At 41.5% G+C, this 576,716-nt stretch overlaps 1 protein-coding gene and 1 pseudogene across 8 annotated transcripts; one reads left to right on the top strand and one right to left on the bottom strand.

The window, feature by feature from the left end:
- The first annotated feature begins 36,850 nt into the window (after positions 1–36,850).
- LOC309643530 (ubiquitin thioesterase OTUB1 pseudogene) lies at positions 36,851–67,261 on the top strand (annotated as a pseudogene). The gene has a single exon. The product of its transcript is annotated as a ubiquitin thioesterase OTUB1 pseudogene (transcript).
- Positions 67,262–92,832: 25,571 nt separating this feature from the next.
- LOC309643533 (uncharacterized protein) lies at positions 92,833–548,146 on the bottom strand. Of its 7 annotated transcripts, XR_014253791.1 has the most exons (7): positions 547,687–547,767; positions 486,942–487,036; positions 306,819–306,999; positions 227,946–228,080; positions 134,517–134,644; positions 126,922–127,007; positions 92,833–125,523 (listed from the first exon to the last, which is right to left on the bottom strand). XR_014253791.1 is itself a non-coding variant. In XM_082426308.1 (6 exons), exons 2-6 carry the CDS (start codon positions 486,996–486,998, stop codon positions 126,987–126,989), a joined length of 522 nt encoding a protein of 173 aa, XP_082282434.1. In that variant the 5' UTR covers positions 486,999–487,036; positions 547,687–547,767; the 3' UTR covers positions 92,833–126,986. The 7 variants fall into 7 exon arrangements, 6 of the variants coding, with proteins under 6 accessions (XP_082282434.1, XP_082282435.1, XP_082282432.1 ...); XM_082426308.1 differs by having other exon boundaries at positions 92,833–127,007; XM_082426309.1 differs by lacking the exon at positions 134,517–134,644 and having other exon boundaries at positions 92,833–127,007.
- Positions 548,147–576,716: the final 28,570 nt, after the last annotated feature.

The following is a 576,716-nucleotide window of genomic DNA, read 5'->3' as shown; positions in this document are numbered from 1 at the left end:
CTGCCCCACAATGGTTCAGGCCTCAGCTAGGGTATCTTGAACAGCTGGAAAAGACTGGGACAATGAGATTGGGGCCTTATGCTTGTGGCCTTAGATCTTCTCTACATCACATCAGCAGGGGATTAAATGTTCAAGATGGCTTTTTTACCCCTGTTTGTCACCTGGCCCAAGATGACTGGTTCTGTGCAATCTTTCATGTGACTCACATGGGCTTCCTCACAGCATTCAGTATCAAATTTCTTAGATGGAAGTTGGCTTCCCTGAGAGTGAGAATTCTCTGAGGAAAGACATGGAAACTGCCAATCTTTCAAGGCCTAGGCCCATATATTGGCAAGGTGTCACTTTCACCATATTCCATTAATCAAACAGTCACAGGGACCATTAAGATTCAAGGGAAAGAGTCATAGACCCTACCTATTATTAGGTAGAGTGTCAAAGATTTCTCCAGATCAAACAAACTGGAAATAATAGAATAGCAGTTGCTAAGTGTTGAGAGGAAAAAGTTGTCAAATTATAATTCTATACCCAATTAAACTATCATATTTCAGGCAAATACTGAGAGCATACTGACAGAACTACTAAAGAATATCAGGAAGACGGAATTGAACACAGAAGTAAGGTTTAAGATGAAAAACAATTAAGAGAAAGAAAATGTGAGAAATAAATAAGCATTGGCTGCATCGGTCAATATTTATAAAAATGATTAATTGGAATGCTATAAAAATAAAGCAGAACTAAAATATGACATAATATACAAGATAAATGGACACAGAAAGATCTTTAGAAGGCTAAGATACTTGTACTTTTTTGAAGTGTAAAAACATTGATTCATTTTAAAGTTTGTTAAGTAAAAGATGCCTGTTAAATTTAAAAAGTAACCACCAGAAGAATGAAAATATAATGTATAACTCTTAAACTAATATAATGGGGGAGAGGCGGCAACTTGATCAAGTAATATAAGACAGAACAGTTTTTAAAAAAATTTTAAAAAACATGATAAATAAGATGATAGAAAGAAATCAAAATAAATTAGTAACCACAGTAAATGTAACAGATAAAACTCACTATTTAAAGATAAAGTCTTAAAATAAAAATTTAAACTCCAGCTATATGCTGTTCACTAAAGACACTTCTAAAAACATAAAAGAAAGAAAGATTGGGTTTCTCTGGTGGCGCAGTGGTTGAGAATCTGCCTGCTAATGCAGGGGACACGGGTTCGAGCCCTGGTCTGGGAAGATCCCACATGCCGCGGAGCAACTAGGCCCGTGAGCCACAACTACTGAGCCTGCGCGTCTGGAGCCTGTGCTGCGCAACAAGAGAGGCTGCGATAGTGAGAGGCCCGCGCACCGCGATGAAGAGTGGCCCCCACTTGCCACAACTAGAGAAAGCCCTCGCACAGAAACGAAGACCCAACACAGCCAAAAATAAATTAATTAATTAATTAAAAAAAAAAAAAAAAAAAAAGAAAGAAAGATTGAAAATAAGGGGATTAAAAAAGACATACCAGGAAAATATTATGCAAATGTTATATGGTGTAAGTATTTTAATATCAGACAAAATGAGTTTTGTAAGAAACATAATTAGTAATAAAGGAGACTCACTACATATTAATTTCCAAAAAAAGTCCTTGAGAAGTAGTAGGCATTTTGAACTTATATAGACCAAGTATTATGGACTTAAATTAGAAAAAGTGAAAATGGGCAGACTTACTAGTAGAAATTAACAAGCATAATCGTAATATAATGTCTTGCTACATCTTCCTTAATAATTGCTAAATCAAATACAAAAATATAGCATCATTGTTTTCTTGCTTTGTAATAGACTGTCATAAATTTTGGCACTTAAAATAACAGCCATTTATTATCTCACCATTTCTGTAGGTGAGAATTCTGTATTCTCTGCTCAGGGTCTCACAAGACTGAAATCAAGATGTCAGCTGGGCTGCATTCTCATCTGGAGCTTAGGGACCTATTCCAAGCTCACTCAGTTAGTTGGCAGAATCTAGTCCCCTATGGCTAGAGGACTGAGGTCCCTGTTTTCTTGTAGTTTATTAGGAAGGGATTGCTCTCAGCTCCTAGAGATCAAGTTCAAGTACTAGCCACTTCCCTTTTGATTAATGAATCAACTCATTAGTAACCTAATCAAGAGAGTGAAATCTTGTCACAAGTTCTACTCACACTCAAGGGGAAGTTGTATAAAATAAGAGGCTTGGAGTCTTTGGGCCATCCTAAGATTCTACTTGCCACATGAATTAATTATACATAAGATTTGAGCAAACAGTAAATTTGAATTGATGAACATTAATAGAACACTGTGTCCAAGAGCTATAAATTTGCCAAAATTTACCATGTATAAAAGCACAAAGCAAAACTCAATAAATACTAAAGAATCTAATCGCTACAAAAGAATAGTGTATAGCCATATTTAAAGCTATATTTAATTAAGCAAGATATCAATATCAAAAGTACTTTAAAATAATATTTTAAATAACATAAATATTTGGAGCTAATTCATGGTTCAAGGAGGAAATCATGCTTGAAGTTAAAAAATACTTGAAATAATGAAAATTGAAATTTTGCATAATAAAAGTGGTGGGATACAGCGAAAACTGGACTAAATGAAAATTTATAGCATTACGTGTCTATAATAGGAAAGAAGAAACCAAGATTTCGACTTAAGAAAGAAAAACAACAGAACAATACCAAAGAAAGAATAAAATAATAATGAAAACAGAAAGTAATAAAAGACAAAGAAACTATAGAGATCAACAAAATTAAACAGAAATTAAAAGGTGAGCAGAGTCGGTTTATGTTCACATTATAGATTATGTTCTTAATCATAATACTAGAAAATATAAACATATTGAGACTGTCAATATATTTGAAAAATTAGACAAAATGAATATTTTTAAGTATAACTTAAACTGGCTCAGGAGATTAAAACCTTAATAGACTCATAATTTTTTTAAAAATTGAGTAAGTAATATAAAACATCTATCTCCAAAAAAAAGAACCAAAAACACTAGACCTAGATTTTTTATAGATCCACTATGTCTATTCTTTGAAAATAGATACTGCCAAATGTACACATGTTCTTCCAGAAAACAGATAAAGACCCCCTGCTCCGCAACTCACCTGGTAACCTTAAAACTAAGGTGATATGAGTAAAGAAAACAGTACAATGTCAAATATGAAAATAAAAATCTATAAATTGACACGAACACGATAAATAAAATATTAGCAAACTGAAGTCAGGAAAGTAAAAACTAAAAAAAATACATCACTGTAAACTTTGGATAAGCAAGAATGGTTAACATCAGAAAATCTATATACCAGAAATACAGTTCTGATGTACCTGAAATAACTGGGAAATACAAATTTCAAAGATGCTACTAAATCTAACAAAAGTATGTAAGACTCTCATAAAGAATATTACCTAATTGTACTGAAAATCATAGAAGATTTAATTAAATGAAAATATATACTATGTTCAGGGATGGGTAGACTCAGTAACATAAAATGCCAATTCTTCACAAATTAATCCAAAAAGGTAAAACAATTCCAATTCCAATCCTACTAGGTTATTTTTTGAAACATGGAAGTCGATCCTAAAATTTATATGCAAGAGCAAAAGATAATAACTAACTTTGACAATTTTTGAGAAAAAAGATCAAGTATCAAAAGATCAAGACTTATTTTCACGTATAGTAGTAGTAGTAACACAACTGCACAGTTTTAAGTGCTTTTCTGTGTCCTATAATGTCCTGAGGGTTTTATAATAATTTGCTAACTTAACTGCCATAACAACCATTTGTTAATTACCATTACTAATTTCATTTTACAGATAGGAAACTGAAGCACAGAGAGACTAAATAGTGTGCGCAAGGTCATACACTAGGATATGGTAGAGATGAGATTCAAACACAGGTATTTAACCTTTGAACATACCATGCTATCCTCAGTATGATAATTGACAGCATGTTTTGCAGCACAGATAAACAAAAACACAAAGAGAACCAAATAGAGAATCAGAAATGGAACAAAACTATTATGAAAAATCAGTATATAACAGAGGTGTCATTGCAATCAGTGGGGAGAGAATGAGTTATTCAATAGATGGTAGGGAAAAACTATATATCTGTATGGAAACAAAGTTGGATCCCAGCTTAATATCATACATGAATATATAGCCATGTATATGAAAAGTTTTAATGTATAAATTAAAATACTAAAACTTTTAGAAGCACATGTAAGATAAAATCTTATGACCTCAGGGTAAGGAAGAATTTCTTAAACAAGACATAATAAACATAAATTATAAAATAAAATAACTGATACATTTGAATACTTAATTAAAATTAAATATCTCTGTATAGTACAATATCACATAAAAAAGTAAAAAGAGGGACTTCCCTGGCAGTCCAGTGGTTAAGACTCCATGCTTCCACTGCAGGGGGTGCAGGTTCTGGGAACTAAGATCCCGCATGCCGCAGGGCGCGGCCAGAAAAAAAAAAGAAAAGTAAAAAGATAAACCACAGACTGGATAATGGCACTTGTATCAAGTAACCAAAAATTTTTGGTAGATAGAATTCAAAGAACCTTTATGAATCAACTTTTTAAAAACAAAGACAAATCACCTAAAGAAAAATGGGCAAAAGATATGAACAGGCAATGACAGAAGGCAAATCTAAAAGTCCAGTAAAACTAAAAAATGATGTTCTACTGTACTATCGATTAGAAACATGCATGGCAAAACAACAATGGAACAATTTTTACCCATCAGAAGGGCAAAGATGAAAAGAAAATCCAGTAATACTAAGTATTAGTGAGAATGTGAACTGACAGCTTTCATATATTTACTACAGTGGGAGTATAAACTGGCACACATACCCAGTATGGCATCATACGGTAAATGGGACACTGCACAGCGTAGCTTATGATAAGCTTTAGCTTATCAAAACGTATCAAAATGGAAAAATACCAAATTACCACGCTGAGTAAAAATCACAAGTTGCCGAGAAATACATGTAGTATAATATTTATATAATAATATGTACAACTATATCGTGCTTATGAAATCACATATATGTGTAAACTTATAAAAACAAAACAAACAAAAAAAAAACAAGTATGGAGAGATTAAATACCAAATCAAGATCATTATGACCTCTGGGAAGGGGAGAATGAAATGAGAAAAAAGAATTATTCAAGGGGTTTCAACTGTATTTGAAATGCTTATTTATCTAAAATATAGATATGAAGCAAATATGGAAAAATGTTAAGAATTGACAAAGCTGGTTGGTGATCACACAGATGCATATTATATTATTCTGTATACGTCTCCATTTGCTTCAATTATTTCATAGTATAGAGAAACAACTGTTTCAAATGATACACATAAAATTGGGTTACTTAAAGGGAAACAATCATTTGCAAGGTACATTTAAGTGGAAAAAAGATGCAAGCACATTAGTTTTTAGGAAAATGGGGAATTTTGCCTAAATACAGCTTTTTCTACAATGGGCTCATAAAATGAAAATATATTTATCTGTCTGGAAACTAACTAGATAATTTTAAAATGTCACTAATAAGAAGTGTTCTATTTGGGATTATTCCAAATTAGTGAATTACTGCAATTAAAATAAGTTACTTATTCTTTTTTTAAAAAGTGAACTACAGGGCTTCCCTGGTGGCGCAGTGGTTGAGAATCTGCCTGCTAATGCAGGGGACACGGGTTCGAGCCCTGGTCTGGGAAGATCCCACATGCCACCGGGCAACTAGGCCCGTGAGCCACAACTACTGAGCCTGAGCGTCTGGAGCCTGTGCTCCGCAACAAGAGAGGCCGCGATAGTGAGAGGCCCCCGCACCGCGATGAAGAGTGGCCCCTGCTTGCCGCAACTAGAGAAAGCCCTAGCACAGAAACGAAGACCCAACACAGCCAAATAAATAAATAAATAATAATTAAAGGTGCTAATAATTAAAAAAAAAAAAAAAAGTGAACTAGAATCTTAAATTAGGTTGAGAAAATATTTTGAGGGTAGAATGGTTGGGAAGAGTTTTCTCTTTCTTGCCTGTGGTTGCATATAGCTAACTCTTGGCAGTCTTCTTTCATTCAACAAACGTGTTTTGAGAAGTTACTTTATGCAAGGGCCAAAACAAACAAGTTCCTTACTTTCCTGGGGACTTCCTAGTAAGAAAGATATCAGTTATCAGGTATATATATAGATATCTCAATTAGTTATAAGTGCTGTGAGAACAAATTAAGTGGCGTCAGGTATGTGGTGATGGGGATGATATAGGTGGGTGGTCAGGAGAGGCCTCCCTCAGTAGCTGAGATCAGACGATAAGGAGCAAAACATGCAAAATTCTGGCCAGAAAAGCCTCCAGACCCTTCCCCCAGAACTGAGATAAGTACTTATATTCATAGATTCCCATATGTCTTTATGTCATTGAATTACACCTTCTCTTTTAAGACTACGTTTTGTAAAGAAATAAGGATTTTTATCTTGATTAGAATTTCTGCCTGCTTGAAGAGGATTCCAGAACAACACAGCAGCCTTGAGATGCTGAGTTAGGAGCATTAAAGGCTAGGATCTAAGCATTCATCTCAAAGTTCATGAGATTCAATTTTTGAGCCTTTAGAGTAGCTTACAAATAGATTGACCGCCATCCCTTCCTCTAACCCCTAAAGACACATTCTCTGACCCCCTTTTCTGCTTTATTCTTGTGCTCCTGAGCATTTATGACTCCCATACTATTGTTTATTTTCTGTCATCTCCACTAGAATATAAGCTCCCAAAGGGCAAGGGAACTTATATTTTGCCTCTCTTGTTCACTACTAGTATAGTACCTACGCATAGTAAGTGTTCAATAAATATTTATTGTTTGAATGATTAATGTTAAAACATTGAACACCAAGGGTCTACTTCTATGCCCTGAATTGTGCCCCAATTGTAAGTTACCTAATTATCTTTCTTACTAATCATATTATAAGCAATTCTAGAACTGAAACTATGCTTTGTGGCACATTTGTATTCCCCCATTACGCCTAAACCAGTACTGGGTATACTCAGGTTCTCAAAAAATAGTAATTGTTCAAATGACTGCTTTCCAGGGCTATGCTGCCTAAGGAAAGGGGAATGGTGAAAATGACATATTAACCTGAGGGCTTATAGTCCTTACAAATCTATAATAGATATTAAAGACATGCTCATGAGTTAGAGAAGAAAAGAAACCATTTCATTTAAAACTTGCGGTCAATGCACAGAAATGAAATTTTCAAACAGGAAACTTATTTAGGCCTTTGATAAAAAAAAAGTTATTCCATTAGTAATCCAAATAACACTGTTATAACTACAAATCAGTGTTCACACAGAGTCTGTATTGTGTCCAAAGGGGTTTTGAGGGTTTCATTGTTGAAAAATAGAAGCTAATGGATGAAATGAAAGAAAATATGAACCACAGAAAGTAAGAGGAATATTAACTACTTCTGACCAATGAAGATTTGCCTTATGTGTCAACTCACTGCTTTGTTTTGTTTGCTTAGTATCTAGGACAGCTCACAAATGTATATAGCGCTTATTAAACAGTCCGTGTTCAACGGGGTTGGCCCAAGTACAAATTTCATGATCATACTTTAGGGACATCTAAAGACCCACTTGTCTAGACTTCTCCTATGTTGACATACCACTGATTTGAAATTTTCAGGAAAACTACTTTTCTCAGTTAAGGCTTTGCCTCCCGGAAGTCATAATGGAATGAAAGCATACTGCCTAGAAACTACTACATGTTAACCTTCTAACTCCTAATGGATTTTTCAGTTCCTAACCAAGATCAAAGCCCTACATGGTTGGAAGGGAGTGCAGATAAGTTTGGTAGGGCAGGTGGAGAGAAGAGAAATAGCCTCAGGCAATATTTTCCAAATGAGGTTGCATAAACCACCTACATCAGAATTGCCAAGGGATGTTTGTTTGAAATACAGATTCCCACACTCCATCCCAGACCCACTGACTCAGGATCTTTAGGGGTGCATATTAAGGCACACTGAAGTCTGATAATTGATGTTCTAGGGAAAGGAGAAGGCAGGGTCTGGCATCATCCCCAGATTAACACTACTGGGAGCACAGCAGTCAGGGCACTAACAAACCTCAGGAAACTGGGGTAAAAAATGGGTGAAGAAATGAGACATCACCCTAAAGTGGGTATGTAATATAGATGAGCTGGGTCAAACCACACCACAACTAAGACACCATATCTAAGTGCTGCCACCAAAGAAATTGATAATGCAATCACTGAAGTGACATGGCAGCAACAGCAGCAACAAGGCACCTGGTGGTCAGGGCAAGGTATGTGGCAAAATGTTGCCGTAGTAATTCAGGGTCAGCAGACCTTTTTCCATTAAGGGCCGACAGTATACATTTTAGGCTTTGTGGGCCATATGGTCTCTTTTGCAACTGCTCACCTCCACCTACTGTTGTAGCATGAAAGCTGCCATAGATGATACACAAACAAAGGGGCATGCCTGTGTTCAATAAAACTTTACTTATGATAACAGGCAGGATGGCCTGCAGGCTGTAGTTTGCCAACCTCTGCTGTAGTTTATCTTAGGAAAAGAAAAATGTAACCACTCTTTTGCTTCTATTCCAACCTGAAATTGTGTGCTTCTGTGGATGTGTGAGAGTGTGTGTTTGTGCTTTAGGTAGTCTCTATATTTATATATACACTGGAAGAAAGCATATCAAAATCACATCAATAATGATTGATTATGAATCTTTTTGTGTTTTTCCCTGTATTTTCTAAACTTTCCAATACTTTCTACATGTAATTATTTTTAATTTTCCTTTTGCAATTCTTTTCTAATCAGAAATATAAATATAAATATATATATATATTTTAAAAATAAAGAAGAAAACCAGCTAGCTCACATGTTCCCTGAGCCCCAGCAGAAAAGCTCTGCCGGGAGTTTATGACACCTTTTGGGTTGAAAACAATCCAGCCCGGCGCTTGCAGACAACTACAAACTCACTCAAATCCTGCTCATTGGTGCACGTAAAAGAGGAGCAGAAAGGACGGGGGCAATTCAGCAGTTAACTGCACAAGCTTTACCCAATGATCCTAATTTCCATGATTTTAATAATAATGCGTGAAACCCAAAGTGTTAAGTTGCACTTTCTACCTCAGCAAAACGGAGTGATAATTGTGCAGAGAATAATTTTATGGGTGAAGTGTGCCCTGTATTGTAAAAGATTAGAATGAAGTGCTCTAATACACAATGTCTTAGCAGGTGCAGGCACTTACCTGAGCAATTAAAATCTTCTTAATATACAAATCACAGCCAATGAGACTGCTGGCAGGACAGAATAGATCTTTCAGGACACAATGTGTTTGTCTCAAACAAGGTTTTTTTTTCCCACCCTGGCTTTATTTATTTATTTTTGCTAGCAATCATTTGTAGATCTTTTATTTGAAAAAGAAAATTGACCAAACATAGATAATTTGCTCCAAATATACCCAAGCACATTCATTCTCTTACAAATCCATTCAGACCACAAAAAAGCTATTAAATACTTACTATGTATGAGGCACTGTGCTGGGTGCCGAATAGGCTATTTTGGGACCAATTATAATCATCTTCCCCACAACAGAGGGGAGCACTTCTACATGCTGGCTACAAGTTGTCAGGCTGGTGAAAACTGGTCATTTTGAGTCCTTTGCAGGTTGTTGGCATTCTATCCAACTGGTTAAATTCGTGGTCTTAGGACCATGTGCCCAAGATGCTGGACTAGCATGACAGAGAGGCAACCGTCTGGAGTTAAGGGTGCAAGTGAGATGTTAAATAGGAAGCAAGTGAATGCAGGCACCAGTTCCTCTCCTCTCTCATCTCTTCAGCACATTCCAAGCTGGCTTTTACCTCTCTCATCCATAGAGACTACTCTTGAAAGGTCACCTACGACTTCCGTGTTACTAAATCCAGTGGTCAATTATCGGCAGAATTTGACAGGAAGTCATTTGTTCTGCCTCAGTATCCATTATTCCTTGACATTCAAAATACCACACATCTCGCTGTTTGTTTCTTCCAAGTCAATGTGGCTGGCTGGTCTTCCTGACCTCTACTAAGTACCCCAGGGTTTAGTCCTGGTTCCTCTTTTCATTCTACAACTCACTCTCTCAGTGAGTTGTAGTCCTACAGCTTTCAATTTGAATTCTATGCTGATGATTCCTCAATTTATATCTTCAGTCCAGACTTGTCTCCCAAAGTCCAGACTCATAAATCCAAGAGTTTACTGACATCTCCATCTGGATGTCAAAGAGCTGTCTCAAACATAAAACGTCTCAAACCAATCTTACTCACAAAACTTGCATCATCCATGGCCTCTTCCATCTCAGTTTACTGCAGTTTCATCATTTCAGTGGCTCAGGGAGAAAACTTGGGAGTCATCCTTGACCTTCCTTTTCTCTTCTGCCTCACACTCAATCCATCAGGAAATCCTGTTGGCTCTACTTCCAAAATGTATATGGATCAAATTCCTTCTGACCACCCCCACTGCCTCCTCAATGTCTAAACCCCAATCATCTCTCAACTGGACAGCTGCCACAGCCTCTGGCAATAATCCTGGAAATCAAGGGAGTATGATGAGTATCTCATCTCTGGTTCATTTTGATGGTGCAGAACTCAGTTCAGGCTACCCCCAAAAGGTTTTAGAGAACATGTTAACCACAGTGGAGTTCTGATAGGCAGAGAAAATAAAACTGAACAGTTTGGCCTCTTAAAACACTAGAAGATTTACAGGAAGTATTTAAAACTCGCTTAAGCGACGCTTCGTCAATGCCACAATAAGTCATTCTTTGACATGCTGTTGGGGCTCATTTGTTAATTTTTTAAGAGAGAGAGAAGAAAAAAGTAAAGGGTTATCCAGATTGCATGAATCAGCCTGTCTGTATGTCTGGGGGTAAATCTGTTTTGTTTAAAAATATTATTGGCAAGGAAAGGATGACCACAAATATGTTCTCTCTCCTGGAGCAATTCTGGCTTCTTCACATCGACACGATGACCACCACTATGGGTGGGCACAAAAACATTTTGCTGTGAAAATCAGGGTCGTCTGCTTGTGTGAAGACACTGCCTGAGCCTGGGGAGCAGATCGTGGGTGGCTTGTATGCTCCCCAGACCATCTCTAGGGGTGGTGAGGATATCATGATCATCATGACATCCAAGGGTCAACACACGTGTTCACCAAAATGTCTTTCACCTTTGCAAATGGGTATCCAGGCGATTGGAACAGACACCTGTCCTCTGAGGTAAGGCCTAGGACTTGGCCATTTAAAAAATAAACCCAGCAATTTTGATGCAGGTTGTCTATAAACTGCATATTGAAAAACTGATGTAGGTGAACAGCAAAGGATTGGGTTTTAGCAGTCCAGAGTTCAAGTTCAACCATGGTCACCAATTCACTAAGTCACCCTGGCAAAGCCTTTTTTACCATTCTGAGCATTTGTTTTTATATCTGTAAGAAGGAATAATGAGATCTCAGCACACATTACTTTCTTGTTAGGCAGTTCTGGTGAAATAACATGAAAATGCTTTGAAACCCCAAAGAACTATACAAATCTAAGTGACTATTATTATTTCTTTTAAACACACTGCCTTGTTTTCATTGTTTCCAGTCTGATTTCTGGTGAAATTTTTATTTATGGGCCAGTTTTATATCCATGACCTTATTGAAGCTTTTGTAGAGTGAAAAATGCATCCTGATAATTATAGGAACCACTCCAGAGTTAGAGATGAGTTTTATTTTATATATTTCACAAGAAAGAAGTGAGGAAATTGACATTTTCCCCACTTTATCAAAAGTACATGATGGGCCTTGTTATCACATACAAAGTAATTAAAACCAAGAAAGAATAAATGTGACCCCCCAAAAATCCATCACATAGCAAGTTAGACGATTTTGATGAAGTGTAAAACCGTACATCCACTTCTGTAGGTAAAGTCTCATCAATTATAAATCAACCCCACAGTGCAGAGATTAAAATGTGGTTGCTTCTCCTTAGGTCATGAGAGGGAGAAGCTGGTGCGGAGATTTCTCCTGCTTTAGCAGGTGGCAGTGTAGCTGGAGACAGGGTGGGGGCATTGATGCCACTCCCCATACATGTGGCCCACCTCTATGTTCCCCTGCAGCCGTGGTGGATATTCTCAAGGACCTAAATCTCACTGCTTCTCTGACTGAGGGCTCTCTCTGGTCTGGGGGAACTTGGTCAGACCTTAGGCAGAGCAGCCCCAAACCCGATCAATGAGAAATGGGAGTTAGAGAAGGAATACCCTTAGGTTCTTCATAACTAGATGAAATAATTCTAAGGCGCACCAACCCTCAAAGGATCCCCAGAAAGATGGAGCCCCAATTCCCCACAGTGGCAATCTGCTTATTACTAAACCCTGTACTGACTCCCCTAACCTTTTCTGACTCGCCCTAAAATCTCATGTGTGCTTCCTGGGATCAGCTCCCAAATAAACTACCTGCACCCAAGTCCTTTGTCTCAGGGTTTGCTTTTGAGGAAATCCAAACTAATGCAACGGGATTTGGAATCAGATAAATTCTAATCCTTGTTTAATCACTCGGTAGTCGTCTGGCCTTAAGCAAGTTACTTAATCATGCTAAGCTTCAGTTTCCTTCTCTGCAAAATACAGGTGATAGTAACCATGCCAACTTCATACAAGGGTTGTAAAGATTAAATAAGATCTAAAACAAATAGTATAGAACCTGGTATTTGATAAGGGCTCTATAAATAATAGCCTGTTAGGAAGGCACTCCAAACAACCATGAGACACCATTCATTCCTGTCAGACTAGAAGAAAATTACAAATCCAGACAATACTAAGTGTTGGTAAGGTTATGGGAAAATGGGAATGTTCATATTCTGTTGCTGGGAGGAGAAGCTGTTATAGTTATTTGGACAAGCAATTTGAAAATACATAGTTAGGTTGAAAATATGCTATGACCCAGTTAATTCCTATTCTGAGAATATGGCTTAGAGATTTCCCATACTGTGCTCCAGAAAACACCTGTAAGAATATTCATGGCAGTACTGTTCATTACTCTAAAAAAAAATAGAAATAATCCAAATTCTTTCAGTAGGGGAAAGGATAAATGAATGGTGGTATAATTATACAATGGAGTACTATGCAGCAGATAAAATGAACAGATTATTTCTATATTTATCAAAACATGTTAACACTATAATGCAGAGTGAAATAAAGCAGGTTATGGAACATCACAACAATATGAAGTGTTTTATGTATGTGAACTTTTCAAACTACACAATTTAATTGTACATATTATTTATAGATCCCTAACTTATAAGTAAAAATCAAAAACACAGGTTGAGAGAATGCACTTATTTCATTAAAATGCTGATCACTGGGGACAGATGATAGGGGATTGGTGGCTTAAACAACAGAAATTTATTTTCTCACAATTCTGGAGGCTAGAAGTCTGAGGTCAAGTTGTCAGCAGGGTTTCTTCTGAGGCCTTTCTCCTTAACTTGTAGATGGCCATCTTCTCCCTATGTCTTCCCATGGGCTTCAGTCTATACCTGTCTATGTCTTAATTCTCTCTTCCTGTACTACTTTATCTTAATTACCTCTTTAAAGACCCTGTCTTTAAATACAGTCATATTCTGAGGTACTAGGGGTTAGAACTTCAACATATGAATATGGGTGACAGTACAACTCAACCCATAGCATTTACCAAAAAGAGAGAATAAAATCTACCATGTAAGTAGTTGGTAAAGACCAATAGGGGAAAAAGGTACAATGAATACAGAATTTTGTAATTACCAAAGTAACGGAGGCTACTCAGAACAAAATACTATGTAGTTCAGGACAGTTCAATATTCAGTTAGGCAGGAACTACTGCTCTGACCCTCTGTAGTAAACAAAGATAGAAGAGCACCACCACATTCTGTGATGGAACCACAGAAAAATAATGGTCAGTCCTTTCTGCTAAGGTGCTTCTGGCCAAGTAGTCACCTGTACATCCAGATTACAATTATGCATCTAATTGTGGGTTGGTTGGTTGGTTCGTTTATATTTGGGTACAGTCTCCTTCACAAAGAATCTGAGTCAGTTCTGAAAACACATGGTGGCAATTTGAAGCTATGTCCTGCCACCCAAGTTGTATGAGGCCATCACATTTTTCATTCCTGCCTTCCTTGTCCCTGACCATGTTGATGTTGTTCTGATATTCTGCCAGCTAAAGCCAAGCACCCCACAAAGCAGATTAATTCCCTGGTGAAGGCTGTTGAAATTCAAATGTATGTATTTATCAGTTGATTTTTACATTTCTCCCTCCAAAATGGCTCACAGTTCTCAAGCTCCCAAAGGTGCAAGGGGCTATTGTAAATCTGGCCTATTTGTGCTAAAAAAACCACATCAGAATGGGCACCAAGAAGCTCTCAACTCTGGCTTCCCTGTGTGTCTATTCTTAGCCTGACTATGACCCTCCTCAAAGGAGGTACCCAGCAGCATCAGGGAAACGCCTGTACCTCCCACTCTGGCTGCACTAAAGCTCCCTCTCCTTGATGCCAGAGACCTGTCACCTTGTATTTCTTCTCATCCAAACAGAGTACATGGTCCCCTCAAGGATCAGAACGCAGCCCATCAGGGCACTTAGAAACTGGAAAAAAACCCAGCCTTGAGAAGCTAGACATTCATGTCAGTGTACCCTCCCCAGATCTATGCACGGTTCTGAACATGGTCATGCGACTTGTCTTCTTGATTCACCTGCAGGGAGCTTTCTTCTCCCAGTTGCATCCCTGTCTGAACTCCACAGTGATGTCTTTACTTTCCTTGGGGATTTCCACTTGATTTCCAAATAAAGGAAAGAGAATGGCAGGGCCAGGGGGACTTACCCATCTTAGCTGCACCGGCTCCCACCACCCTCTCTGCTCTATGACCCAGCCAGCGCTTATGATGCATTGTCCCATCACCTTCACCATTTATAGCACAAAAGCTATTTAGCCAGTGCCTGCAACCCTTCAGCCTGCAGTGCCTTGACAGCAGAGGTTATAGGAAAAAAAAAAAGAGAGAGAGAGGGAGATGAGGAGAGAGGGGGAGAGAGAGAGAGAGGGAGAGAGAGAGAGAGAGAGAGAACAATGTGCAATCGGCACTGCATTAGAGATGGAAAAAGTACTTAAAGCCTGCAACATTCATCAAGACTGAATACATAAATGCCACATTTTGAATAAGCGAAGCAAAAGACAATGACAAAGGAAAGGCGCATTGCTTCAGGAATCTCTATCATTTTCATTTGCTGCTGTCAGGAACCTGTTTTTTGCCTCTCACTCTATCAACCATTATAGCATTAATGAAGTAACCTCACATAGTTATTGACTGGCTTGTCAGAGGCCCTGCCTGATCCCTTAATAGAAACCATTGGTCTTCAGTTAAAAATGGGGTGAGCTGGGAGGTGCTGTGGGCATGTGCTGAATTTCAAGTGCACTCCTGAGGTTATCAAAAGCCATGAAATGCAAATTATTATATTTTTTAAACACACAGATTTCATGCAACTGAGCATATAAAATTGACTAATATTGTACTTTATGCATGCCTTATAATGTTTTCAAATATGCTCTGCATATGTTCTTCTCCCAGAAAGTTGTGGGTGGTATTTGAATAAGCAGAGGTAGGCCTAGTTTTATTTTGTTCTTGAGTTCTCTCCTGCTTGCTGTAAGCTGGTACTTCTACCTAACATAGAGACATGCTGATACACTGTCTACTCAAACACCACCATCAGTCTTTTGTCTGAATTTCAGTCTCAGATCAAAATCATTTTTCTTTTGTGATTTTCTTTCCCCATCTAAAGTATCCAAATCTTTAAACCAGTATATCATTTACTAGCAACTGCTGATTGGCAGGAAGTCTAAGGAATAAATTCTTGTCCCAGAAGGCAGTAAATTAGAAAAATAATCCTAGATGTAGAGTGTTTAATTCCAGTACCACAATACCACAGAGCAGATATGTTAAAACATAAGCACAGGAAGACAGAAAATGGTAAAAAATAAAATAAAATATAAAGTCAAGGACAAAAAACTTGGAAAGTTAGTTATATTTCTGAATCAGGAGGAGCAAAGACAATGACTACAGGGTCAAGCTTGAAGGTGTCTTCAAAGAGACACTGATAAGAATGCAGAGCTAGCTTTGTTTTTTGGGCACATAGCATGCTGGCTTCATATTGGTATTTAATTGGATCATTCTCCCAGTATAATGCTTTGACCTTTTCTCAGCTTCTCTGGGGAGGAAATGTGGTATCTATGTCTGTTGCATTATGGTTGCCCCAAACTGGCTCTCTCTGACAGTAGATTATGTGCATTTCTTACCTTTGGGATCATTCAAAAACTAAGAACAAGAAGCTTAAAAATTTCTTCTCTGCATATTTTACACTCAAATACCTTGCTGCTTCTCTTTGCCATCAGAACTACCTCAGGTCAACTGCTTCCTCACATGGATAATCTGTAGACTCATTGAAATACACTACATTTTCTCATTTAGAAGTGAAATTAAAGACCTAAGACTTAGCCACCATATAAATATTGATGGTTCAACTTCCAAAGGTTCAAAGTAGTTGAGACATACTGACCGGCTCCCATCTTTAGTCCACTACATTCAAGCAACTATTTCATTAACCTGGATAAAGAATGAAAATGCATTTCCTTCTGAGCCATTTGTTCTCTTTTAGATTGGACCCAAATTATTCAAGAAAAACATATTTCTTGCAGTTTCTTTCATATGTCCACAAAGCCAACAAATCCCCACATTGTCAGGGTGCAAACTACTCTTGATCTCAGGCATTAATGGTGACCATTCATTGACTACATTAGAAAGATATTTATCATGAGGTAGAGAGTACTGATCCAGATGTGAACAAAGATTACAAACTTTTTAAAGGTATAAGCTCAAATCAAAAATAGAAACGTATCACTCACTCATAGCTACTTTCAAATTTCTATTACATTTCTTGCATGTTAACAAACATATAAAAATAAACTCTTATAACTTTAAAACTGGAAGCCACCTTCATGTCATTTTAATTCAGTGTTCTCATGCTACTCATGAAGAAAATAGTGTCCCAAATAAGATAAGTGACTTGTTCAAGGTCACATAATAAGTCACTGACATTTATGCATTCATTTATTCAACATACATTTATTTGAGCACATCCTACATATGAGGCACTGGAGTAAAACCAGGAGACATAAAAATTATACATACTTGGTCCCTAATCTCAGGGAATTTATGGAATTGTGGGGAACCACAGACTGTTTAATGATTTGTGATAAGTGCTCTAATAGAAGCAGAGAGATATTAGCAACCTGAGAGGGGAACAATCATAGGAGGCTGCCAGACAAAGGAATATTTAAGCTGAGACTTGAAAGATAAAATGGATTTAAGCATATGAAGATAACAGAGGTGGAAAGAAGAGCTCACTCTTAGGTATTAGGCCAAGGACATGACATGTGTGAGAACTCGCAGGTGAGAGGTAAGATGGTGCACCAAAGACACAAAATAGGATCATGCAGACCGGAGGGTGGGCTCTGAAGTGAGAGGAGACTGGAAAGTCGGAGGAGGCCATGTCAAGAAAGGCCTGTAGATGGAGATAACAACTTTGAACTTCCTCCTTAGGGCATTCTGAAGTCATTTACAGTATTAAACAGGGGAGTGAGCAAATCAAATTTAAAATTTATAAGATCAATGTGGCTAGCACTTGAAGGAGAAAAGTGCAAGGCTGGAGAAAGGGAGACCACTTAAAACTAAAACGAGGTGAGAGATGAAGATGTGGACGATAGCAGTGGGGATACTGAAGAGATATACAGCAGTAAGTCTGACAGACCCTGGTGATGGAGTGAGAGGAGGTAAGGAAGAAAGAGGAGGGAAGCACGCTTTCCACATTTCTGGTTGGGGCAAATGAACACTTGATAGTTTCATTCGCTGTCATAGCAATAGGTGGAGATCACTTTTCCATAAAAGAAAATGATGAGTTCTACTTAGGTTAAATAATTAATGGTCATTCAGGTCATCAAGTGAATAAATATGGCAAAAATCTAAAGCAAGAATGGAATGTGGGCCTGCAGACCTGCCACCCAGTGCTTTTTCTCTGTAACCGTATGAATGATCCCTTCTTGTCTAAAGGGATGAGTGCTCAAAGCAACTTTCTACAAAGTAAATATTAAACAATTTTGAGACACAGTAGAGAGCTTCCTTGGAATATGCACTTAGACTTTTCAGTTCTCACTAGGTTTTATACTCTCAAAAGTTATGGTACAATTTTCACCTAGTACATTATTAGTTATAAAAGAAAAAACAGAGATAATCATCCTATATTTCATGCATTTACCACATTATAGCTCACAAAGAACTTTCACAAATGTGAGTTACCACATTTAATCTCCCAAAGGAAATGTCCTTTGCATTGTTTCCAGTCATTGCCATGACATAGATTGTCACAACTTCTAGTGAAATGTCCACGTCAACCTTATGCCATTGCTTGAATACTCAGATCCACAGCCAGCTGCCCTCTGGAATTCGCTCTACACATGCTCATCTGTTAATAAGGGAACTGAATTAGAATATCCTCAAGGTCCCATTCAGCTTTAAGTTTCCATGATTCCAAGCCTGAGGTCTAGGGTTCTAGGATATTGAATTTTTACTACATTATTTGTAAATCAGAGACACACATAAGGAAGAAAAAGAAATGCAGACCGTGTTAGAAAACTCCAAGAGGAAAGTGTTAGCAGGAGGAAAGAGCTTCAGTGGAGAATCACTGAGATGGTGAGACCTCTTAGCTGGCAAAAGAGTAAGAAAGTCATGGGAAATAAGGGGAGTTGGGCACATTATTTAAGCATCGTGTTGACTCAGATCCATGCAACAAACACTCCTGTTTCCCCAACTTAATGTGCAGGAGTAGATTCCTAGACTGAATCAAAAATCACAAAGGGAATAATTGTATTTTCATCTTATCACCATTAAGAAGCGGTAAGCTCTTCTTTTTCTTGTTTTTCATGGTGACAAACTGCAGTAACTAAGAGCAAGGAGTCAAAGACTGTAGGAGAGGCAGAGGGAGGACGTTATTTTATCAAATCATGGGTCATGTATATGATTTTTTTAAACAGACACACACACACACAACCTGCACACCCATCACACATACGTATGTATCTGTACGTCCACATGCTCGCCATGCAAATGCGTGTGCATACACCCCTCACACACATGCACACGCCCACAATGACACAGTGCATACAACTGGCCACACACATACTGGCAGCACATTTCCTCTTTGCTTGGGCTGCACAGCCACACTGCCCCTCCTGCTTCCTTCCAATGGACTGGCCACTAGAAAGACACTGTGGTTTGATCTGGGAAACAGAGAGCAGTTGGAGTTTCCAGAGGTGTGGTCTCCCAAGCTATACTTCTCTTGTTGATTTTTCTTAACGTGCTATCAGCATGATATTGCCAAGTGCTCTTTCCCTCTGATGACAATATTGCCCACAGCTCCCTTCTTCAAAGGAGTAGAGAAATGAGTGGGCCATATAGTGTTCTGCTCCAGCCCATAGTTTCTGCTTTTTAAAATGTGTTTAATGAGAGGACTTGTCATTTGTAGAAAGGAACAAAAAAGTCAAGGGCACATTTAGATTTTCCATACTAATTAGATGCTTATTCCCAGGGAAGCATTTGGGTTTTCAATCAAATCTCCAAAGTTTGTTGGTCTCCTGGATTAAACAAGTCCCCTTCTCCCCAACCTGGCTCTGCTTTTGTTTCATTATGTAGATCTGACCTTTACCTCACAAAGGTGTTGGCACTGAGAAGACACAATGAAAACTTTCTCCCCTACTAAACTGCTGAATTCAAGATGGCTCCCATGGAGAGCCACTGCTATCACAAGGCCCCTCTGAGCCTTGCACATACTTTTCTGGCTGCCCTGGGGTACTGATGCTCATGAACACCTTCTCTGGTGAGCCTCAGAGATTTTTCTAGCCAAAACCGCCTCGGCCAAACCAGAATATCTCCAAGCAAAATAGAAAAGTAAATCAAATCCCCAACGGCATCCTGAGACCTGAGAGTGTCATAATGTCTCAAGCTTCCGCTTCATACGATCTTCGGCATATTTTAAGCATGCAAATGGGCCATCTTTTCTTCTTGGTCTTTCTTTTATTTTATTTTTAAGGATTCAGGAGCGGCAAAATAATTAGCATTCACTGAACTCAGTAGGGCATCAATTTATACTCTTACAAGGGGGTCAAAGTGCAGGTTGCTGCCCTGCCGGAAACTTTTTTTACACAGAGGGGATACAGTCTGGAATCTCCAAATGTATCAAGAATTGAATCCCCATGCTGGGTTATTTGAAACTCCAATAGACACATCACTATGGGGAAATTACTTAATCTGCTTCAAGATTTATCGCTATTGTGCTCCATGCATCGGGTTAACATAGAATACCTCAGAGAGGCCTCAGCGGGTCAGGAGTCTAACTCGTACTGCAAGTATTTCACAGCATATTACAAAGTTTCGGACAGAGCTTTTAATCCTCAAAATCATTAACGCCTACCTTTGCATTGATATGCATATAAAAACATTCTGCCAAATGAATCTGCTCTACATTGCCCTCAAAATACTGCTGCAACACAGAAAAGAGTAGGAATCTGAAACATTCTCTGGTTCACAGGGGTAAAGTTTATCAAAAGGTGAAAGAGAGTTTGTGTAAAGCAAAAAAAGGAACTGTTGTGTTGGATTGATTTAAGATTAAATGTACGCTGTCTAAAAAAAAATAGATTTTTCACCTGTCAGGCAGTCATTTTTACAAATGTATGATATGGGTACTGATTAGTGAAAATGCTCTTTCTTATGTGAACTGTAATATAACCCTTTGCTTCCTTGTCGTTCATCATAGAGTTCCCCCTTCTGTGGGACTCACTTATACGCTGTTTCAGTTTCTAGGAAAAAGGTTAAGAGACACATGCACTGCAAAGTAGGATTGATCTTTCAAAATCATCAAGTGGGCTTACAGTGAAAGAGGAAAGCAATGCCCAGCAAAAACAAAGAAACTTCTGCACCGTGTGGAGGCTGTCAGTACATAAGGCACCAAATTCCATTTTCATATAAGAAACACATGAGAACTGGCTCTCCTGACACTCGCGCTGACATTTCTCTGAAATTCTTATGACTTTGTCATCAACCCACATATTTTCAAAACAAATTGTCTCGTGTTTGTTTGCTTTAAAAACAAGATGCCATTGTCCTAGATGAAAATGCGACTTTATAGTAAAAACGTCAGCATGAAAACACAAGGAAGGAAAAAAAAACTGAGAGGAAAATAAAAAATAGAGTCTAAGTAGCCTTTTCTACAGGCATGAATATTGGTGATTAAAAGTGATTTCAAAAACTATGGCAAATATATTCTTATCTCTCATAAGAATACTGGATGAATAACGATAGGACGTTTAAAAGCAATTTGTTTTTATGACACTTTTTTGTGAACTTGCAGAAATTAGTGACAACAACAACAAAATCAAGGGCTATTGACATCTCATAGCTGAAAAGCATAAGCTGGCATCATTTTGCAACCTTGTTTTCCTTGGTTACATGCAGAGTAAAAATAAAATATATCTGGCAGTTGAGAAATGGCAGGGTGACTTCTGGAAATTGTATTATAGATTATTCACCAAATGAATTGTTTCTCTTTACTAAGATGTAAAACTGTAGACTTCAGGAAAAGCAATGCAGATGTAACCGAAAACCATAAGGCAACCCCACCTCCATCCCACCACTTTTTCAAGTAGACTGTGCTAAGCTGCAATTTTCCTATGTCTGTTTGGACAGAATCAATGACTCATGTCAAAAAGCTGCCTTTCTACCCTTTTCAGAGAGTCAGACTTGGAAAGTGATCAAATTAAGATAAGACCACACAATCTATTTTATATTTCTTAAGAAAATACATATGAAAAAAATTTAAGTGCAAAATCAGGTCATAGAATCTCACTCATTTGCTTAATGATAAATAGAAAATATAAGCAGCAAGTATGTGACAACTTTTATTGGATATTTTTCAGCCCCAAACAATGAGCCCTAGAATTCAGCTCCTAAAGAGAAACTTTCTGAGATAGACTCTGAAGGAATGGAAAGAAGGATGACTGAGGGCAGGAAAACTCATTCTAGAACCAGATCTCCTTCAAGGCACCAATGAGCCTAGTACTAGTTACTGCAGCCAAGTTTCCTCAGTTCTTACTGAAAGATTAGCCATGTCTATGGCCTCATCCAGCTGGAACAGTCTAATTTGTATAAGTCATAGCAATTGTAACAGACTTAATTAAACTTGCCTGTCAAATTTTATTTCAGTTGTCTTCATAACTAATTTCTGAACAGTCAGTAATCAAATTATATTCAGTGTTGGTCAGAGATTTGCAGTGGCCAAGAACACAGCTGTGACTATTGACAATCTTGATCTAGATGTCACTGTCCCTTCTTATTTCTGTATAGATGTATATTGCTATTAGAACCTCTGTGCCTTCTTAGGAGTGGAGATACAATCACCTGTATTCCATCTTTCTGAAGCAATAAATGCCCTGATGCTGGTTGCTTTGCCATTAACACTTGGGAAGTTAAGAAGGTTAGCAGTTAGGGAAAGAGGCCACAAAAATAGGCAGTGCTAAAAAATAAAATAAGCCCAGAAGCTTAAGGAAATAAGAGGAGAAAACAAAATATGATACAAGAACTCTGAAGAATTAGGGAGTAGTCTATATAGATAAAAGGAATGGATTTAAAACAAAAAGTGTTGCTAATGAAACATATGTGTATGGCTAACAGTAGGAAGACAGTAATTTTCAAAAATAACAAACACACCTGGCTAAGGGGAACAAATTAAAAGTGATGATTACCATATATGATAACATGTATTCACCAAATGTCTGTCCTCTCAGGTACCCATTTCCTACAGATGGTTCCATCCCTGCTGCCTACAGAATGAAGAAAGAAGTGGCTCCATTCAAATAGAGGATTATTTAGCAGTTGTTTGAATCCAGGGGCCTATAAAGTCATTTTAAGTCATATTTTTGCTTTTTTTTAATTAAAAAGGCTTAAACTCTCCCCTCATCACTTGTGGGCTGAATTGGTTTGATTCAGAGAGGCAGTTATATATAAGAGCAACCACTCTCTATTGAATTAGGGGATCTCTCATGCAACACATCTCACCAATTACAAGGTAGGGATGCAATTCTATGATTTATCATACATTATACTGTTAAGTAATATAACATTATAGATACAATTTGTACCTATCTCTCTGCAGATTAGAGAGGTGGCACATGAAGAGAGGATCATTAAACACAGAGCAAGGGCAAGGGCCAAGCTCTTCTCTTTAACAAGCTGCTCCAAGTACCACCTCTCTAATCCATGGAGAGGAAATAACAAATTGTTCCAGTAGCTTATTCCAAATGGTGCTCTTTGGGGCTGTGGGTTTTATTAAAACAAAGAGATGCAGGAAAAAAAACATCATTTCTATGTGCGAAAACAACTTTGGATTTATTGGGATGATTTCTCTCATTCCAAAGGTGATGGGATTCTTCACACTTGCATGAATATGGATGTGTGTGTAGATGCACATCATACTCGTGGATGCAATCCATATCCCACACGAGCAGAATGAATATTGACATTCTAATTTAAATAAAGACAAATTATAGAAATTTGATGCTCAGATGATATCATTTAGGCATTGCATTAGACCGCTGCTATCCACTAAAAATATAATGCAAGCCATGTATATAATTTTACATAGTAACTGCACTTTTAAAAGTATAAAGAAACAGGTGAAATTAATTTAATATTTTATTTAACCAGATACATCCAAAATACTATCATTTCAACATGTAAGCAAAATAAAAACTATCAGTGAGATATTTTGCATGATTTTCTTTATGCTATGTCCTTGAAAGTTGCTATGTATTTTACAATTAAAGCACATCTCATTTCAAACTACGCATTTCAAGAGATCAGTAGGCACATGTGGCTTGTGGCTACCATATCAGATAGCACAGCATTAGAACTATGTATATCTTCTGTGACTCCACGGTCTCCATTATGGCTTTTCTGCTTTGTTTGGAGAAGGGTGTATTTTTCAGCCACTTTACCCAAATAAGCAGAAGTTCTCATAAGTACAAAATGGATGGAATGGTATTTCACTACACTGAGTATAACTTTTCAATTCCACTGAGATCTAGGCTTCTGCTGCTGAAAAGGTGAGTTCTTTAACCTCTATCTGCTTTGTCTATATTTCCTTTCTAAGGTCAATAAATGTGGACATAAATATCAACCTTAACAGATAGCCCAGACTACTCTTATTGGAATATCCTATTTGTAATATTCTTTTCTCTATAAGGCTTCTGTACCACCACTTCCAGCCTTATTAAACTCAATTAGACTTTCTTTTGCCCTGACTACACCCCCTTTATAACAGGAAAATTGTATAATCCGATTGAATGGCAGTACAATGAGGTAGGCAAAGATATAAGGACATTGTTAGGCTGCCTCATAAACCCTAGCTTGTCATGGGACAAGTCATTGATTTCTATTGGCAATCTCATTGTAATTTCAGACTGTAATTTGAATTCATTCTTTGCTCCTCTCTGAGGTAAACAATGGGCCAAAGAGTAGAAATGGGCTAAAGTGAAAACACAGTAATTACTCTCAGAAATAATTGGATAACCTGACTTGTTTGATATCTGAGAAAGCATAGGTTAGCTGGGCCCCGCATAACACCTGAACTAATTGCCCCCAAAATTAGTATCTGTCTCTGGACCTTGGAAAAAGCAATTCAACTGTGACTAGAGTTAGAGAACTAGTCAAGGGAAAGGTGAAAGGCAAGTCATTTGGGGGAAGAGAGGAGAAACAGAAGCCCATTACTTCTATATTAACCTCACTCATTGTACTCATTAAGATATGTAACTGTCATACATATATGATTGTATGTTTGTTGGAAAGACCATGAGTTTGGTTGGGTCAGACAGATTTGTTCTAAACTGTGGCCCTACCAGTTATCTGTCATGTGGTACTGGCAAGTTTCTGTGAACCTTAGTTTTCTCATCTGCAGTAATGGCTCATCATGACGTCTGCCCAGCTGCAGTGGCCTGAAACATGTAGTGCTCCCAAGATCATCGTACACTCAGTCATCTATAAGCTTAGGAAGAACATGGCTCAAAGTTTGCTTAGGAATCAGGCATATGGTAACAATGAGAGAAAGGTAGTCTGTTTTTTTTTCTTTTGAAAGGTTCTACACAGCTCCATGTTACTTAGTTTCTAGCATTACTGCCTTGCCGACAAGATCCCATTCCAGGAAGTTAGCCTACATATTTTAGACAGTCCATCAAAAGTCCTTTGTGAGGCTATGTCTAGTATTTGGACTAAGTTCCTCCAGTGTGGAGTCAGTGCAGAGGGAGGGATGGTTCCTCCAGTGTGGAGTCAGTGCAGATGGTGGGATGGTGGCAGTATTCATGTAAATTCTATCACGAAGGGGCCATAATAATTTCTTCGTCTGTACTCCCAAAGTCTTTTGTGTTCACTAGACGATGACTGGAAGCCAGGATTATTGTCACTTCCGTTGTCTGTCCCAGTGCTGATGTATGACTGTCCTTCAGAGCTCTCATATACTGGTTTATATAATTAGATGAGGGGGGGGGAGAGAGAGAGAGAGAGAGAGGGGGAGAGAGAGAGAGAGAGAGAGAGGGAGGGAGGGGGAGGGAGAGAGAGAGAGAGAGAGGGAGGGAGAGAGAGAGAGAGGGAGGGAGAGAGAGAGAGAGAGAGGGAGGAAGAGAGAGAGAGGCAGGGAGGGAGGGAGGGAGAGGGAGGGGGAGAGAGAGAGAGAGGGAGGGAGGGAGGGAGGGAGAGAGAGAGAGAGAGGGAGGGAGAGAGAGAGAGAGAGGGAGGGAGAGAGAGAGAGAGAGAGAGGGAGGAAGAGAGAGAGAGGCAGGGAGGGAGGGAGGGAGGGAGAGGGAGGGGGAGAGAGAGAGAGAGAGAGAGAGAGGGAGGGAGGGAGGGAGGGAGAGAGAGAGAGAAAGAAAATAAATTTATAGATGTAAAACATATATACAGCATTTTCCATGCCGCTTTTTTTGATCCTCATAGCAGCCCTGTGAAGTGAGTTCCAAACTGTTGTCCCCATTCTAGGCGTCTGATGGGTTAAGGTTGTCCAGTTTGCATCGCAACCCAACCCCTGTCCGTTAGAGTAACAGCTCCCATTTACTCATTTAGGGGCCTCTGTTGGTCTGTGACAAAATTTTAAGTGATCCAAAGACAAGGCCCGTGCCTTTCTGCTGATATTCTTTTCTTGAGAAAAACTCTCCTTAAGTCTAATATTATGTTATTTCTATGTTTTAATCGTATTCGAAAGTCTTTTATAGTCATGAAGTGATGTCAATAGATAAAAGGAATCTTTTTAAAGGTCTTGGAAAACCAAAATGTTGACAAACTTGTATCCCTTATTAAAAGGAAGAAAATGGAAGGAAGGAAGGAAGGAAGGGAGGAAGGGAGGGAGGGAGGGAGGGAAAGAGAGAGGGAGGAAAGGGAGAAAGGAAGAGAGAAATGTTTTTACTAATCAGTGAAAGCAAAAATCTGGGAACCACAAGGTTAGGTAAAATGTGTTATATGGTCCTTTTGCTTAGGTATTCTATTTTCTTTGAGGAAAACAAGGCCAAGACAGGAAACGATCAAAGAATCAGGGACTTCCCTGGTGGCGCAGTGGTTGAGAATCCGCCTGCCAATGCAGGGGACGTGGGTTCGAGCCCTGGTCCGGGAAGATCCCATATGCTGCGGAGCAACTAAGCCCGTGAGCCACAACTACTGAGCCTGCGCTCTAGAGCCTGCGAGCCACAACTACTGAAGCCCATGTGCCTAGAGCCCGTGCTCTGCAACAAGAGAAGCCACCGCAATGAGAAGCCCGCGCACCACAACAAAGAGCAGCCCCCGCTCACCACAACTAGAGAAAAGCCTGTGCGCAACAACGAAGACCCAACGCAGCCAAAAATAAATAAATAAATTTATAAAAAAAAAAAACAATCAAAGAACCATTGGACAAAAAAAGTAATAAAGTATTCCAGCTGAAGGGAATCACAGGGCTAGACCAATAAAGACTGTGACATCAGAGAAACAAGTGATATGCAAGGTTCGAGACCTGAAAGAATATATTATAAAAACCCAATGGGGGAAAAAATTAAAACACTTCAGAAAAACTCTTATATAGCACTCATCATCAACAACATGAAAGGCTTGACCTAAGAAATGATAAGGAATAAATAAGTCCTTGCTATGGACTAAATGTTTATGTATCCCCAATATTCATATGTTGAAACCTAATCCCCAACATGATGGTATTTGTAGGTGGGGACTTTGGGAGATGATGAGGTCATGGGGGAGAAACCCTCAGGGTGGGATTAGTGCCCTTATAAAAGAGACCCCAGAGAGCTCCCTCACTTCTTCTGCTATGTGAGAACACAACAAGAAGTCAGCTGTTTATGAACCAGGAGAGGGCTATCAAAGACACCAAATCTGCCAGCAACTTAATCTTGAACTTCCAGTCTCCAGAACTGTGAGAAATAAATGTTTGTTGTTTCATTTTTGGTATAGCAGCCCGAATGGACACAAACAGTCCACTTGTCTGGGCATCAAGAGAATGTGGACCACACCAAGCTCTGAGACCATTTTGCATATTGTTTAATAAGTTCTTAGAGTCTCAAAAACTTAGTTTCTTTTTCTGTGACATGGGGAGGGATGAATGAACGTATAGATATTAAAGACATCTTCCAGCTCTAAAGATCTCTTACTGTAATGATAATAATAATAAGATTATTATCCCATTTTATTTATGAGATCACTGAGACCAGGAGAGTCAGGAAAGAGTGACCTGCCCAAGGCCTTGAAGTCAGCTAAGTGGCAGAGCTGGAATTTGAACCCAAGTTTGCCCTCTCTTGATTCCATCAAGTTGCCTCACTAGTAGTCTACTGTGTCATGAAACCTTCATCTGAAACCAATTTTATAAAGAAAGGAATGGCTAAACTATTTAAAAATTTTTCATATTTCATAGACTACCGTAAGTATGAAAGAAACACTCTGGAACTACCAGCAAAACCCCTTGTGACCCAGAAAACACCTCACCATCATATGCCCAATATGCAATGAGGTCATCTTACCAACATTGCACCTGATGGAATTTTTTCTTTTGAGATGGATTTTTATTCAAAGCTTGGTCATCATAACATGATATTCAGACTTGAGTCAGACTTGAAATTCCTAAACTAATGAAATCACTAATATTTGCTATAATATGCCCATTTGTAATTAAACAAAGCAGAAATCCTGCCCAGGCCTGTCTCCTCATTCTCTTCCACAGGCTTAAAAAGAGAGAGAAAAAAACCATCATGACTAATATTGCTGGATTTGATCACTGTCTTCTCTTTTCTTCATCATGTGAATGCCCAGTCCCAATCAGACACCACAATGGCAGGGGAACTTCAGGCCACCACAAATGGTGTGACAACTGTAGGGATGATCCACTGCCAAGGCAGTGGTGACAGAAAAACGCAGGGCATTTGCGTCCACGGGCCCACGTCAGCGAAGTCCTCAGAGGTAGGGAGAGGAGGGTGAAGCAGACTGAGAGGGCTTGAGAATTTTCCAAACCTGATCCCTTATTTTCCCCACCTCCAGCTCTAAACTGTGAAGTACTTCCCTGATGTCACCGTTTCTGATGCCTGGTTTTTGCCAGTGGCTAACGTGGTGGCCTGCGTGACCTCACCCGTTTTGCATCCCTGCATCCTATCTCAGTTCCCTTCATTGGGCTATAGACTGGAAGTGGGTGGGCAGCTTGGGCAGGAGCACAAAGCAGTCCCCCAGGGCTCCCTGGGACTTTCCTCTCACAAAACCAGAGCAAAAGCAACATGGCTACTGGCAGTGCCAAGAAGCCTCAGGCAGAACAGGAAACAAAGAGGGTCGTTTTTGAGGCCAAGAAGATTTTGATTAAAGCACTTCTCAGGTTTCTCTCAGCCTGTGGCCTGAGGTCAGCACACAGATCTTAGTCTCTTAGTCCTGGCAAAAAGCAGGTGGTCAGGAAGAGTTCTTGCCCTGAGAAGACCCTGGGCTAACTCCTGACTTCACAGTGGTCCTTATTTTCCTAGCTCCTTTCCAATTGTCAGAGATCATATTAGTGCAGTTGTGAAGGTTTCACATAAGGATGAACAGAAGGGTTGTTACTGGCTAGTGAGAGGAGAGACGTTTCCCATCCAAAGGAGAAAAAAATCCTCTCCTAATGAATAATGCTGGGGTTGAGGAGGAGGGGAGTGATGGTCTCTCTCTCTCTCTCTCTCTCTTTCTCTCTCTCGCTCGCTCGCTCGCTCTCTCAAGTTAAAATCACAGAGCAAAAGGCAGAAGAAAATAGCAATATGTTCCCATGTTGAAGTTTGTCCTAATGTGAATCTGTAAAGAGCTTACAGTCATGTACGGGGACAGATTGTCCCTATTTCCCAAACCAAGGACACACACAGAAGGTCAGTATTGAGACACATTACAGGATTTTGCGGCACAGGGTGATTCCATTATGATTAAGCCTTTTCTCAGCATCCCCTGTCCTCATACCCCCTCAAGCCACCATTAAGACCTCAGCACTGTATCACCTCCTAATGGAAGTGAGACCCACAGTTGACTGGGGAGTGGAGTGAGGGTAAAGATATGAGAATACACCTGGTAATGATCAAAAAGAGAGAATGCTAAGGAGCTCATAGATCCTGAGAGAGGCGGGGTCCAATTTGTGCCAGTGTGGTCAAGTCACCAAGAGGCCAAATAAAAGGTCCTCACTTGGAAATGAAATGCTAAGCTTTCCCAGAAAATAAATTAAACAAACACAGTGACCCCTTAGGTTTGATATCATCGCATTAATAGTAATAACAATAATAAAGCTGACATAGACTCACAACCTGTAATTTGTAATATTTAGCTCCATGCTTCATATCTGTATAAAAGTTAAAGCATATTTTTCATTAATACCAATACAAATTGGATTTGTTTTTCTGCCTCTAATTGATCCCACCCTCCACTCCTGATTAACTCTTCCTCTCCCTCATTTTTGCAGGTACTTCCCTATTCAGTGTTGAGTCAAAAATCTAGGCTGTCCTTCCTGGAGGGCCCTTGAATCCCACTTAACCTGACTGGTGTGATGTGCTCTGCAGGAGGCAAGCAATGAAGCAGAACAGGAATGATCACAAATTGAGAACTGTTCTTCCAAATAATGGGAAGGGGGAAATTAGACAAAGTGCCTTTTCCATCATCTCCCCCATTCCTGTCCAATTTTGCATAAGGAATCCCTGGGACTTGTGAAAGGTATATTCTCTCCGCATTTGCAGAATGACCTCTAACGAGGTCACTGTCACTCCCAAGGCCTGTGTGCCCCTGGCAGGACTGGCCATTCCAGACCAGCCACAGGCAGACTGCGCCGTGGAGGGTAAGGAAGGTCGCCGGGTTGGCCAGGAGAGTCTCTCATCCAGTAGCAGTGTGTTCTGGAACCAACCTGGAGACATTAACACAAAGGCCTGCCAATAAGCTACATGGTGTTTGCATATCTTATACACATTGAAGGGAGAGACAAATGCCTGGTGGGAAAAAAAGAAAGAAAGAAATATGAACTCAGCTATTAAGCAGCTATAAAATGTTTTGCTCTCTTCCCTATTTCAAAAGCTTCCACAGCATAAATAGTGGTCAAAAGTTCAGTGAACTGTCTTGTAGTGTGGGGTTCCATTCAAACGGGGCTATTTTCTGCGAGTCTCCTGACACCATATCTAATTTCCAAAATGAATATGCTTTAATTTTCCTTCTTCATGCATTGTGCTTTTTCCTCATTTAAAACAGCAACAGCCTCTGGCAGTAAAGGACATCACATTTCTGTGCGAGATGAAGCTTTTTTCCCCGTATGCAGGGGAATGGCATGGGTCAGGGGAGAAAAAATATATGCAAAAAACAGCACACCCCACTGACCCCGGTATATTTTACATTACAATTTTGCCATTTCCAATATCGGTTCATTTTGCAATGGACCATATCAACCATATTTCAGGGTTTAAAAAAAAAGGGGGGGGGGAGTGGTAGGCAAGGCATTGTCTGCATACAGTATGTCCTAGTACAATGACCCAGTTGTCTGATCAGGGTGTAGTGTCACCTACAGAGACCATACACGGACACATACACAGCTCCAGCTGCTCAGTGCAGGGTACATTTGCAAAATAGATACCAAGTGTGGATCCTGCCAATTAAAAGAAGCATTAAGGGACTTCTTTGTGAATGTAGCCAAGAACAGCTAACTATTTTTAATGACATGAATGTCATATTCAACATCTCTAAGTTCACTTGAAAGCACCAATGTTCCACTGCCTTATTGAGAAAGACCACAAATAGAAACTGGGCTTCTTAGAGATCTTAATACCTCTACTTACACATATATATTTACATATATTTGTGTGTGTGTGTGTGTGTGTGTGTGTGTGTATCTCAAAGGGTCTAGAATATATAGAGATATATATTATCCATATAGAATCCTGTGGCTATAAAGAAAGTTGATCCGTATACTGTCTGAGATTGTAAAGGATGTTTGACAGTACTCTGAGGCTTGTAGGAGTGTAAGATATACGCCCAGGGCAACTGTAATAAAAAGATTCTAGAATCAGAAACTTATTTAAAGAATTTAGAATCAGAAACTTATTTAAGTCATCTTTTTCTAACTCAGGTATCTCCTAGAACTCAGCAGTTAAGTAAGATGTTTTACATGATAATCTTAAATTTTGACGTGTACGAATTATTTAACATAGGTATCTATAAAGATGGTATATGGGTCTTTTCCTTGCTGGGTCACTTCCTATCATGAATAATTACTCTCGCATTAACATATTTTCTATTAGTCAAGCCCTACTCAATCAATCAATCGATCAATCAGCAAGTATTTTTTGAACAAGATATAGAAGTTGTGAAAGGGATATGAAGCATGGCCACTGCCTCCAAAACACCTACAGTTCAGCGGATGAAATCAAATGAATAGGCTTGAAATCACTTGACAGTAAGCACTGGAATTTGAAACACCAGACATGTATTTGGTACTTGATCTAAACTGGCTTGTATTGGCAATAAGATGTATAAAGTTGATAAATTAGTGCTGTCTAGAGTAGTCAAAGAAGGCTTGATGAAACAGGTGGCACTTCATCTGGACACTGAAAGATGGACAAGACAATGAGAAAAGGAAATGATGGGAAAAGGAGGGTAGTTTGGACAGGGAGAATCACAAACACAAAGACACAGAGGCCAAGAACTTGTTGTGATTCCCTTCTTAACTGCCATGAGCATATCTGTGCTTCACACAGGTACACAGTGCTCATAATAATGGCCTTCTCTTGGGAAAAAAAAATCAATGATCAGCAATACAGACTCAGTGTCCTGGAAACTTAGGCCCCCAGGCACTCATAAAACAAGAGGAAGTGAATGGGGACTCACTTCATTAAGTCCATACGCCCAGTATGGCAACCATCTCACGGTGTACTCATTACTCCCCTGCGAGCTTTGAGTTATTGCTCCATTTCACAGATGAGGAAAGTTCAGCTAAGAGAGGTGAATGTGCCAAGGGTCACTAGTGAGTGTTGGTGCTGAGCCCAGGCAGTCTACCTGCAGAATCCAAGCACGTCCAGCTAAATAGCACTTCCCTTCCAAGAAGTGGTGACTGTGAAAGATGAATAAACAAGAAAAGGTATATTATAAAAGGCCAGAGACTCTTCACACAAAGATAAATAATGGTTATATTGGAAAGCATATGATAAAATTGGTGGACTTTGCTTTAGGAAAACCCTATTAAAATCTAAACCTATTAATCAAGTATATTAAGGAGTAATTACTCACAGGAAGGCAGTTCTCACCATGGGGTTACTTTAACCAGCAAGATCTCCAGGCACACTTAAAATAGGCCCCCATTTACAATGAATTTCAGGCATGCTATAAAGAACAAAGTGAGCTGGCTAATACCAAAGTCTTCTAAGCCGATCAGTTACAATATTACCTTACGTCAACCTTGCTCAGCACTGTCCAATAGAAATAAAATGTGAGCCACATAGATAATTTAAAATTTTATAATAGCCACATTTTAAAGAAAATGAAATATGTGCAATTGATTTTAATATTATATTTTATTTAATACAATATGTCCAAAATATTATTCTGATAATCAATATAAAATTATTGAGATAATTTTTTTTTACTTTTACTTTTTTGTATTACTTTCAACATCTGGTATATATTTTATACTTACAGTTCTTCTCAACTAAGATTAGCTACACTTCAGTTGCTCAATAGCCCCATTCAGCCAGTGGCTATTGTAATGGATGGCACAGATCTAACTCTTTATATCTGTATTTTAAGGTTACACTTGGCTCTTACTGGAACAGACTATTGAGAACCCATACTAGTACCTTAATTCCAGAAACAATCTGTATACCTATATTTAATATCTTCCTCTCTAAGAGCTATCCTAATTGTACTGACCTACATGGAGGTAAGCACTGACAGATATATTCTTATGGATACAACTTTCCGGCAGGAATATAGCCATACCTTTTTCTTCTGGCATGGTTGGCTGACATAAAGTCCAGTTGAATCTTACCACCTGAAATCTTGAATATGAAGGCATTTATTTCTTCCTTTATTATATTTTTTTAACATCCTTATTGGAGTATGATTGCTTTACAATGGTGTGTTAGTTTCTGCTTTATAACAAAGTGAATCAGCTATACATATACATATATCCCCATGTCTCCTCCCTCTTGCGTCTCCCTCCCACCCTCCCTATCCCACCCCTCTAGGTGGTCACAAAGCACCGAGCTGATCTCCCTGTGCTATGCGGCTGCTTCCCACTAGCTATCTATTTTACATTTGGTAGTATACAGAGTGAAGTAAGTCAGAAAGAGAAAAACAAATACCTTTATTATTTTTAATGTAACAACTTCCAAAAAAGTATTGGAAGTATTGGAAACAATCATGGTAAGCAGAGTGGGAAGGAGGTAGGTGAGTTAACTACACCAAGAACCCAAGCATTAAAAACTGAATACAATACATTACAAGAAAATGAAATATGGCCAGACAGACTTTCTCTGTAAAGGAAAACTAATATTGCAGATATTCAGTGGGAAAAGAAGTTTTCAGCATATAGATCAGGCAAAGAAGAATGGTTTCCAAGTAAAACAACTTTACCCCTTGTGGAGGAGAGATGTTTCAATTCTGTAGCTGCATGTACAATTTTGACTAAGAGAGATCTCTTTAATTATCAGTACTCAGAAATCTGTCACTAACCCTTTGTGATTGGCCCTCCTCCCCTCCATTCACAGGCCTCCAGCCTTGAAAATAGTTAGTTGTTGGATAAGTCACAGCTGTTCATCTATAACTAGTGACTTGACGCTGGGGGCAAAGGTCTACTTCCCCAAAATGAATTGGATACCATGACAGTCTCAAAGTACAGCTTCATCCCTTAGGGCTCTTCCAAAGGCCTCTGATATGGGGGAATCCTTCGAATTCTAGCAGGCCAGCTAGTCTACAAACATTCAGCTCTGTAGTCAGCCAACTTGATAGCCCCAAAGTTCTTCAAAATAAATGAAACAAGTTTAATATTCTCAGGCAGGGATCATTCTTGTAGACAAGTTGTCGACACATTCACCACACACTGTCCAAGAAACCATAGGGGAGGAAAAGAGTGCAAGGTGATCTGGAGAAGTAGGCAGCACTCCAGCACATGCAAGGATATTGTTCCCCGTCTCATTTGCCTATTTTGTTAACTGAGAAACAATAACAGTCTTCCAAAATCTCCCAGCTAACTAAAATAACCTGAAGACTCTGGGGAACTGTATATTGGCAACAGTTCAACAATCAACAAAAAGAACAATAAATGAAAGCTTTAATTAGATCATTTAAGTTGGGAGTGTAAAAAAAACTATATTAGGGAGCAGATATTGGGATGTATCAAATGTGGAGTCCAGATACAGACATTGCAAAATGAAATCAGGCAGAAGGCCTAAACTATTGCATAGCTGGATCTTTTCCCTTAGTACTTAAAGTCTGCATTCCTTTTTCCCATGATGCCCCATTGATTTGCAATTTAAATTGTGGTATCTGTAATACATTTATCGCACCTATTGCTTATCCATATATAAATCTATTTTAGAGCTGAGCACTAAGTTAGAAAGATTTGTTATAAATGTCTTATTTTAATATTTTATGTACATACTATAATTTGAGTCAAAGTGCTGTTTGTCTAAAATACATAACGATGTGTGCTGTGATCAGGCTTCTGTTCTTCAGGAAATATATTTAAGGCAAAACAATTAACTCATCTGTGCGTAACACAGAGTCTGCTCATGTTTTAAATCACTTTAATGTACATTCATCTTCTATCCCCTCTTCTATGGAATCTTGCTATAAACTGGAGTATGGGCATCTCATCTTCCCTAGGTCAAGATGGGAATCCCTCTTGAATTTTCTCCTCTATCCCCCTTTCCATGGTAGAGGAAACCCTCCTTGAAATCAGCAGGCTGTCTCCAAGTAGACCTATGATAATGGGGCCCAAGAATCTGAATGTAGGGAAGGAAACTATTTTTTGAGCCCATACCAATGCAAGGTACTATCCTAGAGCCTTCAGATATTCTGTCTTAATCGTCACCAAAAAACTGAGGAGGTTATTATAATGCCCATCTTGCAGATGGTGTCACTGAGACTCAGGGAAGATGCATAAATTACGCAGGGCTCCCTATGGACGAGTGGTGGAGCCTCTTGACTCCAAATTCTTACTCTTTCCACATACCATGCTGCCTCCAGTGCATTCCATCTTAATATACCCCAATTCAAAAGAGGACCATTCAACATAAAAGCTAAGTTTTGTGATACATCACTCAGCTCTGTTTTCCAGTTCATTGGAAACATCCTCCCATGTCTGGTGAGTGATTGAAGAAACTGCATTTTCAACGCAATTCCCACAGTCTCCCAAAGATGATGAGTAAACATGGTTACATTAAAAATAGTTCTAACGGTGTGTGTATGTATGAATAAATAAATAAATAAAATGAAAGTAAAGAGATGAAAAGATAGACCCAGTTTATTTAAATCATGTGCGTGCATTCACAGATTGATGCGAAAATTGACCTTGGGAAACACAAAGTGGAAGGCAAACCCACTCTCCCACCCCAAAAAGCATGGTATGAGCAAAATCAGGTAAATTAAAGAAAGCCTTCCCTGACAGATTAAATGCCCCTATTATAATCTCTCACAGCACTAAGTAGCTTAGCCCTTGTCACAGTTGCAATTTTACATTTGTCAAACTATTTGATTAACGTCTATTTCCCCTGTAGATTACATCTTTCTTTTTTCTCCATCTGTGGCATCGCTATTCCCTAGCACATAGTAGATACTCAACAATCATTTCTTGAATGAATAACAAATGAATGACTGAATGAATTGTGTATTCCCACTGTTCATTTCATAGGAATTTGTATCATAGAAGGATTTAGTTCCATAAAACTCAGGCCAGCTAGTAAAACCACATCCCTCTTCCATATCAGTTGTCTCTTCTGGTCCTAGCCCTGTAACCTGCTCCCTGCCATAGCCTGGAACCATCCCCAAGTTCCACTACCAAAATGTGTGGTCTGAAGCAATTGCACTGATATATTCCATGTGGGAAAGTACTTACGTGTGTGTGTGTGTGTGTGTGTGTGCGTGTGTGTGTGTGTGTGTGCGTGTGTGTGTGTGTGTGTGCGCGCGCGCGCGCGTGTGTGCGCGCGCGCGCAAAGGTGAACTCTCAAGGCAGGGAGAATATCACTGCTGGTGCTCCTTTACTGGTTAAATGTTAAGTCCTTCCTCTCCGATTATTTAGAATCGTGGTTACCTAAGAGCAAGGATCGTGACTGTCCATCTTTGTATCCCCAGCTCTATGTAGAGGACTTACACATCGTAAGGTCTCAACAAAGGGATCATCTGAACCAGGTCCCTGAAGGGAGGGCTCAGAGGAGAAGCACCCTGAAATCATTCGGTAGGGGCAGGCAGTGTAGCCTTCTCACAAACTTCAGGCCAAAATGAAAATAGCCTCAGCACCTTCATAGGGAGTTCTCATCCTAGGACCTCTCAGTTTATCTCTCATAGCTCCTGCCAGGCAGACCAAGAGCTTATGACTATGGCAGGAGAGATTCAAGTGCCAACCATTTGCCAAAGTCTGCATTCAGCCCACATTCCTTTTCCTCCATCCCTGCCATGCCTTGCTGGCAAGGGACTGTAGGATACCAGATTCATTGGTCTGAAAATCCTTATGTTCACCAGTAAGGAAATGTATCTGCTTAGCCAAAATCCATGTGAATACTGACTTTTTAACTTAATTGTTAGTTAATTTTCTTCAAACATGTATTCACTAATACCTTTGGCAAGTGCCTGTGTTTTTGTTAATTCAGTTGAATTCAATGAGCAATACACTGAGTTCCTACTATGCGCATATCATGATGCTAAGTATCACAGGTGACAAAAAAAAAAAAGAAACAGATCAGTGTCTACCTCCAAGGAGGTCTAATAGGGAAGACAGACATGTATGCAAATAACTGCCACTCAGTTACTTATCCTTTTGGGTTCCAAACTTTGATAATGTAGAATTTGTGTCTTGTGTCTTTTCTCCCAAGGAAATTGCTTAATACTGGGCTTATTGGCAGTCCTAAAATGTCTATATACGAGAGACTTAGGGATTAAAATTTGTTTGGAAAGGACAGAGAGCTTGAATTTGCAATTACTTCAAACTGTGTATGTAAAACTGAAAAATAAATGTTAATTGTGCATACTTCAAAGATTAAGAAAGCATGTTAGAGGTTTGGTATGAGGAGAGGAAAGGCCTTAGCACCAACTGGATAAACTTTTAAGAAACCCTAGTTCTACTCTTTCTTTCTTTCCTGGAAATCGTCACAATCTATAATTACATTGTTTATTTATATTTACTTGATGATCTGGCTTCCTCACTAGAATCTCATGTGAGCAAAGACCTTGTCTGTCTTGTTTACTGCTGCATCTCCAGTGGTTTCTGGCACAAAGTAGGCTCTGGATCAGTATTTGTTGAATAAATGTATGACAAACATCAGAGAATACTGACCTCATGAGAAGAAAAATGCGTACTGGTGTCATACTTTGCCCAAGCCTAAGTCTACGGAGAGAAGTAGATGCAAATCTTCTCACTGGGATAAAATGAGACTGTGAGGAAGAAGTATCACCACTTTGCCTGAAATAATTATTCATGACATGTCATTTCTGATGGACAATGGGGGAGGCGGTGATTGCATTTTCTTATCATCATACCTAAGTACCTTTGAATAAAAAGTGCACAGTAAAGAAGCACTAAGAATATCATAACCAAAGACCCATGTGGATGCCAAGGTCAACACCCTGGAGAAACACTGCAAGCAGTCAATACTCATCCTCTGGAGAACCAGCGCATGGTGCTCCTGGCCTCACTTCTCCATCCAAAGGCTTTACTTGTCAGTGTGCCTGTATCTGTCTAACCTTCTTTTCTTTAAAATAAAAATCCTGAAGAAGAGAAAGTTCTTGCTGAGACCACTTGTCTGGCATCCTGGGAAGCACTCAGAGGACTGTTCATCCATTTAGTGAGAGAATTTTCCACGCTCGGTAAACTCTGTTGCTTCGTAACTGCAAACTTGTGCTTGGTGTATTCCCTTTCCAATGCTCTAGATCCCTCTTTGCTTTTACAACTATGGGTCTGGTACCCTGTAGGTGGTTTATTCTGGGTATTCAATGATCTTAAAGCCACAGAGCAGCAGTCTCTCTACTTCATATCATGAGTACTCAAGGGGATGTCTAACTCTGGAAATTAACTACGTAAGTTTTAGCAGGAAGTGATAATGAAAACAAAGAAACACTTCTCTCCAACCTGAATCTCCATCCAAATAGTTGGAAAACTTAAAATTGAAAAGCAAATCATTTCTAAAAAGAAAAAAAGCAACTGAGTAATGATAGCTAATTCTTCTTTTATACTAATTATTTATATATGGGTTGCTCATTAAAGTCTGTATTCAGGCCAGAACTTGAGGCTAGAAGAAACAAGCAGCATATTAAAGCGCCCTTTGGTCCAGAACAGATACAGACAGAAGCCTGAATCCCAGGTAGTCACTGCACACGAATGTCAATGATTACAAGGTGAGAGTAGGTGGCTTTGTCCATTAAATCAGAAAGTTGTGAAAAAGATACTGCACATTGCCTAGTAGAAGGTAGGCTCATTAAATGATTGTTCCATTATCCACCATCCAAATCCGTTCCAAATAGAGAAGAAAAACTCAGTAGTACATTGATGGGTTTTGGTATCATCTTTGATATAAAAGAAAAGCTTTATGTCTTGTTAGGAGTGGAGTATACATTGATCCAGTATATATCTGTATCTATACCTATGCCTGTCTTGGGCCACACTTTTCCATCAGAGACCCATCCCTGGTCCTTCACCATTGGCCAAAGCAGAGGAAGAGAATGAATCAAGGTCATATGGGAATTTTTTACTCAGAGATCACTGGCAGTTACCCAACAAAATAACTTAATGCTAAAGAATACACTTCACTAAGCCTCCAATGGATCTCCTAATTTACTCCTTATTTCCTTCATAAAACTCCTCTCAGTCTATGATTACCATGTTACCATCTTAATTTATATTTTCTTGTTGATTATCTGTCTACTCCGTTAAGAAGTAATCACCGTGTGTGCAGAGATCTTGTCAGTCCATTAGAACCTAGAGATAATTGTCCATCCCCTTATTTCTAGCACCCCTTCACTCCTAAGACTTCGAATATGGAAAATAAAAATTACCCTCACTGACCACTTTCAGTTTTATTTTAATTCTACTACATGCAGTATTTTTTTACTTGTTAGCAGAAAACTTTACTTCCTACTCACACAAGAAACCTTAGACCCCCTGTGCCCTAACTGGTTGCAATGAACAGAAACCCTCTCACACTAGTGGGAAGTTGAGAGGAAGGGAATTTTGTTGTAGGGAAATAAAGAGGTCTCATGGAATCTGGAAAAACTGCAGAGCCAGCTGTGAGAGCTCAGGAAACAGAGAAAAACATGCAGCCTCAGAGATTCTCTCTCATGGTGTGGTTGCTTTTCTCTTTGCTCCACTGTTTTCTCATAGCTTTAATTTGTACATAACTGCCAAGGCCACATCTAACCCTACTCTCCCTTCCATCTCATAGTTTTTGAATTTGGGCACCTGCTGATAATCAACAATGGTACCTCGGTGCACCATCACAGAACTGCAGAGAAAGGAATTGGATTGGCTCAATCTAGCTTTTTTTTAGAGGTGTACCATGTTACTGACATGCCTCTCTGGAGCCACACCCCTCCGTCAGAGGTCCATCCTTGGTCTATCATCATTGGCCAAGACAAGCAGGGAAGAGAATAGATCAGGGTCATATGGGAAGCAGGAGCTGCAGAAGGGCAGAGCTTCAGAGAAAGGGGCAGTGGGCAGGCAGTGCACAAAACAGGGCATGGCACTGTCAAGTTCCTATTAGCCGTGGTGCTATTTATAAGTATCTTAGAACATATTACATGTAGCTCAGATAACGTGGTTCACTCCTGTCTTCCACCAATATATAAAAACATAATGATTGGGCTTCCCTGGTGGCGCAGTGGTTGAGAATCTGCCTGCTAATGCAGGGGACACGGGTTCGAGCCCTGGTCTGGGAAGATCCCACATGCCGCGGAGCAACTGGGCCCGTGAGCCACAACTACTGAGCCTGAGTGTCTGGAGCCTGTGCTCCGCAACAAGAGAGGCCACGATAGTGAGAGGCCCGCGCACCGCGATGAAGAGTGGCCCCCGCTTGCCACAACTAGAGGAAGCCCTCGCACAGAAACGAAGACCCAACACAACCAAAAAATAATAATAATAAATAAATAATTTTTAAAAAAACATAATGATTAAGAAAAATGAATATACCTTTCACAATAGGTTATGTAGTATATGTGCTAGTATATTCCACTTTCCATCCTTTTAGCATGAGTACTTGATAACAGTGAATATGTTGTTTGTATTGATGATGGTGATAATAATAACAAATCATATGATGCTTATTATATGTCAAGCAGTTTTATAAGCTCTTTATATCTACTAGGTAACTTAACTCTCACAAAATCCCTATAAGGTAGGCATGATTATTAATCCAATTTTGAGATGAAGAAACTTAATCACAGAGAGATGGGCTACCATGGAGCTAGTAAATGGTGTGGCCAGATCTGAATATGGCTCATTTTAAATACTAAATTAGAAAAATAGTAACTGATAACATAAAGTGCTATTTGATTCTAAATTCCCTTTTGATATGAGAAGCGTCACTAATGCCATGTTTTGATGACAACTATTAATAAGTGCCAACTTTGTGCCTTGCCAAAGAATAGGTTATACGCAGCTTTATTTTTTGCCTTGCATTTGCCAGTTGTTATGTAGAATCCAAGGGGGTCCCACTACTAAAATACAGACATTCCAGAAGAATTCTCTTCTCCCAGCTCCAAGAGAGTCATGACTGAGAGGGAAAAGATGCCAGCCCTCAACCACTGGCTCTCAATGCCTAAGGGAGAAGGACACTGGCCAGTCTCACCCCAGGAGATTTCCCTAGTTTGCCCTCCTCACTTCCATTTTTAGAGATTTTTAATTTCACCCTCTTGATAAACAATAACAGATTTCTGGGGGAAAAATAGCATAACAACTTTATTTTTTTCCCCAGAAAGCCACTTTCACGGCAGATGGAACTCAGCTTGCTATCGCCCAAATCTTAAGCAAACCTGAAACGCAAAGATTCCCTTACACTGAGGGCCAAGCACCATCCCATTTTGTGTCTCTTTAACGGACACTTGGAACCAGTGTACACTTCCTTAATCTGGCCCCATTATCAGCCTAATAATACCTCCCGATATTCATAAATGCCTAGCAAGACTTTCAGCTATTTTGTACGAAGGAGAAATATCCAGCTAAATTGAGAAGATTACCACATCACCACATACATCAGTGACAGGCTCTGTGCTATTACAGTTGATTTTTGTTGACAGTTGGCTGTAGGCAGTTGTGTTTCAAATGCCTTTTTTCACTGGGAAATTAAACAAAATCCCATGCAAAATGCAGCCCTCCAGTTCAAAAACTGTAAATCCCAAATTAGCATTTCATACTTTAAAAGGTAGCACTGCACAATTTTCCATTGAAAGGTCTCTACAGTTGACACAAATGGGTGCTTCAGACATGACACTAATGCTACTGGTGTCTTTTAAGAAAGCCACCTTTTCAGATATTATTTTTCCTCTCTCAATAATCTGCATATACTACAGTTCTCGCCTATGGAAGAATAAAAAAGAGGAGAGAGGAAAAAAATCTGACTTACTGCTTTAAGTAAATTATGTTCCCAGAAATTTCCAAACAATAGGGTAAATGAAAAAAGAGATGGGTTAATTAAACCTCCTTGAAAAGAATAAAGGAAACCCTGGCATCCAAAGGTTAAATATCACTTCTTCCACTAAATATTAGCAAGAAAAAGGTACTTCTATAAGCTGGAAAGATACCTGTATCTAGGACAGTCCTGATATAGGAACTTCTCAACTTTGCTTTGAAACAGATTAGGACCCAATTTAACGAAATTTTAATGTGGGGGAGGAGAGTCATAAGACTGACATTGAATAGGGCCATTTTATTCTTAAGACTGGAAATCTATTTTCCTTCCTACCAGGAGACTCTTAGCGTGAAAGTATTTTAAACAGTGTCATTCCTTCATCCAGAACAATTGCTATTTAACTGGGGGAGGGGGGGGGAGACAATAGCTGTCAGTTGGCTATCCAGGACACAAATATATTTAGAGAAAGAAATGTAATGTTTGTTTCTGGACTGTGGCACAAGCATAAAATACTAGTGAGGCAGTTTCATGCCAATCCTTTTGCAAACATTTCACCAACAGCACTTGACTCTTGGCCATAAAAAGTTAAACGTCCAGTGGTCAGAACTATCATGCAAAGGTCAAATGGAGATGAGAAATCTTGGCCCTGTACCTTGACCACCTTCAAAATTTAAATACAACAAAGTTCTGCACTCCTAAAAATAAGTGTTTATATCCTGTAAGTTTACACAAAGGACAACCACCACCTCATTTCTGAATGGTGAACATGTAAAAAATAAATATTATAGCCCATTTAGCTTAGTGATGGCTAAAAGCATGGGACCAAGTTCATATGAGGAATGGAAAACTTACTTCATCAAAGTGGCTGGAAACCTTGAACTTCCTCCTAGATGTTTCTGAATTAAATGGCCCAAATGTAAATTTCATTCCAATTTTGTTGTTCTTGGTTAACCATGTTCTAAAGGTAACTACCAGCCTATGACTTCAGATAAACCTTGCTTCCACAAAATTTAGTGCTTATCAGATCTGAAGCGATTTACTTGAATAGATGCCTCAGCTCTGCCTTCTCCTTCCTCCCAACCATATAGTTTATCTCCTCATGAAAGAACTCAACCTCAAGAAGGTGGGCTCAAGAAAAAAGTCATGCAAACTAATCTACGGTGATGGAAGGCAGATCCATGGTTGCCTAGGGCTGGAATGGAATGAGAAATGACTGCAAAGATGCAGGAGGGATATTTTGGAGGTGGTCGAAATGCCCTGCACCTTGATTGTGGTGGTGACTACAAGGATATTACATGGGTACAGTTTACTGTACACACAGTATACTTCAATCAAGTTGACTCAAAAAGAAAAGAAGCAATTAAGACATAGGTGTCACACTCCCGTGAGACAGAATTTCATACAGAAGCATAGTGGGACACTTAAGAAGGAACCCAGCTCCACATTAATTTCATAACAAGGAAAATCTAAACACTAGTTTGTATTCTTAATCGGAGAGTAAGCAAAGCCTAAATTACATTCTTGCCCAGGTGAGGACAAGAAGTGTCCTGACAAAGTAAGGGTAAGTAACATCATAATTACATGAGAAACTAACTCTGGATTAATTACTCATCTGGGGTCAGTTAAAAAGAAAAAGAAAGAAAGAAAGTCTCCAATTCTCTGGGGAATTATTGAGCGATGTACCTTTTGTCTTAGTTTAAGATTTCCCAAAGTTCCTGGAACCATCACCTTAATGCTTATTTACATATTTCTCAAAGACACAAATATCTGTTCACAATTCTGAAAATTATTGTTTGCAGGACACAGGCTGTGTTCGTGAACATAAGTTCAGCTTTCCAAAGACAATAAAGGCAGTTCAGTGGTGGATATTTCTTCTCCACTGCCAGTCAATTATGGCTTATTAAACATAAGAGGAGACACAGTCAGAGGAATACAGGAGGGTGCTGCTTTAAGAGGTTGATATCACAAGAAAATTCTAAATTACAAAACAAATACAAATTACAAATCTAAATTAAAAATAATTGTTCCCCTTCAAGAGGATTTCGCACTCTATAAAACTGGTATAGGCCAAAAATATGCTTTAAATACACATCTCCTTCAGTCCATTTAAAATGTTATTTAATTTTAAATCGTTTAGAGAAAACTTCAGGAATATCTTGAGTATAAAGCAATTTGATTATGAACAGGTGTTAATGTATCCCCCAAGAATACACAGCATACCTTCATTTTTAAAAAATCAGCAGATATCACGTAATTGCTCTAATTTTGGCCTTTGTGACATTCCTAATATCAGGCAATGGGAAATGCAGATTGCCCTATTTTGGATGGGAAGTTGAATGCTGAGAGCTTAAGTGATTTTCCTGGAGTTACTCACCAAATTAGTAGAGATGGCCCAAAAACTGATTTCCAAATACAGTACTGTTTCGCTAGACAAATGCTCCTTCCTTCTGTAGTTATATTTGAAAAATACCATTTCCACATTGTCTTTTATTCTTTTCAAAGAGCTTCTCATACATTATACATTCATTCATTTATTCACTCATTAAAGAAACATTCATTAAAAAATCTACTAAATGCCAGTCCCCAAATGAGCAACACATTACCCTATCTTCAAGAGTCTTAGATTGTAGTTGGGGTAAAAGATATATAAACACTTATAACCAAATAGTAGAGTCCAATGATATAGGTAGGTATAGGTGTTAAGATAACACTGAGGAGACTTAGTTAAGCCAGCCTCTTGTTGCCAAGAGAAATTAAAGAATTCTTGAAAGAGATGACATCTGAGCTGAGTTATGAAGACCTTGTTAAAGTTAGCCAGGAGAAAGAAGAAGTGGTAGAGAGGTACGTGCGCAAAGGAGGGATGGGGGTAATGGCAATAGGATAAAGGAGGATAAAACCAAGTCCCAACATTTTAAAGGAACTTAGGAAATAGAGCATTTGCATTTGAATAATAAAAAAGTAAAGACTCAGGGGTCTGAAGCAACATACACAAGCTCTGTTAGTTGACAGCAGTTAGTTGATTCTGGCTTCTACTTAGCTCTTTTTCCAATATTCCTCACTGCCAATTCAGGTGAAAACAGTAATTAAATGTTTGCTTTTTTGTAAAAACATTGTTTGTTATTGGTCTAGTTTCACCTTTAAAAAAATGTAAAATACTATATCAGAATAATAATTTTTGAAAACATTAGTTTCTAGCTGAGACCATCACCATCCATATCATTTGCATATCATTTTTTTCCAAATGGTCCCTACACATTATTTTAAAATAAACCAGGGAGTAGATCCTGTCTCTTTAGTGCAAATTGGGGGTGTTAGGGTTGGGAGAAAAAAGGCTAAGAGAAGAAAAGTAACTTTACAAAATCACATGGTAAGTGGCAGAGTGCACACTTGAATCCAAGTTTTCTGAATTCCCAGTTCAATATCTTTCCACCATACTCCAAATTAGCTCTGCGAAGCATGCAAAGGAGGATTTTTAGTATTTTTTGCCTTAATATGTCACTGTTCATTTTTTATTATTAATGTAATACACACCCATTATTCCCTACCTTAAAAATCAGAAGTATTATTACTGTGGGTGGGGGAGGGAGTTACATGGTGGTAAAGAGGTCAAATACTTAGAACCTTCAAACAGAAGCCACCAATGTTCATGTTACCGTAAAGCTACATACCTATAATGTCACAGTTAAAACATGCAAAATGATTAAATCTACTTCTGATGTTAGAAAATAACAGCTTTTATCCACTTGTTCCAAACACCCCCTTCTAAGACACAGGGCGAAAAATCTTTGCCTTATTTTGGTACTATAAGTTCAGAGGAAGAAATAATTTGCCATGTGATTTTTCAATCACCCAGCTAAATTCAAGTTCCCTTTGACACTGATGCTATTCCCAACTCAACATTGCTAAATTTTAACTACCCTCCCTTTCAATTAGCTGGGTTTCCGTTTGCTTACTTTGTCCGTGGTTATAGCCTTCCCTCATGGACCTAAGATCACTGTTTTCCTTCCTCTTTATGCTCTGTGAGCATCAAGTATCATGGGGCATGCGTGTAATTGTCAGTGTGAAAAAGCCAGCTGGAGGTATCATAATCATGTCAATATACCAGTCAGCAAGAAAACCTCCAAGGCGATTGTTCCTATTTAGATATAATATTACACGGATTGAAAACTGCTGCTCCTACAAACTTCTGAGTGATATTACCATGTTTTCATACTTTTATACAATCAACTAATAAAAATATGTGTATATATATATGCATAAATATTATATATTTACATATATAAATATATATAATTGTACAAAAGAAAATAAAATTCATCATTCAGAACATATGCAGAATCAGAAATTACTTAATTACCTGTACTACAAAAGATGGAATCTTAGGGCTCTGAGAGACTGTGAGAGGTTAAGTAAAGCAGATCAACTCACTTGCTAAGAACTGAGGTGAAATTCATCCAACAAAGACTGCTGTTTTCTCTCAGCAGAAAATTCTCCAACCTTAGAGAGCCTCTCTTTAGGTCTACCTTGATATCATGTGTGGTGTCCCATGTTCTTCCTGGGTACCAATGTCTTGCTCAGTAATCACTTAAGCTCCCTTCTATTGCTCAAAAACAGTGAAAAACAGAAAAGAGTTTCACTACCACCATGTAATATTCTTACGTATTCAGAGCTAGTGGCCATAGATAAGTGGAACAGAAAATGTAACAAGATGGAGAAAATTTTATTTTCTATATCTCCTCTAGGGGAGAGAAATATATGTGGTAAAAAAAAAATACTTTGCTAACCCCTGGGATGACGGTGAAAGAAGTGAGGCAGGCATTCTACAGTAACAATAGATAGTTGACAAGCTACCCTCCAAGAAGATTCAAATCTGGTCAACTGTAGACCTACCTGTGCTGAGAGAGGATGCACATTTGGAGCAAAAACTGGATTGTTCAGGATGTTAGAAAAGGATTGAGAATTGCCACAATAATCTCCTTCTCCTGCCTTCCCCTACATAGCACAGTGCTTTTACCCTAGTTAACTGTGGAACAAAGCCACCAAGTTACTATCTTGCCAAGCAAGCCTACATGTCTTAGTCCAGCCACCTGGCTGAGTAGCCGGGAAACTTGATGACTTTGAATAAGGAACCTGAACCTTCTTTGCCTAGCTCTGAACTAAGCACTTGATATGAATCAATGATTTCTAAAATTTTTTAAGCTAAAAATTCTTGATTCAAATGAAAACTTACCATTAAAAAAATAATAATAATAGTGACAAACTCTGAATGACAGGTGAAAATGGAGGAGAGTGATAGTAAAGAGCCTCAAACATTCTGAGTGTCCCTGGGGGAATGCCATGGAACCCCTGGTGCTCTGGGGAGAAGGGTTACAAACTACCAGACTACATGATCACAAAAGCTTCCTCCAGTTCTGAAATTGTAGGAGTCTCTTAAACCTTTCCAAAAGAATGAAGTGGTTAATTTTAGAGTGGGAGTGACATTGGCAAAATGGCAGAGTAGACAGCTCCAAGCTCTCATTTCCCCACAAAAAAACATTGAAAAACAAGAAGAAATTGTTAGAGTCAACTTTATCAGAGCTCTGGAAAACAGTCAAAGGTTTATAGCAACTAAGTGGATGTCGAACAAAAAAAAAGGCAACTTTGAGACAGTAGGAAAGCTTTGTGGCATTTTTACTCACTCACGCCCCATCCCCTCCTCAGAATGGTGGTGGTATCAAAGCAGCAGCAGTTCAGATTCCCACCATAGGACCCTGGTCCCTGGTTCAGCAGGGAGCAGAGTAGAAATTATCCACCAAGTGTGACCTGAAGGACTAGTACAAGGTGCTCACCTCTGTTTCACCTAACTAGAAAATCAGGCCATAAAAACAGTTGGTATTGCTCAAAAACACGGCAAGCCAAACTAACAAACCTCAGTTGCCTGGGGCAAAGGATTATAGTCAAAACATACAAAAGACCACCTAAGGCCTGAGAACAAAAGCTGGGGAGAGTTTCTTTAGTAAATTAGAACATGTAAAAGCAGGCATATATGCAGCGAAATACAGAAAATCATGTGCATGTCCAGAGTATGATGAATGCTCAGAGATGACTTGAGAATACACTAAGCTTTTACATCAGACCAATCCCTACACTCAGTGCAAGCCTGACTGAGTGCTGAAGGAGTGCCCTGGCATAGAGTCAACCTGAAAATACTTGGAGAGGTGTTGTTTGTTCAGCACTAGCATTCAAGGAAATCCATGTCAAACTTCTAGCTGAACATAAGCTAAGGTATAAAGACCACAGTGGCCACACACAACAAGGAATACAGCCTTTGCAAAAACAGTCTGGGGAAGTCATCAAACAAATGAACTACTACAGCATTCAGGAAACAAAAAAATCATCAAACCTTAGGGAAAGGGGGTGAATCTGATTTCCAGATTGCAGGAGATGAGAGAGAGAAAGGGGCAGAAAAAAATATTTGAAGAAATACTGGCTGAAAAGTTCCCAAATTTGATGAAAAACATGAATCTATGAAGCCATGAAGCTCAACAAATCCCACATAGGATAAACTCAAAGAGACATACCCTGAGACACATTAGTCGGCCACAAAACAATCCTCAATAAATTTTAAAACATTTAAATCATACAAAATATATTGTCTGATCACACCGAAGTTATAGTTTTGTAGGAAAACTGGAAAATTCTTCAATATAAGGAAAGCACACTCTTAAGTAACCATTGGGTCAAATAAAAAATCACAAAGGCAATTAGAAAATAATTAGAGATGAATTAATTAAAAAAAAAAAAAAAAACTTATGGAGCAGAAGAAGAAACATCTGGGCAGCAAGTCCAAAGGTGTTAACTGTCTTGTCTGTGCTGAAGCCATCATGGCTCAGCAGGACTGAATTCAGCAAGAGAATGCTGTGCAGAACCCTCTGGTCTCTGAGCATCTGGAGCTCTCAGTTCTGTGCAAAGAGTATGCTGAGGATGACAGTGTCTAGCAGCATGAGATCAAGGACCTCCACGAAAAGTAGTCGTATATTGGCAAGATCAGGCCTGATGGGAACTGCTTCTATTGAGCTTTCAGATTCTCCCACTTGGAGGCACTGCTGGATGACAGGAAGGAATTGCAGTGGTTCAAGGATATGCCTGTTACGAGCAAAGAGGACCTGGTGTCCCAGGGCTAGGTCCACTGTTGAGGCTTTCCACAACATATCCATGAACTTGACTGAGCAGGTAGAGAAGCGGACCTCAGTAGCAGACCTGTTGGCCTCCTTCAAAAACCAGAGTACCTCTGATTACCTGGTGGTCTATCTGGGGCTGCTCACCTCAGCTACCTGCAGCTTAAGAGCAAGTTCTTCAAGCACTTCATGGAAAGTGGGAAAACTGTCAAGGAGTTCTGCCATCAGGAAGTGGAAGCCATGTGCAAGGAGAGTGACCACATTCACATCATCTCACTGACTCAGGCCCTCAGCGTCTTCATCCAGGTGGAGTACATGTCCCACAGTGATTATGGCACTACTGACACACACATCTTCCTCAAGGGCTTAGAACCTAAGGTCTAACTTCTCTACTGACCCGGACACTATGATATCATCTATAAAAAGGGTTGGCTCCGGCCTGCTACTGCACTGACTGCCCTCCCCTCTGCCAGGTGCTAGACATGTACAGAAGGTTTTCTGTGGTTTTAGAATGGTCATATTTTACTCTTCCCATTGTCCCTGTCATAAAATCTTCCACATTTTATTAAAGGGGATGCTGGTGGTAAAAAATCAAAACCAAAAACAAACAAAACTCATAGGATGCAGTGAAGGCAGTATTCAAAGGGAAATATATAACTATAAACATTTACATTTAAAAAATAGATCTCAAATCAATAAACTAACTCTGTACCTTAAGAAAGTAGAAAAATAAGAGCAAAGTAAAACCAAAGCTAGCAGAAGTAAGGGAGTAATAAAAATCAGAGTGGTATAAATAACAGAGAATAGGAAAACAATAGATAGAATCAATGAAATTGAAAGTTGGTTCTTTGAAAAGGTTAACAAAATTGACAGATCTTTAGCTAGACTAACAATAGAAAAAAGAAAGAGCACACAAATAACTAAAATCAGAAATGAAAGGGGATATTATAAATGATTTTATAGAAATATAAAGGATTGTAAGAGAATACTATGAACAATTTACTCCAACAAATTATATAGCTTAGATAAAATGGACAAATTCCTGGAAACACAAATTATCTAAACTCAGGAATAGAAAATCTCAACAGACCTATAACAAGTAAAGAGATCAAGACAGTAAACAAAACCCTCCCAATGAAGAAAAGTCCAGGACCAGTTGGCTTCACTGCTGAGTTCTACCAAACATTTAAAGAATTAACAACAATTCTTCTCAAACTCATGAAAAAAATAGAAAGGGATGGAACACTTCCTAACTCACTCTATAAGGCCAGCATAACCTCAATACTAAAGCTAGATAAAAGACATCAAAAGCAAAGAAAACTACAAATCAATATTGTTTATGAATATATATGTGAAAACCCTCAATGATATTATCAAACAAATCCAACAGCATTTCAAAATAACTATGTATCATGACCAAGTGGGATTTATTTCAGAAATGCAGGGTGGTTACACATGAGAAAAATCAATCAATGAAATACACCACATTGATGAATGGGGAGAAAAAAAACACATGATCATCTCAATCAACCCAAAAAGGCATATGACAAAATATAATACTCTTTCATGATAAATCGCTCAGAAAACTAAAAATAGAAGGAAACTTCCTCATCATGATAAAGGGCATTTATGAATACCCACAGCTAACATCACACTCAGCAGTGAAAGACTGAAGGTTTTCTCCCTAAGATCGGGAAGAAGACAAGGATGCCCACTTTCACTATTGCTATTCAACACTGTACTGGGCAATTGGACAAGAAAAAGAAATAAAAGTCAACCAAATTAGAAAGAAAGAAGTAACACCTCTATTCACAAATGGCATGATTCTATATGTAGAAAATTCCAAAGAACGTACAAGACAGTTACTAGATCTAATAAATGAATTTAGCAAAGTTGCAGAGTACAAGATCAACACACAAAAATTAGCTGTGCTTCTGTACACCTGCAATGAATAATCCCAAAAGGAAAGTAAGAAGCAATCCCATTTACAGTAACTTCTGAAGAATAAAATATTTAGGAAAACATTTAACCAAAGAGATGAAAGACTTGTAAACTGAAAACTACTAAACATTGCTGAAAGAAAAGGAAAGACATCCTATGTTCATGAGTAGAAAGGCAATACTGTTAAGATGGCAATACTACTCAAAGCAACCTACAGATTCAATGTGATCCCTCTCAAAATTACAACAGCCTTTTTTGCAGAAATGGAAAAGCTGATCCCTCAAATTCATATGGAAGTGCAAAGGGCTCCAAATAGCCAAAATAATCTTGAAAAGAACAAAGTCAAAGGACTCAAATTTTCAATTTCAAAACTTACTATAAAGCTACAGTGACCAAAGCAGTTTGATAGTGGCTTAGGGGTAGACATAAACACCAATGGAATAGAACTAAAAGTCCAGAAATAAACGCATACATCTAAGGCTGCTTTAACTTTTGACAAGGATGCCAAATCTACTCAAAAGGGAAAAGAACAGTCTTCAACAATAGTGTTGGTACAACTGAATTTCCACATTCAAAAGAATGAAATTGGGCCCCTATTTCACATCATATACAAAAATTAACTCAAAATGGATCAGTAATCTAAATACTAGAGCTAAAAGCATAAAAGTCATAGTGGAAAACATAGGGGTAAATCTTCATGACTTCTGATTTGGCAATGAATTCTTAACAATCACACTAAAACTATGAGAAACAAAAGGAAAAATAAACAAATCAGACTTCATCAAAATTAAAAACTGTGCAGCAAAGGACATTATCAAGAAAGTAAAAAGTCACCTTACAGAATGGGAGAAAATATTTGTAAATCTTACATTTGATAAGGGTATAAGATCTAAAATAGACAAATACCCACTACAGTTCAACAACAAAAAGACAAACAGCCAATTCAAAAATTGGCAAAGAACTTGAATAGACACTTCTCTGAAGATGATATACAAATGGCCAATCATGTGAAAAGATGCTCCGCATCATTAATCACTAGAGAAATGCAAATGTAAATCACAGTGAGATACCACTTCATACCTACTAAAATGGCTCTAATTTAAAAAACAGAAAATCACAAGTGCTGGCAAAAATGTAGAGAAATTGGAACCTTCATACACCGCTGAGGGAAACGTAAAATGGTGCAGCTGCTTGTGAAAAACAATTTGGTGGTTCCTCAAAAATCTCAACATGAAATAACCATATGACCTGGCAATTCCACTCCTAAGTATGTACCCAAAAGAATTCAAAACAGGGACTGAGACAAATACTTATGTGCCAGTGTTTATGGAAGCATTATTTATAATAACCCAAAGTATCCATCCATGGGTTAATGGATTAACAAAATGTAAGATATAGCCATCCCTCGGTATCCTTGGGGGGATAGGTTCCAGGACCCTCTATGGATACCAAAATCCACTGATGCTCAAGTCCCTTATTAAAAATGGTGTACTATTTGCACATAACCTATGCACGACCTCCTGTATTCCTTAAATCATCTCTAGATTACTTATAATACCTAATACAATGTGAATGCTATGTAAATAGTTGCTGGCATGCAACAAATTTAATTTTTGCTTTTTGGAACTTTCTGGAATTTGTTTTTTTAGTATTTTCGATCCGTGGTTGGTTAAATCTGAGGATATGGAACCCACAGATATGGACTGACAACTGTATACTCACAACGGAATACATTTAATCATAAAAAAGAATAAGTTCGAATACATGCTGCAACATGTATGAACCTTGAAAACATGCTAAGTGAAATAAGCTGGAGACAAAAAGACAAATACTGTATGATTTCAGTTGTATTAAATATCTAAAATAGGTAAATTCATAGAGATAGAACATAGATTAGATGTTACCAGGGATTGGGCGGTGGGAGGAATGCTGAGTGGTTGCTTAATGGTTACAGAGGTTCTGCTTGGATTGAGGAAAAAAACTGGAAATAGATAGTAGTAAATGATTGCACAACATTGTGAATGTAATTAATGTCAGTATATTGTACACCTCAAAAATGGTTAAAATGGCAAATTTTGGAATATACATTCTACCACAATAAAAAAATGTAATAGGGTGAGATTTAAGGAGGCTGCTTAATATTCCTTAGTGCTTCACCTTTATTTCTGTTTTGAGTCACTGGGTTAGTGGTGCCTCTTTAGTATATCCAATAATCTAGCAAAGTCTCCTTAAGCTAGCACAAGAAAATCTATGGAAGAAGAAGCAAAGTGTGTGTATGTATATGTGTGTGTGTGTGTGTGTGTGTGTGTGTGTGTATTATGGCCTAGTCTTTTGCATTCAGAAATACAATTAGTTATCCATAAAGCAACATAGAAATGAATAAAAATTAATGTACAAATATAAACACTACATATAAACACATAGGGTAAAGGGTATACAATGTTTTTGATGCAATAAAGCTTCTGTTATTATAATTTTGCATGGGTTTTCCTGCTTTTCAACACATATTGTGTCTAATCTTTTCATGATTTTTTCCTTCTTGTTTATTTTTTTCTATACTGTTCAAATGTTAAATATGACATCAACACTATTTTGTTGCTTAGAAGCAATGTTTCAATGAACTCCATCAAGATTCTCTTCCTTGTCTTATTTGAAGTCTACCACTGCTGAAATGTCTCCTGCATTCTCTTGTCTTCTGAGGGCATCCTTTTCTTCTGGGTTTCCCCCACGAGTTTGAACTCCAATCTTTGCCCACCCCAAGCTACTCCTGATTAACTTTGCTCTTTCTGAGTAAATAGGTCAGCACAGAACAACCTGACTTTAAAAAGCATCATTTTTCTGTAAAACCTAACATAAGCTAAATAAAATTTTATTATTCAACACAACAAAACCCTCATTAGGAATGCAGAACTGATTTTTTTCATGGTCTACATATGCATAGTGAGGTAAGAGAGTGGAGAAGAGAATCATCTGCATATCATTGGTCAGGCTCCAAATAGCCATGATATTCAGTGGACAGCTTTAGGGGGAGGCAGAGATATCTGAAACAGGGGTTGATGGCGGGAATAGAAAGAGAAGGAATGTAAGTGACACTGGTGAGGGATAACTACAGTATCTATCAACTGATTAGATGTATGAAATATGGAAGAAGGCAACTCAAAGCTCACAGAGACTGGAAGAAGGTGAAAGAAACCAGTTGTTTTCAGTATGAGAACAGAATGGAGGAAAAGGGAGTTTGAGGTTCTAATGAGATAGAACCTTAAATAGGAAGAGTTTAAGTAGAACATTGACATTCAGAAACTGAAAATCTCTGGAGAGAAGACAGAGCAAAGGACTCAAAGAGGCAGCAAGTGACACAGAAAAGGACCAATTTTAGAGGTAGTAGGACCTAAAGGATAGCATGGAAGGCAAGCACAGAGCGAGGGGCAAAAAATATTCCATAGAATGTAAGGTGGGAGGAGTGACTTGGATTTGGGAGATAAGGGGTTATGAATAATATTTACGAAAGTTATTTCTTTGTGGTTATGGAACTGGGAGTCACACAGCAATGGAATGAAGGTGGTGAAGTAGGCAGGGGTGTCAAAATACAGGCAATTCCTTCCCAAAGGCTAATAATGAAAAGAAAAACAACAAGAGGAAAATGGCCTGCAGAGGTAACAAGACAGAATGAGGGTTTCTATTTTATTAATATTTTTAAATATAAAGGTGGAGGTAAAACTCACAGAGAAGTAAATCAATTCATGGGAAGAGAAGGGCTAAATTGAAGGGGGCAAGAAAATGGAGTAGAAGACAATAACTGAAATCCAGGACAAAGCTGAAAACCTAGCCTTGGGAAGAGGAAAACAACTTCTAAAACAGAGACAGGAGAAATGAAAGCCTAAATAAAAGAAGACACAGACGAATCACCCAGAATGACTTCAACAGCCTCAATTCAGCAGGCCCCACGTCCTCTGATGAAAATGAAGAGAGAAGAGGGGGCTTTGGGGTTCAAAGGCAGAAAAGTGATTTGAAAGAGAAAGTCAGCAAGATAAGGAGGAAACAAGAGATGAATAAAGGAACTACTAAAACAATAAGCAGATGCCCTCTTGGAAGTAATGGAAGTTCAAGGGAAGCCTCGATTTCATTAAAGCAGGCGTTGAGAGATTCACATGTAGAATAAATGAAGGATGGTGTAGCATTTGCTCATGAGAAAAACAAGGCTCCTAAGAGATAGGCAGAGGGGCAGAACAGGAGAGGAACCCAGGACACTGGGTAGAATTGTGGGGATGGAATGAGATAGAGAAGTTTTGTACCTGCTAGGAAAAGCCGTGGCTATCTTATTTACCAGCATGACTCTCCAAAACTGGGTGGAATTTCATTAAAGATGTGGGATTCAGTAAAGGAAAGGCTATCTGGTTCATGATTGGCAAATGATACTTGCCACCTCTTCCCCTAGGCTCAGGAGAGGAATGTGTGGTGCTGAAAGGGACAGATTTTGTTTTCACTCCTGTTGGCTGCCGGCATGGGGCCCAGCAAAAGCAGAGTCACGCAAGTGCAAACTTGCTGCTTTTTAAGCAACGAGCTGGCAGGGAAGAGATCCTCTCTTTATCATGTATTTATTTATTTATAATTTGTATAGCATCCATATCCAAATGGATTTGAGGCAGTTCGCAATAAAAACACATGTACACATGTCACAAGATACTTAAACTAAAGGTCAGAGAGAGCCTAGAAAAAGGAGGATAGCTCTTGCAGCGTGTTGTTCTGCAGGAAAATAACTAGGAAGAAGAGACGGCAGCCTGAGGACAAATGTTTCTCAGGGGCGCTCTCCCATTGCTGGTTTTGTCCATGACAACCACCAGAGAAAACCTTTCATCTTGGAGTATGCCCAAACCAAAGGTCCCAAGCCCAGAGAGAGAAGAGTAGGGTCTGGTGCTCAGGGAGAAGACGCTGTCAAGTATATGTGCATTGTTCCCACTGCCTTCAGCCCAGGAGGGAACACTGCTGGGGTGTGAATGGATTTCCTGATGTCAGCAGAGGGGACCAATCCACCTCTGTCTCCAGGAGACCTGTCAGATGAGACTCTCGAATGCCAAAGTCAGTGTAAGCTAAAGGCAAAATGTCTAGACCCCAGGGCCTTGGAATCAGCTCCATTTCACTGCTTCCTTTACACACAGCCTCTTCTTCACATGCATCAAAGCCTCACCAAGGCTGGTTTCTAGGTCTGCACAAAAGACCACTGAATGCCATGCAAGAAGTCCTCACTCTCTAAGAATCCTACTGGAGCAGCACCACCGTGACCACACACAGGGCAGCCACAATGACCGCGTGGGAAGCAGAGGCCTGCCAGCCAGTCCCAACGGGTGTCTGTAACCTCGCTTCGTACGCCCACACAAGGCAGCTTTCTTTTGATACAGGGCAGGATGCTGCTCTAAGAAATTTCAGAGAGAGCCCTTCTCTCCTCACTCTCTACCCCCTGCCAGTGTCCACCTGAAGCTGACCACAGCTGGAGCATTTTCTCACAGGCCATAAAGAGTTGGCAGTGGCAGGTAAGGACTAACAATCTGATACCTTCTGTGACACAGACACACTCTCCATAGTTGGCTGTTGCTGCTACTGGGGTTTTTTATAAAATGGGCAATGCAGATGGGTTAAGGGATTTCACTTACAGTATCTTGAATCTTTTGCTAGTAATATCCAGAGGCAGATATGTTTATTAGTGAAAGAAGGAAGTAAATAAATAAACAGAAAAAGGCATAGAGTACTTACAGCAGAAGAGAAGAAGTGTAAAGACATCCGTCAGAACTTTTTTACTAATTTAGTTCTGTTCCTGTTTGAGTGAAGAAAATGGCTCTCCATTGTGCTTGACACAGCTGAGGACATCTGATGGATTAGAAGTGTTCTAGGACAATGATATCTCTGGTAAATGCAAAGATCTAGGTGCCACTGGCATAGAGAAGAGCCAAGTTTTGGCCCACTCATGCTTTTCCTCACTGTGGCCTTTCCTAGGACTGAAGAAATGAGTCTCATGGGAATTGGCAGAGTGATTAGTTTGGACCAGCCTCATCAACAGTGTAGGTCACAACTTGGTCAGTTCAGGCCACTCTGTTTGTCAACTCTCAAGGTCAAAGAGTTGATAAGATGGGATATCACAGAGCCTCCATCAAGGGGTCTAGTTTTCAAGCTGTATGTGTCCACGATTTACCATATTTCTCTGGCAGCTTGAGCATTACACTACTTCCTTGTTCTCACAAGGAGACGAAAATGGAGGGAAGACATTACAATCTCAAGTGTCTGTGGAAATCATCCACTGTAGCTATTTTATTCAGGAGGGATGTGCTTCCTGCCCCCATTATTCTAGGCAATTGGGTATTAACTTTCACTATATTTGCTACACTAATGGTTTCTCCTAATAGCCCCACCCACCCTAACCACTAGTTGAGTTCAAATGCCTTGACATCTGTCTCCATAACTTTAGTCTTTCTCTCCACCCAGCCTGAGTGAGAGGCTTGCCTTCCTTCCATTCCGTGTCATGATCTACAGTAATAGGTTCAAGAGGGCGGAAACTTGGTTCCAGCCTCCCTGATGCTTTGACTCACCCTCGTAAAAAGTTATTGGTGTCAGCACTGGTCTAGCAATTGCCTCTCCCCCCACGCCCCCTGGCTTGAATAATTTTACTTCCCCCTGCTGCACCATACAATAAACTCTAATGAGCTCTCACATTCCTTCGTCAAGCACCCGCTACCACCATGTCAAACAAGGAGAGAAAAATAACTTCCTGCTGAAAATCCACATGGCCATGAAGATCTAAGCAACTTAAGTAACATGCAGAAGCAGGTCACACTTTACAGAGAAGGGCATCCATCAAGTATAGGGAAAAGAGAGAATATGATCTATGTGCAGGAGAAGCATCAGCCCCAGTCCCCAAAAAAGGGCGAGGGGAAAAAAAACAAACAAAGGGAACTTGAGAACCTGAGCTGAAAATAACTTTTCAATATTTCGTCCTAGGATTTGTGTCATATACTTCAATATGTAACAGGAATCCCAATATATATATGACCTGTTCACACTTTTATAGTTAATTTCACCAGGAAATGAACCAACATTCCTTAGCCCCCCACTGTGTGCTAGGCCTGATTATTTTACATTATCTAAGAGTGGAAATATGGGTTTAGAACCATTTCTCTCCCCTCTCCCAATACACATTTTCTGAATACTTCCATCAAATATATATATATATATATGTGTATATATATATATATATATACACATATATATATGTGTGTATATATATATATATACACACATATATATATGTATATATATGCAATCACACCCCATAAAGACATATAGACACAATTGCACATTCAGTTTCCTTTTTTATCTCTTTGTCCCTTTTCCCAGCTCACACCAGGTTGATTTCGGCTTAGAATACTCCAAGGGCTATGGGATGGAGAGGTGATCAGCTCTGCTTCTCAAACTACCATACAATCACTGTAATGATTGTCCTGCATGGGACCCCATACTTCTTGCACGAAGAAGGATATGACTCGGCAGCTGCCTAACCTGGAGCTCCCTGTGGAGGTCATGCTTTTCCTCCTTGGGCCTCCTGGGCCATAATGACCCCATGAGCACTCACTACCCCTCTTGCTTTCTAAACTTTCACATACTTGTTAATTTCTTCCTTGTGTATCTCCCTGTGGTAATAGCTGAAAAGCTCTTAGAATATTCTTCAAGGTTTTCGTACTTTCAAAGGGATAGCTGGAGATAGAGCACATCCAGGTAAGAATACCCCATAGGCCCTGGACAAGGAAGAAATACATTCTGAGTAGAATTAGCAATGTCCATGCAGAAGAGGAGGAGAGGTAAACCAAGATTCTTATCTCACGGACCACTTAGTATGTGAGGGGGTGGGCTCAGAAAGCAAAGAAACTTACCTGTGGGCACTCAGCAACTAACTGGGAGAGCCAGAGGGTGAACATAACGCTTTCTGATTGCAATTGCAACACTGGCTGCATTAAACTCCACCCTTCTAAGTTGGCCTCCTGGCCTGTAATATATGCTCTAATTAATCCTTGCTTCACCTGGCTTCTAGGTTCATCATAGAAAATCACTTTCCTCTAGATATCACCCATTTGAAATTTCAATGGCTCCAAAGCCAGTTACTTATAGCTGAGATTCTCAGGTGTTTCCCCCGCCTCTGTACGCCTGATGGGTGATGTTCATGCGTATGGCACTGGATTTCTTGTGTTGACACAATAAGCCTTGTAGCTCTAAAGCCACCTTTTTTCTTACCATTCAGTGATTGCACTTGTATGCAAAAGAATGTGAGTGACACTGCTTACCCAAGTAATCAGTTACCTGCTTCGGTAGGAAGTCAAGTCCTATATATATATATATATGCTCTCCATCTGCTGAAGCCCCTGCCTCAAGTACTTCTGGAAACTTCCAGAGTATCTCACAGCATCTGAGCTGTTCTTTGTGCTTCAGTCTTTCCAGCTACTCTATTAAGGACAGTAATTCTCTTTCAGTTGTCCTTTACTGGTGAGGAGGTATGTGGCATTCTCTCCATTCTGCGTGGCATTCTATTAGAGGACCCCAAAGGCAATGTTCTTTGAGCCCCAATACAGGATGTGTATTTATAGCCTCTGTCATCTCAGGGCCCAGATATGCATCATGGGGCTGGATCAGAAGCAGATTCCAGGAGCGGCCGCCATGTGAACACAGGCTCCCGTCTGATCATGAAGGCTTTGGCACAGTCTCACTCGCTGTATGCTGGATTTATTCACCCTTAGATTGATGGCCTTCAACCCCACCCAATGGATGTAATGGATATGGTACTGCATGTTACTCATTCTGTCCCACTAATTGGCCATGCTGGCCCAGTCATGCCTAAATTCCAGCAACGGACAGTAGAAGACTTCATGGTATGCTAAGATTCCTACCACACATGATTATAAAAGTAGCAACTTTAATTTACATAAAGCAAATGTAGGTCAAAGAAAATCTCTACTAGTTAGTCTTCCTAGAATCAAATTACTGGTACACCTCACAATGGATTATGACAGGTCAGCATGTTGCAATACTAAAGTAAAAGTGGCTGGCCCACAGGAGGAAAGCAAAACCATCACCCAGCAATTTCCAAAGTGGACATGCCCAGCATCATTTTCCATTACTTTTTGCTTAGGGGCTGCACTTTAGTCCATGTTTGGAGCACTGCCCTGGCAAAGGTAGTGCTCTCATCATTTCTGCACCATTCATAATGGTGTTCCCAAAGCCTAAAAACACTCCCCACGCTGTTCCCACTTAGGGAATGCCTGTCGAATGTTAACCACCATTCAAGGCCCGAATGCTGCCTCCGCCAGGAAGCATTCCCTGATGACATCCATCTACACTCTTCACCATCAAGTAAACCTGAAAGTCGAAAGTGCTCCTTGAGCACAGAGACTATATTAAATGGCAAGCAGTATGTGTCATTTGGTTGTTTGAAATGCTAAAATGAAATAAATTAGATGGTTATACTGGGCCTTTAGAGTCCAGAGTTGAATTCCATAATGTTGCATTTTCTTTGTTAAATTTCCTTTCTATAGTGAACAGTACAAAATAAAATTTCTCATAACCATATCTGTGAAAAAAATATTATACTACATTGTAGGAATCTGAACAGTTTATGCATTCATGTCTCTATATGTAGGTGCTTTCACAGGCTCAATAAATATTTTTTTCAAAAAAATAAATGTAGGTTATATAGGAAATATCATTTATACTTACAACATAAAAGTTGATATAATAATTCCAGAATATATAAAACTCATACATCTCTATCTATTGATCTATTTATCTAAAGAGAAGTCTAGTAGATTCATGGCTAAAAATACTACCCACCCATGCTCTGCAGTGAACAGAAGTGGAATGTTCTATAAGGTAACCAGGTTGTCTGAAAGCAAAGTAGATTCTCTGTAATTCCCATTTTTATAGAAATTTATAATGCCACATGAATCCTAGTGGTGTAATAGCCACCACCTCCTCCTTATACTTCACACTGGAGTTGCTTTTGTGCCTTTCTTTTGGGAGAGGTAAATTTGAGGGTAGTAGCCACTATTTACAGTAAAAGGCTGTTATAGCGTTTTTCAAGGAACCAAAACAAAAAAACGTTCTAAGCGGGGATGTGGTAAAAGGAAGAAACAGTGTACCTTGGGGAGCTTCTCAAGGGCTTTCAGAATTGAATAGCTTCCTTGGGGGATAAAAAACTAGAGTTGGGATGAAAGGAATGAGATTTTTCTTGTAACTTTTTGACTAAAAGAATAAAGGCAGTCAAATGGACTGTAATTTGTTCCGGGGAATACATCATCAACCACACATATTTACTGAGCTCTGATGATGTCATCCTGGATCCCAGCCATGCTGCTCTGAATCCCACACGTCCTGGACTGAGCTCCAGGAAGACCAGACCACCTTTTGCAGAGCCGCTGCCCATCCCCAGGATTCCCCTGCCTCTGAATTAACTGTGTTCTTAAACACACATGCTCTTAGGGATGGAGTCTTTCAGAGTCATCTAGTCCATTGCTTTGCATTCTTCAATTATCCATCAATATTTATTGAGGGCTTACTATGAGCACAGCAGAGTGGGGACCTAAAGGTGTTTGCAACATATTGAGAGTTTATAACCAAGCTGGAGTGATCCTCTGCTATGAAAGTTCCAGTTCGCCTTAAAGGAAAAAGAGAGAGGGGAGAAAAGGGGAGGAGAAGGCAGGAAAAGGGAGGGGAGGAGAGGCAAGAGGAGATCTGACTATTAATCATGAGGAGTTGCTAAACCTGAGGTGCACCTTCACAGGGTGATGGGAGGATTCCTGGAGGAGGCAGACGGGTTAGACTTGTAAGAAGAACACTGAAGAGCCTTTGACCTTGACTGGCAGCCTGACAGTTCAGCTCAAACAGCATTTCCCAGACTGGTCTGCAGTACATTTCGTGGGAATTATGAAGGTGTGACCAAAAGAGGGAAGGGGAAGGAGGGCTGCAAATCAAGTAAGATTGGAAGAACCTGGATTCACCAGATTTTTTCTTTTAAGGCAGAAGCACATGGTCTTTTAATATGCTGAAAGTCACTGTGAATCTGCAGGAAAGGGGTGTAGGAAATAATATTTCCCAAATTTATTTAATGGAAAGAAAGTTTTTCACTGAAGTCAGTCACAAGACTAGTGTTAAATAAGCCACAGTATGGGAAATGTTGCTAGTGCATATAAGTGACTTACACCACGACTGACAAGGTAGAAAAGTCATTCTCCTTGGGCTTCTCCTATGGTGCAAAGGAATAACTCTTGGATCAGCTCTGAGTCCAAGACTTCTCTGACATAATCCCTTCTTTGCCTCTTGATATGAATTTTGCCTTCTAACGTAAAGCAGCAAAAGCACTGTTTCTGCTGACCAATGACAGCTTCAGTTGCAGCGGGAAAGAGAAGAATCTGACACATAACATTTGGGGGCCTTCAAAGAGCACTGCTTACTAGTTAACCTCTTGAGGGCAGGCAGGAGTTACTGCCTCTAGGCATTAATATAGCTGGAGAAATATCCATTCCTAACACCATCAGTACATTAAGAAAATACATTGCAGATAAGTTCTTTTAATTCAAGGTACCATCAGACTGAAATGCTGCACAATTCCTGTGCTGCCTCCAAATTAAGTGGCTGGAGGCAATTTCCATTCTATTTTAAATTTTGTCTTTTCTACCAATAGCACAGGACATCCCTCCCTGCTCCATTACCATGGATGGTGCCGGTTTTTGACTCTGATTTCCAAGTCAGCTTTTTAAGACATCGTGTTCATGCAAGTGGACTCAAGGCCTTCAGAAGTAGGTCAGGCATTTGCTGGAGGTCATTACAAGGCTACAAAATAGAGCATGCTTAATTCTGTTATTTCTGAAGATTTTTTTCTCCTCTCTCATGTGCATAGAAGACAATCAGTACTTAATTAAATTTTGGAACTGTTCCTGAAAATTTCAGACTGTCAAAGATGCCTGTGACCTCCTTTCACCCCAGTCACCCAAGAGAGGTTTAAACAAAAGCATGTAAAAGGAACAAAGTGGGTTTGTCCACCAAAGACATGAGAAACTACATCAATTGTTGCATTTTTATTTCAAACCCTGATGCTTGAAACATTCCAGCAAGAAGATCCTCAGTACACAGAATTCATAGATGGAGTGATCTAGTCATGAGTTCGATCTTTGCAATTTACATAGAGGTGGAGTGACTTAACTGAGATAACTGATAATGCAATGCTATTCCAATAAACATTCAGGTTAGCACTCAGGAGGAGTTTAGCAGGAGCATTAACTAGATAGGGAGTAGACTCTGTTGCGGCCAGGTCCTGCCCTCCAAGATGAAGCACTCATTTCCCCAGCAGCTGGGTACGTGGTTAGTGACATCCAGAAATCCCTTCTGAGAGTCCTTGGCTGAAGAGAGCCACCTCATCAAGGTCAGGTCCTGTTCCTGAAACAACCACATCCAACACGAGCTCTAAAGAACCTTCCCCTTGAACCAATTGGAGACACTATCCAGGACCATCCCAGCTGCCGAGTGCTCCAAGGGATGAGATGAGGCCTTTGTTGTCATTGCTTTGTAATCCTGTTGCTCCTTTGGACCAGCCCTGCTCCCCTCGCTCCTCACAGGTCTTGTTCCTAGAACATTCCCCAATCAACCTCTTTCATGCTAATCTCCACCTCAAAGCCTGCTTCCCAGAGAATATCATCTGAAACAGAATTCAAAGCCTGAGGTAGCTTTGAGGTCCCTATTCCAGTGTTGCAGGTGTCCTATAGCGCATGACTGGATGGGCTTGTGTGTGTGTGTGTGTGTGTGTGTTTGTGTGTGTGTGTTTGCGTGTGTGTGTGTGTGTTAAAGTTTCCTGATGGTAAAATTTGTGAAAATGGACAGAGTAGAGTGCAGACAATTTAGATGTCAAGAAGAAATTCCCTGGCCAGAGCTGTCAGTTCTCCCTCTTCTGCCTCGCTGGATGGCAACACAGAAATATAAACTTGATAGAAGAAATAGAAGACAATGTTTCATTATGGCAAATTTCCTTTCAATGAGTAAGAAGGCATTTATCAAAATGAGCCTCGTCAACCTTCAGCTCCGGACTGCAGCCACTTATTAATGAAGGGGAGGAGACCATTTTTCATCTGCTGGGGACCTCTTATCAACTGATTTCATATGACTTACTGTGGGTTTTATTCAACAAGAATTATGAGCTGTTTCCATGTCTGCAGAGACCCAATATTTTTATTGTGTGGCATTGTCCCCAACTCTGCCCTAGTCCATCTTGACATTAAAACATGTTCACAGGGGCTTCCCTGGTGGCGCAGTGGTTGAGAATCTGCCTGCTAATGCAGGGGACATGGGTTTGAGCCCTGGTCTGGGAGGATCCCACATGCCGTGGAGCAACTGGGCCCGTGAGCCACAACTACTGAGCCTGAGTGTCTGGAGCCTGTGCTCCGCAACAAGAGAGGCCACGATAGTGAGAGGCCCGCGCACCGCAATGAAGAGTGGCCCCCGCTTGCCACAACTAGAGAAAGCCCTCGCACAGAAACGAAGACCCAACATAGCAATCAATCAATCAATCTTTAAAAAAAAAAAAAAACATGTTCACAGACACTGCCAATATAGCTTTACCTTATATTGACATTGTTACCCTCTCTCCATAAAAATCACACTGGCTCTGTCATTAGGTTATGAAAAGATATGAACTTGTCACATTTAAGTAGTGGAGAAATCGGCATTACATTTAAAACATTATAAAAAAGCTTCTGGGTGTGTTCTGCAAACCTAGGTATGTGAAGGTGGCAAACAAAAAAGTCCAATAATGAGAATTCCAGGGACTGTGGCTTTGGTTTGCATGGATTCATTATTTAAACCAACCAGTGGCTAGTTTAATCATTTTAGAATAAACTTGATATAAGAATCAAGCAACTGAACAGAGCATCTCCTTCTGGTAGAAAGAATCACTAAACATACTCAAGCATACATCTAAGGATACTGCTGGACAGAATCCTAGTAATGGCAGCTACATGTTCAGAAGGAATGATTTGCACCTGATAACTGATGGATAGCCTTCTTCTACAGAGGAAATACATATTTCTGCCTGATGTAGCAGGATCAGTGAAGGGCTTTACAAGTGAAGCCCCTTTTCCTTTAGTGTTTTCTTAAAATTATTTTATGCAATTAATATTTGAATGCAATTTGGTGATTTTAAAGAGCACATATAGTTATAGCTATGATTATTAAGCAAAAATTACGTATATAGAGTAGTATCCCTGCTTCTGCACTCCAATCTCATTTCCCTTACCAAAGGTAACCAGGATTATCATTTTGGCATGTATCATTTAAGGCTTTCTCTATATATTTATATACATAGGCTTAATTTTTGTCTTTTTTAAAAAAAATCTTTATTGGAGTATAATTGCTTTACAATGGTATGTTAGTTTCTGCTTTATAACAAAGTGACTCAGCTATACATATACATATATCCCCATATCTCCTCCCTCTTGCGTCTCCCTCCCACCCTCCCTATCCCAAACCTCTAGGTGGTCACAAAGCACCGAGCTGATCTCCCTGTGCTATGTGGCTGCTTCCCACTAGCTATCTATTTTACATTTGGTAGTGTATATATGTCCATGCCACTCTCTCACTTCATCCCAGCTTACCCTTCCCCCTCGTGTCCTAAAGTCCATTCTCTACATCTGCGTCTTTATTCCTGTCCTGCCCCTAGGTTCCTCAGAACCATTTTTTTTTTTTTAAGATTCCATATATATGTGTTAGCATACAGTATTTGTTTTTCTCTTTCTAACTTACTTCACTATGTATGACAGACTCTAGGTCCATCCACCTCACTACAAATAACTCAATTTCGTTTCTTTTTATGGCTGAGTGTAATATTCCATTGTATATATGTGCCACATCTTCTTTATCCATTCATCTGTCGATGGACACTTAGGTTGCTTCCATGTCCCGGCTATTGTAAATAGAGCTGCAATGAACATTTTGGTACATGACTCTTTTTGAATTATGGATTTCTCAGGGTACATGCCCAGTAGTGGGATTGCTGGCTCATATGGTAGTTCTATTTTTAGTTTTTTAAGGAACCTCCATACTATTTTCCATAGTGGCTGTATCAGTGTACATTCCCACCAACAGGGCAAGAGGGTTCCCTTTTCTCCATATCCTCTCCTGCATTTATTGTTTGTAGATTTTTTGATGATGGCCATCTGACTGGTGTGAGGTGATACCTCATTGTAGTTTTGATTTGCATTTCTCTAATGATTAGTGATGTTGAGCATCCTTTCATGTGTTTGTTGGCAATCTGTATATCTTCTTTGGAGAAATGTCTATTTAGGTCTTCTGCCCATTTTTGGATTGGGTTGTTTGTTTTTTTTATATTGAGCTGCATGTAAATTTTGGAGATTAATCCTTTGTCACTTGCTTCATTTGCAAATATTTTCTCCCATTCTGAGGGTTGTCTTTTGGTCTTATGTTTTCCTTTGCTGTGCAAAAGCTTTTAAGTTTAATTGTGTCCTATTTGTTTATTTTTGTTTTTATTTCCATTTCTCTAGGAGGTGGGTTTTGTCTTGTTTCAACATAAATAAGAATCATACTATATGGACTGTTCTGCATTTGATTTTTTTTTTTTTTTTTTTTTTTTTTAACAAAACGAAATGCTTTGGTGATCTTTCCATGTCTTCTGGTATCTCCCACTGGTAGTCATTTGTATGGTTTTACTTCTTACTTATTACTAGCAGTACTGAAATGCACATTCTTGTCCATGTTTCTCTGTACACATTAGCAAGGATTTTTTCCCCTAAGATATAAATTTAAAATAGTAATTGCTGGGATAGAATGTACACACATAAATATTTTGATAGATACTACCAAATTTAACAGGGACTGATTTTATCAAATCCTCCCCACCTCTCCCCAGAGACTACTTAGATTACTATATTATTTTACCCTTTTAATCTATTAATAGAGTAAATGTCATTAATAATTTCCAAACATCGTATATCCTCGCATTCTCAGAATAAACCCTAGCAGGTAAGGATGTATGATTCTTTTGAAGTACTACTGAATTTAATTTTTATTTTTTGCGTTATCATTTTATTTAGGGTATTTACATCTATAGTAGAAGCAATATTGGTCTATAGTTTTATTCATGTGTGCCATGATTATAAACTTGGCAAAATCACTTGGGTAGATTTCCATGTGATTTTTAATGCTCTAGAAAAGTTTGTAAAACACAGGAAATTATCTTTTTCTTATATTTTTGGTAGAACACATTCTAAAACTTTCTGAGTTTAATGTTTCTGTAGAACCAAGTTTTTGACACATTGTTCAGTTATTTTTATCATTATAGGTCTATTAAAATTTTCTAATTTTTATTTGGTCAATTTTATTGGGTCAATTCTAGAAAACCATCCATTTCATCTAAATTTATAGAAATATTATTCATACATTCTTTCACAATTCCCAAAATCCACCTCATGTCTGTCAATTTTTCCTACAATAAATGAGAACATTTACTTGTTCCAATTTTTAATTTCTAAGTGAAGAGAACTTTTGTCTATACTTCTTTTGGTTAATTTTTAATTTTATTTTTTGTGCTCAGTGAATTTGGACTAGTTATTTCTATGATTTAGAATTTATTGAGATTTTTCTCTAGACTAATACATTATTCAATTTTTTTAATGTTTTACTGAATCTGAAAAGAACATACATTTTCTGTTTATTGGGTGTTATCATTTATATCCAGTACACTTATACCCAATATGAGAACAATTATACACCTACACAGATATATATAACCAAGTCTTTTTATTATATTATTTAAATACCTAGAGCTTCACCTAAATTTTGCCCACTGGTTTGTTTTTTAGAGAGGTGTGTTAAACTTTTCATCTCTGTTTACAGATTTTTGTCACTTTCTCCTTGTTTGCAAAAGGTTTTGCTTTATATATATTTCAGAGGTATATTTTCAGATACACAAAATTCATGATTATTGGATATCCTCACCAAATTGTATCTTTAATTAATATATGATAGTCCTCTTTGTTGGATCTAATGTATTTTTAGTTTAATTTTGTCATATTAATATTGAAATGTTTTATTTTTCAATCCTTTTATATGCAATCCTTCTGTGTTATATGGTTTTGGTATATTTATTTTAAATAACATCTGGCTGGTTATTATTATCATTATTATTAGACTACTAGAAAGCAAATATTTTAAAAGTAAATTTAATCCACTCAAATGTAATGCAGTTACTGATACTTTGAGATATAGCCCTTTCATTGCATTTATACTTTAATGAGCCATATATTCTTATTTTCTTTGTTTTTTTTTTCCATTTTGCCTTTTGTTAAAATACCATTTTCTTGCTCCAATTTTTTATTTATGCTAATCGTTTCAAAATTATAAACCCTATTCCTAATGGTTACCATCAAACGTTTAAGCCACATTTTTAAACTTAAAGTTTTCTATCAATATGTAGAATTTATCACAATATCCTTCCATACACCAAGACAAAAAACTCTTAGCAAGATTTTATTTTCCTCATCTTACGTTCAGAAACGACCACCTCCTTACTCACTACTTCACCACCAACATACTATGATCTTATCTCATGTTGGTATATGTGTCAATAACTGCTGATTTCTAAGTATCATTGCTCCTATGCCTCATTGTCCTTTCCTCTCTATATTGTTTTGCTTTGTTGTTTGTATGTATGAGTCGGTTTCCAAAGTAGGTCTGAAAGTTATCTGAAGAGTCTGTATTTTGCTGTCCTGCTTGAATGTTGGTTTGACTCTATACCTTTAAAACCCTGAAGACATTGTTCCATTGTCCTCTATTATCAGTGTGGTAAGTAACAAGTCTGATGACAATCTACTTCTCATCCCTTTAATTATGGGTTTCTTCTCGTCTCCTCCCTGTCACCCCAGAAGATTCTAGAATTTTTATATCTATATTCTTGCAATTTAAAAAATGTATTGGGGCTGGAGGAAGATGGCGGAAGAGTAAGACGTGGAGATCACCTTCCTTCCCACAGATACATTAGAAATACATCTACACGTGGAACTGCTCCTACAGAACACCCACTGAACGCTGGCAGAAAACGTCAGACCTCCCAAAAGGCAAGAAACTCCCCACGTACTTGGGTAGGGCAAAAGAAAAAAAGAAAAAACAGAGACAAAAGAATAGGGACGGGACCTGCACCAGTGGGAGGGAGCCGTGAAGGAGGAAAGGTTTCCACACACTAGGAAGCCCCTTCGCGGGCAGAGACTGCGGGTGGCGGAGGGGGGAAGCTTCGGAGCCACGGAGGAGAGGGCAGCCACAGGGGTGCGGAGGGCAAAGCGGAGAGATTCCCACACAGAGGCTCGGTGCCGACCAGCACTCACTAGCCCGAGAGGCTTGTCTGCTCACCCGCAGGGGCAGGTGGGGGCTGGGGGCTGGGAGCTGAGGCTCGGGCTTTGGTCGGATCCCAGGGAGAGGACTGGGGGTGGCAGCGTGAACACAGACTGAAGGGGTTAGCACACCACAGCTAGCCGGGAGGGAGTTGGGAAAAAGTCTGCAGCTGCCGAAGAGGCAAGAGACTTTCTCTTGCCTCTTTGTTTCGCGGCACGCAAGGAGAGGGGATTCAGAGCACCGCCTAAACGAGCTCCAGAGACGGGCGTGAGCCGCGGCTATCAGTGCGGACCCCAGAGACGGGCATGAGACGCTAAGGCTGCTGCTGCCGCCACCAAAAAGCCAGTATGTGAGCACAGGTCACTCTCCACACCGCCCCTCCCGGGAGCCGGTGCAGCTCGCCACGGCCAGGCTCCCGTGATCTGGGGACAACTTCCCCGGGAGAATGCACTGCGCGCCTCGGGCTGGTGCAACGTCACGTCGGCCTCTCCCGCCGCAGGTTCGCCCCGCATCTGTACCCCTCCCTCCAGCCGGCCTGAGTGAGCCAGAGCCCCCGAAGCAGCTGCTCCTTTAACCCCGTTCTGTCTGGGCGGGGAACAGACGCCCTCAGGCGACCTACACGCAGAGGCGGGTCCAAATCCAAAGCTGAACCCCGGGAGCTGTGCGAACAAAGAAGAGAAAGGAAAATCTCTCCCAGCAGCCTCAGAAGCAGCGGATTAAAACTCCACAAACAACTTGATGTGCCTGCATCTGTTGAATACCTGAATAGACAACGAATCATCCCAAATTCAGGAGGTGGACTTTGGGAGCAGGATATATTAATTTTTCCCCTTTTCCTTTTTTTGTGAGTGTATATGTATATGCTTCTGGGTGAGATTTTGTCTGTATAGCTTTGCTTTAGAATAGCTTTATTTTACTTCACTATATTTTATCCTCTTTCTTTCTTTCTTTCTATTTTTTCTCCCTTTTACTCTGAGCCGTGTGGATGAAAGGCTCTTGGTGCTCCAGCCAGGCATCAGGGCTGTGCCTCTGAGGTGGGAGAGCCAACTTCAGGACACTGGTCCACAAGAGACCTCCCAGCTCCACGTAACACCAAACGGCGAAAACCTCTCAGAGATCTCCATCTCAACATCAAGACCCAGCTTCACTCAACGACCAGCAAGCTACAGTGCTGGACACCCTATGCCAAACAACTAGCAAGACAGGAACACAGCCCCATCCATTAGCAGAGAGGCTGACCTAAATCATAATAAGGCCACAGACACCCCAAAATACACCACCAGACGTGGACATGTCCACCAGAAACACAAGATCCAGCCTCATCCACCAGAACACAGGCACTAGTTCCCTCCACCAGGAAGCCTACACAACCCACTGAACCAACCTTAGCCACTGGGGACAGATACCAAAAACAACAGGAACTACGAACCTGCAGCCTGTGAAAAGGAGACCCCAAACACAGTAAGATAAGCAAAATGAGAAGACAGAAAAACACACAGCAGATGAAGGAGCAGGGTCAAAACACACCAGACCTAACAAATGAAGAGGAAATAGGTAGTCTACCTGAAAAAGAATTCAGAATAATGATAGTAAGGATGATCCAAAATCTTGGAAACAGAATAGACAAAATGCAAGAAACATTTAACAAGGACCTAGAAGAACTAAAGAGGACCCAAGCAACGAGGAAAAACACAATAAATGAAATTAAAAATACTCTAGATGGGATCAATAGCAGAATAACTGAGGCAGAAGAAAGGATAAGTGACCTGGAAGATAAAATGGTGGAAATAACTACTGCAGAGCAGGATAAAGAAAAAAAGAATGAAAAGAACTGAGGACAGTCTCAGAGACCTCTGGGACAACATTAAACACACCAACATTTGAATTATAGGGGTCCCAGAAGAAGAAGAGAAAAAGAAAGGGACTGAGAAAATATTTGAAGAGATTATAGTTGAAAACTTCCCTAATATGGGAAAGGAAATAGTTAATTAAGTCCTGGAAGCACAGAGAGTCCCATACAGGATAAATCCAAGGAGAAACACGCCAAGACACATATTAATCAAACTATCAAAAATTAAATATAAAGAAAACATATTAAAAGCAGCAAGGGAAAAACAACAAATAACACACAAGGGAATCCCCATAAGGTTAACAGCTGATCTTTCAGCAGAAACTCTGCAAGCCAGAAGGGAGTGGCAGGATATACTTAAAGTGATGAAGGAGAAAAACCTACAACCAAGATTACTCTACCCAGCAAGGATCTCATTCAGATTTGATGGAGAAATTAAAACCTTTACGGACAAGCAAAAGCTGAGAGAGTTCAGCACCACTAAACCAGCTTTACAACAAATGCTAAAGGAACTTCTCTAGGCAAGAAACACAAGAGAAGGAAAACACCTACAATAACAAACCCAAAACATTTAAGAAAATGGGAATAGGAACATACATATCGATAATTACCTTAAATGTAAATGGATTAAATGCTCCCACCAAAAGACACAGACTGGCTGAATGGATACAAAAACAAGACCCATATATATGCTGTCTACAAGAGACCCACTTCAGACCTAGAGACACATACAGACTGAAAGTGAGGGGATGGAAAAAGATATTCCATGCAAATGGAAATCAAAAGAAAGCTGGAGTAGCAATTCTCATATCAGACAAAATAGACTTTAAAATAAAGACTATTACAAGAGACAAAGAAGGACACTATATAATGATCAAGGGATCGATCCAAGAGGAAGGTATAACAATTGTAAATATTTATGCACCCAACATAGGAGCACCTCAATACATAAGGCAAGTACTAACAGCCATAAAAGGGGAAATCGACAGTAAAACAATCATAGGAGGGGACTTTAACACCCCACTTTCACCAATGGACAGATCATCCAAAATGAAAATAAATAAGGAAACACAAGCTTTAAATGATACATTAAACAAGATGGACTTAATTGATATTTATAGGACATTCCACCCAAAAACAACAGAATACACATTTTTCTCAAGTGCTCATGGAACATTCTCCAGGATAGATCATATCTTGGGTCACAAATCAAGCCTTGGTATATTTAAGAAAATTGAAATTGTATCAGGTATCTTTTCTGACCACAACGCTATGAGACTAGATATCAATTACAGGAAAAGATCTGTAAAAAATACAAACACATGGAGGCTACACAATACACTACTTAATAACGAAGTGATCACTGAAGAAATCAAAGGGGAAATCAAAAAATACCTAGAAACAAATGACAATGGAGACACGATGACCCAAAACCTATGGGAGGCAGCAAAAGCAGTGCTAAGACGGAAGTTTATAGCAATACAAGCCTACCTCAAGAAACAGGAAACATCTCGAATAAACAACCTAACCTTGCACCTGAAGCAATTAGAGAAATAAGAACAAAAACACCCCAAAGCTAGCAGAAGGAAAGAAATCATAAAGATCAGATCAGAAATAAATGAAAAAGAAACGAAGGAAACAATAGCAAAAATCAATGAAACTGAAAGCTGGTTCTTTGAGAAGATAAACAAAATTGATAAACCATTAGCCAGACTCATCAAGAGAAAAAGGGAGAAGACTCAAATCAATAGAATTAGAAATGAAAAAGGAGAAGTAACCACTGACACTGCATAAATACAAAGGATCATGAGAGATTACTACAAGCAACTACATGCCAGTAAAATGGACAACCTGGAAGAAATGGACAAATTCTTAGAAATGCACAACCTGCCGAGACTGAACCAGGAAAAAATAGAAAATATGAAGAGACCAATCACAAGCACTGAAATTGAAACTGTGATTAAAAATCTTCTGACAAACAAAAGCCCAGGACCAGATGGCTTCAGAGGTGAATTCTATCAAACATATAGAGAAGAGCTAACACCTATCCTTCTCAAACTCTTCCAAAATATAGCAGAGGGAGGAACACTCCCAAACTCATTCTACGAGGCCACCATCACCCTGATACCAAAACCAGACAAAGATGTCACAAAGAAAGAAAACTACAGGCCAATATCACTGATGAACATAGATGCAAAAATCCTCAACAAAATACTAGCAAACAGACTCCAACAGCACATTAAAAGGATCATACACCATGATCAAGTGGGGTTTATCCTAGGAATGCAAGGATTCTTCAATATATGCAAATCAATCAACGTGATACACCATACTAACAAATTGAAGGAGAAAAACCATATGATCATCTCAATAGATGCAGAGAAAGCTTTCAACAAAATTCAACACCCATTTATGATAAAAGCCCTGCAGAAAGTAGGCATAGAGGGAACTTTCCTCAACATAATAAAGGCCGTATATGACAAACTGACAGCCAACATTGTCCTCAATGGTGAAAAACTGAAACCATTTCCACTAAGATCAGGAACAAGACAAGGTTGCCCACTCTCACCACTATTATTCAACATAGTTTTGGAAGTGTTAGCCACAGCAACCAGAGAAGAAAAAGAAATAAAAGGAATCCAAATCGGAAAAGAAGAAGTAAAGCTGTCACTGTTTGCAGATGACATGATACTATACATAGAGAATCCTAAAGATGCTACCAGAAGACTACTAGAGCTAATCAATGAATTTGGTAAAGTAGCAGGATACAAAATTAATGCACAGAAATCACTTGCATTTCTATACACTAATGATGAAATATCTGAAAGTGAAATTAAGAAAACACTCCCATTTACCATTGCAACAAAAAGAATAAAATACCTAGGAATAGACCTACCTAAGGAGACAAAAGACCTGTATGCAGAAAATTATAAGACACTGATGAAAGAAATTAAAGATGATACAAATAGATGGAGAGATATACCATGTTCTTGGATTGGAAGAATCAACATTGTGTAAATGACTCTACTACCTAAAGCAATCTACAGATTCAATGCAATCCCTATCAAACTACCACTGGCATTTTTCACAGAACTAGAACAAAAAATTTCACAATTTGTATGGAAACACAAAAGACCCCGAATAGCCAAAGCAATCTTGAGAACGAAAAATGGAGCTGGAGGAATCAGGCTCCCTGACTTCAGACTTTATTACAAAGCTACAGTAATCAAGACAGTTTGGTACTGGCACAAAAACAGAAATATAGATCAATGGAACAGGATAGAAAGCCCAGAGATAAACCCATGCACATATGGTCACCTTATCTTTGATAAAGGAGGCAAGCATATACAGTGGAGAAAAGACAGCCTCTTCAATAAGTGGTGCTGGGAAAATTGGACAGATACATGTAAAAGTATGAAATTAGAACACTCCCTGACACCATACACAAAAATAAACTCAAAATGGATTAAAGACCTAAGTGTAAGGCCAGACACTATCAAACTCTTAGAGGAAAACATAGGCAGAACACTCTATGACATAAATCACAGCAAGATTCTTTTTGACCCAGCTCCTAGAGAAATGGAAATAAAAACACAAATAAACAAATGGGACCTAATGAAACTTAAAAGCTTTTGCACAGCAAAGGAAACCATAAACAAGAACAAAAGACAACCCTCAGAATGGGAGAAAATATTTGCAAATGAAGCAAGTGACAAAGGATTAATCTCCAAGATTTACAAGCAGCTCATGCAGCTCAATAACAAAAAAACGAACAACCCAATCCAAAAATGGGCAGAAGACCTAAATAGACATTTCTCCAAAGAAGATATACAGATTGCCAACAAGCACATGAAAGAATGCTCAACATCATTAATCATTAGAGAAATGCAAATCAAAACTACAATGAGATATCATCTCACACCGGTCAGAATGGCCATCATCAAAAAATCTAGAAACAATAAATGCTGGAGAGGGTGTGAAGGAAAGGGAACACTCTTGCACTGTTGGTGGGAATGTAAATTGATACAGCCACTATGGAGAACAGTATGGAGGTTCCTTAAAAAACTACAAATAGAGCTACCATACGACCCAGCAATCCCACTACTGGGCATATACCCTGAGAAAACCATAGTTCAAAAAGAGTCATGTACCAAAATGTTCATTGCAGCACTATTTACAATAGCCAGGACATGGAAGCAACCTAAGTGTCCATCATCGGATGAATGGATAAAGAAGATGTGGCACATATATACAATGGAATATTACTCAGCCATAAAAAGAAATGAAATGGAGGTATTTGTAATGAGGTGGATGGAGTTAGAGTCTGTCATACAGAGTGAAGTAAGTCAGAAAGAGAAAAACAAATACAGTATGCTAACACATATATATGGAATCTAAGGAAAAAAAAAAAAGGCCATGAAGAACCTAGTGGCAAGACGGGAATAAAGACACAGACCTACTATAGAATGGACTTGAGGATATGGGGAGGGGGAGGGGTGAGATGTGACAGGGTGAGAGAGTGTCATGGACATATATACACTACCAAATGTAAAATAGCTAGTGGGAAGCAGCCACATAGCACAGGGAGATCAGCTTGGTGCTTTGTGACCACCTAGAGGGGTGGGATGGGGAGGGTGGGAGGGAGGGAAATGTAAGAGGGAAGACATATGGGAACATATGTATATGTATAACTGATTCACTTTGTTATAAAGCAGAAACTAACACACCATTGTAAAGCAATTATACTTCAATAAAGATGTTTAAAAAAAAAATAAAGGTATAAAACAGACATATAACAACAAAAAAAAATTAAAAAATAAAATAAAAAATGTATTTCACCAGGTTTTAACTCATTAATTCTGCTTAGTACTTTCTAAATGAAATATTCTCATTTTGAAAACGAATGCTTTCAAAATGAAAAGATTTTCTTCAGCTCAGAAATTTAAAAAAAAATTTTCCCTGTTTCTCCTTCTATACCCACTATTAATTATGTATTGAGCTTCTTGGATTTATTCTCTATTATTCTTACTTTTCTCTCATGTTTTCCATCTCTTTATCTTTTTTTATTTTTTTGCTTCTTGTCCTAGGAGGTATATGCAGATTTCTCATCCAGATCATTAATTCAGGTGTTCCTAGTCAATTATTTAGCTTTTCCTTTATAATTTCAAAAATTATACTTTTAATTTCTAAGAACCCTTTCTTATTCTCTGACTGCTTATTTTTCTTTTCTTTTTTTTTTTAAATGAAAGTTTATTTATTTATTTTTTTGGCTGTGTTGGGTCTTCGTTTCTGTGCGAGGGCTTTCTCTAGTTGCGGCGAGCGGGGGCCACTCTTCATCGCAGTGTGCGGGCCTCTCACTGTTGCGGCCTCTCTTGTTGCGGAGCACAAGCTCCAGACGCGCAGGCTCAGTAGCTGTGGCTCACACGCCCAGTTGCTCTGTGGCATTTGGGATCTTCCCAGACCAGGGCTCGAACCCATGTCCCCTGCATTGGCAGGCAGATTCTCAACCACTGCGCCACCAGGGAAGCCCTGACTGCTTATTTTTCATAGCAGCCTGATTTCATATATTATGGATGCAATACCTTCTTAAATTAGTCTAAACATATTAATTTGTATATTTAACATTCTCTTCTGTCCTTGCACTATTAATATTCCCTCTGAGATCAGTTGTTCTGTTTTTTCCTTTGTAGTTATTCACTTAATTTTGTAAAAATACATCTTATAGATCCTTGATTTTCCATATGCAATTATGAGTGAGGGACCACACTGATTCACATAAGTAGGTAACATTGGTTTCCTTTGTGCTGTATAGGTTTTTAACCTCAATAATCCTCTCCTTTATACAGTAGAGCTCGCTGTGGGCTGAATACATGAGCATAGCCATGGAGGAAGCTGAACTCTCATTCTGGTACAAGGACATCCAGACATGCCTACCAGCATGGTATTTTTCAAAGGGAGGTCTGCAGAGCATCCAATGAAAATCAGCTTTAGTGGTGAAAAGAATGCATATTTCTGAGCTCTACTCCAGAGTTCCGCCTTCAGATCACTGGGCTTATTTAAGTCCTTGGGATCTACATTGTTTACCAATACAGCAGCTTTACCTGTTGCACATAAAGTCTAAGAAGCACAATATTAGCAGCTAAGAAACAGGTGATCACGGGTGCTTATATGATTTTACATAAATGCAAATCCAGATCCTGAATCCAAGAGCAGTCATCCAGATGACCCAGATGAATGTGAATGTATGTATATGCAAAGGCATACAAATTCTTTTAGACTATAGAAAGAAAATCTTAAAATTAAAAAAAATCATTGTAGAGAACTTATGCGTAGATAAGTAATTTAATCCTTACAACTCCCATGAAGCATTTTTAACCTTCCTTTTATAAATGAGAAAGCTGAGCCTGAGAATTATACTTATTTAGGGTTATAGAACCAGTAAGTGATGGATATGGGGATCACATCTAGGACTTCTGACTCTATGACACTCTGATGGGTTGAATAATATCCCCCAAAGATACCCAGGTCCTAATCCCTGGAACCTTTGAATGTTACCTTATATGACAAAATGAACTTTCAGATGTAGTTAAGGATCTCGAAATTGGGAGAGTATTCTGGATTATCTAGGGGGGGGGCCCAATGTAATCACAAATATCCTTACAAGAGGGAGGCAGAGAGAATGAACTACAGAGAAGGCAGTAGCGTGAGGACTGAAATCAGAGGCTACTGCTGGTTTTGAAAATGGAGGAAGAAACCACAGCCAAGATATGCAAGAAATGCAGCTTTATACAGTGGAAAAGCAAGGAAACAGGTTCTCCCCTATAGCCTATGGAGGGAGCATGGCCCTATCTACACCTTGATTTTGGCCAAGTGAAACTGATTTTAGATTTCTGACCTCCAGAAGTGTAAGAGAACAAACTCGTGTTGTTTTAAGCCACCACGTTTGTGGTAATCTGTTACAGCAGCCATAGGAAAATAAGGTAGCCACAGGTTAGGATGGTTCACAAATATTCCAGTTCTCTTCCCAAATCCATGATAAGATTGTATTTCTGTCTCACACTGAAGTTAGGAGTGACTGACCATGTGACTTGCTCTGACCCATAAAGTGTGAGCAGCAAAGACATGTTAGTTCTGAGTGGTCAATGCACAATTCATCACCTTCCCTTTTCACCTCCATGGTCAAGAGGGAGTTTCCATCAGCCTTGGTCCCTCAGTGACTATGATGAGCAGAGCCTCCTGGCAACTTATATTAAACATAGAGCAGAAGGAGAAGTCAACCTTGGTTGTATCAAGCCTCTGAGATTTGGTGATTGTTTTTCACTGAAGCATAACCTAGCCTATCCTGACAAATACAGATTATAAAATTTGTGTTCATTCCACAGAACCAAGATGCCTACATGTTCATCTGACTACTCTCCCCAGTCTCCCATCATATTCCTAATATGTTACGGTCATTTTTACCTGAATCCTCCATAATTCTGAACAGACTGTGGTGTACCCTATGGAATCATTGACTGAATGGTTGAGGCAGGTATCCTAACAAAAAACTGAAACTGAACCCCAACTTCCTTCTTATACCTCCAGGTCCCACTGTTCTCTTTTCACTAGAGGGTGGTCTTTGTTTGCTACCATCATAGAAATCCCTCTCTTTCCTAGTGCAATTGGCATGAGTGATGCCAGTGTCTTCATGCTGACATTAGAGGAGAGGGAGGCCCAAAGCATCCAGACTTCAGTATCAGAGTCACATTCTCTATCCGATTATAGACTGCTACATGTGGGCTACCCATGGGCCTTCACCACACAGCATCTGTTATCACTGTTACCTGCTTGCTTCCCTTACCCAGTGTGGCTTTGTTTTTCTCTTGGAACATCCCAAAGAGGTTTCCTGGCAACCCCACTTCCTCCCTAATCCTCACCTCTAGCTCTGAGCATGGTAGTTTAGGATTTAGAGTGATTTGGTTTTCTTTAGATGGATTAAAAAGATAATATTCTGAAGCTGAGACTGCTCAGCTAACCTGTACAGAGAGTACAACTCAGACCTCCAGTGACAGGCACCATCTCCAAAATGCACATCTCCAAAAGGTACACAGGGCTGTATCACACTTAAATGCAGGGCTGTACTGTGCACGTGATGTGAAGATCTGTCTCTCCTGAAGCTATGATCTGAGATGGACTTTGGAAGGCAAGGACGATGTCAAAAACAAGAAGCAATGTGTTTAGCAAATCCCTGCCTCAAATTAAAGCCCTGCCTTTATTGGTGCAGAGATCTGCTAAAAGCTGTTATTTGAAATATCTGCAGATAGTTTGGATCTGTGAATAATTGCTATCTGCACATCTCAAATTCTGTACAGTTTTCTGTTAGACATATCTGCACAAGGCTATAAATAGTGAAGCAATGTCGTTCACTGTATAATACAGTCTCTCTGCTTTTACAACTCATCATGAACTTCTATGTAATTTATTTTTTATTGAAGAATTCCAATTAATGGCTTCCTGGTGATTTTAAAGCCTCAAATTATCAGTCTCTGAAAACAAAGCAGAGAACATAATTATCATAAACCGAGAATTTTTCATTTTGAAGCTTATCTGTTTGTGCTAAGTATCTTGTCTGTAAGTAATTAGTGCCTTTATTTTTTTTCAGTAAAAATAATGACCATTCTATGCTACACATCCAAATTTTGTTAACTGCTAGATGTACTGTATGTATTATATTTGAAAATGGACCACCTTGGACTAGTTTTAAAGTATTTCATCAAATGATAATAGCAACAACAAAATACATCTGTTTGTCAGAATAAATTATGTGCCATGTATTTAAAAAACCTATTATATCCTTTTGCTTTCTTTCTAAGAATAAAAGCCTCAGAAAAATATGTACTTGCCATTTATTACCAAGGCAGTATAACAAGAAAAGACTCGTTTTATCTTCCATTTATAATTCCTAACTGCTAATCAAATTGATCAGCCAATAGCTTGGCTGTAGAGGGTCTTTCATACGACCATTTCAAAATGTTTTATGAGAGATAAAACAAAATTCAATGAAATTAAACCAATTTGAATGACAATGTGAGCCAAACATTCCTTTAAGTATTCTGAGAACTTAAGTTTCCCCAATTAAAAAAAAAAAAAGGTTCTATCGATGAAGCAGGAATTGCCAGATCTTAAGAGAGACTTGGTTGCTCAGGGAAAATACTGTCCAAGAGTAGTTTCCCCTTTAGGCTAGGAAATTGACTTGACCTAATGTTAGGATCAGCTTTCTTCCTCTTAAAACAACATTTTCTCAAGTTAAAAAACTTGAAAATTACAGACATATATGATGTAGAGTGTCCATTTAGCCACCTTTACATACAAAAAGTATTCATTTTCCTGCTTTTAATATTTTAGCATGCCTATTCGGTGAAAAGAGAAACAGAGATTTTTTTTTAAAGGATGAAATATATACAGTTGTGTCTTATTTTATGTATTATTATGAGTATTTCCCCATACCATAAAATATTTTTTCAAAATATGAGTTTATAAATAGCCGCATATTTCATAACAGTGCTGTATATATCATAATTTAACTATTTCCTTATGTTAGACATTTATGTCATTTCTAAACTTTTTTCTCTGATAAATAATGGTGCAACAAATATGTCTGTATGTGTTTTTTTGAATATCTCTTATTATTTCCTTATAATAAAATCTTAAAAGACAACTATCAAGTCATAGGTTTGAAAATTTCAAAGCTCTTTTATTCATGTTAAAAATCTGCTGTGCGGAAAGACTGTAACAGTTTATATCCCCATATCACTAAGTGAGCAAGCCCTTTTGCCCACATTCATGACCATGGTGAGTAACGTAACAACTTGCTTAAGATTATGCTGACTTAATACAAAATGTGGGGTTTTGTTATTTTTGTTTGCATATTCTTAATGGGCTGTAAGGTTACATATATTTAATATACTTATTCTCTCTCTCTCTCTCTCTATATATATATATATATATATACACACACACATATGCTTACTTATATTTACTTTTATCATATTTTAAAAGAAGATTAAGATTTCTTCATATCCATTTGCAGTAACTTTTTATACAGTAAGTATGCCTTTTGTCTTGCATAATTATTGCAAAACTTTTACCTCAATATGTCATTTGTCTTCCAATTTTGTTTTATGTTTTTGACATGTATATATTTTTAAATTCTGTGATTGTTTTCATACTTACAAAGTCCTTTTCCATTAAAGATATGATAAATATCTACTTACATATTCTTTAATGACGTTATATTTTTAAATTAATATCTTTAAACTATTAATAATTTATTTTAGTATAAGAGAAGAGGTAATATTCTAATTTTATACTTCCAAATTGTAAAGTGATTTTCCTAACACCGTTTATTGATAAACTATTTCCTTTTCTGGAGATTTGTGATATTCTATGTATCACATCCTACATTCTCATGGATTTGAGTCTGTTTCATGGCTATCTACTTTACTCCATGTATCTATCAGCTACACTATTTTGATTATTTATATTTAGTAGTAGGTTTCACTGTCAAACAGAGAATTCTTATATCTGTACTCTTTCCTTATAAAATAATTGTGCATTTTTGACAATTTTTTTCAAATGAATTTTACAACCATGTTGTTAATTAAATAAAATAATCTTCTTGAAACTGCACTAAATTAATAAAAATAACTTGGGAAGATAGACATTTTTACAGTAATCAACCTTCCCATCCATGACAAGTTACATCTTTAAAGTGCTTAATGCCCCTCAGTAAAGTTTTATGCTTTAATTCATATAGTTTACCCTTTATGCTACCCTCTACTGAATTCCCAGTGTCTAGCAAATCCCTGGCCCACAGAAATCACACAATCATTATCTGTCTACTAAAGTAACTAATTTGTAGGTTCAAGCCCATATTCTACCATTTACTAGCTCTGCAACCTGAAATGAGTGCCTCAACATCTCAAATTCTGTTTCCTCAACTGTAAAATGGTGAAATAACTGTATCAACCTAATAAAATTATCATGAGAATTAATGGGATTAACTCATCAACTTAAAACAGCAACTTACATACCTTAAGCTCCAATAAATATTCATGAATGCTATGGTTATCTGGGAAGGGTGTTAAAGAAGGAATCAATAAATTGCAGCCAGAGATGGAAGCATAGGGAAAATGAGGAACTGATCATGAGACTAAAGTTTTAAGGTTGACAGAAATAGAAAATTTGAAAAGAACAACTACTGATTGTGACAGAGAAGTATTTGCTTTTGGAAACTGTAAGAACGAGAACTTGGCTTAGAAGCAAGCCCTACACACCTAGGGGAGGGTTGCAATGTTGGGAAAGAGCTTGATGTGACCAGACCCCGGGATGATCCCCAGGCCACAGAAATCTTTTCCTATCGGCATTAGCAGTAACAACCCCAAATCAAATGGAAGAAACACAACAGAGAAGTATTTCTGGAAGAGTAGAATACATTAAACTCATCCTCAGTTCAAATATAGCCCATATTTACCCCATAAATAAAGTGGGAAATTAAGGAAGTAATCCAAATAACTCATATTTTCTTCCAAGAACAGCACACCACTTGGCCTGCAATGATTTGAAGATATGTACTTAGATATTTGAGCCCAAGTGCCCTAGTTGGATAATAGTTTCCATTCTCCACTTCAATGTTCACATAGACCCAGCCATAGTGCCTTTAAAAAGCCAAGGACTAACTTTAGCCACTGGTCCTGCTTTCAATAAAGTCTTATTTTAATAGAAACACTGTGTCTCTCTTCCAAGTCCCCACCTTTTTTAGGCTGCTTGCCAGCTGAAGGCAGAAAGAGAATTCTAGCACATTGTCCCCAAATTCCAGGCAGAGCACAAAAATAAACTGTCCCAGAATGTATTCCTTTTAAGAAAAATTGCTTATTCAAGGCTTGCTTTTCTTGTTTGCCTTCCTTCTTCCCTTTCCAAACACTTTTTCTTCTAACATCATGCTGTAAAGTTGCCATCTGTCTCAAACACACACATACACAAAAGGGAAATCCACTTACAATGAATACTGGAAAGAAGAAAAATAAGTTGGTTACAAGTGGGTGTTCTGCAGCATATGACTTTTCCAACCCAGTGGCCAAACTCTGAATTATCTCCCAGTCAACTGTCTCCCAGCTTGGCTATTGAGACAAAAGTAAAGCAAAATGAATAACCTATTGTTTTTTAATGTACCTTTGCACAGTATCACCAAGGGAACACTTAATTTTTATAATCCTGTGATACAGAGATGGTCAGAAATTAAATTGTATAAATAAGAAAACTGAAGCCCAGAAAGGTAAAGCACTGATAAGGATCACAGGTGAGTTGAGAATTTCAAAGTGTGTGTTTGAGCAGCCCCTGAATCAGCAACACCTGGGACGCCTGTTCAAGGGCATCTCTTTACAGCATACATTGGATCGTATCGTTCCCCTCCTAACAGCCACTCAACGACTGCCCGTTCGTTTAGAAAGAAGTCCGCACTCAGAGTTCACACTCCACACCACAGACCCCAGGACGTGTCCCTGTCCTCCCTCAGACCTCATGGCTGCTCCTCTTCCCTCGTCCATGCTCTCTTCTTGGCCATCATTCACCTGAAACGTGTCCCCGTCTCAGGTTTTTGCACAACTGTTCCCTCTACTTGGAAGCTTCCCTCAACTCCCCAAATGGCAGGTTCTTTCTCCCTGTTGGAGCCCTTGAAAAGCCTTCTCTTTCCATACTAGCAAGTGCAGCCCCACACACCTGTGTACCCATTTATTATATCTTCTTTTTATCTCATTTATCAATCTCTGAATTTAACATTCGTTCACGGTGTGTTCATGAGTTACTTCTCCTGCCTCCTCTCTCACACGCACACACGTGCACACACACACGCACACACACACATTTGACGCAAAGCTTCATGAGGTAGTAATTTGTGTGTCTTACTCAGACAACAGAGAACAATGCAAAGCATTTATTGTTCAATAAAAATGCAGCTTACTTGACACCCTGTCAGACCTACAGAGTCCCCACCTAGGAGCAGGGACCTGGAGATCTGCATTTTAAATAGTTTCCTAGATGATTTCAAAGCACATTAATGTTTCAAAGTCCAGACAACAAATCCTTTAGCCAGAGCTGGACAGACACCCTTGGCTCCTAGTGGTATGCTCTCCACCACACCGAACTGCAGTTTTTAAATGGCTGGTCTATTTCAAACAGCGGCTTTAGCAGAATAGTTGTTTGGGAAGTCATACTGGGCTTTCACTTGAAGATTAAGTGATACCTTAAACTGCTTTTCCAAAATTCAATATATCTGTCTCTGGTTTAGGCTTGGGCTTTGATGGGAAGCCTCAGAATTATTTGTGCAGATCGAGGGAGAGAATATTCTACAAGCATCTATATTCCATGAGTCACTAACTGCTTGTGGGAACTTTGGCAATTTTATTAATTTCTCTGGGTCTCATTTTCCCCATCTGTAAAGTGAGCGTGTTGCATTAGATTATCTCTGCAATCCCTCTGGGCTCAGATATTTTGTGATACCAAGTCATTCCAATTAATGTGAAAGAGCCCTTGCAGTTGTATTTAGTATTGTTAAAGGGCTCTCTGAACAGCCCGGCATTCATATCATGTGGTCCGGCCTGGCATTCATATCATGTGGTCCAGGCACCCCTGCCTAATGCTTAGCATCTTATCTTGCGTCAGAAAGACAAGAAAATATCACATTCACGTTGAAAAAAAATGCATTTGTGCTAATTCTAGCTGATTCCACTTAGAAGGCTGGTAAGGGATGTTTTGGTTGGGCACCTGGTAGGATGCACAATTTTTCTGTTTGTTAGAAAATCTTAACATCTGTCAATGACCCAAATAGAATGTTCCTCTGACCTACATCTTACACACTTACACACACACACACACACATATTTTGGGAAAACCTACTAAAAGGAATCACCAATTGTTCTTTTGAGAGACTCTAAAACCAGAGAGTCACGCTTCATGTTTTAACTTAAAAGTAGGGTGGAATAATAAAATCATCCTGATGTTTCTAAAGGTAAGAGGAGGAGGGCTGTCTTTATTTGCCAGAACTGGCACTAGGCAGTCTCTGATATCCGCTGCCCGCAGTTCTTTAAAATCGGAGCCAGCTGGTATACAAGGGATGGAGGGGTCTTTGGGGCAAGGAGAGGAGGTGACAGGGTGGGAATGGCAGGTGGGAGGGGAAACTGCTGAATGAGTAAAGGTATGACTGGGCTATCACATCCAGAAAGCAGGCAGGATAGATCATTTTGATTATATATGCCAAGGGGAAGAGTTTGGGGAAAATAGAGGAGTAAAATTAACACTGAGACAGAATTTTTCTTAACTAAAAACTTTTAGAAATTTGGTTCTCAATCTTGGTTGAGATTGCTTTTTGGTGTTCAAAACCGACAACACATTCTACCCTACCTAAGATCCATCCACTTTAGAAGGAAAATGTATCACCTGACGAATTACAAATCTACTCCCCTTTCAGTGTCACTTTATATTTAAATGAGTTTAGATGATTTATATGTATGAATGCAAACATAAGATGCATGAGGTGTGAGTATAAGCACACTACCTGATTTCTTAAGCCTCACACACAAATCAGTCTCTTTAAGTCTCACTTCTTATGTGAATGATAACCATTGGAACCATGTTTCTATGTTAAAAAAAAAAAATGAACTATCAAGTGCCTTATATAGGTGCTTCTGTTATCTTTTGATGCCTGAGGGTCCCTGCTGGGAGAAAGAGAGGAGGACTTGCCTTAAATTTGATGAGGCCACACCAAATAATGAGGACCAGCAGGCCTTATTTGTTCAATAAACAAACAATGGGGTGGGAAGCAGATCTGCATCTCACCTTCCCCAACCTGCAAATGTGTTCTCCTTCATAAAACATTACGCAGTTACTGACAGTTAGCCACAACATAGATAGAGGGTTTCATTAAGACTTTGTGTACTTTTCAATTGCAACTCACATTGTAGATGTGAACAAGAGTCTGTAAATGCTATTTAAAAGGCTGATAGCATTATACAACAGTGCAAAATGTTATCCAAGGAGAAATGACTACTAAAGATTAGAAAGGGAATTATTGCATCCAGTGGCTAGCAGACTTTTTGTAACCTGTATCAGCTAAGACAAGGAAATCCATTGCTCATTACCAGAAAGTAGGAGATTTTTCCTTATCAGTCCCATAAGGAAAACTACTAATATTTAAAATGTAAAAGTTAAAAACTGCACAGACATCTCATAATTTCTTTTCAGACTATTCTTAGCCAAAGCCTTTAAAGGAATTGCCCCACGAAGTTGCCCTCACTAATTCATGGGATCCTTTTAAAAACTACATCTTCAGGTTGAAAGGGGACCATCCAAAGAGCCAGAGGGCTCTAATTTCTGATAGTTGTTCTTTGTGATTTAGTAATGCCAACGGGGGAGGGTGGTGGTGAGAGAAGATGGGCAGTAAACAGATCCAGAATTTTCTAGGAAGACAGTCTAAACAAGGCTCTAGGAAAAGTCATTGAAAATGTCAGCCCAGTTAACAGAGAAAGGCTCAGGGAGCAGCAAAGGCATGGCATATACTTTTTCATCTATTCAATCTGACCCCGGGCCCAGTGCCATAATCTTTTTTAAGGTCAGTGTGGTGGGAAGGTTGCCTCCTGAATGTTTGCAGAGGTCTCCTAACATCCTCTGCTGAGGAACTTTAAACCTCAGGTACTATTTCAGAGGAAATGGACAGCACAAAACACAGACAGAAAATTAGCCACGGCAGACCGTGGACCTAAATAAGGTCCACTAGCCTTTCTGAAACCATTTAAAGACTGAGGTGTTGTTGGGGGCACTAGAGGGGCTGAATTGCGTGTGTGTGTGTGTCTGTGTGTGTCTGTGTGTCTGTGTGTCTGTGTGTTTATTTTTCCCCAAATTGGACCTTTGCCCAAATATTTTAATAGGTACAGTACAGAGAGAAGGAAAAAAAAATTTTTTTAAACTATTTAGCTAAGCAATTTAAAAATTCTTCGCAAAAAAATAATAATAAAAAGAAAGACTAACAAAATTGCAGCTATAGCAGGTCTGTGAGGGTAACTTAGTAAAATACTCAGCGGATGGCGGCAAACCTCTAATGGAAAGTTTTGTAAGTGGCTGAGGCCAAAGTAGGCATTAATTACAATGAAAAATCAGTTTAGAGTAGGCCACAACTAAATTGGAAGCTGGTCCTCTAGGTAAAACAAAGAAAGTGAACAGCAGCCTCAGATTTGATTACATGGCAATACAAGAAAAATGTGCTGTATGTTGTCTATTATTAAAGCTGCTTCGGGGCCCTGTGTTGGGTGCCTCAGGGATTTTAATAAAAAATTAGTAATAGGTCAGCTGCCCTGGCTCACTGTGGCTTTTTGGAGTATTTGCAGGTTCAGTGCTGGTCCTGCAGTGCAAATTAAGTCATTTCAAACAAGCAGCCTCAGAAAGTGTTATGTGATAGCAAAGTTCAAATACTGCACTTTGGCTCTAAAAGGACACAGCACCCGACTGGAGTCTGATTCAGAGTTTCAAAGAAATAATAAAATTACATCATAAGGAGAAGGTGGGGAAATGAAAAGCTAAAAGAAAAAAAGAAGAAAAGAAAGGAAAAAAGAGAAAAAGAAAAAAAGAAGCAACTGGTTGTTTTTGTATGTCTTTGATTACTCTTGCCAAATACTAGTCCTGGTACATAAACTATATGAGTGCATAAAATATTGCCAACGAGTGAGTTAATGGCAGTGAAGGCAACTATTAACCTGGGATTTTTCTTTTTTTTTCATCTTACAAATGTTAACTCTATAACTCTTTTTATATTGATGTAGTGATATTAATAATATTGTCTTCATTACTAATATCACCACTGGGTCCATGGCACAACCATATATATCCTAGCCATGAAACATTAACAAAAGTTCACCCTGATTAAGAAATCAAGCCTATAAATCTACATTCTTTCAAAGATGAAAATGTCTGGGGCAAATTATTTTCTACAAGACAGTTACGTGAAGAGTATATTTCCCAGCTTTTTCTAGGTACACCATAGACCTGATGGCTGGCATTTGCTATCAGAGACAAACAGTCCCTGGTCTGAGAATCCTGATTCAATAAACTGTGGGTACTTGGGTAGGGGGTGCATTCCCAACCTGGACCCTTGCCCAAATATCTGAATAGGCTCAACAGCGAGACAGAAGGCAATGTTGCTGTAAGATGTATGTAAGAAGTATGTGCCTGTGTGTGCCTGAGTGAGCCTGAATGTGGGTTTGGCAGTGGAGGTAGGGCCTGTGAGTCAGAAAGAAAATGAGCTTTTATCCAAGTAATTTAAAAATTCTTTGCCATTGTCATTTTAAAAAAATGTTAATAAATAAGGAAAATCCCAATCCATGACTCTGTGGAATTTCCCTTGTCCAGCATCAAACAATATCTACCCAGTTTTAGGACTTGCCTAATCTGTTGGTAGAGGGTGCAGTGGCATAACTCAACTGATTTCAAGAGGTTGTAGGAAATCCCAGTTGGCCGCAATCACCTTCTTCCCCTAACTGCTGACCAATACCTGAAATTACCTGAGTTAGATAGCTACTCCTTTAGTTTAGTTCAAAATTTCCTGCAAAATCTTCTTAAGATTTAAGAAGTAAAAGAAGTATATGAACAGAAAGCACAGGGAAAGAAGGAGGGCCTAGCTAGATAGGAAATTGGTCTAAGAAGACTGAAAATAAAGTTCATTGCAGCCGTAACTTCTCTAAGGGTCATCTCTCAGAGCCTCAGATGGTTTCTATGGAATCATGGGATGGCCATTCTTCTTTTGAGAATAGAAGCAGGAGAATGGAGAAGGTGCCCTTCAAATGGGAAAGCACCATGAATTCAGTCCACGGGGATTACACAGACTTAAAAGCAATCATGCCCCTCCATTCAGTCCTACAACAAATACCTGTAGAGCAACTATAAGGCATCAGACTTTGTTCAAGCTGTTGTGAAATCAGAAGGGAAAAAGTACCCTTAGCCATCATCCCCAGGTCTCAATGGCCAAAGTCTCATAAAACTTTGCTCTTCCCAAGCTGTTGAAAAAGTGGAAACAAAAAGCAAAAAGAAGACAAAAGAGAGTAAAAGTATGGGCAACACAGAAAAGATGATAAAAGGGTCACAGCTTAGTTAAAGTGTACAGAGACCCAATAATACTGACATTCATTCAAAGTTATCAACTGGAAGATAACAGGTGGCTTCAGTTCTTCCAGCACTCTGGTTGGGAGTGATCATATTTCTTTTCTGATTATATTTTTTAAAAAACCTAGTAGCAATGATTAATGTTTTGTACTCCAGCAACAACACCTGTTTCAACACAAACTGTGCAGTATCATCTTGTACTGATAATGCATTACATCGTCTTAAATATTTTCAAAGTAAGGTACTCGGTTTTTCAGAAGTTACATAATGATCTTGATAAGGATATTGCAAATGTATCTCTTGTTCAATAACTAGCAGGCTACTAAGTTACGATATATATATATTCATGTATATATACAGGAATCTCAGAATAAAAACCTCAGAGTGGAAAAATCACATATTGAGATTTGAAGCAATGATAGACTACTTCTGTTTATACATATATATTTTTAAAGACTATTTTTAAAGCTCATCCTTTCAGAGTAGAGATTTTTTTTTCCATAATTTGTTATAAACAGAAGACCTTAAAAAAGTAAAACGTTCCAATCTGGATATGTTTTCCCAGTGCTTATGACTCCTTTCTAGACCTGTGCTATCTGCACAAAACCTTAATGCAGGGGCTTGACTAAGTTCACAGGTATCCAGTATTTAAATAATGAGTATACATATTCCCATATTATGCAGTAATTTTTATGTGGAAGTCAAAAATACTTATTGAAATTTAAATTGAATTCACTAAATCAATCCCTGGCTTCAGATGAGTTTGGAGAGAAATATATTTCCTACCCAAGTGAAAAATTATAGAAATTTCTAGTGTAACTCTCTCCTCCAAAGAGTTCTAATTGTGAAGCTGTAAAATTCAAGTGTTTAATATGTCATATGGGGAAGGATACATATACAGAATTCAAATCCTTGAACCTTCAACCAGTCCCAAAAGGTAGAGACTGTGTCTATCTTAGGTCTTATTCAGAACCAAATTCCCATTACTCATGACAGTACCTAGCACTGTCAATAAATAAATATTTGCTGACTGGCTGGCTAATAGCAATGTCAGAAATGTTTTGGTAACACCCACTAAACATGAAAGGATGCCCATTCTTAGCATTTAGGAACCTCAGGGTGTATATAAGGGCAATCTTTAAAAAAAAATTTTTTTTTTAGTTTTTGGCTGCACCATGCAACCCATGGGATCGAACCCACCCTCCCCTGCATTGGAAGCCTGGAGTCCTAACCACTGGACCACCACAGAAGTCCCAAGGGCAATCCTTTTAAGTCAAGTTTCTCTCTGAGACAACAGTCCTTGGAGTCAACAAGGGAGTGTGTGTGTGTGTGTTTCTCACTCAGTTTGCATTTAAGAATAAAGCCCAGTCCCTCTCTTGAAGACATCCATTATCCATCAACTGAGACAGACAGAACACCATAACAATAGAATGTGACAATGCTGTAGTATGAGTAGAAATAAAGTCTAGTGGAAGCACCGTAATGGTGATGTTCCCCTCGTGCTTCCTAAGGATGTAGTATTGGAGCTGGGCTAAGAACTGAGGTCCAGCCCCAACTGAAATTGCCAATCAGGAGACACTGGGAACTTTTGCAAGCAGTTTCAGTAATGAGTTAAGGAGATTCCACAGAGCAGGAGACTGACAGCGAGAAGAGTACATTTGTGAGCTATGAATAAACTTATTTTCAAAAAGTATCCTTGAAAAGGAAAAATTGAGAGAGATTGGATGTTCACATGAGGAAGATGTGTGGCCACCCAGATTGAAGATGCAAGAAAGAACGAGAATAGCTGGACAAATGGTCCATGATGCAGGCTGCAGTCTCCAGGAATTAGTCTTGAAAGGAGTTGCTGTATCTTCTTCCAAACAAATGGGGAAGGAGTAAGAAAAGACAAAGATATAAATAAACTTGAAACTAAATGGAAAAGAAAGTTGGAAGCACTGTTACCTAATAAAAACAATAAGACCTACAACTGAGGATCTACTGTTTTCTGAGCTCTTTGAACACAGCATATCATTGAATTTTATTGACAAATCATATGAAATAAGTAAGGTTTTCAAAATAAGGAAATGAAAATTTAGGACTAAGTCAACTGGCCAAGGTCACACAGATGGTAAATGGTGGAGCCAGAATTCTTAGTAAGTCCAGAGTCCATCATTTTTCCACCATACCAGACTGTCATCCATGACCTTGCAGGCTGCCCACTAAAAGAAAGGGGGCTAAGGACAGAATTGGTTGTTTAAAGAAGTGATAAAATAGTCATCCTTCAGTATCCTCCAGGGCTTGGTTCCAGGACCCCTTGAGGACACCAAAATCCTTGGATGATCGAGTCCCTTACGTAAAATGGTATAGTATCTACTCATAATCTACGCCCATCCTCCCATAGACTTTAAATCGTCTCCTGATTACTTATAATACCTAATACAATGTAAGTGCTGTGTAAACAGTTGCCAGCATGCAGCAGACTCAGGTTTTGATCTTTGGAACTTTCTGGAATGTTTTTCCACATATTTTCTGTCCAGAGTCGGCTGTATCCTCAGGTGTGGTACTGCAGACACAGAGGAGCAACCATACCAGAAAGGAATGGAAAGAAGTTAACTTGCCATTAAAAAGTTATTTTCAGCAACTTTAAAAGTTCATCTGAGGTTGGAAATCATAAATTTTTATCAACCAATGAAATCATGAGATTTCCCTCAGCATTGGCAAGAAAAGGGAGGAGGGTATTTGAGTTGATCTGGACTTGGGTGGGGGGGCGGCCAAAGTCGATAACAAACTGAAGGTGTGAGATAGAATGTAGTTGAAATGATTGACTGCTGTGCCCAGGTCCGATGGGAGAAAGTGATTATAAAAGGGAGGTTAAGGATGGGTATAAAGATGAAAAGATCTTGATAGAGTTGAATTAACATGAAGGCATGGGAGGGATGGACTACACGCAGTACTCAGAAAGGAAAAACTCAGAGTAACGGGTTAAAAGGGTTGAACAGTAACATCATAATCCAAGCCATTCAGATGAGTTGCTAAAGGACTGAAGGTGAGAGAAGACAGTGGGAAAAAAGAACACCAGGGAAACATATATCAGCAGCATTTTAGTACATTATCAAAATGGAGTTTGGGAAGACCCAGGATAGTGCAAGAGACTGGTTAGACAAGAAGACCTATTGGAACAAAATCTTAAACAAAACTGAAGAAAATCCTTGAATTCTGTAAGTACCAATGGGAGAGATGGAGAGATGGATGGGTGGATGGTTGGTGGATGGTTGGTGGATGGATGGTGGATAGAGAATGGGCATGTACTTCAGAGAAGGAAATCTGCTGAACAACAAAAAATGTGCATTGTCTTAAAACACCAAAATAAATAAACCAATTTTGCCACAATTTGTTTCACACAGAGACATACCACCTTCATCTTAGAGGATAATAGGTTGAGGACAATCAAAATAAAAAAGTAGCCTGCTTAAATGCATTTAATTATAGAAAAAGTTTCTCTCTTCTGGGGGGAGAGTATAAATAAATAATTTCACTCATTTGGGGGAAAAAAAAAAAAGTAGCCTGCTTAGAAAAAAATAAAAACAGAGTAATAGTGGTTTTCTTTACATAGTGGTATTATGTAATTTTTGTGTGATTTTTCTTTCTTTCTTTGTACTTTCCTATACCTCCCAAATGTTCCACAGTAAACATATATTACTTGCATATGAAATGTGAATGTTCTAAGGAAAAATGTATAATATCACCCTATAGGCATAAAAGACAATACATATTATAAGCATTCTGCAGGCCTTGTTGGAAGTCTTGGGAATTCTGTCATATTTTATATTTTAAATATATAGATTGGCACAACATTGTAACTCAACTATACTTCAATTGAAAAAGATGATAAAAAATTTTAAAATTAAAAAAATAAAAATTACATATATAAATGCATATATGTACATATAACATACATGTATGTATACATATATATTATTCTGTATAAACACATATATGTATACATATCTTTTTCTGTATATGCACATGCGTGTATGTGTATATATGCGGTGTGTGTGTGTGTATTTAGGTTTAAACATGGGTAAAGAGGACACAAACATACATATTACCCTCTAAGAAAAGAGTAAATATTAAGTAATTTTATCCACTACTGTAACAAAAACAAAAAGCTTTACCCTAAAATATTGAGCTAAATATTAGTCTTTCTCAAATTCTGTGGGTGGTCAGCTTTCATTAAAGAATAAATACATCCATATTGCTTGATGGTGTTAATAAGTAGCCCGATCTATATAGTATAGCTAAATGTAACTATTACATTTGCCTCTTTTTTGATCCACACACTACGCATTGGAACTCTATTTTCTTCTGTCTTTCATGGGAGTTTTTTGGGCTGTGCCACTGACTTTCTGCACATTGCTCTCTGGAAAGGCAAGCACAGGGATATGAGGGCATAAAGGATTCAGACACAAAATGAGGCCTCTCCTTATGGAAACAATTATGTGACAGATTCCACTTGGCTATAAGAAAGCTACAGAAGGGGAACAGAAGTCCCCCTTTGTTTGTGGGAGGGTCCCTGAAAACACAGCCTAGGAAGATTGTTCAGCCCAGCTCAAGATGCTCAGGGCCACACTGGGGGGCCCCGATCAGTTCTACATTCAAATCTTCAAAGAAAGATGATAGTAGTATTTCTTCAACAAAGATTCTTCTGCATGTGCTAGTATCAATAAACACTTTAACCAAAGCATGTTTCTTAAGTAAATAACTGACATCACATACATGATTTTAAACCTAAGTAAATGACTTGGATAGTTACATATTCAGGAGCTGAAAACATGAACAGGGAACCAAACACAAAGTCACACTTCAGCAAAGTTAGGGTCAGCATTAAGCACGTGTCACAACATGCCACCAATCCCCATTCCCTAATATGTTAACCCACAGAGAGTAAAGATTTTTAGGTCTTCCCTCGAACTGTTCTCACAAGGTTTTCTAGGACTGTGTCTTCCAAAGCCACACAAAAGGGGGAAACAATGAAAGAACAACTTCACAGGAGAGTCACCCTGAGTCGCATTTTCTAGTCTTGCTTGAACACCCAACCACACAGCCCATGTGTTCAGAGATAACTCAGAAAAAACAAACCAACATTTTGCAAAATCATTCATTTGAAACCCTAATTATTTTTTCCCATATCATCATTCAGTTAAACCAAAGCATCTGTTTTTATTACTCCCCCAACTACTGCTGATGAACAAAAAAGGAGCTTGAATTTCATGAGCCTGTGAAATTTTCACCTTTCTTAAACGTATACTAAAGGCCTCCTTAGTCAATATTTTCACAAACAGACATTTGTAATTAATCCAGGTTTTACTTGCGCTAACAAATGGTTCTCCTTCACAGTAGCAGTGTAAGCTGATTCACGAACTTGCTAATGTCCTCCAGGTTGCTGACGGAGCCCACAGTTACACAGCAACTGGGGTATAATACGAAACGTATTTGGTCTTTGTCCCCCCATTCCTGGCACAAAGCTCCTAAACCCCTTTCCTGAGTGATAGTGTCACTGGCAAAGCCCATTAACAATTCCCAGGAGATAAAAATAGAATCTGGATAATAAAATAAAGTCTAACCTTTTTTTCCTTTGTGCTCTGTCTAGTTTCACTTGCTCACAGGGGGGCTGCATGCAGAGGCCTCGTACCCGGCACTTGAGACCAGAGCTCCTGGTGCAAAAACGGCTGTGCTGCGACCTCAGCTCCGCGGGCCGCGCGCAGAAGTGCTTGATACCTCAGTTCAAGATGGCGGCAGCGGGCCGTGCGCAGAGCTGCTGCGCCCGGCACCGTGAGAGTCAGCGCACCTGTGCCAGCCCGGGAGGCAATCCCCCCGCCCCCACTCCCGAGATCCCTGTAAAGCAGTACCACCTGCCCAAGGCTTCTGGGAGGAAGATAGCGTGCTCCCACCTCTCTATTCATTCTCTGATGGAAGAATAAAGCTCTCCTTTGCTTCTGAACTGAGCTCGGTCTTGTTCTATTGGCTCCGACGACGTAGGGCCGGAGGACCCTTGCTGGGGATGACTTGGGAGGGTCGGGAACAATAGGAGAGTCTCTGGTTACTCCTAAGGTGCTCTTTTGAGCACACCTGAGTTTACGTTGATGAGGTGACTTAGGGTGAGGCAGCTGGATGGCCTCAGGATGGGGCTGGTCCGCAGAGACCCAATGATTAGAGGGTTAGAACTTTCAGCCCCACCTCCCGACCTCTGGGAAGGAGAAAGGGAGCTGGAGATGAAAACTCTGTAAAAACTAGGTGGTAATCTAGTGACCTGCATTCTCATTCTAGATCTGTTTTATCATGGCAAGGTCTGCTCTTCCTTCTGAACATTTCTGGTGGTTTTTTTTGTTTGTTTTCCTTTAATCATTACTCTAGGTCGCCATTAAACTTTACAATTCATTTATTCAATATTCATGACACAAATATTTTTTGAGCATTTACTATTCCAGACAGTATTGTAGGTACTCAGGGATACATCAGTGCAAAAAAACAAAACAAACCACAGGTCTTTACCCTCTTAAAGCTCATGAGACAAAAATTAACAGCAAAAAGAATAACTAAATAAATAAAACATAAATTACATGATATGTTCAAGTTTGATTGAAAAAAAATGCATCAGGGGCATGAGGGATCCAGGCGGGTAGTGGGCAGTTGCAGGCTTAAACAGGGCGCTTAGGGTAGACTTTACTGAGAAAGTAAGTTCTGAAAACTGACTTGGAGGTCAGGGAGTTGAGTGAGCTCAGATGGGTACACTCTTGCTATGTGATCATGGAGAAATCAGAGGGCACTGTGGTTGGAGCAGAATGATCAAGGGAAGGAAAAGTAGGAGATAAAGTCAGAGCCTTATGGGCATTTTTCACAAACTTTCGACATGTTTAGGAGAACCACTCTGGCTGCCAAGTTAGGAGTGTAGGAAAGGGCGCAGGAGACCTGTTAGGGTGCTACTGAAATAGTAGAGGCAAGAGGTGATAGTGGCTCAGACCAAGGTATCAGTGGAGGAGACCAAGTTGTTAATGCATTTGTACGTAGAGCCAACAGTGTTTTCTGACAGACTGGATGTAGTAAGAGAAAGAAAGGAGACAAGAATAATTACCAGGTTTCCGACTTAAGCCTTGGAAGGTTGTACTTGCCATCTACTGATATTAGGAAAACTGTGAGTAGAGCGATTTTTGGGGGGGGGTCGGGGAGGAATGTGAGATCAAGAGTTCCATTCTGGATATTCTGAATAAGAGATGTCTACTAGATATGCAAGAGGTCTTGTCAACAGTTGGATATAAGAGTTTAAGGTTCCAGAGAGAGTCCAGGTTAGAAATAAAGTAAGGAATAGTGTGGTTACAACTTTTTTTTTTTTTTTTTTTTTGCTTTACCACTCTTAACAGTTCGGAAAATTTAGGTCTGTAATTAGTATGTCACTACCCCATTCCCTTTACGCCAAGATTATCTGGAGAGAAAGAGAGAGAGGGGAGCAGGGGGAAAGAAGCAGAAGGGTGGAAAGAAGGAAAAGAGGGAGGGAGGGAGGGGGGAGGCAAGAAGAGAGAGAAATTGATTGATTGATTATTGGGAGATTTACAATCTATTGATACAAATGTGTTACTTCCCTAAAAATCTGCTTCAGATAGAGGGCACACTTTTGAACAGTTAAATCAAATCCTAAAAACCCTTAATCCTATTTCCCCACAGATACACATCTTTCATTGTTTCTAAGTCATTCCTAGTAGAGCCTCCATTAGAAATGGCTCATAACATTTTACCTTGAAGTTCATCAACCTCCAACCTTTCAAATAATTAAATATTTAAATACTCAGGAAAGCCCACATTTGTGAAGCAAGAATCGTTTTGCAATGCAAATTGTCACCTTTAATTTCTCTGCTGGTAAAATAAAACTTAACAGGGATCCAGTTTGCTTCTAGCATGTGTAAAATAGAATACCTGCCCCCATGGGCTGGGTTCTGGGGTGCCCCCCTCTGTTTCGGAAGAGCCCTCGCTCACAGAAAAGTCACAAGAGGGGAAGGGAAGAGGAAGGAAAGGGAATCTTAATGGTCTCAGGTACATTTTCCAAGCTGATTCCTGGCCCTCTTCCTTAATATCAACTGCTCTGTGTGAAACCAGAACAAGCCTGGAGCCTTCAGAGATGATTTGCAGCTCCAGTGATTGCCAGTGTCCGGCAAGCCTGGCTCACAGGTGACTTTCCATTGCTGATGAGCCTCTCACCACCTGCCAGCAAGAAGCGAGAAAGGCAGGTCCCTGCTCCCCGCGGTGACCCCAGCCTGTAGGAAATCAGTGTGTTTACATCTGCCAGAAGAAGGGTTAATCCACGGGGCTGAATTTGCCTCCACCCTTTCTCCCCACTAAGACTCTCTTCGTGTACTAACAGAAAAAGTGAACTTTTCCCCCTGAATTGAGTTTTGAGGGCTTAAATACATGAGCAAGTGTGGACAAAGAAGAAGAAAAGAGAGCAAGAGGGAAACTTCAGTACCATGATTCAACAGAGCCTTGTCTCTGCCGTCTTCCTCAGCATTAAATTGGTCATGACCTTCCAGGTGTCTTTAAGGGTGAAGCGTTTGCTGGACCACTTTGAGCAGGTCCACGTGACCCTCCTGACATCGAGAGGCAGGCTTTTAAAAGAACAGAGGCACCTTGTCAGGGCTCAGGGGTCACTAATAGCCTGCCTTGGGCCCTCCAATAGGTCATGTTCTGCTTCCTTGTCCAACACAAAGGGAAAGGCAAGGGAGGCTGGGGAGGGGAGGGGGATAATTATCATTCTGGTGTTTTGTTCCTCAGGCCCCGAGTTATGCCCCATGTCACTGTGTTAATGTGCCTGCAACCAGGGAGACACATAATGCTCCTCTCAGCCCTGTTGATTAGCAAGATCCATTTGCAAAAGGCCCTTCTTTTGTGCCACAATATGAATGTGCTTTGATGGCAAATAATTACGGCAGTCCTTTTGACATGAAGATCCACAGGCTGCCCTAGTTAAGCCAGTAATTAGCCTGTCCTCCTTTTTTTTTATATTATTATTGAGAAACTACAAATTATCCTCATATGTGCACCGGCCATTGCTTTTTCTCCTTTCTATTCTCCCACTCTCTCCTAGTCACTCTCTCCTGCTCTCTCGCTCGCTCTTTTCTCTCTCCCTCTCCCTGTCTCCCTCAGCACTTTGGATAAGCGGAATGCAGCTGCACAAAAGCAAGATAAAGCTCGACCATCAGGATGATGAACAATCTGGATGAAGAGCCTTCGAGATGAACACAAAAGCTGGAGATGTGCAGTTGATGTAGGCCTGGACAGCTGAAGAATGCTGTGGTCTAAGGATGAATAGCCCTCATTTGTGAATATACAGATTTTCCACGATGAATAAAAACTGAGTGGAGGTCACAATAAATAAACTTTTTCCCCCCTTCTCCTTCAATAATAATTCAGGTTCCCGGCACCAAACAGCTGTAAATTGAAGGTTGTGCTTAGTTTTCTCAACTCTCAAAGGGGATAATTAAGCTAAGACCACATTGTTTGATATATTAGTGTAATGATGAGGTACTATATTCTGCTTGTTTCAAGTTATTTTAGTTTTTCTTTCCCATTATCTTTTTTTAAATTACATTTCAAATACATTTTAAATGTAGGAACAGCAGTTCTGAAACACAGTTTGCCCTGTGTTTGGATCTATTTGAAATGTATTCATATAACATTCAATTAAAGCGCCAACATCCCCCTTTAGAAAATGTGTGCAGGTAGAAATATCTATATTATCTGACTAGTTCTGACACAATCTTGCCAAAAGGCTGACTCTTTTTCCTTATTGGTGCAAGATAATTAGACCATCATTAACCTCCTGAAGCATCACTGTCAGTATTTCTTGTGTTATAAAATCAGGATTTGGGAAGATTTTCATAATTTTGCTTAAGATCACTGAGGAGGCAAAGATCAGTTCTGAAACATGCTCAGCTTAAAAGATTTCTGAAAACCAGAATCTGCAAGGCTACACTTTATACAGGAACTCAGCCCAAGGGAGATGCTACAGACGGTGTCCCCGTGCTCTTTAAAACACCCTCTCCTATTTGTGAAGTCTTGACAATAAAAAGGCCCAAATACTGTTTTGTGTTTTATTAATGGAGGTTAGATTGTCATGTTCTTCCAATAATTTTTGAGCTGAAAATGTACTGGAAAATCTGAATATCTATATCAAATAAAAAAGAGAAACATTACATTTCTAGAAACCATTGTTTCCCTATTTTTTGGTAATTATAAAATATTCTCCATTTCAAAAGCAATTTTGTGGATTTTTTTGTTCATTTGATGGGTTGGTTATAGCTGATAATTTTTCCTAGGAATTTTTCTATTCTCCCCAATTAGTCCCAATCCAGAGTGGGTTCTGCCATATCCACATTCAGGAAGGTCTCTAGATTTGAACCAGGTATGGAAAACAATTTATGGGCAGGAACACCGAGAAACACGGAGAAGTATGGAGAAGCTACCCTTGACTCCACTATGATCTAAATCCCCAAAAAGAAGAGGCACTTCTTAAAGGTCCTAACACTGGAGACCTGTAACTCAAGGACAGCCCACCCACTGCATGATGGAAAACCGTCCTTCCTCATGGCTTCTCCAGTCTACTCAGAGGAGCCCTAGGGAAAAGCAAGCAGTTAAATGTGTGTGCAACAGGAGAAAGCAAGGGCAAGAAAATATAAGCCTGGAGCAGTCCCAGAAAGAAGAGTCTGAACCCATTCACAAAGTGTACCCGAGAGGGAATCCTCAGATTCTTGGAGCCTGCTTTTACTTTTTGGTATCAATAAACCAGCCAGAGGCAAAAGAAATCAGGCAGTGAGCCTCAAACAAAGGCAGCCACTGCCACCTCTGTTTGCTGCCATCTTGGAGCTGCTTTGTAAAGGACGGTTGCACCTATTTGGAAATGTTACTACACAGGTTTAGGCCAAGGAAGCTCGGTTTAGGAGCTCACCTGGGTCAAATGTGAAATAGCTTAATAAACTTTTAAGTACTGGGAGCAGACCAGATCTGGAAGGACATGCAGGCTTGTCTAAAAGCTCAAGCTAATTAGCATTTTTCTCACCTTTCTCCTTAAGATTTATTCATTCCACCCACAATTTATTGAATGTCTGCTATATACTTGGTAGCTTTCCAGGCTGTCGAATCTAGCAGAGAAACAAAACAGGTCATGTTTCTACTTTCATGGAACTTACATTTCAGTGGGAGGAGATAGTAAACAAATAAGTGAATAAAATAGAGCATACGAGGTAGTGATAAATGCTGCAAAGTAATATAAAGTGGATGATGTGGAGGAAGTAGATGTATTTTACTTAGGCTGGTCAGGGAAGGCCTACCCAATAAGGTGACATTTGTTTAGAGACCTGAAGGAAGTGAAGGAGAGAGCCCTGCAAAAGCCATGCAACTTTATGGGGAAAGAGTTCACCAGGTAAAATGAGCCCTAGGTCAATGAGCCCTGAGGCAAGAGTATGTTTGGCATATGCCCTCATCTGCAAGAAGGGGGCAAGGATGAGGAGGAGTAAGCATGGAGCTGAAGAGGGAGATGAGCTGAGACAACAGATGAAGCGCTAGGTCATGTAGGGCATCTCACCAGGAAGCTAAAAGAAAATCTTAGTGGTAATTTACTCACTCTGGACATGTAGGTAATTTGCTTTGAATAAAGTTTACATATATGAAGTACTGAAAGGAATATTCCAAGGGGATGGGAGGTTGACTGATTCACTGTGGTTTTATGTTATGAAATGGTGTGTTTTGACCAACAAAAATATGGTACAATTAAAAATGCCTATTGCAGATACAAACAACACTCTCCTTCCAAGAAAACAAAAAAGGCAAAACATTTGAAAAGACACTCCACCAAAGAAGATATATGGATAGAAATGAAACACATGAAAAGTTGCTCAACATTATTAGCCATTAGGGAAATGCAAATTAAAACTATGAGATACTGCTACACACCTACTATAATTGCTCAATTTTTTAACAAAATTGACATTTCAAAATGCTAACAAAGATGTGGAGCCACTGGAACTTTCATATATTTCTGGTAGGAATGCAAAATGGTAAGACCAGTCTGGAATATAATTGATAGTTTCTTAGAAATTAAACATACACTTACATTATGACCCAACGATCCCTCACCCAAGAGAATTCCACACCCATGTCTTCATAGATGAATGCACATAAACCTATGCACACATATTTAGAGCACTTTCATTTATATTTATTAAAAGCTGGAAACTACCCAAATGTCCATTAAATGGTGAATGGATAAATAAATCACTATGCACATGATGAAATTCCCAACAACAAAAATGAATGATTACTACTACAGGAAATAATATAGAGGAAATTCAAAAGTATTTTGCCAAGTGAAAGGGGTCAGACTCAAAATGACACATACTGTGTGATTCATTCTCAAAAGGGCAAAATTATAGGGCCAATAATAATATCAGAGACTTCCAGAGACACGGATGGGAAGAGAGAAACTGGCTACAAAGAGAAAATTTGGAACAGTATGGAAATATTCTCTATCTTAATTGTAGTGAAGGTTATACATTGCATAAGTTTGTCAAAATTCATAGAATTATATACCTAAAAAAAGTGAATTTTATTATATGTAAATTATATCACAGAAGATGTTTACTGCAATATTGATACATTCTCAGATGAGAATGGGAATCTAAAGACGATAGATTTTAAAAATTAATTTTAGTGCTATCTTCCCCACTGAAGGAATAATTAATTTGTTAAGTAAGCTATCTTCACTGATAGTCTAATCTCAGTGTTGTGTGGGAAAGCAGTATTTTCATGGGGCTGTGGACAGAGAAAAGACCAGAGATACAGGCCCTCGTCAGTAGGACCATACATTTCAAAACTGTCTCTACTCAGTACATCTCTCCCATTTTGCAAATGTAGACACCTGGCTATTTCATCACACCTCGGCAAGACTAGCTCTCCACTCCCTCATCTGTACCCAGTGCAGTCTCTCGGACAATATAGTGATCTTGCAAAATACACATAGTCTCTGCTTGGGTTTCCCTCTACATTTACCCAACATATCAAAGACCCAGAATCAATCCAGATACTTATTAAGTACCTATTATTTGCGATACACTTGAACAAATACACAAATGGGATGCATACTCTTAAAAGCCCAGAATTTAATTAGGTAGGAGAAACAGGTAAATGAAAAGATAAACTAAAAATGTAGGACAGTACACAGAAAGTGTCACTTAATTGGTGCAGGCAATTGCTGTCATTTAAAACAGAAGCCTTACACCTAAAAAAGTAATACTTATTCGAATATCATTCATTAAAAGCCAAGCCCTTTACATGTACCATCCCATTTGATCTTCATAAGGACTCTGAGACTTCAGTTTGTTATCCGTTTACAAATGAGGAACTAGAAACTCAGAGGAGATGAGTAAATTGTTCATGGCCCCCCCAGCCATGGATAAGCCAGGATGTGAACTCAGGTGTATCCATAGGATCACAAAGCCTGTGAGTTTTCCACTATCCTCAGCTGAGTTGGTTGGGAAATAGTCATGAAAGTGGTAAAATTTCAGCTAGACTTTACAGAGTATAGAATTCTACAGAGGTAACAATGAGATCAGATGTGATGGAAAACCCAAGAATTGTAAAGAGGAAAATGAAAGCAACAGAAATACAATGTCCTCTTTGCAAATATCGTTAGATTGCATCCAGTACGTGTGAGCTCTCAAAAATTTTATCGTAAGTTTAGTGAGTACACAGCTCCCTCCTTTTTATTTATATCTAGCCTGTAAATCAGGTCAAAACATTTCAAAAATAGAGACCTCTCCTGCTGGAATGCATTTCCATGTTAGGAATTTTCTTTGGGGAGGTGGTGGTGGAGAATTCATTCAAGTTGGCTTAGGTGAGTTATTCTCTACTATGAACCTCTTGGCTAGCTCTAAGAAGACAGAAATGTAATAAGACCTACCACAAACCACAAATAAAAATACTCACACTCTTTTATCCCTGAGTTATAGCTTTAAGATTAGACATTGAAAATCAGAATTATCTAATGCAACCTAAGGCCCTTCCTTGAAGGGTCACACTTCTTGCTTTGCACAAACAGAAGGGCCTCCTTTTTCACACCCTCCCCCCACCCCCATCTCAGTCTTCTGATGTTCAGATAGCCCTGGGGTAGGCAGTGAAAATTTTTGAAACAGGCACATATGTTGAATCCCAGTGAAAAATAATTAGAAAAATGGACACTTTAGAGCAATCTTTTTTTTTAAATAAATGGTCAGATGATAAATATTTTCAGCTTCGTGGGCCATAAGGCCTCTGTTGCAACCACCCAACTCCGTGTAATAACACAAAAGCAGCCACAGACTATACTTAAATGAATGGTGTGGCTATGTTCCAGAAAAACTTTATTTACAAAAGCAGGTGGCCCCTGTTCTAGGATGAGTAGGAATTCTTGGAGCTGAATTGCTATGTAGGTCAACAGACAGGACCTCAGGGATTCTAAAATTTGCAGCCTATTGAAGATTGTTGTCCACTCCTTCAGCTCACAGACCAAACACACTGCCTACCCATCCTTATCCACAACGTCCTCCATTCCCAGTTTGGTTTTTTATTTGTCCAGCACTTAAACTGCCCATGGATTTCCATTAGCAATTGTGGCAAAGGCAGTGGATTTAACTCTTTCTCTTCACTCAATATCCTCATTTATAAGATGGTGTTTTCTGGAGAACCCTGGGCAAGATCAATACTAGAACGGGGAGATGCACGATGTTAGTTACTCTGTTCTCTTTAATCCCGCACATCATGTATGATCATCTCTCTCTTTCTCTCTCCCCCTTCCTCTCTCTCTCCTTCTCCACACTTGGATTTTCACTTTGCTCTGATACAAAACAAAATTTATTTTGCTGACATCACCTTCAATACATGGTTCAGTTGATTACGGTCAGGTTAAGGCAGAATTACTTTCTGTTCATTATGAACAGGCAGGAAAGCAAGACTTAAATCTACAAAGAAGGCTCTCTTCTCCATTCAAACCCCAAGGCTCACCAAAGACATCGTCAATCAGCAACCGATTTTAAAATTCTCTTAAAAATGTTTTACTAGTTCACTTTACTTGGCATTTTTATCGCTATTTATATCTGTAAAGTAGTGATATAATTAGTAAAGCTATTAATGTTTCTTATGTTTAGTATTACAAATGCTATAAATCTAGCTTATAGCAAAATAAATAACGATGGTAACACTGTCAAGCATCAATATAGTTGCTGGACGGCTTTGTGTAAACCAAACAAGTATTAGCCCTGTTAAACAGCTTAATGTAGATCACTTAGCCACCCTCCTTTTGAGCTATTCATGGAGCCCAGAAGGAACCATTGAGTAAAAACCCCATAACTGCCCTATGTTTCACAGCACAGGACAGCACAGGAGGCCCAAGCCTTCTGACTGGTCCTCGATACATTGCTTTAACAGAAAAAGAGGAGCCTTTTCAGAGGACAGAATAAACATGATAAAATCCTACATCTGCTCTATTGCGTAACTAAAGGGATCAAAGTCCCTGAACTCTCAGTTATATATATTACCTGAACCCTTGTTGGGCTGTTAAAATGTTCCACTCTGCAAGAGAAAGGATTCCTTCTGACCAACAGAGAACCCTACTTTTTAGTAGGGTTCCCCTAAACAAAAGCCCACATATCTGAGGTCAAAACCCTTTTCTCAGGATGATGAGAACTCCATTTGTTTCACTATCTGGTTTATACCCCACCACCTACCTACATACAAAAGCAGGGAATGAAATCTTATCTATAAGCCCTTCCTAGCTTTCCTGCTTTCACTAACCAGAAAGGATTAAAATGAACAGCCCTGCGCACTGGTCCTGAGTAATGGGCCTTCAAAAACCAAAGTATTAGACAAATATATCAGCTATGAGATATAATACCAAGGGCTAGTTCCACAGTATCAGCATTTTTAACTTTCATTCTAAAGTGACTGGATGATAAGAGGGTACAATTCGTATTTGGAATTCAGGGCTAGAGGATCTTTTTAATAAAACTGTTTTTACTATGTAGCTATATATCATTTCTTACCAAAATGCAAAACAAAGCCCAGGTCTTCTTTTCCTCTCTCCCTCTCAAACATCCATAATCATAGATTTCCATTGCACTTTTTCATTCCTTGAATATATTTTTCAAGCCAAACTTTTGTTGCTGCTGTTGCTGTTGATGGCGCCAAAAGGTTTCAGGGAATCTTTCTTTGCTCAGAACGCAGCTTGCAGACCCAGACAGGGAAGGAAAGGAAGTTGTTTGGGTGAATAATGAGGGCTAAGCAGGAGCCTCCCATGGTGGCATGCATGAGGCCAGATGAATAGGACAGCACTTTGTGTGTTCAAAAGGCAGTCTCTCTTTTCTGTTATCCTTGGCCTGTTGCGCCGGCTGCTAACGAGTGGACAGGCATTACCATTCATTAGCATTTTTATGGCACTTCATATTTGCAGTGCACATTACAAACTGTATTTGTTAACCTCACAACATGCCTTGTGAGAACATCACCACTGATTCACTCTTACAGAGCAGTCCATGCTCAAGGGGCTAGGAGTGAATGAGCAAAATTAAGAACAAGAAAATTGCAGAGTTTTGGATGCAATTCTAACAAGGACATCAAAGATGCTTAGGAAATGCCCAGGCTCCTTGCTGGCAACTCTATTCTTCATAGCTTCACTTACTTGTCTTTTATATCTGTCACCTGCGAGTTAATTCAAACCCTTCTTGAATCTCATCACTGTCGGACTTATTACTTGATAACAAGACTCATCTTTGTTTTGTTTACTTTGTGAAATCATTTTTTCCTCTTACTTTCTGAGAACTGGTCCTTTTACAGTTTGACATGCAGGCAGTCTTCCTGACAAGGGTGGTGAAGAACACATGTTTACTTTCCAAGATCTTATGCATGTTATAGATCATATTCTCTCTGGTTTGGTTTTCGGTAACCAAGTCTCTATCTAAAACTCTATATCCTCATGTTTCTTCTACTGCACATACTGTATTGATAATGTGGATGTCAGATTTGGACACAACACTTTTTGATTGTTTTCTGTATTTTTTTTAAATTTTAATTTTATTTTGGAGTAGAGTGGATTTACAATGTTGTGTTAGTTTCAGGTGTAGAGCAAAGTGATTCAGTTATACACATACCTATATCTATTCTTTTCAGATTCTTTTCCCATTTAGGTTATTACAGAATACTGAGTAGAGTTCCCTGTGCTATACAATAGGTCTTTGTTGATTATCTGTTTTATATATAGTAGTTGTGTATATGTTCATCTCAAACTCCTAACTTATCCCTCCCCACAACCTTTCCCCTTTGGTAACTGTAAGTTTGTTTTCTAAGTCTGTGAGTCTGTTTCTGTTTTGTAAATAAGTTCATTTATATCAATTTTTTAGATTCCACACATAAGTGATATCATATGATATTTGTCTTTCTCTGTCTGACTTACTCCACTTAGTATGATAATCTCTAGGTCCATCCATGTTGCTGCAAATGGCATTATTTCATTCTTTTTTATGTCTGAGTAATATTCCATTGTATATATGTACCACATCTTCTTTATCCATTCATCTGTCAATGGCCACTTAGGTTGCTTCCATGTCTTGGCTATTGTAAATAGTTCTGCAATGAATATTGAGGTGCATGTATCTTTTTGAATTATGGTTTTCTCTGGATATATGCCCAGGAGTGAGATTGCTGGATCATATGGTAGTTCTATTTTTAGTTTTTATAAGTCCATCATTATTCCTCCTGTTCCCAGTGATCGAGAGGCAAGGTCCAGCAAGTGAAAGAATGATGGTAGATTCCAGAACAAAATTAATGGCTGAGCCACAGAGAGAGCTCTGGGTGGATTTCTGTCAACTGGGCAATCTCACTGACCTAAAAGGAGAAGCCTCATTTCTAAAAACTGTCAGAGAGTAATTTCCTACTTGTCTCAGACTTCTTCCTCAAAGGAGCTATGGAGATGAAGGACATACCCTAGGGAGAGGACCATACAGAGACCAGCCCAGGAACATCCTTGCAAATGCATGACATCCTTACAGAGCTACCAGACCTTTCAGCAGAGGAACTCATAAACACAGCATTCAAAACTGCCAACCTCAACTAAATGGCTGGCCCAGATTCAGGAAGATTCCCTTGGTCACAACATGGTTTACTGAATGCCTACTACTTGCATTTTTTTTTCATTTTGAAATAATTTCAGACTTCAAAATGTTATAAAATTGGCACAAAGAGTTCATACACCCCTCACCCAGATTCCTCAACTATTAACATTTTACATAACTATCATACAATTACCTAAATCATGAAATACCTTGATATTTTTGGAGAGTACAGGTCAGTGCAAGAGGGAAGAGATATGGGGACATATGTATATGTATAACTGATTCATTTTGTTGTAAAGCAGAAACTGACACACCACTGTAAAGCAATTATACTCTAATAAAGATGTTAAAAAAAAAAATGTCCCCCAGTTTGGGTTTGTCTGATGCTTCCTCAAGATTAAACTCAGGCAAGAGTATCACAAATGCTGTTTTGCCCTTCTCAGTACATCATATCATGAGGCACATGGTTTAGATTTGTCCCACTATTATTAGATAATAAACACCATTATTTATTATGTTGAAAACTTTGAGCACGTGATAAAGGTGGTATTTGTCAGGCTTCTCCAGTGTAAAATTACTATTTTTCCCTTTGTAACTTGTATGTATCTTGGCGAGACACTTAGAGATGGTAAATATTCTGGTTTTCATCATACAGTCACATAATTTTAGCATCCTTTACAGATTTTTTTTTTACATGCCAGCATTTTGCTAAGCATTTTTCATGTATTATTTAATTCTTATTGAGGAATCTGAAGTTCAGAGTGATTAAGCAACTAAACCCAGGACATACAGCCACTAAGCGATAGAGTCAGGGTTTGGATCACAGTCTGACTCCACCACTCTTACAAATGAGAGGAGAAGCATACCAGCATCTAAAGTCTCCACTACTTATGGCCCCTGGGCTAACCTATTCTGCTACCATGAGTGTATCATTACTTAAAAGCGTAAAAGGACACACACCCAATGGTACAATTTTGACATTCTAGGCCAAGACAGAAAGTGGGGAGAATGTTGTAGGGGGAACACAGGATATTATATTCAATTCAGCTGGAATTGACACAATATTTATTATTATTTTCTTCCTTTCTTTAAGAATTTTTTCTTCTAATTGGAGAGCAACACTTTAGTCAGGATTGTGCAAAGCAAGTTAATAGAAATGGCCCAACCTTTAGGAGTGTAACACTTAAATTAATCAAGGCCAATGGCTTATGACACCAAGCATGGCTATACTAGCAGACAAACCCTAAGAAGGAGTTAGGGATCACCAATATTTAAGACAAGTATGTCCTGAGGCCCAGTGGATAAACAAAGTCTTGAGAGAGATCTTGGACACTGAGTGCTTAATAAATGTAAGGCCACAGAAAAACTTTTCTCATTAAATAATGCCAGTTTATGCTATTTTGTTGAGTTCATAAGTTCTGTGAGGGCAGAGACCATGTCTTTCTTATCCATCAGTGTTATCCCCCAGACCTTGCACAGGGCCTAACTCACAGAGTCCAATCATATTTACTGAATTGAATGTTCTGGTCAAAGTATCATGTTTCAAAGTGTGTTCTAGGCAGAATATATGGTAACAATGAGGGTTCTGGGGAAGCTGGAGAAGGCCTGAGGAGGGACTCAACCTGACAAATATATTTCTAAAGATGGAAGCATTGGGCTCAGTGCTAATAAACTTTTCATCTTGCTTTGATTATATACATTCTCACTGAGCTGGTCTTCAAGAGAAAAGAGTTAGCCAGGGTGACAGATTCTGTCGTTATTGTTTTGTTCTGGGTGAAGTTATACTGTTTATGAGCCACCAGCACTACCACAGAAACCAACACCCTGCTTCCTTGAAACATTTCTATCATCACACCCCAGCCACCCCATATTAGTCAGATTCTTCCAGTTACAGCTTATAGAACCTGACTCAAGCTAGCAGAGATAAAAGAAATGACCATCCCACATAACTGGCTTCAGACACAGCTAGATATGGAAGTTCAAATGATGTCACCAAAGGGTGTCTGTTTCTCTTGCCATTTCTTACCTCTGCTTATCTCTGTTCAGCTTAAACTGGCTCTCTTCACATGGTGCCAGGAGAGCTGCTAGCGGGCCCCCACTCACACATTTCCAGCCTGGCAAGCCCAGAGGAAAAGAGCAAGCCTTCCCTATAGCTCTGTCAAGAAAGTCTCAGGAGGATTATGATTGGCCAGATTGAGTCAGGTGTCCATCCTTGAACCAATCAATACAGCCATGGTGGTGAGACTGGCGAGACTTCAGTCACATGCCCAGTCCTTGGGTGGGGCAGCCAAGTTGAACCAATCATGTGGAATGTATTTTTCGCACAGTAAAAAGAATGTTGCTGCCAGAAGTAAATGGGGAGAAGTAATCATCAACAGTCAAAAATACCAGATGCCCATTACAGTCTACACTTAATAGTAGCTGAGAATTGAGGTGTCCCTGCTCTCATCAGCCTTTCTTGACCTGTCCTGCCACCACAAATATTTTCTTCTCTGACCTCCACTGGTGTTAATTCTCTAGTCCTAGTCGTGCACTGGCCTACACAGCTCCATAACTGGTTGTGACATCGATAATAAGACGATAAGCTCCCAGAGGACAGAAGTCTTGTGTTATTTGTCCTATGCACTGCTCCTTCCATCCTGGCACAGCACACAGAACAGACACTCTGCAATGACTGTTAAGGTTTCAAGCCCAAAACTTCTGCTATCGTGTCAGCTTATCTCAGGCCCCCTTGTTGATGATCTGAAACTTAGTTCAATTTGGGCTTCTTTACGTAGTGGGCACCTGAAACTAAATCATTATGGCAGGCAAGAGTCTCTTTCTGTTTTGAATCATGACAAAAAAAGAGACCCGTGCAGGTACTTCAGACCAAGATTATGCCAGGCCCCCAAAAGTCCTTTCAAAAGTTTGCAAAGACTTTCCAAACTAGAAAGCTTAGAAGAAATTCTAAATGAGATTTTTTAGGTCCTGCCACCAATACAAGAGGAGCTGCCATGTGAGAAGTGAAAAAAAAGAGACAAAAATCCCTCAGTAATGCCAGCCCCACTTCTGTCTCTCCGTCCCGCAGTTGGCTTCTGCGGGCCTGCTGACCTTGTGTTGGAAAACTGGTCACATGGAGCTCACGTTATCAGACAGAACCTGCCTGGGTGCATGCTTCTGACTTTTGTCTGTGTTTCTATTACACAAATGCCACAAATTCTGTCTTTGCAAGATTGAATTTAAGATTGAGCTGCCTGAAAAGCCAAAGAGGGGAGCTTCTCCTTCCCCTCTGCTCCAGCTGGAGACCCAGGGTCCATCTCTAGCACATCCCTAACTGTGTCTGGGCCCCTGGAGCAGATCCAGAGGAGATTTATGTTTATCCAAGTTCTCATGCCCGCTGGACTTCTGAATCAAAGGTGGAGTTATAAAGCAAAGAAATATACTGCAAGACTCTAGCATGCACTTGTGAAGCTGAAGCATTTTGCTCCTTTTTAATAAGGTTAAAAATAGTTACAAGTGGAGCACTGGAATAAGGGCTTGAAAGAGCTCTGTGGTGCATCTGTGACTTAGGCCTGGCTGACATTTTACAGCCCCGCCTATTAAAAATCCCAGGCCGCGGTTGCTCCTGTTCACCGCCCTCACCAGGCATGCTAACAACTCAGCCTGTGGGCCACTGGACGTTTTCAGCCCTGGCGTCTGGATCCCAGAACAATTGATGGGGGCCAGTCAGCCGCTCCTGACAATTACGAGAGGTCATTTTAACTACCTGTTGACTTGTTTCACGTTAAGGATGGCCAGCTGGTGCAGAAAAGCTTTAGTAAAAAAAGGAGAGCAAAACCTTACCTACAGTTCAATGTTGAGATGGCTGAAAAGAAACCCACTGAAGGGGCAAGTGCATTTTGGGCTGAATGGAGGAAGGAAAGCAAATTAAACTCATAAAGCCTAAGATCAAGGAGAAACTGAGTTACGGAGAAGACTCCATTCCTCAAACCCTGCCCAGGTCAGTCACACTCCGTCTGCCTACTGAGCAAACCTGTGCCCCAGTAAGTAGAAAGAAGCAGCAAAGCCCCGTGCCTCCTGCCTCAGTCTAAACGGTAATGTGATTATAAAACCTCAGATCAAAGGATCGAAAGGATCCTGGCCCAATGCCAGGGAGAGTCATGGCTCCTGACAGAACTAAATCAGGTCCAATCTGGATCTGAGAATAATAAAGCAATTAGCCATGAAGTGACAGAAGCTGAATTTCACAGTAAAAGCAGTGCTAACCAACCATTTAGCATCATGAGAACAAGACCCTCTTTCTTCAGCCACCTGCGGTCACCACCCCACCCCCTATGCTGTAACTCCCACCCCGCCTTCCAACTCGCTGAATACGAAAGATTAAGCCCAGGCCTGCACTAACAGGCAGACAGGGGTGGGGCAGTGGATAGACCCCTCATTCAGAGGCCTCCAGAGGACACGTTGACTTGGCTCAGGAAAAAAAAGAGCTTACTAACTACTCAGAACTTTTCAAAACAAGGCTCTGGCTACTTAGTTAATTGGCAGAGATGAAAGGCAAGGATATGATGAGAAACGGTGGTTTTATCATAAACGAAGGAGGAAAAATCAAAACGGCAATCTTGGTCTCCATCACTAAAGAATCTCAGAAGATATAAAAATCTGCCTGCGTTTTTGAAAATCTTACTTAAGCACACAGGTCTGTTGAGATAACCTTGAAAGTCTGACCATCCTTGCTTGTTTCACCCCCAAATACATGGACATGTGCATGTGTGCGTGCGCACACGCACACACACACACATGCACACACACAGACTACTGCTAAAATTCCTAATTTTAGAAGTGGACTCTGCCTTTCCTACCTGCTGTGGCCAGGTAGTCGGGCACATGGTCTGTAAGGCTACCCACTGATAAGAGCCACCTTCGCCACCAGCCACAATAAGCAAATGGAATTTTAAAACTACATAACTTGGTTTTTAGTCCTTTGGTCAATTAGTTTACACACAGAGCTTTGTTTTTATCTGTCCTTTTCCAGGAGACTCCTAGAAGAGGAGACAAGAAAATTTATAAGAAAGGAAGGAAGGAAGGGACGAACGAGCAATTCCTTAGAGTTCTAGAGAGCTATCTAACACCCTTGCATGGGTGTACATATATAAAAATGAGATTACTTAGCTCTAGCTAGCTGCTTTAATGTTATCAATACCTTTAAACATTCAACATGTTCCTATCACCCTCACAAGTTCCTGTGAATTCACTGGTATCTTGAAGAAAAAAGAAAAAAGAAATCATTTCTACTCTCCTCCTTAGAGAGAACTACTTATATAAATCCTTTTGAAAAGGTCAGAGAAACAAAATAAATTGGGTAACCCATCTGATAACTTTTGGGAAGACAAGAGAAGCATGCAGAAAGGGAGGTAAGCTTTATTAATTCAGTAGGTTCCCTCAACAGGGAACATTCCCGACACTGTAATCCCATCTTTGGTCAACCCACATGCAACCCAATTCTCTCCACAGCATGGAAGAGCCAGAAATTTCTGTCAAATTGGGATAATGACTCCTCTTTGGGAAGATATTTAATTTTATCAAGGATAGCGTTTTTTAGGGACTGTGGGCAGGCTATTCTCCAAAATAGGTCCATCAGTCAGGTTAAGTGAAAAAGGACCCCAAACGAAGAAACGACCTTTCCTTTCCAATGAACATCTTTGAACATGGATGGAGTCAAGATGGCACACCTCAAATTTTCCCCCCGGTGAAGAGAAAAAGAACATGTACATGTGGGCACACATGCACGCACACACAGGTGGCCTGTTATTTTTGCGGCTGTTTACATCACCGAGAGCAGGGGTTTATAAGGAAACACTGACAGGCCCGTAAAGGGAGCAGAACTAGCGGGCCCCACCACAGCAACCATTTAAGCTCCTTTTTTCTTAGGAATGACTGGCCCAACCAATGAGAACAGAGTAAACACGGCTGGCGTCTTAATGACCTTTGAGCATTAGCAGATGGCCTTTTTATGATCACAGATTAGCAGTACATGGTCGTTTGTTAATGACCGATAACAGGTGCCAGTGGTCCCTGACACTTCTTTCTGTGCTCTTTCTTTACCTTCCCTGAGGAAGCAAGGGTTAGCCTCTCAGCAAACCTGCTTTCTCCGTGCCATCCTTTGTTTCTCTTTTGGCTGAAAGACAGCCCACTCCCAGCAACCTAAAGGGGATGCAAGGATGCAACCGCTTCAGTGTCTCAATCTCCCTCTCCCGTTTGCCTCCCTCTGAAAACATCCCCCTCTGGATATGAGTACCTAAGCCTTGCAGTTTTGAACTATATAAGCCTGGCAGCGAAGGGAAGACTACTCTAAACCAGACTTACTTACAGGAGGATGCCTGGTACTATGGATATAAATGGCAAAAAAAACCACAGCCAAGGCTTTGTCCAAACTTAATTAAATGAATCAGCCAGAGTGGGTGAAGCCACCTCAAGCCTTCCTTTCTGCCATTTACAGCGTCCAGTTAACTTGACCTGGAAGAACGCAGCTTTCCCCTGCACTGTGACCCACCCACTCCCCTCACCTTCGAGACCACTTGCTCTCTCTGCCAGCCCTCTCACCTCCCAGATCTTGCATCCCCAAGAAGAAAATCAGCTGTGTGGAGCCAGTGCCCAGTTATATAAATGATTTTTCCACCCAGATTTGGGTAAATATACCTCTGGCTTAGTTTTTTCCTGGAGTAATTCAGGAGGGCACCAGGAGGCAGAGTAACTACCAAATTGGTTTCTCTGTGTTCATCTCTGTGGGTGAGGAAAGAAAACTCCTACAATTAACCTGAGATGCTGACTGGCTCCAGGACCTTGGGGTTGCAATCCCCAGGGAGCTGAAGAAGAAGCCCACCTTAAAGTTGGAGAAGCAGAGCTCAGGGCACTCACAGAACATGTGAATCGAGCGCCCCTTACCTGGAGGCGGAAGCCCTCTTCTCCCAAACATGGAAGGAGGGCCAGTGGAGGCTGAGCTCTGCACACGTCCACCTGCACTGTGTGCACGGAGAGGGATGCTTTTTAGAATAAAAAGTATTGTTTTTCAAAATATAAGTTGAATGTACATCATTGGAAAACAACTTGTTTTCCAAAGGAGACACATTTTTTTGTCTTTACCAAAATGCTGAAAAATATGTGTCAGTTACTGCTGCCTTACAAAATACAGCTTAGGAAACTGTAGGCATCTTATTTTTTAAATAAATTAGAGATCCCCCCAAATGGACAGATTTGTTACAGCATGAATGGAAACATGGACTTTTTAAGGATTTTTTTTTTTTTTTGATGGGTTGAGGGACTTACTCTGTGTTTTGACAGGATTGCTCATAAAAAAAAAAAATCCTATTTTCAGCTTGAAAAGCTGTATGTTCTCTAGTGACTATTACATCTGTGGGGATATTTCTTGCTGTTTTGGGGCTGATCACTTGAAGTGGGGGAAGAGGATTAAATAATTCTGGAGAGATTAAGTCACAAAGTCAAATTTAAAAGTAGCCATTTCTCTGGCTTATACAGGAAAAGTATGAATCAACCATGGTCCCGTAGCCTCTCGCCCATCCTTCCCCTTCTAAAATGAGGGCACTTGTACAGTCTCACTGAATTCCCTGGGGTGACGGCTCTCTCTCAATTCTTGGTCAAGTTTCAAGATCAAGTCTTTACTCCAGGCTTCATCTTTGCCCCAGCCCCTCATGCTGTGGCTCAGAGGTGTAAAACCAATTAAGAAAATGAATCCCAAGGTGCTGGATTTCTAGATCTGTTGGGCAAGGTTCCCCCACCCCCATTTCCAATGTGAGAGAGTAAGAAAGAAAGAGAAGAAAAGGAACTCACACTTAGCCCACAGGGAACACTGTTACAAAGAAGAACAAATAAAATGTTAGTGGAGACAGTAAACTCAGCACCCTCCACCCTTGGATACAGCCAACACAACAGTGGTTTTATCCTTTCTGTTGACCACGTATAAAATAAGGAAGGAAATGCATGATGTTGAAGTGAGACTCAAAGGGCACCCCCAATTCTGGGACCTCTTATTTGGAGAAAATATACAGCTATATCTCCCCCCACACCCACCAATTCTTTAGCAATCAAACAGCAACAGATCCTTTTCCATCTAGATGCTGCTGTCGGAAAGCCCTAATTTAAACTACTATTATATAAATATCCTTTCCTGGCCCTAGTCAAATCCAGATCTCATCTTTGTATTGCATAGTCAAAAAGATAAAATGAAAAATCCATTACTAATTAGACTGTTAAATTAAACTGCTTTAACTTTATTTTATGAGAGGCATAAAGTACATAAAGAGAAGACGCAAAGTGTTACCCATGACCTTTAGCGGCGACTTGTGGCCCACCTCGACGTTTTTTGAACCGCTTGCCTGAAAACTCCTGGATTTGCTAACACCTTCTATTCCCTCTCTACCACTTCTAAACCTGAAGGATTTATTTTTAACAGTCCCTCACCCACATAATGACTTTAAAATTCCTTAGGTTCATACCTTAAAATATAGCTGGGAATTAAGAAATAATGTCAATTAATAGTTGAAGCTCAGAGGCACTAATGGAGTTACCTAACCACTTCCTTCTGGAAAGCTCACCTAAGTACATAGAAGAGTCTAAGCGCCCTAAGATTTCTGTGCTTCCGTGCAGGGGTCAGCAAACTAGGGGCTGCAGGCCAAATACAGCCCACTACCCGTTTGTGTGCAGCCGCAAGCTAAGAAGAGTTTTTACATTTTTAAGTGGGTTCAAAAATCAAAAGAATTCAATTTTTTGACACATGAAAATATTATTAAATTCCAATTTCAGTGCCCATAAGAAAAGTTTTATGAAATACACACACACACGCTCATTCTTTATGTTTTATCTGTGGTCGCTTTCACACTACAAACGGCAGCATTGAATTGTTGCAACAGAGACTATATGGTCCCAGAAGCCTGAAATATTTACTATCTGGCCTTTTACAGAAAAAATTTGCCAAGCATGGCTTCATAGGTGGCTTTGCTATATGCACAGACAAGAGGAAATTGGGTGCCACTCGTTCCAGTGAGAAATTGAATGTCAGTGAAAGAAAGTGTAGAACATTTAGTTCTGTTAAGTGAACAACCATGTTAATAGAACAGTGTAGCAGAGATCTTAGCAGCCCCCAAAGCAGGACATGGGAGTAAATCAGCTCCCACATCTGACATTATCTTTTTTGTATTATTACATAACTTATTAACTGTGATACCTTTAAATATTTGTACAGTAGAGCCAAGTGACTGTTAGGTTTCCCAGCTCATTTACTATTATCAGATGTTCTGCTCTGTGTGCCATATCAATGAAGTCTCAATTGTAGCACCTCCGAGAAAGGTTGGCTACCCATTGGTTTCATGGATTTTATCTTCCAGGATATTTCTCTTCCTAAGATTTTTTTAAGGTCTGCGATATGCTCTAGAACAAGTCACATTCATGAAGAGCATTCCCTCTCTTCAGACAGTGAAAGAAAATGTGTGCCTCTGTGACCGCATTTAGTCTGTGCTTGCCAGACACCCTTCTCGACACCAATGTAGGTCCAACTTTCTGTCTCCTAAATTGATTACCTGTATTACATGTTTATTTATTTTAAAATTTCTATTCCTTTTTTCTCATCTCCCTTTTTTTCTCCCTCTTTCCTTCCTTTCTTTCTCTCTCCCTCTAAGCACAGACTTTGGAATCTGATAGACCACAGTTCCAATCCCAATGTTGTCACCAGAAGCTGTGCGTCCATGGGCAAGTCACAGAATCTCTCTGAGCCTATTTCCTCACCTATAAATTAGAGGTAAGAGTAAGCATCTTGAATATATTTGAACTTTTGGGAGGTATGTTAGGCATGCAGCATGTTCTCAATAAATGATAGCTGAATAAATAAATAAATAAAAGGACTTCCCTGGTGGCGCAGTGGTTAAGAATCTGCCTGACAATGCCAGGGACACAGGTTCGAGCCCTGTTCCAGGAAGATCCCACATGCCACGGAGCAACTAAGCCTGTGCGTCACAACTATGGAGCCTGTGCTCTAGAGCCTGCGAGGCACAACTACTGAGCCGGCGTGTTACAACTACTGAAGCCCGCACACCTACAGCCCATGCTCTGCAACACGAGAAGCCACTCACTGCAGTGAGAAGCCCGCGCACAGCAATGAAGAGTAGCCCCCGCTCGCCACAACTAGAGAAAGCCCACGCACAGCAACGAAGACCCAACGCAGCCAAAAAATAAATAAATAAATAAATATTTTAAAAAAAAAAGATAGCTGAATGAATGGATGAATACAGGTATAGTTATAGGTAAAGCTACAGATTATATTTATTCCTGTGTTACTTGTACTTTACACTCTTTAGGATAGTGATAAACACACAGAAAGTGCTCAATAAACACTTGATTGAACTTACATTTACCTATTCATCCCTATCGTGAGCATTTTTCAAGCACCAATACACAATCAGCTCTATGTTACCAATATAGAACCTTAAAAAGAGGTTGAATACACATGCATGAGGATTTTTACTTCATCAAGGAGCAGCATACATCTACATGGCCAAGATCTAGGTCACAGTGTAACATATTAGAAAGCGCTTATTGTCACATCTGGCACACAGTTAGTATTCAATATATTCTGGCTGAATTGCTCCAAAATCTAAACCAGAAAGAACTATAAACAATATAAAACATATCATGGGGGAGATGCAAAATGGAGGATAAAATGAGTCAGGAAGAATGCTTTAGAGGGGAAGACATAGCTTCCTAGAGGAAGTCTGGAGGTGAATTGATGGAAATAAAGCAGAGCAGCATTACAGACGGGGCTGGCATGGTGGATTGGAGCAGCCACCTTGAGGTGTCAAAGGTGTGACACGGTTGAAGGAACATGGCTTGGGCATTAGACAGACATGGGCCAGATTTTGATTCCTCCTCTTACCAGCTGCATAAACTTGAGTAAGTTACTTAGCCTCCCTAATTGTCATCAATAAAAGTCTAATAGAGGGACTTCCCTGGTGGCCCAGCGGTAAAGAATCTGCCTTCCAATGCAGGGGACGTGGGTTCGATCCCTGGTTGGGGAACTAAGATCCCACATGCCACGAGGCAGCTAAGTCCGCACACCACAACTACTGAGCTCGGGTACCTCAACGAGAGAGCCCGTGTGCCACAAACTACAGAGCCCACAGACCCTGGAACCCACGCACCACAACTAGAGAGAGAAAAAAATGCGAACACCACAACTAGAGAGAAGCCCGAGCGCCACAACGAAAGATGCCGCATGCCTCAAGGAAGACCCCGCAACTAAGACCCGACGCAGCCAAAAAAAAAAAAGACTAATAGAGCCTACTTTACACCATTATTGACACATACAAATGTCAAGAATTTTAGCAGCTGCTATAGTACCATTTAATGCTAGAGAGTATTGTTGGAGAGCCTTGAATTAAAGATGGAAGCTTTTGGTTTTGGGCCCTTGTAAATTCAACATCCTTCGTGAGGAACACCTGGCATGAAAATGCTAGTGATCTTCAGGGTTTTGTCCTGGACCTTCCTCTCATCTCACGATTGACCAACTTTCCTTGGATGATTTCAGCTGGTCCAATCTATACTGAAGCTGTAGGAAAAGTTAGCCACCCAGACAACCACCTGGGAGTCATTAATGCCTCCTGTTCACTCCTTCCCAAACAGTCAATCAATTCTTCTGTCAATTCTACATCCTTAATAGCTTTGTATTTCCTCCCTTTTCTACATCTCACTGTCACCTAAGTCCTCATCACCTCTTCCATCATGTACGTAACTTCTCTCCCTGCCTCTGTCCTTCCCGGTTGCAGGTCATTCTCCCCACTGCAGGAAGAGCAGTCTTCCTCAAAAACAAACCTGATCATGCTACTCTCCCACCTAAAATCCTTTAATGGTTTTCTACTACCTTCTGAGGAAAGTCTAAATTTTAGTGTGATGGACAAGAAATTCCATGCTCTTGTTCCTTTTGGAGTTCCACTGGCTTTTCACACATGTGCATGGGTACACACACACACACACACACACACACACACACTGGCTTACTGACCTGCTTGCAGTTCCCCAAATACACCATGTTCTCTCTCTCTCTCTCTCTCTTCCTTTCCTTTTCTCTTGCTATTTCTCTGACTAAGACACTCTTCGTTATCCTCCTTAACCTGGTTAAATACTCATGAATCTTTCAGAACTCAGCGTGGATGTCACCTGCTTTGGGAAACTGTCCTTCACACCCTCCCACTTTCCACATCAAGCTAGGAGCCCCCACCAGGAACACCCATCCACTCTGTATAAATTGTACTGAATCAGGTGTTTGTTTGTCTATCTTTTCCCTCATCTCCACTAATCAATTTATGTCCTGAGAACAGAGGCCATGTCTTCATCTTTGTATCTCCAGTAAAAGCACATAAATGGAGTATGCGGTGGGGCCCCATAATTGATGGGTGGATAGATGGATGGATGGTGGTTTGGATGTCTCAATGATGACAGTTCAGAGACAGGTATCTATTCGCGATCCCTCAGCTGAGTTGCTTTTGAGGTCTCTATAGTCCATTTAGAGGAAAACTATAGTAAAAAAGAAAGGGGGCTTCCCTGGTGGCACAGTGGTTAAGAATCCACTTGCCGATGCAGGGGACACAGGTTTGAGCCCTGGTCCGGGAAGATCCCACATGCCGCAGAGCAACTAAGCCTGTGCACCACAACTACTGAGCCTGCGCTCTAGAGCCTGTGAGGCACAACTACTGAAGCCCGCACGCCTAGAGCCCGTGCTCTGCAACAAGAGAAGCCACCGCAGTGAGAAGCCCGCTCTCTGCAACTAGAGAAAGCCCGCTCACAGCAACAAAGACCCAACACAGCCAAAAATAAAATAAAATAAAAATTAAAAAAAAAAAAAAAAAAGAAGACTGAGGTCAGGGTTTTGAGGGATGACATAAAAGAGCGGGAATTATTGACAAACGATATAAATAGAAGTTAGGGAGGTGCTGGAACAGTCCTTACATGTGACTAGCCATAAGGGAAACAGGTGCAAGTCTCTGCATTGCAGAAGACGTTTTAAGAGATGTGCATACTCTCTGACCTGTTCACCTATTGAAGGAGTGAAAACAGAATCAACTTAAATATCTACACACAGGAATGGTTACGTAAATCATGATGTATCCACATCATGGAATATCATTCACCCATTTACATATTATAATTACAACGGATATGTGTCAACATTTTTTTAAAAATGCTTACAATACCAAGTTCAAAAGAGAGAGCTAGGAAAACCAAGACAGTGCCATATTATGGAAATCAAGAGGAGAGAGACTGCCAGGGAGAGGGGGCCTCAGTGCAGTAATGAGACAGGGAGGTCAAGGAGGATGGAGACAGGTGAAGAGACCATAGAGGACTTCGGGTATCCCTACTCAAGACTGACCGCAGTCTGTTTCACAATAGTAACCTGTGTATCCACGTCTGCCCTTCTCCGAAATCACCTGTCATATTTATGGCCAGTACAGTGCCTGCCACGAGTGCTCAGTACTCTTCTCAAGGCGCCATAATGTCCTTCATAACATCGAGCAGTTCATGGCCACCTTCGCTAATGCGCTCTCACTCCCTATCTTAGAGCTCTGAGATGGGGTTATCATTGCCCTCATTTCACAACATCACAGAAGGGCTAAGTGATTTATTTCCTTTAGTCACAGAGCATACCCTGATCCGGAGTCCTGGCCTGTGTTTTGTCAACTAAGCTATTCTTTTTACCTATTTAGTAAGTACAGTTAATTATTTGTTGTTTATACAATTACTGTTCTGTGTATTTTCCCTATATGTGTTAACTGTTCTGTTACTAGTTGTCTGAGCCCCTAGAGGGCAGAAGCTATGGCTTTTGAAAAACTTTTTCAGTAGTGCCAAACTGACTGTCACACCCTTACCAATTGTTTGAGGCTGGTGATGCCTCTGATAACAGAGAAGTCTCCCTTTATTCATTGCTCTTTTTCACATTTCCTGCTGGGATGCACTAGCCCTTTGAAAGCCAGTTCTAAGAGACACTGGGAAGACTGGTGAGTCATGGAATGGAGAAGGGAACCCCACTGTCCTCCCTCCCAGAGACAAAGAGGACAGGAGGCATGCAGTGCTGACACACAGGACTCTCAGAAAGAGGACCCAGAAGTTTAGCTGAATTAAAAGGTGTTCTAATAAGACAGGGCATGGAATAGAAGGTGAAAAAAAATGTCGTCCAGGAAGGAAATTTTCTTCGATAGATAGTGTGGTACAATAACAAAGATTTGGTTTTTGTCTTAGGCAGTTCCTTGCACACAACTCCTAAAACCCTTGAAATCTCTGGAGTGATAAGTGTCTTTGATATGCTAATGAGATGGCTCTGGATAGCTTCAGATGGGGGCTGTCACCAGAAAGGTCAGTTCTTTCAGCCTCACCTCAGGACCTCTGAGGAAGGGAGAGAGACTAGAGACTGAGTTCATCCCAAAAGGCCAGTGATTTAATCAATCATGCCTATGTAAGGGAACCTACATAAAAACCCCTACACGATAGGATTTAGAGAGCTTCTGCGTTGGTGAACACATTGAGGTGCTTGGAGAGTTGCACACCCAGAAAGGGAAAGGAAGCTCCAGGCACCACCTCCCTCCAAATTGGCTGTTCCTGTATCCTTTATACTAAAGCAGTAAGAGCAAGTAAAGCACTTTCCTGAGTTCTGTGAGTCATTCTAGGGAATTATCCAACATAAAGGGGCGGGGGTGGGGTGGGGTGGTTCACAGGAACTTCAGAATGTAATGCCAGTTCGTCAGAAGTACTGGGACTTGGGATTGGTGTTGGAAGGTTAGAAGCAAGGACAAGCTATGGGACTGAGCCCTGAACCCGTGGGTCTGTGCTAACCACGGATGGGATCAGAACTGAATGGAATTGAACTGTTGGGCAGGCGGTGGTGCAGGAGAATTGGAGAACTGATTGCTGGTGTGGAAACCCACACACATTTGGTGTCAGAAATGTTGTGAATAAAACCAGCTCAGATAGCATATGGGGGTCTGAACAGTAGAACAGCCAGGAGCTTAGAAAGCCACAGTTCCTATCTTCCCATTTTCTGACAGAGAAGCCCATGCACAGTCACAGCCCTGCAGAGCCCAGCTGGCATCTGGATGTCACTATTTCTCATGAACAATTTTTGCCTCCACCCCTGCTATAGAGCGGGACTGATGAACCCAGAGAGCAAATGTGCCCTATGGCCCAGGAAGTAGCCTGCCCTTTTCCAAGGACTGAGGAAGAAGACTCAGTTTCCCCACTGAGGCCACTCAGGGATATGGTACTCACGAAGTCAGTTTAATCCTAGGCACTCCTCTCAACCAACATCATCTAACATCGGTCCCAGAAACTAATTAATAATTGACAAATTAAATAATGAAAACTTGCAAAGAACAAAAAAGACTTGGGAATGTAGAAGTTCCCAAGTGGAGGGAGATTTGTGTTTCCAAAAAGTTAGAAGGGTGAAACACGCTTACATGGAATTTGCCAAAGGGCACAGCCAAATTTGTGCTACTCTCCGAATATGGTTCTCCAGGATCTCACTTAGATTCATTTTCTGTCTGTGGAGCTGGGTCTCTGGTGCCTCCCTCTGTGTGGTTTCTCAGTTTGTATCTCTCATAAACAACCTACTGTCATACTACTGACTTCATTCTATTCAAAGAGCCCTGGAACCCAACATGCAGATGTTGCTTGTCATCTGAAGTAGTGCTATATCTAAACAAGGTAATACTTTACTACATCCAGGGCTTTCCAAATTCCCCTTTCAGACAAAATTTAAATTTCTCAGGATCAGCAGGGTAAAGAGTTGCCAAGGGACCAACTGGTATACCTCTCTGCAGACATTGATTATGTTGACAACATAATCTCCATGTACTGAACCCAGTCTTCAAATAAATTAAGGGGCCACTTTAGGTCTGACTTTTGTGGATTATGATGTTCCCCATTAGCAGTACATGACTGTTCGAAAATCCAGTGAGAACTGACTTAGGTTTTCCCAAGCATAGCACATGAAATCTAAAATCAATTAACCACATAGATGCTTGGCACTGGACAGATGCAACTTGTTTTTCTATATTGTATGCTTTTCTATTCATATGTACTTGAGTATATATATATATATTCATATATATCATATATATGTGTGTGTGTGTGTGTGTATATATATATACACACACACACATATATAAAAGTAGGTGTGTGTGTATCTGAGTGAGAGAGAGAGAACAAGGGACAGAGACACACAGAGAGAGAGATTACTGAGATACTACGAGCCTTCTAATTGTTTTCTATCCTGCAATCCAAGAGTTTTCCCCTGACTCTTTGGCATACCATTCTGGGGCTGGTGTGTTCTTGGGTCTCAAAATGATTTTTGGTTTAGGTGGCAGATGTCAACTGTTTGTGAGCAGTAACAACTGCCCTGTGGCCAGCCTGTACTGTATTGTTAAGCTACACTTGGCAATCTCTTGCTCATGGCGTTACTTCCATTTGATGCTTTGCAGTCACTTGGTTGTGTGTCTCTCTCACATTTTGTGGTTTTGTTTATTGCATTTTGTGTGTTGGCATGGCTGAAATTCATCCCAGAGAGACTGTCCACTGAACTGTTAGATGCTGAATGGTTGATACTGGGCACAAGGACTTTTGTGTAAGGGCTGTGTCATTATTGGTTCATTTTCCAATAAATGCCATCCAAATCTACCCGGTACACTGCTGAGCAATGCGCCAACCTGTCCTAGAGCCCCAGTAGATGCCCACTGACTCTCCTTGGTAGCTACTGGCTTGTCCAGCCATTCTTTTGTGAGGCTCTGGGGCATTGACTAAAAACAGTGGCTTTTGCACTTGTCATAATTAGGAAAATATGGCATTTTTTTCCGTACAAAAAGAGCTGACATTAGGTTGTCTGTTCTTCAGTCATCTCAAATATTGGTATGAATTCCATTCACACAAGCTGTGTCCTTTTATAACCAGGAAGGCAACCCAGCAAGCATCAAATAATCCCCCAAAGTAATTTTTAATGGATATGATGTGTTAAGGCACACACATGAAATTAAAATATCATAAGCCAGGCCTGTAGCTCTTTATACTTTATAGAATAACTCAATAGTGGTTTCAATTGTGCGATGTGATTTGTGATACATTTAAATGACAGCACAGAAAGGAATGTTCTTTCCACTTGGTTTTAAGACTGAGTGGCTGAGCGTGTGTACTCACCAGTTGACCTCAGTTTAGTTGCTGGGCTTCTGTGAACCTCAGTTTCCTTTTTTGATATTCTGATTGTTCCAGCGCCTACATGCCATAGGATTCTATGGGAATCAAATGGGATAACACTGGAGAATGCATTTAATAAAACACTATAAAAATTAATGTATGTTTATCATCATAATCATCACCATCACCATCATCATCTAATTTCCAAGAAGGTATTCCTAATTCAAATATTAAAAATATTTTTTTCTTAAACATCACTGCCATAATATAAACTGATACCCCTTTTGCTGTTAAGGCTTAAGAATCAAAGTTGACAAGTGATCCTTAAGTTTGAAAACTAGAATTTATTTCTCTGAAGGGCATGTTGGGCCTAGGGTTATTTTTGATAGAATAACATAAAAAAATCAAATGGCATCACACTATCATCTCCCGTTACATACATATTGTTTACATATTTAAACAGTACTACTTTCCCAGGATCTACATTTTTCTCCCCTTCCCTGCTAATGGTAAGAATTGGGAGTCTACACAAGTGCCTCCTAGTCACTGAACTGTCGGAATATTTCTTGCTAACACACATGCCACTGGATTATCTCTTCATATACATAAGCCAGTTCCTGAATTCAGTGGAGGGAGGGGAGTGAATTCCTTTAAGCCACCAGTGTTTTTTCTTTCCTCTGTCTCCTTTTATTTTCTATCCTTTCTTTTTTTTCCCTTTGTTTTCCTTTCCTGTTTTCTTTTGATATTCATAATTCTATATACTTAATTTTAATGAATTATATGAGTTTTAAGCCATTATTTAGCATTACTTAGAAAGTAGCTTTGGATCGTTAAGAGTTCTACTGCCTGAGTCCCAGGAGTGGTAAACGCTTTGCACTGTTTGACATACACCCCCTCACTAAGTCTGACTGTTCCCTTTTCCTGTGTGATTAAATGAAACCTATTTCTGGTAGCTGCAATATGGTGATGATTGTCTACCTTCCAAAATGTTGGGGGCAAGAGAACAATTTTATTAGGGTGTCTACTCCAAGAATAGACAACATGCTTTAAATTTTACTCATCTAGTAAGGCATTTTGACATTTGCCAAGTGTGTATTGAGCTCTTGTTATGTGCCAAGCACTCTGATAGCAGCAGGGCCAAGGGTACCATGAGACAAATGGTCAAAAATGAAAGAGGCACTCCCTTGCTCAATGCTGAGAGTGTATGTCTCCTTAGACCCAGGCTGGTGGGCACTGACAAGACATAAAGGCATAGTGTGACCCTCATGGAACCATCCAGAAAGGGGACAGACACTAAATGAATAAAATCTGTACAAAGTAAGAAAAGAAGTAATAGGAGTAGGCACAAAGTACTGTGCTTGGTGAAATGATAGTACGGACTAATTTAAACGTGAACAAGACAGGGTGTAATGGAAGCCAGTTATGGGGTTGTGTGATCTTTTTAAGCATCTGAAATAAAATGGAGAACATTAGGAGAATGAAGGTAGCATTACTTTTCCAATCATCCAGAGCTGACTGAATGAGGTGGAGTGTACGTCAGGGGTGGCTGCATTTGACGTTAGTCCTCGGTGCTGGCAAACTAGAGTCACACAGAGTAAATATAAAGGAGAGATGGTTGGTAACACTTTCAGATCAGTCCTCACCACACCTACAGAGGCCTGCGGCCCAGTCATTACTGCTGATTTCCAAGCCCCTCATTACATTATGAAGCATTTTGTCAACAAAGGTGAACAACTATGCCGTGGTATCTTCCATTCTTCCATCCCCTGGAAGTGTATCCCCTGCCCCTGAATATTATCTCTCTGCATTTTGCAAGGAGAAAGTAGGAATATAAAAAAACAGTGTTAGATTTTCTTTATTAAAAATATAAGAGAGAAAAAAAGGAACATTGTGTTTATTATTGTGGATATTTCCAAAGAGGTAACTAAAATTTTACGGCCGCCTTGTTAGTAACTCTATAAATCAGTTGACAGCATCTGTGTTTTAAAATCTTTTCTGCATATAAGCAGTGAAATGAAGCACACATTGGAAATTCTGATGACTTCAAACTTCAGACTTTCTTTTAAAGTAATAACTTTAATTCAGTTCTTTCTGGCATAAACTTTTTCATCCCATTATGTCAAAAATTGTATCATCCATCCATTTGTCTGTCAGAACATCTCCCTGTGGGGCGATAGGCTCCTGGCTTCTCTACTCTAAACCTCCCCATTACATCCTGCTATCAAGAGTCACAATTTTCCATGAAAGTCTCTGGTGACTTTTGACAATGTTTTACAGAGAGCTAGACCAGGAAGCTCAGAGTTAAAGGAAATCTTCCATTCTAGCAATGAATATGTAATAGGCATTACACTGTGCAGTATTCCAAAAAATGTAAGGTTCATTAAGTCTTTCTAAAGCAGGGACTTCCGTGTAGCTTTGAAGGAACCTGTCTTCACAATGGCATTAGCAAATGGCACTTTGGGGCAGAGAATATTAATACTTCACATTAAAAAACAAATTTGTTTAAATGCTGTATAGCTATATGTAGATGCTGATGATCCAGAAATAAATAAAAAGTGAATAGTTGTCCAACTTTGTATGCAAATTGCCTTTTGCTTATATACATAAGAATGCTTTTTGCTCCTAAATTCCTTCATATTAACAAGCAGGAGTGTAACTAATATATAAACTAAAGTCATTCTCTTTAATGAGAATGCTAAATATTTTAAAGAAATGCACGGCCGTGAAATATTGTCAAGGGCATTTTTATACTTAAGTTTAAGAACGCTTATGACTTAACTCTTGAATTATTTAACATATTCAGCCTGGAAGCACTATTTATGTATGTTTTTAATGTTCTTACTTATGTTGGCTTTTCTTTGCTAAGGATTTAGGACCTTTGATTTCTGTTTATAAAATTTACATTTTTAATCTCCGATTTCTAGGTATTTCCCATTTGACAGTGGCAACAACATCCAGAAGGAAGGGAAAAAAGGAATAATTTCATGGAGCCTGAAACAGGGCTATACATGAAAGAAACTCAAGTCACACTGCTCAGGGAATGAAGTCAACTTTGGGAGCCAAAAATAAAAGTCCTGTTCAACAAACCACCTGTATAACTAAAATAATAGATACAGAAATATGCACCTGGTTTCCAAGCTTTTCCCAAGGAAGCATGCGATAGAAAAGGGGCTGAATAATCCAGTGCAATAATGTAATTCCATATAACCAGCATTTGCTACTTCGAGTTGTCACCTCCTATTTCTCACCTATGTATTGTTTTACAATTACTGCCTTGTCACAGATTTATCAGAGCAGCATAAAAACACATTTTCTCTCATTTTTTTTCAATTAAACTTGATTCATATTTCTTAAACGTAGAAGGAATCCTCAAAGATTTCGGAAGGATTTAAAGTAGAACCCCCATCAATGCCATTCAGGAAATGGAAACTGACAATCAAAGGCAGTGTGAGGGCAAGTTTTATTTGAGCTATTCCCATTAAATTCTACTCGTGTGGTTAATAATATAAAAATCGTCGAGGTGACTTGGGATAGAAAGATACCTAGAATTTGCTTGAAGTGTGATTCCGTAAGAACTATAATGGCGGTAATTTTTAAGACTGGTGTGTTTTTGTCTAGTGATGTTTTGCTTTATAAACTATATTTATGTGTATGTATATATACACACACAAACACACATACACATATATGCATATACATATGTATGTATGTGTATATACATGTGTGTTTTATATATATATGTGTGTACATATATATCCCAATATTACTAGGTCAAAATTTCTCTTCTGAACTAAGTCAAAAAGACACAATAATGAGGCCTCTGAGGGATGGGGCCTCAGTCATGCAGTCAGGGGAGGAACTGAAGGTTTCCATGGCTTGTTTAAACTATTAGAGGTCTTTCCGACATTGATTTCCACTTTCATTTAGCCTGGTATTCCCTAACATGTGTTCCATGGGGGTTACTAAGTTTACTTTAAAAAAGGGTACCCCAATTAAATGAGCTTTGGAAATGCTGGATTAAACAAAATTCTCAGAGCCTTAAATATATAACTGTTCTTTCTGAATCCTCAGGAGAGAAAGATAATAGCTACTATTTTCCAAACATTTTGACCAGGAATCTCTTTTTCATTATTTTTCCCCCAGAGCACTTCCAGCTAGTGTTCCACAGAGCACACTTTGGGAAACAGTGACTTTTGTCAGAAAACACTTACTTTACCTAGCCTATGGGACAGGTTCTGTGCTGGGAGAATTGTTTCATTGTTTCAGAGAATAAGGTTCATTATCAACCACAATGTGAGAAGAGACTGCCAAATTCATGTTTATGTCCATAATTGTCGTGGTGTCTCCTCAACAGCATCTGGTGCCCAATAAGTAGGTGTTGAATGAATAAATGAAACAAGCTAATGATTCATACCTAAGTGTACTTGTGCAGATTATTACATCATTTTTGTATTTATTTCATATTCTAAGGAGATATTAATATAATGTTCCCCTAACTTTCACTATCACCTAGTCTCCCTAAAATTCTGCTCAGGGAAAAACCTAAAGGAAGAGAACTAATTTCATTTCATGAAAGATTAAAGAGACCAAAATTCATCTGCTTGTGTATAATGACCATGCTACTGACTCACCATTACCATCTGTGGGGACGATTTGTACTATTAATAACTTTTTTCATTTTCATGTCTACTCTCCACTCACCTCCCCAAAACACATGCATATCACACACACACACACACATAGTCAACTCCATCACAGAAAGGAATAAAAGGCTAAACTAAGGCTGGAAATTTTATAATTTACTGGATTACAGAGATTTACCCTGTGCAAAGCTAACTGGCCTTTTTTTTTATTATTGAGGTACAACTGCCATATAACATTATATTAGTTTTAGTTGTACAACATAATGATTTGCTATTTGTATATATTGTGAAATGATAACCACACTAAGTCTAGTTAGCGTCTGTCACCCCACGTAGTTACAAATTTTTTTCTTGTGATGAGACCTTTTAAATTAGCAACTCCCAAATATGCAATACAGCATTATTAACAATAGTCACCAGGCTGTACATAAGCATCAGAAGGTATTTATGTTAAGCTAACTGGTCTTATAATAACTTTATGCATTGGATGCCTCATTTAGATACGTACCAGCTATTGTCACTACACTCTAAAATTGGCATCCTCAATCATTTTTGAAGTCTCAATAAATACTCTTCTCTTACATAGCTATATGGCATGAGCTTATGAAATATATCATTTAAATTAACTGTGTTTGGGGGCACATTAAGAATTCTGAGACAGCTCAGGGTATCCAGATGTGGCATTGGCAAGAATTATAAATCAGGGTACTAGTAAATAAATGAGAAACTAAAGTCTTTATAACTCTTTATAACTAGCTACAAACTAAGGGCATGAGGATATTTAAGTGAATAGGGATGCTTCTTTCTACATATTGCACTTGTCTTTCAAAGGTAGGAGGAGACCCTCTGGATAGAGGTGTCTGAGTTGCCCTATTGGCTGACCTTACTTCCAAAATTCCATTTCTTAAAAAAATTATCAAGAATCAAAATCCACTGACACCCACTGAGGTATGTAGGAAAAAACAGTGCTCTGATTTCATGTGAACACAAACAGTACTTTGGACATGCAAATCCAGTGGGTGATACATGTAGATGGCCCATAGAAAGTTCAGGTTCTCCAGAGCAGAGCATTTCCCCCACCATCCCAACCCTAATGAGCTAACTAGTAGTTTACCTGGAACAGACCTACAGTCACCAGTAAAGGAAGCATTAAAGTTTCAGAAGTATTGCCAGGACTAGAATGATCAAACAGGTATTTTTCCAGAGTCAGGTGTAAGGTTGAGTCTATTGGCTAAGGCATGAAAGGCCCCTGAGCACGTGGGGCCCATAAATAACCATTATAACAAGAAATAGTTGCCAAAAGAGTTCTGATATTAGAAGAGGAACTTTCCCCTCCCATACACCAAGCTGAAAGCAACGTGAAAACAGAAATGGTCCGTCAGTTAAGTCTCACCACTAAGTAAAGCAGTGTCTGGCCATGGTGGTAACTCATTAAATGTGAGAGAATCAGATTAAATTTTTATTGTTGTTGTTTAATTTCTCACCCTGATGCTGGTTAAGGCAGAGGTAGAGAAGCTGGAATTATCTTTTACCCTTTCAGTTTCTTCCCCTAAAGAAAAATTTCAGAATTCAAAAAGTAAATAGAGAGAAAATCATGGTGACACTGCTGAAAATAGGCCCAGTGTTCAAGGTCTAAGCATGACAAAAACAAAGCTGAAGATGTTCAACTCTAGACTTGAGGACTCAACAGTTCTTTTGTCTGCTGTGGTAAAATGGAGGGAAGGAGAGTCACAGGGATCCGACCTACCTCCTGGTATGTGCACTCACTTCGCCTATCACCAGTGGATAATTCCAATTAGGGGAAATGGTGTCACAGTACAGACATACAGAAGGGCGTGCCTACGTGGGAGGGCCAACAAGCTGTCTCCCATGAGGCCTCACAGGGCCACGTTCATTTTGTTGGTGCATTTACCCTGATGGACACAGGCAACTGCATCCATGGTTAATTAGGATTTGGTGTGCATTTCTGACACCCCTTGGGAACTGATTTGTCAGCACACCAAGAACAGCCCACATCTTACTAGTAGACTCATGCAAGTCAAGCTCAAGAGAATTATAAAACCTGAGTGTTTATTTATTCACTTATAATGAGAAATACTACTCTCATTTAGACCAAAATCCTTGGGTCTGGCTGCCCAGGTAGTTTTCCTCACAAGGCTAGAGCCTCATGGTAAGGTGAACTCTCCTCAGAAGTTTGTATAAATCAGAACAAGAAGAATCAGTTGTATGGTTGGCATGCAGATGGTGTTGCCTGACATACCTATCTTGCCCACAGCATCACATCAGCAAACTGAGGCTCCTTCTCCCCTGGATGGTACTTGGATGAGCCAGAGTTTACAGCTGGGATCCTCCTCTTTTTCTACTTTTATACCTGATTAGTCCCTCCTCTGGTAAGCATATTATTTGTGTAATTTTGCCACTTTAGTGACTTGGCTTGCAGCCAGGTATTTCTGAACTTGGAAGTCATTCCATCACTGTAAGGAGGTTTCTCTTATCTTTGCTTAGCTTAATCCTCAGGAAGAATTCTTTTTGTCCTTATTTATATGTTTCTGGATAGGCATCTGTAACTCCTAAGTAATGGCAATGGTATGTATCTCATAAAATTATGTTCCATAAATTAATTATTCCAAAAATTAAGTACTGAATTCTAAAGCATTGGAAATAAGTAACCATGTATACAGTACCTGTCATAACCCTCCAACAACCAAAATATTGTTTACCTGAATCATTCAGGTATCTGACCCTGTTGGCAAAAGTCTGTACCCTACTGTGGGAAAAATGAGACCCTTTACACTAGGTGGAGATTAATCTGCCTGGCCAGCAACAGAGCAGAGCTTCCTTCTTCACTGCAAATGCAAATCAGAATGAAGAGCCTCCTACATCCTTGGTGAACATTCATAGAACACAATTGAGGACCTTGGGCCTGCTGGGATCAGTACTCAAAAACATTGCTTCCGAAACCTACGAAAGTTAGGGACGCGTCTCTTCTCTGGCCTCGGTAGTTCTCTGATTCTTTAGATCACAATGAGTTGGATATTACAGGACTCAAGAGAATGAGTCCAGTCAAGGGGTTTCAGGCTCCCCTAATCCCCTATGCTAAGCAGTCAAGTTATGACCCACTCTCGGTGAGGGAGTCTGCAATGGACACAGCAACCTTGTACCCAGAGCTGCAGGGGTGGGGCTCAGCTGGAAGTGGGGTAGCAACAGAAGGAAGACCAACCTCAGAACTTTCCAGCAAAGGGATGTAAAGAGAGAAATAATCTGATTCCTTTTAATATCTTCTCTGGGGCAGAGGCTAGGCCCTATGATAACATCCAATCACAGCTTCTCTACTCCTCATCTGGAATATGAATTTCTCCCCAATTGATTTATCAAGATATATACAGCAAAAGCACTATCAGTCGGGATTTTATACAAAGAGACTTAAATAAGGCATTTGTAGCAGTCACTCATTCTTCTCTTTAATGCCTATATTTTGGAGAGGGGCACACAAGCCTTCAAAACACCTTGGTTAAAAATGATAGGCAATCACCAATTTGCTAATCCCCTTGATTTTCTTGAGAAGTGTGAGGGGTCTCAGGTCCCATTTAAAGGATGGACCTGAGGTCTGGCATAGAAAATATTGTCATATGGACCTTTGCCTGCCATTGTCCACAAAGGGAAGGGCCAGACCACATGCTGAAAGCTGGCACTTACACATATGCAAGACACTTAATTGCTTGGACAATTTGTTCTCCTTGGCTCTGGCGATCGAGTTGGGAATTAAGCAACCACAGCATCTGAGAGTCAGAGTACAGGGATCGTAATTATTAACAGAATGACCAGTTGAAAAATCTTGTAGCCAAAAGAGACATTAAGGAACCTTCCTTCCATTAAGGAAGTGGATTTGTAAGCCCTTTTTAATATTAACTTATTTTTCATCTCTAAACAAAATTTTACATAGAAACATTACATAAAATTACATAATAATGGAACTGACTGGATGGAAGCAGATACCTAGGCCCTGAAGAAAAGCAGCTTGAAAACTGCTGGTTAGTAACCTCCACCCCATTTCACACAAGTACGAACCGGGATACCTTCTCCAGAGTCTCGTGCGGGGTGAGGGGCAAAGAGGAAACTAGAAAATGGTCTTCGAAACCTTAATCGAGCACTCTCTCCTTCTCCGAAGCAAAGCTGTTCTTCCAGAAAAGACCATGTGGCATTGAGGAGAACCCGTGCCTACTCTCCCTAGTCGCAGTAGCACTCTAGTAGTAATAAGTGGGTGCACGGTATTAATTGTAGCAGTAGTAGCAGCAGCTGAGGTAACTCATATTCACAGATGATGTATAAGGTTTCACATTATATCATTTGCTAGTCAGAGCAATTATGCAAGGTAGATAGGGAAGAAAATCATTATCTTCAGTTTACAGATGAGGAAACAGGTCCAGAAAGGTTAAGTGACGTACCTCCTCGAGGTTATTTGTACTAAGTAGCAGAGCTGGGTCATCAAGTTCCAAATCTTGTGCTCTGGCTCCTACTCTGTAACACTGTCCTTCTATTTCTAATACCAAACTTTTCCAGTTTCCTTCATTTCCTGAAAAACAGGAATAAAAATACACCTCATTGAAGCAAGTAACCATTATGCTTGAATCGATTCAGAGCCTCTACAATGAGGACCTAGAGTGGGATAATGAATGGAAAAAGTCTGTTAAAAAATGAACTGCAAAAAATCATCTACAGAGACTTTAAACATTTATTTTATCTTAAAACTTATAAAAGTAGTTTATTGTCTTTGAATCAGCTGTTTGGAGTTCAAGTCATCTTTCTTGCATAAACCACATCCATAGCATCCATCAGCTACAATTTCAAACTTCAGTTTCTTTAAAGTGGGGTGAAAACTAAAACACTTGCAAAGCAATGTGAATGTAAAGCGCTCTTAATTTTTATGATCTTCCCCCAATCCTTTGCAGATGTCTTACACACGCCTAATTCAACAGCACACTTTTTTTCAGTGTCTTGCTTTCATCAAGTGGTCCCAAAGCATGCATTTCAATAACAGAGGAGCAACCCCCTTCTTCTTGCAGTCATATTTCATCAATTACTAAATATTTAACTAAATCACACAATAACAATAACAAGAAAAATATGTATAAACCCATTGGAAAACAAATGAACCAGACTATGTATTAGCATACAGTTCCACTGACGGTGACAGAAAGGCAATTGCATATGAAAGAGTATCCTTCTTAGCCACACACATACAGCAGGCTGTGGGCATCGTCCAGACCATTTTCAGTTGACAGAGGGCACTGCTTAATCGCACAGGCTGTTAGGCAGAGGTCTGTCCAGAGAGCTAGTCCTGAATTCTGAAGTAATTGACCTTGGTTATGTTACTTTGCAGATGTGCTGGGAAGTTCTTTCATTGATCCAGCTTCTATTTCTCCAAGCTCTCAAAAAAATGAAAACATTCCTTCATTAAAAAAAAAAAAAAAAATTAGGGAACTCCCTGGCAGCCCAGTAGTTGAGACTCCATGCTTTCACTGCTGAGGGAGCAGGTTCAATCCGTGGTCAGGGAACTAACAACCCGCAAGCCGCACAGCGCAGCCAAACAACAACAACAAAAAATTAAAAACTCTACCTCTTTTCACCCATTGCATCCATAATTAATACTTAATATGAGACCCTTCCCTTAATAGATCCTTCAACAAATGACACTGCCTAGAACACCGGGATGAGGAGAACAGACACTGTTTCAGAAATGTAATGTGTGGTGGCTTTCCTAAGCATCCTGAGTCTGGTCAATTATGTGGTTCTTAAATTCTGGAATGCCTTATGGAGTATGTGAGTTGTAAATGTGAATGCACTTGGAAAAGAACTGTAAAATGTGCTATGTTTTAAGTTGGGTACTCTTATTATCACTTCATCGTTTTCAGCAATGACCTTTCTCTCTCTGCACTGCACACCTCCCTCCTGAGAATCACTTCCAGCCCTGGGCCATCACTGTTCACAAGCTTAGATTTTCTAGGACTTCAGGGGCAGCGAGATCCACACTGATGCTGTGGTTAAGGTTCACAAGCCTTGTTGACCTTAGAATGTTCTGAAAGGGACCCCAAAATTGGAAGCTTTGGTAGGTCCCCAGCATCAGGAACTGTAGAGGAAGGAGAAAATGTGTTCCGGTAGCTGCATTCTACACAAATCCTCTATTACCCTCGAAATGGTCCACTTGAAAAATGGCAATATTTTTGTATGCTGGCCTCAAAGTCCCTGCTCAAAGAATGCTTGTAGCAAAGCTGTATTTCCACTTTGAGGGCTTTCTGAAGAATGCATTTAGGTAGGGAGCTAGCCTTTTCTTCCAGAAACAGCGAGGGCTATCCGTCAATCTACCGGCAAGCCACTCATCAAGTTCACTCGACAAAGGGTTAGGGCAGCAAGTCCCCACAATAATGTGGAAACAGAAGTACTGCAAAGTAAAGGCTTATAAAATAATAAAACTTCTACTTACTCCAGATACCTCCCGGTGCCTTTGGCAAAATACCTTAAGCATCCCACATACGGCGGGCATTGTCTTTATAAGATGGCACCTCATAAAGTGGTATTAAATATCACCAACGGGGCTTCATATTTCATCCAGCAGGGTTTAGGCCAGGCATGTTCTATATCACACATTATTAGAATGACACCTGCTTTGCAAGTTGTGTACCCAGGAGCCTACCCGGATCCCTCATTTCAGCATTCATTCTCGAGGCTTCTGTGCCTTCATAATGCCTAATATGTTTAACTCATTTTGAACAGAAGTCTAAAGCCTGCCACGGCCCTCTGGCCAAAACTGTAGCTGTCAGACAACGGAGCCAGCTATCAAACATTCCTCATTTATCATTAGTGGTGATGCAGTTGTACAGAAAAATGTGCGCACTGTACTGAGAGGCTGTCAATTGTTCCCCCCTATAAAACTCCTCTTCTCAGATAGGGACATTTCTCTGTGGAGGCCTTGCCATTACATTTCGCTCCTTTCCCCACAACACTGAATTTATAATGCAAAGAAAATGGGGAACATATATTCATCCAAATGGCCTCTCTGCTACGAGATGAATAAGGAGATCATCAATGGCAGCGTCAGTGCAGGGCTGTACGTGCCATTGAGGGAAATTAATAGAATCAGTCCAGAAAGAGTAAAAAGAAAAAAAAAAGAAAGAGGGAAAAATCACCCACAGGTTTTGTGCTGAGGTTGAATCTTGAATAACAAAGGCATGCAGCTGAAAGTTGGAATTCTCTTTGGAATTACCGTTTTGCCACCAAAGTAGGATGTGTGGGCTACAAACCTGCCTTATGAGGCAAATTTCTCCAACTTTCTGCTCCTCATTTGACTCCTGACCATGGCTCCTTTTCCTCACCTGTAAACGGTACCTCTGAAATCAGCTTCCAGCCCCAGAGGCCACCCAAATTTTTCACTGATGTTTACAGAATGTTCGTGAAGGGTCTTTATATTTTAAAAAACAGTCAGGTGGTGCTCCTGGTTAACATAATTATTATTGGGCTTCTGACTATAATAGGATTGTGAAAATCTTCCCTTACCATTTTATTCATCCTCCACCCACATGGCTGTCTCTTCCCACTCAAATGTGTTAGTCCTCCTCCTTATAATCCTGCTGGGTGAAAAATGGACTCAATTAAATGTATCTGAGATGCCTCCAGGTTTATGCCTGTGTCTTCAAAGAGAGAGTGTTAGGGTGGTTATGGTAATGATAACGCATCCTTGTTGACTTCAAAGGGAGAGGCATGGCAAATAGATTTATTCCCATGATATCTCTGTCAGAGCAGTTATTACCCCATCTTAGAGATGGGAAAACAGAGGGTCTTGCCCAAGGACATGGAGAGATATCAGTCCCGGAAAGAGAATGAAAGCATTGCTATAGGTTTCTGAGTCTTTCCCAAGTTCAGACCATTTTCCCTCCAGCAGCAACAACAAATCTCATCCTCAGAAATGAGCAAACTTCAGGGCAGGTAGACACAGCCAAAAAGAAGTAGTCTATTTGACACACCCTGTAGGGACACCAAGCTCCTGAATGCCTATGAAATGAGATAGGGAATGGAGGGGTAAAGATTTGCTCTCCACTTGCCTTTTCTTTTCCAGAGCCCAATCTTGTCTTTATCCAAGGGATAATCTGCCCCACTGGGATGGATGGGCTGCAGCCTTAACATGGGTTAGGGCAGCTGATAATCAGCCCTTGGCTGAAATAAACTCCCAACAGTCTCATTTCCTTCACATCCCACTCCTCGAGGTCTTCCACCTGTCGGTGGTTTTCCACCCCTCCTTCCTGAATGGGGAAAGGAGTCAAGACCCCCAATGGCCCATGCATTCTCTGTGGGTAACTGTGCACAACGCTACTAGATAGTCTTCAAGATACACCTTGGCTGGCTCTGTACAATCTTTTACCCGAAGTATGCCCTATATTTTCTAGTCTCTAGGCCAGGAGTTTCCAATCCATTTTTTCTCATTTCCACAACGGTGTTTTTCCAGTTCCAGAACTGTTCTTCTCTCCCAGTTATTTCCAGGAGCTCATACATCAACAGCTGAACAACCTGTTCTCTGCCCCAGTGTTTTTCCTCTAAAACCATCCTTTACTACCAAACACTTGCCCTGGAAACACATGATGATTGACTGTCCTCTTGGTTATGGTCTCAAAATATAGTCTTCAGTTTCCCTAATCTTTAATTTTCTCTTCCTTTCCTCTAAATCACCCTTCACCTTTTTTCACCCACTGGCTCACAGTGATCCAGGGTTACGTAGTCAAAGCATGTTCTCCATCTGACCTTCACGGGGAATTTATGGTTTCTAGTGGAGCTGTTCTATTGAAGACTTGATCAACTTTAATATTTTTTCTTTTGGCACTGTTCATTCCAACTCAAGGCTGGCAACTTAGCATTGCAGCTGAACTGGCGATAAATGGGTCAATTCAATTAAATTCAGAAAGTGCTACAGTGCTGTGTAATTCATTAAGCACTGGAGATATATAAGATACCATCCCTCTCCTTAAAGGGTTTATAGTTTAGTTAGAGAGATAACAAAGAATGCCTGTGAACTTGATACATAATACTGCAGAGTAATAAAATGATAAGAGTCTAAGGAGATGATAAGAGCAATAAAAGGTCAGAAGAATGGACTATGTAGACAAAAATGTAAAGGAAGTGCTTTATGGAGAACATGAGTCTTGTTCTACACCTGGAAGGCACTGGGGGATTTAAATGATTAGAAAAGATGAAGGAGGACATTTCAACTAGGAGTGACAGCAGGATGAAAGCCCATGAATTAGGTCATTGCCTTTAAGTCATTTGAAGAAATAGAAGCAAAGAACCCTGGGGTCACACAAGCTTTTTTGTTCATTACCTTAGTCATGGCTTGGAAGAACTTTTTATCTTTTTTTTTTTCATGCAGTCATCATCTTTCTCATTGGTTCAACCACAGAAAACTGCAGACCCAAGTAGCAAATGGATTTTCACTGGGCTGGTGGCTCTGGGGAAACAAGAACATACTTTTATGAAGGTAATCAGTTGGTCACAGCAATTGTGACTCTGTAGTTAACTCTACAGATATTCAGGGAGCAGTGGAGAATGAAAGGGAGTGATCTTGGACCCTCCTGACTGCAGAAACAAACTGGCATCTTCTTCATATAGATCCATCAGTCTCTAGCCTGTCAGGTTTTCTGAGTGAAGTTGTGCCCCTACAATACTGCCATAGTAGCTAAAGAAGATGCTCAATCCCAATACTGTGTGAAGGTCCAACCTCAACAAAACTGTGAACCATTTCATTTTTACTACCATTACCTCCCCCACTGCAACATCCCCACTTCCTAGAAGTCTGTACTGGGAAGAAAAAGAAAGAAATACATATGGAAGAATGTGTGCATTTTACTAGGAGATTATTTCTAAATTCAAAATTCAGAACAGTAGTGCATCTCTAATAGTGATATTTCAGACATTGTAACAAGTTGACAGAACAGTTTTTTTTGGCGGGGGGGGGGGGCAGACTTTGAGGTGTCCTTAAATTATTCTATGTGAGCAGCATTTTCTCTGCCTATTTCTAAGTCCAACTTCTACCTCAGAATCCATCTTGACATAGACAGGTAAAGACCTAGAAAAGTATAAGTTTCATGAGGACAAGGATTTTATCAGATCATTACACGCTGAAATCCTAACACTATCAGACAGTCTACATTTAGCAACTCAATGACCGACCTCCCTAAGCATTTCAGGCTGGCTCTTTGGAGACTGCTTCAAACTAGCCCTAAGAAATACAAAGTACAGATTTCCCTGGCCTCAGAAATCCCTCCATCTGTCGCAGAAGCTTTCCCCATGCCTTCCTGGCAGTCATTTCAATTTCTATGACAGAAAAAAAAAAAAAAGAAGTTGTGGTCTGTGCCACAGCTTGAAGGTTCATTTAATGTAGATTTTGATGTGTGAACTGTACAATAACCCCAAGTTGGAGGTGCATTTTTTATATTGAAGGTGAGAGACCAATTAGTAGCTCTAACTCCTTAAGCAGATGGTTATCATATGATAACGGAGGTGCTTGTCATGTCTTTTGCCATTACAGAGTCATCTTTTTCCTAATATCTTTCTCTACAAAGGAAAGATATTATGCAGACAGATTGCATGGCCTAGACACCTCTATGAAGTTGAGTTTTTAGCAGGACATGTGGAGCCTGGGAATCTTGTTCTTGAATTATGGGTCATATTCAACTCCTAAAAACTGTCTCCAAGATAAAACACAAGGGAAGAATTTGAGGGCAGGCAGAGAAATAAAGCTGATAAGATTCTTAGGTTCTGGGCTCCATCTCAAGCTGGAAATTGTAGACATGCTATAGTTGGCCCTCAAATACCTGCAAAGGATCTTTCCCTTCCATGGCTTGGAAACTCACACTATAAAGGAGGAAACATGGATTTGGAGTCAAAGGATCTGGTTTGAATATCAGCTCTGTCCTTTACAAGCTGGGTGACTTGAATCCACTTGCTTGAGCTCCCCAGCCTCAGTTTCCTGTTCTGCAAAACAGGACTTATAATAACATCTTTAGAGAGGGATGAAGATTAAGTGAAGTTTCAAGTGACACTGGCACTTGAATATCATGACATCTGGCACTTTCACCTTCCCTCAAAATACCAGGCAGGGAGGACAGGACCACAGGGGTCAAAGTATAAGGTCATCTGGATACTCTCCTCTTGCAGTCAATGCAGCTGTTAGAGCACAAACTCAGGAACCTGATAAATATGGGGTTGATTCTTGGTCTCACCACTGGTTGGGTTGTGAGCTTGGGCAAGATATATAAGTATTCTGAACCTCAGTGCCTTGATGTGCAAAGGTGAGCAATAACTATCTTGTACATAGGACTGATACGATGATTAAAGGAGAAAATTCACTTCAGGAGCTTAGCAGAGTGTCTGGCCCATTATACACATATCTATTCCTCCTTTCCTTCTTCTTTCCCTTCCTTCCCTTTCCTCTTGTTCTTTTCCCTCTTCATCCTCACTTACTTTTTGATGTACTCCAAGCTGCTGTCATTTTCAATGTCCAGAATGGACTGTACCAAGGCTTCTGTCCCTGGAGAGCCTCAAGCCTTCCTCTGTGCTCAGAGAGTGCAGTGCTCCATTCTTGAGAAAAAGAAGTAAAGGCAGAAGGAATCCTGAGGACCTGGATAGGGGCTGCTGTTTTCCAGGCTGCCTGTCCTGAATTCAAGTCCTTTCCCTCTTGCTGGCCCTAGTTTCCTCATTTATAACATAGGAGGACAAGCAAGAATCCTCTGGAGCTCCCAGTTGAGATCTCACCTGTCTACTCATGTAGCCCTCTTCTGAAGTTTCCCTTCCTCTCTTGCCATCAAACTCCTATCCAGGGGTCAAACTCTAGCTGAAACACCTGTACTACGTCCCAAAAATTTACTAAATGAATGCACAAATGCACATTGAGATTGGACCACTCAAAGAGGATTTACTAGGAGTGTGCTCTGGTCTCCATGACTTCGAAAAATCTGTGCTGATCCCTCAGTCTTCTGAATTTTGATGGTCTCACAGTGCATGCAACACAATTTAATATTTACTCTCTCCAACAGCTTCTTCAAGGCAAAAACTGTTTTATTTATTATTAAACCTTACTGCCTAGCCCAGTACCTGGCAATTTATGTGTTTCACAAATGGCTCCCCAAAACTTGCATGATTAAATGACTTAAGTATTTATCTTACAGGAAAATCTTGGCTAATGACTAGGTAGTAAATCAGTTGAGGCCAAAGATTCTGAACTTTTCTTGTATTCTGTACAGCACCTAGCGCTGGGTACAAAAAGGTAGTAGGTACTCAAAAACACATGGTGGTCCTTATATTATAAACTTTGTCTCTATATTTATGAGGAAATTCTCCTGGACAACTCAAGGACCAAGGAATGGTCTTCAACAAAAGCCCAGAGCTAGAACTGCTCTTAAGGCTCACGCAACTAGGACCATCAGTTTGAATGGCTCCTAGAGGGTCTGTGGAAAGAAAGAAAGTGGCTCTCCATAAGGTTATAAAAAATGACCTAAGACCTATGTGCATACAAACAAGCAATCCAGAAACCCCTTTCCCCACCACCACCAAGAAAGTCTCCTCCATCCTTAACACACATGCATATTCCAGCCTTTGATGGTCTGTCTCCTACAAGGACTTCTCTGATATTCAGCATCCTTTTCCTTGTATAAAATGGTAGAGATTTGGGGGCTGGGGGAGAGAGGGTGGCAATGTACTTTTTGCCTTGAGCCCTGTACCTGCTCAAAGGATAGTTCAGTATCTCTAGGGATGACTCTGATTAAAGTGGTCATCATATAGTTGTCTCCTTCCCCTTCCCCTCCCCCATTTTCTCCTCTACTTCCTCCTCTTCCTCTACCTCTGCATCCTCTTTCTCCTTCTTTACCTCTTCCACTGGTGCTCTTCCTCTACAAATAACTTGCACCAAAACAGATGCTACAAACAGGTTTCCTGCTCCTGGGTTTGAGCAATTAGCCCACTCAAAATATCCTGGCCCTTGCTGAAGTGGGAGGAGGGGTGGGTGGGGGCGTTGGGAGAGTAACATCTACCCTGCTTATTCTTGACCTGCAAGCACAGCCTGCTTTCTTCTCTTTGAAGGAGACCACAAAGACTCAGTAACTCTCTGGTGAAGACTGAGATGCTGTGACACTGAAACTCCTGCTGACTGATTAAATATTGAGGAAGAGAGTCCATGGATTGACTTGCCCTCCATAAAATAAGGTTTGAAATAAAACCCCTGGAGGGTCACACCCCCTAGTCTGCCGAGGGCCATGTTCTTTAGGGCAGGACAATTATAATTAATTGAGTGATCCCACAGAAAGCATACATGCAAGGAAAATCCCTGCAAGTATCATCCCTTTGCACATCTACTGAAAATCAGCTGGGCCTTCAAAGGGTTAAGCCAGGATCAGTAGACCAAGGAGGCCAATTCTGCCTGTGGCTACCACCAGTCAAGTCTGTTGCTGAGGGCTGTAGACACAGCCTGTACTTTCAACTCAGCACAGTTATTTTTAAGAAATAATTACTCCAAGTTTACAGTGGCATCAAACTGATAATTCAGAAGTGTGATTGCTTCCCCAGTTAACTAATCAATCCCTTATCTTTAAGGGTAGAGACAGAGAGAGAATACAGGAGCAGATCAATAATCAAGTGAGTTCCATTTCTGTTTTTTCTTTCTTATAGATTATAGCTGTTTTCTTGAATAAATTTTCAAATCATACAAAATAATAAATGATGCCTATGAGCTTTTTACTCTCCTTCCCAGGATTACTGTAAGAATTGATGGAAGCTATATTCCTTTGATATGTATGTACACAGGTACCTTTTCTGAATACCTACCAAGTGCCAGGTACTGAACTGAGAGCTTACAACACATTCTTCTATTTTATCGGGGATTATTTCATCTTCATAGCAGGCTGCAGTAAAAGAGTCGACCTTGTAAGGCTGCTCCTAAGTTTCTCTTTTTTCTGCTATGAATAGGCCATTTCTCATAATCTCCACCCCAGGCTGACAAATTTTCAAACAACTGATTTGCCACATTTCTTCTTCTTCTTCTTCTTCTTAAGCCCAAAGTTGTGCCAAGAAAATTACATTAACTATAGCACTTGTCATTTTTGGCCCTGCTTCATCCTGGCATCAAGCTAGGCACTCATGGTGAGTCAGAGAGGTGCCAGCAGTGCTACCTGGTAGAACGTTGAGCTCATAACACAGCAAGGAAGCTGACGCTCCAGGTGAAAATCCCTCAGTGGCACCCATGCCTTTTTCATTCTATCCATCCAACCATGCAACCATCCATTCGACAAACAGCAACTGAATGCCTACTACATGCCATCCCTGCCTTCAATGAGCTTCCTGTCTAGGGCAGGAGAAAGACATAATCAAAACAAATACGTTACAAGTCACGATGAGGGTAGGTTCTAAAGGGAGCGCAGACAAGAGCACTGTTGATTCTTACTGAAAAGACTGGGAAAGGCTTCCTAGAGACTGAACAGTCTTAACACGTCAAAACAGCGCTTAGAGATTATGCTCCCCATGACAAAAGCATCACACGTTCAATATTCAGTTGACAATATTTGAATATATAGAAAGGAGACAATATTTGAAAATATAGAAAAGCACAAAATAGAAAAATCACCCTGAATCTGACCTTCATTCCTTCTTCGTCTACTGAAGTGTATAAAACAAAAAAGTTTAAGTCTCTTCCTCCCTGCCCTCAGTCCCAGCTTACAAAGTGTTATCAGTGCAGTGCATAGGCTTTAACACTTGTAATTTGCTCTCCTGTAAATGCGCCACTCCACCTTCTCTCCCAACACAAGCACAGAGGTTAAGAAAACTAGCTCTGAAATCTAACTGGCTGGCTTCAAGTCATAGCTCAACCACCAACTAGCTTTGTGACCTCAGGCTAGTTACTTAACTTCTCCCTGTGTTATTTTTCTAATATGTAAAGTGGTGTTTATAAAAGTATGTATTCTAAGTCTGTTTTAAGAAATAAATGAGAAAATGAATATAAACAGTTCCTGGCATACAGTAAATACTCAATAAATATAGCACTAGTACCTCTACATATACACACATAATACTTTGTTTTAAAAAGTAAAATCAAGTTATATATCTTACACTATGTATGTTTTCCAATTAACAATGCATATACTTCTTTTCACATACTAGTCAATTTGATTCCATTTCAATGACTATATTACAGGATTATTCCAGAATTTATTTAACCAATCCAGATCATTACTGAGAAAGCCCTGTACCTATACTTTTATGCATCCCTCCTAATATTTATGTAGGACAGATTCTTAGAAGTGTGATTTCTAGGTCACAGGGTGTGTGCATTTAAAATTTTGATTAGATAGTACCAAAATAGCTTTCAAAAAGCTTGCACAATTTTAGTCCACTGATTATATATGAGAGTGCCCATTTCTCCTACATCACCAATAGTAGCATTTGTTACTATTTTTATTTGTGTTTATTTAAATGATTAGCCTATGGAAAGGGTTTTAAACGATATCTAGCACATCAGAACACCAAAATTTAAATAAAATGTTCTTACTGATAGAGCAGAGTTTCATGTTTACTGATCATAACTTGTTATTCCTTGAATTTCTTATTTTTATCTTTTGCCTACATTCCCATTGTATTTATTTCTTTTGATTACTAATTTATGGAAGTCCTTGTATGTTTGATGTATTAGTCCTATGAGAAATAAGCAAATATCTTCTCCCTATCCTGTCTTACAATCTAGTTTAATGTTAAGTAGAATTTAGATGGATGAAGGTTTGGTGGAATTTCAAGAAGAGGGAAAAGCATCTGCAAAACCATGGCTTTTAAATGGAGCTCAGATTCTGAGACCATGGAGCTTTTGTTGGTGGAACATACATGGATATGTAGTAGAAAACAATTCACATATAATTGGCCTTAAATGCCATCCTGGAAAATGTGAACTTTATTCTAAAGGCAACAGTAAGTCATCTAGGACTAAAGCACAAAAGAGTGGTAGAACCACACTTAGACTCCTCGCCGTGGATGAGAGTTCTTAAACCGTTTGAGATCAAGGCAACACCACCATGTTGCCCACCTTCACTTCTATATGGTTCAGCCAGCATTCAATTCTATAGCAACAGTGGTCCCCTGTAATTACACAATGCAGGTGTTGGTCAGGGATCCTTAGGCGATTCCGAAGAAACTTTCCAGTGGAGTTCACACACACTCAAAACTTTGTATTTAATTTTATAGTTTTCGGAGATACAATGGCATCTACTCACTGACTTGATTACATAAGAGAAACCCCTATTCTAGGGCTTTCATGTGACGTTGGAATTTACTGCTTATAGAACTTGAAACTACGGTATTGTTTGGGTTAAGCCAAACTACGGAAAATTTAAAACTTTAGGCCAAATTCACTTTTAGTCCATGGAAATGTGCTCTGGAAGGCAAGGCTGTTCCTAGACAGCATTCTAAAGCAGCATCATACGGTAGAAAAATAAGGCAGATTCCAAATGTGAGCCAAATAGCCACATGTGGCCAGCAGCCGCCACACTGGACAGCACAGTTCTAAAATATCTCTTCATATTTCCTTTTCTTTAAACCTGTTTTCCTGCCAGAACATCCATTTAAACAATCAAACTCTCTTCTTAGACTTTCTAACTATAGTCTAAGCATAAAGTTTTCTCTCCATGGGTCATCATATTTAAGCTTGGCATACCACTGCAGAACAGGAAATGTTAACTCAGTAGGGAAAAAAATCAAGCATCAGAGAAGAAGAGAGAAACGTCTCTTTCAAAGCAGGTAGTGCTTCATAAATCACAGCATTTTGGGGGACATATGGGCCTAGAGCTGGATCTTCATGTGGTTGTTCTTTGTCGCACTACCAGGGAATTCCACAGTTGGGTATTGCATAGATAGGCATTTTCTCCACTTCCGTGAGAAGTTTGAGACAACAGTGAAAGTTCCCAACATCCAGGACATCCTAAAATAACAGTATACCAGGCTAGCTGTGTCTATCTATGTCATCTTATAGCTGGGAAAAAAAGAGCCTCAGAAATTTTGTCTACGGACAAATATTATACTCCCAGAATAATGTTTATTTGGGAGATATGAGCAACATAACATTACTTATCCATGTACCTAAAATAACAATTTAAATATAAATATGACTCTACAAGTTTTATTGAATTGAGGGATAGATGTTAACAGTTAAATATGAAGAAAAAGGAAAAATAAAACATCTCTTCAACTTTGTAGAAATAACAGCGTTACTTGCTACACCTAAAAACATTATTAAGCAGTGCAGAGAATCGTCCTATGGTCACATGCCACTGAATGACATTGGATTTGCAGGGACTCAGAGACCAAGAGACTCAGGGAACCTGGCACAAGTTCAAAACCCTAGGAACTCTCCATTCTTCCCTTCCAAATGAGAGAAAGACATGCTTGGTAGTGTCACGATTTCAGCTATAAGCAGCAGCCTTCTAATTAAAAATAAACTGAGTCCATTATTTGTATTTACAGTTTTTCCACAACTTATCAGCAATGTGAAGATAGGGAGAGATGCTGGAAGCATATGCTTAAACATCCCAGCTGCTTCTGAGAGCACCATTAGAGTAAACATCCTGTGAATGTGTTTCTTTACCTTCGATGCCCATCTCCAAAGGGCTTCCTAAGCTGTGCAAGGGCAGCATGGGCAGCATAAACATATTTATCTTCTGAAGGAATGGTCCAGAAAAAACATGGCTACAATCAAATTAGTAACTAGAAACAACCACGCTTTTGACGCCAGACATTCCCTCCTGCAGTATACTTTCATTTTTCCCCCTACGGTTATTGGAAAACTGTGCAGAAAGGGAAGGGCAGGCAGCACAGGCAAAGGGGAGGTGGGGTAAGGAAAAAGAAAATGTCAGAGAGCTTCCTGGGTGGATGCCATGGTTGAATTTCAACATGAAAATGTTCAATAAATATTTGCTGAATGAATCTTCCAAAGTCCAAAGGCCATCTTCCAGACAAATGCGTGTGATGTTGTGGGATGTATACGGTAGTTTCTCAGCCTCAGCACTATTGACATTTTGGGCCAAATAACTCTGCTATGGTGACTGTTCCGTGCATTGTAGGAGTTAGCGGCATCCTCTACCCATTAGATGCCAGTAGCGTCCCCGCATTCCCTCCCCACCACTGTAACAACCAAAAATGTCTCCAGACATTGCCATATGTCCCCTGGGTGCAAATCACCCCTGGTTGAGATTCACTAGTGAATGACAAGCCTTCATCCATTCATGTACTCAACAAGTCTGACTCATGTATTTAGCCAATCTTCTATTTGGAACACTGATCGATGTACTTGTCCCTACCCTCAAGTAGTTCCCAGTTTAGTGTCAGAGAGAAAGTTTAAAGTGAGAAGACATGAGAGATTGTGGGTTGACTCCTTAAAAATGGGTGTGCACTCCTTTTTAAGGACATTTAGAAAACGTACCTTTAATTGCAACACAGGTTATACACTTAGAAAAGTTCTCAGGGAAAAGCCCATCAAACTTAGTGAGGGTTTCTGCTCTGCTAGTAGGTTACATATTAAAGATGAATTTGAAGGCTCTCAGAGAAGCAGCAAGCCTGGCCCCTATACATCTTTGCTGACTTCATAAAAAACAAGGGTGCCGCTTTATGACCTGTGCAGGTCTACAAGAAGATTGTGTAACATGCAGTATGCCTTCGATCCAAATAAACTCCCAGATTATTAAAAGGATGTTTTTTTCCCTCTCGAGGCCAAGGTAAGTCACCAGAGCTTTTTCCCTGTTATTAACCAAGCACTAGATGTACAAGGCTTAGATATTAAAAGGCATTAGCCAAGGCATCATGGTCATCTAGTTTAGAGCAAATGCAAAACTTGAGGGAGAAGCTGCATTACTTACAAAACAAGTAAATGGCCTGAAATATTAGGAGCTGCGTATACAAACCCAGTCAAATTTCTGTGGCCAAGTGACAAGGAGGTAGAGCCAGTTTCCTAAGCACCTGAGGGCAGTCTCTCCCCAGTGTAATTCTAAACAGAAAAAAAAATGTTACTACTGACTTACCTTGACCCAGAACTGCCAACAAATCTCTCCATTCTTTCAATAATCTGGGTGTTTATTTCCACCAAGAAGCATGGTGGTGTAGCGCAATGAAACAGGCCCTCTCCTGAGCTCTACAGCTGCCCCCGCCCCTCAGAAGCAAGGTAGCTCACCCTGCTCACTCATAAAAAGGTTATCAGCCTTGGTGGAAACCAATCAGAATGTTAACAGCAAATCCACATTCAAGAAGTACGTAAACCTAATGAACCCGTGGAAAACGCCCCAAAGCTGGAATCGGACTGTCTCCATAGGTTTTGAATGACAATTCTAACACAGATCACACTGGCAAAGAGAGTATGAGGAAGGACAGAGATGACTGTTTTAGGGTGAAAGGAGCCCCAGTCTGACACCCTTGTTGATGGCCTTTTACTTCTGCCACCTGTAGAAGTTTCTCAGACCAAAGCCCACTTACTGCACTTCTCACATTGGATTTTTACACTTTTCCTACTAAGACAGCCCCTAAACACCCAGAAGAGGAGGAAGATGGTACTGGACAAACGATGCTGGAAAACTGGAAAACACTGCTGCCTCTAGACGTTAAGAGACCCTGGGAAGTGCTTTAGAGGATTCTCTGACTGGAGCTACACCAAGACAAAAGTGCCGGCAGGGGTTTCCCTTGGAGCCTTCTATTGTTTTATCAGGAAGCATCCACCTGACAGGACTGGGAGAAATGTCATCTCTTGAATGGTTCCATCAGCTTACTGAGACTCTTTTTGACTTACTTTCCACCTGGGGCCTAGACAATGAGAATGACCCTAGACAGATTCTGAAGTCAGCCTCTTACTATTTATTTTCTTTGATGATGCAGCCAAGGGTCAGCATTCTTCAACTGCCTTCCTTAATGTGAACTACTTAAATGTGTTATTGCTGCCTCACATTTTCGAATTTTGAGTGGGGAGCTGTAAGAAGAATAAACTAAAAGGACAACTGCTGGTGAAATTTGATCTGCGGCAGTGGGTAGGGAAGATCTGACGAGCTGAAGCATATTATACTTGAAGCTGCCATTGCTTGACCACCTACCTATGTGTGCAAGATGGCTAACTGTCTACCAAAAATCCCTGGTCCGCTTCCACAGAGCACAATTTTCACTAGGAAGTTGGTGCCCCATCAGGTAGCATATTTCCCAGCCCATCTTGCATCAGGAGGGGTCTGAAAAGGTTTTTACCAATGCAATGTGAGCAGTTCAGTTTTGGATCTCTGGAACACTTTCTTCCCCTGTCTGCTGGCTGTTCATGGAGGACTCCAAAGCCATGAGGAATGGCAAATCCATAAGATGGAAGAAATCTAATCCCATATGGAGGAAAGCTTTCTGACAACCAGGAATACTCACATAGGACTGTTACTTAGTGAGAAATCAACTTCTAGTGTGTTCAACCACTGAAATTTGGCGAGTTATTTGTTACAGTACCTTACTCTTGTGTTAGCTTAATTCACACATTGGGCCAATAGGAATGAAAGGAAGTGGGAAAAGAAACCAAAATTTATGAGTATCTACTAATATTTACTGAGAATCTGGGTCTATAGTACTTAGTTACTCTGTCCCTGCACTTTCATGCAAGCACTCTAATATCATATCAAATTCAATTCCATTTATCAAATTTCCTGAGCATGTCCAGCAGACGAGACCTGAAATCAACCCTTGAAGACACTCCTGTTTCCTCTGAGTTCTGAACAATCTGATTCAATCATTATCTATTGAGCACCGATTATATGCCAGACACTATGCTAGACCCAGCAGTACAAACATAGTCTCCTTCCTCAAGGAGCCCATTTGGCTTCCATTTCCAGTCTCATTCTACCACTCTTTCTACAAGAAAAGCCATGTTTTGACTCACACAGAGAGTAGAAGAGCATATGCAAAATCTTCTGATGGTTGGGCAAATTTAGCGTCATGGATACTTACAGATATACAGTTTGTGTCATATTTGTATTTATGTATGCATCTCAGTTCTATTTCTTAGTGGTTGCTACTCTCCTAGTCATTTCTGTCCTTTTCTAGCCAAGTAATTTATTGCAAATCTCACTTTTTAAATGTAGAATAAAGCTTTCATGCAGTACTAATCCATAGTCTGTCTAGTCAGGAGCCCCAGTGTTAGTTTATATTTACTTCTGTAGGTTCCTCCCACTGCACTGTTGCCCTGTAAAGAAAGATGGCGCCATCTAATTCTATCTTCCACCCAGATGGCCCTGCTCTTTGGTAGGCCAGTTCCCAGTTATGTATTAGACAGCTTAGCCACGTGGTCCTTCTTCATAGTTAAACCTTAGAGAGTTTCACTGATGTAGCTACATGGCCCAGAAGAGTTCCAGGCAATTAATAGGCACTCACTGTATTTATGCGGAGTGAAGGAATGAATGAATGAGAGATGGGTATCTCATGTTGTTATCTTGACGGCTCAGAGGCTTGGTTTCCCCTTTAGGAGATTCATTGGCCAATTGCTATTCCCAGGGAGAACAGTTTGCTAGGGATACTGACACTGAATGACCTGGTAAGCCCAAGGATGACAAACAGGTCTATTCTGGCATGCCAAATTCGATCAATCAATAGGAGTTTCCTGAAAGGATTCTGAGGCTTGGTGGAAAATGACTAGTCTGTTGGTAACAGATACCATGGATATGGTAGGGAGGTGTGACGATGTAAGTGCCAGGTAATATTATTCCTGCCTCAGGTCCTTAGCGACAACCTGGTCCACAGGCCTGGATTGTTGGACCTGGATGTTCTCAGCTATGAGATCATAAGGTAAGCAAATGTGTTAATAAATGTAAGAGGTTTTTAAAAAGATGAAATAAAAGCTTTGTAAGTTCAGAGTTGCTGGAATATAAGTATTTTCTTGCCTGAAGGAAGGACAATGGCCATAGTTGTTTCTCAATCTCACAAGCATCTGGCAGGCATGGCCACCCAGCAGTCACCTATAACCAGTCCATTCCCCAGAGCTCATGGTACCCATCCCAGGCTGGGAGTGTGAGTTGCAGTTAATAAGTTGGGATTTTGGATCCTACAATGCATTCTGACATCTAAACAATGATTTTTTGATGACTTGGGTCCCCAGACTCGCAGACTAGACAATGAAAGCTGATTCACAACAATGTTTCAATTAACCTAAATTCTGGGTCCTGGAAAAGGGCTAAGGAACATCTACTATAAGATAAAGGAGAAAGAGGAAGAGAAAGTGTGCCTTCTCCCCATTTTCTGGTCAAAGGGCTACCTCATACGACATTTTGAAATGGGCTAAGTTATTTTAGCTCCAATTCCACCTTCTCGCCTAGAAAAATCTTCTGCCAGCTATTGCTCTTCTCCCCTAAAATCAATTCCTGCAGGGTGTTCTAAGCCCCACATTGTCCATATCCACCTAGACTTAGTCTCTACCCTTTCCCCACTTCAGTTTGCATGATGCAAAATATTCCATGTCCTATGACAAATCAAAAGTTTCGCTAGATTTTAGAAGGAAAGTAAATCTGATGCAGCTATTTCATACTAATGTGTAAATGATTTATAGTCTATCCTTCCCAGAGAAATTTGCGTTTCTAATGGGATATTATGGAGTCAAACTGAATCTCCAATTAGTAGGCTTTCCAGCAGCGTCAGAGAACAAAATGAACCTTTTCGCAGGAGCTGGGAAAGGGTATCTGGAGGCAGCAGGACCACCTCAAACTCAAGTAACTACACCACAGTATCTGTTCTTCTTCTGTTTCTCCTCTCTCCCAGGCAGGTTTCTGAAGCTGCCACTTTCTTTTCTTTATAATTTCTTCCCTGCTTCTCTTTCTGACTTCATATATTCTGTATAAAATTCCAAAAATTTTAATAGCCTCCTATCTTAGCAGAAGCAGAGGATGATTCTGCTGTCTTTCTAGGGCAGGCATACAGGAGTCAAGAAATGCATGTATTCATACACTACCTCCACAAAGCCCCCATAAATTAAAAAACAAAACAAAACAAGATTCTAAAGATCAACGGTGTAAGCCCATGCAGCAGAAGATGCATGTCAGAAAGCTGTCAAAACATTAAGGACAAGGGCCTTCATCTTTTCAACACATTAAAGTCTAAAGTTAATAGTCTAAAGTTAGTCTCTCTCTCTCTCTCTCATTTAGACTTTTTCAGCACCTTCTTCAGGATAAGAAGATAGGCCACTTTCTTACCTTGAAAACACACCAATATATGTTTTTTATCAAAAACATTTTTGATAATTCATTTGCCAATGTCCGAATTGGAGTTCTAGCATATAATAAAAGATAAAAGATTAAAAGTGCTCTTCCTAAATCAGACTAAAAAGATCCCACCAGAAGGAAACAGTTCTAGCAAGAAAATAGGTGGGTGGGGTGTTCTTAGTCCACTTTTCAGATGGAAGAGGCCACACAATAAAGGCATGACCTTCTGACCACTGGCTTTAAGAACTTTTCACTTATACCTTCTTTTTCCAGGTGCAATAGGAGGGGCACTTTTGTCACATTCCCTCTGACCCTTCCATTCTTTTCCTCTTGTCTCCTTTTCCCTTCTTCCAGAAGCCAGTTGGAGCTTTCACCCACCCTCCATTGTCTCCCATCATGCTGTGCAAAACAGCACCTGGGGCAGCCGGCAGAGCTCGAGAGTGGTCCAAAAAAAAAAGAGGAGGGAAGGTGGCGATTGGCTGGAGAGGAGGTAATGATTTGTAATTGCAATACTTTCATTACTGTCTTTTAGCTCTTTGCAGAGTAATGTCAAGAGCTTCGTCTTTGTAGTGTTATTGGCATTTTTCATCATATTCATGAAGTGTGGGTCAATTTTCTTCAAAAGGCGCACTTCGCCAACTTGCTACAGAGACAGACAGTAATAAATTCTACTAGTGCACTGTGAAGGCTTCGTAGCTGCAAGCAACAATAAAAAGCAATGAGCTGGGTGTCACTAAGTAACTCCAGTTTACACTGCATTTTCTTCTTTTATTGAAAACTCAGAATATGAATTTATTAATGAATACACTGGCATCCTTTGGGGGGGGGGTGGCAGTACGGGAGGAGGAGGGGTATGTGGGGGGGGAGGGGGAGGTGTGACACCATGTCAATTTATTTGGTATTCACACTGTGTGTGCCTATATTGTATTGTTCCATCATTTCATGGCCAGGCTTACCTTGTTAGGCTGTGGCCCTCCAGAAAAAACCCGAGCTCATATAGCAACACCTTGACGTGGATCTACAGCTGCTCTCGCTGTGCCTGTCTCACCTTTAGCCCCGGCTGTCTACTGCCGCCTTTCATTTTCCACATTCATACATCAATAAGCTTTGCATGCTGACACCTAATTTTGCAGGCTACTTTGGTTACGGAGGCCGTGTTTTGCATATCACTACCCACCCCCTTCTGACACCTACTGCCTTTAAAGGGAAATGAGGAGAAGAGAGGAAGAGGCAGAGGAAAGAGAGAGGAAGAGAGCGCAAGAAAGAGAAAGCTGCTTTTCTTCTCTGCCTAATCAGAGAGTTCTTTATATTTGTCAAAAGCAGATATGCCAAATCAACTTTAATTGATTCCTCGGCGGCGCTCACGGATGATTTTTGAAGGACTGGGCTTGTGTTCCCAGACACACTGTTGTGTTTCCAACAAAAAGGAGGTTTCTCCCACAAATCAAATTTTGATGCCAATTAGTTAGCATTTTCCATTCCAATTAAATTGGAGACTTGGAGACCTTTCTCATTTGGGAAGACTTTATATATATTTTATATTAAAAATGCCCTTCAGGGGCTAATAAGCAAAAAGGGGATGTCCATGGGTGGCGACAGACTCTCGGGTGTGGTGGAGAGATGTGTGTTGTGGGCATTTTTCAGCTCCTTTCCCTTGCTTATTTCACAAAGGTTTGTCAAGCCCATGGCAACCTGTTATATGACATCACAAAGGGTTTTACCTTGCAGTTAGGTGGCTAATGTCATTAGAGCCTTGACAATCCATAAAATGTTATAATCTAATAGTTTTTTTTCCTGCCATACCCCATCCTCCATACCCCCTGAGACCTCACTGTACAAAGAAGAGAACTGGGGATTGGGGAGGGAGGGGAAACAAGATTGATGTTAAACAGAAGAGGCTGTGGTTGCATTTTGAGATTAAACAAATAAACAAAAGCACAAAATCTAAAAAACGCCAAATGCAACAGAGATGCTCTTATCTGTACCTGTGAGCACTCAGTTGTAAGGACATGCCTGCTAATGACGTTTCATCAAGAATTTCTAAATCTACTAAACGAAGTATTTATCATGTGCGCCAGAACACATTAAGGGGTAGAAAGTGTCAGTTCACATCCAGTTGTAATTTTAATTTAATAGTAACTAAAATCAGTTTGAAATACCACTAGCAATTACAATGTTTCCTTCCTCCTTTCTTCTCCCTCACATTTCCAACCCTCCTTTATGTGTCTCCTTATTTTCCTCTTTTGTATGGCATCAGTCTTTTTTTAAAAAGTGTTGTTTGCTTCGTAAGGTCATTGCTGGGGAGGTAACCTTGGGGCAAATCTGGAGAACCTAAGTAGAGAGTTTAGAGTCCAATCACCAACCTTTATCTCTGCTACTTCTCTTACTGTCAGTACAGGCAGGAGCTCAAATTCAAAGCCCTGTGCACACTTGGGTTCGCACACATAATCTCAGTGCCCACATTGCGCACTCTGAAGACTTTTAAGGATATGAGATGCAATACACAACGCCTAGATTAAAATATGAATGACATGGATACAACACTTAAAACTTTCAGACACGTTCTTCTGTTTTCACTCATTTATCCTCAAATCAACCGTGTGATGCTCTTGGATGTAAGGGGCTCAGCTGGGGCCATCCTGGCAATGAGGAGTGGGGGCCTCTGTGTCATGGTCCACCCTCATAGGGTTGATGTGAATGAGGGTCAAATGAGATAACATGCCTGCTATTTATTTTAAACTAGGATTTCAGTACCGTCTGGCTGACCCCAGTCCTCCTCTCACTTTCCAGATTCCTGCCAAGACAACTTAATGTTTCTTTTCTTTTTTTTCTTTTTTTTTGGTGCACCAAGCAGCACATGGGATCTTAGTTCCTTGACCAACGCCCCGTGCAGTGGAAGCTCGGAGTCTTAACCACTGGGCCACCAGGGAAGTCCCTTAATGTTTCTTGTAAGAGTGTTCAACATATGCTAGGCACGTTGTAAAGTACTCTGCCTGGATTATCTCACTGAATCATTACAACAACTCAAATTGTGTCCCATTTTACAGATGAGAAAAGTGATATTCGAAGTGAGTGAGTACATTCCTGAAGGTCGCACATCTAGCCATTAGGGCAGAGCCGGGATTTAGACCCAAGTGGTCAGCCTGCAGTAACCAGCCCTGAGCCTTATCTCTCTTTGGGCTCCCCAGAGACAGCATACAGTTCTTTAGGAGGGATTAGCATCCTGGTGAGTATAAACAGGATTCATTTAGGCTTTTTAAAAAAATTTGTCCTTGTGGATACCCTTCCAGCTCCTGGTAAGTGATTTTTGTACGGAAACTTAGTCCATTTCCACCATTGCTAGGGAACCAAATAACTTAAGGTCATAGACTCCTCTCTTGAGTATAATAATATTCCTTAACTACCCCAGGTGGGGATAACTAAATGGGGGAAGTAAAATAAAATAAAAACCATCGCACAAACCAAGGAATAAGGCATCATGCGTTTGGAGACTTAAAACTCAAGTTGCAGGTACAATGAGCCAGATACTGGTCCAAACAGTATAAGTACACACATGGGGAATATAGGACAATATTCAGCTGGGAGAAAGCTTCCTGCGTAAGAGGGCTGGGTACGACATCCTCTGGACAGGCTCACTGCCGGCCATAAAAAGAGGAATTATGAGGACGAGTGAACACTGCTCACATTCACACAGTGCCGCACTGCATTGTCAATTAGCATGCATGTTTCCATAATTGTTATACAAGGGGGAAATTTACAGTGTTAAATGGCCCTCAAATTCACACTTCCGTGTGAGTTTTTGTTTGGTGGTGTGTCTAGTATTAGCACGGATGACTGCCTCTGACATCTCTTTGCCTCTGAAGACAGAAACGACTAACATAACAATGGGACAGGCACGTCAGAGGAGAATGCTACCTATTCGTTCTTCAGGCTAAGATAGATGCACAGATAGACAGATGATAGATAGATAGATGATAGACAGATAGATTAGATAGATAGATAGATAGATAGATAGATAGATAGATAGATAGATAGGTAGATAGGTACAGAGACTGACTTATTTTTATTTTTTGCAAGGGGAAGTTTTTGCTGTTCTTATGTTTACCAGATGTTTATCATCCCTTCATGTTGGCCTCTGCTTAAAGAGGTATATTTTGGGTGCAAACTCACATTTTCAAGTTTGGTATTTCACATTGTGTGTGTCTACCTATCTCCAAGGAGAACAAGGCTGCCTGTGACTAGAGGACTACAAGAGAGATTTATTTTAATCTTGAGAAGAATTTCTTAAAAACAAAAATGGAAACAAAAAACTCCAAGAGTTGTTGTGAACTTCAAAATAGTTTAGTCCTCTATCAGTTCAGGTAATTTTGGATATGCTTTGGTTTGAAGACAGGAACTGGATGAGATGGTATCTCAAAGTCATAGTCTTTGATTGTGCAAGCGTATAATCCTCAGCTGTCATACACACATATATACTTATGTGCACCACACACAGACCCATACTTATGTTCATCTACCAAAGAGAGAAATACACAAATAACAATACGGGATCAATAAAAACCTTTAAGCTATCAGATAACCAAACGGTCCTCTATACTATAGACTATAAGAGAAAACCCTTGATGATTGGAAAATACTACCCTTTTATTTTACAAATCAGTAAAAATGGTTCAGGGAGGTTAAGTAACCTGTCCAAGGTCACACAGAAAGTTAAACTGATAATTAAGTGTCACTATTTCATTATTTCCAGATTTATATTCACCTTCAAAGAAACAATATTTACTATTTCTAATGTTATTCAAAAGAATAGGTCATAAGTATAAAGAGGTACTTATTTATTCATTATTTATATCCCCACCTTGTTCCATAAATCACTTAAGATACTGAGGCATTTGCAAAATAACTGCAAAATGATGATGATGGTAAAATTTTGAGCAATATCATATGATTTAGACCAAATCCTTGTGTATTAGTTTAAAGTCAGTTACAAGATTTTATCATCACACCTTAATTTAAAAAAATAAATAAAATAAAATATAAAATAAATAAAGGATAAATATATCAAGATAGGCAATGTCCCTGGACAAAATTGGAGTAAATACAATGGTTCTAGTCCTGGCCTCTAGACAAGAGGAAGCTGCTCTTTTTGCCTCAGTATTTTGTGTTTTAAGGAAATACCGCAAAGTCGCCCCCAAGCATCCGAGAGTCTCAGACATCAATACAGAACATAGTCTCATACCAAGGAGGCTTGAGAGTGAGAGTGACTTCAAGGGCCAGAAATGGGGTTAGGTGATAGAACGATGGACAAGGAGTAAATAATGCAGTACATTTCCCTTTCATCAGAGGGAAGAAAAATACAAATCTGACGATATATGTTTTGCCAATGATGTGAAACAAAGGGGACTCTCATATCTACTGGTGAGAATAAATTGAATCTATGATGCTGCGTGTAAGGGGAGAGGCTGGGGATTAAGATGTAAATTCAGAAGTTCAGTGTCAAGATGGTATTTAAAGTCAAAAGATCATCTTAAAAGAATGAGGAGGCAGACAGAAACAAGAAATTCAAAGGACTAACACATGGGGGCTTCCAATACGTAGAGAGGTTAAAGATTTGAGGAAGATCCATTAAAAGAGACTGAGAAAAGAAGAAAGCAGAGAGAGTGATGTCTCAGGAGTCAAGTAGAGAAAGTGTTTCATGACACTTTATCAACTGTGTAAAAGCTACGGGCAATTCAAGGAAGGTGAGGATTGAAACTGACCTGGCTTGTGAGCTGACGTTGGCTTACAAGATGACCCTTCTCAGGAGTTACTGCCTATTAATAAGGGATCTTGGGAACTAGACGTTAATTATAGTAATAATAGTTACTGTGTTATTCTCATCTATAACATAAGGCTGCGACAGCCTCTACGTGCCAAGTGTCTTATATACACCTAATTTTGTCCATGCAAGAACTGTGCAGGTAGATATAATTACCCAAAATCACAGATGAGAAAAGTTAGGTGCTGAAAGGTTAAGTGACTTATCTGAAGTCACCCAGCTAGCGAGTCTGAAACCGGGATTCTATATCTAAAATATAATGCAGCGTTGCCAGCAGACCCCGAAGGCTGAATGTCTAACATTTGGGGTGTCGTGAAGGAGACTGGGAGCAGCGGGCTTTGCCCTATTGCCTCAGCTTATACTTGGTCCCATTCACCCAGTTTAGATAACCAACCATCCCTGGTTAGCCAGGGACAGAGGAGTTTCTGGGATGTAGGACCTTTGGTGCTAAAACTGGGAAGATCTTGGTCACCCTCCATCCAGTGAAACCTTCCCAATGCCTCTCAAGGAGAAAGCAGCCATAGTTACTTGCTGCAGGTTTTGCATTCTGTGTGAGCTTCCCTGGGGTGGTCCCCAAGCCTCTGTAGAGCTGTGAGCCGGCTCTCCCATCTCTCTTCACCACTCTCGTTGAGTGGGGCTCTGGAGTTAGGAACTAGGAGCAAGGTCACTTTCCCAGGCCTCTTTCATTATAACCTGTTCACTAGGCTCCCCTCGGCTTCCTGCTGCAGCCCTTTGGGAAACCCAGATGTGCAGCCCCAGTGGTGCCAAGCACCCAGCTCCCCTGGAAACCAACCGAGGCTTCCTGGGCATACTGGGGCCTGTTTGTCAAATTCCCTCTGATCTACCCAGCTAATGAGGTCAAAATAGCTATGTCCATAAGGGATACATTTTCTCAATGGGAACATATGCCTCAGAAAACACATTGAAAATATTTATCTTTTCTCGGAGTACAGGCAGAGCAATATAGAATACTAGCTTGTAAAAATGCTCTTTGAAAAGCAGAAGAAAAAAATCATAAAACATAGGAAATGAAAAGGGAATCCTCCCAAACCATGCTGCCAGTTGCCATCCGGGAGATTTTCTCATTCCATTTGGAAAGCTTTGTTACAAGCTCAGTTGACAATATACTGAAGGAAACACACATGCCTCAGAGATCCTGGGCCTCTCCTGGGCTTGAGAGAGACCTCACTGCCCCTGCCTTGGGATGCTGGAAGGGAAGCCTTGCTTGGTCCTCACTGTGGCTCTCCTGAATCCCTCTGTCCAATCATACGTTCCCCAGGTCTTCGCCCCTTTCATCCTCTCCGAAGCCCAGAATACAGATCACAGGAGGGTTCATCAAAATGTGGCCTGAGATCCCGGAGACAGCTTCCATGGGGACTGTACTGAGTTGCTAACTTCTGGAAATCTGAGCCTTGCAGGAGAACTGAAGTGCCCTGATTACACAGCGTTCTTCACAGAACTTAGGCCATTCAGACTCATGAACACCTCCAATTCCCTCTACACCAGTGGTTCTCAACCAGGGATGGTTTTGCTCTGCCTCCCTGAACAGTTGGCAATGTCTGGAGACATGAGGACATGATGACCTTATGGGCTGTCATGACCGGCAGAGGCTGGAGGGGCACATCCAGCGGGTGGAGGCCAAGGCTGCTACTAAACATCCCGCAGTGCACAGGACCGCTGCCCACGCAACAGAGAAGTACTGGGCCCAAAATATCAACGGTACCAAGGTTGAGAAATCCTTGTCTAGATACTTCCTCTTGTACCATTACCTCAAATCCACCACAAATAGAATACATTTCATCATCATTTTTCCCAGACCTGTCTCATCACTTGATATCTTAATTTATGTCAATGGCACTACCATACTTAGTCACTCGACTAGAAATCACAGGCATCACACACACACGCACACACACACGCACACACACGCACACGCACACACACACACACAGAGTCCCCATCTAAATAGGCACTAAGTCATGTGAATCTGCCCAAGGGAATACTTTTCACTTATTCTCACTTCAGTCTCTACCAAATCATACCTCTATCATTTCATATGTGAATCCTTGCACCAGCCTCCAAATTCTCTGCTGGTCTCTCTCTATCCCAACCTGTATTAGTCGGTGTAAGTTAAATGCTGTAGCAAACAATCCCAAACTCTCAGTAACTTAACACAGTAGAGGTTTATTTCTTACCCACATAAAGTCCAATAGGCACCAAAGAGAGAGAGGCTCTGATCCACATATTCAGTGACCCAGGCTCCTTGCAACTTGTGGCAGCACCATTCCCCAGAATTTTGAAGTTTTCTGTCAGATCTTCAGCTTCTGGCTAGAAGATAAGAAAGTGAATGGGTAGGACCACACATTATGGGCCAGGCCTGACAGTGGTGCATATCTCTTCCGTTAATTCTTAATTGGCAGGACTCTGTCACCCAGCCTCTCTTTGCCACAAGGCGGACTGGGAAATGTAGTCTAATTTTATGCTCAGAAGGAAAAGCAAAATGGCCTTGGTGAATTCATGACAGTCTCTGCCATATATCTTTTCTGTACACTCCTGTCTAACCTTTCTCAAATACCATTTAATAACAGTTTACCACATTTCCATTCTGTTCAGAAACTTTCTGAATAAATTCTCAATTATTTACTTAACAAAGACCATCATTTAGGCAATAAAGACCTCAACTGCATCACCAATTAAAAAACCTCCATCTGTTATTCCCATCACACCTGGCCCTGCTGCCCAATGAACCCACCACTGCAGGAACCTCTATCCCCAGCATACCATCTCCCACACCACCTATGTGCCTTTGCCTCTGGCTTTTCCCTATTCTGGAATCCTGTCCTTCACCTCGGTGAATATCCAGACCTACAAATCCCATTCTGAACTCTCCAGCCTGCACTGACCTCTCGTTCTCTGCACCTCAATAATGAACAGCAATCTTGGACTCAGTGCTGACAACATCTCAGGAATGGTGCTAAGCATGGATACGCCATCATCTTTTCATCTGTTATGATCCCGTTCACTCTTTCCAACAACCTATAGAGTAACTATTATTCGTCTTACTTTTTCTTTTAAAGAAATGGAAATTGAGGCTCAGAGAAGTAAAGCAACTTGCCATCACACCTCTGGCAAGTGGTGGAAGCCCATCCTCCCAACACACCCACACCGCCCCCGAAACGAACGCCCCCACTGTCTTCTCCTGAACTTCCTCTTACTGACATCTCCTTATGAGTCCCGAAAGAGGAAGAAAAATCTAACACAAATTAGGCAGTATCAGAAAGATGTCCTCTTACGCTAAGGTCTTATGAAGGGAAGAAACCACCACGCTCCCTCTGGCTGAGCCTGACCAGAAGCAGCAGGCAGGGTGAGCCAGGTTCCAAATCTGGTTCTGCACGGCATCCCAAACTGGGAGTCAGCAGGTCCAAGCAGGGACCCTGGCAGGCAGCGAAGCGTGTGTTCTTGCTAGATTATTCGGGCCGGGGACCTGGCAGGCCAAGCCACCAGGGATGCAGCCATGGGTAGGAAGGTCAGAGAGAGGAAAGAGGAGCTGTGTGCTCTTGAAAGGCACATTCACATGTGAGAATGGGCTGCTGTGTGGGTGGGAATGTGTGCCCAGCCTGGCACCAGAGACAGAGGAGGGACCTGGCTTCCCTGGGAGAAGAGCTGGCTTCGCTCGGGACCTGTGCATAAAGCCCTTTCCATGCCAACCGCCGGTCCAACCATATGAAAGGAGGCTTTTTTCCTTAGTGGAGTAAACTTGAACAAGTTACCTACCTCCCTGTGCCTCTGTTCCTTACGTTGTAAAGGGGAATTAACTCATGACTTACTTCATAAAGTGGCGATGAGAATTACATGAGTTAATACAGGCAAGGTGCTTAGAACCAAAGCTATTATTATTGTTTCTATATCTTGCAAAAGGGTGAAGATATTTCATACCCAGCTGGTGAAGATATTTCATACCCAACTGGAACACACATTTAGTTTTAGCTTTGCCATCACAGACCACAGACCTGGAGAGTTAGATGAGCTCCTTATTTACTACGAAGCATCATGCCCTTTGGTGACTTGGGCATCCTATCGCCCACTCCTGCCTTACCTGCAGGGCAGTGGGAGTGAGATTGTCCATGAAGGGCAGTGAGGAGCACCTAGCTCACAGTACCTTCTACACCCACCCACCATGGCGCCCGAAATCTAACCACTAGGGCAAGGTTCTTTTGGCTTCAGAAATAGTTCTTAATCTTGTGGACATCACAGATTTCCTGAGAATTTGCTCCAAGTTATGGACCCACCCACACCCACTCACACAAACTCATATAGGCACATAGAAAAATTCTCTTATATGTGGCATATAATTTCAGGACATTCAGAGACTTTCTAAAGTCTAGCCCAGTTTAGCAAACGCTGGCTTAAGGGCATTGACTGCATAGCAATGGAACTAAACTTGGGAGTTTTCTTCAATAGCACTTTTATGTTGAGGGAAGAAATGGGTGTTAAAGGTTGCAGATTATCTCATAAGGATGAGAACCTCGAGCAGAGACTTGCTCTCAGCTGAGCCCCATCCCTCACCCAGAAGGGACCACAGGTAAATCCCACACCTCTCCCCTCTGTGCTCACAAAACTTTGCCACCACACCTTCAGCAGGACCTTACTGGTTTATTACCCTCCCCTGCCAGCATCCCCAAGAGTCACCTGGGAATCACTTGTGACTCAGCTGACGTGTCCACCTGTGCCAAGAAGGCTCCTCCTCCTCTCCCACCCAGTAAAGGGACACAGAGAGTGCTGCTAGGACACTGCTATGCCCCTGCCCCAACCCAGCCCCTCAATCCCAGGACACTCCAGCCCTCAAGACCATCACCATGCCCTAACACTTTTTTGCAGCCTTTTAAATTCTTCATTCCTGGGGTGGCCAGGAGACTGGGGACAAAATCCTTGAATGAATTCTAGAATAAAAACCACTCAACTCTGTCCACTGTGCTTCCTCCTCGCCTGCAGAACCCACAGGAGAAATCAAGCAGGCTCTCATGGCAACTGGTGTTTCCTGCCCTAAGTAAACTGTAAAATGGGTTTGGAAACAGAATGAGCACCTTGGACCCTGAAGCTTGCCCTAGTCCTTCCCTTTGAAAAGGGACACAATGTAGATAGTCCACAGAAGTAGAAAACCTTGTGCTGGAGTCTAAAAGTCAATCTCCTCTGCAGCTCTGAGCCCACAGAAGGAAGGTTCTCTACGCTGGGACCTCAGCCATGTGCACAGAGGGTGAAGTGAAAAAGCTGCTGCTTCTTGGGCATTACTCAGGGCAGCCTGCCGGCAAGCGGGGGAGAAGGAAAAGACCAGGGCGAAAATGGAAAGGAGTTTTTACCTTTTTATACAGAACCGTGCTACTGCTGGTGTCACCATTCAGGTTTCTTAGCAGCAAGAATAGGTGACAAAGGAAACCAGGTAAAGAGTACGGGTATCTGAGGCCTCTCTAAGCATAGTTGTGATTGTAAAGATTTCGCTGAAATACCCAATATGGGAATCGTGTCAGATGGATTCTGAGCGTTTTCGGTGCATATGCTCATGTCTACCCGGATGTGTTTGGGAACACACATCTGGTATTGTACAAGCCTTTGTATATGTGTGTGTGCATCTGTGTTTGCACTCATGGGTTTGGAATTGATGTCAGGGTCTACTTATGTAGGTACATGTTCAATTAATAGAGTGAGAGAAGAAAATAATTTTGTACAAAGCAGTAGTAGCGTTTTACAAAGCAACAGTGCTATTCTTTAACAATCCTACCTTCTCTTTTCCACGCCTTTAAATTCACCTGGAAAAAATACTGGCGTCCCCATTCAATGATGGAGAGGGTACTGCTTTTGAATGGAAATCAGGGCATTACCTCAACCTGATAGTATAAACCAAGAGTCAGAAAACTATGGCTCCTGTGTCAAATCCAGCCCACCGGTTTCCCCTACAACAGCAGAGCCACGTGGATCATTCTATCTGGCCCGTTACTGTAAAGTTTGTACCCTCCGACTATCAGTCTTGCTTTTTAGGATACTCCACCCCCAGGGTCACTAGTCATTTTACTAAGGCTGAAACTGAAAATAGAGCAGACTCCTGTGTGCTCAACTTTAACCTAGAATTCAAGTTCAATAGCACAAGTTCTCTGGGAAGCCACTGGGATGTTCTTTCTTCTGCGGCTCATATTTTGGGTGGAGGAACTCTGAGTTCCTCCCTCAACCAGTGGAAATGCTGAAGGCAGGGCACTGAGTCCCAGAGCAGGTAAAGAAACCAGCTAACCATGAAACTCCGGACCGGTTCCTTAACATCTCTGGGCCTTTTTATGTCAGCAACAATCACCCAGCTTGTAGTCACTGTATTTAGATCTTGGATAAGGGTAGTACTGTCTTTAAGGGTGTGCTTCCTCTGAATCAGTTAAACAATCCTCCTTCCTCCATCCTTATCCTCCTTCCTCCATCCTTACTGGGGACACAACTGAGGCCCCCTTAGAATCCTGGAGACTCATGAAGTAACCCTGAAAGAAATGCCAAGTTCTATGAAGAAATGTAGTTTAAATACATAGATCACTATGACTATGATATGTTAGACCATTTTTGTCTATGATGTTGACAGACCTCTCCAATCATCAAATTCTTCTGAGGTAAGCAAATCCAGAGGGATGGATACAGGCATATTTGGCCCTTAGTGCTACTAAGTAGAGTCAGAAGATAGAATCTTTGGGAATGGTGAGCAAATATATACTGATATAGAGTACAGCCTCCACTCATGGGAAACCCAGCCTTTTCTTCTGAGTGGACCAAGATTCAGAAATCAGATTTTGCTAGTCACTTAGCTGAGAACCTGAACTATGTCACAGAATCCCTGTGTTTGGCTTCCTCAAAGCTAAAACATGGCATGTGATCAGCTTTCCTGCTGGCCATCAGGGGACTGCAGTCCATAACCTGTGTAAGCCTTGACCTTCTCACCCTAGAGATGCTGAAAAACAGATCAAGGCCTGGCAATATCTTCCCCATCCGGCCCTGTTCCAAAGTTGCAATCAATATGCAACTCAATCTCCCTTAACTCTGACATTAAGAAATAATGAACCCAGTGTCATGCTGTGTGCCGTGTTTGCTAGAGGATGGAGGGAAGAGATTTGAGGGCTTGAGCTGGAGGTGACCTCATCCTCTGGCCATGCTCTGCTTTTACAATGGCGATTCCTCACACTCCTTTGCAGAGCTGCAGCCTGTGCATCTGACTCTGCACACGCTGTCTTTCCTAAAGAGCCATTTATTATGACACACAATGTGCATAAAGGTTGGAACCATCCAATGTACTCTGATTTGCTATAACTGTCACTTGTAATGCTTGCTTCTCATTTATACCCAAAATGAAATTCTCCAGCATGGCACCAATACCACCAAGTACCCTTCCGGAAGGGAAGGATTTGTTTTCAGCTGCTTCCCTGCTCAGCTCTGATAGGACGCTGCCTGGAAGCAGGGGCTCCAGACCCTGTCCTGGGGCTGTGCTGGAAAGCAGACAATGAGCGTGGTGGTCATCCTCAAGGGGCACTGTGTGCTCTTAATGAAGGGCGGAGCTCTTGCTAGGAGCCTGGTGATGACTGGGGAGGAGCAGACACCCGCCATCACTGATGTCCTCAAAACAACTGACAGGCTGAGATAACTCAGTTTGTGTACCTCCCCCCCCCCCAACCTTTCCACCACCCCTGTGGGAAGGAGGGAGACCCTGTTGTCTCTGAGAAGGTGAGCAAAAGAAGAGGCGAGGGGAGATGGATGTTTCCCAGGCACACTGATCCTTCAGTGTAAAATTAAGAAAACAGAGGCCGGAGGGAAATGCGATGAGGCAAGCACTTTGTCAGAAAAAAGGTTTCCTGCAGCATGAAACTGTATTTAGGGGAATATACCTTAAAAAGAGGCACACTCTCTAATCCAACTGCATTAGCCCCTCCACAGGCTGATTTCCCAGAAGGTACCACATCTGCTAAGGCTCAGTTTACTGAGCCAAAATTTGATTTCTGCATCTATCTAGGTACCCTGATACTAGGAAGAGGGGCATTCTTGGTCACAGAATGATGGGGCCTAGGAGCCATCAAAAGAGGGAACATGTGAGGGTCTCTGGCCAGAGCAGGGTTAGTTGTCTGGAACTGGCAAAGAGCAAAGGCTGCTCCGTCTAGGCCGGAAGTTGGTCAGTGGCACAGTAACACATGCAGGCTAAGCTGTGTTTGGTCGGGCCTGGTTTTGAGACAAGAGTCCTGGATCTGAGCCCTTATTCTGCCATTCTATGTGAGTCTGAGAAATCACCGGCTGTCCCTGCTCTTCTATTTCTCACTCTGTCCAATGATGGACAGAAATTCTATCCTTCAAATTCCTTCTCTGGGGACGTTGATGAGAATATTCTTCAGACCACCCTGTGAAAATGGTCTCATGCTTACAAAGACTGTTTCTTCCTGAGTTACAACAAAACTTTCCCAGTTAGTATTTCCTCTCAAGCTTAAGAATAGGCCACGTACTTTCACAAATGTGGCCCCAAAGAAAGCACTACCCAAGGCCATTTGTGGGCAATTTCTCTCTCGCACATTTGGAGGATAATAGCTTTGGGTTCTAATCCAAAACATGTATACGTCCCTGTGTGCAAGAGGGGATGAAGGAGGAGGATATAGTGGAGTGGAGGGGAAAGGCACAAAAAAAGTAAGATGAAGGGGCTGTGGAAAATGGAAATAGAGAAAAGAGCCAGCTGGAGATTAAGCAACTACAACACAAGTGGGACTATACTCACGAAACCGGTGGAAGGACTCACTTGGAAAAGCACTGTGATTTCTCCTGGAGAAGCCACCAGTGAGTCTGGTGTGATAATTTTTAAGAACCTGGAGACAAATGCTGCCACGAAAGGTGATAACTGTTAAAACACAATCATATTTATAGCCTTCTGGTCATCTGCTAAATGTTCTCCTGATTATATTTCAATCCTGGTTTCTTTGCTATGCCCTGTCTCCTGTAAGCCAGGTTGAGCCTTCCATGATTATGTCATCTCATTTGGACTTGTACTATTTGGATACTCTTCCTCTCGCTCATGCTTTCCATGGAATGGCCATTGGAGGAGCTGTCAGGAATAAAGGCTGATGCTATCCAGGCTCACTGCCTGCTGATGACCTCCACATGATGTCTGTAACACGTGTCCTTAACATGCTGGCTTGAGGGCCTCTCTATAGTTCCCATGCATGTTTCTATTTAATGAAGAGAGCCAAGTGATTCTGGAGATGAAAGGAATTCAGGAGATGAAAAATACACACTTAGCACTTTAAAAAAAAAAAAAATTCCATTCCAAAGAGGGAGATGTCAAAGGAAGGACATAGGGCAATATGATGGGTGGGGTTCACTGTAGCAGGCTTCAGTCCAGAAGTGAGAGTGGCAGTGGATGCCTCTAGCAAAGGCAAAGACCAGATTTGAGGGTCAGACTATCTTATCAAACTGGGGCTGCAACACATATATGGGAAGTGAGGAAATGTATTCAGTAGAATTAAAATCTGTAACACCTAGAACTCCATGCAGGAAAGCTTCTGGGTTCACAGTGGTCCACAAGCTGGAACAGAGGGAATTAAAGTGGAGGTGAGAGCACCCCAGGGCCTGATGTCCTGAGATGTCTCTTCCATTAAGCCCTGGGTCACTGATTAAGCCCAGAGTGCCCAGTAGGCTGCTTTTCAGGTATCTTTAAACAGAAACACGCATAACAAGATTATGTGTTTATTAGTTGACAAAAATGTTAGGACCAAAGGCTCACAGGAACCTAACCCTGAATTTCCCCTAGGAGCAAGGGTTCAGTGTTCACTAATTCAGTATTCTGGTGACTTTAGAGAACATGGCTACTGCAAATAATGAGAGTCATGGGATGCTGATGGTAGAAGCGAGGGGGGTGGGTACTAGCATGGGGGACTTCTGTGTTTGAATAGGTAAAGAATAGAAGACAGAGTTGGAAAGCAGGGGACCCGGCCACGGAGAGCTGGGAAGCCAGCAGGAAACGTGGGACTAAATATGCCAGCTTGTTCAGGATGGTCCCTATCCCTGCATGCCAGAGGGGGAAACGGCTTCTCCCAGAACCCCATGCAAGTTGCTGCTACCTAAGAACAGTGCGGTGATCATTAATTAATAAGCACATGGAAAACCTAAGCAGACAGACCCACAGTTAAGGGGCCGCAGAGACCCAGAGAGGGTATCTCCAGGGGCTGCCTCTTTGCAGTCCAGTTTATAACTCTTCAGGGAAGGCTAAGCTACAGACTTATTATTTTCCTTCTGGGACTAAAAAGAGAACCGTAGTTTCCTGTCCTATTAAGCCTATGCCTTTCATGATCATTAAAATACCTTTAAATACTTCATTTCTCCCCCTTAAAGTGTTCCAGGCATAAGGGAAGCTATTAGTGAATTAATAGGAAGTAACCTTGTTCCAAAATAACAAACACATGATGCCATTTGAATTTGGCTTCTCTCTTCTTCCCTTTTGGGTGTTCAGAAATAGCCACTTACAAACACATGAAGGCATTTGCCTCAGTGGTAAATATGTCTTTCGTGTCGATTTCAGCAGGCAACTCTCTGCAGACGTGCACATGTGTGCTCATTTCCTGCCCTCCAAAATTATTTTTTTTGGTTGTGGACATATGGTGAGCAATAGTTGGAATAGTTATTCAGGGCGCAGACTCTCCTCTGGGATCCGTGGGACAAATCTTGCTCCTTCTGTCAAGTCAGAATCAGCGAGAATGTATTGAGCACTGCAGTGGGCAAGGGGTTTTAATCGTGTGTGCATGCTTACCACCAATCTCGTAATAAAATCATTATCAGTCCTCTATGGCATGTCAATGGTCAAACGGATAATAACTAATGAAGCAGCTCACAATTTGTAAGAGCTTAACTATCATCCAGGTACTGTTCTATGTAACTTGCAGGTATTAAGTAAGTTAATTCTTAAACAACCCTAGGAAGTAATTATTAATATTATTGCCATTTTATAGATAAGGAAACTAGGGCAGGGAGAGTTAGTCTAGGCAGGTAACTTGTCTAAATCTAGAATTCAAAAGATGGATAGGACTGTGATCCAGACAACTTATTGACATTTAATTTGAGTTTGAGTTTCATTCTCTGTGTATCCTCTCTCTTGCAAACTCCCACCTCTCTTGAGAAGGGAGCCAAGCTCTGGGTGCCCCCTTGGCTCTGGAAGATTTGTGTAGCAGGTTGGAAGCTGAAGATTCTGAAGTGCCCCCTCTTCTTGTCTTCCATGAAAGCCTAAATTCATAAATAAGGGGTTATTGCAAACTCCTGGGGCACAGAGAGAAGTGAGTAGTTCTGAGGGAGCTAGAGAGAGGAGGGATGGCTCCAAGACTGGGACCAGGAGGAAGCTAGCAAATCCCGGGAAGGCAGAGACCCATGCCCCACTGCCAGGAGTGCAGGACCTCGGAGAAGAACAGCTGTGTGGTCTCCCCAGGAAGGCTGGACCCTGGGCAGTGGGACCCCCCGCCCCCGCCAGTCTAGGTCCTGCAGGCTCTGCAAAACCTGAGAGTGACAGAGTCACCCACGTTCCAGCAGGACATGGGCTTGGAGAGAGAACAGATCTGAAATAAGCATGGTGGATTGAAAACCAGAGGCTCCTCCTCCTTTTTCCAGCTACAGGGAGACTTAGAACCCCCAGGAAGGAGGAGGAATAATCACTGAGATTGAATTTACCATTATTCTGGGCAGACAGCAGCTTAGAGTCAGATTTTATTTGATTTAAAGAAAATTACAAAATGGGCAGTTTTTGTAGACCAAGTTGGTGGTGTGAGTCTTCTACCTATTACGAAGTGTTTAGAGAAGATTTCACAGAGGAGGAGGGAGGACTTGGACTCTTAAAGGAAGAGTCAAGGCTAGGGAGGCAGAAGGAAGGACAGAACCATCTGGCCAGATGCAAGAGAGGGGCCACTAGTGAGGACAGAACAAAAGCACAAGGTCAGAGCAGAGGCCAAGAGCGGCCCGGGCTGGAATGGGGGAATGAGGTCTGTGGGGAGATAAGGTGTGAGGGGCTGTGTCTCCAGATGGGGGTGGTGGGGGGTGGGCTTGCCTTTAGGCTCGCTCCACGAAGGCCTGCTTTGCCAGCACACTGTGTCAATACACTGGCGAGAGTCACTTTGAGACAAGGCTATTGGGCATCATTCTCTCCTACGCAGCAGTCTTATGTCTTCCTGACTCTTGACTCTGTCCATGCTGTTTCATCCCTGCAATACCTGTCCCTTTGTACCCACCCCAACCCTTCCTCAGCATCCCCAAACCCCGGAGAGAAGTCAACAAGATCCTCACTGTCATTTAAGGCTTAATCCAACCACCACCTCGAATACAAAGCCCGCTCTGACCCCCTCAGGGGACCAGCCCTGTGGTTACGCCACTCTCTGCGGGACTGCGATTTAGTATCTTTTCATGTCGCCCTGTTCTCCTGTGCACTTCATAACGGCAGGAACCCTATCATTTTCACACCGGGGTCCTCACAGTGCCTGGCACATCCAAGAAGGGCTGATACTCCTTGGCTGAGCGTTGCAGAGCTGCGGTTAGCTGCACACAGGGAAACGTCTGGGTGTTTTATGAACAATCCTCACCTCTGCACCCTCTGTCCATGGTGCACTCAGCCCCCAGGATGGTGGTCACTCTTCTGGGTCATTGCGGGAGGTGCTGCTCAAGGGCAAGTACGTGATCTGGGCAGGTGACAACACATCATCCATCATCTCTAGTGTCACAACAGAGCACAACCCAAGGGAATGAGATGGAGAAGGGAGAAGTCTTGACATAGAAGGTGCAAAAACCAACCAAACTGTAGGACATAGAACTCAGAGTAACGAGGGCAGCGGTGGGTCACAGGCACACCGGAAGGCCCCTGAGCATGTGCGGTAGCACAGAGCTCAGAGTTTCAGGACAGAGTGGGGCAATACTGTCAGAAAAGGAGGGGCAGGGCTTCCCTGGTGGCACAGTGGTTGAGAATCTGCCTGCCAATGCAGGGGACACGGGTTCGAGCCCTGGTCTGGGAAGATCCCACATGCCGCGGAGCAGCTAGGCCCGTGAGCCACAACTACTGAGCCTGCGCGTCTGGAGCCTGTGCTCCGCAACAAGAGAGGCCGCGATAGTGAGAGGCCCGCGCACCGCGATGAAGAGTGGCCCCCACTTGCCGCAACTAGAGAAAGCCCTCGCACAGAAACGAAGACCCAACACAGCCATAAATAAATAAATAAATAAATAAAAATTAAAAAAAAAAAAAAAAAAAGAGGGCAGATGTGGAAAATCTACCCCTCCCTGGAGCAGAGGACTGGAGAAGCAGTTGGGCATGGCCTGGGGTAATGCTAGGAGAATCAGGCCTTTGGGTGACTCCAAACAAGAAATCAGTCCTTCCCACTGCAGCAGGGACATGCAAGAGAAGCAGTCCACTTTGATACAGAAACGGCACAGGATTTCAATTCAGGGGAATTGGGCTTGCATTTGGACTCAGCCACTAATTAGCTGTGTGACCCTGGTACAGTCATTTGACTCTACCTCTCTGAGCCTCCATTTCCTCATTTATAAAATGAGTGGGTTGAACTCCAGGGAGATGATTACTATAGCCCTTTTTAGCTGTAACAGGCTAGGACGTTATTTAAACCCATCACAGCTGTAATGTGACAGCCTTCTGAGGCTTTCCTTCTTCCATCCCGTCCTACATCTACATGAAGAGGGAAAACACATGCATTGTAACCCAGATGTATTTGGGGAAATGGTATAAGCAAAGCATCTAAGACATTTATCAAGAAAATCTGAATATCAACCATCAAGCCCCAGGCCTGAGGGGAGCTGGGAATATTTCAGGGCACGTTAACCACTGTTGTGGTAACTAATTGTGCACACTGACTTTGAGTCTGTTTCAACAGTCACATCTCAGAGTGTAATTCCTACACCGTTTCCAGGGAGGGAGGGACCTGAGCAAGCGCTAGTGAGTCTTCCTAGAGTCTGAACTGCGGACTGGTAATAGCTTGCATTTCAAAAATGCAGCCTTTTGTTTCTTGAAAAACTGCTTAAAAGCATTCAACTCCCCCATCTCCGATCCTCCTCTGAAAAAGAAAACCGTAAATATGATTTCAATCCGTTGTGTTAATATCAGGATGCACACACAGAAGTCTCTGGGATCCAGTGTCCAGCAAAAACCCATCTGTGATGCCAACGACTTACAAGAGAAAGAAGGGCATTAACGCTTTCAGGTCTCTCGAGAACTGAGAGTTCAGTGGTCACTTGCTCTAAATACAGAAGGTAAAAAAAAAGAACTCATGCATCAGTGTGATGTTATTTGAAAATAAAAACTGATAAAAATGTATTGGAATAGTTTGACGGATTTGAATGTGTATCTTCCCCTAAAATAATTTATCTCTGCAGAGACATCCGTCATTGAAACCGCTGGCTTAACTGATCTAAATTCCCACTGTTTGCCATTTGCTCAAAGCCTTATCCATGTCCCAATTAAAATCTCTGCTGGCAAACACTATGAGAGATGTCAGAGCAATTTTCATAAAAGAGTAAAAGAAGGAAACCACACAGAATTTTTAACAATGTATTAGTTGCCATGAAGGCAAAGAGTGATACGCGTGGGTCATGTTGGGGAGTGGGCCCTTGAAGGATTTTATCATCATCAAAACTTGGCCGTCTTAGGTTGGAGAGTATATCCAATCAATCAATCAGTCAATCAATCAATCATTATTTACCTAAAATATAATAGGGAAAATAGTTAATATCACAATTTTTTGGAGGTAGAGGCTAGGCATACGATATAAGGCCTTGCCACTCAGGGTGGCCTTGTACCAGAGCATCTCAGTATCACCTCGAAGCCTCAGGTCCCATCCAGGCCTACTGAATCAGGATCTGCATTTTAACAAAATCCCCAGATCAAAGGGATTCATATCTTTATTAAGGTCTGACAAGTGTAAGTAGTAGGCATGAATTCAAGAAACTAAAAGTAGGTGTGTGTGTGGGGGGCGGTGCATGTGTGTGAGGGGGCGTGTGTTGGAAAAAAATGTGTGAGTACAGACCGTAAATGTGGAGTTGGGATTTTGAACCCATCCAGTGTATTCCAGAGCCCATGTCCTTAGCCACCAAGCTGTTCTGCCTAAGAGACCATTTGTATGTGAATCCCATATCCACAGTCTCCACTTGAATATCTCCAGTGACAGGCATCTCACTCATTCTCAGGTGGCAACCTATTCCATTTTCAGGAGTTACATAGCTCATTTTTCAAAGACCTGGAATGATTTGGATATTGTGATAAACTGACACCTTGCAGGGGTCCTGGATCTCTCTGAAAAACATACAAATATTTTATCCCTTTTCTCCATTCAGTCCTTGAAGTATCTGGTGATGGCTCTTGTGACTGCTCTTAGACTGGACTGTCCTTTGCAAGGATATGGTTGTCAACTTCAGGTCATGACTGCCAAAGAGAAATCCTTTGGCAGGCTAGCCCTGTGACCCTGGGCACATTACTAAACCTTAGTGTATGTGTCAGTTTTCTCATCTCTAAAATAGGGTGAGAATAGTACCTGCCTCGAATGTGTTTTGTGAAGAGGGATAAAATAATCCATACGATGCCCCCAGTCAATGATCAACAAGACACAGTAAGTGCTCAGTGAAGGCCAGCTATTATTATTCCCAGCTTAAACACTCTTTGTTCAAGAAAGGCATTAGAGAAAAGGCAGAGTTTAATTGTATCTTTAAAAGATGTAATGTTAACAACAGAACGTAAGTCAGCCAAAAGGGCATTCTGGAGGAGCAGGGACCTGAGAGCACCAAGTATCAGAGTTGGAAATTGTGGATTAAAAAACAAACAAACAAAAAATTGGTTTAGTCTGATTAGAGTAAAAGGTTTGTAGACCAGTGAGAGAGAGAGCTAGAAAGGTAAGTGAAGGACAGATGATGCTTTTCTAAAGTGTGACTCTGAGAAGGGCAGGTTGGGAGCTAAGCAACATGAGACCACCAGCGGCACTTTTTAACTGAATCTGGAGCCTAAGCAGTGGCTCAGAGGAAGGTATGGGGTCTGACGTCACAAGGCACATACCTGCCCTTCGTATTTGGTTGACCCATATGGTATCGCTGATACTACCTTGCCTTTGACCTAGAAAACCAGCAATTTCATTTGGTTCAAGCAAATACAAGTCCCTTCCTTGCCTTTAATGCATAAGGGAGGTGTGGCTTTTCAGAAAGACAAATCTACCCTTGCGCCCCTGCCCCACCCATGACTTCCTCAGAGGCTGAGGGAACCTATGGAAAAGGGATTTGGAAGCAAAGGCGTGACATGCTGAATCATCAAAAGGCATGTTACTTTCTGGGTGTCCCAGGGCCCTGGCACCACGGTGACCAGAACATCTTTGTCTCATGGATCCACTTTCCAGAAGCATCCACAGTTTACTGCTGATGTAGGCACCCCAAGAGCCTTCTTGCCTTCTACCCAACTCCAAGACTCTTGCCCAGGCTTTAAAATGTTAGCTTTGCATAGAGCATTCGCAATCATTTGGTTAAAAACTAAATTCAGAACAAAACAAAACCCTGGGCTCCTTCTGACAGCCTGAAAGGACAGTTTAGGAAAAAAGTAAGAGGGAAGCAATTTATTGAGAAGGAAAAAAAAATGCTAACAAGATATTTCAAAATAATGGCAGCTGCATGCACTTCCAGCGTGAGGGCCTCGCCTGGGCCCATTTTGGTAACAACGGGAACTGCTGCTTTTTCTTTCCCAGGCATATGTTTAAAGCGCCCTGCAAATGATTTCATGTTGGATCGAGCTCCATTACTCACAATTCATATTTGGTCTAAATTACAGTAAATGTTATTTCAAGGTTTACAAGTTAATTATTACAGTATAGTATTTACTCCATTATATAGAAATTACTGCAGTATCTAACGCCTAAAGGCTTTTCCCCCTCGCATATGAAGGACAGAGAATATTTTAGAGTTTTTTCAAGCAGAACAGGGCTCACTGGGGTGTGTGTGTGAGTGTGTGTATGGGATGGGGGCTGGGAAGACGGTACACGGAGATTTGCCGGCAAAGGCCCACGTTCTTTAGGATGTAGGTTATGGGGAGCATTGGTAGCCAAGCTTGCTTTAGCCAAAGTCCCAGGAAATAGCACATCCTATCTGTAGGGCCTAAGGAGATGGTGCTGACGCCCGTAGATATGCAAGAGGTCCACGTCACCTCCCACGTGCCCTCGATGTACAGTGCAGAACAAAAAACCCTTTTGACCTACAGATGAACAAAGATTGGGTTTACTCATCTCTGGGAGGCAGATGCCTGAGAGACCTCAACTGCAATTTGGCTCACCCTCTTTGGGCTTGTTGTGGAGGTTTAAGTGGTCTCCTTACATACACCCTCCCACCAAACACCCCACCCTTGCTACAGAAGGGTCAGCAATGAGACACCTGGTAGCCCCCCGTTCTGGGCTACATTTACACCTCTTTGCTCCATTCCAACTGAGTTCTTTGTTCTGGCTGCCAAACCTAAAATGGATTCCATAAGCATCCTGCTTCCCAAATGTTGGTCCAAATGGCAGCCTGTAGGTCTGGGAACCCTAGGGGCCTGACAGGCAGTTGAGCTGAATGACAGGCTTGGGATCCAACTCCACATTTTGCTCCTCTGGCTGCAGCCCAGCATCTTGGGCTAGTCGGCCGCAGCTTCCTCTTGCAATGTCCTTTCCTCCACAGAAGCCCAATCGCCATCACCTTGATCGAAGCTGAGCAGATGGAAAAGGAGGATTTGGCAATCACAGAAACACCGTGTCCCCAGACCCGGGCCTCTCTTCAGGAGGCGAGAAAACGGTGATCAGTGGGACCAGGTGAGTCGATGTGCAGTGAGTGAACACCCTCTGTGTGTCTAGGCCTGAGGTTGGCACAGTTGGAAGGAAAAGCGGTCGGTACTTTTCGTGCATGCTTTCTCCAAATGCAAAGGATTCCACGGCTCAGCCTTCTCACTGTCACGGAGGCAGAGGCAGAGGGGGTGAAGGGAGAGAAACTGCTAGTGTGTTTTCTCCTAAAGTGCTCTTGACACACTTCCTTTTGGCAGGTGGAGGAGGAACCTAACACTGGAGGGTAGAAGTGAAAATGCTCTTGGAGCTGGCTCCTAGAGCTCACAGGTGGGCTTCCAGTTTTAGGAAGGTTCCTGTTACGCTAGAGCACATGACCTGCCTTCCTTGGACCCTAGCAATTGTTCAAGAGACCGCTGTTTGGCTGATGGACACTCAGGATAATTTACCCCCGAGCTTGCTCATTCCCCTGCCCCTCACCTTAATCACAATCATAATCGCTGGCTCTTTACCATCCAGGTACACCCCTCTCCCCTCTGCCTCTCACCCTTCCAGTCTAGTAATCTTTGCAAAATGTACATCTCATCACATCTAACTGTCCTGCTTTAAATCCACCAGTGGTTTCCCATGACTCTCAGCATAAATCCCACTTCCTTGAATGCCTCACGTGGCTGAGCTCTGCCAGCCCCTCCTGCCTTCCCTCTACCATTTTCTTTCCTGCAGTTCTTTTTTTTTTAATTTTATTTATTTATTTATTTATTTATTTATTTATTTATTTATTTATTTATTTATTTTTGGCTGTGTTGGGTCTTTGTTTCTGTGCTAGGGCTTTCTCTAGTTGCCGCAAGCGGGGGCCACTCTTCATCGCGGTGCGCGGGCCTCTCACTGTCGCGGCCTCTCTTGTTGCGGAGCACAGGCTCCAGACGCGCAGGTTCAGTAATCGTGGCACACGGGCTTAGCTGCTCCGCGGCATGTGGCATCTTCCCAGACCAGGGCCCGAACCCGTGTCCCCTTAGCAGGCAGATTCTCAACCACTGCGCCACCAGGGAAGCCCCTCCTGCAGTTCTTAAGGTCCAGCCACTCTGGCCTCCTTTAACCCCTAGACCCTACGCCTGCCCCTTCCTACCTCTGGGAGTTTACTTATGCTGCTTTTGCCAGCTTCCCCATGCCACTCCTCCCTGACCTCCTTCCGGTGGCTCTCTGTAACCTGTTCTTCAGATCCCAACTCAGGGATCTCCCCTGACATCTGGACTCAGGCAGTTGCTGCCCTGGCCTTTCCCACGACTCATATAAAGCCTCACGCTGAGCACTCCTCTTACGCTATTGTTTTCAGTTGTTAAATATCTTTCTGTTCTGCTGGACCATAAGCTCTGTGAGGGCAGCTGTCTCATTCGTCTTGATCATCCCCGGCAACTAGTAAAGTGATTGGCAATGGTAATACATATTTATTGAAAAAAAGATGTTCTTGAGTGAATTCCAAGAATACTTAGCGAAAAAAGTAGGCAGTTTAGTGTATCGACTGGGTGGAGAAACATGGCAGGAGTACTCAAGAGAGCTAATATGTACTGGGCACTTACTATGTGCCAAGCACTGTACAGCTGTTTAAGTTTCCCAACAATCCAATATGAGATAGGTGCTCTTATTGTACCTCTTCTGCAGAAGGAAAAACTGCGATGCAGGGACAGTAAGTAATATGACCCTGGGTACTTGGCTCATAGGAGGCAGAGCCAGGAAGTAATCCCAAGCAGTTGGGTGCAGGGTTAACGCACTTGTAACCATTCCGCTAGGCTGACTCCCACCGAGCTCGATGTGGGTGAGAATAACGGGCATCAACACACTTCAGTCCTTTCTCTCCTTCTGCTTCCAGCTCCCACTGTCTCTCTGCAAACAAGCCCTTGTTCAATAAACATGTATTTAATGTGAGGAGAGAATAAAACTTATCAGCTCCGCGATTGCTTCATACACACTCTTTTACTACCTGTCACATCTTTACAATGTAGTCAAAGCATTCTCAGCGGCAGAGATAATTAAAACAAAACAAAAAAGGTAACAAGTTTGGGCAGAATAAATGGTTATCGGAGAGAAGGACTCTCCTTATTAGTCCCGACCAGCCCTACAAGTGCTGAACTCAAGCCTTCTGGAAAAAAGGTGCCTCCTGACCCTTCCCTGCTCCTCCCACTTCCCTCCCCCAAAATGCACCTTCATATCACACACACACACACACACACACACACACACACATTTGGACTAGAAAGCAAGGTGAGGGCTGTGGCAGCTCATAAGACTCACTAGAAATTGTATCAGAAAGCAAAATCCCCAGCAGAGTTTTAACATCAGTTGTGCCCAGCCATCAGATTTCAGAGAGGCGATGGGGAGTTGAGAGAAAAATAGACGAGAAGCCTCCATTCCTTGCTGGTCTCTAAAGTTACCACCTTGGATTCCCCCCAGCACAGACCTCACCCAGTCTGGTCCCCATTTATGTGCCCCACTCCTCTTTCTGTGCATGTGACCATTCTAGCGAACTCTGGAAGATTTCTCTCAATAAGACTATTCCATGGGACTTCCCTGGTACTGCAGTGGTTAAGAATCTGCCTGCCAATGCAGGGGACACAGGTTCGAGCCCTGGTCCGGGAAGATCCCACATGCCTTGGAATAACTAAGCCCGTGCACCACAACTACTGAGCCTGCACTGTAGAGCCCGCGATCCACAACTACTGAGACTGCATGCCACAACTACTGAAGCCCGCGCACCTAGAGCCCGTGCTCCACAACAGGAGAAGGCACCGCAATGAGAAGCCTGCGCACCGCAATGAAGAGTAGCCCCCGCTCCCCGCACCTAGAGAAAGCCCGTGCAAATAGAGAAAGCCTGCATGCAGCAACGAAGACCCAAAGCAGCCAAAAAATTAATTAATTAATTAATTTTTAAAAAGACTTTATCCCATAAAGAGTTTTCACTCATAAAATGTTAAATGCAAATAAATATTTTATGTTCCAAAGCACTTTACTGACCTGCCAATTAATCAAGTATCTTTCCATATCTCATTTTCTCTTATCTGTGTGGCAACTAATAATCATTTCTACTGTTGAAGGCAATTATGTGCTTCATGGAGTTAGCCAAGCCATTGCCTATCTTAAAAGGGAGCACAGTGTGTCCCTCTTTCCACAGTGCCTGTTGCTGTCTTCTTGACTCCAGACGGAGCTACTTCCAGTCTACAATACCCTTGAGTGATCCTGACCTTGAAAGACCAAGGGAAAGAGATTACACTTCAGAGTTACTGTTCCCCCAGGTGTGAATCCTGGCCTCACCATTCGCAGCTGCGTGACCCTGGGCGTGTCCCACAGTCTCTCTGGGGTTCAATTCACTGGAGTAGGGATTTCTGGAATAGGAATTTCAATCTATACTTTACAGAACTGGTGTAAGATAGAATACAGAACGTGTTTTCCATCATTTCTGGTATAGAATAAGCACTCAAGCGACAGTCACTATCATTATTTACAATGACTCTTACTTATGGTACCATGAAGCAAGCTCATATGACTATTCTGCTGTCCAAAGCCTACTAGTTACCTGGTTTTACCATCCTTTAGCATACAGAGGGTGAGCTGATACATAAATGTTTTTCCTTATCATCACTGGAGCCAAAGACCATTAAAGGATGGTTTGGAAGAGAAAATCAGCATATGTGTTGCCCCCAATCCCAGCAACAAAACCCATGAAGTCTGACTCTCTTCTCCAGGCTTCATTAGGCTACATCAAAGGAGTTCTTCCCAGCCACTCCACTGCGGGGATAAGTTCCATCAGTGACCCTGCTAGAGCAGATGTCCTTGGGAACGCTGCCTCCTGACATAACCCTCGTCCTATATCCGACATGTGCCCCCGTGAGACACTGCATGCTCCTGAAGCTGCAGCATCTCCCTAGAGGATGAGAGAGATCTGACTTATGGCCACCAGCATGCAATTGAACTAGGCTTTTATTTTTATGTTATTCCATAAGCTGTTTAGTCTTAAACAGCTGAAGTGAAATGAAAAAAATAAGAAATAATACTAATGCTTGTGGTATTTTAATTTTTTAAAACTATGAATCCTCTGGAAACAAGAAAAGGAGGAAATTGGCACGAGTTATTTTTATCTTCCAGTTCAACTTCTTTTGTTCAAGTGCAGAGACAGGACATGAACACTTTTCTGTCTTGTGGGTGGTAGATTTTTTTTTTCCCTCTTTACCAGTTTCCAAATTATCTCTAAGTCCTTAGATCCATTAGCCTAATTAATATTAAGAACATATGCATATGCAAATAAGGTCCTCTTGCCATATATTTCACTTTATAAGACAGGTTGAAGGGTGGTTGGGTGAGTCAATCAAATGTCATAAATTGGCTATGCATAAGATCTCATTAATATTAATTGGGGTGTGGGCATTGTGCAGTAGTCCATGCCTCCATTAGAGACGGGCCCCTTGCTTTAATTGTTGCAAAGATTTTGAAAACCAAAGGCTCTGATCTGATTTAAATATGTAATCTCCAACCACCGCCCCCCACACACCCCGCCCCCAGGTAGTCTACTGAGCAGCATCAGAAAGGTATTAAAAAATACAGAGCAGACCTTTTCTAAGACAGATGGCACACAATGAGGTTAGAAAAAGTATCTTGAGATCCAACCTGCAAGAACAAAAAAAAATTGCTTGCATTGTTGTTTTCATTATCTTGCTTCTGTCATTTCATGAGCTTTGTATCTTGCAAGGAAAGAAAGAAGGGAGAAAAACTGTGAAATTAATCTTTTGTGCATGGCCTGATAAAGAAGAGACATGCTCAGACAAAAGATAGACTGAGAGAAGGTACCGTGATTGATGACTAAAGTAAAGGTGTCAGAAGAGTATTATGTAAATTACTGGAGGCACACACCATTTCAGAGAGAAGGAGGGAGAGCGGGCAGGGGAGCGAGGGAGAGGGAGAAGGCGAGAGAGGGAATGAGGCGCTGAGAGTGAAAAGAGGATTGCAGAGTCGATGTCACCAAAGAACTGGTCCCCAAACACCCATTTCTTGCCATCTTTCATCCCCTCCGACAAGCTCACCTCGCATTCTCTCTGGGTTGCACGATGTAACCCGGGATGGGGGGTGGGAACAAACTGTCAACATCAGCATGATTCCATGCGAGGAAAGGTTTAGGGAAAGCCGCGTCTCAAGTGAAATCATCAAGGAGGGAAGTTTCAGTTAAAGGGGAAAAGGAGCTGGCTGGCAACTGCTTGTGTCCCTGTGTGAAGTGTGTCACCAGAGGTGGGGACAGGCGGCAGGCTACTCTCATTCTTCATGCAAGATATGGGCTCTGAAGGGGCCCGCGTCCTTCCTCCAAGCCTCTGGCTGTTTCCACACATCTGTGTCGGGTGCCTGACCTGACCACCCTACGGAGGCCGGTGGAGAGAGACTCAAAAGGCCTGGGGCCAGGAGCCACACTGCAAAAATCTCTGCTCTGTTTTTCTTCCTCTTATGCTACATGTATTTCCTAAGTAATGAAATGACGGCAAGTGTTGAAAACTGCCTCCATTTTCTTGACTGAGAGAGACGCAAAGTAACGGTAGGATTATTTTCAATTATGGGAATGGGCTTTGCCACAGTGACCTTTGCATGAGGCTGGTGTGCACCTCCCGGTATATGTGGTACACTTGCAAGGTTCAAATATTTCAGGCATAGAAGTCCAGCACTGGGATCTATGGGTTTCTAAAAGAAAGGAAACTCCTTCCAAATTCTTGGAAACCAAATCAGAGACAGCAAGATTGGCATTCAGCAAGAACTCACTGGACGGCTTGTTTATCACCAGCCCCTTTCTGACGGGAGCAACATTTGTCCCCATTTGTTGGGGCTTGCGCGGCATGGGTGGCTAAATATTTTAAATATCACCTCCTTGAAAAGTCCAGGGAGAATGAAGGCTAATGTCTAGGTCAAGATTTTCTCCACACCTGCCCTCCCTCCTGAGCAGGATGCGAAGGTAAGGGAATAAGAGGAATCTCTAGCTCACAAACGCTTAGACGGTCCTCCAGCACTATAAACATTTGAATAAAACCCAACCTACCATGAAATCCAAAATGCAATTAATGAATTAACTTTAAAATGAAAAATAAAATACAATCTAAGGTAAGTTTATTTATGTGCAAGTCCTGGTTTTCCCATTTTGATTATTTTGGAGATTTTTGAATTAACCAATGACTGGGAGAGTCAAGGAGGTCTAGGAATGGGGATAAAAATGGGCCTGATTTACACTCCAAAAGTTGTTCCCCAAGACACCGCCATCAGGGAGTGTTAACACCCAAGGATGTAGTCACCAGTCCCCAACCCCAGCCCCCCGGGCTGCCTCTTCCTTCTCTGACTTCCTATGTCCTCACCACCTGGCCATGCAGCCAGTCACAGGCTGCTTCCTTTATGTGTTCCACAATTAATATTCCTTCAGCCCTTCTGGGTGCCAGGTCCTCTGCTAGGTGATGGGGATACAAAATTGAACAAGACACACTATCCAGGAGCTAATCAGCTCCTTGTGGCCACATCTTACAGCGCGTAGACTCACCTCAAGGGCCAGGGCAGCAAGTGCTACTCTGGGATCAGGCCCTGTGATTTAAATTGAATTACCCAAATGGGGATTAGTCAGAGATCCGCCTGAGCCAAGCCAGGACACTGCCCTCGGGAAGGCAGTGCTTTCATCCCTGTGTGATTTAACTTTGTCCTTCTTCAGGAATCCTTCTGTCACATGGAACAAACCCTCATTCAAAGAAACTCAAGGGAGAAGTTTTATTATAGCAGGAGTTCCGAGGACCCAAGAGAGAGAAGTATATTTAGGCCTCAAGAGATAACAGAACTGTGGCCTGAAGAGGCATCAAACTCCAAACTCTTATTCTCTCCATATGTATATTTCTGTCTTACTCAGGTAATACACAAGATTTTGACCAGGCTTCTCTCTTTATATCTGTGTATTACCATCTCTCTCCCTGCAGTTTCATTTCCTTTGCTGGCTTTCCTCACAGACCATCTCAAAGGCACCATAATGATGGTGGTACTATTACTGCTATTACTAATATTAATAATAGCAAGCATGCGAATAGCTACCAGCACTGTTCTATGCACATATATAGTACATATTAACCCATTTAACACAACAATCTTATTATTTTTTATCATTTAATTTACTTTTCATTCATTTGCTTATATTATTCATTCTTTATTTATTATTATATATAAACTTCTCTACTTTTCAATGGTGGAAAAGGAGGCAGTGAGGTGACATGCCCAAGGGTGCACAGCTAGGAAGTGATGGAGCCCACATGTGAGCCCTGGCCGACAAGCCCCCGGGAGCTGTGCTCTCGGCAACTAAGTTAGACTGCCCAGAACCTGCTAGTTCCCACGACCTTCCAGATCCAGCTAAGCAGAACCGCTGTGTCCCAGTTGCAAATTTCTGAAGGGGAATAAATGGCGCAGCTTGAGATCTGGCTACATCCCTGACACCCTCAGCCATGGTCAGGGGCAGCAGGTTGGGTGGCATGTATTGCTGCAGGGGTGGTGACCAGAAGACAGCAGTGTGAGTGACAGCAGCCCAAAGAGGTAAACATTGTTTACGTAAATATTTTCATAGAAAAAAATCTTTCAAAGCATGAGTCTACCAATGTAACAGAAAGGGCCCAATGAGGACAGTTTGGGTAGCGTGGGACTAGAGGCAACCCATAACTGGGCAATAATTGTACATGTGCTTCTTTTAGGAGAATCACATGTCAGCCTCTTGAACTCCAAAAGGCCGTCTGAAATTTGCTCTTCAGGTCAATGAAACAAAGAGTAAAAGCTGGGAGTGAGTGAGGTGAGTGGGCCAAAACAGTGAAAGAACAGAAAAGATGTTTGAATGGATGGGATTCCTCTTGCTCCGTCCCCTGCAGTCACTCCCACTGGCAGTCGTGGGGGACCTGCCTGTGGCGCGGTGGTGAGGTGGACCAGCTCTGGCCCAGAAGCCAGGAGCTTGTGGTTCTACCGCTGACCCCACTGCTACTTAGCCCCCAATTCCGAGCAAGTCACCACACATTCTAGCCTCAGCGCCCACCGCTGTGAAGTTGGGGGGTTAGAAAATACCTCTTCTCCCTCTCAGCTCGAAACATCTGTGCCTTTCTCTAGAGCCCACGCTTGGGTCCTGCAGCTACTTCCCTCAGGGACCAATGGTTTCCAGCAGACTCACTGGCTTTCTGACTTCCTAAGGCCCTGTCTTCCTTCTCCCTGACCGTGGCTTCTCTGGAGGGAACGAAGCAATGACTATAGACGTGGTGGAAATAGCTTTCTGGGGAGGCTATAAACAGTTGGAAGAGGCAGCTCTCTTTCTTCTCACTGAGTGTTTTCAGACATGCTGGAAATGGCAAGAAGTTCCCCAGGCAGGTCTCACTTGGAGACTCACCACTGTCGTTGCCACTTTGTTTTCTAACAGCCCCTTGCAGCCTTAGCCCCAAAGTCTTCTTGAGAAAGCTTTTCCCTTTCATATGTCTGACCTTATGATTCATCTGGCTCCTGTTTTAAAACCAATTATTACGTATTGTCTTTTGAATTTCACCCCTGACACCACTTTGCCCTGACTTAATTCTATGACTGGCTTTTATTCAAAACTTTCGAGAAAGGTGTAAGAGCTGCAAATGGGCTTCTTCTAGAAGCCCTGAGTAAAACAGCAGCTCTGGTGATCAAAAATAGATCACTGGCATTTGATGCATGCTGTTAAACAAAATGTGTGCTTGTTTCAAGTGATGTGGATAAAAGGAAAACTGAAACAAAGGCCTAAATGATGAGAGAGAGGGGTTCTGGATCGTGACTTCTGCGTATTAGGCTGAATCTTGCCCCTGAGCTTTGACCCAGTATTACCATTTGTCCGTCAGCCCTTTCTATATGGTAGCCCCGCCTACACCATTGTCTCTTTTAGAACCTGCTGCTCCTTTTATATTCCCTCTGGATGTTCACTGACTGCACCCTGGTTTTCAACCTCGATACACAATTATCCAACAAATCTATTCAAGGCTGGCTCATAAATGTCTCCCAAATCCACTCTCCTCTCTACACTCTCATCCAAACTGGTCTAGTGCAGATTTTCCTCCTTCCTCACCTAGTCTTATTGGAAGCCACGGCTTCCAACTTGGTTTCCTCCACTCCAGTTTTCCCTATCTCCAATTCATTCTTCACGATGCATCCATGTTTTCCGAAAACAAAGGGTTCCAAACCTCCACTGGTTCCTCAGCATGTGAAGAATGAATTCAAACTTTTAGGAGACACATCCTCGTTCCTCCACAAAATGACCCCAATCCCCTGTTTCAGCCCCTTCTCTTTTTGTACTAACACAGCAGATGGTGGAGTCACCCCAGGCTTTGACTCTCCCAGAGCATACTGGGCACATTCCTGCCTCTGTCCTTGCCCTCGGTGTCCCCTCTCCTGAGAATGTCATTTCCTCCACATCCGGCCTCCATCTAACCCTGCCTAAATCCCACCCATCCTTCAGGCTCCAGCCTTCCCTCCTCTGGAACAGCCTCGGCTTGCTCCCCACATGCAGCTCACTGCTCTCCCCTCTGAGTGTCCCTAGAAGGTGCTTCTCAAAGCTGGGGCACTTTTTAAAATGCTGACTTCCTGTCCTAATTAACTCAAAAACCCTGGGAATGAAGTGCTGGGGCGTCAGCATTTTTTAAGAGCCCCCCCAGGTTATTTTCATATTGCCCGACTTTGAGAAGCCCTGCTCAAGTACTTGGTTTGTATCCCTTCTACTTTTCATATTTAGTTAATATTTATTTACCGAGCAAATACACAATTGTGCTCCATGTGGGAATATTACAATGAGTCAAGCCCAATATAAAAGGTAATATTAACATAGAATTTGTATTATATATTTTATTGTTTTATAATATATTATAAAAACACATAATAAAATATGGTATCTTATACTCTAGCCATTTGTGCACATATCTTTCTACTGCTGTTCCTTGAAAATGACTATTTCTCATTTATCTTTGTATCTTTTAGCACCTAACACATGGCTCAGATTCAATAAATAGATGGTGATTTAAGTAATATATTTATTAATGTGCTAACTTTTGGATTAATTGATGGAATGACCTTTTTACTTCAAACTCATCTGGCCTGAAAGACACAGGAAGTTGTCCTTGCATTGCTCACTCTGAAGCAGTGTCTCCTGCCATCATCTGAGGGACGAAGACTGGTGGGCTCCATCACTGGCCTGTGCCATGGCCTGGACAGAGGAGAGCCTGCTGGCCTCTGAATGAAGCCTGCACAGGCCCTCGATGAGTTCGCTGACTTTTGACAAAGACAGGGACGTAAGCTAATCTCTCCTTATTCTTTAAGGAAGCACAAACAGTTCAGCAAGTTAAGTGGTTTCCATTTTCCAAACACTAGCCTCAGGCCCACCAGCTCCAAGGGAGAGGTAGGATGAGGTCTCTTTCACATGCAGACAAGGAGAAGGAGGCCCAGATGGAGGGGTTCTGTGGGAGGTCAGGGTATCTGCTGGCCCAGTGCCTTGGCTCTGTGTGCCTGGGAGAGAAAATGATGAATATGTGGCGCCCTCTGGGAAGTTTCACCTCATGCCTTGACAGAGACATTGGATAAATTGAATGCTTCACTCACCACAACTAAAAGGGTTTCAACTTTCAAGAGGAATCAACAACCCTCTGATGAAGTTCAGAAAAGTGAATTGTTTTTTTCATGTTCAAGTTTCCATTTAAAGCTATTCCCCCTTTAAGAAATCCAAGGACCCACAAACATTTTCCAAATGGCACAGTCATATATGGCAACATGACAGTCATGTTTCTTATAAAGGTAAGTATTTGAAACAGTCACCTAAGTCTCGCTGAGGTGAGAAATTAATACAAATTACAATTGTAAAGTGCCTAAATTTTACATCATTTATCTCCCCTTCCCCTTTGTTGTAAATAAACCTTTGAAAGGGAAACATTATTTTCATTTTGTTAGATTTGTCCCCTTCCTTTTTCTTTCACATCATTGAAACTCCCAACCCAAAGATGAAATAAGGAAAATCAACCTTCAAGCTGAACCTATCGATTCTATCTTCCTTTCAATTTTCCCCTTAAAATGCTTCAGATGAATAATATTTCACTTCTCAGAAAAGAGAAAATTGATGTCCTGCGCAAGCCGTAATGCAAATGAACACTGAAAGTATCAGAGAATCCACCTTTCTGTAATGATTAGTTTAAGTGGGGGAGGGGGTCAATGCTCAGTAAAATCCTGACACACACAAAGTCAGTGTTATGCTCCTGCCTACTTCCTACTCTGGGGCCACCTGCAATATTCTCAGCCACAGCCTCAGCAACCAGGAGACCCCATGCTATATGCCCAGGCCCATACTTAGCATCCCCAGGGGACAGGGCTTGTGTCAGAGACCTGTCTCTCCCCTCCTCACCAACATAATGTTTGTGAGTCTTCGGTTCCCCAGGGCCACGCTCTTCACTGATACGTTAGTCTCATTAATCTCATCAATATGAGAAATCAGCACTTAAACAGAGGTCTTCTGGAAATACTTTTATCCGAAATTGAACTGCAATCGTGCTGAGATGTCAAGCCATAGAGGAGATGTTTGGGGGTAACGCGCTCTCCAGGTGTCTCCCAGAGCACCCTACAGAGCTGGCTGCCTCCCTCGTATCCCCACAGTGCTGGCCCTATTTGAAAGACTGAATGTCTCTTCACACAGACTCTCTCAAAGGAAGTTGTCACTTCAGGCTGCACAAACCAAAACTCATCCAAAATCAGGTGCTTGGGGGGAAAAAAAATTGAAGTACTGTTAATAATTTAAATGGCTTTTCTCTGCACATGCCCAGAACCCAAATCCCTTTTCTAACTGAAGTGCTTATATAAAAATTTGACAGCTCTTATAATTTTAAATTGCTCTACACTGAGTATGCCTAGAACCTTGATCACTTCCAAATTCAAGGGCTTATAAAAATTTGAAGCACTCCAATAATTTTAAATTGCAATGCACAGCGTAGAGTGATTTAAAATTATTAGACTGCTTCAATTTTTTTAAAAGGTCTTCAATTTGGAAGTGAGTCAAGCAGCATTCTAATACAGTGGTTTAAGACATAGAGTGCTAATCTAAAACTTAACAACTAAAAATAATGAAAATTAAATCACATGAGTTTTTTTTTTTCTTTTCTTTTTTTCTTTCTTTCTTTTTTTAAAAAATAGGGAAAGGACACTTAGAGTGTGCCTAAAAAATTGAGAAGTGTCTAGAAAATAAAGTTAAGGCTCAGGCCGTAGAGGAGAAAAGATGGGAGAGAAAAGTAAATGCAGGAGGACTGGGCAGAAATGGCAATCACATCACAGAGGTCTTGCCCAGTCCTCGAGGTTTTAGATGTGGAACAGAAAAAATAATAGCAAGTGGGAAGAGCCAGAACTGAGCAAAGGAAAACTTGAATATGACTTGGAACATTGCATTCTGTAAACTTTTCAATATCTAGGGATGCAAGTTGGACAGCAGCTGCCTCTAAAAAGTTCCCCTTTGGTTGCTGTTGTGTCGCTGTTGTTTGTTTGATGAAGCTCTTAAACAGAATTGATGGCTGTGCTGATTTGGGGTTTCCTCCCATGATTTTGGCTGACTTGGCTTTCAGGGGGCTAGCTAACAATCCAAATATCCCCAGTCATAGTCACTTACAAGCAAAGAGCACATTTTTGTATGAATTTCCCATGGAGGTCTGCACCTCTTTTTAGCTCAGAATAGTTGCCTACATGGGTTTTCTTTATTTCCAAAATATCAGCGTTCTTTTCTCTTAATCTTCTTTTCTTCTTGCCTAATTTCTAATTTCCTTTCTGCCTTTCTTTCCCCTCCGTCACTATCTCTTTCTTTAACTACCAAAAACTTCACAAAGTTAAAGATCATAGTGATTTTTACTCAATGGTCCTTTCTATCTAACCCAAAGGGCAAAGCCACAGGTCATGGAAAACAATCGCAGTAACAAGGTAAAGACTCTGAATAACGTCCCCTTGATAAACAGCATCTGTCTCAAAGGCTCCCTCACCATTTACCACAAAACAACCTGTGCTTTTAAACAGCATCTAAATGTGCCTTATTCCATTTATTTGTTGTGAGCTGTTTTGCTCTATTGACTAGATAATGTGTGTCTTAAAATATTGTGTAAGTACATATTTAAATGAAAGCTTGCAGTATTTCCCAGGGACCCATTGCAATCAAGGCTGAGAGTGAAAAGAAGTTGACAGAAGCTGAATTTTGGCACCTTTCTTGCCATACGGGACTAAGCAAGTGATGCTGTCTCCTGAATGGGGAAAAAAATGAGCACAACATAGTTAAGAAAAGGTGGGGGAAGCACATTGAAACAAAAATGTTATTCACCTGGAAAAGTGAGGTTCTCAGGAAGAGGCTAAGAGGGAATGCAGACCTCGGCAAAATTCAATGTAGGAAACATTTTAATGAATTAAAATTTGGAAGGAAGTTAATGAAGGAGAGTAGGGAATTAAGAGCACGTTAGGATGGAAATAGCTCTGTATACTTTTTACTAAGCTAAGTGATGTTCTCCTGTGCCCTGGACACAGAGTGGATACATGAACAGCACACTAACCTGGGCCAGGGCCTGGCAGGACAGCTTGAAATATGCCATGGGCATTGATTCTACTGGCTTCTTCACGAGTCTACATAAGACTTATTGTAGATAAACCTGGACCCTGAAGTTAAACTGTAATTTCTTATACTTTCCAATTATTTCCAATTTGGATGATAACTTTTATTATCTCTTGTAATAGTGAATGAATAAATTAATAAAAGCCTATTGGCAGCAAAGGATATTAAGCAGTAAAATTTCGAAACAGCCCTGATTAAAACTAACTGTTGACGTCGTGGGTAATAGGGAGCCTTTAAAATAGGCTGGAGGGTGGCACTGAGTGGGAAGAAGGAAATAATTATGGAGGGAGAAAATGCTTCAAAGCAGAGTTTTCTGAATAGAAATGTGAATAAATAATAAACATCCTGAGCCAGTGTCTAGACCTTGACTAGTATTCTAACTAGATTATTTGGGGAAGGGCAGGTTTGAGGTGGGCAGCCAAATGCAGAGTAGTTCAAACAAACAGAAGTGTCAAGGTTTTAGAGATGAGGAGTTCACCAATGGGGTGTGGGAATAAATCTAGTCCTGATGGTGAAACATACCAGGAAATGATTAAGAATACTTTGCTAAGGAGCAAACAGATTTTTAGGTCACGTGTCTGTAGAGATGTCACCATTTAATAAAATGACAAAATCTATCTATCACAAAGGCATGAACACAGAACAATATAAAGAGGCTAAAAGAAATTGATGGCATCCAAGGTTTAATTTTACACTGAATCGGAGTCTTTGGTGATTGAAATAGACAAAGATGTATAGGGTTATCTTGTTGAAGAGGCTGTGCTAATTACTGGCACTTGTCATTTCTCCATAGCTTTATCTAAGTCAAGAAGGCTAACTAGCTTCTTTTTCCCCAGTGTGCATTGTTTGTTCAGGAGCTTTTGCTGAGGAAGCCTTTTTTTCATAACTGCACCTCATTATTAACAGGTTCATAAATAAATGAGTCCTAATATTTTTCTCCGTTAGCATTTATGATAGGGACATTTGGTCTACAAAAGATTACACTTGTCTTTAATAAAAATAGGCACTTACACATGAAACCTATTAGGCCCTTGTTACTCTGGAGGAGAAGGAAAGGGGAGGAACTGGAGTTTAAATATAAAACAATAATAATAACCTGGTGTGCTGGCAGCACTGCAAATAGAGAATATTTAATGGAGCTTCACGACTTCCCCTCGCAACAAACTCTTCAACCTTCTTTTCTAACTTCCAGCTCTCTGAGATGTGAAGACAAAGTCAAGAGGTATTAAGCAAGTACTTTCCAATGACTAGCACTCTGCTAAGTATTGCAAAGGACATAAAATTATAAAGCATAATGACCATCCTCAAGGAAATGCCAGCCTAGAGCAACACCTGTAAAAAGAATTCAAGGAAATCTTGATCCATGTAGAGCCACTGGTATAAGGCTCTCAGTGCTCTGTAATTCAGATTTGGCAAAACTCGTCTTGGGCTCGGATAATTTAAAGTAGTATTTTTAAAGAGCTGAGGTCGGCGGAGATCTCAAAGGTTGTTTTGGGGGTTTGCATAAATATGAGAAGGGGAAAAAGATTGCAGGTTGGGAAATCCACATGGAAAAAGGCAGAGGCAGGTAGGAGAAAAGCATATGGCAGCAAATGAAAAGTCTGGAGTGAAAATACCTTTTAAGGAATTTCCCACTATTGCTGTGGGAAGTAATGTTGAATATGTGCCTTGAAGACCATGATGGGTAGCTGGAACTTGATCTGATAATATGGAATCTCTTTAGCTCGTAATGAGATGAATGCCATTTTAGGCAGAGCATTTAATGAAACAATAGTCAAGCAAAGAGGTATCTCAGACAGTAAACACCACCATCCAGTCATAAGGGGATCAGATGGTGATCACTGTAGTAAAGAGAAAGGCTTAGAACCTGAGAGGGGTTTCAAAAGGAGTCTCAACAAGACTTGATGGCCCTTGGAATGAGTAGAAAAGAAAGTCGTAAATGAGGATGAAGAGGGTGGGAGAGAAGAGAAGCTTGGGACAGCAAGTCAAATGCTAGGATGAGGAAACTAAGAAGGGAAAACAAGATCTGGTTGTAGGCATGTTAAATTAGAGATAATGACAACACAATAAATCCGGACAAAACATAGGTTGGTGGTATAGATCAGACTACAGGTGAGAGTGGAAGTTGCCTGAGTGTGCCTGAGCTCAGAAAAACTAAGAATGCTCAGAGGAAGAAGTGGAGAGCCAGGGACAAAGTCTTGACTGATACCCATAGCTGTTCAGCAGAAGTTCATGTATGAACCATCTCTTGGCCACAGGTCAGGATGTCCTAGAAGCCGATTCCACAGAGCTTCACAGGCACTGCCAAAACAAAGATAGGAAGTGGAGCCACAGCTGAGCAGGAAAGCCAGAGTCCAAAAGAGCCAAGATGAGGTCTTGCAAGTTGCCAGCAGCAGACGAGATCAGAGGAAGATACGGACTCTGTTATGGAACCAGAGCTTAGAGGGACACGAGGCAGATAGATACAAGTCAGTGACTGGCAAAAGGGGGCCGGGCCTGGACCATGGTCTAGTACGCCTTAGGTGGGTGCACATAACATCCTCTGTTGAGCCCCTATGGATACGATGAGATTTGAGTGAGAAGCACAGTGTCCTTCAAAGGACAAGGGCCGACAGAAGAGACAAAGAAACCTAAGAATGAGCTGGAGCACATGGGGCACCTCAACACTCTGCATCCATTCCTTGTACAAGGGCCACCATTATTTTTTTCTGTGCCATTCTCATTAGTTACAAAAATCTACGGTTCCAAATGTTCCCACGGGTTTGAGTGTGTAACTTTAACACTGAACAGAGCAATGCACCTCAAAACCCGTGTATGGCACTCATTATAAAATGCCAAACACTCTAAGGGTATAAAAACTCCTCACATGTCATTAAAGTATTAACGTTTATTAACTGATTCCATAATACCTTAGATAAGTCCTTTATTAGGGTGAAAAACCCCCGGATGTCCCTCTAGCCTATTTCCCAAATAGGCTATTTTGTCCCATAGCCTATTTGGGAAAAAATAGCCCTTCCTCAAAAAGTAACAAATGAACTATGAACTGTATTCTATCAGGAATTTCCCTGAATGGGGAGAAAATACAAAATATATTCATGAACACACCTATTTTCCTGGCACTCTTCAAATTTCCAGCAGGTTTCTGAAAAGATATATATGTTTTTAAAGGCCCCCTCCTTCTTGAGGACATCCATTTTGCACTTGTATCCACCACATTTGCACATGAAAAAAATCCATCACTGTGTATACAAATGCCAAATTGCAATGCAAATAGGCATTTGTGTGCCCAATTACCCATTTTGTGTGTTTGCAAAACGGATGTGCCGGCAAATTCTGCAGGTGTGAGTTGGTAGCCTGCTGGAAACCTGGCTCCCACTGAGTCAGCACCAAATAAGGTGCTGTCTCCTCACAGGGTGGCTGCAGGGAGAAAGTCCATCTCAGGGACAGCCCTTAAACTTGATACCAGATGTAGACAGCAAACAGACAGACAGCTCGTGCAGAGAGGAGGATAAAAACAAGTGACTCTAAAAAGTAAAAGAACTTCAGACATACAACTGATGATTGGGGGTATCCTGGAAGTACTAAGGGTTTTCCCTTGCATGACCCTAAACGCCTTCAGTGCACACTTTTTATTTGGAAACTGTATTTTTTTTCCCGTGTATTTTATTGCTTTAAGAACACTTTACATGAGATCTACCCTCTTAACAAACCTTAAGTGTACGATATTGAATTGTAAACTACAGGTAAAATGTTGTACAGCAGATCTCTAAAGATTATCTTGCTTAACTGAACCTTTGTTCCTTGACTGGCAACTCCGCATTTACCCCTCTCCCCAGCCCCTGGCACCACGATTCCTCTCTTTGATTCTATGAATTTGACAATTTTAGATGCCTCATATAAGCGGAATCATGCAGTATTTTTCCTTCCGTGACTGGTTTATTTCACTTAGTATAATGTCCTCAAGATTCATCCATGTTGTCAAATATTGCAGAATTTCCTTCTTTTTCAAGGCTGAACAATATTTCACTGTGTGTATGTACCCCATTTTCTTTATCTATTCATCCGTCAATGGACATTTAGGTTGTTTCCACATCTTGGCTATTGTGATTAGTGTTTCAATGAACATGGGGTGCTGATAGCTCTTTGACATCCTGATTTCAATTCTTTTGGATAAATACCCAGAAGTGGGATTGCTGGACATATGATACTTCTATTTTTAATTTTTTGAGGAACCTCCATACTGTTTTCCATAGCAGTTATACCGTTTTGCATTCCCACCAACAGTGTACTGGGAAAACCTATTCTTCAAAGCATATTTTATATCTTTTTGAAGTGTGACTCTAATATGTCACACTTCATATCTAAGTGTGACATAGCTATCCCAACCATCACTCAGAATATACTGATAAATCCCAAAGCTTTCCCTGGTAGATCTGCAAGCATGTTGCCACCAGCATGCCAATCACTAGGACCTCCTTCCTTTCTCTTTCAGAATTCTCAGGAAGTTGGAAGAGCCAACAACTCTCTTGACTTACTCAAGAATTCCCCTTCAGCCAACTGCCACCCAAGTAAGCCACCACTATTTCCTCCCAACATCCATGATGATCACAACAAAAATTCTGGCCCAAAAAGTAATGGGTAAGTTACAAGGATGGCGTAAATTGTAAAGATGGATGATCTTTCATTGGCTTGTGTGTTTGTTTGTTGCTTCTGATATAAGTCAAGCTCAAAAATGGCACACCCAAGAATTCACTGTTTTATTGGCAAATCTATAGTCTGGTCCACAAATTCTTCACTTCACTTGATGTTTTTAACATGGTGATTGGTGAAAATTAAAATTAGATAAGGTTCTACTTTCTTTGGGTGCCTAACTATATGAAGTCATTTAAAAACCATTGTTGTCATCATATAAATTTCATTTTTAATCCTCTTTTTTGTATCTAACTCTAGTTTTTTAAAAATTCAGAGCAAACTATAGGCAATCAGCTTAATCATAAATGTACCACTTCCTTTAGGATGTCAGCAATTCTCAAAATTGCCGTAGATATTTGCTGGATACCAGAAATGGGTAATGTAGTATTTTAAGTGGCAGAAATGCATTAGTACTATGTAAGTACATGATCCTTAATGTACTAATCTCAGCAATATGTGTAATGAGGACTTTCAGTAACACTTATTTTAAGTGTCCTCTGAGAAATGCTAATTTACAATGAAACACCTATGGAAGTACATGTGACATCTACATGAATACCAAATGAATTCATTTTGATCAATGCTATTACAATGAATATAAAATGAATTCACAATGATAGGATATTTAAAGTATTACCAAATTTTCTTTTAATATTACATGTGCTATGGAGATTAGAATATATTAAGAATCAGATTGAATATATATACACATAAACACTTTTACACACAAACACACATACATATACCAAAAAATATATCCCTACTAATTACTTAATTAGCAAGTACCCTTTTAAAAAGAAACATTTTATTCACACACACACGTACACACACACACACACACACATAGTCTTAAATGCACAAAATGCTTATGTCAGGTTTACAAAATTGTATACTGGATGTTAATAAACACAAGATTTGCATTACGAGAGCAAGCAAACAAACAGGCTTTGTGGATTTTAGATTTGACAAAAGATGTTTCCAGATCTACATCTTGAATTTTCCTGACTCTTTCAGGATGGCAATGGTTGGTAAATTGATTCACACCACCTGTTAAAACTCACAGGTAGTTTTTGTGTCTAGTCAAAGATAATCAACGATGGATGGAAAGATGTATGTATGGATAAATGAATAGGTGGATGGTGAATAGTATGATATTTAAATACAATCTCTGAGAGATTAAAGCTTCTCTCAGAGTTTTTAAGAAACCAGAATTTGTAGGGAAAGTGTGAATTGTCCATTTTTGTCAATAGGTTGTTTCTTTTTGTTGATAAACTAAGATCCACGGACTGTGGGCACTCAACCTTGACTTAGGCTGACCCACTGTAAGACGTACAACCACGTAATCAATCAACAAGAACTGACCTTGGAGGACTGAGTCTCTGGTCCTATTTAGAGTTTTACTGAGCTAATATGAGCAGGCCAACAATGGTGTCCCAGACAAAGCAAGCAAGAGTCCGTACGGTCTAGAGCCCACCTCAGATCACAGGAGATCTCAAACACATACATCAAACTTCTCACCTGCACACCTAAACCAGACTTCACTCAAATAATAATCAACTGGTTATCAGTTCCTACCTCCTCAGCATCACTCACATGCCTTTCCTCCTCTTCTTCTTCACTGCCACAACCCTCAGTCAGAACTTCATCATCTCTTGCCTGGGTACATCCAATATCTCACAACTCATCTATCTCCCTGACTCCTTGTCTCCAGTTATTCCCACACATTGCCAACCAGATTAACCTTCTAACAAGCATACTGGATCTGGTCAAAATTTCTCCATGGCTCCTACCACTCCTACAGGACTGAAATAGAATGCCTTTTGGGGCATACAGGGCTCAGCCAACCTGTTCAGCTTTATCTCCCTCCACATCTGTGCTTTATGTTCCTGCACTGCTGAACTACTACAGTGTCTTTCTACATGGTTCCTTCTGCCTGGCATGTCTTCCCCTCACCTGCCGGCTTGAAAAACAACTGCTGCTCCTTTGAATTTTAAAAGCTTCTTCTATGAGGCCTTTCTTGTCCCCTTGCTGCCATCTGAATCCCATAGACTCTGATATGGCAGTTTTCACACAGAATTATAACCTTCTGTTAACATGTCCACAGAGCAACTAGACTATAAAATCTTGAGCCAAGAACAGTATTTGTCTTTGTCTCCCAAGCCATTGCCCAGTGTCTAACGTATGGTGCTCATTCAATGGATGTTGAGTAAATAGACTTGTCTCCTAAAGATTCTATTGTCCTTTCTGCTGCCCACTCTTCAAGTAGACATTCAGAAATGTGTGCTCACAAATTTCTCAGTAAGATGGGGAGGGGGTGGGGTGAGATGTGACAGGGTAAGAGAGTGTCATGGACATATATACACTACCAAATGTAAAATAGATAACTAGTGGGAAGCAGCCGCATAGCACAGGGAGATCAGCTCGGTGCTTTGTGACCATCTAGAGGGATGGGATGGGGAGGGTGGGAGGGAGGGAGATGCAAGAGGGAAGAGAAATGGGAACATATTGTATATGTATAACTGATTCACTTTGTTATAAAGCAGAAGCTAACACACCATTGTAAGGCAATTATACTTCAATAAAGATGTTAAAAAAAAAAAAAAAAATTGCTCAGTAAGCACCATTCTGATTTTAATTGACTCAGTGAGCACATTCGAAATGTGCATGGACAACAGTGTGAACTTTAAAGTCCAAGTCATCCTCTAATACCCTCAAACCTCCTAGGAAATGAAATTACTGTAACATTAAACTGAAAATAAGAATAGTTAAGATTTATTAGTCACCTGCTATGTGTCAGGCATGGTACTAACTGCTTTATGTATATTACTTCATGAAAATTTCACATCACTATTACTAGCCCCATTTTACAGATGAAGAAACCAGGGTTTAGGGAAGTTAGGTAACTTGATCAAGGCCACAGGCTAAGGAATGGAGAAGAGGGATTCAAGCACAAGTTTCATCGGCTCAATTCCTAGGCTCACAACCTGACATTACCTTTCCTAGTTGTGCCAAAAGCATCTAGAGTTTCTAGAGTAGAGAACCTAACATCCTTCCAGAGTCTTATTAAATAAGCCTAAAAGTCAAAGTAAGCCAGGTCACTCAACTGTTATTCACTCCACATTCAATAAAGGGAAGTTCCTTTTGCCTTAGAAATTTTGGATTAAAATCCTCTCACACAAGAATTGACATCTTAATAACTGGAAGATGAAGTGTGATGTTTTCATCCATTCTGTTGGATTTTATTTTCATTTTTTGGCAAAGGCTTGCTACCCAATTTTTTTTAAACTCATTTTCAAATGACTTCAAACATTCTTCTACTATTTCCGTTTTTCTAGAGAGCAAACTGATACCAATTCTACTTTCTGCTCTGATAAAAAGAGAATTATAAATCTGAATTTGGCTTCTGGTCTTCACTTGATTTTTGTCATTGGGTTTTTTGTCTTTGTTTGGCCTGGGAAGTATCCTACATTGGTTCTTGAATGAACTGCCCACTTTGAGTTTGAACACATTTTTAGAAGAAAAAAGTAAAACCATAACGTTTGTTTGTTTCTGGAATGAACTTAGCTTCCAGCCAAAGTCAAAGTGGGGCAATGGGGAGGGGCTCACGGCCAAAACCTCAGCGACACCTTTCTCTTACAGCAAATACTGCTTGAACCCTAAGGTTGCTTCTGTCTGTGAGCTTGTAAGAGTCCCTCCTCGTGTGGTGTCAACTGACTCTATTTGCAATTATCGGACAAACAGAGACATGTTCTTATATTTTTCAAGACAAAATCAGTGGCATCTTGCAAGCATCCCGGGAGTTCTGAGACAGTTTGGCCAATCAAGATGTCCTGTCACTCCCCGCCATCAGAAGCTCGATGCTTCATCAATGCAGTAGTTTCCAAAATCCAAGAGTAAAATCAGATTCCACAAAGCCACCCGTGTCTGGAGATGTTTCTAAGCAGAATATTGAGAAATAACTCAGTAATAACTGGCCGAAAAAAAATGTATATCCTCCAAAGAAGGAATCGCAACGTTGGATTGGGTATTTTGTGGGGACTGAAGTAATAAGATACTTGAGCAACAGGATTCAAGTCCTGATTCTTTTTCTCCATTTTCAAACTGCTAGGAAACCCCCAACTCAAATATTACCTTCGCTGAGATGTCATCCTCTAGTCCCACTTCTTAAATACATAATGTTTGTCCCCTGGTTCCCACAATAGTTCATTCAGAAGCCCGTCATCCTACCCTCTACAACATGGTACGACTGGATACTCACACAACTCTGAAGCCACTGAAGGTAGGGACTGTGTCGTATTTGTGACCGTGTCCCCAGTGCCTGGCGCATAGAATAGGGGTCAGCATACTTTCTTCTGTAGAGGGGCAGACAGTAAACATTCTAGGCTTTGTGGACAACATGGTCTCTGTGTACCTGTGCAGCAGCCATTACAGTGCAAAAGCACCTAGAGGCAGCATGAAGATGAATGAGCCTTCTTGTGCTCCAAGACTTTATTTACAAACACTGTTGGTGGGGGGCTTCCCTGGTGGCTCAGTGGTTAAGAATCCGCCTGCCAATGCAGGGGACACAGGTTTGAGCCCTGAGGGTCCAGGAAGACCCCACATGCCGTGGAGCAACTAAGCCCGTGCGTCACAACTACTAAGCCCTTGTGCCACAACTACTGAAGCCCGTGCGTCTAGAGCCCATACTCCGCAACGAGAGAAGCCACCGCAACGAGAAGTCCGGGCACTGCAACGAAGAGTAGCCCCTGCTCTCCACAACTGAAGAAAGCCCGCGCGCAGCAACGAAGACCCAACCCAGCGAAAAATAAATAACTTTTTTAAAAATTCAAAAAAAAAAAAAAGAAAATTCAATTGAGTAAAAAAAAAAAAAAAAACACAACAAACAGTTGGTGGGCCAGATTTGCCCAGCACACCGTAGTTTGCCACCTCCTGACATAGAGTATCTGATGAAGAATGTAAAGGAGGGAGAACAGAAGAGAAGGAGGGAGGGAACAAGAAAGGAAGGGAGAGAGGGGGAGAAGGAGAGTTTGAAGAGGTGGAGAGGGAGAATAAGCCCAGAAATAAAGTAAGAATGAGACAAAATTTGATATGCTCCCCAGATGGTAAAGAGCTATTCCTAGTGAGTTTCCCTTCAGCAAGGCATTTAGACCATGAGAAACAATTCTAATTAGAATCCTCCTATTATTCTTCACACCGCATTCTCTACATGTAAATCTTCCCAACAGTTTCTCTCTTTTGGCAAATCATTATTTCCCATTTATTAAGATAAAGTACTGTTGAAGGGCTCCGTTGCTGGCTTATAACTACAGTCTGCCTACAGGTGTCATATTTTACGCGCTGAAAAGACAGTATTGTTTTGCCACTTTCTATGCAGGAACTACAAACGCCTGGAAATAAATGACTTTTGACTGCTGATCAGAAGCACACTTTAATCAGTTACTGGTCTATGATCAATAATTAATCACGCTATTCTGTCTGGGTAATAAATAATAGGGAAAATATCAATGAATATATAGTTGGCCAGATTCTCCCTGGGGCAAAACAGAAAAGGATCAGCAAGAAAGTCTGCCTGGAGCACCCTGTGAATTCTCAATATAGGGCTTTGGGGGCCATTCCAGGAGGGTTGGGGTTATTCGTAGGAGAAGGAGACCTGTCACCGTCAGCACCTCCCCCCAGGTCCCTCAGAACTAATAATCCCTACTTGGATCAAATGTGTCTATGCTATTTGACAAAGGGGTCTGCAACAGCAGGGGTGCCATGGGACGGGCCAGTGTTTCACAGGTACCATGATGGGGCTCCCCCCTTGGAGCTGGAAGCAGTGGGTGGCAGCAGGAGTAGAGACGCACCTCACTTTACATTGCAAAACTTATATGTCAGAAACTGTGTGTCAACTGCAGTTTTATACATTGGATCCTATAAGAGTACTCAGTAACTTTGCTATCTAAAAGCATTATAATGGAATATTTTATGAAGAGAATAATGGTATGGATTTTCTATTGGTGTGTAACAAATTACCCCAAATTTAATGACCTAAAACATTCATTATCTCACGGTTTCTGTTAGGTCAAGGGTCTGGGCACAGCTTAGCTGGGCTCTCTCCTCACGGGCTCACAAGGCTGCACTCCCAGTGCTGGTCAGGGCTGTGTTCCTTTCTGGAGCTCAGGGTCCTCTTCCAGGCTCACATGGCAGTTGGCAGAAGTCAGTTCCTTTCAGTTGTATCACAGAGTCTGGGCCTCTTACTGGCTGCCACCGTAAGAACCGTGCCCCAGTTGACCTTTTTTGCAAACTTCCAAGCAGAGGCATAGGGAATGAGAGCACACACATGGGAGGGAGATCTAGAGCGAACTGCTATCACAGTTCATGTAGCTTGTGTTCTTCAGTGCTATCAGACATTTAAGAAGATCCTGCCTTTTTTTAGCTGCTTGGGAGTTCTTCCTGGGCAAAAAGTCTAGGCAAAAGTGTCCATTATGGAGTGCCACGCTACCATCATGCTAGATTTATAGATCCATGGCCTTTCTTATGCTCATGTAGATGGAACCATCCTGCATTTAGGTGACAACAATATTTTTGATACAAAAGTTATGATACTTTTTATGACACAATCTCAGTTGTCTTTATTCTAACTGGGTTAGCATAAGAAAAGCATCATTTGGACTCTCATATTAGCAAATTGCCTAATCTAGTTAAGTAACCTGCTTTGGGTCAGGTGCTCTCTTTTTATTAACTTATCTCCCCCAAGACTTCAGCTTTCCTACATTACAAGGACATGGGGCCAAACTCATAAGCAGCCTTCCTAATAAAGCATGACACCTGCCAATACCGTGGTCTGTCTCTCTTGGCCTCAAAGGAGCCTTGCCGGAATGGCCCATATCAGCCTGCGGGAGCATCTGGGCCTGCGAAGCACCGGTGTCACTGCCACTCTTCACAGCTCCGAAGGATGGGAAGGGCCCCAGATTCACTGAGCAAAGACGATGAAGAAAAACTCCTTAGCCTATCTGAGTAACTCCCTAGCCATCCTGGGAGCAAATCCATAAAGGAAACCAGTACTTTAAGTATCTGATAATCATCTATCTATCTGCTTCTTTACTCTTCCATCTATGTGTTTCCCAGCTTCTTTGTTGTCAGTTACAGAGCTCACTCTCAAGATTTGAGAATAGACACCTGAACCCTCTTTAAAACTGCAGCATTGGGTGTCAGTCACCTTAGAACTGCACACCTAAAAACTGTACCTTTCAAAGAACAGCTTTAATCAGCTGTTCTCTTTCAATGTTGTCCTTGAATAAAGGAGGTTGGTCTAAGTGTAGGTTCCCTCCAAGCTTGCCTTAAGTGCCTCATGATGGCGCTACCCTACTCTGCCATATTCGATGCGTGGCTTTCAAAAACCAGGGAAGCAGGAAGAGACCTCAGAGCAGTGTGAACTATGTTTAAACAGACAAGTGGATTCAACTGCTAAAATGCTCGGCACTCCAACCTCTCCCAAGGGCCAGGGAGCTTCTGCATGGTCGTGATGCCTTTCCAAAACCTCTTGGAAACAGAGGCAGCATTCACCTCTCGTAAAAGAAAAATGACTCTGGATAAGACAGTATCAGGTCACTTTTAACCTAAGAAAAGTGAAAGGTTAACGGGAAGCCATGTGTCATCCAGAAACTCAGATGACTAAGTACCTACCAGGTACCACCTTCATTTGATGGGGAACTGGAGTGGAGGAAGGCAGCCATGCATACACGTGTGGCACCCAAGCTCCATCCTACACAGAAGCACCAACATGGGAGAAGCCTACTTGGCTTACTGGCCGCCCTGACTGGCTGCCGTAGCTGAATTGGAGAGGACTTGCAGCCACTTCAGAGGAGGGTACACAGCCAACGCAAACCAAACACAATCTGCTTCTTTGTGAATTGCAAGCAATTCCCAACTGCCTGAGCTAATGGTACGGAGCAGTAGAGCAGATAACCCAATACGGTGGATAATCTCAAAATCATTTTCCATTTGGCTTGTGGAATGAATTAAATGATTTGTTTCAGCTTCAGCAGATTTACCTTCCTAATTATGTTTTTTGTTAGGCTAGAAACATTCAACATCGCAGGATGTTGCCAGGAATTCAAAACGTGGGGCAGATGATAGACATGTGAGAGATCAGCCCAGAGGTCACCTGGGGTCATCAACATCTACTGAGTGCCCACTGTGTGCATGTTGCTGAATGGGACAGAAAGTGATGAAAGACATGTCTCCTGCAGTCAGGATTGTAACATAGTAAAAGACCAGCTCTAAGCTTTAAATATATACCTTAGAGATAGTTGGTTATAAAAACGCATATGAAGCATGGATGCTTCTATACTTGGGATCTCCCTAGGTGTTCTACAAATATTTGTCGAATAAATGGACGAACAAGGCATATTTGGAAAGAAGTCAAATAAATAATTTCAACAATAAGCCTTCCTGGGCTGCCAGGACAAAGCAGCTCACTGTTTACTAGGGTGGTCAGGGAAGGTGCTCCCCTAAGACAGAAGGTCCTAGAGGGCAGGCTGCACGCTCCTGAAGCCTTTGCACAGGTGGAGAACACGCGAGATTCTCTCCCCACCTTGCCTGACCCTCATCATCTTTTAGATCTTAACCCAATCCCTCTTCCTCAAGGAAATCTTTCCAAACTCAGACTACATCAGTCCCCAGGGATATGTGTTCTTAATATCCTGTACTTCACCTTGTAAGCACTTCATCCAACCCAAAGTAAACATCTGTCTTTGCAATATTTGTTGAAAGGCTGCTTCCTCTGATAGAACGTAAGCTCCATGGTGGCAGGGACCATAATCTCTCCCACTTTCACCACTGTATTTGCAGCACTTAACACAGTGACTTGCATGCAGTGAGGCTAAATAAATATTTGTGGAGCAATGTATTGAACTGAAGTGCTGAAGTCAGGAAAAAGACTGCTAACTGAGCCCTAAGGAATGGGAAGGAAAAACTTAACTGAAGAAGATGGAAGTTTCCTAGAATCCCAGGAAAGGGAATTTGCCTACACAGCTACATAGAGATAAAAATGAACAGGACGATTTCATGGGGTCATTAGAGGACTGCTTCATAAAGTTGTAATAAGAATTAGAAATTATTTTAAAAAACAACAAAAATAATAGCTACCATTTATTGTTTCCTATCAGCTAGTTTAGTGGATTATCTCATCGACTCTCATGGCTATTATCCTTATTTTACAAGGAGGGAACTGAAGCTTACAGAATTTAAGGTCATCTAGTAAATATATGGCAGAGCCACTATTTGAAGCCAGGCCTATTCATCTAGATGACTCCAAAGCCTGTGATTTTCACCACTAAAAGCAAACAAGGTATTGTATTCAAAAATATTTTGTTACTTGTAAAGCACTTGGCAGCTGACATTTGTGTGGGTACAGGTAAACATAGTCAAACAGCCAAGTAACAGAATGATTAATTAGCTACCTAGCTAACTAACTTACTAGCTAACTTAGGAATCCAGAATTTCTCAATAACTAAATACACCTCTGTTTTACTGGGTTATGTAAGCTTTGCATTGCATGACTGGTAAAGAACAGAAAATCTGCGTCTCCTTGTTGCCCCAATATACAGGTGACAATGGAAATATATCCATGCACTTTGTCTCCTACTAACTACTAACTAAGGCTTTTTTTTTTTCCTTTTCTGCTAAGGCTTAAGGTGACAGAATAAATATTAAAACCAACGTGGCCTTTCTCAAAAAGTTCAAGGCTAATTGGACTGACTAAAAGTGACTATTAGAATAGATTTGATGCAAGTGTGCAAACCCTCGTATGGCCAGGATCATCAAGTTGTTTTGGTGTAAAGACATCTAAACCTCTAGACCCTTAGCTCCAAGAAGACAGGATCCAAGTCTGTTTTTCACCTTTACATCTCTGGTGTCAGCTCAATACAAAGCATTCAATATTTTCACAAACTTTGGAATCAAAAGTGAATAGTTAAGATTCAGTTAATTTTAATTATAAAAGGTTAAAGAAACATTGAAAGCCCTGGACCAATATATTTATTGCAACTGTAATTGTCTCTTGTAGAACTAAGAAATACAGGACACTTTAGGAGACAAGATCAAATAGGTTTGCCTATATTTGTATTATTAAAAAAATGTAAGTAGCATCGACATATATACACTACCAAATGTAAAATAGCTAGCTAGTGGGAAGCAGCAGCATAGCACAGGGAGATCAGCTCGGTGCTTTGTGACCACCTAGAGGGGTGGGATAGGGAGGGTGGGAGGGAGGCTCAAGAGGGAGGGGATATGGGGATGTATGTATGCATATGGCTGATTCACTTTGCTGTACAACAGAAACTAACACAGTATTGTGAAGCAATCATACTCCAATAAAGATCTATTTAAAAAAAAAAAAAAAAAAAGATGAGGCCAGAGAGCTAGCTCACACTCTTTCCACCACTTAAGGACACAACAAGAAGACGGCCGTCCGCACCCCAGAAGAGGGTCCTCACCAGAACCTGATTATGCTGACACCCTATCTTGGACTTCCAGCCTCTAAAGCTGTGAGAAATAAATTTCTGTTGTTATAAGAAAAAAAATGTAATCATTGAGAAAGCATTTATTTTGCAACACAATGGCAAACAAATATAACAAATAAATGAACTGACTAAAAATTTTTTTTCCTTTGAAACTAGTTATCTTAGCATCCCATTGACGTATCCTGATTGGCAGCTTTTAGACTACCATCGACTTTCAATTAGCGTTTACTGGTATTATTATTAATAACAATCAGCATGTTTAAATTTCCTCTCAGGAGATGTCAATGGATTTCCATTTTTCAATAATGAGGATTTGAGAAATGATCTATTTGAATACATCTGAAAAACGTGCTGCTGAAAATAAGAAGACGTCTATCTGTCCTGAGGACAGCCATTACCTCTCCCACAGGTATGTGAGCACAGAACACAGGGCATTATTTGTGTTCAGCATATCCTGGAGGTATTCTGGGAGCTGGGTGCAAACCACAGAAAAATAAGTCACCAGCTCAGGATGCATTCCTCAGATATTCTGGTTTCTGAGACAAGTGGAATTATTCCCCACTAATTTATACACCAATGAAACTGGCCTGTTGGCAAGTCTACAATTAATGTGAATGCCAAGTGGGAAGGCAGCTTTGTTTCATCTCAGAGAACACTTCGCTGAACAGCAGTCTCCCCAGCTGAAAATGCATGCAATGTCTCTCTCTTTTAACTTGCAGCAGACGCTGGCATTTCTTCATCTCTATTCACTCTATCATTATGATGCATTATACAATGTAATGATGTAATACACCGGAAAGCCAAAATGTGCGCGCCTTGCCAAAAATAATAAGAAGAAAAGTATACAATTATTTTCTGCTATGAAAGCCACTATCACTATCATTTCATCCTTCCCCAGCCAAAATGAAAGCTTCCCTAATGGCTCTGAGTCTCTTTATGTTTGTGAATTGAACATGAATGTGAAAAGTAGGACGTCACCTCGTCCGTACTGAGTTAGAACTTTTAAATGATGTAAACAAATTTATCACTTGAGCATGGCGGGCTGGCTCCAGAGTCTGCTCCGGCCATATTTTCCATGGTGTGATTTCTGGTGTGATTCTAAATGTTACCAAGTCTTTATTTGTTAATAACAAATTTTCCTAAAAAGGGTCTGCCTTTTCATGTTTCATTAACATTAACCTACAATCACAAGCCACTGTTCTGGGCAGGAAGCACATTTCAGGGAAAAGTCACCGTCTGCTGGTAGCTGCGTTCGTGGCTGATTAAATCAAAAAGAATCAAAGTAATAAAACCTCAGAAATAAAGCCAACTAATTGCTACATTTCCCCTCCCCCTTGCTGAACGCTATTTTGAGTTACAGAAGCAGAAAATTGTTTTAAGAATCAGATATTTTTAATGCCTCACAAGGAAATATTCCCAAAAGATTGCAATATTGAGCAGACTCTTTCATACAATTGCTTCTGGTTCTTCCCCTCCTCTTCTTTTCTTCCCTCCACTACCACCCCCTCCCCTGCTCCCATGGATTTTCTGGGTAGACTTTTTTACAGCATATTTAATGTTTTTCTTCATTATTACCAGGGATCCACCTCTTATAAACAGGAGCAAACCAAAAGAAGGAAGCTACATTGTTGACCATGCAGCTTGCTGGCCAAAGCTCTGTCAATTTGGATTTCAGTGACATTTCAAAATGATATTTTCAGCTCTGTTATTACAATTGTAGTTGAGAAATGGTTGATTAGATGGAGGCCAGAGAGGAATTTTAAGGGAACACAGGGACCAGAACAAGGGCATGCTGCCGTCCACTGCATTCTGGCTCCAGCGCCGAGAAAACTGCCTTCACAGAGCTCACTCGCAAACTGCAGCCACAGATCATAAAGCTCCTAAGTGGGCTGGCCACCCGCTTTATGCTGAAAATTTGTGGGATGCCATTTTTTGCCTGGCAAAATTAGTAGGAATGCTTAACGTAATTAATTTTTATACTAAACACGTGTTATTTTTTTTTTTTAATGTACAATTACCAAACCATCAAAACCACAGTAGAGCACAATCAGATGTGCCTGAAAACACATAATTGACATAAAGGACGTGTAGGAAAATAACGTGAAAACATAAAATAAATGGTTATTGCTATTTAGAATTTGCATTTAAAGAGTGGAATTAATCATAATTATGCATTATTAGCTAATAATTGGGTGGAAGCATACAGGGCATATCTTGTTTATTGTTGCTGGTGCTGCTATTGTTACTGTTATTATTATTTTCTGTGGAAAATTTTACCAACCTGAGATTGTTTTGAAGAATTCCCAGTGATTACTCAGTGCATACAGCCTGTAGACAGTTTTGCATTATTCACTCACCACTGAAACACAGTCACCTCTGAGGAAGGCCCCAGAAAATCCCAAACAGCTCATAAAAATACACCAGCAGGTGTAGGGCGTGTTTCCTCAACCAGAAGAAAGCCAAGGAGGGGTAGAAAGTAAAAAGGTATGGATTCTTCATGCAGGCTAAAAGCAGCCCAGAGCAGAAAGTGGAACTACGCTCTGTTATACTGATTCAAGCATTAGTCAACATATCATTTCTTCATTCATTTCCTCCCCCCTCACCCCTGTTCTCTCTCTCCCCACATATATATATATATATATATATATATATCCGTATATATATCATGTTTACGTAGTACATATATAACATATTACATATTATAGATGTGTGTGTATATATATATATGTATATATATATACACACACACCCATATATATATATATATATATATCCATCCTCAGAAATAAAAGGAAAAAACATGGTGGCTAGGTTTTTAATGACTGTTGATGGTCAATAGTTATGTATAATATAAATTGTATCTGTATCACTGAGGGTCAAAAGAAGGAAAGCTTCGTACAATTCGCACTTTCAAACTTGAGGCTTCAGCACTCCAGCATGGCAACCTCAAGCTACCCACTCCAGTTCTTTACCTGGGGAATGTGTCAAGCACTCTATGATCAAATCCATGTGCTGGGAAACCATGAAGAATAAACGACAGTGCATACAGCAGAAGACGTGTCCTCAAAGTGTCAAAACAACCAGTTGGAAGGTGAAAAATTTGCTGACATAGCCAGTTTCCTTGGTCTACATGAGGCAAAATAACTTTTATGATGGATCTTTTGTTTCTTTTCTCCACATTTTGGTGTCACATAAATTGTCAAAGGAACAAGACATAGAAAAGGAAGTGACCAAAATGGTAAAGACAGGAAGGAACAGCAAAAAAGATAAGTAAACTTGGATAATTAATCAAATTTAAATTTGTTACATATCAGAAAATAACCAGACAACTTAAAAGTCCAATCTATTCCATTTATTTATTCAACAACTATTTCTGGATTTGATGCCTGCTATGTATCAGACACTAGTCTAGGTCCTGGGGATTCAGTGAATAAAACAGACAAAATCCTTGCTCTCATGGAGTTTACATTAGGTGTGAAGGGGGTGGCTGGTGGCGGAAGGAGACAGGTGACAAACCAATAATAAAAATACATAGTAGGCCGGATGGCAGTATGTACCTTGAAGACAAATAAAGCACAGGAATGCGGGCTGAAAGTGTGTGTGGGGTGGGGAGTTGTTATGCAATTTTACAGAGGATGGTCAGTAAAGATGTCTCTGAGGGGTGAAATCTGACCCACTGGCCATCTAGACCACTGACCTATTTGGATAGAAACTTAATCAGATCATCGATTTGAATAAGCTTTTCCTCTTCCGGGGCAAAGATGATCAAACTGATCCAGCAACCTCTTGAAAGCATAACGTTAGGAAAAATTTAAAGGATTCCAGGGAAGATTTGCATGGACTACAGCTCCTGTGCAATAGTATGAGTTCAAGTTAACAGATGCCTTAAAAAGAGGAATTAAACACTTTTCTCAGAATAATGCAAACTGTATTTCTCTCATTTGTTTTAAACACAGATCAGTTTGTCTGAATTCAGCAAAATAAAATAACATCAAGCAAAATGAAAGAAAGGAATAAAACTCTTGTGGGCTCTCTGTATGGGGTACTAGGGAGAAGGGAGTAGGACCTGGTCTTTCTAAGCAGCCGGATAACCAGTGTGGCCAGATTTACCTTTTTAAGCCATTTGTTTTCCAGGCATTTAGACTTAGACCCAAGAAGGAAGGGCAGTATGCATATTTCTAGTGACCATATTCCTGTGTCATAATTTAGAGCTCAGGACCTGATAAAGAATTATTTTTCTAATTTGTGAATTCGTTTTATAAAAAGCCTTTCCAAGTTATTAAATTTAAGCCACTCTTAGTTCTTGTTATTTTTTAAAAACGACTTTCTGGAAAAGAATATAGTTACATAACTAAAAGCATACACTTCACCAAAACACACACATACACACACACACACACACACACACACACACACACATCTATATAATTAAGTACAATATTTGGAACTTTAAAATTGAAATAGACTCCAGAAACCCAGAACCTATGGTTCCTATAAGTATACCTCAAAATCAAAGTAATCTACATTACCCTTGCAGAAAATGTACTTCTTTTCTGGAGTACACACAGCTCCTGGACTCTTAATATTGTAATTATTTATTTAAATAAGTAGTCTTAGCATAACCTGGCACCAGGCACATCCCTCCTGCCTTTCCCCCTTCCCCTCATACACCCAGCCAATAGAGCAGGAAGTGGTAAGGATCACTTCCTCTCAGAGGCTCCACCCCAAACCAATGCACAAGCCAGCCCTGACTGATGGTATATTGGGAGGAGGCAAATCCACATACTGTGCTTACAGGGGGAGCCAGCAGGAATGCAGGAGCCGTAGACTCTAACCCTAGGCTCCTGGCATCCCATGCTGCCAGGGCATGTTCCTCCCTGGGTACCTAGGCCAGTGGAGGAACTGAAGGCGAGTTTCCTTCTCCAGTTACACTGGATGTGGTGTGGGGGGTGGGTGGTGTTTCTCCATTACCGCGTCTGTTTTTGTTGTCATTGACACTCACTGAGACCGTCTCAGAGCCAGAGCCAAACCCACACCCACGTCAAAACTGTGATGTTTAGGAAGAGGATTCCACGTCATACAACCTCCTCTATTCCACTTCTCTCTCCTCCCTTCTACTGGTCTGGTTGGGCATCCAGGGCTCCCTCTTTCTCTCCACCCTTTGTTTACTCCCTTCACCAAGGCTTTGCTATCAACTGCTTATTCCTTGGTGTGAATGCAAGTTTACCAGTAACCTCCAGGGAAATTTGCACCCGCAAGTCTCTTCTGTCACTGAAAGAAAGAAAACCACCGTCTCCCAAGGCAGGAGTTCCCAGGTTCTACGTGGATGCTGTCCTGGAGGCTAAGATACCTTTGAGATAGATTTCAACTGTTCCACTCGGGCACCCACCTCCAGGCAAGCTTGGGTTCTCATTAGCCTTTGGCAATTGGATGGAAATTTTCTCAAGATACACAAAAAGTGAAGATGGAAATAATTTGTACAAAACCACCTGTCCTTTAACCAGGAATAGTGTCCTTTTTAAATGGTTGGAAACACAAGCAGAACCAATCTGGCCATGCACAGAAAGGATCTGCTTTCACCAGACTAAAAAAATTAAGTGCTGATTCTTCTCAGACACAGGCTTGCTTCTCCCTCTCTGCACCCCAGGTCCTTTGCTGCCTCATGAACTTAGATCCACAGAACTGCATGTGGTGTGCTGCTGAGGACTTCCTCACCCATCTCCCTCTGCCTCGTGGGGGTGTGAGCGCCCTCTTCCTCCAGGCAGAAGGGTGAGTGAGCGAGGAAGAGTACAGAGCCATCCTGAGCCTTCGTGGAGAATCTATTCACTGCCGACCCTGAAATGTGGCTTTATTCAGTCAGTCACCTCATGACTTTGAAGCTTGATTTGATCAAAGATGTTAATTATGCTTCTCTTTAACATGATTTATAGAACATTAGTGACAGCGGGGGAATGTTTACTCCGTGCAGGTAAGATACCGGTCTCAGGGCTGCCTCTGATTTCCATGTAATTAGGAAAATTTGACCCACCCAGGAGCCTACTAAGATCGCCACTCTCTTTCCCTCGCCAAAATGCAGAACAAGTCACTCACTGGCGTGTTGCATCTCCAGTTGCCTATACCTTTTTTTTTTTTACTATAAAATTTAAGGTAACCCCTAAAATCGCATTTGTATGGATGTGTCATCTATGAGTGGCTTTGCACCAACAAATGGAGTTGGTAGCTAGCAACTGTAGGTCTCTTCTAAATGAAAATCGAGTTAGTATTTCCTTTCTGGAGAGAGAGGTGTGTGCTTTGGGTGTAAGTTTTTTTTTTGTGTGTGTAAGCTTTCCCCTATACACAGCTCTCCCTTGTTATGTGTATGAGTGTGTATTCATGTGGTTGTGTGTGTGTGTGTGTGTCTGTGCTTTATAAGTACACCTTTGGGAGTAAGAGCATTGCTATATTGCCTTGCAAAACTGGTCTGTGGAAGGCTCCCTCTTTCCTTGCTGAAACAACTGAAAATCTGGAATAGAAAGAAGATTTAGGGCCTAAAGATGCATAATGAACACAAAAATAGTAAGAGTTTATATCTTTTCATGCTGCCCCTGTGATAATCCCAGGTACAGCCATGAAATGGTTACACACTTTCCCTACCTCTCATACACAAGCCCACAGGTAACCGCTTTTAGATACATCTCTTTCTCCATCTGTGCAAGCCTCTTTCAGAAACACAACCCCCAATTAAGAGCTCCCGCCAACCTATACTTTTTGCGCCTGTAACATATGCTATGGCTTCTAGGAAACTTATAATGTTGTGTTTTTATGCTGTTACAGCATGAAGCATCTACACAGTATAAACAAGAATATAACAAGACCCCTTTAAAGGGGTAAAGTCTGCAGCAAAATTCTGAACCCATTTTAAGGATGTATAGCAAAAGGGTTTGAGAGCTATTCTGGAGAAAAAGGACAGGGATTACAAAAGAGAAATGGAAATCTTCCTTCTCTTTTTTTTCAATTGGAGCAGCTTTGTGTGAGGGTACACTGAGCTTTGATGGGAGCAATGTTTGGGTTTGTGTTGCCAGCAAGAAAAATTCAGTTTGTGCCACAATATATATGTGTACGGGAAGAGTATTTTTTAAAATACGATAAAATGTTATCTCTGATTAGAAAAGAAAGATGAATTCTCCTGCTAAACCAGGTAACCCTAAAAGCATGTTAACATGAAATACTAAATAAAATGCTACTCATCTATAATAAATCTTATTACACATTTTGGCAGTTTTACTACTAACATAGTGAAGGTTTCAAGCAATGTTTGAAAATAGAAATCTTAAATTGAATCATTGTTGCATGAATATATGCAAAATATTCATTTCTAGCACTGTGAGGGTTGAGTGCTTTTAAATTGGAGAAATCACTCATGACTTCACCTTTTCATGCAAGATAAAGTTGTATGTGGTAACATCATTACAATGTCATGAAAGAAGTGGAAATCATACAACAGTTCTGCCTAAAGCTAATATACAAAAAAAGGGCTTCAATATTTTTCAATATTGTTCAATATTTAAAGGTGCAGTGCAAGGCCTTAAATATATTTTAAAAAAATCATTAGGCTTTAGATGTCAGGGAGGCCTTTACTGAGCTCGGAGACTAATAAAATCATTGATGAGATCTCTTTAATATTTAACGGAATTCATGTCTTAGGTAGTAGCCTATTTTCAACTCCTGTCTCTGCAAATGGGGCTAAATATAGATTTTTTAAAAAAGATTTATGAGGAGGTGATTATAGATTTTTCTTAACTATAGCACTAAAATAAAACTATTTACCCAATGACTGTCATAACAAGAGAAAAAGCATTATGACATTTAAATAGGATTTTCTATCAATTCTTTAACAGAAGATAGCTTCAAAAGTAGCTAACACATTTATACATACTAACAATCAGGGAATTCAATCAGTGAAAACAAATGAGCAGATTTCAAGTGAGTTGCCGAACCATGAATCATCAATAGAGAGTTAGGAGGATTGCGAGAAACCAAAAGATTTTTTTTTATATTGAGGACAACAATAATTGTTGTTGCTCATGAATCTCTTTGCTTTTTTTTCTATCCAGTGATAAAGAAAATTAGGAGCCAAAGTTCAGACCCCAAATCCTATGTCGCGTGTGTATGTGTGTGTGTGAGTGTATGTATGTGCATGCACTGACATAAGAACAGCTCTCATTTAATTATATTATTTTTTATAGTTACTCTGCGGGGGAATATCATTCATTCTAAGGTAAAGTAAGGCATTCACAGGCTCAACTTTAAACCCTGTTTATGTGTGAAATTGATAGCTCCATTTCTGTTATCAAGTCACTAGTCCAGCACTTTAAAGTCATGGTCTGCAAAATAAAATTGTCTCCCTTTTGAATGTCAACCCCTAAAACCAAATATTCCCATTTATTAAAATAAAAATGTAAATTTATAAATTATCATCCTATTTTTATGTAAAAGCATTCTGGAAAGTACCACATACCATTGTCACATGGCAAGCAGCCCTCCCCATCATTGGCTGTTGCTAGGCTACTAGGAAATGGAATGGACCATTGCCAATGATGAATTAACTGATGAGCCAGGATGACAGTAATCTTTGTCACTGGATGCAGTAGCTGTCTGAGCCCTGTCATTTTCTGCATTTCATGTTAAACAGATATACCTAGATTGTAAAACAATACAAAGAAGAACCTGAAAAGAAAGAAGCAAACTTTGACAATCAGAGGGTGGTAGCTTTTTATATATACATACGAGGCTTATTACCTTCACTGAAGAATGAGATCCAACATGCATTAGCTTTTCTTTTTTAAATTAAAACCTGTGAGCAAATGAAACTTTGCTCTACATCAATAAAGCAGATTCAAAAGGATACCTACTGGGAAGCACTTTGTAATCTGTGTCTACACAGAGCCAAAACATCTAACTGAACTGTGAAAATTCACAAAATAATCAGGATTTTTGGTCCATGACATTAACCATAGGGGTATGTGTGTATGTAAGAGTATCCTTACTTGGGGAATAGTATAGATAAAGATGACCGAATCTGGGTGTTTGGGCTTTGTAGACTTAACAGCCATAAATAACTAGTGATTGAAATACCCAGTGAATAACACCATGTCTACACAGGACACAAGATTTTTCCATCTGAACAAACTAACTCAGTGGAATTGATTTTTTTCCTCATGAATTTATCTAGAAACATACTGCAGGGGTCTGTGGTTTTGTTCTACTTGCAGAATCAACCTCAGACAAGTCGCAAAATCTCACAAGGCAGAGGACAGGGACTCGGAAGTTCTGAGCAGTGGACTTCACGGGGAGACAGAAGTAAAGGGAATGTGTGCTCAGAGGTGTGTGCCTGTATCGTAGCAGAAATCCGCTGGGATACAAGGAAGAAAAAATGAATTTGTGGACCCAATGCAGGCATGGGGGTGTTCGAGAAGTTACCACAGTGAGCCACCACCAGCCAGGAAATTATACTGCAACAAACACGGCTTGACTCCAAAGCAATAAGACCAATTTCCATAAGTCAAACAAGGAAGGCTGCCTTATCCTATTTTCAAGCCACGAGAGGGAAAAAAAAAAGGGGGGAGACGCAGCAGCAGCACCTTTAGATGCTGGGAGTATTTAATGACAAAGGTCAAAAGGAAGAAGCGGTATGGAGAGAGAAAGACAACATCAGGTGGAAGCAATTAAAAGTTAAAAATGATGTCTTGCCCAGCCATTTCTGTATCTAGCTTTCCCCCAAATCATCCTGGAGACAGAGCTCAACAATCTGGATTGACACTTGTGCTGATACCATATCCCCTTTAAAACTTTTCAGGAATGGTAAAATAGTTAGGGATCCTTCTCCTACTTGACTATGCAACAACTTACTCATTATGAAATAGATTAATTCTCTTAGATATACAAAGTGGATATGAGCGAGGGAGTGCGGGTATGCATACATGTGTGTAAGTGTGTGTGTGTGGTTTCTGTGTTTTTAGGACAAAGGATCTGCCAATGAGACAGAAACTCTGGGGTCTTGTTAGTCCCGGCATTAGTGAGAAGATGAATGGCAGGGGGTTCTTTGGACCTAATACTTCATAGCACTCAAGGCCTGTTCTGTTCTTTTTACCATGTGGGTTTTTGAAATAATAGATCATAACTATAGACTCAGTGCGTGTGGATGCGGACGGTATGCACTTAATATTTCAGGAGAAGTGTATGCAACCCAATCCAATCACTCTGAAAAATGTGGAAAATGGAAATGCATAAAGAAAGCTGCTGGCATAAAAGAGAATAAAGAAGAAATATTGATGAAGCTCTGTATGGATTAGCGAAATATATTTATGTAACATTTGAATATATATGTATATGCATGTATATATTCTAATCTATGTATATTTTTATATATTTAATATATATGTATACATATATATACTAGATAATCAATGTATTAAAGCAAAACAAATCAGATCAGGAAATTTCTTTTCTTTGAAGTTAAAACAGCTGCGGGTTTTTGTCATCTCCTTTGTAAAGATCTAGACAATTACAGATTTTAAATAAGACTGTAACCAATACTATAAGAGTATCAGTAAATATTGGAGAGGTAGCCTGGTTAGTAGATAAGAGTGTTGAATCTGGAGCCAGACCTGGGTACACAGGCACAAGTTTCAGCTCTGCTACTATTACCTCTTAGTCTCAAGCAAGTTTTATAACCTCCTCTTGCTTCTGTTTCTCTATCTATAAAATAGGGGGGAGGAAAGGGGATAAGAATAGTACTTACTATTGGATGACTTAATATTTATTTTTGAAACACTTAGGATAGTGCCTGGAACAAAATAAGCACTATAGTAATGTTTGTCAAATAAATAAGTACACACATACACAGTATTTATCCAGGAAAGTCTATCAAAGGAGATTTTGAAATCTTCTTTCCCACAAAAAGGAAAACATTTTATTTTGATGATTTGATATACTGGCAAACTACTGACTCACAACCCAGTATGAATGTTGGCTAATGTTTCATTCTCTGTCTGGATAACTTAGTCCTATGGACCTAGAACAGAATGGTTGTAACCCCTTGGGTCTGCTTTGCTGCCACCGGGATGCTCTCCACCTGTCTCCTGGGATAAAGTGCTAGTTACCTTGTCTACCCTAGGTTGTCATCCTCATCTTTCTCACACCACCTCATGGCTTAGCATAAAGATTTTGTGGGGGGCAGGTGGGGAAGAGAGGGAAACTTGCTCCAAATGACAGTGAGTAACATTGGATGAAATATAGTACGGAGGACAGAGAAACAGAGAGAGAAGAAAGCCCCAAATGGAAAACCTATTCAGCCAGCCACCTGGCCATAAAACAGCTGAAACTTGAGACAATGAGAGAGAGGGAGACAGAATGACTACTGTGAACAGGAAAGCAAAGGCACAGCCTCTGGCCAGACTTTCCTAATGGATGTCCAACAACAGCATTCATTCCTTCAACGGTATTTACTGAGCACCTAAGAAGACCCCTAAAATGTGATCAAAATATTCAAAACCCCCTGCCTCTACGGAGCGTACACTCCACAGAGGAAGAAACTGAATAATAAATAACCTAAATAAGTAAAATATACAATGTGTTCAATGATAACAAGGACTAAGCGGTGAAAGCAGGCAAGAGGGTTAGGAAGTGGATGGGTACAGGCAGGGGTTCATATTGGGAATCCACCAGCTGCTATTCGGTTCATACTACACAGGCCGCAGGGGAAGGGGCTTATGCTTAGATCACTTATCTGATCACTTTCTGATAATGCTATTCGGTTTTACTTAAATGCCCCCACTGAAATTCCCCACGACAGAGTCCTGCCCTGACTTCTCCCATCCAGGGTTCAAATCCTAACCCATGCTCTGTGATTCTGGTCAAGTTACTTAACCTCTCTGAATCTCAGACCATTCATCTGTAAAATTGGGATAATGGAAACACCTACCTCGAAAAGTGGTTTTTATAATTAGTAGATGATCCAGGTGAAACATTTAGAACAGTGTCTCGTAAATAACTTACTTTAAAATGTTATTTTTGTTGCCGTGTACATGGCCCTGAAAGGGGCAGAGACTCAGGGCTACTGGTTTCTTTTGCCCATGTACAACAAGCCTTCAAAGCACAAGAAAATGGAAGTCAGTGGCTCTTTCAAGTGATTCTGTTGTTGTTTGGTTACATTAAAGCTTGGGTTCATTACATTTTTATATTTCACCTAGTGGAGCAATTTGATAGTTGCATGCACATGGCAACCTTTCAGCATCACCCCAAGGTTAGGTCCCTTAGAGAGGCCAAGGACTGAAGCAGTAGGGACAAAATTTAATGGTCTTAAACAGTATTCAGAAGACAGGGAAAGCACAAAGGAGCTTTGTGCTAGAACTCTCCTTTCAGTAGAACTAGAACACAGTACTTCAAGCTTCTGTAGGCATGTCTGTCTCAACTGGAGAGTGAAGCACTTTTGGAGAGAAATCAGTCCCTTATAAACCTTTAGCCACATACTTCAAGGCCAGAAACCTGTGTGAAAAGCATTCTTTGGAAAAGGAAATATGCAAATAGGATATTAGAAGTGGGATCAGACTTCTTACCTAATAGGCCATATTGGTCATCCTTTGATGGCATATTCTTTGACGGCATCGGAACCTTTGATGGTTCCAATTCTGGTTGGAACCTTAGAATTAAGGGAAGAAACCTGATGTCTCAGCCTGTTCAAATATAGATGCTTTCATCTCATGAGAGGGAACTGGCTGTCTGGGTACAACTCAAGGATGGAGAAACAGCAATTGAATTGAGTGAAGTTATAAACACCCAGACCATGATGGTATTGCCAGGAAGAGAAGGAGGGAGCCCCCAGGCATGAGGAAAGTTGTCCTCCAATCAAACTTTCCCCAAGAATTGATTATAATTTAACCTTTTCTCAGCAAATCATAGACATCTACTCAGGGTTGTTAGAAATCCCAATTATGACCTACAAAACAGCCTGATAGAACTATCTGAAGAGCTAACTGAACTTTTCAAGGGTCTTCAAGACTTTCGGAGCCGTGCTCACAAAGCCAGCAAAGCCTGGTGGTAGCTGTGTCTGCAGATGAAATGCACATGGATGGGAGAGGAGAAAGGTGGCTTTCCAGTGTATTCTAGGGGTGGGGGTAGGGTAGGGGAAGAATATTGGCTGAATTCAATTTCCTCTTTTCCCTGAATTCCAACAAATAGGTTTATATGTAGAAATACATATAATCTTCCAAAAATACTGTGTGATTTTAGTCTAGAAAAATATGGAAATTCTTGATTTCAGATCTAAGATCAGGTATTTCTGTTTCCCTGGTGCTCTGCAGAAGCACCTCTAACTAAAAATGTACAGGATATGGTTTTCTGTATGAGAATTTTGTTTCTCTCTCTTAAGTGTAGTGACTTAAAAATCCATCACTGTACACACTTAAGTCCACCTTTTTTTTTCCCATAGACAATCCTCACTCCAGTTGATTCTAGAGAGACAGACCTCTCTCCTCCTAATCCATTTCAGAGGAGCCCAGTGTCCTGAAAGAAGCAGCCCAGCAAGCATGAACGACCTCTCCTCTCCAGCCACCCTCCCCCATCACAACTGTTTGGACCAGGAGTAGACACATGACCTGGGCTTCAGCAGATTCCTTCTCCTAGGAATCTGAAATAGGGAAACTGGGATCTGCTTTACTTTGATGTGGGGGATATGAGCTGAACAGTCACGTAGATTTGCAGGCTAAGGCCACCGTTTGAAGGCAGCCACAATGCGCCATGTGTAAGCAGATATGTAAACAGAGAAAACTGGTCATCAGAGATGAAAATAAAGCATAGGAGCAAAGAGGAGCAGAGAGGAGAGATAGTGGGATGAGAGAGAGGAGTGAGGAGATGCCCACTTCTGCCCCCATTTCTGTGATGCAAAGCTCTGTTAGTACCTATGGGTTTCATGAGATGCCCATGAAGTCTTTCGAAAACACCTATTTTAAGCTTATTTAAGTAGATTCTATTTGTACTACATAGTTCCTAAAACATGTGGTAAGTCGTATGTAGACACACCATGGCATAAATTTCAATATACTTTGTGATTCAAAAGGCTGCTCACCATCACATAAGAATTTCACTGCATTACTACTGAGCAAGTGTGAACAACATAGCAGTTCAGATGATGAAGGAGTTGCAATAGTGAGAAAATTAAATGGTCATCTGTGAGCTAGGCATTGAACAGCTCAGAGGAAGGAGCTATTCTCCTCCCAGCATTGTTTCTTGAGAAGTTAGCAAAGCAGGTCAATGCACTTAGGTACCCCAGTGATAAGCACTGTGTCAACCCAGAGAGGGAGATAAAAATCACCATGGATGATGAATGCTAATTGCTATCTTCATTTGTAGCACAATTGGCTTTAGAGAACAAAGTTAAGTGTCCCCTGGTCCCTGGAGACAACCCCTCTGGATTGGGGCTTAAAGAACATTACAAAGGCCTTTACTTAGGAAAAAAAGATAGGGGAGACATGTTCTTGCCTATCACAAAGGATCTCCTTCTAATTTACTAACCAACCCATCAAAAAACAGATGGGTATTCTGACATGTGTGGGTATAATTAATGAATAAGCATGCATGAATATCCATAAGTGACTATGGTATGGATTTAATTGTCAACATTCACTGAACAAACATTGAGGGTGTGGGAGATTTGATTTTGAACTCTGACATTTTATTAGCCATGTCACCTTGTGTGAGTCTTCGATCTCATATCAGTTAAAAAGAGATAATAATACCAACATTGTTGGTATGAGATTTAAATGACATAATATTTGTTAAGCGTAGTACACAGTAGGTATTAAAAAATGTGCCATGAGCTCTTACTCCATACCACTTTCACAGATTAACCATTAATAAAATCCTAAATGTAATCCTTCTAACACCCAGTATTAGATAGAACTATTTTAAAAGAATTCCTTCCATTGCTATCTAATGCTTCACTCTGATATATTCATTGATATCTACATAAACCTAGAATATCTTAAACAAGTAGTCACAGAACATGAAGAAAGAGCCCAGGCCTAGCAGCTTCCATGTTCTTGCCATTATGCAGTTGGCTGGAAATAGTCACGTGGCCCACTGCAACTTCGAATATCACAAGTGTTAATTAAATTAACTTTTCTATGCTAATAAATAATAACCAAACTGGCACTTAATAAATTCTGCTAATCACCTTTCTCCTTTACGTCACTCCAAAGTAGTGTTCTCCCCCCTCCTCAGGCCCCTTTGTTTTCATCGCAAACCACCTTTGCTCACCCTCCTAGAGACCACGACTTTCCCTATTTCACATCTTTCCCACCCTCAACCACTAGCTGTTTTCTGCATTTCTTCTCAAAAAAACTACACCAAGTCATGAATAATACAGTTGCCCCTTCTTGAAAAACCACCCCACTATTTTAAAACACTAGGAAGGGAGCCTCATCCTATCCTGAATTGAGCACTGCTTCAGTCGACTTTTTCCCGTTAACTGTCCCTTGCTGCTTAAAGCACACGAGCCCTCCTCCCTTCCCTCCCACCCCAGCCCCCACCAAAACCTCCCCAACAAGTGTGCATGAGCTCATTCCCCAAGGATCGGCCTTCATAAAGAAGGCAACATGAAGCTGCCAGTAGGAAGCTTCTCTCCGACAGCAAACCGGAACGTTAGCGAGAGAGCCCAACAAGGCGTACGCGCACATCTAGCAGTGGTTTAAAGGATAACAGCTTTGCGTTGGGCACAGGTCAGGGGAACTTTGATTTGGAGAACAGGTGGGCTACCTGACAACCAGCAGGCAGCCTTGCTTTTGACTACTGCCATTTTAAATCAGGATGTTTGGCAAATCATTAGTGTCTGCTAGTTATTAAACAGAGGAAAGTTCAAAAGCACACGCATGTTTTTCTCCCAGCCTCCCAGGTGGTAGCTGTTTCAAGCAGCAACCTTTTCACTTTGTGCAGCAAGACTTGTAAACTTCCCATGGCTAAAATCATGTTTTCTAACCGAGTGCCCACAACTGAGCTGCAGCCTTGCAAGAGCGGCAAAACCCGTATGTGAACGTGTCTGAGGGCTTGCCATTCCCTCTCTTTGCGAGCTTATTGTTGAAATTACTGAAATGTACACAAATGACTGCATTTGAAGGTGAAATTTGGTGGAAAAATAAAGATATAATAGGATTCTTTCTTAAATAATTTCCTGGTGCGATGTCTGTCTGAAAAAATGAAGTGAAATTATATGATGTCAAAAAATCATGTTTCAAGATGATTGACAACATGTGAATGTTTTGCATTGTGAAATGAGGTGGAAAATTTTAATTGCACGATGGGAGGACATAATATTTATTAGAACCTTGTAGCTACAGAGGATTGCAATGAAGAGGACACAATTTTAAATTTGGCGTTAATACGTCAAGTCTAAATCTTAAATGAACATGCAGGAGTAAAATTCTCTATCAAAGCCTTTCCTTAGAGTGTATGATTAAGTTTTCAGATTGTAATAACTAAACAGGATCGACGTGTGGGGCACGTCCATATCCTGACAGAGAGGCTTGCTAGTCTGCATTCGTATTCGATTTTGAACGTGTTACCATGCAACACATGCCTGGGTCAGACACAGATAAAGCTGATCCTCGAGCAGGGCTCACGTGAGATGTGGTTGTTTTGCTGGAGACCTAGGATTTGTAAAGAATGCAGAGAATGGGGGAAAGGACTGGAATTAAACACAGGAGTGAGAAAAAACCACAAAGGAATATATATATAAAACTGGCAAAACAAAGATCTAAAGCTAAATTACCTTTAACTCAACTTTGAATGGAAATGACTCAGCTAAGGATGGCCAATGGAATCCACATTTGTTGGTCTACTTGTCAATTTATAAGAAGACCAGAGTGGGCATATATTAAACAAATGATAAGAGTGGCCCAGCTTCTCCTAATAGATGGTCTCATAACCCTCAATACCTTAATAATAAAGGAAAAAGGGTTCTGTTTCCCCACAGGAGAGAGACGGTATTAAGGCCAAGGTGGAAGCAAGCTTCCCCAGACCCTACTCTCCCGTCTGACTCTCTCAGAAGTCAATAGCTTTATTGATCAGATTAGAGACTGCAGGATCACCGTTTCCATCGTGCCCCAAACTCCACCACTCAAGGAAATGCTGCCTCTCAGTCTTTAATAGCTGCAGCAATTAAAACTCAAAAGAGTCCTTTTCTTTTTTCTGAGTGGGTGGGGAGGTGGGGCATTGCTGGGGACATCTAAAATTGCCAGCATCAAGATCATTATTAAGATTCTAAGAAGAGAGAAACATACAGAAAAGTTGTTAAAACACCAAGCAGGAGAGTGCTAGGGAAACACCTCTCTCTCCCTCTCTTTCTCTCCTTCTCCCTCTCTCTCTCCCTCTCCCCACCCCCCCCCCACCATCTCTCTCTCTCTGAGGTTGATGCTGGTGCTTCACATGAATATGGCAAGGACATAAATCACCGAGTTGGGAATCCTAGAGGGTCACTGAATGGGTCTGTAACTAGTGGAGCAGAAGAGGTCAGAAATTAAAATGGTTAGCAATGAGCAATAAGAAACCTGAGCAAGGCTTAAAGAGGAGTTGGAAATAGATACTTTACGGCCTCTTTCTTGCAGAATTGAAGCGCTGAGCTGGGAGTAAAAGAACAAAGATTTGGCTAAGAAAATAGGAAGTCATCATCTTGTGATGCATTTTTCTCTCACAGACCTGTGTTTTGTGCTTTCTGTTTATCCCAATATACTTGAAAGCCAAACATCTAATAACGCACATACAAATGTACCCCTTCTTTTAAAGTATCTTTGCTTTCCTGGATATGATTAGTGGATGAAAACTTTCTACCAGATAAATACAACATTTTTTCATATAGCCCCTACATTCATTGTTAACCAAAATCATTTTCTTTTCTGGCAGTAAGAATAATTATTCCAGTAAAATTAACCCCTCATCTCATGTATATAATGCAAGATCTAAGGTTTTTTAAATGTATCTTTTCCCTCCCAGAGAACAGAGTTTAAATAGTGTGAATTCAAAACTTCAGTGGTTTCTAAATTGCAAGCCACCTAAGACTTACCTTCCACCTGCTCATATTGTTTGCTGCATTCTCATCAGAGAGGGAATTTGCGTCTCTGAACCAACAGATATAAAGTGCACAAGAACATCACAAAGTAATTACGAGTTTATGACATCATCTTAATATTACAAGGGAGAGAATGAAAGACCGGAGAGAAACGTGCGATTTCCCTTTTGGGAAAACATTAATGGATGCTTACAATCTGTTTTCTTTTGTTTGGATGTTACAACCAATAATACACTTTTATGTCTATAAATAAAGACTAAAGTTGAATAAATCCAACAAACCCCTGAGCCTACAGCTTGGAATCTTGATTCACATTCAAGGCCAAGAGTTATGAGTCATATTCGCAGAGAATGAGTTGAAGCTGCAAGATTTGGGGGGAAATTATTCCACGTGGTGATTATTTGGGGGAGCGATTACGCATGCATACCTGATCACAGCGTCACCTGTTCCAGCTAGCCCAACATGATAAAACATGGCAATTTTCTCTGTTCCCCTTTGCTCGCACAGCAGAGACTGATGCCCACAGCCTCACACCCTTCATTGTTCACGGTGCTTTCTAGGCAGAGGCATCCCTCGCTTCCCACTTTAGCTCTGACTTCTGGAGGTGTTGTGCGATGATTCACGTAAATGTCTTCACGACTGTACAGGTAAAGGAGGAGCAGCAGCTCTAATGACCGACAGCTGGAAACAACAGCTTCTGGAAGGATACTTCCCGTACTCGTGGATGGCTTTTCTCTTGGACCACCTCCACCCCGACTCTCCACACACTCGCTTTACACGTGTTAAATCACCATTGAGGCCATTGGGAAAGTCCTCCTGGGTTGTTCTAGACCACTTCTCCTGTACAGGAATGTCTTCAGAAAAGGGTGGGCTTTCCCTCCCTTCAGAGGAGCTCCCCGAGTGCTTTAACTCCCCTTAACACTGGCAACCCTTACAGTGATGGGGCCTCAGCCACCTCCCCAGGCAGTTCACTTCAGTGCCTAATTGCCCTTACTGGGAAGAAATGTTTCCTAATGTCTCCTAACCGACATTTTCCCCTTTCCTTAGTTTCAAGCCGTTACTTCTTATTAGACCATTCTCAACCACTGCAAGCAATCCCCTTCTTTCCTGAAAATTATTATTGCTCAAATATTTGTAGACAGTTAGCATAGGCTTCCATCTCTCCAGCTCCTTTTCCTGAAAGCTTTAAATGCTATGTTCCTTTAACCTTTCTTTATAGGTCATCTCTTCTAATCCTTTTATCTTTTTTGTCACCCTTCTCTGAGTTCTCTCTAATTTACAGTATGGATGTTCTCTTTATAATGAGGTGCCCCAAACAGTATGCCGTGCTCCATAAGTGGTTGCCAGGAGAGGCATGATTACAGAAACTCCATTTTCCTATAAGCAACACCCCCCTTCTCTGCTGTGTGCCCCAGTAGAGCATTTGTCTTTTTCACAGCTGCACTACATTATCTAAATACACTATCAGTCCCAATTCCTTCTCCCATTTGTCTCTTGAAGACATATGCACCTAATCCAGTGTTTTACTTTGCTTTCTACCCACCCCAGTCCCCTGAGCCCCAAGCCAGGATTGTTCACAACTTGAATCCAAGACTCCTTGAGCAATTAAAAGAAAGCTTTAACTCCTTCAGTTATCAAGGCCCTAGTCTATAATAAACTAGACACAGGTAATCGTTAGCTGTGACCCTTTTATTTATAATGCCATCAGATTGGGTTTATTTTTACAGCGTTGTTAGAGATTAAGAGCAAAGCTTCTGTCTTCATCACATTGGTTTTACTGTGGGTTAGGACCTATGGTGCCCCACTTCATTTCCTGAGACCCAAGCAATGAGCACAGAATCATTTCTAGTAAGTTCTGACTCTGATTAAAAAACAATCTTTATGAAATAGAAGCTAATAAAATTGCTTTCCTAATTACCCTGAGCTAGTTCATTTCCCAGCAAATATACTAAAATAGAGTTACTTGGCTCCGATTCACAAAATCTGAACCCAAGCTCATTATTAAGGCATTTAGCAGGGAAAAAAGCATGTGTGCATAAGATGCTGTCCCATCAAGCAGAATGCAAGAAACCTTTTGAAGTTCAAACCTTTGAAGTTTGAAGTTATTGCTGCATTTTTTTTTAAATGCAGGTATTTCTGCTAGGAAAAAATGTACATCGGAGTCATTTATATTAATGGAGCAGAGTACCTATACTAGTGTAATCTTTAGAGGAGGTTTTTTGTTGAGAACAGCAAATCTATTTAAGAAAAATATTTAGATCCTTTGCATTGTGCTTGCTAGTCTGCAGGCCATTATACGAGGCAGAGAGACTTTTCCGTAATAGAATAGAGTAACTCATGTCCCACGGCTATTTCCGCCATGACTTATGCCACTCACAAATCTCTTTCATCTATTTAAAGCGTGAGATTCTGATGACTGTAAATGTATGAAAATGTTTGGGGATTGTTTTATTTTCCTCTAAACGTCCTATCATTCATTAACATGGACATGATTTGCTAATATTTCTAATACATGCATGAATACTTCACTAACGGAGGTTTAAAATGCTCCATTCTCAGGGGGAAAAAACACAATTATCAAAATTAAGAGATACTTTAAGAAGAGCATATTTATTAACTAAAGGGGAGATATTTACATGGCAGAATCAGGTAGGTCAGAGAAGGAAACCTCTCCTCTGTTTGGCAATATGACACACCCGTTTTGTGTGACATTGCCAATAGAGTTACAGCTCAGGGTAACTGTAATATTAAAGTAAATACAGCCAGGACTGACTCAGAAACAAGAGCCAAGCCCCTATGGCCAGTACTGGGAATGCTAAAGCTTTCTTCCTCCTCTGTGGGTATTTGCCTGAAACCAATCTCTTAGAGCTCGGTCTCACAAATCTGAAATGGGGGAAAGAAATTGCCTCTGTCTTCTACCAGGGAGTGCAGCTCTTCTTGGGAAAATTTGTGAAATTCCACCCCCTGGGCAAAAACCATGGCTTTTTGTCAATATGCCCCGGGTGGAAATCTGACATTTCCATAATGATATGACAGATTTCCATCTGGGAAAACTGCCTTCTGTTTTCACAATGAATTTGAAGCAAGAATGAAAAATCTTTCACTTTTGTCTATAAAACTATTTAAAAGAAAAAAAAATCTGCACTTTTCCTGCCTTGAAATAATGGATTGGGTATTAAATGAGAAAAATCTGTAACTCTTTTGAGTTCAATCAAATCATCAGCGATACTTAGAAAGAAAGAGAAGAAGGGAACTATGTGGAGAATAAATCCTTCCAGACAAATTTGTTACTGTTTTTTGATAGTTACTAGCAGATGAAAGGAATAATGTGTACCTAGCAATAAGTGAATGTGCATCAATGATATGCAGCTGGAATTCAAGACAAGATTGACAGAGGGCATCAGTAAGTCTATTTTGTGAAACTGGTTCTAATTGATTTCGATGGGAGTATTGTCACATGGATTGAAAATTTGCTGAAAGATGATAAACAAAGAATAGCAATGAATGAAAAGCAAAGGGGATGACATTGGGGTTAATACGAGTTTTGATCTCATTCCTCATTTTAGAAATGCAACAGGAGAGGACCAACCTGCACAAAACTGGAATATGCAAATGTACTAAATGAACGGTGCTTCACTTGCCGATGAGAACTGAAAAACGGAATCTCCTTAGTGAAGTGGGAGGTAGAGGTTTGAGGAGAGAGGGAAATAGAAACCTAAGTAGGGCCCGGAAAAACTGGAGCCAGGACGTTTTAAGGGGAAACTATCTAATACACACAATGAATACGCAGCTCACTGGCTTTTGAAGACTGATCCAGGCTCAGTGTTTGAATTGCCTGTAGTCTTGTTTTGTTTGCCGGGGTGGGGGTTGGGTGGCACTCTCCCCGGCCCTCCTCTTCCTGACGTTGTCAAGTCCCTGAGTGACAATCAGGGGCTCTGGGGTGGGGTGGGTTTTCTTTTTTTCTGTGCAAAGTTAATTATCCCAGACTCTGAGAAAAACAGACTATTTTCCATAAGGCCTTAATGCAAACGAACCTTGCACATTCTTCTCACCACCTGAGAAGGCCATGAGCTGCTGCCATTGCTTCTGGTGGCTCGCGTGGTGTGTTGATGCTTTTAGTACGATCTGTAGAGTAGGACCATCCTGCTGGTCTGAAGGCCACCGACCAACTGAAAGTAAACACAAAAGAGGAGGGTATTACAGAAGAAATCAGAGGTAAAAGAAGTGGAGGAGGTGATTTGCTGGAGAAAGGCAAGTGTGTCTTGATGATTAACACCAGGTCGGCATGCTGAGAGAAGAACGACACAGACACAGTGAACGTGCGGCATCCGGGTTGCCGGCACATTCTAATGAGCACGATGGTCAAATGCCCTGGGTTTGCCATATGTTGTGGCCATATGCATATCTGGTGAACCAGATGCCCTGCTTTTTTTTCCCAGTATTGCACCATTTTTCTCACAGCATAAAGACATGGCTTAAGTGAGAAGCAGGAGGGGGCAGGGGGGTAGGCAATGATAGCTTGTTATTCCAAAAGGGTGTCGGACAGAAAACGTCCGTAAATTCACCCATCTTCTAATTCTGTTTCCAAATATTTAATGAGCACCTACTAGGTTCAAGAAAAGCTAAAATAAAATCGTGGGTGATAAGATTTTCTTGAGTTTACTAAGGAAAGGTTAGAGATACTCCTGACTTGCCGCAATTTCTCTCAATAAGCCCTCTCGTCATTCGGTAAAAAATCCTATGCAGTTTGCCATTTCTAACGTTTATAAAGTCTCTAAGAATTGATAGGGGGCCACTTATGCACGGCCAGTTTTCAAACTGTTCGCTCCATCTGGAAGACTCCTTCTCTACCCCAGTTCCCACCTCTTCTTCAATGCCACTCATTCATCCAGTTACTGGATATTTTTGACTGCCTTTGAAACTGGCACCATTAAAGACTCTGGGGTCACCAAAGTGAGCAAAAAAGACACAGTCTCTACCCTCACAGAGTTTACAATCTAGTGGCCTAGACATTATTCAAATAATAAAATAATGTGTAATTGTAACTGGGAGACATGCCAGCAAAGCGAAGTACCGGGAGCTATGAGAGTGTGAGACAGAGGGCAGGCCAATCCTGGAAGAAGGATGAGTCATCTTGAAGGCATCTCCTGCAGGGAGACCTTTCTGATCCTCCAAGTCAAGTATGCATGGGCACTCCTTCTCTCTCTTCCGGAATCCTGCAGCACATTGCTAAGCCCTTAACGAGGTCCATCCGTGTTATCTAGAAATCTGTGTGCCCTTCCCAACCTGGACGGCACACATTACATGTTACCCACCTTTGCATTCTTAACAGTGCTTTTTTACACAGTCAATAAATATTAACTGAAGTTACTATTTTACACATCTCAATTAATCATCAACAGAGAAAAGAAATATGAATGATATAAAACATCAGGTAATCAAAAAATCCACGGCTAAGTTTTGCCATGTGTCAAGCTATCCCAAATTGCACAACAAACTCCTGACAGAAATGGAGCTATGCTTCTGACTCCCAGGCCACTACAACTGATTGGCTTATAGGTTTTAAATGAAAATGAATTAAAAATAATTTATTTCAAGTATGTTTTGGCTCCCCTTGAAGTAGGTCCAGCCACCCTAGAGCACCAACACAGTGAGGCTTGGAGTTAGTACCTAAGTGAATTTCTGCTGTGGACCATAGTCAACATGCTTATGAATCAGCCCTATAAACAGTCCCTTACAAAAATAAAAACAAAAACACAGTCCCTTACACATGGCAAATACTCCAAGACCAAACGAAAAAGCCTTTGGCCAGATACCTCCTGAGAAAGAAAAGGGTGGGGGAACTGGCTAAAGAAAATGTCTAGAGGTTTGATTCAGGTACAGTTCAGATTTTTTTTTTAAATAAATTTATTTATTTATTTATTTATTTTTGGCTGCATTGTGTCTTCGTTGCTGAGTGCGGGCTTTCTCTAATTGCAGCGAGCGGGGGCTACTTTTCGTTGTGGTGCGCGGGCTTCTCATTGCGGTGGTTTCTCTTGTTGTGGAGCACGGGCTCTAGAGCGCAGGCTCAGTAGTTGTGGCACACGGGCTTAGTGGCTCCACGGCATGTGGGATCTTCCCAGACTAGGGATCGAACCTGCGTCCCCTGCATTGGCGGGCGGATTCTTAACCGCTGCGCCATCAGGGAAGTCTCCAGTTCAGATACTTCTACGTTTATCTCTGTTCATCTCCATCATAGACTCAGCAGAAAGGAGGGTATGCATACAGGCAGTGCAGTGAGGGCCCTGACAGATCTCCTTTGAAGCCCTGGGATTATGGACAGTGGTCTCTGAGTAGGATTTCCTACATAGGACTGCAAGAGAAATCATAGTAAAGCCTCAAAACAAACAGAATGAGTCTATCTGCAGAAAAGTACAGGTTGTGTAATACAAGATTTTTCTTTAAAATGATCTGAAGGAAACTAAAATTAGAATAACTAATCGGGTTATCATTCCATCTTAAATCTTGGATAGTTCCATTCCTTCAGGTCCTTGAGTGCTGGGTGGCATCTCACCACTCTCCCATTAAGCCCAAGTGAAGACAGGAGTTAGGCCCTGGTACCTTCGATTCCAACTTTCCCTCCTACAAGGAAAGGTTTCCTCAGTGAACGGGACTCTACAGATCAAGCATTGGCCCTTTTCGCAGCAGATTCTAAAATGAGTCCTCAGCATATTTTCTCCAGGTATTTGTAGAACGTGAGAGAGACTGCTTTTGATTTTCTGTAAATGGGTCATTTCTCAATTCCTAACTTAGAAAATTCATTCTTAGTATTTTCCTGCTCTGGGTATCCGGCAGGGGTTTGAGTGAGGGAAGTGTCAGAAGAAATGTTATGCCATAAGTTTAAAAACATTTAAATTATTCTCTTCTATTTTTCAAGGCCTTACATTATGTATCAGTGTAACTGAGTTGGTTCCTGAACTCTTTCTCTGGTTTCTTAATTGGACATTTTATAGATCTGGGGGTACATGTTCAATATGTCTAGGGAGAAAAATCTAACTAGCCAATAATATCAAAATAGGGCTGGAACCAGGAAAGAATCTCTTACACCTATAATCCTCCTGTTCTACTTTTCTGTACTTTTTTGGGGGATGAGGGAAGGAGTACAGACCCAGGGTCTGTACCAGCGAAATAAATTAGAGAACTGAGGCAGCTAGTGTAATAATCCAGTTCAAAAAAAAGATTTCGTGACCTGAATTTTACAGACTGGATGTCTAATAAGCACTTTTACCTGCTAATGGTTCTATTCTCCATGCCCTTGTCAGCGTGGGGTTTTCTAAGTCACAGTTCTTCGGTCAAAGATTTTAGGTCTGGGATCAGGTTGTTAACAGTACAGTCTTTGCAAGCATGGCAGAAGAAGCAGAAAGACATGCCTTTCCCTCCATTGACAGAATCAAGAATCTCACAGTCAATGTGCTGCCCAGAAATAGATATTTCTAATGTGAATCTAGACAAATGGCCAGTTACAATTTCGTTACCTATTGACAAGCAGTCCTGTACCTAGCATTGTACCACATGCAACATGTAAGTGTCACCACTTGGAGGAAGTAAGTACATTAGTCAGGGTCCCAGCAGGAAACACAGTTGTCTCCAGATGGTTCAAGCAAGGAGACTTGAAAGAAGGGGCTACTGACAGAGGAGTAAGCAGAGTTAAGGAAACAAACAAGGAATGAGGAATGAGCAGAGAGGCATGTAGGGACTCAGCTTAGAAGGCTGCCCTAAGGAATGAGGGTGGGAAGTAGTTTCCTGAGACCAGTGAGAGCTGGGCCAAGGGAGGGAGGCCCCGAAGCAGGAGCTGTAGTAAGGCAGGGGTGCAGCTTCCACTAGAGATGTGCACTCAAGGAAGCAAGGGGGTGGGCAAACCCACCTTCCCACCCCCCTCCGTCTAGTCCATGCCAGTGCCTTCCATTGGCCAAATCCAACCAGGGGCCAGGTTCAGCAGGACTTAAAAAACCTAACAGTGTGTTCAGGAGTGGGAAGCAAATGAAGAATAACTAGCGCAGTCTGTAATATTCTTTAGGTCATGGTAAGCTGAACTAGGACTAGTGCTTTAACCTACCTGAGGCACAGGGCCATCAACCCCACATCTTCTGTCATACGTCCCTATACCTCCCTCAACCAGCACTATGCGCTCTCCCCTGTCCAGCCTCTCTCCCACCACCCTTCCCACTCCATCCCTCTCCTTCAAAAACTAGTATTTGCCAAGACTCTCCTAACCTGACTGTCCTCCCCTAAGTATCAATTCTCTCTACTCCCACAGCCCTTAGCGAAGGTAACACCTCCTGTTAGAAGGTGATAATTATTAAGTCTGCAGTTTTTTCATCCAATAAGTGAGTAGTTATTGAGCCTTACTAGATACCTGGAACTATACTTCATGCCGAGGATACAATGGTGCATTAAAAGGGCAGAGTCCCTACACTCGGAGCTTTCAGTCTAGTAAGGTAAAGAACGGTGAGAACAGTCACAAAAATACATATACAATTACAAACTGTGTTAATGAATGAAAAGTACAAAGCACCTTGAGAATATATGGCAGACAGACCTAGTCTGTAGGTTATGGGTGACTTTCCTAAGAAATGAGGCCTGAGTTGAGATATGATGAATTGAAATCAACTAGGCAAAAGAAAGTTTGAGGGGTAGATAGAGAGTGAGACTTCCAGTGGAAATAGCATGTGCAAAGGGCCTGCAGGCAGAGCTGTACCGTTCTTTGATGAACTGATGGAAGATCCATGAAAAGGGTCGTGGAGAGCCAGGCAGAGGTAGCTCAGGAAAGCTGGAGCCTCATTCTAACACATCTATGAGCCATATTTGACCGAGTTTCTAGAAACTTAAAGTAGTTCCACTGAGAATAAACATGAGGCTGCAGCCTTTTTAAGTGCATGTTTCACCACTGAAGTCTTATAAAGATCACATTAGTTCCCCCAAATCTCCTTTCCAACAGTCACTGCTTTGCTGAATTTTGTTAAATAGCCCATTTCCCTGAGGCAGAGAAAATATTAAAGTGACAGGTCTCTGAGCTATAATATTCTGTGCGTTCCTCATATTAACTGATTATTCCAAGAATTGAGAAGGCAAAGGATTGAAGTTGTTTTAAAGAATAATTAAGAACTGAATGTTATTGCTTTTTTTCCTTGTCTAGATTTTGTGTTTGCTTGTGGGCTCTTTTGGTTAGTTTGGTTTGGGGTTTGTTTTTGCTCTTACCATGAAACAAGTTTTATATGTGAGCGGGGGAAGAGAGCGGTGGGCTTTTAAAAGACACCAGGTACATGCAAGGGGAGAGAGGACAGTAGTAAATGATCCCATCTTGCTCACAACCTTGTTTTCCTGGAACTCCAAAGAGCGCAGCCAAGTTCTCAAACCAAAGCTGTTTATTACCTTGTGTTCCCCCTGCTGGTCCCAGGCTCACAGAACCAAGGTGTTCACAGAGGTGAGTCTCCAAATTCTACCCCCTCTCTCTGCTACTTCTGGTTCCAGCACTTCCAGGAGGCCTCCCTACCCCTGCCTGCAACTCCAATACCCATTTCTCCAGTCCTGGAACTCCTCTTTCTCTTAACGCGCAAAGCACGGATTGTCTTTGCCGCTTGAGGCAACACGTAATTGCAGATCCTCTTTGTGCTCTGTCTCTCTTCTTATCAATATATTACCTTTGACCAGTCCATAAATTTCTCCAGGTCAGTGACCATGGCTCTGATTTCTTTTGAACCCCAGAGCACTCAGCTCAAAACCAGGCAAATTTTGGTGGATTAACCATCAGACATAAATGCTTGGTGAGCCTGGAAACAATTAGCAATTGAGAATAAAAATACAACCATGTCCAACCTCTTTTAAAAGACAGTATCACAGATAACATATTGCACAATATTCTTTGTCACCAGATGTTCAATTAATATTCGTTAGCTAATATTTTTTCCTTCTCCTTCTCTGCTACTTCTTTCCTATTGCTGACAGGGAGACCCAAAAGTTTTTGATCCAGGGCCTATATATAAACGCAGCATACACACACACACACACACACACACACACACACACACACACATCTCTAATCTCTTTCCTCTTTAAAGGAAAAGCTCCTTTTAAACACAATGACCATTCCATGTCCAGGAGACACAGGGCTATGTAGCCCACAAGGCCAGCCAGGTGTAATAGTCTCCCATTTCTCTGGGGTTGAACCCCTTCAGACTTCCTGTCCTAACCCCAACACCTCAGGTTATGGTTTCTTTTTTGCTGATATAAGCTCTGGAGGTGTCCCCATGGAGACATAAAAAGGCTTCTGGTTTCTACTTAATAAGGGAACTTGAAAATATGTAAGACCCTAAATGCATGGCCTCTGAGAGAATTTCCCCATGGGCCACATCAGGTGTAAGAAGTAATTAGGAAGGGCACAACCATACCTGAATTAAACTTAATATTATGCTTACATGCGAGCAAAACACTGTGCCAATCCTCAACTTAATTTTTAAAATTTTGTCTTTCCTTTGTTTTTCTTCTTTTTCTCCTATATAATGATAATACAATCGTTTTGTGCTCCAGACTTTCCTAGGCTTGACTATGTTATTTTTCATGTTTGATCTTCAAAATAATCTTGGACAGTAGGCATAGGAGAGAGGATAGTGGCTTGCCCAAGGTCACATAGCTAGTTAGCGGCACCACCAAGGCTAGAATATAAATAGCCCTCTTCACCCAAATGCCTATCTTAATGTAGCTCTCTAATGCCAGAAATATGAATTACAAAGTACGGGATAGCTGAGTCAGGGAGAGAATGTATCCAAGTCTTTTGAGGGCCAACAATACCTTGCTACCCCCCAAATCATCACGAAGCCCCTATATTGGGAATGCATTTCCAACTGGAGTGCTTCTATCCATGGGGCTTGGATAATGGCACTTTCTATTTATCTGACTGTCCACAAGAACTGCATAAGTAAAGGGATGCTTATAAAGTACTTGGAGATCCCAAAGTCCTAAGTGCTATGCTGATGATGCCAGCAACCACTGCAAGGTAGACTGTTTTACATCCAACAATTGTAAATACCAGCGGCATCTGTAATGTCTAACTAGAGCAACTTACAGGTTCTATTCTTAACTTCGATTTTGACTTGTTTCTGGGCCAGTAACTTAGATCCCTACCCTTACCTTAATGCACTGTTTATAGTTTAATTTCCTTTTTGTGGTGCTGTTTGGGGTCGGAATTTTTTAAAAACAATATGACTCAATTGAAATCAGATTTCCCCTAAAAAAGTCAAACAGATCACAGAGAGGCCCAGTCTAAACACTCTGCCCCATAGCCTGTGGTCATTCCATAGAGAATCCTATCTTTCCTTTGCTACCTTTTAGTTTCTACCTGAATGATTTGTTTTTCTCAGCCTTACGATGGTGCGGTATTGGGGTTGATAAACAAAGCCTCCTGAAAGTACATAGAATGTATTAGTATCACCCACAAAAACTTTGTGGGTAATATACTTTTTCCAGTCCCTATTTAGTCCTTCCTGATTATATTAACTCTACTCCTTTCCATGGTTAGGGCTGCCAAGATACGAACATAGAGATATGAATCTCTAAGGAAACCTATTCATTTGCACACAGAGCCAGCCAGCAATACTTAGGAAGTGGATTTAGTGCCTCCTTCTACACAGCTTCTCTGCTGGGGTCACGGCGTGAGACATTCTCAGTCAGAGCATCCTTTTAAGGACCTCAAGGAAACAAGAGTCCTGAGCTGAGAATAAGGCACGTGCTTATACAGGAGTGGAGAGGATGTATGTAGCCCACCCCCTGGCCACTCAGTTTCCTCAGAAGAGAATAAGACTTTAAAGAAATGGTGGTGGGAAGAGGACTGGGGATGGAAAGAATCCCAGGAGAAGGTGATCAGAAGGAGGAAGACGAAAACAGTCTAAAAGAAGGGAGACCACAATAGGTCCTGCCTCTTCCTATTCACTTGACTTAGAAAAATTGCTTAATCTCCACCGGTCTCATATTTGTTCAATCTATAAAGTGAGAAATACACTAGAATCCACCTGATAGCATGCGTGTGTGTGTCAAATATATAACATATAGGACTCACTTAGTAGAGAATGTGGGGTTTGGTGGGGTGTCCATACCAGATTCAGCAGTGATAACAACGCTATTGCAGGGACAGCCCCAGGACCCCAATCATCCTGGGGAGAACAGTGGAGAAGAGCAAAATAGAGAGGCTGGAGCATGCCAGGGACAAGCTCTGATCCCATGACACTGCCCAGAGTAGTCTCTGGGGACACTCACATCTCAGTGATGAGTTAATGAGATCAGGCATGCTGTATATACATTGTGTTAATTTTTTCTTTAAAGTTTTCATAAATGGACCAAGGCTGTGGAAGAAAGTCTTCTAATACCATTAGTAGTATATGTCTTCCATGCCACACAATTAGTTGTTTGGAGGGAAAGGAAGAGCTGTGAGACAATAAGGGGAATGGGGGAATTAACAAGAGAAAAGTTTACATTATTTTTCCTTCAGTAAAATACTTGCATTTATTGAACCATTTTAAGAAATCCTTTCTCTAGGATCAAAAAGTCTTGGCTCTTGAGTTGGAGATGGGAAGAGGGTGTGGGGAGGGGTGAGAATTCCTTTGAATTAAGATTATTTACAGAACAAAGCTATGTTTAATTGCTCTAATTATTTTTCAATGAAGAAAAATAATATCCTCACATATGTTTCAGGGAACTCAGTGATGGTTAAGGATATTACTAAGGATTTTCTGCTTATGTGCAGGTTTCAGAAGAATGCGAAACATTCAAAAGGTACGGTGCCCCTCTTTAAAAAAAAATCCCCCAGGTAGAAGACACAATAAATTGTATCTATTCTACAGAAAAGAGACTTTCTATTTTAACTATTTTTGTCTTTATTAGAGTTGAATTCCGCTACTGTTCTTCCAAAGCTGGCAACAGGTTTCTGATACTCAATATCATTATCTCAGTATATTAATTAGTTTTCAAGACCCCCAAGCAATAAAAACCTAGTCGTTCAAGGTCACAGTTTGACTTACTTACAATTGACAAATAACTTGGCAAACTCTGCACTGAGCCACTCCATACAATAGAAAATATATTGTCATTCAAGTTAACAAAAGAATCTTTCTTTGCCATCTCACTACAATGGCACTGCAAATGAACATCGCCTGAATAAAATCCTAACCACATTTTCACTCTCATTAACCACAGTAGGGTAGCACACAATTTGCCTGGCTCCTGCTTAGACCACTGTGCACCATTTTAGTAGCAGCAGTTTGATGGGTTTTATGGCAGGTGATATATGGAGTGGGAGTTTCGGGAGTCGTAAACAGAAGGCACTGTGTATCACAATGTGGTTTAGGGATATAATGGCTGTGTTGTAAAGCAAGGGATGACAGTACTGCACTAGTCTTGGGGTACTGAACCAATAGACCAAACAGCTCAAAATAACTCAAGTAAGAGTGAAAAAAGTCCTAGGAAGGGGTGTGTGTGTGTGTGTGTGTGTGTACACACACGTGCACGTTACAGGCCTTCTTCTAGCTTTCATTAATTACTTCAGATGGATTTGAATAGGAACTACTAAAACTGAAGTAAATCTGTGTCCCCCTGAAAAAACAGAACATTTCTCTTTCCTTCTAGCACAATCTTTTTCTGCCTTAACCACTTTCAGTGGCAAAATAATTAAGTGAACAGCTAGTCCTGGTACAAGGAAAGGAGCAGTGGAAATTTAGGGAAATTGATATGGAGGAGAAAATAACACCAAAATAAACTTTCTTTTCTTTCCAGGAGATCCCAACCTGGATGGCAGGGGGCTCAAATTCTGTCTGACTTACAAGGTCCCCTTCTGCCCAGACAGCAGGGAGACTTTGAGGGGTTTAGCAAGTCTTGGGATCCCTTCTGTTAACATCTCTCAGTGTCCTGGGTGTCCAAGACCCCAGCTGTCTCTAAGTTACTTCCAGTCGCTTTCTCCCAGAAGGCTGGGTCTGGTATTTTCCAAACCAAAAATGGCAACATGTGGTCTCTTTCAAAGCAGACTATGTTGAATCAACAAATGAGGGCTTGTGGTTACTCACCTGCTGTGTGGCCTTGGCCAACTCACAAAACCTCTCTGAGTCTTCATTTCCTTTTGGCACATTATCCTACCTTACTGACCTACTACAGGGATCATGTCAGATAGTGGCTTGAAATTCTAAAGCAAATGCCAATATAAATCATCATCTTTATCACCATCATTGTCATCACCATCCTTATCATGGCAGTATAAGGTACTGAGATATTAATGTGTGTTTTGTTCTCACTACATTTCCCCCTCCTTGGCTCCTAAAGAGTCGTCAGGCTCTTTGTGTTCCCTTACTTTAGCAGAGGATTGTAGAGACTGAAAGTAGAAATTGCCTGCAGAAAAATCCCTACCTGGCTTTTTTTTTTTTCCCTAGAAGTTTGAGCTCACTGAGACATAGGGAAAGAAAAAATTACTTTTGAGTTGAGAGGTTTCCCAAGACTGAGAAGGGACTGGAGGGGAGTGGGACTCCAGGGATCAGTTGCATTGCAATAGTGGTGACACCAAGGGGAGGTGACAGGGCCACTGGTGGGGAGTTGGCACAATGCACCTAAAGAGGTTGACCTTAGACAGGAAGGCTTCCAGCCTCGGCACAATTATGGTGCCAAAGAAGCACTGGATTCGCCAGACTCAAAGAAACCAAAGCAGGTGAGGGTGTGAATACTACTCAGGGTGGACTGATGCCAGAGGGGCCTAGAGAAACGCCTTTGGTCCCACCTCTCCGCCAAAATGAGTGAGACTGAATTTGTCTCTGAGCCCAATCAGATAAAATTTGATTTAAATAAAATAATACTGCACACCTGTGTTTGTGGCCTAAAGTTCAGATCTACTTTATTACCTGGATACTTGTATCAGGATGGGAAGCAGACCTCAACCATGATTTAAATTATACAATACGAGTCGACAGTGATATTCCCATCCCTGTTTACTTCACATTTGCATATTACTCCTTCAAAGATTTGACACAACTGAGGACACTCAAAAAGAATATACCACAACCCTCCCAAAAAAACCCACAAAGGAAATACAAGAACAAAGGCAGCCTCACTAGAAAGAGTTCTCAGCTTCCCAAGGGAACTGCTAGGAGGAGGACATCTCCCTTCGGAATGCTGAAGTTCCAACGCGTTTTTAAAAATCTCCATGCCACTGCCTCACCCCCCACCACCCTTTATATTTGCAGGACTAGAATGGAGACACAGCCCGCTGCACCTCAGCCCACCCCTAGGCCTCACGTCCTGATACCAAACTCCATCCGGGCCCATTGCCATGGTCTGTGTGGAACTGCTGAGGCTGTCACTTCATTTCCTCCTTCCTTCTTAACTAGGAAATGACTGACCCACGTGTTCCACGTATCTATTTATCAACAGATCATAAGACCAGTCTTCTGAGATCTTGTGACAGGTCCCATTAACTGTGAGCTACCCAATAATGTGTATAATCAGTTGTTAATGGCACTATGCTATTCTGTGATAGCTGGGCCATTAGTGAGTGTCAGCGCAGTCCCCCACCTGACTGATACGTGGCTTCGGAGAAACGGCACATTTCCATTCGTGATGGTTCCCACACAGGTGACAGGTGGGTGGGTGCCTTCCGAAATTACCCATTCTGGACACCTGGGTGTCCAGTCCTAGTCTCCGGGACTCCTATGGTAAACAGGCTTATGGGTGCTTGAGTTATGAGGGGAAACAATATGCCATTTGAAATGATAAAACTAAGTCCCAAAGCAAAGAGATAGGTGCCTCTCATCCTCAAGGTACTTTGAGTCACAGCAAGATAACTGACACTTTGGGGATAATCCTAAAATTTCAAGTCCTTCTAAAAACAGATCTTCTCAATGCCATTCTACATACAAATCCCTTATAAGGATCCAGCCATAGCTGTCCTCTGTGACTGTGGAGAGACTTCAACAAGTTCCATAGAGTTTAGAATTTTTCACACACACACACACACACACACACACACACACACACACTCCTTTTCAAATAAAAATGTCTCCACCACCAAACCTTGAATTCAATTCTCCATGCTTATTCCAAGACTTCCTCGGTTTCCTCTATATACGTTTTGTAACCATTTCATTTAAGGGACCAGGAGCAAAAAGTACCAAAAGCCTCAAGCAAAAGGGAAATGTACAAAACTCTATGTCATGAGTTTTCCCTTCGTGCTCACTACAAAATCCATGCCCATCACCCAGACAGGATGACCTCCAGCCTCAGCCCAAATTCAGACACTTCAGAAGTGTTCCCAGCTTAGACCTTCATAGGTCAGAATTTGATTTATTTGGGAAAGGAAAGTTTCATTGAACCTAGAAATCTGTCAACCGAATCCAGCCAATGCTCAAGTGATTTACATCTGCTCTACGTCCCAGCTCTGCCTATCAAAGGCCCTAGAGTTTTTACTGCTGCCTCCATAAAAAAGAAATTTAGCACTAAGGACTTGCCAAAGGGTCATCGCATGTTGTTGGAGGGAAATAAAAAATGAGATATTTGTAAAGTGCAGGGAAAAAGGATGAGGCTCAGCTTACATTCTCCCTCCAGTCTGGCTGCCAAGAAAGTGGGGCCTGGGTCTATTCTTTCCGGAAAAGTCATTTCCTCAGAACGACTGAGGAAACAAAGGTACTCCTAGGCCTCGGAGGGGAGGAGGATTCCTGACCCAGCTTGGGGTCCTAGAGGAATGACGACAGCCCTGGTCCAAATTTACCCCAGAGCGAGAGGGCTTAGGCTTGGTATGTTACAATGTGGCAGAGGTGGGGTGGAGAAGCCAAAGCTCTGATCATGAATTGCCTAAAACACCAAAACACACTGTTCAGAATCCTTTCCCAAGGAGAAGCGGATCTTTCAGAGGCATAAGCTGCGCCAACTCCAATAGAAACCAGACATCCAAGCCCAACTGCCCAACAGTAAAATGGCCGATAAGATGAGAATGTGGGGGGTGATTCCTCCCTGGGCAGTGATTAATTCCTTCATTAGGGGGGAAAATGCATTAAGTGCCCACTACATGCCACACACTGAGCTGAAGATTCAGAGATGAACCAACCAAACTGCAGCTTCTGCATTTCAGAACCTTGGAGGAGAGTGAAGAACCCTCATGGTTTGAAAGGTGAGCTCAAGGAATAGGACCAATTAGGGAAGCTCTGAGCCATCTCGATAAGATGATTCAGCTGTCAGTGCCTCCTGATGAACCTATACTGTTATATAATCTCACATCCTGATTCTGCCTGAATCTCTGCTTGTTCAGGAATGCACCCATTTATTTAATCATGCATGCATTTATTTATTCAGTCAACCAATATTTATTGAGGATCTAGTATTTTCTAAACATCATGCTACACTCTAGAGGGATAAATCTGAGCAAAACCAAACATGATTCTTGCCTTCATGGAGCTTATTAATAGTTAATTGTAAGTAAATGTAGAATTTCAACTAAGGGACACAAAGGAGAAATTCAGGGTGCTCTATTCGAGCCTAAAATGAGGAGGGAGGGTTGATCTGATCAGGGAGATCACGGATAATTTCCCTGATGCTTGACTCTGATTGGGAGGATGAGAAGATGTTAGGTACGTAAAAGGAGGAGGGAAGAGTGCTCCAGGCAGAAGCAACTGCAGCCACCAGAGCTGGGTGCTGTGTGGTGAGTAGCAAGACTAAAGTAAGGCCAGGGCTGCTGAAGCACAGCAAGAAGGAGTGCCTGGAAGAAGACAGGGCTGCAGAAGAACACATGGGAGTTGGATCACACACTTCAGGAACTGCGACTTTGTCCTGGGGACCACAGAAAACTTTTTCAGGCTGCCACATGATCATATTCTATTTTAGAAAAAGTCCCTCTGGTTGCAGGATGGAGAACAGAAAGGAAGGAAACCAGCATAGATGCAGGGATATCAGCTGGGAGTCATTTACAGTCCAATTTGGCTCAGTTAAGGGTGGTGCTGGAGGTGGGAATGTGGGAAAAAAGTGAACGCATTAGGAGGTAAAGGCAAAAAAGATTCGGATTGGATATGCGTGGTGAGGGGTTGTCTAGGTTTCTGGTTTGTGTAACTGGAGGGACAGCTGCCCAAACCACAGTCTGCATTGCGGTCTTGATCTATGTTCACCACCACTTCTCAGCTTGCCTGACCCTTTTCCAAGCTGCATGTGCTCAGTTCCTGACCTTTAACCTCAATAATGAGTGAGCTGGTCTCAACCTCAACCTTCTAGACCAGGTCTCCTGATGATGCCCTTCAGATATTCATCTGGCTTCACGTACCATGACATCTCCACACCTCTTGCTTAGGATCTAAGCAACTCTCACCCCAACCTCTCTACTTCCACCTCAACTTCAACCAACCAGATCTTTCCAGTTCAAGTTGCTGCACATTCTGCCACTCTGGTTAAAACAGGGGGCAAATACTCCTTCATGGCTGTTTGCAGAGACCTATCCCTGATAGATAACATTGTGTTTTCACGGTTGGACACACAAAAAAGACTCAATTCTCATCTATACAATAATGGAGGAATAAGTAATGGTGCTATTCATTGAACTACTATTTACTGAACACAACATTATATACTTTATATAGTTTAAACTACTTAAACTTCACAATATTGCCATGAGGAAGATACTATGATTATTATCCCCATTTTACAGATGAGGAAACCAAGGCACAGAGAGATTAATTAATTAGCCCAAAGTCACATGGCTGATAAGCGGTAGAAGTAGGATTCAACCTAGATGGCCTGACTCTGGAGCTAGTTCTCTTGGCCACTACCCACTAGTGCCTAGGACAGAGATTCAAATTTGTCTGGCTTGAAAACTCATGCTACAGTCATAGGTGTACACAGGCACAGGCTCTCCCAAACTCAGAACCCTGGTTATAGGTCTTGAATCCCTCTTGGTCCAGCCATATTCCCATCATTACAAAATGGAAGGATTCATCAAGTAACCCCAAGAAATAAAGCCTTCACTGTGCAGAATCAAAAGTCAAGTGTCATTTATTTCTAATGATTTTCTGCTTTTCTCATATATCAGTCTTTGCTATGGCTATCTCTCATTTTCTTTGGGAAACTGGATTCCAGTAGTGGTTATGAAATGATGCAAGACTGTTCGTCCCTTATACCAAATAACCCCACACTGTTGCACATTTGAGTTGGCTTACCTATTTATTGGTCCCTCCCTCCCCCTTACCTGTTACTTTTCAGATATCAAGGCTGCTACTAGTTCTATATCTCACACCTTTCTTCCCTTCTTGGAATTCACTGCTATTAATGTGTTGTTTTGTTTTTTTTTTTTAAACAACTTTATTGGTGTATAATTGCTTTACATTGTTGTGTTAGTTTCTGGTGTATAACAAAGTGAATCAGCTATACGTATACATGTATCCCCATATCCCCTCCCTCTTGTCTCCCTCCTACCCTCCCTATCCCACTCCTCTAGGTGGTCACAAAGCACCGAGCTGATCTCCCTGTGCTATGTAGCTGCTTCCCACTTAGCTATCTATTTTACATTTGGTAGTGTATATATGTCCATGCCACTCTCTCACTTCATTCCCCTCTTGAAAAATAAGTGGGTTTTTTCCTAGGAAGAAACATACTACTCTGAATAAGAGGACAGCTGCCCTCTTTGTCTGTCATACTTTGTATACTATACAATAAATCATGTCAAATTGGGGGTGACTCTCCTCCACTCCAACAGAGTAAATCACATGAGCTTGGAGACATATTCATTTTGCATATTAGATTACTGTTAATATTAATAAAAATAGCAAATATTACTGTACATTATGCCAGGCATTGTGATGAGTACTTTGCAGTCACTATCTGACTTAATCCTTGCATCAACCCTATCTGCTAGGTATAATTAATATTACTTTACAGAAGAGGAAACTGAAGTTTAGAAAGATTGTGTAACTTTCCCAAGGACACACAGATCAAAAGCTACAAAGCCAAGACCTGAACTCAGGTATCTTTGGCTCCAAAACCATTCATTTATCCAATACGTTAGACAGCTGGAAGACCATCTGAGAAGTCAACATCAACAGAAGTTTGTTAGAAATTTAGAATCTCAGACCCCACTCCAGACCTACTGCATTTTCATAAGATCCTCAGATGACTTGTATGAACACTGATGTTACAAAGACACTAATCTTTACCATTCCCCAGACTTCAAGCTTCAGGGCCCCTTCACTGTCCAAAATACATTGAAGAACTGGAGAAATAACCATAAGACCACCACTCTGTCTTACACTGGTGCCCACCCTGGGGTATGTATGTAGTAGGAATTAGAAGACTGCATGTTGGATGAACTGAGCATCTTTTCAGACCATCCTCACCCATCACTGTGACCATCCCCAAACCTATGCAGTTGCATCTTCTGCATCTCCAGCCACGCTTCCCCAAACCTTTAGGTGTAAACTTGTCTCCAGGTAGTCTCGCCAAGTCTATGCAGTTTGTTTTCAGCACTTGGTACCTTCCCTTCTCCTCTCCTTTTCCACAACACTCTCCCCTAATATAGAGTCTAGGCTTGCAAGATAAGATACAGGATCCATAATTATATCTAAATTTCAGATAACAACAACAAACATTTAGTATACATATGCCCCACGGAATATTTGGGACATACTATACAAAAAAATGTATTCATCATTTACCTGAAATCAAATTTAACTGGATGTCTGTATTTTCATTAGCTAAAGCTAATAAAAGGTGAAAGGTTTATGAGGAATAATATAGTCACAAGATTTCAAAGTATCACTCTAAATTGCAAAGGGAAAAACAAAAACCTACCATGGAGAGTACCTGCATTCACTACCTTAACCAAATGATCAAACTTAAGATCACTGATGGTGGGATGTCTTGACCCATGTGCCTCTGGGTGAGAAACAGTGTCAAGCACATAGCATCTCCTATAAAGCATCCAAGATATCAAGGTCTAATGGTAATCTCACCATGCTTTTAGAGCTAACTTCCAGTTATAGGAAATACAGGAGACAGAGGCACAAAACAAATTACACCAAGAGAATATGATGAAGAAAATCAGATAATGAGATATTATACAAGACAGCTGTCCTGGTCTATTTTTAAAATCTATACTATTTTTTTTTAAAGTGGGGTACTGTTGGACTTTTCTAAATTAAAGGAATCTAAAGAAACATTACAACCAAATGTACTGCATAAAACTTGATTGGATCCTGGTACTGAAATTTAATTAGCTATAAATGACATCTTGAAGACTTAAGAAATTATTCTTAGGTATAATAATGGTAATAGGGTTATTTAAAGGAATGTCTCCATTTTCAGGAGGTACATCAGAAGCATTAAGGCTAAAGTATCATGAGGTCTGCAACTTATTTTCAAATTGCTCAGTATATACATATGTATGTGTGTATATAAATTTCTGTGTTTAGCTATTTACAGATAGAACAAGTAACAGTTGTTGAAACTTGGTGGTCACTGTACAATTCTTCCAACTTTTCCGTATATTAGAAAATGTTCATAATAAAGGGATGGGGGAAAACTTTTCCTCAAACCTGAGAAGTCAGCCTGCTTCATAGGGCAATCCTATCTCTAAAATAATACTGCCAACTCTGCAAGATCGGAATCCTTATGATACCACAGAGGATCGGGTGTAGTGGATGAAAAGCTTTTCTCTATAATAGCAAGAAAGTATCTGTACCATGAATTTAAAAAGTGTAATCTGAATGTACCTGAGCTTCAAGTGTATAGACTCTAAATTAAGAAGCCCTAGGCATGTTCCTCATTCTAAAGACACAGTATCCTCTACCCTCCCGATGGCCTCACCTGTGGTGTGTACATATGTCCTGGGGAACAAAAGGGGTAAAAGAGCCCCCACACAAATCAGCTGTGCATCCCTAGCACCAAAAGTGTAATGAGTGGCCAAGGGTGAATGGCTATGTGTTATAATGACTCCTCTCTCATTTATAAAACAGAGGTGGTATGTAGATCAAATTAGTCACAAATACCTTTTCCTTCCCCTGTCATGTGACTTGCCCTGCCTCCCAGCAGGCACAGATTGCTTCCCCATCCCACTGTCAGACTTGGCCGTGATTTACTTTGGCCAATGACATGTGCGTGGACCTGATGCAGGACCCGATGTAATAATATCCAAGCAGAAACTTTAAAAGTGAATGAAATTTTGCCATTTGCAACAACATAGAGGGACCTGGACAGTATTATGTTTAGTGAAATAAGTCAGACAGAGAAAGACAAATACAATAGGTTTTCACTTATATGTGGAATCTAAAAATAAATAAATAAATATAACAAAACAGAAACAGACTCACAGATCCAGAGAACAATTTAGCAGTTACCAGTGGGGAATTGTGGGGAAGGGACAAGATAGAGGAAAGGGATTAGGAGGTACAAACTACTAGGTATAAAATAAATAAGATACAAGGATGTAATGTACAGCACAGGGAATATAATCTATAAAAATACTGAATCACTACGCTGTACACCTGAAATTAATATACTATCGTAAATCAACTATACTTCAATTTTTTAAAAAGGGATTACAAAGTTCAACCCACTCTTGCATTTTTCTTGTGTTGTTCCACCAATGAGAACAACATGTCCAGGATAAGGGATGCTCCTCAGCCAGGGTCCCAGAATGAGAAAACACACGAACAGACCCACAGTTGACCTTCAGCTTGGCACAGAGCTGCGGTCAACTTGTGGCCCTCACAAAATGCAAATGAGAAAAAAGTGTTTTACCTTGTAAGTCACTGGTATTTGGGGGGAGTTGTTACTGCAGCAATAGCTGACTGACGCCAAAGATAATAACAGTATGGACCTTGCAAGGTTGTTATTCACTTCAAATGACATAATGCCTGAAAGGCAGGTAGCACAGCATCTGACATATAGTCACTGTTCAGAAACTGTAAGTTGTCATGACAGGCCTGTTTCTCCAGGTGCATCCACACCTACGCCAAGCACACTGACCTGCCACGTTGCTGATGTTCAGCTTGAGTCTCTAACACACTGACACCAATTCGCCATAGACTAGCCCCCCACCAAAACTCTGGGTAATCTCTTCTCTCTGCCACTGCCCCTGGGCAATATGGTAGTCTGCCTCTGGGTCTTCCGTGTTTTATGCCTCTGGGCCTGTCTGCACAGTGCCTGGCTCTCCTCTGCAGGGCACCTGGGTGATGGCACTAACTCATTCATGACCTCTGTCACCCCTTGGTGCCCACTTTCTCAGCTAACACCACCTGGCACACCATTACTGCCTAGCTCCAGATTTCCAGGTCTCATGAATCTCTATCAGAAAAAGAAATGCATGACCTTTCTGTCTGTGCTATTTTGTGTGTGGGGGGGAGGGGTCATAGAAACTTCTTGCAGAGGTGCTTGGCTTCCTACCAATCTCTTGTTTTTAGTTTTTTTGTGGCCAGGGTTCAGGGGTGCCTCCAGGTGGCTGGGTCAGCTGGATTTCAATAAAGCTTTTCATTGTCCCAGAACTATGGTCCTTTACCAATCTCCCTGTGGCTAAGCTGGACCACTTCTACCAGACTTCCTCACTCCGTGTGTGTGTGTGTGTGTGTGTGTGTGTGTGTGTGTGTGTGTGTGTGTGTTTCTCTTAAAGCCCCACTGTTCTTCTTTGTGATCTGGTATCTGTTGGAATCAAACCCACTCAAGTTTTCCAAGTATGCTGGCATGAGTCTGAGCCTCAGTGAGGGAAAGGATTTACCTTCCTTCCCACAGGGCCACGTAAATCAGTGGATGGTCAGAGTCTGCACAAATGATGTGTGCGAGGTAGTGCTAGTTTCAAGGTCACCAATATCCACACACAAGTCTCAACTCACTCCAGCCATGACCTCTACTAACCAAGCATGGTTTCCACACTCTAGCTTATAAATTAATTTTCACAATAAATTGCTTTCAAATATTAAGGCATTCAACTGGATTAAGACCATGCTATGGAAGGAAAGTCCCCAGACCGGGGACCCTGGAATTGAGTATCTCATTCCCACTCCACGAATCTCCAGTCCTAGCTCTGCAGCTAGCTGGCCAAGTTGGCCCTGGATGAGCCTCTTCACGCTCATCTGAACAATGAGTGAGACCCGGGGTCAGCACACTATAACCTGTGGGCCAAAACTGGCCTGCCACACGTTTCTGTAAGTAAAGTTTCATGGAACCCAGACACGCTCACTGTGTATGTACTGGCCATGGCTGCTTTCTTGCTACAACAGCAGAGTTGAGTATTTGTGACAAAGACTGACTGGCCTACAAAGCCTAAAATATTTACCATCTGGCCCTTTAAAGTAAAACTTAGGTTACCCTTGGGTTAGACGATGAACGAGTTCTCCTCGAGCTGTAATACTCTGGGATTCTCTAATTCTAGTGCCGTACCCAGCTCCATTAAAACTTGCAATATTTAGGGGAAGGTGTCTGGAAAAAAACTCATCCTACCCAAGATTTTGAAATGGTGGATGCTACAGCCATTCCACCAAAAATATTGCTCACCAGGCAGGGAGGTGAGTTAGAGGGAAGAGTATGTTTCAGAAGCAAGAGAAGCCTCAGATGGTTGCAGCTATTCTAGCTTTTCAAGGAGAACTTGTGTTTGATCCTGGGCTTGCGTGTGCGTGTGTGTGTGTGTGTGTGTGTGTGTGTGTGAAAGCTCCATGTATCTACTTCTGTTCACATTAATGGAAGGTACATGGTTCCTTCAAGAGGGAAAATATCTTTCAGAAAGAGCATAATTTGCTCTAGTGGATAACAAATAGTTGGAAGTTTTCTCAGCAAGGAACCAATGTATCTGGTTTCAGATTCCTTTTTCAAGCCAAAAAAATGAGGATGATCTCTAAGCCATCGTTGTCTTTTTTGACACAGACCTGAACTCAGCATTCTAAACAGGACTATGCAGAATTGGATTACATTTCATCTCCCTCACCCATCCATCTTCCCTTTCCTGTTCATTTGCTGGGGCTGCAGAAGTATTGAGTGCTCCAGGACAGACTTGGTTTTCCAAACCATGCAAGTCATTATGAATGGCCTTGTGTCCAGGTAAAGGTTAAGGAGGTCTTTTGTTGTTCTAGTTTAACTTGTCCCTGCCACTGCAGCCTAATCATTCCACATAATAACAGGCCTGATACACAGGCCCGAGTCAAAGTCACAAGTCAATAAATCCATTCCTTTCTCCCTTTCAGGCAAAGTGTTGAATAGTACTGAGCGTGCAGTGTCACCAGATCCCGTAGTCCATCACATCAAGGTTGTCTGGTATACAGCACATAAAAAAAAACAACTTTCCTTCTTTTCAGTGCCTTGCACATCTGAGAGAAGCATCGCTGTCCCACACACAAGGGTGGATGAGGGAGGGGTTGAAAAGCAAAGATCGATCGATAGCCCTGGTTCACAGAATCCTGGAGCCACTGAAACTGAGAGCCACGATCCTAGACATCAGCTACCTCTGCGGTCCTCGTTTCATGAATACGGAAACTGATGTCAGAGAGGGGAAGGGACGTGTCCAAGATCATGTGGCCGGCACCTTTCAGAGTTAGGACTGGAACACAGGTCTCCTGACTCCCAGTCCAGTGCTCATTGCTTTGAAAGGGGAAGATGGGGGATGCTTTTGCATTTAGAGAAGAGGACACGAAATCTCCCTTTTCCTAAACAGAACACGCTAGCCACCCCCACTCCCAAACACACAGAGTCCATTCTCTGCGCTCAGATAGTGCCCCATCTGTAGATAAATTGTATGAAGTCACACTTTGTTTCTAGAGGAAAAATATCCAAACATCTAAAAGCCTCAGTGTCCTCATCTGTAAAATGGAGATAATAACGGTGTCTATTTCAAAGGGCTGTGGTGAGGCTGAAAAAGCATAGGACAATACTTGACTCACGGGGATGGCTCAGTAAATGCTAGCTCTTACTGTCATCACCACTGTCACCAGGACAATGACAACTGCTGTGTGCTGGCCCACAGACAGCTGCCTAGCCAGCCCCTCTCTTTTCGCACCGGGCAGGGGTCTCTCAGCTGCTCCCAGTGACACAAAATACGGCTCACCAAATTATCTTTTCATCTCTGGTGTGAAAATATAACCTGCTGATAGAGGCTCACTGGAAGTATGCAATCCTGAGTTACAGTTTGTTTACTTTGCTAAGGGACTTCCAGCTCTTCCAGGTTCATAAATTCCTTGTGGTAGACGGGGGGGGGAAGGATTGTAAATTAACTTGAATAATAGGACGTTTGCGTACCTTCCAAAGGTTTAAATTGCTTTGAAAGGAAAAAAAAAAGTCACACTTCTCATCTGCTGTCTCTATTTTTCCTTTAATTAGCAGTTGGATTAGATACCCTCAGAGGTGAGGAACCAAGGAGAGATATGAACCAAATGTCAAGAATTTCCCCCCAGGGACCTGGAGACCATCTTTCCACCATATCTGTGAAACAGATTTAACAATGAGGACTTGATGACCAGATCGTGCCAAATACCTGTTTCTGTTTGGCAAAGCCTGGGGTTCTCTGGCATAATCACCACCTACTATTGCAAAGACTATGCCAAAAGGGCAAATACTTCAGGTGCAGGGAACTGGGCTTCCCCTGAAGAATTAAGAATGTGCCTGAAATCTGTCTAGCACAGTACCGGGCACATAGTAGGCATTCTTTATAAACTACTCATTTCTCCATAAACATCTTCTTGTCCATTCTTCACAATTCTGAAAGCCTCACCCTAGAGAAGAAAGCTTTCAATCAAGGCACAGGACAACCACTGGGAGTCAGCTGCGTAATAAAGAGTCAAAAGGTCTGGCTTCCAGGCATCGACCTTGAGCTGGTCTGAACTGAAGAAGATATTTATTCTCATGACATTCTGAGATACTGCAAAGATGAATGGAATAATGTCCATAAATATTGTCTAAGGTCAACTAGCAAAACTCACTTTGTCTAGGCTAGAAATTATGGCATAAAAGTTATCATCAGTACCACTTTTTTTTTGTAAACATCTTTATTGGAATATAATTGCTTTACGATGTTGTGTTAGTTTCTGCTGTATAACAAAGTGAATCAGCTATACATATACATATATCCCCATATCCCCTCCCTCTTGCGTCTCCCTCCCACCCTCCCTATCCCACCCCTCTAGGTGGTCACAAAGCACTGAGCTGATCTCCCTGTGCTATGTAGCTGCTTCCTACTAGCTATCTATTTTACATTTGGTAGTGTATATATGTCAATGCTACTCTCGCACTTTGTCCCAGCTTACCCTTCCTCGTCCCCGTGTCCTCAAGTCCATTCTCTATGTCTGTGTCTTTATTCCTGTCCTGCCCCTAGGTTCATCAGAACCACTTTTTTTTTCTTTAGATTCCATATATATGTGTTAGCATACAGTATTGGTTTTTCTCTTTCTGACTTACTTCACTCTGTATGACAGACGCTAGGTCCATCCACCTCACTACAAATAACCCAATTTTGTTTCCTTTTATGGTTGAGTAATATTCCATTGTATATATTTGCCACATCTTCTTTATCCATTCTTCTGTCGATGGACACTTAGGTTGCTTCCATGTCCTGGCTATTGTAAATAGTGCTGCAATGAACATTGTGGTACCTGTCTCCTTTTGAATTATGGTTTTCTCAGGGTATATGCCCAGTAGTGGGATTGCTGGGTCATATGGTAGTTCTATTTATAGTTTTTTAAGGAACCTCCATACTGTTCTCCATAGTGGCTGTATCAATTTACATTCCCACCAACAGTGCAAGAGAGCTCCCTTTTCTCCACACCCTCTCCAGCATTTATTGTTGGTAGATATTTTGATGATGGCCATTCTGACTGGCGTGAGGTGATACCTCATTGTAGTATTGATTTGCATTTCTCCAATGATCAGTGATGTTGAGCATCCTTTCATGTGTTTGCTGGCAATCTGTATATCTTCTTTGGAGAAATGTGTATTTAGGCCTTCAGCCCAGTTTTGGATTGGGTTGTTTGTTTTTTTGATAATGAGCTACAAGAGCTACTTGTATATTTTGGAGATTAATCTTTTGTCAGTTGCTTCATTTGCAAATATTTTCTCCCATTCTGAGGGTTGTCTTTTCGTCTTGTTTATGGTTTCCTTTGCTGTGCAAAAGCTTTTAAGTTTCATTAGGTCTCATTTGTTTATTTTTGTTTTTATTTCCATTTCTCTAGGAGGAGGGTCAAAAAGGATCTGGCTGTGATTTATGTCATAGAGTGTTCTGCCTATGTTTTCCTCTGAGTTTGATAGTGTCTGGCCTTACATTTAGGGCTTTAATCCATTTTGAGTTTATTTTTGTGTATGGTATCAGGAAGTGTTCTAATTTCATTCTTTTACATGTAGCTGTCCAGTTGTCCCAGAACCACTTATTGAAGAGGCTGTCTTTTCTCCATTGTATATTCCTGCCTCCTTTATCAAAGATAAGGTGACCATAGGTGCATGGGTTTATCTCTGGGTTTTCTATCCTGTTCTATTGATCTATATTTCTGTTTTTGTGCCAGTACCATACTGTCTTGATTACTGTAGCTTTGTAGTATAGTCTGAAGTCTGGGAGCCTGATTCCTCCAGCTCCATTTTTCGTTCTCAAGATTGCTCTGGTTATTCAGGGTCTTTTGTGTTTCCATACAAATTGTGAAATTTTTTGTTCTAGTTCTGTGAAAAATGCCATTGGTAGTTTGATAGGGATTGCACTGAATCTGTAGATTGCTTTGGGTAGTATAGTCATTTACACAATGTTGATTCTTCCAATCCAAGAACATGGTATATCTCTCCATCTATTTGTATCATCTTTAATTTCTTTCATCAGTGTCTTATAATTTTCTGCATACAGGTCTTTTTTCTCCTTAGGTAGGTTTATTCGTAGGTATTTTATTCTTTTTGTTGCAATGGTAAATGGGAGTGTTTCCTTAATTTCTCTTTCAGATTTTTCATCATTAGTGTATAGGAATGCAAGAGATTTCTGTGCATTAATTTTGCATCCTGCTACTTTACCAAATTCATTGATTAGCTCTAGTAGTTTTCTGGTAGCATCTTTAGGACTCTCTATGTATAGTATCATGTCATCTGCAAACAGTGACAGTTTTACTTCTTTTTTTCCGATTTGGATTCCTTTTATTTCTTTTTCTTCTCTGATTGCTGTGGCTAAAAATTCCACTTCTGAACAATAATACACTGGCTTGAAAACTTATTAAGGGTTCTTGAGTCCAACCTCCTCCCTATGTCCACTGTCTTTTATCCTCCTTCCCTTTCTGAAATGTTTAAAGTTGATCCTAAACTCAAAAACATATAGGAAAATAAAAATGACTAGTATTTATGGATACCTTTAATTATCTTAAGCTTTAAAGAATAAATACCTACTACTATAAGAATTTCAAAGAAAATTCAAATTCTCATCAAATGGTCTTTTACACAAACCTGAATACCTTAGACACATGTGTGGTATAGAGAATGTCTTGTGTAGGTCAACGGAAGACATAGGAAGAAGGAAAAATGTACATCTTCAAGTGCTATTCAGAGAAATACTTGAATAATATACTGTATTTTTCAACCAGTGGGATCAGCCCATACACTGGTATCTGATATTTCCTCCAAATAAATTGGTCAGGATGAAAAACTTAACTTACATTAGCAAGTATGACACTCGAATCACCTCTAAAAGTGTATGAGTTATCCTGGAATCTGAAAGCTCAAATGGATCTCCCAGAAGGCTCATTTCCCAACTATCTTAGAAAGAGTAGCCAAGAAAAGAGCTGTCCATTCCCTTGGCAATACCCAGACAAGAAATCCTCTGCATTTGGATGCCTAATAAACCTTAGAAACAAGAAGCTTTACTCTTTCCTTTTCGTTTTCTGGCTGGAAAACTTCATCTGCACAAGCATTTATCCCAGTGTTTTGTTTTGGTTTTTGTGTTGTCTATTTGCACATCATTGAAATAGATCCCAAAGTGGAGAGGAGAGGGGATCACCATGTAGCTGGTATAGTCCTAAACCCAAGAAAATAGTGTTCTGAAGAGGAAAGACTTATCTTTCCAAAGAGGAGGGGTTTTAAAAAAAAGTACAAGAAATCAAGGCAATTACTATTAATGGAGTAATTAGTTTATTCAGGCACTGTAGTGTGCAATTTGTATGCATCAGTTCATTCAAGAAACAGCATAAATTAATGGCTAAGAGGTTATCCTCAGGAGCTAGACTACCGGGTCTGAATTCCAGCCCTATGGCTTACTAGCTTGGTTATTTTGGACCAGTTAATTAAACCCTTTGTGACTCAGTTTTTTCATCTGTAAAATGAGTATAATAGCAATGCCTACCTCCTAAGATCATTAGGAGGATTCAATGAGTTAATACAAGTAAAGAGCTTATAACAATGCAAGGCTCAGAGTAAGCACTCAGTTAATGTATGCTATTATGGATTCTTACATCATCCTTGTGATGAAGCTGTAGACGAAAGACTGAGCCAGGTCCAGTGTTATCTATACCCATGTAGCTGCTGACTCCTGTGCTAAGACATTCCCTCAGGTGTCAATCCCTCTCTGACCCCCACCTACTATCGCTGAACCACTTCCTCAAAACTCAATTCAGATGCCTGCTCCAAAGAAACTTCTCTGACTCCTCTACCTACCCCACCACTGAGTTAAGTGCCTCTGTCTTGGGTGTCCCATAGTATCTATTATACTCTATTGAAGCTATCCCTTTATTGTCAACTCCCTCCACTGGTATATGGGCTCCTTGGCATCAACAGCTCCTAGCATAATGCCTGGTACATAGTAAGCACTTAATAAATCTTTGTTGAAAGAAGACAAAATGATGTAGGAAATGACAAAACTGGATGTCAGCTCTGACCTATTAGCCCCCACACCCGAAGTTCTTTCCTGCGTGGTTTCTGCTCTTAGGAAAGTTTTCTGTAGCCATATGTGGAAAATGTTAGCAAAGGATCTTAGAGTTCAGAGGAGAGTACCAAAGGTGGGCAGCATAGTCAAGGAACATCTCATAGGCAACTCAAGCTAGTCCCTAAAAGGTGTGGAATTAGCAAAGGCAGAAGTCTGAGGAAAGGCATCCACACACAGGGAGGTGAAAAAACACAAAGCAACATGAGAAAAGACTGTGTAGAGCTTTGGATCCTAGACCAAGGAAAAGAGAAACCCTGGATCCCATTCCCCTCTGGTTCTGTCCTCCAACTAAGGCGTCACCCTAGGGATTATGTAGAATCACCAAGGATATTTTCAACCATCTGTTTCATTAGAAAGAAGGCCCATGAGATAGAATCAGACAGCCCTGGATTTGAACTCTACCTTCAAATGCTGAATAGCTCAATGGCATCAGGCAATCCTATCAGTCTCAGATATGGACATCTATGAAACAGGCATATACTATCTTTACAAGGTTATTGAGTGAATTCAAAATAATATAACATTGCAGACTCACAGTAGGTGTTCAATGAATGTTAGCTGCTATTCTCAGCCTTACGTGGCAACCATACCCAGACTCTCTGAGAATTACTAGAGAATCCATAACACAGTCATATCCTCTTTATGAATCCATACCCCTTTCCACATCTCTGTGAACTCTGTCTTAGCAAGACTGTTTATAGCTAAGCATTGTACTTTCCTCAACAAGTTCTGGTCATCACCACACCAGAGGTTCCTCTGATGGAAGGGTAGATTCCCATTAAACCATGACGGGTCCCTGGGGAAAAGGGAAAAGGTAACCTCCCCACCCCACACCACCACCACCTCCCAAACCAATGGCCGGGAATAGGGAGCAAAATCAATACTCAGTCCCTCTCTGTCACTGTTTCACGAGGCAGTTCTGTGTGCATGTATTTTGCACCACTCGCCAGCAAACAAAATGGAGTGGTGTAGTTAATTGAAAAACAGCTCTGCCCTGCTTGCCATAATTAACATTAAGTACTGTTTGGGGTATGAAATCAGCCATTTCCAATTGATATTAAACGGGAAATCATTTAACATCAATGGATATAAACCAGGCGCAATTGTGCTGAATTGGGGAGAAACGCTTTGGCTCATGTTAAAAAATGTTTCTGTGAAGTGGGATTTTTCAGAGTAAGTGAATATTAAGTCAGCTTAATACCTGTATTAGGAAAAAAGAAGAAACCACTTCTCGGTCTGCCCTCAGGCTTGGAAGAAAGCTGCCAAATGCTCTTTTGGAAGAAGCCATGTTCTAAGGTGGTCTTGTCTTTGAAAAACAAAGTAGAAAGAAGGTATAATCTGGGAGAGCAGATGAAAGGAGAAAGAGTTTCCTGATAGTTTACCCAATATTGTCTGCTGTTGGCAGAGAACCTGGAGTCCTGTGAAGGGGCGCAGATGGGGAATCTCTTGGCCTCCCTATGAGAAAAGGCCATGGGGCTCATGCCTCTGATATGAGGAAAATAAATAAGGGCATAGATGTGAAAGGGAAAGAAATGCCATCATGTTTTCCCTCTCTTCCAAATTCCTTTTTCTATCATGAACAGGCAGATTTTGGCAGTCAGTCCATGGCTTCTCCCAGCCTGTGACATCACGGTGCTGAATTGTCCTAATCAAAGTAGTGCAGACTCTTGTTCATGTAATTATGCCTGATACCTTATCAACTGGGACTTTAGAAACCTCTCCGTTATTCTCCAAAGAGGATAAACACCAAATCTGACTTGTGACCATCCACTCCTCACAAGAACAAGGAAGAGAGAAGAAAGAGAAGAGGGAAGTAAGTGAAGAGTACAATTGGGAAGAGAAGATGAGGGCCTTACGCTTAGGGCCCATATGGACTGTCTAGGGGGGGAAGAGAGACAAGAAAGATCTGAAGACCACAGTGGGCACTTCACAAGGTACTCAGAGAGTCCGGTGTTCCATTTTGTATGTGAGGAAACTGAGGCCCAACAAGGTGACATGGCCCAGCCACATGGCAAATTAGTGCCAGAGTCTGGTCTAGAACTCTCCTGATTCACTGTCCATTTTTAGCATCTCATACCATCTCAAGAATACAGAAATTACAAGAAAAGAGAGAAGGAGGAAAAACAGTAAGGAAGGAATGGGAGAAAGGAAGTCTTAGAAGCACAGGGTTAGTGGGTCAGCCTAGAATTTCTATTCTGGGAGTAAATTTTAAAAATCATACTCATCCCTGAGTTGACACCACCATGTGTGGTCGGTGTTGTCCAAGACAATTTTTCAGCCCTAAGAGCTTTCTGTCTAGAATGGTGGTAGTTACAGATGTAGGCCTCCTCGCCTATGAGATTTCCATGGCCAGAGCATCACATCTGTGGCGTTTAGGTTGCATCCCAAGGAGAACTCTCAATACATGAGTTCTAAGGCAATCTCTGAGACCTTGTCCTTTTGAGTGGGTTTTGCATAGAAGTGAAATTTTTTCCCTCTCAGATGAAAAAGTTAAAGGAGTGTTTATAAAAATTATGCATCTTACCAACAAGGACCTACTGTATAGCACAGGGAACTATACTCAATATTTTTTAATAACCTATAAGGGAAAAGAATCTGTAAAAGAATATATACATGTGTGTATATATTCTTTTTCAGATACACATGTATAACTGGATCACTTTGCTGTACATCTAAAACTAACACAACATTGTAAATCAACTATACTTCAATTAAAAAAAAATTATGCATCTCTCAAACATCTCCTCTAACAGGAGGCAGCCCAGTCAACGTGTGGTGATCAAGGCAGGTGAAACTCTCAGACTGGAAGATGGGAGAACATTCCTCATGGCCTGTCCCTTTTTTTTAAGACCCAAAGTTAGCTCTTTTCTGGTGCTGTGCCCTAAAAATGGAGCAACAGATACAGATCAGCTTGCAAAATAGCCTCCTACTTTCTTTTGCCTGAAAGGAGATGGAGGAATCAATAGGGGACCGCTGCTCTGGCCTCAGGATGCAATCAGCAATGTCTGTGCTAGGGTGACATGTGTAGAGGGCTGAGGAAGCTGTTTTGGGTTTTATTATCTTTGCTTTCTCTCCTCAGGCCAATGGCCTTCCCAGATTTTCTCACAACCACGTGCAAAAGGGCTTTGACTCCTGGCTCCCTCACCAGCCTTTGGCTCACATGGGATAATCACGTGGGTGTGACAAATGGCCAGAATATACTTGGCTACGCTACGGCTCCCTGGTTTGGAAGGGGAACACCTAGCAAGCAGGACTATGGCAATTTCACCTGCTTTGTCAAACACCCTGCACATGTAAGGTCAAGGCTGATTTGTTCATTCATTTATTCATGAAGTCAATCAACAAGCATAGCATTGAGCATATCATCTGTACGAGACACCATGCTGGGCCAGAGCATCCAGAGATGAAGAAACACATTCGCTGCCTGCTGTCCTCCAAGAACTTGCCAACACAGAGAATTCATTGAATCTTACTGTGTCTAGTCACTACACCTAGAAACTAATGCCCATATTGACAAAGCTGCCTGACTCTTTGCTCCAACCTTATTTCAATTTCTAAAAAGCTGATGATATCTCCTGCCACAGGCCTTTACATATGGTATTCTGTCTTTCTGGAATGTTTTTCCCTGCTGCCTTCCTCCCTCACCTAGCTAACCCCTACTCAGCTTTTGAATCTTGACTCAAACATCATTTCCCCAAGGAAAACTTCTCTTCACATCCAGTCTGGGTCAGGTTTCCTTATTCTACATCTCCCCTTTCCTTCTCAGTTTGTGATTATACATTCATTCATGGGATACTTAAAGTCTATCTCTATCCCCCCACTAGACAGTGAGCTTGAAAGAACAGGAGTGGTAGTTGGTTTTGCTCAGCATTGAGTCTCCATGACAGCACAGAGCCTGGAGCAGCCTGGGCACCCTATGAATACTGGCTGATCCTTATTGAATGAACAAGGAGGAGGATAGCAATAAAAGACTTCTATCAATAAAACCTACATTCTAGTTCTTCATGCTAGATTTCTAGGTTGAAACTACTTACATAATTGCATTGAAAACTTCATCATCTTTTGAAAGCCGAAGTGTATTCTAGAGAGTCAGTGTGGAGGTTGCAGAGAGTGGATTCTAAAGGTAGACGTGGCTACATTCAAGCCCCACTGCTGCCAGCTGCACAACCCTGTACAAAGACATAACCTCTGTGGAAGGCTGGAAAACGGCTCCCCGGAAGATATCCATGTCAAATCCCCAGAACCTGTGAATGTTACCTCATTTGTAAAAAGGGTCCGGTCAGGGCTTCCCTGGTGGCGCAGTGGTTAAGAATCTGCCTGCTAATGCAGGGGACACGGGTTCGAGCCCTGGTTTGGGAAGATCCCACATGCCGCGGAGCAACTAGGCCCGTGAGCCACAGCTACTGAGCCTGCGCGTCTGGAGCCTGTGCTCTGCAACAAGAGAGGCCGCGATAGTGAGAGGCCCGCGCACCGCGATGAAGAGTGGCCCCCGCTTGCCACAACTAGAGAAAGCCCTAGCACAGAAACGAAGACCCAACATAGCAATCAATCAATCAATCAAATAAATAAATCTTTAAAAAAAAAAAAAAAGGGTCCGGTCATGTCTAGCCAAGATGAAAACATTTAGATCAAAGGGGAAATTTCTATCAATCACTTGGTAGTTGGGTCATACTTCACTTTTCAATAGCTTAAAAATAAGACATGTTCCAGGCATACGATGACTCTTTTTCCACTTGTGACTCAGATGCCCCAGTGTCAATTACACTTTTTCCATAATATTGTCAAGAAAGCCAGAGACATGCCTGAGCAGTTGAAAGAAAAGCCCAGGGTCTCCCTCTTAGTACCCCCGCAACCCAGCCCAGCGTTTGCCATATAATAGATGCTCAGTGAATGGTTGGTGAGTAAATGAGCCCTCAGTCATTATAAGTTAGACAAGCTCACTCACTAAGTAGAATAAATAAGGACAAGGGTTTCAGAATTAAGAAATGATGAACACTTACTACTTATCCACATGAGTAGCGAGCCTCATCCTGGAACCATCAAACTAAAGATGATGATGATATCTGCCTAGACTCTTCTTGCCCAGCATGACAAAGACCCCTGCCAGCGTCAAGCTGTCCGCTGTCCCTAGTATGATCAAGTAAGGGCCCTTCTCCATATATATATATATATATATATATATATATATATATATATATATATATATATATACCTGCCTTTCCAAATGCTTTTAAATTTAGCAAGAGATATTCCTTGATGATTCAGGGATGACTCTGCATCATACACACTCAAATTTTAAAGGGTTTTGTTTATAGTTTTGCTTTTAACTTGGAATGAGGGCATAATAGGAGTTGATCTGCTAAAATCAAAGAGGATAATTTCATTCTGAGTGATGCTCATTCAAGGGTTTAATGTAGATTAAGCTAAAAGTTAGTTCCATGACTCATGTCCATTTTCACAATTTTTCCTGACATGATCTCCATCTCTAGGCAATAAGCGAGCTATTTTTAGAGTTGCCTATATGTGAGGGTAGGTTAATTTCTTTTGATAGTATTTTCAGTTGGTTTAACTTTGTTGAAGTGATAACCTTAGTAATTATAACTACTAGTGTAATACTAATGATAAGTCTATTTTAAACACGTGAGAGATACTTTATAACCATATAAATATGGATCACTAAGACCATAGCAAACATAACAAGGCCAAAACTTTCCATGAATGTCTGTTTGCAAGAAGAGAGGTTGTTTTCTTGCTTTTTAATTTTAGGGTGACTAATAGATGCCGGCTGATTCAAAGCTGGATCAGCATGCATAAGCCCAGACAGGGAGATGGGGAAGCTTTAATTTAAGATTCTGTAAAATGTCAAGCTATATTTTAGGGGTTGCTGTCTTAAAAACCCAGAACTGCATTATTCTTAAAGTTTTTTATTTCATTAAAAGATATATGGGAAATGTAGAGGAACCCACAAAACACTCTAAAACATTATTTGGGGGAAGCTTCAAGATGGAGGAAGAGTAGGACACGGAGATCACCTTCCTCCCCACAGATACATCAGAAATACATCTACACGTAGAACTGCTCCTACAGAACACCTACTGAACGCTGGCAGAAGACCTCAGAACTCCCAAAAGGCAAGAAACTCCCCCTGTACTTGGGTAGGGCAAAAGAAAAAAGAAACAACAGAGACAAAAGAATAGGGACAGGACCTGCACCAGTGGGAGGGAGTTGTGAAGGAGGAAAGGTTTCCACACACTAGAAGCCCCTTCACGGGCGGAGACTGCGGGTGGCGGAGGGGGGGTAGCTTTGGAGCCGCAGAGGAGAGCGCAGCAACAGGGGTGCGGAGGGCAAAGCGGAGAGATTCCCGCACAGAGGCTCGGCGCTGAGCAGCACTCACCAGCCCGAGAGGCCTGTCTGCTCACCCACCGGGGCAGGCGGGGCTGGGAGCTGAGGCTCGGGCTTCAGTCGGATCGCAGGGAGAGGACTGGGGTTGGCGGCGTGAACACAGCCTGAAGCGGGCTAGTGCGCCACGGCTAGCCGGGAGGGAGTCCGGAAAAAGGTCTGGAGCTGCCGAACAGGCAAGAGACTTCTTCTTACCTCTTTGTTTCCTGGTGCGCAAGGAGAGGGGATTCAGAGCGCCGCCTGAACGAGCTCCAGAGATGGGCGCGAGCCGCGGCGATCAGCGCGGACCCCAGAGACGGGCGCGAGCCACGGCTAACAGCGCGGACCCCAGAGACAGGCGCGAGCCGCGGCTATCAGCGCCTACCCCAGAGACGGGCATGAGACGCTAAGGCTACTGCTGCCGCCACCAATAAGCCTGTGTGCGAGCACAGGTCACTCTCCACACCACCCCTCCCGGGAGCCTGTGCAGCCCGCCACTGCCAGGGCCTCGTGATCCAGGGACAACTTCCCCGGAAGAACGCACGGCGCGCCTCAGGCTGCTGCAACGTCTGCCGCCGCAGGCTCGCCCCGCCTCCTCCGTACCCCTCCCTCCCCCCGCCTGAGTGAGCCAGAGCCCCCGAAGCAGCCGCTCCTTTAACCCCGTCGTGTCTGAGTGAAGAACAGACGCCCTCAGGCGACCTACACGCAGAGGCGGGTCCAAATCCAAAGCTGAACCCTGGGAGCTGTGCGAACAAAGAGAAAGGGAAATTTCTTCCAGCAGCCTCAGAAGCAGTGGATTAAAGCTCCACAAACAATTTGATGTACCTGCATCTGCTGAATACCTGAATAGACAACGAAATCGTCCCAAACTGAGGAGGTGGACTTTGGGAGCAAAGATATATATTTTTTCTTCCCTTTTTCTCTTTTTGTGAGTGTGTATGTGTATGCTTCTGTGTGTGATTTTGTCTGTATAGCTTTGCTTTTACCATTTGTCCTAGGGTTCTGTCTGTCTGTTTTTTGGTTTTTTTAATTACTTTAAAAATTTTTTTTATTTTAATAACTTCATTTTATTTTATTTTACTTTATTTTATTTTATTTTTTCTTCTTTCTTTCTATTTTTTCTTCCTTTTATTCTGAGTCGTGTGGATGAAAGGCTCTTGGTATATCCAGGCACAGCATGGATGAAAGGCTCTTGGTACATCCAGGCATCAAGGCTGTGCCTCTGAGGTGGGAGAGCCAAGCTCAGGACACTGGTCCACAAGAGACCTCCCAGCTCCACGTAATATCAAATGGCGAAAATCTCCCAGAGATCTCCATCTCAATGCCAAGACCCAGCTTCACTCAACGACCAGCAAGCTAGAGTGCTGGACACCCTATGCCAAACAACTAGCAAGACAGGAACACAACACAACCCCATCCATTAGCAGAGAGGCTGCCTAAAATCATAAGGCCACAGACACCCCAAAACACACCACCAGATGTGGACCTGCCCACCAGAAAGACAAGATCCAGCCTCATCCACCAGAACACAGGCACTAGTCCCCTCCACCAGGAAGCCTACACAACCCACTGAACCAAACTTAGCCACTGGGGACAGACACCAAAAACAAGGGGAATTACGAACCTGCAGCCTGCGAAAAGGAGACCCCAAACACAGTAAGTTAAGCAAAATAAGAAGACAGAAAAACACACAGCAGATGAAGGAGCAAGGCAAAAACCCACCAGACCTAACAAATGAAGAGGAAATAGGCAGTCTACCTGAAAAAGAATTCAGAATAATGATAGTAAAGATGATCCAAAATCTTGGAAATACAATAGAGAAAACACAAGAAACGTTTAACAAGGACCTAGAAGAACTAAAGAGCAAACAAACAGTGATGAACAACACAATAAATGAAATTAAAAATTCTCTAGAAGGGATAAATAGCAGAATACCTGACGCAGAAGAACGGGTAAGTGACCTGGAAGATAAAATAGTGGAAATAACTACTGCAGAGCAGAATAAAGAAAAAAGAATGAAAAGAATTGAGGACAGTCTCAGAGACCTCTGGGACAACATTAAACACACCAACATTTGAATTATAGGGGTCCCAGAAGAAGAAGAGAAAAAGAAAGGGACTGAGAAAATATTTGAAGAGATTATAGTTGAAAAATTCCCTAATACGGGAAAGGAAATAGTTAATCAAGTCCAGGAAGCACGGAGAGTCCCATACAGGATAAATCCAAGGAGAAACACGCCAAGACACATATTAATCAAACTATCAAAAATTAAATACGAAGAAAAAATATTAAAAGCAGCAAGGGAAAAACAACAGGCAACACACAAGGGAATCCCCATAAGGTTAACAGCTGATCTTTCAGCAGAAACTCTGCAAGCCAGAAGGCAGTGGCAGGACATATTTAAAGTGATAAAGGAGAAAAGCCTACAACCAAGATTACTCTACCCAGCAAGGATCTCATTCAGATTTGATGGAGAAATTAAAACCTTTACGGACAAGCAAAAGCTAAGAGAATTCAGCACCACCAAACCAGCCTTACAACAAATGCTAAAGGGATTTCTCTAGGCAGGAAACACAAGAGAAGGAAAAGACCTACGATAACAAACCCAAAACAATTAAGAAAATAGTAATAGGAACATACATATTGATAATTACCTTCAATGTAAATGGATTAAATGCTCCAACCAAAAGACACAGACTGGCTGAATGGATACAAAAACAAGACCCGTATATATGCTGTCTATAAGAGACCCACTTCAGACCTAGGGACACATACAGACTGAAAGTGAGGAGATGGAAAAAGATATTCCATGTAAATGGAAATCAAAAGAAAGCTGGAGTAGCAATTCTCATATCAGACAAAATAGACTGTAAAATAAAGACTATTACAAGAGACAAAGAAGGACACTACATAATGATCAAGGGATCGATGCAAGAAGAAGATATAACAATTGTAAATATTTATGCACCCAACATAGGAGCACCTCAATACATAAGGCAAATACTAACAGCCATAAAAGGGGAAATCGACAGTAAAACAATCATAGGAGGGGACTTTAACACCCCACCTTCACCAATGGACAGATCATCCAAAATGAAAATAAATAAGGAAACACAAGCTTTAAATGATACATTAAACAAGATGGACTTAATTGATATTTATAGGACATTCCATCCAAAAACAACAGAATACACATTCTTCTCAAGTGCTCATAGAACATTCTCCAGGATAGATCATATCTTGGGTCACAAATCAAGCCTTGGTAAATTTAAGAAAATTGAAATCGTATCAAGTATCTTTTCCAACCACAATGCTATGAGACTAGACATCAATTACAGGAAAAAAATATGTAAAAAGTACAAACACATGGAGGCTAAACAATACACTACTGAATAACCAACAGATCACTGAAGAAATCAAAGAGGAAATCAAAAAATACCTAGAAACAAATGACAATGAAAACACGACGACCCAAAACGTATGGGATGCAGCAAAAGCAGTTCTAAGAGGGAAGTTTACAGCAATACAATCCTACCTTAAGAAACAAGAAACATCTCAAACAAACAACCTAACCTTACACCTAAAGTAACTAGAGAAAGAAGAACAAAAAAACCCCAAAGTTAGCAGAAGGAAAGAAATCATAAATATCAAATCAGAAATAAATGAAAAAGAAATGAAGGAAACATTAGCAAAGATCAGTTAAAACTAAAAGCTGGTTCTTTGAAAAGATAAACAAAATTGATAAACCATTAGCCAGACTCATCAAGAAAAAAGGGGAAAAGACTCAAATCAATAGAATTAGAAATGGAAAAGGAGAAGTAACAACTGACACTGCAGAAATACAAAGGATCACGAGAGATTACTACAAGCAACTCTATGCCAATAAAATGGACAACGTGGAAGAAATGGACAAATTCTTATAAATGCACACTCTTCTGAGACTGAACCAGGAAGAAATAGAAAATATGAACAGACCAATCACAATCACTGAAATTGAAACTGTGATTAAAAATCTTCCAACAAACAAAAGCCCAGGACCAGATGGCTTCACAGGCGAATTCTATCAAACATTTAGAGAAGAGCTAACACCTATCCTTCTCAAACTCTTCCAAAATATAGCAGAGGGAGGATCACTCCCAAACTCATTCTACAAGGCCACCATCACCCTGATACCAAAACCAGACAAAGATATCACAAAGAAAGAAAACTACAGGCCAATATCACTGATGAACATAGATGCAAAAATCCTCAACAAAATACTAGCAAACAGAATCCAACAGCACATTAAAAGGATCATACACCATGATCAAGTGGGGTTTATCCCAGGAATGCAAGGATTCTTCAATATGCGCAAGTCAATCAATGTGATACACCATATTAACAAATTGAAGGAGAAAAACCATATGATCATCTCAATAGATGCAGAGAAAGCTTTTGACAAAATTCAACACCCATTTATGATAAAAACTCTCCAGAAAGTAGGCATAGAGGGAACTTTCCTCAGTATGATAAAGGCCATATATGACAAACCCACAGCCAACATCGTCCTCAATGGTGAAAAACTGAAATCATTTCCACTAAGATCAGGAACAAGACAAGGTTGCCCACTCTCACCACTATTATTCAACATAGTTTTGGAAGTTGTAGCCACAGCAATCAGAGAAGAAAAAGAAATAAAAGGAATCCAAATCCGAAAAGAAGAAGTAAAGCTGTCACTGTTTGCAGATGACATGATACTATACATAGAGAATCTAAAGATGCTACCAGAAAACTACTAGAGCTAATCAATGAATTTGGTAAAGTAGCAGGATACAAAATTAATGCACACAAATCTCTAGCATTCCTATACACTAATGATGAAAAATCTGAAAGTGAAATTAAGAAAACACTCCCATTTACCATTGCAACAAAAAGAATAAAATATCTAGGAATAAACCTACCTAAGGAGACAAAAAACCTGTATGCAGAAAATTATAAGACACTGATGAAAGAAATTAAAGATGATACAAATAGATGGAGAGATATACCATGTTCTTGGATTGGAAGAATCAACATTGTGAAAATGACTATACTACCCAAAGCAATCTACAGATTCAATGCAATCCCCATCAAACTACCAATGGCATTTTTCACAGAACTAGAACAAAAAATTTCACAATTTGTATGGAAACACAAAAGACCCCGAATAGCCAAAGCAATCTTGAGAAAGAAAAACGGAGCTGGAGCAATCAGGCTCCCTTACTTCAGACTATACTACAAAGCTACAGTAATCAACACAGTATGGTACTGGCACAAAAACAGAAATATAGATCAATAGAACAGGATAGAAAGCCCAGAGATAAACCCACGCACCTATGGTCACCTTATCTTTGATAAAGGAGGCAAGAATATACAATGGAGAAAAGACAGCCTCGTCAATAAGTGGTGCTGGGACAACTGGACAGCTACATGTAAAAGAATGAAATTATAACACTCCCTGACAGCATACACAAAAATAAACTCAAAATGGATTAAAGACCTAAATGTAAGGCCAGACACTATCAAACTCAGAGGAAAACATAGGCAGAACACTCTATGACATAAATCAGAGCAAGATCCTTTTTGACCCACCTCATAGAGAAATGGAAATAAAAACAAAAATAAACAAATGGGACCTAATGAAACTTAAAAGCTTTTGCACAGCAAAGGAAACCATAAACAAGACGAAAAGATAACCCTCAGAATGGGAGAAAATATTTGCAAATGAAGTAACTGACAAAGGGTTAATCTCCAAAATTTACAAGCAGCTCATGCAGCTCAATATCAAAAAAACAAACAACCCAATCCAAAAATGGGCAGAAGACCTAAATAGACATTTCTCCAAAGAAGATATACAGATTGCCAACAAACATATGATAGAATGCTCAACATCATTAATCATTAGAGAAATGCAAATCAAAACTACAGTGAGATATCATCTCACACCGGTTTGAATGGCCATCATCAAAAAATCTACAAACAATAAACGCTGGAGAGGGTGTGGAGAAAAGGGAACCCTCTTGCACTGTTGGTGGGAATGTAGATTGATACAGCCACTATGGAGAACAGTATGGAGGTTCCTTAAAAAACTACAAATAGAAGTACCATATGACCCAGCAATCCCACTACTGGGCATATACCCTGAGAAAACCATAATTCAAAAAGAGTCATGTACCAAAATGTTCATTGCAGTTTTATTTACAATAGCCAGGACATGGTAGCAACCTAAGTGTCCATCAACAGATGAATGGATAAAGAAGATGTGGCACATATATACAATGGAATATTACTCAGCCATAAAAAGAAACAAAATTGAGTTATTTGTAGTGAGGTGGATGGACCTAGAGTCTGTCATGCAGAGTGAAGTAAGTCAGAAAGAGAAAAACAAATACAGTATGCTAACACATATATATGGAATCTAAGGGGAAAAAAAAATGGTCATGAAGAACCTAAGGGCAAGACGGGAATAAAGACACAGACCTACTAGAGAATGGACTTGAGGATATGGGGAGGGGGAAGGGTAAGCTGGGACAAAGTGAGTGGCATGGACATATATACACTACCAAATGTAAAATAGATAGCTAGTGGGAAGCAGCCGCATAGCACAGGGCGATCAGCTCGGTGCTTTGTGACCACCTAGAGGGGTGGGATTGGGAGGGTGGGAGGGAGGGAGATGTAAGAGGGAAGAGATATGGGAACATATGTATACATATAACTAACTCACTTTGTTATAAAGCAGAAACTAACACACCATTGTAAAGCAATTATACTGCAACAAAGATGTTAAAAAAAAAACATTATTTGGATATAATGCTCATTATATATATTTATTCCACGGAGCCCTAACTCTCCAGGGAACAGTTCATATACTCATTTACTCATTCCACACATGGTGACAAACAGTCAGCTATGTGCCAGGCACTAGTCTATGCACAGAGGGCACCTTAGTGGACAAAACCCTGATGCTTATTGAGCTTACATTCTAACAGAGAAGGTGAACCATAATCAAAATTAATCAATAAATTAATAGGAAACTATCAGAAAAGTATAAGTGCTATGATGGGAATAAAATAGGGTGATGTGAAAGAAAGTGAATGGGGGATGGTTATTTGTTGGCTGGTCTTGGAAGGCCTCTCTGAGGGACTGACATTTAACCTGGTGTCTTACCAACCACACTTTTCTCTACATATAAGTCAAAATGGACTCAAAATGGAAAAAAGGGAAGGAACATGTGGCAACATCAAAAAAGAGGAAGCTGAGATTCAGCCTCTGAGTGAGACATTCCAAAGTTTCATTTGAAAAATCATAGTGATAGGCAAAAGGGCCATGTTCACAATATTCCCACTTAAAAAGCAACAGAGAGCACACCTTTGCCCCTCACATCTGTTGAAGACTGTTTGTAGCCAGAGATGCATCTTTCTCATGCCTTCATGTCACTCATGTTAGACCATATTTTATTAAGTCCAAGATCCCATCAATTGTGAGATGCAAACCAATGCTAGAGATGCTAAAATGTTAGCAGGTGAATGTCTAAACCAGAGTAATTCTTACCCTGTTCTTTGTCTTCAGACTAAGTTTATATTTATTTCCTACTGGAGATCTCAGTACACTCAACTGACTTGGTTTCATCCTCCCACTTCCTGCCACCCCTTTTGAAAATCCTTTAAGATCATTCTTTTAATGCCCACTGGGCAGTAGTTCAGGGACAATGGGAATTCTCTCTTCCACACTCACCAAACTGTCTTAGTTCTGAACTTCTCTCCTGAACCATGTCTCCTACCCAGTTCCACCATGTTCTTAACTCTCTCCCCACCCTTTTCTGTTTATCATCCTCAAAACACTCTACAGACTTGACAGCCCCTGTTTCCCAACCCCCTCAATGCCCAGTTGTACCTGGTATGCTGACTCAGATAATCAGTCTGCCCAGATGATTTGGCCCAGGAATCTCCTTCCCTGGTTCCCACCCTTCATGGGCAGCAGGAGGGCAGCAGGCTTGCTCAGGACACAAGAACATGAGTTCCATTCTACTTTACTTAGAACCATCAACCTCCATACCTCTCCTTCTCCTAAAAATTAAAAACTTTATTGATAAAATACCAAGTTCTCTATCCTGGTTGCAAGGAGAACCCTTAAGTAAAAATCAATCAGGGACTTCCCTGGTGGCACAATGGTTAAGAATCCACCTGCCAATGCAGGGGACACAGGTTCGAGCCATGGTCTGGGAAGATCCCACATGCCGCAGAGCAACTAAGCCCAGGCGCCACAACTACTGAGCCCGTGCACCACAACTACTGAAGCACCACAACTACTGAAGCCTGCGTACCAGAACAAAGAGTAGCCCCCGCTCCCACAACTAAAGAAAGCCCACGTGCAGCAGTGAAGACCCCACGCAGCCAAAAATAAAAAAAAAAAATTTATTTTAAACAATCAATCAAATGATCTCTTAATTTGGGGAAGAAAGAATAAGAAATGTAAATTTTTAGTTTAAAGAGTAGAAAATTTATTCTAAGGACTAAGGGGAGTGTGAATAGTGGCAGTATTAGACCAGATTCTAATGCAGAAACCCCTCAGAGTCTTGTTCAATCCAAAGCAGGAAAAGGAACTGAAATATCTAATAGTTATCAACAGTTTGCCATTGAATACAGTGATGTAATTTGCTCTCACCCTCTGAAAGAAGAACCAAGATATAGTGAGAGATTTTCATGAGCATTTCTAAGTAAAAGTGGGTGAAGTGACTAAATCATCAAATAACTGAAGATCAGAAAGCACGGAATGCACCTAAGTTTTCCCAATTTGGTCTGAAAGTCAGTGAAACCTGGTAGGGAAGGTCAGAGAACTGGAACCTTTGGCTGTGGCACTGTCTCAGGGTCTGAGGATACTGAGCTCTGATTATACCAGGTATGTCTGAATGGGTGCTGAAGAGATTGAGTTCACTGGGATTATTCTCCACACGATTTAGAAAGAGTCACTCCAGTGATACTGAAAAAGAGTAGATGGACATTCCCCAAAGCTGCTCATCTGATGAAGCCAAAAATCTCTATATAGTCCAGTAAATCAGCAGTTCTGTTCTGATGGACAATTTTGAATGACTGACTGTTGGATATTTAATGAGACTCCATTAAAATGAATAACTAAATAGGGAATCTTGACACCTAGAATTCATAATCCATCTTTTTCTTTATTTCTATAAAAGGTACACAGTATATTTAAAATAAAAATTCTGATGATTTTTATTTCAAGTTAAAGAAGAAAACAGAGGAGACTCTCATTAAATAGGAATAACGGTGAAGGGAACTGTGGCTGTGATTAGCTCTGCTCAGGGTTGGAGTTAATATTGCGTCTCCACTGCAATATTTTTTAATTACACTTCTGATTTTCTATTTGGAGACATCATAGACCTGTTCTGGTAAATTGCCACACAACCTCAAGTCAAATACGTGTTAAATATGAGAAAATGCTGTCATTTTTATCTGATTTGTGGTTCATTCATGCACTGTTATCTACTTTTAATTAAATAATATAAAATACACATGGTCAGCAGTTTGACTTTTCATTTCCTTACAGTGTCAGTAATTCAACTTGATTGTTCCCACCCACCCTAGAATTACACAGTAAGGATGTAACCCTTGCAACTGGACAATGTATACCCCTGCTAAAAAGAGCCACTGTCCAACTATACCTTGATACACACACACACACACACACACACACACACAAATATGCAGAAGAATATGGTCCATCAAAAACACAAGTGTGCTTTTCTCGGAGCAGCAGGCTTCATTGTCTGATTTTCTTCTGTTTCATCCCTTTCCCCAGTGTCACATCCCTTGTTGATTTATAACGTACTAGGTTCCTTAAAGATCTGGTGTGACTCCCATGGAATTGCTTAAGGCAGTGGAAGAAAGAACCTTACTTGCAGGTTGCTAAGGACTTAGACTGTTTCTACTTCACTAAGGCTGTTCTTCCATTGGACAGTTTGTGTATTGCTGTGCCTTAGAAGTCACTTGCTTCTTCCTCGGCCTCCTACCCCCACCTTCCTTACATTCCTCCAAACACTAAAGACAGATTGAAAACAGGGAATTGAAGAAATAAAAACCAGAATACTTCCAATCCCTATTTTTGTTATTATTACTGTTATCATCATCATCAAATCTAGCAAATTTATTATAATGACCTATTTGACAGGACCCTGTTCTGTATGCAATTTTTTTTTCAATTTAGAACTAAATTAGGTGGGAACTCTACAGAGAAAGTCTTGAATACTGGGTAGGTGTAGGGTCTTTGCTGAAGAAACACACACTCAACCTTGCTCCTGAGGAAACGGGCACTGTCCCCGGGAATTTATTTTCCTAGGATATTACTGAAATTCTCTCAAAGACAGAGGTTTTCAGGATAAGCCAGCTCTATTTGAAACCCAAAAGAAAATAAAAGAGATTAGTTCAGTGATAATAACCAGGAGGTGACCTGAAAAGGAAAACCCTCTTGTAAATAAACTTGATTTATTTACAGTTAAATGTGTGATTGCAAAAAAAATATTTTCAGCCAAACCATAGAACTTCTGCTTAATAATAATAATACTTAGCACTTACACAAGCACTTTACATTTGCGAAGTGCTTTACGAACATTAACTAATTAATTGTTAACAACACCCCAGTGAGGTAGGTAAGTATTATTCAAGTATTCTCTTGAATGTTCAAGCCAGGATTACAGAGAATCCGGAATGGGTTGTTTTACATAAGAGAGAGAATGAGAGAAAGAGAGAGAGACAGAGAAGGAGGGAGAGGGAGTGTGTGTGTGTCCTGCTCCACTCTTACTAAATACAGGACTTTGGAGTCCCTTATAAATGGAAAGATAGCTCGTCTGGAGAATGTTTGAAGCCTTTCCAAAACTGTGGCTTTGGAGTTTCCCTAATAGAACCAAAACAAACTCTGAGGTGGTTTCTCCAAATCTTGCAGGGGTTTGAAGTAATTGGTAAGGAGTGGTTTACACACAGGAAGCCAAATGCCCCCTCCCGTCCCACATTCTTCACTTCTTGGTGTTCTGGTTCTCGCCCCTGTTTGATAATAAAGACTGAAATCTCACTTTTCAAAGGCTTTGGCTCATTGGTCAGGGGAGGAGTTTGGGAGGGAAGGCACAAAAAACATGGCCCAGCACAGAGAAGCCTGGCACCCCCAGGGATAGATGAGACACGGGCCTGAAGAGCAACGGTTCTGGCACCTTGCGGTAGGTGCCAGGAGAGTGAGTAAGTGTGCTGTAGAAACCAGAGACATAACCACCAACGGCCAAGGGTGGCCTTGTGGAGCAGTGGCATTTGAGTTGCCCCTACAGAAGGGTCAGGTGAACATTCAAAATGCCTGTGACAAACAATATTCCCATGATCCCTTGGCTGAAGGCATTGTGATCTCAGCAAATAAAGGCCACTGTTGAAGCACTGGTCTCTTTCCTGGGTCAGATAACATGCTGCCAAAATGACCTTGGGTTTTTTCATTGATTTCTTCGTTTATTCATTAATAATAGCTGTGTATACTGAGCATTTCCTCTGTGAAGGGCACTATGTTGAATTCTTTAGTTTTATTTGGTCACTTAATCTTCACCACAATCCCCTCAGGAATGTTCTACTATTAGCCTCATTTAAAGATCAGTAAAATGAGGCTTTAAAAGGTTAAGTAACTTGGTTAAGTCACACAGCTAGTAAGAGTTGGGATTAAAACCCAGACTCTTAGATTCCTGACCCCACTCTCTAAACCATACTTTATATTTTCTTCCATTCATTTGATTACTATCTGAGTATAAGCCTGGCCTAGAATGAGGTTCTAGGATGTAAGTGCTGAGCAAACAGACATGATTTTCACCATGCTGGAGAGACAGACATTAAAAAAAAATCTCACAAATAAATATGTCATTTCAAAGTGTAATCAGTATTGTGGAGGAAAAAAATCAGTGTGAGAGATAAAGGAAATACAACTTAGATTAGAGATTCAGAGAAGTTCTCTGCAAGTAAATGACATTTAAACTCGGACCTGAAAGATGACAGGAGTTAGCCAGGCAAAGAAGAAGAGCACTCCAGGCAGAGAACGACAGGCGGGAAGGCCCTGAGGTGGGAAGGGGTTCAAGAAACTGACAGTAGACCAGTGCAGGGAGTAGACAGTGATCCAGGGGGACAGGCGCACAAGACAAGGTCAGAGAGGAGAGCCGGGGCCAGATCATCAAGCGGGGCCTTATGAGCCATATGTATCAGTTAACATTAAGTTCAGCTGCATATAATCAAAACGCAAAATAACAGTGGCATGCAAAAAACAGAAGCGTATTTCTCTCACACATTAAAGAAATCCAGAAATAAGTAGTCCAGGGCTGGTATCATAGCTTCACAGCCTTTATGACTAGGACTCCTTCTACTTTTCTACTCTGCCATCCAGCAAGTGGCTTCTGTCTGACAGGTCCCCTCATGGTCCAAGAAGGCTTTGTGGAGATCCAGCTATCACATGTGCACCAGGCAACAGGAAGGAGGTTTGGAGAGCAGGCCAAAGGGGTGTCTTAATTTGGCTTCCTTGAAAGTTCCTTCCCAGAGCTCCCAGGCAACATTTCCACTCATATCTTTGGCCAGATATACATAACCACACCTGCTTGCAAGGGAGGGAGGGAAATGTAATCAGGCAGATTCTGTTAGTCAGGAAACAGGGGAACATGGATATCAGAAAGGCCACTAGTCGTCCCAGCCACACCACGAAGGAGAGTTTGGATTTTATTGTCAGTATGATGCAAAGCCTACAAGGTTTCAAGGAGGAAGGTAACATTACCTAGTTGGCATGCCTAGAAACTTTGGTTGCTTCCTGAGAACAGACTATAGAGTAGGTAAGAGTGTAAACAGAGACATCAGTCAGAAGCTACCATGGTAGTCCAGGAAAGAGATGTTGTGGCTTTGGTAAAGTCAGAATCATTAGAAATGGGAAAACCTGATAGAATCAAGATATATGTCAAAGATAAAAAGAACAGAAATATTGACAGGTATGATATGGGAGCTGTGGGAGTTTTCCAGGGTAATGCCTAAGTTGGTGGTGGCAGATACAACCATATGGCTGGAGGTGTCACTTACAGAGATGGGACTTACTAGAAAAGAGCAATGTTTGGGTGCTGGGGGGGAGAGATTTCAGTTCTGGACATCTTAAACTGAAAATGCGAGTGAGTTGTTCAATTGAAGATGTAAAGTAGACAGCTGTACATTTAGGTCCAGGACTCGGAAGAGAAGATGCAGTTAGTGATAAATATTTGGGAGCTATTGGTGTCTAAATCACTGGGAGTAAAATAAATTCTCTATGGGAGAGAACAGAAGAAGAAATGGGTATCAGGGTCTTGCAGAAGACAACAACTAGGACCAGGCAAGGAAAGAAGATAAGCAAAGGAGGCCAAGAGGAATGACCAGCAGTGCATGAGGGAAGCCAGGCAGTATGGGGTCATGAACACCAAGGGAAGAAAGTATTTCAGAAGAAGGAAGAAGTCAACTTTGACAAATGCTACTACGAAGAGATCAAGAAAAATGAAAACTGTGTATCAACAAATGGAGGTCATTGGTGACTTCTGAGAGAACATTCAGTAGTGGTAGAGAAAAAAGACACTGAAGAACAACTGTGAGGTAAGGAAGAGGAGGAGGAAGCATTTGTACAAACTTCTGTTGTGTGGCTAAGCCGTGAAGAAGAGTTAGAGTAGCAGCTAGAGGGAGGTATTGGGGTCAAGGGAAGATATTTTTTTAATTTTATTTATTTATTTATTTATTTTTGACTGTGTTGGGTCTTCGTTTCTGTGCGACGGCTTTCTCTAGTTGCAGCGAGCGGGGGCCACTCTTCATCGCGGTGCGTGGGCCTCTCACTATCGCGGCCTCTCTTGTTGAGGAGCACAGGCTCCAGACGCGCAGGCTCAGTAGTTGTGGCTCACGGGCCCAGTTGCCCCGCGGCATGTGGGATCTTCCCAGACCAGGGCTCGAACCCGTGTCCCCTGCATTGGCAGGCAGACTCCCAACCACTGCGCCACGAGGGAAGCCCCCAAGGGAAGATATTTTAAGAGTGGGAGCTACTAATGCCTGTTTGCAAGTCACTGGAAAGAATCTAAAAGGAGGAAAAGGGAGAAGATACAGCAGAAAGAAGGCTCACCAATGAAAATCACTGTCTGAGAATAAAAAAGGGATGACATCTAGGACATACATGGAAGGACCAGTATTTGACTGAGGAGAGTTTTCAATGCCATGGATGGGAATTAGAAGGGACAAGAGTGGAATCAGATATGTTTATGGTTATGGTGGAGATAAAATTAAAGAAGTTTTCTCCAATGCCTTCAGTTTTCTCCAATGCCTTCAGTTTTCTCTATGGAAATGCAAATTACAACCACAATGAGAAACTTTTCCCATTTATCAGATTGGCAGAGAGAAAAGAGATGAGTCACATGCTACAGTGGTGAGCTGGAAGACACTGGCATTCTTACACACTGATGGAGGGAGCACAAACTGGAGCAATCTCTGTGGAGAGCAGCCCAACAATATCTATCAAAAGTGAAAATGACACACCATTTGACCCACCCAGAATATTTCTAGGAACTTATCTTACAGATATACCAACACATATGCAAAATGATGTTGATATAAATGTATTCCTTGTAGCATAATTTGTAATAACAAACTATTGGAAATAACCTAACTATCCATCAATAGTAGACTGATTAAATTAAAATACATCTATACAATGGAGTACTATAATATTATACAAAGAATGAGAACACATTCTGTATACTGACATGGATAATCTCTGACATACTGTTAAGTTTAAAGAAAAGCAAAGTGCTACTATATATGTAAGAGAGAAACAGTTGAAAATATACATGTATAGCTGTTTTCACATAGTGCATACATTGCATATATATATACGCATAAGTTGTCTCTGGAGAATACACACTGAGAACATTGGTGCCCACATGAAAGAAAACAGGGAGTATGGGGAACTGGGGTAGAATGGTGACTTTTGTACCCTTTGAATTTTGGAAAATTTGAATGTATAGCTTAGACCAAAATAAGTAAAATTATGTTTAAATAAATTTAGAGAAAAAGTATTTATCTACATATTATGAGGCGTTGTAGACCACTGAGGTGGATACAGAGATAATAGGAGAGAAGAGAAGAGGATGCACTGGTCTGTGAAGTGTAGGAAAGCAAGTCTACCAGAGATATGCAGGGAAAATGCCAGGCAATGTTGAGAGCTCAGCTGACAGTTGTGAAGGTCAATTATAGTGAAGATGCCCTGCTTGGTCATGTGACAATTTCCTCTTCTCCCCACCTTCTCCTCCTCCTCTCCCTTTCCCTCTTTCTCTCTTTCTCTCCCTCTCTTTCTTTCCCTTTCTGTGTCTCTTTGTCTCTCTCCCTCTGTCTGTCTGTCTCTCTCACCAGAAACACTTTGCTATTTAATTATAGGCACAGAGATAAAAGGTTGTTGAGCTCATCTCGACTGTATGTTTTCCTGCCAAGTGGAAATAAAAGAAAGGGGGTAAAGGTATTTGTAAGACTATGAATATAATAAGCTAGATATATGGCATGTGGAAGTAACAGAGAGAAAGTGGAGGAATCAATGAATTAGGGTGATAATGAGATCTAAAAGGGTTGTAGTGGGAATCTTGTGCAGGTGAGCTGTAAGGAGAAGGTTACTTTTACAGTTCCTTGAATGAGCAAAGAATATTCTTCCTTTTGGGGGAGGTGGTTAGTGGAAAATGGTCAGATTAAAAGTAAGGCAGGGAGAGAAAGGGGAAAATATAGGGCACCTGGGAGTCATGAGAGCATTGGGTCTGTGGCCCAGAAAGGGATGCAGGATGCAGAAGAATGGTTTCTCTGGACCATGCCCAGGGCACTTAAGTGGATTAATGTCTTCCAAGGTCAGTGCTGTCAAGGCTTTGTGCTTGGACAAGAGCAGCCTAACAGCTCAACTTGGAGATGGAAGGGTTACAGGAAGATTTCTTAAACCATATTTAAAATTGAAAGGGTGTCCTTAGATATATAAAGAAGGGCAACTCTAAGAGCATGACAATTTCATTATCAAGAAAAATATCATTATCATTAGCCTTTGAGAAAGAAAGCCCCAAAAGGCACTCCCATTGAGACCAGCTATGGAATTATCACTACCTAATTCACAATTCTAACACTCTTTGATCCTTAAACTCATATGCTTTCCATGGCTCTAGGTTACCCATAGATTTATTTATTTATTTATTTATTTATTTATATAAATTTATTTATGGCTGCGGTGGGTCTTCGTTGCTGCGCGGGCTTTCTCTAGTTGCGGCGAGCAGGGGCTACTCTTCCTTGTGGTGCATGGGCTTCTCATTGAGGTGGCTTCTCTTGTTGTGGAGCACGGGCTCTAGGCGCACGGGCTTCAACAGTTGTGGCACGCAGGCTCAGTAGTTGTGGCACACGGGCTTAGTTGCTCTGCAGCATGTGGGATCTTCCCAGACCAGGGCTCAAACCCCTGTCCCCTGCATTGGCAGGCAGATTCTTATCCACTGAGCAACCAGGGAAGTCCTACTCATAGATTTAAACTAAACTCTAAAGAACATGAGAAGAAAGCCTTCTATCCATGCCCCAATCTGCCCTATTCAAGCTCAGCAACTTCGATTCCCTGCTTACATTCAGATGGATGCACACACGAGTCCCAGAATATTCATTATTATACCTGCTTCCACACTTCCGTTCGCGTCATTTGCTGACTTGGAAAAATCTTCCTCCTTTCTATCTAAAGTCAACATTTCCAAAGTCCATGTCAAGCTCCACCTTTGCCTTCAGAGCCATCTGTCTAGCAACTTACAAAGCCCAAGAACTCAAAAAGCAGCCCAGCTTCCAAGAATGGTTCCCAGCTCTGTTGGCCAGAAGCCGGTGGAGAAAACTCATTCATTCATTAGCACTGAAAGAGATGCAAACACTGGACTCAGGTCTCCCCAGAGGGTTGTAGGCAAGAGAAATGCCTCCTCTCTTTTTCAGGGGAACAATTTCAGGCCCTTGAAGATCAGGTTTAAGCCATTTCCTGACTATACACCAGCACAGTTCCTCCACAACTCCAGCCAGGCTTAGCTCCTCTGGAAGATTCAAGTGTAGTTTCTGAATTAATAATATCTTCCAGCTTTGATATCTTCATTTGAGAGTTCCAGAAGAACAGAGTGTTTTTAAAAGGAAATGGGAGAAGGCATGCTCAAGGGGGGCATTATGGTGGAGAGAGAAGAGTTGTAACTTTCAAAAACGCATCTGGATGAGTGAAACTAACTTCCTATGACTAATGTCCTCTAAACATTAAGCTAATGATTAAACTAAAAAAATGCAAATCCCCAAGGTGTCATATACTGCTGGGCGGACTGATGGAAAGGAGCCTTGCAAACAGTCCCAACAGTGTATGGGGAGCTGGAGAGGAGACATGGATGAAAACAACAGTACCGTATGGTACTAGCCAACGGTCAACAACCAAAAAATTCGAAAGCAAAGGACAGAAAGAAAACTCCAAAGCTACAGAGCAATGTGTCTCTCCTACTCTCTTATTCTGGCACTCCTCTGGAAGTTCTCAGTTGATGGGGGATGGAGAACACAGCAACGTCTCAGGAGGCAAATCTGTAGGCATTCCCCATGGGGCTCTGCTTAGCAAGCCACGTGACAAGTGGTGATCTCAACCTGCACAAAGATTCTCCATCCTAGGAACACGAGTGGGCGCTAGGTTTGTGTGACCTCCTAACAGCCACCTAGATCTCCCCATTGATTTTCTACATGTTCCCAAGAAATGGGGCAGTCCCCCAAGTCAAGAGGAGCCTGGAGTTGACAGGACATCCCAGAATGTCCAGCAAAGACTCAATAGGGGGTTCCAGTACCTTGGTGTCAGCAGTAAACAAGAAAGGTCTACCTTTGGGGTACAGGAGACTTAGCTACCCTCTGACCTCTTAGGGTCTGAAAACTATAATTAGTGCTTGATTTTAGGTACCTTTTTTTTTTTTTCAAACTACCTCTAAGCAAATAGCTGATTTTTTCCTTTCCTCGTCAACATATTTGTAACTGCACAACAGAGGTTCTTGATCTGGAATATAAGGCCTTCTGAAAGGTCTAAGGAGCCCCCAAAATTGTTGGCCATATTTTGCATGTATGTGCATTTTAGGAGAAAAGAATCATTGCTTGTATTCAATTTTCAAAGAGATTTGTTACCTAAAATTGATTTAAAACTATCGGTCTGCTTCATGCAGCCAAGAAGTGATGGTCATAGTTACAGAGAATATGACATTATGTTTTCCAGATATGTGAAGGTCATGATAGTGGGACCCCATTAGAATCTGGGGTTTGGGTTCAGAAATACCCACTTCATAGACTGTCCTTTTTAGGGTAAAAGAGATATGATATGCATTCTTCTGCTCACAGTATACAACTTAATCTGAACAAATGCTATAAATAAGGACTCTTTAATTTAGTCTTCTAAGTGAGATGAATGAACGGAATGACTTACCCAGAAGTCATCCCCATTACTTTACAAACAATATTAAATTATAGACCTTAGAGGAGATATCACAAGCCAATAACATACCATTCAATGCACACATATCCTTACAGTCTGTTGTATTTTATTAATATGGTCATACAATTTTACAATTAGAAGACAGCACAGAAACCCCTCTCTCGTTGTGCAGAAGAGGAAGTTAAGACTTAAGATCACAGAGCAAGTCCTGTGCCAGGACTGGAGAAGGGTGGAATGGCCGGCCACAATAGGGGAGATAGTTAGGGCCTTTGAAGCATCCTTCAAGTCCTTCCATGGAGCCCACTGACTGCCTATATGAATCTGAGGCTGTGTATTAAACTCTGTACTCAGAGCTGCTGCTCTTCCTAGCCATCCCAAGTCCCAGAGAGCTCTCATCAGGAAAGAGGAGAAATATTTGCAAAGGGCATGTCTGAAAGAGCACTGGATTACACAGAATCCACTCCACCACTCAATCTGTTTAATAGGTTGGTTACTTTCTCTCACCAGGCCTCAGTTCCTTCATTTAAAAACTGAGGGGGTCTGGCTGGTCAAGCACGAAGATCTTTCAGCTCTGAACTACTAAATTTTATATTCTGGCCTGTCATGATTCATTCAAAGATAGGGAAATGGGAAGTGGCATCGAATTTCAAAAGTTAATAACAAACATATCAGGTTTGCTATATGCTATTCTAAGTACTTAACCTGAATTAACTCCTCGGATCCTCAGAAAAACATCTGAAGTCACTCTTACCATCCTCATTTTTCAGATATGGAAACTGAGATGCAATCGCTTAGCTAGAGAGGTACAGAGCAAGAATTTGAACACGGTAGCGTGACTACTCATGTTCTGAACCACTACGCTATGCAACCTCTCAAAGTAGAAAAACAATATGCCACGGAGGAATGTGGTAGGTACGGCGGGCCAACGGCAAGAAGAAAGAGAGACAAGGATGCTGGCCAAGGCAGGTGGTCCGGCTGCCCCAAGCTTTGGGGTTCAAGCCCCACAACAGAGAGCGTGGCAAGAGATCTAAGCAGGGAGCAGCCTGGCTGAGCCTGTCTGGGTGTCTGGATCTGACTCCCTGGCCGATAGCTTATGTCTCTGAAAGCATGTGGAAGGCTCTGAGAAGAACCCAGCAAGCAAGGCTTTGTCACAGACACACGGTGCAGCTTGTGTGGTCCTGAGCCCACCAAGGCCAGCTTCTCCAGGCCAGGACTCTCCAGGCTTGTGGCTGTAGGGCTGGGATTATGGGAGGATGTGAGGCCTTGAGGGTTGGTCTGAATTTCTTTCCCCTGGAACTCCCTAGGCCTGACCACACAGACACACAGTCTCCAAAATGAATATCCAAGAAAGGAACAGTTTCTTCCCTTTCTGGACTGCGGATGTCAAATAATCAAAGGTGTGTTTCTGATTGGGATCCATGTGTGCATAGGACTGTGCAAGAGAGAGGGAGACAGAGACACAGAGAGACACAGAGAGAGAGACAGAGACAGAGAGAGGGAGGGAGAGAGAGACACAGAGAGAGAGAGAGGCAGAGAGAGGGAGGGGGAGAGACAGACACAGAGAAACAGAGAAAGAGAGAGGCAGAGACAGAGAAAGAGAGAGGCAGAGCCAGAGACGAAGAGATAGGCAGACACAAAGAGGCAGAGAGAGATAGAGACAGAGAGAGAGAGAGAGCTCCAGACAGGCAAGACAGACAGACAGACAGAGAGACAGCTAGAGACAACGCGGAGGGAGGTGAGGGGTACAGGGAGAGACGGACGGAGAACTGACTCAAATAGCCTCCAAGCTTGTTTAAAGCTTCCAGTTTAAATAAATCTAGATTCTATTGTGGTGTTTTGGAGCCTCTGTTGGTGTCTTAAAATCAGTGTTTTAGCTCCACCTAACTTTAGCAGGTTATTATTTTATTTTTTTCTTTGAGTTACAGTCTGGCATGAAAGTGTCAGTTTGTTATGTGGGTGGGTAATGGTATGCTTTTAATTAAGGAGGCAGAGACTAAATTAAACCACATCAAGTGGCTAGTGTTTAATTTCAGATTGTGGGTCCCTTACCCTGAGCACAAGGAGTTGGGCTAGATCATGATTCCCCTTTAATGGTTATGGCTGAAAAACTCCATCTCGTGACCAGCTTCATAACTGATTAAACACAACTGTGGACTCCCATGATCAGGAAGTGCAATTTTGCTGGTGTCGCTTCAAATCTAAAATACCTCCAGGGTAATTACAGGCTCAGAGGCAACGCAGAAGGCTTTGAAGTAGGGAAAGAAAAGATTAGGGCGTCCAGGGGATCTGTGCCTGTTCATTCGTCCTTCATGGCAAAGTCCTGAAAGCCTTTGGGGAAACATGCCTCTGTCTGCGGGGGCTCCGGGGTTCTGGACGTCCCTGTCTCACTGCAGATGTGAGAAGGATAGCGGTGTCCAGGTCACGGCAAGCTTCAAGGGTCACTGTGGCATCCCTTAGGAAAGGCTGCCTTTTCCTGTTGGCTCCTAATGCAAGTTTCATGCAGCTCTGATTCTCTCTGCCTTGGGATTGGTTTGCCCGACCGGCCGAGACTTGAGCCATCCACTCGAGGCAGGGAGAAGTGCACTCTGTCTGACCAGCTAAATTATTTACCTTGATAGCAATTATCAAACACTACAAGCCACTCTCTAAAGGCCTCTTTGCAGTTCACACAGGGAGAATCTAAACCTTATTCAGAAATGGAGAGAGTGGAGGGCTCTTTTTTATTTTTTAATTAATAATAGGTTAGAAGTAAAAACCATTATTAGTGACAGTACATAATGGGAAAGCCAGACCTGCACTGTTAAGAGGACTATTTAAGGAAATGTTAATGAATTGAATCTGAAGTTCTCCGTAGTCAACCTGGAGACAACTAATGGTTTCAAAGTGGAAAAGTGAAGAGTTATTAAATGCTGTATATTTATTGCACTAATAATCAGATTGCCAGAGGCTGGAAAGATGCAAATATTGGTCCAAGTCCTGTTTAACCATTAGCTGTGGAAATGCAAGAGATTCACTGGGGGGAAGTTAGTGCAGCAAACATTTGCCAGTGCCACTGTGATGAATAGTTCATGGATTAGGACCATAACTACTCCAGTCCCAGGAAAGCCCACTTCAGCAGAGGATAGAATCATAAGTTTTTACTGGCACTTGGAGAGAGACAAGGACAATATTTCTGGCAGCTGCCATTTTACATATTCTGATGTTTTGTATTTTAAAAATAAATAAATAAGAAGAAAAAAATAGAACACCCTTTCCAGTTGCTCAAGTTTTCCAGTGCTCCCTGAAGGAGGTAAAAGCCTGCATGTCCTGGCATGCAAGAAAGAGCTCTTTCTAAGGCAGAGGCCCCTCTGAGGCAAAATGGCAAAGAGTCTCTGGCACCTTTGTGATAACTTCCCTCAAAGAATGATTCACTTTACTTTGAACAAACCTCACACAGTAAAAAAAAGTGTGGACTCTAAAGACAGAGCTGGAATTCTGGACTTGGAATTCTGGATTTGCCACTTCCTAGATGAGTGAACCTGGGAAAGTCATTTTTCTCTCTGGACCTCAGTTTCTTCATCTGCAAAATGGGGACAACATGAAGTGTAGACTCCATCCCGGTCCACTGGAGAGAGGATTCACTCAAATGAAAAATACAACAGCTGCACAAAGTAAGAGCTCATTCTTGGGGGCGACAGAACAAAAGCAGGAGAATCAGTTCCTGATTCTGCTGCTGATGGCAAAGAAAAATGGTGCCAATAGAGAATGTTTCGAATACGGTATTTGCTGAGAGAATAAATGAGGCTCCAGACCAAGGCGAATAGGGTCAGATTTAGGAAGTAAAACACCGGAACAGCAAACAGGCACTAGGTGAAGAATCATTCTCTCCCTCCCAGACCCCTCTCCAAAATGTCACGTTGCTGTTAAGAACCCTACACGATGATGAAGATGTGGGAAAGGATATCCCTTAGAGCCTGTAATTTAGAACTACCAATGATTAGAGGAGATCCGAATTTTCCAACTGTAAGGAAACTTAAAGATCATTTAATCTGAACCCCTTGTTTTATGATGAGGAAATTAAAGCATGAGAGGTTAAACAAGTTACCACAAGCCATGGCAGAACTGAGATAAGAGCTCATGTCTCCTAATTCCTAATTTAACAATCTTTGTACTGTTCCAAGTTAAATCTCTAAACGTAAGATTTGTAAATGCCTAAGAATAGAATCCTTTTGCCTCCATAGACCAGGGGTCAGCAAACTATGGTCTGCAGGCCAAATCCTACTTGTTTTCTGTTTTGATAAACAAAGTTTTATTGGAACACAGCCTTGTCTATTCATTTGTATTCTCCATGGCTATGTACACAACACAATGACAGAGTTGAGTAGTTGTGACAGAGACTGCAGGGCCCACAAAGCCTAAAATATCTGGACATTTGCAGAAGAAGAAGTTCACTGCCCCCTCCCATAGATCATTAGGAGGTGGGCATTACCAAATGAACCAGCCTTCTACCCGTGGGGGATGAGATTGGTAATTCAATCGGGTGACTGTCTAAATGCCGTGCTGAGTAAACCTGAGTAACCTAAGGATGGATGGTGGTGGAACTGGCTGGAAGCTTTGGTGAGGAAGCTGATAGCACAGAAAAGATCAGTCCTGCTTTCCCAAGGTCAGCCCACTCAGGAGCAGGAAGGCCTCACACTCCACATGGGCCATGGGGTTGGAGGACCTTGACACCCTCAAAGTTGCCTTGTAGCTCTGTCATTCAAATGCCATCCAACAGACCTTCCACCTCACTCCCTGGCAACACACTGCTTTTTTCTAGTCCTCCAGGAAATGCCACCTAAAGGAAGGTGTGCACATGTCCCCTGCTTCAACACTACCAGCATTACCTCTGTTTTCAGTCTTGGAATAATCATATGTATTTAGCAGTGACAGTCCATAAACCTAATTGTTCTGAAAAGAAAAAATTACTGATACTTGTTCTCTACCTGGTCAGGCTGATTCTTGGACAAAGGGAAGTGTATTTCAGCAAACAACATGCTCCACAGTGTTTAAGGTGTACATTACTAGCATTTGGCCTGCAGAAAAATAGTCCAAGTTGCTATATAGGAAAGGATTCATAAATGCTGTTACTTCTCTAGCAGAAAAATATGATTCTAAACACTGACAAATGATTTAATTAACATGATACCTTTCTGTGGACACTCTGGGGTTGGCTCAGAAGCTGGGTAAAGCAAAGCTGTCTGCAGATATCATTCTGGTTATATTGCTTGTTACTGAGGAATATTTTATTTGTGCAAACCTGAGATGCTTTCTTCCTCCCCATAAAAAGGAGATGACCCCTTGAGAGTCTTGAAAGTCAAATCATCACCAGAATTAATATTTAATATAATTATAATAATATATAATAATATAATAATAAATAATTTACATGATATATATTATAATATAATTAACACATTACTTTGTATTTAAATTTTAAAAACTAAAGGAAGCGGACAGATGGTCTGAAGACCACTTCCTGCAACCAGGTAAGACTCAACTTTCAAATAAAATCTAGCTTTCCTACCTCCAATGCCTCAAAAGATGAGGTGAAATCACATCTGACAGCCTCAAGTGAGTCTTGGGTGCTACATGCTCTCACACACCCAGCATCCCTCTGACAAGAAGGAATGCTGTGGTGAGTAGGAAGCTAACACTCTAAAGTGGAGAGGGTAAGAAAACATCCTGTAATATCAGCCAGAAGGGCTCCTCTGAGACCCACGTCTGCAGCAGTGGGCAGGGGAAAGAGCTCATCTTAGAAGCACTGATAAACTGTGATATGTGCAGCTGCTCCTCTGCCGAGACAAGATCGAGGCCTGGAAGTTGCTGATGCTTCTGGAAAAGCTCCCGCAGGAGGAATCACTTCTCAGAGGTGTTGGATACCTGGCTGGGAAGGAAAGGTGGTGGTTGCACAGGTAAATGTGGCTGCTGTCCCCGAGTCTCTGGAGTGTCTAAATGCCCATATTGCCTGAGTATGTGCATACCTGCATGCCACATTTGGGCCAGTGAATGAAGCGAGCCTAAGACAATGATGGAAATGACCTTTTACTAAGTCTAGCATCATTTACCTGGGCAGCTGAGGCTCCATCCTTTCCCAGGGCTATGCTGGGATGCTGAGCACTTACTCTACTAGTGCTGCCAGACAAAAGGCTTTGGAACTCTTCGTTGGGACTAGTTGTCAGAGCCTTTTGCACATTCTTTGGAAAGCCCCAGTAGTAACAATTTTTATCTTTTGAGAGTGGATTTGACTTTTGGAATGAGTCCAAAAGTTGCTCAGAACCAAGCCTAGCAAACAAGGTGAGTGATCAAACTGGAGGATTTAAACCAAGGATGCAGGATTTAAAACGAGGTTCGACCATGAAACAATGAGTCTGCTATGCTTGGTTGGCTCAAATCCTGGTTTTAAAAGTGGTGGTAAAAGTCATGTTTTCCATGGCACCTTGAAAGATGGCAGCCTGTGCATAAGAGCCTAACGCTGAAAGACATGCTCACTGAGATGTCACTTTGCCTGAGAAAACATTAGTTCCATGATTTTTAGTCCCAACAGGTATGTGAGAAGTCAAGGACACACTAGTGGAGTTTCACTTCACTTAGACAGCTGTAAATGTCCACATATCCACAAGGCAAGGGGGGTCTCCAAAAGCCAGGCCTTTTGTCAGAGTTGGGCAAACTATAGCCCAGGAGCCAAATCTAGACCACCAGCCCACTGCCCGTTTCGCAAATAAAGTTTTACTGGAGCCTAGCCATGCCTATTTGCTATTTGTATTGTCTACACTGCTTTCACTCTACGATGGCAGCATTGAGTAGTTGTCACAGAGAACCTATAGCCAGCACACCCTAAGATATTTACTATCAGACCCTTTACAGGAAGTTTGCAGACCCCAATCCTTTGTGATTGAGTCTGTTTTACAAGCTAATTAAAGTAGGAAACGTATGGTGAACTATCTTTCCTCTCCACTTTTCCTCAATGACATTCGACCTTTTTATTTGTACGGAAGGGAGTAATAACATAGAATGTGGCATATACTTTTATTAGTCTCCTAGGGCTGCCATAACAAATTACCACAATCTAGGTGGCTATTAACAACAGAAATTTATTTTCACAGTTCTGGAGGCTAAAAATCTGAAATCAAGATGTTGGCTGGGCCAGGCTATGCTCTTTCTGAACACTCCAGGGGAGGATCCTCCCTGGCCTCTTTGTAGCTTCAGGTGGTCACCAGAAAACCTTGGTGTCCCTTGGCTGGAACACACATCACTCCACTCTCTGCCTCCATCTTCACATGGCATTCTCCCTGTGTGTCTGCGTCTCTGTGTCCAAATTTTCCTCTTCTTATAAGGACACTGGTCACATTGGACTTCAGGCCCCCTCTAATTCTGTATAACCTTATCTTAACTTGATTACATCTGCAAAGACCCTATTTCCAATAAAGGTAACATTCGTAAGTTCTAAGACATAAATTTTGGGAGGACACTATTCAACTCAGAACAATCCAGTACTTGGTATTCGACAAATGTTATTTTTGTGCTCTTCAGGATATATTCTGACCATGATCTATTTCCAATCCAGGTGACCCCGTTCCCTCCACGGCAGCTCTGAGGAGCTTGTCATTCTGTCCTCTGTATGCCCTCTTCTACTTAGAAATATAAATATCCACCCTCTTCACAACTATCTAATGCTCCCTTTACTTCCTCCAGAATATCCACATCCGCGAAAGCCCATGAATGGCATTCTTCTTCTTTTTATTTCTCAAATCTTCACAAAACCAAGACTTCCCAAATCTGGGCTTGGGGTCTCAGGGGCCTTCTCTGATTTGTCTTGTGAGCAAAACCCAAAAACTCAGTCTATTCTTTTTTTTTTTTTTTTTTTAAAGAATGGGGGATTCTTTTTGTTTGTTTGTTTGTTTTTTATTTATGGCTGTGTTGGGTCTTCATTTCTGGGCGAGGGCTTTCTCTAGTTGCGGCAAGTGGGGGTCACTCTTCATCACGGTGCGCGGGCCTCTCACTATCGCGGCCTCTCTTTGAGGAGCACAGGCTCCAGACGCGCAGGCTCAGTAGTTGTGGCTCACGGGCTTAGTTGCTCCGTGGCATGTGGGATCTTCCCAGACCAGGGCTCGAACCCGTGTCCCCTGCATTGGCAGGCAGACTCTCAACCACTGCGCCACCAGGGAAGCCCCAGTCTATTCTTGGTATGACCACAATCACTATCTAGCAAAGAGTAGCAATGCTGTCACAATTCTCTGCTGTTCTCTTTTCTCTGTGATTCTGTGGTTATATTTATTTATTTTGCTATTTCCAATAATACTTGCTTTTGTCTAGTGCTATCAAGGAGTCATAAATGTTAAAGGAAATCCCCACCTACCAACAGACAGTATCAATAATGTTAGATTGCCAGAAAAAAGATAGGACTCCCAGTTAAACTTGAATTTCAGATAAACAAAGAATAATTTTTTTTATATAAGTATGCCCCTTGCAATATTTGGGACATATTTGTACAAAAAATAAAAAAGTCAGTCCTTGTTTATCTGAAATTCAATATTATTTGGGAATTGGGTAAATTTGCTAAATCTAGTAACCCTAAATAATCCATTGGCTACTTATGAGTACAAAGAAATTCACTAACTGTACTACACAATATATTTACTTCCCTTACCCTGCTGTCAGTACCTCTGAGGAATCAGCTTTTAAGGCCAGTTGTTAGCAAATAACACTTTTCAATTTTTCTTTTTCTTCCTGCATCTAAGGAGAATTCTCTAAGAATTCTGGCAGCATAGTCTATTGGTACCAGTGGTATTAGCATCAAACTGCCATCACTCAATAGCCATATGGCTTTGAGCCAGTTACTTAACCTCTCCCTCTAAGCCTCAGTCTACTCATCTGTAAAAGAGAGATAATTAGAGTTGCTATGAAGATTCAAGTAAACAGTCTATGTAAAAAAAAAAAACACAGTACTTGGCATATGAAAATCGTCTAATGTAGTTCTATCACTCAGAGTCATTATTACCCATCAGACTTTAATTGCATGAGTTGGGCGGGGTGCATTTGACCTGGACCTCAAAGCCACAAGGGCATCTAATATAGACTTTTAGCATACTCTCCAGATGAAATTACACCTGGCCTCACCAAGATACCCTGACAGGCTTGAAAGAATGTGCTCACTACATAGCTTTAAACTAGTGTCATACAGTTATGAGTAAATATTTTATAAATATTATTTTATAAGTTCTGTGATTATTGTGTAAATAGCACATTTCCATCGCATCATAGTTTTGGAACCCTATTTTGGACATTTCTTACTTTTAAAAATACTGAGACCCTAAGAAACTACAGACGAGCAGGGGCCTGCAATACTCTCTGATGATGAATCTATGAATCCACTGCTGAGGGTGATGAGCGGTGGCCCACTCCAGCCCAGAGCATCTAGCCCGTGGGCACACAGGTATGCCTTATGTGGGTCCCAGGTAAGGCCTCAGGAAGACTGGAGGAGCCAGAGCCCTGGGCCGGTGCTCCATCCATAAACAGCTCATCCACCTTTTCCAAAGTGCCCTACAAACATTATCATTTAATATCTGTGCCATCATGTGGAAAATGCTGGGGAGCACTGTTCTAGCCTCTAGGCGAAGCTCACAGCTTTGCCACCTTGACCACCAAAATCCACCCTTGAGGAGAAAGAGGAGTTCTGAAATGGATCAATGACAAATTGAGTCCTTAGAGACATACAATTTTGGTCCCCATATTAAGGGTAGTGGCTTTAATGGATGGGAGGAGTAGAGGGAAAGCAAATAAAGAAGGGGGCAAATTATTCTTGGAGTGTTTCTCTTTTGCCTTCCTCACTGTGTTCCGTTATAGGTTCCAACTAGCTCTGTGTCTGATCAGAACATCTCACCCTCCTGATCCCAGATTGAAGGTTGGGGAAAAGGAAGCAAAGAATGAAGGCTTGGGCCATCTCTGCTCTGTCCTTTGAGGAGGAGACTCGTTTTTCTGACATACCCATTTCTTTCCATTACAGTGAGAGGTAAGAGCCAGACAGCCCAGGTCAGGAGATGTGTGGGCAACGCAGGTGGTAGGTAGTCACCATCTCCGAGACTCTAATCTGAACAACAGGCAATAAAGTGGCGTGTCAACAGAATGTCGCCAGGTGCAGTGAGAAAAGTATGGCTTAGGGCTTGAACAACTCTTGGGCTGAAACCCAACACAAAATCTGATTCTGTAACTTTGGGCAGTCTTTTAAATTCTCTGAGCCTCATTTTTCTCACATGTGTAATGGGAATAATAACACCTTTCTCACTGGGATGTTGTAGGGATTTAAGGAGTTAAAGTAAAAAAGAAAGAGCATAGCACCATTCTGCCTGATGCACAGAGGAACTTAATACATGTTAGTTTCCTGCCATGTTCCCCTCTCTTTCCTCATTTTTCTCAGAGAATTCTAAGGAAATATGTTTCCACAGACCTGCTGCTCATAGAGGCAGCCTTGCCCCCTTGGCTCTACCTTCCAATTAGGTTTTACAGTAGCTGCCTCAGCTGCCCTCCCGCCCCCCAACCACCACCACCTCCAGTCTCACTCTGCATTTCTAACCACCATACAATGGAGATTCCCAGGTACATCAGCCATTCGGTATTTAAAATCTGCTTTACCAATTCCAGTTTTTAAAGAGAAACCTTTCCCATCTTTTTAAATATTTTAAGCATATTAGAACAAAATATCTCCCTTCTAAATGATGCTCTTCATTCTTTCCTGATACTTCCTATTCCTGGGCTTGAGTCATCCTGTAGTTAGTCCCTACTCAGAGCCAAGCTAATCTCCCAAGACCACAGACCTAACCAGGCCTCTTCCGTCCTCAAGCACTCTCCGCAGCTCCCTAAGCACCTTGGCCTGCCCAAGCAAATATTTCATCTGTGGTCACTCCTGCCCCAGCATTCCAACTTCAGCTAATGGAAATGCTTGCTGCACGTGACCCTCACTTTCTTCTGCCGTTCCCTTCTGCTGTTCCTCATTTTGACACGCATAACAACCCCCTCCAAAAAAATGCCTTCCCAATCATCCATGTTGACATCGTTCCCTTTAACTTCCACATCAATTAACATGCTCTGCATTGAATGATAGATATTTAAATAATAATAATAACAATTTCAACCTCTTCTATAGGCCTCACACATCCACAGGTGTATGATATAAATCCTCTAATATTTACATCTGTGTGATCTTATCAACTAGATTATGATCCCTTCAAAGGCAGAGTTTCTATTTCCTACTTCTCTATATACTCCCCAGGGCATCTCACCCATTGCTTTGAACATAGAACCATGTACAATAAAAAAATTGGTGAATAAATGAATGAATAAATGAATGGGTCTCAAGAGGGAAGTGCCATAGTCAGGTGCTGTTGAGAAGCAAGGTTGATGACCTCAAAGTTCCTCTCACCCTCTTTAAATGGTACTAGTCTGATATAATTTTTTATGCTATGTACTTATTCCACACATATTTAATGTTCACACACTATGTACAGACTAAGTGCTTGGATGTTGTGATTGATGAAGGGCCCCAGAAATGACCCTGATGTCTCTGCCCTTGAGAAGTCTTCATCTAGTAAAGGGACTTGAGGTGTGGTCATAAATGTATATTGACAGGGCAACCTCAGATGAACAACATGAGGCAAGAGATATAAACAAATGCTCCAGGAGTTTGAAAGAAATGCAAACCTTTTAGTTTTGAGAGCTTCATCCAGATCAACAAGAGCCCGAGTTTACAGGAGCTAATGGGATCTGAGGATAAGTGAGTCCAGGGCAGTGGACCCCACCAAAGTTATGAGTATAGGAACAAAGCACCCCATTGCGCTATACCTTGCCATGAGGTGACGCATTCAGAGACAACCAGGTCCCCTTGACTACAGGGGAAAGAGGGCCTATAGTACAACTCAGTAGCTATGGGTCTTGGAATCCTCTCTGTAAAATGGAAATAAAATTAGCTCCTCCATAGGGGTCATATGAAATTGAAATGAAACACTTATCAAAGGTCTTCTGCTACCTTAGGGACATCACGTACGTCCAATAAATACACCTAGTATATTTATTATTACATGATTTCTTCAACTCTTAGCTGCCATGGGTTGGAGGTATATCTTTGATTTAAAAACAGTGTTTTAGGGAAAAAAAGCTCTACATGTAGACTCTAAGAGGAATGCTGACCACAGCTATCTTAAAATGCTAAAAAGCTATTTCCTAGAATTGAGGAAATATGGTAGTAGACAGCCTGTTTCAAGAGTCTGTTGATTTTGCTTAATTTCTTCAGAATTTAAAGTTACACCAAGTCCTTAAAAGTAAGAGACCTCAGAATATTTGTGTCTATCAGAGTAGAATCCTATAGCTCAGACCCCAGAGGACGGACTGGGACCTACACAGAAACACACACACACACACACACACACACACACACACACACACATTCCAGATATGGAAACCCAGGCACAAACCACCCTTCACATAAACTTGCTCATTGTCTGAGCAGAATCATGTTCTTAAAAATAAAACTGTGAGTAGGAGTGCTTGCGTTCTGGAATAGAGTCTCCCTTTCTTCCCTTCAACCCATGTTCCTTGGCTACATGCTATTATGTGATATTCAGGACTGTCAAACCTTCTGGAGCCATGAGCATTTTGCAGACAACCAATCTCAATATGCATTATCAAAATTAGATCTTTTCTCTGCAGATGACAATTATGTGTGATATGGTTACACGCCTATAAGTCTGTGACACCGTATTGTTGGACTTGGGATACTGACTTTTAACAATGTGTTACCTTATTATATTTGGTGTCACATTATGCCTGGATTGCAGCATTTGTCCCGTGACCCCACTCAGGCTGCAATTAGTTTCTCAGTAAGTGTTAAACAGCTTTGGGGGGAAGAGTGGGTGAAAGGTAACTTGGAAATGATTTTCTTTTGCGACTGTCATTTAACTATCCTGTTCCTCAACAAAAGAATTTCAACTATGCCAGAAAAATACAAGTTGTATGTTCATCAATAAGACTGCCTCTAAACAGAATGGCAATTCTGGTTAGGAGTTCAAACATTCTGAAGGTCTTGGATACCACCCCACAGTCACAAAAGAGCTGATTGCAGGGTAGGGAGAGAGAGAAGGAATAGGACATAAGAAATCCTTGTATTCGTTTCCATAAACACAAGCTCAATGCAGTTTAAACTCATAAACATGCTAAAAGGAGCTAGAGGTAGCCTGTTACTTTGTCATATATTTTTATAGGCCTTTCTGAATGGTTTCAGATTTGACGTAGTAACTGCCTGTTACTAGAAATAAACTGTAAGTCAATTCCATGCTGCCATAATTCACTGCCCAGGGTTGTTCAAAGAGATTTAGTGATGCCCATGATGGACAGCAAGTCCCTTGACGTTTTCGTTGTCACTTGGTGTTTTGTAGTGCCTCCAGCTTGCTGACCTCCAGAGACCTAGAAGGAGAGGGCCTTCCCCAGGTGTCACTGGTCCCACCAAGTCGGTAAAAGACCTGTCCTCACAAGAAAGCAAAAGAGACGTTCCCTCCAAGTCTCTTTGGATCTGTCTGCTTCCCTCTTTATTTCTAGAGGTTGACAATCACTGTTCCCATAAAAGTGACCTGCTTCTGAAAGAATAAATTAAACCAAGGTCATAATACCACCCAGCAGGAATTAGGTGCCTGGAAAGTAGCAATACCTCATCTCCTTGGCTGGCATTTTCTTTTGGCTCAAGACTTTGGCTGCATCTCCACCATGTCACACACCCAGATGGAAAGTGAAAAATCCATTCAGCCATCTGGCTGTTTCGGTCTACACAATGCCATGCATCTGGGGCCATCTGGGAGAGGGACTGAAGTTTTTCACTTTCGGCCTGGTTGTTTGGTGTGGTGTAGATGCAGCCTTTTACTATAGGCTAAAGTACCAGATAACCCCCTGCCCCATTTGAAAGGCTGAAGAAAGAGTCCAGGATAACAAGGCTGATAGCAGTATTCCGGAAAATAAATCAAAACTTTGTGAATAGCAGTATAATACAAACTGCAGGAAATAATAAAGGATAAGACTATTGTTTATTAGACAAAGCAAACACAGAACTGAATCAAGTGATTATTTGTCAACTTAGTTTGTCCCAGACAGCTAGTACAGTATTCTCAAGGGCATATTATTACAGCTCTTTCCTATGGTTGGACATTAGTCTAAGAGACATCTTAAATGGACTACCGTACTTGGAATTGTGGTTGAACTAAAAAATATATGATTTCTACACCCTAATTAGTATCTCCAACAAGAGACTCTGTTTCTCAGAGTTCATTCTAAAACAAAAAATAGAGGAATTTATGAAATGCTTCTCAAGAATCATGTTCATCTTAACAGAATTGCTATACAGCTTTCAGAAACTCGGTATATTAGCAATACTAGGAGCTTAATAGTATGAGGTGGAAGGCTGAGAGTAAAGGGTGTATACGTTGTGAGAAAGCGTAAATAGTAATTGTGCAAATGAGGGTTTCCCTGGTATTGTAATTAAACATCTTGGAATTCAGGGGTACTTTCTCTGCCCCAACTCATTTCTGAAGCTTATCTCTGGCAAGTTCTGGCAGCTTTCCCTTAGCTTCAGTCTCTGCAGACAGCAATGCTCAACTCAGTTTCTAGAGTTTTCTTCCCATATTCTGTTGGGCAAAATAATAAAATGGTTAAATAATAGGAATAGATAAGAAAAAATCATGATTAAAACTTCCAGCCTAGGGAGGCAAGGTGGGGACTAGGTCAGCAGGCTATCACGACATGCACCCAAGGACTTGAGCCCAACCTTGGCCCTGAAGTCGAATTTAGATTTGCCAGAAAAAGGATGGAAGTCATCTAGGGCCCAGAGGAGAAAAGAAAAGTAAATTTATGAAAGGTAGGCTTACAGGAGCTGCTTCTATCCCAGCATTACAAACGGGAATCCCCCTGCACACATTTAGATGGCATGTTCACATTTTATGAATCACACCCTTAGTTTTAATTGCTTCTTGGACTATAGGCCAATTAAGGATGGGTCGGAAGGGCAGGGATCATTCCCACAGCCTCTGAGGTTCTGAGAGGTGGAGTTTGCCTAGCCTGAGGCATTCATTCCCACTTGTATTAAAAAAAAAAAAAAAGACAGAATACACCATTAAACACCTCTGGTAGGAATGCTTACTTTACATGGGCAGAAAGCAAAAACTGTAGACCAAAAGTTCCCCTTTGGCCCCATCTCTTGCTTTCAAATAAAATCAATTACAACATTTCTCCTTGTCTGAGCCATGGAAAACTAAATACCTATATATACAGACCCGGTACTGTATCTTGAGAAACTGCCAATAGGTTTGCAAGTCCTCCGAGATCTCCCCTCTTTTTATCTATAATTGATCCCTTACACCTTTATGCAATACTGAGGTTAAAGATTAAGTGTTTTTAAAAAATATTACATGTAATACCAGCTGCATAAGATACACATCTTAATGGACTCCTAGTTCCCACAAAGCAATTCCAATATTGTAAATTACGGAAGTAAGTAGAAAGACCCAATGGGAAGAAAAATACAGTCTGTTATTAAGCTATACATTATCCTTACATACCTTGACTTATATGTAGAGTTTTCCCCTGCTTTGTTATCACATAAGAAAGTTAAAATTTGTAAATTTATACAAATAACATATTTTACCAACCTTTTCCAAAGCTTTTAAAAATTAGCTTTAGATCTGATCACCAGGGTAAGTGAGACAGTCATCTGTACCCCATTTTCAGTGCTGAACATATCTAAATATTCATTCTGAGGAGCCCATGGGGGGCGGTGAGAGAGTCAAACTAAACAGCACATGCACCCAGCAATAGCAAATAGCCTTTCTCACTTACAGGTCACTGGTTCAAATCTCACTCCAGTCAGCAGGACCCCAAAGCCATGAATGATCATTTAGTTGTTCAGAGATCTGGTGAATTGAGTTGCTATGGGACGTCTGGCTGCCAACTCAGCTGGACATCTCATCAAAATGAACAGATTGTTCATAACTCACCCCTGTTCCTCCCTGCTTCCTTCCCTTTTCCCGTATTGTCCTAGCTATGGAGCCCTTACCAAGAAACCCCAAGTGACTGGGCCTAGAGGCAGAAACCTTGCCCTCCCATTTCAAGAAATGTAAGTTGCCATACTACACACACACACACACACACACACACACACACACACACACACACACGTACCCACTGCCCACCATCTGCATTCTATATCTATAATCCACCAAACACACAGTCATGAGAAAGTCCAGTCACCATCCACGGTCTCAGGAGGCAAGTCGCTTTCTCTGCTTATGCTATTAATCCAGTAGCTTTGCTGATCCCAGATTTGCTTATAATTTTTTTTCTTAGTGTAATATACACATCCACCCCACTGTGCAGATAACCAACTAATTGAACAATATGAAACAAAATTTCCCAATTTACGATAAACAGTACAATAAAGCTTTTGCATTTTGCTAATGAAGAAGGAAGCATCGAGATAAAAGTAAAATGATTTATTAGATTTTGTTCCTGTGCCATTGAAATAAAATAGTAAACCAGCTTGGCAGTTACTACAGGGACCCAGCATGTGCTCATTAACTCTTTGCCAGGTACAAAGGTGTCCTAACAGCTCTGTTTTAATTTCATGATCCAGCCCATAATCCAGTGCTAAACAATAATTAGTATTGACTTGTTAAACAGTAGTTGAAGGTTTCCTTTAAGCGCCTCAAATATACTTTACATTCCATAGACAGAGAATCAAAGGAAGGAGGATGCATAGTTAGGAGAAGAGAGAGGGAAGCCTGAAGGCATTTGTAGCGTTTTTAACTGTGAAGAAAGAACTGTTTTCCTGCCTGGGAACTCTGCAGATATTTACGGTATTTATGCATTGTTTCCAGACCCACGCCAGCACTTTATCCCACCCCATGCCTGCTCTTCGGCGCCATTGTGCTTTCCTTCTCTAATAGCTTGCCCCCACCCAATATTCCCTTTTACCTTGTCAGACCGACCAAATGTTGGACAATTTTCTCCGCTCTTCTAATGTAGTTTAAACTCTTTCCCGCTAATGGCTCTTTCATCCCACGCATCAAGGTTCATTTAAAATCAGCAATGAATGAAGACCTCTGGCACTATGAATTTTCCATGGTTTCATTTATTGTCCAATTGTGTATTTGGATAAGCAAGAGGGGACAGTGACCACATTTGCTGAGGAAGTGCTGAACGCACCCAACTACCTGGACAGAGGAAACAATGAGCTACAAACTGCCATGTGCCTGCTAGAGAGCGGCAGGTGCACACGTGCACACACACATGCACACCCCAGTGCTGGCCTGCAGACTCACCTGGAACACTGCCCCCTCATGCACCCGGCTCTTCAATCTCTTCCTGGTACACCATGAAAGAAAGAAAAGCATTAGATGTGCAAGGTGTCATGAATTTATCGCCCCAGGTTATTTCCACTAGCCTCATTCCCTCTGCCCCTGAGTGGAATCAGGGGTTCAGGATCCAGATACTGTTCCGTTGCTTGGACAGCTGGACCTCTGTGACAGAGGGATGTAGGAATCCTTCTCATACAGACTGCATGTGCCAGATTTATAATTCAAGTCAAACCAAGTAGAAGCCCACAGAAATATCCATCCATCCATCCAGTGTTTTTGAGCACCTTCTAATATGTTTTAGAGAAGAATAAAGATATGGTCCCTGCTTTCAAGTGACCTTACAACCTGATCATGGAGACTAAACCATGAACCAGGAAATCGAACAGGAGTTCAAAGGTGTAACTAACAAAGAGCAAAGGGTGGAAGCACAAGCACAGGTGTTTAGAAAGAAGACTTTAAAGAGGCTGGGGATGGTTAAATTGTGCTTCTGGAAGACATGAGCTTGTGCTAGGCCTTGAGGAATGGGTATTACTTTAAAAAGAAGAGGGGAGGAGGGGGAACACTCTAGATACAGGAAGCAGCAAAAAGACTCAGAAGCCAGAATCAGCAATCTGTCTTTCTAGAATGCAACAAATAGAGAGCACACTAGTAGAACTCTAAATTTTATAGAACATGTCCATGTTCCTTATCTTATTTGCTTCTCCCACTGACCCTGTGGTGTAATCATAACAGGAAGATTTGGCATAAAACAGCACTAGATGATGGGAAACCTGTACAAGGTCATTGCAATAATTTTTAAGAAATTGATGAGGGCTACTCTGGGGACTTAAGGACATTGGATGGATGAGAGAGAGGTTTAAGATGAAGAATGAACAGGTTGTACTGACTGGAATGGTTGTAGGAGGTGAGAAAGGAGGAGAATGTAGGACTATTAGCAAATTTCCCCAATGGGTGACAAGGAGAGTGGCATTACTCATTAACAGTCTATAAGGAAGAAAGAGCAGCTTGGAAGAGTACAAAAATGATGATTTTATTTCGTATTTAGTGAATTTCGGGGGACTGTGGAAAACCCAAATGGAAATGGCCAACAGAAAGTAACAGGGAGACATCTGGTACTCAAAGTCAGAGGCAGACTGGAAACATAGATTTAGGAGTCATTAGCATAAATGTGGGGTCGTAGGGATCTCCCATGAGAGGGGAGACAGCCAAGTGTGAAACCTGGGGCATTCCATTTAAGGGGCAGAAGAGGGAAGAGTGCTCTTTTAATTAAGACCCATTATGTACGGAAGGCCCTTGTCAAAATGTAAGAATAATGTGTGGAGGTTTATGGATCACATATTGAAAATGAAATTGAAGAAGATGGGATCTTAGATCTTCTTCACACCTGCCCCTTCATTTTTCCAAGGAGGAAACTTGATAGTGGGAGATAGTGGCTGCACCATAACTTATTAATTCCATTAGCGTCTAAGAATCTTCAGGTTCTTGTGGAGTTATTTTATTAACCAGCTAGAAAGCATAGAGCATAGCCTGAGGGGCAGGAACATTCAAGTTGCACTTTTGTTGGAACTGGGAAGGGAAGATGCAGATCATGGAATCCTATCTAGGAAGGGCAGAGCTAGATGGGGATGTCCTTGGAGAAGGGAAGAATACCAAGGTATCCAGAGGACAGGATGAGGCAAGAATGCCAGAGAAATAGTTATGAAAACTGGAAAAGAAGAACAGAGGAGGGTGTACCAAAGATGCTTCCTCAGCGTCAGCGTGCACCATTGTGAATAAGCCTGAAGTTGAAGTTGAAGATGGTCTGTTTAATATATGCAATCTGAAAAGATCTGTTTAGTCTTACTACCACTAGCTCTAAATTCCAGAGACAGTGTAAAGAGAATTGTTTTGAACTATAGCATTTCATATCTACACAGAGATATAAGAATGGAGTTCATCCAACTCATGGAACTTTATCAAGCTGAGAGGTGGTCTTGAGTAATGCCAAAGAGCCAGAATTTGGCAAATTCACCTATGACAAGTTGTATGACCCTAGGCAGGTTACCTTACTTTGTAGAACCTCAGTAATCTCATGTATTAAATGGAAATAATCTACCAACCTCATTGGGTTATTGAGAAGATAATGGATGAAGTTGCTTGGTACAACATAGGCTATCAATAAATATGAATTCCCTTCCCAGAGGTACTTCTTAATAAGATATTCAACATACATACACATACATATACACCATTCATATTTTCTAAAAGATTACTGCAGGATTCTAGATTTAAGAGAAAACTCACAATATATAGAGAAAGAGCCTGCAACAGATCTTTGTACCAGAATTTGAATAGAATGTGATTTGGTAGAAGCTATTTATGGCATAAATAGGGGATTCCACTGTATGTCATTAGTAATTAAGATGGAAGCAAACCAGGAAGATGGGTCAACTTAAAAGAAATACATATGTACACACACACACATATATATACATACATACATACATACATACATACATACATACATATGTACACACACACACTACCTAGTCACCCTGAAGAAAGAGGTTTAAAGATTAAATTTCCAGACCAACCTCTTCTTATCTAGGTGAAATTTTTGTACCTGTAATTAGTTCCCTCAGCCTTCAATCTAAGAATCAGCTGGTTAATTGTGCATGTAAGTGGCTAACGGCTCCAACAGGGAGATGGTGCAGGCCTAGAGGGTCACACACTTTGTTCTTCTATACACGTTTAGTTGTTACATATTACAGACGTACCCACACACACATACACAAAGGAGTGAAAAAGAAAGGAAGAAAATATGATTTTTAATACCTCAAGAGACATAGAATGGAATAATTAAGCCACAGCCTATTCAAAAAAAGAGTAAGCCTAAGAAGTATTATCAGCTTTATGACTCAGCTGGAGTATCTGAGAATTATCTGTGAATGTTTTGGAATCAAACTGAGTCCACAATAGAAAAGGAGAGAACAATGTAGAGAATCGCATTCAAAGAGCCACTGGATTACTCTGGGGTCTGGAAAGAGTGACTCTCATTTCTCAGAGAGAACAACTACAGTTCAGATTGAGTTAGGGGGGTGGGCGCAGCGAGTGGGATAAAATGACAGAAACAAATTTGTGTAGTCAAGGTCGGGCAACCTGCTTACGGCTTAGCCATCTCTACTGTCTACCATTAAGCCAACTTGATTCTCCAAACATCATCCACAGTCAGCCTATTATGCAAGCACTCATCAGTGTCTTGAGATAATCATCCCAGCTCCTCTTCTATCATGCCTCTCTGGACTTGTCTTTACCATCCAGCACTCTGGCTCCTGGCATTAAGTTGCCCCTCAAAAATATTAAGGGCATTTTCTCCAGCAGCTCTCCCCACTTTGAATGGACTACTTTGGGGTCATATAACTGTTTGACCTTGGCTCTTTGGGGACCCAATTCTTGGTTCAAACAGTGCTCCCAATAAACATGCCTTATCATACATGATATAAGAAAATGGGCCACTAATCCCAGTTTTAGACATTTGAGTTATTTACAATTAAAATATTGGTCAATGCCTCAAGTTGGCTGGAAACTTCTATCTGGTTGGGCAGCTGAGGACCTAGAAGTCCAGCAGACTCAGCGGATTGTAATTAAAAGGTCAAGGACTTGACTTGTAGATCACACTCAGTTTCTCTACATGGACCTGGTTTAATAGGATGGAGCATACAGAGCCTTGCTCAATCCTATTCTCATATGAAGGCAGTGTAGGAGAGCTGCCCTTGGGAGTCAGAACTACAAAAGCAGAAAGCACTGCTTTGGAGCTACCTAAGGAAGGCAAGTCAAAGTGGGGTATTGCAAACGGGGCCTCTGGGCCTAATGAAAGGGGCGGGGGCACTAAGAGTGGAAAGAGGCTTCAGCACTGATTAGTTGCCTGATCTTGGGCAACTCACTTAACCCCTCTGAGACTCAATATCCTCATCCATAAAGTGGGACTGATAGTAACACCTGTTCCACATATTCAGTTCATCCAAATAAATATTTATTAACCATCTACTGTGTGCCAGGCTGATCATGAAAATAATCAGAGGCATATGTGAAAGTGTTTTGCGTATTTTTATATTTATGTATATGTTTATTATTTTTTTTAAATTTAGAGTTTAATGGGCTCAAGGCCATCTGTCAATGGACCAAGAAAATTCCAGAGATATAAGATGAGAATTCTAGGACAAAACTCTAAGTGACAAGATTTGTAGAACTGCTCATGTCACTTGAAGGACAATCCTAAGGCAAAGTCCAAGGTTGGTCAAGTTCACTTCGATGGTCTCCCACATCTCCTTTCCATCGTCTCCCCATTCTTGGTGCTTCCCCCCCTCCCCCTCCCCCCAGTCTTTCCACTCTTCATGACAACCCCACGTCCCCTTTGCAGTGCACCACTCTGGCTTGCCTGCCTTAAGCAGCTCCAAAGAAATTCTTCCTCCTCACAAAAATTCCTCTGTTCTGCATCCCACTCTCTTAGATCCTGATTGTTCAGTCTGCTAAATTCTATTGACACTAATTCTCACCATGGTGTCGATGACTGATAAATGTCTATTCCCTTTCTCTGGGCCATTTGCATTTTAAATAGGGATTCCTGGGGAGTCTTTGCTTTAGGGGAAAGAACAAGTTGAATGGTAGCCATGCCAGCCAGAAACTTTTTTCTGCTGCATAAATCATATCATACAAGTGGCTGCCAAATTTGTCTATGCATAAGGCTACATTAGGTTCCAACTCTGATTCCCTTGGGATGTCACTAAGAAGAGGAGAAAGAGAGAGGAGAATGCAGAGTTGGACACCTTGACTACCTGGAAAATGCACGCAGATGTCAGTTGTCAGATGAAAGTGTCCGTACCTGTCCAGTCCCCTGCCCTGTGCAGGCCTGGCTTGGGCCTAGGCAGAAAGTCACTGGAAGCTGAATTTTCTCCCTTTAGTCCCTTGAATTCAACCATCCTCCCCACAAGCCATCACTGTACCATCAGGGGTTTCTTGTTACAATTTAATTTTTCTCAGTTGCACACTGGGGTTCTAATCCGTATCACACCAGCAGTGGGAACATTTTTAAGAATCATTTCCCAAGATGCTTTTAATATATTTCCAGTAAATTGTACCTCAACCTGTCCAGCTGCCTGGGTCATTTAACAGTGACACACCCACTGAGTCCTGAGGGCCCCTAGAGGTTTACCTCAGTGCTCTTCTGACAAAAAATCCTGCCCCCAAAGAGGGGATAAAGCTTTTCTAATGTGCAAGTACTACAGGGAATACGATGAGAACTGCCCATCAGAGCCATCCAAGACCTCTTTAAGTTTCGTTATGGGAAAGCCTATACACAGGATTACACAAAAGGTTTTGAAGATCCGCACTGAAATTATACCAGCTTCGGGGGAAGCTGCATTCAAAAAGAAAAAAAAAAAGCCGGGTAATTATTTAAAGCCCTAAAACAGACGGTATACTTTATCAAGTATTTTTAGCCAAATTCAGCACTGCTTTCAGTGACTTAAAAGCACACTGCCAAATGTAAACAAAGTTCTCACAGGACAGGAGCCAGTGAGAGATCGCCCCTGAATCTGCAAAGTCAGAAGGAAAATATAATTAATCACAACTCACTCCCAGCTGGCTAGCTAAAATAATACCAATGAGAAAAAGTGAAACGCTAATAGGAGGATTTGGGGGCAAGGGCGGGAGGGGAGAGGGGAGAGGCGGTTCCCTCCTTTCCTTTCAAGAGCTTGTGTTGGTGCCATTTGGATCCAAGCCTGTGAAACAAACAAGGGTTTTGTTTTTGTAGGTTTTGGTTTTCATTTTTCATAATCCAGTTTATTTGACCTTTATTTTTCTGATAATAAAGGGAAAGGGAGAATGTGGCTGAGACACATTCCTCAAAAGTATAGCCGGTGAGACCAAAGGCCTGGGAAGCCAGGGGCCAGGGCAGCCAAAAAAACCCCAAGGATAGTCCAGCAGCCCCCTCACATTTCACTCTCCAAGCAAGTTGGGTTTTTGTGGGGTTTCTCTCGGGGGGCGGAGTGGGGGGCTTTTTTTTTAATGTATTCCTTTCAGAAATTTGAGGAGAAAATAAATTAAGGAATGGGTGATCTGCCCTCAATGCTCAGTGGGAAAGAACGCTGCCGGCTTAGACAAGCTTCCTTTCGTTTCCTGGGAAAGACAGAAATCCATTTAGTGTCACAAATAACAGAAAGGTCCTTCTGAGGGATGCAATCGGCTCCTCTCTCCTGCAAACTCATCATCAGTGCATTACCCAGGGCTTTGATGTCCCCACATGGCAAGCCGCATGGCAGTGGGCACCCTTTCAAGAATGGCCCCAGAGGTCCCTATCTGCTGACAAAGCAAGGAGGAGGACATGAGGAATTACACCCAGCAACACCCCACCTGCAGCTGCCACTCCCACCTCATCCAGTTCATTAAAGTTCGGAAACGTTGGCATCTTTGCTGCTGCTTTTCATCAATGCCATTTAAGTGAATTTAGAACAATAATTTTATTAAAATGTTTTAGATGCCATATCTCCAATCCATAAAATTTACTGTACCTTTATGCAGAATTATTCTTGAGTTGAAACATATAAATCAATTTATAAGGTCTAATGACACACAAATGCTTAAAAACTAAAGGCAATGTAGTAAATTCAAATTACCATTACAAATGTAAGCTTTGTAGTCAGTGTGTGACCCGCTAAGGATTATATTTAACTCCCCTGAGAGTGGTTTATCATAAAACTTTATACTTTTATTACAGTGAATTATTAAGTCCTCCATGACATGAGTCATTCCTCGCACTGACTATGGCTTTTTTAATGACACTATAATAGACATCTTGCTAATAGCAGGAGGATTGCTACCTCGGCAGTAAGGAGAAGGGGTGGGAAGAGGAGGGAAAAGAAAAGACAATACAGGACACATGCATGGAAAAGCACGCTTCCCAGGGGATTCCCGTTAACAATCATACAAAGAAATACCGGGAGCTTAAAGACTCAGACCCCTCCACGTTCTGTCCTGGGTAAAAGAACAACTTATTGCCTAAAAAGAAATTCAATTCAAAAGTCTCACGTGGAGAAAGGAGAAATGTTTAGATTTTCCTGAGCAATTTTAGTTTTCCATCAAAGCTTTAAAATCCTCTCCCTCTTGCTTGGCCACAGATACGCTCCCTCTTGTTCCAACAAGCTTTGCACTAATAACAGATAACTGCGCTCACATAATGTACAGGGACCCACTGCTCATAATGCCCTCCTCCTCTGTGTTGTATCCGCACCAGAGCCCCCTAGCAGGAGGCCCTTTCCAGAGGCCATTTGAGCCCACAGATTTTGCAGGTGTGTAAAATCTCCAACCAAAATTAAGGAAGGGTTTTAGATGAAATATTCTGCCTGTGCCAGTCCCAGTGAATTAGATGTCCCTGGGTATTTCCAACTCCTTCCAAAGACTAATTGAGGCCCAGGATGCTGGTGTCACGATTCACACACAGTGCCACTTCCACATTCAGGACACCAGAATTTAGGAATCCTAAGCTCCTATCAGGAGAGAAGAGCCAATCCACATAAAAGATGCTTCTGTATTGCAACTGATGAACAGTCCTGGATTAAAAATAAGACTGATGAATTTGACCAAAAAGGAAAAGAAAAAATGGATGCCTGGCCTTGTTTTCTAGGCATCTGTATACAAGAGTGATTTCTTTGTAGAAATTTCCAATGCACTCTGTTTTGTTCTGTTTTTAATCTACTCTCTGGTGATCGTCTCTGTGTCCTCATCCCTGGAGACATCCCTGGTCACATCTGAGGCCATGATGCAATGGGTGTGAATCTTCACTTCTTGCCCAGTACCTCGCCAACTGCCTGCAGGCATTTTGCTGCTAACACATGCTTCTCATGCCCACCAAGGTAAAACTTAAAGAGCCAACACATATTTCCTCTAACTAGTGTATTGTGAACCATTTAAATACAGAGACTGTGTTTACATGGGGTTACCCTGGCATCGGCTTGATTGAATTGGCTGGGGAGCTTAGTCAACTGACTTAACAAATTTTTCATAAATTGAGTCATTGATTGACCAATTATGGTTGCCATATATATTTTTTATAGGCGCAGGCAAATAAAAACTACAGAAAATCTCATCTCTCTCCCCACCGCCACACAAACACACAACTTAATCTATTTTGAAAAGTTTCACTAAAGAGTTCAACAAAGCCTTAACAAAGTTAAACACGATTTTACATGAATTGTTCCAAAGCATTAAGCCATAAACATTTTCTGCCCAAAATGCTATAATTTTTTCCCAAGACTAGCCATTCTGCCTCCTTCTCAGGTATTACCCCACGAGTACAATAAACTCACTAAATTCAATTTAATTTAACAAGTATTTATGCAGTGGTTGCTGAATGCCAGGTCACTATGCCAGGGACCCAGAGTTGAACTTCATAAGCACAATGCCTTGTCTTTAATAAATGTGATAGTCTAGACTCTAGAGTAGGAGTCAGCAAACTACAGTTTGCAGGCCAAATCTGGCCCACTGCTTGTTTTGGAAAATAAAGTTTTATTGGAACACATCCATACCCATCAATGGCTATTTTGGCACTGCCATGATAGAGCTGAGTAACTGTCACAGAATTGCGTGGCCTGCAAAACCTAAAATATTTACTATCTGGCCCTTAACAGAAAATGTTTGCTGACCCCTGGTCTAGAGCAGTGGTTCCTAGTCCTAGCTGTAATTTAAAGTCATCTGGGGAGCTTATTCAAAAGTACAACCAGTGTCCATACCCCCCTAGACTAGTTAAGTCAGAATCTCTAGGGTGTAGGGTGCTAACATCTCTGTTTCTACAAAAGCTCTCCCAGGTGATTTTGATGTAGAGCCAGCATTGAGAACCATCGGTAGATAAAAAAGACTTTGTACGTGTAATAACAGAGGCACTCGTGAATGTTACACAGGCAGTAAGTCACTTTCTGAGAGCACTGGTGAGGAGCTGGACGTTCTCAGCTTCTCCAGGAGGAGAGACCAATTTCTCTGCTGCTCCCAGAAGCTCTGCCTTGTGGCATAGGGGCCTGTCTCAAAGGGAGTTGACCCTAAGACACTCTAATCCAGGGAGAACAGCCAAAAATCAGAATTTCCTCAAAGAGAAGAACTCAAATATTTGTGTACCCACTTCTCCTTCCCCCTAGTAACTAAGCTTATCGCAGCCTGAGTGAGTTTCAATATTATTTCAGTAGCTAGAATGGGTAAACCAGACTGGTCTACCTGTAGAAAGGACCCACTTTATTCAACACCCAAAATTATTCGACAGCACCTAATTTGAGGGAACCTGAAGGACCTCAGTGCCTATGAAAATATCTGAAGATGGATGTCTACAGTCAGCTCCAGGATGGGGACAGGGGACCACACTAGAAGTCTTAATTCAGGCCTGATTTCCCTTGGGCACCACGCATGTGGTCCAGGTAGTTATGGAAAGAGTTGAACAACAACTTAAACATGCTAACAACTCCTGCAGACCAGTCTCATAGAGAACAAATGCAGAACCCAAGAGACCTCCAGACACCTAGGGAAAACCTCAAATTCAGGCAATCTACATGGTCTAACTAACTTTTGATTAAACAACTATTTATCAGTCCCTAACTGTGAGCCCAGAACTGCCTAGGCATTGAGTGTCACATATTTCAAAGCATTTACAATCTCTGCACACACTCAGTCACCCAAGAAATACTTACATAACAGCAAAAGAGACTGTGTGATTGCATTCTGAAGGGTGCAACTCAGAGCAGCAATCCTTTTCTGTCTAGAGGCTGAAGTTATAGGACAGTCCTTGGAAGAAGATGGCCTTGAAAGCGGAGACAAAGTTCCATACCCATAGGGAAGCAGCGAGGGGGCTTCAGAATGAACTGATAATACCTTTAAAAGAAGGAACACAGGAACGTTTAGGTGTAAGGGAGGAAAAACTTTTCCTCCATCCTCTTAGGGTCCCTGGCTGGCCCTGGAAATTAAATGGACAAAGACAGATTAAAGGAGAAAAACATACCAATTTAAAAGAAATTTCACGTGACACAGGAGCCTTCGTAACTAAATGAAGACCTAAAGAAGCAGTTAAGCATGAGCATTTTTATACTAGGCTTGATGAAGAGTGGAAAGTCTTGGAAAAATGTGATAGGATAAAGGGGTATGATTTAAGGGTAGAAAAGTAAGGGAAACTTAGCAAGTCCTGTTTGTTTGGGTTTCTCTTGGTGTCTCTATGTCCCCCTGTCTTCAGAGATAAGGGTGTTCCTTTCCTCTAGGTATAGGGAGGGCACCTCTCACACAAATGATGTTTTGACCTGCCTCAGGGGAGAAGGGGGAGGTCAGGGAGCCCTTTCTGTACCTGCCATTTCTCAAATTCTTTCAGCTTAAAATATGCAATATGCCAAGTCACCATATTTGGGGGAACCATGCTGTGGACCACATCACAGGCCTTATAGACAAACAGTTGTGTGGTATCTGGGGAAAGGAGACATTTATGGACTAAGGAAAGAGCCACTGAAAGAAACAGGAAGATGGGAGATTGTTAAGCAGAGTCTTACACCAGTCCAAGGAATAATTTTGCTTTCTTTGACCTCCATCACCCTCTTTAGTAAGGTCCTTCGTTGCCCAGAAGAGTCTTGGGTAATCTGGTGACCACTCTAGAAAGGTTCTCCAATTTCATACTTTGCAAGGCACTTTTACATCTGTTATTTCATAGTGCCCTCTCAAGAACTCGTGAATTAAAAATTATTAATTATATCTATTTTAAAGCACAGGTAACTGTACTGGACTTTCTAAGAGGTTAAGTAATTTTCCCAAGGTAATAAACGTAGCAAGTAGTCAAGCTGGAATCTTAATGCAGTTCTTAAGGTTCTAGTTCAGTGTTCTTTTTCCTACATGATGGTGTTGGGAGGTGAAGTGAAGACCCACCCTCTCGCCATAAAAAATGCCAGCAGGAGCCAGGATCCTTCTCAGGGCTGCCCCAGCCCTCAGGCCCCAGCTCTAAATAACAATGCCATCTAATCATTAGAATTTCCAAGACAAAAGCCACAGCATCTCTTTACGATCCCTGTGATAAATTAGGACTCCTATCCTTTAAACACACACTCAAGGACCTGAAGATGTTAAGGGAAATAAATGAAAAATCCGTATATTGCCCCAGGCAAATTTTAGTTTGTTTCGCACAATCAATTCATATTTCAGTACCTTGGCCTTTTCCAAGGCTTGAAGGAAGAAGAGAAGGGAAGGAGGGAGGGAGGGAAAGGAACTAGAAAACTGAAGCTGAAAAAGCAGAGGCCGCTTTTTGGTACTCTAGCTGGGTCATGTCCAGGTGTAAAGGACTGTGTGGCAGGTCCAGATGGGGCCATCTAAATGGATTTCTTAGACGGGGTCTTGACAAGAAGGTTGAAGCAGGTGTTTACTCTTCCTATTCATGAAACCCTGGCTCTGAGAACTGCATGCCTGAGCCAAGTTTCATGAGGGCAGAACTCAGCTGGATTTCTGCTTCCGGAGCTCAGACCCCCAACAGCACAGCTGGCTCACACACATCCCCTCAAGGGCTCCATGTCACAGGTAAGGAGGAGCATCTGAGAGGGAGGAAGCTGGGTTGTAGCTGAATCTATGCCTGTTGAGAAAGTCCAGTGATTTTCAGAGTCAGGAGAGTGGGGCTGTGTCTCAGGTTTCAAGTTCGAAAATGACATGAGAACTGGGAGTCACTCGCTAGGGTAGTCTGATTATAATATGCCTAAACCCACCCACCCTTCAAGGGGCAGTACAAATACCACCTTCTCCAGCGGAGGCTCCCCTTTCTCCTCATGACTCCTGACACTTACTTCTAACCTGGGCTCATACTGTCGGGTAGCAGTCGTGTACTCAAGGGTGTCACAGACTTGTGCCATAGCAACAGAGATTCAGGAACACAGAGCTGACACTTAGACTCTATTTTTGCTAGGTTTCTACACCAGGGGTCAGTAAACTAGGGCCTGCAAGCCCACTGCCTGTTTGTATAGCCCATGACCTAAGAATGTTGTTTATAGTTTTAAGTGGCTGGAAAGAATGAAAAGAAGAATAATGTTTTGTGACCTGTGAAAATGACATGAAATTCAAATTTCAGTGTCCATAAATTTTACTGGAACACAGACACGCCCATTTGTTTATGTATTGTCTATGGCTGCTTTCACAATACAACTCAGAGTTGAGTAGTTGTGACAGAGACCATATGGCCTCCAAAGCCTAAAATATTTACTACCTGGCCTTTTACAGAAAAAGGCTGCTGTTCTCTGGTGTACACCATAGTGAGAACTCAACAATGTTTGGGGTGTGAGGGAAAGTGTGAGGCCAGGAGGAAGAAAGGAAGGAAGGGAGAGAGAAAGGGAGGGAGGAGGTTTGGGAAGGGGAAGGAGAAAAACAGATATGAGAATGGGAAGAATAGAGAAAGGGAGTAAAGATAAGGAATTATTTTAAGGGCTTGAAATTGAGCAGAGGTCAGTCATTCAGGTTTATACCACCACTGGGAGTGAGAATAGCTATTTATGTTCCCAGATTCAGAGGTTCTCCCTGTGAGCATTGACACAACATGGGTGGTACTCCAAGAAAAAATATCAAGAGGACAGCTGGGGACCCAGCAGGAGCAGCTGGGAGCCAAGATCCCAAGACAGAGAGCTAGTGGGAAGAGCTCAAGATTTCCCAAGCTCTGGACAGAGTCTGAATTTCAACCTTTTACCCATTCTTTTCACCCTTTACGTCTTCCATGCCCAGCCCTTACACCCCATTCCTGTGAAGCAAGAGTTTCTTCTAGTTCCCCATCTACCTGACTTCCAAAGCTTATCACTATACCTTTTGCTCATGCCATCCCGACTGCTTCTCAGCGAGCTCTCAGTCAACATGTATCACGGAAGCCTTCAAGTCCTACTTTAGGTCTTCTGGAATCTTACATAACCCATCTGCACTGGCTACTCTCTCCCCCTTGGGTTCACTCAGCATTTTCCCAGCAGCATCTCCCACTCGAGATATTGCATTGAACACAATGACAGTTAAACACTGAATGCTGAATTGCCTTTATGTGGCAGTCTCATAAGGGATATCCCAATGGGAGTCATCTTTTTATCTCTACAGCATTTGTAGTCCCCTCTTTTGTTCCTAATTTAGTTTGCCTTCTTTTTGTTTATGGATTAATCCTTCCAGAGATACTATATTGTAAATGCTTTCAAATAATCAGCTGTTGAGTTTGTTGATCTTCTCTACTGTGTGTTTGTTTTCCAGTCTATTCATTTCTACCTTTATCTTTATTTATTATTTCTTTCCTTCTATTTTTTTTTGGGGGGGGGTGGTGGTGGCATTTATACTGCTCTGCTTTTCTGACTTCTAAAATTAGATGCTTAGTTCATTAATTTTGAGCTTTTCTTATTTTGTGATATAAATATTTAAGTCTATAAATTTCTTTCTAAGTACTTCATTAGCTATACCCCATAGTTTTGATATATAAACTATTATTGTCATGCAATTCTAAATACTTTGTGATTTCCCCTTTGACACATGACTTACTTGGATGTATATTTCTTAATTTCCAAACATATGGCCTTTTTCTAGTTAACGTTATTATTTTATAATGTAATTGCATTGTGGTCAGAGGTGGTCTGTGTACTAATGACCCCTTGAGATTGGCTGAGACCTGCCCTGTGGCTTAGTAAATGGAGGATGATCACACGTGTGTCATGTGCCTTTGAAAGAACTGTGCTCTGCAGATGTTGGCTGCAGTGGTCTACATACGCCCATTAAATCAAATTCATTAATTGTGTTGTTCAAGTCTTCCATAGCCTTACTAATATTACCTCTCCCTTTTTTATCAGTTACTAAGAAAGGTATGATAAAATCCCAAATGCTGTGGTAGATTTGTCTACTTTACCTAATAGCTCCCCTATTTTTGATGCATAAATTATAAAGATACGGTACATTTTTGAAATGTAATATCTTCCTAGCGATTTGAAATTTTATCATTATATGATACCTCTCTTTATCTCTAGTAATGTTTCCATCTGAAATTAACATAGCAATCTCAGATTTATTTTCATTAGAGTTTGCATTGGGTATCTTTTTATATCCTTTTTTTCAATTTTCCGGTGTCCTTGTGTTTTAAGTATATCTTTTATAAGTAGCATTTAACTTAATTTTTTAATCTAGTATGAAACCTTTGTTTTTTGATTGGAGAGGCTGTCTTACTTATATTCATAATGATTACTGTTATAATTAGATTTATTTCTACCATTTTACGGTATATTTTCTGCTTCTCTTAAAATTTTCTTTTATTCCATGCTATTAAGTCTCTTTTCCTCATTCTATTTCTCCCATTTGTTTTGAAGTGACATCTATATGATCTACATTTTCTCTGTCGTGGTTACCCTAGCAATTTTAACATGCAGATGTAAATTATGTAATTAAATAATTTACCCAATAAAATTATGTAAATCCAAAGTTGACTAATACTGATGCCCTCTTCCCAAAAATTACAAGAACCTAGAACATTTTACTTGGATCCCCCATCCCAATTCTTATTTTCATACAGTCAGTGTTTGTTAGTGTACCCACCCAAATACCGCTCCCTGTGTTCATGATTCCTCCCTTCATCCCAGGCCTTCCAGCTATGACCATTTTCCTTTAACTGGAAGCTTATCCCTTAGGATAGCCTTTAATGAGGATGTTTGTGGGTTAGTTATATTTGTCTGAAAATGTTCTTATTTAGGCTTTACTCCTCAAGGTTTTCTCTGTATATAACTCAAAATTGAGAATTATCTTCTTTCAGTACATAGACTATGTTATCCCACTGTATTCTGTGGTTGCTGTTGAAAAGTCTAAATACCATCCCTTGTAAGTAATGTCATTTCTCTCTGGCTGTTTTTAAGATCTTTTCTTTGTCTTTTTGGTTTTGCAATTTTTCTGTCTAGGTGTGGGCTTATTTTTATCCTGCTTGACATTTGTTGGGCTGTCTGGTTCTGAGAATTTGTGCTATGTAACTCAGAAATGCTCTCAGTAATTATCCACTTCATATACTGACTCTTTTCCATGCTTGCTATAATAACTATCTGGGTCTCTGGTCAGATATATGTTAGATCTTCTAACTCTATCTTCCATATCTCTTAATCCCATGTCTTTGACTCTCAGGTCTCCATTTGCAATCTGTTACTATTGTTGTCACTGATAGCTCTTCTGGTTCACTAAATCTCTCTTTAGTTCTGTATACAGCTTGCTCTTTAATCTATCCAGTGAGTTTTTAATTTCAATTATTAAATTTTTTTCTCTAGAAATTCTATTTTATTATTTTATTTGAATCATTTTGATCATTCTTTATAGTTTCTTGTTTCTCATCTTTTTAAGCTTTCCTTTTATTTCTATAAATATACTGAACATTGTTAATTTAAATTATGTATCTGGTAATTACAATAACTAAATTATTCTAAAAGTCTGATTCTCTTTTCAGTTATTTCCACCAGGCTTTATCCATGGTACCCTGCTTCTCTGTGTGTTCTATGGTTTTTGACTGAGCTGTTAATTTGCTTTGCAACTTCATCTTTTGGAATTTTTTAGGCATGAGTTGCAGTTGTTTTTCTTCAAAGAAAAAAGGAAAGCGACCCAGCTTCTAATTAGCCCAAAACCATTTTCAATTAAATTCCCTATTTGAACTTTTTTTGGATTATACAGTTAACATGAATTCTGACCTCAAACTCACATGAGAGTGAGGTTATAATTCTCAGGGAATAGTTTTCCCCCTTTGCTCAGCAACAAAAGTGAATTTTATCCTTGCTATATTCTTCTGCACTGTTTTTTTCTTATTCACCTTCATATTTATAATGCAGCCCTTTGGGGTTCTACAGTTATATGGAGGACCTTGTCAGACTTCCTACAGTGGGGAGGTTTTATCTCCACCTTTCCATGGCCCCATTTCACCAATGGGTCAGAATCCAATGTCATTAGGTTTCAGCATCAACTCTCAGGGCACAAGTCAGTATTGGTAGTAATTTACTTATCATATTTCTTATTCTCCTTTCTATTTGGTCTCTATGTACTCCTTCCTTTCATCTCTGCAAAACATTAAAAGTAAGTATTGTTTCTATTTCATGCAACATTTTTTTATTCCAATCAGAGGTGTTGGTCGGGGTGTTTAGTCTGCCATTCTGCCAAAAATTTCTACTACTTTCCAACTGACACATAAGCTCTGGAATGGAGCTTTAATGCACTCAAGACAGGGTGGACTATGAAATGATAGAGAAGCAAAGATTAGCACCCATCATGCTGAAACATTTGAGGTACAAATACTTCAATTCCAGTTTGAATCTGGAAATGGACTGGATTCATATTTGTGGATTATATTTTTTCAATTTCCCTTAAATCCAGTCTCTATCCCTCACCATGTAGATCCCCTTAATCTGGCCACTTTCTCTTTCCCTAAACCTGACATTATGGAACTGAAATAACAGTTTCATTCTGAAAGGCTGGTTTAGATATTTATAAATTAATGGAAAACCCATTCTTTTGCTTATTTTTTTATTCCATATCTTCACCCCTTACTCAGCATTCATTCTCAACTATGGCCTGACTACAAGAAACTCACTTTAAATAAAAAGACACAAATAGAGTAAAAAGAAAAAGTGGGAAAAGATATACTTTGCTAAGAGTGGTTAAAAGAAAGTGGGGAGTAGCCACATTAATATCAAACAATGAAGATTTCAGAGAAAAGAATGTTATCACAAATTAAGAGGGTCATTTCACAATGATAAAGGGGTAAATAAAAGACATAATAACCTGAAACATTCATGCACTTAATAATGGAACTTGAAAATACCTAAAGCAGACTTCCCTGGTGGTTCAGTGGTTAAGAATCCACCTGCCAATGCAGGGGACAAGAGTTTGAGCCCTGGTCTGGGAAGATTCCACATGCTGTGGAGCAACTAAGCCCATGTGCCACAACTACTGAGCCTGTGCTCTAGAGCTCACGAGCCACAACTACTAAGCCCGCGTGCCACAACTACTGAAGCCCGCGTGCCTAGAGCCCATGCTCCACAACAAGAGAGGCCACCACAATGAGAAGCCTGTGCACCGCAACAAAGAGTAGCCTCTGCTTGCTGCAATTAGAGAAAAGCTCACATGCAGCAACAAAGACCCAATGCAGCCAAAAATAAATAAGTAAATAAATAAATTTATAAAAAAAAAATACCTAAAGCAAAACTAATAGATGAAAGGAGAAACAGATAAAACAGCAATTATCATCAAAAATTTGACCCTCTTTTATCAATAACTGATAGAAAAGGCAGAGAGAAAATCAGTAAATATAAAGAACAGAACAACATAATCAACCAGTTTGACCTAATTCATATTTATACAACAGTCCACCCAGAACAGGAGAACACACATTTTTTTCAGAAGCACATGGAACATCATTTAACAAACTAAGGACAGAATGAGACTACCTTAACAGAATAAAGACCAAATACAAAAAATCCACGACTAACATCATGTTCAATGATGACAGACTGGAAGTTTTTCCTCCAAAATCAGGAACAAGAAAAGGATGCTTGATTTCACCACTTCTATTCAATATAGTACTTGAAGTCATGGGCAGAGCAATTAGCCAAGAAAAAGAAATAAAATATATCCAAATTGGAAAGGAAGAAATAAAATTATTTCTGTTCATGGACAACATGACTTTATATGTAGAAAATTCTAAAGATTACACACACACACACACACACACACACACACACACACCTCTTAGAACTAATGAATGAATTCCACAAAGTTGCACTATACAAAATGAACACTCAAAAATTAATTGCCTTTCAATTCTCTAACAATGAACAATCTGAAAGGAAACTAAGAAAATAATTCCATTTACAAAAGCATCAAGAAGAATAAAATACTTAAGAATAAATCTAACTAAGGAGGCAAAAGACTTATACATTGAAAACTACAAAATGTTGCTAAAAGAAATGAAAGAAGACACAAATAAATGGAAAGATATCCCATGTTCATGGATTGGAAGACTTAGTACTGTTATGAGGCCAAAACTTCCCAAGCAATCTATAGGTTTAATGCATTCCCTATCAAAATTCCAATACCATTATTTGAAGAAACATAAAAATCCATCCTAAAACTCATATGGAATCTCAAGGACCATGAATAGCCAAAACAATCTTGAAAAAGGAGAAAAAATTTGGAGGTATCACACTTTCTGATTTCAAAATTTATTACAAGGCTACAGTAACCAACAGTGTGGTATTGGCATAAAGACAGACATATAGATCAATGGAATATGAGAGTCGAGAAATAAGATTCATATATATGATAAAATGATTTTTGACAAGAGTGCCAAGACCATTCAATGGGGGAAATGAAAGGCTCTTTAAAAAATGATGTTGAGAAAACCAAATTTTCACCTGCAAAAGACAAGCTGGACCTTTACCTTACACCATATACAAAAATTAATTCAAAATAGATCAAAGACCTAAATGTAAGACCTAAAACTATAAAACTCTTACAAGAAAACATAGGGCAAAAGCTTCATGACACTGGATTTGACAAGGATTTCCTGGATATGACACCAAAAGCACAGGCAAGAGAAGTAAAAATAGACAAATTAGATTACGTTAAAATTAAAACCTTCTGTGCATCAAAGGACACAATCAACAGAGTGAAAAGGCAATCTATAGAATGCGAGATTATTTGCAAATCATATATCCGATAAGAGGATAATAATAAGAGCATATATAAAGAACTTCTACAATTCAACAACAACCAAAAAAAAAAAAAACCCCAATCAAAGAAGAAGCAAAGGACTTAAATAGACATTTCTCCAAAGATGATATACAAATGGCCAACAAACATATAAAAAGATGCTCAACATCATTAATCATTACGAAAATGCAAATTAAAGCCGCAATGAGATATCACTCCACACCCATTAGAATGGCTACTATATCTCCCAATTCATGTATTCCTTTTATTTCTTTTTCTTCTCTGATTGTCATGGCTAGGACTTCCGAAACTATGTTGAATAAGAGTGGCAAGAGTGGACATCCTTGTCTTGTTCCTGATCTTATAGGAATTGCTTTCAGTTTTTCACCACTGAGAATGATGTTTGCTGTGCGTTTGTCGTATATGGCCTTTATTATGTTGAGGTAGGTTCCCTCTATGCCCACTTTCTAGAGAGTTTTTTTTATCATAAATGGGTATTGAATTTTGTCAAAAGATTTTTCTGCATCTCTTGACATGATCATATGGTTTTTATTCTTCAGTTTGTTAATATGGTGTATCACATTGATTGATTTGCTTATATTGAAGAATCCTTGCATCCCTGGGATAAATCCCACTTGATCATGGTGTATGATCCTATCAGTGTGTTGTTGGATTCTGTTTGCTAGTATTTTGTTGAGGATTTTTGCTTGTTTCTGAGTAATTCAAGTGTCCCAAAACACTTGAACTCCATTATTCTCCCACCCCCAACTTACATGCTATTGTTATGGTGTATTTTAATTCTATACATTTATTCTTCCTGCATGACATTATTATTTTATTGTTAATATTTATTTATATCTATCCACATATCTCCACTTTTCATTTCTCAATGTGAAATCATTGAAGAATACCCTTTATACTTTCCTTTATTATAGATCTGACAGTGACACATCCTCTCAGTTTTTGCTTATTGAAAAATATTCCTATTTTGCCTTCATTTTTTAGGATGTTCTCACTGGATATAAAATTATAAGTGCCCACTTTTTTTCCCAGTGTTTTTAATATACCATTCATTAACTGCTGGCTTCCACTGTCATTATTGAAAAGTCCATTGTTAATCTTGTTGCTCTTTTATCTTAGACTACTCTTAAGATTTTCTCATTGTCTTTTGCTTTCAGCAGTTTAGTGCTGCATGCAATTTTACTATATTTATTCTACTTCAGGTTCAGAGTGCTTCTTTAATATATGACTCAATACCTTTCATCAGTTTTGAGAAACTCTCAGCCATTGTCTCTTAGAACGCTGCTTTTACCCAATCCTCTCTCTCTCATCCTGCTGGGCTTCCAATTATATACTTTAGAACTTTTCTCCCTGTTCTTTGTTCTTTTTCTTTTCCCCATTTCCTTCTTTTATACCCAAAGCTTGATTTTTAATATTTTCTTTTACTTCTATTACAGTTTACTTATTCTCTTTTCAGCTGTGTCCATTCACTGTTACTCCATCCACTGAGCTCTTAATTTCCATTGTATTTTAAGTTCTAGAATATTTGAGTGGTTTATACCCCAAATTCTCAATCTTTCATTTCACTGAATATATCAATATATCATGGTTATTTGAAAATTCATAACTGATAACTCCATTATCTGGATCCTCTCTGGTCTGTTTATATTATATATTGTTTCTCTTAATTTTTTATCACATTATCTTATATTTTATACACTTGGTTATTTTTGCTAGAGTACAGAACACTGTATATAGACAATTATTGTAGTAATTTCAGGATTAGGAGTATACAGTTGTTCTCCAGAGAGAATTTATACTTGCTTTTGAAAGATGGCTAGAAGTACTAGCATCCCAGCTCACCTTATTCCAATAGGAGATTGAGATGATTTGAAACTGGGCTTCAGTCTCTGCAAATAAGTATAAAATCAGTTTATCCCAACTGAAAGCCTAGTGTTTTTCCTGAGTTATCATTCCTTTGCAGTCCCTGAACTCTTTTTTTCCCCCTAGCCTTGTGAGGCTGTCAAGAGTTGTGCCCAGGGCTTCCCTGGTGGCGCAGTGGTTGAGAATCTGCCTGCCAATGCAGGGGACACGGGTTCGAGCCCTGGTCTAGGAAGATCCCACATGCTGCGGAGCAACTAGGCCCGTGAGCCACAGTTACTGAGCCTACGCGTCTGGAGCCTGTGCTCCGCAACAAGAGAGGCTGCAATAGTGAGAGGCCTGCGCACAGTGATGAAGAGTGGCCCCCACTTGCCGCAACTAGTGAAAGCCCTTGCACAGAAACGAAGACCCAACACAGTCATAAATAAATAAATAAATAAATAAATAAAAATTAAAAAAAAAAAAAAAAGAGTTGTGCCCAGCTTTTCAGCTTCCAGATAACCTCTTCCAGGATTACAATAGTTGCCACTGGCGAACACTGCTCCGAATTCTGGGCTTACCTATCTAGGCTTCATTATTCTCCCAGATCTTAGCCTTATTAGTTTGCACTGTCTTATTAGCTCTACCATGCCTTTCCAGCTTTTCTAGTTGTTCTCAGTGGGTGGATGTCCAAGTTACTCAGTCCTCCATTACAGAAAGTGAAACTCTTGACAGGAAATGTTTTAAATGAATCAATAATATTAATAAGTTTCCCTTACCCTACCCAAGCAATCGGCGCCATCCCTATGTATTTCTAAACCCTCTGTCATCCATTCTTCAACTACAAGGACAAAGTCAAAATCCAGGTCTTAGAGAAAAGATGAAAAAGTTTAAACACTAACAATAATCTTTATGTTTGTCAAAAACGTCACATATTGTTTAATCTCATGTAATGTAATAATTTTATAATGTATTATACTTTAGGCATGATGATACTGAAGCTCTAAGAATGAAATCATTTTCCAAGGCATAGCCCAAATTTGAACCCAGATCTCTCTGTTCTCATGTCCAGATACTATTTCACTAGATAACAGAAGTTCCTAAAGAGATAGTGAATGCCTAGGTAGGAGCATGGTGAGGAGGTAGAAGGGAAATGTCTCATTCTCTCATAATCAGGAACATGAAACCCATGCATGTAGTTATCCAGCAGAACACAAGAGACTTTTTTAATAAAATAAATTCAAAAGAGGCAGAGAGCATCATCCAGCCTCTTCCCATGCTTAACCAGAATTATCCTTGCTATACCTGGCTAAACAGTTTCAAGTGCTTTCTGATGAACCACTTCACCAGTGGGACCAACTGAACACCTAAGAATCTTCTTTTTCTTAGGAAGCTAGATTCTGGTGCAGGATGAATTACTCTTAGAGGTAAATCATGGAGAACCTTGATCTTGTGAGATTAAGATCCTTTGAATGGCCCAGCCTCTTTGTTTAAGTAAGATTCTGTCTATTCCCAAACCTCTTTATAAACTCAGTTCTTTGACCACTTATTACATGCCATACAATGACTCAAATACAATACAGACTAAAATAGACAAAGTCCCCGTTCTCATGGAGCTTATAGTTTAGTGGAGAAGACAGGGTTTACAGATCATCACGTAAGTGCTATGTTGGTGAATGTTTAAAAACTAGCTCTCTGGTGGGGAGTTGGCAGGGGAGTTAGCTCTGATTTGTAGCATTTGCCCATTCAAACTCCCCCTATGACTGTTTTCAGGTTATCATGATGATATAACTGAACATGGAGTTGGTTATATATAACTGAACAGATATAAAAAAATGAGCTCTCATCAGACAGTATGAGCCCACTCCAGTGCACCACTGACTGTAATAAATGGAAATGAGACATGTGCTCTAAAGCAAGGGAGCCCCATTCTAACTCTGCAAGATATACAGCAAGGGAACCAGACTCAGTCTACATGTTACAACAGGCATCTTTGAGGAAGTGAGGCTTGTTCTGAGATCTGAAGGATGAGCTGGTGTGAACTAGGCAGAGTGAGCAAAGTGCCAGACAGTGGAGCACAGCCCACATTCTACCATGAGTGGGCTGGAGAGGGAAAGCAGCCAGTGAGGAGCTGGAAGGTCTGTCTCCATTCTAGTCCATTCTGGTCAGTTTCCTGCCTGATCAGTTCTTCAGTTTCCTTCCACTAGCGAAAGCTGAAGAATGTTTAAACCCCTGAAAAGGAGGAAAAATGCACCTGAAGGCACTTGGGAGAACATTCCCCACATTATAGGAGCATAATCCTAGGACCAGCAGTCTCCTTCACCAACATGTGCATCAAGTTGACTGAAGGCACAAATAATAATCTGGATTTCAAGAGCCTAACAGATTTGCTCAGCTATTCTCAGCCAATGACACAGCTTTTCTCGCTGAAGTTTGAGATACACTTTCTTATTAGACTTTTAAAAAATGAGAAAAATGGTACAAATGGAGAGAGGGAGGGAGAAGAGAACAGAAAATGATCGCACGTTGAAATAAATGTGCTACTTGAGAAAATTATAAGTGCCTAAAAACAGGAGTTTATAATGAAAGTGCCTTCTCAAGCATAACTATAGCATCACTATTCCGATGCAAAGATACAATAAACTGTCTTATTAAATCCAAGGAGTTAGATTTAATAAGATGGGTGGTATATTAAATAAATGCCAACTGATTATTAAAGATCTTTTATTGAGGATTTACAACTATGCCATCAAATAGCTGAGCAGTTTTCAGGTATAATAAGACCCACATGAGAAACTTAATTTAAACTACTGTGAAGAACCAAAAACACTATTACAAACAGACCATGAAAACTTGGAAAATAGATAAGTTAAGAGGCAAAAAACATCCCATCAAATTATTGTCAATAGTGGGGGCTGAGGCAATGAGGGAGGACAAAATATCATTTACATATGAGTCAACTAAATAGCTATTCAAAAGCGCTATAGCGTGACAGAATGGCACACTCTGTAGGTAGATATGCCCTCCCCTAGGAGCTGATCCGGCCTGCCTTTTTTCCTTTGGAAAGAAAATTAACTTTTTTAATGTGAATTTTCTGTAGTGAAGAAACCCTAGGGTTTCTGAGACAATGATTCTGTCTTCCAAAGTGAAAGTGAGCTTTAAGAGCAAATGGCTTGTATCTCTACCCCAGACCTAGGGCTGCTAAGGGGGTTGGAGAAAGCAAGAGGGAAAGGAATAGAGAGAGCTGAGGGCTAGGGAGGGAGGGATGGCTGGAAGGAGAGAGAGAAGACGGGGGGGAGCAGAGGGAGTGAGAGATGGAGAAAGGAGGAGGGAGGTGGCGGGGGAAGAAGAGGGAAGGAGAGAGGAAGAGAGGAAGAAGGAGGAGGAGGAAGGGGGGAGAGAGATGGAGAGGAGGTGTGAGGGGAGGGAAGAGGAGGAAGGTTACTTGCCTAAGAGTCAGAAAAGTGAGTTTTCTTTCTAGGCTTATGTTTCACACACTGTGGGATATCAAATAAGTTATTCCAAAAATTTAGACTGCACCAGGTTCCTCACAGGTCAAATGAAAGGGTTAAACTACGAGACCACTAAATTCCCTGTGAATTCTATACTTCCTTCTATTCTCAAATCTAGTCCTTGGGTCCTTTGGTAAAGTTCCCTGGAGGAGAAAAACCTTGCAGAGTAATAAAACCTTCTTGGAGTATGAGAGAGAGAGACTGAGACCCAGAGGGAACAAGGAGAAATCTTCGAGAGTGATCATTATAAGCTTTGAGAGTAATCATTATACCCTCATGGTTTATATGGCCCTTTCCGATTTTTTGAAGCACTCTCATGGCTGGTACACTAGACTCCTTGTTAGGTGGGCAAGAAAAGTACTGTTATTTCCATTGCACAGAGAAGGCAGCTGAGCTCAGGACTTGCATGCTGGCTCACCCATGAGTGGCCAGACCCCTCCACAACTCAGTGCCAGCCTGGTGGGTGGCTGGGGTGGGCACCTCGTATGCAAGGGCAGAACATTCCAAGACGGGAAGCCCTGGACATATGCTCAGGCAGAACGGATAAGGACACAGCTTCCCAACCAGGCCACCACTTGCCTTTGGCCCACAACAGGCAAAGAGGATGTTACAGACAGTATGGAAAAAAGAGCCCCCAATATTGCACTATTGACAAATGACTCCATTTATAGTCAAGATTTTGGACACCTTGTCCTTAGTCACAAGTGACATGTAATTTATCCTTAAACAACTAGCCTTTATATCTTTGGTACCTGAGGCTTTAGGTTAAGACACGTGGATGTCCCTCATAAATCCGATCTCCTTCAGGACCTGTCAGCGACCCCCCCCCCCCCAGTAACCACCCAGGAGCAATACGGCTACTTCCTTTTCCTCCCAAAAGGCTTCAGTAGGAGTAAAGAAATTATCCTTAAAATATACAAAGCAATTCCTCACATAGGTAGGAAAGAAGTCATCTAAGCTGTAAACAAAAGGGGGAGCAGAAAACTACCAAAAGAAAATTGAGGAGAAGGGGAAAATGTGTATTTCTCTCTCTCGCCATGCCTCTTGCATGTCACAGGCTGGGATCATGGTGGTTCTACACTGTAGAGGAACATCCGTCAACACTAATCAATACATGGGATGTTAGTCATGGATGATAAATTTGAAAGGGATTAGAACTGTAAATAGTGATCAATAGAGACTTGCTGGAGGAGACAGAGAGGAAAAAACAACCTGAAAATGTTACACGGTTAATAAACTAAGGGGGAGGGTCAGTCTTAAACAAAACTCCAAGGGACCTACAATGTTCTAGCTCCTTCTCTTAAGAGAGGTGGGATGGAAGGGGATAAATAATCCTCCTCCAGACTTTTTCACAAGGCAACTGCTACTAAAAGGGTGCATCATTAATTTACAGCATATTTGCTGATCCTTCTGATTGGAAGGCACATTCTCCATTAGCATTTGGTTGAAGATTTGTTTCTGGATCTGAGCTGGCATCACTTAAAGCCCTCAGAGTATAGCTTGCCCTTTCCCAACACCCACCCTCCCTCTGCCCCCTTCCCTCCCTCCTCTCTCTTCTCTTCTCCCCTCCTCTGATTTCACCACCGGGGCACATGACTGAGCAGTGCATTCAAAAGCATGACATCCCTCTCTGCAAACAAATATATCCTGAAACCAAGCAAACAGGGAAAAAAATGCAGGGAGCCTCCACTGCTCACCCATAGATGAATGGAACTATCCGTCTTGTCACCAGAGGTTGGAGTGAGAGGTTACTCCGAGTCTATACCTTAGCTTCTCTGCTGACGTTTGCAAGAAACTTCCTTAAAAATAAGACAAAATAAAGAGTGAAAAAAAGAATCCTGCCACATCAAGCACTTAGCCGGTCCCTCTAGAACCCTTCCCAGATCATGTCTTCTCACCACCTTTGGAGTCACAGCTCCAGGCCTGACATATAAATTTTTTTTCCGCTGACCTTTTAGTGTCCTTTCTGCCAGAGTGTGTAAACCATAAGCTGATATATGAAGGCAATTTTTAGTGGTGCCACTTGTATCTGAGTGATTGCACACACTTTACGTTTCTGGCCTGCCACCCCTTCCACCTTTCGAAGATCTCTCTATTTTCTTTTAAGGGAACTGCAACAAAGGTGAAAGCAAGTTTAACTGCTTCAAGACTTTGATGGCCAGAAGCACCTGTTTGCAGGATTCGTAACTGACCAGGGCCCATCTTCAAAGCTGGAATTTTTCTTTGCTGCTCCGGGGATCAGCAGGGCAGGGGTAATGGGGTAGAGAGGTTACAGTGGCACTTCTCCCTTCCATCCCCCCGACCACAGCCAAAGCTGACAGGCATCAAAGCTCCAAGCCTTGCTGAAGCCTCGGAGGACACAGAGTCATTGTCTCCATAAATCCTAAGAGCCTGGGTCTCTGGGGACTTCCTTGGTCAGAGTTCAGGGGGAGGGAGATGGGGTGGAGGAGTAAGTGGGTATAAAGCCAGAGAAGATACCTGGCTGGTAGAATCACAGAGAGTCCTAAACTCCACCACCCTGCCATAGTGCTGTCACCCCCTCAGAAGCCAAGGTTGCTGTTTTTCCTCCGTGTGGACACAGATTCAGTCCTGCTAAGGCTCTGAAACACATCCTGGTCTTAGAAGAGAGATGATAAGAAGCACAAGAGGAGGCAGCATCGGCTCTTCTTATTCCAGCTGGGATGGAGGCTACAGCAAAAGTGCAGCATCCACCACCACCCCAGGATAGTGCATGTTCTTGTTCTTACGGTAGCTCACAAGGGATCAGGCGTCAAAGTCTGAAGCAAGAGGACCCCGCCAGGTGAGATGAAGCTCACGGTGAAGGAGGAAGTGTAAAAAAGAGTTGGACTGAGCTCAATGAAGCTATTCTCAGCTACTAATATCCTCCATGCAGGAACAACATGGGTGAGTAAAGTCTGCAATGGGAATGTGGCTCTTAGTGGACCAAATTCAAGACCACTCCACCACCATGCCATTATTGCCCTTCTGCTGCCAATCGTGGAGGATCAGAGTTCAATTTCATCAAGGGGTCCCTTTCACTGGAGCATGTCTCAAGAAGGCTGAATAAGAATGCCTGCCCACCTCAAGTAAGACCCATGGTCACTCCCCAGCTACTAGGCTCCGATTATCCCAAGAGACTAGGAATGTCTAGGTAGCCAGTGAAGATGCCCTTCACTGAAAGACCTGAAGATGACCTGGAGAGACCTTCATTGGGCTCCTCACCTTAAGTCCATGTCCTTGCCTGTGTGTCTTAACTGTCTGTGGGTAGATCACAGTAATTTACTACTACTAATAAGGTTGTAAGATTTAAAAATTTCTTTAACATATTATTTAAAATTTTGGTTTTGGGGGCTTCCCTGGTGGCGCAGTGGTTGAGAATCTGTTTGCCAATGCAGGAGACACAGGTTCGAGCCCTGGTCTGGGAAGATCCCACATGCCACGGAGCAACTGGGCCCGTGAGCCACAACTACTGAGCCTGCGCGTCTGGAGTCTGTGCTCCGCAACAAGAGAGGCCGCGACAGTGAGAGGCCCACGCACCGTGATGAAGAGTGGCCCCCACTTGCCACAACTAGAGAAAGCCCTCGCACAGAAACGAAGACCCAACACAGCCAAAAATAAAAATAAATAAATAAAATTAAAAAAAAAATTTTTTGGTTTCATTTTCTCACTCAAACTATTTAAATTTTGAGTGATAAAGAAAGCAAGGAAATACAGCTAGTGTCTGGGAATTGCCAAATCTGAAGACCATCTGATCTTTGCCCCTGGCCACAGAGAAAAGGACTACTGATACACCATGGAGATACATGGCAGTTATAAGTTATTATAAGGCTGTGCTTCCCTCACAAAGTCTTTGGGGAGGTGCTCAAAATCCAAACATGTGTTTGGGAGTATTTTGAGTATGTAAAAATCACCCATCACAGTTGCGGCAGCTGAGAAGAGGAAGAGAAGTTAGGGATCAACCGATGACCAGAGCAGCACAGAATAAGGGGATGGGAAAGGATACAGGCAAATGGTCAGTAGACATATGTCTTATGCCAGACCTTGGGGAGGAGAGAGGAGCTCCAAAGACAGACCCATCCAGCATCCTCTGCCAGGACCCTGGTCTGGGTGCCCAATGCAGGAAAAGTGACCAAGTTCTATCTACCATAGGGCCATCTAGTGGGGACCAAAAGAGCTGGAAAGCCCAAAACATTCCATAGAAAAGGAGTGCTGGGAGCCATAGCCTCCCCCTGCTTCCAGGATGAAACACCATCTTGACTGATGATCCCGGCTCCAAGGGCTGTTGGGGACATGGCCAGTGGCATCTATGTTTTGCCAAGGATCAAGAACTCCAGGAAACCGGAGGTGCTGCTGAGGGTTCTAGCTTAGCAACTTCCTCTTCAAAAAATGGTGACAAGACTTTGAGAAGTACTCCAGTGAGAACACCAGCGAAAGCAATGGTGGTACCCCCAGGCATGGACTTTGGGCATAATTTCAGTGTGAGTATAAGAGACTAGGCCTGTCTTGGGAATGCCTGTGAGGGGCAGATTGGGGTTGGCCAAGCAGAGTTCCAAAGAACAAGAATCCTTGTGTGCCAAATGCAGAGCTGGGGCAGCTAGAAATCAATAGTAAAGAAACAGGAGCCTGGGACTTCCCTGGTGGTGCAGTGGTTAAGAATCCTCCTGCCAATGCAGGGGACACGGGTTCGAGCCCTGGCCTGGGAAGATCCCACATGCCGTGGAGCAACTAAGTCCGTGCACCACAACTACTGAGCCTGTGCTCTAGAGCCCGTGAGCCACAACTACTGAGCCCATGTGCCACAACTACTGAAGCCCATGAGCCTAGAGCCTGTGCTCTGCAATAAGAGAAGCCACTGCAATGAGAATCCCACGCACCACAACAAAGAGTAGCCCCAGCTCGCAGCAACTAGAGAAAGCCCGCGCACAGCAACGCAGCCAAAAATAAATAAATAAAATATAAATAAATTTATTTAAAAAAAAAAAAGAAAAAAAAAAAACAGGACCCTAATGTTCACCTCAATCAAGACAGTTGACAGATCTACCACCCTAGGAGATGCCATTGAGGGTCAGCCTTGAGACAGAAATTTAATACTAATTAAGAATCTATACCAGTCACTGTGCCAAAAAGCTTATATATATTTACCTCAGTTAAACTTGTAACAGTACTGTGGTATTTTAACTACATCTTACAGATGAGTAAATTAAGGCTCAGAGAGCCTAAGTAATTTATCCAGTGTCAAAGCCCAGAGCTGTCAATCTCCAAATCCACTGATCTTTTCTGCACCACATGCCACTTCTCAGGTGATCTGCCATATTTAGCCTTTCTCAAACAGAATGGATGGGACTCAGAGGTTACAAAGGGAAAACTATGTTCTGTCCTCTTGAATCTTGGACTCAAACAACTTTTGGACTATTAAGAATGCCATACTGTTTGTAGAGTGGCCAATAGCAAAGGTTAAGATTGAGGAAGGTCAAGAAACTAAAAGATATTTTTAAATTATGGATTCATGGGCAAACTTGTGCCCACGTTAGTTGGAGGACACAGCCTGTGACTTACTTATGTCATTCCCATGCTCCCATCTCCATCGGAGTAATGGTCTTGTGCTCTCACTCTCGCCTGTGTGGTGAATCTCAGAGCCCTTCCTGTCCATCTCCTCATGTGGCAGATGGAGGGAGCATGAAGAAGAAACTGCTTACAGAAGGGCTGTGCTCAGAGGAAAGGCCATGTTTCCAGTGGCACAAGAGAAGGCACCCCATTCCACTGCTTCCTGAGGTAAGTGGTGGTTTCAAGGATTCCAGAGGCTTATTCTAGGTGCTTTTCACAATTTAAGTGAGAAGAGGATTATGTCAAAACAGGGGTTCAAAAGCGTCTTGTCCCAGAGGCAAAAAATTCCATTACTTACTACTCAAAAGGGACAATTCAGCAAAGACCTCTTATTCCAGAAGTCAGTTCATTCATTCACTAATTTGTTCGTTTATTCATTCACTTGTTCATTCATGAATTATTTATTGAGCCCTGCTCTATGAAGGGCACCATGCTAGGGCTAAAACAAACATGGTCCCCATCCCATGGAGCTGACAGTTCCACAAGGAAGTTAGACACGAAGCACATAAACACACAAGTACATGTGAAATTACCACTGTAGAAGTGCTACAAAGGAGAAGCACATGCGGCAATGAGAGCTTACAACAAGGGAATATAACTGAATCAGGGGAGAGGGAGGATTCCCTGATGAGTGAACAGAGAGCTGAGGTTGAGGAGGAGGTATCTAGGTGAATGGGGTTAGGGAGAGAGCTCCAAGGAGAGAAAATAGCAAGTGTAAACTCCCTGTGGCAGGAGAGGGCATGGCAAGGATGTTGGTGTAGATGGAGAGCAGAGAGAGGAGGAGGAGATGTGAAACAAGGCTGGAGACACAGACAGAACCCTGACCATGCAGTGCATGGGGTATCTTAAAGACTGAGGTCTTTACCCTAAAACCAAAGGAAAGCCACTGAGGAGTTTTCGCTGGTAGAGGAAGTGACGTATCAGAGCTGCAGTTCAAAAACATCATGCTGGTTTGCATGTGAAGAATGCATTTAAATGAGACCAGAATGAAAGAGGAGAGCCAGTAAGGAGATGGTTTGCCAGCTCCAACAAGGTTATGGTGACTTGGATCAGGGTATTTGAATGAAGACAGAGCTAAGTGGACTGACTCAGATTATTTAGGAGGTAATTCAACAGATCTACGTGATGGGCTGATTATAGAAGATGAGGAAGGTAAAAGTAACTAGGGATAACTTGTAGCTTTCTAGCCAACGTGAGCAAATTATTTCTCCTAGAAAGCAGAAGTATGAAACCCTCTGTCAGAAGCACATGAGTTCTTTTAGGGAAAAAGCACTGTTGCTGGAGAAGCAAGGGAAAGGAATAGAGGGATGTCCTGGGGACCTGTAAGGCCACACCTTCTCAAGGACAGCCAGAAGCTTCATAGATCCATGAACAGCCTGTTCTCCCCGCACTCCCCTCCCCTCCCCTCCCCCTCCCTCTGAATCACTGGTGCACATCAGGATGCTTGGCACAAAGTAGATGCCCCATCTTAAGGGGAGAGGAGACATCAGAGGACCAGTTCCACCAGGAATTATCAGTTTGCCCTTCAACAAGTCTCACAACCTCTATGCTCCTCAATTTGAGGGCAATGAACCAGATTCATGGTTTTCAGTGCTTCTCAGAAACCAAGTTTTCTGGAGCATCTACATGGCCACTGGGGTTTGCACCCCAACATACACCTCCCTCCACTTCATTCCATCCCAAACCACCAAATCCTTATTTCCCTTTCTGATGTGTTTGCCTGTTGGGCTTTTACAAAGGAAGTTACTTTCCTTTGGGGAGAAAAAAAATGTTTCCCAGCAAAAGTAAGGAAATACCTGCCCCCAGGAGAGGCCTCAGATCTCTGAATAGAATAGAAATTCTATTTTGGGGGTCCTAAATGGAAAGGACAGTAAACTTCTGAAAGGAGAATCTCCTAGATACTGGCTCTCCACCACAGGGGATGAAAAAAAAAATCACTTCCAAGTTTAAAGCGGCTGCCATAGCATCATTTCCCTCAGGGAAAGACTCCCTACTGTCTGCTTTCCATGACCTTCCAGTTACCACCAAGCCTCACCCTTCTGGTCTCCCTCATGCCTTCACCAAGGCCCATGTGAGGTAAAGGAGAAGCAGTTTAGATGAACTATAGTCTCCTTCTGCCCCTTCCTCCATGGCCCACTGTCTTATCTCCCCAGCCTCTCTAGTTTTTAGGAGAAAGGTTTCATTACTGAGTGCAGCCAGGAGTCATAGTAGCCCTTGATTGATGCTGTCAGTTAGATGAAGAGCTCTTGTGGCAGAAATTGTCTTTTCTTCATTAAGTTTGAAAACATGCCCACAGGCTAGTCTGTGATCTGCTCATCAATAAATGGAAATATACTGAGAGACCCAAATCATGCCAGGATTTAGTCAAGAAAGGATGTATACCTTGTCAGTTTCCTGCCTCAAGTAAGAATTCCTAAAATCCCCTGTCTTCACTCACCTCAGCCTGAGGTCTGAGGGGAAGGAGAAGAGAGACATCAGTTTTGACGTGAGGCTCTCCTTGAGATGGACCATCACTTAACAGCCTCCAATCTATGGGACAGAAAGGTCTTCCATTTATACACAGAGGTCTTCCATCTCTGATTCTTTCCAGGACCATCTGGGGAACTGGTTCCCTGAGGAAGGGATACTGGCAGAACTCTGAGTATGTCACCAATGACTCAGTCATGAGGAAACTCCTTCAACACAGCCTCCAAGGACTTCAGGAAGGCTGAAGATGGTAGGGGCTGGGTTTACCAGGATTCCCAAATGTCTGTGCCAGACTGTAGGACAAGAGGCAGCCGTTGCTAAAGGGCTAGAATATAATGAAGAGAGAAAGGAAGTAAAAAAGGGAGTGGTGGGGAGGAAAGAAAATAACCACTCAGAAAAGCCAAGCAGGAACCTAACCTGCCTTAGGAAATAAAATTAAAAAGAGTTCTACTTTTTGTCATCAAAGTCAAGAGAACAAAACACACCAAAAATAAAAACAATGAAAAAACGAGCAAGCACCAAAACTGCCATCAAGCCAACAGGCATTATTAGCTTAAGACTCTAACCTGCAGGTTTTCAACAATTAACTTTTAAAGTGATTGTTCACCAATCCACCTTGATTTCATTAGGTGGAGTAATGTCAATATTGGCAGGCTTTTCCTAAAATTCCGGCTGTGCAGAGATAATGCCATCAATGCTGGGCGCCTGGGCCAAGGGGTGAGGATGGGGGTAGGAGGCTGTTCTCACATTGTTTGGCTCATGATTTTCATTTTCTTGCATGTTTTTTTCTTCTCATCACCAGGCTTTGCTCTTTTCCCTGCCAAGTAGCATTACTTGTCATTGAATTGCAGCCTCTGGTGGCAGTTTCACAGAGAGGCTCAAAAAGCAGCGGTGACTGGCCATGCTGTTGTGTCCCTGAACATGCTACTTCTCAATTTCTCCTGATTTCATCTAGGAATTTTGAGGCCTATATTTGTGCTCATTCAAACATTTTATGTCAGGGTTTTGTAACTGTCCTTTTCATCATTTTATTTAACAGTTTTTAAAAGCCAATCTTCATTCATTCATTCATTCAACTAACATAATTGGTCACTTACCATGAGCCACAGTCTCCCTCCCCTTGTGTGGAGATGAAAGAGGGAAAACAATTTCAAAACATTAATGGGGCACCATGGAACATGGAGAGCATCCTACTAAGATCAGAAGGTCAGGGAAAGCCTCTCACATGAGGAAAGGCTAGAGATGCAGCTGAAAAGAGAAGCATAACATAGCAGGGAAGAGTGTATGGAGCAGGAAAAGGAGAATGTCCAGGCAATGGGAGAACCATGTCTAAAGGGCCAGAAGGCAGAGAAGCAGAACGTGATGTATTTGAGGAACCATCACAGTAATAAATTATATTAATGCAGCACTTACTCTATGCAAGATCCTGTGGAGCACTTCACACATATTATTTCATTTAATGTTCACAACACCCCTGGCAGGTATATAGTATTATTACTCTTATTTTCAGATAAGATATTAAAGAAGTTAACTTCAAGAGATCAGACAGCCATTAAGTAGGATTTGAACTGTTGCTTTGATTTCAGAACGTATGCACTGCCACTGAGGCAGACAGCTGAGGCTTATTAGTTAGAGTGCTTGGTGTAATGGGAAAGATGAGTGGTGTTAAAAATGAGGATTAACAGGTACAGGAGCCTTGCATGAATACTAAGGAGTCTGGACACTACAGGCGTACCTCCTTTTATTGTGCTTGGCTTTACTGCGCTTTGCAGATATTACATTTTTTACAAATTGAAGGTTTGTGGCAACCCTGCATCAAGCAAGTCTATCAGCGCCATTTTTTCCAATAGCATTTGCTCACTTCATGTTTCTGTGTTACATGTTGGTAGTTCTTGCAATATTTTTAACTTTTTCATTATTATTATATTTGTTATGGTGATCTGTGATCAGTGATCTTTTTTGTTACTACTACAACTTGCTGAAGGTTCAGATGATGGTTAATATTTTTTAGCAATAAAGTACTTTTTAATTAAGGTATGTACATTGGGGTTTTTAAAACATAATGCTATTGCACACTTAATAGACTAAGTATAGTATAAACATAACTTTTACATGTACTGGGAAACCAAAAACTCCGTGACTTGCTTTATTGTGATACTCGCTTTATTACGGTAGTCTGGAACCAAACCTTCAATATCTCCAAGGTATGCCTGAATTCAGTAGTCATTCAGGAGCCATGAAGGATTTAGGCAGAAATGAGAGATAACTAGATTTGGAAAGATCACGCTGGTGGCAAAGAATTATGATGGTGAAAAAGGAGAAAAATAATCTCTTTAGCATTTCATCCAAACCTTTTCTGGTTTCTCTCTAGAAGCACCCCTACCTCCACTTTAAAAAATAAAATGAAAATAGAGAAGAGGCACAAGACTCTTTTTCAAATATAAAGGGTACTGTAGACTTTGCTTCTACCCAAAATTGAGTAAAAGATTGGATTTATCCTCCTGCCTAAAACAACAAAAAAGCAAACAACATATATAAAAAATTGATTTTCAAAACACTGGACATCAGGCAATGAAGGTCAAGGATCCCTGAGAAATTCACCTACAATTGCCCCGACTTACTGCCTGGAGAGAACTTCCAGGTCACAGTGGAAGGAGAGGGACCCATATGGAGCCCAGTGATCTCCTTGAGTTAAAAAGACAGAGCGGGAGTCCTGTAGACAATTGAGTTTTCAGGGCAGAGTAGTGGAGAGGAGAAAGATGCACAGAAAAAGAGAGAATTCTGGAAATCTGAAGAAGGTTCCCCTCTAGAATTAAGTTGAGCACTGATCAGCTAAAGTGTGTGAGGAAACTATTCAAGACCAGGGGCAAAAAATCATTTGAAAGGATTAGAGGTAAAAAGAAATGGCACCTCTTTCCACCAGCCAGAGTGCAAAAACCTAATAATTGTACAAAGAAGAATTTTGCCTCAGTAGTAGGGAAAATTAACCCTAGACTACTCTGCTCTGATCCTGCCTAACAAAGCATAGAAACAAGAACTGAAAGGCTCAAACTATTTCCAACTAGTTTAATAATGTCCCAGGGGGGGGAAAAAAAGCTCAAAAATATTTATAGAAATACTAAAATATATAACATCAAACAGGATAAAATTCTCAATATCTAGTATCCAATTAAAAATGATAATGCATGCAAAGCAGAAAAATATGACCATAATTTAGAAGAAAAATCAATAAATTAAAATTGACTCAGAATTGATACTGACGATAGAATTAGTAGACAAGGACCCTAAAAGAATTGTTAAAACTATACTCTATGTGTTCAAGAACGTAAAGGAATACTTTAGCATGTAAATTGAGACATGAGAGATGTAAAAAAGGCTCAACTCTAACTTTTTTTTTTTTGGTCACGAGGCATGTGGGATCTTAGTTCCCTGACCAGGGATCGAACCCATGCCCCCTGCAGCGAAAGGGCAGAGCCTTAACCACTGGACTGCCAGGAAATTCCTAAATCTAACTTCTAAACATAAAAACTACTATGCCTGAGATAAAATACATACTAGGGACTTCCCTGGTGGCTCAGTGGTAAAGAATCCACTTGCCAATGCAGGGAACACGGGTTCGAGCCCTGGTCCGGGAAGATCCCACATGCCATGGAGCAACTAAGCCCGTATGCCACAACTACTGAGCCTGTGATCTAGAGCCCGTGAGCCACAACTACTGAGCCCACGTGCCACAACTACTGAAGCCCACATGCCTAGAGCCCGTGCTCCGCAACAAGAGAAGCCACCGCAATGAGAAGCCCACACACCGCAACGAAGAGTAGCCCCCCACTCACCACAACTAGAGAAAGCCCATGCACAGCAATGAAGACCCAATGCAGCCAAAAATAAATACATAAATTTACTTTAAAAAAAATACATACTACATTAGATTAAGAACAGATTAGACATTGCAAAAGAGAGCATTGGTAAACTTGAAAATATAGCAATAGAAACTTTCCAAAATGAAAAAAAAAAAGGAACAGAGAATCTGTGAGCTGGGGGACAACTATGAGAGGCTGAATATTCATGTTATTGATATTTTAGTCTCTGAAAGGGAGAAGGACATAAAATAATACTTGAAAAAATATTGGCTGAAAAATTTCCAAAATTTGATGAAAATTATAAATCACATAACCAAGAAGCTCAGTGAACTCCAAGCACAAGAAACAGAAGAAAAACATACCAAAGCACATCCTAAGCAAATTTCTCAAACCCAATGATAAACAGGTAATCTTAAAAGCAGCTGGAGAAAAAAAAGACACATTACATCCAGAGGAACAAAGATTAAAAATAGAGGCAGATTTTCCCTTGGAAATGGTCCAAACTAGAACACAATGGAATGACATCTCTACAGTACTGGATGGTGAAAAACTGTCAACATAGAATTCTTTACCTTGTGAAAAATAAAGACAAAATAAATATTTTTTTCAGATGTTCAAAAGCTAAAAGATTTCATTATCAGTAGATCTGCATTGTGAAAAATATTAAAGGAAGTACCTCAAGCAGAAGGAAAATGATAGCAGATGTAAATCTGAAGCTACACAAAGAAATGAAGAGTACTAGATATGGTAACTAAATGGGTAAAAATATACTTTTAAATTTATTATTTACTTTAAAAGATAATTGACAATTTAAGAAAAAGTAATAAAAATTCATTGTGGGATTTATAACATACCTAAAAGTAAAATTTATGATAAGAATAGCATAAGGGTCAGAAGGAGAGAAATGGAAATACACCATTGTAAAGTTTTTGTACTATACCTAAAGCAGTATAATATCACTTAAAGGTAGACTGTGATAAATTATGATGTGTACTATAATCTGGGCATACTTCATGTTCACAGGAGGGGCAGTTGTGTGGAGGAAGCCCATACCGAGTGCAGAAGCACATGATGTAGCCAAGATTCATGGTGAGTTATACACAAGATACAATGTGGCTGTATCTATTCTATTTCTGCCATCCTTCACTTGCACAGCTGATTCTCAAGATAAACAGTTCAGTGGAATTTGATAATGGTAGGGCTACCCATCTTTTCATTCCTTGATCAAAATACCATTTTTTATACTATTATGTGAATTGTATTTATGTTTTATAATTTAAAGCTGATAACATGTGTACTTGACGTGTACTTGACCATAATTCTTATGGTTTCAAATTTTCTCCCTTTGGGAAGGTAGGGGGCAGGAAGATGTATCTTGAAATACATTATCTTAAGGGAGTAAAACCTCTCAGGAAGGTTTTTTTGGGGGAGGTATCTCTACTGTTTGATTTCAACAGTTCCAATATCCTAAAAAAATGGCATAAAATCTTTGGATGGGCCTAAATCTGGAATTGTTATCATGTTTTTTCAATGCCAAGCCCCTGAGGGCAATAATATTTATATTTTAATAAGTCTGGACAAAGTTTAAAGGCTGCTGTTCTCCCAAACAAGATGACAATATGTGAGTTAGACACTTGGTTCAGATTCAACCTCTGACTTCATCCTGAGGAGGTGAGCTATGCTCTTGAAACAATGACCTTCTCCTGGAGCTACTACTAGAATATTCAGCAGAATTGCCCCAAGGAGGAGCCAGTACAGCTCTAACAGGAATTCTGTGGGATTTTCATGGCCTGGTGAGGCCCAGAACAATAGTATTTACTGTTGACAGAAGCATTTTCCTGCTGACAGACAGAAGTGACTAGAGTGATGTATCAGGTGCTAGATAATTGAATGTAGAGTGCCATGTATTCTTCTGTTGTTGAATGCAGTATTCTATAAAGGTCAATTACATCAAATTAGTTGATGTCAGGTTAGTATTGTTTAGTTCTTCCATATCCTTATTGGCTTTTTTCTATATATGTTCTACCTATTATTAAGAGGAGGTGCTAAAATCTGTGATTACCACCGTATGTTTGTTTTTCCTCTTTGCAGTTCTACCAGTTTTTTGCTTCATGTTTGGAAGTTGTTATGTTCATAATATTAGGTGCATAAATGTTTAAGATTGTTATGTTCTATGATGAGGAGACTACTTTATCATCATTAAATGGGCCTCTTTATCCCTTGTAATATTCTTTGCTCTGAAATCTACTTTGATATTAATATAGCCACTCCAGCTCTCTTTAGATTAGTTTTAATGATATATCTTTTCCATCAATTTACTTATAATATATTTATGTCTTGATATTTAAAGGAGCTTTCTTGTAAAAAGCACATAGTGGATCTTACTGTTTTTTATCCACTGTGTCCATCTCTGTGACCATTTACATTTAATGTAACTGTTGACATAGCCGAGTTTAAATCTATAAATCTATCAAATCTATCATCTTGTTATTCATTTTATATTTGAATTATCTGCTTTTCTTCCCTCTTTCCTCTTTTTCTCTCTTCTTTGGATTAAATATTTTTATGATTCCACTCTATCTCTATTGTTGATTACTATGTACAATTCTTTGTTTTGTTATTTTAATGGTTGCCCAGCCTACCAGCATGACCATTTTCATTAAATTAATTGTTCAAGTTAAAAAAAAAAACACAGATTTTTAATCAGCTGATAAAAAAGAAAATGTTGACTGGAACTATGTCTATACATTTCTAGAATCTTGAACTGGGATCTATATCTACTGAAAATATCTCCTCCATACATCTATTCGCATGAAGACTTAAACACTATTAAATTCTACTTGGAGGCCAAGCTGCCCCAAGCAAAGAGCAGTCAGTGAGTTTGAGCTGGGATGAAGAAGATGAGTGCAGAGGATGCACCTATCAATTAGTAAGTGAGAGACCTACTATGTGTCCAGCATGGAGTGTTAGATTCATCATTTATGGAACCTTCACCACAGTTCTATTTGGTAATTGTTATCCAATTTTACAGATGCATAAAGTAAGATTCAGATGACAAATTATTGAGCAGATTCACAGAATAACACAAATAGCAAAAGAGGAGAAGTCACTAGAATCCAGATCTGTCTGGCCTAAAGACCATATACAGGCTCTAGCTTAGATGACCTACAGATCTGGGACAGTTGTCAGAAATTATGTCCCTATCATCTAACACAGCATCTGCCTATCACCAAATGAGTGCTCAATAAGTATTCACTGAATGAATAACAAGGTAGAGATGTGAGGACAAAGATGGACTCACATACTGCCCACCTCATGAGGGTGTCTTTGCTGATCCTAAAGATATCCAGTCACAGAGGTATCTCCTTTTATAAAACGCTGTCGCACCTACCCCTTAGCACACCACACAACTTTTGGGAGGGAGACTCTTAAACTCTTCCTTTCCCTAGAAGAAAATTTCTGTATTTCCAATCTACTGAGGAGCCAATAAGGACATCTTTCTCCAAGACTGGGATGGATTCCACTAATGATGGCTTAGTTGAAATAAAGAGCAACTTTTCAAAAGTTGGGAATTAGCTATAGATATAAGCAAGTTAAAGTCATCTATAGCCATAGATGGACATGTTTTTATATCAATTGAAACAGAAAAACTGTAGATGGGGACTGGTTTTAGTTCAGGCCTAAACTCAGTAGCACTTCTTGATGAGGAGGCAGAACAGAACTACTTAATCATGATGAAAGTTCTGTCTTCACTTTAGGATTGATTTTTAAAAGGTGATGTGAATTTTCATGTGGACCAAGAGAGTCACCAAAGACATTCCCCAATGTTGCCACACAGCCTATAACAAGATCCCTGACAGAACACAGGAGGTAAAGATGGGATCCAGGCCTAGACCTGGTCCAGCAGAGTATTTTAGGCTTCCAAAATCAGGGTGTGAGCATAAGTCAAGAGTCAGGCATTAAGTAGGACCAGTCAGGCTTTTGGAGCTGCCCTCTGTGAGCCCTCTGTCTCCTTTTTAGGCTCATGCCTCCACTTTCAAGATTAGACATGGGCTGTAATCCTTGTTCACAGAGAATCTAGCCACGACATTCGTTGCTAGAGCCGTTGAGAACTAGGATCTCAGTGCATAAAGATGACCCACCTGTCCAATCAGGTGCTCCTCTTTGCCCCCAATTACATCACAAAGACTCAGAGTTATAAACAAGGTTATTACTTTTAGTAAAATAGTAATCATCTCTTACATTTAAATGGTGATTTACAACTTACAAAGCACTTTCATTTCTATTATCCCATGGACAAGGCCAAATAGGCCTGACAGCAGGGCAAACAAACAAAGCAAGAACTATTTAAAAAAAAAAAAAAAAAAAAAGCCACCCTGAGTACAAACACTGAAAATCCAAGAATAAAAGAAAATCGACAACTAGAAACTTAAACCTATAACCATGGCCAAAGAGGAGAGAAACAAGTGGATCAAGAACCTACAGAGCAAAGCAGCATACAAACTGGAGGAATCAATATGAATCACAAGAAAACCAAAGCTACAGATCAAAATCTAAACCACACCAGCCAATTCTGAAATAACCACTTACATCTCTGAATACAGCAACAATGTGACTTCTCCAAGATAAATCATTGACATTAATTACCTGCAAAGATTTGGTGAACACAGAGCCTCTATTTTATTTAGGTAGCAAGACACTGTAAAAAGAAATCTTAACTCAAGCAGAGTGTCCATTCTTGCATTGTTTTTCTAAGTTTTTCTAATTCTGATCCTAGGTTCAAAATAAAATGTCCAACTCAGCATACCCACTCAATCTCAGTCATCAGCAACACTTAACGAAAGCACACTGCTGGGCACACTTGTCTCTGAGCCTTGTCCCTGTAATGGTACAAGATGATTGTTATTTTATTCAATATAATAACCTTTTATAAATATAATAATAAAAATAAAATTATAATACTATAAAATATACACACACATTATATATAGTAACCTTGTTTATAACTCTGAGCCTTCTTGCTGGATCAAGCGCAGAGGGGAAGACCCGGCTGAATTACATCATCTTTATGAACTGGTTTTCACAGAACAACAACACAGACTACCATATTAATAGCCCACATTAGTTTACTTGCTTGTAATGATTAGAAAGGGAGAATGACTTTCCCTCCCTAACACCCATCCTAGTGGGGTCTCTGAGGACCATCAACTCACAAAAATGTTCATTCTAGGACACTTTGGCTCTCCATAATTCAAACCCAAAAGTCAAATTTAATTTATTCAGATTAATATGAGAGACAGCTCAGCCTAGAAATTAACCAAAAGTCAAATTATTACATAATGGTAATATTATTCAGAGTGCATTCAATAAATTTGAACAGGCTGTCAACCATTAGTTGATTGGCGTCCCTCAGTACCCTAACAAAAAGGATGATCTCTAATGGATTTATCAATATTTGTTCACGTGAACTTCTAATAGTCTCAGAAATGGCTGGTTGGCCCTCTGAGGCTGGCTAAGCATTTTCTTGCTAGTTTGTTTGAATGGTGTGTAGCTTTAGAATTGGGGTGATCTGTATTTGGATCTATATTTAACTCCTGTGACACTCAGTTTCCTCATCTGTAAAAAGTTCACCTCACAGAACTATTATAAGGATTAAGTGAGATAACGCATGTAAAACAACCATCTTAGTACCTGGCATACGTTGGGCATCCAGGAAATATTTCCTTTTGTGTTTTCTTTGAAAATCCTGTTTTGGCCAAAAAAACATCATCAATTTGGCATGCCCTAGGTCTAAATTATCACCAATTATAAATGAGTGGAAAGCCAAAGAATGAAGTGTGTATAATTATACATACATCAGAACATTTCTATGGCCTGTGTTTATAGATACATATTTAGACCTGCCTTGAATTCTCTATAAAATTTTAGGCTCCTTAGAAGAGTCAATGATTTTACTCCTTACTTCTTTTGTAATTCCCTTTTAAAACCTAGTGCACCCTGTTCTTAGCTAGCATTCAGTTACTGTATCGGGTATATTTACAATACGTGCACGCATAAAGCTGAGTCACTGGGGAGTGAGCTATCCATGCTTGTGAATATTCCTGATAGCTGAACCCTACTGTATTATGAATATGCCTTAGAATGTTGAGACAGTTTTAGATGAGCTATTTCTACCATTTTATGTATTTCCCCACCTTTTTATACCAAGTTTATTAAATGTATCCTCATCTGTTTGGTTGCTCAGAAACAAGGATTTCATGTTACAGAATTAGCCTATAGTATAGCTATGCCATCATGAATGCTGGAAATGGAGAGTTTCTGCACAAATGTCCCATCTTCCAAGCAACAGCCATGAGCTTGAACCCATGCATGTGGAAACATCTACTTGGAGAGCTCTTTTTGCATATTTTCTGGCTCTTGGTCATTATGATGGTTAATTTTATGTGTCAATTTGACTGGGCCATAGAGTGCCCAGACATTTGGTCAAACATAATTCTGGGTGTGTCTGAGAGAGTGTTTCTGGATCAGATTAACACTTGAATAGGTAGACTGAGTAAAACAGACTGCCCTCCCTAATGTGCATGGGCTTCATCTAATCAATTGAAGAGCTACCAAAACAGAGCAGAAAGTTTAGAGAGAACTCCTCCTGACTGGCTGCTTAAACTAAGACAGGGGTCTTTTCCTTCAGACTTGAACTGAAATATCAGCAATGGGGCCTGCCGGCTTTCAGACTGAAACTTACACCATTGGCTCTCCTGGTTCTCAGACCTTTCAACTCAGACTGGAACTACACCATCAGTTCTCCTGTGTCTTCAGCTTGCCAACTGCAGGTCTTGAGACTTCTCAACCTCCATAATCACATGAGCCAATTCTTTATAATATATATAGAACATATATTTTAAATATACTTAATATATTATATATTATATTTATATATTTCATTACATATTTTCATTTTTATTTTAATGTTTAACTATTTTATTATACAATAAATAATATGAATATTCATAAATATAAGTAAATACTTATCTTTTTATTGATGTATTTGATATATTGTATATTTATTTTACTATTTATTATATTTTAATTTTTATTTATATATTTTACTATATTTATTTATAAAGTTATTTGTTAAATATTATATATACAGATATAGATAGATAGATAGATATCTATATATATATAGCTATCTCTTGTAGGTTCTGTTTCTCTGGAGAACCCTAATAACCCTGTTATGTACAGCTACCCTAGACCTAGACAAGAACGATTCTTGCCATAGGCCTCATACTTCAGAAAAGGCTATATATATCACAAACAAACAAAATTAAAGATATTTATTAAAGAACACATTGGCACCTCTGTCATTCAGGGCACAACACTCATTGCTGCCACAGCATAACCAGTAACCCTAAACATCCACTCTCATGATCAACCTTGTTGAGGCCCCAGGAAAGTCTTCTCCACATCTCGCTCCCTGTATTCTCAAAACACGAAGCAGCTGTGTTTGAATGCCATGAACACTTGTGGGCTGCACTGCTGCTGACATTGATATTGACACTACTTCAGAAAAACTGAGCATTAGAATTGCTTGGCTAAAAGAACAGACATATGAGTTATCTTGTCAAATCTTTCCTCTTAGATAGCTTGAATTCAATAGATTCTCACATAACTTTGGTTTCCCAGCACTGCTGAGCATTCTTTTCATGCTTTTGTTTGTGTCCTAATTCATGACTTCAGAGGTACTTGTGAATAAGCACAGTATTCAAAACAGCTGCACAGGGTAACTAGGAAACGTTTTGCATATTCAACAATTCATACAATCCTTAAACTTGTATATTTAGATAAACCTAGGTGTAACATTCATGAAGCATGATACTAAATCTTTAGCCTAACAAGTAGATGGACATTAAATACTAAAATTAAGAATAATTTAATTTTTTTTTTAATTTTTAAATTTTATTTTTTATACAGCAGGTTCTTATTAGTCATCAATTTTACACACATCAGTGTATACATGTCAATCCCAATCTCCCAATTCATCACACCACCACCACCACCACCCCGCCACTTTCCCCCCTTGGTGTCCATACGTTTGTTCTCTACATCTGTGTCTCAATTTCTGCCCTGCAAACCGGTTCACCTGCACCATTTTTCTAGGTTCCACATATATGTGTTAATATACAATATTTGTTTTTCTCTTTCTGACTTACTTCACTCTGTATGACAGTCTCTAGATCCAACCACGTCCCAACAAATGACCCAATTTCGTTCCTTTTTATGGCTGAGTAATATTCCATTGTATATATGTACCACATCTTCTTTATCCATTTGTCTGTCAATGGGCATTTAGGTTGCTTCCATGACCTGGCTATTGTAAATAGTGCTGCAATGAACATTGGGGTGCATGTGTCTTTTTGAATTATAGTTTTCTCTGGGTATATGTCCAGTAGTGGGATTGCTGGATCAGATGGTAATTCTATTTTTAGCTTTTTAAGGAACCTCCATATTGTTCTCCAGAGTGGCTGTATCAGTTTACATTCCCACCAAGAGTGCAAGAGGGTTCCCTTTTCTCCACACCCTCTCCAGCATTTGTTGTTTGAAGATTTTCTGATGATGCCCATTCTAACTGGTGTGAGGTGATACCTTATTGTAGTTTTGATTTGAAATTCTCTAATAATTAGTGATGTTGAGCAGCTTTTCATGTTCTTCTTGGCCATCTATATGTCTTCTTTGGAGAAATGTCTATTTAGGTCTTCTGCCCATTTTTGGATTGGGGTGTTTGTTTTTTTAATATTGAGCTGCATGAGCTGTTTATATATTTTGGAGATTAATCCTTTGTCCGTTGATCTGTTTGCAAATATTTTCCCCCATTCTGAGGGTTGTCTTTTCATCTTGTTTATGGTTTCCCTTGCTGTGAAAAAGCTCTTAAGTTTCATTAGGTCCCATTTGTTTATTTTTGTTCTTATTTCCTTTACTCTAGGAGGTGGATCAAAAAAGATCTCGCTGTGATTTATGTCAAAGAGTCTTCTTCCTATGTTTTCCTCTAAGAGTTTTATAGTGTCTGGTCTTACATTTAGGTCTCAAATCCATTTTGAGTTTATTTTTGTGTATGGTGTTAAGGAGTGTTCTAATTTCATTCTTTTATATGTAGCTGTCCAGTTTTCCCAGCACCACTTAGTGAAGAGACTGTCTTTTCTCCATTATATATCCTTGCCTACTTTGTCATAGATTAGTTGACCATAGGTGTGTGGGTTTATCTCTGGGCTTTCTATCTTGTTCCATTGATCTATGTTTCTGTTTTTGTGCCAGTACCATATTGTCTTGATTACTGTAGCTTTGTAGTATAGTCTGAAGTCAGGGAGTCTGATTCCTCCAGCTCTGTTTTTTTCCCTCAAGACTGCTTGGGCTATTCGGGGTCTTTTGTGTCTCCATACAAATTTTAAGATTCTTTGTTCTAGTTCCGTAAAAAATGCCATTGGTAATTTGATAGGGATTGCATTGAATCTGTAGATTGCTTTGGGTAGTATAGTCATTTTCACAATATTGATCCTTCCACTCTGAGAACATGGTATATCTCTCCATCTGTTGGTATTATCTTTAATTTCTTTCATCAGTGCCTTACAGTTTTCTGCATACAGGTCTTTTGTCTCCCTAGGTAGGTTTATTCCTGGGTATTTTATTCTTTTTGTTGCAATGGTAAATGGGAGTGTTTCCTTAATTTCTCTTTCAGATTTTTCATCATTAGTGTATAGGAATGCAAGAGATTTCTGTGCATTAATTTTGTATCCTGCAACTTTACCATATTCATTGATTAGCTCTAGTACTTTTCTGGTCACATCTTTAGGATTCTCTATGTATAGTATCATGTCATCTGCAAACAGTGACAGTTTTACTTCTTCTTTTCCAATTTGTATTCCTTTTATTTCTTTTTCTTCTCTTTTGCCGTGGCTAGGACTTCCAAAACTATGTTGAATACTAGTGGTGAGAGTGGACATCCTTGTCTTGCTCCTGATCTTAGAGGAAATGCTTTCAGTTTTTTACCATTGAGAATGATGTTTGCTGTGGGTTTGTCATATATGGCCTTTATTATGTTGAGGTAGGTTCCCTCTATGCCCACTTTCTGGAGAGTTTTTATCATAAATGGGTGTTGAATTTTGTCAAAAGCTTTTTCTGCATCTATTGAGATGATCATATGGTTTTTATTCTTCAAATTGTTAATATGGTGTATCACATTGATTGATTTGCGTATATTGAAGAATCCTTGCATCCCTGGGATAAATCCCACTTGATCATGGTGCATGATCCTTTTAATGTGTTGTTGGCTTCTGTTTGCTAGTATTTTGTTGAGGATTTTTGCATCTATATTCATCAGTGATATTGGTCTGTGATTTTCTTTTTTTGTAGTATCTTTGTCTGGTTTTGGTATCAGGGTGATGGTGGCCTCATAGAATGAGTTTGGGAGTGTTCCTTCCTCTGCAATTTTTTGGAAGAGTTTGAGAAGGATGGGTGTTAGTGCTTCTCTAAATGTTTGATAGAATTCACCTGTGAAGCCATCTGGTCCTGGACTTTTGTTTGTTGGAAGATTTTTAATCACAGTTTCAATTTCATTACTTGTGATTGGTCTGTTCATATTTTCTGTTTCTTCCTGGTTGAGTCCTGGAAGGTTATGCCTTTCTAAGAATTTGTCCATTTCTTCCAGGTTGTCCATTTTATTGGCATAGAGTTGCTTGTGGTAGTCTCTTATGATGCTTTGTATTTCTGCGGTGTCTATTGTAACTTCTCCTTTTTCATTTCTAATTTTATTGATTTGAGTCCTCTCCCTCTTTTTCTTGATGAGTCTGGCTAATGGTTTATCAATTTTGTGTATCTTCTCAAAGAACCAGCTTTTAGTTTTATTGATCTTTGCTATTGCTTTCTTTCTATTTCATTTATTTCTGCTCTGATCTTTATGATTTCTTTCCTTCTGCTAACTTTGGGTTTTGTTTGTTCTTCTTTCTCTAGTTCCTTTAGGTGTAAGGTTACATTGTTTATTTGAGATTTTTCTTGTTTCTTGAGGTAGGCTTGTATAGCTATAAACTTCCCTCTTAGAACTGCTTTTGCTGCATCCCATAGGTTTGGGATCATCGTGTTTTCATTGTCATTTGTCTCTAGGTATTTTTTGATTTCCTCTTTGATTTATTCAGTGATCTCTTGGTTATTTAGTACGTATTGCTTAGCCTCCATGTGTTTGTGTTTTTTACATTTTTTTTCCCTGTAATTGATTTCTAATCCCATAGCGTTGTGGTCAGAAAAGATGCTTGATATGATTTCAATTTTCTTAAATTTACTGAGGCTTGATTTGTGACCCAGGATGTGATCTATCCTGGAGAATGTTCCGTGCACACTTGAGAAGAAAGTGTAATCTGCTGTTTTTGGATGGAATGTCCTATAAATATCAATTAAATCTATCTGGTCTGTTGTGTCATTTAAAGCTTCTGTTTCCTTATTTACTTTCATTTTGGATGATCTGTCCATTGGTGTAAGTGAGGTGTTAAAGTCCCCCACTATTATTGCGTTACTGTCAATTTCCTCTTTTATAGCTGTTAGCAGTTGCCTTATGTATTGAGGTGCTGCTATGTTGGGTGCATATATATTTATAATTGTTATATCTTCTTCTTGGATTGATCCCTTGATCATTATGTAGTGTCCTTCCTTGTCTCTTGTAACATTCTTTATTTTACAGTCTATTTTATCTGATATGAGTATTGCTACTCCAGCTTTCTCTTCATTTCCATTTGCATGGAATATCTTTTTCCATCCCCTCACTTTCAGTCTGTATGTGTCCCTAGGTCTGAAGTGAGTCTCTTGTAAACAGCATATATATGGTCTTGTTTTTGTATCCATTCAGCAAGCCTGTGTCTTTTAGTTGGAGCATTTAATCCATTCACGTTTAAGGTAATTATCGATATGTATGCTCCTATGACCATTTTCTTAATTGTTTTGGGTTTGTTTTTCTAGGTCCTATTCTTCTCTTGTGTTTCCTACTTAGAGAAGTTCCTTTAGCATTTGTTGTACAGCTGGTTTGGTGGTGCTGAATTCTCTTAGCTTTTGCTTGTCTGTAAAGCTTTTGATTTCTCTGTCAAATCTGAATGAGATCCTTGCCAGCTAGAGTAATCTTGGTTGTAGGTTCTTCCCTTTCATCACTTTAAGTATATCATGCCACTCCCTTCTGGCTTGTAGAGTTTCTGCTGGGAAATCAGCTGTTAACCTTATGGGAGTTCCCTTGTATGTTATTTGTCGTTTTTCCCTTGCTGCTTTCAATAGTTTTTCTTTGTCTTTGACCTTTGCCAATTTGATTACTATGTGTCTTGGTATGTTTCTCCTTGGGTTTATCCTGTATGGGACTTGCTGTGCTTCCTGGACTTGGGTGGCTATTTCCTTTCCCATGTTAGCGAAGTTTTCGACTATAATCTCTTCAAATATTTTCTCTGGTCCTTTCTCTCTCTCTTCTCCTTCTGGGACCCCTATAATGAGAATGTTGTTGCGTTTAATGTTGCCCCAGAGGTCTCTTAGTCTGTCTTCATTTCTTTTCACTCTTTTTTCTTTATTCTGTTCCACAGCAGTGAATTCCACCATTCTGTCTTCCAGGTCACTTATCCGTTCTTCTGCCTCAGTTATTCTCCTATTGATTCCTTCTAGTGTAGTTTTCATTTCAGTTATTGTATTGTTCATCTCTGTTTGTTTGTTCTTTAATTCTTCTAGGTCTTTGTTAAACATTTCTTGCATCTTCTCGATCTTTGCCTCCATTCTTTTTCCGAGGTCCTGGATCATCTTCACTATCATTATTCTGAATTCTTTTTCTGGAAGGTTGCCTATCTCCACTTCATTTAGTTATTTTTCTGGGTTTTCAGCTTGTTCCTTCATCTGGTACATAGCCCTCTGCCTTTTCATCTTGTCTGTCTCTCTGTGAATGTGGTTTTTGTTCCACAGGCTGCAGGACTGTATTTCTTCTTGCTTCTGCTGTCTGCCCTCTGGTGGATGAGGCTATCCAAGAGGCTTGTGCAAGTTTCCTGATGGGAGGGACTGGTGGTGGGTAGAAATGACTGTTGCTCTGGTGGGCAGACCTCAGTAAAACTTTAATCCACTTGACTGCTGATGGTGGGGCTGGGTTCCCTCCCTGTTGGCTTTTTGGCCTGAGGCAACCCAACACTGGAGCCTACCTGGGCTCTTTGGTGGGGCTAATGGCAGACTCTGGGAGGGTTCACGCCAAGGAGTACTTCCCAGAACTTCTGCTGCCAGTGTCCGTGTCCCCACGTTGAGCCACAGCCAACCCTGCCTCTGCAGGAGACCCTCCAACACTAGCAGGTAGGTCTGGTTCAGTCTCCTATGGGGTCACTGCTCCTTCCCCTGGGTCCTGATGCGCACACTACTTTGTGTGTGCCCTCCAAGAGTGGAGTCTCTGTTTCCCCCAGTCCTGTTGAAGTCCTGCAATCAAATCCCACTAGTCTTCAGAGTCTGATTCTCTAGGAATTCCTCCTCCCGGTGCTGGACCCCCAGGTTGGGAAGCCTGACGTGGGGCTCAGAACCTTCACTCCAGTGGGTGGACTTCTGTGGTATAAGTGTTCTCCAGTCTGTGAGTCACCCACCCAGCAGTTATGGGATTTGATTTTACTGTGATTGTGCCCCTCCTACCGTCTCATTGTGGCTTCTGCTTTCTCTTTGGATGTGGGGTATCTTTTTTGGTGAGTTCCAGTGTCTTCTGGTCGATGACTGTCCAGCAGCTAGCTGTGATTCTGGTGTTCTCACAAGAGGGAGTGAGAGCACATCCTTCTACTCCACTATCTTGGTTCAGGGCCACAAATTTCTTCTAATTTTCTTATAAATAAGGTTTAATTACATTTTCAAAAAATAAATGAAAAATGTCAGCTTTCTTTATAAACTTCTATTTTAAAATTTGATACCATTAATTACAGTTTATATTTTGTATTGTAATACTTTCAAATATTTTAGAGGTAACTTTTTGAAAGCACACATAAATATATTTTCAACTTTTTTATGTTTTATGTTTCATGTGTGTTACACTTTTATGAAAGTATTTTCATCTGTACACTTTTATTACAATTACAGTTTTTATTTCCTGGACCACTACTGTCAATAAGAAAACCAAATGGGTGAAAATCTTGATTATCATCCCACAATTTGTGATTTTTGTTACAATTTAGAAAATAAAATACATATATGCCTTTATTAATTAGCCAAACATCTTCAACCATAAAAATTACTCCAATATGCACAGGAACAATTAAATTCTGTCATCTTTCACTTCCTGCCAACTTTCAGTCATATAATAAAAATAGTTTTAAACATATTTGTCAATTTTGCCATCAGGAAGGTATAATTGTTGAGATAGGAGGATAGAAGTATTCGATGTAATAGTCCATTAGCTTGATTTACAACACTATGAAATACTTAGACATATGTTATATGGTCCTCCATTTGCTCTCTTGTCTTAGACCCTACAAATATGAAGAGTAGGGCTATGGCCATGCTCCCAAGCTGTTCAGGTTGCCAGGTGAGTAAGCGCCAAGGGTGAAATATGACTATGTGCATATGGCCAAACAAATGACATTTTTTGTTTTTTTTAAGTTCAAAACAGAGACATACTGAATTTGGAGGTCATGAAAATACGGGGAACATTCAGCCAATCAGGAAGTACCTGAAACATCACACATAAGAACGCATGAGAAGGAGACTGCCAGGCATTCACAACAGAGGATGGCATCTTCTTGATTCCTCAGGCTGCCTCTGTGTGTTGTGATACAAGGGTTAGCACTGTAAGCCTTCCCCACCAGCTTGCTATAGTGGCTGCAATTCCTGAGTCTCTGATTGAGTCATAGTAAGCTTTAGGGCTCCCCTCAAAATGCAAATGCTCCAGAGAAGAGAGCACAATAAAGTGTTCTCAACCACCAAGTCTTCATGTATATTTTTCCACTGGACTACAGCTAATTGGTTCCCTGGTAATAGGTCAGGACAAAGAATAGTAATTTGGGGCAGGAGGCATGGACCACTAAGTGCCCTACAAGGGGCAGGTCCAGGAAGGTGAGGAATGGGAATGGTCAGCATCTTGGTGTTTGGGAAAGCAGCACCAATAGGGAGGTGAGGGGTTGGGGAGATATGATGGACAATAGGACCTAAAGGCAAATGCTACCTACTTTATAATTATTCCTTGGGCCGGCCCATTTCCTTGTTCTTAATTATCTATCTGGATCCCTGGCAGCCTAGATTTTCCTGAAGATGGTTTCATTTTCAGAAGGTTGATGGATCATCAGGGGAGAATAGGGTGAGTCAGAAGCCCACAGATGGGCAAAGCTGTAAAGACTTGGGTATTCAGGACAGTGAGTCATCTTCTTTTCAGAAAAGTCACCAGATTCCAGTGCTTCTGTGGCTCCCATCTCTGAGGAGAAGCAGGCACACTGCTGTCAAGGCCTCTTCCCCCTCAGAGAGGGACAGCAGTAAATGGTAGGTATAGTGCTTCTTATTCCAGATGGTAAACTCACAAGAGCCCATTAGGCCCAATTCTCAGAGTGTGGGAGGGAGACGCATAGCACCACTGAAAGAATGCTGATACAGAAATGAGATCTGAGTTTTCATCAACTAGACACATAACCTCCAGGGAATCACATTTCTTTGTATCTCAGTTTCCTCATTAAAAAGTGCCAAAATCCCTTCTAGCTTTAACATGCTGCAGAAGGGATCTGGGGAAAGCAGAATCACATCCAGCTCCAGCAGCGCTAAGGGCTCACATGCAAAGAAACAACATCAGGTGGGTGCCCCATTCAGCCTGCCTGTTCAGGATTTGCTGGCCAACAGCATAACGAAATACAGTATCACCTTGCCATAGGCAGTCCTACGAAACTAAAGGGAAAGAAAGTCATGTTCTTTTGTTGTTGTTCTTTTCGGTATATGTGTGTTTGTGTGTGTGAAATTCTACAGGAATTTCTTCTCCAGGGCTATGAATTCAGCCCAGTAGGGAAACTTTTTTTTTTAATTGAGATATAATTGACATATAACATCATATTGTTTCAGGTGTACAATGTAATGATTCAATATTTGTATAGGCTGTGAAATGATCACCACAATAAGTCTAGTTAAGATACATCATCACACAGTTACAATTTTTTTTCTTGTGATGAGAAATTTTAAGATCTACTTTCTTAGCAACTTTCAAATATACAACATAGTATTATTAACTATAATCACCATGCTGTATATTACATCCCCAGGACTTATTTATTTTATAACTGGAAGTCTGTACTTTTTGACCATCTTCACCCATTTCACTCACCACCTAACACCCTGCCTCTGGCAACCACCAATCTGTTCTCTATGAGTTTAGTTTTGTTTGCTTGCTTGTTTGTTTGTTTTTTAGATTCCACATATAAGTAAGATCATATGGTATTTGTCTTTCTCTGACTTATTTCACTTGGCATAATGACCTCAAGATCCATCCAAGTTATGACAAATGGCAGGATTTCCTCCTTTTTTACGGTTGAATAATATTCCAGTGTGTGTGTGTGTATACACAACATTTATCACACTTTCTTTATCCATTCATCCATTGATGGACACTTAGGTCATTTCCATGTCTTAGCTATTGTAAATAATGGTGCAATGAACATGGGGATGCAGGTATTTTTTGAAGTTAATGTTTTTGTTTCCTTTAGATAAATACCTAGAAGTGGGATTGCTGAATCATATGGTAGTTCTAGTTTTAACTTTTTGAGGAACCCCCATACTGTTTTCTATAGTGGCTGCACCAATTTACAGTCCCACCAACAGTGCAGGAGGATTCCCTTTTCTCCACTTCCTTGCCAACACTTGTTCTTTCTTGCTTTTTTGGTAATAGCCATTCTAACATATGTAAGGTAATATCTCATTGTGGTATTAATTTGCATTTCCCTCATCATTAGTGCCGAACACCTTTTCATGTATCTGTTGGCCATCTGTATGTTCTCTTTGGAAAAATATCTATTCAGACCCTCTACAATTTTTAATCGGATTTTTTTCACCATTGAGTTACATGAGTTATTTACATAGTTTGAATATTAACCCCTTATCAGATATAAGATTTGCAAATATTTTTTCCCATTCCATTGGTTGCTTTTTCATTTTGTTGATGGTTCCTTTACTATGCAGAAGCTTTTACTTTGATGTTGTCTCATCTGTTTATTTTTGTTTTTGTTTCCTTTGCTTTTGGTGTTAAATCCAAAAAATTCATCACCATCACCAATGTCAAGGAGCTTACTGCCGATGTTTCTCTCTAGGAATTTTATGGTTTCAAATCTTATGTTCAAGTCTTTAATCCATTTTAGTTAATTTTTTTTATAATGTTAAGATAGTGGTCCAGTTTCATTCTTTTGCATGGGGCTGTCCAGTTTTTCCACTACCATTTATTAAAGAGACTAGACTGTTCTTTTCCCATTGTATGTTCTTAGCTCCTCTGTCATAAATTAATTCACCATATATGTGTGGGTTTACTTCTGGGCTCTCTGTTCTGTTCCATTGACCTATGTGTCTGTTTAAATGCCAATACAATACTGTTTTGATTACTATAGCTTTGTAATATAGTTTGAAATCAGGAGGCATGATGCCTCCAGCTTTGTTCTTCTTTCTCAAGATTGCTTTAATACTTGGGGTCTTTTTAGTAGAAGTCATGTTCTTGAAAAAATTATTTCCTCTTCTGTTTATCCAAGTGATACAGATGTCCTTGAAACATCTAGGACCTACAGGACACAACATCTGATAACACACTGTACTGCTAACCCCTAAAATGAAAAAATGAGGGACGTCCTCTCCAGTTTTTCCTCTGGTAGGAATCATCTTCCTTTGACTAGAATCGGCCCCTATCAGAGATAGGCCTTTGAGTCCTGGAGTCTCACCTAGGCAGCAGCCTCAGTAACTTGACATTCTGAACATTTGACCACTTGGTTTTGCCATTAAATTTGAGATCCTGAAAAAGTCCCTTAGCCTCTTTATCCCTCCATTTTTCCATCTTTGTAATATAGATAGCACCATCTGTTTTCTTCACTGATTCACAGAAAAGGCTTGAGAATAAATGAAGTAACATGGGCAAGAGAGAAACTCTCTTTATCTGATAGCTGTTTGATCTAGTAAGAAACTGCCCCCAGTGGTAGAGTAAGACATATGGATGGGTTTGGGGAAGAAAGGAAAAAATAATGGAATGTTTAAAGGAGATAAAGAACAAGTCTTCAATAGAACTATTGAAATGATGGAGTAAACTGCCTCCCCGCGGCCAGGAATGGTCCTAGAAATAAATGAGAAGGTGAAGCTTGTCACTTCCTTCCCATTTAGATGCCCTTACTTTTCTCTTGTATGGTCCAGGGTTCTGCACTCCCAACCACTCATCCCTATACTCACTCTCTTCCCACATTCTGAAGACCTTTGCTAAGAAAATGGTGTAATTTATACACTAATTCATGGATGATTGCTGTGAAGTAAACATACTTGTCCTTTTAAAGTTACCTTCAGACAGCACACTGACTTAAAGTGACCAACACTAGGGATTTCAGATATGGAGTATGGTATCCTAACAGTGAGGGATGACTTTTGCCACCCCAGCTCACAAAATGTACAAGTTCACCCAGCTCTTCCACTGAAGGATCATCTCTTCCTTAAGACATGAGTCTGGAGAGAAAGATAGCTACAAAGGTCTGGCAGAACTTTATACCTTCAAAGCATAAGTGTGCACCTTACTTTAGTTAATCCTCAGAACAATCGGATTGGGTAAGCATTATTGTTAACATTCCTATTTGACAAATGAAGAAATGGAGCCTTATAGGTGAAGCAGTACCCCCAAGACATAATAGTCAATATGTAGTAAAACCTGGACTTGAACACAAGCCTGTCATTCCCCAAAGACACTAACCACTGTGCATAACACCTCTTAGAAGAGAAAGTGACCTAAGAAACCAGACCTGTATACAAGAGCATCCTTTGACAACTATGTCTTAGTAAAATTCTTAAGGACTACAGAGCTTTCTTGAGGTCTAAGCTCTATGATATTACCATTCTGCTTTGCTTTTACCATCTGGATTTATGAACCATAGACAGGGAAGGAAAGTTAATTCCAACTGTGACTTGTTTCACTCAATGTGTCTAAGAGTTCACTCTTGTTCAATGGGCCTGTCTTTGCAGGAGAACCATAACAGGAGATGGAAGGGATGTGGAAGGTGGAAAAAGAGAGAAATTGCAGCTGGGGGCAACAAGAAAACACCAAATGCAATTCTTCATCTCCAAAGACTTTGGACAGTTCCCTCTCTTGGCAAAGCAAGACCTAAAGCATATAATTATCCCTCTGGGAGCCTATTCTTCATAATTCTCTGTGGGACCTTTAAAGTTGGCAATGTTCTGGGTTATGTCCCTTGGTCCTCCTCTCATCTGTGTGGGTGAGGGTCATATATTGGTTTTCATCTCATTTGACAGACAGGTAACACAAGACCCAGAGTTGTTAAGTGCCTTGCCTATGGTCACACAGCTAGGAACTAGAAAAATTGAGATTAAACCCAGATCTCCTGACTGCCAGACCTATATTCTTTCCAATCACCCCTGCAGCTTCTTAAAAACCATATGGCTCTGCATTCCACTCCTATGTATTTACCCAAGAGAAAAGAAAATGTATATTATCCATATAAAGACTTGTACACAAATGTTATAGCAGCTTTATTATACAGCCCAAACTGGAAATGCCCCAAATATCTATCAAGAGGTGACTGGATAAACAACTGTGGCATGTGCATACAACACAATACTTCTCAGCAATTAAAAGCAGGAACTATTCAACACAGAACAACATGGATGAACCTCAAAATAACCATGATGAGTGAAAGTAGTCAGACGAAAAGAGCCCATGCTTCATGATTCCACTTATATAAAACTCTAGAAAATGCAAACTAATCTATAGTGACAGAAAGCAGATCAGTGTTTGCTTGGATTGTCAGAGGGGACCAGAGGGACAGGAACAAAGAATTACAAAGGGACATTGAGGGATGGATATGTTCACTATCTTCATTATGATGATGGTTTCACAGGTGTGTGCACTTATCCAAATTTTTCAAATTTTACACTTTAAATATGTTTATGTATGTCAATCATACTTCAGTATAGTTGTTTTTAAAAAGCATATGGCTCCCTTTGGGCTTAGAATGTGACAGTTCAACCGTCCCTCACCTCAGCCAACCCCCAAAGATGCTCTTCTTCTTTAGGTTTTGGTCTACAGCAAGGTTGCTGCTGATGAGGTGGTAGAAAGGGATCTGACCAATACTGATGAGTGATGACTATAATCACAATATTAGTCTTTTCCTCCTCTTTATGAATACAAATTTAGGGTGATTGTATCTTCCCCCTAGGCAGAGGATTTTCTTTTTTCCTGCCTGGGGATCACTTAGTAAAACAAACAGAAGCACTCATCATTATTCTTCCTATTAAATAAGCCTAGTAAACATTTGTACTAGTCTTGCAGATTTAAGACAGATGTTTCCATTGTAAAGGGCTGAAAAATGCAGAGAGGGAACAGAGAGAGTGAAAGAGTGAACCAAAAAGGAAGGAAGAAAGAGAGGAGAGAGGAAACTGGGTGCCGGAGACAGCAGACATGGGACTGAAGAGGAACCACAAAGACTCCCCTCGCAAATCAGCAAGCAGATTGCAGGGCTGCAGGTCAAATGCTAAATCTCAGTGTGTTCCTGCTGGTCTGCAGTGAATGTCAAGAGCTCACCACACAGCCCAGCTGGGATTCAAGATGTTGTGGGACTTTTATGCCTGTGGACTTGAGAAGCTACAAACGACCCTCTTCACCCATGATGAGAAGGGGGACCAACCCCTACCCCTAAGAGTCCTCGCCACCTTTCCCATCCCTACCCATGAAAATAAACTGAATTACAGCTGGGCTGTCCCACATTCTTGGCCAGCTCAAGGACAAATGTGCAATCTGAGACACAGAAACAGAACACTTGAATAGGGTTGTCAAGAAGTAGGCATGATGTCAAGGTTGGGGGAAAGTTTTCTGCCCCTGTATCTGAGTGAAGGAAGAATGGGTTTAAAGTGGTGGATTCCCTCTGAAGAGATGCCAAGACTCTGCCCTGGGACTGTCTCCAGGAGGGGAAGCAGCTCATGAGATGGGAGTCCCTGGCCAGGAGCCATTTTGTTATTGCTAAGGGCTTGCCTGGAAAAACTATCTGGCATTGAAGAAGAGGGAAACTCCCTGTCTGTCAGTGACACCCCAAACAGCAGGGATGGGCTCTGAGAACAGGAGGCACCAGGAATTTGAGGGTGCCGGTGTTGTCAGCATCGCTGATTCTCAAAGTGGTCTCTTAGGAGAAGCAGATAAAACCACCTGGTGTTGCTTATTAAAATGTAGACACCTACTAAATCTGCATCTCTGTGGGCACTGCCAGATAATCTGCATTTGAACCAGCTCCCCCAGATAATTCTTACCCATACCAACGTTCGGAATCACTGCTCTTCCAGCTTAGAAAGCTGGGAACCTGGTGTCCCTCTTGTGAGCAGTTCATTACTGACATTCCTCTGTTTACAGGGAGGAAAGGGAAGCCTCCCATTAAATAACCAAGACCTTTCCTGCAGTGAACATTTCTCACTGAAGATTTCTCCTGCATACTATGTTATATATTCCATATCACAGACATAAAGGGGGTGAAACCTTCCCTCTCAATGATCTGCCATTCCATGGAAAGGCACAGAGGAAGGCTGGCAGGCAAGACGCCCCGGTGTGCCGGAGGCTGTGAGTCAAGCTCCACACAGGGCCTGGTCCTCTCATCTGTTGTAATCCCCATTCGTCCTCCTAACGGCCCCATGGACTACAGGTCATTACTCTTGTTTTATGGTGGAGTCTTACAACCCTTGCTGCATGTTCCTCCTGATCAAGCAAGCACTGCAGGGAGTGCTGCAACCATGAGGGCTCCAGACACCAGAATGTCATCAAGGAAGATGCTCAGCCCAGAGAGTTCACTGAGTTCCAGAGAGCATAACCCTGTTCCGTCCCCAACACTTCCTCTCCAAAAATCATCCCACCTTTCCCAGTTCCAAATACCTGGCTTGGGTTCTACCACCTCTGCTGGCAAGTCTCTTTCCCTCTCTCCAACACTTTGGGCTAAAAGGTTCCCCCCAAAGGACATGCTGTGACCCACACACAGCCCAGATCTCTGAGGGTGGAGAAGAGAATTTGAAAAAGAAGAAAGTCACACCTGTACCTGAGTCACTGCCACATGGAACACAGCAGGACAAACAGAGCCTGTCCAGTCACGTCTACCCAGGCACTGAGGCTGGCATTTCCAGAATGTGTCATGCTGTTTTCAACCAGGTGGGCCTAGGTGTCTTGGCTGCATGTCTCAACATGAGTCCAACCTCCAGCCCCACAGGGATGCCTTCTCCTTGCCAGAGATCCAACTTCGTCAAATGCTTTCAGATCTCAGAAACAGTTGGGCCAAGGCCTAAGAACCTGGTGACCAACGACGGTTATGGTTACCTGGGGAGATGGGAGCCAGTCTAGGAAGCTCCAAACTGGTTAAAGAGAAACACGAACTGGAGGCATGGAGATTCCTCTGCTCCTTCTCTCTGCAGTGTCTTCATCTGCAAAACGGGGATCAATTATTGCCCTGGTTTGGGTTCCCCCAAAAGCAGACCCTGGGAGAAAGATTTGATCTCAGGTAGTTTTATTTTATCAGGGGTGATTGCAGGAAACACAAGTGAGAGAGGGAAGAAAATGAGACAAGGGAGGGAGAACAGCCAGAAAGTGAGCTGGTCACTGGTGGGCAATGAGGCCCTATCTCCTGGGGACCTTCTTAGGATCCATGTGTGATGCACCTCAGAATTGTCCCACCAAAGGATGGAGATGCTGGGGTACGATCCATTAACTCTCGCCCTTACTAGTTAAATACTGCCCCTGAGGGTATTCAGACCTCTATACGTCTGAGCTGCCTTGCTTGTGGGCAGAGCAAGCTACCACACAGAAGGAGAAAAATCCTTCAGGCAGAGAACTGAGAAACATGCGGGCTTGAGGTGGAAAGCTGTCAGTGGGCATGAGAAATGTCCACTGCACCCACAGGTGACCTCAGGGGTGGGGTCAGGGAGATGGTTGGGGCACCAATAGCATCTGCTATACTTATCTTCTCCATAGAGTAGATTAAATGAGACAACGTATAAAACCCTCAGCACTGTGGCACATGGGCACAAGTGTAAGGAAAGGCACTTATTAGTAGTAGTAGTAGTATTACTATTATTATTACTATTACTATTACTACTATTAACTTTGGGATTCACATCACACCTCACAGGCTCTCTTTACCAAACTGGAAACACATGTACCTCCCTCCTGCCTAGACTGAAACTGAAAGTTCCTCAGCACCAGCGCCTGGTCAGGCCGAGGCGTGAGTGAACAGATGGGTCACCGGCGACACCACCCTATGGGACTACCCAGAGGATGGTCAGCCCAGAGCAGCACGTACGCTCCACAGAGCTTGCAACCCAACTGAGAATCCACCCTGCCTGCTTCGTGAAGTCACCCTAACCTGGACAGCAGCCTTTACTAAATTCCCTTGTGATCTCTTGGCACTCATGTCCTCAAATGCCCACAGCATTCTCAACTGATCTTCTACTGTTCAAGTTCCATGACGAGAACACTCCAGCCAAACAATGCAGAAATGCAGCCAAGCAGATGCCTTCAGGATTCACACAGAACTCATGGGCATTAAACACACACTAACCTCATGGCTGGATCACAGACAATGACTGTGGTTACCCAAATGACCTTCATTCGGGAAGAATAGAATCCGGAATAGGCATGAGCCAATGGGGAGCCAATACTCTTGCTTTATAGACGATAAAAGTTGATACCAATAGAAATGATTTACCCAGGATCATTTAGATGGTGCTAATTTTGTTTGTTAATTCATTCAGTATACATTAATTGTGTACCTACTATGTGCCAGGGGCTCTTCCAGGTGCTAGGAACACAGCAGGGAACAAGACAGACAAGTTTCCCCACTAGTGTACCCACATGCTCTTGGGGAAGACAGACAGTAAACAAATAAATAAAGAGTCCATTTCAGATGATTTGTGCTATGAAGAAACTAAGGAGATTGGAAGTGATGGCCTGAGAGGGAGTACTGTTTTAGACAGAGTTGTCAGGAAGAGCTTGTTTAGAATGTGACATGGGAGCAGGCCCGTGGGTCAGAGAGAATGAGCCATGCGAAGATGTGGAGGAGAGCACTAGAGATGGTAAAACAGCAGGTGGAGGGCCCTGAGTCTGTAGAGTGCGATGAACAGAGGGCCGAGCTCTTCGATGTTCAGAGGTGGCACAGTCCACTAGGGAGGTAGGCCAAACACGAAGGCTCCCGCGCAGGGAGGTCAGTTTACCTCATGGTGCACATAGGAGAGATCCTCATCCAATTGCTCCTATCTGCCTCTAGGAAATAAGAACTGAGACCCTCCACACAAAGGAGGGAGGAGTATTGGTGTTTTGAAAGGAGAGGAGGTTTGAAGTAGCATCTTGAAGAGAAGGCAGGTAAATTCACAAAGGGAATGCGGTAAGACTGTGGGACTGAGATTTGTCCTCACAAGTATAAAGTCAGCACAGTGCTGTAATTTCTCCAGCCATGTTTGGCTTCTTGGGTGTGGGTCCAGGGTAGGCAGAGAGTTGGGGTTTTGACAGGAGGATTCAATGGAGATGGAGTAGGTAAGAGGCCTCAATACATATAAGGATACGCCTCTGTATCAATAACCATCCATGGAGCTAAGCCTGAGGAGGACAATGGACGGCAAATAGAAGGTAGAGTCCATGGACTGAACGTTCCCTTGTGTTTGAAGAGTATTGAAGAGGGGGTGCTGAAAACATAGGACAGAGTGTTCAAAAAGGTGAGGCTTTTGAACATCAAGATTTTACGGAAAGAACAGTTATAGATATTGATAAGGACTAGGGTTTAACCAAGGACATAGATGGCACCTATTAAAAGCCTATTAAAGGCACCCATTAAAAGGTAAATAGTGGCCAGGCCAGGAGTGGTACCAGGGGACATTATAAAACATAAGACATAGCATCTGCCCTATAGCATCTGCCCTACATGAATATAATATGCTCTTTGCAAGACAGACTTATGAGCAGGTAACAACAGTCAATAATGTCACATTGAGTACAATGGGGGATTTGTTCCAAGACCCCCAGTGAAGGCCTAAAACTGCAGATTTCAGTACCAAACCCTATATATATATATGTTTTTCCTATATGTACATAACTATGATAAACTTTAATTTATAAATTAGGCACAATAAGAGATTAGCAGCAATAACTAATAACAAAATAAAGCAATTATAAAAATATACTGTAATAAAAGTTATGTGAATGTGGTCTCTTTCTCTCTCTGTATATCTTATTACAGAAATTTAATGCCTTTTTTATCTTAACTAAGCATTTAACATACACTGTGGCCATAACTTTTGCAGTTTGAGGTGTAACAGCAAAATTAGCACAAATTTCTTCTTTTTATTGAATTACAACTAACATACAATATTACATTAGTTTCACCTGAAACTAAGCACTAATAGTGATTCAATATTTTTACACATTATGAAATGATCACCACAATAAATCTAGTTACCATCTGTCACCATACAAAATTGTTACAATATTACTGACTAACTTCCCTATTCTGTACATTATATCCCCCTGACTTATTTTATAGCTGGAAGTTTATACCATTTAACCCGTTTCACATATTTTGTTCGTCTCCCCCACCCCTCTCTCCTCTGGCAACCACCAGTTTGTTCTCTGTCTCTGAGTCTATTTCTGTTTTGTTTTGCTCGTTCATTTATTTTTTAGATTTCACACATAAGTGAAATCATTTGTCTTTCTCTGACTTATTTCACTAAGCAAAATATCCTCCAGGTCCATCCACGTTGCTGCAAATAGCAAGATTTCATTCTTTTTTAATGGTTGAGTAATATTCCATTGTAGATATCCACTGTATCTTCTTTATTCATTCATCTGTTAATGGACACTTAGGTTGTTTCCATATCCTGGCTATTGTAAATAGTGCTGCAATGAACTTAAGGGTACATATATCTTTTCAAATCAGTGTTTTTGTTTTCTTCAGATAAAAACCCAGAAGTAGAATTGCTGGATCATGTGGTAGTTCTATTTTTAATTTTTTGAGGAAATTCCATACTGTTTTCCTTGGTGGCCACACCAATTTACATTCCCACCAACAGTGCACCAGAGTTCTGTTTTCTCCACATCCTCGCCAACACTTGTTATTTGTTAGTTTTTTGATAATACCCATTCTGACAGGTGTGAGGTGATATCTGTGGCTTTGATTTGCATTTCCCTTATGATTAGTGATATCAAGCATCTTTTCATGTGCCTATTGGCCATTTACATGTCTTCTTTAGCAATTCTTTTTCCTTCTTCACAATTTCACAGATGAAAGATTCATTTTTACCACAGATCTTAGCAATCTCAGTATACATTTATTTTCCTTTCCTTAAGTCAAGAACTTTCAGCTGTTCACTTAAAGGAAACAATACCTGAATTGCCAGCATCACTCTTCTTGAGCTCTGGGGCCATTATTAAGTAAAATAAGGGTTACCTGAACACTAGCACTGGGATACCACAACAGTCGATCTGGTAAGTGAGATGATACTAAGTGACTAAAGGGCAGGATATGCTGGACAAAGGGATGATTCCTGTCCCGCGCAGAACAGAGATGGAGGGCACGAGATTTTATCATACCACTTAGTTTGTAATTTAATAATTATGATTGTTTATTTCTGGAATTTTCCATTAATATTTTCAGACTATAGTTGACCACAGGTAAATGAAACTGAGGAAGGTGAAACTGTGGATAAGCGGGGACGACTGTAATGTGAAATCTTAACTTTATATAAAGACTAGTTTAGCAATAGCTTTCATGAATATTCTCTTTGTTGCACATATAACATTATGTCTGCTAGTTTTTTCTTCTTATTTTATAAATGAGGACATTGAGGCCCAAAAAAAAGCAAAGTCACTTGCCCAAAGCCCAACAGTTAAAGTGAGGCAAAACCGTAAATTAACTATACTTTAATTTTAAAAAAAGAAACATCTAACCCCCACAAAAAATTTGTTTTAAAGTAAAGTGAGGCAAAACCAAAACCACCACTTCAGTCTTCTGATTACTGGTCCAGCTCTCTTTCAACTAAACCACAGAGTCTGATATAGTATCATGAGATCATAGTCTCTGAGGTCAGACTGCTTGGGTTCAAACTCAGTTCCCCCCTTATTAGCTAAATGACTGAACAAATTACTTACTCTCACTGTGCTTTAGATTTCTCCCCTCTAAAGGGGAAATAGTATAGTACCTATCTCAAAGGGTGATTTGAGAAATAAATAAAATAAAGCTTGAACAGTGCTTAAAATTTTGCATAGTACACAATAAGTGCTCATTAATTGTCAATGTTACAAACAAAGTGAGGAGGTTTATGATGGCTGCTATAAGTATTGCTATCTCCCCACTCACACAGAAAACCACAAGCAATGCCACCTGCCCTCCCCATCCCAGTTCTGCCTCTGATGGAGGCTTCATGGACCATTGGGAACTTGAGCGGGTGTTAAAGGTTCTCAGACTTAGATTTGTGAAGGCTGCAAGGAGAGCTTATCTTATGGGTAACAGCATGAGCAAGAGCCTAGAAGGGCAGTTTAAGGGGGTACATATTCATGACACAGTGAGGAAACCAAGCATCCAAGAAAGGGTGGGTCCTGAGAGGTCTCGGGACTGGGGAGAAATAAGTTAGTCCATGGATGGAAACTTTCTCAGACTTCTCTTTTTCAGATGCTTCCACAGAAAATAGAAAGCAATGCTGCTTGCCCTTCCCCACTTTCTGTTCTGCTTCTCTTTTGGTGCCTTCTGTACAGCAGAGAGTCATTCTACGTAAACACTGAGCCCACAAGAATCCATCTGAAATGGTCTCCTAATGAACCAAGTCCATCAGAAGTTATAAAAGCATCAAGGTGATCGGGGGCAGGAGCCACTCATCTTAACTTGAATTGACACCCATTATAATACCTTGTGTATTCTCCATCCACCCCTCCCCAGATTGGTAGACAAAGAAAAATGGTGTGTGAAAAAAATATTGGATTTAACTTCAATGAGAATAAGAAGATTCTGAATGATAGCAGACCCTCTGTACTTAACTGACCCTACCATGAGCAGCTATTGAAGGATTTTCAGGATAATGAGCTATCTCATCTTCCATATGACAAGCTGTGGGCAGATTGCTCAGACATTATAGTCTGGAAAAAACAAAAAAAACAAAAACAAACACCACAGATATCAATGGCCCCCATGACAACAACAAAAAAAATCACACTGAGGATGAGGCTACTTCTTGAGCCAGGCTCTCTACCATCAGGGGTCTTGGGTTTCATGAATGCACAGCTAGGGTGGTATTGTCCCACCATCCACACCCGCCCAGGCCAGGAGTTGAGCTCCCAACATTTGCCACCTAGGCAAAATTTATCTTCAACAACTCCACCCCTTTTGGTAAGCTATACATCACCAGCAAGGAGCCCACCCAAACAACATCCTCCCCAGAACTGAGCCCGAAATGGTCATACCTGATGTAATATTTATTTATTTATGCCCTCATGGAAAATCATTTATGAAGCATCTTTTATATACTCAGTACTGAACTGAAATATATTCCATGCCCTCTCAAAGCTAGCATGGAAGACAGATGTTAAATTCACAAGCCCAACAAACTACGGTAAGTGCTCTGGTCAGGGCAGTACAAGTTGCACTAGCAGGACCCAGAAGACAGGTACTGCCAGGAGTCAGGAACAGGCCAGGAAACATCTACACTCAAACACCCAGAGCTTGGGGACATTCAGTACACGCTCACATACACAGAGAGACACTCAGAAGCACACACATCATCCCTGAAAATCATGAGCCCTGTATTTCAGGGCCTCACGCAGGTCCTTAAGAAGAGAACTTGCTGAGCAGCTAAGTGAACAGGAAGCACCAGGATGAACTCATTCTTTCACACCTGCCAGCAATTTGCTGTGCGAACTTGTGTAAAATATTCAGTTTCTCTGAGTCTTAATCTCCTCCACTAGGAATGAAGGAATTAAGAGAGATGACCCCTTGTACAACAACCGTCTATAATTTAGGGCTTGGGAGAGGGAGTGGATGTCCCCTACCCCCACCCCTACCAAGCCCCTCTCAACCCTCAACGCTCCTTCTAACTAGCCCTCTGTGGACAAAGTTCTCAACTTCACTTCTTTTTTATATATTGGAGCATAGTTGCTTTACAATGCTGTATTAGTTTCTGCTGTACAACAAAGTGAGCCAACTATATGTATACATATATCCCCTCCCTCTTGGACCCTCCTCCCACTGCCCCCCCTCATGCCACCCATCTAGGTCATCACAGAACACCGAGCTGAGCTCCCTGTGCTATACAACAGGTTTGCACTAGCTATCTATTTTACACTGGGTAGTGTATATATGTCAATCCTAATCTCCCAGTTCATCCCACCCACCCTTCCCCTCCATGTCCACATGTCTGTTTTCTACATCCACATTTCTATTCCTGCCCTGCAAATTGGTTCATCTGTACCACTCTTCTAGACTCAACATATATGCATTAATATACAATATTTTTCTCTTTCTGACTTACTTCACTCTGTGTAACAGACTCTGGGTCTATCCACATCTCTACAAATGACCCAATTTCGCTCCTTTTTATAGCTGAGTAATATTCCATTGTATATATGTACCACATCTTCTTTATCCATTCGTCTGCTGATGGACATTTAGGTTGCTTCCATGTCCTGGCTATTGTAAATACTCCTGCAATGAACACTGGGGTATGTGTATCTTTTTGAATTATGGTTTTCTCAGGATATGTGCCCAGTAGTGGGATTGCTGGGTCATATGGTAGTTCTATTTTTAGTTTTTTAAGGAACCGCCATACTGTTCTCCATAGTGGCTGTATCAATTTACATTCCCACCAACAGTGCAGGAGGGTTCCCTTTTCTCCACACCCTCTCCAGCATTTATTGTTTGTAGATTTTTTGATGATGGCCATTCTGACAGGTGTGTGGTGATATCTCATTGTAGTTTTGATTTGCATTTTTCTTATAATTAGTGATGTTGAGCATCTTTTCACGTGCCTCTTGGCCACCTGTGTGTCTTCTTTGGAGAAATGTCTATTTAGGTCTTCTGCCCATTTTGTGATTGGGTTGTTTGTTTTTTTGATATTGAGCCACATGAGTTGTTTATATATTTTGGAGATTAATCCTTTGTCCATTGATTCGTTTGCAAATATTTTCTCCTATTCTGAGGGTTGTCTTTTCACCTTGTTTATAGTTTCCTCTGCTGTGCAAAAGCTTGTAAGTTTCATTAGGTCCCATTTGTTTATTTTTGTTTTTATTTCCATTACTCAAGGAGGTGGGTCAAAAAAGATCTTGCTGTGATTTACGTCAGAGTGTTCTTCCTATGTTTTTCTCTAAGAGTTTTATAGTGTCTGGCCTTACATCTAGGTCTTTAATCAATTTTGAGTTTATTTTTGTGTACAGTGTTAGGCAGTGTTCTAATTTCATTCTTTTACATGTAGCTATCCTGTTTTCCCAGCACCACTTATTGAAGAGACTGTCTTTTCTCCATTGTATATCCTTGCCTCCTTTGTCATAGATTAGGTGACATAGGTGTCCATAGGTGCGTGGGTTTATCTCTGGGCTTTCTATCCTATACCATCAATCTATATTTGTTCTTGTGCCAGTACCATACTGGCTTGACTACTGTAGCTTTGTAGTATAGTCTTAAGTCACGGAGCCTGAATCCTCCAAGTACGTTTTTCTTTCTCAAGATTGCTTTGGCTATTCAGGGTCTTTTGTGTTTCCATACAAGATGTAAAATTTTTTGCTCTAAGTCTATGAAAACTGCCATTGGTAATTTGATAGGGATTGCATTAAATCTGTAGATTGCTATGGGTAGTATAGTCATTTTCACAATAATGATTCTTCCAATCCAAGAACATGGTATATCTCTCTACCTGTTTGGGTCATCTTTGATTTCTTTCATCAGTGTTTTATAGTTTTCTGAGAACAGGTCTTTTGCCTCCTTAGGTTGGTTTATTAGTAGGTATTTTATTCTTTTTGTTGCAATGGTAAATGGCATTGTTTCCTTAATTTCTCTTTCTGATCTTTCATTGTTAGTGTATAGGAATGCAAGAGATTTCTGTGCATTAATTTTGTATCCTGCAACTTTACCAAATTCATTGATTAGCTCTAGTAGTTTTCTGATGGCATCTTTAGGATTATCTATGTATACTATCATGTCATCTGCAAACAGTGACAGTTTTACTTCTTCTTTTCCAATCTGTATTCCTTTTATTTCTTTTTCTTCTCTGATTGCCATGGCTAGGACTTCCAAAACTATGTTGAAGAATAGTGGCAAGAATGGAAATCCTTGCCTTGTTCCTGATATTAGAGGAAATGCTTTCAGTTTTTCACCACTGAGGATGATGTTTGCTGGGGATTTGTCATATATGGCCTTTATTATGTTGAGGTAGAGTCCCTCTATGCCCACTTTCTGGAGAGTTTTATCATAAATGGATGTTGAATTTTGTCAAAAGCTTTTTCTGCATCTATTGAGATAATCATATGGTTTTTATTCTTTAATCTGTTGATATGGTGCATCACTGTGACTGATTTTCATATATACTGAAGAATCCTTGCATCCCTGGGATAAATCCCACTTGATCATGATGTGTCGTTGGATACTGTTTGCTATTATTTTGCTGAGGATTTTTGCGTCTATGTTCATCAGTGATATTGGTTTGTAATTTTCTTTTTTTGTAGTATCTTTGTCTGGTTTTGGTATCAGGGTAATGGTGGCCTTGTAGAATGAGCTTGGGAGTGTTCCTTCCTCTGCAATTTTTTGGAAGTTTGAGAAGGATGGGTGTTAGCTCTTCTCTAAATGTTTGATAGAATTCACCTGTGAAGCTGTCTGGTCCTGGACTTTTGTTTGTTGGAAAAATTTTAATTACAGTTTCAATTTCATTACTTGTGATTGGTCTGTTTATATTTTCTATTTCTTCCTGGTTCAGTCTTGGGAGGTTGTACCTTTCCAAGAATTCGTCCATTTCTTCTAGGTTGTCCATTTTATTGGCATATATTGCCTGTAGTAGTCTCTTATAATGCTTTGTATTTCTGTGGTGTCAGTTGTAATTTCTCCTTTTTCATTTCTAATTTTATTGATTTGAGTTCTCTCCCATTTTTTCTTGATGAGCCTGGCTAAAGGTTTATCAGTTTTTTTTACCTTCTAAAGGAATCAGCTTTTAGTTTCATTGACTTTTGCTATTGTTTTCTTCCTTTCTATTTCATTTATTTCTGCTTTGATTTTTATGATTTCTTTCCTCCTACTAACTTTGGGGTTTGTTTGTTCTTTCTCTAGTTGCTTTAGGTGTAAGGTTAGATTGTTTATTTGAGATTTTTCTTGTTTCTTGAGGTAGGATTGAATTGCTATAAACTTCCCTCTTAGAACTGCTTTTGCTGCGTCCCATAGGTTTTGGGTCATCATGTTTTCGTTGTCATTTGTTTCTGTGAGTTTTTTGATATCCTCTTTGATTTCTTCAGTGATCTCTTGGTTATTCAGTAATGTATTGTTTAGCCTCCACGTGTTTATGGTTTTTTACAGATTTTTTTTTTCCTGTAATTGATTTCTAGTCTCATAGAATTGTGGTCGGAAAAGATGCTTGAAAGGATTTCAATTTTCTTAAATTTTTTTGAGGCTTGATTTGTGACCCAAGATGTGATCTATCCTGGAAAATGTTCTGTGTGCACTTGAGAAGAAAGTGTATTCTGCTGCTTTCAGGTGGAATGTCCTATAAATATCAATTAAGTCTATTTGGTCTATTGTGTCATTTAAAGCTTGTGTTTCCTTAATTATTTCCTGTCTGGATGATCTGTCCATTGGTGTAAGTGAGGTGTTAAAGTCCCCCAATATTATTGTGTTACTGTCTATTTCCCCTATTATGGCTGTTAGCATTTGCCTTATGTATTGAGGTGCTCCTATTCTGGATGCATATATATTTATAATTGTTATGTCTTCTTGGATTGATCCCTTGATCATTATGTAGTGTCCTTCCTTGTCTCTTGTAACATTCTTTATTTTAAAGTCTTTTTTATCTGATATGAATATTGCTACTCCAGCTTTCTTTTGATTTCCATTTGCATGGAATATCTTTTTCCATACCCTCACTTTCAGTCTGTATGTGTCCCTAGGTCTGAAGTGGGTCTCTTGCAGGTAGCATATATATGGTCTTGTTTTTGTATCCATTCAGCCAGTCTGTGTCTTTTGGTTGGAGCATTTAATTCATTTACATTTAAGGTAGTTATCGATACGTATGTTCCTATTACCATTTTCTTAATTGTTTTGGGTTTCTTTTTGTGGGTCTTTTTCTTCTCTTGTGTTTACCACCTAGAGAAGTTCCTTTAGCATTAGTTGTAAAGCTGGTTTGGTGGTGCTGAATTCTCTTAGCTTTTGCTTGTCTGTAAAGCTTTTGATTTCTCTGTCAAATCTGAATGAGATCCTTGCTGGGTAGAGTAATCCTTGGCTGTAGGTTTTTCCCTTTCCTCACTTTAAATATGTCCTGGCACTCCCTTCTGGCCTGCAGAATTTCTGCTGAAAAATCAGCTGATTACCTTATAGGGATTCCCTTGTATGTTATTTATTGCTTTTCTCTTGCTGCTTTTAACATTTTTTTTTTGAATTTAATTTTTGTTAGTTTGATTAGTTTCTCCTTGGTTTTATCCTGTAAGGGACTCTGCATTTTCTGGACTTGGGTGGCTATTTCCTTTCCCATTTAGGGAATTTTCAACTATAATCTCTTCAAATATTTTCTCAGTCCTTTTTTTTTTTCTCTTCTTCTTCTGGGACCCCTATAATGTGAATGTTGGTGCGTTTAATGTTGTCCCAGATGTCTCTGAGACTGTCCTCATTTCTTTTCATTCTTTTTTCTTTATTCTGCTCCTCGGCAGTTATTTCCACCATTCTATCTTCCAGCTCACTTATTCATTCTTCTGCTTCAGTTATCCTGCTACTGATTCCTTCTAGTGTATTTTTCATTTCAGTTATTGTGTTTTTCATCACTGTTTGTTTGTTCTTTAGTTCTAGGTCTTTGTTAAACATTTCTTGCATTTTCTCAATCTGTGCCTACATTCTATTTCTGAGATTTTGGATCATCTTTACTATCATTACTCTGAACTCTTTTTCAGGTAGGTTGCCTATTTCCTCTTCATTTATTTGGTCGTGTAGGTTTTCACCTTGCTCATTCGTCTGTAACATATTTTTTTGTCATCTCATTTTTTGATGGGTGGGGCTGTGTTCCTGTCTTGCTAGTTGTTTGGCCTGAGGCATCCAGCACTGGAGTTTGCAGGCAGTTGGGTGGAGCTGGGTCTTGGTGCCAAGATGAGGACCTCTGGGAGAGCTCACACTGATTAATATTCCCTGGGGCCTGAAGTTCTTTGTTAGTCCAGCAGCTTGGTCTCAGGCCTGAGGCCACAGGAGCTCAGGCCTGAACTCCAGCCTGGGAACCAAGATCTCACAAGCCACGCAGCATGGCAAAAAACAAACAAAAAAAAATAGGCAAGAAACAAAAAGGAGAACAGTAACAACAAATAAAAAATAAAATAAAGTCAGAAAAATAAAAATAAAACAACAACAATAAATCAAAACAGAACCACAATAGCAAAAAAAAAAAAAAAAGGCCAGAAGAGGCTGCAGGGGTGGGGGCGGGTGGCGCAGGGCTTAGGCTCAGGACCTGCGTAGCCAAAGCAGGCCCCAGAGGGCAGAGGTTCAGGCCTGAGACCCCAGCAGACTCACTGGGGCCTGAGTGGGCAGGGGAGATGCTGGCCATGTTCCCCTCAGATCCCTGGATCCCCCAAAGGTCTCTCCCCATCCCCACTGATCCCCTCGCCATGAGTGGGCCCCTCCAAGCATGGGAACCCCTCCCCTCCCCCAGCCACCCTTCAGGGGTGCTATTCCCATCCCACCTCCACTTTTCCTTTCTCTCTCCTTCCTTCCCCACCATGTCCTACCCAGTCACATGGGGATTCCTCCCATCCCCTCAGATGTCTGAGGTTCCCCACCAGCGCCTAGTAGGTGCCCTAGTTGTGAGGAGACACGAACTCCACATCCTCCTACTCTGCCATCTTGACTGCACCTCTCAACTTTACTTTTTAATCAACTGGTTCATTCTTCATTCAGCAGAATATCAGGGGGCACCTACTTTATAAGCAATTCTGTGGAAGATACAAAACAGCATAAGCCACGGGTCCTGCCTTCAAGTTGCTTACACTCATCTGGAGGAAGATAATTTAGATGAATTACCTCTGCATGCAGATGACAAAAAGCTTTAGGAAGTGAACCACAAATCCATGCCAGTGTGGGATTAGAGACCACTGTGACCATTCTCTGCCTGTCTGATGCCTCTACACTCTATTGAATAGATCAATTTTCAAAGAAAGCACTTTCATTTTTCAGATGCCCAAAGAATCTCTGTCCCCTAGTGGAAAAGGAAACATACTCCTAGCCAGGGTTTTTCGACTTCGGCACTGTTGATATTCTGAGCCACATAACTCTTTGTCATGGGGGTTGTCCTGTGCGCTGTAGGACGCTTAGCAGTATCCCTGGCCTCCACTCACAAGATGTCAGTAGCACCCCACCACCACCACCAGAAATGTCTCCAGACACTGTCAAATGTCCCCTGGAGGACAAAATCACCTCCAATTCCTAGCCCAATACTCAAAGTGAAAAACAGAATATTTCCAAAATATTAGGAGGAACAGCAAACCTCCCAAAGACAGTGAGGAGTTTTGTCCCTCCCCATTACACTCAAGCTGCCTCCCTCTCCCTTGCAGAAAAATATTTGAACTACCCAGTCATATCCTATATTCAGATGGGAATTCAAGGCAGGTAGGAAAGTAACATATAGAATCAAATATAAGAGTTTTTGTCAACCAGAAAATAGCATCTTCACTGTGATTTCCAAAAGTCACCCATTCAGCCTGCATGGTGACTGAGAACAGTGTCAGCCCGGCCAGAAAGGCATCAGTGATCAACCGAGTTATTCCAGCCCATTACCCCAATCCACTAGGCAACGCTCATCAGGGAGAAATCATTAGGGGACAGAAGGGAGGTAGGAGCACTAAGAAACCACCTTGGACACTTGTCCATTAATAAGCACTTTCACCAATGACTTAAAGAGTGTTTTTGAAGTGGGGATTTAGAAAATAAGCAACCATCACCACTAAGAAACTATAGCAAACAAAGAGACAGGGTTTTCTGCTAGAAGACTTAAGAAATTGCCCTCTTACTGCCAGCATTCCCTTTTATTTTCATTATTTCTTTCCTTTGTTATCTTTTAAATTTATTCAAAACAATCAAATTTACAAATATCACATATTAACTTATAAAGTACAATGTAATGAATATTTGTAAAGTCCCATCCAATTCAAAAATTAGAACATTTGGGAATAACCTGCACCCACTTGCATATATCTCTCCTCTCCTTTCTCCATCTTCCTCTCCTCCTCCAGACATAATCACAGTCCTAATTTTTATTGCTTTTTTTTAAGGCTGGTTTTACCACAAATGTGTGTAAGCTTAAGCTTGTTGTGCTCGCTCTTGAGAACTAAAAAAAACCAGTATTATACTATGTGTGGTTTTCTGAAACTTAACGTTTTTATTCAGCATTATTCTGCAAGATTTACCCATGTTGTAACATATATTGTATTCCACTGTATAACAAGAGTGTATTTATCCATTTTCTTGATGATGGGCATTCAAGTTATTTCCATATTTTTGGTGGGCTGAGAAGGACAGCTATGAAGATTCATGACTATGTGCAAGAGTTTTTCTAGAGGTGGGTTTGCTAGGTCATAGGGTGGGCAAATGTTCACCTTATGAGACACAGCCAAATGATTTTCTAGAGCAGCTGTACCACTAGCAAAGTGTAAGAGATTTTACTGACCCACATCCTCTCAAACTTGCTTTTGTTTGATATCTTACATTTTTCTAATTTCTAATGGAAATTCATTCACTTTTAATCCTTCTCCCAAATTTCTCCCCAATTTCTGAACTATCAAAACTATGAAAGAGATATAGGGCTTTAATCTTTTCTTCAATTTCAAATTAATTCAATTGAATAAGAATTCATAAAGTACGTACCACATCTCAGTGCTATGCTTCCATTTTAAGAAATGGAAAACATAGCCCCTATGCCCAGGAGTTAAAGAACATCACCATGCAAAACAGAACAACTAGAGATGGGAAGGAGCTGCATAGCATAGGGAGATCAGCTTGGTGCTTTGTGACCACCTAGAGGGGTGGGATAGGGAGGGTGGGAGGGAGACACAAGAGGGAGGGGATATGGGGATATATGTATACATATAGCTGATTCACTTTGTTATATAGCAGAAACTAAGACAACATTGTAAAGCAATTATACTCCAATAAAGATGTTAAAAAAAAAAAGAGAACAAAAGAGGAAGGGAAGGAAAAAAAAAAAAAGGAACAACTAGAGAATGACACCAAATACAGATTCTAAGGAAAACTAAAAGAATTTAAGAAGATGCAAGCCAAATGGAATATTACTCAGCCATAAAAAGGAATGAAATTGGGTCATTTGTAGAGACGTGGATGGATCTAGAGACTTATACAGAGTGAAGTAAGTCAGAAAGAGAAAAATAAATATCATATTAATGCATATATGTGGAACCTAGAAAAATGGTACAGATGAACCGGTATGCAGGGCAGAAATAGAGATACAGATGTAGAGAACAAACGTATGGACACCAAGGGGGGAAGCGGCGGGGGGTGGGGGTGGTGTGATGAATTGGGCAATTGGGATTGACATGTATACACTGATGTTGTATAAAATGGATGACTAATAAGAACCTGCTGTATAAAAAAATAAATAAAATAAAATTCAAAAATTCAAAAAAAATAGATAAATAAAAATAAATTTTAAGAAGATGCAAGCCAAAATGCGAAAACCAGTTTTCGCCTCTAAACTTATTACTAATTTTTTTAAAATGACAATGTAGAAGGTGTTAAGACAAAAATATCATTCTCATACATAACAACTGGTGGGCGTATAAACTGGTAGAATCATTCTGTTGGACAATTTGACAAAACTGTTCAAAAGCACTAAAAATTTTAAATACTCCTTGATTTAGCTATTCTACTTCTACAAACATATTCTATGAAAATAATCAAGGAAGTACACAAAGATTTATACACTGTAAGGTGTGATATAATAACCTTGGATCAAAGACAAAAACTAAATTTACCAAATATCCAACACTGGGGAGATTGGTTAAGTGATGTTTGTTGTAGCCAAACACTAGAACACTATGAGCCAATAAGAGTGACACTGTAGAAGGATATTTACTGATGTAGAAAGATACCCAAAGTACGTTCTTAAGAAAAACAAAACAGTTTACAAAGAAATGAGACTTCAAATTTGCAAAAAAGGAAAAAAATGTGCAAATGATGTATATGCATAGAAAAATTTTTTTAATAATCAGATACTACAAAGCTTGACATTTTCTGAATTCTAGGAGAAATCAGAAAGGGTACAAGTAAAATGAGAATTAGGTTTATTAGGAATGCTGCATGAAGGAGTGAGACCTTGAGGGAGTAGGTTTTCAAGAATGAGCAAAGTGCCTTGGGGTTTTGATTTCCAAGGAAAGGGTAGTAATAACATGAGGGTCTTCAACTGACTGACTGCCACCCTCCCACCAACTTCAGCATCTCTGGGAGAACAGGGATCTAGCCCACAAAAGGGTGTTCATCTCTTTAACAGCCTGTGTAAGAGTCACCCAGGCCACATGCTCTCTGGCTCCAAAGCTACACCAACTCTTCCTATCTGTTCCACTGCACTGCCAACTGGAACATTTGGACCAAGTCGGCTGGTCGACCACCAACTTTCAATACATAGGCTGCCTGTCTGACTGAAAAATCACCCCATCACATCCAATAGAGCCAAAAATGCCTTCAGCGGCCGTTTACATTGAGTGTTTTTGTGTTCAATAAAGGAGGGTTGGTGTGGATTTGTATTCTCTAGACCTGGTTATTATTAAGTGCCTTTTGTGCTTATCAATGTCAATATCATATCCAAACGTATTCTAATTTCATAAACAAAACTGTATTTAAGATATTGCCTGACATAAAATGAAACTCAGCTTGATGAGTTCGCTGAGGTAGGAGTGAAGGGGGTCCGGAAAGAGAGAAGGTGATTGTTCAATTGATGATCTCAAACTTCCTTCAGAAAGTGGCACCAAATAGTCTATAAGGTACATTTTAAGACAATGAAAGAACGGGGCAGGGATGTTACATATTTACTCAAACGACAGACCTCACTGAAATGAGTTTCTTCCCCCAAAAACTGTATACAGACTTTCAATTTTGGAAATAGTAAATCAATATAGATATTCTAAGACCTTGATTTCCAGAAAGAAACCCTCCTCAAGAAGCATAGACTCTGGAGACTCTACGCCTTAAAAGAAATACATTAAAGAGAGAGACACAGAGAGAGAGAGATAAACAGATAGATGTTTGTGCTAGAATATTCGTCAGCAAGATATGTGCGAGTCCCTACTTTTAACGCAGAGCCCAGTGGAGTTGTCCCCACCACATACAATGACCAGTCAGTGGAGCCAGATTCCCACTTTCAGTGAGCATGGCCTCCAGATGACCAAGAGAAGATCACCTCTGCTCCCGAGGTTAAATGAGTACTCCGTCGACACTGATGCCAACATTCTTTCCACGGAGACAAATGTGGTCAGCACTGTTAATTAGAAAAACTATTATTTGCGTACAGTTCTATGAGGGAGGTGGCTGCTCGATGCCACTTGGGAGTGGGCTCCCCGGCATGGCAGGAAAATCTCTGCAGCCATTGAGTTTATGAATCCACTGGCTTCTAGTAGGTTCTATTCTGCAAAGAAAAGTAACCAGTTGCACATATCTATGACACTAAAATTCATCATTGAAGTCTCACTTGATAATAACAAGGACACTGCTAGAGTCTCTATGAACACACCAGACTTCAAATTAAAGGGTGAGTTTATTGGTGTTAAGGAAAGCATGGATCTCTTTGCATTAGGACTTGGTGAACAATAAATAAATTTCCAGGAGAGGTCTCCTAGGCTGAATATGTATTCAAGGTATTATCTGTGCTCTGACTGTGCTTCTGGGTGAAAAAATTCTAATTGCACTCCCATTCAAAAATCAACCGTGGGAATAAGGAATCATGCTCATTTTATGCACAGCTGCCCGAAGGCCTTATCCTTAAAACAAATTACAGCACCTCCTGTGCGACACAGACTCTGAAGCTGATTCTAACCCTAGAGCAAAACTCCAAAATTAAACTTTAATCTGTGATCTAAACAATTTGGTGTTTGTGATCAATCTTGGTATTTTTATAAAATGCCAAGGTAATTGTTAGAGCAGGGGAGGATGGAGTCACCCAAGAGCACATTCTGGTAGAACCAAATGAGGCTTGTGCTCGGCGGGTAGGAGCTGGGGGCAGACACCATTCGGCTGTATGTGTGGAGAAGCTGGGCTTCTGTCAGAGCCAGAGATGAAGGGAGAAGGGAAGAGAGAGAGAGAGAAAAAGAGAAGGAAGGCAGGATGGCAGGAGGGAGGGAGGAAAGGACAGAAAGAAAGAAGGGAGGGAGGGAAGGAGGAAAGAAATCTTAGCATGTATCATATTTACTTCCCCCTGTCAAAGACCCAGGCAGGCTACCACTCCATTAAAGCAATCACTTTGGCCCTATTAGCCATATTAGAAATTAAATTGGGGCTCTTGAAACTGTACACTCAGAAGCCAGTGGGGTGAAAGCAAATGTGCCATGATATCTCCAAAAGCAAAAGGGGCCTGGGGAGGAGCCGTTCCAGGGCGGGAAGAAGCCCACCTGGGAAACGTGCCCAGAGAAGAGAGTTCAAAGAGCTTCCAGCCGAAGGTCTGCCTTTCCCCACCTGGCTGCAGAGCCTCTGCATCCTACAGCGACCTGCTCAGCCACTCTGATAAGTCAGACAGAATTCATGGGAGATTACCACACAGCTCCCGTCACGCTGTGCTGCGGCGCGGGTAATAGATATGCTCCAGCACTAAATCCTAAAAGGCCCTGCTACATCTGTCAAGCGTGCCCCGGAAAAGCACCCTCAGTTCAGATGTTATCACTGCTCTGCCTGCATCAGAAGATTTAGTGTCCACCCTGGAGGTTGCTTTTGCTGCACAGTTTTCAGGGGCAAAACAACAAGGGAGAACGATGAGAGGAAAAAGGCAAATTATTCTTGCTTAAAGCAAAAGAAAAAAGTGATGTGCTTGCAGACTAGTTCAGCTCCGCGCCCTGCATCCAGAAGGTCCCAAATCCCACATTAAGGAGGTACTGATGCTCTAAGCTGATTAGCTAGGACGGTTGGAGTCCCTGGACTGTGACATCATGTAGATGATCTTCCATAGAGCGACTCCTTCCCAAGGAAAGCGAAACAACAAACCCAGCAGGGATCCATAGGCAAGAGATAGAAGATGCAAGATTTCGATAATTAACTTTAAAACAGGTTCGAGAAAAAGCTGTTCTGATGTAAAATGAACTTTTCAGAGCATTTGCTTAGGAAAAGGAAAAAAAATTAAACCCCTCCAAACAGTTGTACTTCCCACTAACCATGTTTCCAGATGCAGCTTCTGTTTGTTCAAAATGTATTTTAAGCACTACTTTGGACATTTTGTTCATTATGAGCAAAGAAGAGTGTTACATTTGTATGTATTTTTAAAGTGTAGAGAAAAATATATATATACATATACACACTCTCAGTGTTTTAAGCACAGGAACTCTGCATATTAACTGCCTGTTTTCTCACCAGAGCCTATAATGAATCCAAGAGAAAGGCATGGGTGTCTTAACCCGACACACCATCTTGGCTTTCTGGAAACTGCTCACACTTAAAACTCACATGAATGCCCAGGGCTCCCGAGAGCTGAAGTGTCTATGGGTCCTGGAGAGGTGTGGATGGCAGGGCATCTAGTGGCACTGCAGATGCAGACACTTGTGGTACCTGCCCACTTATGGAGGTGGACAAACAAGCTGTGGGGTTGTTCTATAAGAGGACACTGGATAGGACTCTGAATCAAGAGACAAAAGCCAAGGACCCACATCTAAGCATCATGTTTAACTAAAAATATTAAAAACTTCTTGAAAAATGGACAGCTTTCCATAACTCTATGTGCTGTCTTTATGTGAACCACGTCCCTGTTCCTAAAATCAAACTCAAGGAGAGAACCGAGAATTGACCATGGGATTACAACTTCTGGGATTACTCCATGGATCTTCTCATTGGAAAACAAAAGGAGCCTTGTTTTCAGAGGGACTTCCCAAAGCTGACAGTGCTGAGTTCTTTACATGAATTGCCTAATTTAATGCTCTCAACAGCCCTTACAGGCAGGTAGTATCATTACCCTTTTTCCTGAGAAGAGAAAACTGAGGCTCGCAAGGGAACCCTCCTACACTGTTGGTGGGAATGTAAACTGGTAGAGCCACTATGGAAAACAGTATGGAGGTTCCTTAAAAAACCAAAAATAGAACTACCATATGATCCAGAAATCCCACTCCTGGGCATATATTTGGAGAAAACTCTAATTCGAAAAGATACATGCACCCCAATGTATCTATTACAGCACTATTTACAATAGCCAAGACATGAAAGCAACCTAAATGTCCATCAACACCTGAATGGATAAAGAAGATGTGGTATATATATATATATATATATATATATATATATATATATACAATGAAATGCTACTCAGCCATAAAAAAAGAATAAAAGAATGCCATTTGCAGCAACGTGGATGGACCTAGAGATCATCTTACTAAATGAAGTAAGTCAGACAAAGAAAAACAAATACCATATGATATCACTTATATGTGTAATCTAAAATATGATACAAATGAACTTTTACTTACAAAACAGAAACAGACTCACAGACATAGAAAACAAACTTATGGTTACCAAAGGGGGAAGGGTGGCGGGGGGGGATAAATTAGAAGTCTGGGATTAGCACATACAAACTACCATATAAAAAATAGATAAACAACAAGGTCCTACTGTACAGCACAGGGAATTATATTCAATATCTTATAATACATTATAATGGAAAAGAATATGAAAAAATATACATATATGTATAACTAAATCACTTTGTTGTACATCAGAAACTAACACAACATTGTAAATCAGCTATACTTAGAGAAAAAAGAAAAAAGAAAGAAAACTGAGGCTCAGAGAGGTTAAGTAATTTGCTCAAAGTCACACAGCTCATCACTGTTCTATTACTTCAAGTCATCAACCCAGTTGTAGACATCTATTAAGCATTTGATCAGATCTTTTTAGTCTTTGGATTGGATTGATACTTATTACCATACTGGATGTCTGGATGTTTGGAGAGCTTGATGAAAACTGGGAAGCACATTTTGTCAAGAAGTTGTTTTCAAGCACCCACAAAACCCAACCATGAACAGGGTTCATTGATCTTCCCAGGAGCTGAAGGTGACAACAACTTTCTATGAGGGCCCTGACTGCTCCCCCACCCCCTGGAAAACAGCAGAGGCAGCAATTGAAGGTAACAGCTGCTTCAAATCGATGATAAGGTGTCACCTGCTCCTGATCTTCCTCACCCACACCTTCGAGACACGGTCATTGCAAGACGTGGCTCATCCCAGCACTGAGCTCACAGGCATCCTTGTCGGAGGTACGGGATGTTTGTGATCAGCGTCCAATGAGCCTAAGGGGAAATTAAACAATTGGCTGGCAGCTCACTATTAACAATTATTTTCTCAGAAAGTTGGTAGAAGCCGTGGTGACTGCTGAGCCCCAAATCCCCATGGCCTCTTAGTGACTTTGTGTAAAAAAGCTCCCATGCCTCTGTGTTTCCCCAAACAAGCTGCAGCTCCGCTGACAAACATTCTGACCTTACGTTCTCATTTTTGTACCCTTTGGTGGCCCCATTTCCCCCTAAATCAAGGTCAGTCTGCCATATACTATGGTCATTTAATTATCATTCACTCCTTCCTCAAACTCATTGCTCAGAAGAGCTAAGTTGATGGTCTGGTCCAAGGATGGAAGACAGATTTGTACCAGCATCTCTATGCTCTCACCCTGCGTAAGTCAGACATAGCTGCTAAAGAGCCACAGGACTATGGAGGCCAGATCCCTTCCCAGCTACAATGACCTGGGCCACATGAGACTGAACCAGGTGGTGTACCCTCATCATTCAGGTCATGACTCTGGGAATCACAGTTCTGGTATGAATCTCACCTCTGCCACTTACCATTTAGGCAAGTTAATTCATTCTGAATCTAAATGTCCTCATCTGTAAAATGGAATAACAAAAGTACCCATTACAGAAGGTTGTAACGAGGATTAAGTTGGATAGTACATGGAGATCACTCAGCACAAAATGTCTAGCATAGAATAAAAGCTTAATAAATGGCACCTGGCATTGCTGCTGGGATTTTATTACAATTTATCATCACGGGCTCGTTAACACTGCTTTCTAACCTGCTAACTTAGCTGAAGATTTTTTCTTTTTGTCAGTTGGATGATTGTATAGAAGACTTTCAGAACTAGTTTAAGGACCTAATCTGATAGTCAATAATCAGCTAAAATTGCCTGTCTTCTCAACCTCATAATTAGGCATCTCTTTCCTGCACAACTTTAGGACATCTGTGGTGTGCACCTCCTATACCACCTTCCATTGCTATTTAATTATTTCATGTATGCTTTTCCAATGAGACAACACATCTTTGGATGCAAGGTACTATTTTATACTTATGGGAGTCTTCCTCAATACCTGGCACAGTGTCAGGCACTTGGTGGTCACTCAGTTAATATCAGAAGGATAAAAATATAAATGAAGACCTCAACTGCCTACCTTAATTGGGCCTCATGACCAGTTTCTCCAAATGTAAGAATTCCCTACCTGAGAGGAAGTGGAGAGATAACTCTATGTATCACACTGTCTTGTTGACTTCTTCAACGAGACACAGGACTTGATTAGAGAAAACAGTATTTTGTAAGCCACCAATACCAGCACTCAGCACAGACTCAGGCACCTAAGTACTCCCAATATATTCATGATTGAAAGATTGATTGATTTTATTTCTGAGAGAGCTTCAAGACTCTAGTGGCTTAAAAGATGATTCTTCCCTTTCCAGCATCTCCACTGGGGTAGAGAAGACATGCTGGGAAGGTATCCTGGGCCTCTCTTTGGGTTTTTGGTCCTCCTGACTGCATCCACAATCAGGTAAGGAATTAGAAGTTTACTTATTAGAAGTTTATTCCAATTAGAAGTTTATTTCACTTCAGGATCTCTGGCCTCTAATATCAAAGTCAAAACCATGTTCACGTTTTCTTTAAAGCAAGAAATGTCACCATCGTTTCCTTGCGATGTTTCCAAGATGGTAGGATTGTTTTTCCAAAAGGAAAGCATGGTAGTGGCAATCCTCCTTCATTCTCTATTCACAAAGCAGTCATACTTTAAGAAAGTGCATATGTCAGAGGGAAAATGCTACTAATGTATAATTTCCATGAAAATTAATCAATTCTTGAATGATCCCCGATAAAGGGACTGAGTTATATTTGTGTTTTTAAATCCATTACGCACTTAGGTTCATCCAACTGAATTAAAGAAAATGACATGACGTGTGTTTGAAATACAGAATTCCCTGCATTGGGCCAGACTGACCCTACGTTCTCTTGTCTGGACAATAGCTTCAAACTCACACAGAGGAAGAAACAACTGTCAGCATTTGGGGACTTCCTCTCCAGCCCCTTAGACCCCAAATTGACTCCTTCAGCTTTCAAAAGCAAACAGCAATCCCCAGAAAGTGACTTATTTCATAAAAGAAACTGAAACACAATGCCCGGATTGGGCTACTCTGTCTTACAGAATGACAGCGCGTTCACACTCCAGCAAAGCCATTGGCCCCATTTCAAGAACTTCAGTTTGACTCACAGAGCAGAAGTGGACAGTGGGGAGCACACTTGAGACCCGTGGTTCAACATCAAAGGGGAAATGTTCACATATGTTAGCGACTCCGCACAGAGGTGTATTACGTGTCCCCACAGACAGGCTTGGGCTTACAGGTGGAAAACATTTTTCCCCATTTGTCATGTTCCAAACATCTCTGCTTTAAAGCAAAGCATGAAAATGAGGAGTTAAAAACAACACCCGCGCCTTTCCTCAATGATTTCTGCATGTTTGCTACATTTGATGCAGACGTGTGTCCTACAATGGTTGAAAAAGGACTTTGATTCTGACCTTCTCCTGTCAAAAACAGCTACTGTCAAGAATAATCTAAAACAGCTTCATAAGGGACGCTTTAACTGATTAATCTCTGAAGGTCACACCGTCTGTTTAGACTCTAACATTGGTGCCACTTGCAGAATAGCTAAACTTGTGAGGCCCCAGCAAGCTCGCTATGGGGAGCTCAGCTCCCAGGGGTAGTTACAGATAATTAGCACAGTTAAAAGTTCAGCCACTTCAGGTAGTTTTTACAATCCCATTTCTTCAAGCACAGAGGCGGTGTCTCATCACGGTTCTCATCATCATCAAGAAAACACATTTATTCTCTATCAACTTGCGAGCTGACCTATGAGGTGAGCTCAAATGCACCCACTCGGTGCCTCAGGAGCCAGCGTCTGAGACAGTGAGCCACAGGGGCCTCTGAGGATGGACGTGGGGACACTGAACAAGACCCAGTGAGGAGATGGAGACTGTGTTTAAATAGAGTGGCTTAAGCGGCACTCAACCAAAGGGACCAAAATTGGTATTATTTTCTAATTCACCTGTGGGCAATTAATTCACTCTGCTGGATAAGACCATGTCCTGGAACCACCTGTCAAGCAAAAAAATAGTAACCCGATTCCACGATTGGCCACAGAGTGTGCACGGTGCCAAGCATTGTGCTAGATGTCATGGGGGAAACGGAGCCAAGAGAACCGGGCCTTCCCTCTCAAGGCTGAAGCAATGGTTTCTGAAGAATGGCACATGGGTCTTCTCAGGGCAAGAAGCCCTGGAAAAACCACTCAAGGAACTAGGAAGGAGACCCAGGCAGGCAGAAACTGAATGGAAGCTAATTCCTCCCCTGCCCGTAAACATCTGTTTGTTTCTTTTAATTGGGATTGACGACGCACTCTCCACCAACATCTCTGGCTTTCACTTTCTCTTTTTATTCCTTTAGAAACTGGGGAGGCTGGTGGAACTGGAAAAGTTTCCAGGACAGACAAGACAGGGATGTACTGAATACAGAGGCTCTTCTTCACCAATGTCTGCGTTAAGTGAACATACCCAGGCTCACAGCCTCCCCCTCCCCGCTCCTTTGCCACATACCAGCACATCCAGAAATGGCTGAGGATCAAAGATCAGGACTTAAATCGGAGCTATGCTGTGGGATACGGAAAATAAAGTGATAGAACCATCTTGCCACTGCCTGTCTCACTTAAAGATGATAAGGAAACATTATCACATTATTTTAAGGTAAAGCCAGCATTTCCAGAGCTGATTGAGGCAAGAATTAGACAGTGTTTAGGGGATTATGAAAAACAGCTTCTTCTACAGGTCAACAGCTAATCAGAATTCTCAGGAGATTTTCCAAAGATTTTTTTTTTTTTCCTCCTTATGAATAATTTCACCAAAGGCACAAAAATGGGCACATTATTTAGAGAGAGCCTTTTGATGTATTTTCTCTGAATAAGCATGGGTATTCGAGGATTTCTGCTAGTTCAGAGCAACAGGGACCAACTTATTAAATGTTCCTACTGCAATGCCTGCAAGCTAGCTGAGATTAATATCAGCATAACCTGTTACTTAATTCATTATGGGGATACAGGCTAATTTGATTTGATATTATTTTAATAAAGTTCTGTGATATATAAGATTGTTTCAGGCTATCAAAATAATTTTCCAGTTATTACAGTTATTCAAGCAAGTCCTTTGATAGCAGCAGTTGGTCCTCGTCTGTTGTGAATACATTAGCGCTGATGATTCATAGCAGCTGAGAAATGTTAAGCCTGTGAAGCATTGTGTTGATGCTCAAATTTATTCTGCAGGCCATTAAAAAAAAAAAGAAAAAATATTTTGTATGCATCAAGCTTACACGTGTCATTAACACAGTTCATTTTTTAAAACCAGTCTTTCAGAGAAGACAGGGGTTTTTGCAAAGAAAAAAAATCTGCCGCTCGCTTTGAAATTCATTGATGCTGTTTTACATGTTTTTTATATACAGTTTGCATCAGCCTGTATATTAAGCGAATCAAATAGTTCTAAAAATGATGCATTCTCTCATTGCAGGGGGTATTGTAAGCCATTACAATATAAACTGTTCCAGTCCACCACCCTATATGTTCATTTGGCTGTCATGCAGACAAAAGCTTTTAATGTTGTTAATGTGCTCTGTTTAAAAATCCCATTTCTGCTTTTATGCCATTTGCAGATATTTCATTTGGTCTTTACCCTTCTTTCAAAGGGGAGGAGGAAAGAAAACAAAAATGCCTCAACGAACAGCACAAAAGGAGGCACCCCCTTTAGGAGCCTCTCCGGTCCTTCCCTCGTCACACCCCGCTCTTCTTCTCTCCCTCCCCCCCTCCCTCTTCTCATCTCTGTTCAAGTGGGTTGACTTGTCTGTCGGTCCATTCCAGGGGGGTTGGTGGAAATAAAAAAAGCATGCTATCATTTGGCAGACATTCAAAAACTTGACCTAAAAATTATTAACAGGGCTCCACCGCCACCTCCTCCCTTCAGATCCTCAGCTTTTCTCCTCTGACCCCCACAGCAACCTTCCTGCCCCACGTCTGGCTGCCCTGCAGTCAGTTCACGCTCTGCCCTCTGGCCAGAGTGGTCTTCCTGCTAAAATACAGAAAGAACCCCGTAGTCCTGCCACTTCGAACCCTTCGTTGACTGCCCACTGCTCGCATGAGAAAGTCCAAGCTCTCCAAGGCCCACCGGACCCAGACCCTGAGCAGTTGCTTTATTCCTCCCCACTCTCCCTACGCACCTCTACTCTGTGCCTTTTCTCCAGCCTGTCTGAGCCCCAAGCTGCACCCATGTCACTGCTCTACCCACACCTTCTGCCCTTTCTCACCTGGCCAACCCTCATACAGCCCTAATGACAGCAGAGGTGCCACCTTCTCAATTAATGCACTTATATGATGCTGGAACCATTATTTTCCTTCTAATTCTCACACTGGACTGAAAGCTCCCTGAGAGCAGGCCCTGGGTCTTTTTATTTATCATTATGTCTACAGTAGATGTAGGGGTCTTCAAGTGCCTCAATTCATATTTACTGAATGAATGCACAGGCCTTCTGCCCAGCAGGAATGAACCCACTACTTCCAGAAATGCCTACATATTGTAAAGGTGCTCTTGTAAACCCTAAACTTGAGTTACCACATATTCCCTAAGGTAAATACCCTAGATTTACTTTAGTTCCACTTATAAACCCCTCTTGAGCAGCAACATCACTCAACCACACAGTCCCAACCTGGCCAGTAAGAAAAATTATCCCGCTGATAGCATGGAATTAACAAGGTGGCTCTGAGCATGAAAACACCAAGGCCTCGGGGACCACAGAATATAATCAGGGACAAAGGGGAGGCAATGTGCTGTGGCAGAACAAGGCTAGTCCGTGAGTCAGGAGCAGTGCGGCCAGCTTGTTTCGCCCATCCTGAGCCTCTGTGGCATCAGAAAAAGATGCCCCTTTCTCCTGGCCGACACAGCTAGCACACAGCTTAGTAAGCCTAGCACACAGCTTAGTGGCAGAGCACAGGCTGGATTTCAGGCCCTCCTCACCCTGTTGGCCGGGCACCTTTGTTTAATATACGAACTGTACTTCCAGACGCAGCCCTGCGCTGACCCCTTTTCATTCTGGCTGGCTCGCCAAACCCCTCTCTTTGAGGTTGCCTTCTCTGCTGGAAAGGGACACATGAGACTCTCTATCTACTTCCAGTAGGGTCATTATAAGGATCAGTGTAACAAATATAAAAACATTTTGAGCATGGTAACTTCAGTAACTACAGAAGAAACGTTTGAGAACTACACTTTTGAGTACTACGGGGGGTAGTGTGCTCTCACTCTCCGTGTGGAAACAAGACCTCCTTTCCTGGGTTCAGTTTCCTCATCAGAGGACCAAATCCCATGTACTTTCTGGAGGTGGGAGAGGTAGCACTCCTGGCACCCAACGGGCCGCATGCTGTAAGCCCTGATTATAGACTTACTGCTGTGTGGTTTTTCCATATGGTTTTCCCAAACAAGAATCCTGAACATCCGATCTTCGTTCTCCCCATGTGCGCACTGAACAGCAGGGGTATAAGAAGTTGGGTTTAATGGTATTTAATCTAAGATTCCCGAGAGTCCTCTAAATCTGCCTCACCAGCCGGCACCCAAGTACAAAACGCATGGCCTCAATTAGCACCAGAACCTTCCACTACCCTCCAAGTGGGCCTCCTGTTCAGCCTGACCAAAAAAAACCCACACAACTCTGCAGTAAAAGAGAATGGCCTGAACCTTATCAAAGATATGGTGGGAATCTTCCCCCAAATCCCTATGTTGAGAAAGGCAGAGTGAGTACTGTGATGCTTCGGGGGCAGGGGGAAGACAACCATGAGAAGGGGTGGGATTCCAGCATGCTTGCTCGAGAGAATACTCGAGAACATCTCTATCTCAGGCAAACAGGGAGAACACAGCTCACTGAAAATCCTGGAATTTAAAAGTAGTAAAAAAGCAAATGTCACACTGGAGACAAACAGCCTCTGGGCTCCTCTTCCAAGCAGAGGCTGCCTGAATTCCTCCTCAGTGTCTCTGAGGCTGGCAAGAGTGCCTGTCTGTCTACTTGAGGACATTTTAGAGTTGTGCCACCTACATTTGACAGATACATCCGGGTCCCAGGGAGAGGAGAGAAGCATCACGGGGCTCTCAGCAACAACCCGCAGGCTGCAAGTTGGAGGCTCAGGTTTCTCTGGAGAGGCAGTGCTGAAATTCAGGTGCCCTCCGCCCCAGACCACTGGCAGTAGGACATTAATGAAGGAAGCAGGCTTTCCTTCCTTCGGTGGAGGGAGGGAGAAGGTCACAGTGAAGGTGACCACACCCTGAGACAAGTGCTGCCTGGGATCACACCTGGGAATGAGGTTTACCTAATTCCTTCAGTAATATTTTCTGCTACCCTGATTAGAATCATAGTGGACAGAACAGAGTAGGGAAGAGGGGCCAGCCTTAAGCTGGGACTACCTTCTCTAAACTGGCTGGGCATCTTCTCCTGATACACAGCCACCTGGTGAGGAACCATCATGGAACAGGGAAACATAAGCTTTGAAGTCAGCGAAGTTAGGTTCATTTACACAAGCCTCAGTTTTATTTCTTCAATATGGGTAGAATTCTTACTTTGCAGAGTTATGATGAGGCATATGAGAAAGTAAAAGTCTACGTGCATGGCAAGGTGTCTGGGGACATAACGGGTGCCCAATTAATGCTTCCTTTCCTTTCCTTCCTTCCTTCCTTCTTTCCTTCCTTCCTTCCTTGTAATGGTAAACCACTTCAGCTACCTTTTCTCTCCAAGAACTTTATAAAAGAGCACTTTATCTTCTACTGGACACAAAAAAACTGCCCCCTTGTCCCCAAATAATAATATTTGGGTCAGATTCTTACAGGAAACAGCTTCTGTTGCCTTAAATGGGAGAGGCAGAAGAGATGGAGCGTGTCTGCATCATTTCCATAAAGCCCCACCACAGTTCTGGGACCATGCTGCCACACTGCCTGTACAAACCTAGAAGGAAGAGACAAAATGGCACGTTCTAATGAATTCTGGGCTGTCACAAAGCTGGTTGTGTACTCTCTGGCCAGGTTCCTGCCACTGAGCAGGTTGGGAGCCCCAGGGAAGGTGCCAAGGACTGGACACAAAAGTGGCCACGCCCTGGGGCCCAGCTGCACACAAAGCACGGTGGGGCATGCGCCCAGTCGGGACCTCCCAGTCCCCAGGCTCTGCCTTCTCCACACCCCGGCAGGATGGGTCTTTGGAAAGCACAACTCTGCTCCTGGCTCTCCCTCGCTCAGAAATCTCCCCTTGATCCCTGTGACCCACCAAAGGAAATGGAAGTTCTCCACCTGGCACCTGGGACCCTCTGCAACACCATCACATGGGTCTAATCGGCCTCTCCTCTGAGAACCCCAGACTGCAGTCAAGGGATTAGATCCACACTAACTGAAGCGCTCTCTGCCATCCCCCAAGGCCTGCTCCCCTCACCACCTCCTGCCTGACGCTTTCTCCCTCACCACTGGCTGCACCTCAATCAGACGAGATAACTGTGTCCTTGGTATTCCCATAGAAGAGGGTCTCTCGTGGCACTCCACAAACTTCTTAGGATAGTTATCTGTACGCTTACTCTCTTCTACCCCAAGCACGCACGCACGCACACACACACACACACACACACACACAACATCATTTGCCTTTTGAGGGCAGGGACTCTTATGTCTTTGCACACAGTAGAGACTCAATAAATACCTGGTGAGGCACATTCTCAGATGCATAAGGACACCCAAAAAAACATTCAATTCTCTCCTATCAATGGTAAACAGAACATTAACAAAGTCAGGAATTCTAAAGGAGGACATATGCCTCAACAGCGACTATAACTTAGTAATAATAACGGCCACCAAGCACCAAGATAGCACTGATCCATAGTACTTGACAGGCACAATCCTATATACTTTCCCAATATTAACTTGCTTCATCCTCACGAAAACCAAATGAGGTATCTATAATTATGGGCACCATATTACAGAAGGGGAAAATAGGCACAGAAAGCTTAGGAACTGACCCAAGGTCACATATCAAAGAATTGAGCAGATACCAGCCCTGGGCAGGCTGGCCCCAGAGCTGGCACACTGCACTGGCTCTTGTTAAGGCACTTGGTTACCAAATGGATGCTAGTTAAAAATATCCCTTCTCTCTATAAAACTCCTAAGTACCCTGCAGGCTCTTAAGGAGAAGGAAACATCACCAGGTAAAACCTCAAACTGTCCACACCCACTGCATAGCCAATGAAGAATGGGACTGGTTTTTCCTGTTTAAACTCTTTTGGTAGAAATGAGGCAGCATCTTCCCTGGCCTAGGTCACTGCCTGCCTTGGATTTTCTCTTTGAAGATAACAGATCTGGTCAATTTAAAAGGGCCAGAGGTGAGGTGAGAAACCAATAAACTCCTTAAAGTTTGGCTGCCTAACTAATCAGTGAATTATATGCTCATCAATGAATCATAGAAATGAGAGATAACAGAGGCCCCCCTGGGTCACGTGCCCATCCCCCTGAATGAGGGGTTTTCTCTGCAGCATTTTCTGTGAGTGCTTCTCCAGTCTAATTAGAAATGACCAAGCAATGGGGTTCCCACCACTGCCTCTTGGGGAACTATTCCGCCGTCTTAGAGACCTAATTATTAGGAAATTGATCATTATATTCATACTAAATTCTTCTCCACACAGTTGTATCACATCACTTCTTAATTGTTCTCCTTTTGACCCTGCCTCTTCCTCCCCCAAACAATTCCTCTTAAGCATTTCAATTACTTTTTCCCTCTGCTGATTCCCAGCCAGCCCACCAGGGAATGAAGTTGAGAGGAAAGAGAGAAATGAGCGATGGAGGAGGAAGGAAAAGAGGCCTGGCAGCCCAGGAGGGTCACTGAGTCCACTGGAAGGCCCGTCACATCACTCACAGGCTTTCTCCTACCTGCCAGAAACCACAGCAGACAGCAGGACACTGAGCACTGGAATTCACTCCCATCTTTGACCCCTTAGTGGATCCTCCCTTGGCCAGCTCCAGGCCTGCCAGTATGTCCAGCACAGCAAAAGGCATGGCGCAGCATCTGGACCTTTTCTGGACATACTCCACTGCCACTGCAGCGGCAGTAGGGTCCTAGACAGGCTGAGGTAAGTCAGGTAGAGCAAATGTATAGAGGGGAGGGGTAGCAGGAAGGAGGGTTCCATTACGAGATCATCCCCTTTGGCATAAGAATGCTGGCCTGAAATCAACAAGTCCCACAATCTCACTTAAGGCAGGAGGGAAGGAAAAGTCAAGGAAAAATGAACTAAGCTCCCAGTGACCCTTGCACAGGTTTGGCTAGCACAATGTGATTAAATCAAGATCGTGGAGGCCAGCCCCCTGCCCAGTGATCCTCATGGAGCATCTGGGCATTACTGTGTCAATGGCTCTCATGTCCTCTCTCTAGACACTGGCTTGGGTCTTCCCTGGAGAGGGAAGCTGGGAGCAGCACCTCCACACAGAGTTTTGTTGGTTTTGCCCTGTACAGGCCTGGTCAGTGGGGAGTGGAGACGGGAAATCTAATCCGCACTCCATTAACCAAGCCAGGGGAAGGGGCATGATTTTGTACTCCACACAAGAGGACGATATGTGCTACTGACTGCCCTGTCCATCTGTCCCCCAAAGACTGTGTTTCTTCTCACCTTAGATAATATCTTACGCTCACTCACACGTCCTTGTAATCATAATTTTATATACCTATAGCCCTCACAAACTTAAGCACAAGCTCACTGAGGGCAGCAATCATGTCTTAAACTTGTACTGTGCTCCTCACAGCAAACAGGACTATGGCCTTCACACACAGCAGATACATCAGAAATGTTTACCAACGAACAAGATTCTAAGGTGTGAGATTCGGCAGGGACACTTATTCTTTCTTTCTGAATGCGTTTCTCATTTTATCTTCCCTTTTACTTGCCTTGCCTCTTCCTTGCTTTCCCCACAAGTTGCTTCTGTGTAGTGCTTCAACAGACTTTTGATATAAGCTTCATCTATATGTCCCCTAGCGGCCTCTCAGGCAGATCCAAAATCCGAGAGATGCCAGCACAGAATCACAGAAATTTCAGACCCTTTAGTCCAATTCATTTCTCTTACAGAGGAGCAAACTGGGGCCAAGCAAGAGAAGCAACTGCCCAAAGTCACCCATTAAATTAGCTTCAGAGCAGGAACAATTATTTTTTCAAGAAACATGTTGGAATACCTACTATATGTAAAGTTCCATGTTGGATGCAGGGGTTACTAATGTGACTAGGGCTTGATTCGCAAAATTAAGTTCATAGCTTAGTGGAACAGACTGAGATATACACCACTACCTCCAATGCAATAAACACATGCTTTAATAGAAGATTGGGTAAAGTTCTTATAAGACAGGGGAAAGAGAGAGAGAAAGACAAAGGAAGCCTCTTGAGAGAGGTGACACTTGAACCAGGTCTTGAAGAATAAATAGGAGTTGACCAGAAAGAGATGGTTAGAGAGACATTCTAGGACATGAAAACATGTTCAGAAAGCAGCTAGTAAGCAGGATGGCTGGAATCCCAGAGAGTATATGGTTAAAAGGGAAGAGGCAGAAAAGGAGCCTGGAGAGGCAAATTGTGAGAGATGTTGAATATCACACTAAGGAATTTGGATCTGAGTTTTACATGGGCAATGGGGAGTCACCAAAGGTTTTGATCAGGGGAATGACAACACCAAACTTGGTATTCCAGAACGATATAAAGGGAAGTGACTGAAGTCAAGGTCAAGGGACCAGTTAGGGCTTACTGAATTTGTTCACTCAAGAAATAATAAACTAAGATGTCAACAGAGGGTATAAAGAGGGTCAATGTGAAGGAACATTTTGATGATTGACTCAACTGATTTGCTATAAGGAGGATGAAAAAGAAAAATTCAAAATTGATTTTGAAACTTCTAACTTGGTTAACTAGGTGAATAACTATGCCTTAATGGAGAAAAAAAATTCAAAAAGAGGACAGGTTTGGGGCAAAAGATAGTTTGGTTTTGGAAATACCGAGCTTGAAGAACTAGATCAGGAGTTCAATGGGGAAGTGTCCGTTAGAAAATATGATATGGGTTTCATCAAGGAATGTATAGCTGAGTAGCTGAAGCCACAGGAGTGGGTAGTCACTCAAAGGAAGAGTGTGGTGTAAGCTGAGAAGAGCCGGTATGAGACTTGAGGATCAGATAAGTGAGAGATGCCAGAAAACGGGACTGAGGAAGAGGCACCAGAGTGGGGAACCATAATGGAATGCCTCAGACACAGGGAGAGCAGGGTCAAGGTGACAGTACAGAGAGGATGGATAAGATGAAGACTCAGAAGAACCAATGAACCAGTGGACATTGGGGGATCACCAGGAACTCCAAGAGAGTACACGGTATAATGATGGGAGCAGAAGTCAGATAAAAAATTAGATTGTACTGCCTCGGTACTGCCTGAGGATAAGGAAGAGTGTAGAACATTTTTCACACCCACTGGAGATGAGGACTAACTCAAAAGGAAGGCAAGGTTGAGAAAAGAGGTTTACAAAAAATAGGTTTACTCTACTTTTAGTAAAGGAGAGACTCAATAATATTTACAAGGTATCAATGCAAGAGAGGGAGAGGATAATTGATGGGTGAGGATTCTAGAGAGTTTAAGTGATGCGACCAAGCGCAAAGGTGGAAGAATGTGGAACATCTCTTAAGGCAAAGAGAACGGAAGAAGGTAAAGGATTAGGTACGTTTGGTGGCAGGATGGAAGCTGAGGAAATTCAAATCTGGTGACCAGTATTTTTTCACTGAAATAGATAAAGTCATCTTCTATGTATGGTTTACAGGTAGATTGAGGACAGTGAAAAAGATGAGAATGGCTACCTCGAGCGACCCATGAAAGAGGTAACTAGAGATGAGTAAATGTCTGGGTCAAGCCTAGAGTGCGGCTAGTGGGGCACCTAGGGCACACAACTTAAGAAGGCACTCATTCTCAGGATCCAGCAAATGCAGAGTTGGCTCCGGAAGTGAGTGTCTCTTTAAATTTTGCATTCTTGGCACCTCACTCACCCCACCCTGGTCCCTGCCCTGGAACTACTAAACAGCTTCACCATTGAGATAAGGTTGAAAATCAAGGATTTTTAATGAGGTAGATCATTCTGGTTAGGAAATTGTCTTCCATAGTGCCTAGAAGCCCAGGACAAGAAATGAAGAGAGAGAGGGAGAGAGAAGAGAAGGAGAACGGTAGATGGGGAGAAGGGGAGGATGAGGGAGGAGGGAGAGAGAAATCATTAGCCTGAGACTGGAATGAAAGATAAAACAAAAAGTCAAAGGAGTGAGAGAACTGAATGCTTGTGAGAGTACAGCTGCAATGGCTGTACAAACAGGGCAGGACTAGGGATGGAGGTGGGAGGGAGTGAGGGACTGCTAACATAAGGAGAGGTCAAGAGACCAAGAGTCCCAATGAGACCAAAGAACATATTTCAAGGGCATGAAAGAGTGGGGACTGATAGAAGGATCAGAGGTGGTGGTCAGAAAGGAGGATTTCAGAGTTCAGGATTTCAAACATGGAGCAACTCCAGTTGACGACAAGGGCTAGGAGTTGCTATGAGAGCAGCTGCTGAAGTGAAGTTGTGGTGGAGATTGGTGGAGAAAGAGGCATCAGGAGCTGTGAGGCTGAAGCCCTGGATGAGGCACTCCATGAGAACGTAGCTGCAACAGCTGAAGGAAAAAAAATCACTCGAATGTCCAAACACATTGTTTTAACATAACCAGAGGGGATAATGATAATTCTTCACATCCACCATCTGTCCTTTTTGCCCAAGTCAAAGTAGTTTTACTAGCATAAAATATAGTGGACTCCTCCTCCCACGTTGGTTTGTGGCTTTCTAGATCAACTCTTCTATGTGATGCATTTACTGCACATCATTATATATCTTGGGATGATGTTAGATGAAACCATGCAGTAAGGTAAGTATAATTAAGTGCTATTGTAATACCATCAAGAACAAAGCTTCTTCTATCTTCCATAGCTGAAAACTTTCTTTTGATGCTGTGGTAGGTAAAGCTTGCGTGTGGAAGAGGAAGATTTCTATTTCCTATATTTTCTGCTCTAGTGTGTGAAAAGGTTTGTTTCTGTCTCGAGCCCTATTTCCTATCAATGAGTCAATTCACATTGAACTCCTTAATGAATAAAGAAAACCACCTGGTCTAGCAGAACTTAACTTTTAAAAAGATAACAGGTAAGTTCTAGCCATTTTTACTGGAACAAAAACACAGTCCAGCATTCAAAGACCTAAAGACCTGGGTCTGAAGTAAGCACACTTGACCTAAGAGTTTTGATGGAGGTCATTTTATTTAATGATGACCCAGCTGAAGCTAATGAACACTTTTACAAGACTGCATCCATTAAAGAGCTTGTGTCAGTGCTGGCCCTATTCATTTTGGCTACTCTGCTCCAAGGGAAAAATCCCCTGGAACATTTCAAAATTAATTTCTATAGACTCCACAAAGCTCTTTACATAGAAGAACACCAAAAGTTAAAAAGTACCACCAAACACTGGAGCACGCACGCATGCAGCTGCTGCCACATAAAGGATATGCAACTTGTCCCAATCTCCACCACTAAAGTGTTCAGCAGACATTTAATAATTATGACTATTGGTATGAGCTCAGTTGGCTCCCTCTCCCTTCATATAGAAAACACTAAGAATATTTTCACTAAATGTTGACATTTTGGAGGGTCTTTATTAAGGGGACACACCTTTGTAACAGTGGAGAAATCCATGATAGACTTCAAGTCTCCTAAGAACAATGACATTTAATAAGTCATTTAGGACCCCATCTCTGAGCTAGTATTTTCTACTATCTTTCCCAAAGAGACATACAAGAATCTTTCCTTTGCCCCAAACAAGTATCTGTCCTTCAAGTACCAAGACAAGTGCCACCTCCTCCAGGAAGCCTTCCTCAAATATTTAAGCCCTCGACACTTCTCCTTTCTGTAGCAAAGGAGAGTTTGTATGGCTTGGGGACCCATGCCTGAAGCGAGCAGCATTTATTCAGACTGTTAACATACCCATGTAAATAATTTAACATTTCCCAATTCCAGCCTAGAACTGGATGTGAATAACGAGTCTATGAGAATCTATACTTCCTTTTGATTTTAGCCCAAAACTCTAACACTTGATTACATATTCTTTTTTATGATATTTACCTATATTAACCTTGAGGGAAAGACATCATATACTTCTCTGTATGTCCAACAGGACATAACGGTGTACATATAAAAGGTGGATTTTAGAAAATGGAAAGTCACACCTAGCACCTAGATCCTAAAAACCAAAGTTTCTAACGCCATTCTCTAATAAAAGGAACCAGAGTTCCTTGGAGAAATGGTTGATTACAGGGCCAAGGCAGGGAATACACAGGATGAGCCTAAAGCATCATGCAGTGACAGAAAGTATAGAAGTGCTCACAAAACAAAGTGATGAGGGCATGTCAAAAGTTACACAGAATCCAACTTGAAAGAGCTCCTAACGGCCAAAACTGTAACAATTTGAAGAACAAAATAAGGAACAACAGTGTTGGCTTATAATCTAAAATTTAAAATATATATTCACATTACATGTTGTTTATATCTCAATAAAACTGGAAAAATAAAATATATATCCACAAGTCCACATTGATAATAAATAAATGACTGAATAAATACACGGGGAGAAGAGATCAAACTCCCTTACAGAAGTGTTCCAAATAATTTATGTAGATACTCTCCCACCGGGAGGTGGAACTTAATCTCCTCTACCCACCCACCTTGCATGTGGGCTGCACTTAGTGACTTGTTTCCAAAGAGTAGAGTATGGAAGAAGAGTGGGGAGACTTTACAGTGGAGAAAACTGGCAAACACTACCTTGGCCAGGTGATCAAGGATAACATTATCAGCTAAAAGCATGTACCACTCATATGATGTAATGAGAAAGGTACTTCACCTCTACGGTCTTCCCCCCAAAACACAAAAACCCCTGACTAACCATGAGAGAAACATCAGACAAACCCAAATTGAGACATTCTACCTGACAAGTATTCTTCAGAACTGTCAAAGTCAGCAGAAACAAGAAAAATCTGAGAAACTGTCACAGACCAGAGGAGGCTAAGGAAACAACTAAATGGTATGCTGGATGAGATTCTGAAACAGAAAAAGGACATTATAAGACTAGTAAAATCTGAGTAAAATGTAGACTTCAGTTAATAGTAATGCATCAAAGCTGGTTCCTTAGTTATGACAAACGTAAAATGTTATTCATAGGGGAAAGCGTCAGGGACTTAATGGATACTCTACTGTCTTTGCAAATTTTGTAAATCTACGGCTATTCTAAAATAGTTTATTTTAAAATGGAAAGACTGGGAAGAGAATGGTACCAGAATGGTTTGATGATGTGGTCAAGGTCATACAGCTAGAAGAAGAACTAGACTGAAGCCAGAGCTCTTCAATCCAGTGCAAGATGCTCCTGGTTACACCATGTTAAGAAAGGATAGGAGATGAACGTGACCTCTGGACGGCAAGGTCCCCCTCTGAATAGAATGGCATGTGTTTTAGGGAAGGCAAGGAGGAGGAAGAGCCAGCCCTTCACACTGCCAGGTGGTGTCGTGGGGAATCATCACAGGCAGAGGCAGGCGCCTCCAAAACGGCTCCATGGACAGAACTGGGTCTGCGTTCGTCATTAGCGTCAGAGGCTAAGGATATCTTCTTATTTTGCTTGTTGTGCCTGTTCTCCTCTGGTGGGGAAAAAACAGAACTTTGGTTCAAGAATTAGTTGAGAGCCAGCAAAAATGAATAGTAATGAGGCTATTTCTATCAAAATAGCTTCATTACCATGCCAGTCTAATAAAACCAAATGCTCAATTCTCTCCAGCAAGAAAGGTGTTGAAGGCAACACCCTTGCACCTTTGGGGAGGAAAAGAATCCATGTTTAAATATTTTAAAGACCTCCTCATTCACACACACTCATTTCTGATTGAGCCAAATTGGGATACACATTTTCTCCAGTACAATCTTGAAATAATCTAAGGCGATAACAAAATAGCACTAGTCTTGGCCCTTTTTTTAATGCTTGGTTTTATTTAAAAAAAAAAAAAAGAGCACATGCACTTGAGAATGCTATAAAAATCTGCCCTGATTCTGGGAGGGAAAAATATTGTTGAAGATTTAGAAAACTATCAGGGACTGTGTAAAACTATTAAGATTTTCCTTGGTGTTTTTCATGCACAAGACAGCAGACACTGTTCATTCAGTGAGGTAGTGGAAGAGTCTGCCTGCTGAACTCTGCTGCCCTGGTGGACACTGGATCCTAAATGAAGTCAAAGTCGGGCTCTTCCCTCTTGCACTGTTGGTGGGAATGTAAATTGATAGTATTGAGAACAGTATGGACGTTTCTTAAAAAACTAAAAATAGAACTACCATATGACCCAGCAATCCCACTACTGGGCATATACTCTGAGAAAACCATAATTCAAAAGGAGTCATGTACCACAATGTTCATTGCAGCTCTATTTACAATAGCTAGGACATGGAAGCAACCTAAGTGTCCATCAACAGATGAATGGATAAAGAAGATGTGGCACATATATACAATGGAATATTACTCAAGCCATAAAAAGAAACGAAATTGAGTTATTTGTAGTGAAGTGGATGGACCTAGAGTCTGTCATACAGAGTGAAGTTAAGTCAGAAAGAGAAAAACAAATACTGTGTGCTAACACATATATATGGAATCTAAAAAAAAAAAAAAAATGGTTATGAAGAACCTAGGGGCAGGACAGGAATAAAGACGCAGACGTAGAGAATGGACTTGAGGACACGGGGTAAGCTGGGACGAAGTGAGAGAGTGGCATGGACTTATATATACTACCAAATGTAAAACAGATAGGTAGTGGGAAGCAGCCGCATAGCACTGGGAGATCAGCTCCGTGCTCTGTGACCACCTAGAGGGGTGAGATAGGGAGGGTGGGAGGGAGACGCAAGAGGGAGGAGATATGGGGATATATGTATATGTATAGCTGATTCACTTTGTTATACAGCAGAAACTAACACAACATTGTAAAGCAGTTATACTCCAATAAAGATGTTAAAAATAAATAAATAAAACCTCCCAAGAAAAGAATCAGGTTCTTGTCTCCAACCACGGAGGGGCGCCCATCCGATCTCTAGTATATCTATCCCTAGAACCCACATGTGACAAGGCTAAATCTCCATGACAGAAGTTGGTTTCTATGCATTGGGCATTCTCCTTTCATTCTTCCTTTCCCCCCACTCATTATAACCTGTAATCAAGGAAGTGCAGAAAGAAATTATGCAAATGAAAAAATATCTCACAAACCATAGAGAACAAACTCCAATCCAAAGATCATTGTCATTTTAGCAGGATGTTATTTGTTTCCTTCAAAACAGGAATGAATGGGCTGAACTCCAGATTGGTAAGTCACAAGTCACTCTTCTCCTGTTACCACCTTGCCCCTTTTTCTTGTGAAAGAGCCCCAGAAGTTTCTCACTTGGCCTCTGAGTCAGAGCAGTCCGTCTGTCTACTTTGCCAATCCACTAAGAGTCAACTTCGAAGATCATTTTCCACTAGGTAGTAAAACCTTTCCCTTTACACATCTTGAGAGTTCTGACTGTTCACTATTAAGCCAGAAACTCCAGGCAGGGTGAGTAGAGCACATCATTTGTAAACTCAACTTGCCAGTTGAGCTGGAGGGAGGGTTGGAGTGCTCTCGGAAACGCCACCACGGAGCCCTTTAACACTGAACAGTGCCAATTGTCCACAAGGGATAACTTGAAACATCTCTGCAATGCACAGCGCCTGGTGCCTACAGCCTGGCTCCAGCTGAGTTTCTACCACTTTCCAAGGACTTCTACAAAACAGCCTCACGGATCCTCACTGGTTCTAGTAAAAGAGGCAGCTTCAAATAAGTTAGAGAAAATTCAAGATGGAAGACAAAAGAATGGAAATCTTCTTGTAGAAATCTGAATCACTTGCCCCTGAGCAATATACTATTATCTTTCTAAACACACCACACACACATACACACACACACACACATACACACGCAGCTACTGAAAGCAAATCCACTTGATAATGTTCAACTCTCCTATCTGGCTATGGAACAGGCTAGCAATAAAGGGCAGATAGATCAGTTCTTTTAGGCGAACACACCACCGATAAATCAGAAACAATAAAGCTGGAGACAGGCTTGCTGGGTCCCAGCTGGTATTGCTTATATCTGTCCTAAGCAATCAGGAATCATGAAGAAACTTCTTTTTGGAACGCCTAACCGCAAACTTCACAGTGACCGCTTCAATCCCACATGCCCATGTGCTGCAGGGGGGTGCTGGGGCCTGGATACCTTTATTCTTTTTGACAAGATCAATCAGTCTCTCTGGAATCTCCCCATGGCCCACTTCTGCCTGGCCTGCTCCCACCCTCCACTCCAGCCCATATCTAAGAAAGAAGTAATAAAACAATGAGGCATCAGCTCCTTCCTTTGCCTTTGCCAGAGGCTAGCCAAACCTTGGTATGTCCTGACCCAGAGCACACCTCAAGCAGGGCAGCCCTGTCATCCCCAAGAGGGTAAACAGAGGCATTGTGCCCTGAAAACCACAAATGGCAAAATCACACCCAGCAAACCCAAGACCTCAAACAGTGAAGGCTTATAGTCCCACCAGGCCAACAAACCGGATTTCTACCTGGAATCTCTCTCACATCAAACTAAAACTACAAGCCAGGTACAGGCGTTTAGTGATGCAAGATTAGCCAGGAGGATCTGCACACTCATTTTCCCACGGCAGCTCCGGGAATGATGATCATTCTCTGGCCAGAACCAAGCCCTCCCTCCCACTGTGTCATTTCTCTCACACCTATTCACACACAGAGACACGAGCCCAGACAGTCGTGGTCTAGAAACACACTATGGGCACATCACAGCCTTTGCAAATAGACTGGCCTCTTCTCCATCCTCTCATTGTGGGGGCCACAAATGGCGTCTCATTTTCATTAATTACTGCAGCCTCTACCTATTGTCATCAGAACCTGCCATATGGTTACCATCAGGTGCGCTCAAGTTCCTATTATGTGGCATTCCCGGATGCCCTAAATAGATATTGCAGAATCTGCTTGTGTTTTTACAGGGCCACTTATATTTCAAAGAAGCTCATTCTGCTTCGAGTGACTGCTAAGGGGGGCCTCTCTGTTCAGTGCTGTGCTCTATTGAAAACCCCAGTGCTTCCTAATGAATGCAGCTTCCCTTTTCTCCTACACCACTGCCGTGCAATGCGGAATGTCCTAGACACCGCTACCTTTGGGGAAGAGAATTTAGGGAGTGTTTTTCTATAATTGCAGGCAAGTGAAACGTTGGGGAGGATGCCAGGATGATTAGTGAAAGGGTATATCAACTCTCCCTCAAAACTAGACACATAAAGAACAAGAATAACCCAAAAGAGCCCCAAAGAAATCATGTCAATAAACTATTGGGCTGGCCAAAAAGTTTGTTCGGGTTTTCTGTAACATCTTATGGAAAAATCCAAACAAACTTTTTGGCTAACCCAATACATCACATCTTGCATGACAATGAAGAAATCATTTTTAAAAATTTTTTTATCTGCCACTGATCAAAATACAAGTGGCTCCCATCTTTTGCTTTTCAGGATACTACAAGAAGAATGTCACTTCATTAGAAACCCCCAAACCATATAACGTGCTCATGAATGCCCACCCCTTCCTGCCCCCATAAGTTCACTGCTGTCTGATCCCTGAGTGTCTCCATTCTTTTTCTACCATCAGAGGTGTAACCAACTTGGGGCACTCCTCTGTGGATCTGACACTCTGAATGAGGTACAGGGTCATGTGGCCTGAGCAGATAATGTCTTGTTTTAAATCCTGAAATAAACGTGGCATCTTATGGGGCATGATCTTCTATCTACAGTTACAGTGGCTTTTGAGTTACTGGCCCTGTTTCTACTGTTTGCACAGAGCCTTCAGGACAGGACTGATGTTGAACTTTATAATTTTGTGATAGCATTACCATCAGTAGGACTTTTCTAGAAAATTAGTCCAACATATAATTTTGTCAGTTGGTTTATACAGACACACATACTTAAATGTCTATGTTGAACTTGGTTTATAGATACAAACATTTCCTATTTCTGAGTTTAACCTGAACTCACACTTTTCAGAACCTGGGAGCCCTAAAGAGTGAACCACTAGCTCAGCATAAAGGTCCAGAAGTGTGCATTCACACACATACACACACTCCTCCACTGTGATTAGGAAAATGGAAATTTGATGAAATGCAGAATTCTGGCTTAAATTCCAAGTTTCTCTGTTCCAAGTTATATCTTATTAGCCAAAGATTTTCAGAAATGCCCGTAACTTCTCAGGATGGACTAAATTTAATTTTCTATACCAGGGGTCCCCAACCCCCAGGGCACGGACCGGTATTGGCCTGTGGCCTGTTAGGAACCAGGCCACACAGCAGGAGGTGAGCGGTGGGTGAGCGAGTGAAGCTTCATCTGTATTTACAGCCACTCCCCATGCTCACATTACTGCCTGAGCTCCACCTTCTGTCAGACGAGCGGCGGCATTAGATTCTCATAGGAGTGTGAACCCTACTGTACACTGCTCATGCAAGGGATCTAGGTGGCATACTCCTTACGAGAATCGAATGCCTGATGATCTTGATGATCTTGATGATCTGAGGTGGAGCTGAGGCGGTGATGTTAGAGCTGGGGAGTGGCTGCAAATACAGATTGTCATTAGCAGACAGGTTTGACTGCACAGAGACCATAATAAATCAATTGCTTGCAGACTCATATCAAAACCCTATCAGTGAGTGGCAAGTGAAAACAAGCTCAGGGCTCCCACTGATTCCGCTTTATGGTTAGTTGTATAACTATTTCACTATACAGTACAATGTAATAATAATAGAAATAAAGTGCACAACAAATGTAATGCGCTTGAATCATCCCGAAACCATCTCTCCCCCGCCCACCCCCGGTCCGTAGAAAAATTGTCTTCCACGAAACCGGTCCCTGGTGTCAAAAAGGTTGGGGACCGCTGTTCTATACTGATAACAGAAAAGTCATTGGAACAAGGCACCTTCTGTTTTCCTATAGGCATAAGCTGCTTTAAGGAAGCAAGTGTGACATCAGCATACTCTATCTGTTTGCCATTTTTTTGTAGACAAACTTATGGGTGACAAGGGACGACTATACCTCTGGCCGGAAGGTATGAAATGTACTCAGCAATTTCTCTGCTTGGTGAGGGGAGTGCCTACATATACAATGGTGATGTCCAGAATGGTCACTGTGGCCTCGCAACCATTTCATAAAACAGAAACCAACCCCATTCAAGGAAAAATGAGTCACCAGAACAAAAGAGCAGGTCAGTATCCAGGGCTCAAGGTCACATTTCTACAAACACCTGCTTGTTCTCGGATAACACCTGCTCAGAATCTCAAACATAAAAGGGGCAGGGCTATATCGATAAAGTCCTCTGCTCTAGGCTGCGAAAGGAGGCACAACTTTCCTGGTACGGTTAAGCGGAGATAATGGGTGGGGAAAATTCCGGAGTGTCTCAAAGGATTAAGTTTCCTCCACTCTGTTTGAGCCCCGACATGGAGACTGGTTGGCAGGCAGTCCAGGCAGCTTTTAGGTACTCCCACAGCCTGTGCTAATCTATATATTCAGAATGACCAGAGCACTAACCCAAAGGGTTAGCTGTGTCAGCTGGACAGAATAAGTTCCTAGATGGGACAATATCTGGAGGAAATTACCATTAAGTATATGGTACTCTCTTTTCTCTATTATTCTCACACACCAAACAGCTGTTGTTATAGCTGTCGGATTCAAATTACAGCTCCAAAGCTCTTCTACGAAGAGACTGTGGGTTAGAAGAAGAGCCCAAAAGGAGTCTCTAAGTCTCCCACCTTCTGTTTTACATACTGGCCTTCTGAACATGACTTTATTCTCATCAAACTGTAATACACTAAAGATGGCCACAAATCTGTGCTACTCCTCCCACTGAGAGGTAAAAATCTAACCCCTTCCACTCTGAAACTGGCAGAGACTGTGACCCGTGGAGGCCAATAGACTATGGCAAAAGGGACACTGAGCCAGTTTCCCAGGCCCAGGCCTTAAGAGACTGGAAACTTCCACTTCTTCTCTTATAGAGCACTTGTTTCTTGAGTTTTGAGTCAGGATTAGACTAGGGCATTGCCAGCTATTCCTGATGTGGCTGGCCCTATTTGGGCAACAATATCTCTCAAGCTTCTCAAAGCTACAGCTACAATGAATGGGGTCTTCGGCATCAGAAACCCTCCAGGATGCACTAAAAACAGAACTTACCAAGCGTCTGAGAACTTCCCAGACCACAGGACATGGCACATCTACTCTTGGCAGCATGCCTGTTGTCCCTGAGCTGATTTCCATATTATTGTTGAGATGAAATGAACTAGACCACACTGAGAGGCTGAATTGAGTGATACATTAGGAAGATCATTAGGTAGCTGGGAAGGGACTGGAGTCCCATGGCCAGTGGTGTGGAAAGGTTTCTTGGAGGAATGGAATATGTGCGTGGTCTTGGGTAGGGTTGGGCAAGAGGGAAATAACAAAGGTAATAATATCAGCAAAGACATGCCACTAAGAGTAGATGTGCCTTGTCTTATCCTCTTCTCCTTTCCTCATTCTTGATGAATGAACCGAGCACAGGACCAGTACATAGCAGACATGCAAGCAATGTGACCTGAATCTGGAATTGGAATTGGAATTGAATTGGAATTGACCCCTACTCAATATATATTTTTAAAAAGCCTGAAATCCTGACCACAATTAAACAGAAGCCTAGGTCTTTCTGCCAGTCCACGAGTGGCCTCCAGTCTGCCCTGTGAGCTACTTTTAATGGAGAAAATTGAGGTTGATTCACTTGAACTCAGTGTCAGCCTCAGGCCAAGCTGGGGACATGGAGAAAGCAGTTCTTGGCATCCTCCCTTCCTACCCAGGCCTGGAAACTCCCCTTCCCAAAACTACCTTCTCTATCTGGACCCATATGCCCTCCTCATCTGTCTTCCAAGGGATTGTTCTGTCCATATTACAATTTGATTATCACGTCTAACTTAGACCTCCTTTTCCCCTTCCCCTCAGTCCTACACTGGAGCTCAAGGCCACTAATATAGGAAGTCTGGCCTGACCTTTAGAAATATGCCCCGGCCCCTCCTCTTCTGGGTACCATCTCCTCCAGTGTGGGGGAATGAAGGGGGAAAGGGGCAGTCTCCTCCCAAGTTGGCTGAAAGAGTTTGCAGTCCCATTCTTTTTGTTCACAGCAGTTATTCTAACTCATCATCTCTGGGCTCCCTGTGATTGGATGGGGGCATCAACCTGCCCCCAAAGGGGTGGCCCCCAAAGTCTCCCCTGGGCACTACTACCAGGTAATTTGGGCAATATTTTCTGAATAACAGCAACCACATTCCTCCAATGTAGCAGTGCCTCCCTCAGTTACCAACCATCCCAGGACAGCCAGAAGACCCCTGGGCAAAGGCAGGATCCATCTTCTAAAGTGAGCAGGGTGGCAAGGGGTGTGCATGAAGTACACTCCTCTCCCTCACAGCCATCTCTGCTGTCCTGGTTCTCACCCTGGGAAGGGGAGTGGTCAGGCTGGGGCTCTGAGTCAGTATCTCCTTAAAAGCCCTGTGGAGAGGGAGCTGCCGTGGGTGCATTTGTCCTCAGACTTGAGCCTTAACTACTACACTAGGACCACAGGCAAAGGCACAATGGTCCTTCTTTGACATTTGTTTTACATATGGAACTTCCAAAATTTTATCTGAAGACTCCCTCAGCTTAGAAAGTTTGAAAACCATTGTTCTCCACCATAAAGCCCCGCCCTTAATTCAATGGACTCTTGTGTTGTTTCTCATAGTCTTAGTTGTTTAAGTCATACTTTGCCATACTCCAGAGAAGGGAGTACTCATCCTGTCCCAGACCTTGTCTCTTGAACATGCCCGGCACATCAGTGTCTAGGAATGAACCCACGGGTGGCCAGGCCGCCTGCCATCCAGGTCCGGCCCTGATGAATCTCTATATGCTGTATGGACCGCAGCAGGGTCTCGCTAACAGCATACTGGAAACGCAGCTCTCCTGGCCCACATGGACAGGTTTTTATCTATTTTCATCCTTTCCCTGCTCTGTTTAAATATGGTGTCTGTGACTGAGTTTCGTGTTCCGGAGGCATGCAGTCCAGAGAGAAGGAGCCAGAGTTGCTTCTCTGCCTTGGCGCTCAGGAAAGAGCAAATGGGGCTGCCACCTGCCTGGTCTGGCGATGGTTCCAGAATGGCTCAGGTTATTCACAGCACAGATCCACCCGGGGGTAAAAATACCATCCCAAAAGGACTCTCCCTCTAGCCACAAAAATACCTATGTGGGTATAGAGAGAGACTCAAAAAATGACACAAGGTTTAGGAGAAACCGTCCACTTGGAAAAGAACTAAAGTTATTAGTATCAGCCCTGCAAAAGAGAAGATAAAGAGATCCAGGAGAAAAGAATGAAGGCAGCTCAAGAAGGAGATAAACTGGAGGTACAGCAAGAGAAATCTGGTTTAGACTATAGGAAGAACTTCCTAACCATGAGACATAAGGAGATCTTCACAAGGTGTCTCCTTGGGGGATGTAGAAGAGAAAACAAGATCAGCCCTCCTTTGTGAGGCTTACTCTGAAGCAGAGGGTTAAACTGGGCAATTTTACTAAGTTTCCACCAGCCTTGGGAATTTACAATAAATCTTAGAGAAGGGCTGACTTTCTTGGTAGAAGAGTTTATTCTCTCCAAGAAATTTGGCTGTATGACCCCTTATGAGCTTCATCCTTTCGAATACAAACTCATTTACACAATCACTGTGCCCCACACATGAGGCCCAGAGATGTGGGAAATGAAGATTCCTCCATCTTATGCTTCACCACTGGGGCCCAAAATACCCCTCTCCACCTTTCTCTGTCTTAGAACCAGTCTCACACTTCCTGAGCTGGCCTCGTTCTAGCCCTCGTGTGCCATGGGAGATAGTGTCTCCACATTTCACACCCAAACTTGGAAGTGGATATTCCTAAGAATTCATTACAAACTCTGTATTGCCTTTGAGTTGAGCTTGTCTCCAGGGACTGAGAAGCACCCAGAGAATCTATCCTTAGGAGTCAAAGAGGGAGCTGTCACCAATGTGGCTGCTCTTCCAACTTCTTCAGGATGCTGGCTCACTGAGATGTTGTTCATCCTGCATCTCTCATCAGCAATAGAGCTTCTTCAGCGTTCCAAAGTTATTCTGAATATCCATATAAATCCAGGAAAAAAAATAATTGTCCAAGTTCTCAAAAAGATAGTAAAAAAACAACCAATTTGCTAAAATCCAAAAACAAATTACTGCACCATTGGGTGGCTAAAGTTTAAAGTAAACTAAAGCATTCCCCTCCACGCCAGGCTGAGAAGCAGCTCTGGCTCCTTCCCTTGGACTGCATGCCTCAGGGACATAGAACACAATCCAGAAACCATATTTAAGCAGAGCATGAAAAGGATGAACACAGACAAAAAACCTGCCCATGCAGGAAAGGTACACTGCAAGGACCATGTAGAGTATGAACCTACTAATTATTCAGAAATGGTTCCATCATGCATTCCAAGGTGTGTTCATTTCTCAGCTTGGAGTTTTATGATATTTTCATTTCTTTTGAATACATGCTTGTCTCCTGATTAATGTTATACAATACAAAAAATCTGAATGTGAAACAACAGAAAAGGAAACCATTTAAGCCATCAAAATCTACAGTTGAAATTGTTCGGCCAGCAAGCACTCAGGCTCAAAACACCCTTGTTTCAAGAACACAGCCTTATAGTAGGTGACTCTGTGAGCTGCAGCTTAAGATGATGCAACAGCCCAAATGAAGGAGACACGGAGGGAATAGTTCCAGCTCCTAAGGATGAATAAATGAAAACAGTGAAACACACTGGGTTCTCTTACTGAGGAAAACACTGTGGTTCTTCCTCTTTTTGTTCCATCTGAGAAATTAATTCTAGAATAAAGTATCTTAAATAGCAAACTAACTAGAACAGCTTTTGCCACTTCCTCTGCTTTGGTAGCCCCCCATCAAATTCCAGTTCCAAATCAACACAAGGCAACTTTCTGTCAACATCTTAGGACGGTGCTCATGAACCTTAGTAAATAAAAACAATGATAATAATAAAACTAATAAAAGCTAATACTGTGGTGTTTGCCACATGCCAGATGCTCTTCTAAGTGCCTTACACTTGATTCTCACCACAAAGTGATGACGTAGGTACTATCGTCAGTCCCATCACCCAGACAGGGAGGCAGGCTACTCTTTTTGGCTGAAGGAAGCTGTGAGCTCCAAGAGAGTGCATATCTCTTCCTATCTTCTGTCCTTCTGAAACAATAATAGCTGAAATTTATTGAACATCAAATGTGTATCACACACTGTACAAAATGTTTCAGTGCTTTATCTCAATCAATCCTTAAAATAAACATAAAAGTTACACATGGTCCGCATTTTACCTAGTAGACAACTGAGGCTCAGAGAAGTTTCCAAAAAATAGCCCAAAGTATCAAAGCTAGAATGTGGCAGAGTGTGGACCTGAACCCATCTGTCTCCATCCCAAAATCTTGGTTCCCAAACCCTACTCTGTTCTCCTTTCTGGGTACCTCCCATCTCAAGGACACTTGCAGTTACCACCGAAACCCAGCCTCTTGGGTTATTTTCATCAGGTTTAAAAGCCCTTCCTGAGGCTGAAGATGGCCAAGCGGATTGCTCCCAGAGAGCCCAGTGGCACCGTTGCTATCCGTTGGCCTCAGCCACAGCTGTGGTTTCCAAAGGAAATAACTCATGCAGCCGTTGGTCGCACCTGTCACTCACTGGAGCCAGGACTTGCATCAGAACACTGGGGCCCCACAGGGAAAGAACGGCAGCTACATCAAACTGATGGGCATCAAGGCAGGTCACTTTGAGATTTGTGTGCCCACTTCCCTAGATCTGAGATCAGCCCCACTGTGATCCATTCTCCCCGCTTCAGAAGGTCACAAAGAACAGCACTAGACCTTGGACATTCTAGTTCTGTGGAGACAGTCCATCCCAGTGCCCTGGACAGGCTGAGGCATGGTAAAATCAGTAGGCATGATTAAATTAGGTTAAGTACCTCTAAGCTTCCTCTGATTAAAAAAGAAAAGAAAAATGGGAGCTAATGTCAAAGAGAAGACTATAAATAAGAAAGGCCAACAACTGGCTGTAAGAACTGGGGTCTTTTCCACAGTCCCAGAAGGAGGAAAGGGCAAGTTTACCTTCAGCCTGATGAAGCAACAGGATTTTGATGAGGACACAAGGAAAACGAAATTTTTAGGGTACTTTGTGATGGTGGCAAATTCAGAGGAAACTAGAATGAGTAGTGTCAACTTGATTCAGTTGAATGCAAAATTCTGTAAACATTAATGGAGCATCAACTAAGCACTAACACCAAAATGTAAGGACTACATACAAGAGTTATTATACCTGCATCTTCTTATACTCTTATCAAGGAGCCAAGACATATGTGCTTGGCACCCTTAAATAACAGGAAAATCTGGCATGTGAGTAAGTACTAGGATGAGTGGTGAGTTCTGTGAAAACAGGAAGATGAAGGTATGTGTGTGTTTAGATCGGCAGAAAACTCTTTGTGGGTGATGGAAGGTTTGGTCTAGGTCCCAGAACAGGTTCTGTAGGATCTAGACTCAAATTTTTTCTCCCTAACCACAGCCTCCAAATTCACCCACATAGGCATCTAGGAGAACCAATAGTTGTGCTCTAATCCTGAATTATTTCTGTTCTGTGACAGGTGGTTTCCAACACCACCTTCTTATGGATCTTTGAATCCCTCCCAGTATTCAGCCTTCCCCTGTGGATACAGAAAATCTTTAGTCGTGCACCCTATAAGCTGTATCAGCTGCTTTGCCATGTGATGGTTTTCTGAGGGTCAGAACTCAGAAGGAGGGGGAAAAGGCCTGGGTAATTAAGTTGCCAGGATGTCAATTCTCTTCAGTTAGCAAATTTTCCAAAACCAAAGTAAAACTACATATGAAAAGGGGAAACTTCATTTTTTATCTTGAAAATGTAACTATTGAGATGGATTTGGCCAAGGAACCAATGCACAAAGGTCTGGTCTACTTTTGTGCTATTCAAACTATAGAGAAGACAAAATAATTTTTAAACCCTTCATAGGAAAACATGGCACAGGGATGCCTGTAATCCAATATCTTCCTGTCGTTGAGTCAAATACCACCCTCCATCATCCTTGATGGAGATGAGAATGCACGTTACTTGCAGCTGAAAATGTCCAATGACTTTGGAAACACTAGTTTAGGGTGCCTTCCCCAATAATCTCTTCTTTGTTCTACACATTTTAAAAGTATCTCTTCACTCTACTAGATTACTTACACAGGAATCCAAAGAACCTAAAAACAATCTCATGCATCTGATGCAGAAGTGTTTTCTTGAGATGCTCTGAAGCTCCCTGAGGACAGCAACACACCTCGGACTGAAAAATGCAAAGTGCTGGTTTCTCCCATATGGCACTGAGGCGCATTAGCCTCTCCTGAGCATGTGACAACCTTTTCCTTGGAAGAGAATGGTGGTCTGATTGCCTTAGTAGAATATCAGCTCCTCAAGAACAAACTCATCCTCAAGGTCTTCTCCTTTTGTGTCTTCCAGCACAAGTGGAATGCCGGGCGTCCTATCAGTGTTCCAAAAATTTATGTTGAACTAACAAACAAGTCAAAGCAATGTCAAGCACAAATCATCATAGCAGAACCAGAAAGCAAGATTCGGGTCCTGGGAGACAGTCTAGGTCAGGAAATGGGCATGATGCAGGGAGACAGTCTAGATCAGGAAATGGGCATGATGCTGGGAGACAGTCTAGGTCAGGAAATGGGCATGATGCTGGGAGACAGTCTAGGTCAGGAAATGGGCATGATGCTAGGAGACAGTCTAGGTCAGGAAATGGGCAGGACGCTGGGAGACAGTCTAGGTCAGGAAATGGGCATGATGCTGGGAGACAGTCTAGGTCAGGAAATGGGCAGGACGCTGGGAGACAGTCTAGGTCAGGAAATGGGCATGATGCTGGGAGACAGTCTAGTCAGGAAATGGGCTGATGCTGGGAGACAGTCTAGTCAGGAAATGGGCATGACGCTGGGAGACAGTCTAGGTCAGGAAATGGGCTGATGCTGGGAGACAGTCTAGGTCAGGAAATGGGCAGGACGGTGGGAGACAGTCTAGGTCAGGAAATGGGCATGATGCTGGGAGACAGTCTAGTCAGGAAATGGGCAGGACGCTGGGAGACAGTCTAGGTCAGGAAATGGGCAGGACGCTGGGAGACAGTCTAGTCAGGAAATGGGCTGATGCTGGGAGACAGTCTAGGTCAGGAAATGGGCATGATGCTGGGAGACAGTCTAGTCAGGAAATGGGCTGATGCTGGGAGACAGTCTAGTCAGGAAATGGGCAGGACGCTGGGAGACAGTCTAGTCAGGAAATGGGCAGGACACTGGGAGACAGTCTAGGTCAGGAAATGGGCAGGACACTGGGAGACAGTCTAGTCAGGAAATGGGCTGATGCTGGGAGACAGTCTAGGTCAGGAAATGGGCAGGACGCTGGGAGACAGTCTAGGTCAGGAAATGGGCAGGACGCTGGGAGACAGTCTAGGTCAGGAAATGGGCTGATGCTGGGAGACAGTCTAGTCAGGAAATGGGCAGGACGCTGGGAGACAGTCTAGTCAGGAAATGGGCAGGACGCTGGGAGACAGTCTAGGTCAGGAAATGGGCAGGACGCTGGGAGACAGTCTAGGTCAGGAAATGGGCAGGACGCTGGGAGACAGTCTAGGTCAGGAAATGGGCTGATGCTGGGAGACAGTCTAGTCAGGAAATGGGCAGGACGCTGGGAGACAGTCTAGTCAGGAAATGGGCAGGACGCTGGGAGACAGTCTAGGTCAGGAAATGGGCAGGACGCTGGGAGACAGTCTAGGTCAGGAAATGGGCAGGATGCTGGGAGACAGTCTAGTCAGGAAATGGGCTGATGCTGGGAGACAGTCTAGTCAGGAAATGGGCTGATGCTGGGACACAGTCTAGGTCAGGAAATGGGCATGACGCTGGGAGACAGTCTAGTCAGGAAACGGGCATGACGCTGGGAGACAGTCTAGTCAGGAAATGGGCATGACGCTGGGAGACAGTCTAGGTCAGGAAATGGGCATGATGCTGGGAGACAGTCTAGTCAGGAAATGGGCTGATGCTGGGAGACAGACTAGTCAGGAAATGGGCATGATGCTGGGAGACAGTCTAGGTCAGGAAATGGGCATGATGCTGGGAGACAGTCTAGGTCAGGAAATGGGCAGGACGGTGAGAGACAGTCTAGGTCAGCAAATGGGCATGATGCTGGGAGAGAGTCTAGGTCAGGAAATGGGCTGATGCTGGGAGACAGTCTAGTCAGGAAATGGGCATGATGCTGGGAGACAGTCTAGGTCAGGAAATGGGCATGATGCTGGGAGACACTCTAGTCAGGAAATGGGCTGATGCTGGGAGACAGTCTAGTCAGGAAATGGGCTGATGCTGGGAGACAGACTAGTCAGGGAATGGGCTGATGCTGGGAGACAGTCTAGTCAGAAAATGGGCAGGACGCTGGGAGACAGTCTAGGTCAGGAAATGGGCTGATGCTGGGAGACAGACTAGTCAGGGAATGGGCTGATGCTGGGAGACAGTCTAGTCAGAAAATGGGCAGGACGCTGGGAGACAGTCTAGGTCAGGAAATGGGCATGATGCTGGGAGACAGTCTAGTCAGGAAATGGGCAGGACGCTGGGAGACAGTCTAGGTCAGGAAATGGGCAGGACGCTGGGAGACAGTCTAGTCAGGAAATGGGCAAGACGCTGGGAGACAGTCTAGGTCAGGAAATGGGCATGATGCTGGGAGACAGTCTAATCAGGAAATGGGCTGATGCAGGCAGACAGTCTAGATCAGGAAATGGGCTGATGCAGGATCAGATATGCTGGGGGTTCTGCTAACTTTGAGTTCTCTGTTTCCCTGTCAAGTCCTCCCTGATCAATAATCCAACCCTGGGACTCAGTCAAGATGAACTAAAATGTCAGCAAGCTAACAGGAGGAGACTGTGATCTGCTTCCTGTTTCCCTAGAGCAGGTACTTTGTAGGGAGTCAGCAATGTTTATTGAACAGAACTGAAAAAAAAAATGAAAAAAATTCACTTAAAAATTTCAGAGGCATAAAAGTCAAGGAGAATAACATGGATTAAAGAATAAGTGGACCTTTACCACTAGATGTTCTGTGGCCTTTTCTGGGAAGGAGAAAGTCAGTGTGACTTTAAGCCAAAGCCTTACACTCAAAGGCCCTTCACAAACCACAGTGATGCACAGCCACCAAATCCTATGAACAGACTAGATCTAAGTACACAAGTGAAGGGCCAACTACAGTGCAACTTCTCATCCTTCACTTTTACTACTATCTCAGGCCTGGACTTTCTTTCTGAAAGGCCTGCTGCCAGAGAGGGAGCTCTAACAGTGACTCCTGGGGGTCTCCTAAAGAGGAAAGCAAGATCCACAGGGGGCCTCTCCTTTAGGGTGCTTTGCCCAGGGGGTCTTTCCCTGGAGGCCATCATCATGCTTTAGAGCGCCCATGAACTCTCTGAAATCATTTTATGTGTACGTGCATTTTCCCAGGAAAAGCCATACCTTGCGTGGGTTTCTCAAAGGGATCCATGACCTGTATAAAAGGTTAAGAATCAGTAATTAAGTAGCTTTGGTACTTCAAGTTTGGTCAAAATCATTTGCTGGGTAATAAGCTAAAAAATGTTCTACATCAGAAAGGCAGCATGGGATGACAGAAAGAGCACAGAGTTTAGAGTCAGACCGACTTGAGGTGGACTTCCAGTTCCACCACTTAGCAGCTGCCTGATGTGGGAAAGTTACATAAACCATGTGAGCTCCTGTATATTGGGGACAATGATACCTACCTCCCAAAAGCCACTAACACAGAGAAAGCACTAAATAAACACCAATTCCCTTCCTCTCTTCATTAGAAGGCTTCCTTCCTTCCTCCCTCCTTCCCTCCCTCCCTCCCTCCCTCCTTCCCTCCCTTCTTTATTTCCCCTTCCTTCCTCCCTCTCTCCCTTTTTTTCCCCTTCCTTCCTTCCTTCCCTCCCTCCCTCCCTTTCTTCCTTCCTTCCTTCCTTTCTGGCAAAAGCAAGCACCAATGCTTTGAACAAATGCCCCCTTTTCAAAGAGTACAAATCTGTCATCTGACATAAATAACAAGTTGACATGCCATTGCATGGCCTGACCAACATTATCCTTTTACTGAAAAATAGGGAGCACATTAATGGGCTTTTGCACCATAAACAATATCGAGCAATGAAACCTTTCCTTCTCTCTGCTGTTTGTTGTTATTTTATATATGCCAACCCCAATAACCTACAAATTACATGTAGGAGATTATAATCACTAGTGGCAAACAGTGGGATACAGCCCAAGAAGATGGAAGGGACGAGAAGAGCTTATTACAATTTTTAAAAATTTGAGCACCAAAATCTCATGTTTTCACAAACAAAGATGCTATATAATCAACGCTAATAATATCACTTAACACATCCCAGAGCCATGGTCTATGTGTGCCTTCACAACCCACTTTTGCGTAACAGAGTTGCTTGGAATACTTCTTGTAGTTTTTATTTGGGGGGTGGGGAGGAATTTGGCCTTATGGATGCTTCAAAGTTGCACTACATGAGGCATGTAAGACTCTCTCTCTCCTCTGTCCCCTCCATCTGTGGAGAGAGGAGGAGAGAACAGAACAGGGGATGGAGCCAGGGTAACCAAGGGTTGGGGGGGGGGGAGGGGGGAGGGGAGGAATGGTGAGATTTCATAGCTTACCAAAGATTATAAAAGTCCAAAGGTTGATTTTTTGGCATCAGCTTTACCCAAGTGGAAAATTCCCAATTTTCTCTACTTGGTCCTTTCTCTCAGAGGAAATGCACAGTTTTGTTGGACTCAGGCAAATGCATCTCCTTTCCTAATTTTCCTGTGCTGGATGCAATACTAATTTACATCCACATCTGTGCTGGAGATCCTTCCCAAGCTGTAAGGTAGGGGCTTGGGGTGGGGGTGGGGAGGAGTGGAGTTGAGCACGAGGGAAAGAAGAGAGGGAATGTGGTCGGAAACGTGAGGAGGGAGAAGAAGAAAGCAAAACTTCACCCAGTAAGCATTTTCCATACCTAATAATTTGATTTTGAAGGCTAGTCATATCAAAGAGCAAAATATTCAATATTGTTAATTCAGTTTTGCAAAATATATTCTTAATTTAAAAATGATTTTGCTCCGGGTGGTAGTGCAGTAATAAAGCAGTTATTGACCAGATCTTATTGATTGTAGAGTCTGCGGGCAAAGAGCACTGACCTTGCTCACACTCTTATTGCTTCCTCCCTCCCTGGCCTTCTTCATCTATGCTCGCTCAATAATATATTATTAATATATATTTTTAGCAAAAACTGTATGTTACAAGGTTAAGGGCTTCTTAGTGATTTTTTTCAAGCTACTCTCTGCCTTTGGGGTGTTAGGGAAGAATAAATTCAGTAACCGAGTGTCTGGATAGAAATGGCTTACCATGAAAATACTTCACCCACCACTGGGAAGCACATTGTCACCATCCACTGTTTTCTGTCACGTAAGACATAAAGAAAAGACTCCCTAAGCCAAAGGGGGTTGCAGCAGCTTGGGCAATGGTGTGCCTATGGAGAGGAAACCACACCATGGCTGTAAAGACCAAATTCAGGACACGTCTGTGTCCTTCCCAGGCAAGTAACTCTGAGCCCAAAGGAGGGAAATCTGTGGCATATCAAAGCCAATGACAAGAGTGTCCAAATCCTTCCACTCCTTCTCATAGCTCTTTCATGAGGCTTTCCCCAACACCTTCATGACCATCTTCCCTACACTATAACCGTGTATGATATGCAGCAATTGTTTACTTTCAGCATTTGCACATAAACTATCTTGTATATCCATCTGGTTTTTTCCCAGATTGACCTTATTTCCTTAATAAATGTATAAGTCTTTTGAAGGCAAACATTACACCATATGTTCCTTCAATATCCTTTCAAGGACCTGTCATGTGCCAGGTTCATAGTAAGCATGCAGTTAATAATTATCACATTGGAATGTAAATAATGCACAGCTCTGTATTAAACTTCCTTCCAAAGAAAGCAAAGATACAGGGCATTATAGTGCAGTTTGCTTCTGCCCTCTGCACTGGGAACCCCTGTAATCATGTGGTTTGCCTGTCTCCACATATGCACCAGGTGAGGGAAGGAAAAGTGAGAGACTACGGAGTCTGAGAAGCAACTTACACTGTTGTATCATGAGGCAGAATGTTCGGGCAGTTTGCTTTCATGTCATGTATGAAGAAAGAGGAGAGAACAATGATTATGCCTCCGAAACACTGAACTCAGAGAGGCTAGCAAATCCATAAGCTCATGAAGATCTGAGGACTGGAAGTGCATGGGCACAACTGTCACCTGCTCCTGCTGACTGTACAACGCCACCCACATCTCTTTGTATTGCGCCAACGAAACTGGTACTTCCTCAGACGGCAGAAGAGACAGGTCTAAAAAAAAAATCTGGATCTCTCTGATTCCTCTCACACTGTCTATCCCCATACCTGAGCTCCTGCTTTTACAATGAAAAGTCTGCTCCAGAAATCTAATATTCATTCATGAAGGATAGGAAAGATGGAACAGGATCTATCGAGATCTCTTAGTTGCTGCTGGTTTCACGGCCCGCTAAGAAGGGACAAAGAAGAGGATACCAGTGATGCAATGATGGGAGATCATGGCCTAACAGAAACATCCAGATGAGCAAGGAGGAAGGCTGGGCTCTACCTCCTAGCTGTGTGGTCACTGGCAACCTACTCAACCTACCGGCCAAGGTCTCAGCACGCACCGGCTGTTCAAAGAGTTTAACAGAAAAGAATGTGTGAAAGTACTTTTTACAAAGATGTGGGGAGGGTAATGGGACCAAGAAGGAACAGCAAAGGGGCTAGCATCAGCAGGAGGTCTTTGACATTGACAGGTCTGAATGGGGCTGCTTAGAGCAAAGGGGTTGCTGGAAAGTGGCAGAAAGTGTAGGTGTGGAAAAGAGGTCGCCCATAGCCCATAGCAATGTGGCCATAGGGGAACACAGGCACTGTTAACACCACACAGGCAGTAATAAACCCCAACTTCTGTCTCCTGGTGTCTCCAAATCTCATGTCAGAGCCAGAAGACAAGGGAGACTAGATGATGGGGGTCTTTGAGGTCAGCCAATCAGAGCAAAGAGCCAGGCAAAGCAGCATGGGGAATGATCTGGAAGAGCAAATGGATGAATAGCCCCCATCTTTGCACCTCATTTTCTCCTTTGTCACACAGGAATAATTATGCAACCCCACCTACCACACAGGGTCCACTTAAGGATTGCACGTAATCACAGCTGTGAATGCACTTTATTAAAGTTTCCAACCCACCGCAGATGCTGTGTTGGTGAGGCACCCCCTCTGCTCTCTGTGGAGTCCTCTCCCCGTGCCCAGGCCCCGGCCAGGGGAAGCACCCCCACTCCCAACCAGAGCCAGAATGATGTGAACAGAGCAGCACAGGGCTCTGCAGGTGGCAGGGAGAGGGGGGAGCTGCACACGCAAGGAAATAATAGAGACTGGATTGTTTATGCTTGTGGGACAGGGCGCATGAATATGGATAAAACCCTGTGCGCATTTTGCTAATTACCCAGCATCAGTGTTAAAGGAGAAAAGAGCCCACTGCAGATTTTCAAGCCAACTCCATCCCGTGGAGCCCGCCTCCACCTATGTACACACACACAAATCACCGCTGCTACCACCACACCACCATTTTCTCTCCTCTCGTGTACATAACTGACAATGTTCCCCTGAATATGAACCACGTGGACCCATTTGAGTTAAATCTGAATTGACGGAAGATTCCAATTCTGCATCACAACAGAGAGCTCAAGGAAGAAAGTCTCATTCCATGATTCTAGTTGGCAGGAGCTTCTTTCCTACAATATCTGGAGTCAAAGCAACCTTATAAGCCACACAGGCAAAGACATGAGGTGAATCAAGGAGGGGAAGGCAGTGGAGAGACAAAGAATCACAGTTAGGTGGGAAGCCAAAATTATGGAAGAAAAAGCAAAAAAAAAAAAAAAAAAAATCCCAGTCTTCAGTTCCCAGTCTCAATTAAAGCTTCTTTCCTTTCTCTGCTTGAAATGGCCAAACTTACTGGCCAGATGTTTGGAGTTGGGTAGACCCAACTCTAAGAAAAGAAAAGATGGTGAATTCTAGCCTTTGTTTCCTGCCAGCTCCTGGGCTTTTCCCAGACAGCCAGTCCCAGGAGGATGTCTGCTAACTCATCCTTGAAAATCAGCAGGGATGGGGCAGTGGGAAGGGCCTGCTCAGGATGGTCACTTGGAGGGAGGAGCTCAAACCAGTTGGCTTGGTACCTGAAGTCCATCACCAAAGGCTGCCAGGGGACATGCTCCTTTTAGCTCAAGATCAACCAAGCTAAAGGGCCAGCCATAAGCACCACTGTCCTGAGCTACATGCTTCAGGGCAATAACAAAGACATGACCTTTTTTTTTTCTTAATATTTATTTATTTATTTGGCTGCATCAGGTCTTAGTTGTGGCACGTGCGTTCTTCGCTGCAGCGTGCCGGCTTCTCTCTAGTTGTGGCACACGGGCTCTAGAGCACCCGGGCTCAGTAGTTGCGGCATGCGGGCTTAGTTGCCCTGCAGCATGTGGGATCTTAGTTCCCGGACCAGGGACTGAACCCACATCCCCTGCACTGGAGGGCAGGTTCTTAACCACTGGACCACCAATGAAGTCCCAAGACATGGCCTTTTTACTTCATTCCTTACATTTGTTCTCCTCTACAAGAAAGTCAGAACTAGACTGACTTTCAGCAGACTAGTCAGCAGAGGCACTAGAAAGACGTCTGCGAGTCTGGAGACCTAGATTCTTGTATTGGCTCATCCCATGCAGCTGTGTGATTATGAGTGAAGCATTTAGCCTTTCTGAACCTCATTCTTACAGTTATCTTTACCTAAAAAAATTAAAAATTTGGCCTAAAAACTCTCATAGTTCTCAACTTCAAAACTCTGAATAACAACGCCAAAAGCTAACATGGATTGAGCTCTTCCTTAATTGCCAGGCACTATTGTGCATACTTTAGCTCAATATTTCTCAACAGCCTTGTGAGACAAGTGGTATTACCCTCATTTAATAGATAAGAAAACCGAGACCCATGGTAGTTAAGTCATTTTCCTGAGTTGGTAAGTGGTAAAGTGGGGATATGAACCCTACGACAGCATATTGTTGGTATAGCATATCAATGAAAAGCATGGGCTATTCATCCATATATTATTCTACCTAGGCTCAAGACTTTCTAATCTAGTGCATCTTCCATTACATCAAACAGCTTCTTGTCAGTTTCCTGGAGGAATTCTTCCACCTCCAGATCAGCCTCAGAAAAACCAAGAAGGAGCAATCATCCATCAGAACTTGTTTGGACCCCAAATTTCCAAACAAGTTCTGATAGATGTTCCATCTTCAGTGGGTTGATATGGGCAAAATAGAACTTCTGGTCTCCAGTTCAGGCACACACATTCTACACAATAGATACTCAGTAAACATGGCATACACATTGTACACAGCAGATGCTTAATAAAGGCTTAGCAAGAAGCCATGCATACAATAAGTGCTCTATAGAGTCCTGGCACTGAGATTAGGAAACATGGCAGAGACTATGAGTTGGAATGGATGGGAAAGTTATCTAAACAGCATCAAAAAATAAAATAAAATAGTAAAAGGAAGTCTACAAAGACATTATCAACACTGGTAGCTTCAACCCACGGGGTCCCTCTCCCATGCCAGCTCCACCACTGCCCCTACCAGAACTACCCACCAAAACCCACAATGCCTCCAAGTGCCTGAGGGGAAAAGCATCTTCTAAAAGCAAAGTGTCCTTGGGCCCAGGCTTCCTGCCATATTTCTGCCTTGGACTTTGCATCTAACTTTTTAGCAAGGGAGGCAGAAGCTGATTGGATTATAGGAATACAAATGGATTAATTTGGGGTGGATTAGATACATCACAAAACATAAGTTTGACTTGCATTAACATAAAAATGTCATAAAAATGTAGATGCTGAGGCAGAGCTTATTTGTGATGCTGCTAATGCATTGCTACTCCAGCAAAAGATGTACACAATATTTACGCTGTATCTGACCACATAAAACATGTCGTATACATACGCAATTTTTCATTATGTAGAGGGAAAAGAGCCAGAGGGCCCTTCAGAATTCCAATTCTTGAGCTTCTGATTTTCCCTTCTTTTTGTAAATCTTCTTTTCCCTTTATTTTCAAGAAACAAATACAGTTTTAAACCATCATTACTGTATTTTGAACAGTTAATATTTCATATCGTGACGTCTCTACTCAGAGGTAACAGGTTTAGTTGATTACTATTTGTTTATAGAGCCGGAGAAACCTGCAATCACAGGGAACACAGAAGGATTGCAATTAGATCTATTGGCTGAGAGCTGCACCTCGCTGACCCACGGTTAAGTGGTTAGTGCTATCAGAGAGAAAATGCCTACTGGCAGCTGGCACATCTGCACCTGATAATATGGGCAAAACTGACACGGCTACTAAAGGCTGCTGCTCTCCTCTTTACCCAGAAGCCGAAAACAGATCATGCTTTTTAATAGTGCGTCGACACATTTCTTCTGAATTAGCATAATCGTGTGAGTTCTGGGAGGAATCGGGCACATCTTGGCTAAGCTGCTGTGAATTCTCCAAATTATCCAGATAAAAAGGGATTTTCTTTCCCCCACAAACCTGAGTCTATACTCAATTTCTAGTTTATTAAAATAGGAAAGGACAGGAAGAGAACGATTGAAGAAAAAGGATGAATCTAAGTGTTTTTAATAAAACACATAATGTCCCATGTGTGACAGCACGGACACACATCACCTGAGGCGGGATCGGGGGTGGGGAGGGTGAGGAGGAGTGGCTAGCATAAATACACAAACAGGATTCTATCAAAGTGGAAATGATGATGACAAGTAAGAGTCCATTATGTACCTGGTGCTGCATAAAGAATCTACAGAATCTATCACCTCTTCAGGCCAACACTTCTAGGCATCCAGCTCTTCTTTCTCCACCAATCATTTTATAGATCCAAAAACAAACAGGGTTGAGCAACTCAACTGGGAACTCTCTATCAGATATAGTGGGAAGACCACCAGAGAGCAAGCCAACAAATCCCCATGCTGCCCTGGGACAAGAAAGGGTGTCCAGGGTCCTGGTGGCCTCTACTCCTAAGTAGGGGCACACAGTTCCCAGGAATCACAGCTTCCCTTCCTGCAGCCAACTTCTGTGAGACTCAGGCCACACAAGCATGTACAGCTCCTTTCTGAGAATTAGAAAAAAGGCACTCACTCTTGGCAGACTAATTAGAACAAGGCAGCTCAGTTAGAGACAAAAAAAAAAAAAAAACAACCATAAGTAAACTAAAAAACCAAATGAAGAATAAGAAGAAAATATTTAAAGAATGTAAGAACTCTGTGTGTGTGTGACTGATTGAATAAATTTCAAAACATACACATAGTGAAGTACTATGCAACTATTAAGAAACAAGCAAGCAAAAAAGGAAAATCTATATAAACTGATATGGAGTGATTTCCAACATATACTATTCAGTGAAAAAGCAAAATACAAAAGACATTGTTCTGTATGCTATCTTTTATGTAAAAAGGGGGAGGAAAATAGAGCATACACAAATACGTTTTTCTTTTTTCACATAAAGAAACACAGGGAAAACAAATCAGAAAACAGTAGAATTGGTAACCCATCATTCCCCACTAAAAGGAATCAGGGAGTTCCTTGGAGAAATGGAAGATAACAGAGTTGAGACAGAGAAGAGACAAAATGAGCCTAGAACACCCTCTTAATCCAGAAAGTAAGAAGTGTTTTAAAAACTGATGGTGGCATTTTCAAAAAACACAGGAGCAGCTTGAAGCATAGAAGCAGCTCCCCACTAGCCAATGTCTGATAATTTGAGCACCAAAATAAATAACAAATTTTAACCCATTGTAAAAAAAAAATAATTAATCCATGAGTCCATATTGATTATAAATAGGTGAATAAGCAAATGAAGGAAAATTGAGGGCTCCTCCTTGCAAGAGAATGCTGACTGATAAATTTAGAGGAAATGGTAGATTGGAAAATCGCCATATTCAATCATCAATGAACAAGAACTATCAATAGATGTGAAATCCTGAGGTCAAAATTTGATGAGTTACTAGATATTTACATGCCTAAAGTGGGTCCCAAGATTGTTTATTAGTTACAAGGGTAAAAAACAGTAACTATGCAGTGGAGAAACCAGACAATACCTTGATCAGGTATTAAAATTAACATCAACAGTAAGGGTCAAACATCATGTGTCTCTGGATGTGTTAATCTGAGAAGTACATGTACACAACATCCTCTGTAGAATTCTGGCCAAGAACACATAACCTGAATCTAATCATGAGGAAATATCCGATCAGCTCAATGAGGAATGTTGTATAAAATAAATGGTCTATATTTTTCAAAAATGTCAGTGTAATGAAAGACAAAGAAACACCAAAGTACTGTTTTCAATTAAAAGAGAAAAAAAAGAGACATGACAACTAAACACAATTCATGAGACTGGACTGGATACTGTAGTTGAGGTGAAAACAATGCTATAAAGAACACTGTTGATATAATTGACAAAATTTGAATATGGACTGTAGATCGGATAAAAGCATTACTTTGCTTTCCTATTATTTGATTAAATTTCCTATTATTTGATAACTTTATTCTGGTTACATACAAGAATAATTTTGTTCTTAAAAAATATACATTGAAATATTAAGGCACAGAGTATGACACCTACTCTCAAATGATTCAGGAAGCACTACGAATGACAGATTGATATACAACAAATGTGCCAAAATGTTAAAAACTGGTGAATCTCGATAAAAGGCATATGATTTTTCTCTGTATTATTCTCTCATCTTTTCTCTAAGTTTTTGAAATTATTTCAAAATAAGATGTTTTAAGGATTCCCTAGCGGTCCAGTGGTTAGGACTCTGAGCTTCCAATGCCAGTGGCCCAGCTTCAATCCCTGGTCGGGGAACAAAGATCCCACAAGCTGTGCGGCCAAAAAATTAAAAAATAAAAAATAAGATGTTTTAAAAATAAAATAGGAAAGTGAGGAAAAAGAGCGCCCTCTATAGCCCCCATGCCAGCGTCAGCACTGCTGAATTTCAGCACCACACATCCCTTCAGCCAAGAGCCCTCTCCCAGAGCAAATCTTACACAGCCATACACAGCAGCTCTGATGAAGGACACCTACATCCTTCCAATAAACCCCTTACTTGTGCTTCTCTGAGTGTTTCTGTCCTTTTCAATTAAATGATTCCTGACCAGTTAATCCTCACCCTACCAGAGGGAGGGAGGAGCATCCTAGAGCCAGATTCCCATCTTCTCCTGCAAGGCCTTGATCTCATGGTTGTACATTTCTCCTCTACACTGGGAACTTCTGATGGCTGCAACCATGTCTTATTCATCCTTACAGCCCAAGTGACTGACACACAGAAGATGGTTAATAAACACTTCAGTACTGAGTGGAGCTGGAATATGTTGACTGTGGGGATTTATACTACTATCGGTGTTAACAAGTCAAGGGTACACACCCCCACAGAAGCCTTCTCAACCGTGCTTATGCCAGCGCTCTCTTCCCAGACATGTGCCAGGAAAATGCTGGCATGACACACATCAGCATTATGTCTCCACCTGATGGCTTAGACACTCCTTTGGTGGGTCTGCTGTATTTTAAACTAAGCGTGGGGGTGGAGCAGAGGTAGAGAGGAACTTTAGCCCCACTGTAACTATCTACCCTAAACCTGGGGAGCAAGCACATCAACAAAATCGTTTAAGCTTTCCAGGAATTGGAGAAGAGAAGCAGGTTAGCATCTCTGCAGATCCCTCTACCCAAAGAATTACTGCCCCATAATTACAAGGAGGGAGAGCTGCAGTTCCCACAAACTATCAGAAATTCCTGAGCTCTAATTCCAAGCATTAAGAACTTTCAAGTCTTTCAGATTCTCACTCTGACCAGGTCTGACCAGTATATGTAACCACCATACCTACAACTGCTCTCTTTGTCTTTTAGGAGGCTTGCCTCAAAAGAGAGTAGAAAAAAACCAGTAATGGGCCACAGAAGTAAGCTTCTCCATCCAACTGAGGCCTTTCCTTGGGATTCCTTTACAAGTTTCTAGTCCTAAGCTTTGCAGGAGTTAATAAAAACAATCAGAGGTTGGATAGAAGGAATGGTTCTTGGAGAAGAATCTGGAATTGACAAGACCAAAAATAATATGAGTCTACCCTATTTCAACATGGATATGTCACTACAAATTTGACTGGACCAAAGGCAACTAATTCTACTGCCTAACCAGAGACAAGAAACAAGCAAGTCTTGAGTCAAAATTCTCTTGGTTGAAGCCAAAATGGTTTTTCTATCACTATTTTAATAATTTTGAGGCTACACGGTAGTTACTAGTTTTGCAAGTAGATAAAGAAACTTCCTAAGACAGTTTTGTAATCCATCTGCATGATAAGTGGATGTTTTCCAAAGCCTAGAACCCAGGAAGTGAATCCAAATGAGAAGGACAGTATAGTGGTCTTGAAAAGTTGAGTTATTCAGAGAGCTCTGTCAAAACACCTAGATCCTACTGGGATAGTTGTAGGGGAAATTCTTAATTGGATGGAGGGAAAGATACGTCCATGGAGCCTTTAATAGAGCAAAAACCTCCTTGGAATACCTCTGCCACCAACTCTGGCTTGTCACCTGAGGGGGAGGAAAGCCTCAACAGAATAAAGGAATGAATAGACCCTAACAGTGATTTTGATGAAAAACTAATTAGGAATATAACAAGGAGATTATTAATTCCTGCCAGAATCAAAATTACAGGCCTTATCATGTTGGAAACATGAGCATTAGAAAAGAACAACTCTCAGACCACGCTTTGAAAACTGCCACCTGGAAGGGAGTGAATGATGAATTTGAATGCCCTGAAGGGAAACAGAGGCAAACAGGGAGGTTTAACGCTAAAGAAAATATGCTGCCCAGACTTTGGAGAGGTTGCAGGAGTGAAAGGTCATTAAGCTGTTTAGATGATTTGGAGAGAGTCAGAGTGGGTGATAAAGGGTAAAACCAGAGGCTGGCTTGAGGCAAATGCTGACTTGGGGCAGAACACTGAAAAGAGGGATGGGGGAAGGGACACATTAGGAGTATGGGATTATCAGATCCAAATAACCATACATAAAATAGAGAAGCAACAAGGATTTACCATATAGCACAGGGAATTATAACCAATATCAAAATAACCTCTAATGGAATATAATCTGCAAAAAAAATCACAAATCACTGTGCTGTACACCTGAAACTAACAGAATATTGTCAATCAACTACACTTCAGCTTAAAAAAAAAAAAGAAACGAAACACATGTGGAAGGCAAGTGGGCAGAAGAGGAACCCCAATAGTGAAAGGAAAAGGAACTGTACTCCTCTTCCGGGTATCAGGAAAAGTATGCTTTTAATTCTGTCTTAATGTTTTCCCAGAGTTAAACTGAATAGGTTTTAGGGTTTTTTCCTATTCTTTTCTTTTCTTTTTAACTATAAGGAACTTTTGCAATTATATGCCATATGAGACCTGAAATAAATTTTATGGACTTTATTTCTAAGATGATAAAAACTTGGGCTGATTTGACTTAGTCCTTAGCTCCGGAGACATGAACAATAAGAGAATTTCCATTTTGCAGATGGGCAGGATATGTTCTCAGACAAAATTAGAGGGCCACTTCGTTTGCCAAAGAAAGCCAGCCCCCTTCGAAGTTGGACTGGACACCGAGGAATCCTCCATTGACGTTGGGTTCAGACCCCTAGAAGGCAGCAGCCCCTTCTCTCTACTCTGTCCTCACGTGCCTCAGAAACTGTATCTCTATTTTTTAAGATCATTTGTAGTCTCCTCTCCTCCCTTGTCCCCCATCAAGAGCTGGACGATGTTATAATTTTCTGTTACTAAAATTTTTATTTCTCTAAAGTGGTCATAAATGCTGGCTTGATGACAATCCAGAAATACTCCATATACTAAACACAAAAACTCGCTATGAAAATTGCTTGGTTTATTTTTGTTTATGTTATTGAGTTCTTGCAAATGACACAGCTGAATGTTTATCCTACCATAAGGAAATGCATTTTGGTATTTGTATTTTTGTTTTTTGTTTCTTGGGGATTCTTTTTTTTTTTTTTTTTTTTAGTTTTGCTTTAAAAGATAAGGGCAATAAAGAGGGAACTTAAACATGTGCCGTGCATACCCATATCACACACAAACACACACACACACATAATTCTAAATTTGGATAAAAATTATTCTACAACCTTACAACATATTATTTTCTTCTCTTCCATCAAGATTAAAATACCTTGAATTTAGCAATATTAAAACACAAACTAAGATAGACTAGACCTTCCCCATTTTTTTCTATACTGCACTCATACCTTTTCCTAGTATGGCTGTAGGAGACCCCTGGGCCCTTACCCCACCCTCATGTAAGAGCTCTCCTAGGAAACAGCTGCCAGGGCAGGCTGGACCAGAATGGATGAAGACAAAGAGTCTCAGTGAGGAGCAAAACAAAGGGACCACAAGAGAAGGGCAGCTTTCGTTAATACCATTAAGTTATATAAGACTCCTAAAATTATACTGGCAATAGGCAATTTAACCACATTTCACGGAGACTTCTGTGAAATGGCAATTAAATCTAGATGAATGAGTAAAGCAAATAATGGAGAAATAAGATATGAGAAAGACATATGCATGTAAGATCCCTTATTTTGCAATCAGATATAATATATGAGAGCTTCGGGAGTTGGATTAATAATTTGAATTACACAATTCTCGGCCACTGTTGGAAGGCCTGTCTGCCCTAGACCTCAACTGAACCATTGTTGGGGCCTCACTTCATCTTCTCCTTGATGAGAAAGAGAAAAGAATGAGTGCCCACATCATCGTTTTATTCTCCTCTCTTTAAAACTCTGCAGGGTGAACAGGTGTTACATCAGGTTGTGTTTTCTTAAAAGATGTCCATTAGTCTCCAGCCCTCCAAAGCTCACAACGCTGAGTGTTATAAAGAGATGGCCGCTGGGCTTCCAAAAGTTGACAAAACCCATGGGAAAAAAATCCCAGCTGGATGTTTCTTTCTGGGGAGCAACATGTAATCACAGCATGGAGGGCCCTTTTGAACATTTTCTGAGTAATAAAAATGTGTCATATCATGAAAACAAACAGACTTGGAAAGAAAAAAATCTTAACAGACCACAGAACTCAAAGAAAAAGCATCAGCAACTGATGGCCCCGCACACCCCATGAGCAGTTTCTGTTTTTGTGATTCCTGAGATTTTGGTCACATGCCATTTTGGTAACATAAGTCTAATGAGGCCATAACTACTGAACAGCATCATGTGGATCACAAAGAGCATGGGCTTTGGGTAAAATTAGGTTCAAATCCTGGCTCCTCCTTTCCGCAGTGGGCATTACCTCTCCCTAGTTTCTATCTCTGAAGTAGAGAAAACAGTATCTACATCAGAAAGTTGTTGTGAGGATTAAATGAAATCATGTATGCAGTAGGCAGTCAATAAACACCTTCCCCTTATGTTAGGTGAAGAGAGCTTGTTTCTGGAAGGATCCTACGCTTCTCAGATGCCTTTGATGCAAACACTCAAGTCAGCACTAGCTAACTAAGAAAAGGCACCAGGGATCGTCCCACAAAATAGAAACTGATGCACGAATTGTGGAATCAAGACCCAGACACTGAATCCCTTCCAACCATGGGACTGTGCCAACCCCCTCAAATGAAACTTGTGCTCAGAGTTTGATGCTGGGGCAAGACACGGAATGTTGCATAGTTGGTTGGTTTGTTTCTCCTCAAATTTTTTTCTAATGCTGTATTATATTTAAAACAAAAGCAGAATAATCTCATGTTTAAAGTAGTTAACTTATACAATATGCTAAATCAGCACCATAACTTTCTCCTATACAGCAATCTGGTAGCTTACCTAACAGCAGATTACCCTTGTGACAATTTCAGAACAGGCCCCTGTGGTTTCAAAGTGTGTTCAACGGAGCCAGAGAGTTCTGTAAGGCCAAGTCAGGGTTGTGATCTTCAGATCACCAGACAGGCTGACCAATGGTAACCAGCTGTGCCCCTGGTAATGTATTTAACCAATCTTGGCCTATGTTTCCTCACCTGTAAGTGTGGAAGGTGGTCTACCATCTCTAAGGCTCATGCAGTCCAAACGTCTTCTAGCCACACTTTTTTTTTTAACAAACTCAATTTTAACCTCTTCTCTCAGGAACACAGGTTTGAATTAATAAATGAATCCAGAAAACAATAATGCTTCTAAACTTCCAAAGTGTTAGAATCATAAGGTAAACTATTTTTTCCTGGTTGATTAAAGAGTTGAAAATAAACTGCCAGTGCCAGACACTGGACTGGGTACTTTATCCATAGCCCTTCTTTTAATCTGAGTACCTGAAGGAAGAGAGGTAGGAAACCAACACATGACAAGGGTTATAGATTCCATGTACTGGGGTGTGTGCATTATATATATTGATATTACCTTACTAGGGGGGTATCATCATCCAGTGCTTACAGATGCCTAAAATGCCAAGTATGAAGCACAGTCACAATTCAAATATAGGTCTGACAGCCTCCAAAGCCCAGGGTCTTTCCTGGGCTGCCTGCATGGAGTCAGAATAGCTGCAGAAGCTACATAATGTGAAGCAGAAACTTACCCCCTCTGGCTGGGCCTTAACAACTGCACAGCAAAATTCTCCAGGTTAAGCCTTAAAGTTCTCCAAAGACCTTACAGCTCTAAAATGCAGTGATTCTCTGGTCAACTCAACAACCACAAAAAGTAAATGTATTACGTATCTGAGAAGCAAGGTTCATCTCTATGTCTAATTGGATTTCATTGCTATCTGGATCCTGTTCATCCCCTAGTTCTTCCCTTTTGTTTACCACCCCTCCGAAATAATAGCTAACCTCCAAGGATTCAGATACTGCAGAATAATTCAAATTAATGGAATACATATTGCATGGTAATATATTTCACCATAAAAAAGGCGGGACAATCAGCCTACGAGAGCTTCAAACTCAAGTGACTTCTTATTTCTCTTACAGCTAATCAACCAGGGCTCAAAGGACAGCTATTTGTTGATCTTTGAGCGTTAAGGCGGTGTCCTCTCTGGCCCTTTCAATTCAGACATCAACCAAAAGACCTAAGAAGTTATTGTATTTCTGGGACTTTCCTTTGTTTAAAAAAAAAGTGCAAGAAGATATTCAGTGGAATAAAAGAGAAGCATCAACGTTTCCATTGGTAATCTGGTCCGTGTGTTCCCTGCTACTGAGCATTTTCAGAAGGCCTGACTGTCTGGGTTAATTGTTTAATGCTTTTAGTTAGAATTAAACTTTGCACCTGCTCTGACAGTGATAAATTAAATGTGCTCCTTTTCCAATACTGTTGCCCTCTTTAAGTAGAGACCAAGAAGTGTATCTCCCTTCTTCCCCAGCGTTTGAGGAATCTCTGCTACACTGGAGTGTAAACCAGCATAATTTGTCACCAGAGCTAGCGCCAATTAAATTGATTGCGTTGGACTGAACTCTGGGACCCCTAATGCAAGCACTAAGGGAAAAATGGGCTCTTTGCTGCCCATTCCCCCATGTGGCACTTAGGCATAGCTCAACAGTGGAAGGCTTTCAAGGTTCAAAAGGGTTTTATTTTCAAAAGAAATGGGCATTGATCAGCGGCATTTAAAGGCAAAGATAATTCCAGAGCTTGAAGGCTGGATTTGTGTTTAAGGTCTAAATCTCTTTCTTTAACCTTGGGGGGCCAGTATAACATAAAAGCAACAAAGAGATTAAGATTACAAAGGGTTTGCAAGTGTAAATGATGCGGTGGTATTCTCCAAACATAACACAGTCCCCATTCACAAGCCCAGGCACAGGCCAGCATTTGATCTGTTGGTTTTACACCTGTAAAAATAACTTGTGTTTATTTGTCACTCAGCAAACCGTTTCGGGCAAGAGGGGATAAAAAAAAAAGGAAAGTGGAGGAGGAGTGAACTTGTTCATACCGCAGAGTTCAAACAGGTCTTCCCCAAACTGACTGAAAAGTAAGCACGCTAAAGGTCAGCATGGTAGAGACAATCAGAAAATTCCCTCTCTCTGTCGGTGTAGCACACACCACACAGGAATACAAGGAGCAGGACGCTCTGTTCCAGCCCTTGGTCGTTCCCCTCATTATCCCAGCCTCTGATGCTTGGGTTTGTTATGTCACGTCCCACCAAGGGAGGCTGTAAATAAGCTTGAAGCTAATATGAGCCCCTTCTTGATCCTTTATTTATGAGTTACCAATTATGTGTTCCTCCATCTTGCCTTTTAGCTCAACTTCCCACAATCAGTCCTAGAGAACAGCAACATTTGAGTAAGATAAGACGTAAATCAAGGCTACAAAGTTAAGAGACTCAGACTCCAAATTAGCTTATTCTATCACTGCACAAGGTGAGACCAGTGGTAAGTGTGCCAATTCCCTCAAGTTCAGATCTCTTTTCTCATCCGTCCTCTTCCTCCCTCAGCAACATATACCTTCTCACTTTAACTATATCTCCTGGTTCTTCACGTGACAAACTGAAGCCTTCTCAGGGACATCTAGCCTTATTGCTAAGCCAATGGAGTAACAGTGGAGTCTTCCTACTTCAGAGAAAGGGAAAAATTGATGCTTGTTGAGGCTTTCAAGGTCAGATCACATGTCTGGGCACCCTGAGAAGGTTAATAATTTGGTATAAACGTAGGTGGCTAATCATTCAGTGCTCCTTTAAAACAAGCAAGCAAACAAGAGTTCGCCATTACTTAGGAGAGAGACTGTGCCAGTCAGAAGGAAAGTGGAAAGGGATAATTCAGGTGGCAGCTCTCTATCTCCCTAACCCCCTGAGCAATTCACCTCTGGCCCCAAACTTGCATAATCTACCCAGAAAATAAAAGCCACATCCCTCTGACCAGAAGAAATGTTGAACCTAATTACTGCTGCCTGATTATCCCTCCCAAAATACTGCTTTCAACCAGTCACTCTCTTATTCAAGGACCACCAAAGGCATCCCATGTCCTACCACATTCAAGCCAAATTGCCATATCAATTTTATTGGTCTCAGTCTGGCACTCAAATCCTTCTATCACCTGGTCCTAATCCTAACAAACCAGATTTCCCAAAACTGCTCACCACAATTCCTGTAACTCTGTGCTGTCCTACAAACAAAAACACTCATTCTTCTTGCCACAGCCAGCCTATCATGCCTTTACTTGCCCTTCTTACCCATCAACTCTTAATTCTCTTATTTTATTCACCATCTACTGTGTCCCAGTTGCTGAAGGCCCAGATTCATTCTTACCTCCTCCAGGAAAACATGAGACACTGACTTGAACCTCTTATCTTCCTCCTCTAAACTATGGATTTCATAATCTGAATTGAATTTAGCTCTCATTGGAGATCTTCTCTAGTTTGCTGCTCCACATATCTTGTTTTCTGAGATGGTTCTTTGCGCACTTCAGAATAGGGTTTTTAAATCTATGGGGGCAGTAAGATGTGAAATCAAGTTATTAGGTTGCAACCAGAATTTTTTATTGAAATGGTTGGATAGAAAAGAAATGGAAAGGAAAGATCAGTATATTGTAAACAGCAAGGGCATTTGCTTTTATGAAAACTTTGCTTTTGACATGTACCTGTGTGCATATGTATAAACTGAAACCTAAGTGTGTGGTATTGTGCAATGATGTAAAATATATTGATAATTCTGGATATAAAAACAGGTTTTAAAGCACTAGAATGCATTGAAAAAAGCATAATGTACATAGCTGAAGTTCATGCAAAAATCAGAGTAGGTCAAAGGATGTCAAAGGAAATCAGACAACCAACAGCCCTAAGAAATGGAGTAAACTGCCTTTGCAATCATGGAAGCAGATCATGCATCCTCCCTACAGATAAGGGGAGTGTTAAGAAGTAATATTTATACATGATTTTACCATATGCAAGAGGTTTCACATCCTTTATGTCATCAGCATTCCATAAGGAAAGCCAAGCAGACTTTTTTCAGGATTCCCATTTTTAAAAATATGAGGCTGGAGAGGTTAGGTGGCTTGTCCATGGCCTAGAGCGGGTCAGTTTTAGAAAAAAAACAAATCTTCTGACACAAATTCCAAGTTCTTTCCTCTACCTGCTTAGAATAGATTGGTTCGTCAGAATCCTTCCCATTGTTAAGGCACTAAGGGAAATTCTCCCTCCTCCAGAAAGACCTCTCTGATAGTCCCTGTGACCTCACCCGTAACTTCTAGCACCGTCCAGCAGGCATATGGTTCTTAGTTGCTCCAGGTGGGTAATGTTTTCTTAGTAGCTCCATTACAAGTCCCTCGAAGTTGGGGGCCATGACATTTCTCTTGCTGACTTCTCATTTATTGTTTAATCAATGGACTGCCTCAGCTTCCCATACCAGGCTAGGTATTAAGGAGCAGAAAATAAACTTAGTGTGGGACCAGGAATGGTCAAAGCAATTGGCAAAGTTGGAGTACCCCATTACCATGGAGCCCCGTCCTTTTATTTCAAACCACCAGGTATTTAATGGGCACCTACACCAGGCCAGCACAGTGACGAGTGCTGCAGAGTTTACAGCTTAGGGGTGCAGACAGACAGGCAGGCAATTAACTGAAATGCACAGCAGAATGGAATGAGGGCTAACTCAAGGTCTGAAACATAGTCTATGGAGACAGGAAAGAGTGGGGAAGGGAAGATGAGAGAGGGCTTCACAGTGAAAGCAGTATCTGAGCTGAGCCTTGAAAGTTGACAAGATGTCACCAGCAAAGGCTTTCGAGACTCGTCATTAGCTCCATTTGCAAGACTCATTTCAGATTCCCTGGAGGAGTAGGATCAAGAGCAACAGTGATTAAAGCAGGAGGTCACACGCAGTCCAGAAGGACACGCCCTGCTCACCTTCAAGACTTCTACCAATGTCTAGGCTGCAGAGGAAGTCAATCAGCTAAAGGTCAAAGATTTATCCCAGAGGCTGGCTGCCCAGGTCATCCTGGTGGTCAGCTCCGAGCTGCAACAGAGAAAGCCTCATCGTTGGCACCAAGGAGCCTGTAAAACCAATTGCAATCACGTTGCTCTTTTCCATGGCGTAGATTGTATCAACCAGCGGCTCTAATCTGTGACTGTCTGGAATAGGAATGAGCGGATTAGCCTTTCAAACCCTCCCAGAGCATGTCGAAGTCTGCGGGGCCAGTGCTCAGAGTCTGGTCGGAGCCACCCGAGAGAAAAGAAAGGCTTGTGCCTTCACATCATTGGGTTGGTGGGAAGGAGGTCCCTCCTCCTCCTGCCCTCGATTTGGCAGTTTTTCTGGTTGCAAGACAAAATATTTGCACATTTCTCAGGTGGCCGTGAGGGGCAGGGAGAAGAATCCATCGACTGATTTGTGGTCCGCATGGACCCACCGTCCGGGGCTCTCAGGCTCTCTTGTTCATCTGTGAGTGCAGGCAAAGGGGCATCCAAATACTCTTTCTCTGAGGAAGGCCAATGTGAGCCCCAGTAGCAAATATTGTCTCTGGAAAGGATCTGCAGGGTTAAAGGCCATGGTGACAGAAACCTCAGCCTCCCCCAAAGTCGCCTGATCAGTTTTTGAAGGAGAAGCCGGTTCAGCTAAGGATTATTCCGTGCAAATTTGCCGAATACCGGCTGAGAGGATTTCCACGCCTAACTTCCAACACAGCAGGAGAATCCTGAGCAGCAGGAGCCAGTCTTGTCTTTCCTTCACATTCCGGAAGCCTGAGCTGAGTTTCTGTGGGTCCCTTCTGTCATTACCACCCACTCACTTTGGCCTCTTTATGGCCAAGGATTTAAGACTTTCAAGGTGCTTATAAGTACGTACAGCTCCTTCCCACATAGATCTCCCTCCCCTTCCTCAGGAAAGGCAGAAGGATTATACCCATAAGAGAGTCCATAAGACTGAGAACAGAGAGAGATCAAATGATTCTGGCCCGGAACCAATAAAGGAAAGAAAATTCAAATTCTGAATTCACCTTTCCTAGCCTTTCACCAGAGGTCCTGTTGCCAGGAGCCAGTTTGACAAGCCACATTAGATCTGAATTTGTATTGTAGGATAGCATGCATTCCCACGAGGCTTTTTGGGAGGACTGTATATAAATCTTCTTACTGCAGACTTTTTTTTTTTTTTTTTGGCTGCATTGGGTCTTCACTGCTGTGCGCGGGCTTTCTCTAGTTGCGGCGAGCACGGGCTACTCTTCGTTGCGGTGCGCAGGCTTCTCATTACGGTGGCTTCTCTTGTTGCAGAGCATGGGCTCTAGGCGCACAGGCTTCAGTAGTTGTGGCACATGGGTTCAGTAGTTGTGGCTCACGGGCTTAGTTGCTCCACGGCATGTGGGATCTTCCTGGACCAGGGCTCAAATCCACGTCCCCTGCATTGGCAGGCGGATTCTTAACCACTGCGCCACCAGGGAAGCCCCAGACTTCTTTTTTTTAAATAATATCTTTTGTTTCTCCCTGACATAAAAGTAATAAATCTCACTGGAAAAAAAACTGGATATATAGAAAAGAAGAAGGTAAAGATCACTCCATAATCCAATATCCAGATATAACAATTGTTAGTTAACATTTTGGTATCCCTTTTTTGTGCACATGAATTTTTTTTTCCAAACTAAGGTTATACTCCTATATACATAAGTATTCTGCTGCTTTACACATAACATTCTACTGTATTTCTCCATGTTGATAGCTATTATTCTACAGCATCATTTAAATAACTAAAAGATAATGCATTCTGGGCATGTGCCATAATTTACTTTACCATGTGCCATAATTTACTTTACCAATCTCCCTTTTGGACAGTTGAGTTGCTTTCAAATATTCTCAAATATAAAGAAGGCTGTGGTGGAAATGTCAGCTATATTAAGGAAGGAATGGGCACTATGGTAGAACTCTCAAGGAGACTTCATCCCTATTTTTAATTCATTCTTTCATTTATGGACATGGCGCCCAGGTGAGGTTTGGTATCTGCTTCCCTGGGTCCTTTTATGAACAGGATATATGGCCAACATGACACAATGACACAGATGGCATCACAAAGGGGAAAGAGCACTAGACTAAGACTTGAAAGACCAGATTCCATTACCAGCTCGTAATTCACTGTGTGACCTTGAGTGAATGACCTACCTCTCTGAACACTTTCCTCATCCATTAAATAAGGGGATTGAACTAGATGACTTTAATATTCCTTCCAGCCCTAACACCACTGTCCTACAATACTGTTAGGGAGATAACACTCAAACCCCAAATGGTGAACAGTATAGGACTGTCTATTATCAAAGGTAGACTGTGTATGTCAGAAACACAGTTCAACTGTGTTGGAAAGCAACCGTGTGTCTCTAACAGATATGACCTAAGTCACAGGCAAATTGTTCCCATAACAATTTATGGTTTGAAAATAATTTATTTTGTTTTAATAATTGAGAAGCGATTCAAGATTTCCCCCATGATAAGGTCACTGTCACTTCCATCCCAACATGCTCTTGAGAGTGAGAGAAAAGTTAGGGGATTTAGAGTTCATGTGTCTAGAAAAGCACAGAACTCTGTATCTGTATTATTTAGGAGACTCCTCAAGACTGAGTCCTGTGGTTTCCGAAGTGTCCTAAAAGGACGTTACTGCTCTTCCTCAGACCCTCTTGCTCCTTCCCCAGGGGAAAGCAGACTAATTGCATCCATTTGAGAGATGAGGAGCCTGAAATTAAAACGCTCCTTCTCGAGACAGTGGAGGAGCCTCCCATCATTCCAGGCCCTGGTCCTAGGCCTACCCGCACCAGTCTGACGTCAACTGTTCACTGCCTGATGTGGGCGTGCCTGTGACAATGCCCCATGCATCCTCAAGTGCGTGGCCACGAGATCCACCGGACAACATGACCAATGCTCCCCTGGCAAGACAGGGGTTTCTCAGCAGAACTGGGGTGTAGAACTGGACCCAGAGAAAGCAGGATGTGGACAGGCAGAGAGGAGGAGACGAGAAAGGAAATTCTCTACAGGGCAGGCCAAGGCCTGGAGGCTCTGTGCACCTTCCTCGCAGGCCTTCACCTGGGTCTCAGGAGCTGCCCCTGGATCCACCCTGATGTCCTAGGGTGGCCAGGGCCAAAGTAGCCACTTGGCTCACATTCAAACTGGTCTCTGCTCCTGGCATCCACGTTCACTGAAGTGAGCAAAAGCACGCCCTGCGTTGAACAGGGGAGGGGAGTCGCCCTCATAAAGCTCTCCAGGAGGCTGGTGTGTGCATGACGGGCTGGCTCCACCCTGTCTGTGAAATATGCAGGGTATGCCGAGGTGGACCCAACTCATCTTAATTCCTGCATCAGTATACTATTCCTGAAGGGTTCAACCTCTAGTGAATCATTCCCTCCAAGCCAGCGAGGATAAACCATATTTTATCCCTAACTGAGAATACAGAACAGAGCAAACCAAAGAGAGCTAGCAGTAACAACCAAGAGAAAGAAAAAAGCCTCTGGTGTGGGATGACATAGACTGATTCAAACACCCAAAATTACCACCAAGGCCATGTTCCCAAAGGGAGCTCAGCTGAGGAGGGAGGAAAAATTCAGTCAGTCCCAAGGCAGCCATAACATACGTGTGTATATAGATATAGATATAAGTATAGATACATAGATATAGACATATATAGATACATAGAGATATATAAATATAGATATAGATATCTGGTGTACATATATACACTTATTTTGTGTGTATGTGTGTGTGTGTGTATGTGTGTGTCTGTAGGGAGGAAGGGACAACAGCAAGATCTTCCTGCCCCTCATTCAAAGCCCAGCTCTGGTTGAGGGGCCCACAAAACTTGAGATTCTGTGAGACTACACTCCTCCTCCCCTCCCCCTCCTCGCCCTCCCCCTCGCCCTCCTCCTCCTTCTCCTCTTCCAGGAAGTCTCTACCCCATCGGAGGCACGGTTTTCCCAAATCTCAGAGACCAGAAGATGGGCAGTCTCAGGAAGTTTCCTGATCATTTTGGAAGGACCTGGATATCTGAGAAAGAATAACTCATGGTTGGTCAGCCAAAAATTAGGAGGACCTGGAGGCAACTGCAAGGAAAGGATGGTCCTAATTTTCCATCCCACTGACCCACTCATGAGGAGATGATGTGAACAGAAGCACAGAAGACTGGGTTCTTGGTGAAGTTCTACCAGGAACTCACTGTGGGAGCGTGGGCTACCCCAAGGCTAGGCCTGGCTCAGCCCTCTTACTGTCTGGTCCAGGGATTGTAGTACCTGCCCAGCTCACCTATCCAGGTTCTGATAATGTTGCATGTGCACATCCAATTCAGCCAGCACTGAGGGTCCCTCCACATGATACTCCTGGGAGTACAGACATGGGTACAGTAGGGAGTAGGGTCCCTGCCTGACAACTCAGTACAGACGACATACAGGTGTGTGAGCCAACACGTTACAATGTGAAGCAACAAAATCTGAATGAGATTTAAAAAAAGAAGAAGAAGAAAATACATGTACACAGAACACAGGTGTATTAATAAGGAGGGTGCTCAAGACTCTGTAAGAGCAAGACCTGGCCAGCTATGGAGGTAACACGGCAGAGCATTTCAGCTGGAGGGGAAAGCACACCCGCAGAAGCACAGTGTCTGTGAAAACACTTTGAAGACAACAAACCCATTCTTCCGATGGCATCATCCAGCCCTTCACAGTCTCAAAGGGCTTTAATACGTATTTCTCATTTTGGCCTTCAAAAATATATGCAAGAAGTGATTCCCCATGTCACAGGTAGGGAAACTAAACTTGTCAGAACTTCAGCATTCATTGAGCACCAACTACACATCAGGCAGAATAGCGTAATGGTTAATAGCTCATCCTCTGGCCACACTGCCTGGCTCCTCACTTACCATGTGACTCAGGCAATTTATTTACGTATCAGAGCCTCAGTTTTCATACCTGCAAAATGAGTACGATAATTGTACTGACTCATAGGGTTACTCTGAGAATTAAATGATAATACAGGGAGATCCTACAAAGAACTAAATGAGAACTTACAGTGTTTAGCCAGGTTTCCAGCACATGGTGAACAACTGCTCAATAAACCTTGGAAATAATTAGGGCACTTAATTGAAGTATACAACTGGCTAGCTGTGTGATCCTGGGCAATCTTGTGTGATCTTGTGACCTGGGTCTTTCTGAACTTCAGTTTCTCTGTTTGTAGACCAACTTGGTTGGATTGGGTCAGCTCTAAATTCCCATAACATTCTATGGTTCTAAAACACATCAAAGCCTGTGATACAGCATCTCAAAAATCACCCTTCAACAAAATTGTTCTTAACACTCTCGACCTGCCAAGCTCTGCCCTAGAAACAGAGAAACTCCCTTGAGGACCGCAGAACTTGAAAAAGCAGGCAGACATGTGGGAAGATACTACAGCACACTGGGATCGCAGCTATCTACAGAGGTCACATATGGAGTCAGGCAGTGGGCCAGGGCTCGCCCCGAGCTTCAGGGGGTCTCCAAGCGCCATCCCCGGACCTGCGGGACCAGCATCACCTGGGAGCTTGTTAGAGACACAAATTCTCAGGCCCACCTCAGACCTACTGAATCAGAAACTCTGGGAGTGGGGCCCAGAAATCTGAGTCTAAACAAACACTCTAGGAGATTTGGACATGTGCTAAAATTCCAGAACCGCTGCTCTAGGATAAGAGGAAGTCTCTGTGGTTGGGAGTTAGCCCTTTTTATTACTCAGCTTTCCTCTTCTCAAATCATGGAAATCTAAGCTGGGACAACAAAGGGAGTCTCTCTCCCGGCTCCCCTGTGCCCTGTTTCCTTGCCCTGTGCTCTCAAGAATAAAAAGTTACTGGGACTTCCCCGGTGGTCCAGTGGTAAAGAATCCACCTTACAATGCAGGGGATGCGGGTTCAATCCCTGGTCAGGGAACTAAGATCTCACGTGCCGCGGGTAACTAAGCCTGCGTGCCACAACTACTGAGCTCGCGCACCTCAACTAAAGAGGCTGCGTGCTGCAAACTACAGAGCCCACACACCCTGGAACCCGCGCACCACAGAGCCCACGTGCCCTGGAGCCAGTGCACAACTAGAGAAGAGAAAACCCACACGCCACAACTAAAGAGAAGCCTGCATGCCACAACTAGAGAGAAGCCCGCGCGCCGCAACGAAAGATCTCACATGCCTCAACAAAGATCCCGCGTGCCGCAACTAAGACCCTGCGCAGCCAAAAATAAATAAGATAAATAAATAAATAATAAATAAATCTTTTTTAAAAAAGAAAAGAATAAAAAGTTACAACCAATGTGGGGCTGTGGCCAGACCGAACCCTGGGAGAGGGTGACCTTCTGCATTCCCACCCTCCATCCTTTTGCCAAATGGTTCTCACTGCCAAAGCCATGTCCCCAGAATGTTACCCAGCAACCCCACAGGAAGGACCTGAAAACCAGACAAATTTCTGCAGGGACCAGATGAAATGTGAGGCCACCTGAGGGAAAGGCCTGGGGAGGAGGAAACTGCTTGTGAGGAGCTAACAGGAGGCCCCTTCTTCAACCTCAGGTGTTTGGTGTCTCCTGGTCTCACAACTCAACGGCACACGGCATCTGTCAGCCTGGCCCTGTACCTCCTCCCTGGCTTCTCAAAACACCACTTGAGAACGGTTGCATTACCACTCTCCTCCATTTCATCACTCACCATCCCCTTTGTGTGTCACAAGGAGGAGCAAAGCAGAGGTGTGTCTTGGTTTTGTTTTTTAAGATCAGGCAGGGCTTTTTTTTTCTAACTTAGGAGAATCCTTTTTTACATCTGGATAAATTGCCAACAGGCCACGAACCCTATCAGGAATGTCAAGCAATTACAAGAACCCCAGACCCAGATAGCACCCTGTGCAGAGCAGGACTAAAGCGCTTCAAAGCAGAATCATCTTCCTCCATCCCAGCTCCCAATCTCTCCCGCTAATTCACTGCCCCTTCTGTCCCCCAGTCTTCAATGAAAGCTGGTGAGCTAGTTTCAGGCCCCTTTCTGGGCACAGGGCGGGCACCCTGGCTGACGGTGGGCTCAAGTTCTTACAGAGCAAGGCCAGGGTCGCCTTCCTGACCTCCAGGCACTTCTAAATATGGTACCATGGAAGCCCCATGGACCCATTCACTCTTATCTACCCACACCCTTAGTTCCCCCATCTATGATTCAGGAGAAGAGAGATCAAGTAGGAAGGATAACAAAAGAGTGAATACTGAGATGACAAGATGGTAGTAAACATAACAGAAAGAGAGAACATCTAGGTACTCAGAACTGAAAGGTGGTCCAGGTAAGAAGAGAAGTCCAACTCGGCTTCATATCCTCTGGCTAAATGGCATGGCCATCCCATTTTGCTTTTGAAAAACTGATGAGCACATCTTTGGATTTAGAGACAAACTGATTATTAATACAGAGGAGCAGCCAATGCAAAACTCTCCACCACCTACTGGAAGTTCCTCCTTTACCACTTCAGCTCTCCTCCGTGTTCTGGACGGCTGTCTTATGAGTGTATCTCAGCCTCAGGAGAGCAAAAGTAGACACGGACTTCAGACTTGTGACTAAATGATAAGCTTAGGCCATTAATAACCCATGACTCCAGCCCCACAGACTGTTAAAGCCACTTCTCTATCACCTCTCATCTGATCTCATCTTAATTCCTTTCAAATGTTTAAAAACATCTGAACTAAAATTAAGACGACCATTCAGTCCTGATCCACACAAGGACAAAGTTTTCTCCACAGACAGTAAAGGAACTGTTGTTTACTAACACTGTGCTCTGAATGTGAGCTATTTATTTATAAGAGTCGTTAAACTTGGAAGGGAATGTGGTTGAACTTGGAAGGGAAGGTCTGAGAAATCACCTCAGCCTCATGGCACAATATTGTCACCTCAGTGCCGTACTTTTTCAAAAGAAAATGTGTCCCAAGTTTTCTTTCTCTTCCTCTCTTTCCTCTTCTTTCCCTCTCTTCTTCCTTCCCTTCCACTATTCCTTCCTTTCTTTATAGTCTTCCTTCCTTCTTTTCTTTCTCATACTAAAGAAATACAAGACTTTTGCTAGAAGAGTGATTGCTCACAGATTCAAGTGGCTGAATTTTTATGCATTCCTTTCTCTTAAAAAAAAAGGGGGGGGGGGCATTCCTAGAAGAGAAGAGCTAATAAAGTCTCGTATCTTTGATGATAGTGATGCAGCAGCACAAATTATAGTGTTCAGAAAGTTTGAGAGACTGAAAAGAAATGCACAACGTGAAACACCAAATTTGCCTGTCAAGGTTTTTTTTTTATTATTATTACTGCTTGTTTCATTTTATTTTATTCTTAAAGCTGAGGTTTGCAGCTATTTGCTTCACTATAGGAAATTTCAGATCTAAGAATACTGATTTACAACTTCAGTCATCACCTGACAAATACAGCCCTTGCTAAGTGAGAGCTGATCCATAACAGGTATTTCAAATTCTCATAAGTCACAACATATCACCCCTAAAGTGAAGAGTTTCATTCACAGGAAACAATTTTCCAAAATCAGCAAATATTTTTTTGTAAAGAAAAAAAAAAAAAAGTAAAGAATAAAGGGGGAAAACCCTCCCATAAAGATAACTTCTTACCTGAATGTAAGACTCTATGTTGAAACATGGTAAGTTCTGTGGTTTTTATTATTTTTATTATACCTGTCTCCCATACGCCAGATTTAACTCTTATCTTCCCTCTCCCAGGTAGCTTTCCAGGAACTGATATAGATGGGCTAGTAGCCTTAACAGAACACCCAGAGTTAACCCATAAGTCCCAGAGCTTCTGCTGAGGGCTGCTGGCTGCTTACTGTCACAAAAAATTGTATCTGAGCTATTCTGACATCCTACTTCAAGTTTTCATGGAACGTGAGACCATTTCAGCATTGGATTATTGCCTCAGATCAATTATGTATGTACCCCCCTCCCCCACAAAAAATAGCTGCTGCTGCCACAACTGTTAATCCCTAGTCTGTTGCAGAAGTACAAAGATGAGACATGCCACTCTTTCAGTAAAAGTTCTTTCTTCTTTGGAATTCTTTCTACTACCTTTTTAAAAAACAGAAAAGCATATTTTCACTTCTTTCAAAAAATTCAATTACACCTGCAAAATTTATGCAGTTGCCAGTGAAATCAAAATATCTAGGTAATTTCTAGCTTACTCAGAAAAAAGAGACTAAACATTTAAACAATAAAAAAAAATTATTTCAAAGATAGTTCCCAAGTTATTCATTTTGAATATATTTAATATATTTTCTTGTAAGAAAGATCTTTTTGCACTTAAAAAAAAAAGCATTCTGTAAAAGTGAAACCTGATAGCATTCCTAGAATAGCTCACTAATTTATTTTACAAAAACTTAAATGTCAAACTTGGAAATTTTTCAGGTTAGGGCTGTGGCTTCCGATTTATTTGGAAGAAACAATATTTCTTAAAGCAAAAATGTACCAAAAATTTTTTAAAGTATGGGGTGCTTTTGTGTCCTCAAATTAGTTGGGGTGGGGCGGGGGGGAGGGGAATCACTGTACTACATGTTGAATGTTAAGGAGCAGCACCTAATGGTAAAATCAGGTATTGCAGGCTAGCTCTCTTAGGCACTGGAAATAAGTCTGACAAAGGAATATCAAGAAGGGCTGAGTTCTGAGTGCTTTGAATACAGAAAACGGACAATTATCCAAAGTAAAATGTGTTCCCTGGTCTCGAGTAAGTACAGATAAAGGAGGTGATAAATAGTGTCTTGTATTTCTAAAGTAACTGCAAAAGCACACCCAATACAGTTCCAGGAGCCCGCAGACCTGGCCACCACGTTAACATTGTCTTCATGCCTCAACTCATTATTTGGTGACTTTTTTATGGATATCCAAGTAATAATCTATGGAATCAGTTGGAAAAATGAGATTTGATATAAAGCCAATTTTGTTACACAGCAGCGATTTTGTAAAGTAAAAGATACTGGTATCTCTGATTACTCTTGAAATAAAGAGGTAGGACAAGGACAATGCAAAATTACGCACAGTCTATTTTATTTCTATTTGGCTTTGAAACGCAAAGGCACAGTTTCACCGCACACAGAAATTGCCAACCCCACAAAATTCAGTGATAAAAATAATTAAGATTATTTAGACTCATAAAAAATTATTTGACTCTATTTTTTTAAAGGGGCTTCATCAACCTTTACTAACATACACAGTCTACACAGACAAACCATTTTAAATGAAAGGACCTTTTTAGAGAATGGCATCTTTGGTGACTCACCTACAGGCTGATTTGAAATACAGTCAAAATGTAGAGAACCATTTTTAGAAATAAACAAAGATACCCAGATATGCTCCCACCCTGACTCCATGCCCAGCTTATCTTGTGAATTAGTTTGAATGTTGGCAACCAAGTGAGTAGAAGTAAAGGAAAGAGAGCTCTTACTTCTATGAATAAACCATGATTAAACACCAGTAGATTATAAAAGAGCTGAATCTGTGGCCCTGTGAATTCAACAGAGCCCAAACCAGAAACTAAGCCTTTTCACTTTCAAAAGAGAGCTTCATTTTCTCCTAGATTATGGTGTTGGATTTAGAGTACTCCAAACCTGGTTCAGAGTTCTATTTTGTAAATATCCAAATGAAAGAAATGCATCTAAATGAGGGGTGGCTATGTTAGTTATTTATTGCTAGACAGATTACAACAAACAGCAGCTTAAAACAACACACATTTACTATCTCACGGTTCTATGAATCAGAAGTCCAGGCCTGGCTTTGCTTGGTCCTCTATAAGGCTGCAATCAAGGTATTATCAGGTCTGGGGTCTCATCTGAGGCTTAACTGGAGAAGGAAAGCGGTTCCTGGCCACAATCAGTTCCTTGCAGACTACTGGACTGAGGCCTCCGTTTCTTGCTGGATGTCATCTACATGCCACCCTCAGTTCCTTGCCAAGTGACCCTCTTCATAGGCAGCTCACAACATGGCAACTTGCTTCTTCAAAACCAGCAAGAAGGAATGTCTCTTAGCAAGACCGGTGTTATAATCTTATGTAATAAAAATCACATGCATGTAATCACACACATTCTTTTACCTTTGCTGCATTCTATTGGTAGAAGCAAGTCACAGATCATTTCCTCTCTCAAGGGAGAACTGATTACATAAGGGTGTGAACACCAGGAGGAGAGGATCATGGGGGTGACCTTGGAGTCTGTCCAGCACAGGTTACTAGAAAGCTAACTGCAATCAATTGGTGGCAGCTATCTGGAGTATAAGATTAGCAAAGATTCTGAGCCTCATCTCAGCTCATTTATTCAATAGCATCTGTTTTTTGAACATGTACTATATCCTCAATAAATGAGGAGGATATAACAGGGAAATAGTAGAGAACAAAACAGATAAAGACCTAGTCCTCAGGGAGTTTACATTCTAGTAGGTGGAGACAGAAAATAAACAAATAAATATGTATTATCAGGGAGTTCATGAGGGGTTAGAAAGAAACATCATACCTTAGAGTTGAAGAGATTGTGAAATCTACTTACTTTATGCCATCACTAAAGAGGTTGTGCTATATGGATGGAATGGCCAACAAAGACTGCAGCAATTTCACTAGCCCCACTGCTATCATTTATGAGCTTTGTGAACTTATATGAATCAGCTCCCCAATCTGAGCCTTACTTTTGGCAATGATAAAGTGGAAAGAAGGTGGGAATAAGTGGTCTCAACAGTCCTTTCTAGTTTTAATTTTCTATATATTTTATGGGTAGATTTTGCATAAAAACAGGAGTCAATCTGTTGAATGTTCTTAGTCTAAAAAAAATGTTAACTAAAAATAAATTTTTAATTCTTATATATTCCTCTTATATTCAAAACATTTAATGGCAATCCATGACAACTTACATAAAAGAGCAAATGTTTTCCTTATATGAGTCTAATTTACTATCTTTAGCCAACAAGTAAGTTATTGATTTATCAAGGCAAATTCCTATCTGTTGTTAGTTATACAGTTCTCTCTCATGGGTGATAATTTTGATCTCTTTTAATTTTGCCAATTTCCAGCACCTTTGCAAACCCCAAACAGTGACTCAGGGAGAAAATGTGCCAGGATAAATGTCTGCTGTGGGTGAGGAAAGGGTAGAATGTCACATGGCACATACTTCCATTCCTGTTGTATCAACAGATGCTTCTCCTTTCAGACCCTAAACAGTTAACTATTTCAACAGAAGAACGACTAACTCCAAATCCATGCAGAAAACTGAGAAATTTACACTTGGAAATATGCATCTACGCTATCTGAACTAGGACTAATAGAACTCATCTTACATTACCACCAACACAAAGGTAAACTATATAAAGTTGCAAAGTATTCATACCAGGTTATCACTGTGATCAGTATTCTAATGCTAACCTTTCTATCCTTAACTGTAGTTGTTCAACAAACATCTTTCTTTAACTCTTTTATCTATGTCTTACCATAATCTGATCCCTTTGTGAGCTTATGCTAACAGGCATACTATCATAAACATGATAATCTACTTATTTTGCAGACAAGACTTGATAAGGAATCATTCCAAAGAAGCATCTGTTCACCTTCCCTTACAAAGTCTTTACAAACAGCAATAGTGTTCAAATCAGAAAACACTGGACCCCCTGGCTATTAAAAAAGAAAAATCTGCCAAGAATCTCTTCAAGTCTTTGACCAACTGGAGTGCAATGCGTTTTTTTTAAACTTTAATTCTTCAGTATTTTTTTTCCAATGGAAAAGATTTTATTCAGATTTAGGATAATAGTTTGGTTGGTTAATTGAGTCTAATAATAAACACCATTCCATTTACCTACATGTTCTGAAAACAGATCTTTTATCCATTCTTTAGATGAGATTTTTCTTTTTACCTTTTTCTTTGTTTTCATTGAACATCTGTCAATTTTTCAACCTCAAAACTCAGCAGGGATAAAAAATTTCACAACATGTTACATCAGGCCAGTACTAATATCTAAATAAGTTTTAGGTAGTCTAGTAATATAAAGCTCAGTAGGGATCAGACTCTTAGCTATAAAATAAGAATAAATGTATTTTTAAAATAATGTGTCAACTCTTCATATACAAAAAAGATTCTTAAGAAATTGTAATTACAGATATTTTGCCATAACCATTCCTCTACTTAATAAACTTTTGTTGAAAGCTTCCTCTGGGCTGGGTGCCAAGGTTGGTACTGAAGATACACCTGACTCTATCCCTGCCTTCAAGAAATTCACAATCTAATACAATTGAGTGCTTCCAACACACATTTTAAAATTGTATTTCTCATTACCTAACAAATGCATCCCCAAAAGTCACATTAAAACTCATCTTTGATAAACTGAGTCATTTTGAACATGCCATTTAAATAATCCTGTGGTATGGTGAATGCTTTTATAATGCAAGCAATACTTCTAATTTGGTATTTAGATTTTTATATCTTGAGTTTTCTAAGAGCTACATGTAATTTATTTAGTTAATCATATAGCTATGATATGTTGGAAAGAACACTTAGAGGGGAATAAATTTGGATTTAAGTACTGAGTTTAATCTTAGGCAACTCGCTGTCAGCCTTACTGCGGCATTCACCATGTTCTCTTATACCACTCATTCTGGGGAAAGCCAGCTGCCACATCATTGAGACACTGAAGCGGTCCTATGGAGAGGCCCATGTGAAAAGTAGCTGAGGCCTTCCAACAAGAGAGCAGTAAGGGAGTCATCCTGGAAGTGGATCCTCTAGCCTCAGTCAAGCCTTCAGATAACTGCAGCCCTAGCTGACATCTGACTCCGACCTCATGAAAGACCTTGAGTCAGAGCCACCCAGCTAAGTCATTCCTGAATTTCTGACCCACAGAAATTATAAGAGTTAATACATATTTATTATTGTTTAAGCCACTGAGTATTTTGGTAATTTGTTATGCTGCAATAGATATCTAATACAGTTTGCAGAAGTTCTGTGTAAATAACAAGTAGAAAAATAAGTTAGTAAGAATATCTTTTTTCAATCATTCTCTCAACAACTATCCACAAACAGACCTCTCTGTGCCCAGTTCTGTGCTGGGTCTATAGTTACAGTGGTGAGCAAAACACAGGCCCTGCCATTGCAAAGCTTACTGTGTAGCCAGGAAGATGGCCAACTAAATAAATAACGACAATAAAGTGTGAAAAGTGCCATGTCAAGGAAATGCAGGATACTTTTGGACCCTGTTTCAGGAGCAGCTAATCTATTCCAAGAAGTCAGGGGAGGCACTTAGAAGAAAAACTTTTGAAGCTAAGAGACTGTTCAGATAAACAGAAGAGAGATAAGGAGTTGCCTTTTTCACTTAATCAGCAAATTTGGAAAAGATGAATTTAGCTTTGAAAAACTCAGAACTGCCAATATCAACTTCCATTCATTCTTCCAGCCAAAATGCACTGAGAGCCTATTATGGGCCAGGGACTGTTCTAGGCTCTGGAGGTTCATCAGTGACTAAAAAGAGACCAAAATCTCTGCCCTCAATATTGTTCTTAAAGGAAGTATGAAACTATACTTGGAGAGGTGGTAAAATAGTAATGGTTAGGGGTATAGGTTTTGAACTTAGACCTGCCTCTGACTGGCTTTGTGAACTTGGGCAAGATTTTTAACCTCTCTGTGCCTCAGTTTCCTCAACTGTAATAAGAGAAACTAACTCCTGGGTTGCAGTAAGAAAATAAAGGAGTTAATGCACATCAAACCCTTAGAACAACATCTAGCACATAGTAAGAGCTCAATTTATTTTAGCTAATTTTGGTTTCCTTGTGATCATACTTACAAAGCCCAGGACTTCACCATTCTTCACTCACTTTCTCCTGTTCCCAGCTGAAGAAAAGGCACAAGGTTAAATTTAAAATACATGAGATCCTCGCAAAGTAGGTCATTTCTGTTTCAGCATAAGGTTGACATCCTGAGTAATTTATTGTGTGAATAATTCTGAAACACAGAAATGCAAATGTACAAGAGTTCTAACCATGTTGCAGATGGAACAATGCTGCTTATCCAAGAATTCGTTTCATCTGTTAACCCCTAAAACAGGCTCTTTCTATACAATACTAAAACAACCTGTTGAGAAATAAGAAATTTAGTATGGTCTAGTCCCAAAGAAACTGCCTTTATATTCAAATACAAACAACCTTTAAGAATAGTTTTGCATTTGATCAAATATTTTGAATGAATAAATACAGACTAAAATAATAATACCAGCTTTGAGAACAATAAACTCTGATTTCTTGTTTCCTTTATCCTGTTCATTTCTCTCCAGCCCAGTTTTGAATGGAAAAAGATGGCCAAGAACGAATGGTTCCTCAAAAATGTTTCATCGCTGGATTTCTTACTAACAATTATTTCATATGTTTCAAGCCCCAGAGAGTAGCTGTAGTTGGAACGCTTCAGTGAAGAGCAGACGATCACAAAATCGTACACACAAAAGATGGAAAAACCTTTGAGGTCATCTTGTCCACTCCTGTCAACTCAGTCCTGTTCCCCACAGCATATTCTCAGGGGCTTTCAACAGCGACTTGTAAATGATTCCAGCACCACTGGCCCTGCCACCGTTCCCCTGGAGAGACCATGCCACTATTTAATAGACCTATGTGTTAGGTTAATTTTTTTCCTTGATATTCAGCCCAATTTTACCTTCTATTAGCTTTATCCCATTATTCACTGACATACTCCTTTGGACCAGGCTAAGTATCTCTTCTCCTCTTTCAGTGTAGATACCTTGTCGGATTAATTATGGCATGAGCAACTTCAGCTAGCCACGTTCACAAGGTCCAGCACAGTAGCATTTAGGCAGACAGATCCTGGCTCAAAGGCCTCATCGAGAAATCTACAGAAACAATGCCACGGATGCAAGGAGATCTTTTCTTCTTTGTCCCTCATTATCTATTTCCACAGCTTGCTCAAGGTTCATGTTTGTTAAAGGCAGCAATGTTTGATACCCTCAGTTTTCCCTAAAATCCTTCTCTTTCTCTCCATTCCTTTTTCTGGCTCCAGGACGATCAGAAGGGGCCTCAAGAATGCCCCCCTTCAGATGGCAGTTTACCAAGCCATGGTCTTTTACATCCCAATAATAGATGCCAATATTGACTCCAGCCTTTTTTTGCCCTAGGACAGAACATCCCTATTCTAACTCCCTAGATTGCCTTGGATTTATAAAACTGAGGAGAAACTGGTTTCAACTGGGCTTTATTCATATTTCCAATGTAAGATGCCAAGTCTGCGTGTTGCTTTGGGGGAAAGCAGCTAACTCTGTGTGTGTGCGTTTGTGTGTGTGTGTGTGTGTGTGTGTTCACGTGTGTATGTGCATATGCATCTGTCTTTGTAAAATCACTTGTGGTTTGTGAATTTTGTAATTGTCTTTTGGTCATCAAAATTAGTAGTGACTGTGGAACACATTTTGCCACATGTTACATCCTAAGAAATTTTGCCACATCCTAAAAGAGAAACATTTTCTATCACAACTCAATGCAGAATACGTATGTGTATACACATATGAGTATACCAATTTTAAATATATATATATGTATAACTAAAATAAAATGTCAGGAAACAATATTTATCCTCACCTAATAGCAAATCCTCTATTTGCTATTCTCATCTTTTTCAATTATTTAAAAATGATGGGGGACTCCCCTGGAGGTCCAGTGGTTAAGACTCTGCACTTCCACTGCAGGGGGCGTGGATTCGATCCCTGGTCAGTGAATTAAGATCCCGCAAGCCGTGCGGCGCGGCCATAAATAAATAAATAAATAAAAATAAAGTGATTTCCCTGGTGGTGCAGTGGTTAAGAATCCACCTGTCAATGCAGGGGACATGGGTTCGAGCCCTGGTCTGGGAAGATCCCACATGCCGTGAAGCAACTAAGCCCGTGCACCACAACTGCTGGGCCCACATGCCACAGCTAGTGAAGCCCGCGTGCCTAGAGCCCGTGCTCCAGAACACAACAAAGAGTAACCCCCACTCGACACAACTAGAGAAAGCCTGCGTGCAGCAACGGAGACCCAATGCAGCCAACAATAAATAAATAAATACATTTATTTAAAAAAATAAAATAAAGTGAAATTAGGCTATCAGCACTGGTCTCAGCATTGGTAATAATCAACACGGTGATGAGAACGGACAAAGTTCTCTGCCCCTTGAAGTTTATCACTGAAGCCAGGGATCCTTCATTAACGTTGGAAGGCAGACCCCTTGCAAATAGCAAGCAGTGCTCCCTCTGGACATGAGGTGGTCCTCGCTCCCTTCCTTCCAAAAGGATCCTTAAACCCTGTTTTTTCCACGGTTGTAAGTGCTGCATAGGAGAAACCTCAGTCCAACCTTGACCTTTCTGCTGAGGCCAACATGCAACGTGTTTATACATTCAAAAAGCCTCGTAAATCATTTTGGCTTCAACGGAAACCTAGCTGAGGAGACAAACTAGGGACAGTGAAGAGGAAAATGAGTAGCCAAGGTAATCTGAGATGGAACACGTAGACATTTCAATTGGCGATTTGGAGTCAATCTCCAGCCAAAGATATTGACTTGCAATTTTTACCACACCAGGCCTCTGGATCATTTTAAAATAATGTTGACCTCCCTCCCTGAATCTTTTAAGCCTTAGGATATATGTGGGGTAATAAAAAATGTGAATGGATTGAGAGCTTGGTTCTTATGAAGTAAGATGGTTCACTTCAAGTTAACCTGTCTAGACATGTGAATAAAGTCTTTTAAAAGTAGAAGGCCCAACAGGGCCAAGATAGGTTTTTCCAGGGCTGTCCTGTGGCTGAATAATGTTCCATGAGCTCAACTCACTTCATGGAACAACTTTAAAAATAAGAGGGAAATAATAAATCCCACCGTATGGAAATCTCTTTGGCCTCCACTTAATCTTCTGCCTCCTCTCTATATCATAGCTTTCCATAGGTGGAACTAAATGAGCTAATATATGTAAGGCGCTTAAAGTAGTACCTGGGACAAGACCAGTGCTATATCACTGTGTGTTATTAACCAGATGGAGACCCCACAGGAGGCAAAGCCAGACTAGAGCCATTTTAAGTCCTGCTCAAGAGGACTGGGGTCCTGTGTGGATTGGATCCCTGGAGAATAGGGGACTAGTGGGGAGCAGTTGGACAAAAAGGGTATTACCGTGTCAGGGGCCATGCTAGCCACAGGGTCTGGAGCCTCTGGAGGCCCCATGAAGGTGTACACGAGGGAAAGTATCAGCTGAAACATCAGCTGGATCCAGAGATCCTGAAGCTGGCTTACAAGAGTGCAATTCCCACCAGGACTTTTTATGCTCTGTTCCCTCGTCACTCCCCATGCACTAACCATGGGGGGTCAATTACAGTAGCCAGCCAGAGGGCAGAGAAAATTACCAAGAAAGAGAGAAGACAGGAATTCCCCCCACCTCCCACCCAACCACAAACATGCAACCCACAAGGGGCTCTCACCCCACACGGAGAGATGTGACCTTCTGTCATACTGGGACTCTAGGTTACTATAGAAGATTGGGTATTCTAAGGACAGTGAGAGAAGGACAGGTTCTCCAGAGATCCAATAAGATGTATTTAGAGATATATATACATATATTGTGTATATGTGTGTGTATATATAGATAGATTGCATATATATGTGCACATATCTATATATACACATATATTTATAGAGATAGAAAGAGAGATTTATTTTAAGGAATTGTGGAGGCTGTCAAGTCCAAAATCTGCAGGGTAGACCAGCAGGCTAGAAACCCAGGGAAGAGTTGCTGTTGCAGCTCAAATCCAAAGGCAGTCTGCTAGCAGAGTCCCCTCTTCCTATTTTCTATTAAGTCTTTTTCTATTAAGGCCTTCAACTGACTCAATGAGGCCCACCCACATTATGGAGGGTAATCTGTTTACTCAAAGTCGTCTCATTTAAATATTAATCTCATCTTAAAAATACCTTCACAGAAACATCTAGAATAATGTTTGACCAAATATCTGGGTACTGTGGCCTCCCCAAGTTGACACATATAAGTAACCATCAGAGATAAAAATGTTTCATGTTGATGTTGATCATATCCCAAAAAACAGGCTTTTTTGATGTACCTTTTACACACACACACACACACACACACACACACACACACACACACACACACAAAATTCATTGTGTGCTTTATGTGTTAAATACATTTACACAGATATGGGCTTTGTTTGCATGCTTTGTTACTAATGTTGGATAGTTTTCTACTCACCAGTAGTAGAAAGTAGCATGAACACACCTTGTCTCCCCCAAAAGATCGTAAGTTCTGTGTGGGAAAAAAAAGGTCCATCTTCCATGTCTTTGTAGCACCACCCTGGTGCCAACATGTACGTACTCTATGTTCAAGGTGTATGTACTGGCTGATTAGCCCTCCTTTTGTAACAGGAATGCCAGGCTTCCATCTAAATCACATGACTGTATTTTTAGGTAATGAAGTTAACAAATGCAGAGTCCCTGGGTAGAGAATTTCCCCTTTACTTGTAGGCAAAGCCAGGAGCGGAAAAAGGAGGGGGGGAGGGAGGGAGGGAGGGAGGGAGGGAGGAAGGAAGGAAGGAAGGAAGGAAGGAAGGAAGGAAGGAAAAGGCCAAGAAGAAAAGCAGAGGTATTACCACATTAGCCATTGGGTCACATTACCCATCAGTCACCCTTTTCCCTTCCTCTGCTAAATAGGATGGCAATTATAATGACTTAACAACTCGTGGACATGTTATAAAGATCAGTGGGGTAATGCACATGAGAGCACTCTTTAAAAAATAAAAGTGAATACAAATATCAGGTATTTCTAGACTCTGCCCTGGAGAGTTTTCCTACTAGCCTCCCTTTAGGAGGAGCCAACAGAGCTAATTGGCAAGAACGTAAGGCAACAGCCACGTTAGGGTGAGACTCTGGAACTTTCTATCCGCTTGGCACCCCCACCGGGGTCCCTCAAAGGGAACATGCCAGCAAGGCCTGCTCCCAAATAATCCTCTCATTAGCCTACTGTACATACCTAATACTCACCGACTGAAGTGTCATTCCTTTGGGTTAATTTTCCTCCAAAGAATCAGCATATTAAGTTATAAATTACAGCATTTTCTATTTTAATGTGCCTTGGTTTACTGCGCCCCATTCTAACATCGCAGCCAGAAGAAAGACCATAGTTGGAGAGTAGAGGAAAGAGGGATCTGTGAAAAACCTTATTTTACAGATTGGGAAACTGAGACTCAAAGGAATGAATATAATTGTCTAGCATCACATAGCTCATCAGTGACATAACTGCAGCAATCTCTCAAGCCACTGTCTTCTCTCCTATACGTACTCCCTGTTGACAAGTTCTCTGTACCAGATGAATTAGAAAAACTACTTTGTTATTAGAAATCTACTAGACTAATGGACTCTATTTAGCACCTAGCCAAATTACAGGCACACAACAGATACTCAATAAATGCTTTCTGATTAATTATTAATAAAACTTTATGGTAGGGCACTAGTGTTATTTTTCCAATTGCTTTCACATTTATAATCTCATTTTTATCTGCATAGCTAATAGGGCAGGTGTTACCAATTCAAGAACAGGAAGCTAAGGCTCTGAAAGGTTACACGCCTTCCAAAGTAGGCAAAGAGCCTAGTTAGAACTCAGGTGTCCTGACTTGCTGCCAGTGTTCTTCTATGGCCCAGACTCAACAACACTGCAGGAGCCAAAAGAGTTAATATGGGTGCAGCAGCAGGAGCAGCAGATGGCTGCTTGCCCACTGATGGAGGTGACTTTGTATCCTCAGGAACCTCTCTCCACCCTCATGATAAGGGAGGGGACAGGCAGGCACTGGCTTTATGAGCTCAATTTATAATGGGGAAACACCTGGCTTGCCAACAGGGCTCAAGAGGCATCCTGGCCTCTTCCTTCAGGATTCTCAGGGTTTCACCATCAGAGATTCAGCCCGAGTAGTCACATCATTTCTCCCTGTGTCCTCTAAAAGTTCTTTGGGAAAAATTGATACTTTTTTCTTTTAGGGTGCACGTACACATACTTTTTACATAGTTTTGAAAATAATTATTTACATATGACTATTTTTTCCAATCAGACTCTTGGACAACAGTGTCAAACCTTTTGTCTTGTTTTTATCTTTGTATCTCTAGCACCCCACTTGAGTAAAATAGAACTCTGACAAATGTTTGTTGAAATGAAGTTAGGGTGGCTGAAATACTCCTTGGGAGGGGTAAAACATTATGTCACAAACTCTTCAGTCTGAATTAGCTTGTCCTGGGTCTTTAGTGAGGACAGGTGCTCTGGGACAAATGGAGCCCCAGTCTCTTGAGGGCATGAAGCAATGAGAGATGGAAGGAGGAGCTGGCTGAGGATGAGTCCCCAGTGGACAAGCCCTGACCCCAGAATCCCAGACTCTAAAACTGAGGTGCATCTTACTGTAAGTCCCTTCAGTTCCATTTGAAGAGCAAGACTGTTCAAACATTAGGATTCAGGACAGAAAAGTTGCAAAACCTGATACCAACTCAGCTCATGGAGGACTATCAAGGCATTAAGTCCCAGAGAGGGTCCTACAAGGTCTGCCCAGGCCTCACCCTCCCCTCCCACAAACAGGGGTTCAAGGAGCAAGTCTGGCCAGTACTGCTGTTCAAAGAAGAGAAGTGAGGCAGAAACGACTGGGGCTGTCTGGGTGGACCATTGATGTCTTCTCCAGGGATAACTGGGGCGCTCATTTCCACTCTTACTTCCAGGTCAGCTTTCCCCAAAGGAGTACAAAAATGTGCCTCTCCTGGGATAAGGCCAAATGTTCACTGATCTGGACACAGGGCTTGGTGGGGTCTGATGGGATTACTCAGTAAGTGGAAAAGTGGAAGAATGAATTTCCCTGTGCAACATATGGAAACAAGATTGAGTTCTGAATAAATCAAAACTGTCAAGTGTTTGTTTTATAGACACGGGACACATTTTTGAGAAAGGGGAATATAGGGTTGCTGTTCTTATCTCTATGGCTCACTGTGGCATTCTTGGATTTCTGTTCATCTGTTTGTTGATTTTAGTAGTCTAGTTCTTACTATGAGCCCAACACTGCTCATATATCATCCTATTAAATCTTCCCATTAGATCTATATGTTAGACATTATTATGTCCACTTCCTGGGCAGGAAAACTGAAAGAGACAAATTAACCCAAGATCACACATCTAACAGCCAGCACAGCAAAGTCATCCATAATCAGTCTTAGTTGACTCCAAAATCCTTGCATTCTCCAGTATTCAAGGCCACTTCTTTGTCCCACCATCTACCTCCCCTGCTTCAATGAGCCTTTTCTAAGGACCAGTTAGGTGCAGAACATTGTGTTGGTTCAGGTGGGAGTGACAAAAGAAGTAGAAGGCCTGGTCCCCTACCCTCAAGGGCATCATCAATAATGAATAGAGAAAGTATTCAACAAATGTTCATTACTTGAATTATAGCACATGACTAAGGGATCTAACTCCCTTTGTATGATCTGAGATACGAAGATAAGTCAAATGCATGGGCCCCCCTCAAGATGAAGACTGAAAGGGCCTTATGCCACCTGGAAGAACTTGGAAATTACTCAGTGTACACAAAATTACCACCCATGGCTAAACATTTTGGGTTCAACCATTTTTTTTTTCCTGTAGAATTTTAAAATCCAGGAATTAGGAAAGCCTTCTTCCATTTGTTTGGGAAATCAAGGTACACAAGGTACACAACGTTATTAACGTTATTAACGTTAGGATCTTAGAATAAAATTGTAAAAAAAACAAAACACACATTGAAAGAAAAATAGTTACGGGAAGGAACTTACGCCAAGAATGAATCTGTATACGAAGTAGAACCTGAATCATAGTACACAGCCAGGCATTTTAAATCCAACAAATATTTACTGACTGCTTTGCCATAAAGCCCACACTTACAGAGTCCCAATGCCTTACAATGGACTATAAGACCCTTTATGGGTCTGGTTGCAGTCTAACCTCTCAGCCTACTTCCTCTCTTCCTAAAACACACCCTGTTCCCCAGACATGAGCTACTTCACTCCATGCTCTTCCAGGCTGTTGTACCTTTGAGCACGCTGCTCCTTCTGCCTGAGCTGATTTTCCCCCACTCACCATCTAGTGATTCATCTTTCTAAACCTTCTCTGGTACTTCCTCACTGATGTCTTCCTCCACCCCCATATAATACTTGGGACATAAACAAAGTAGCAAGGAGTTCTGGATTGAGGCCAGGGTGAGTGCACTGCTGAGAATCATAGCTGTTTGGGGCTATCTGGTGTGCTGGTAGGGCAGGAGCTTCCTGGATCAAAACTTTTCCTACAGGAGATACAGTCAGGTAGGAGTTCATCATTGGGGCAGGAGTCACCAAGCAGGGTGGGATGTCTCAACTGCAACCCCCAATGACCTTGTGTCTGGTTCCCAGGGACAGAGATGGCTGTGAGTAAACCCTAAAAGCTCTATTCCCTCCTAAACCTCTGCAGGATGTTGGAGGCAGTTTCCTTGGGTTCCTCTATCGGTGTATGTCGGGTGGTGTTCGCACCACAAGGAGGCTACAGTCGAAGCAGCATTTGTGGCCAAAGGAGGGAGGGGCGGGGAGGGCATCTGCAGAAGGGTAGCATCCAACAGCAAGGACAGCTGAGCCCAGAGGTTGGGGTCCAGAGAGTGGCCATGACAGAACCAGAGGAAGAAGAAGAATGGGTAGATGTCCTTAGCTGCCCAGACTTGGGTGTGAGCACACAGGAGACAGCTGGGGAGCCCAACGCCAGGACGGGCTTCCCACAGAGCTGCGGCAGGAACAGAGAACGGTGACACACGACATACAACACCATCAACTTGTTTGGTGTTGAATGAATGTCCATCTCCCACCCTGCCCTTTCTAGAAAGAAAAAGCCACAGAGGCCAAAAAGGAAGTGATCTTGCCTAAGTCTTTTGTATCCCTCCAATGGAAACTTGCACAACATCTGACACATAGTGCCTGGTATTCAAGCCATGAATGAATGAATGAATGAATGAATGAATGGCTAGGGACAATGTTAGGGACATTGTGCTCATCTCAGGAAAAGTAAACAACATGAACAAGAACACAGAGATGGGATTGAGGAGGACATGGGGAGAAAACACCAGCCTGACTCAAGTTAATAGTGAATATTAGGGAGTGGTGAGAAATTAAATTAGAGGGGGAGGTTGGGGCTAGGGATAGAGAGCCTGGAAACGAGAAGGAGAGGAGTTTAGACTTGGGGCAACAAGGCATACGAAAGTATTTGGAGCCAAGGCTTATTCTACACACCAACCAGTTTGTGGTCAGTGAGAAAAAAAAAATGTAACTTCAGTCAAACATTTGGTTTGTTAGGTTCTCTATGAGGTTAAACGATCAGTTGAAAAGTTGTTCTCTCAACGAGTTAATTTACTTAGTTTTCAGATTTTCAGGTTTGATTGGGGGGCGGGGGGGGGTATTTTTATTTATTTATTTTTTATTGAAGTATAGTTGATTTACAATATTGTGTTAGTTTCAGGTGTACAGCAAAGTGATTAGTTTATACATATAAATATGTATATATCTATATTCTTTTTTTTCAATTCTTTTCCATTATAGTTTGTTACAAGATATTGAATATAGTTCCCTGTGCTATACAGTAAATCCTTTTTATCAATTTTATATTTGGTAGTGTGCATCTGTTAATCCCATACTCCCAGTTTATCCCTCCCCACCCATTTCCCTTCGGTAGTTTGTTTTCTATGTCTGTGAGTCTGTTTCTGTTTTATACATAAGTTCACTTGTACTGTTTTTTAGATTCCACATATAAGTGATATCATATAATATTTGTCTTTCTCTTTCTGACTTACTTCAGCTAGTAGGATAATCTCTAGGTCCATCCATGTTGCTGCAAATGGCATTACTTCATTCTTTTTTTACGGCTGAGTAATATTTCATTGTATATATAAACCACATCTTCTTTATCCATTCATCTGTTCGTGGACACTTGGGTTGCTTCCATGTCTTGGCTACTGTAAATAATGCTGCTATGAACATTGGGGGCACAGGTACCTTTTTGAATTAGAGGTTTCGTCTTTTCCAGATTTATGCCCAGGAGAAGGATTGTTGGAGTTATCATATGGTAACTCTACTTTTAGTTTTTTAAGGAACCTCCATACTGTTTCTCCATAGTGGCCGCACCAATTTACATTCTGGGGGGATATTTTGAGGACAAGGTGCAAGTTTGTTTTTTGTTGATTTAATTGTACAGACATAATGTTCATGTTAAGCCTGTTTCATAGACAAGAACAATGAAGATCAGAGAAACGAAAAGAGCTTTCAATGAGACTTGGCATCAAATAGACTCCCACATACCTGGTCTGATTGCTGAACCAAGAGTCTTCTCCAACTCTGCTCCCTTCATGTGGGTATTTGAGTGAGTAGCCTGTCTCCACTAGATGTCTGTGCAGTTCTCAGAGCCTTTTATAACTGAATTGCTCCGTTTCTGGCTTCACTCACCTCACAAGCCCCCAGTTACTGAAATCACCAGTGAGACATTAATTAAGATTTTTCAGAATTACCACACTTCATCAGAATCTGCTTTAAGTATCAAAAGATTCCTCTGCAATCTGCTTTATTCTCTTTCTTCTTTGGCTTGTGAGCAAAGTCTGGTAGGGCTGAAGGAGATAGAAGAGGAGGGAGGGAGAGAGGAGCAGGACAGTTTGTTTCATGTTAGGCAGCCCTCTTACCTGGGTTTCCCCAACCTGAGAGGGAGCAGATTTCATGATGCTTACTGGGAGATTTTCCTTCCAAATTTCTTTAAAACCCTCTGAAAATCAATTAAAACGGCAGAAAGGAAAAGGAAAGAAGGGACAGAGGGAAGGAAAAAAAAAAAAGTCCTCCCGGTTTTAGGTCTTCTCTTTGCCCCTATGGAGATGGCTTCCAAATAATTCGTGACCACTTAAAACATCTGCCCCAACTGTTACACATGCCCTTCAAATTGGCTTAGAATTTTACTACATTTTTCGCTAATAAAATTCTCCTGATTCATAGAAAATGCTCTCCAGGTACAGCATGCATTGCCCCAACTCCACTTCTGAAACTTGCTCATTGTAGGTAGGTGTGCCATTATTGGCTGATTATATTTTATAGATGATTTCCCTTTTCCAAAACAGATGTTTCCAAAGTCTTGTCTCCATGACAAAGTGCCAAAGGCCCAGTCCTCATAAACCATTTAAAAGGAGCCAGTGAGAACATTCACTGTGGAAAAGGTAGCATATACCCCCATGCAGATCTCGGATAGTTTTTTAAGGTGATTTAATTATTATGATAATAACTTGATGGTCATATTTCTAAAAGGGGAAAATATTAAGACTTTTAGGTATTTTTATGGTCATGTGTTATTACACCAATGAGAAATGGCTTTTTACCCAGGTATCCATACCTGATTATAATAATGAAAATAATGTTATATATTTATAGGCCCCAAATTGCAAAGGCCCTTCAGTGCTTCACATCATCATCATTATTACTATAACAGTTAATTATACACAGACAGTCTGAGCATGCAAGTAAGAACACTTGTCTATAATCTGACTCACTCATAATGGTAAGGCCAGTGGTTCGAATCCTGGGAAGGATGCTGGCGAGCAAAGGCGGCTGCTGCTTCACAAATGCCTCATGTCAGCAGGAATGGAGGTGATGGTCTCACAGCGAAGGGAAGGTTGAACTTCCAACACTGCTGCCAGAGCTCTGACCTGGGGATGAGCCTTCGATGGGACTGGCCTGAACTGGCTGGTAACCACTTGGTTTGGAGACCTCTGAGACTGTCCCAATTTCAAAGACTTTTCTCCTTGGACAGTATATTAGTTTACTAGAGATGCCATAACAAAAAAACCACAGGCTTGGTGGCTTAACTAACAAATTTATTTCCTCACAGTTCCGGATGCTAGGTGTTCATCACCAAGGTGTTAACAGAGTTGGTTTCTTCTGAAGCCTCTGTTCTTGACTTGTAGATGGCTGTCTTCTCCCTGTGTCTTCATATAGTCTTCCCTCTGTGTGTGTCTGTGTCCAAATCTCCTCTTCTTATAAGGACACCAGCCATATTAGATGGAGCCCACCCTAATGACCTAATTTTAACTTAGTTACCTCTTTAAATACCCTATTTCCAAATACAGTCACATTCTGAGGTATTGAAAGTTAGGATTTCAACGTATAAATTGGGGGATGGGGGCATGAATCAGCCCAGAGCAGACAGTATTCCAATTCTGGGCTAAGAAAATATGTATTGTGGGTACGATCCATAGAGTCCCTTCCACCCAATCTTCAACCAAAATCTGGCCCTCTAGTTAGAAAGGTGAGAGGTAGAACATTTCCCCATGATTTTCCCATGGCTCCCTTCCCTTGGTTCCCATTCTGTGTTAAGTCCAAAGTCACCTCCTCAGAGAGGCCTTCTCTGACTGCAGAAACTCATATTGTTGTGCACCCCCGATCACAATGCTCAATTTACTTTTGTCTTAGCACTTACCACTATCTGAAAGTGCCTTGTTCCTTTGTTTACTTTGCACAGTTTGTCTTTCCCACTAGACTCTAAATGCCAAGGCAGCAGAAACCTTTTCATGGTTTATAGCTGTATACTTATAGTCCAGTGCCCAGCAAAGAGTCTAGCACACAGCTGGGATCAAAATATGTTTGTAAAATGACTGATTTTAAAGGGTAACAGGAAGAGGAATGATAAAAGGGGGATATAGTCTGCCTGGAGAAAGGACAGAAGGCTGTTTCCCAATAGTTTTCCAGAGGGCTTTCGTTCCTTGGTGAACGTACCAAGACCCAGACATAAAGGCTCAGGGACCAGGTTTGTCAGCACCCAAAAGACAAATCTATACTTAGAGGAGGACCCGCATGATACCAAGCTCACCAGGCTGATGTACTAAAAGGAATGTTTTTTTAGTAATTCACGCTGAGCCAGAACTGTCCCAAGGACTGGATACTTAAAATGCATGGGACCAGCACATTCTACCCATGTAGATAGGCCTACAGGGGAAACCAAACCTAACCACAAGGTGATACATGGACTCTGAGAAGGGGAGTGTGATTGATTGACTATTTAATCACATCTAGCTAAATATTCTGATCTCACAATAGGAATGGTCTTGCCAATCGCACTGGAAGAGGCATATTCCAGTGGCAAAGGCTCCTGGCCAGTGCTTTCAGGGACAATGCCAGCATTTGCTTCAAGGGCTTTCCAGCCAATCCCTTTTCTCACCGAGGCATTCTTGCTTTAGGTCCAAAGAGAAAAGCACAGAGAAAAAAGAAGCATCAAAAGTTAACCAATATGCAAACCTCACTGTTTCCTCACTATAAACCATCTTCTCCCCAAAATCATTCCACCAGAAAGCACCAATTTATGGACTTATTGTGCTATTCCAACAGCCAGTTTCTGAAGAGAAGAGATTATAATCTATTGATGAGGAATGGAAAAGGGACATGTACTCCCTGGGGGCTAAAAGATTTAATATTTTTGTTTGGTTGGTTTTTTTGGTGATTTTACTTCTCTCTTCCTTGTTTGGCTCCTGAGCCACCAATGGCTGGAGAAGGTATTGGTTTGTCAGGGATGCACTGCAGAGCCTGCCCAGAGTATGTAAATGATAAATGTACTTATGTTAGCTGTTATCACTCTGGAGCCAACAAGCTGGAGGGTAGGTATATTAAGTCAGATCATTCCCAAACACGGTGGGAGAAAGAGAAGACAGAATGGAAGAGTTTATTTTGTTTCTCTCAGTAGGTCAGTTTTAGAATCACAAAGTGCTCTGGGGTCACTTGGAAAATAAAGAAAACGGAATGTATCCGACTGCTGCCCAGGCTGAGGAAGCAAATCCCCAAATCACACAGAACTAGGAAGGATTTGGTTTCATTAAAAGCAGCCACTGGCATTTGGCCCCTGAAGATGAAAGCAAAAGCCCCTTAAACAGGCTCGAACACAAGCTGAATTTCCGGGCAAGTCCCTGGGGTGCCAGGATTGTTTCAAAGTAAGGCATTAATGTCCACATCTTCCCAGAGATTGGAAAAAGCAGGGAAGTTCCAAACACATTTATCCCAATAGGAGGAGGAAACAACATGCTGGGTGCTACAGAGACTCTTCAATTAAACTCGTAACAACCATATCCAGGTTCCTATTCCCATTTTACTGGTGAGGATACCGAGGCCTCCGTGCGGTTCTGGGGCGTGCTGAGGTTCACGTAAGTGGCAGTCCCAGAAATCCAACACATGTCTTTCTCTCTCTCTTTCTTTCTTTCTTCCTTCCTTCCTTTGGGCTGCATCAGGTCTTCGTTGCTGCACGCAGGCTTTCTCTAGTTGCAGTGAGCGGGGGCTACTTTTCATTGCGGTGCACGGGCTTCTCATTGCGGTGGCTTCTCTTGCTGAGGAGCATGAGATCTAGGCGCACAGGCTTCAACAGTTGTGGCACGTGGGCTCAGGAGTTGCGGCTCGCAGGCTCTAGAGCGCAGGTTCAGTAGTTGTGGCGTACGGGCTTAGTTGCTCTGCGGCATGTGGGATCTTCCCAGACCAGGGCTCGAACCCATGTCCCCTGCATTAGCAAGCAGATTCTTAACCACTGCACCACCAGGGAAGCCCCCAACAGATGTCTTTCTGACATCAAAGTCCAAGTTCTCTCAACCACGTAGAGAAATGAATATTTCCAAGTCAGTGAGTCAGATTCTCACCAGGCCTAACCTCTCACGTCATCATAAATCAGGCCTTTGGGCCTTTTATCAATACTTTGAGTCCACCAAAGTTTATACTCTGCGCTAACGGAGTTCCTAGAGCCAACTACTAAAAGCCTACGTCCCGGCTCAACGTCTGGGAGGGAAAGCTCGTTTACCAGTTTGGGTGTTTATACCGACCTTCCTCTAAAAAGGACAGAAGTTGGCTCTCCAAGATGACAAAAGGGGTAAATATGAAGCCAGGAAACATGCATACCCTAATGACATACGCTTTTATGCATGGTAGGCCACAGATCTGAGGTTCTGAACTTTCTAGCAAAAAAAAAAGGGAGGAAGGAGGGAAGAAAGGAAAGAAGGGAGGGCAGGAGGAAAAAAATAACTTATCAGATTCCTTGTGTCCACAAAATTAAAAAAGAAAAACACCAAATGAAATAACACCACTATCTCCAACATTCCTATAGTAACAGACTAAGGACATACTGCATAGAGCTGTCTGTTAGGTTAGCTCTTATCCTACAGAACATTTCAGTAAAAGCAGTTCTGTAGGGATTTGGGCCATGTTGTCTCCTAAGTGCCCTGCTTGGCTCCCTGCTATGACAGCAGCCAGCAACTCAGTTGCAGAAGCCTGAGACCACACTCTCTTCCCAGGGACATCTCATACCTGTTCTGGGTCGCAAGGAAGGTCACCAGAGAATGGGCATGGATCCCTGCAACCCCACCCTGGGAGAAAAACATCAGCCTTCTGGAAGTCAGATGTCAGCCCCACCATTTCCAGGCCCAAGGTGATTTTGAGAGTATTCCCAAAGGCCAAGAGTCACATCTAAGGGGGTGAAAGCTCCTTCCTTCCCTTCAGGAGTAGCTCTGGTCCTGGGAAAGCCACTTCTTAAGGGTCTATCTGAAGTTTCCACCTAAAATAGTGCCCACCAAGACCTAGCTTCTGGTTTAAAGGGTTCTAGAAATCTGATTTTTCTCTCAACATACTCTCCTTGTAGGAGCTCCTAAATCCCAAGGAATAATCTAATTTGTCAGATGATTTCCAGCCTGAGTTTGCGGGCCCAGTTTAAGTCTGCACACAACCTTTATTTCCTGCTCCAAAATTATGCACTCTCTTCCCTCTCACTAAACCCCACCTGGAACAGCAAGGCGACAAGGAGACACCCTCGCTGTCCCTCTGCCATGTGGGACCGGGGCAGGGAGGTGCCAGAATGTGGAGCACTGGGAAGAGGCATGTCAGCATGCACGACTCCTGTACCTGTTGTTGGACAAGGCTTAACAGAACCCTCTCCTGGCCCAGCTCTCCCGCATGGTGTGCACTTCAAGAGGTGAATCCAAGTTCCTTTTCCAGCCAGGGTTTCTGAGTGTCTCCATGCTGAGAGGTGCAGCACTTGACATTTGGCTGCCATGCTGCTGCGAGCACATCTGATTCTGCACAAAGCATGTGGAAATCAGAATGTACCTGTCACAGGTGTCAACCTCTGTCTGATGGGTACAGATCTAGAGAGTGGTCACAACTTGCTGTTCCTTATTGCAAATATCTCTCTGTGATCTTTCATCTGCAGATGGGCAGGCGCCAGACTTTACATGCTAATGTGTCCCTTTATAGTCCATGGGTTTCCTTCTAGCTCCATGACTGTATGATGGGGATTCGTGAGAGACAGTAACTGGGGGCTGAGAGCTGTTCTCACTAAAACCACGTGAAGCCTGCTTGGAAATGGCATTGACTTTTTCTAGCTAATAGGATACCAGTAAAAAGTTACAACCTTAATATAATAAATTAACATGCCAATCCTTTATGCATTTAAGAATATATGATCCAAACACATTCTAATTTATTTTACTATTTATTTAGGTGTGCCCTGCCTCATTTGACAAAGGATTACAGAGAGCTATTACATTTTGTAGAGCACAGGCAATTCTCCTACTGTATTAAGTTTTCATAATACTCATTGGACGCAATCAACTGATTACTTTTTAGGGGACACAATTTTTCATTAAGCATACCACCACTGGTAGTAACACAGTTGTTTGAGTGGCTGGCTACTCCAATGGCATTGGGTTCTTTCTTTGATGAATGGTGGCTAGAAATTTATTAGTCTTATGAAAGTTTAGAATTTTCTCAGTGAGTTTTTTTTTTTAAAGATTTATTTATTTTATTGATTGATTGATTGATTGATTGCTATGTTGCTTCGTTTCTGTGCGAGGGCTTTCTCTAGTTGCGGCGAGCGGGGGCCACTCCTCATCGCGGTGCGCGGGCCTCTCAGTATCACGGCCTCTCTTGTTGCGGAGCACAGGCTCCAGACGCGCAGGTTCAGTAGTTGTGGGTCACGGGCCTAGATGCTCCGTGGCATGTGGGATCTTCCCAGACCAGGGCTCGAACCCGTGTCCCCTGCATTGGCAGGCAGATTCTCAACCACTGCGCCACCAGGGAAGCCCTCTCAGTGAGTTTTTAACAAGGGATTTCAATTTTGATTTACTGCATTATCACCTTGGCTTATCAAAACAAAATATATTTACAGCCATTAAATGTTCTATTGAAATTTATGACCACAAAATTACTTTGCAATTGTATTTTTTGTGTATCTGAAACTCTCTAAAGCCAAACCTTCACAGATGAACACAGAGAGTCACAGCTTACCTGGAGCAGAAATCACTAGAGCCACAACTAGAAGAAACACTTAAAGAGTAATTCTGACAAACTGCTGGAGGCTGAATGTGAACTAGCAGGAGAGTGAGAAACTCCTGTGGGCCACAGTCTTAGACCCCCATGGTTGTGTGGGTTTCACTTCTAGGAAACCCAGCAGGTTCTCACAGTGAAAAGCCAAGAAAGAGATCTCATAAAAGCTATGGGAGAAGGAGGGGAAACAGGTCAAGAGCATTCTCCATACAAAGGCCTATTCTCTAGGAAAGACTTTGCCTTATCCCACATAGAGCTTTATCCCGTATATGAAAAAGGTCAGTTACCCCACACCAGCACCCTCTAGCCTTCCTGTCTCACCTAAGGGAAGAAGAAACTAAGTACACCTGTAGAGGCCCAGAGACACAGGTCCACTAAAAGACTAAGATTTTATCATAAAATTATAGAACACCCCCCTACATCTTGCCACCATATCAGGAGGACTCCAGTATAACAGTGGATTTCTGTTGAAGGAGCTTCAAGGTGCAGACTCTACTTAAGTAGGAATTCCAAGAAAAGCCCCCTCCCCCAAAATAGGGGAGACAAACACAAATACACCAGAGAAATTTAAGACTCCTGGTACCTAAAGCTAAAGCACAACCCAACTCCAGGCTAGGTTAACTTAAAATCTCACACTAAAGGCCTCTTACCCAAGTTCTTATTACCCAATACATCACATCCAAATTTCAACAAAAAATGACAAGATAGTCTAAAAAAAAAAAAAGCAATGGGAAAAAATAGTATGAAGAGATAAAGCAAGAATCAGAACAAGACTCAGATATGAAACAGATTGTGGAATTATCAGACAGAATTTAAAATAACTATGATTAATATTTTAAGGGCGCCAATGGAAAAAGTAAACAACATGCAAGAACAGATGGACAAGGTAAGCAAAGAGATGGAAACTCTAAGAGAGAATAAAAAATAAATGCTGCAAATAAAAAATACTGAACAGAAATGAAGACTGCCTTTGATGGGCTCATCATTAGACTGGATATGGCTGAGGAAAGAATCAGTGAGTTTAAAGGGGTGTCAACAGAAACTTCCCAGAGTGAAATACAAAGAGAATAAAGAATGTTAAAAACAGAATATCCAGAACTGTGGGACAATTTCAAAAAGTGTAACATAAGCATAATTGGAATATCACAAGGAGAAGAAAGAGAAAATAGAACAGAAGAAATATCTGAAGTACATTAGCTCATAGAATATGTTCTAAGACCCTCAGTGGATGCCTAAAACAGTGGGCAGTACCAAACCCTATATGTGTCTATCATGTTTTTCCTATATATACATAACTATAATAAAGTTTAATTTATAAATTAGGTAAGTAAGAGATTAACAACAATAACTAATAAAATGGAACAATTATACAATATACTGTAATAAAAGTTATGTGAATGGGGTATCTCTCTCTCTCACTCTCAAAATACCTTGCCGTACAAACTTAATGCCTTTTCCATCTTAACTAAGCACTACACACTGTGGTCTTAACTTCTGCCGTTTTAGGTGCAATGGTAAAACGAGCACAAATTTCTTTTTCCTTCTTCACAATTTCACAGATAGAAGACTCATTCTTACCATAAGTCTTAGCAACTTCAGCATACGATTCTTTTCCTTTCCTTATTAAGCCAAGAACTTTCACCTTTCCACTTAAAGGAAGTACTTTATGGCTTTTCTTTAGCATATCCAAATTGCCAACATCACTACTCTTGCCCTTTAGGGCCATTATTAAGTAAAATAAGGGTTACTTAAAAACAAGCACAGTGACACCATGACAGTCAATCTGATAACCAAGAAAACTACTAAGGGACTAACTGGTAGGACACGCTGGCCAAAAGATGATTCACATCCCAGGTAGGATGGAATAGGGCAGCACAAGATTTCATCACACTCAGAACAGTGTGTAATTTAAAACGTACGAATTGTTTATTTTTGGAATCTTCCTTTTAATATCTGTGGACTGCAGTTGACCACAGGTAACTGAAACCACAGAAAGCGAAACTGCTGATAAAGGGGAACTACTATAATAACGATCAAGAGATTAACAAAATTAAAGACTAAACAACAGATCAGAAACCTCAGCAAACACCAAACAGGATAAATTCCAAAAAAAAAAAAAAAAACCTCTATTTCTAGATGTATCATATTCAAACTGAAGAAAACCAAAGACAATGGGAAAAAAATCTTAACAAAACAAAACAAAAAACCTTACCTACAGAGGAATAGTACAAGACTTAAAAGAGTTACAGCAGACTTCTCATCAGAAGCCATGTAAGCAAGAAGAGAATGGAGGAAAATATTTAAAATGTTGAAAGAAAAACACCAAACTTGAATTCTACGTCCAACAAAATTTCCTTTCAAAAGTGAAGGAGAAATAAATACTCAGACAAACAACTGAGAGAATTCATTGCCAAACCTGCCCTGTAAGAAATGTTAAAAGAAATTCTTCAGGGAGAAGAAAAATCATATAGGTCAGAAACTCAGATCTATATAATAAAAGGAAGAGTACAGGAGTAGGAATTTAAAAAAAAAGTAAGAGCTTTTTATTTTTCTTATTCTTAATTGATCTAAAATATACCGTTTGTTTGAACTAATAATAATAACAATATATTGGATGATTGTAGCATATGGATAAATGAAATAAATGACAGGAATGTCATAATGGATGGGAAGGAAGAATTGGGGATACTCTGTTATGTAGTATCTACACTATAAATGAAGTGGTATAATGATATTTGACATAAACTTATATTAATTGTAAATGTGTATTACAAACTCTGGGAAAAAAACATTTTTAGAGGTATAATTGATATGCTGAGAGAGGAAATAAAATGAGTCATATAAAATGTGCAATCAAAACCAGCAAAGACTGAAAAAGGGGAGGGGGAAAAACAAGTAATAAACAGGTGGAACAAACAGAAGTCAATTCCACCTGTATCAATAAGTATTTTAAATGTGAATATTGATCTAAATATACCAATTGAAAAACAAGATTGTCAGAGTAGATTTAAAAAAAAACCCACAAAACTCTGGGTTGTCTACAACAAAACCCACTTTTAATATAAAAGCTCAAGTAGGTTAAAAGTAAAGGAATAACAATATATCTACCATGATACCACTAATATAGAACAAAGCTGCAGTAACTGTAATAATTTCAGACAAAGCAGACCTCAGAATAAAGTAAATTATCAGGGCTTAAGAGGATATTACACAGTGATAACAGAGTTAATTCTCCAAGAAGACATTACAATCCTTAATATCAATATCTATGTACCTAACAACAGTGTCAAAATGCTTGAGGCAAAAATTGATAGAATCATAAGAAAAAACAGACAAATCCACTATTATAGTTGGAGACTTCAACACCCTCTTTCACTTGATAGATCAAGCAATCATACAATAAGTAAGGATATAGTGGACCTAACAGCACTATAATCAACTTGATCTAATTGACATTTATAGAATATTTGACCACAAAACATCAGAATACATAATCTTCTCCAGCTCACATGGAACATTCACCAAGAGTGACCACTTTCTGGACCATAAAACATACCTTCACAAATTTAAAGGGATAGAAATCATATAAAATATGTTCTCAGAGTACAATAGAATTAAACTAGAAATCAAAGAAAAAAGGTAGCCAGAAAATCCACAAATACTGAGTTTAAACAATTCACTTCTAGAACACATGAGTCAAAGAGGAAGTCTCAAAATAAATTAAAACATATTTTGATCTAAATGAAAATATAACATTAAAATGTGTGGGTTGCAGCAAAAGCAGTACTTAGAGGCAAATTTACAGCACAGAATGCACATATTAGAAAAGAAGAAATATCTAAAATCAGTACTCTAAGCTTCCACCTTAGGAAGCTAGAGAATGAAGAGCAATTTAAGCCTAAAGCAAGCAGAAAAAAAGAAATTTTAAAAAATTAAAGCAGAAATCAATGAACTTGAAAACAGTTAAACAATAGAGAAAAATCAATGAAACCAAAAGCTGTTTCTTTGAAAAGGCTAATAAAATTAATAACCATCTAGCCAACTTAACTAAGAAAAAAGGGGAGAAGACACAAATTACCAATAACAGAAATGAAAGAGGGGTTATCACTACTAATTCCATGGGCATTAAAAGGTTAATAAAGGAATACTATGAACAACTATGCCAACAAATTCAATAACTTAAATAATAATAGAACAATTCCTTGAAAGACACAAACTAATAAAACCCACACAAGAAGAAATAGATAATCTGGATAGCCCAATATTTTCTAAAGAAATGGTTAATAAATCTTCCAAAAAAGAAAGCAGAATGCCCTGATGGTTTCACTGACGAATTCTACCAAACATTTAAAGAAGAAATTATACCAATTTTCCACAATCTTTTCAGAAAATAAGAGGCAGAGGGAAGACTTCCTAATTCATTCTATGAAGCCAGCATTATCCTAATATCAAAACCTGATAAAGACATTACAGGAAAGGAAAACTATAAGTCAATATCTCTCATGAACCTAGATGCAAAAATTCCCTCCAAAAATATTAGAAAATCAAATTCAACAATGTATAAAAATAATGTTTAATTTAATTTCAATTTAATTTTTTAAAACCATAATCAAGTGGGATTTACTCTGGGTAAGCAAGGCTGGTTCAACATTTAAGAAGGTTAAAGAGGAAAACTCATACAGTCTTATCAATAAATGCAGAAAAAGCATTTGACAAAGTCCAACACTCATTCATGACAAAAGCACTTAGCAAACTAGGAATAAAAGGGAACATCCTTAACTTAGTAAAGAACACCTACAAAATAACCTACAGCTAACATCATACTTAATGGTGAGAAACTAGATGCTTTCCTACTAAGATTACAAACAAGCAAGGATGTCCACTCTCACCACCCTATTCAACATCGTACTGGAAGTCTAGCTAGTGCAATAAGACAAGGAAAGGAAATAAAAGGTATACAGATTTAAAAGGAAGAAATTAAATTATCTTTGTTCACAGATGACTTGTTGCCAGTGTAGAAAATCTTAAGGAAATGACAAAAAAACCTCTTATAACTAATACATGATTATAGCAAGACTGCTGTACAAGTAACAAGTTAAACATTAAAAATTCAATTGCTGGGCTTCCCTGGTGACACAGTGGTAACAATCCACCTACCAGTGCAGCGGACACGGGTTTGAGCCCTGGTCCAGCAAGATCCCACATACTGCGGAGCAACTAAGCCCATGCACCACAACTACTGAGCTTGTGCTCTAGAGCGCGTGAGCCACAACTACTGAGCCTGCACGCCACATCTACTGAAGCCTGCATGCCTAGAGCCCATGCTCTGCAACAAGAGAAGCCACTGCAGTGAGAAGCCTGTGCACCACAATGAAGAGTAGCCCCCACTCGCCGCAACTTGAGAAAGCCCACGTGCAGCAACAAAGACCCAACACAGCCAAAAATAAATAAATAAAATAAATAAATTTATTTAAAAAAAAAAAACCAAACTCAATTGCTTTTCTACATAACAGCAATAAGCAGTTGGGATCTAAAACTTAAAAAAAAATTACAACAGCATCAAAAATATTAAATACTTAAGCAAAAATCTAACAAAATAATTACAAACTTTATATGTAGAATTCTGATAAAAGAAATCAAAGAAGATCTAAATTAAGGACAGGTATTCTGTGCTCATGGTTCAATTATTCCCAAGACAATCCTAAACAAAATCACAGCAAGCTATTTTGTAGATATTACTGACACAATGAATCTAAAGTTCATATGGGAAGGCAAAAGACCTGGAAGAACCAACACAATACTGAAGAATAACAACAAAGTAGAGGATTCACTATAAACCTACAGTAATCAAGATAGTATGGTTCTGGCAAAAGGCTAGATACATAGACCAACAGAACACAATAGAAAACCCAGAATTGAATCAAACAAATCTAGCTGACTGACCTTTGAGAAAGGAACAAAGGTAATTCAATGGAGAAAGTATTTCAACTAATGGCACTGGAATAGTTGGACATTCATATATAAAAAAATAAATAAATCCAGACACAGAATTAATACCTTTCACAAAAATTAACTCAAAATGGATCATAGACCTAAATATAAAACTGAAATCTATAACACTTCCAGAAGAAAACATAGGAGAAAATCTAGGTGCTCTCAGGTTTGGTAATGAGTTTTTACATAGAACACCAAAAGCACAGTCTATGAAAGAAAAGTTGGACTTTATTAAAATTTAAAATTTCTGCTTTGTGAAAGACATCATTAAGGGAATCAATACACAAGCCAAAGACCGGGAGAAAATATCTGCAAAATACATATCTGATAAAGGACTGCTATCCAAAATGTACAAAAACTCTTAAAACACAACAGTAAGAAAAAATACAATTTAAAAATGAGCCAGGACTTCCCTGGCGGCACAGTGGTTAAGAATCCACCTGCCAATGCAGGGGACACGGGTTCGAGCCCTGATCCAGGAAGATCCCACATGCTGCGGAGCAACTAAGCCCGCACGCCACAACTACTGAGCCTGTGCTCTAGAGCCCGTGGGCCACAACTATTGAGCCCATGTGCCACAAGTACTGAAGCCCGCGTGCCTAAAGCCCATGCTCCACAACAAGAGAAGCCACCACAATAAGACCACGCACCGCAACAAAGAGTAGCCCCCACTCTCCGCAACTAGAGAAAAGCCCACGTGCAGCAACGAAGACCCAATACAGCCAAAATTAAATTTAAAAAAATGAGCCAAAGATCTGGACACCTCACCAAAGAAGAAATGTAGATGGCAAATAAGAATATGAAAAGATGCTCAACATTATATGTCAATAGGGAATTACATTTAAAACAACGAGATACCACTAAACACTTATTAGAATGATTAAAATAAAAAAAACTGATAATACCAATGGTAGCAAAGATACAGAGCAACAGGAACTGTCATTCATTATTAATTGGAATGCAAAAAGTTACAGCCACTTCCGAAGACAGTTTGGCAGTTTCTTACAAAGCTAAACATAGTCTTACCATACAATCCAGCAATGAGGCTCCTAGATATTTTCCAAAATGATTTGAAAACTTAAGCCCACACCAACACCTGTACTCAAATGTTTATAACAGCTTTATTCACAATCCCCCCAAACTGGAAACAACCAAGATGTCCTCAATAGGTGAATGAATAAATTGTGGTATGCCCATACAATGGAATATTATTTAGCAATAAAAAGAAATGAGCATCAAACCACACAAAGACATGAATGAACCTTGGATGCATATTGCTAAGTGTAAGAAGCCAGTCTGAAAAGGCTATATACTGTATGATTCCAAATATATGACATTCTGGAAAAGGCAAATCTATAGAGACAGTAAAATGATCAGTGGTTGTGAAGAGTTCAGGGGAAGAGGAGCAGGCTAAATAGGGGAAGCACAGGGCATTTTTTAGGGCTGTGAATCTTACTGTGTAATATTGTAACAGTGGATACATGACATTTGTCAAAATGTATAGACTTTTACAGCACAAAGTGTGAACTTCAATGTATCTAAGATTTTCAAAATCATATAGGATGTCAGGTGATCACAAAGATGGAATACAGACAATGGAATATAGACAAAAGAAACTAACTGTATCACAAATTCATGAAACAATGTCACTGAAGGAGGTGGAAAGAAAGGGTGTTGACCCAAGTAACTCTGGAAATGAGTGGAGTTTTTAAGACTAAAGGTAAAAAGGAACTGTATATAAGCACTGTGCTATAGTCGACAGTGTTTCATTCCACAGGAATACAGGTTAACAATTCTGATACAACTGTAATGTATACTGGAATTGAACAATTAAGTAAAGGGATGGCAAATGGTAGGAGTCAGGTTTCTCACTGTTGGAGTGGGTATTTAACCGATAAGCAAAAGAATGATCCATGTGGCAATGAATTAGAGTTGCAGATATCAATATAAACTTATGTTTAGCCTAATACTGATATATCAATAGATGGATATATGTGTGTGTATATATACATACATATATATATATATATATATATATATATATATATATATATATACACACACACATATGGATTCATATACACATATATATTTCCTTGCACTGCCAGCCGAGAGAGCCTAGAATACACACTACTACAGTAGCAATGAGCACACCTACAATCCAGATCTTGGTTTCTAATACCATTCTCCAATAAAAGGAAACAGAGGTCCTTGGAGAAAAGCTCAGTTCTATGAATGGGGCAGGAAATACACAAGATGAGCCTGGAGTATCTTGTAGTGTCATAAAGTAGGGAAGTGCTCGGGTAGAGGGGACAACTTAAAATGCTGAAGGCATGTGATAGGAACATAGGAGCCAACTAAAAGAGTTCCCAATGGCCAAAGCTAGAATAATTTGAATAACAAAATAAAATAGTATTGGATTATAAACTGAAGTAGAAAATAAATGAGTACGTACTAATATAAACAAATAAACTGGAGATAATATATAAATCTCCTATGCAAAAGAATTCCTAATTATTTATAAGTACTCCCCACCTCAAGCAGGTAGAGCATAGCTCCTTATCCCTTAAGTACAGGCTTCACATAGTGACTTCCTTCCAAAGAGGACAGTATGGAAAAGGGTGGGGAATAACTTTACTGTGGAGAAATTAGACAAATATTACTTCAACCAGGTGATCACGGTCAATATCAACAACGGCAAATCATGTTGATACCATGTACCCTTGACATGATGTGAGGCGATGTGATGAAAATGGGAATTTACCTCTGTGATGTTCTTTCCAGAAACCTATAATAACCCCAGTCTAATTATGAGAAAAACATCAGACAAATTCTTATTGAGGGAGGATATCCTCCAACACACCTGACCAAAGCTGTCCAGGTCATTCAAAACAAGAAAGGTCTGAGAACCTGTCACAGATAAGACGAGCCTAAGGAGACATGACAACTAAATGCATGGTGGTGTCCTGAGTGAGACCCTAGAACATAAAAAGAACATGATTTAAAAGTAAGAAAGTATGAATAAAGTATAGACTTTAGTTAATAATAATATATCAATATTGGCTCAATTATTATAACAAATGTACCATACTAATATAAGATGTTAATAATAGGGGAAACTAGGTGTGGAATATAGGAGAACTCTCTGTACTATCTTCCCAATTTTCCTGAAAATCTAAAACTGTTCTAAAAAGTAAAGTCTATTTTTTTTTAATAATTAAGCTTTACACAGTTGTGTACTTTTCTATATATGTAATTCTTCACGTACATTATATTAAAATTTTTAAAAATTAAATAAATTACATGACCTTGAATAATCTATAACTTTTGCCCTAACAGACAAAGGATCCAGGTTTTAAGAAATTCAAACTTATTCTTATGCCTGCTTGTCACTAAGGTGATAATTAAAATAACCCTTTCATGTATATATTTATTAATTTTATATTACATCAATGTGACAATATTTATTACATATTTCATCCTACTATTCGTTAGTTCTAAAAAATTTGGTACGTTTTTGTAGTACTGGCTGGGGGGTAAAATTAGACAATGGAAAAAATAAATACCAAGGCAACAGGCTGCAAGCAGTATCCTAAAATATACAGGCACAATCAATGAGAAAGACTGTGAGCTCAGCTGGCCTGACATGATCTTCTTTCTGTTTTTGGTTAAGAATTTCACATTTCATTTTCTCATTTATTTTTTCAGCATTTTCTCCAATTCAGATCCATATTATTTTATGTCTTATAATTGGTTTCCCCCCCTGAGTTCTTCTTCCTTTATCTCTGACCTACTGACCCCAAAGGATGAGTTCCAAACTACATAAGAATCTCATTTCCCTATATTGGTACGACCAGGGTTTACTGATGTCATTGTTTGCTTTTGATGTATGTGGCTGGTTGGCCCCTGAGAAGGTTGACCTGCCTCTCCCTTCCTCCCTCTCTTCCCCTCACACCCATCAGTCAACAGCTGCCCCATGGAAGCCAGCAGGAAGATGCTTTCGGGCTACTGCTCCTCTGAAGAAAAAGGAAGCAGGATGTCTGTAGTCTGTAGCCTGAAGTAGGCTTGGCATTAAATCCTGAAACTACCCTGCCTCCTTCCTGTGACAGAATCTATCCTTAGCCTGCGATGACCTGAGTTCTGATTGAGCTCAGAAATGTGTAAAGGCCAAATAGTAGTGAGCACAGCTGAGAAACTTTTGTGACTTTGTAGAGGAGCTAAAGTGCTATTGGGCCCTTACTCAATATTTGTTGAATGGATAAATTTATGAATTTAGAAGGCATTGCTTAGAAGCCATTGTAATGTTTCACTGATGTGTAACTTGCACAAATCCCTAGAATAACAGCATTTTCAAGTGGCAGAAAGGCCTTAAAGAGAAATACTGTCATCTAACCCTTCTGCTTTCTAAATGAGGAAACTGGTTCAAAGAGGTCAATTAACTGGCTTAAGGTCACTCAACTGGCTGATCCTTAAACCAGAACCCTTTTTATCATTACCAGCTTCCTACTTAAATATACTATGTAATGGTACACACTTGTTGGTGTTCAGCCTAGTTAACCCCTAGGTTCCATCATGTCTCTCAAGGAATCATTTATAACTTTCCCTCTCTCTCTCCCCAACCCCCCTCGCTTCTTCCCTCTCTGCCATTCCCCTTTTGTACTTTGTATGAATGTATGTGTGTTTTTCCTCTTCCCCCGCACTTATCCTCAGTTACTGCAACATCACTGCAGATTTAAAGAGTTAATCTTGTGACCAATACACCCTACCCCCAGGAAGAGGGCATTATAAACCTCCCTATGGCTTAACAAGGAGACATCCATGTGTCTTTCAAATCAAATCAGCAAACTAATATTAGATCTTTTTTATTTTTATTTATTTTTTTTGAATTTTATTTCATTTATTTTTTTATACAGCAGGTTCTTATTAGTTATCCATTTTATACATATTAGTGTATATATGAATATTTGATCTTTTTTAAATTAGAAATTCTTTTGGATCACTGCTTCATTGGCAATACAGCTAATTCAATCAACAATCAGTTTAATCAATATGAAGAAATTCAACCCTGATATTAACCCGACACAAATCTGAGTTTCAGACATGGTGCTTCCCCTACATAAGTGCATTGTCATTGCCTCAAACATGAATTATGTAGTTATTACTAATGCAGCTCTCATCCAAGAATTTATTCTTGGTCACGCCTCACACTTCAGAAAGCATACGTGAACTGTCTCATCTACCCTCTAAATGAAAACAAAAACCTCATGGAAGCATCCCTTATACTTCGGTATGTTCAGAAGCATGACAGGATACACCACCAGTCCAATGTGAGCCCAGCATACAAGTACATATTCATTCTAAGTTCTTGGTCCTGCTACCCAAGGGTAGAAAGTTTTAAATGGTTCCAAAATTCTGTCATGACCAAAATTCTCTCTTTACTAGCTTTGTCTAAAAAGATAATTCCTCATTTTAGCCTTCAAAGGTTACTCTTTAAATTGCAAGGCAATACCTGTCACTGTCAGTCAAGAACCTCCTGGCTGTAATTAGCTTATCAGCTTATCATCACTGGGTCACAGGACAGCTGAGTTTTGATAGGACTGAAGACTTCATAGTCCGGAATAGAAAACAGTACCAGAGTAGGTCCTGAATAGCTAAGGATCAGCTAAGGGTACTATGGAAACCCAGTGGGCATTCCAAATAATCAGTGCAGGCCTTTAGATAAAACATACAGTATGAAAATAGTTGATTGTTTTGTTAATAGTCGATGTTCAATTAATATTAGCTAGAGTGAATTGAGAGATATTTTTCCTGGCTTCAAAGAGTTTCTCCCATCACTGGCAGTAGTATATACACAGAGGGTGGATGGTCATGTTGAGGCCAGTTGGGGAAGAGAGTGGTCTAGTGCAGGTAATGACCCATGAGTGGCCCACGACGTTAATGTGGGGGGTCATGGTCAGTATTGTCTAATGGAATAGAATGGAAAATTGTAAAGTGCATTACACAAAGCAAGGATAAATATTTTTGGAGAAACTTTTGTTTCACTTGTCTGTGTATACACATGCCTAAGTGTAACCCAGGGATTGTGGTAAGAAAAGCAAAACACTGGTTTAGAAGGCCTTCTGAAACCATGTTTCTATTGATTCCTCTTGCCTCTAGACTTGATTTTAAACTACCTGGTCCATGGTAGGTGCTCAACAACTGCTATACATAATATCAAGTAAAAATAATAGAATCTTGGAATCTCAACAATTCTACAGGGTAGGTATTCTGATGTTGGTTTTACAGAAGATAAGATTAAATTACTTGCCTATGTTAAATGACTTGTTCAAGGCCACACAGCTGATAAGCCTGTGTGTCCAATACTTGAACCCAGTCAGAGCCGGACACTACAAGTCCAGATGTGGGCCGTACTCCATAGTACTCTTCAGAAGACTGGTGACAAAGAGCAAAACTTAAAAGTAGAAATTCATTAAAAAAATTTTTGAGGCTCTGCTAGAACTGCCAGTGATTTCAACTTGAAAATTCTCATTATTAAGGTAAACAAAACTCTGAATCGCATACTCTAAAGTGGCAGTGCCCAAATGCCAGTCCATAGATTGGCTACATCACAATCACTGGAGGAGCTTTAGAAAAATATAGATTCTCAAACTTCTCTCCTAGAGAATATGACTGAAGAGGGGTATTTACAAAGCTTCCAGTGCTTATGCTCAGACAGGTTTGGGAACCACAGACCTAGTTTACATTCCTACATTGAAGATCTAACAGAATTTTTAACTGGAAGAAATGTTGGATACCATCTAGCCCTTGGGTGGCAATAGGTTTCATCTTCAGTGCCAACTGCAAACGATAAATAATGCTGCTTGGAGGATCAGTAGAGACAGATTCCAAACAGCATTCAGACTTGATCAGATACAGCCCTAAGATTAATTAATAATGTCTGTTATGGATTAGGAGGTGTAGAGAGAGCATTGCTATGATCCAACGCTTTTAATTTCCAGTCCTGTATGCCCCAAAACACACTTTAGTGACACAGGAGTGAAATCCAGGCTTCCTCACTCCTAGTCTGGTGCTTTGTTTGAAACAATTTCCATTGACCATAGTAAGGCTTATCAGAAATGTTGGTTTCTAGAGTGCTTCTAGCTGGTGTATGGCAGAAAAAGCCAACGTTTACTTTTACTTGAAAGGTTAAAGCAAATCTACCCTAATTGTTCCTACTCGTTAATGTCTCAGCTACTAAGGCAGGTAGAATATTTTGTTCCATTATTAGCTATAAAATTTTAAATACTGAGATCCCTTGAGAATAAATCAAGAAAAATCATGTGTTTAAAAAAAAAGCCTAGCACGGTTTCTGACTTGGGTTTAAATTCATGCTAAAGAATATATGACTAATATAAGATCTTAAAAGTAGGTTTTGGTGAAAACAGAGAACATAATACATATACTGAATGCCTGAAGGAAAGAGGAAACATCAATGAGGGAGAGGATGCCTAGGGTACCAAGGGCTCTGGTCCGCTTCACAACTGTGCCTAGAACAGCCTGGTCAGAAACCATGCCTCCAACCCCCTCAGCTGGGGCCTTAGGCAAGTTACTTAGCATTAATTTCCTCATCAGTAAAATATGGGTAATAAATCCTACCTCTCAGGGTTGTTTTGAGAATTAACTGAGAAAAATCTTATGTTTCAGAAAGGGCTCAGCACATTTGCTGGCATATATAGTTCCTCAGTAAATGTTTATTAATCTATGTGTTTGACTTGCACAAAGAAGTTCCTATGAACTGATTCCATGAACATGAAAAGTGAGGTCTATTCAACTCAGGGCCCTATTTAAACTGAGACCCATGGGTCATCTAAGACTAAAAGCCAAAGGCAGTGGTCATTGGGAGGAAACATTCAATGGTATTATAGACTCAGGAAGTCTGGGCTAGTCACTGAGTCAAAGAATTCTGAGATGGAAAGGTCCTTTCCATCTCTGCCCATCTGCTACTGTCCATCCCACTCATTAACAAACAAGGAAACTCTAAACCACAAGAGACTCTCAGGAAGGTGGCCCTGCATCCCAGCTTCTTGAAGCAGTGTCTGGGTGGCACCCCAGGAAAACAGGTATTTCTAGCGCTGGGAAGCTCCATTTGTAAATTAAGCACAAGGCTTTATAAGAAACTAAACATTTTGACTTCTCCCCTGCTCCAGTGTGTCTGCCGAATAGTTCCAATAGGTACTTTGAACAACACCTATTCTGAGGTGATATGGGTAAATTGCAAAACATTAATTTACTATTAACATAATTACAGGGTTTTTTCTGCTCTCTAAAATTTGTTTAGTGCTTGGGGCCAAATCCCTTCCACTCTCACAATACCTTCTTTGTTTTAAAAAGGAGATACTACAGTGTCTGGCTGGTGGGGGGAAAGTGCCCTTTGAAATTTCCTGTTATCACAGTCATAAGCTGCCTCTAATCAGAGGCAGCACAATAAATAGACACAAGGCTTCTTTAAAATGCCTACAGTCTGCTAAGAATTAAAGGTCTTCCTTTGCGTCTCTCCTCAAAATATATTTTTAAATAGTTGCTCAGTCCTAAGCTTTCCCTAATAAGGTTCCATTTAAATAAATTTGGAAATATTTTCCTTCTTTTAAAGAAAGCCACTCAATTTGGAAATGTCAGATAAAAATACATGTACATTATAAAGCTATCACCTATTTTCAGCTATGTTTTTCCAGGCTCTCTCTTTTCCTTTCTTTCTTTTTTCTTCTTCTGTTTGCTGTTCCCAGCAGCTTCTGGGAGCTTCTTCACCCAAGAGGACAGGGCTCATCAGATCACAAACAATTTCATCTGTTTTCCTGGCGGTACCCATTATACGAACAAAACTGGCCCCCGTCGCCCGATACAGCCCTTCTGAGTCACCCCAGCTCCCCAAACCCCAGTGGAGGCCATGTGACTGAAATGAAACCAACTCACCCTTAACTTTAGAAAATCAGCCACTCTCCTCCTTGCTGTGCCATGTCAAAATTAAAGAGTAAACAGAGGTCCCCCCAATCCCCCTGATTGCATTAATCATTCAAATGACGTATTAGCATTCTTCAGACTCTTCTGTTGTGCTTCCAAATTAACACCTCCAGGTTCAAGGGAATAGAAATTAACTGAATTATCTGGCAGCCCCAGATGTCCTAGCATGCTCTTCCTTCTCGCTGATTTAATATGCCTGAAGAACAGTTATGAGGCAGAAACACTGCTAATGGTCAAGAAATAATTTATGACATATGTAACCGAGAGCCTTGGCACCCTCCTGCATTCCAAAGTTGCCGGGGTTCCGGGTGAGTCCTGGCTGCCACTGCCACTGGGCATGGCCACCTTTATCCACCCCCTTTCTACCCCACATCCCCGTGAGTGCTGGGGTGGCGGGCCCTGCTTTAAAGCTGGGAGTCAAACGCCCCAGTACCAGCTGGGTCACACCCAGCAGCACAGGCACAGAGGTGATCCAGGAGTCTCTCCCAGAGCAGGACAAGGAGAAAATGGTGTGAGGGCAGAGCCCACAATCAGACAGGGGCCTCTCCGGCCTTTCCCAGCTCCGGCCACTGGCAACCTTCTTGTGGAGGCATGTAAAGGATCAGCAGTTCCTCAGCGCTGTGGAAGGGCCTTTTAGAACATGGATGTAATCCTTCACAACAGAAGCCTGTTTCCCTTGGGGGTTAATCCTGTCATTTGGGAGTGTCTCCAGGGCATTAAGCCGTAATTGCTTGCATACCTCCAAGAGGCAAACAGGAAGCTGGCGCACACAGGCATTCACAAGCTTCCGAAGAGCAGGCAGATCCAGTCCTTGGCGTTGCAGCCCCTTCCAAACCAAAGCTGCATGCCCCTACCCATCCTGAGAGGTGGCCCCAAGAAGAGGTGGAAGCCTGAGGGGGTCACCCAAGAACCTCACCCCTATCCCAGCTCCCAGCTGCCTGGATCTCCAGGAGCAGGGAGCAAAGGAATGGGCACAGGGGAGGTCAATGCCAGGCATCACCTGAACACAGAGGCCTCGTAATAACAGGCAGAAATTCAGATACTTTCTCCATGCCTTGGTGGGAACCAAAACATCAGATGTTTATTAAATGACATAGCGGTGGTGACTACTTTGCACAGTGAGCCCAGAAGTGTATGCTGTCACTTTAAAAAAAATTGAGCCGATGCCAGGCTAGTCATGGTAATGCTCCCATGGCATGATTAGATTCATGCCCAGGGTTGTATTTGCATATGATATTCAGGGCATGATTTTTTTATTGTTCTTAATCAGAGCCGAATGTCAACAAAATAAATGAAGTTGCGAGTTGAAGTGAAATTTTTATCACATCAGGGATGTGCTTTTTCTCCCATTTATCACAGTCCATATTGAGAGAGTGAAATTTTTTGAAAATGTGGTAATCAATGGAAGAGCTCCATATGGCAGGGATCAAAGGTGTTACATAGTGTGTGGTTCTGCTTTATTGCCAGCCAGTACTGTTAATTGGACAACAAGATCAGAGGCAATATTAAAATCCAATTAAATTGATATGAACAGATTGCCAAGTGATGTACACTAATGTATAATTGAGTATCAAGCAAATGCAAGTCCCCGTCTTCTGCTTCTACCTCCTGAATAAATGATGGCGCCATAGAGGACAGAAACAAGTTTGCACATTAGCTCCACAGCTCTGGGCTCTCATTTGTTACTTTCGGAGCTGATGACTTTTGGTTTTCCTCCTAGTCTGTCTTAAAGAGACAGACCCTTCCCTTGCCCCCCAAACCCCCACCCCTTGCCCCCCACCTGGGGTGAGTTTTCTGCCCCGGAATCATTTTCTCCTTTTGGGGCTTGGAAATGAAATCCACGTTTCCTATGCTTCATTACATGTCTGTTACATAGCAGGTCCTAAAGAGCAGCACATCGATAATATATTGTGCTAGTTGTAAATGATCTGTCCATCCGGAGCGGAATGCTAACACGTTTCTAATGCTGTTTCCCAGATATAAATTACAGCAGAGTGTTTCTCAACCCAAAAGGAAAGCAAGAGAAAACAAGAAAGCAAAGCCCAGAATGAGCACTGTTGGAATACCTCCTCACACAATGAAGGACCAGAGCAGCAGTTGTAAGAGGGCTGGCGGTGATATGGATCCCAGCAGTGGATCCCAGGGCCCAGCCGGCCTCAGGGCTGCCAGCAGGAGCTGAAGTGGGCCTCCATTCATTCCTCTCCAAACAGGGCCGGGAAGGGACAGGAGTGAGAGGAAGGCAGCCCCTCCCACTCAATTAGAGCAGTTAGCTCACAGGCCTTACCGGGGCCAGGCCTGGCTGAATAGGATCCCCTGCCCCACGTTTGTTATCCAAGCTGAGCTCACACAAATTAATGAGGAGTGGGAATGAGCAAAGCCAAGGGCTGTTGCTGGCAAACACTCTGGGGGCCTCGTCCCTCCCTCCTGTAATCACAACCCCAGATTACCCCCAACAATAAAACCTGTTAACTTATGCAACTTTGCTTAAGAAACAAGCCTGATGGGACGTTGGCAGACTTCCCTGCTGCCAAGCAAGAACTATTGCGGGCAGCCGCGAGCTCCTCAGGATTGAAGCCCATGATGGAATGGTAAACGAGGGAGCAGACTGTTTATTCCAGCAGCCAGATTGTCTCTGGCCATAAAGTTCTGTGTTTGGAAAGTATTTTTCTCCCCAGTATATTACAAAAAAAAAAGGGGGGGCGGGGGAGAAAGAGGTAGGGGAAGGGGTATTGAGCAAAGATCACGTTTTGTTATCATTTATTCAAGCAGCTCAAAGAAAAGCGTCGACCTTCCAGGTTTTGAATGGACTTGCTAAACATAAACCCATTTCCGCACCTCAGAGAGAGGGAGGGAAGGAAGAAGCCTGCTAGAGCTGGGGGTGAGGGGGAGAAATGAGGGGAGGGGGGGATATTTAAAAGCAAGTCTAAGGAATGGGGTTTTAAATAATTTGGAATTTGAGTTGCTAAATTACACACATTTTAAATTTTGTCTCTTTACAAACAGGCACACACTTTTAAAGATTAGATTTTATTTGTGGGCCTTAAAAACACTGAGATGGTATCTATGCTCATAAACCAGTTTGAATTTTCTCTTTTTGGCTTATAATAGTCAAAACAAGTGGTGGATTCCTGGTCAGCAGCTACTTACTAAGCAACTGGTGAATCAAAATGATGTTTTGTTCCAGCTTACCCTTCCCCCTCCCCATCCTGCCCCTAGGTTCTTCAGAACCATTTTTTTTAGATTCCATATATATGTGTTAGCATGCAGTATTTGTTTTTCTCTTTCTGACTTACTTCACTCTATATGACAGACTCTATGTCCATCCACCTCACTACAAATAACTCAATTTCGTTTCTTTTTATGGCTGAGTAATATTCCATTATATATATGTGCCACATCTTCTTTATCCATTCATCTGTTGATGGACACTTAGGTTGCTTCCACGTCCTGGATATTGTAAATAGAGCTGCAATGAACATTGTGGTACATGACTCCTTTTGAATTATGGTTTTCTCAGGGTATGTGCCCAGTAGTGGGATTGCTGGGTCGTATGGTAGTTCTATTTTTAGTTTTTTAAGGAAACTCCATACTGTTCTCCATAGTGGCTGTATCAATTTACATTCCACCAACAGTGCAAGAGGGTTCCCTTTTCTCCACACCCTCTCCAGCATTTATTGTTTCTAGATTTTTTGATGATGGCCATCCTGACTGGTGTGAGGTGATACCTCATTGTGGTTTTGATTTGCATTTCTCTAATGATTAGTTACATTGAGCATCCTTTCATGTGTTTGTTGTCAATCTGTATATTTTCTTTGGAGAAATGTCTATTTAGGTCTTCTGCCCATTTTTTCATTGGGTTGTTTGTTTTTTTGATATTGAGCTGCATGTAAATTTTGGAGATTAATCCTTTGTCAGTTGCTTCATTTGCAAGTATTTTCTCCCATTCTGAGGGTTGTCTTTTTGTCTTGCTTATGGTGTCCTTTGCTGTGCAAAAGCTTTTAAGTTTCATTAGGTACCATTTGTTTATTTTTGTTTTTATTTCCATTACTCTAGGAGGTGGGTCAAAAAAGATATTGCTGTGATTTATGTCAAAGAGTGTTCTTCCTATGTTTTCCTCTAAGAGCTTATACTATCCGGTCTTACATTTAGGTCTTTAATCCATTTTGAGTTTATTTTTGTGTATGGTGTTAGGAAGTGTTCTAATTTCATTCTTTTACATGTAGCTGTCCAGTTTTCCCAGCACCACTTATTGAAGAGGCTGTCTTTTTTTTTTTTTTGGCTGTGTTGGGTCTTCGTTTCTGTGTGAGGGCTTGCTCTAGTTGCGGCAAGGGGGGCCACTCTTCATCGCGGTGCGCGGGCCTCTCACTGTTGCAGCCTCTCTTGTTGCGGAGCACAGGCCCCAGACACGCAGGCTCAGTAGCTGTGGCTCACGGGCCCAGTTGCTCCACGGTATGTGGGATCTTTCCAGACCAGGGCTCAAACCCGTTTCCCCTGCACTGGCAGGTGGATTCTCAACCACTGCACCACCAGGGAAGCCTGAAGAGGCTGTCTTTTCTTCATTGTATATTCTTTCCTCCTTTATCAAAAATAAGGTGACCATATGGGTTTATCTCCAGTCTTTCTATCCTTTCCCAATGATCTATATTTCTGTTTTTGTGCCAGTACCATAGTATCTTGATTACTGTGGCTTTGTAGTATAGTCTGAAGTCCAGGAGCCTGATTCCTCCAGCTCCATTTTTCTTTCTCAAGATTGCTTTGGCTATTTGGGGTCTTTTGTGTTTCCATACAAATTGTGAGATTTTTTGTTCTAGTTCTGTGAAAAATGCCACTGGTAGTTTGATATGGATTGCATTGAATCTGTAGATTGCTTTGGGTAGTATATGTATAGCTGATTCACTTTGCTATAAAGCAGAAACTAACACACCATTAGTGTGAAGCAGTTATACTCCAATAAAGATGTTAAAAAAATAAATTAAATTAAAAAAAAATTTTTTAATTAAAAAAACAAGCACACACACACACACAAAAATGATGTTTTGTTTTCTTTTTCCCAAACCCTCCTAACTTTGGTCCAAACAGCCTCAATGCAATTCACCTTGAAAGTAGAGCAAAGAGAAACTCAGGGTGAAATCAGACCTACAAGGCACCCAACAACACCGTTGAAACATGTGAGCCCGCCCAGAACACATGAAGTTGGTGAAGGCTGGTGTCCCGTTAACGGGGAAAGTGAGAGCAGACCATCTTCTGCCTAGAGCAGAGTTATGCTTTTCAACAAGGCAGCCAGCTCAGGGCTGTGACTCCTCTCTGCTATCCCCACTGTAAGAGTTTCCCCACGAATCACAGAAAGGCTCCTTGGCACTGGGTATCTAAAAGTTTCTTGGAACTAGGATGAGGTAGTTTCTAGAAGGCACTGTTTGACTTTAGTAATTTCTTGGTGCCTCTTTGCCATACCATGACTACTGGGTTGCCCTAAAAGCACTTCCAAGAACTGGGGAGGAAACAGAACTAAAGAAAAAGGTCCTGAAATGTATAATGGAACTTAGAACTTTATGATATTTTAGCAAAGTAAGTTGAGGAGCTTACAGCAGACAGAAACCAAGTTGTTTATCTTGAAACAATATCAGTCTCGCTTGGGAACAGTGCTCCAATTTTCCTGGGCCTGCTCTGGTGCTCAAAATGTGGGCAACCAAAGCACTGAAGAATTGGGTGACGTTGTTGCACTTACAGAACCTCTCCTGGGTGCCCAGCATTGTGCTATGCCTTCCACAACCTTTCCTCTTTCATCACCACAATCTGCAAGGTAGGAAATATGATCCTCGTTTTTCAGAGGAAGAAACTGAATCTCAGACAAGTTAAGTTACTTCCCCGAGGTCACACAGTGGAGAGATGGAACTGAAATTTAAACCCAGACCTGCCTGACTTTAATCCACATTTTACTTTCTTTTTTCTAGTCTACACAATCTAGCCTCCCAGAGTTGCTCCAGAAGAAAAGACCAATCATTCAAAAGTCTATTTAAACTGCAAACTCACCCATCACCTCACAGAGACTTGGCATCAAGATGTTTCAAAAAATGAGAGTTATTCCTGAAAAGACTAAGGAGAGCCATTCGTGAAGGTGGTTCTGAAGACAGCGCATCAAGAATCTGGGGGTCGTATGCTAACACATATATGTGGAATCTTAAAAAAAAATGGTTCTAAAGAACCTAGGGACAGGAAAGGAATAAAGACGCAGACACAGAGAATGGACTAGAGGACACGGGGAGGGGGGAAGGGTAAGCTGGGACGAAGTAAGAGAGTGGCATGGACATATATACACTACCAAATGTAAAATAGATAGCTAGTGGGAAGCAGCTGCATAGCACAGGGAGATCAGCTCGGTGCTTTGTGTCCACCTAGAGGGGTGGGATAGGGAGGGTGGGAGGGAGATGCAAGAGGGAAGGGATATGGGGATATATGTATAAGTATAGCTGATTCGCTGATTCACTTTGTTATACAGCAGAAACTAACACACCATTGTAAAGCAATTATAGTCCAATAAAGATGGTAAAAAAAAAAAAAAAAAAAAAAGAATCTGGGGGTCTAGGTGTCAGGATGTCTGCTAATACATTCCATGGCTTTAAGTAAGTCACTAATTCTCCCTCCCTATGTCCTTCTACTTCTTCCAGGAGCAGCGACACCAGCAACCTACCTATCTCCCTTAATTGTGGATTAGGTATAAACACTGGAATCACTTTATAAACTCTTCAGGAAAAAGTCCACACGAATCTCCATCATTACCATATAATCACGTGGTAGTCATCAGGGCACTTCCCACTTATTCTGAGCTTGCTTCCAGACAACATGGTAGGATTTGATCTAGGTGTGGCCACGTGCCTTGCCTTAGCCAACACAGAAGGTGGTAAGTGTCTCTTCTGAGTAGACACAATTCTCGGCATCCTTTCCTCCTTATAGCAATGAAGTGGGAGGACATGTTGAAATGGAGCCTCCATCCCCTTAAATCCCTGAGTGACTAGATGAGCAGGGCCTGCCTGTTGACCCAAAATGGATATGTAGCATGAGTGTAAAGTCACAGAGACGTTCGTTACTGCAACGTAACCTAGTCTACCTGACCGATACTACATAGAAGACCCATTTCTGGAGAGTACCAACAGGGGAAACAGGCCACAAAGTAAAGAAACTGAATGAAGAAAATCCATTTATTTAGGAAATACTTATTAGGCACTTATTTTAGTGACAGAGTGTGCTGATGTGCTAGAGATAGATTATTCTTCCTAAACTAGGGAATCCAAAACGGCATCTTCCAACAAAAAATAAGCAGCGTTCTTTCAAGGAGCTGATTTGAAACTGGAAAAATATTTGCCTTTGACATACATTTTTAACTACCAAACTTAATTTATGGTCTAGAGAAAAAATCTCCCTCCCCAAAATTATCTACAAATCTACCTCTCAAGCAAATCTGGTTAGATGTTTTCATTCTCTTTTAATTCCCTGTAGTTATTCATTTGTAAAGGTATGGCTAACTACACCTAAAAGAGGGAAAGCTTCAATCCAGATGTATCAAAAACATTCCAAGATGATGACTACCACTCCTATAGACTTCTGCTAAAGGCTAATATTAAAAATCAGGATTAAAAAAAAAGATAGACCCTCCAACTCAGTGGGAAATCAATCTTTACTACCACTTAAGAGCCAAATAAATAAACTTGTGGTTTCTCCATTTAAAAAGGTTTATATAAACTTCACTTTTGTTTGTGAGAAAACAATTATCCATTGTAATCAGCTCACCCTACAACTTTATTCTCTTTTCCATCTCCTATGGGCTTACTTCCCAGGGCCAGTAAGGTTTTCACATTTCTAGGCAGTGGCATTTCATCATAAGTGACCTAACATTACATAGCATAAGACCTTAGAAAAAACTTTTTAGGACTAAGACTTGTTATGTGAGAAAATGTAAAATTCCACAGTTTCATGACTACCTCTTCAAATCTTTCCAACTTTTATAATCGTTTATAAAACTGTAGTTTGCCATAACTAAGCTTTTCCATATATGAGAGAGCAATTCATGTCTATAAATATATATTTACATGTATATACACACACACACACACACACACAAGTTGAAGAGATATGTGGTGTTGGAGGGCAAGTCTCAAGACTAAGGTAGAGAGAGATTGTAGAGTGGTCAGAAGCAGCACTGTGATGAGAAAAGCCCCACCTCAGCTACTCCCAATCTTTGTCCTTCAGGAAAATCTCTTCACCTCTCTGGGCTTCTGCCATTTCACATGCAGAACAAGATCAGGCCACATGCTTTCAGATGCCCCTTCTTGCTCACCTGTCCATGGATCTACTACTGAAGCTGCCTCCAGTTTGCAAATTTTATTGGGTAAATTAAGTCTGTGTAGCTAGGATTCCAACTCTATAGAAAATATGTAAGCCAACAGCAAAAAGGTAAAAGTAAAACATGAAAAAAGTTACGACACACAAATAGTAAGATTGCTAGAAGTTTTTCTTTTTTTTTTCTTCTTCCAAATTCACTTAATGTTATTGCTACATTACTCTTGTAATTTTATAAATCAATAAAAAATTTTAAATATATCAGTCTGTGTGGAGGGCAGTATTTATAATTACCCCCAGAGAGTGTCAACACATGAATATAAACACCTTCTTTAAATTTATAGGCACATAACATTTACTACAGACAAATCCATATGATTATCAATTCCAATTTCTCACAGCCAAAATTCTCTTAAGCAACACAATTTATTTGTCTAAAGATGTCAGATAAACTAGTCTGGCAAAGAGTTTCATTTTTCAGTTGTCTCCTTTGGCATTGTGCCCACTATAATACATGTCTAACGTCACCCCCCATCTCACCCTGTCCACCCATGCACACATGCTTGTAGACATGACAAAGTTGGCATTCTCGGGTTAATACTTATGCCAAAGGTCAGAAAAGTCATGTTAAGCAGAAGTGCCCAGGGAATTTGGGTCTCTCTCTATTACCTTACTCTCTCCCACTGTCCAAGTTTTGACAACATAATGTGATTACATAATAACTCAAGCAGGAAGAAAATTAGACACCATACAGGAAACCCAGGTGAGGCCCCCATGGAGTTATCTGAATTAGTTATCCTGCTGCATGTGAAGTCAAGCAAGAAACAAACTGTTGAGCATTTTGGAGCCCTGAAAATTCCTACTCACTCCCCAACCCCACTCCCACCCAACCAAAAGGAATACCTTCCATGGGAGAAAATTTGCCACTTAGAAAATGGTATTTTCTCCAAATCATACACTGATAGTAACAAATGAATTACTTCAATCACAAAAACACTTGGTGGTCCAAAGAACCAAAAGTCAGCTGTCTCCTTCTCTGTGCATTCTCACTGTCTCAAAATGGCCCTGAGAAGTTCCATCTGACCCCTGGCTATAAGGACCTAATTTCTGAATAGCATGTCCTAACCTATTAGCACCAAAACCCCCTATAGTCAAGTCAAAGTTAATTTTAAAGTCTCTTTCTTTCAGAATAGTTGAATAGTTTTCACATGAATTCTACATCCCACAAACCTAGGAGCTCACCAGAAAAGCAGGCTCTCTCGGGGGCTCTAAAACCCTTACCTGCAAGATCTCAAATCTGGTTGCTGCCAACACTTCTCTGAAGTTCACAAAGAAAGAAAATGCAACTGACGTGGACCCTCCCCAACTCCACAGTGAGTCTGACTTCAGCATTGATATGCCTCCTCCTACTTCAACAAAATAAAACTGCACAGAGCAGGAAGCCAACAAGAGTCCTTGGCAACAACCAAAAGAGTGAGACAATAGTTTCAGCAGCATTTTCCCTTCTCATAAGCTTCAATCTTTCATCTCATTATCATTTTGAAGGTGGTTCCCATTTTCTTCTCCAGCTACTGCTCTTGCTTGTATAATAAAGAAGTGAACACACTTCTTTTCTGTTCATTTTAGAACATGCTTTGTCCATCTAAGATTAGGAGATCCTTAAAGAAGACAGGAAACTGGTAAAGGGAGACAGTAACTGGAACAAGAATTGCCTGAAAATCCCTGAGACCATGCACTGTATCATCCAACATATGACAGTGGATAAGTACCTAGACTCTGAAGCCAAGATACATGGGCTGTAATCGCAGCTCTATCACTTACCAGCTGAAATCTTGGGCAGTTGATTTCATCTTTCCATGTCTCAGTTTCCTCAGCCATGTAACAGGGATAATAACAGTGACTTCTTCATTGGCTCACTGTGTGGATTAAATAAATACTTATGATAGTATTTGGTACAAGGTAATTGCTACATATTAGCTATTATTAACACCAGCTTAACCAACGTATGTCTTTGGATAAGTCATCACTTCCCCTCCTTGAGTCTGCACAATCAAAATGAAATTAATAGTATGCTTAACCGCCCAACTTACCTCACAGGGTTGTTGAAAAGATCAAAGAACCCAACTGGTGTGAAAAGTTCTTTGGGATGAAAAAACACAGTAGTATCTGTAATATATCATTTTTAATAAATAATACTATACCTCAGTCAATTAAAACTGAGTCTTCCATTTTAAAGGAATTAAAAAGAAAAAGAAGACCCATCCTGGATTGGCCAGAAACCCCACTGTTGGCCAAGTTGAGAGGAAGACTAAGAAGGGAACGTGCCAGCCTGGTGCTTCCTTCCGGCAGTGTACTTCAAGCCCACTCTGTAGAGTGAATGCAGGGGACGTGGTGACAAAGCTGCATCAGGGTGGCTTTGTGGCAAGTCACTCGTGTTTGTTCTGAGAGGCCAGGCAATGTCATTCCTGACCAATTCTGTCTCACCACGGGAGTATTCTGAAATCAGAAATGCTCTGGGTGCTTCCAGTAATTGCGGGACAATGCAATTTCTGACCCCAGTAACTGTCCGGGGGGGAGTGGCAGATGTTACTGTCAGAATTGCCGGATCCCAACAACCAGCCAGGCTAGATGACGATTTGGAGTTTGGGCTTCACAAAGGCAAGTCACCAGCAATCCCTGAATGTTGGCTGGACTGAAATGACCATTTTTGCCAATGCCAGGTGAGCATGGCTGGAAGCACTCAGATGCCAAATGAGTCGAAACTCCATCGACACTCCTAGTCAATGGCTGAATGTATCTCCCAGTTTTTAATTCTGTCATCCCAATGCTTTGCTAATACGTGCCAATGACTAAATAACTATATGTCTTCTCTATACTCACCCTTTCTTCTCTTCCTCCCTGAAGTGCTGTGTCCTGGGCTATCAGCATTACTTCCACTTATATCAGAGCCCACTTCCACTTCCATGCAGCCCATGTGGTTTTCAGTAACCGGAGTTTTCCCTCCTCCTAAAAAACCCTCTTATTTTTAACTCACCATGCGTGCAAAGACAATTTTACTACTACATATTTATAGAAATAATAATAATGACATTTATTCAGCTTACTTTGAGCTAGGCATTGACGTAAGTGCTGTGTAAATGATCTCAATCCCAAAACAAGCCTATGAGGTGAGGACTATTATTATCCCCTCTTATAGATGAATAGACTAAGGCATAGGGATGGCAAACATTGTGCTGAAGGCCATACAACATTCATATGGGACATCTAGAAACGGATAGAACCGGGATATGAATCCAGGAAGTCTGATTCACCGAGCCCCCAATTTTAGCAAAGTACAGTATACTAAATATACACACATGGGGATACGTGTCTTCACAATTGTACAACCCAAAGTAATTTCATTTTGTTAGGGGAACCACTGACTGAAACCGCCCACCCTGGCCAGGCACCACAGTAACCATGTGCATGACTTATCTTGCGACAGGAGGTCCTGGTAAGGAACTCGGAACTAACATGCCACCACCAACCGGAAGAATTCGGGAAAGGCCAAAAGGAGAGAGGAGACGCCAGTCCATGTGTCCTGCCAACCTCCCAGAATCCTCCTCACTGGAATCCATCTTGGCTGAGTGATGCACGCACCACCAGGAAGAACCATGAGTCAGAATGATTGGCCAGAGACAACCCGGAAACTAATTAATCCCATTACCATAATACCCGAGACTGCAAGCCACGTGGCAGAGCAGTCCTCCTGAGTTCCCTTACCCTCCTGCTCTCCACCTGGGTGTCCCTTCCCAATAAAGTCTCTTGCTTTGTCAGCACGTGTATCTCCTCAGATAATTCATTTCCGAGTGTTAGACAAGAGCCCACTCTCGGGCCCTGGAAGAGGTCCCCCTTCCTGCAACAATTTCACACCGGACTCTCTAGGGTTCGTGACTCAGGTAGTCTTGTCTCAGATCTTTTCAAGAAACACAAGAAAGAAACACTTTAAGACTCTTTGAGTGATATAGCACAGGCTCTTAGGTTGATTCCAAGGATCCAGTTTTCACACACATAACTATGGGCAACTACATGAATATTCCTCCGTGCTATGTACAAACTTTCAAAAATATAATTACACCTTCCAGGTAGGATGCCATATCCTTGTCAATCAAAACGTAGTCAATAGCTGGTCAAGAACTTTCTATGCCTGCCCCTGGGAATACAGTGGTGAAGACACCACTCACGAACCCTGCCCAGAGGGAGATTTTTACCGTCTGATAGAGAAGACAGACACTGAGGGAATGACTGTAAATAATCAGGGCGACAATGACAAGAAAGCAAAACGCTCTAAAGGAAAATACAGGGTGCTTTTGAGAAAATGGAGAGAAGGGGAGAGGTAGCTAATTTCCTTTAAACCCATGGCATCCTTCTTGGAATCTGAACCGAATGCTTTCAAAATTGCCCCAAATCCTGAAGTCGCTTAATAAATATTTCTGAATTAATACCCGAGACAAGGGAAATGAGGTAATGCTTGCAGACCAAAGAAACACGTGGCAGTTTCTTTATACTCCCAGTGTTGGGAGAAAGTTGAAATGAGCTTAAACAGAGAACGACAAGAAATACAGGGCACACTTTGCTGTGGTTACAGCACTAGCCACACTAGCTGGATTGTTTGGGGCCTCACTTTCATGAGGCTTAATACAATCAGGAAGGGCTTAGACACCCAGCCAGGATAAATACCCCACCAGGAGCCTGATCAAGGAGAGAACCAAAACCCAAGCAGCCAGGGCTCTCTTGCGGTGCCCAGACACACATGTGGGCAGCTCCATCAGCCAAAAATGCTGGCCCCCTCTGGGGCCTCCCCAACCCCTACCAATCAACACATTCTTAAAGTAGCCTCGGGCTGCTGAAGCTCATAATCAGACCTGGGCTGGATTGCAAACATCTCTATAATGCCAATGCTGGCTAACGTGATTAGGCACAGAGCATTAGCCAAATAAAAGGGATGGGGGACAGGGAGATGGAGAGAAGAAAAGGAGTATGCAATCTGCACAAAAGGGAAAAGGAAGTGGAGAAAGGTCCTGTGACACTCCCAAAGGGAGGAAATTAAAAGTCAGAGGAGCACCCGAATCCAAATCATTCACTGCTTAGCCAAGCGGCCGCTCAAAGGAGTTACCAATACTGAGGATGCCGTGGTGAACAAATAGGTAGGACCCCTGCCTTCATCAAGCCCACAGCCTACTGAAGGGCAGACTCAAAACAAATGCCATTACAGCCCGGTGCTTAAGACATTCACCGAGACTGTACATACTTTTATAGTACATTTTTTGGAGAAGGGAATGAATGAATAAAAACAAACAAACAAATGACTACCCCACTGTAGTGGTTAATTACATGTGTCAACTTGGCTAGGCTATATGGTGCCCAGCTGTTTGGTCAAACACTAGTCTAGATGTTGCTGTGAAGGTAATTGTTAGGCGTGATCAATAGTTACCATCAGTTGACTCTAAGTAAAGCAGATTACCCTCTACAATACAGGTAGACCCAATCGGTTGAAGTCCTTAAGGGTGAAGACTAAGGCTTCCCAGAGAAAAAGGAATGGTGCTTCGAGACTGAGATACAAAAAGCCTGCCCGAGTTTCCAGGCTGCTGTTCTGCCCCGCAAAGTTTAGGCTTGCCAGCTTCCACAATCACGTGAGCCAATTCCTTAAAATCTCTCTCTCTATACCTAGAGATAGAGACAGGATATAACTATATAGATAGGATAAGATACATAATAGGATATATATCCTATTGGTTCGATTTCTCTGGGGAACCATGTCTAATACACCCCTTAAATATGCCGATTGATTGTAAGACAGGCCCTAACTCAGAAATGTGAAAACCTGTGCTTCTTAGAATTGAGGAGATAAGATCACTACAATTAAGTTAACAATTACCAACATACTGAGGATTGCAAAGAAGAAACAGAGAATGCTGTGGGAGTGAGTGCAGAGAGAGCCCACCCCCAGCGAAGGAGTGCCAGAGTGCCGGGTCAGCAGAAGCAGGAAGCATAAGGAGGCTTCACCCGCCAGGAAATAAGACGGGCTCAAGTGGCAGAGGGAAAAGGAGGGATTCTGATTAAAAGTACAATGGAACCTGAACGTGCTGCCCACAAACTCAGCGCCACCACTCAAAGCCATTACCAACTCACACAGCCCACAGCCCAGCACCTGGACAAGCCCCACCAGCCTCTTCTCTAGGTCCTGGGAGAGCTGCCCTGGAGCAGAGCATTTCGCCCGTGGGCTCAGGCCTCCAGTTTTCCCAGCCTGAGAAGGAAAGCCAAGAGCTGGGAGCCCACACCCTACTTGCACAATCCCAAAAGGGTTAATTCCCAACTCCCCACCTCCCCCACTGTAAGTAGTGGCAATCTTTCCTAATCGTTTCCATTTCTATTCCTCTTTACTTCTCCCATTCCCCTCTTTGTTTTCATGACCTGTGGGAACCTGAACTCCAGCTGGAGGTAGAGTCTGCCTTTATACTTAAAGCAGACATTTAAGCAATTATCCTGTCACTGGGCCTAGCCTTGCCTCCTCCATATGGGTAGCTCCTAAGCAAGGCATTTGGTTTCTCCTTTGTTCCCAGTGCACTGAGTAAAACGGTTCCAGAAAGCACTTGCCCTTGAGCAACAGGGCTGGGAAGATGGGGGTAAACTGGACTGGGGACGCTCAATGTCAAAAAGGGGCCGGGAATGGGAGCCTGTCAGCCTCTTTGGCTCTGCGTCCCCACCCCACCTCTTGGACAGGCCGTCTCCCTCCTGCAGCAGAGTCGATGAGAGGACTCACATCCACTCCTGACCAGAAGCTCAGGTGGTGGGAAAGGACAGGGGTGTGCGGGTGAGACAACTCTGCCTGCCGTCCAGCACTACAGGTGTACGAGCTTCCCTAAGGCCCTCCTGGCCCAGCAGTAGGAAGCAGCAATCAGGCACCCAAAAAAGAAGCGAGCAGACCCCCACTGGGTTTGCTGTGACTGGAAGGCACCACCACAGAGAACCTCCGGTATTAGTTTCCTGTGTCTGTTATAACAAATTACCATATATTGGGTAGCTTAAAACAGCAGCAATTTATTCTTTCACAGTTCTAGAGCCTAAAAGTCCAAAACTAGTAACACGGGGCCAAGACTCCCTTCGGAGAATCCAGGAGAGAATCCATTCTTCCAGTTGCTGGTGGCTGAGGGCATTCCTCGGCTTGTGGCCACATCACTCTGATCTCTGGCTCCACAGTCACATCTCGCTCTCCACTGTATGTGTCAGATCTCTCTCTGCCTTTCTTAGAAGGACACTTGTGATAGTATTTAGGGCCCAGGGCCCCCCACCTGCATAATCCAGAATAACTTTCTAATCTCAAAATCCTTAATCACATCTGCAAAGACTTTGCCATATAAGATAATGTTCACAGGTTCCAGGAATTAGGACCTGATATCTTTGGAGGGCCATTATTTAGCCTCCAGTGATCTTATGTCTACCTTATCTCAGAGTAAGAGATGGAGCCAAGAGGGAAGGTGGGGTGGGCTTCTCTCCCACCTTAAATTCCTAGGTGTTGAGGGGAAACCAGGGTCTTAACAGACAAGCAGCAGCAGTCGCCAGCTCATTCACAGCCACAGAGGTCAAAGGGAAGAGAGTGGGGTGGCTGGGTTTTAATGCACCACTGTCAAAAATAATGGGTAGAATTAGGTCATAAAAGGAGGTCTGGGCTAAATCTTATATCTACCATTTACTAACAATGTGGCTCTGAACAAGTTAACTGCATGTGTCTAAGCCTCAACTCCCAAATCTATGAAATGGGCACACTAATCTCTAACTTAGTGAAAGGTTGTAAGGATAATATCTGAGTATTCACCATGTACCAGGCATCACTGTCAGCACTTTGCAAATATTTTCTTCTTTAATCCTTAGAGAGATGTATAAGATAAGTACTGTTATCCCCATTTTATAGATGAGTAAATGGAGACCCGGAGAAGTTATATAATATGCCCAAGATCACACAGCTTAAAGGGACTCAGCCTTGTTTTGCAGCCAGGTCTGACTCCAAATCATAAGGCAATCAGCACACAGAGATGTTAACCCTGGTTCTTGTCCCTGGCTGCACATTAGCATCACCTGGGGAGCTTACACTGCTTAGATGCCCGGTCCACCCTGACCAATTGAATCAGCATCTCTGGGGGCCGGTATGGGCATTTGATAAAAGCTCCCCAGATGATCAATGTGCAGCTTGGGCCAAGAACCACCCAGTTAAATAAACCCCTTTCCCTCCTCTGGCTGGGTGATGGCAGGCCTTCTTCCCCTGCACACACCCCGCTCCAGCCAGAGCACCCGCTCTGATCTCTAACTGCACATCCTCAGTCAGCTGTTCTTGATTGTCTTGATACCTAATCTAACAACAAAGACCTTCCTTGCTAAGCAAAGAATGTCCTCAGTTATTCATTCATTTATTCATTCATTTGCTTAATGAATGAAAATTTCATGCTGCTTTCTTTCCAGCCCCTTAGAACAGTGCCTGGCACTTAGTAGGTATTTGATGAATATCATTATTTCATTCAGTGTCTACTGTAATTCAGGCAGTTATAAAGGTTTCTTTGTTACCCCTTAGATATGTTTCTTTCCCATTTTGCCTAATTTCTTCTGCCCCATTGGGACAGGTCCCCTGATTCCTAATGCCTTCATTCTGGGCATCCCCTATGTGGGCCTGTCTCCTGCTTTCCCTATTCCCGGCCCAATGATATCCCCCAAGAGGTATCCTCATTCTAATCCCTGGGATCTATAAATGTTACCTTCTTGGGGAAAAGTATCTTTGCAGATAATGATTAAGAATTGTGAGATGAGGACATTATCCTGGATTATCTGTGTGGGCCCTAGACGCCATCACAAGTGTCCTTCTAAGAAAGTGGCAGAAGAAAGAAGAGAAGAAAGCCAAGTGACCATGGAGGCAGAGACTGGAGCGATGTGGCCAGTAGCGGAGGAATACCCCCAGCCACCAGGAGCTGGAAGAGGCCAGGAGCACATTTGCCCTTAAAGCCCTCGATGGGAGCATGAGCCTGTGGACATCTTGATTTTGGCACGGTAATACTGATTTCAGACTTCTGGCCTCCAGACCTGTAAGAGAATAGTATAGTCTGTTTGGTAGTGTGTTACAGCAGCCAGAGGAAACCAATACGTCACTTACCCTGACCTTTACCTTGCGCCCACCTCAGGGCTCTGATCACACCCTGTCTGGTCCCCAACACCTGGTCCTTCCCACGCCACAATTACTGCCCCACATCGTCACTCCAGAGTGGCTTTTAATCCTCCTGCTCACGCCCAAGAGCAAGGGCCAGGATCCTCCTTGCTAGGCCAAATAGACACACAGCCAGATACCAAGTTCAGGGTCTCCAGGACAAGACCCTGGGAGAAGAGAAATGGAATACAAGACTGACCCTAAGGGCCCCTCAAAATCCCTTCCATGGATAGCCCAGGGAATAGTCCATGTGCCGGGAATGCCGAGAGTAGAGTCATGCAGAAACAGAACAAGCCTGGAAGCTCAAGTAAAATGTTGGAACCACCCCCTTCCTGCCCCCTCTCCTGCAGCCTCTCCATTTCATCCATCCCTACAGAGGATCATGGCTTTTCCATCACCGTTATTGACAGTCCCTCACATTTATACAGCACTTAGTGCTTTTGCACAAGATGTCTACATCCATCACTTCATCTGAGATCCACCCTGTGAGGTAGACTAGCGTGTAACTGTCCTATTTGACAGGAAAGGTTTGAGGACTGAACTGAGGTCCGACATTTTGGAAGTTAATCCAAAAAGTAATCTAACACAGCAGCGGGTCTCATGACCCTGAAGCCAGTGCTCTACCCAGTTCACCTCACCTCAGGCTTGTGGGCCTCTGTGGCTTACACACGCAGAGATGCAAGCACAGAAGGGTTAACATATCAGTTACCCCAATCGACAGCTCACCCTTCTACGCACGTCACGTGGAGACACTCACTGACTCCTCACACCAGCCCGATGAAGCAGGTGCTATTCATTACCTTCATTTTATAAATGAGGGAACCAAGGCACAAGGAAATGTGTCCCAGGTTTAACTGCTTGTATATGGAGGAGGCAGAATTTGAACCCAGGCCATTTGGCCCCAAATTCTGTGCTCTTAACCCAAAGGGAGCTAACGTAGTACTGCAAGAACTTTTTTCTCAGAGCTGGAATGCTACAGAAGTATATGAAAAACGAATAATGTTCTAAGCACTCTTCAAAATGAAGAACCAGAGGCAAAATGTAACTAAACTGGCCCTTTAGAATGAAAGTGATAGTGCTTTGAAATTCCCATTGGAAACTCTTTCCTCCAGATGTGTCCAGTTGTAATGTGGTCATCATTAGGCACACGTTTGGCTGTGTGTGTGTGTGTGTGTGTGTGTGTGTGTGTGTGTGCGCCCAAGTGTGTGCACAAGCTCATGTAGACTAAGATGAGTGGCAGACCCTCCAGATAGTTCACCAGAAATCTTGCATCAGGGCTCTCCCAGTACCCCTGCTCCATCAAAGGGACTTGGAGTTTGGAGTCTGAGTAAATTAACAACATCCCTGTTCTTTATTTATCTCCCTCTGACTGTGATAAATAGCCCTGGGGAATCCTTCCTATTTCTGGGTTGAGAGAAAAATGAAACATCCCTGCCTACATTTCACACCAACATGGAAAGTAGGGCACTTATTGCACGCTAGCTGTATTCTAGCATCATAGTACACGTTTTCAATCTCCCAAAAGCAGCAAACATGCTCCTTGCCATCATTCCAAAGCCTTTCTAGTTACCTTGACCAGGTGGGGCAGGATGCCAGCACTATGTAGGAAGAACTGAGCCTTCCCTGTAAAAACTGACCATCTAACCCACAGTTCTGATGCCTACAGACAACAGATCAAGAATAATGCTGAGAGATGTACTGGGAAAGTCTTCCGGTCTAACCCTTCCATCAACAGATGTGAAACCTGAGGTCCAGAGACAGGAAATGATTTGCCCAGGACTACACAGCAACATAACAGCAGTGTCTGCTTGTATTGGCAGACTAGGAAACTTGGACAAACCTTCATGCAGAGAACACTCAGAAAATCTGGGCAATATGTAAAAATTATCTGGAACTAGAGATGTTCCAAGACAGGGAAGAACTGCAGGACCTAGTCCGAAAAATAAAAGGAAATCCAGAGAAGTCAGTCTGGCATGTGAGGCTACTTTTACCCAGACTCTGGGGTCTGAGCCAACTCCAGTATAGGTGGCTGACGGGTGTGAAACTTAACAGACCTTTTGACAGACTGTCTTGCAGATAGGAAAAAAAATTGGTTCAGGACCCACCAAGATGGAGGGACTAGCAAATCCCTAATTTGGGGGTTGGGACACTTAAGGGACATAACCTTATCCTAGGAGTAAGGCTGAATCAAAAATAAACCAGTCCTCACAGGGACCAGGAGCCATATTTGACCCATCCACCCTGATCAGATTAAGGTGATCGTGGATTTCTAAGGGCTGCTACCTTCCAGTAAGAAATAAATTAAATCCTCTCTAAAGTAAGATACCATTATGCTAAGCCTCAAATTAACCCTAGTTTTTTTTTTCATATGCAATACCTGGTACTCAATCAAAAACAACCATACATACAATAGGACCTAGAAAATAGTTATCAGACACAGACTTTACAATAACTATGCTTAATATATTCCAAGTATTTAAAGCCAAAATGGAAAATTCTAACAATCAACCAGAAACTACTTTAAAAAGATGGAAATAAAGACACTAAAAAATACAATACTAAAACTAAAAACTATAATAACTACAATCTTTAAATAAATGGAAGGTTTTAACAACAGATCAAATACAACTGAAAAGTTAATTGGTAAACTACAAGATAAGTCAGATGTCCAGAACAAAGCACTGAAAGATAAAAGGATGGAAAATAGAAAAAAGAGTATACAATAAATCAGGACTTATTGCATGAGACTTACTACATGAGAAAAGGTCTAAGTAATATAACTCTGGTCACAGAAGGAGAAGAGAAAGAGAATGGAGGAAGAGCAATATTTAAAAGCATTTTCCAAAACTGCTGAAACACAAAAAAAGCACAAATTCAAGAAGCACTTACTATGACTATCAAGCAGAATAAATACCATATAATTTTTTTAAAATATCTTACCTACTCATCAGAAAAAAAAAAAGTGATGATTAACAAAAAAGAGGGGTCTTTGAATAAAAACAAGAAAAACTATAGAAGCAACAACAGAATTCACGAATCTGACTTCCCATCAGAGGCAGCACAAGCCTGACAATAATGTAACAATATCTTTTTTTTATTGGAGTATAGTTGCTTTACAATGTCATGTTAGTTTCTGCTGTACAATAAAGTGAATCAGTTATACATATATCCACTCTTTTTTAGATTTCCTTCCCACCTAGGTCACCACAGATCACTGAGAAGAGCTCCCTGTGCTAAACAGTAGGTTCTCATTAGTTACCTATTTTATACATAGTGGTGCATATATGTCAATCCCAATCTCACCATTCGTCCCACCCCGCCTTTCCCCTTGGTAACCGTAAGTTTGTTCTCTACATCTGTGACTCTATTTTTGCTTTGCCAATAAGTTCACCTGTATCATTCTTCTAGATTCCACATAAGCGATATTATACTATATTTGTTTTTCTCTTTCTGACTTACTTGTCTCTGTATGACAGTCTCTAGGTCCATCCACATCTCTGCAAATGGTACTATTTCATTCCTTTTTATGGCTGAGTAATAGTCCATTGTATATACATATACCACATCTTCTTTATCCATTCCTCTGTTGACGGACATTTAGGTTGCTTCCATGTCCTGGCTATTGTAAATAGTGTTGCAATGAACATCGGGGTGCATGCATCCTTTCGAATTCTGGTTTTCTCTGGATATATGCCTCAGAGTGGGATTGCTGGGTCAAATGGTAGCTCTATTTTTGGTTTTTTAAGGAACCACCATACTGTTTTCCATAGTGGCTGTACCAATTTACATTCCCCCCAACAGTGCAGGAGGGTTCCCTTTTCTCCACACCTTTTCCAGCATTTACTGTTTGTAGATTTTTTGATGATGGTCATTCTGACCAGTGTGAGGTGATACCTCATTGTAGTTTTGATTTGCATTTCTCTAATAATTAGTGATGCTGAGCATCTTTCTTTTCATGTGCTTTTTGGCCATCTGTATATCTTCTTTGGAGAAATGTCTATTAGATCTTCCCCTCCATTTTTTGATTGGGTTATTTGTTTTTTTGATGTTGAGCTGTATGAGCTGTTTATATATTCTGTTGGTTGCTTCATTTGCAAATATTTTCTCCCATTCTGAGGGTTTTTTGTTTTGTTTATGGTTTCCTTTGCTATGCAAAAGCTTTTAAGTTTAATTAGACCCCATTTGTTAATCTTTGTGTAACGATATCTTAAAAGTGCTAAGAAAATAACTGCCATCCTAAAATCCTATACCCAGGTAAAATATGCTTGAAAAATAGTGAAATCAAGATATTTTTCACACAAACAATAACTGAGAGAATGTTTCAGTAGACTTTAACTAATGGCAATGTCTATACACAGAAGGAAAATGATCCCACATGAAGCTTAAAGATGCAGGAAGATATGAAGAGTAACAGGAACAGCAAACATGTGGGTAAGTTAAATGAGTATTTACTATATGAAATATTAAAAATTTTGTTTTGTAAGATTTAAAATATCTATAAATTAAAATTCACAATAATAATAGCATAAAGTTGAAAGGGGAAATATATACAGTATTCTAGGGTCTCTGTTTTAACCAGTAAGTGATGAACGTTCTCATTTTATACTTGTTATGTCAAGCATGTTTAGGTAAATCTCTTGAGTAACTACTATAATTATCATCAAAAATATAACTATAATAATCATAAACACATAGCAAGCTAATATAAATAGAAAATGAAATAATAAAGAAATTATAAATCCAAAAGAAAGGAAGAAAGGAGAGAACATGGAACACTATAGGTGAGATAAATATAAAGCAAATACAAGAGTGTAGATTTAAACCAAAATATATCCATAAATACATTAAAAGGCAAATGTATAAAATGCTCCAATTAAAAGAGAAACATTATCAGACAGGATAAAAACCCAAAACCCCAAAATATTACCTACATGACACAGATTGAATATGATCATACAAAAAGGTTGAAAAGATGGAAAAAGAAATACTATGCAAATACTAACCAAAATAAACTGGTATAGCTAAATTAATATCAAAGTAGAATTTAAGGCAAAAATCATTCATTGAGATAAAGAGGAATATCTCACAATGATCAACATATTCAATTAACCAGGAAAGTATATCATTTCAAATTGATATATATAGGTATTAACATAGCCAGTTACCACTGAACTAGGTTCAAAGTGATGAGAAAAGAATGTCCCTGGCTTCACAGGATCATCTTAAATGAAAACAAGTAAAAGATGAAGGGGAAGCAAGATGACAGGACATGAGGTAAGTCATGGAGATAGAGAGGAAAGAGATGGAGAGAGAGAAACTAAAAAAGAGAGCTGCATATGAAGAAAAAAACATGTAGGAAAAATGAAATAGATGAGAGAAAGGAGAAGGAACAAAAGAACAGAGAGAAAACAACTGGAAGTAAATTGAAATTGTTTTGAGAGAAAAAGTATGGAGTCAAAGAGATTCCACAAAGGAAGCCCATCTCCTTCAAGGAAGTTCAGCTTTTCACCTCCCAGGATCAGAGCTTCCTGTGGCACATAGTGACACCTGCCATAAGGCTTCTGCCTTCATTGATTTCAAATATCAAACTCAGTAATAAAAAGAGGAACAGTCATGACAATGACCCACCCTTCTGGCTTCAGAAATTGCATACAAATATGGTACTCTCCATGCCACAAGAGCAAGAACACTCACTCATTTCCTGTCTTCTTGGAAAAGCCAGTTAAGTCACAGATCACCTAGCCATGACCCACCCCAGCCAGACTGCCAGGAGCCCAGTCCTGCTTGGAGTCCTATCAAGAATAAGACCAGAGAGGAACTAAAGCCAGGCAAAACTCAACTAAACCCTGAACTCTATTTTTGAACCCATTGTCCTATTTCCCCCCAATGGGAGTTGACTCCTGGGTGAACACAACAAGGAAGACTGTTTGGAAGCAAATGTGTATTTGCTCTTCTCCATCTGCACTGAAATGCTCCGCTCTGTTTTGTTGTGCTTTAGTAACAATTTTGAAAATACTGGTACCCAAGACCTTCATCTGTAAGAATTCTATTTAGCCCACTGACATAGTATTTGTAAAAATTAGGGGATCTTGGAGGAGTAATAATGATGATACAACAGTGAGCAAAGAAGACATCACCCTACCTTAATAGAGCTTACATTCTAGTGGAGACAACATAAAAAGTTGAACAAAAGACATACAACTTGTGATAAGAAATAGGACAAAGAATAACTGGGGAGAGAAGAGAGCCATCTCCAGAGAGGGTGGCAAGGGAAGGTCTTCCTAAGGAGGTGACATCTTGATGAAGTGTAAAGCATGAGAGGAACCAGCCATATTTCAGCCAAAGAAAGCTTTTAGGAAGAGGAAAATGCGTGAGAGAAATCTGAGGTAGGCAAGGACTTCTTGGTGTTTAAACACCAGGAGCCAAGTCCAGGGTTGGCTGGTGCTTGCTGGAGGTGCAATAGCAGGGGCAGTCAGGGCAGAGATCATCCAGAGGCTACAGGCGAAGGTCAGGGGTTTGGCTTTTATCCTACCAGCCATGGAAAGCTTCTAAAAGGTTTTAAGTAGTAGAGTGACTTGATCCATTAAGGAACTTGCAAAAGACACAGCCCTCAAGAACAGCTGCAGGAGGAAGTCTGTGAAACTCAAAGGAGAACTTCTGACTAAGAGTCGCTGGCACCAGAGCCAGGAGGTAAGCAAAGCCCAAGAGCTTCCCTGCCCTGGGGCTCCAAAAGCCCAGCCTTCACTTGTCTGAAATGGTCCAAGAGGGATGGATGTTCCTTAGGGAGGGCAGGGCCTCGGCTACGTGACTACGAGGTTGTTTTTATGACTATAATTACACTGTTGGGGTTAATCCCAGACCTAATGTTGTAACAGTATTTCTGAGCATTGATATTGTCCAAAGGTGGGCAGCTAGGTCTCACCCAATAAGAAGATACTACAGGGAGAATTCAGTTAACCTATGGACCTCAACCAAGAGAACCAAACACAAGCCAAGCTGGAAGAGAGAGACAGGAGATTTTGCTGTTGTTAAGATTTTGACCAATATTTCTCTAGTGTGGCCCATGACTCATCTGCATCAGAATCACCTAAAGGACTCATTTAAAATGCAGATTCATCCAATCCAGACCTTCTGAATCAGAATGTGTCTTTGAGTTTGGCAGGGACTTTCTATGGCAAATGCATTCCTGCCTAACTGTTAGCAAGATATAATGTAAAGGTAGACAAACACTATCAGTTATATGCTGTGATTTTCTAGACCCCTACAGAACCCTGAGCACCCTTCTTATTTTCATGAGCCACAATTTTAATTTACAAAAGTATGAATATTTGAATCCAGATATACAATGTATTCTGTTAAGAAATATAAGTTGCTTAAATATATTTTTGTTGTTTCTTAACATCTTTATTGAGGTATAACTGATATACACTAAACTCTAAATGTTTACAGTGTATAAATTTTGACATATACACTCTTGAAACCATCACTACAATCAACATAGTGTTTCCTCATGCCCCTTGATAATCCTACTCTCCTACCTCTCCCACCTTCACCTCATTCCCAGATAACCACTGATATGCTTTCTATCACTATAGAAATTATTTTCTATAATTTGTTATAAATGGAATCATATAGCATATCCTCTTTTTTCATCTGGCTTCTTTCACTCAGAATAATTACTCTGAGATTCATCCATGTTGTAGATATCAATAGTTTATTTTTATTCCTGAGTAATGGTCCATTGTATGGATATACCACAATTTATTTATCCATTCAACTGTTCATGGACATTTGAGTTGTTTAGATTTTTTGGCAACTACAAAAAAGAGCTGCTATGAACATTCTTAGACAAGTCCTTACATGAACACATGCTTTCATTTCTCTTGGATAAATACCTAGAAGTAGAATGGATGGGTCATCTGGTAGATGTAAGTTTAACTTTTTAAGAAACTACCAAACTGTTTTCAAAACTGTTTTATCACTTTACATTTCCATCAGCACTGTATGAGAGTTCCAGTTGCTACATATCCTGCCAGCACTCAATATGATTAGTAACTTTTATTTTAGACATTCTTTTAGATGTACTATAGTATCTCATTGTGGTTTTAATTTGCATTTCCTTTATAACTAACAATGTTGACCAATAAGCATGGACTTAACTGGTCATCAATATATACTTTTTTTGGTAAAATGTCTATTTAAATCTTTTACCCAAGGGGAGAAGGATTATCTTCTTATAAATGAATGCTGAGATTCTTTAAATGCTCTGGATACAAGTCCTTCATCAGATGTGTGATTTATAAATATTTTCTCCCTATCTGTAATTCGTCTTTTCATTATCTTAAGAGTGACTTTCGAAGAGCAGAAGTTCTTAATTTTGATTAAATCTGATTTGTCAATTTTTTTTCTTTTATGAATCATGCTTTTGATTCATATGTTAGTGAAATCTAAGAAATCTTTGCTTAACCCTAGGTCAAAAGATGTCCTGCTTTCTTCTAGGTTTTTATTTTTTCAGGTTTTATATTTTTTGGTCTATGATCCATTTGAAGCTAATTTTTGTATATAGTGTATAAAGTGTGAGTTGAAGTTCTTTTTGTCTTTCTGTTTTTTTCATATGGATGTACAACTGTCCCAGCACTATTTATTGAAAAGAATATTCTCTTACCACTGCATTGTCTTTGAGCCTTTGTTAGAAATCAATTGACATATGTGTATCTGTTTCTCAACTCTATTCTGTTCCAATGACCTACCTATTTATCTTTATGCCAATACCACACTGTCTTGATTATTGCACCTTTACAATAAATCTTCCAACATTATTCTTCTTTTTCAAAATTTTATTGGGTATTCTAGGTCCTTTGCATTTCCATATAAACAAAAGAATCAGCTTTGTCAATTTCTACAAAAAAAAAAAAGTCTGTTGGGATGTTGATTGGACTTATAGATGGATCATTGGAAGAGGATCTTAAAAATACTGACTCTCTTGATCCATGAGCATGGTACATTTCTCCAGTTATTTGTGTCCTCCTTAATTTCTTTCTTAATTTCTCTTAGCCTTGTTTTGTAGCTTTTAGAGTACAGGTCTTGCACAACTTTTATCATATATGTCCACAGTATTTCATAGTTCTAATGCTATTATGAATTTTTTACTTCAATTTCTGAAGGTTTGTTGCTAGCATATAGAATGTAATTGAATTATGAATATTGATCTTTTATTCTGCAGCTTTCTTAAATTCATTTATTAGTTCTAGTAGCTTTTTTATAGTTTTATGGGATTTTTATACATAGGCAATTATATCGTGCACAAATATACTTTTACTTCTTCCTTTCTTATATGGAGGTCATTTTTCTTTTTCTTGCCATACTGTACTTCCCAGACCCTCCAAAAATGTTAAAAACAGAAGAATGGACATCCTTGTCTTGTTCTTGAGCTTAGGGAAAAGGGTTCAGTCTGTTATCATTAAATATGATGTTAGCTGTAGGTTTTTCAGAGATGCCCACTATTGTCAGGAAGTTTATTTATATTCTTAGTTTACTGGGTACTTATACCAGAAATGCAGTTGAATTTTGTCAAAACATTTTGGGTTTGTTCTGTTTTGCATCTATTGAAATGATCATATCATTTTTTAATTTTTATATTTAAACTGTTAAACTGGTAAATTCAATTGTTTGATTTTCAAATGTTAATTCAACATTGCATTCCTGAAATAAACACCACTTGGTCATGATATATTATCCTTTTATACATGATTGGATTTGACTGCTAAAATTTTGGTAAGAATTTTGTATCTATGATCATGAAGACCACTGCTCTGTAGTTTGCTTTTCCTGGAATGTCTTTGTGTATGGTATCACTGTCATGCTGTCTCATAGACTGAGTTGAAGAATATTTTCTTCAATTTTCTGTAAAAGTTTATATAGAATTGTTATTATTTTTCTTCCTTAAATGTTCAGTAGAATTTCTTCATGAAGCCCCATGGCCCTGGAGTTTCTTTGTGAGGTTTTAAACTAAAAATTCAATATTTCATATAAGGTCATTCATATAGGGTTATTAAGGTTATCTATTTCTTCTTGAATGAGCTTTGGTAGTTTATATCTTTGAAGAAATTTGTCCATTTAATGTAACTTGCAGAATATATTTGCATAACGTTCTCCTTTACTACCCTTTAAATATTTGTAAAATCCATAGTGATATTACCTCTCTCACTGCTGATACTGGTTATTTGTGTCTTCTTTTTTTTTTCTCTTATCAGTCTTACTAGAGATTTATCAATTTTATTGACTTTCTCAAAGAATCAGCTTTTGGTTTCATTTATTTTTCTGTATTATTTTTCTGTTATCTTTTAAATTGATTTCCATTATGATGTTCAATATTCCTTTCCTCTCCTTACTTTGGGTTTCATTTGTCCATTCTCTTTTTAAGTTCTCAAGGTGGAAGTTGAGATCATTGGTTTGTAACCTTTTTTTTCTTTTCTAATATGGACATTTAATACTATAACTTTCCCTTTAAGACTATGTTAACTGCTTCTCACAAATTGTGATATATAGTTTTTCATTTTTGCTCAATTCAAAATACATTTTAATTTTCCTTTTGATTACTTCTTTGGCCCATGAGTATCTTTATATATGCTTTTAATTTTCAAATATTTGGGGATTTTCAAAATAACTTTTTGTTATTTGGATTAATTTACTTCCTTCATTGTCAGAGGACATACTTTGAATCCTGTTAAATTCACTGAGGCTTGTTTTATGGTCTAGAATATGGTCTATGTTGGCCTATGTTCCATGTGAACTTGAAAAGAATGTGTTTTCTGCTGTCATGGGGTTGTGTGATCTATAAATGTCAATTAGAACAAATTGGTTCATAGTGTCATCTAAGTCTCCTCTATCCTTACTGATTCTCTGTCCATTTGTTCCATTAAGTACTGGGAGACAGGAGTTGAAATTTCTGACTATAATTGTGTATCTATTTTTGCTTGCAGTTCTCTCAGTTTTTGCTTCTTGTACGTTTAGGATAATATTCCATTGAAGAACTGGCATTTTTATCACTGTGAAATGGCACTCTTTATTCCTGGTAATACTCTTTCTTCAGAAATCTACTTTTATCCGATATTAAAACAGCCACTCCTGCAGGAGAACTCAATGTTAAAGTTAGAAGAAACTGGATCCCTCACCCTGGATCTCATAGTTGGTAGAGCTCAAATTGGGGTCTTGGCTCCAAGAACAGTGTCCCAAGTACATCAAGGTTTGAAGTGGGTGAAATGTCTGCATATACAAAGAATATCTCTGGAAGGACACACAGAGTGTGTGTATCTGTGGTTGCTTCTGAAAAGGGGAAATGGGTGGCCAGGGAACAGGGATGAGAGGGAGATTTGATATTCACTGAATACCTTTTGTACCTTTTGAATTTGTACTATGTATATGTTACCTAATTTATGTTTAAGAATTCAAAAAAAATTTTAAATAAAATAGCCACTCTTGCTTTTTTTTTGGTTAGTGTCAGCATGATATACCTTTTTCGGTATTTTTACTTTTGACTTATTTGTGTCTTTAATGTGCATTTCTTATAGGCAATATAGAGGTGGGTCTTGATTTTTTAATCAAATCTGACAATTTCTGCCTTTTGATGGGAATTTTTGGACCATTTACATTTACTGTGATTAATGATATGGATGGATTTTAATCTACCACACTGCCATTGGTTTTCTATTTGTCCCATCTGTTCCCTTTTACTTCTTTCACACCTTCTTCTGGATTACTGAATATTTTTATGATTCCATTTTATTTGCTTTTTGGCTTATTAGTGATAACTATTTTTTATGTTATTTTAGTAGTTTCTTTAGAATTTACCTTATTCATCTTTAACTTATCACAAGCTACCTCTGAGTGATATGATACCACTTCACATATATGCTACCTTACAACAACAGAGTTCCATTTCCCACTAACCTCTTCAAATCTAACAGAAAATTTTATCCACTGTTTCTTCAAGTATTTTTTTCTGTCCTGCTTCTCTCTCTTCCCTTTTAAGGACTCTACTTACACATATATTAGACCACATGGAGTTGTCTCACAGTTCACAGGTGTTCTGTTTTTTTTGTTAGTTTGTTTTTTTTTTTTTAATTTTTTTTATTTATTATTTATGGCTGTGTTGGATCTTCGTTTCTGTGCGAGGGCCCTCTCTAGTTGCAGCAAGCGGGGGCCACTCTTCATCGCAGTGCGCGGGCCTCTCACTATCGCGGCCTCCCTTGTTGCGGAGCACAGGCTCCAGACGCGCAGGCTCAGTAATTGTGGCTCACGGGCCCATCCGCTCCGTGGCATGTGGGATCTTCCCAGACCAGGGCTCGAACCTGTGTCCCCTGCATTGGCAGGCAGACTCCCAACCACTGAGCCACCAGGGAAGCCCCAGGTGTTCTGTTTTTGTTGTTGCTGTTTTTCAGTCAGTTTTCCTCTCTGTGATTTATTTTCTGTAGTTTCTATTACTATGTCTTCAGGTTCACAGATGTTTTCTTCTGCAATGTTTTATCTGTTGGTCATCTCATCCAGTATATTTTTCATGTCAGACATTGCAGTTTGTATATATTCCATGTCTCTACCTAACATGCTCAATAGTAATGCTAGTTTCTTAAATATATAAATTTAAAGCAGCTACAATTATCTTAGGGTTCTTATCTATAAGTTCTATCATCTGTGTAATTTCTTAGTTGGTTTTGACTGACAGACTTTTCTCTTCATTATGGGTCATATTTTCCTGCTTCTTTGCATGTCTATTCATTTTTTATCAGATTACTAGACATTGTGAATTTTACCTTATTGGCTACTGGATATATTTATATTCCTATAACTATTTTGAGATTTTTTTTCCCGTGACACAGTTAAGTTGCTTGGAAACAGTTTGATTCTTTTAGGTCTTATTTGTTTAAAAGCTTCCTTGGGTGGGTTCAACATTTAACCTTTGCCTAATATTCTCTACTACTGACACAAAACTCTTTTGAGTATTCTCCTCAGTGTCCTGTGACTTCTACGGTTTTCTACTCTGGATGATGAAAACAGAAACGATTCCTGCCCCTGTGTGATTTTCAAAGGTATGTTTCCTCTAATCCTTTTAGATGATCCTTTCTGTAGCCTTGTGTAGCATTCTCACATGCATGATTAGTACCACTCAATTAACAATTTGATGGAACCCTCTATAGATCTCTGGAGCTTTTTCTCAATGAAGATCTCTCCATTCCGCTACTCTGCCCTGTGAACTCTAGCCTCTCTGCCTCCTTAGACTTCCAGCTGTGTATTCTAAACTCAGAAAAACTGCTGGGATCCACTGGGTTCTCCTTCCCTGTACCTGTGGAAACTCTCTTTAGACTTAAGCGGGAGTGACCACAGGTTTTCCGTACTTCAGGGATACTGTCCTTTGTTGCCTTATTACTAATGACTTGAAAGCCATTATTTCATATATTTTGTCCAGTTTTACAGTTGTTTGGGTGGGAGGGTAAACCCTGCCCCTGTTATTCCATCCTGATTGGAAGAGGAAATCCTGAAAATACCTTTATCATAGCACTTCCTACATCTGTTTATATAACTGACCCTCACAAGACCATACCTTCTTTGAAGCGAGGCAACACACTTTACTCACCACAAAACATATAAAATACATTCAACTGGTATTGATTGAACTGAGTTATTATGGTAGAGTATGTCTCAGTAACTCCCACTCTAGTAATAGCATGGCGAGACAACTCCCTCTTGTCTAATCTAGGGTATGAGAATATGCAGTTCCAGGTTCTGATCCCACCTCCATCACTGACAGGTCTGTATCATTTTGGACAAAGTACATAATCTCAATAGGTCTCAACTGTGAATTAAATATAACTGCCCTTGCTAATTTCACAAGATTGTTGGGATGAACTTTTTAAGGGATAAAAATCAGCCCAACAAAAAGGTTATCAAAAGCAATAACAAGAATCTCCCAGGGATCAGCTCGGTGCTTTGTGACCACCTAGAGGGGTGAGATAGGGAGGGTGGGAGGGAGATGCAAAAGGGAGGAGTTATGGGGATATATGTATATGTATAGCTGATTCACTCTGTTATAAAGCAGAAACTAACACACCATGGTAAAGCAATTATACTCCAATAAAGACGTTTAAAAAAAATTAAAATAAAAAGAATCTCCCAGGGAGCCTAAGAAATGACCATATCTGGAAATACGTTTTTGAAGCTAATATGATTTAATATTCATAAACATTACATTCTAGAAATGTAAAATGCTGGAACTAGAAAGGATCCTTTCACATTTTACAGATAGGAGAACTGAGGCCCAGAGAAGTTAGGTGATCTGTGCAAGGTCACACAGACAGTCAGTGGCAGAACTGGGATTGGAGCGCTTCCTATCACAATGCAATATCTTTCAATTCAAACCATCACTTTCTTATTGTTTCCATTGATGATTATTTTTCACTTAGTCTTTGATTTCACAATCTCAGTGTAGTGCATTTCCATGGATGGAGTGGATTACAATGTCATAATTTTTTTTAAAAATTGTGAAATCCAAAGGTCACTTGCATAACTGTCATGGTAGGCAATAGGAGGATGATTTACAGATGCAAAAAATACTCAGCAGCAAAGGATTCTTCTGGTAGTTAATACCAATAGTATTCATTGTATGCTACATGCTGGAATTTGAATCTGGAACACGCTTAGAGAAAGAAAACCCAAGAGCAACATGTTACTGTACATTAACGCATGCTCAGTGGGAGTAAAACGTCACTCTATCTTAGGGCCAACCCCTCACTGATCAAGACCAAGGGCTTAGCAGATGAAAGTAATGCATGGTAGGAACTGAAGGGAGAAGAAAAGCCCAAAGGAGATGATGCTGGGTGAAGTCTACTGAGTTCCCCCTACTGGAGAGGCATAGCTTACACCAAGGGAAAATCAGAAAACACAGTCCTCCAAAACACAATTCAGCACAAGTTCAAGAGGCCTCCCTGGAGCTAAGGTTAAGGGGCAGATGAAAATGGCAGGGCGCCTGTAAGTATCAGGCACTCACATTTTGCTTGACTTGTGCCAAAGATGCAACATGGTAAGAGTCCTCCCATTACAATTTTCTTGAGTACTTCAGCAATGTCCAGTGCATCATTTAAATAAACTCTCTGGTTTTCTGTTGATGGTGGAATGCAGTGACTCCCTTGCTCCTGAAAATTTCTTATAAACAGACCCTCTGCTAGAGGAGCCCAGCAAAGGGTTTGCACAGCCATTCACACTGTGGTCTTTGAAAACGTCCTGTCCCTTAGTTGTTCAGTGCACAACCTCGCAACTGTATGTTGCAGTTCTGCTTTGATATCTTGAGATATGATACATAGATACAGGAGTTATTTGGTGTTCCACATAATTTACTAGGGATCCAGTGATGATGTAAGACTTACCCGTTAGTTCAAACATCTAAACAAAAACATTTCTCTTTCTCTTTGGCCAGGATTTGGGTTTCCGATCTCTAGTTTCCAACATTGAAAAACAATATGAGGCTGGCTAATTAGAAAAAGATCTTCGTTCAGAGGTAGGTAAAAAGCACATATTTAAAGTTTAAGGAAAAGAAACCACACTGGGATATAGATAAGTATATTTGTGTATTTGTGTATCAGTCAGGATAGGTTAGATTATGCTGCAGTCGTTTAAAAAAAAAAAAACTTCAGTGGCGTAAAACTACAAAGGTTTATTTCTTGTCCATGCTATACACCCATGGCAGATCAACTGGGGGCTCTCACCGCAAGATCCAAGCTTATGAAGCAGCCACGAACTGAAACTTTACCAGCAAATGTGACAGAAGGAAAAGAGAATACTAGGTTCTCAGAGCTTTCACCTGGAAGTGACACACATCGGCTTTAGTTAACATGTACTGACCAAAGTCAGTCACGTACCAGTGGCCAAGAAACAGAGTTCTTCCCACAAGGCAGGAAACTGGCAATTGTCAAATAATTAGTCTTTCACAGCATGGAAAGAAAAGGTTTCAGAGAAGTCAATCTAGGAGGAAGGTGGCCTAATACTGAAGAACAAGATATGCTGTTATTTATTCACCCAAGCTTTTATTACTCTTTGCCAGGCATCAGGTAGTGCTGCTGCAGGACCTGTGCTCCACCCACTATGCTATGGAGCCCGCCTAAAAAGCCATCTCCTTATCTCACCAGAAGGACCTAGTGAGGAAGCAGGGAAGCATATGGAATCAGAAGGGAAACAAGAGTGAGAGAAGGACACGGCCTCACCCAGGAGAGGCAAATGGGACCAGTCACAACATTCTGAACAAATAAACAGACCAGTGCTCAACAAGAAACTACTAGATCTTGCTGAACGAGGCAAGAGGAAACCTGGAAGGAAACAGCAGAGGTTGGAGGAAGGAGAGCCCAGGGAACTACCAAAAGCACAGCACTGAGGGACGTTTGAGGAGGAGGGAAGACATCATAGGAGACACAAAGTCTGCATTGAGGCCTGTCCCCAGATGCCAGCCATCCACTGCCCTCAGGCAGGAGTCTTCGAACACAGACACTGTGCCACGCTCACCTGCAGACCAGCGCGCTTCCTGGCAAAGCCGCGGGCCCCTCCACAGCCAGACGCCCCCCTGGGACAGCCACCATCTTCCTCTCCCTTTCCCATCCTGAATGGCAATTAGGAGAAGGTTAACTGAGTGTCTTTCTCCCAGGAATCCACTTTTCAAAATCACAGTGTTAGCAAAAGAAAATCCCAGCTTAGGCTAACAGGTAGGAGCATGGTGCGGCCCTGGGAGCTGCTGTTGGAAGTGGGGAGATTGGGCGAATCTTCCCAGCGGGAGGTTAATACTCATCATTCGGAGTTGCAGCTGAGGCCCATTTGAGTGACAGGCTGCCGGGAGCTGAAAGAGCCGCTCGGATCCCAGAACTGCTGGCATGCGGGTTTGAAAGAGATTTATTTCAGGATAATTAGCTGGGAGTATTAAAGGTGGCCAGGAAGATCCGCAATTACTGTTTAGCAAACAGAAAGGAGACACACGCATGCAAAAAAAAGCCCAAAATCAAATTAAAAGACCGAAATTTTTCTCCACTTGAAAGTTGTTAAATAATTGAAAAAAAAAGCTCAGGGCAACTTTATCGTATTCAGACACACATGCAAAAGTGTCAGAGAGGAAGGAAGGGAAGAAAAGGAGGGAAAGAATGGAGTCTTGGGTGCACAGCTGATGGGAAAAATACTCTCTCCAAGGCTGGGTATTTGGGTATGCAGAATCTTATGACAAATTGTTCTTATATCAAAAGGGAACTTTTCGTACTTCTTTTCTTTGTTGCTCCTTTTACTGACACAAAAAGACCCATGCCAACACTAGCGTTCCTTCAGCTTAAAAAAAAATCAGCTCAAATCAAATCATACTAAAGTGCAAGTATCTGAAACAAGAAGTTTCACAATTCCTTGATATTTGTAAAGAACATATGAAAGAAAGAAGAAGGGAGGGAGGAAAGCAAGGGAGGGAAGAGGAGGCCCTGCTCCTTCACCCTCTGTGCCCTCGAGGAATTAGCACCTTCCTCTGGGGCCAGAGGAACTGACACCCCCTCACTTTCTAGATTCAGAGGGTTGGGACATTTCACCCTCTCCTTTTCCACTTTTCCACCCTGGCTGGAGACAAGGTTGTCCAAAAAGGAAGACAGTACTCTTGTACCTCATTTTATCATGAGGGGACCAAGTACAGAATTTTCTAAGATAGCCCTGTCAGTGAGAGCCTTGTTCCTAAATTGGGACAGCCAAAATGAGTGGCATCTTCCTCTCCATTTCTGGTTAGCCAAACGGGTCAATAGAGCCTCATCCCTTCACACCATTTCACTCTGAAAAACTCCAGAGGGGCCCAAAAGGTCCCCATCCACTCTCCAAGTTCACTCACTGGAGATACATTCATTCCTTAGCTTTTAAATGTTCACTCTCAGGTGTTTCCCCATAAAAAGGCTCCTTGGAGAATGGACTTTTTAAGTTTTTATGAGCTAACATCTTGGCCCAGAGTCTTTCAAAAGCCTTCGGAAATAAATGTCAGGACCCCAGTGGAGGGATCTGAGGAGAGAGGGGTGGGAATAGCGTGAAGAAGGAAGGCAAGGTGGCCTCCCAGGTTCCACCTTCTCCCACCTGGTCAAGCGCGAATACCGCACTAACTGCTCAGTGAGGCTGGCAGCTTTACAAAGAAAGACCAAGTCTCTGACCATGCGTGTTTACATCTTGCTGAAAAGATCTGTAAAATTTTAAAACAATGGTTTATATTATTTATGGCAATATATATATAGTAAAAGTCCAAAAGCATGCAGGGCAATGATACATACAAGCTTGTCAAACGACTGGAGCCTGGGACTTCAGCTCTGTCAAGTCTTTATTCTTTACAAAAGGTAATAACTCCAAAGGGAAATAAGGAAAGGTAAACCGCTGGAGAATAACTAATAGAGGGAAGTCTGCTCTGCCACACGCTCATGTGTTCCAAGGAAGGTGTGGGATTAATCAGGGAATGTTGTGTTCCCATATACAAAAAGCCTCCATCTCTTATGGCTCCCCAAATTACGCCGCCAGGCCTGATTTCTCACCCTGTGAGGTCCTGTGGCTACAGAGAGAAGTCTCTTGTCCTTCAGGTCTTACTTTCTTTATAAGATCACAGGCTCCAGCAGGGACAACGGTTTCTTCTGTCTGCTCTAGATTCCCCACCAAGCCTATCATTGAGTGGGGCTCCTGTGGGCATGTGAAAGAATTCTGGGAGGAGACGAGGTTCAGTTTTCCAGGCAATTAGGAGTAACTACTGAACATTAAAGGGTGTTCACTAGGGTATTGTTTATAATAAGAAAAAAATGGAAACAATCTAAATATCAATAGGAAATGGTATGAATTAAGGCACATCAGTAATACAGAATATTTTATAGAATATTTGAATGAGAGAGAGTTTTGGAAAGCTATTCAAGATGTAGTAAGTGAAAAATGCAAGTTCCACTCTAAAGACTTTAACATTCAAAACCTATACATATAGTACATTTACATTTTTCACAGAAATGATATCATTTATATTTATTTATATTTATTTAGCTGGAGGGCTATACATAATATCTCATTATTCTGACTTGTGTCTGCCCATTTCCCACGCCTGTGTTGTGCCGAGGTTCCAAACTCTCCACGTGGCCCCTGCAGCCATTGATCTGCTCTGGTCATTGCATTATCCAAAAGGCACAGGCATTTTTGTATGATCTTTGGGCAAGAGAGTCCTGGTAGAAGAGCCTCCATGGGCACATGAGACAACTTCAACTTATGTGCCCTGTCTTTGCTTAAGGAAAAGGTGAAGATGTGGACAAGGTCCCATCCCACAGAACCTATCCTTGGTCTTAGGGCATCTCCCTACCTACCCATCTCGGAACTTCTGCCTCTTTGCCATCCTACCCTGCCTCCAACCCCAAGTAATAATTCCATCAAGTCACTGGAGCTTTCAGGGAGGATGGAGGCAGACAATTTCTGCTTTGACTTTACAATACAAAGCTGACCGCTTTCTTGGAACTGGGAGAGGATAATAAAAGAACAATAGAACACAAATTAGTATCTCAATAAATTATCCTGCTATGGATGGATGGACTGATGAAAGGATAGGATAGAATAAAACATATAGAGTATTAGTCAGGGTTCTCCAGAGAAACATAACCAACAGGATGTGAAGAAAGAGAGGGGGGAGGAGATTTATTATAGATAATTGGCTCATGAGATTGGGGAGGCTTGGTAAGCCCAAAATCTGCAGGGTAGGCCAGCAGGCTGGAGACCCAAGAAAGTTGCAATTAGAATCTAAAAGCAGTTTGCTGGCAGATTCCTTCTTCCGGGGAGATCAGTCTTTGTTCTATTAAGGCCTTCAACTTATTTGAATAAGGTCCACCCACATTATGGAAGGTAATTTGCTTTACTGGAAGTCCACCAATTTAAATGTTAATCTCATCCAAAAAACACCTTCACAGAACATGCAGAATAATGTTTCACCAACTATCTATCTACACACTGTGGCCCAGTCAAGTTGACACATACAATTAACCATTATAGATAGTTAGGTAGGTAGGTAGATAGACAGACAGACAGATAGATAGGCATGTAGCTACAGAAATACTTTATAGCTAGAAACAGAGATAGCGATACAGATAGAGATGGATGTACAGATAGAGACACAGATGTTAGAGATATACAGTCTCTGGAAGGATATACTCCTACAGTGGTTACTCTGGGGAGAACTAGGAATATATTTCTTAACTGTTTAAGTTTTTTGCAGTGAGAATGTACTAATATATTATTTGTGGGTGTGTGTTTACTTTTTTTAAGAGAGAATAAAGATTCTGGAGGGAAAAAGGGGAAAAGAATGCTATTTATGCCTTCAAACTGCTGGCAAAGGAACTCTGCTATCCTCTGCTGCTTCTCTGCAGAAGGGGGTTAGCACTGCCATCACCTCTCAGATGCCAGATACAGTGTGAGGCACTGGGTGGAGAGATGTGAACACAACAGTGCAAGCCCTCAACTCGTGGAATCTACATTCACATTGTTTAACTCGAAGGCAACTCTGTGAGGTAGGTATTAATGCTCCAGTTTTGCAGATGAGAAAACCTGGGCTTCATGACGTTAAGAAAATGTCCCTAGGTCACACGTTTGTCAATCCTCATGTTCCTCTTGGGATGAACACTGGACTCCCTTCGCAAAGGGAGTCTGTGTCTTAGAAATCAGCACAACCACCATGTTGCCCTTTTCTCGAAGAGATTTCCATTTCCCTCCATCAGCCCAGATAAACTTCCCGCTGCCTGCAGACCCCAGCCGAGGCTGGCGGCAGCTCCATCACAGGCGTGCCAAACGCAAATGAAGTTCGAAGGACAAACGCAGCCAGAAAGCATCAGAGCTTTCTATCCAGCTTCCAGACTTATTATTTCTTATTATTTCTCGAGAGCGTCCACTGCTCTTTTAAAAACAAGGGGCCTATTCTGTGAGCTGCTCAATGGTCTATTTTAAACTCATGCGCTGTGTTTGTTTACGTTCAATCCCAGGCCTTGCCCTTTGCAATAAACCGTCACTGGCATCGTGCAGAAAGCCAGTGGAGACTGCCATATCACTGTTTACAGCTTTCTCACTTGAAGAAAAGGAGTGGAAATCGAATATTTGCAATTGTCCCAATTCTGAGAGGGCCCTACAGAAGACAGATGGTGCCAAGCTGGTGAGTCTAAGAATTCCTGGGGCAGCAGTGAGTAGTATGTAGGTGCTGAAATGGAAGACAGAAAAGACACATACGCCAAGGAAAAGAATAAACGTGTTCATTTACCCAACAAATAGTTATTGAGCACCAACTATGTGCCAGGCACTGGTCTAAGTACTTGAATACAACAATAACCAAAACAAAGAAGCTGCCCTCTGGGAACGTACATTCTAGTGAGGGGAAGCTGACGATAATCAATAATTGATAATATATTATGCAACTTCTATTATACCAAGAATATGTTAACAGTAATAATAATAGTTAATAAACACATTGGAGAAACATCAGGTGCTTCACACAGAAACTCAAGACCTCCCTAAACAGAAGCCCAGGCCCTGATGTGACACTGGCCACTCATTCAGAAGTTGTAACATCTGAACTCTGAACACTGTTGGTCTGATTTTATCACCTCCTCAATCCTCCTTATCACCTTGGCCCAAATCTCCGCTCACCAAGGCTAGGCTCCAGCATGACTGAGAAGGAGGCCAGGGTGATCCTCAATGCCCTCCAGCCCCTTCTGGCCTTTCCCCCATGGCCAGGCTGCCATCTCCACACTGACACCCAGGAGACCCTCACTCTGCTGCTCTAGGATCCCTCACATCAGGGAGAAAGCAGTTTGATACAAACACGTGTTTACAAGTGAATGGGCTCTGGTTTGCCTCTTGTAAGAATTTGCTTTCTAAATGCATGGCCCCCTAGGGCTTCCCTGGTGGTGCAGTGGTTAAGAATCTGCTTGCTAATGCAGGGGACATGGGTTCGAGCCCTGGTCTGGGAAGATCCCACATGCCGCGGAACAACTAAGCCTGTGCGCCACAACTACTGAGCCTGCGCTCTAGAGCCCGCGAGCCACAGCTACTGTGCCCGTGCACCACAACTACTGAAGCCCACGCGCCTAGAGCCCATGCTCCGCAACAAGAGAAGCCACCGCAATGAGAAGCCCGCACACCACAACGAAGGGTGGCCCCCCTAGAGAAAGCCCGTGCACAGCAACGAAGACCTGACGCAGCCAAAAGTAAATAAATTTTAAAAAACAAATTTATAAAAAAAAAAAAAATGCATGGCCCCCTCTCTCGCAAGGGCAATCTTCACCCAAAAGCCTGCCCCAGTGGAGGAATTTTATACTTTGTGAAACCTGAATCAGCAAGATATTTTTAGGACAAGAGGACTTCTGGGGACTCTCCTGGGATCACATAAACCTCCATTTCTGCCTCCAGGTCTGCCCCTTGCAACCTTCATTTGCCAAATTTCAGAAGCATGTTCTTAAGGAACCAAGAGTCACCATATAAAATAGGAGTGGGGAGGGGGAGCGGAGGCAACAAGAAACAGACAGACATCAGAATACCTGCACATTGAGTAAGACATTTGTCAAGAAGGCCTTGCACACTCGGGGAGAAGGGATCCATTGTATATCTGATCCCACGGTCTGTGTAAAGGGCCCCGCGCTGCAGTGATGTTTTTGACAAGATCTGTGATTGATTTGCCGGTTCATTAATGAATGGACCTGGAACTGCACATTGCTTCAGCTCTAGAGAAAGCATATGATTACAGCATGTGTGGTGGCAAATGCTATAATTAAAGATGCAAAACAGGGCTCATTACACACCCATTTTCAGTGCTTGGAACTTTCTGAAACACTCTCTTTTTCAAAAGCACCATCTGCAGGTGATAAGCCTCAGGAGACTTTCCTCCACCCAGGACATATGAAAAAAAAAAATTGAAATGAGTAGGATTGGGGCAACGGAGGGAGCTTCCAAATCTTTATAATGAAAAAAATATATACATGGGGCCTACCTTGACCAGTGGAAAAATAAAAGAAAGATGGCCACATCTCTCAGAATTGGGACCCACAGAGCTGGATCTTGAGAGTTAGGACAAAATGCTGGTTTGCATTCAGAAGGTGACACTTGCAAATTATATCATAGCTCTGAAAGATCGCATCTCAACAGTAGATCATTATAAGATAGAGTTTGTCCTCTGATATTGGGTTCACAGCAGTTTCTACTGAGCCATTAAAAAATAAATAAACTAACTATAATCATAACAAAGACAAAAACACCATCATGAATGTATAGCATACCTTCCCCACCAACAGCACCAAGTAAATTGCCTGGGTGCGCCTGACATCTCTGAGTTAGAGCAGGTAGAGGAAATGGTCCCTATTTTCCAGGTGGGGAAAGGAAGGTAATGAGGCACAGAGAGGTTAGGTGAGCTGCCCAGGGAGAAGGAGCAGGTCAGCAGCCAAATCAGGACAAAAACTAGCACTCCTGATTCCTTATTCAGTGTTCATTCTCTTCAGACTGCACTGTCTCAGAAATGTCAAACACATTATGCAAGAATATCGGGAGTCTGTGTTGAGGCAGAAAAGACTTGGTTTCCAGTTAATAAAATTATCAGTACTTGCACAGCACAAAAATGCTCTCCCCAGCTGAGTGCACACTTTGGAGTAGGCCCTGGGAGCCCAGGTACCCACCAAGTGGCACACTGCTTTAAACACTGGTTAACAGTGAAGCTGTGAGATGCGGCTCCAATCACCCCACCCCTTTCAGGACACTTGATTAATTGCGAGCCTGAAGGAACCTCTGCATTTGCAGAGGCCTATTGCAGGGTGGAGGAAGAGGGGGCACTGACGCTGGAAGCTCCTACCTGACTAGTCTTATTTTTGCCCTTTCTTGATCCTAAAAATATAAAAGGGTGGAGTGAGAAGTGTAAATAGAAAAAGGAATGTCACATTTTATAGCTGCAAATCCATGCACAGCCAGTAAGAATGCAAATTCCAACCAGGTTGGGCTGGGAACACCTCATTATGAACATCCAGGCCCTTTGGTCCTCTGCAGGAAGGCATTCTAAAGGGCACTGGGATGTGGGCCACTTGTGTGCAAACTGCATACACTCATGTACAGACATCATACAGATTACTATTTTCTGTAATTGTGTAAGGAGACGTTTGCAACACTGAACTAGAAGAAGATAATTTCATGAAACCATAGAATCTCTCTGTCCAGGGAGAAGAACTCAGGTCATTGGTCAGCACCTCTGGCTTCGGCCCACCTGGAGAAGCATTTTTAAAGACCTCCAGAAGGAGAGGTATTAAAACCCCCTCAGTCGTCTCTGGGAGAGCCCAACCACTTCATCACCATTAGCTTCTTTCTTAAGGAGAACTTACATCCTTTCAACTGTGGCTTAAGGCAGCTACCTCTATCCTATCATTTCCAGAAGCACATTTACTTTCTTTTGGCAAATTCCTATTTTTCCCTTCAGTACTGGTGGCAACCAAGAACTACTGAGTAGTAAGAGGCCGACATGCAGATTTATGTGAAAACAAATCACAGATAAGGATCTTTTACTACAATCTAGACTTGTATTTTTACCTGAAGTTGATAATAACAGTTTAAATTACAGGCTCATACCTGAGTGGACTTATGAGAAAACTGCTTATTTCTGCCTAAAATGACCAGTTCGAACTAAAACTACAAGTTTAATAGTGGCTGCAGAGTTTTGGGCATTTGATTCCAGCACAAATTAGTATTTCTGGTGTATACCTGAAATAAAACTGAAGATCCTAAAATTAAAGGTTCAATTAACACTTTGCTAAGGCCACTAAAATATCCAGTGTGCCCCTCACGGGTCTCATATCCTTGTTGTAGAAATCGAAAATCTAGGGTTTTGATCCTAGCATAAGCACTAATTTGCTGGACAACCCTGGAAAAACCACTTAACCTCTCTGAACTTGAGTTGTTTTTCTATCTGTGAAGTAAAGGTAGTAGAACAGATGATCTCAAAAGGAACCAGGATGTCTAGGATTCTGCCTAATAAGGTTGTGTTGATGATGAATTGACATAAAGCTTGTGAACTGCTTAGCTCAATCCCCGGCACACAGTAAGCGCTCAATATAAATGTTTGCTATATTTATCGGTTAGTGATATGCACAGTCTGGGCTTACCAACTTGAAACAGAACTTTCAGTCCTATGCCATTGTCTTGTTAGAATACCACCATTGAGCCCCAGGATCAAGCAACAGGTAAACTCACCCCAGTTGTAGAAAACTGTATCTATATCCACAAGTGAGTCTGTGAAACTTTAGAATCAGGGGGATGATATAAAGAAAAGCACAAGGAGGCCCCCTGAAGTCATTAATTCAGGCTGTTCCTTTGAGGAGGGGCAGCATTACCCCAAATCAGACCAATCCTACATCTTAATTACTTGCTTGCTAAGCCTTCAGTGTATCAAAGATCTACCCTGGGTCCTGCCTAAATACTACCTTATGTGCTTTGTATCATTCACTCGGTCTCCTCAGTTTCCTTCTTCTGCACACACAGAAAAGTGCATGTCCCAGCCTTCCTTGCACCTGGGCTGAGGCCAGGCGCCTGAGCTCTGGCTATTACAGTGGTGGTGGTTGGTGATATGAACTTTCAGACCCAGTCGTTAAGGCATCCATGAGATTCCCCATCTCTCTTTTTCCCTTTGGTTGCAACATACGTGCATGTATGCATTTGTGTCTGCCAGGTCATAATGTAAACTGCATTTCTTAATGTGGTTTGTGATCCAAAAAATGGAACGCGTACAGCAATATTATGAGGTAGGTCTCATCCCCATTCCATGGCTAAGGGCACCATTCAGAAGGGCTAAGTGACTTTTCAAAGTCACACAGCTACTAAGTGGTGGCGCTGGTGCTTGTGCAGGGGTCTGAGTGCCCCCAAGTTCTCGTGCATATTGGTCTCCATCACAGCTGGTGCAGCCGACAGCCACTGGCCCACATCCACATCAGCCAGCTCCTCCTGGGGCTTCTAGGCATGGAACCTCCAACCTTACCTGGCCCTTACACGTTTTCAGGAGCCATGTGTGAGAGTTTTCATGGCTTCTATTTGCAGATATTTAACAGATGTGCACTCAAAAAAAAAAAAAAATCACACAAATTTCTCAGCCTATCTGTAAAATAGGTCAGTTTGTATTTGGTTTCTCCCAAGTGGTACCTTGAATATCACAGAAGAAAAACCCAGAGAGAAAGGCTGGCTGATGCCAGGTCAATGATGGCAAAGGGGGATCTGATATTTATAAATCATGAGCATGAGATGGAAAATAAAGAAAAAATAGAACCTATTCTTATAAGGCTGGATGAGGTAAAGCAGAAAAATCTGGGCTTCCCTGGCAGCGCAGTGGTTAAGAATCTGCCTGCCAACGCAGGGGACACGGGTTCGAGCCCTGGTCCGGGAAGACCCCACATGCCGTGGAGCAACTAAGCCCGGGCGCCACAACTACTGAGCCCGTGTGCCACAACTATTGAAGCCTGCACACCTAGAGCCCATGCTCCGCAACAAGAGAAGCCACCGCAATGAGAAGCCCGCTCACCGCAACGAAGAGTAGCCCCCGCTCGCCGCAACTAGAGGAAGCCTGCACGCAGCAATGAATACCCAAAGCAGCGAAAAATAAGTTAATTAATTAATTTAAAAAAAAAAAACAGAAAAATCTGAACTCTGACAAGACCTATCCATCCCCCTTATTCTCATTGTTTCCTGAAGTGCATCTGTGGACAATTCAAAACCCAAATATGGATACTGCATATCTTGAAAATCAGTTTTAAATACTCCTGGAAGCTTTGCCCCTTTACATATCAATCTACATGGTTATCAGCCTGGATCCTAAGAAGCTTAGGCCTTGATTCTTTGGAGGACATGAACATCTTGCCATTTGATTCAGAAGCTGGAAGCAGCAGTCTTGGTCTGATTCTGCCTGTAGACAACATACGGGCAGAGTGCCATGGCCACCCCACTGGAGGAGAGCAGGGGCCACTGCTACAGGTGTGCAGATAACCAAACCGCTGAAGAAGACCAACACAGTCAGCTTTTACTTGGAATGGACCAAGAGCATGGGATAGCCAAGTTCATCTCCAACCCCTCAGGGCCAGCAACTTCCCAGGAAGGGAGGTCTGTGCTCAGTAGGTGGTATGGTGCAGGACCTCCAGCCTTTTGGTAAGCTGAGGAGCTTCCTGCCTCCAGGCAGCCAGGCCTAATGCCCACAGGAGACAGGTACCAAAGTGATCAGGATTCTAAGAGCATTTCTCACTCACTTTAACTGGGGTCTGTTCTACCCCATCACAGCCTCACCAGAATCGCCACCACAGACAGACCTTTTTGCTTCCATGGGAATCCCCTGAAGAGCCACAGTCATAAAAGGTTAACGAGACTGACTTTGTAACCCCACACGCTGCCTGGGCAGCTGCACCCTCAAACCCACGTAACAGGCACACACCGACCCTTTCCAGCTGACACAGAGCTCCTCGAGGCAGGATCTTTCACGTTGAATATTTCCAGCTCAAATATTCCATCAGAAACATTTGGGCCCCATCTGAGCTCACACGTTCTGGCATGGCCTTGCCCACACCCCTCCCTATCCACCCACAAGAAATAACAGTCTGATGTTCCCTCTCTTCTTCCCTGTCTCTTAGGGAAGGGAAGACGTTACTCACTAACCTAAAGAGTGTATTTAAAAATTGCAGCTGACTGCCATAGTAAATTCATGTCATGTTTTTTATGATAGATAATATTTCAGAGACACAGTCCTGAATGGAACCAAAAAAAAAAAAAAAACTCTTCTTAGAAAAACAATTTCTGTTCGGAAACTCAGCTGCCCGCTTTCAGCTGTTACTTCTATAGAGAAAACACGTTCTGAATTCTGGCAGACAGGCGACAAAGCCAGCTAAGAACTGGTGCATAGAAGGACTTTATGTGTAACTAACACCTAATGTGGGAAACTCCAGTCATGGTACTGCACCTTTAAATCTCATTAAGCCCCTTCTAGGTATCAAAGGTGGGCCAGTCGTGCCACTTCCTGAGTCCTGTCAAGTACAGGTTACAGGAAATTGACAAAAGAGCTTCCATTAGTCTAGCCAAAATTCACGTGGCCCTATTATTAAGATGCTGCCTAGTTTGATCACCCTCTTAATCTATCAAAACTCCAAAAGGATAATCTTTTAAAAGCTTCCCCCTTTCCCACCCTTGCAACCCCCAAGTACTTTTCTTTGTTGCTTAAATCAAGGTAAGTTGATTCTGTGCAAAGTTTGGAGGAGAGACATGCTGGTAGCTGGTAGCTGACAAAAAACAAACACGAGACTTTTCTACCTGGAAACTGTTCTCTGATTCAAGACTGAATGTCACCACTTTGTAAACAAAGAAGATGATTAAAAAATGCTGCCTTGCTTTCTTTCCTTTTTATTTTTTTTTTAAGCCCAGAGTCTTGTCACAGTACCTGGCACTCTCAAATACCCCCATTAGGCACACCAGAAGAATACTCAAAGGAATTACGTGCTCTTTGCTGGTTTTGTTTTATAAGCCAGGGGCCACTGAAAGAAAATAGAGCCTCCCGTCCAGGTGTCCCTGCTTGGCAAAATAATCGACGCAGATTAATGTGATCTGGAGGTACAGGACATTAACATCCTTAGACCTCCACAGGCACACTGCCAGGCCAGCTCCGGAGAGGCCTGGAAGGGAAGAGCAAGACCCGCTTGCACTCCTGGCCATCCCCCGATAAGGCCTTTTATTCCGGGACCAGGCTGGAAGGCAGGTGCTCCTCCCCCTCACGCAGGATGAGCGGGGAGCTGAACGGGCATGCAAGATGGACTGCCTGCATTATTGATTTCAGACGGCCAGCTGACAGTACACCGTGCCGCCTCCTATTTATTTCCACAAGGTACATCTTTCTCTAAACTGAATTGTCTTTGATTTAAAAGCCGGGGTGTCTCCCCCCACCCCACCCCACCCCACCCCCAAAGAAACCGAATCCCATCTCGACACAGCTGCTCAGAGGCAGCCTGATGGCTGTTACCTACTGAGGGGAGCTTTTGTGCTGCCGAAGGGAAGACAAGGCCTGCGCTGTGAACGTAAATTTTGATCATCCTATTTAAATACGCTGTGCGTCAATCAGAGAAGTTGGAAGAACATTATAATTACAAAATATATCCCTGCTCTATAATCAGTATTGTTTGTTATAGTGGCCTGCATGGTGATAACGGTTTCAATATGTAATCTACGGAACTTACAAATACCCATTTTACCGGTGCGTTTAGGAAATACACTGGGAAGAAGGAGAACAAATAAAGGGGGACCACGCCGGTCAGTGGCATGTTCTGATGCCGGGTTATCCTCCCTGTGATGGCAACAGTGATGATACAGCATTAATGAAATGTCCCCCACCTTGGTGGACATTTTGTGGCCAGAATCCCCTGGCCTGGAACACTGGGTCAGGACTCTTTGGGTTCATTAAATGATCAACTACTGCCTCAATTTTACTTCTACCTTGTGTGGATCTTGCAGGACTCAGCCTGAGCCAGACACGCCCCCGACAGTCACCTTCAAGCTGTGTGTCTGTGTGTGTGTCTGTGTGTTCTTAAAAGGCAAGAGCCAGAAAGCCCACAGAGGCATCTGGATGGGAGAGGCAGAACTGACTTTATCTGTGTAACTTTTAAAGCCTTTCACCTACTAAGAGGCAAAGTGAATATGAATTTTAAAAGAGGCCCCTAATACACCCCCAGCCTCCCCTTCACTTTGAAAACCGATTAGCAAACCTATCCATCCAACAATCTCCCCACCCCAGGTGGGCTTCCTTCTCACCCACCTCCCACAGGATCCCCAGCTTTGACGGCAGGACTGTCTGCCAGCAGTCCAGGGCCTGGAGAATGGACTGGACAAAACCGGCGACCTTCCTGGGAGTCCCTCATGAGCCATCACAGAGAGGCAAGTTCCAGGCAACAGAATGAGTTTGCTTTCACTGGCTTCCTTACACCTACAGTGTTACAGTTTTAGGCTGCTATCCCATGCTGCCCACCACCTGGCCCCAGGCCTTGCCAGTCAGCCTTCTACAGAAACCCTCTTAGTCACAATCTCCCACATCCTGCTGAGTATTCCTGCCGGGAATTTCTGCACCCACCTTTGACAGTGCCCCTTTTCCAGGCCTCCTGCTGCATCAGCCTCGATCCTACTGAGTCTCCCCTATATGCACCCACCTCCCTGTGCTACGACACCAGGTCTCTCAGGGTCTCTCTTTTGACACCTGGTATATGCATCCTTCAGCAGAGTTACAGAATTTTAGAGGAGAACGCAGTCCTACACATCACCTAATGCAGCACAGTTAGTTCTTCAGGTGAGGAATCCGAGCGCAGACTCAGGATTCACAGTCCGCAGATCAGCGATCTTGCCTCTAGGCCATGCAGCTTCATAAGCTTCTGGAGGGTAAGTTCCTAGCCTGCCGCTTCCCCACATTCTCTTCGGAGCCTCCATGGTGCCCCTCCCCGTAGAGGAGCATGAAAGAGCTAGTGAATGAAATCCCTGCTGCCATACTGATTTAGGCTGGCTGACTATTCTGAGGCCATAAGTTCTCTTTTTATTATTTCTACAGGGTATAGCTTTCTCCAAAGTAAATTACCTATTATTTAAAGGCCAGGTTGTCCTCATCCCACCTTTTTCTCTTTTCTTCTACTTCCCCTCTCGTCAAACCGAATCCTTTGTCAAGGCAGTAGACGTCTTCCTTAATTGCCACAGTTTTTCTTCCCAATTGTCACACCACAGGCTTTCAGTCCAAGGTCCCAAGTTCTGAATCTTGTTCCAGGGAAAGACAGATAAAATCGAATGCCAGGAAATAGGCAGCAGAGGGCAGGAAGCAGGAGCCCTGCCCCTCTCTGAGTCCTGGTCCTTACTTATCAGAATACCACACCCCGTGCTCTGGGGAGGCCATGGTGGCCCTCATTTCCTTTCATGTCTAACGTTAACTTTACCAGGTTTTGTCTGCTTCACTCTCAGGGTTTCGAATCACATTTTCTCCTTTCGAACAAGGCCAGGAAGTGGCCACTGTAACTTGTCAGTGAAGTCACATGAGCATGCACAAGCGGGTATACAGTGTGTGTTGAGTTCAGGGGTAACATCAGCTTGAGGTGTACAGGGATGGCTTCATGGAAGAAATGGGATTTGAAATGGGCCTGAAAAGACATATCAGATTTGGACAGAGTGTTTCAAGTCGGGGACAGGAGGAGACAAAGTCACAGAAGTCAGATCCAACACGGCAGGAGGTAATTAACCAGGACTGAGTATGAACAATGCACCTACAGATGTCCACCAGTGAGTGACACGGTCAAGAGGTTTCCTACCATGACTCAGCAGAGTGGAGAAGAAGGGGCTGGGGAGGAAGAGAAGGATGCAAGGTAGAGAGACCTCTGGGAGGCCAAAGCAACCAAATGTTACTCCTGAGGCCCACAACCAAAGGCAGAGGCCCATCAAAAAGCTGCTGAAGAGTGCTGGGAAGGGCCCTAGGGACATTTTCCCTGCCTGTGTCCCCCTTTCCGCCAGCACCCACCACAGAAGGGATAATGAAATATTAATTCTATCTGATCTGAGGCCACCCAGGCAGGATCATGTCACATGATACTTTAATGACCACAATTCAGGCAACACAGCCTGGCTGTGAAGGAGGAACTCCTCTCCCAGCCCAAATCCAGAAGGTGATCATGTTACAGGAAGGAACAGGAAGTGGGGCTCAGAAACTTAGCATGGGACCCTCTGAATGCTCCAGGGCCCCTTGAGAGCCTGCTCTACCTATGAAGGATAGACAGGCATCCACCACCTCTCCCCCATTCCTCATCACCACTAAAGTAAGCTGTTCTTCCACGTATGGTGTCACTCCAGGACTAATAAAATGTGAAAGTCTAATTGTATTAGCAATTTCCCATCATATTCTATTAATATGTATCATATTGGTATCCATTTTCACTAATGTGACATGAAAGGCAGTAATGTGATTACTTTTTTAGTGAAAACAAATGCTAATGTAATTAAATGTTGACCACATAGGCTGGGAGATATGGCAATCAGCAGGTATTTGAGACTTTCTTCCTCTAGAAAAAAGAAGGAGGGAGAGGAAGAGGGAGGCGTCAGTCAGAACTAGGAAAAAATATTTTAAGTGTGCCACAAAATTTCATGGTCAAAACCTGCCAACAAAAGAGCTGTTCTCTAGGACAGTGCCTGGCACACTGTAGGCTAACAGGCAGGCTATACAATATAGAGATAAGACATAATTGTTGACATCAGAGAAATCTGGCTTTATATTCTGGATTTTTCTAGCTGAGAACTTTGGGCAAGTTCACTCCTTTAAGCCTTAGTTTCCGCATTTGAATAATGGAGATAATAATAGCACCAAGCTCAGAGGTTCTTATTAGAATTAAATGAGATCATGCCTGTAAAGCACTTAGCACAGTGACTGGCACATAGTGAATGCTCACAAAATACTAGAAAGTATTGTTTTGCTGCACATAGGAGCAGACTAGTCTAAAGTTTTTGTCTAATGATGCTAGCTCACGTTCAACATGGAGCCCTCTGGAATATGCTTTGTTGTCCTGGAATAATCTACTTTCTTAGAATGAGTGAGATTTTAGGCTCAAATTTCCAAACAGACCAAGTGGAAAAATGTGTTGCTTTTGTTGTTACTGTTTTCATCCAGGTCCTTTGTCCCTTCTTCTTACTAATTCAGAAGTGAAAACCCAAAAGCCCTTTTCTGTGCCCACCAGTAAATAAGGGAAGTATTTACCTGGAGACTCGGCCTTTGCCAGGGACACAGAGGGTATGAACTGACCACTAAGTGCCTCTGACCCAGGCTCCTAACCAGTTAGGTGGTGGGTGTCCAAGCAAGATGTGGCAGGAAAGCCTTTCAGAGGCTTTTCCCCACTAGGGCTCTTGGAGGAGGAAAGCCAGGGACAAGAGAGAGGACCAGAGGGTCCCTTGTGCTTGTTTCCCAGCAGGATCAGCACAAGACCACGTGAGTTTTGGATAATGAAGGCTGCCAGAGCATTTTCTGCCCAGAGTGGCACCACATCATTTCCAAGTTCCCTTCTGACTGCACGAGCCTCTGGCTCCACAACACTCACCTGAATGAACCAACCTACTTAGCCATCGAGTTCAACTTCTAACAAGCAACTCAAAGCTCTTCCATCTTCTGGCAACCCTAAAACAGAACTTTCCCCTGGATATTTGGAAAGTTCATCTATGAAATAAGAATGGGCTTGTCCGAGGTGCCTAGTGTCCTTCAGTGCCAGGACACACTGAGAATTTCATTTTTACACCAGAGAATTCCATATACTTGGAGTTTTATGTAATTTAGCATTATATTGGACTGCTCTTTTCATAAATGAGGTTTACCTGCTAAGTACTACGCTCAGCACTGTATTTAATACTCACATCAACCCTCTGAGACCGGCACTAGTAACCCCACTTTACAGATAAGGCAGCTTAGACTGAGAGAACAGCCAGTAGGGGCAGAACCAAGAGTTAAATCCAACATTTTTCTCCAGAGAGCCACCTGCCTTTGTGGGGAAATGCCTTTTCTTGGCGAGGTTACTAGAAGCTCACTGAGGACAGGACTTGCCTTTCACCAAATCCAGTGAAATTAGGAGCTCTGGGTTTGATCCCTGCCGCCACCTCTCACCAACTTTGTGAACTTGAACTACTACATGACCTCTCCAAGCAGGGTAGCCACATAATTTAGAGTCCAGATCAGGACACATCCGAGACTGAAAGGGAGAATTAATCAGCCAGGACACTGGGATGACAGACAAATCAGGGCTGTCCTAAGGAAATGGCGACATGTGTTCCCTCAGAGCCTCACACACTCATTTGCAAAATACTGCAAAATAGGGAGGTTGGATGAAACATCAAGGTCACCTCCAGGACTGGAAACTTGGATTCTCTGAGTATAGTATAAGGGGGCAAATATATTCATTTGGACAGGTAAGCAGGAACACAAAATGGTGATATTGGGGATCCAATGAGTGCACAGGAAGGAAGTGATATAACAGGAGTGCATTTGTTTAAATTCTGAAAAACACTACAAAACACATAAAAGAAAAGCCATCTCTAATCTCACTGACTATAGCCCTCTTGGTGCATTTTTCTTCCTTGATTTGTACCTATGTTTAGACAACATAACTATATAAAAACATGTATTTTTTTTTTTCATCAAAAAGTGGTGACACTGTCAGCCTGCACTGTGCTTATTCTCATGTCAGCATATAAAGACTTACCTAAAAAGGTAATAGCTGCATAATATTCCATCACATGGATGACACTGTACATGTCACCATTTTCCCTCTTACTGGACATTTAAGTTGCAACCAACTACTTCACAAACCAACTATAAGGAATGTCATTATACATATGTCCTTATACAGACACAATACTCCTGCTATTATTTTACTTTTCGGTACTTAATAAGATCATTTTAAATTCTAAGAAATCCAGTCAAATGACTCACCAGAAAGTCTGTACCAATATACCCATTCCCACCAATACTATATGAGTCTGCCCATTTCCCTGCACGCCTGCCAGCATCAAATTGCTTCCATTTTTGCAAATCTCCCAGGTGAAAAAAATTATATGTTACTGTTTAATTAACATTTCTTTAATAACTAGTGAGGCTGAGTATCTTCTCAAATGTTTATCAGCCATTTTTTTCTATAAAACTACAGAAGTACTTTTCCCCATTTTTTCTATCGGTTGTCCTTTACTTTCTGCTTTGTAAGACCTCTTTGTATACTAAGAATATTAATCCTTTATATGTGATACAAATATCTTCTCCCAAAAGTTGGTCATTTGTCTTATAAATTGGTTTATATTGTCTTTTGTCATATACAAAACTTTGTGCTTTTGAGTGTTATGTTTCCATTCTTCTTTTTCCAAGCCTCTGGGGTTCCCGTCTTCCTTTGAAAGGTATCCTACCCCAAAGTTTATTAGAATATTATCCACAGAAGTTCTGAGGACAGAAGTCCCCTGGAGTCATACGGAAAGAGGGCTGGGTTGGAGCCAGGTCTCATCTGCCTTGTGGGATCCCTGGCAAGGCCAGGGGAACACGTGCAACAAAGCTGCTCCCACTTCACTCCCAAAAAGCCCCAAAGGGCAGAGAAGAGTGGATCTGTGCTGCCAGGGGTCTGGGAACCTAGCTCAGAATTCCAATGAAAGGAAAAAAGTTCTTAGAAATCCCAGGTTTTATCTTAAGACGTCATTAGAATTTTGTTTTCTACTTCATAATTTATTGAGATTTATTTTGTTACAAAAGTAATATTTTGATTACTAACCAACCAAATCATTTAACTTCCCCTCCTTGAAATCATCCACCAGATTTATGGGGCAGCCCTGGGTACCTCCAGAGGTATCTAAACCCCAGTTTGAGGCACTTTGAACATTGTTTTTAAAATCAGATCAAAGCAGAGAGGAGGGAGAGTGTCCAGTTGACAAGTTCTACAGGTTAGGGAACTCAAACCTCCTTTCAGGACCTACCATCGTGGGACTCTGACCTGAGTGCCAAACCAGAGGGCGTAGGGTCTAGAATTCCAGAACCTCTTTGCTGATACCCCCTTTCCCTCCCCACTCCTGCCCTTCTCCCACAGTGGTGTCCCAACTCCTTTCCTTCCTTCCACTCACCCAGCCTTTCCTCACCATCCCCAAACTCCTTGAGATCCCCCCCAGTTTTCCAGCATATTCTCTGATGGGGCTGCTTTATTCCTGCCTATTTTGGAGCCACAGATCAGAGACCTGCAACCAGCCATCCAAAAGGCTTCAACAAGCAAAGACCTCCTTTACTGAAGGAGTAAGCGTGGAACGTGGACCGGTGCTGAAGCAGAACTCTGAGCGCAGACGCCGCACTCAGGGGCAACTTGGTGACCCTCAGCCTCTGATGTATGAAATGGGGCAAAAACAGAAATACTTCATAGGGTTCTAGGGAGAATCAAATGAGTTAATATAGTAAACGTCCTTAAGACAGTACCTGTCACAAAGTAAGGACTCAACAAATGCTGCTGTCCATATTATTATACCATATGTATGTGCTCAGAGTTGCCAATGAATGACTGGTTCTCGTGTCACTGCTTTTACTCATAAGAATAAGTCACCCCCTGTCCCAAAAGCAAGGAGGGAGGGAGGCTGAAGTGTTGGGTGGGGTGTGGTTTGAAGCATGGTGCCAACCAAGCAGATTTGTTAGGATAAGTAACCCGCCTGCCTGTCCCGTGTGGCACTTGCATTCTAGGCTGCTCCAGAAAAGATCAGCAGGAGAACTGTGCCTTGGTTTGTGTCACTTCCAGCAAAAAAAAAAAAATTTAGATGAGAAACAGCAGCCTCTGGAGGCCTGGTTTTTCAGATGGATTTACTTGGCATAAGTTCATACCATCCCAGAGTCTCACATTCCTTCTCTTGGGTTTATGCGGAAGTGGGGCTCCCAAGCTTTTCACTCTCTCCTCTCAGTTCTGAAGCAGCATTGCAACTTGCCACTGCTATACCATTTTCATTCCAGCTGCCCGTGGGGTCCTATTCCCAGCATGGCCCTACCTCTTGCTAAATGACAAAAGATCAAAGCTTTCATAAAGCCACAATGAAAGGGAAGGAGAGATCAGGCTATCTGGGCCATTCACTATACACACACACAGGCATGTATGCACTCGCTCATGTACACTCACACACACACCCTCTGCCAGATTATAAACTGCAAAACCAAATAAGCCATAAACTCTTATGAGGGATGAGGGGGAAAAGCCATGCCAGAGAGATAACACTGTCAAATTTCAGACATGAGCAGGTTTTTGTGTGTCTGGGCTACAAACCAGGGGTTTGGGATGGAAGCGCTAACAGCCCCTTAGAACTAAAGCAGCTCAACTGGGTGCCACTATGATAAATCAAAATCAGTTATGTAAAGTGTAAAATTATCATTTGGAAATCACTCTCTCTGAATAATTCAATCACTGACTTTCACATCAAACAACGATTTCAACCACCCACACACACAGTTCAGTCTCACACTGGTCTTAAACTCACTTTAATTATCAGCATTAACCTATCACATTACTATTTCATTCCTATTTCATCCTGGGGGAGGGGTCAGTGATTATGATAAATCACAATGAACGAGAAAGACTTTCAGCTGTCCTTCCACACATTTCCAGAGTTCCCTTGATCTCACAGTGACAGGTCTGCCTTTGTCCCAGGAAGGGACAAGGACAGATAAGCAGCCTCCCTCTTGACAAATGCATTACGGATGCCAGTCAGGACAAAAAGGCCAAAGAACCCAGCTCTGCGCTGTGCATGGCCGTCTCCCATGCCTACATCCCAGGCTGAGCAGAGATGCCCACTTGCCCCTCTGGCTAGTGGGTGGAACATATGAATCTATGTAAACAAGTTTCATCAGCAGCCTAGTTTTCATATATATAGCCCACTGAGCAGCCATTACCCTAAAATAATAACAACAACAACTCTTTAAACACATACATATGTCTAAAGCTAATCACTTACCCCCGCAAAGAAACGCTTACTGAGCCTCAGAAGGAGAGTGTCCTATTATATTCTTTTGGGGGGCTCTGGCCCTTGCCTTAGTGATCCCCAAGAAACTGCACAAGAATGGACACGTGGTAAAATATTTCCTTTAGCGGGTGAGGGTTTCCTCCATTGCTGGCTGGGAGTCCAGCTTCCTAGATCTGCATATCTAGGGGTGTCCTCCACCCCCACCTGACACTCCCTCCCCCTCACCTTTCAGATCTTCTGGTTTCCATATATTTAATAGTGAAAGGATTACCATAAGGAAAATCCAACAAGAAAATAAAGATGTTTGTATACAGATGTCCACTGCAGCATGCTACAAGAGGGAAAGAAGAAACCACCTAAATTTCAACTACAGCACAGTGCCTAGGTTAAATAAATTGTGGCACATCCATTCAGCGGGATGCATTTCAACCACCGAATATCATGCTGCACACGTACGTGCATTCAGAGGCAATGGAAAGCTGTTCATAGTACACTGTTAACAGAAAAAAAGCAAAATCAGGTGAATCATATGAAAGCACGTGAATATGTTTGATTCTATTTTTTTTTTAATATGTAAGAAGAAGGAGGACAAATTATGTTAGGATACATCCAAAATTCTAATGATGGTTATATTTGTCTGAAAAGTACTATTACAGGTGACGTTTATTCTCATTTTCTACTTTATTTCTATCTATATTTTCTAATTAGTCTACAAAAGAGCAGGTTAATGGAGTGGTTAAGAGCGTGGACCTGGGACCAGTCTTCCTGGAGTTAAATCTAGTTCCACCACTTAGGGATGTGACCTCTGGGGAGCTATTTAACACTGCGGTGCCTCTGTTTCTTTATATACAAAGTGGGGAAATAATGATACTGACCTCTCAGGATCATTGTGAGGATCAGCGGGGTTAATTTTGTGGAGCACTGACAACATAAATGGAACCTATGGAACACAGTAAACATTATGTAAGTCTTTGCTACGATTATTCAGATAATCATATCATTCTCACATAATTAAAAAAAACCTGGGGGCCTCAGGCCGGCTGTCAGATCTTAGACACATTCGCATCTCTTGGCCCAAGTTTCCTCAACAGGAAAATGAGCGAATTAGATAGATGACCTCAAAGATCCGTCCCTGTTCTGTGACGGCAAAATTCAACGGGGATGCTTCTAGTGGGCCCTGAGCGTAGCACAGAGGGTAAAGGGGACACTTCAAAGCAGGCTGCAACGGGGACCGGTGGGAAAGGGAGCGATGGGGCCCCTGAGATAGATCAGAGCGGGGGCTGGGGGGAGGGAGAGTCGCCAGAACGCCAGCCAAGGCGAGCTGCTTCCACACTCAACTATGTGATTAAGTGACTGGCTTCTCGTTTTCACAAAGCCAGACTCCAGCTCAAAGAACCTCGGGGACTATTTTAAAGAAAAGTTATTCCTTTGTTTTTAATTGTAATTAAGTAGGTATTTTATAATTTTTAAATGGTGCAATTTACAGGTCACTTCCATGATGCGCTGGATACCCTTGACTGGAGGGCGAGAGCATAAGTTTAAGAGCACTGCTGTGTATTATTTTGTGATTAGCGAAGTGCATTTATGCAATTGTGAGTAGAACAGAGATACTGGGATATTTCAAGACTTCATTAAACATGCCAGAACTTTTACAAATTTATGTGAAGCCAAAGTTTATTCATGTTAAGATTTCATTCATCCTTCTTCCCATACTTTGACAAAATGTTTAAGTTAGTTTCTCATTTTATTTGTCTACTGAGTTCCCTAAGTTAGGGAAATTAGTATTGTGTGTGTGTGGTTTGATTTAATTAGCAATTGGGGAAATCGGCCTGGCATGTTTCATGGAAGCTTGGGGAAATTGTCAATTAGCATTGTGTTAATTGGTGTCTGCCGTCCTTGCTTTTTAGTTTTTAACCCCTTTTACCTTGTTCCCTCTTTCAGTATGTAAAATATGGCTGTTTATTATTCTTTAAATAAAGAATTAATTGCCTGAATTCCTGCCTCTCCTCCGTGTCCTTTTTCTCCCCGAGCAGATGGGGAGTTGGGCAGGCCCACGGTGGCGGCCTTGTTTCTTTCAGGCCCTGGTCCTCCCTGGCACAGGAGGAAGTGCTCTCTGCTGCACTGCCCCGTGCCCAGCCTGAAGCTTCCTCTCTGCTGTCCTCCGTGCCCGCTGGACGCCTCTGTCCACAATCACTGAAAATCTCGCCTGGCTCTCGGGTGACCCCCAACTGCTCCTTTTTCTGCAGTGTTCAGCTGATACACTGAATTCGAACAGCTCATGCTGTCTGGCCCAATCAGCACCCCCCTGGAGGAGACACACCAAAGGCAGGAAGGAGGCTACATTTAAGGGCCTCCTGGGAGCCAGGCTCTTTTAATCTCACAGTATCCCCAAAATGTAGGTTTACAGTAAAAAGTCTGGGATTCAACTCCACTTGTGAGATGCACGATGAGCCTCTGTCCGTCTTGTTCAACACTGTCCAGTCCTTTGTACACCATATGGTCCTTGGACCAGCAATACTGGTATCAGCTGGGAGCCTGACAGAAATTCAGAACCCCCGCCCTCAATGAGATCTACTAAGTCAACATCTGCATTTAACAAACTCCCCAGGAGATTCACATCACATTAATTGTGAGAAGCACTGGCCTAGTGCAGTGCTTGGCCTATAAAACTTGACTCTGTTGCTAGAGTGCTTGCTGTACCCCGATATCTGTTGTCTTCTTTCCCACAGTCACAGAAGTTTGGACTGGACACTTAGCTGCCCAGGTAAAGAATACATTTCCCGGACTCCTTGGCAGCTACATTTTGACCACATAACCAAGTTCTGGCCAATCAAATGTAAAGGGAGGTTTCTAATGGCAGCCTCCAGGATACTTCCTTAAGAGAGAAGCCGCATTCCACTCACCTCCACCTCCACCCATTCCACTGCTTGGAACATGGATGGGATGGCCACAGCTCGACCTTGGGCCATGAGGTTGTGGGGTATGCTTTGGGGCTGGCAGAGTAGAAATGTGGAAGGAGACTGGGTCCCTAGGGACTTGACAGGGTAGCGTCCCCAACTTACCCTGTACTGCCTCCCCCAGATTCTACACTTAAGCCATTTTTCTTTGGGGGAGGATCCTGCCTTCCATAGACCAACCAACTTCTGACTAATACAGAATCCAAAGCCCACCTTGTCTACATAACACATAATGCCTCCCAAAGTAAACAGTAAGTGAGATGAGGATATCACCCATGGGGTATAGGACAAGGACCAGTGACCAGACGTTCCTTGAAGACAGGTTTCCGCTCAACAAAAGACTTGCCAATAATCAGAACTGTCCGACTGTGAAATGAACTGGCTACCTCGCTAGCAAGCTTCCTTGTCACTGGAAATGTCTGAGCAACAGCTACAGAGCCGTCTTCCCAAGCTTCCAAATGCTGCAGAGGACATTCCTGCCCCGGGTGAAATACTGACCATCTTCCAACTCTAACATCTTTTCTCCAGAGAACTGTAGGGGGTGGGGGGAAACCATACTCAGGGCACAATGGATTTCAAATCGTAAATGCATCCTAGTCACTGAACCAAGTTAGGAACTTCTCTCTTAGCTTCCACTTCCACACCTCAATCACAGAACTCTGTGCCCTTTATTTATCTGCTGCCTCTCCCTTTGCACAGACCCTTCTATCAGCTCTCCTTATCACTGGGCTGGGAGTCCGGGCATACACTTCACACACTCCCGGGTCGCTCTGGTCAGGTTCTGCCAAAGGGAGGCACTGGTGAGAGATCAGAAGGTGGGAGAAGGAGAAAAGCTTCCTGCTAGTTTTCCAGCCGTCAGAGGCAGCTCTGGCGCTGGCCAGCAGTTGCCATAGCGGCAGCGGGATGGAGTCCTTCCTGATTCCAGCCGCCAGGAGGGTGGCAGCAGCACCTCCCAAGCAATTCCAGCAGCGCAGCCTGGGCTCAGGTGCGGGCTCCCGTCCAGAGGGATTAGCAGCTTCCTCATCTCTAGGTATTGCCTCTTCTTTCTTCTGCTCCTCGCCAACTACCTACTTTCTCCCTTTTGCTCCCCCAGCACTTCCTTCCGACACCTCTGTAACCAATTCCCTGCATTAAATCTCCTCTGTGTGAAATACCTCCGATGCTTCTTGTTTTCCTGGCTGGAGCCTGACTGATGCAATCACCAGAACTCCTGGGTCTCTCTTCTCCCCTGAGGCATCCCCAGTGCATGTCCCAGAGGGGAACACATATCAAATTAGCACCCAGCAGCAACAGCACCCACCACCAGCCTTTCCGGCCCTAGCTGATCCCCGAGCTGCCATCCATCATATGCAGGCAAGACTGGAGGGCTGTAGAGTCTTCAACTTAACACCTAACAGTCACAGCTGATGAGGCCGCACTCTGAGACAGATCTATGGCTTCAATTTCTCACCAGTATTTTAGCTCCCCAGGCTAGTTGTCATGTAGCTGGTCTCACTGAGAGGACATTAAAGGACCCATTTTTCAGGAGTTGGCTTATGCTAGCAGAACGCCATTTCCATGTGATATTATCAACAAGAAACTCTCAAACACGCTCCCATACCTCAGTCCCCGAGCAGATTTAACTACTAGACAGCTCCCATTTATAAACGAGCAAATGAAATCCTTCTCTTTCATAAGGAGAGCAGGAAAATTCTCTGCTTCAGGGTTTCTTCAAGAGCTCCCCTGGGAGAGAGACAATTCCAGAGAGGATATCTCTGCCAGTCCCACCCCCCTCCTTCCAGCTCAGGTTCCAGGATAGGTTCTGGGCCAGTTGGTTGGTTGTGGGGAGGACTGGGATCAGAGAGCCAAGATAAGGGAGCTTGTGAATTTTCTACTCAACTCACTCCATCTCTCATCCCAGAAAATACACTATCAACAGAATTGCAACCACTACACCCCTTAAATCAGTCCACTGAGTTAGGTAAATTTATACCCCCATCAGGACAATACATTTTGGTACATTTCTCTCATTGTCCTATATGCATAAAAACTCTGATATAAGCCTATGGGAGCCAGCACAGGTCCAGAGTTAAAACCTAATGCAACCCCAGGATCTGAAGATCTCGTATCCCCTTTGGAGGAGGGATGGCCTTTCCAAGACCAACTGATCTCCAGAGAAGTTTAGGGGACACTTCTACACAGTGGTAGTGGGGTCTGCTATGGGAAATGGTTCATGAATATGTAAAATATACTTATCATTTGTAGATGCAGCTTAGAACACATCCCAACAGTCCTGGTGGAGGATCAGGGTGTATTGGTGGGATGTGGGTCCTGACTCAGCCCACCAGGAGAGCAGGTAACTGCCCACGCCCAGGTCTCCAGAACACCCAGCCTCTGTCAGGTGAGGACAGAGTGGAACCATGTTGAGAGCCAGGAACTCTGGAGTCCCCTGGACAGACCTGACCCACACCTGGCTGCCACTGTTTCATTTCCATGCAGTTCTCCCAACCCCCAAAGGGCTCTGTGGGTAACTCTGGGAGTACCTGGGGCTGGTGGGGAATAGAAAATGCCACAAGCGGAAAATTCCCAGTGGGTCACTTTGATGAACAACACTAAAAATCTCCTTCATGTTTTTCTCTATCAAGAATGCCTTCCTTTATTTCAGTTTATGCTCATCTCCCCTCTCCTGGAAGTCTATGTCGACTGGGGGCGGGTTCATACATTAAACACAATTAGTTGTAGAAATCCTGGGTTGTAATCAGAGTACTAGCATGTTTCTCTTCTCCTCTCTCTCTGTCTCTGTCTCTCTGTCTGTCTCTCTCTATATATATATGTATATATATAGTCTCTCTACACACACACACTCACATCCTACATATACTGTGTGTGAGTGTATGTTTTGTTTAAAAGGGCAGAATGAGGAAAAGAACCCAGAAAAGACAGGAAAAAACATGGCTAGAGAGTAGGACAATCAAAACAGTTAATAACTAGCATTTACTATATGCCAGGCACCTTGCTGGTGTCTCTCTGTGTGTATTGTCTCAGTATTTTTTCCAATTTTGGTCATATCCGTGTACACTAATAGTATCATTGCTAAATGTTTTTCTTCCAATATATTTACTCATTCATTACTATTTCAGGAGAAAAATCTCACAGTATCGTAATACAACCATGGGTTTGATACGCTCTTTTTTGACAAAATACATTGGAATAATAACTATAGCTATAATATTCAATGAACTGGTCACCAAACATTACCTATAGCAGCACCTATAACCTCATCTGGGGAAACACCACAACGTGCATGCACTCTTCACGACAACTCCATGCTATATGACAACTGTCCCCACTGAGCACTGGGCCGATCAAGACTCACAGAGGCTAAATAACTTGCCCAAAGCCCAAGGGAGTAAAGTCACCTGAGTCAATGGAAGAGACGTTCCAGAGGCAGGGAGTGGCCAAGAGTGTCCAAAACCACAGAGGGGCTGAGTTTGCCAAAAATGCAAAGGATCCCTTTGAACTTGGAAAGTCATGGGCCTGTATGATATGGAGTTGAAGAATAGAAAGGTGGGAGCAGAGGTAATAAGTGAGCAGTTCAGGAACTTGGAAAGGGAGAAGAGAGGGACACAGAGTTTGCACTCAATGTGACTGACTATGAAGTCCAATCGTGTCCACAGCTGCTTCCCAATGCAAACCTCAGAATTGTGATTCCCATGTTCCTACTTCTCCCTGGTGAAAGCAACATGAGCTGCGGGCATATAAAAGATATCGCAGACCCCTTAAAAAGGAGTATCCAGGTTTTCGAGGTCAGGTGGTAGCTTCAGCCAGGTGGCGGTGAAAGTCTAGAAGGAAAAGCATGCGTCTCAGTTAAGATGGTGACCCTCAGAGCTCTTGGCATCCATCCCAGGGAGGAAATGCCCTCACATTGAGGCCACTGCTGAAACTGCTCCCCATCACAGCCGCTGCTCAGATCTACCTCAGGGCAGGAACCTCACTGAGGTTGGCATCTCCTCCTTAAAAAACTGAACACCCTCGGGAGGGCAGCAGATGCTAAAGTCCAAGAATGATAAAGAGGGCTCCAGACTCCACCATCTCTGGAGGTGAGTTTATAGCCATTTAAGGGAGCACTTAAATTCCAAGAGAAGAGCCTTTTTGGATGTCAGGCATCCTCTCCCCTTAACTGCAGATGTGGTACTGGGTCAACCAGAGTGTGTTTATGACAGCTGTTTTGGAACCACTGAGAAAGACAAAGACCAGGTCCTCCTCCCTCCTACTCCCCAGCCAGGTCAAAGGACAGGCTGAGGATGAGGACAGAGCGGGAAACCGCTTGTATTTGGGGACTGACGATGGGTATCATCAAGCATGCAAATCACCTGTGAGAGCTAGAACCTCTCCCAAGAGGTAAAACTTTCATTTCCTGGAGACTGTTTGGCTCTATCCAAAGCAATCCTTGGGAACTGAGATCAGAGTTGAATCAAATTTGCCAACTTTATTTTCCCTTTCTATGTAATCCCTCAACCCATCTCCCCTTATCTCCTCCCTGCATCCTAGTCCTGAGAGCTCTCTCCTAGAGAGCTCCCAGCAGCACCAGCAAACAGTGAGAGAGCCACAAAGCGGGGAGAAAGAGCGTCCCTGCCCACTCCTCCGGAAACATACACAATCACCCACCTGGCCTGCTGGACCCATCCTCCCACCCAGCACCCGGCAGCCCTGCAGGTGAGGTCTACCCAGGATGTCTCATTTCCTTCATCTCTGCCTAAGCGGAGAAAAGAAGGGTGAACCAGTCCTACAGCAGGAGGCTCCAGGTGGCTCTGAGGATGGTCATTTTGACCAGGGATTGCTGGTCAAGGGCTGTTTTAATCTTGGCAGAAGGAGAAGAAAGCAGGCTTATTTTTTTGTGACTGTTTCCAGCTCTAGAATTCTACTTGTAAAAGCCTAACCATGAACTTTATGACCTACCCAAGCCTGACACTACACTCCTTCGGTCCTCTATTTCCCAGGATTCATAACCCAGCCAGGAAACCTGCACCCCCGGGTGACAGACAAAGCCTGTTTTTTCAATAAATAAGTGACCGTTTACAGGTTGACAATGCAAACCAACAGAGCACGCACGTGATGCTTTCCTGGAAGACTTGGGAGCAGATCAGACTGGACTGGGTGGAGGCTGGTCTGAGAACGGGCCTGGCCTTGGACAGCAGGGGACTGCGTGCTAGTGAGGAGGAGACTTGCAAAATAACAGAGTCATAATAACAATAGAAAGATTGATGACGATAATTAAATATTTTCAGTGATGCACACACCACTATAGCGGTAGTGTCATACTATTTTCTCTTTTATTCTTAAAAGTTATTTCCACCTGATGGGTTAAAGTGCATTCCAAGTGCTCAAATGCATCCATCTTCTCCTCAGCCCATCTCCTCTCTACTCTCATGCTGTTTAAGACATCAACATCCTTCCAAACAGTGGAGCACAAAGTCTGGGAACATCTGATTGAACCACCACCCTCAAGTTCTGTGGCTCATTTCTTTGTAACGTTTCACATCACTTTGTTTCTCCATCCTGTTACCAGCACCCCAAGTCAGGGACCTCTCTCCTGGACAACTGTAATCGCTCCTCACTGGCCTCTTCATCCTGTCATTGGGTCTTAATTCTCAACTAGGCAAGGGGCCAAAGGACTCCCCTGCCCACAACTGTCAGTGGCTTTGGCATTCTCATCCCTGGAAGTCTTTCATCTCGACTCCCAGGACACAATGTTGGTGCCTCTTTACACCACCTACTAATACCTTAATGCCAGTGCACAATTCTTTATCTGCAATTCCAAAAGAGAAAAGGCTCTGAAAATGAAAAAAAAATTTTGGAACTTAGGTGATGGTAAGACTTGTCATGAAGCTATTTAAAAATTTTATTTGCCTCTCCTAGAATTTTCATATATTTCATTAGAAAAATATTAACATATTTGACTGTGGAATAATTCCCCAGGCCCCACAAAGGGTATTATAAATTATACTGGATACACACCATAATACCTTGCTAAAATCAGAAAAATTCTGTATTCCAAAACACACATGGCCCAAAGGGTTTTAGATAATGAATATGGGGCCTGCATTAACTTGCATTGGAGTCATGACTCGTTGTGTCTTATATCTAGTTATCAATCAGGGAATCCTCAAATTGAGCTCATATTATACAGAAGGCAACTTTCCAGGCAATGGAGGCATGTAACAAGTTAAAATGCATTATCCTTGACCAGAGTTCTTACAGAACGTCCTGAAGACCTAAAGTAGAATCAACATGCTTTGGGCCCAATGAAGGAATCTGATGAGAAAGGCATCATGGCAGACTGGATGCTCAGGAAGAATGTTGCAGAGGAGGTTTACCTTATGCTGAGTGGTAAAGAAAAAAGAGAAAAAGCAATAAAGGCCTGGGATGGCAGTCCAGGTGTGGGCAGGTAAGTGAGAAATTCACAAGGGCTTGCAATTTAGTTGACTATACTGAACTATTAGACTCATGTACGGTCACAGGACAGCTGGCCACTGTTTATACAATTATACTTCTTAGAAATCTATTCCTTCTGCTGCTACCAGTGTCCCTACCAGCACTGCAGCCAAAATGTCATCTGGATCCTCAGCAACACTGGGTGAGAAAGCCTACTTCCATTACAAGTACTATTTATGGAAAGTGCAATGAATGCCAGGGCTGGTGAAAATGCGGCTGCAGAAGTAGCCAAGGTCAGATCATTAAGGGCCTATTTAGCAGGCGGCTAGTCTAGTGGCTGAGATTATGAACTCAACATTTAACAGCTCAGCAACCCTAGGGAGGTTGCTTAATCCTTCTATGCCTCAGTTTCTTCATCGGCACTAGGGGGAGGCTGCTGCTGCTGAGGCTGATATTACCCAATTCGTCCAAGTATTGTGAGGATTCAACGAGAATATGCAAGTAAAGCATTTAGAAAATATTCAGCAAACGTTAGCTGTCATTATATTACCGTTCAAAGGAACTTATGGGCAAAAGAAAGCAGCTGAAGGGTTGTGACATGGTCGGATTGGCATTACATGACCTCAGGTACACATGTAAAGTCTGGCTTGAAAGGGAGGAGGCTGGAGGCAAGGAGACCAGTTTGAAGGCTGTTGCTGTGATCCAGGCAAGAAACGGAGCAAGGCTGAACTTGCAAGCATGGCAATGGAATTTAAAGGTAACCCATGGGTTCAATAGAATAAATAGTCAAGGTCCATGACAAAATAGATAGATAGATAGATAGGTAGGAGAGAGGGGCCATCTGTTTCTTACAGCAGAATTCCAATTAATAAATGTGGAAGAAATAAAAGAAATAGAAAATCACCATTAAGCAAATACACTGTAGTAACTGGGACAGGCAAGAACCATTTATGGATCCTAAACCTAGTGGGCAAAAGTACGAGGGGAAGGGGAGAGCTTGCTAGTAATGAAAAGGTGGTCCTCCATCAATGCTGGGCAGTGCAACATGGCTGCACTTGACCATCTGCAGCTAATGGCATCACGCACAGAAGTCAGAGATGCTGGGGTCTTGGCAGAGCAACTCAACCAGCCCCCAGCCCTGCCTTCCAGGAGCTGCCAGTCTGCCCACCACAAACAATGCTGACTCCAGCCAGCCTCCAAATACAGTGGAGCCAAGCACATCAGCTGTCTCTCTAACCAACTAGTAATAAACATGCACAGTCCCTTCTCCTCCTGAGCAAATAAGGCAGGTGTTCTGTGGCCTGGGTTTGAGTGTGACCTCTGCAGCCAGGCTGCCTAGGTTCCAGTTCCAATTTACTACTCACCAATGCAGACTATTCTTTCTGGGCCTCAGTTTTCTCATCTGGAAAATGGTGATGCTGGTACCCATCTTGAAGGGTTAATCCACATAAAGAGCTTATCACAGCGAATGGTCTATAGTCAGCACTTGGGAATATTAGCAGTTATCACATGTGCCCTCTCTCAACAAGATGTCTGGCTGGGAGCCTCTGCTCAGTGGCAGTGTCTGAGGATGGCAGCAGCTATGTGGTCTTTATCCTCACACACATCTTGACCTCTGAATTAAAGGGCTCAGGGAGGCACTTCTACTGCCACCCCCAAATTTGGTATAAACTTGGAAAGTGCTGATAAATCTATTTTTATTTATTTCTAATTTATACCCTGCAAGCTTTCAGAAAGAACGTAAAGCAGCGCAGATAAATCTTCGTAACCTCCAGTGACAGGAACCAGGGAACTCTCTTCTTTCACACCTGCCACGAAGGTCAGCCCACCCCATCCCTTCCAAGCAGAGGGGGGTATCCAGGGAGCTGCTGCGGGTGGTGGTGCCTCTGCAGAGCACCAGAGAGATGGCACCCCCTCCCCACCAGACCACTTCCCTCCTGCCCTGCGTGCCTGCTGCTCCCACGTCTCCTGTGGCCACACCAGGAGGTCCACGCTGGCCTCTACTATCCCCGAGGGGGTTGTAGGAACAAAGGCATTAAGAGGCAAACTGCTCTCCCACAGCCCCCAAACAAATAAAAATCAAGTATACAGATGAAATCAAATCAACGGTAGCTTTGGAGAGAGGGTGTTTGTTAATCATAAAAGAGTAGCCTGGCAGTATCAAAAGAAGGGGGTAGGTGTCTTGGTAGCTGGTAAGTCAGGCCATCCCCATCGCACACCCTGCAGCTGCCCCCAGTGACACCTGCTCCCTGCAGCTCCACTCCCCAGGGGTGGCGCTCCCGGAGCGGCACTTGCTTCTCTCCTCTGCCTACTCCAAGCTCCTCTACTTGAAGTCCCTCTTGACTGCCCACTCACTGGCCTTTGACCTCTCTCAACATCAGTGTCACCAATCATCTCTGCCTCCTCTTGAGCACCTGAACCCCTGCTGACCTTCCCCTTTTCTCACCAGCACCCCTCCCCCCCCGATGCTGATCAACAGATCTGTAAGCTCCCTGAGGACAGGCTGATGGGGCTGCGTGAAGGGCACACAGGAGGCAGGACACAAACTTGGGCTGACTGAAGACTGTGGAGACCGCTGGGGTTGATCTTGCAGTATTTTTACCAAATTACTCAAAGCTAAGCCAGCAGCTCTCAAGCTTTAAAGTACGTAAGAATCAAGTGGGAGGTGGAAGGTACGGATGGAAGGGGTGCTCTCTTGGCTAAAATACAGATTTTCGTGCACCTCTCCAGAAATTCCGTTTTAATGGGTCCAGGGTTGGGGCCCAGGAATCTATTTTTAACAAGATGCATGGGATCTTGTGTCCTCCTTCAAGAAACAGACCCAACCACAGAACCTGGGCTAAGTGGAAAAAGCCCTGCTGTGGGAGCCCAGCGCTGCTGGAGCAACACCCTGGTTTTGATACCAGGTAGGTGACATTAGGCAGGGAAACAACCTATCTGGGCCTCAGACTTCTCATCAGTGAAATGGGCAGGTAGGATGAGCTTCCTGGAGCTCTAATAGTACAAAAAGACAGCTAGCTTTCAGAGAGCAGCTGAAATTATATGCCAGCTGCTCTCCTAAGTATTTTCCATGTATTTTTCCATTACTCCGAGAGAGGTGCAGTGAGGACACTGCAGAGTGGAGTGTTAAGTGACTTGTCCAGGGTCATGCTGTTGGTGGTGAGAGACGTGGGATTTAAACCCAGACAGTCAGCTTCCAGAGCCAGAGCTCATCACCACCATGCTCTGATCCCAGATAGGACTCCTGGTCCAACTTTACAGAGCAAGCAGGACACAGGGCACCTGGGTGGCTGACATACTGGTTTGCCCATCCAGGGCTCCTGCCACACCCTGGGAGCTGCCCTTGGGTCACCCGCTAGGCCAGTTTAAAAGCAAGTCTTGGGGCTTCCCTAGTGGTGCAGTGGTTAAGAATCCACCTGCCAATGTAGGGGACACGGGTTCGAGTCTTGGTCCAGGAAGATCCCACATGCTGCGGAGTAACTAAGCCTGTGCGCCACAACTACTGAGCCCATGTGCCACAACTACTGAAGCCCACACACCTAGAGACTGTGCTCCGCAACAAGAGAAGCCACCGCGATGAGAAACCCGTGCACCACAATGAAGAGTAGCCCCCGCTCGCTGCAACTAGAGAAAGCCCACGCGCAGCAATGAAGACCCAACACGGCCAAAAATAAATAAATTTTTTAAAAAATCAAAAAAAATTGTAAAAAGCAAGTCTCACTGTATGAGGTCAAAATCAGCCTCAACCCACAGGCAAGAGAGGTGCTCATTACTTAAAAACTGGGAAGGATTTCAAAAGCCAGAAGCTGAGTGTGCAGACATAAGGAATGCCAGGGCCTCCCCAACTCCAGAAGCTCCTCACGGGGGAGGACAGGACAGCAGGGGGCAGAGGGGAGGCTGAGAAAATTCCCAGTAGGCCAGACTGACAAGCAGAGCTTGTCATCCCAACAGGCCACTGCAGGCTGCAGCCCATGTCTCTCAAAGCACAGAAAGCACAGATTACACCTCAGGCCATGAAGCCCATAGTTAGAAGTTCCCTGGGGGATCCCAAGGGCACCTGCTTCCCCATAGGAGCAGCAAGCTCAGGAGAGTTACCTCAGGGCCAAGGTCACATTAGGGGTGAGGGGGGTCTGCCGTGTGCAAACTGTACCTTCCCTGAAAGGAGGTGAAAGGAGACCCATGGCTCTCTCCCTGTGAGTCCTACTGCTCCAGGCCCCCTGGCTGGGGGTGCCCTCTGCTCACACCTTCTGTGAGGTCTACACACCTCGCTCCTCCTCCGTCATTCACTGCCTTCCCAAACCCCACTTCACTGTGAGATTCCAGCTGAAAAGACCCTCTTCCTAGCCACCCCGACCCCAGGTCCACAGCCCTTCCCTGAGTTTTGCACACTCTGCTTTTGGAACCCCCTCTTGCGCTACGGGTTTGTGACAGGCATAGCTTGTCGCCTAGGAGCTGGACTCCTGGGTTCACCTGCCTGGGTTAGAATTCCAGTTCTGCCCTTTACTAGCTGTGAGATCTTGGAAAAGTCACTGAATTTCTCTAAGGTCCAATTTCCTCAGCCTTGTATTGGGGACAGTAATTGTATCAACCTCAATGGGTTGTCGTGAGAATCGAATGACATGTATGCAATGGCCTCAGCACATAAGTACTTAGTGGATGTTAAGGATTATTATTTATCTTTTTGAATGTATGTGTAGGGTAGCTTTTGGTCAGCTAGTACATATTCCCATGACAGCAGATGCCTTCACATCTCCCGGCTGTAATAATAACATCGTCTACTTTCTATTGAGGAGCTACTGTGTCGAGTCCTCTACTAGGTTGGTGAATCCCTAAGCTACCCTTTAGGAGGCTCCAGGCTGGAGGTCCTCACGCCCTGATACCCTGCACAAAAGCCATTTTTGTTCGCATAACCCTCCCTGCAGCAAGCCTTGGGCAGTTTCTGTACTCCCCTCAGTCCCAGGTTTAGCAGATGCCCTGGAAAGCAAGAGGGAAAGAAAGGGTGGCTGCGGGGAGTTCCATATCTCCTACAGGGTGCTGCAGGGGCAGAGAAGGGACACTGTGGGTGTGGGTGCCCATGTACATGCACAGGTGGCATGGCACACAGAAGAGCATTTACACTCTAGCTCGTTTCTTAGGTCTACCACGTAACTGGCAATGTGACCTTGGTCAAATTTCTAACTCTCTAATTCTTGGTTTCCTCATCTATCCAGGGGAATTAGAATTTCTCCACAGTGCTATTATTAGAATTGCTTCCAGCAAACATTTACGGACTACTTTTTCCAAACTAGGAAGCTACCAACTCTACCCTCCCCATGAATCAAGGCCCTGAGGCCTTGTAGGAAGGCTCTGAGGGACCCACATACCACAGAAGGAAAATAGCTACATGCCCATTATCAACACAGTCAAAAGTCAGCATGGAGATTCCTATGAGAACACAAACTCCAGTAAAGGTTAAAAGAGCTACGAATTCCAATATGCACAAAATCAGTGCTTCTTCACACGTCTTTGCCCTCAAGCGGCATTTTGTAATATGAATGGAAGCAAAGTCAGAGCAAAAGTCAAGGATGTGTTCAGAGGTGAATACTCAAAATGGCAGGCAAAACTGTGCTAACGATGGGGGCCATGCTGCACTCAGTCCAGAAGGCGAACTCATCCTGAGAAAATCACTCTCCCTCCCCACACACTCCCCACCACCTTAACCTGAGAGAGTGAAAAGCAAAGAGTATTTACATTAAATTATTTAGAAATGCAAGAGCATCATGTGAATAAAACGAAAGGGGTCTTTGTTTTAACAATTGATTTAACAGCCAACAGTGGGCCCTGACTCTTCTTCCATAAAATGGGTATTGTAAGAGTGCCTATTTCATAGAGTGGTTGAGAGAATTAACTGAGATAATCCAAGTAAAGAATTCAGTAGACTATCTGGTACGTAATAAACTTCTGATAAATGTTAGCTGTCAATGCTGTTGTTTTTGTTGTTCCTGTTCTTAAATTGTTAAAATTAAAGAATCATGAATTAGGGAAATAGGTACCCTAATCAAATGGTTCAGTCTTTGGGTTGGAAATCTTATGCAAATATCTAAACATCCACTTCTTCCCATAACTCTGCGGCTTAATGGGACACGACTTGCATGATGTGGGTACATCCAATAGAAAACCCTGCCCTGGTCTTCTGACATCCCAGGGCTCCCTGGGATGGAAGAAAAGCAGAAAGCTAAGTCAGATGCAACGACTGGAATTGAGAACTGGAAGAGGAGTGGCTGAAAAGAAAATGGAATTGGTCCAAAAGACACAAAAAAATAAAAAATAAAAGGGGAGTGTGAAGAGCTCTTTAAAAGCCTCACATGCCCTGGGAGAAACCTTCAAAGGAGAGAAGAATGAGCCACCCCTTCAGACTCTTTGAAGTACTTACACGGAAGGTGGAATCCCTTGGTCCACTCCATCTTCAAATCCCGCCAAGTTAAGGGTCCCCCCTCAACTACGTGCTTTACATGGTGCGTACCTGAAAAGCCAAGTGCTCAGGCACTGCAGGTAATTTCTCTCACCATTTAATACGGAATGCCTGGGATATTCCGGCCGAGAAGTGTTTCTTAATTTCCTGTGCAATCTGAAGGCATTATCCAAGGGTTATTTTTGTTTTGTTTTATTCAGAAGTGGGGTTGCTGGAGCATTCCTCTTGGACATGTTCAGATTTGAATTAATTAGAATTCCTGTACAGTTTTCTTCGGTTATAATTATAGCTTAATTTGATTGCTTAATAGCTCTGGTTTTCGTAATGTTTAGCACCTGTTGTAAATTGCACAAGATAAATCACCTTCTACCTTCCACCGTGTTTATGCCTAACTTTTGCCTTTTCCCTTTCAGCTGGTGGGCTCGCGATGACAGCCACGCGCTTTGCTCATCCCTGCCCTTTCTGCCAAAGAACTCTCTTTTGCAAGCCTATTTAACCAGAGGAGAAGTGACTTTTACTTCAATGCCTCCTTAAGACTGTTAGATTTTTTTAAGAGGAAAAAAAATGAGAAGAAAAAAAAAAAGAGTATTTCGGATGCTATAAACTCTGAAGACTGACCTCTGGTATTAAGTAGACTTCCACTTAAGGGTCACCTTTTTGATGCACTGGGGTGTACAGGGGTTTTTTTCCCCCTCCTTTCCTTTCTAGGATTATTAGACAGCAGTGGAAGCCCTGCATCATTAATTGATTTCTCCCATGCATTGTGCTATGATACAATTTTTCAAGGCTGTGCATAATTGTGTTCTCTGTGCCAGCGTTCTGTGTTCTGTCCTTGTCATATTGTCATTGAAGGCTGTTTCCACCCTCTGTAATTGGAGATGTTCTACTTTTGGACAAAGGTGTGGGGGCAGCTCAGGGGAACAGCGCTGACATTTACTTCATCAATTTATTTTTATTGTTCCTACATTTATTGCAGCTATAACAGCCCTTTAATAGTTATATCTCCTCCCTGTAGGGTATTCTGGTATTTGAAATTTTTTAACTCATTTGTTCTCATAGATAACAGTAAAGTGCATTTCAGGATAACCTTTAGGTTTCCATCTTTTCTCTTCTGTTGGCTCTGAGGCAGTCTTCGCTTTCAACTTTTACTGCGCTGCCAGTCTAAAGGCCAGAGAGCCAAGTTCATTCTAGCACTGGAATAACCACAAATTAGTGGTCCTGAAAATTTCAGGGAGGTTAGTCCTAAACCAAGAGTGCAGCTATTACCGTAATTCAAAACTGGTCATCCTTTTAATGGGGTGTGGGGGGCTAGAGGAAGGTGGGCAGGAAGGGGAGAAAATGAGGGGTGACGAGAGAGAATCCCAGCAAATACTAACCAGGCCTCCCATTACAATCCTAGTCAAATAAGGATTGTAATTAAATCTTTATGACTGACGAAGCATCACACTGGACCAATTTTGAGTCTCTGCCCTTCAAGGCCAAAGACACGGGGTGCAATTAAGAGGAAACTGCACTTGGATTTACTGTTCTTCTTGTGTATGGATACCATGACCCTCTATCCTAGTCCCACCTCCCTTAAAAAAGGTTATCTTCAGATAGCCTTGGAAATAAGTCCTTAACTGCAAGCCTGGTTTATTTATTTACTTTTTAAATTTTTTACCAGCATTTTAAAATTTTTTACCAGTAGGAAAAATAAATACCGGTTTTGTCCACTCTCCTTCCACCATCTTTGCATTTGAGAAAACATTTGTATAGGCAAGATACATTTCTATGCTTATTTTTAACACCATGACACTAAGCCAATGTATAACAGTTTGTGCTCCAATTGCCAGCTTTAAAACATTCATTTCCTCTGAACAGTATCTAGGCACATTTCAAATGGGAGTTCATTCTTATTTCTATCCCCCAGTTTCTCCTACAGAATCATTACCACACCTTCTCTTCCCAGCAGTATTATCAGAACCTACCAGAAATTACTGCCCTCATCTCAATCAGAGAGGGCCAAATGCCTTGTCCACTACCATAATGCCAGATAATTAGCCAAAATAATTGGCTCCAGATTCCATACTGATTCTAGCACCAGGTGCCTTTCTCCCTTCACTACCAACGTGAATATCAACCTGGGTAACATCATTTCTCATGCATCCCAGATGCCACCATTTATAAAAAGGAAGGTTGTTTCAAACCACATAAACTCTCAAGACCTCGATTATTGTAGGATCGATCTAGTAAATCCCTGATAAAAGCAAGAAGACACGGAATGATCAAGGTGGGTGCTCCTGGTCTTGGTCCCCAGCCCCAGGTTCCCTCACAGTAGTAGATAAAGGGGGAGACCCCAGGCTTAGGACATCCTGTGGAAGCTTCTAGAGCCAGAGAAGCCTCTACTCCAGTGGTTCCTGCAGACAGGCTCTGCCAAATGGTACCCTTTGCCCCCAAATGTCCATTTGCCCCAGCCTCCACATCTTTCCATTTTTCTTCTACCCCGTATCACCACTTCCACAGCAAAAGAATCCTTTTCAGAAGACTATCACCTACTGCCATGTTGGTACATCAACTAAAGCTTCAGAAAGGGAAAATACAAGATGAAAAAATAAATCAAGTGTACAAAACCAAGAGGGGAAAAAATATCACATCCTGGAATCAGAGCTTGGACAGGGCAGCTATAAAAGTGTACTGTTCCAGGCCTCTGCTTCACAACAGGGCTATACAAAAACCACCCCAGAATGATGTTGCCAGGTTTCTGGTGAGGATAGGATGTTTGGAGGCTCGATTGGGATTTTTTTTTAATCACTACTATTCCAGTTGGACTTTATCGTTGGATAGTTATAGAGAGATACCACCAGCAGGGCATTAATCCAGACGAAAATATTTTAATATTTCCCCATTATAGATCTGGCTCAAAATCCCAGGATTTGCATATTCAGGTTCCTGACTCCTTTCCTCATCTTTGAAGACTTACAAAGAAAAATCATGATGGGCAAATACACCATAGCTTCATAGCTAGTGAACCTGGAGAATATACCCATTGCCCTGGCAGGGCCAGAGGCGGTCAACATCCTGATTTCTCTGCCCAATGGCAAGAGGCATTCTGCATCTGAATCATGGGCACAATTAAGAGGCCCTAACCAGCTACAAGTTTCACTACCACAGGCAAGTTATTTTCAAGGATGCTAAAGCCTAGGTGAGATTAGAGTTGCCAGGATCTAAAGGACTAAATTTACTGAAAGTTCATTTCAGTCAATTCTGCTATTAAATGGTCACATGCATCTCTGTTAATCAAGTCAAGATGCTGGCCACAACTAATGTGAGGTAAGCTTGACAACACGGCATTCTAACAAGAAAGAAGACCTTCCATAAGGAAAGGGTGTCTCTGGACTCAGAGATGAGCCCTGAAGGTCAAGTGTGCCCAAGGTGGCCTCCTGAGTAGCAGACCAAAGACAGTGTGAAAGGGCATAGGGAATGCAAGGAGGGAGCTCTGCACCACTCCTTCACATCTGATAATGTGACACCAGTACCGGGACAGGGCAAGGCCAGGCAGAGGGGAAGCCACCTAAAATGGAAATAAAAGGAGAAAGAGGCCACAAATGGGAGGGCTGATTATACTGTTCTCTACCCAGCTGTTGGGCAGCCCTTAGCAAGGGCATGCAGAAGAAAAGGAAGGGTGGTGGGGACTGGTGAGGGATCTTCCATGCCAACCTTATCCTTCTTCAAATGGTATGCTAGGTAGAGCTGGAGTCTAGGATGCGTAATGAATAAAGTGACAGGTGTCCAGAGCTAAGTTACTCTTATGCCCCAGTTCATGGCACACATCACTGTTAGTCCATGCAAGTCCCCCTCATTTAATCTTTTCATTCTCCCTTTTTTTCTTCCTCCATCTCCACTCCCACCCATTGCAATAGGTACCTACTGTGTTTCAAACTTCATCTTGTATCCACAGATTCTGTGGAGTTGGTTCAGGAGTGATGCCATGTTCATTTGCCATTTGGTTTTTCAGATTGACCCTAAGGTTTGCTTTTTATTTTGTTTAGGCCTGCCCTAACAGAGAGTATTACAGAGATCAAGGACTTTACACCTGTTGATCAGACAAAGAAAATGCAGTGGTGGATCTCAAAGACTATTTTAAAGCACATATGCACAGCATGTATATATGGTTGTGCAGATTATTTCTGTGAACAGTGCCCTCTGGATATGCAGAATCAACAACCTCTGCAACTGGACATATTTTCTGAAATCCATCACTATTGATATTGCTATTGTTGTGTTGACCGCAATAAGGATTTTTTAATTAAAAAAAATTTTTTTTTACTTTAAAGGTAGTACAAGTTTGTTATAAACAAAACTAAGACTGCAGAGGGCATAAAGTTAAAGCACCCCTCTTCCCTCACCAGCACCCCTCCAGTCCTATTCCCCCAGGTAAACACTGTTAACCCTTCCTTGTATGTATATCCTTCCAAAACTATTATACACATGCAAGAACATATTATATACAAACATTTTTATACAAATGACACAAGGCCATATATACTATTTTACTACTTTCTTCTTTCTCTTAACATATTTTGGACAAGTTTCTATAAAAATACAGAGAGAGACTTATTTCATTCTTTTTAGCAGCTGAACAGAATCTCTTTCTATCAAAGTACCATGATTTATTTAACCATTCTCCTACTGATGACAATTTAGGTTGTTTCCAATTTTTGCTATTATAAGCAACACTTCCGATTAAATGTTCACTTACATATGCATGGTGACATATATATATACACACACAAGTGTATATATGATAAATTACTAGAAATGGCATGTCTATGTCAACAGGAATATACATTTTGAAATTTAATAGATATTATCAAACTGCCTTTTTAAAAAATAATGCCGATTTACATGTCCACGAACACTGTTTAAGAGTATGTTACCTAACACCCAGGAAACATTAGGCATTATGAGACTCTTGCAATTATAATACTTGAAACTACCTACGAGACTTTTTTAAAACTACAAAATAATCTCTCGTGTATTTACTGGCCACTAATATGCCCTTTTCTTTGAAATATCTATTCATGAGTTTTGCCTATCTTCCTATTGGTATATTTGTCTTTTTATTGATTTGGAAGAGCTCTTTGCATATTAAGGAAATATAGAAAGATTTTTCCCAATTAGTCATTTTTTTGTTTATGGTATTTTGGCTATGTAGAATCAATTAGCCATGTTTTATTTCCTATTTTTATGATATTTCACCATGTGGAAGTTTCAGATTTTTCATTATCAAACTAGTCAGTTTTTTTTATAGCTCCCATGGTTTCATGTCTTACTGAGAAATGTCTGCTCTACTTGAATATCATTAAAAATTTCATTCTTTTTCTTGTGATTATACTTTTATGGTTTACTTTTTCTTTTTACATTTAGGAATCCAGGCTTATTTATTTTTCCAAATGACTTGCCAGCAGTCTCAACACCGTTTATGAATAATAATATATCAATTACCTATTGCTTTGTAATGCCACCTTTACAATTTAATAAAGTCTCATACATTTCTGGCTGCATAGCTGGACTTTCTATTTTGTTCCATTGCTTTATCTTTTTCCAGAACTAGTACCATACTGTTTTATTACCATAGTTTTACAATATATTTTTGGTCTGGTAGAGTGTTTTGTTTTGTTTTTAAACTGGAGTTCATAAAATGCACAAAACTGTCAGGACCTTATCCTAGATTAGAGATTTTTCCTTTTGTGAAGGATATGTATACAAAGAGTGCAAGTTTATTTGTTAAGTGTATAATGCTACCAAAAAGAATATTTAATAAGAATTCACTCTCTTACTAGCTGGGAGAATTGGTTGAATAAATAAATAAGGCAGGGACCCCAATCTGAAGAAATTATGTAGATAAGAAGGTACCAGAACACAAATACCAAGGCAGTTAAAACAAAGGACAACCCCTGTGGGTTTGAGTGGTAAGAGAAGGCTTCTCAGGGATGATGACGGATGGACATAAACACCACTCACAGAGCCCTTGCGTAGTCACAAGTGGGAAGGTGCCTTTCCCTTAGAGATCTGCTCATGGGCTGTGTACTTTCTGCTATTAATAAAAACTGACATTTATTGACTGCTTACTGTTTACAAGGCACTGCTCTAAGTGTGTTATAAGCCCCAACTCACTCAAACTAACACCAACCCTATGAAATAAGTACATATTTTTATTAGGCCTTTTTTTTTTTTTTGGCTGCACTGTGAGGCTTCTGGGATTTTAGCTCCCCAATCAGGGAACAAACCTGGGCCCTCTGCAGTGGAAGAGCAGAGTCCTAACCACTGGACCACCAGGGAATTCCCTAGGCCTATTTTGCAGATGGACAAAACAAGTCACTTACCCAAAGTCACAGAGCTACTAAGTTGAGAATTTGAACATAGGCTGTCTGGCTCCAGAATGTTCATCCTTAATCATATTTCACTGCCTCCAAAGCCAGAAAGAGGGCTTGATCCAACATACCCTCCTCTGCCTAAAGCACTCCCACAGATGATAAAACTATTAACGTGAACAGGCTGCCCCGCCAGTACAGCCTAGATGCCCTTGTGTTCAGGTTGCAGACACGAAGCTCAATGGAGAGTCCAAACTTCCTGAAGGGATGGAGGCACCTGGAACGCTGGCCCCCTGGCCAGAGTTTGCACTTCATTCCCATCAGCGCTTGCACCTCCTCTCCCACAGAGGAGACTAACAGTTCATGCTCCTGCACACTCTTTGGGCCTCTGGTGCAGTCTGGTCACCTGGGTGACCCCTGCCCACCTGGGACCACGGTGGCCTCTGTCTGACCTCGTCCCAGGCTGACAGCTGGCGTCGCACTCATCCAGACAGCCAGCGTTCCCGGCCGGCCAGAGCATTGTCTCCTGCCCTGCCTTACAAACGTGTGGGAGAGAGCAGGCCACTCCTGTTCAGCCGTGGCCTCAGAGGGCGGCCGGTCCCTGGAATTAAGGAGATGGGAGAAAACAAGATGCCAGCTGCAAGTATTTCTGACTTTAAGAGAGAAACAGGGCTGATGGCCTCCTGAAGTCCAGTGCCAGCAATTGTTGGAAACAAAAGGCCCTCTGGTAGGCAGGGTCAGGCTAGAGCACAAAGCTCCATTGTTAGGCTACACTAGTGGTTTCCCAACTTTTCTTTTTAAGCCACGGAACCGTGTGTAACCCCTCAGCCATGCCCTCAACGTCTGGAAGGGCTTTCAGGTAGAGCCCATTACCAGGAAGAAAACAATGGCACTCTGAACCCATCACAAGCAGACGCGGCATTAAGACAATGGTGCAAAATGTCGATTTTCTCATCTAGTCGCCTTTCAGTCCTTAAAGAGGCTGCCTCAGATGAGCATCTGGGAGTCCCTTCCCTCTGATCTCCCTCTTCTCACTGCCCCCATAAACTGAAAACTGGCAAGGTCTGGATGCCCTGCCACTCTGGAAGGGCAAGGCTGGGTCCTTACCCTGCCCATTGCAGTCTCTCAGATTCCTCACAGCCACATAAACCCTCCTCTCCCTAATGCTGACAGCCTCTCAATAGCAGCGCTGCCACAAGATATGGTGCCAACAAACCTCTGCCTCTTATCCATCATTCTCTCCCCACCAGAGGAGAGGAAGAAAAGGAAAGAGACAAGAAATCCTGACCCAGCACCATCATTTTTTCAGAGAATATCAGACACAGAAAGTAGGTACTGTAATACTACTCTAGTCCAAGCAGGGACAGGACTTCAGCCCTCTCAGCCTTTGAGAATAGGATAAAAGTGAAAAAGCCCATATACACAACATTTTGCATCCAATTTCAAGAGATGCATGAACCCTCCAGAAATTCAAGGATCTCAGGTTAAGAACCTCGGGCCCACTTTTTGAGCTATCCTGTACCATTTTAGAGTCTATTTCAGAGACAGCTAGGTTCTCATCAAGCCTGTTTTCTCTTCTGGGCTCAGAGCTAAACTACAGGTCCCAGTCTCCTTGCACATTCATGGCGATGTATAACCGATTCTTGCAAAGGGACATGAGCATAAATGATGTGTCCCTTCTGGTTGGAGGCAGTTAGGGGCAGGCACACCTTCCCCACTCTCTCTCCTCCCTGGTCTGCCAGCTGGATGACTCCAGGGATGTTTGGGTTTTTTTTAATAAATTTATTTATTTATATTTCTTTTTGGCTACGTTGGGTCTTCGTTGCTGCACGCGGGCTTTCTCTAATTGTGGCGAGCGGGGGCTACTCTTCCTTGCGGTGTGCGGGTTCCTCATTGTGGTGGCTTTTCTTGTTGCAGAGCACAGGCTCTAGGCGTGCAGGCTTCAGTAGTTGTGGCTCACGGGCTCTAGAGTGCAGGCTCCGTAGTTGTGGCGCACAGGCTTAGTTATTCTGTGGCATGTGGGATCTTCCCGGACCAGGGCTCGAACCCATGTGCCCTGCATTGGCAGGCGGATTCTTAACCACTGCGCCACCAGGGAAGTCCCTCCAGGGATGCTTTGAAGCAGCACAATGAAGATGACTGAGCCTTTACATGGAAGGAGCTTGGATCCCTGAATGACAACATGGCCTGGACAGACCACCTCCCCACAACCAGTCTACACAGGGCTGTGACATGAGCTAAAAATAAAGCTTTACTGTGGTCTGCCACTGAGAATTAGGGGTCATGCATTACAGTAGCTAGCATAATTACCCTAACACAGGGCTCCTTCATACAGATATCCAGCCCAAGCATTCCCTTTCCCTCTGCCTCACCTAGAGGAGTGGTTCTAAGCCCTGGCTTAATATTAGGATCACCCAAGAACCTTGTTGAAAAAGGGAGAAGGGGTGAACCAGCAATAGAGCCTGGGCATCATAAACTTTTAAGTCTTGCAGTCTGACTTTCACTCACTCACTAGGGTGAATCTAGTGGTGAGAGGAGGAGCTTTCCATTTCCTCAGAGGCATATGAGTAACTCACATGGGCCAACACTCCTTCTCCACTGCGGCTCCTCTAGGAGGTCAGAAGAGAGGTAAACCTGCCCATGTCTGTCTCTGCCTCGGCCGCCATTCTCAGGGAGACCATAGAAGCACAATGACTGACACTATTGAACACTTACTCTGCGCCGGGCTATGTTCTGAGCACTTTACATCCAGGACCTCATTTGAGCCTCTCATCGCAACTCAGAAGGTACGAGTCATATCTCCATTTTAAACGTGACCCAGAAAGGTTAAGCAACTGTCCCCAGATCACACAGCTAGAGAAAGCACCCGGTCCTAACACTTCTAACTTATCATGACTTTCCCAACTTCTCAAATCACCTTTTCAAAGACAAAAACTCCTGGATAGAGTCACATATGAAGGCATTACCAGTTATCACCTTGGTTATCAGCTAACGGAACTGGCTGACACTTACCCGAGAAAGAAGAGGCCTCAAGGCAGCTGCGGTGCGCAGGCAGGAGGAGGGTCTACTGGTTTGCAAAGGCTGGAGCACACCATGACTCCTGGGCTGAGAGCCCGGCCTCAACGCAGAAGCCAGACCTAGTCATGCAGCTTCTCCCAGCCTTCCCAGGGCCTGGCTGAAGCTTAGAATCCCGTCTGTAAAACTGGGGGTGCGGTGAGCAGCGGGGAGGGAGAACTGGCACCGACCCCCTTGTTAGGGCCTTTGTAGAGTGAGGCTCCAGGCATCCAAACCCGGGCAGCAATCACATCACACGGGGTACCCCTAGAACCACTCCAGGAGACCCGGGGGGCGGGGCTTGTGCGGGAGGCGGGGCTTCCCGCCAAGGCTCTCGCAGCCCCTCCCTCCTCAGGCTTTCCTTTTCCCTGGTCTTTCTCAGATGCTTTGGGCACTTTTCGTTTTTAAATCCATTTCGCACGTTATTACACATTCCTCTGTGCAATTTTTAAAAATCTATAATTTATGAAAGCTGTCATTCGATAAGGTCTTTACTCTCCCTGGCTGGAACTTCTTCTAAAGTACTTCTCAGTAGGCAGCGAATCACTCCCCTTTGATTACCATGTGATTAGTTTGTTCAACTGATGGCCTTTCTTCTCTAAGATACTCATTGTGTCTTCTGCCTCCTATGCAGTTCTTAAGAATTTAAATGAGCCATTTTATTTCTTCCTCCAAGCCCGGAATCCACACACCAGCCCCACCCTTCGGCCTTCCCTTTGAGTGTGCCTAACAAACAGCGGCTCGGTTTCCGAGGGCCCCCTCTAATGGGGAATTTTATGTTGTTTCTGACATTGTTTGTTGTGCTTCCCACAAGACCGAATGCTGCTAAAGATTGAGAGACAGTGACATAAATGTCAGGGAAACGCCTCGGTAGTGTCAAGCCTAATTAGACGCTTACACTTGGGGGACAACTATGGATACCATAAAACGCAGAGCTCATCCTCTCTCAGCACACGCCTGGAGTCTGGCAGATGGGGCAGGGCAGGAGAGAAGGCCCAGGAACAGGATAAAAGGGGATGGAGAACAGTTTCGCTGGGAGGCTGAACGCGATATTAATGCATCCTCTTACTCCTTTTAGGTCAGCCACTCTTGTCCTGGAAGTACCCATAGGCAAAGCCATTAGATACATCCGCAGTGCCTAGGGGCTGTGAGCTTGTAAAGGGCCAAGAAAATGTTTGAGATGAAAAAACTATTTTGGCTCCAGATAACAAAACTGAAACTGTGAAATCAACATGGTAATTGAAGTAATAATTAACAAGGCAAATTACAAATGTTATTTTACATTTTACAGCAAAATTATGTGTGTGTACATACACACAGACACACACACACAATATAGAGTGGAAGGTACGTGCATTTTAAAGATAATATAATGTTGGGTGAGGCTTCCAAAAATAAGGGTGCCTTCAGCCTGTGAAGGTCCTAAAGTGGCCACATCTACTGACCCAAGACACATTTCCATGTGCACATGTGGGTCATTTACATATAAATAACACCACTAATATTCAAGTTCTTCAGCAGCATGCCAGGTACACTGAGGGAACCAGAGAAATGAAGATAGAGTCCCTGCTCTCACAGCTATTAGAATCTAGTTGAGGAGATATGACTAAGCTATGAAGAACAATTCATTTATTCATTCAATATTTCTTGAGCACCTGTTATGTGCAATACCCTCGATACTGAGAACAAAGCAATGAACAAAAAACACAAAATTCCCTCCCCTCATGGAGCTTAACAGTACAACAGTCCTTTGAACAACAGTATAAGAAAGAACCAAGTTCGGGCTTCCCTGTTGGCGCAGTGGTTAGGAATCCGTCTGCCAATGCAGAGGACACGGGTTCGTGCCCCGGTCCGGGAAGATCCCACATGCCGCGGAGCGGCTAGGCCCGTGAGCCACAACTACTGAGCCTGCGCGTCTGCAGCCTGTGCTCCGCAACAAGAGAGGCCGTGATACTGAGAGGCCCGCGCACCGCGATGAAGAGTGGCCCCCGCTCGCCGCAACTAGAGAAGGCCCTTGCACAGAAACGAAGACCCAACACAGCCGAAAATAAATTAATTAATTTTAAAAAAAAGAAAAAGAGAGTTTGTTCTTTTAAAAAAAAAAAAAAGAAAGAAAGAAAGAACCAAGTTCAACATAAGCTCCAATGATAAAAACGCTAAATGAGCATTTTTCATGGAGCACAGTGAGGAGCGAAGGAGATGGTGTTGCCCAAATGGTCAAGGACACCTGCATGCAGGAGGCAGGGTGTGAGCTGGGTCTGGTTGCTCGGTCGCCCCTTCCGCAGCCTGTGCTCCTCCCCGGATGTGTACAGAGAAGCAAAAGGCCTGTTTTTGTCCAAAGGTAGATAATATATACATGGATGAGATAATGTGTGTGAAAAGGCACACTGTAAACTTTCAAGTGCTCTGTGAATTATCTGTCTTATTATGCATGTGACACATTCTGTTTATTCACCTGAGTAGAGATACTGAAGTCATTGTGGAGAAATCCATGTACAGTCATTTTTTCCTCTCAGTTTTTACCCAGATATTCCTTCCCAGCTAAGCTGAACCAACTTGTACATAAATATCCCACGTTCACTTCAGTCACATTTTTGCATCCCACTGAGGTACCAAGAACAGGAGTCACCTCAGAACAGCATTTAGAGAAAAGACAAAATCATCTGAACTTACCCAAAGGGCTTCCTTGCTGAAAGGAGGAGAGGGGACTGGTTGGGAGATGAGTTTGCTTCTTCCTGCCAAGAGTGCCCAAAGCATGGATTCCACGGTCCAGACTCCCAAAGCTATGTGGTACAGCTCCAGTGTATTTTGCCAAGACAAAGGGTCCATTTCCTTTAGTGGTATAGTAGTTTACACTGTTTCTAAGAGCTTGAGCATTGCTTGTATCCATGAAGTAAATAAAATAATTATCATTAAGCCCCATTTGACAGATGCAGAAAGTAAGACAAACCAGACTTAAGTGAGCTGCCCAAGGTCACATTGACTGGCCATAATAAAGGAACTCAGCTTTCCTGGCACACGCTAGAATTCCTTTCACCATGTCTTTCCCTAAAGCCCTGGTGCCAAGAACAACTAGAGACCTTCCTCCTTAGGAGATCACCAAGCCCAGGTTGACCTCTCCTAAAATAATCAGAATTATTTTATGAGTAGATACTCACCATTAATTTTCCCATCAGACTTTTCCTATGATGTGCACTTGTCCAACTGCCCAAGACGTTTTTCTCTAGACCCTCCCTTCTCTCCCCCAAACACACACCTAAAACACAAACCCACCCAGGCACATACAACATGAATCATTTCAAAGCCCATTCCTCAAGTGCCTACATTCTAGGTTTGCCAGATTTACACAAAAATTTTAAAAATACAAAATACCCAGTTAAATTAGAATTTCATGTAAACAAAAAATAACTGTTTAGTATAAGCATATCCAAGGCAATATTTGGGATATACTTATACTAAAAACAATTTTTTTTTCATTTATTGCATTGCACAAAACTAGTTGCCCAAATGGAATCAGAGTCTATGAGCCCCTTAATCCAAAAATCTAATGCTCTCTTCTAATCCTAAACATATCTGGGTCCTACTTGCAATCAGCTGTGAAGGTGAGAGGTCTAAACTCCCCGGTTTAATTGTCAAAGAATCTGAGGGTGATGGAAAAGTTAACAGCAATTTTGTCTCTGACTCCCATGATATTACACCTAAAGTAATCAAGACCAGAGGAAACTTAACCAAAGTATGCATACAGAACTCAGAACCCTCACTAAGAAAGCTACAACTGTCAGACCCAGGAGGCTGTTTGCACCCAGAACGAATCCCCGTGGCTATGAATACAGTCATTTCTCTGCATCCTTCCTCAGTGGTACCCAAAACCCCTGCTCCCCTGTCACACTGAACTCTCTCCCACAACAAGGCTGGCACCCTTGTTGGCACATAGTAGGCTCAATCCTTATTTGTGGAAAGAATAAAATGCAATGCATATTGAAAGCCACATTTCCAATAGGTTAGCTCAAGTTGGATAAAACTGTAAAGAGTCAGAAAAGTGAAAGTTCTGGAGAAAGGCATCATTGCTTCCTTTGTGGGATGGAATCTATTTGAGGGGCAAAGAGAAAGGGAATCTAGCACCCAAAGAGAAACAAACAAACAAAACATTGACAAGGCAAATGCAAGCTTTCTCCTCATAATGCTGAGTAAATACGCACACACTAATGTAACTCAACAGTACACAGAAAACTAGCTAGCCCCATGGAGGAGAGCGGTCCCCCAGAGAACTGAAGAACTCATGGGCCCATCTATATTTTGAGCATCGGGGTTGGGGGTGGCTGCAGAGGACAGGAGCCTTCCAGAATAATACTGCTGAAACTTCAGCTAGACCTCCACCCAGTAGAGGCAGCTCCCTCTGTGTATTTTTAATCTTATAGTGTTTGTTTTAGAATGAGGGATACTGAGAACTAGGAGAGTGAGGGAGAAACTTTATTTCTTTATTATTTATATTTAGTATATTACACTGTATTTACTGCTCACAGTTCCTGCTCAAGAGACAGTTTTTAAGGGCACATGAGAACTATGGGGAAAGGCAGGAAACTACTAGGAAATTGGTTGCAGGAGCATAGGATAGGGAATGGAAGGTTCTAGAGACATTTAAGGCATCCTTATCTCAGCCAGCCCTATCACTACACAAGGTAAGCTGAACCTGGATGGGGAAGGAACAAAGAGGAAACCAGCATGAGCTGGAGGTCTAGTTAGGCTGTAGTGACCCTCACTGGCTCTGCATCTTGGGTGAGCCTCTCCCCACTGGGCACCCAGACACAGATGCAGGACCTGCCCTCAGGGATTGGAGTCTGGAGGGAAGACAGACATGTCAAAGGCAATTCCATACGTGAGGTGAGCACACAGGCAGACTAGAGGCAGCTAAGCGCATGCACAGGGGCTCAGCATAGCAGTGGCAACAACAGGAGAGAGAGAGAAATATTTTTGAACAAATTTCATAGTGGATTTTTCTCCAAAAAATGCAAAATAGAGAAAGATCAGAACTTTATTAAATTTCTTTACAGTGCATGGTTGAGAACATAGATTCTGAAATAATTCTGCCTGTCTTTGAAGCCCAGCTCTGCCATTTACTAGATCTGTGACCTTGGACACGTTACTTAAATATTCTGGGCCTTGATTTTCTTATTTGTAAAATGGGGATAGCACCGAGCATATTATGTGATTGTTAGCTGTGAAAATTATGTGAATTTTAATATACATAAAGCACCAGAGCCGGGTGCATAACAAGTGCCCAGTAAATGTTAACTATTATTACTATGACATATATAGTTTGGCATTGTTTTTTAGACTGCATATTGAAACAAAGATACCTTAATCCATTCCAGGTTTAAAGTCTCTAAAAATTTTAGTATGGTCTGATGATAAATACCATGACAGAGGTATGCCCAGCACAGTGTATTTAAGATGCCCCTAGAAGGAACTCCTCACTCAGACTGCAGAAAGTTAGTCAAGGAGGGCATTTTATAGGAATTATCTAAGCTAAATTCCGAAGGGTTGTCCAGGCGAGGGGAGGAGGAGCAGCTGTGTAAAGGCGAGAGGCAAGAAATGGGAAGACACAAACGTATGAGGGCAGAGAGCAAGAATGGGGTAGCAGGACCACTGAGAGACAGCTGCCCAAGCCCAGGCACAGGCTCTGGCATGACACCAGGGAGCACAGTGCCGAAGGAGATGCATATCCAGCCTTAGGAGAGGGTCCCCCTAACTGGGGGAATTGAGAGGACTTGGTAATTGGTTGGTTTTGAAGGTGAGATAGAAACTGACTTCTTCCCAACTGTTGGTTTGGACAACTGCAAAGATGTTGACACCATTCGCTGAAACAGGAAACACAGGAAGAGGAGATGAGTTGGGGGCAAGAAGGGTGAGGGGGGTGGGGAGAGTGCTAGAAATGAACTAAGGTCATGACTTCCATTTGGAACCATTTACCTCTGGTATTTCTGTAAAACAGCTAAGTATGAATGCTAGTAGGTAATTGGATACACAGACAAAATAATTAAAATTTCAATAGCCGTCCCTTATATATAGACTTCTTCTGCAGAATGAACCATTCCATACGAGTTTTACAATTCCTGTGTGATGAAAACAAGTATCACTATATATGGAGCACTTACTATGCCAAGCACTTTGCATACATTAGCTCATGTAATCCTTACATTAACCCCAAGAGGAACATACTGTTAGTGACCCATTTTACAGCTGAGGACACTGAGGCTTAGACCTAAGATGAAGTAGTTTGACCAACGTCACTCAGCTGGTAAGTAGCAAATCCACATGGTTTGTTTTCCTTTTTGACAGATGCAGAAACTGAAGGTCAAATGGGACAAGGAATGCGTACAAGGTTACAGAACCAGGAAGTTGAGGAGCCAACTCTAGTGCCCAAATCTGCTACTTCAGGAGTCCAGTGCTCTTTGCATCACCCGTGAATTCAGGGTGTAGAAGTCTGTAGTTTGCACAGGGCAAGAGTGAGAAGATTATAGGGGTAAGACCAACTGGTAGCCATTATCAAACAAGGCAAGAACTGCTTATTTCCCTGTGCAGCCTCATAAGAATAAGGCACTTCATACCTTCCTGCTGCTGTTCATGATGTTGATGCTGATGATGACGATGACTACAGAGGCTGGGTGCAGCTCAGAGTGAACTTCTACTGGTGCTAAGACTTCAATTAAGACCCAAAAACCTTTGTGACCCTAGAGTTCTTGAAGACAAACTTGGGACTGAGAATTATCTTCTCTCTAAAGAAGGTAACTTGGGCTGGAATTGCGTTTGTGTTCATTCGTTCAACAAATATTACAGTGATGAAGCAGCTATTGTCAGCCACTGTGCTAGGCACACAGAACCCAGTGATGAACAAAACAAACATACTCCCTGCTTTTATGTAGCTCACAGTCATAAATACCCCAGCTAAATCAATGAATTTGGTAAAGTTGCAGGATACAAAATTAATGCACAGAAATCTCTTGCATTCCTACACACTAACGACGAAAGGTCAGAAAGAGAAAGTAAGGAAACAATCCCATTCACCATTGCAACAAAAAGAATAAAATACCTAGGAATAAACTTGCCTAAGGAGGTAAAAGACCTGTACTCAGAAAACTATATGACACTGATGTAAGAAATCAAAGATGACACAAACAGATGGAGAGATATACCATGTTCTTGGATTGGAAGAATCAATATTATGAAAATGACTATACTACCCAAAGCAATCTACAGATTCAGTGCAATCTCTATCAAATTATCAATGGCATTTTTCACAGAATTAGAACAAAAAATTTTATAATTTGTATGGAAATACAAAAGACCCCGAATAGCCAAAGCAATCTTGAGAAAGAAAAATGGAGCTGGAGGAATCAGGCTCCCCAACTTCAGAATATACTACAAAGCTACAGTAATTGAGACAGTATGGTACTGGCACAAAAACAGAAATATAGATCAATGGTACAGGATAGAAAGCTCAGAAATAAACCCATGCACCTATGATCACCTAATCTATGACAAAGGAGGCAAGAATACACAATGGAGAAAAGACAGCCTCTTCAATAAGTGGTGCTGGGAAAACTGGACAGCTACATGTAAAATAATGAAATTAAGAACACTAACACCATACACAAAAATAAACTCAAAATGGATTAAAGACCTAAATGTGAGACCGGACACTATAAAACTCTTAGAGGAAAATGCAGGAAAAACACTCTTTCACATAAATCACAGCAAGATCTTTTTTGACCCACCTCCTAGAGTAATGGAAATAAAAATAAAAATAAATAAATGGGACCTAATGAAACTTAAAAGCTTTTGCAAAGCAAAGGAAACTATAAACAAGATGAAAAGACAACCCTCAGAATGGGAGAAAATATTTGCAAATGAATCAACGGACAAAGGATTAATCTCTAAAATATATAAACAGATCATGCAGCTCAATATTAAAAAAACAACCCAATCAATAAATGGGCAGAAGACCTAAATAGCTATTTCTCCAAAGAGGACATACAGATGGCCAAGAGGCACATGAAAAGCTTCTCAACATCACTAATTATTAGAGAAATACAAATCAAAACTACAATGAGGTATCACCTCATACCAGTTAGAATGGCCATCATCAGAAAATCTACAAACAACAAATGCTGGAGAGGGTGTGGAGAAAAGGGAACCCTCTTGCACTGTTGGTGGGAATGTAAATTGATACAGCCACTACGAAGAACAGTATGGAGGTTCCTTAAAAAACTAAAAATAGAATTACCATATGACTCAGCAACCCCACTACTGGGCATATACCTACAGAAAACCATAATTCAAAACGACACATGCACCCCAGTGTTCACTGCAGCACTATTTACAATATCAAGGTCATGGAACCAACCTAAATGCCCATCGACAGACGAATGGATAAAGAAGATGTGGTACATATATACAATGGAATATTACTCAGCCATAAAAAGGAACGAAATTGGGTCATTTGTAGTGACATGGATGGACCTAGAGACTGTCATACAGAGTGAAGTAAGTCAGAAAGAGAAAAATAAATATCGTATATTAACGCATATATGTGGAATCTAGAAAAATGGTACAGATGAACTGGTTTGCAAGGCAGAAATAAAGACACAGATGTAGAGAACAAATGTATGGACACCAAGGTGGGGGGAAAGGGGAGGGTGTGGAATGAATTGGGAGATTGAGACTGACATAAAATAGATAACTAATAAGAACCTGCTGTATTAAAAGAATAAAATAAAATTCAAAAAAATAATAATAATAAACAAATACCCCAGCTAGTCATGCCCACTAGTTGGATGGTGAGTGGGGAATGGTGTCCCTATCTGAAAGCTGCCTTCAAGAAGTTGGCATCTGTGAGTTTTTTGGGTCCCACTGGTGGAAGGAATACTAAGACACAAGCTATGGACTAAGCCTGGGTTCCCAGTCCTGGCCCTGCCAGTGGCCAGCTGGGTGGAGGACCTTGGGAAACTCACCAAGCTTCTCTGGCCTTGACATAATATGGCTGGAGGCAGGGGAGGGCAAAAGGACTAGATCCATGGTTTTCAAACGCCTTTTAAGCTACATTATTCATTCTTTATTCATTAACAAATATTTACCTAGAACCGAGTTTGTGTAAGTAACATGAACAGCACAAACGTGGCCCAGGCCTCAGGAAGCTTGAGGCCTAGTGGAAATCTTATGCCAAATTCCAGCACATGAAACAGATAAAAATGGAGCTGATCCTAAGGTTGTCTGCAAAACACAGTAACAACAAACAAACAAACACCACGCAGACTAGCTAATCTCTCAGGTTACTTCCTGGAAGATTCTTGGGTTCTTTTCTCCCAGGCTGGGGCAACAACAGCAGCAGAAACTCATGCTCTGCATGCCTACCTCCAGTCCTACATCAACCAAAGATTTTCTGTAACTTTGTCCAACAAGCCCCAAGCACTCAAGCTTGTCAAGGTACTGCTCCACTGGTACCTTGCTCTGCTCCACTGGTACCTTGCTCTGCTCCACTGGTCTGTTCTGGGGAAGCCGGCCATTTGCATGAGACTCTCAGAGTGTCTGGTTCAAACAAGGCAGGGAGGGGAAGACCATATTTCCATCTGGAGGCAGAAGGATTTTCATGCATTCCTCCCCAAACACAGAATGAGCCCGGGAGAGGCTGCAGTGGATGTTAGCAAAAGCAAGACAAACGGTCACAGTTGTGAGCTGCTTCTTCCCAGAGAATCCTTTTTTTTTAAAGAAAAGGAATGAAAGCCCAGCTCCCCTATTCCCTTGCTAGTTTTGCAAAACAAACAGGAGCAAATAATTTTCATTCACTGACTTTATTTCTTCCTTCCAAAGAAATCTCCCCAGCTTCTAGGAAGACCCATTTGAGGCTTACTGCACACTGTCTGTCCACTTGATGAGAAGGAATTTGACTTTTTTCCCTTTCTCATGCCATTCTGTGCCATCGTGAGCCTGACCACTTCCAGATGCACTGCTGCCTTTACCAGAACGAAATGTTTGCGAAAAGGTCTTTAATGAACTGAAAACGTTAATTTGAAAAGACTCCTCTGTGGAAAGATTGAGGCTTGGCGAGGGAAGGAAATGACACACAGCCTGTGGACTGGCAGACAGCTGGTTTCTCTCAAGTTTTTCAAAGAGGGGAGATGGAGAATGGGCTACACTAGGTTGGGATCCAAAATGGACCCTCGCTTGGAAGGCAGGACCAATATGGCAAGTCTGAGCTTTGTTCACACACTCAGCTTTGTTTTGCTCTTTTAAATGTCTGTATACACAGGATTCTCCCGGGTGAAAAACAATACACAGTCCCCAGGCCCCTTCCCCAACACCAGAAATTCCAGCAAATGCCCCACTGCCATTATTTCAAAGGTAATCTTCAGTGAGAATGATGTTCATGTTAACAGTAACAACCACCAGGAACACCACCACTTTTTTAAAATCAAGGTGATTTTCACAGCACACCCACCGTCAGTGCCACCCATACTGCACACAGAAGGAGAAGACATGAAAGTTACAGACTCTGCTAAGAATGCCGATTGTAAGTCATCGGGTAGATATAATTACAGGAATTGCTCTCTAGCCGAGCTGATATTTATTTCAGCAGCTCTGACCCTTCACGAGGATCTTGCTGCCACCCCACCCCCAACTCTCCACCCCGCCCCCCGCAAAGGGCTTTTCTAACTGAAAGCAAACCCAAGCCAAGTCCTGCTCATTCTCTCGGCCAGGTGCCAGAAAAAGTGTAAATTTTCGTGAGCTCCAGCTATTTTGCCAGAAGTCTGCAATGTGTCTGGACACGAATGGCTGTTCCCTTTTGTGAGACCAAGCCTGAGCACCAGGAAGTTCTAAAAGCAGCACATGGAGAGAGATCGGGTGACCAGAAAAGGGGGCAAAAACAGCCTGTGTGCAGTATACAAGGCTCTCCTGGGGTGTCCTGCCTGTGCCCAGATCAATCAACTTATCACCCTTTAAAAAAAGGTAATCTTTCTCAGGCACAGTGTTCCAACTGGGTGCTATTAAGTTTGCTCCCAAAGCCAATCCCCCAACTCCCTACCAGGACTTCACCTTTCATAACAGAAATTAAACCAGTTAAGTCTAGAGACACAGATAGACAGAGAGAGACAGAGACAAAGAGACAGAAATTAAGCACAAGCACAGCTAACTAGATTTAACCCACGCTGCTCCTTTGACATTGGCAGAGATGAAAGCAATAAGACAGTTTGAGGCTCTTTGAAAGAAAGAATTTTTAGAAATATGGAACGAAAAGATCACCAAACAAGTAGGGGGTATCATGAACCAGTCTCCCAAGCACGCGTCCCTCTTGCTGTTCAGGGTCTACAGGCTTCATGCATTCAGAACCCACAGGCCCCGTGGGAAATGACGGTGCTCTCCAGCCCCCTGCGAGTCTCCTCTTCCTTGGTGATGCTTTGCAGCCCCACAGTATCATGCCCTGAGGAATCTCGCTGCTCAGTGAAAGCCTGTGGTTTGTCTCTAAATTCCCCAGTTTTCACTCCATCTCTACTGAAGGGGGCAGTAAACTTTAATGCGGAGGAGGCAATGATTGGGAGACCAGGTGTGACTTAACAGGCTTAAAAGCCTCTGAATAAAAGCAAAGCCAAAGGGAGGGTATGTTTTCCAAGTGATTAAAAAGCAGTGTCAGTCCCTTCACTCCTATCTTGCACCCCGACCGCACCCCTGCCGTCTGGCCCTGACAAAGCGAGGGAAGGATGCAAATCGAAGAGACCGGGACTTGACTCACCAGATGACTGTATTAAGGTGCACATGCTGCTAAGTTTCTACCAAACTGGCAACGGCTAGGGTAGGGCAGGGAAGAGCTGGAGTGAAAAAAATGACGGGGTGAAAAACCCATAACGGAACACAGGTTTGCCTCAAGTTACAGAATAGATATATTTCGTAAAAGTGAACTATAAATCGTTTTAATAAATGGATTCACTGTCAGCATACCAGCTATTGTTCCTAGAGGGAAACCTTTTGTAATTTGAAAAAGTAGCTGCTATTTATCTTTTGGGCCAATTTGGGTTGCTAGGTATGATATGGAATTTTTATAAAGTAAAGGATATCAAAAAAAAGAGTTTCCTGAACTTATTAAAGTATGGAACTCCAGCCAGAAATGTAGCTGCCAGGTACATGGACTGAAATAAACTAAGAGAGAGAAAGAGAAAGAAGAGGAAAAGGGGAGAAAGAGAGAGACAATGCGCCCTTGGGTTAGGCAAACCCAGTGCAATGAATTAAGATGTCTGTGCCCATCATAAAAGGGACGGAGATGAGCAAACAGCATGCAGAGAGATGAACTGTCAGGCTGGAAAACCAAAGACAGGGTGTTACTACACAGAGAGCAAAGGAGGAGAAAAGGAGTGAGGTCAGGAAAAATGCATGCAGGCTAGGGGTACTGGGGGATGTCGGAGACTCCAGCCAAGTGTCTGAAATAGCCCTGGGCTGGGAGGAGACAGTGTGTGCGAAGAGGAAGGTAGAAAAGGGGGCTTTGAGATACACAGGTTCCCCTGTTCTCTAGCAAAGACGATTCCAAAATAAACTGTGCCTTTGCTACCTTGGAGTCTCACGAACCAGAGGTCCATACGCCATCCTTACAACCACAGCACCCTTCCCTAATGGAGAAAGGTCAAGTCCATTTCCAGCCGCAAAACCTGCCCAAGTTCTCTCAGCCTCAGGGAGAGTAATTTCACAGACAGAAGGTGGAAAAGGAAAAGTCACCGGAGATGCAAGAATTGACAGCAGAACAGGAAAACGTTCAAAGTCATTAATTCCTAATTAAATAAAGTTAATTTCAAACTTGTGGAGTTTTTAAATGTGTTTATATCTTTATGGCTTTTGTTTACTTTGTGTAAGAGGGAAGTTCAGAGAGACTGATACTTTTTTGTGTTATTTTAAGAAGCCTGCCTGAGTAATTCCATTATTCTTGGTTACTCGTTTAGTCCCCACCAGACTGTAAGGGTCTCCTTGGTCTCCAGCACCCAAGAAGCTCCTCAGGTGTGCAAGGCCCAGCCCCACCTCACAGGACACAAGGGGGAGGACCAGGCCACAGGAAGAACCAGCACCCTTTCTTAAAGACGTCGTGCCAAGAACATTCCCCTCTGAATCTTAAATACTCCTCCTAGAAACCCATGCAGGTAGATATGAGTCTTACCAGCTTACGAAGGAGAGAGGCCCAGGGAGGTTAAGTCCCTTGCCTGAGGTCACACAGTTACTAAGTGCCTGAGTCCAGATTTGAAGGTGTCTGACCAAATGCTGAACAACGTGGAACACGCTGCCCGTGCTACAGCAGTCAGCGGACAGCAGAGCCCAGGACGCCTGCAGAAGCCACCTCAGCACTGTCACAGGGGACCCTCCACAGCCGGAAGGGTAGCTGGACCCCCACCTTCTTGCTGAGGGGCTCTGCAAGGCGCCGGCCAGTCACACATGTGACATTCAAAAGAAAAACCACCCTTCACAAGGCACGTAAAGAAAACCCGTTTTTCTATCTTTAGGTCATTCTGTGCCTCCACAGCCATCTGCAGGAATGGAACTTGGTTTCATTAAACATGATATTTTTGTCAGCTCTCTTATGCTTTTTTGTTTTGTTTTCTCTTGCTTTCAATTAAAGGATTTTTCTTCCCTTCCCAGAAATTCTTTGGGGATTTGAAACCCACTTCAAGGAAGGAAAAAAAAAAAAAAGGAAATCCATCTTACAGTATTGGTCACCGAGATGGGTGTGAAGACAACGAGCTATAAACTGAAATCAGCTCCATCTCCAAAAGCAAAGAACAGTCTCTAAAAAACTGCTTTGAATTTTAAGAACTAGAAATAATGCTGGCAAACTGGTTTGTCTTTCTTAAAACACAATAATTTTTTTTTTAAAGCCTCCAAATCAACTCCCAATGGTTACAACCAAGTGAAGAACATAGGCTGAGACTTCAAGCAAAAGTCAGGATGCTCCACCAGAGAAAATTATTTAGCTTTGAAGAAATAAAAATATGAGCTGGAAATAAAATTAACATCACACAAGAGCAAATTTGGCGGGCACTGGAAGTCAGGCATCCCACCAGCAAATAAAACCAGGGCAGAATCAGCCAGTGGGGTGGGGAGTCAGGGAAGGGGGGGCCAGGCTGTGTGGGGTTGGGTTGAGTGTTTCCCACTTTGAAATCAAAGAAATGGGCGTGTGTGGGGTGTCTGCCTGCGTATATGACTGTCCTTTTCCTCAGCAGAGTCAGGATGAAATAATCTCTCTCTTATCACAGCCTTTGATCTCACAATCCCTTTTGCCCATACTACTAAGATATCCCACGTCTCTGCAATTCAACTTTGAATGCTAACCTCCCCCCACCTTTTTTTTTTTGCCTACACCTGCCCGCACACACTAGTGGCTCTGCTCTGCTTTATGCCTTGTCCATCTTGCAGTGTTTTCGTTAGATGGGAGCCATCGCCATGGCAGAGGCCAGCTGCCAACTGCACATGGGGAGCTCAAGCCAGTATCCCTCCTCCATGGGGCTGGAGAGGGGTCACAGGAGCAAAAGGGCTCCAGGTGTCCGTGAGAGAGGAAGCACTGACCCAAGGGAAGGGAAAGGTCACACTTGCTTAGCAAAGCTCCTCAGCAAATCGGTTCTTAGTGTCTCTCTCTCTCTCTCTCTCATTCTGGCATTCCTAGGAAAATGCTGGTGTCAGGAGTTCATTATGGAGTTTGGCTCAAGAAAAGACTGTCCACCTATATCTTGCCTTTACCAACCATTTCCACTGGGTGTGCATCACTGCCCCCTCACCCCCAACCTTCTGGGTTCCTTCTAAGGCATCTGAACGAAGAGTCTACAATGCAGGGCCCTGGCCTGGAAATCGCCTGCCAATCCCCACCAGCCACCTTTGTTCTGCCCCATAAGGAAAAGAAAACAAGATTCTGGATTCAGACACACCCTGGTTCAAACTGATCTGGCTGGGGCCCCTTAACCTCCTTGGGGCTGAGTTTCCTCATCTCTGAAATGAAAATCACAGTATCTTCCTCACATGTCTTTTGTGGCAATGACATTTAATCATTCATGTAAAATGCCTACATAATCCAGTGTCCAGCACATAATAGGCGTTGAACCACAATGGTTGCTGCTCCAACTGCCCACAACTAGTTTATATTTCACAACAATTAAAACCATTTATTGAGTCTTTACTGCTTGCCAAGTACCACCCTAAGTATTTTGCATAGATAATCTATTACATCCTCAAAAATAAAATCCTCTGAAGTACCATCCTTATTCCCCTTTTATATGCCAGTCTCATGCCCCTTAGTAAGCTGCAGAGGTAGAATTCGAACCAGGATCCTCTAGACTTTAAACATCCTGTTCTTGGGGCTTCCCTGGTGGCGCAGTGGTTAAGAATCCTCCTGCCAATGCAGGGGACATGGGTTTGATCCTCGTCCGGGAGGATCCCACATGCTGCGGAGCAACTAAGTCCATGCGCCACAACTACTGAGCCTGCTCTCTAGAGCCCACAAGCCACAAATACTGAGCCCGCGAGCCACAGTTACTGAAACCCATGCGCCTAGAGCCCGTGCTGTGCAACAAGAGAAGCCACCGCAGTGAGAAGCCCGCGCACCGCAACAAAGAGTAGCCCCCGCTCGCCGTGACTAGAGAAAGCCCGAGTGCAGTAATGAAGACCCAACTCAGCCAAAAAAAAATCATGTTCTTTCCTGCACATCTGCTGCTTCCTGTATCCTCACAATATTCATGAAAACTTTTGCCTGTGTGGTCTTTTTAAAGGTTTCTCTCTTAACATTTTCCCTTTCCCATTTATTCATTCATAAACAAGTTTTAGCTTGCTTAAGATAAAAAGTATCAGTGATTTTCCCTATTCTGCGTTTATTTATCAATACATGATCCACAGCTAAGTACCTCCTGGCACACTAGCAAAGCAGAGACATCCATAGAAATCAAATTGCCCTTTGCCAAACCCCAACTTTTAGCTTGGTTAAAAAAACAAATTTTTTCATATTTTGGGGGACAAGAAATCTGGCTCTTCATCCTAAGGCAGCATCCACCCTGGCTACATCCTTCACAAAACCCAGTTTTCATTTATCTATCCTAAGGCACAATAAAAATGTTAAAACCTTTATTATTTGTGAGCTCAGCCTCTGCATTCACCTTACACTCTGTTCTCCAAGCCCCAGCTCAAATCCCCCTAGACAGCCTCCCCATTTCTTTCAGCCCAAGGCCCAATCCCCACATCCTGATGTGTCACACAGCTCAGAACCTGTTCTCTGGCACTTCTTTAAAGGGTTTTCTAAGTGTTTCACATGTGGACATCTTGTCGACCTAAGAAGCTTATGAATTCCTCAAAGGATGGGATCTTGTCTTCTGTTGATTTTGAAACTCCTAAAGTGCTTAGTACTTTACTTGCCATCAAGTAAATGCCTAGTAGAATGTCCATAGATGTAATTACCCCCTTAAGTACTAAAAGTCACAAGCATACCTCTGTTTTTTCTTTGGAAGTTACCACCAGCCCTATCCGACTGCCCAGATCAAACCAAAATGATGTATGGTCCAGCAGAGAACAAACTAGAGGTCAGTAAGCCTATCTCCATGACCCAGGTGACCTCCCACCTCATGAAGATCATCCAACCAGTCCAACCCAACCCAGCCCCTCCTTGCCCTGAACTCTTCATTTACAAGGAGGCACAGGCATCAACACTTCCTTCTTCTGATAATAACACTCCCCCATCCAACTCTTTGGAAACTGCTCTTCTCCCAACATAACCAATGGTTCTGATCAGGGCCGAGTATCTCATCCCTCTGGCTACAATGATTCGTCCAAGGATAGCCATAAAGATGAGCAACCCACCCCTCTGGTCACAATGATTGGTCCAGGGATGACCCAAGCTGGGCCAATAAGATCCTTCCCCATAGATTTTTCTAACTGGAACTGGCAGAGAGGAACTCCTCCTTCTCTGAATTTGAGGGTGTAAGCATGAAAATCAGGAGCTGCCTGTTCTCTTTTGGAAGAGAGAAACCATCTGTGTTTAGAGAAAATGAAGGAAAAAAACAGAAGACAGAACTTGAGAGAGTATTGACCACGGTCGAGCCCTGACTGCAGTGATTCCTAAGGTAGCCCCTGCTGCTCTGCTGAAGACTGAGTTATGGGACCCCAGATCTCCCTTTTGCTTAAGTTGGGTTTCTATCAACTTGCACCCAGGGGCTTCCCTGGTGGCGCAGTGGTTGAGAATCCGCCTGCCAATGCAGGGGACACGGGTTCGATCCCTGGTCCGGGAAGATCCCACATGCTGCGGAGCAGCTAAGCCCGTGCGCCACAACTACTGAGCCTGTGCTCTAGAGCCCGTGAGCCACAACTGCTGAGCCCGCGTGCCGCAACTAGTGAAGCCCATGCACCTAGAGCCTGTGCTCCACAACGAGGGAAGCCACCGTGATGAGAAGCCCACGCACTGCAACGAAGAGTAGCCCCCGCTCGCAGCAACTAGAGAAAGCCCGTGTGCAGCAACAAAGACCCAATGCAGCCAAAAATAAATAAATAAATTTATTAAAAAAAAAAAAAAAACAATTTGTACCCAGAGTGTCCTCATAACATACCTACTTCCCAGGAGGGGCGTGTAAACTAGTCCAGGAACAAGTATGGATTAGGCTGTCCTGCACAAGTGGATGCCAAGAACTGAGCCATGGATTCCTCTTGAGCAGGGCCTCTGATGGGTACGGGAAGGGTGTTTTCAGGTAGTGCTTCTCAGCCTGCTGTGACCTGGGTCATGGCCTGCAGCATGAAAGGCTCATGACCAAAACCCCTGGGAAAAATGCCCCCTTCTTCCCTGCTGGCTGCAGTAGCTGATGGGCAAAGGGGCTCACCAGCCTCCTGGTTGGATGTGTGAGGGAGAGGCCTGCTCTCCCTGCTCTAAGAAGACAGGTAGCACCAGGCGATTCTGCAGCAGAGTCTGCTTTTCCATGTCAAGACGGCAGCAAAACAAAAGCCTAGTATTACCAACCTAGTATGAAAAGCTGAACTGGGAGTCAAGGCCTGAGACATCTCCACTACACAGGTAGAGAAATGCCTGGCTGCCTTTTTCCAGGCCACCACCGGGCTCGAATGAGAGAATAACAGTAACTACAACTTCCTTAGCAGGCACTATGCACTGAGACTTTACATGCATCCTCTCATTACATCCTCACAGCATGGCCTGGCACAGGCCAGAAAACTCTGGTCTCATTTTAGAAAAGAAACCTTACCCAAAACATAAAGCTGCCAAGTTACAGAGCCTGGAGTACAAACCATGTCTATATTAACAGTGTTCTGGCTTTAACCATCATGCCAGTGCTCCACCTGGAGACAGCACTGTCAGACTTAAGGGGAAAAAACAGAAAACACAGGACACCCAGCTACCTTTGAATTTCAGACAAAAAACAAATAATTTTTTAGTCTAAGTATATCCCATGCAATATTCTGGGCAGACATATATTAAAAGATTATTGGTTATTTGTCTGAAATTCAAATATAACTGGGTATTTTGCACTCTCTTTGGCAACTCTACCTGGAGATCCACTTTATGAATGCACTTGCAAAATGGCAGAGTGCTACACAGAGTAAAATTCTTTGGCTTTTAATCCTAATTCCCAACTAACTGAGGACAGGCACTGTCCTGGGACATTCGTATCCACAGCTATAAATCCAGACAAGCACCCAGCCCGAGCAGCTTTCCATGGCCCTTGTAGGAATCAGATAAGCTCTAAGCAGAAAAGACACTTGGATAAAGTTCACTAGGATTCAGAAAAAATATTAACCACCCATATGTCCTCTTCCACCACCCACACACTGCCCTTCCCAACAGCTGGGGGATCTCTTTTTAAGCCTCTTATCCTCCTTCCCCCACCCCTTCAATACCTAGATGGCAAGGTCATCCCACTTGCTAAGTTTCTGGCCACTGCATGTCAGTCTTGTCCTAGAGTCTAGGGAATGTTACTGTAGAGATACAGGCCCTACCCTCAAGGCATCACACTGTGACTGAAATGACAGTGTACAATTAAGTGTAGGAGTGTAATGATACAGTTCCCACTCACTGGGCACCTTGTCCTCATCAGGCATTGTGCTAGCTACATTCGCAGAAAGGATCTCATATAATACGCCCAACACCTTGTCCAGAAATCACGAGCATCCTGTCTGAGCAGCTGGAAACCACCAGGAAGCTCCCACCCTGCTGTTAGAGATGCCAGATGAGACACTGGCTTCTTATTTGATGAATAATTAAAATCACCAATCTGAGTACATTAGGATAAGGGGCCCTGCTCTTTTCCATTTCTTACTTTCCTCATACACATTGCCTTAAACTGATTAAGATGTTCATGCCTCAGGGACATTTAGAGTACAAACTGGACTGGGTCCCAAAACATGGCCCCTGTCAGAACACATGTTATGGCCAAAGAATAGCAGAAAATGGCTCCATGATCCCTCCTTTGTGGACAGAGGGAGAAAGACAGTGTCTGAGTTTCCTTTCCCTAATAAAGGTCTGTGGTCCTACCAGTCACCTCCTCCCAGATCACTTTCACCCAGACTTTCACTGCCCTG

This window comes from Balaenoptera physalus (genome assembly GCF_965194825.1).
Source record: "Balaenoptera physalus genome assembly, chromosome: 15".
Taxonomy (NCBI): Eukaryota; Metazoa; Chordata; class Mammalia; order Artiodactyla; family Balaenopteridae; genus Balaenoptera; species Balaenoptera physalus.
The sequence above is the reverse complement of the archived record's forward strand: the minus strand, read 5'-3'. Positions and strand labels throughout refer to the sequence as shown.

Coding starts and splice junctions, on each gene's coding strand:
- LOC309643533 (XM_082426306.1), bottom strand. CDS start 486,998: ATGGCTGAGGAAACTGAGACATGGAAAGATGAAATCAACTGCCCAAGA. Junction 228,081..306,818: donor ACAGTCTCTTTTGCTGTTAT/GTAAGTATTTCT, acceptor GTTTACTTTCAG/TTGGTCGGTGGCCTTCAGAC. Junction 134,645..227,945: donor TGGTGAGAAGAATGTGCAAG/GTTCGTTTGCAT, acceptor CCTGTTTTTCAG/GAAATGAAGGAAACTGGAAA.